This window comes from Scyliorhinus torazame, chromosome 8 (assembly GCF_047496885.1).
Source record: "Scyliorhinus torazame isolate Kashiwa2021f chromosome 8, sScyTor2.1, whole genome shotgun sequence".
NCBI classification, from domain to species: Eukaryota; Metazoa; Chordata; class Chondrichthyes; order Carcharhiniformes; family Scyliorhinidae; genus Scyliorhinus; species Scyliorhinus torazame.
In genome coordinates this window covers 101,999,850-102,433,004 of record NC_092714.1, presented here as the reverse complement: position 1 = coordinate 102,433,004, position 433,155 = coordinate 101,999,850, and the positions used below count along the sequence as shown (strand labels likewise).

General features: G+C 47.5%; 2 protein-coding genes across 3 annotated transcripts; both read right to left on the bottom strand.

Moving 5' to 3' along the window:
- Positions 1-20,637: 20,637 nt before the first annotated feature.
- LOC140428016 (uncharacterized) lies at positions 20,638-168,321 on the bottom strand. Of its 2 annotated transcripts, XM_072513965.1 has the most exons (12): positions 168,121-168,321; positions 145,785-146,762; positions 119,242-119,421; positions 75,540-75,624; positions 61,650-61,825; positions 58,657-58,888; positions 53,197-53,308; positions 43,255-43,343; positions 42,263-42,397; positions 37,677-37,848; positions 29,786-30,019; positions 20,638-24,865 (listed from the first exon to the last, which is right to left on the bottom strand). In XM_072513965.1, the coding sequence occupies exons 2-12, from the start codon at positions 146,721-146,723 to the stop codon at positions 24,808-24,810; spliced, it is 2,412 nt and encodes an 803-aa protein (XP_072370066.1). In that variant the 5' UTR covers positions 146,724-146,762; positions 168,121-168,321; the 3' UTR covers positions 20,638-24,807. The 2 variants fall into 2 exon arrangements, with proteins under 2 accessions (XP_072370066.1, XP_072370067.1); XM_072513966.1 differs by lacking the exons at positions 145,785-146,762; positions 168,121-168,321 and adding an exon at positions 126,279-126,526.
- Positions 168,322-174,368: 6,047 nt separating this feature from the next.
- LOC140428015 (glycerol kinase) lies at positions 174,369-378,225 on the bottom strand. Its single transcript, XM_072513963.1, has 19 exons — positions 378,038-378,225; positions 361,230-361,303; positions 355,022-355,128; positions 337,643-337,720; positions 331,313-331,392; positions 330,659-330,796; positions 326,194-326,303; positions 322,384-322,450; positions 295,640-295,675; positions 266,462-266,529; positions 260,471-260,513; positions 258,708-258,788; positions 256,578-256,656; positions 236,925-237,021; positions 226,037-226,121; positions 214,486-214,606; positions 207,286-207,429; positions 201,028-201,099; positions 174,369-177,853 (listed from the first exon to the last, which is right to left on the bottom strand). Exons 1-19 carry the CDS (start codon positions 378,095-378,097, stop codon positions 177,831-177,833), a joined length of 1,563 nt encoding a protein of 520 aa, XP_072370064.1. The 5' UTR covers positions 378,098-378,225; the 3' UTR covers positions 174,369-177,830.
- Positions 378,226-433,155: the final 54,930 nt, after the last annotated feature.

Below are 433,155 nucleotides of genomic sequence, written 5' to 3'. Positions count from 1 at the left end.
GAATAGGCTTCGATTGTCTTCGCTGGAACAGAGAAGGCTGAGGGGCGACCTGATTAAGGTGTACAAGATTATGAGGGGATAGGGAGCAGCTGTTCCCTTTAGTTGAAGGGTCTATTACGAGGGGATACAAGTTCAAGGTGAGCGGCAGGAGGTTTAGGGGGGATTTGAGGAAAAACCTTTTTACACAAAGGGTGGTGACGTGTAATGCACTGCCTGGGAGGGCGGTAGAGGTGGGTTGCCTCACATCCTTTAAAAAGTACCTGGATCTGCACTTGGCATGTCACAACATTCAAGGTTATGGGCCAAGTGCTGGCAAATGGGATTAGGTAGGCAGGCCACGTGTCTTTCATGCGTCAGTGCAGACTGGATGGGCCAATGGGCCTCCTGCACTGTATTATTCTGTGATTCTGCAAAATTGTCCACATATCTACTCCTCTATTTCCCACTAACCTTTTGGGGAGCCTATAATACACTCCCAGCAATGCGGCTGCTCCCTTTGTATTCCTAAGTTCTACCCATAAAGCCTTGTTTGAAGACCCTTCCAAGATATCATCTCTCCTCATTGCAGTAATTGATTCCTTAATTAATAGTGCGACGCCATCTCCCTGTTTACACCCTCCCCTATTACACTCCTAGCATTAAAGTAAAGACCATCCAACCTTATCTTATTCTCTTGGCAATCAACATAGCTGAACTCATTCTGACTTGCTCCTTTACTATAGCATGAGGTGTCTCTATTTTAGTAATACCCTGTGTCCCCTCCTCCTGACAAACTAGTGTGGTTCAGGTGCAGATCCTGTACGCACGGTAGCACAGTGGTTCGCATTATTGCTTTACATCGCCAGGGTCCCAGGCTCGATTCCCGGCTTAGGTCACTGTCTGTGCGGAGTCTGCACGTTCTCCCTGTGTCTGCAGCAACTCTTGAGACACACATTCATCTGCCCTATTTTCGTACTTCTATACTCGCTAGCATGTGGCACCGGGATAATCCAGAGATTAGAACTGTTGCGCTTGTCTGAACCACAGTGTGTCTTAACCCATGCAGGGTGGCCAAATGACTATGAGACTTAGGTTATAAAACAGAACAATATTTATTCACGCGCACACAATGGTTATTGGTTATTCAATCACACACCCAATTATAGGTTACACTATACACCAATAGTTCCAAGATCTTAACTTAATTTGGCAGTGATCGACAAGTGCTGTGCAGATACAGGCCTGTTATCTGTAGTTCCGGACTTGTCGTGGTGTTGGTTATCAATCTGGTTATCTTCTGGTTCTGGTCTTCCTTCTGATGGTAGCGTGGATGGTCTCCTTCATTGGCCAGTGGAAGTCACCATTGTTAGTTACTACTGCTTCAAGAGAAAGAATGAATCTGTGCAGTAACTTTTATGCTATTTGAATTTCGTGACTCTTTTGGTGGGCAGTCTCTGGGTCATTTGTCAATCAATTGATCAGGGGTCGATCAGCCTGATCGATCAAATCCAATCAGGGGCTGCCACATCAATTTTAGGGTGGGCACTCAGTGGCCATGACTGAAAGTTGAAATCATGTAGACCTTTCAAAATTGTGTCTGGTAAACAAGTGTGATTAACAGGACAGTTCTATTGATCCTGGGGTGGCCTGGAGATGGCCTTTTGCTTGTCGTTCGCAATAACCTGTGAAATCATTTGAAGTCTGCAAAGCCTGGGCAGCAACTTTGCTTGATCTGTTCTGCAGCCTGCTTGTTCATAAAACCTGACCACTTTCCCCAGCGTCCCTTGCTGGACACCATTTTAGGTGGCCACAGAACCTTAGAGGTCATGCATTTTAACCTATTGCCTAGCTCCCTGAATTCTTGATGCAAGACCTCATCCTGCATTCTACCTATACTACTGGTACCAACATGCACCGCAACCTCTGATTTTTCACCCTCCCCCTTTAGGATGCCCTGCAGCCGTTCAGTGACATCTGTGACCCGGGAGGCAACACACCATCCTGGATTCAAGCCTTTGGCCGCGGAAACGCATCTGCTCCCCTGACTAATGAATCCTCTATTACTATTGCTCTTCCTTTCTTCTTCCTCCCTACCTGTATAGTCAAGATGTATGTGGTGTCAGAAGCTTGGCTCTGACTGCATTCCTCTGAGGTACCAGCACCCTCATCAGCTTCCAAAATAGAATACCGATTTGTGAGCGGGACCCCAGGGCAAACTACATGCTTGTTCTTCCTGGGCTGCTCGGTGGTCAATCATTTTCTTTTTTCCTCTTGTCCCTTGAGCTGTGGTGAGACCACCCCTCTAAACATGCTATCCAGATAACACTCAGCCTTGCGGATGCGCCACAATGTTTCCAGCCGCTGCTCAAGCTTCGAAACCTAGAGCTCCAGTTCTTGCAGCTGGGTGCACTTCTCGCACATGTGGCCATCTGGCACACTGGTAGGGTCTGTGACTCCCCACATGTGACAGGCTACACACTCCATTTGGCTGTCCTCACCTGACTTGTCTTAAAGGAGACATAGAATAAAGGTTGGCAGAACTGGTTCCTGGGAGGAGAGGGTTGTCCTCTGATGAGTAAATTGGCCCCACAAACTCTAGAGTTTAGAAGAATGAGAAGTGATCTATTGAATCATAAACTCTGAAGGGCGTGAGAGGATGATCACTGAGAGATGGTTTCCACTGGCTGTGGAATCTGAAATATAAGGGGCGCAGTCTCAGGATAAGAATTCAATCATTTAGAATCAAGATGAGAATTCTTTTCACTCAGGGATGTGGGTGATCTGACGTTGAGTATATTCAAGGCAGAGATCAATAGATATTTAGTGTCTGAGGGTATTGCAGCAAATACGGAGCAGGCAAGTAAGTGGAACTGAGGCAGAACGTCAATATACAGATATCAGAGCAGGCTTGAGTGCCTTAAGGTCTACTGCACCTTGCTCTTACGTTCTTTGAAATTTATGAATCTCTGAATGTAATGTTGCTGTGGTTGCTCCTCTCCAGCAGCACGACTTCCATTTTCCAAATGATGGCTGGACCATTAATTAGTACCAGTTCAAATAACTCATTTTGGGCGGCACGGTGGCACAGTGGTTAGCACTGTTACCTCACGGCACCGAGGACCTGGGTTCGATCTTGGTCCTGGGTCACTGTCCATGTGGATCCTGCACATTTTCCTCGTGTCTGCATGGGTCTCACCCCCACAGCCCAAAAAGCTGTGCAGGGTAGGTGGATTGGCCACGCTAAATTGCCCCTTAATTGGGAAAAAAAAAGAATTGGGTACTCTAAAAATTAAAAAAATAAGTACCCTTTGTTCTCTACTGCAATGCTGAAGCACAACCTTTACAATTCTGACTCAATTTATTTGGGGGATTCTCATTTTATTTCATTGAAGTCTCCAAGAAAAATGGATTTCCCTTTCTCTTACCATTGTTTCCTCTTCATTGAGCAAATGTTTGACCTCTTTTTGTCCAGGTACTCTGAAGAATGTCCCTTACGGTTAACTTTAAGACAGAAGTATTGACAAAACGGAGCATTAATTATTTGCGTTCAGTGATTTACCCCAATGTGAAAGTAGGAATTACTTTCTTCTTCACTGGAGAATGTGACAAAGGACATTCTCCTTTTATAATTAAATTCACTCTGGCTTAGATAACCCTACCTCATCTTCCTGCGGCATAGGCACAATTTGAGAATCTGATTTGTGATCAATGCTAGGGATTTCATTGGAGCTGGAAATAACCCCAGACTTGGAATCATGTCTTAGATGCTTCATGACCAGTGCAGCTTGTGGGAATGGTCTATATGATCATAAATGTTTGACTCGATGACCAGCAAAGATCCTTTTTAGTTGTGACGTGACCCATGGAGTAGTGGGACTAGATAATTGCGCACTACCCCACCCAATCCCAGTCGTAACAGTAGGTATTCTTTGGGGTATAATTCCCTAGACCTACCTCAAAATTGTTGGTGTGGGGTTTCAGTGGGAACTATCCATACCATTTAATTCCGATTTTGAAGTCTAAGCTGTCCAATCAGAAGGCAGAATAGAGGTTGGCGGTGGATGGGTTAGTTGTAGCTTTTGATGCAAATGGCTAACGGAATGGTAAGTAAACTTGTTTATCTGACTGTGAGAGAGCTTTCTCTGTTATTTCCTACAAATAGGAAAAGACAACTTGAAGACCCTGGACATCACAGGCAAAAATACAGCAACCCCTGGCTTTGGCGAAATCATGGTTACTTCTGAGTGAAAGCAGCAATGTTTTTGAATTTTTTGAACATTGGACGTTTAGAATTAAAAAGCTGGTTGCAGGAAATGCTCTGAATTCAGTTTGGTCTCATGGTAACCTCATTGAAGTTGCTGCACAGTTAGGAACCATGGCATTGGCCACATGACAAAGTTACTGCCTTCAATGTCATGAATGTAGATCCCATAATGGTCACTCTGCATGCTGTTCTTTGCTGGTATACATGATTAAGAAGTTGAGTTTCTTTTTCTGATTTGCTTCAGCTTATTCAGCAAGCTGGTTGAAGCACTTTTAGAAATGGGGAGGAGTTCGGGTGTAGTTACATCTCAAACAGAATGTAAAGATTGCGATTCTCCCAATAAATGACTGTGCATTTGGGCAAGTTTGGTGGGGTATTTCCCGCCGACTTTTTGGTTGAGATCCAGATCTGGATTCACCCACACTTGGTTATTGTTTTGAGCCTTGGGGAGATTCTACTCCATCTAGCTCACACTTAGAAGTTATTTCATCGGTGGGGAACTTAACTTGCTGGCGAGATCGGCTCCTCAGGTCGAGGTGCCATTTTGAAAGGGTGCCCATATTTCTAAGTGAGGTTAGGTTGGAGAGGTTGGGACTATCCTGGAGAGAAGAGGACTAACAGGAGATTTGATAGTTTCGTTCAAAGTCATGAGGGGGGCTGGACCGAGTAGATAGAGTAGAGAGAAACAGTTCAGCTCGTAAAAGGATCAAAAATGAAATGGCACAGATTTAAAGTGAATGTGTTTTTTAAAAAGGTTTTTCACACAGTGGGTGGTTCGGGCCTGGAATGCCATTGCCTGTAAGTGTGGTGGAGGCAGGTTCAATCAAGGCATTCAGTGCATAATTATTTGAATAGAAATAACGTGCAAGGTTATGGGGAGAAGGCAGGGGAATGACACTAAGTCATAATGCTCATTTATTGGACTTGAAGTTCAGTCTAGAAGTTACGTAATTGAAGAATGGGGTGCTGTTCAGAGAGCTTATGTTGACTTTCTTTGGAAGTGTAGAAGGCCGAGGACAAACAGGTCAGAGTGGGAGTTGAGAATAAATGAATAAAGCGACTAGAAGCTTGGGGGTCATAATTGTAAACGGATGGAGGTGTTCCAGAATGCTGTCTTCCAATCTACATTTAGTCTATCCAGTGCAGAGGAGACGCCATTGTGAACTTCACAGATAACTGGAACTGGACATGTCGAGGACCCTGCCAACCATATTGAGGGAAGTCCCAGGTTAAAGAAAAAAGAGGACATATCAAAAGCTAGTCTGGAAGATGGGATCATCAGAACAAATGTGATGGGCAGAGAAATTGAGAGAATGGACTGGAGGAAAGGAAGCAGGGTGTAAGAAAATGTAGTAAAGGTAGCTGTGAGAGTCAGTAGGTTTACTGTGGATATTGGTGAACAACCTATCTGCAGACATGGGAATAGAGAAGGTGAGGAGCGGAAGGGAAGAGATTTAGAATTAAAAAGCTGGTTGCAGGAAATGCTCTGAATTCAGTTTGGTCTCATGTTAACCTCATTGAAGTTGCTGCACAGTTAGGAACCATGGCATTGGCCACATGACAAAGTTACTGCCTTAAATGTCATGAATGTAGATCCCATAATGGTCACTCTGCATGCTGTTCTTTGCTGGTATACATGATTAAGAAGTTTAAGGGAAGAGATTGTAAAACCAGTATCATCCTCAATATTTTAATTTTGTAAGACCATCTTAAAGATAGGTTGACTAGTCTTCTGAGCCACTGTTTTGAAATTTTACATTGATGCTGTACGCCCGTGTTTTTCAAACTCTTTTTCCACGCAAGAACTTTTGCCAACTGCCCAACCTTCAGGATCCTCGCTAACCTTCCTTTGCGACCCACGCCGGCCGACCTTTGCAACACTATTTTTGCTTACCTTTAATGCAACAGATGAGCCTTCTTGGTCCTCAGGATCACACTCCAGTCAGGTTCACAGGAAGAGAGGGCAATGCACATATCAGGTGCAGAGTTTAGCCGGTTCCTTTGTGCTGTCTTCATCTTTGTGAGGACAGAATATCCAACCTCGTACATGTAGGTCGTTATGAAGGGCAAGAGCAACAAAATGCTTGTTTTACTCAGCACTGGATACTCCTTGGAGAGACTACTCCAGAATGCTGACAGCTGCATGGACGTGCAGTGTGTTTTTAATGTGCTGTCACAGGTGAGGTTCAATCTCTTTATTTGGAGTCAGCTGTAAGGTTTTTCTTTCTAATAAATTTAAAGTAGCCAATTATTTTTCTTTTCCAATTATGGGGCAATTTAGCATGGTCAATCCACCTAATCAGCTCATCTTTGGGTTGTGGGAGTGAAACCCACGAAGACATGGGGAGAATGTGCAAACTCCACACGGATAGTGACCCAGGGCTGGGATTCGAGCCCAGGTCCTCAGCGCTGCAGTCCCAGTGCTAACCACTGCACCACATGCTGCCCTTGAGTCAGCTGTAAGTTAATAATTTACTCTGGAGTCTCAAACGCAAAAGGAGTTTTCACCCACCCCTTCTCTTACAAGATCTGAAACTTCTCCTCTGGAAAGTAGCGACAAAAACTGTTGATCAGTGCAGCCAGATGCGACTGAATAAGGCTTGCCAGTCTATTGACAGTTCTCTTACCAACATTGTTTTCTTTGATGTGTCATAACAGTTTTGCAGAATATGTGGTAGTTTTGTCTTTGTTCTCGCACTTGCCAAACTTTCAATTACTTCTGGAAAGCATCTATTCACGGTGCCAAAAACAATCATTATTCTTCCCTTGCAATTTGAAGTTCAGTTCGTTTAGAATTGAAAAAATGTCTATAAGGTAAGACAAAGTTAGCATCCAACTCTAATTTACCAGTACTTTATTGCATATAACACACATGGGCTTTGCATCCTGATTTTCACCCACTGTCTATGTTTATGCATTTTCATTAGGCATCCTCATGTATTTATCGCATGTTCGATGTTTTCATGTATGGGGGAGCTGCCTGGACTGTACGTGGAACAATACTTTTCACTGTACCTTGGTATAAGTGTCAATAAATCTAAATCTATTTTAAATCTAAATTTGCATTAGCACAATTAACAAACAAAGCCATACCTCAAGATATCATCTTTCTACTGTTTTGTTGCCGATTTCAGTTTCTTCTTAGTAGGCTGTTTGGCAGAGGCCCTGGAGCTCTGTATACACCTCACACTAGCACTGCTTTGACCTGCCATGGACTATCCTGAGCAGCTCACACTAGCACTGCTTTGTCCTGCTGTGGACTCTTCTAAACAGTTCACAGGAGCAGTGCTTTGTGCTCCTGCGCACTCCCCTGAGCAGCTCACACGAGCATTGCTTTGTCCTGTCATGGACTGTCCTGAGCAACTCTCTCCAGATTCATTTGTGAGAACCTGGCCTGTTTGTGTCTCTGGTTCTCTCTTCCTTATAACAAAGTGATCCATCTTCAGTTCTTCACAGTCCTGTTGCCTTGCTTGCTGGCAGCTAGAAAATGGAGTAATCTCTCCTTCGTGATTTCGCTCTAAAAGCATGGTGATGTCAGTGTACGAGCCAGGCACGTGACCTCTGCCGCCACATCTGGTGGGAAGACTGTGTCTTTCGCATTTAAAGGGCGGTCGTGGCCGGCATTCTCAACTTAAAAGTTGATTGGGCTGTTGGGTGTTTCTCCCGTGATCAGGAATGCCGCAACCAATTGTTCTGTGACCCTCCCGATGTCCACCCACGGGTTGCAGCACACAGTTTGAAAAACTCTGCTGTACGCCATTCGTATTGCTTCAGGGGCAGAACTCTCGTGATGTCTTCATTTTAGACATAACGTTGTAATGTCAGTTCTCAATTGCTACTTTAGGTAATTGCCTACTTTTTGAGGGAATATGTGAACCCATTGCAAACTGCAGCCAACTTATCATCCTTTGTGTAGCTTCTTTCTCCCCTGATATGACCAACCTTCACTCCAGGGCTAGAAAACATGGCCCATCCGCAGTTCGACTGTTTCTCCGGCATGTTTACTGTTTTTCCGACTTTCACAGCCGTGAGCACATTGGATCCGACTGGCGGCAGAACAGGATTTCACAGACCTGACACTGCTAGATTAAAATTCATTTAGTGACAAACAACAAAAACATTTTACACCATCTTAATACAGGGGTAATGTGGATAATTTAAAGCAGCAAATTGAAGAACAGAAAGGAGACATAGAACATACAGTGCAGAAGGAGGCCATTCGGCCCATCGAGTCTGCACCGACCCACTTAAGCCCTCACTTCCACCCTATCCCCGTAACCCAATAACTCCTCCTAACTTTTTTGGACACTAAGGGCAATTTAGCGTGGCCAATCCCCCGAACCTGCACGTCTTTGGACTGTGGGAGGAAACCGGAGCACCCGGAGGAAACCCATGCAGAAACAGGGAGAATGTGCAGACTCCACACAGACAGTGACCCAGCGGGGAATCGAACCTGGGACCTTGGCGATGTAAAGCCACAGTGCTATCCACTTGTGCTACGTGCTGTCCATAGACACTCGGGCAACATCTCCAGAGTTTCCTGTTTCCGAGTTGCAGCATCAGCAATATTTTTCTTGTCTCTTTTGTGAATTGTTAAAGATGGCTCTTAGATAATTTAATTATTATTAAAATATTAAGAGGGGGAAGCCAGTCCAGACTTGGTCAGAGTGCAGCTATTGTTTGGTGCACGTGCTGTTTGAGCATTGTTAATGGAAATGTAATTATTTATAACCATTTTTCTGATAGTTAGGAAATAAGAAGTGCGTACATTTCCTGCCTACATGTCCATGTTTTGGGTGCAGCAGAGTGACGTTTGCGTGGGCCAGTGCGCGTGCACAGGTGGTCATTTTTACTTGGCAGGAGACGATGTGAAAAGACGAACTTTCACAATGCCAAAAATGTTCATCTCATCTGACTTCCACTGGGTGGCGCTGTTGAATTCGCCCCAAAGTATAGCTTAAATTTTATACAGCCTTATGAAACCAAATCAATACCATAGATTATAATCTTATTACTAAGAACTTCATTCTGGCGTGATTCAATTTAATAATTTATAACCAATATTATATATGTTACATTCCCTTCCTAGCTGAGTTCTAAATCTGTGTTTTGCAAAACAAGGTGGTCATGAACATGCATTGGAATCGTGTTTACATCAACTTTGTATTGCATTGAATAATGCAAATTGGTTGCATTCTGTCAGAAATTTGCGTTCAAATCCAATACCGTAGCATGTAAGTGAATTAAGATGGTTGCTGCTGTTGGGCTAACTTCATTTAATTATGTTTTGCTTCTTGTGCTCTCCACATCTTAAATCAGCAAAAAAGCGACTGGATCTCACTGCATGCAAGTTAGAATCATTAAAACTCCATTTATTATCAAAAACTTGGCTATATAATTGTAGTACTATTTTGTTTTTAAACTGCTGGTGTCATGCCAATACTTTCGATTTTGATTAAGGATTCAGCTGAAAATAGCCCTGGATCCCATAGCAACCCATGGTTATGTTTTTAAAAGTGCATCGAATCTCTTTTTTAGTTGAAACAAAATTGAAGCCTAGAGCTCCTTTAGAAAATTGCATTGGCATACACAGCTGTTCAATGGGGGGAATAACACCTTTCGATTTCTGAAATTTGACAGGTCCTGTATTTGTAGTTTGTTTTTTTAAATTGCATTGAAAACAAAGGAAAAATAAATCTTGTAGATTAAAACCCCATCATTGTATTTTGGGAAGTGGTAACTTTCTGTTAGATAATAGAGGTGATATGTGGGAATTTTTTTTTAACCCGTCGTGTACTGCCTGAAGGATATTCAACAATGTGGGGCAGCACGGTAGCCTTGTGGATAGCACAATTGCTTCACAGCTCCAGAGTCCCAGGTTCGATTCCGGCTTGGGTCACTGTCTGTGCGGAGTCTGCACATCCTCCCAGTGTGTGCGTGGGTTTCCTCCGGGTGCTCCGGTTTCCTCCCACAGTCCAAAGATGTGCAGGTTAGGTGGATTGGCCATGATAAATTGCCCTTAGTGTCCAAAATTGCCCTTAGTGTTGGGTGGGGTTACTGGGTTATGGGGATAGGGTGGAGGTGTTGACCTTGGGTAGGGTGCACTTTCCAAGAGCCGGTGCAGACACGATGGACCGAATGGCCTCCTTCTGGACTGTAAAATTCTATGAAACAACATTTGAAATTCGGTACTTTTGTAGCGAGAAGTATTTACAGGGCTATGGTGAAAGAGCAGGGGAATAGGACAAATTGGAAAGATCTATTGAAAAATCAGCACAGGTGTGGTGAAGTGGCCTCTTTCTGTGCCATATCTTTCCATGATTCAATTGTTGAACTCTACAGTAGCCAGTGGTTTCATATAAGGGAGGCCATCATTGCCCCGACTTGACTCACCATGACTCCTCTGCTCTTTCCCTGTAGCCCTGCAAATCTTTCCTCTACAAATAATTATTCAATTCGCTTATGAAATTCACGATTGTTGGGGCGGCACGGTGGTGCAGTGGTGAGCACTGCTGCCTCACAGCGCTGAGAATCAGGGTTCGATCTCGGCCTCAGGTCAGAGTCCGTGTGGAATCTGCACGGCACTACTTCACATGCACCTAAGATGGATTTTTTCACTTCCTCATACGTCCCAGATACCTCCTCCGGTAGTGATGCAAACACTTCACTAGCCCTACCTATCAGCTTTGTTTGAATCAGTAACACCCACATGTCCTGTGGCCATTTCATTTGTTTAGCCACCTTCTCAAATGAAATGAAAAAGGCTTCTACCTCCTTCTCGTCAAACCTTCGCAATGCTTGCACATATTTAAATAGATTCCCACCAAGCCTTCGACTTTGACGCTCTTTCTCACTATCCTCATCACTATCACTAAAGGAAACTGTGCGTTTCCCTTTACGTCTGCCAATTTTAACTGACTGTCATGTTTTATGGCCATTTTCTGAAGTTCAAACTCTCTTTATCTTTTTCCCTGATCTGTATCTCCCTTTCTCTTTCTTTTTGTTCTGCTAGGGCTATTCTTTCTTTTCTCCTTTCTTCTCCCTCCTTTTCTTTTTCCTCTCTCTATCTTTCTTTTTCCCCTCTCTCTCTTTCTTTCTCCTCTCTATCTCTTTCTCTTTTTCTTTTTCCTCTCTATCTCTTTCGTATTCAAGCTGCTTTAATTCTTTCTCATGTTCCATTTTTTAAAGTTGTATCTGAATTTTTGCCATTTACAATGAGTCAAACTGTATCTCAGGCAACTTTAAATGCTTATCCACCACCATAATTACCTCATCTTTTCGCATTTTGTCAGATAATGTTAACTGCAATGTTTTTGCCAAATCTAACAGTCTGCTTTTAGTCTCTGTCCGTAAGGAACTGCGTGTCACTGTCTCCACCCTCAAAAACTTCAGAGCCTCTGAAAGAGCCATTGTCCACAACACACTCCCCACTTAAACTAGAATACCACACCTGAAAAGCAACCACAATATGCTCACCCCTCACTGTCTTTAAGTTCACTAAGCCAATCCAATAGATAGACTTTTATCCCCCTCGAGCCCCCAATTTGTTATGGGCCAGGGTTTAGAGAACCCCAAAGTGTATCATGGAGTTCACCTGACCCACAACTTTTAATAGATTGTGGTATGGGGAGCACACAGCCCACTCTACAGGTGTGGTAGAGCAGAAATGGAAAAGTATTTTTTAAAAGCAAAACAATGTTAGTTCTATGAACTCAAGTTAACCTTTTTAAAAAATAGTGAACATCTTAGCAGCCATCAATTCAAATACAACCCCCACAGAATGCAACACTAAGTAATCCTTAATAACTTCCCAAATAACATCCAGACAAAAGATACACCTTTTAACAGAAGCACATTAGGTTTACATTCACTACTGAGAACATTTGTAATTCTGAATTCACCAAATGATCAAGAGATAGTTTTTTCATGGCAGAGAGATCAACAGTACACTAGCGCTGTCTGGCTTCAACTCCAACACTGAAAACGAAACTAAAACACACCCTGCAGCAAACAGCCTAAAACGAAAGTAAAAAGCTGGCAGACAGCCCAGCTCCACCCACTCTCTGACATCACTGCAGTAGTAAACACCCATTTCGTAAAGGTACTCTCACATGACATGCACCACTTTAGAAATTACCCCCAAAACCTCCTTCCATTAACCCTCTAGCTTTGGACAGGACCAAAACATGTGAACGTGATTGCCCCCCGCAACGTTCACACACATCTTCTACTCCTTAAAAGAATCGGCTCATCCTCGCCCTCGTGAGGTGTGCTCTGTCTACCACCTTGAGCTGTATCAGCCCCAACCTCATGCACTAGGTGGAGGCATTCACTCTCTGGAGCACCTCACACCAGAACCCCTCCTCCATATCCTCTCCCAACTCTTCCTCCCACTTTGCTTTGATCCCTTCCAGTGGTGCCTTATCCTCTTCCAGAATAGCTCCGTACACCACCGACACTACCTCCTTCTCCAGTCCCCCTGTCATCAGCACCTCGTCCAGCAATGTGGAGGCCGGCTCCACCGGGAAGCTCTGTATCTCCTTTCTGGCAAAATCTCGAACCTGCGTGTATCTAACCATTTCCCCCTGCACCAGCCCATACTTCGCTTCCAGGTCCTCCAATCCTGCAAACCGACTCCTAAGAAACAAATCTTTTAGTGTCTTCTCCTCCCATTTCCGAAAATTTCCACCCCACCTCCCTGGCTCAGATTTGTGGTTCCCCCGAATCTGCATTTCCCTTGACCCTGCCCCCCCAACCCGAAGTGTTGGCGAAACTGCCACCAAATTCTCAATGAAGCTATTATTAACGGACTCCCTGAGTATTTCCCCGGGGCCATCGGGAGCGGCGCTGTTGCTAGTGCTTTCAATCCCGACCCCCTGCACAAACTCTCCTCCATTCTGACCCACTGGGAATCAACCCCTCTGACCCAGCTCTGCACCTTCTCCACATTCGCCGCCCAGTAGTAATACATCAGGTTCGGAAAACCCAAACCCCCTGCTTGACTTCCCCTCTGTAGCAGCACCTTTCTAACTCTGGCCACCTTCCCTCCCCATATGAACGAAGTAATCCTTCCCTCAAATTCTCAGAAAAAAGCCTTTAGCAGGAAAATCGGCAGGCATTGAAAAATAAACAGAACTCGCGTTCATTTTAACTGCCTGTACCCGACCCGCCAGTGACAGAGGAGACAGACCTGGCAATTCTCTGGGCTATATTGGCACCTAGAGCTGGTGGCTCTACACTGCCTTGCTGCTGGCCCCCAGCCAAAAGGAGGATCCGTGGCCATTTTACGCCATTTTATTTGAAGAGCCACAATCTCGAAGGGTAGGATGGCTTTACGCGAGTTGTGCGTCACTTCGAGTTGGCACGGCCCCGTGGCGGGGATGACGTTGCCATTATAGTCGACCAATTGACAGATGGATGGAAGAGTTGCTGGCTTGACCCTCAGGATTTGAAGTGCTGACCATGCGAGGAGATTTGCAGAAGCACCCGTGTCCAGGCGGAATGTGATCTGGGATCGATTGACCGTCAGGGTGGCACACCACTCGTCACCCGGATCAATGCTGTGCACCGACAGCGGCTGGTGCGTTCGACTCGGGGACAGCTTGTTCTTAATGTTCAAAATTGCCCTTAGTGTTGGGTGGGGTTACTGGGTTATGGGGATCGGGTGGAGGTGTTGACCTTGGGTGGGATGCTCTTTCCAAGAGCCGGTGCAGACTCGATGGGCCGAATGGCCTCCTTCTGCACTGTAAATTCTATGTTAATCTAAAGAAGTCATCAACAGTGCTATCTGGAGGCACTTGCTCAGCAATAATCTGCTCACAAACACTCAGTTTGGGTTTCACCGGGGTCACTCAGCTCCTGATCTCATTGCAGCCTTGGTTCAAACATGGACAAATGGGCTGAATGCCAGAGATGAGAGTATCTGCCCTTGACATCAAGGCAGCATTTGACCGAGTATGGCATCAAGGAGCCCTAGCAAAACTAGATGGGAATCAGGGGGGAAACTCTTCGCTGGTTGGAGTCATACCTGGCACAAAGAAAGATGATTGTGGTGGTTGGAGGTCAATCATCTCAGCTCCAGGACATCATTGCAGGAATTCCTTAGGGTAATGCCCTGGGCCCAAACATCTTCAGCTGCTTCATCAATAATCTCCCTTCCATCACAAGGTCAGAAGTAGTGTTTGCAGATGACTGCACAATGTTCTGCACCATTCGCGACTCCTCAGTTAATGAAGTAGTCCATGTCCAAATGCAGAAAGACCTGGACAATATCCAGGCTTGGGATGACCAGTGGTAAGTTACATTCGCGCCACACAAGTGCCAGACAATGACCATCTCCTACAAGAGAGGATCTAACCATCGCCCAATGACATTCAATGGCATTATCATCGCTAAATCCCCCATAATCAACTCCCTGGGGGTTACCATTGATCATAAACTGAACTGGACTAGCCACATTAATACTGTGGCTACCAGGGTAGGTCAAAGGCTAGGAATCCTACGGTGAGTAACTCACCTCCTGACCCCCCCCCAAAGCCTGTCCACCATCTACAAGGCACAAGGCAGGAGTGTAATGGAATACTCCCCACTTGTCTGGATGAGTGCAGCTCCAGCAACACAAGAAGCTTGACACCAACAGCCCACTTGATTGCTCCCCCTTCCACAAACATTCAAACCCTCCATCACCGATGCACAGTAGCAGCACTGTGTATTATCTACAAGATCCACTGCAGTAACTCACCAAGGTTTCTTAGACAAAACCTTCCAAACCCACAACCACTACCATAGAACATAGAACATAGAAAATACAGCACAGAACAGGCCCTTCGGCCCACGATGTTGTGCCGAACCTTTGTCCTAGATTAATCAGAGATTATCATTGAATTTACAGTGCAGAAGGAGGCCACTCGGCCCCCCGAGTCTGCACCAGCTCCCGGAAAGAGCACCCCACCCAAACTCAACACCTCCACCCAACACCAAGGGCAATTTGGACATTAAGGGCAATTTATCATTGGCCAATTCACCGAACCCGCACATCTTTGGACTGTGGGAGGAAACCGGAGCACCCGGAGGAAACCCACGCAGACACGGAGAGGACGTGCAGACTCCGCACAGACAGTGACCCAAGCCGGAATCGAACCTGGGACCCTGGAGCTGTGAAGCAATTGTGCTATCCACAATGCTACCGTGCTGCCCTTGAGAACAAATAAATCTACACTATATCATTTTACCGTAATCCATGTACCTATCCAATAGCTGCTTGAAGGTCCCTAAGGTTTCCGACTCAACTACTTCCACAGGCAGTGCATTCCATGCCCCCACTACTCTCTGGGTAAAGAACCTACCTCTGATATCCCTCCTATATCTTCCACCTTTCACCTTAAATTTATGTCCCCTTGTAATGGTTTGTTCCAACCGGGGGAAAAGTCTCTGACTGTCTACTCTATCTATTCCCCTGATCATCTTATAAACCTCTATCAAGTCGCCCCTCATCCTTCTCCGTTCTAATGAGAAAAGGCCTAGCACCCTCAACCTTTCCTCGTAAGACCTACTCTCCATTCCAGGCAACATCCTGGTAAATCTTCTTTGCACCTTTTCCAAAGCTTCCACATCCTTCCTAAAATGAGGCGACCAGAGCTGTACACAGTACTCCAAATGTGGCCTTACCAAAGTTTTGTACAGCTGCATCATCACCTCACGGCTCTTAAATTCAATCCCTCTGTTAATGAACGCGAGCACACCATAGGCCTTCTTCACAGCTCTATCCACTTGAGTGGCAACTTTCAAAGATGTATGAACATAGACCCCAAGATCTCTCTGCTCCTCCACATTGCCAAGAACTCTACCGTTAACCCTGTATTCCGCATTCGTATTTGTCCTTCCAAAATGGACAACCTCACACTTTTCAGGGTTAAACTCCATCTGCCACTTCTCAGCCCAGCTCTGCATCCTATCTATGTCTCTTTGCAGCCGACAACAGCCCTCCTTACTATCCACAACTCCACCAATCTTCGTATCATCTGCAAATTTACTGACCCACCCTTCAACTCCCTCATCCAAGTCATTAATGAAAATCACAAACAGCAGAGGACCCAGAACTGATCCCTGCGGTACGCCACTGGTAACTGGGATCCAGGCTGAATATTTGCCATCCACCACCACTCTCTGACTTCTATCGGTTAGCCAGTTCGTTATCCAACTGGCCAAATTTCCCACTATCCCATGCCTCCTTACTTTCTGCATAAGCCTACCATGGGGAACCTTATCAAATGCCTTACTAAAATCCATGTACACTACATCCACTGCTTTACCTTCATCCACATGCTTGGTCACCTCCTCAAAGAATTCAATAAGATTTGTAAGGCAAGGCCTACCCCTCACAAATCCGTGCTGACTATCCCTAATCAAGCAGTGTCTTTCCAGATGCTCAGAAATCCTATCCTTCAGTACCCTTTCCATTACTTTGCCTACCACCGAGGTAAGACTAACTGGCCTGTAATTCCCAGGGTTATCCCTAGTCCCTTTTTTGAACAGGGGCACGACATTCGCCCCTCTCCAATCCCCTGGTACCACCCCTGTTGACAGTGAGGACGAAAAGATCATTGCCAACGGCTCTGCAATTTCATCTCTTGCTTCCCATAGAATCCTTGGATATATCCCGTCAGGCCCGGGGGACTTGTCTATCCTCAAGTTTTTCAAAATGCCCAACACATCTTCCTTCCTAACAAGTATTTCCTCGAGCTTACCAATCTGTTTCACACTGTCCTCTCCAACAATATCGCCCCTCTCATTTGTAAATACAGAAGAAAAGTACTCGTTCAAGACCTCTCCTATCTCTTCAGACTCAATACACAATCTCCCGCTACTGTCCTTGATCGGACCTACCCTCGCTCTAGTCATTCACATATTTTTCACATATGTGTAAAAGGCCTTGGGGTTTTCCTTGATCCTACCCGCCAAAGATTGTTCATGCCCTCTCTTAGCTCTCCTAATCCCTTCAGTTCCCTCCTGGCTATCTTGTATCCCTCCAATGCCCTGTCTGAACCTTGTTTCCTCAGCTTTACATAAGTCACCTTTTTCCTCTTAACAAGACATTCAACCTCTCTTGTCAACCATGGTTCCCTCACTTGACCATCTCTTCCCTGCCTGACAGGGACATACATATCAAGGACACGTAGCACCTGTTCCTTGAACAAGTTCCACATTTCACTTGTGTCCTTCCCTGCCAGCCTATGTTCCCAACTTATGCACTTCAATTCTTGTCTGACAACATCGTATTTACCCTTCCCCCAATTGTAAACCTTGCCCTGTTGCATGTACCTATCCCTCTCCATTACTAAAGTGAAAGTCACAGCATTGTGGTCACTATCTCCAAAATGCTCCCCCACTAACAAATCTATCACTTGCCCTGGCTCATTACCCAGTACTAAATCCAATATTGCCCCTCCTCTGGTCGGACAATCTACATACTGTGTTAGAAAAGCTTCCTGGACACACTGCACAAACACCACCCCATCCAAACTATTTGATCTAAAGAGTTTCCACTCAATATTTGGGAAGTTAAAGTCGCCCATGGCTACTACCCTATGACTTCTGCACCTTTCCAAAATCTGTTTCCCAATCTGTTCCTCCACATCTCTGCTACTATTGGGGGGCCTATAGAAAACTCCTAACAAGGTGACTGCTCCTTTCCTATTTCTGACTTCAACCCATACTACCTCAATAGGGTGATACTCCTCGAACTTCCTTTCTGCAGCTGTTATACTATCTCTAATTAATAATGCCACCCCCCCACCTCTTTTACCACCCTCCCTAATCTTATTGAAACATCTATAACCAGGGACCTCCAACAACCATTTCTGCCCCTCTTCTATCCAAGTTTCCGTGATGGCCACCACATCGTAGTCCCAAGTACCGATCCATGCCTTAAGTTCACCCACCGTATTCCTGATGTTTCTTGCGTTGAAGTATACACACTTCAACCCATCTCCGTGCCTGCAAGTACTCTCCTTTGTCAGTGTTCCCTTCCCCACTGCCTCATTACACGCTTTGGCGTCCTGAATATCGGCTACCTTAGTTGCTGGACTACAAATCCGGTTCCCATTCCCCTGCCAAATTAGTTTAAACCCTCCCGAAGAGTACTATCTAGGAGGACAAGAGCAGCAGATACCTGGGAACCCCATCACCTGGAGCTTCCCCCCCAAGTCACTCACCACCCTGACTTGGAAATACATCGCCGCTCCTTCACAGTTGCTGGGGCAAAATCCTGGAACTCCCTGCCTAACAGCACAGTGGGTGTATCTACACATCAGGGACTGCAGCGGTTCAAGAAGGCAACTCACCATCACCTCCTCAAGGGCAACTAGGGAAGGGTAATAAGTGCTGCTCTAACCAATGACACCTGCATCCCGTAAATTAATATTTTTTAAAGTTCAAGACGGAAGCACACCACCTTCACGAGGGCAATTAGAGGTGGGCAATAAGTGCTGGCCTGGCCAGCGATGCCCTCATCCTATGAATATGTGATTAATTTTTTAAAAATCTGTTCTTCCTGCTGGGAGTGCTGAAATAATTTCTATTATTTTTGTTTGAACTTTTTAAATCTCATTAAGGAATTGGTGATACCAACTGAGGGAAAATCACACTGAACTACAATAAGAGTAAAATAAATGGCATCGCAATTGTTCATTAGAGACAAAAGATTATCGCACTGATCTACTTCTAATTCCTTGACTTAATTTCTGGTCTCAATTTGTCAAGTCTCAGCTCCCTTACCAAGACCAATGTGAAGAAAGTCGAGGTGACAATTGATTCCTGCTATGAAATGATATTGCTCTCAAGCAGAAATACAAACAACCCAATTTACATCATCACTGGTGCATAATTGTTGCAAACGCCTTCACCCTTGAGCCAGGAACAAATGCTGTAGTTTAGATGCTACCGAAACTTCAGTATCTTGACCAAGTTACTGCTCTGTGTAATTATTGGCAGTGTTTTAACTGTGGGGTTTCAAAAAGAGCAGGAAAAGTGGTTAATTTTCTAACCTGAGCAATTATTGTTATAATGGGTAAATTTTTAACCTGCGAGAAACCATAGAACTACTACAGCACAGAAGGAGGCCATTTGGCCCATTGAGTCTGCACCGACCCTCTGAAAGAGCACCCGACATATGTCCATTCCCCCACCCTATCCCCGCAACTCCACCTAACCTACACATCCCTTGGACATAAAGTGGCAATTTAGCATGACCAGCACACCTAACTGTCGTGTTGGGTGTTCCGCTATACAAACGAACCAACACGGTTGTAGATGGTACAACTCTGTTTTATTATTCTTGATAACAACATCTGTAAACTTATGACTGTGGTTCGTACTTTACCCGTTAACCTGCGGACCCAGCCCTAACACTATCTTGGAGAAGCACTCAGCACATGGTGTATGTCTGAGTGGCACGCTGTGAGCTCTGTCCCCTGAGCTGTCTCCTGCTGGAATGAGCTGGAACTGTGGTGTTCCCTGTTTTATAGTGCGTGTGCTCTCACTGGTGATTGGCTGTGATGTTGCATGTGTGTTGATTGGTCCGTTGATCTGTCCATCAGTGTGTATATGTGTTTGCACCATGATATGTTTATCTGAATATCATGACACTAGCATGCGCATCTTTGGACGCTAAGGGATAATTTAGAATGCTCAGTACACCTAACCAGCACATCTTTGGACTGTGGGAGGAAACCGACGCAGACACGGGGAGAAAGTGCAACCTCCACACAGTCACCCAAGGACAGAATTGAACCCAGGGCTCTGGCACTGTGAGGCAGAAGTGTGTCACCATGCCGCCTTATGTAAAACCAGATGCAAAGTTTAAATCACCCATGAGCCTTGGCTGCCGACACACTGCTCTCTTCTCCATGGCTTCCAATTTTTAACCGGCTCTTCGAAACAGGAAAAAGAACACCAAATGATGTCATTAACCTTGTTTAATCAGAAGACGATGATCAGAAAGCTAATCAATTGGAAGGAGAGTCAGGGCCAGATGAGTCTTAAAAAAATGCAAGTGATTTTACTTCATTGGACTTTCCTCTCAGGATAGGAGGAGCAGGATGAGCTGATTACAATGCTGTTCTAAACACTTTCCTGGCAATTTACCCGAGTATTATTAATTGTTCCTTTGGTCTCCAGGAGTGACCTCCTGCTGCCGACAGTCCACCAGTTTCAAGCAGGAATCTGGGAGGGCTGATGCAGATACGGCCCAGGAGGTGACATTTCCCAGGCTGCCTGGTTTTCCACCCACGTTAGTGCTGGCCCAAATTAAAATTGGCGGTAATGTTCTTAATAGCAGATCATAGATTAAATAAGAATGGAATGAGACATGCAATCTTGACAAAACAAATCTGAAATGGCATTGAATGCACTTTCTTTATTGACTTAGAAAAAACACTGCATCACAATTATCTAATAATAAATCATTTACACACAGTTCATACCTAGGATTCATTTTAACAATTTAATCTAAATAAAAACAGATTGTGACAGATACAGAACATATATATAAAAATATGGAAAACATCACCCAAATGATAATGGTTTGCACACAAAGTGCCCAAGTTATTTCAATAATAAAGTCCTGGAGAAATGATTCATCAGCTGTTAAACTGAATAAACCCGATGATAGCATGTGGATCACCCTGGGAATAATTTCAGCTGCACACATGCTCTCAATTTACTTATACAGTGTCATGATTATGAGCAACATTGCATTCCTAGTACAGAACCGTAATGCCAGAAACAACCTTTTGGACATGTTGCATTTTGTTTTGTAAATATAGTCTGTGGGCATCGATCTTTTCAATGGGGATTGAAAATGGGAGAATGTTTAGGACCTTAAGCTTATGCTAATGGTATTAACGCATGGTATCACACAAATATGTCTATTGTAGCTGACATTCAGCGATCAAACCGAAGCCTCACCGATTCTAAGGGGATCAACCATGAACCACTGATAGATTCAATTGTCAGGAAAGGCTACGGTCAGGACATTGTGATATAAATTTGTTCTTATTCACTCTGAATAACTTATCAGGATCAACACAAAGCATCTCACACAAAATTGCTGTCTGTAGAAGGAGAATTTGGCTCAATGTTAGTTTACTGGTAACTTAAATTGTTTGCAACAGAAAATACACAGTAGTAACTCGGCATCTGGAAACAATTGTCAGCATTAAATACTGCTGAGTCTCATGCATCTTTGTCTATGTAAAATCAGGACATAGCAAAATTCCTTCAGTGTTCAGTAATGATGGTATGTATAGGTATGGGGAGCTGTGGACTCTGCAACTCCATCTGGTCCGAGAGGTGTGCAACTGTAGATATGATCACGCGTCACAGAATGTTCATGCCAAAATATGGAGTGTAACACATGCACGTAATGGGTGAATATTGCTGTAACTATCAGGAGCTGAATATTAAATTGATTACATGTATGGTATCAATTCAGAAACTGAAGAGAGTCAGGGTGTCTGCTGGAGGCAGGACGTAAGGGGTATTGCTTAGAAGATTCAATGGTTATGGGCATCAGACCAGGCAGATGAAGAAATGACAGGTTAAAATCCAAACAAAAGGGGTAAACTTATCCAAATAGCTCTTTAAAAAATACCCTCTGTAAAAATTGATTATTTGAAGATTAATTAGGCAAGAAATGTGCTGCCTGCGACATTCCATTTGATCGACTATGGGGGTTATTTTTTTTTAAAGTGTAATCAAGATTCAAGGCACTTGATTGGTTAACCATTGACAAATATTGTGAAGTAAATCATCAGTCACATACCTATTTAATATATGATCCCTGCTTTCATCCTACAGTAATTATTTCTCATTCATATATTGAACTGGCAGTGTTTTAGGATTGGGGAGGAGGAATCGGGAGTGGTGTTTTGGGAAGGGGAGAGGGAGTAGTGGAGAAGTCTTTTAGAATGAATAGGGGGATTGGTGTTTTAGGCTGGAGAGGCGTGTAGGCGCACTGAGATGTTTAGCTGGGGAGGGGATATGGTGCTTTAGAATGCAAAAGGGTAGTAGAGGGAGTGGAGTTTTAGGGTGACAAAGGTTGGAAAATAGCAGCATTAGCTTGAGCAAAAGTTAGAAACTGTCAAGGTGAAGTACTAGCTTGAAATAGGAGGTTGGAGGGGTAAACAAGTGTCAGCTTAAAGGGAGTTTGTGGATGAAGAATGGCATGTTGAATGAAAGCTGAATGGAAAGGCTGAATGTTAAGTACCAATTTGAACTAGTTGGAGGGTGTTGCACTAATGAAGTTTATAAGACTATTATATTTTAAGACTATAATTTTCGGTTTATAAAAGTGTTAGCGTTTGGGACTGTATTTTTAAATTTAGGGAGCTGAATTCTCCCCCGTCGGGATGCTCCATTTTGCCGCCAGCCCAGGGGTTTCCCGACGGCGTAGGGCTGCCCCAGAGTGGGAAACCCCATTGACCAGCCGGCAAAACAGAGCATCCCACCGGCGGGGTGAAACAGAAATCTGGAGTGGCGGGATGGAGAAACCTGCCCAGGGTAAATAAAAGGGGACATGTGATATATGCCGGAGTCCACATGACAGTAAACCTGGATGGTTGCTGAAAGATCAAAGAAAGATACAGATTGTTTTATTGCAAGAAGGTGCCAAATATTTGCACTTGGGAACAATGACAACTATTCTAAGTCCACAGTGAGTGCAGATGGGAGAGTTCCAGTTTGGCCTTGTGGGGTCTACAGCCAACTGAGGGGGAAAGAGCAAAATACATAGTCAACCAGGCCTGCACCTTAAGCAGAGAAAGTTGACTCTTTTGTTCACGTAGAATGTAGATGGAAGCCAACACCCAATTTGAAGACCAAGTCCATGGGCAAAAAGCAAAGCTGGAGGGTTTACCTAGATGGAGCTAGAGGGAGAATCCCCAGGAAAACTCTCACTGTGGAAGATAGCATTGGAAAAGGAAAAGAACAGAAGTAAAATGCAATTCGGAGCTGCAAATCATTAAAGGGACCCAGTAACATAACAAAATTGGTGTTTTGGTTGTCATTGAAAGTTGAAAAGGGCAAATTTTGTTCAGTAGTTTAAAAATCTGATACTTACAAAAATAAAGCAGTGTTTAATTAATAGTTTTCTTTTTGCATTTGTCACAATAAAAGTTTTAAAACGTGAAATCTCGGGCGAAATTCTCCAGTATCGGAGCGATGTCCGCTGACCGGCGCCAAAAACGGCGCTAATCAGTCCGGCATCGCGCCACCCCAAAGGTGCAGAATCCTCCACATCTTGGGGGACCGAGCCCTAACCTTGAGGGGGTAGGCCTGCGCCGGACTGATTTCCGCCCCGCCAGCTGGCGGAAAAGGCCTTTGGTGCCCCGCCAGCTGGCACGGAAATGACATTGCCGGGCGGCGCATGCGCGGGAGCGTTAGCAACCGCTCACGGCATCCCCGTGCATGTGCTGTGGAGGGAGTCTCTTCCGCCTCCGCCATGATGGAGACCGTGGCGAAGGCGGAAGGAAAAGAGTGCCCTCACGGCACAGGCCCGCCCGTGGATTGGTGGGCCCCGATCGCGGGCCAGGCCACCGTGGGGGCACCCCCCGGGGCCAGATCGCCCCGCGCCCCCCCCCAGGACCACGGAGCCCGCCCGTGCCGCCGGTAAGAGAGGTGGTTTAATCCACGCCGGCGGGACAAGCATTCTAGCAGCGGGACTTCGGCCCATCCGGGCCGGAGAATCGCGGGGGAGGGGCCGCCAATCAGCGCGGCACGATTCCCACCGAATCTCTGGTGCCGGAGAATTCGGCAACCGGCGGGGGCGGGATTCACGCCAGCCCCCGGCGATTCTCCGACCCGGCGGGGGGTCGGAGAATCTCGCCCCTCGTGTGTCCTCTCAGCTAATATCTGGGAAGTTCAAATTTCTCTTTGAAAGTTATCAGCCTCTATGGAGAAGGTAGAATAACAAGGGGTAGAATAATGTCAGATGTGAGAGGTGTCTCGGGAAATTTTGTTTAAAATGAACCAAGCATAAGATTTAATATATTCAGCATTTTACAGGGAATTTTGCTCCTGGTTCCACTTAGAAAAGCATCACCAATTTTATGCCTTCTGATTTTATGTACTTATGGGTTTCGCCTCTTATATAAGAAGGACTGTTGAATATGACTGCAGCTTACATTACAATGCCCAAATAATTATTTATTTTTACACATGATGGTTTGTAATCAGGGCTATTCTTGAGTTTGCAGTCAGTGTCCACTTTTTTGTTCAATTTTTAGTTTGGTATTTATGAAGTTTACATAAAAACAATTCTGTTTAACTCTAATCAAATCTAATTCTTCCACAAATTGAATTAACTTAATCACTGGGTATTCTTGTAAAATAAACCTTATATTAAAAAGAGAGATTTTACTAAGTCCAGTCACTATATTTACATCTTCAAGATGATAAAATAAGGAGTGCAGAATTACTTTGTTCCACAAAGAGAAAGCTCCTTGCTTGCGAGTGAAAGAGTTCTATCTCGGACGGGTGGTCATATCAGAAGCAATTTTCCCACTTTCCTACTCCCAGGCCATAATAACTTTATTGAAGTTCACAAATACACCTTTGTTCAATTTGCTGTGAAGAAAGCAGAAAATTACAGTTAAGCAATTGGGATGACTGTGCAGTAATGTTGACATTTCTTTGGAAGTGTTAGCTAGCCACTGCCACAAACATTCCCACTCGAATTTCTTCAGGGGTGTAAAATACTATATTTCTTTGCATACATTAAGGACGGGATTCTCTCAGCCTGGGACCAGGCCGGAGAATCCCTGCGACCGGCGCAAATCACGCCACACCGCCACGACGCCGGCATGCGATTCTCCAGAGTGTTGCGCCATTTAGGGGCCCCGCTACACAGCCTCCCTGCTGATTCTCGGCCCGGGATGGGCTGAGCGGCCGTCATATAAAATCCGAGTCCCACCGGCGCTGTCCACACCTGCTCTCAGCCGGCGGGAACTCGGCATGGAAGGGTCAGAGGGCAGCCTGTGGGGGGGGGGGATGGGGGGTGGGTGGGGGGAGTGGGGGGGGGGTGGGGGGGGGGTGGGGGTCCCACCCTGGGGGGCCTGGCCCGCGATCGGGGCCCACCGATTGGCGGGCCGGCCTCTCTGGCGGGGGCCTCCTTTCTTCCGCGCCGGCCCCTGTAGGCCTGCGCCATTTTGCATCGGGCCGACACGTTGAAGGGAGCCACTGCGTAAAAGCGTGTTGCCGCCGGTGACACTGCGCATGCACGGATCCCGCGGCTGCCAGTTGATGCTAGGATTAGCAGCTGGAGTGGCTTGAACCGTTCCAGTGCCATGCTGGCCCCCTGTAGGGGCCAGAATTGCTGAGCCTGAGGCCGTGTTGACACCGTCGAGAAATGCGACGGCGGTTCCGACGGCATCAACACTTAAGGCAGGATTGGCTAAGTGTTTACACACAGGCCCTCACTGTCTTTAAAGTAGCTATTGTGCTTTCACATACTAAACTGGACCATTTGCATAAGTGAAATTATGCATGTTGAATGAAAGATTGTGCATCAAATCATACAGATATTTGTTTCAATTACAAGTTACAATTGTGTTTCATGTCTCCTCCCACTTACTCTATACCAACTGGGATGATGGCAGAGTCGGAATTCCTCTTGGGAAGTCTGACTCAAGACACTCACTATAGGACACTCACTAATCAGAGAGGCTGCCTCTTTTTTAATACCAAGATCCTGCAGGCTTCTGCCACTATTAAGGGGACTGCCATCATGCAGACCTATCATCGTAACTCATTGGATCTACAAACATTTGCACGAACTGGTTCACCAGAAAATGACACCCATCTGAACAATGTCCGCAAAGATTCGACATAGAATTGGAAAACATCATGAGGTGTGGTCCCCATTCTGTGTTTGCAGCACTCCTGTTCTGCAGGATTATCTATTGATTGGAGGTACCGTGATTCTCTTTTTACAATAAATTTAGAGTACGCAATTCATTTTTTCCAATTAAGGAGCAATTTAGCGTGGCCAACCCACCTACCCTGCATAGTTTTGGGTTGTGGGGGTGAAACTCACGCAAACGGGGAGAATGTGCAAACTCCACACAGACAGTGACCCAGAGCCGGGATCGAACCTTGGACCTTGGCACCGTGATCCAGCAGTGCTAACCACTGTGCCACCCTGCTGCCCAGGTACCGTGATTCTTATGGCCACTATCAGGTCCTCAATACTTGATAATGAAATGTGCATGAATCTCACAGTACTTAACAATACTGAGTACTGTATTGAACAGTGTATGCAACTTGTAATAAAGGTCCTAGTTCTAAGTTTAGTTTACACTAACATTACAACTTTTATCTAAGTTATTGGCAGCAGTATCATTGTTAGGTTTATAAGATTATGTTTTGGGACTGGGTCTTTAACTTAGGGTAAAATAAAGAGGGTCATGTGATCTATTCTGAACTCTGCCTGACAACAGGTCTGGATGACATAGCTACTGAAAATTAAAGGGTCGCCCAAATTGTTTTGCTGAGCAGAAGGTGTAAGGTTTGCACTTGGAGACAACGGTAGCAGTACTGTGGTCTCTCAAGTCACAGAAAGGTATTGAAAATGCCAGGTTGTAAATGTAACTTTTAACTGCCCATTTGATTCCAGGATAAGATAGAGTTTGGGGTCTAAAGAGTAGCTAATGAGCATTTCTAACTGGATGCTAAACCCATGTAATTTAGTTTGCTACAAAGTTGGGTTTTGTGAGGGAAAGGTACAGAGGAAGTGTCAGAGTTTCATATCATAGAATTTACAGTGCAGAAGGAGGCCATTCGGCCCATCGAGTCTGCACCGGCTCTTGGAAAGAGCTCCCTACCCAAGGTCAACACCTCCACCCTATCGCAATAACCCAGCAACCCCACCCGACCCGACCAGCAATTTTGGACACTAAGGGTAATTTATCATGGCCAATCCACCTAACCTGCATATCTTTGGACTGTGGGAGGAAACCGGAGCACCCGGAGGAAACCCACGCACACACGGGGAGGATGTGCAGACTCCGCACAGACAGTGGCCCAAGCTGGAATCGAACCTGGGACTCTGGAGCTGTGAAGCAATATTGCTATCCACAATGCTACCGTGCTGCAGAGTGGGTCACTGAATATCACGAAGTTAATCTGCCAGGATTCAAGAGAGAACTCAAAGGTCAAATGTCTCTGTGGTTCACTGCACAGGAATGTGGGTGGAAGCTTGTGCTCAGATTATAAAGAGCAAATCCACGAGGAGTTAAAACCAGGCTAGAAGTTTTGCCTCGCTTGTGTTAGAGAGAATCACCAGGAAAAAAACAGTTATGGATTACAGGCTAAGAAAATAAAGAATGGAAGTAAACCCTCATGAGCTAAGAATCAATTTTCTGGGAGAATCAAATGTCTACTTAAAGGACAAGAAAAATCTATAACTGTGAAGTGGGGTTTTTTCGGTCATGTTAACAAGAAAAGGGGAAAGTTCTGTTCTGTAGTTTAAAGTATAAATTGACGACCAAAAATATTGTTCAGTCAATTGTTCTTTGAGGCTGTTCGTTACAGTAAAAGTCTTAAATCGTAAAAACTTGTCATTCTTTCAACTATTAATTGGAAGTTCGAATTTCTGTTTTAAACGTTATCGATCCCCATGGGGATCATAACACCTGATTATATATTATATTTTTCATTGTCACCTTATATGACTAATATAACATATTCACTTGTGGATGATGTTACCTCAAGTGCTTACTTATCAATTAAAATAAAAATCTCTTCCTCATTAATGTGATTTTAGAGAATTTAATAAGGATCACTATGGAGCTCTCTTGGTTAATTGTTCGGACTGAATGCTTCATGCCAGAACAATCACTCTAGGTAATATCAATAAAGACAATTCCATTCCATCTTCCAAATTTATTCTAAGAGTGGCTTATGGGAAAATATGAGAAACATGCAGCTCCAGACTAAGGTAAGTAAAATGGAATGGAGTGGCAATCCCACAGTGATTGTTACTCCACAGAAGATTCAGCCCAAAGTTCTATGAACCCCTGTGAGCAAATAGTCATGAATAATTTGTGGGTATTGTTATTGCTGTGTATTCAACAAACTACCTTCTCGTAAAATAAAAGCAAAACACTGTGGATGCTGGAAATTTGAAGTTAAAACATGAGTACTGGAAATACTCAGATCTGGCAGCATCTGTGGAGAGAGAAACAGAAGTTCATATTTTTGAGGCCAGTATGACTACTTGTGAATGGTAGAGTCACTGAGATGCTGCCAGGCCTGCTGAGTTTTTCTAGCACTCGTGTTTTTATTTCAAATATTTCTTACTGCTATTTTACAGAAGTGCACCAAAAATGTGAAGCATATGATCATAGAATCCCGACAATGCAGAAGAAGGCCACTCAGTCCATCGTGTCTGCACCGACCCTCCAAAAGAGCACGCTACCTAGGCCCACTCCCCCACCCTATCCCCGTAATCCCGACTAACCTACACATCTTTGGTCACTAAGGAGAAATTTAACATGGCCAATCCACCTAACCTGCACATCTTTGGGCTTGGGAGGAAACCAGAGCACCCGTAGGAAACCCATGCAGTCACGGGGAGAACGTGTAAACTCCACAAAGTTACCCAATGTCAGAATTGAACCCGGGTCCTTGGCAATGAAGCAGCAGTGCTACCACCGTGCCACAATGCCACATGTGGGGCGCGAATCTCCGCTCCCGCGCCGGTTGAGAGAATCGCCTGCCGCACCATTTTTCCCCGTGACGTCGGTCCGACGCCCTCCCGCGATTCACCCAAGCGGCGAGAACGGCCCCGTCGAGTTCTGCTCGGCGTAGGCCGGAGAATCGCCCGGGACACCCAAAATGGCGATTCTCCGCTACACCCGCTATTCTCCGGCCCGGGTGGATCGAGCGGCCTGCCTAAAATGACGGCTTCCCGCCGGCGCCATCCACACCTGGTCGCTGCCGGCGGGAACAGCGCGGGAACGCTGAGAGGGTGGCCTGTGGGGGGGGCGAGGTTTTTTTTTCACCGGGGTAGGACTCAAAAGGGGCCTCTCTGAAGGAGGACCTCCTTTCCTCCGCGCCCCGCGAGACCATCCGACATCTTCTTGCGGGGCGGCCTCGGGGAGGACGTCAACCACGCATGCGCAGGTGATGCCAGTTACGTGGCGGATGACGCGGCGCCGCTTTTATGCTGCGCCAATGCCCGGCGCACGCTGACGACGCTGCTTTCGCGACACACCCCCCCGAGTTTCTCACGGCCCCGACCCTAGCCCATTGTCGGGCCCTGAATCGGTCGAGATCAGGACCATTTAGCGCCGTTGTGAACCTCGACGGCATTCACGACGATGTGGGCACTTAGTCGCAGGAGCAGAGAATCGCGCCCGTGATGTGGATGGTGAATATTTTTCTAATTTCTTATCTACTTCTTAAAGAATAGCAAAGGTTTTGGTGAAACATGCACACTTTAAATAAATCTAAATTCAGATCAAAATGTAGGAAGGCTAAACTTACCAAGTGAAATAACGAACTCCTTCAAATGTTCCATTGTGTCGCCCTACTTCATCACCTTCCAGTTCTACACCTACGTATGCTTCCTGTCGACCTGGTAGGTGACCGAGGTATTTTATCACTCCCTTGCTGATTTTTCCTGCAGGCCGGGAGAATTTAATTAGATGTCCAATTTTCAGATCTGCAATATCCCTGGGAGCAAATGGACGTCGGGGCAGCACTGCCTTATCAATGGACCTGTTTTAAAAAAAGAAAATATTTTGCTTCAAACAATTGCAATAGTGTTTCAACCACTTCAAAGTTCAGGAAGACTGAGTTGCAGAGTAGGTTAAAACATTGTTCTTTCAACTTTCGGATTGCAGGAGAACAGTGGCTTTCTACAGTCATTGTTTTAAGCAGCGTAAGTGGAATGTTACCCTAGATCTTAGCCATGCCACCCACATCTGCCTGGATGTACTCAATATCAAACCTCAAATTTTTTTTTCTTAACTACCATTTCTTAGTAAGGCTACATATTGAACCTTTCAAGATGGTTATGTTTCAAAATAACTCCTTTAACGTAAACGGAGCGTTCTGAAAAGGAGGATGGTGGAGACGCAATAAAAAACTCAACTTTGAGACATGCCCGTATGTTTGGTTGCTACGGGGAGATAAACTTGAACCAAAGTCATTAATAGGTCGGGTGTCAGTTGGACACCTTTTCACAGCATCTCATAGAAAAAGCAGCTACTGTTTGGGACATGGAGATTAAAAAAACTACTGCTGTGGCAAAGCAAGTATAGTAGTTTTGTGTTTAAGGACACTTGTGAGAGTTCAGTTTCTGTTATAAAGGAAGGGAACAGTCAGAACTCTTGAAGCTTTAAGTAACAGTGAGTCACCATGGTATGCCTTGTTAGTGATAATTGGACCTGGAAAACTCAAACAGGTCATGAAAGAATTGTCAAAGGACACTGAAAGTTTCGACCTGGCTTGGTGGGGAGAAGTGAACCTCTTAACAATGGGACTGCTGCTTGAGAGTGAGAAAGCTGTCTTTTTCTTTAGTTTGATGTCTTAGTGGCCTGTTAGGTCATGTTTCATCCATGTTGATTTTTAGTTTGTTAAAGTCATAAAATGTAAAATCCTGTTCGATTCTCTCGATTGGTTCCTGGGAAATTAATCGCTTTTTTAAGATTAACTGTCTCTATAAGGGTCATGACGCCTACCCATGCACCAAAGTCTAAAATCAGATGTAGATAACTTGATTGCTGATATACAATTACTGTTAATACTGCACAGTAAGAAGTCTTACAACACCAGGTTAAAGTCCAACAGGTTTGTTTCAAATTACTAGCTTTCGGAGCACTGCTCCTTCCTCAGGTGAATGAAGAGGTAGGTTCCAGAAACATATATAGAGACAAAGTCAAAGATGCAAGACAATGCTTTAAATGCGAGCATTTGCAGGCAATTAAGTCTTTACAGGTCCAGAGTTAGGGGTAACCCCAGGTTAAAGAGGTGTGAATTGTCTCAAGCCAGGACAGATTTCGCAAGCCCAGGCCAGATGGTGGGGGATGAATGTCATGCGACATGAATCCAAGGTCCCGGTTGAGGCCGTACTCATGTGTGCGGAACTTGGCTATAGGTTTCTGCTCAGCAATTTTTCATTGTCGCGCATCCTGAAGGCCGCCTTGGAGAACGCTTACCCGGAGATCAGAGGCTGAATTCCCTTGACTGCTGAATATTCCTGCCTGGCGATTGTTGCGCGATGTCCATTCATCCGTTGTCGCAGAGTCTGCATGATCTCGCCAATGTACCATGCTTCGGGACATCCTTTCCGAGGACGCTGAAAGATGCCCTCCTACGAACAGGATATGGCGCTCGACTCATCGATCGACAGTTCCAACACGCCACAGCAAAAAAACGCATCGACCTCCTCAGAAGACAAACACGGGACACAACCGACAGAGTACCCTTCGTCGTCCAGTACTTCCCCGGAGCGGAGAAACTACGACATCTTCTTCGCAGCCTTCAACACATCATCGATGAAGATGAACATCTTGCCAAGGTCATCCCCACACCCCCACTACTTGCCTTCAAACAACCGCGCAACCTCAAACAAACCATTGTTTGCAACAAACTACCCAGCCTTCAGAACAGCGACCATGACACCACACAACCCTGCCATGGCAATCTCTGCAAGACGTGCCAGATCATCGACATGGGTACCGCCATTACATGTGAGAACACCACCCACCAGGTACGTGGTACATACTCATGCGACTCGGCCAACGTTGTCTACCTCATACGCTGCAGGAAAGGATGTCCCGAAGCGTGGTACCTGTCGGACTTTAACTTGGTGTTGTAAGACTTCTTACTGTGCTCACCCCAGTCCAATGTCGGCATCTCCACATCATCGTTAATACTGCAGATATTTATTGTTGCACACTGTTTTTTTAAAAGAATATATTTTATTGACATTTTTCAAACAGAGATTTTCCGTTTCTACAACATAATAAAGGAATATGCATTAAAACGTTATTTAAATAATATCTTAAACTACCAACAAATGAAAAAAAAAAATAAACAAAAAGCAAATATCAAATATCAACAACTGGCGAAAAACAAAAACACAGGATAATACCCCCCCCCCCCCCCCCTCCACCCCTCCCCCCTGGGTTGCTGCTGCTGTCCTTTCTGTTTTTCCATTATCGTTCTGCGAGATAGTCAAGGAACGGTTGCCACCGCCTGGTGAACCCCTGAGCCGATCCTCTTAACGCATATTTTATTCGCTCCAGTCTTATGAACCCTGCCATGTCGTTTATCCAGGCCTCCAAGCCCAGGGGCTTCGCTTCTTTCCACATAAGTAGAATCCTACGCCGGGCTACTGGGGACGCAAAGGCCAGAACGTCGGCCTCTTTCGCCTCCTGCACTTCCGGCTCTTCTGCAACCCCAAATATAGCCAACCCCCAGCTTGGTTTGACCCGAACCCCCACCACCTTTGAGACCACTCTTGCCACACCCTCCCAGAACTCATGCAGTGCCGGACACGACCAGAACATGTGGGTGTGGTTCGCCGAGCTTCCCGAGCACCTCCCGCACCTATTCTCCACCCCAAAAAACCTGCTCAATCTTGCTCCTGTCATATGCGCCCTGTGTAGAACCTTAAATTGAATCAGGCTAAGCCTGGCACATGAGGACGAGGAATTTACCCTGCTTAGGGCATCTGCCCACAGCCCCTCCTCAATCTCTTCCCCCAGCTCCTCTTCCCATTTTCCCTTCAGCTCCTCCACCATCGTCTCCCCCTCGTCTCTCATCTCCCTGTATGTTTCCGACACTTTACCTTCTCCAATCCTTGCCCCCGAAATCACTCTATCCTGGATCCCTTGCATCGGGAGTTGCGGAAATTCCCTCACCTGTTGCCTCGTAAATGCCCTCACTTGCATGTATCGGAAAGCATTCCCTGGTGGCAACTTATATTTTTCTTCCAATGCTCCCAAACCCGCAAACGTCCCATCCACAAACAGGTCCTTCAGCTTCCTAATTCCTGCTCGCTGCCAACATTGAAATCCCCCCTCTATCCTCCCCGGGACGAACCTGTGGTTATTCCTTATCGGGGACCACACCGTCACTCCCCTGTGTCGTCTCCACTGCCCCCAGATCTTCAAGGTCGCCACCACCACTGGGTTTGTGGTGTACCTTTTCGGGGCGAACGGTAGCGGCGCCGTCGCCAGCGCTTTCAGGCTTGTTCCCTTACAGGACGCCATCTCCAGCCTTTTCCACGCCGCACCTTCCTCTTCCCTCATCCACTTACGGACCATCGACACATTGGCGGCCCAATAGCAGTCACTCAGACTCGGCAGTGCCAATCCCCCTCTGTCCCTACTGCGCTGCAGGAACCCCCTCTTTACCCTCGGGGTCTTTCCCGCCCATACAAAGCTCATAGATCACCTCCTCCACCCCAATCTGCGCCCCAAGACCTGCCACCTCCTGCTCCTCCACCCTCGGGAACTCCAGCTGGTCCAAAAAGTGTATCATTCCCTCTTTCCCCTCCGGGGGTTGGGACTTATACAACCTCTCATAAAATGTCTTGAACACCTCGTTCACTTTCCCTGCTCTCTGCTCCATCTTTCCCGTTTTGTCCCTAACTCCTGCGATCTCTCTCGCCGCCCCCCCCTCTTTCGAAGTTGTTGGGCCAGCAGCCGGCTCGCCTTTTCCCCATATTCATATTGTATTCCCTGTGCCTTCCTCCACTGCGTCTCCGCCTTTCCTGTGGTCAGCAGGTCAAACTCCGTCTGTAGTCTTCGTCTTTCCCTGTATAGCCCTTCATCCGGGGCCTCCGCATACTGCCTATCCACCCTCAGAATTTCCCCAACCAATCTCTCTCTTTCTTTACCCTCTTGTTTCCCCTTGTGGGCTCTAATAGAAATCAGCTCTCCTCTAACCACCGCCTTCAGCGCTTCCCAATACTACCCCCACCTGGACCTCCCCACCATCATTGACCTCCAGGTATCTTTTGATGCACCCCCTCACCCTTCCGCATACCCCCTCATCCGCCAGTAGTCCCATGTCTAATCTCCAAAGTGTGCGCTGCTCCTTTTCCTCTCCTGATCTGAAACGGCTATAGCCGAGTACTCCGTTCCTGCCACTTTCGGGATCAGCGCCCTTCCCAAGACAAAAAAGTCTATCTGGGAGTATACGTGGGAGAAGAAGGAAAACTTTTTCCCCATCGGACTCGCAAATCTCCACGGATCTACCCCTCCCATCTGCTCCATAAATCCCTTAAGCACATTGGCCGCTGCCGGCCTTCTCCTGGTCCTGGATCTGGACCGGTCCAGCCCTGGGTCCAGCACTGTGTTAAAATCCCCCCCCCCCCCGATTACCAAGCTTCCCGCCTCCAGGTCCGGGATACATCCCAGCATTCGCTTCATGAATCCCGCATCATCCCAGTTCAGGGCATATACGTTCACCAGCACCACCGCCTCACCCTGCAATCTGCCACTCGCCATCACGTACCTGCCCCCACTATCCACCAGTATGGTCTTAGCCTCGAACGATACCCGTTTCCCCACCAGTATTGCCACCCCTCTGTTTTTCGCATCTAACCCTGAGTGGAATACCTGTCCCACCCATCCTTTCCTCAGTCTAACCTGATCCGCCAATTTCAGGTGCGTCTCCTGGAGCATAGCCACGTCCGCCTTCAGTCTCTTTAAGTGCGCAAACACCCTTGCCCTCTTAATCGGCCCATTTAAACCTCTCACATTCCACGTAATCAGCTGGGTTGGGGGCCATTTACCCCCCCCCCCTCATCGACTAGCCACCCCCTTTTTTAAGCCAGCTCCTCACCCAGGTCCTACGCACCCGTCTGTCCCCCAGACGGCGCCCTCCCGTCCTGACCACCTCGTCTCGTATCCGCTCCCCCTTACCCTCAGCAGCAGCAACCCAGTTAATCTCCCCCCCCCCCCCCCCCCACTAGATTCCCCTCTAGCTTGATTGCTCCCCCCATATTGCTTCCGGGAGTCAGCTAACTCTGGCTGACCTCGGCTTCCCCCGTTTATCCATTGACCTCCCTGCGTGTGAGGCCCCCTTCCTTCCTGCGCTCTTTTTCCCGCCTCAATTTCCATAGCGCGGGAAAAAAAAAAACGCACTTCCCTCTCGGCCCCGCCCCTGATGGCGCAGTTCCCTCATTCCCCTTCCCTGTCCCCTTTTCCACCGGCGCCCACATTTCTTCGTGCCCCCCCCCCCCCCTCAGGGTGGGGGGGGGGGGAGAAAAAAAAATTCCCCGTCCAACATTCTTACGTATTTGACCCCCCTCTCCCCACTTTACATTTCTGTGCCACCACCTCGCTACCTCTCTCCAGACATCAATTTCTCAAGTCTCGTCCAATTTCTCTTCCTGAATGAATGTCCATGCCTCTTCCGCCATCTCGAAGTAGTGGTGTTTGCCCTGGTGTGTGACCCACAATCTTGCCGGCTGCAGCATCCCAAATTTGACTTTCTTCCTATGGAGCACCGCCTTGGCCCGATTGAAGCTCGCCCTCCTTCTCGCCACCTCCGCACTCCAATCTTGATATACGCGTATCACCGCGTTCTCCCACTTGCTGCTCCGTGTCCTCTTAGCCCAACTCAGGACCATCTCCCTGTCCCTGTAGCGATGGAACCTCACCACTATTGCTCGTGGTGTTTCCCCAGCCTTTGGTCTTCTCATGAGGACCTGGTACGCTCCCTCCACTTCCAGGGGGCCCGTTGGGGCCTCAGCTCCCATTAGAGTATGGAGCATCGTACTCACATACGCCCCAGCATCAGCCCCCTCTGTCCCTTCAGGAAGACCTAAAATCCTTAGATTCTTCCTCCTCGGGCTGTTCTCCAGGGCTTCCAGCCTTTCTATGCACCTCTTATGTAGTGCCTCGTGCGTCTCCGTTTTTACCACCAGGCCCTGTATCTCGTCTTCGTTCTCGGCTGCCTTTGCCTTCACTCCACGGAGTTCCATCGCCTGGACCTTTTGTGTTTCCTTCAATCCCTTGATTGCCAGTAACATCGGCGCCAGCACCTCTTTCTTGAGCTCCTCCACACATCGTCGGAGGAACTCCTGCTGTTCCGAGCCCCATACCATCTGGGCTCCCTCGGCCGCCATCTTGATTCTCCCTTCTCTTCCCTGCCGCTGCTCCAGAGGATCCTCCGCAATCTGGACACTGCTGTCACTCCTTTCCATCCACACCCGGGGGGGACTTCTTCCTTTGTCACCTCACACTGGGTTTGGCCGTAAAAAATTTCTGTTGGGGCTCCCGATAAGAGCCCAAATGTCCGTTGAAACGGGAGGTGCCGAAACGTGCGGCTTAGCTGGTCATCGCCGCAACCGGAAGTCCCACTCCGCAACCGGAAGTCCCACTCCACAACCGGAAGTCCCACTCCACAACCGGAAGTCCCACTCCACAACCGGAAGTCCCACTGGCAACCGGAAGTCCCACTCATTGTTGCACACTGTTAATCCATTGTCTGGTATTGTGCAGCAAATGCAATTTGAAATACTTAATTATCACTATTTTCTTTAATAATGAAGTCATGGTACATAATGGTTTAATTTAGATTTGGCTGCACGTTAAGTGGTGGCGTGTCATTTTAGATCTGCAAATTTTTTAAACCACAATGTTTTTGTTTCATATTTTTGCTCACTGTGACTTGTTTATGAACAGAGATAATAAATATTGTGCAATGTTTCTTCTCAGTTCCTGCACCCCAACTATGAGACCAACTTGATTGTCTATGGATGGGGAATATTAAATATGTTGCTCTTATTTGAGAGTGTGCTAAGGTCCTTTTTACTGGGGTATAATCCCCTTGCATAAGTAAAGTTCTGATTTAATGAGCCAATTATATTATTCATAAATGCATAATTTCCTAAACTCAACAGTTAGGCTCGGCTGTAACATTTTAGCTGAAGAATTTAGCCCGGCTGCCGATATTAAACGATAAATGATTATACAGAAAGCATGTTTCAATTCACTCAAGGTATAGAAAAAATAATGTAGCTGTGTACATTACAACAGGATTTATCAACTGATGTTTACTATAAGCTACATTTTGTGCAAATAGTCCTTTATATACCAGCTCAAAACTACTGAAGTCCAACTTGTGACAACATGGTGACTTGCAGGTGACAACTGTGCGGAGATCTATTAGCTGGTCAGCTTGGTGAGCAGAAATTTCAGATCATTTTCAATTTAATTGTCGGGGCAGTAGTGTGCTGGAGCAGAATACCCACACACTATGGAATGTATTTGAACTTCAACTCATTGAAATCAATAGAATCAGACAAATTCTGTAAAGGGTAGATGATCTGACACATTGAAACAAAATATGAAAAAAAAACATATTTTCGGAGCTCTCTAAATTTAATTCCCAAAGACTTTTCCTCACTAACCTCATTGATTTCTTTCTGTTGGAATAGATGCTCCAAAAAGCAGGTGATGAAGGTATGGATTTGCAGGGAGTTGAACTGGAGCATTGGGTCTTTGGAAACTGATGGTGACCATTGCTCTGGCTTATAGATGACATATCATCATCGCTCCCCCCATCTAGATCAAAGAGACTACCTTGAAAGGAGAGAACAAAATGTTAGCTTTTTGCAAACTCTACCATGCTAGGCCAAGGTTTAATTTTGACTATAAATCCCAGCTGAAAGCCTTGTTAACTCATTCTTATCATAATATACACCAGTATATCGTGGTGCAGCCACACACTGATGGACACACAGTGGGACCAATCAACACACACAACACCGCAGCCAATCACCAGTTAGAGCACACGCACTATAAAGACAGGGGGCATCAGAGTTCCCGCTCATTCGAGCTGCAGCTAGCTAGTAGGACAGAGCTCACAGCCTGCAGCACAGACATTCACCATGTGCTGAGTGCATTGACTGGTTAGGACAAGGCAGAGGTCTTTAGTTAAAGCTAGTATCATGTTAACCCACAGTGAGAGTATGTTAAACAGTTATTGATTCAATAAAATAGTGTTGCACTATTTCAAGTGTTGGTGACCTGTATGTGTTCCACGGATCCAGAGCGCCCAACACAACAATTCTCATGAAAAGCCTCTGTACTAATGTTATCATAAAATGTCAAGCTGATGGTCATTAGCTAAATTAACAACATAAACAGTCTGATTCTGAATCTATACTTCCAGTTAATTGTGTATAAAACAATACACTGAAAACTTTTTGCAGATAAATACTGGGATACCACCAGAGTATATTGAAAGTGTTTGTTCATTATGTATGATGGTTGTGAAAATATTAACACTTTTGATAGATTTCCCAAATGCATATTTCAATAGTCTCATGACTTGCAATGCCTCCAATCACTTTCAATTCTATTCATCTATTATTTTGCATTTTTTGATAATCTTACAGATCTCAAAGCCATGCGAACTGAATAATGTGTAACATCCACCCACCCCACTAAATCTTACAACTAAAGTTTAAGATGTCCTGCTTAACAGATGACAAGCTTTGAATATCTGCCCGATTTAAATGAAGCAAATTAATTTGTTGTTTTGCTATAGAGAGGGGATTCTGCAAAGTTTCCCTTCAGCAGTTTAAGGCAGTGAAATTGTATGTTTTCCCACCCTTCTGTTGTGTAGCTTTAACCATGGGCAGTCTGGTAGTACATTCTCATGTATGTTCTCATGATGGAAGAAAAACAGAAGGAAGAGAAAGTGACAGAGGCATTCGCCATAAGTCCTCACCAAAGGAGAAGAATAGTAATTAGGGAGTACCTGTCTGCCAGAGCAAACTGTGCCATTCCTCAGTGATGTCTCAGAAGAGGTCCGCTTAAGGAGACAATGGTTCAGCTGTCAGGAAAATATTGGTGCCATGGAAATACCAGGGAAATCTAGGAATTTGGGATATTTTCTTCTGGTAATGTTCTGGTTATATATGTTGATACTATGGGAAAATGTAAGGCAGGGACAGAGTGACTGTGTGATTGGAACTAGTGCATTTGATATGTTGATGAGCTTAGCAGCACTGCAAACAGATGTTTGCCTGAGGCAATTAGTAACAATGGGGACACAGCATAGATTTAAATAAATTGTTAAAGGTTAAAAAAAGGGATACAAGGTGTGAAGAAGAGGTATCATAGGTTCATAAATTGAGTGTACTTTGCTTGCTGAATCAGTGCAATGTTTTAATACAAAGTTTGAATCACTGTTTTTGCTCTTGTATATGTAAACAAAAACATTTTATTTTCCTATAAAATTATGGGGAATTTGATGGGATAAACAGGAAGAAATTGTTTCCCTTGACAAGAGGGTCTATAACTTGAAGTCATAGATTCTAGATAATGACAAAAGAAGGGACATGAGCAGAATTATTTTTAGTCGGCAAGTATGATGGAGAGTGCACTGCCAGAAAGGGAGGTGGAAGCATGTTTGGTACTAACTTTCAAAACGGAAGTGCGTAAATAGTTGATGGAAAATTATTTGCAGGGCTCTGTGGAAAGTCCAGGAGAGTGGGACTAATTGGACTCAAGGAGACTGTACAGCCACAATGGGCCAAAAGGTCTCCATTTGTCCTGAATTATTCTGTGAAAAAAGTCTCCTAAGTAATTAAAATATACTTTTTAGAATCTCATGCCAAGAATTTTGGATAATACACCTCAGTTGATTCATGCAGTTTGGACAAGAATAAAGTGCTAGAGCGTTTAACTTACTTGCTGGAGTTTTTTGAGGAAGTAACAGAAAGGGTTGATGAGGGCATTGCTGTTGATGTGTTGTACTTGGATTTTCAGAAGGCTTTCGATACAGTGCCACACAACAGACTTGTGAGAAAGTAACAGCTCATGGAATAAAAGGGGCAGTAGCAACACAGATACAAAATTGGCTGATTAACAGTAAGTAGAGAGTAATGGTCAATGGATGCTTTTTGGGCTGGAGGAAGGGACAATTTCAATGTTTGTGGATGATACAAAACTTGGAAGTATTGCAAACTGTGAAGCGGGCAGTGTCAAACTTCAAAAGGATATAGACAAGTTGGTGGAGTGGGCAGATAGGTGGCAGATGAAGTTCAATGCAGAGAAATGTAAGGTGATGCATTTTGGTAGGAAGAACATGGAGAGATGATATAAAATAAGGGGTAAAATTCTAAAAGAGGTGCAGGAGCAGAGGGACCTGGGTGCATATGTGCGTGGACCATTGAGGTGGCAGGAGAAGTGGAAAGAGCAGTTAATAAGCATATGGTATTCTGGGCTTTATCAAAAGGGATATAGAGTAAAGGGCAAGGAGGTTATGCTGAACTTCTACAGGACACTAGTTAGACCTCAGCTGGAATATTGTGTACAGTTCTGCGCATCACACTATAGGAAGGATGTGAACACATTGGAGAGTGTGCAGAAGAGGTTAACAAGAATGGTTCCAGGGATGAGAAACCTCTGCTATGAGGATCGGTTAGAGAGGTTGGGACTGTTCTCCTTGGAAAGAAAAAGGCTGAGAGGAGATTTGATAGAGATGTTCAAAATCATGAAGGGGCTGGACAGAAAAGATGGGAAGAAACCGTTTATAAAAAGTTCAAGGATGAGAGGACACAGATTCACGGTGATTTGCAAAAGAAGTAAATGTAATGGGAGAAGAATCTTTTTCACACAATGAGTGGTTAGGGTATGGAGTGGAGCAAGTAGGTTCAATTGCGGCATCCAGGCTTACTTGAATAGAAACAATAAGCAGGAGTATGAGGAAAAGGTAGGGGAATGGCACAAAGCCATAATACTCATTTGGACGGGGCAGCACGGTGGTGCAGTGGTTAGCACTGCTGCCTCATGGCGCCGAGGTCCCAGGTTCAATCCCGGCTCTGGGTCACTCTCCATGTGGAGTTTGCACATTCTCCCCGTGTTTGCGTGGGTTTCACCCCCACAACCCAAAGATGTGCAGGGCAGGTGGATTGGACACGTTAAATTGCCCCTTAATTGGAAAACAAAATGTACTCTAAATTAATTTTTTAAAAAAAATAATACTCATTTGGAGAGCTGATGCAGACACGATGGATTAAATGGCCTCCTTCTGTGCCATAAGAATTCCGAGAAAGACAATGGGAGCAATTCTCCGATATTTATCCAGTTATAAGGCTTCTGAAAGTCAGAGCTGTCTTTCATCAATGATCAAAGGCACGGTAGCAGAATTCTTGGAAAGATTGTGAGCCTGGTTTCTCAGTCCCTGCTCTACCAAAAGCAACTTAAATCAGCATTTAGAATTTGCAGCTAAGTAACATAATCAGATCCCAAAGATAACTGATCTCCATGGCATTCATGTTGAACTATCATTAGAAAAGATAGATTCCGTTTTAACTTTAGCACTTTTTCAGGACTGTATAAAAAAAAATCAGAAATATTCCTATTTTGCCACAGTGGCAGACCAAATAAGGCAAGTTGACCTCTTTTGTAGCTACAGACAATCTGTACTGATTAAATGGGATTTCTGTTCCATAACAATGCCAGCTGAGAACTGGTGATGTTTCAATTCATATAATTTTAAAAAGAAATACTTGGAAGCAATACAGTTGATCAGTTAAAGCTTCTCCTTTTGGTTAAGCTTTTACTAACTGATCAGAGTTAGATTTGGATTGTCAAGTTTGCTCTGTACTAGACGAAAAGGTTAACAGAGTTCTACAGTTTTGAGGTCCTGGGGAAAAAAGTAGAAAGGGTTTGGTGCAATGAAACTGATTTCAATGGAGTGTGAGAATGCACTAAGCAGGCAGAATAGGTAGGATAGTGCAATTCAAACCCAGGAGGAACAAGAAAGGACATTTCAGAGTAGAATAGGGAGAGATGGGACAGACCACAGTCATTAATTTGGTGAATATATCCTTAGCTTGGCATGAAACAATGGCAATAGTTTATTCAAATATGATTGAATATTTGTTTGTTGGGAAGAAGCAATGTGCAGTCCATCAATTAAACAGCTTGGAAATATTGGAACAAATGTTTGTTTCTCAGTGAAACACACGCTAGTAAATACCTCCAAGGTGATGCTTGCTTGACTTTGAGGCTTTATTAAACGTCCCATTGTGGCAGGATGCAAGGAGAACCTCTGTGCTGTCACTATCGACTGAAACTGGAGAAGCATTACTTGTAGCCCTGTTTTTGTCTTCATCTGTGGGCAGAAAGCACAGCAGTTCAGAGTGAGGCACAGTCGGCGTGTTAGATACACGTGTAATCTGATCCAGTTCGACACCGAGGGACCAAAAATAACGAAAGTTTTTCTCCAAAAATCTCCTTGTGGGGGTCTCCTGGTCGGCTGTTGTGGTGGAAGATCGGCAGAAACGTGTTTAAGCATTTTTCTGAGATTTCTTTCAACCTTCTACTGAAGTTACGGCAGCCAAACAGGAGAGACCCTGAGGAAATGAGTCAAAGGAAGGGAGCAACAAACTGGTCTTGGTTTAGATGTTAAGTTAGAATATAAAAAGGGTCAAAATTTGCGAGGTGGTATAAAGCGGGCGAGAAAACAAATAGTGTGCTCTGTATGTCTGCACATATTCAGATCTTTGATTGTGCATTTTTATTTAAAGAGACAAATCTAACCTAAATTGCATTCAGTTCAAACCAACCTCTGAAACTTGACTAAATCAGTCCTTCAAAACCTATCCTAAAGACATGTCAGACTGCAAAACTAATTTCACACCAATGTATTAATTTATCACATTGTTGCTACGAAGAAGAATCTGGCCACAAATAACCAAACTTAGTGTGATATCACGCCTGAGATTAGTGGTGTTGCACCTTGTTTGGAAACTGATAGATATGACACCAAATTGAAATTTGTGTCCTCGCTATAAGTGGTTAAAATATTGTAAGTTAAGATTCACCTCCTCCTTTCCCGTTCATGTATTATATTGCACATAAAGAGGCTTAATCAAGTGTAGTTAATTGTCTGTGAACATCTTTCTTAACTGCTGTTCTAATTTCATTAACCTTCAGAACAGTACTAACTTATAAACAATATGAATTTACCATCCCATGTGTGGAGCCTTTGATCGAAGGTCACTCCCTCGCGTGATTTGGTTGGACTATTTTTCTCTTCAACGTTGAAATATTCAAATCTGTCCAACAGTTTTGGAAACAAATTGAGATAGTCAGTTAATTTGTCTGCCAATGAAAATAAACAATTTCTATCACTCTCTCAAGGGACTTAAGCGCAGTTTGATTTGGCCTTGATGTAACAATAGCATATCTTGCGAGACAGGACACTTAGGCTGATACTGTGTACAGACTTGTCCACTTACACTCCTGATACCTCCTCAGAGATGCCAACTGGACTGCGTCTCAGTTATGAGCTGACAGAAGCTCAGTATTCCAGTCAGTCAATCTGCAGGCCAAAATACTATTCAGCAATAAAAAAGTGACGATCTTCCTTCTTCCGTTAATATTAAGAGACAACCGAAGTAAGATGTTAGAGGGGGAAATAAAAATACATTTGAAGTGGGTTTTGAAAATTTGGGGTGAATTTTTAAATTCCTGACCTACGCAAGAGTGAAGGAGCCCAGTAACACATCAACACATTTATCAGCAGCTTTTTAATGTGACCACTGCATCATACTTTCAGGTTTCCTATTTCAGCAGAACTATTTTAAAAGGACCCAGCAAGGACCGAACTGCAAATGTGGTGGAGGTCCTCAGGCAGAGCGAGAAGCTGCAGAACTGGAGGCACAACAGAGCAAGGCAGCAGCACAAGCTTTGGCGGCGCATCTCTGGATTTGATCCCGTGTGTTTTAAAGGTTCGGAGGGAGATTCTGTTCTCTGAAGCTGGGAGGAAGGGGCTTGCCTCTAAAAAGAAGCATTCATGGTTGGATAAAAATAAAATACTGCGGATGCTGGAAATCTGAAGTAAAAACTGAAAATGCTGGAAAAGCTCAGCAGGCCTGAAAGCATCTGTGGAGAGAGGAACAGAGTTAACGTTTCGGGTCCGTATGACTCTTCTTCGTTCATGGTTGGAAGGGCTGAGGTAGCAGCAGTGGGTTGCTCCCACACTCTTGGATACAGTATCACTAAGCGGTGCAATGACCTGTTCACAGCACAAAAGGTGAGCAGCACAGGACGTTCAACTATATTGTCAAGTGCCTCTTACCCCAAACCAACCCACTCTATCTTCACAAGCCTCCTTCTGCACCTCATTCTTGATAGCAACACACCATGCAAGTGCCCCCATCCCTCTCTGTTGAGCCACCTCCTTAAAACTCTTCTGCCACCCACCCTAATACTCACCTTCAGCTTACTGAGGTGCCAGATCACTCCCTCACAGTGACCCTCCACAAAAATCCTTCCACCTTCTCAAAATATTCTACTTCTCACACCCTTAGGCCTCTTCTTTCTCTTCTTGGAGGAAAAGAGTACAGAGCACAAAGGAGAGGGAAGATCTGGAGGTAGCCATTCAGTTATCTCCAATTTAACATCTACAGAGGTGGTGATGGACAGAAGCCATTTTTCATCATGGAGATAGAGGTCTCCCACCTACCTGGTGATAGAATTCAATGTAATTTAGCTACATGATGTAAACTCTCACTCCTATTGAGCTGATGTCAGAAGGCAAAGAAATATGATGATCTGCACAATGATGTCCCAGCACGCTGTCATCTTGTCAGTTCTAATTCATGTTTTTTATTTAGCTCTACAGGTCCATCAGGAGCTGGTGTCAGTGGAGGGAAAGACTCTTTAAAGAAGATCACTCACTCGGAGGATGTAATGTCACACGCGTCATGCACAATTTCCAGCAGCTTACATGCACATACCCCGTTGGGACTGCCAAGACCGATAGCTGGCAGGGAGCACAGTGGCGCAGTGGTTAGCCCTGCTGCCTCACGGCGTCGAGGTCCCAGGTTCGATCCCAGCTCTGGGTCACTGTCCGTGTGGAGTTTGCACATTCTCCCCGTGTTTGCGTGGGTTTCTCCCCCACAACCCAAAGATGTGCAGACTAGGTGGATTGGCCACACTAAATTGCCCCTTAACTGGAAAAAAAAATGAATTGGGTACTCTAAATTTTTTTTAAAAAGACAGATAGCTAGCTTTCCACATGGCGAAGCACACTTCAGAAGTATACAGGAGCATGTTTTGGAGATGGGTAGAACAAGGGAGAGTCCCTGTTGGATGGTGCAGGATCCTAGCTGGACATGGTGCTGGTCTCGGTGTCCATCAACAAAGTAGGCAGTTATAGAGCAGTAGCAATGTGCAAAGTTCAGACATCCTTTCTAGCAGCACAGCGAGATTTTAGAGAGATTGAAGGAGGCTCTCTTTGCGATTAGTGTCCTGATATCTACATCTTTTGGCTACCTTTATGGAGAATCAGAAGTGGCAGTCAATCAAATTTATGCTGGCTCTCACTACTGGTCTGCACGCTCAGGCTGCACCTTCAGCAGACCGGAGTAAAACCTCAGCTGGTTCAGTGCCTCACCAAGTGCAACAAAGTGCTTTCCAGAACTTAGCCAGTAGGGGGATCTGGACATGGAAGTGGGGATGCTGACACCCCCCCCCCCCCACCCTCCCCTCCTCCACCCCTCCCCTCCCCCACCCCTCCCCCTCCCCTCCTCCACCCCTCCCCCTCCCCTCCTCCGCCCCTACCCCCCTCCCCTCCTCCACCCCTCCCTCTCCCCCTCCACTCCTCCCCTCTCCACCCCTCCCCTCCCCCACCCCTCCCCCTCCCCTCCTCCACCCCTCCCCTCCTCCACCCCTCCCCCTCTCCTCCTCCACCCCCTCCCCCTCCCCTCCCCACCCCTCCCCTCCCCTCCTCCACCCTCCCCTCCCCTCCTCCACCCCTACCCCCTCCCCTCCTCCACCCCTACCCCCCTCCTCCACCCCTACCCCCTCCCCTCCTGCATCCCTACCCCCCTCCCCTCCTCCACCCCTCCCCCTCCCCTCCCCCTCCACCCCTCCCCTCCACCCCTCCCCCTCCCTCCTCCACCCCTCCCCTCCTCCAGCCCTCCCCCTCTCCTCCCCCCCCTCCCCCCTCCCCTCCCCCTCCCCTCCTCCACCCCTACCCCCCTCCTCCACCCCTACCCCCTCCCCTCCTGCACCCCCCCTCCCCTCCTCCCCCTCCCCCACCCCTCCCCACCCCTCCCCTCCCCTCCACCCCTCCTCCCCCTCCCCTCCCCTCCTCCACCCCTCCCCCTCCCCTCCTCCACCCCCCCCCCTCCACCCCTCCCCCTCCCCTCCACCCCTCCCCTCCCCTCCACCCCTCCTCCACCCCTCCTCCACCCCTCCTCCCCCCCCCTCCCCCTCCCCCTCCCCCCCCCCCCCCCTACCACCACCACCCATGCAATCCTCACAGAGGTGCAGGTGTGGCACTTTATGGTCAGGACTTTCCAGGCTTCAAAGCCCAAAGAATGTCGGCCAAGAGCATCCCAACTGTTGGAGCAGGAATATACTCAGCCTGCTTCCAAATCTACTGAAGACTAGCAGAAAAAGGGAGACAGAGGGTTTGGTCCGGTGCAAATATATTCATTTGAGGGTTTTATACAATGTTATATTTCTATTTCATGTTAATGCACTATAAGCTTTATTTAAACTCCATTGTCCTGTTTTGCCTATTTTTACCTATTGCCTGCAAAGTGGCCTTCTGCCTTGTGAAGAATGTTGGAACAAGGAATAAGGATGAAAATGGGTATCTGTGAAAGGGATGAAATGCTCTGGGACTGCACAGTGTTCGGGTGCTGAGTTTGGGTTTGTGGGATGTATCAATCAAACTCAGTGGAGTCCAATTTAGTTAAAATTAGCTCAAGTACTGTAGTGAAAGCCCATGCTCAGAACAAACCCTGTGATGAAAAAACTTTCACTTAGGCATGGAAGCAGTTGTGAGATCTGTGTTTAATGCAGAGCTTGCCTCTCACTGACAGTCCCCTCATCTTACAGTCCCTGGTGAATTATATGAAATTTGTGCGCATAATGTCAGAATCAGAATTAAAGAAGCAGATAATGAGAACTTGATTTTTTTTAAAAAAATGTTTTTATTAAGGTATTTGAAGGGGACAGCACGGTGGCACAGTGGTTCGCATTGCTGCCTACGGCGCTGAGGACCCGGGTTCGAATCCCGGCCCTGGGTCACTGTCCGTGTGGAGTTTGCACATTCTCCCCGTGTCTGCGTGGGTTTCACCCCCACAACCCAAAGATGTGCAGGGGAGGTGGATTGGCCACGCTAAATTGCCCCTTAATTGGAAAAAATAATTGGGTAATCTAAATTTTAGAAAGAAAAAATTAAAGTTTTTATAATAATAACAGTAATAATGACATAAACATGGTATAACAAACATTTCCACCCCCGTCACAATCTTCACACATCCCAACCATAAAACAACAATCTGGCCCTCTCCCGCCCCACCCCCCTTGGAATACTGCATCTGCTGATATTTTAATTTTCCCCGAGAAAGTTGACGAACAGCTCCCACCTCCGGGTGAATCCAACCATTGACCCTCTTAAGGCGAAATTTATCTTCTCGAGACTGAGAAACCCAGCCATGTCACTAACCCAGGTCTCTACACTTGGGGGCTTCGAATCTCCACACATTAATAAGATCTGTCCGGGCAGCACGGTGGCACAGTGGTTAGCACTGCTGTCTCATGGCGCCGATGTCCCAGGTTTGATCCCAGCTCTGGGTAACTGTTCGTGTGGAGTTTGCACATTCTCCCCATGTTTGTGTGGGTTTCACCCCCGCAACCCAAAGATGTGCAGGTTAGATGGGTTGGACATGCTAAATTGCCCCTTAATTGGAAAAAATTAATTGGGCACTCTAAATTTATATTAAAAAAACAATTAATAAGATCCGTCTCCGGGCTACCAGGGAGGCAAAGGCCAAGACGTCAGCCTCGTTCACCCCCTGAACTCCTGGCTCTTTCGACACTCCAAAGATCGCTACCTCCGGACTCGGCACCACCTGTATTGAGTACCGTGGTCATTGCCTTAGCAAAACCCTGCCAAAACCCTCTAAGCTTCGGGCATGCCCAAAACATGTGGACATGATTTGCTGGGCTTCCCACGCACCTCGCACACCTGTCCTCTACCCCGAAAAACTTGCTCATCCTAGCCACTGTCATGTGTGCCCAGTGGACTACCTTAAATTGTATCAGGCTAAGCCTGGCTCATGATGAGGATGTATTAACCCTGCTTCGGGCATCCGCCCACAGACCCGCCTCTATCTCTCCTCCTCGCTCGTCCTCCCACTTGCCCTTAAGCTCTTCCACCGGAGTTTCCTCCGCCTCCGAAAGCTCCTGGTAAATATCCAATACCTTCCCCTCTCCCACCCAGGTACTGGAGACTACTCTATCCTGTATCCCCCGTGGCGGCAGCAGCAGAAAGGCTGGAACCTGCTTTCTCAGGAAGTCTTGCGCCTGCAAATACCTAAACCCATTCCCTGCTGGCTTTTCAAATTTATCCTCCAAGGCTTTCAAGCTAGGGAAACTTCTGTCTATAAATAGATCTCCCATCCTTCCAATTCCTGCCCTCTGCCAACTCCGGAACCCACCATCCAGCCTACCTGGTACAAACTGATGATTATTATAAATCGGGGTCCAAACCGATGCTCCCTCCACTCTCTTATATCTCCTCCATTGCCCCCAGATTCTCAGAGCCGCCACCACCATCGGACTTGTGGAGTATCGGGCCAGCGAGAACGGAAGAGGTGCCATTATCAGTGCTCCCAAACTTGTGTCTTTGCATGGCGCCGCCTCCATCCGCTCCCATATCGACCCCTCCCCCACTACCCAATTCCTAATCATGGCTATATTAGCCGCCCAGTAGTAATTTCAGAGGTTCGGCAGCGCCAACCCCCTCCTCTCCCCGACTGCGCTCCAGCAACACTTTCTTCACTCGTGGGGTTTTACCTGCCCACACAAATCCCAAAATAACCTTATTCACCCGCTTGAAAAAGACCTTTGGGATGAAGATGGGGAGGCAGTGAAAGACAAACAGAAATCTGGGGAGGACCGTCATTTTCACGGTCTGTACCCTCCCCGCCAGTGATAGCGGGAGCATGTCCCATCTCTTAAAGTCCCCTTTCATTTGTTCTACCAGCCGGGTTAGGTTTAACTTGTGCAGTGCCTCCCATTCCCGGGCCACCTGGATTCCCAGATGTCGAAAGCTCTTCCCTACCATTCTAAGCGGCAGCTCTCCCAGTCTCTTTCCCTGTCCTCTTGCCTGGATCGCGAACATCTCGCTTTTCCCCATGTTCAATTTATACCCCGAAAAACTGCCAAATTCCCCCTGGGAATTACTTCCCCCATCCCCTCCAATGGGTCGGAAATATACAAGAGCAGGTCATCTGCATAGAGCGAGACCCGGTGCTCCACCCCCCACCCCCCCACCAAACCCAAACCTTCCCATTGGTAATTCCACTCCACCCTATCAAAAGCCTTCTCCGCATCCATCACGACCACCACCTCCATCTCCTCTCCTTCTGAGGGCATCATAATAACATTTAAAAGCCTTTGTACATTGGCCATGAGTTGCCTGCCCTTTACAAATCCCGTCTGGTATTCCCCTATCACCCCTGGGATACAGTCCTCTATCCTTGTGGCCAGTATCTTAACCAGCGGTTTGCCGTCCACATTCAGTAGAGAAATTGGCCTGTATGACCCGCATTGCTCCGGATCCTCCTCCCGTTTCAGGATCAATGAAATCGAGGCCTGCGACATTATTGTGGGGAGGACTCCTTTCTCTCTTGCTTCATTAAATGTGCTCACCAACAGTGGGCTCAATATCTCTGAAAACCTCTGATAGAATTCCACCGGATAGTCGTCAGGCCCCGGGGCCTTGCCCGACTGCATGCCCTCCAGCCCCTTGATTATTTCCTCAATCTCAATTGGTGCTCCCAGCCCTTCCACCAGATCCTCATCTACCCTCAGAAACCTCAACTGATCTAAAAACTGCCTCATCTCCTCCACCCCAGCCGGGGGTTCCGACTCATATAATTTACTACAAAAGTCCTTAAACACCTCATTCACCCCCACTGGGTCCAGGACAGTATTCCCGCCTCTAATCTTTACTTTCCCTATCTCCCTGGCCGCTTCCCTTTTCCTGAGCTGGTGCACTAACATTCTGCTTGCCTTTTCCTCGTACTCATAAATCGCCCCCCTTGCCTTCCTCAACTGTTCCACCGCTTTCCCTGTAGTCAACAGCCCAAACTCTGCCTGTAACCTCCGCCGCTCCCTCAGTAGCCCCGCGTCCAGGATCTCCGAGTATCTCCTGTCCACCTAGAATAGAATAGAATAGAATTTACAGTGCAGAAGGAGGCCATTCGGCCCATCGAGTCTGCACCGGCTCTTGGAAAGAGCACCCTACCCAAGGTCAACACCTCCACCCTATCCCCATAACCCAGTAACCCCATCCAACACTAAGGGCAATTTTGGACACTAAGGGCAATTTATCATGGCCAATCCACCTAACCTTCACATCTTTGGACTGTGGGAGGAAACCGGAGCACCCGGAGGAAACCCATGCACACACGGGGAGGACGTGCAGACTCCGCACAGACAGTGACCCAAGCCGGGATCGAACCTGGAACCCTGGAGCTGTGAAGCAATTGTGCGATCCACAATGCTACAGTGCTGCCCTGGAGTATCTCCTCCACTAACCTATCCCTCTTAGCCCGTTCCACCTTTTCTCTGTGGGCCCGTATCGAGATTAATTCCCCTCTGACCACTGCCTTCAAAGCTTCCCAAACCGTCGCTGCAGAGACCTCCCGCGTATCATTTGTTTCCCGGTAGTTCTGGATGGACTTGTTAACCCGCCCACAGATCGCTTTGTCCGCTAACAACCCCACATCCAGTCTCCACAGCGGGCGTTGCCCTCTCTCCACACTAACCCATAGATCCACCCAATGTGGGGCATAATCTGACACTGCGATTGTCGAGTACTCAGTATCCACCACCCCCCGGTATTAGCACCCTGCTCAGAACAAAAAAGTTGATGCGAGTGTACACCTTGTGGACATGTGAGAAAAAAGAAAACTCCTTCGCCCTTGGCCGTGCAAACGTCCACGGGTCTACTCCCCCCATCTGTTCCATAAACCCCTTCAATTCCTTTGCCGCAGCCAGCCTCCTCCCTGTCCTGGATTTTGACCGGTCCAATTCCGGATCAATGACTGTGTTAAAATCTCCTCCCATCATCAGGTTATGTGACTCTAAGTCTGGGATCTTACCTGACACCCGCCTCATAAATTCCACATCTCCCAATTCAGAGCAAATATGTTCATGAGTACCACCCACACCCCCTCCAGCTTCCCACTCACCATTATGTACCTACCCCCTTGTCTGACACGATTCCCCCTGCCTCGAAAGCCACTCGTTTATTGATCAAGTTCGCTACCCCCCTGGTCTTTGAGTCCAGCCCTGAATGAAATACTTGGCTAACCCACCCCTTTCTCAATCTCGTCTGGCCTATAACCTTTAAGTGTATCTCTTGTAGCATTGCCATGTCCGCCTTCAGCCCCCTCAAATGCGCAAACACGTGAGCCCTCTTGACCGGCCCATTCAACCCTCTGACGTTCCATGTAATCAGCCTGGTCGGGGGGTTTCCCGCCACCCCCCCCTGCCGACTAGCCATCACCCTTTTTAGGCCAGCCTCTCGCTCGCGCCCTCCGCCTCCTCGAGCCCTCCCTCGGGCATTCGCCGTTCCCCACCTCCCATTTGTCCCCGAGTAACAGTTCCTCCCCTGTCAGCAAAGCAGCTCCCCCCCTCTCCCCCCCCCCCCCTAGCAACAGCACTAGAAACCCAACACCCCAAGTCAAGCTCCAGCTTAATACCTGCTCGCCCCCCACTGCGCTTCTGTGAGTCAGCTGACCCATGCTGACTTGATAGAGTCCGCCCATGGCACCAAGCAGTCTGTCTCCCCATTGTTCTCTCCCATCTCCCGCCACTTGGACAAACATATTAAAAGCATCATATTCCCCAGTAAATAAACATCAGAAAAAACAGTGAAGAAACCGCCACTTTAGAAAAAAAAAACACCCAAAAACAGAACCAGCCCCAAAGACCACCCCTTCCTCTAACCAGCTCCCTGTAAGAGAAAGCTAACTTTAACCATCAAAACAGCCCCTTATTACACATAGCACTACTTATACTTATACAGCCCAGCACAACAAATCGCCACCACAGTACTCTCCAAGGCTTCAGTGTCTTTTAGTTCACCTCCAGTCTTTTTTCTTTAATAAAAGTCCATACTTCATCTGGTGTTTCGAAGTAGAAGTTCCGTTCCTCCTGTGTGACCCACAGGCGGGCTGGGTACAACATCCCGAACTTCACCCCCTTCTTAAAGAGGGTCATTTTTGCCCGATTAAACCCAGCTCGCCCCATGGCCAAATCCACACCCAGGTCCTGATGAATGCGCAGCTCACAATTTTCCCACTTGCTTCTTGGCCCACCGCAGAATGTGTTCCTTGTCCAGGAATCGGTGAAAGCGTACCACCATCGCCCTTGGCGGTTCGTTCACTCGGGGCTTCTTCGCGAGGGCTCTGTCCGCTCTATCCACTTCCAGGGGCCGAGGGAACGCCTCAGCCCCCATCAGCTTCTCCAACATGTCCATCACATAAGCCCTCGCATCCGGTCCCTCACTGCCTTCAGGGAGGCTGACAATTCGAAGATTCTGCCTCATGGACCTGTTCTCCAGGTCCTCCAGCTTCTCCTGCATTTCTTTCTGGTGGTGGTTCATCATCTCCACCTTGATCTCTAGCACGGTTATGTATTCCGAGCACTTAATATTTTTAAAGAGTCGACCCCACCCTTCCTACAGGTTTGCTGTACTATAGGTCACACTGAGCTGAAAGGGGGAATCCAGTGGGTTCCTGACATGCTGCTAATTTCATCACTTTTAACCAGCCACCCACTCGCAAACTCACCCATCTCATCAGGGGCACAACCAAAGAACCGTCATCCTGTACATCGTGGCAGACATTGACAAGCACTTTCTTTCCTTACCTGAGTTGTGAAGATGGGGAGGGTCCCTGGAGTTGGGATGGAATAGACTGTAGGACAGGCTCTTGTTTCTTTTTAGGCCGTTCTAACTTCTGTGCTGATATTGCACCACCACCTAGCAATCCAAAGACACACAAATTATTCACCAAAAGAAATAAGGAGGAGACCTGAAAATTAAAACAGTAGCTTTAATAATACAGAACCAATTGGGTCAGGTCACTCATTCTTAATGCCAGTGTTGTAAATTTTCAATGTTGGATGGAATACTAGTAATATACAATGAAAAATATATTGAAACAAATAGGAACGTACACCTTTGGATCCCAACACATTATTCAACTTATATGTAGAACACTATTCTCAAAGGTGTATCTCAAAGGCTCACCACATCAAATGTCCTTTGAAATTGGGCATGTTAAAAACCTTTTAACAGATTTACCAACTCACTTACACAGAGGATAAAGATAATTCACACAAAACATTCAGTGTTGATCAATTTGAAGCTTGTAATCCAAATCCTGTGGAAAAATTATTCATTAACCATATTCCTTTATTGGGCTTATTATTTTCCATATCTGCATTGGGCAGCTAGCTGACAATGCAATTACTTGTATTGATTTTAACAGCAGTTTCATGTATTGTAGGGTAATAACATTGGTTTCTAAAATGTAATGTAGAGAAGTTAAACAATATTTCCATTTTATGTCATTTGAAATTGAGAATTTGCCTATGAAATATATTTATTCTACATTGAAATAAATATCCATTGTGCTTATTTCCAGTGTTTCCTCCATCCTCAATGCAGTTCATCTGTTACACTCACGTAACAATGAAAAGCCATTGTATGGCAATAGTTCACATGTATTTGACAGTTCATAGGTCTTCTAGAATTTTCAATATATATTCATACTTATTCCGAGTTTAACATACATAGATTAACATAGAATTTACAGTGCCGAAGGAGGCCATTCGGCCCATCGAAACTGCACCGGCTCTTGGAAAGAGCACCCTACCCAAGGTCAACACCTCTACCCGATCCCCATAACCCAGTAACCCCACCCAACACTGAGGGCAAAGGTATCTTGAGATGTCAATATTTTTATAATTGCAACCTTCTCCTAAATATCTAATTTTGTGACAGGAGTCTATGGGTGTGATTTAACCGCCTCATTGCGCCCAACTTGGTGGTACGATGAGGCTGTTGAATCTCGCAAGAGGCCTCTCTCAAGATTCACGACGCTCAAAATGTCCCGTGAGATTCAACCGAATCTTGAGACGTTGCGATCTGGATCTCGCCCTTGCCATTAGTCTCATTTAAATATGTCTGCGCCAAATTCTCCCGGTGCCCACCTTGCCTGGGAGACCTCACCAGGGCGCCCTTTAGCACTGGTTTCCACAACCGTGGACCAGATGTAACGGCACCTGGGGAGGGGGGGGGTCTGCCAGGCTACTAGAGACTCCCGGGTAGTTGGGGACAGGGCAGGGTAATACCCTGTCACTCCCACAGGACCTGGGCACCTTGGCACTGCCAGCCGGGTACTACCACCTGGCACCCTGGCAGTGCACCCTTGCATTGCCAGGGTACCTGGATGGCACTGTCAGGCTGGCAGTGTCATAACTGCCTAGGTGCACAGTTGCCCGTGGCAGGGATTGAGCCGGGGGGAGTCAAAAGATCGTGGCGGCATATTAAAATGTTGCACAATATTTAGGTAGATTTCCTGCATTGGTGGCTGAGCTCATCAGTGCAAAAAATGATGCATTTGCAGCCTCCACAGGGCGCTCCCCGCCAAGGCTAAAAATACAAAAATATAGTAAAGTGCCATTAAATAACGGTTAAATAGCATTAACATCCCACTAAACACGCCCAAAATGGGACTCTGTTTTTGTCCCATTAAATCTCACCCGAAATGACTATCTTGATAACATAGTGAGTAAAGAAACTTTCCAGTGTGGCATCAGGCCTACAAATACATCAAGTATGTGTCAAGTTAGTTGACCTCAGCCTTGACAGCAGTTCATCTTAGAGAAGGGATTTAATAATCAACCAAAGGTAGGCTAGCCAGTAACATTAGGAATGATAGTAAAAGTTTCTTTAAATACATTAAAAACAAACGGGAGGCAAAAGTTGACATTGGGCCGCTCCAAAATTACACTGGTAATTTTGTGATGGGAGACAAGGAAATAGCTGAGGAACTAAATAAGTACTTTGCGTCAGTCTTCACAGTAGAAGACATGAGTAATATCCCACCAATTCCGGAGAGTCAGGGGGCAGAGTTGAATATGGTAGCCATCACAAAGGAGAAAGTGCTAGAGAAACTAAGAGGTCTAAAAATTGATAAATCTCCGGGCCCAGATGGACTACATCCTAGAGCTCTAAAGGAGATAGCTGAAGAAATAGTGGAGGCGTTAGTTATGATCTTTCAAAAGTCACTGGAGTCAGGGAAAGTCCCAGAGGATTGGAAAATCGCTGTTGTAATCCCCCTGTTCAAGAAGGGAACAAGGAAAAAGATGGAAAATTATAGGCCAATTAGCCTAAGCTCGGTTGTTGGCAAGATTCTAGACTCCATTGTTAAGGATGAGATTTCTAAATTCTTGGAAGTGCAGGGTCGGATTAGGACAAGTCAGCATGGATTTAGTATGGGGAGGTCATGCCTGACAAACCTGTTAGAGTTCTTTGAAGAGATAACAAATAGGTTAGACCAAGGAGAGCCAATGGATGGTTCAGTGTTGGGGCCACAGCTGTTCTCCTTATATATTAACGATCTAGATGACGGGACTGGGGGCATTCTGGCTAAGTTTGCCGATGATACAAAGATGGAGGGGCAGGTAGTATGGAGGAGGTGGGGAGGCTGCAGAAAGATTTAGACAGTTTAGGAGAGTGGTCCAAGAAATGGCTGATGAAATTCAACGTGGGCAAGTGCGAGGTCTTGCACTTTGGAAAAAAGAATAGAGGCATGGACTATTTTCTAAACGGTGACAAAATTCATAACGCTGAAGTGCAAAGGGACTTGGGAGTCCTAGTCCAGGATTCTCTAAAGGTAAACTTGCAGGTTGAGTTCGTAATTAAGAAAGCAAATGCAATGTTGTCATTTATCTCAAGAGGCTTGGAATATAAAAGCAGGGATGTACTTCTGAAGCTTTATAAAGCATTAGTTAGGCCCCATTTAGAATACTGTGAGCAATTTTGGGCCCCACACCTCAGGAAGGACATACTGGCACTGGAGCGGGTCCAGCGGAGATTAACACGGATGATCCCAGGAATGGTAGGCCTAACATACGATGAACGTCTGAGGATCCTGGGATTATATTCATTGGAGTTTAGGAGGTTGAGGGGAGATCTAATAGAAACTTACAAGATAATGAATGGCTTAGATAGGGTGGATGTAGGGAAGTTGTTTCCATTAGCCGGGGAGACTAGGACCCGGGGGCACAGCCTTAGAATAAAAGGGAGTCACTTTAGAACAGAGATGAGGAGAAATTTCTTGAGCCAGAGAGTGGTGGGTCTGTGGAATTCATTGCCACAGAGGGCGGTGGAGGCCGGGACGTTGAGTGTCTCTAAGACAGAAGTTGATAAATTCTTGATTTCTCGAGGAATTAAGGGCTATGGAGAGAGAGCGGGTAAATGGAGTTGAAATCAGCCATGATTGAATGGTGGAGTGGACTCGATGGGCCGAATGGCCTTACTTCCGCTCCTATGTCTTATGGTCTTATGGTCTAAACTTCCTGCTCTTGATATTAATATCTTCTACATAGTATTTGTGTGGAGATTGGGTGAAAAATGAATCAAGTACGACTATGATATCTTTAGTATCTTGGCTCACAAATGATGAGTGGTCAACTTGAGTAAGACACTAAAGTGCTGTGGAGTGTTATGAACTATTTTGAAGTAATGCTTTTAGGAAAGGAGAGATAAATTATGGTTAGAAAGAGCAATTAAAAGGTGAAAATGAGATTAACATTGTGAAAGCTGTTCAGAGATTTGCAAACAGCAAGTCATTAATACTGCGTTAAATCTTGTCCTTGCTTTTATGGTGTTAACCGTGCTATCGCCAAACTATTCCTACCATTGAAATTACCATTGTTGCTTTGAGTAGTATAAGAGGGAATGGCTTTCATTTGTCTGTGTATTATCTCATATTTTGGATGTCCCCAAGTTTTTCAGTACCAATTAATGACTGTCTTATCACTGTTCTTGCACAGGCAGATAAGGTAATCAATATATGTGCACAGCAAGATCCCATTAACTGTGAGCAAATAATTGCTTTTGGCAATGATCATTGAAAAAAAGAGTGCTGGCCCAGAAATCAGGACCTCTGCTTATTTACAAATTAGAATGTGGCATCTCCTACAGCCAGGCAAAGGGATTTAGGTTTAACACCCCGCCTAAAATTAGTCACCTGTGATGATGCAGCACTCTATCAGTACAGAAACATGAAGCTAAATTACCCTTTCAAGCCCACCTGAATGCGTGCAACCTCTGACCCGGAGGTGAATCAACCTGACATAGTCGAACCAATCAGTGATGTCCAGACCTAACAATTTCTTAGCATTTTCATTGGTGCCAGATAATTTCGAAGGGGTCTCAGTTGTGGCTTGGTTGGTAACAAGCTCCCCTCGGAGATAGCATGTTGCCGGTTTGATCTCACTCCAAGACTTGAGCATGGAATCCAGGTGAGAACATAGAACATACAGTGCAGAAGGAGGCCATTTGGCCCATCGAGTCTGCACCGACCCACTTAAGCCCTCACTTCCACCCTATCCCCGTAACCCAATAACCCCTCCTAACCTTTTTCTTTTGGTCACTAAGGGCAATTTATCATGGCCAATCTACCTAACCAGCACGTCTTTGGCCTGTGGGAGGAAACCAGAGCACTCGGAAACCCACGCAGACACGGAGAGAATGTGCAGACTCCGCACAGACAGTGACCCAGCAGGGAATTGAACCTGGGACCCTTAGCGCTGTGAAGTCACAGTGCTATCCACTTGTGTTACCGTGCTGTCGTAAGCATGTCAGTGTAGTACCGAGGGAATGCTGCATTGGTTGGAGCTATTGTCATTTGGAGGCAACGTCTGCTCTCTCATATAGGTGGACATATAGGATCCCATGGCACTAGTTTAAAGAAGAGCAGGGGAGTTCTTCCCAATGACCTCGTCAATATTTATCCTTCAACCAACATCACGAAGAAATAGATGGTCTGGTTGTGATCTGTGGGAGCTTGCTGTGAGCAACTCAGCTGCCATGTTTCCTATATTACAATAGTGACAACACTTTACTGATACTTCATGAGCTATAACATGTTCTGGAACATTCTTGGGTCATGAAAAAGGCAATGAAACCCTACATTTTATTTACAAATAGCAATTGATAACATTCACAGTCCTGTTATATATAATAATATTGTTGACCATTTTTATTCACTATATCAACAGTGCTGCGAGGGTCTGAGAATTTTAAAATCGTACCCCTTTTGATAACTTCGGCATTCGTTTTCTTGAAGCTTTTCTTCGAGAGCCACTCACGCTGTTGCTTGAAATCCCACAGAGCTTCTTTCAGTTGACGGTTTTCTTCATCAAGTCTGTGGTTGGCTTCTCTGAGTTTTCGGGACTCATTCCGTAATTGTTGAATTTCATCCAGTAAACCAAATGTGTTGTCTTCCAAAATATGTCGGGATGGGTCAGAATGCAATCTGTTAATCTGAGAGTGTTGGAACCAGAGTAAATCAGTGGGCCATGCTGATAAAGCACACACACATTGGCATTCGGGACACTGAGTTAATGAAAGTGGTGCTGTTGATGCTGTGTATAATTCTGTATAGGTTTTCAGGCTGGGATCTCTGGGATTTCTGCTTGCTATCAGACACTTGTATCTGTCGACACACGAGCACATTATTGCAGGTGATCTTTCATCTGAAAAATGTTTTCTGCAATGAAAGAGTATTTTTTGCTTTGGGCAGCTTATACTGTCAGAGGCTAAGGAAGAATGTTCCCTGGAACGTGGTAATAGTTACACAGCGAGAGGTTTGAAAACCACAAAATATAGTGGAAATATGAAATATAACCGGGAAATCACGTCAGACTAAATATCTTGATACAATGCAAGAAACAGAAATAGCCACTAGATGGAGTCTGTGTACTAATTTAACAATTACTTTATATTTAATTGAAATATAAAATGAAACCCCCCCTGAAAATGCTGAAACCGCACAGCAGGTCAATCAGCATTGAGAGCAGCAGAATCCTTGAGATAGGTTTCATTTAGCTTATCTTTCTGTAACAGATGTTGACTCCATGCACAATTAGCATTTTTTCAATTTTATTTCATGTTTCCAACAAGCCTTATTTTCTTTTGGATGTCTCTTTATAATAATACATCATTTGCATATAATGGGCAAATGACACATGCTGGATTGCTGATGTACGGGAAATAACCTGTGGTTTTCATGTGCCATAACTAATTTGATTCAATTACTTATTCAACCTTTCGTTGCTGCATTTTAAAGGCATCAAACCTGCCTGACCCACAAGGAATGAGTTGCATTTGTATAGTTTCAGCAAAAACAAGAAAAGAGCTACATGATATATGCCTCCACAGAGTCAGAAAATTATCCCTGATAGGCAATTTAATCACATTGTACTGGGAAAGGACAGGTGGAGGGGCAAGTTCAGCTGCTCACGCAGAAACCCAGCATAGGCTTGGTGGACCAAATGGCTTCCTCCTTTGCTGAAACCACTCTATGATTTCAAGCTTTTGTTTTAGACCTCGGCCTTGCCTGGACCTTACATTCTTGGCCTTTTCTTTGGGGTTGCTGGTTGCCTCTTTTGGTATTGCCAGTGGCAGTCCATCTGGGAAACTGCCAGATGTGGGGTTCTCAGTGGGATCCCACCATCAGCTCAGCCTGCACTACAATGACACTCCCAATCTCAGAAGATGGATCAGGATCATTGTGCTGGTGGTTGGGTGTGGGGTAGGGGAGGCAGGGATCAGTCAGGCACAACATTATATTTTACAATTTCCTATGTAGACTCCTTTACACTGCTTGAAAGGACTGGGGTAAAGTTCCTCTTGTGTGTTAGTGTGAAATGTGTAGTGAGGCAAAATGGGTATTTGGTCGAAAAGAGAAAATGCTGGAAAATCTCGCAGGTCTGGCAGCATCTATACGGAGAGAAAAGAGCTAACGTTTCGAGTCCAGATGACCCTTTGCCAATTACTAAGCAACATCAATCAAAAACAGGTCAGAATCTACATGGACACCGATGACAACCAGCTCCACCTCACCACCGCCTCTTTGACAAAGGGTCATCCGAACTCGAAACGTTCGCTCTTTTCTCTCCGTACAGATGCTGCCAGACCTGCTGGGATTTTCCACCATTTTCTCTTTTGTTTCAGCTTCCAGCGACCGCAGTAATTTGCTTTTATCTATGGGTAATAGGGCATTGGGAACCTGTTTTCCATACTGCCTCATCTTGTTTTCCAGCACTTAGAAAGATGAATGGGCTGAAGCACAAAAAGGACTGTTGATGTGCTTTATTGGTCAAACTGCCTCACCATGTACTCAGGTCCAGTTCCATAAGTTGTAGTTATTCCCCAGTTCTTCAACCAAGTGACCATTAATCATATTTAAGATTCGTTGGCGACAGGTGTAAGGCTACTCAGCAACATAAATTATCATACCCAATTCTGGGGCGAAATTCTCCGGTATCGGCGCGATGTCCGCCGACCGGCGGCAAAAGCGGCGCAAATCAGTCGGGCATCGCGCCGCCCCAAAGGTGCGGAATCCTCCGCATCTTGGGGGGCCGAGCCCTAACCTTGAGGGGCTAGGCCCGCGCCGGACTGATTTCCAGCTGGCGGAAAAGGCCTTTGGTGCCCCGCCAGCTGGCGCGGAAATTACATCTCCGGGCGGCGCAGGCGCGGGAGCGTTAGCGGCCGCTCACGGCATCCCCGCGCATGTGCTGTGGAGGGAGTCTCTTCCGCCTCCGCCATGGTGGAGACCGTGGCGAAGGCGGAAGGAAAAGAGTGCCCCCACGGCACAGGCCCGCCCGTGGATCGGTGGGCCCTGATCGCGGGCCAGGCCACCGTGGGGGCATCCCCCGGGGCCAGATCGCCCCGCGCCCCCCCCCCCCTCCAGGACCCCGCCCGCGCCGCCTTGTCCCGCCGGTAAGAGAGGTGGTTTAATCCACGCCGGCGGGACAGGCTTCCTAGCAGCGGGACTTTGGCCCATCCGGGCCGGAGAATCGCGGGGGGGGGGGGGGGCCGCCAACCGGCGTGGCGCGATTCCCGCCCCCGCCGAATCTCCGGTGATGGAGAATTCGGCAACCGGCGGGGGCGGGATTCACGCCAGCCCCCGGCGATTCTCCGACCCAGCGGGGGGTCGGAGAATCCTGATCTTGCTTTCCTACAATTGACGATATTTTAAAATGTTATCTAGTTAGTCTCAGTAATTCTTAAAATTTAACACCTTATCTTGAAGGTAGTCACTTTCTTCCTTGGCATCCTGCAGCTCTTCTGCATGTTTCGATCTTAGTTTAGTTATTTCGCCTCTCAGTTGGGAGATTTCCTCATCAGCTTTGGTGAGTTCATTGACAGCACTATCATTGGCCTCCTGGAGATCCTTGAGATAACTCTTTAGGTCCTCTGAAAAAACAAGTACTTTAATTGTGATAAGGAAATAAAAACAATTATGAAGTAACATCATCCAAAAACAGGTCAGAATCCACATGGACAGCGATGACAACCAGCTCCACCTCACCACCACCTCTTTTAACCCCAGTAGTGCCTCTGATTTCATAGAATCTTAGAATTTACAGTGTAGAAGGAGGTCATTTGGCCCATCGAGTCTGCACTGGCCTTTGGAAAGAGCACCCTACTTATGCCCACACCTGCACCCTATCTTCGTAACCCCACTAATCTTTTTTGGACACGAAGGGGAATTTAGCATGGCCAATCCACTTAATCTGCATATCTTTGGACTGTGGGAGGAAACCGTAGTACCCGGAGGAAATCCACGCAGACACAGGGAGGAAGCACGGTGTCACATTGGGTATCACTGTTGCTTCACAGCTCTAGGGTCCCAGGTGTGATTTCCGGCTTGGGTCACTGTCTGTGCGGTGTCTGCACGTTCTCCCCGTTTCTGCGTGGGTTTCCTCCGGGTGCTCTAGTTTCCTCCCACAAGTCCCAAAAGACGTGCTGTTAGGTAATTTGGACATTCCGAGTTCTCCCTCTGTGTACCCAAACAGGCACCGGAATGTGCCGACTAGGGGCTTTTCACAGTAACTTCATTGCAGTGTTAATGTAAGCCTACTTGTGACAATAAAGATTATTATTTCAAAATTAAAGTGCAGATCCAGATTATTATTTAAAAATTAAAGTGCCGACCCAGATCGTTCACTACCTTTCAGTTACATATCTGCTCCATCACCAAGACGTCCTACATTCACCTCTCGAACATCACCTGTCAAACCGTGATTCAACTCAATGTTGCTGAAACCTTCATCTATGTCTTTGCTACCTGTAGACATGACCACGCTCTCCTGGCTGACCTCCCACATTCCACTCTTTGTGAAATTAAACTAACCCAGAACTCTGCTGTTGTATCCTAACTTGCATCATGTTATATTTAACCATCATCTTTGTGTGCACATTGGCTCCTAGTCCAGCAATGCCTCAATTTAAAAAAAAATTCTGATTGTTTGTTTCAAATCTTTCTATAGCCTTGTCCTTTCCTATATCTGTAATCTCTTCCAGCCTACAGCCCACCCTCTGAGATATCTGTGCTCCTTTAATTCTCGCCTCTTGCACATTCTGTATTTTTACCAATCCCCCTTGGCGGTGGTGCCTTCAGCTGCCTGGGCTCTCGGGTCTGGGATTTCCTCCTGTTCTCTCTTCCTTTAAGATGCTCCGTCAATGCTTTGGCGTGACCTTTGGAAACCTGTTCTCCACATGTTTGACATTCTACTTTAAAAAGTCCCCACTGTTGTGTTATGTAATTTGGAATAACACAAGCTGCCACTTGATGCTGTTTAGAGTAAAAGATGCTCCAGACTGTGAAGTGAGTTCAATGTGTTTTATTGAACTATTAGCACAGTTCTCAATGAGTTCGACTCTCTGCTAATCTAAATGTAGTAACTCGGTCTAACTGAACCAGCCTTGCTCTAAGCCACGTGCTGGGGTGTGATGCTGAGGATACACCCTGTCTCACTCTGTAGATGTTGGTCTGTGGAAAGAGGTGGGGTGTGAGTGTCTCATCCCTTTTATAGTGAGATACCATCCCTGAGTGTCCTGACTGCTCATTGGTCATGTCCTATTCTATGTGTTCATTAGCTGCATGTTTGCATATCATGACACTCACCGCTCCACACGCATTCCACAATAATTTGTGAACTCCCTCCCCTGTGCCTGTATCAGAGGAAGGAGCTGATAACGAGTAAATTCAGACCTGTGATGTACAAGCAGGGACGTTTAGGAAACATAGTTATCCACACCCAATGATTAGCAGAAGGTGCCGGTTTGAAATGTTTCTGTCAATGACAAATTACCAAAATAAAAGTTACATTTTTAAAATATCTGTTATCTCCATTTTGGTTATTATTTTAAGAGTCTTGAGGAGGGCCTGAAAATGAAGGAATTTTCATGACATCAACCAAGGCGATTGTTCGAAACTGTGCCTTTTACATGTCACTGCTCACTGCTTTTAGCCCTTCCAAGAGCAAAGGGGAGACAGTCACATTTTAAAATTTAGTCCCTGGTCGTCCCCATTGATTTGGCTTGGGCATCTGAAGGGGAGACGCATGGACCCTATATGATGGATTTCTGTTCAAACTGTGCTATTCAGACACTTTCTTTTTTAAAAAAAAAATTTTTATTAAAGGTTTTCATAAAATATTAATAACAAAATGAGAAAGAAAAAAGAACCCAACAGGGTTAAGTACAAAACACAATCTAAAAAAGCAACCCCCTAAACCCCTCCCCCCCGTACCTAAATAATAAATTAACATTAACACCCCGACTTAAGACAACAGGTGTATACACCCCCTCAGACCCTTCCAGTGTAAATAACATAAACAAAAATAAAGTAAACCCCCCCCCCCACCCCCCGAGCTGCTGCTGCCATTGACCAATGTCTATCGTTCTGCCAGAAAGTCTAAGAACGGTTGCCACCGCCTAAAGAACCCTTGTACCGACCCTCTCAAGGTGAATCTCACCCTCTCCAATTTAATGAACCCTGCCATATCGCTGATCCAGGATTCCACGCTTGGGGGCCTCGTATCTGTCCATTGAAGGAGAATCCTTCGCCGGGCTACCAGGGACGCAAAGGCCAGAATTCCGGCCTCTTTCGCCTCCTGCACTCCCGGCTCCTCTGCCACCCCAAATATTGCGAGCCCCCAGCCCGGTTTGACCCTGGATCCTACCACCCTCGACACCGTCCTCGCTACGCCCTTCCAAAATTCCTCCAGCGCTGGGCATGCCCAGAACATATGGGTGTGATTTGCTGGGCTCCCTGAGCACCTAACACACCTGTCCTCACCCCCAAAGAACCTGCTCATCCTTGTCCCGGTCATGTGTGCCCTGTGCAGCACCTTAAACTGTATGAGGCTGAGCCTCGCGCATGAAGAGGAAGAGTTCACCCTCCCTAGGGCATCTGCCCACGTCCCCTCTTCGATCTCCTCTCCCAACTCCTCCTCCCACTTACCTTTCAACTCCACCACCGAGGCCTCCTCCTCCTCCTGCATCACCTGGTAAGTTTCTGAGATCTTCCCCACTCCCACCCACAACCCCAAGAGCACCCTGTCCTTTACTGTGTGTGGCAGTAGCCGTGGATATTCAGACACTTTCAATTGACTCCTTAGATTATATTAAATGGTTCACAGAAAAACATGGGTGAGCTGCATTTAAATGGAAAATGTAACATTAAGAGTGGAATGAGTGTTCATGGGGTTCTGAAAATGTGTCATATGGACAACCTTCCTGACAGTATGCACAATGAAGATCCAATTAAGTGCTCACACTTCAGGGGGCACCTTGGGCTGTATGACTTACTGTTAGAATCTGAATTCTGAATGTAGCAACTGATGGCTATTTCTCTGATGACTGAGTTTATTTAACTTTAAAGAGAATGAGGGATACAGAGCAAATTCACTGCTCACTAGATTTCTCTCGCTCAATTACTTAGCCCTTATGGTGTCTCTCTCTTCCTAATGCTGAATCACCAAAATATGTGAAAAAAAATCAAAATATTGAGTGGGATGAGGAACAATTTTTGCACCATGAGGGTTCCCTTCAAATATTTCTAAAATCCAACGCTGCAATACTTGTACCTTTGTACAATTTAGTCGTCATTCCCCCCACCCCCCGGATATAATTTAATTGATTCTATCCACTTCAGATTGTGCTGAACATCAACAATAACCACTTTGTATGTTGTACGTGAGGTCATTGGGTTTCAGTTTTCAAAATAATAACTTGAATTGCAGAATGTGATTCCAAAACACTTCTATCTAATTCAGTGGCCTTGAAGTGTGTCACAGACGTTCATTCAAGGCTGTTTTTCAGTTGTACGTTGTGATTCTGAATTGTCAGCTTTTCCTGAACCTGTTTGTTAAGTACTCTGTGTTTTGTAAGTTTGTGTATATGAAAATACTAAATGTAAAATCTAAGGTTCCAAAAGTCCATGGCCATTTCAGTGTACTCCCAATGTTTAGAGAGAGATGGTAAAGTGGACAATCTATAGCTGTCATGCCAGGTCTCAGCCTTCCCTTGGGAGTTTTCATTTTGACTGCCTTGGTGGAGATTGAAGTTCGGGTCATGGACTCTGAATGTTGGGGTTTCTGCACCCGATGCAGTGAACCCCAGAGTATGGTCAGTAGGCCAGGCTTACCTCATAGCTGCGTGAAAATGGGAACCCCCTGGGGCTCCGAAACAGAATCTAGGTCTAGATTCTAAAGCAGAGTTCTAGTTTTAAGTATGTGTTTTTCTACTATTGCCCCCTCGCCATGAAGTTGTTTACCAGATCGAAGGGGAGACATGAAATGACCCTGCTCCTTCCACAAATCTGGAAAACTCCACTTGGCACAACCGCTGAGATCCCGAGTGGACACGATTTTTGCACTGCCCATGCAAAAAAAAAAGGAAAACAAGAGAGAGCATGAAAAATATTAGCAAGCAAGATTAAGGAAAAACCAAAGATGTTTTACCAGTATATAAAGAGCAAAAGGATTGTTAGGGAAGGCGTCCGGTGGCATTTGCGAGCGGGTCGGCCGCATCGAGAGGAACTCCCGCCGGTGGCCACTGTTTGTGGCGCTTTTGGGGGTTTCTCCGATTCATCGTTCTCCCCCCCCCCCCCATTGTTGTCGGCCTTTGGGGCCGTCCCGGGTGTCAAACAGGGCCGGTTTGAAAACTGGTGAGGAACCCCGCGCGTGTGTTGGATGGCTGGAGCTGAGGCGTCGGGCCCAGCGCGCGCGGTGGTCGGAGCAGCGGGAGTGGAGCCAAACGGAGGTCGAGGCGGCAGGCCCGAAGCCAGGGCGCGATGTAGTGGAGATGTTCCACATCGGGTGGCTCTGGCCTAGAATGTGGTAAGAAGACTGAAGTCTGGTCCCAGGGGAATTTTTGAGGAATACAAAAAAGAAGAGAGAGAAGTTTTAAAGAAAGTTTGTGAAAAAAAAATTTTTTCTTCTTTTTCTTGAAGGAAGAATTTTTTTTTTTTTTAAAAGATTGAAGAAGGAAAGAAGGGGGAAAAAAAAGGAAAAATAATAAGTTGCTAAAGGATGTGAAAAGCAGCGTCGAAGAAGGGAGGAAACGTGGGCTCACTGTTGAATGAGAGGACGAGCAAAAGCGCTGACAAGATGATGGATGCCAGACTGCACGGTGGGGCCGCACTACTTACAGTGCAGAAGATGACCGAGGTGATGGCTGTGGCGCTGGAAAAGCAGTTTGTGAGGCACATGGAGGCTTTGAGGAAGGAGATGTCGGTCGCATTGAAGTCATTGGTGGAGGAGGCAATCGCCCCGGTGAGGGTAGCTGTGGCAAAGACATCGGCCGAGGTGAGAGAGCAGGGCGAGAAGATGAAGGAAGCGGAGGAGGCCATGTCGCAGCACAGCAGCCAGTTCACCTCGATGGGGGATGAGCTGTGGAGGGTGGTGGAGGTCAACAGAGGACTCCGAGCAAAGCTTGAGGACTTGGAGAACCGCTCGAGGCGGCACAATCTGAGAATTGTGGGCTTGCCCGAAGGGGCAGAGGGTCAAAGGCCAGCAGAGTACTTCACTAAGAGGTTGGCGGAGTTGATGGGGGAGGGTGAGAACCCCTCCCGGTACGAGCTGGACCGAGCTCATCGGTCATTAAGGCCGAAGCCCAAAGTGAATGAGCTGCCAAGAGCAGTAATTATCTGCTTCTTTAAGTACTGCATGAAGGAGAAGGTGTTAAGCTGGGCGAAGCAGAAGCGCGAGGTGCAGTGGGATGGTGCTAGAGTTCGGATTTGACGGTGGAGTTGGCAAAAAGGACGAGCGCCGTTCGAGCAAGTGAAGGCGGCACTGTACAACAAGGGGGTGCGATTTGGTATGGTATACCCGGCGAAGCTGAGGGTGACGTATAACGCCAAAGACTTTTATTTCGAGACAGTGGAGGCGGCTGAGGCATTCGTGAGGGCAGATGGCTTGGGACAGACGTGAGGAGCGGAGCTGGAAGAGGGACTGTGGACTGTGATTGGGGAGCTGGAAAATGTATAAATGCTATAACTTTCTTTTCATTGACGTGTATTGTAATTTACCTCACTTCACATTGTTACAGAGTTCAAGTTATTGGTTGGGTTGATTGGCATTCTGTGTTGCGACGGTTATATCTTATTTTAATGAATTGTATGGGTCGGATTGTTGTTTTTGTTTTTTTCTCTGAGACTGGGCGGAAGGAGACGGTATACCTTGGGGGGGGGGGGGGTGCCCGCACTAGGTAACTAAAGTCGGCTTGTGAACAGAGGTGAGGTGAGAGGAGGGCTGCGGACATTGGAGCCTGGTTAGCATGTTTCGATGGGCCTACGAGGCGAGTAAGGCGGGGGGGGAAGGGATCAATGCTGGGAGATGTTTTTTTGAGAGGAAATGATTTTGGGAGGTGGGGGGAGGGGTTTGATGTTAATAATGGATAGGGGTGGGTCACAGGCTCATGGGGCAAGGCCCGGTGGTATGATGATGGTGGATAAGAAGGGTTGGGGGGGCGGTGAGAGATCCCCAGTTAGGATAGTCACGTGGAACGTGAGAGAGTTAGGAGGTCCAGTCAAGAGGTCAAGGGTGCTTGCACATCTTAAAAGTTAGAAAGCCGATGTAGCAATGCTGCAGGAGACTCACTTGAGGGTGAAGGACCAGGTGAGACTTTAAAAGGGTTGGGTTAGTCAGGTGTTTCACTCTGGATTTGACGAAAGGGCTCGAGGGGTAGCGGTAATGGTCAGCAAAAGAGTACGTTTCCAGATGGAGAATGTGGTGGCAGATCAGGTGGGGTAGATGTGTGATTGTGACAGGGGCACTGGAGGGGAGGTTAGTGGCGCTGTTAAGTGTACACGGTCCCAATTGGGACGATGTGGGATTCGCGAAGAAGGTGTTTGGGGCCATCCCCGCCTCGGACACACATGAACTGATTGTGGGGGGTGACTGGAACTTAGTGCAAGAGCCAAGGTTGGACAGGTCATGGCCGCGCTTGCTGGTCTCATCAGGGTGGGGGGGGGGAATGCGTTGGCTGGGCTAATGGTGGAAATGGGAGGGGCGGACCCTTGGAGGTTTCTGCACCCGAGGGAACTCGAGTACTCGTTTTTCTCGGCAGTCCATAAGTTATACTCGCGGATCGACTTTTTCATGGTGGGGAAGGTTTGCTGGCTGGGGTTAAGGGGTCGGAATATTTGGCAATTGCAGTATCAGACCATGCTGTGCATTGGGTGGATATGGTACTGGGGAAGGGGGCAGTGCAGAAGCTGGGTTGGAAATTAGATATGGGACTTTTGGGGGACCAAGGGTTCTGTGACAAAATTGAAAAGGTAATTGAGGAATATGTAGGTTTCAACTGTACGGGTGAGGTGTCGAAGGCAGTTGTCTGGGAGGCTCTAAAGGCGGTGGTGAGGGGTGAGGTGATCTCATTTAATGGCAGGGTGGACAAAGAGGAGAGGTTGGAGCGGCAGAGGGTAATAGATGAGATGTTGGAGGTAGATAGGAGTTAAGCAGAAGATGGGGAACCAGCGAAGTTGGAAAAGAGGAAGGAACTACAGCGAGCTTTGACAGACTGTCCACCGGGAAGGTGGTGCGCTAACTGAGACGAGCAAGGGGTGCAGTTTACGAGCATGGAGATAAATGATATGAGCCTATACGACCTACACTCCGTTATGTTAGCCGGTCAGCTCCGGAGGGAGGCAGCGGTAAGGGAATTTGTTCAGGTGAGTGATAGGGCAGGGAAGTTGGTGGTGGCTCCAGTGCTGATTAACAAGGCCTTTGAGGAATTTTCTGAGAGGTTGTATAGGTCAGAACCACCTGGGGGAGACCGGGAAATGCAGCAATTTCTCGATGGGTTGGAGTATCCGAGGCTAGGGGAGGTGGTCAGGGCTACATTAGAAGGAGCGACAGTGGAGCAGGAGATAAAAGATGCGATTGGGAGGATGCAGTTGGGGAAGGTGGCAGGGCCGGATGGGTTTCCAGTGGAATATTATAAAAAATTCAAGGAAAAGCTGGCACCCCTGATATGGTGGGGATGTTTGAAGAGGCGATAGGGAAGGGGGTGTTGCCACAAACTTTGGGGCAGGCATCGATTTCCCTGTTGCTAAAAAAAGCTAAGGACCCGACGGAGTGTGGGTCGTATAGGCCCATATCACTTTTGAATGTGGACGCAAAAGTATTGATGAAGGTACTGGCGGGTAGGCTGGAGGAGTGCCTCCCGAAGGTGATAGGTGAGAGGGAGGCAGCTCTTTTCAAAATTTGAAGGGTATTGAACGTGGTTATGGCACCGGCGGAGGGGAATGAAACAGAGATGGTTGTGGCATTGGACGCTGAGAAGGCGTTTGACCGGATAGAATGGGGATTGATGGCAGTTCTGGAGCGGTTTGGGATTGGACCAAGATTTGTGAACTGGGTCAAGCTACTATATAAGGAGCCGAGGGCGAGTGTCTGCACAAAAAACATCAGCTCGAGTTACTTTTCTCTCCACCGTGGGACTAGGCAGGGATGTCCTATGTCCCCCCTGCTGTTTGCACTCACGATTGAGCCGTTGGCCATCGCATTAAGAAGTTCGGTGGCATGGAAAGAGTATATGATATCCTTATATGCCAATGACTTGCTGTTATACGTGTCCGAACCGCGTGTGTCGATAGGGAGAATATTGGAGCTGCTTCGGGTGTTTGTTCTTTCTCTGGGTACAAACTAAATCTAGACAAGAGTGAGTATTTTGTGGTGTCTCGGCCGGGGGTGGGGGCAGGGGTCGGGGTGGGGGGGTTGCCATTCCGTAGGGCAGGGACTCACTTTAGGTACCTGGGGGTGCAGGTTACCTGGGAGTGGGGGGGCTCCGCAGGTACAACATTTCTAGTTTGGTGGGGAGAGTGAAAGCTGATCTGGCAAGGTGGGATGGTCTCCCTCTGTCACTGGCGGGTTGGGTACAGGCGGTTAAAATGAACGTGTTGCCGCGATTTCTGTTTATTTTTCAATGCCTGCCGATTTTCCTGCCAAAGTCCTTTTTCAGACAGATTGAGGGAATGATTATTTCATTCATATGGGGAGGGAAGGTGGCCAGAGTTGGAAAGGTGTTGCTACAGAGGAGAAGGCAGGCAGGGGGTTTGGGTCTTCCGAACTTGATGTATTACTACTGGGCGACGAATGTGGAGAAGGTGCGGAGCTGGGTTAGAGGGGTTGATTCCCAGTGGGTCAGAATGGAGGAGAGGTTGTGCAGGGGATCGGGATTGAAAGCACTAGCAACAGCGCTGCTCCCGATGGCCCCGGGGAAATACTCAGGGAGTCTGGTAATAATAGCTTCATTGAGAATTTGGAGGCAGTTCACCAACACTTCGGGTTGGGGGCAGGGTCATGGGAAATGCTGATTCGGGGGAACCACAGATTTGAGTTAGGGAAGTGGGATGGTAATTTTCGGAAATGGGAGGAGAAAGGGATTAAGACACGAGGGGTCTGTTCGCAGGATTGAAGGAGCTGGAAGCAAAGTATGGGCTGGAGCAGGGGGAAATGTTTAGATACATGCAGGTTCGAGATTTTGCCAGAAAGGAGATACAGAGCTTCCCGGTGGAGCCGGCCTCCACATTGCTGGAGGAGGTGCTGACGACAGGTGGACTGGAGAAGGGGGTAGTGTCAGTGGTTTACGGAGGAATTTTGGAAGAGGCGAAGGCACCACTGGAAGGGATCAAAGCAAAGTGGAAGGAAGAGTTGGGAGAGGATATGGAGGAGGGGTTCTGGTGTGAGATGCTCTGGAGAGTGAACGCCACCTCCTCGTGCGCGAGGTTGGGGCTGATACAGCTGAAGGTGGTATACAGAGCACCTCACGAGGGCGAGGATGAGCCAATTCCTTGAGTGAGTAGAAGATGTGTGTGAACGTTGCGGGGGGGGGGGGCACTAATCATGTTCATATGTTTTGGTCCTGTCCAAAGCTAGAGGATTACTGGAAGGTTTTTAGGGTAATATCTAAAGTGGTGCATGTGAAACTGGACCCAGGGCCCCGGGAGGTCATATTCGGGGTGTCGGACCAGCCAGGGTTGGAAACGGGTGCGGAGACAGATGTTGTAGCCTTTGCCTCGTTGATCGCCCGAAGGCAGATCCTAATGGGTTGGAGAGCAACCTCTCCCTGTGCCCTGGCGTGGCGGGGGGACCTGTTAGAATTCTTGACTCTTGAGAAGGTTAAATTTGAACTGTGGAGAAGGATGGAGGGGTTCTACAATTCATGGGCATTAATCAGTATGCACTTTCAAGAACTGGATAACATTGAACATTAGTTGGGGGTGGGGGGTGGGTGGGAGGGTTGGGGGAGGGGGGCAGTGTGTGTCAATGGTGACTATGGGTGATTCCTGATTCCTTTTTGTCATTGGTTTGTGTGAACATGCGGGCTAATGTTTGGGGTTTGGTGGGAGGATGAGATTCTTGTTATTGATATGGGGATCGACATATTTGTTACTGATTATTGTTTATTGTTGGTAGGTGTAAATTTGGGAGAAAATGTGAAAAAGGAGGAGAATAAAAATATATTTTTTAAAAAAGGATGGTTAGGGAAAAAGTGGGACCTATCAGAGATGAAGATGGGAACTAGTGTGACGATGCAGAGGATATGAGAAGTCTTTTTAAAAAAATGTTTGTCTCCATATTCACAAAGGAAAGGGTCGATGCAGATAAAGAAATTCAAGAGGAGCCATGTGAAATATTGGATAAAACAATCATAACGAGAGAGGAAATGTTAGAGGAGTGGGAATCCTTGAAAGTGGATAAGTCGCCAGGGCCGGATGGATTGTTTGCTAGGATGTTGAAGAAGTTCAGGCAGGAAATAGCAGATGCTCAGAGGATTATTTTCCAATCTTCCCGAGACACTGGGAGGTGCCGGAGCACTGGATGAATGCAAATGTGGTTACATTGTTTAAAACGGGTATGAAGGAAATGCTAACCAATTGTAGGCCGGTTATTCTTACTTTGGTGATGGGCAAATTATGAGAATGAACCCTGAGAGATCGGATAAACTGTCACTTAGAAAAGCATAGACTAGTCAGGGAGAGTCAGCATGGTTTTGTTAAGGGAAGATCATACCTTACCCCCCCAACCATGGGTAATGTCACCCCCCGCAAATGTTACTCCACTCTCGGCCCGCCTATTCAGGCATCCCTACCCCTCTTGGCCTGCCTTTCAGGACTCCCGTCCTTAACCCTTTATGAGGCCCCTTCATACCTGCCCTTCACACACCCACACCCTTCATATCCTGCTTTTCATGGGCATGGCCCTCTTTCAGGCCCTGACTCTTGGCAGTGTCACCCAGGCACACAGGCAGTGCCAGGAAGGAGTGCCAAGGTGTCAGACTGGCAGTGTCAAGATGCCTGGGTGCCAGAGTGAGAGCTAGGGGGCCACGCTGGTCTGACCCAGCCACCCGGCTGTCTCCAATGGCCTGGGAAACTCCCCAGTTGCCGTTGGGTCTGGTCCACGATTTCATGGACCAGTACTAAATGGTGCCTGGTCCAGGCCTCGCTGGGGAGGCCATTAGTTCCCGCGCAGCGGGAGGATCTGGCGCAGACATATTTAAATGAGCCAGCCCTGGCGAGTTCCAGATCACGAGGTCTCTTGAGATTCAGATGAATCTCGAGAGATATCTCATGTGTCGCGAATCTCACGAGAGGTCTCGTCGCATCACCAAGTCGGGCCCGATGAGGCCGGTAAATCGCGCTCTATCGTTCTATGGTTCAAGGTAATTAATTACTTTTAGTTTCCTCGTTTATGTTCCTTTGGTTTTATTTGTCCTTTTGTTGATTCTCTTCCTCCTTTGTGTTTCCCAAATCCAAACTGTGTACTTTATTTTGCAGTTGACACAGTGATATTTGCACCCTCAATGCACAGGAAGCTACTGTACTTTGAAGAATTCCTGCATCAATATCAGGGATTGTGGCATAGAGTCACACTACTCCAATGCTGTAGGATGGCCTGTCCATACTGTACTCCCTCACTCTGTGATATTTCATGCTGGCCCTCTGACCAGGTATACCATATATAAAAACAAAGAAAAAACACTGTCCTGGGTGTAAGTAGTTTGTTTCTACTGGTCTGTTGCATATACCTGGTCAATATCAGTGCTGTTCTCTTTGGCTCTCATCTCCTTCACTCATAGTACAAGTTCAAGCAGTCAAAGGACAAGTGAGAATTCTACTGAAAAGTCTGTATCATAGAATTTATAGTGCAGTAGGAGGCCATTCAGCCCATCGAGTCTACACTGGCTCTTGGAAAGAGCACACCACCCAAGCCCACCCCACCCCACCCCCTACCCCCACCCCATCCCCACCCCATCCCCACAACCCAGTTACCCCACGAAACACTAAGGTGTGTAACAGTATGTACTTATTGATATACCCACTTATCTGTTAAGGGGATTAGGGGTTTATGGGGAGAAGACAGGAGAATGAGGATGAGAAAATATCAGCCATGGTTGAATGGCGGAGCAGACTCGATGGGCCAAGTGGCCTAATTCTGCTCCTATGTCTTATGGTCTTACTGATCTCAGGTATAAAGGTGTTTCTAATCTTAGTTGCAGCTGGACTTTGCTTTTGTACAGCTGACCTGGTTAAATATGGGTGTTTATATTTGCTTTAAAAGTGTTTAAGCAATGGCATGATGTCTTGGAGTTCATGAGTGAGGGGCATTGTTTTGATGTTGATAATGGCATTGGATACATTCATCAGGCAGTCCTCAGTCTTAATAGGAAGATGAGATGCTGTTCCTAAAGTTCCTCAAAGCAAACTGGAGGAACACCACCTCATCTTCCAATTAGGTACTTTACAGCCTTCTGCACTTAACAATGAGTTCAACAACTTCAGACCATGTACTCTGTCATCCATGATGATATTTTTTGCAGTCCACTCCCCCAGAGGGCCATCTGTAACTCGTTCTTAAGTTTTGTTTCAGAGTGTGTTGATCCTTGTTCTGCTATTAACACATTCTGCTACCTGAACTTTAGCACCTGCCTTAGTCTTTAACACAATTGTTACCAATCACTTTGTCTTGTGTTCATGACAAGAAAAGTCATGCAGACTCAAAATGTTAACTCTGTTTCTCTCTCCAAAGATGCTGCCAGACCTGCTGAGTTTATCCAGCATTTTCTATTTTTATTTCAGATTTTCAGCATCCGCAGTATTTTGCTTTTAGTTAAGCTAAAATTTAAATTGACTTGCCTGACAAATCTTGAAGGTGAACAAATCTTCACTATGCGTAGGAGATGCACTTGATTGATCATCTGATGGGACGCCTGCCACTGCCAAGTGCCGGGGGCCCCTTAAAATTCTGACCACTACAGACTTCCGAGACTGGACACGCCGCCCTTGAGCACTCTTTGGTCAGGATGATAGTCTGTAAGCCACCTATGCTGCCAATTTGCGACAATTAATGTAATATCAGGCACACACAGTAGAAGACCCGGAAGTCCGAATGGTGGCGACTTCCTGGTGCAGAACCCGTGGTCAGCTAACGACTATTATTCAGCCTGACAAATATGTCAAATAAATATAAATTATTGTCACCCTCAGCATGCAGTAACCAATATTGGTTGGGACTGAAGACAGGCCATGCGACACTCCTTTTTAAAATCTAAGGAAAGGTGTACACTTCATGTATTCAAAACTGTATGTGGAGTAAGTGGATGGACATCTTACCAATTCGTTTCTGTAGCACAGCAGCTGCAGTGGTGTTAGTATCACACATATCTCCTTTCACCTTGTCTTCTACAGCTCTGGCAGTCTAAGTAGTTAGAATAATGAAAACTCAGGTTAAAAACTTTTATAATTTTCACATAGTTAACCATTTCTATTCAAACTGAAGGTCATGGATCACTTGTCAACTGGCATTAGTCTTTACTGAGGGCATTTAGAAAATGTCAGGATCTACAAGTAGATCAGATAAATGCTGTTTAAAATTGTGCCTGTTCAGCAGCAGAAATTTAATGGTCATATTTTCTGAGCAAATATTAAAATAAGGCCTAATTTCAGATCCAGATTAACAGGCCTAACTGACTCCATAGAAAGTGCTTGCACCAAGAGAACATATCCAGGGTGATAACTAGGCTTCGAGTTCTCATTGTGTTGACTGAGTATTTGCATATATTTTTTTTTAGACAACCCGATTATTATTTTTCCACAATTAAGGGGCGATTTAGCGTAGTCAATCCACCTACCCTGCACATATTTGAGTTGTGGGGGTGAGACCCACACAGACACGGGGAGTATGTGCAAACTCCACACGGAGAGTGACCCGGGGCTGGGATCGAACCTGGGTCCTTGGCGCTGTGAGGCAGCATTGCTGACCAGTAAGGACGGTTTTAAGTATAAATGTAGACATTGGAACATATTTAAAAAATTGATGCATAGATGTAGAAAAAAACTTGACCATAGGAAGTAAGAATCCCTTTTAGGATTTATACATATGTCAGAATTCCCTCATGTAGATCAAGATTATTGATATTGGTGGTGCATAGATGGTGCTCTCTCTAACAATCCCAGACTACAATCTTTGAAAGTGAGGTCCCAGAGCACAGCAGCTAGTGCTGTAAAAAGGGTGTGTGTCCACATCCGCTCTGCTCCTTTGGACGCTGCCGCTGGAATCCTGGATGCGCTTTTGTTCTTCAGTCTCACCCAGCCTGAGTCAGGAGGATCAGACGAGACAAGTGGCAATCACCACTGATTGCCATGCCAAAGGAGTTATGGGCATAGTCAGTTGGCTACCCAGATAGTAGTGTTTGAGTGATGTGACATGCTGGATATTCATGTATACCTGTGCACATCAGTATCGTTCCTAAATCTTTTTGAATATAACAATACCACAATGCAATTTTCTGCTTTTAGCTGTTCTTACATTTAGTGGTTTGTACAGAACTTGTGTATCGTTGAAAAAAGAGGCATGTTAAAGCTTTTCTTCTTGCACTCATCAGGACACTTTGCAAGAATACCAGTGCAAAGAGAAAACAACAATTTATACGTATGAAAAGAGAATGCTGATTAGTTGGCAAGTGGACTCTGATATGTGGATGATATATTTGTTATATTTCAATCTGCAACTACATGTGATAATTTCCTTATACGTCTTAATGTGCTCCAGCCTGTGCTCCCATTCACATTTAAATGGAGCAGTATAATTAACTCTCTTTCCCTGACATACTAGTTGGTAAATTTGCCTGGGGAACACCATCTACCCCATGCCTACCTTCACTGGTCAATACACACGGTGGGTTTCTTACCATTCCATATGGTATAAGATTGGTCCTACCAGAAACCTTGGAAATAGGGCCCAAGCTATTTGCTCAGCATGCAAGCTTGATGCTGAAGTAGGGCACATCAAAGCCATCTTTCAGGGAAATAGTTACCCAGATCAGGTATTTGCTCAGCATGCAAGCTTGATGCTGAAGTAGGGCACATCAAAGCCATCTTTCAGGGAAATAGTTACCCAGATCAGGTATTTATACCATGTTGTATATTACACAAACTCATGAACGGGCCTAAGGTCATCACTTTTGACACTGAAAAGTGCTCAGCCTACCTCAGATTACCCCGGAAGGGTAAGGTATCTCAAAATCTGAGCAACTATTATGTAGCCACAACACGAGTGGTACTGACTGTTAGGAATGGGTTAAGAGACAATCCAATTACATATCAAATTGATGTTAAGCATCCAACAATTGATACATACGTAAAGATGTTGCAGGTGGCACTTGAGGTAGTGATAGATTTTTGTATGGTGTGTGTTCAAGGAAAAATAAAAGTATTTGAGAAAGCAGCAGAACTCTTTACTCGATAGCTGCCATAGACTAATAGAACATAGAAAAATACAGCACAGAACAGGCCCCTTGGCCCACGATGTTGTGCCGAACCTTTGTCCTAGATTAATCATAGATTATCATACAATTTACAGTGCAGAAGGAGGCCATTCGGCCCATCGAGTCTGCACCAGCTCTTGGAAAGAGCACCCTACCCAAGGTCAACACCTCCACCCTATCCCCATAACCCAGTAACCCCACCCAACACTAAGGGCAATTTTGGACACTAAGGGCAATTTATCATGGCCAATCCACCTAACCTGCACATCTTTGGACTGTGGGAGGAAACCGGAGCACCCGGAGGAAACCCACGCACACACGGGGAGGATGTGCAGACTCCGCACAGACAGTGACCCAAGCCAGAATTGTACCTGGGACCCTGGAGCTGTGAAGCAATTATGCTATCCACAAAGCTACCGTGCTGCCCTTAAGAACAAATTAATCTACACTATATCATTCTACCGTAATCCATGTACCTATCAAATAGCTGCTTGAAGGTCCCTAATGTTTCCGACTCAACTACTTCCACAGGCAGTGCATTCAATGCCCCCACTACTCTCTGGGTAAAGAACCTACCTCTCACATCCCACCTATATCTTCCACCATTCACCTTAAATTTATGTCCCTTTGTAATGGTTTGTTCCACCCAGGGAAAAAGTCTCTGACTGTCTACTCTATCTATTCCCCTGATCATCTTATAAACCTCTATCAAGTCGCCCCTCATCCTTCTCCATTCTAATGAGAAAAGGCCTAGCACCCTCAACCTTTCCTCGTAAGACCTACTCTCCATTCCAGGCAACATCCTGGTAAATCTCCTTTGCACCTTTTCCAAAGCTTCCACATCCTTCCTAAAATGCGGTGACCAGAACTGTACACAGTACTCCAAATGTGGCCTTACCAAGGTTTTGTACAGCTGCATCATCACCTCACGGCTCTTAAATTCAATCCCTCTGTTAATGAACGCGAGCACACCATAGGCCTTCTTCACAGCTCTATCCACGTGAGTGGCAACTTTCAAAGATGTATGAATATAGACCCCAAAATCTCTCTGCTCCTCCACAGTGCCAAGAACTCTACCGTTAACCCTGTATTCCGCATTTATATTTGTCCTTCCAAAATGGACAACCTCACACTTTTCAGGGTTAAACTCCATCTGCCACTTCTCAGCCCAGCTCTGCATCCTATCTATGTCTCTTTGCAGCCGACAACAGCCCTCCTCACTATTCACAACTCCACCAATCTTCGTATTGTCTGCAAATTTACTGACCCACCCTTCAACTCCCTCATCCAAGTCATTAATGAAAATCACAAACAGCAGAGGACCCAGAACTGATCCCTGCGGTACGCCACTGGTAACTGGGATCCAGGTTGAATATTTGCCATCCACCACCACTCTCTGACTTCTATCGGTTAGCCAGTTTGTTATCTAACTGGCCAAATTTCCCACTATCCCATGTCTCCTTAATTTCTGCATAAGCCTACCATGGGGAACCTTATCAGATGCCTTACTAAAATCCATGTACACTACATCCACTGCTTTACCTTCAACCACATGCTTGGTCACCTCCTCAAAGAATTCAATAAGACTTGTAAGGCAAGAGCTACCCCTCACAAATCCGTGCTGACTATCCCTAATCAAGCAGTGTCTTTCCAGATGCTCAGAAATCTTATCCCTCAGTACCCTTTCCATTACTTTGCCTACCGCCGAAGTAAGACTAACTGGCCTGTAAGTCCCAGGGTTATCCCTATTCCCTTTTTTGAACAGGGGCACGACATTCGCCACTCTCCAATCCCCTGGTACCACCCCTGTTGAAAGTGAGGACGAAAAGATCATTGCCAACGGCTCTGCAATTTCATCTCTTGCTTCCCATAGAATCCTTGGATATATCCTGTCAGGCACGGGGGACTTGTCTATCCTCAAGTTTTTCAAAATGCCCAACCCATCTTCCTTCCTAACAAGTATTTCCTCGAGCTTACCAGTCTCGTTCACACTGTCCTCTCCAACAATATGGCCCACTCTCATTTGTAAATACAGAAGAAAAGTACTCATTCAAGACCTCTACTATCTCTTCAGAATCAATGCACAATCTCCCGCTACTGTCCTTGATCGGACCTACCCTCGCTCTAGTCATTCACATATTTCTCACATATGTGTAAAAGGCCTTGGGGCTTTCCTTGATCCTATCCGCCAAAGATTGTTCATGCCCTCTCTTAGCTCTCCTAATCCCTTTCTTCAGTTCCCTCCTGGCTATCTTGTATCCCTCCAGCGCCCTGTCTGAACCTTGTTTCCTCAGCCTTACACAAGTCTCCTTCTTCCTCTTAACAAGACATTCAACCTCTCTTGTCAACCATGGTTCCCTCACTCGACCATCTCTTCCCTGCCTGACAGGGACATACATATCAAGTACACGTAGTACCTGTTCCTTGAACAAGTTCCACATTTCACTTGTGTCCTTCCCTGATAGCCTGTGTTCCCAACTTATGCACTTCAATTCTTGTCTGACAACATCGTATTTACCCTTCCTCCAATTGTAAACCTTGCCCTGTTGCACGCACCTATCCCTCTCCATTACTAAAGTGAAAGTCACAGAATTGTGGTCACTACGTCCAAAATGCTCCCCCACTAACAAATCTATCACTTGCCCTGGTTCATTACCAAGTACCAAATCCAATAAGGACAATCTGGTCAGACAATCCACATACTGTGTTAGAAAAGCTTCCTGGACACACTGCACAAACACCACCCCATCCAAACTATTTGATCTAAAGAGTTTCCACTCAGTGTTTGGGAAGTTGAAGTCACCCATGACTACTACCCTGTGACTTCTGCACCTTTCCAAAATCTGTTTCCCAATCTGTTCCTCCACATCTCTGCTATTATTGGGGGGCCTATAGTAAACTCCCAACAAGGTGACTGTTCCTTTCCTATTTCTGACTTAACCCATACTACCTCAGTAGGCAGATACTCCTCGAACTGCCTTTCTGCAGCTGTTATACTATCTCTAATTTACAATGCCCACCCCCCCACCTCTTTTACCACCCTCCCTATTCTTATTGAAACATCTATAACCAGCGATCTCCAACAACCATTTCTGCCCCTCTTCTATCCAAGTTTCCATGATGGCCACCACATCGTAGTCCCACGTACCGATCCATGCCTTAAGTTCACCCACCTTATTCCTGATGCTTCTTGCGTTGAAGTATACACAATTCAACCCATCTCTGTGCCTGCAAGTACTCTCCTTTGTCAGTGTTCCCTTCCCCACTGCTGAATATCGGCTACCTTAGTTGCTGGACTACAAATCCAGTTCCCATTCCCCTGCCAAATTAGTTTAAACCCTCCCGAAGAGGACTAGAAAACCTCCCTCCCAGGATATTGGTGCCCCTCTGGTTCAGATGCAACCCGTCCTGCTTGTACAGGTCCCACCTTCCCCAGAATGCGCTCCAATTATCCAAATACCTGAAGCCCTCCCTCCTACACCATTCCTGCAGCCACGTGTTCAACTGCACTCTCTCCCTATTCCTAGCCTCGCTATCACGTGGCACCGGCAACAAACCAGAGATGACAACTCTGTCTGTCCTGGCTTTTAACTTCCAGCCTAACTCCCAAAACTCGTTTATTACCTCCACACCCCTTTTCCTACCTACATAGTTGGTAGCAATGTGCACCACGATTTCTGGCTGCTCCCCCTCCCCCTTAAGGATCCTGAAGACACGATCCGGGACATCCCTGGCCCTGGCACCCAGGAGGCAACATACCTTCTGGGAGTCTCGCTCGCGACCACAGAATCTCCTATCTATTCCCCTAACCATTGAATCTCCTACAACTATTGCTTTTCTATTCTCCCCCCTTCCCTTCTGAGCCCCAGAGCCAGACTCAGTGCCAGAGACCTGGACGCTCGGGCCTTCCCCCAGTAGATCATCCCCCCCAACAGCATCCAAAACGGTATACTTGTTTTGAAGGGGAATGGCCACGAGGGATCCCTGCACTGTCTGCCTGTTTGTTTTCTTTCCCATGACTGTAACCCAGCTACTCTTGTCCTGTACCTTGGGTGTGGTTACCTCCCTGTAACTCTTCTCCACAACCCCCTCTGCCTCCCGGATGATCCGAAGTTCATCCAGATCCAGCTCCAGTTCCCTAACACGGTCTCTGAGGAGCTGGAGTTGGGTGCACCTCACACAGGTATAGTCAGTGGGGACACCGGTGGTATCCCTCACCACCCACATCCTCCAGAAGGAGCATGCAACTGGCCTAACCTCCATCCCCTCTTACCTTACAGAATATAGCTGCCCTGTGGACCAACTGGACCTCCACCCTCAGACTCTGCTCCCAGTCAGCTGCACTCTCTGTAAATTCCTGGCTCCCTTCTCGCTCTTTGCGGAAATGTAGGAAACAAAATGAAAGGAACACCTTACTCCCTCCTCACTTAACTCCCTCCGTCACCAAACTCTCACTATAGCACTCAAATGCACCAAATTCAGCACTCCCTCCGTCACCAAACTCTCACTATAGCACTCAAATGCACCAAATTCAGCACTCCCTCCGACACCAAACTCTCACTATAGCACTCAAATGTACCAAATTCAGCACTCCCTCCGTCACCAAACTCTCGCTATAGCACTCAAATGCACCAAATTCAGCACTCCCTCTGTCACCAAACTCTCACTATCGCACTCAAATTCACCAAATTCAGCACTCAGTGCAAACAAAGTTTGAATCTCAAAGTTTGCACTGTAGGTGGATCACTTTTATACTGTGAATCTAGCCTCTGAAAACTGGCTTAATCCAATTAACTAATTAACAAGCTCCAGCCGCCCGTACCTACAAGTAGAATCTTTGTTTAAAGCTGATTGAAAATTCACCTTCTTCTCAACCAAACAGCAACTTTTCAGTTAATTAACTAAATAAAAGACTAGAGTTTAGATAAAAATGAACCCTTATACTCCCTCAGTCACCAAACCCACACTACAGCACTCAAATGCACCAAATTCAGGACTCGGTGCAAACAAGGTCTGCACTGTAGGTGGATCACTTTTATACTGTGAATCTAACCTCTGAAAACTGGCCTAATCCAATTCACTAATTAACAAGCTCCAGCTGCAAGTACCTACAAGTAGAACCTTTGTTTAAAGCTGATTGAAAATTCACCTTTTTCTAAACCAAACAGCAACTTTTAAGTTAATTAACTAAATAAAAGAAATACTAGAGTTTAGATAAAAATGAACCCTTATACTCCCTCCATCACCAAACTCTCACTATAGCACTCAAATGCACCAAATTCAGGTGCTCGCCACTAACACAATGCTGCCATCGACACAAAAAGACATTCTATCTATCATAGAATCATAGAATTTGCAGTGCAGAAGGAGGCCATTCGGCCCATGGAGTATGCACCAGCCCTTGGAAAGAGCACCCTACTTAAGCCCACACCTCCACCCTATCCCCATAACATAAACCCACAACTCCACCCTATCACCATAACTCCACCTAACCTTTTTGGACACTAAGGGCAATTTAGCATTGCCAATCCACCTAACCTGCACATCTTTGGACTGTGGCAGGAAATCGGAGCATCCGGAGGAAACCCACGCAGACACAGGGGGAGCGTGCAGACTCCACACAGACAGTGACCAAGCCGGGAATGTGAAGCAACAGTGCTAACCACTGTGCTACCGTGCCACCCATATCGCACAAATTAGTAATGTGGTATCTGAATTTCAGCACCATTGCAATGCTAGGTATTTAGACCGTCCATCCCAATGACTGGCGAATTGTATCAAACAGCATGTCACGGCTATTGTTCACAATAGGCAAGGTACAGACCGTATCCAACCAGCCTGTGCTTGCAAGACTCAAAATACAGTGTCTAATATTAGGTGTGATTCTGCGATTGCACAACGTTTGCAAAATAATCCTCAGTGTGCTAAAAATTACACTGACAACCATTTTAAGATTGTCAGTCAGGCTTGCAGAGTGGCACAATTGCACATACTGGAAGTTACATATATTTGTTCTTTGCAGACAGAAAGAACATGTACACAGGCTGTGCGTGTTTCAGCTAATGAAAATAAGTGACAGCCATTCGCTGATTTGTTCACCAGAGCAATGCCTTGGCCAATCAGGGCCAGGTTGCCTGGTCTAAATTTCAAACAAATGTTTGGCAGTTATCTCTCTGTCACCATCAACTGGTGCATTCTTCATGGAAATACAATTGGTGTCCACTTGCCAACCAATCAGCATTCTTTTCTCATCCAGAATAAATTATTGTTTTCTCCATTTCATGGCATTCTTGCAAAGTGCCCTGATGAGTGCAAGACAAAAAGCTTCAACATGGCTCTATTTTCAGCAATACTCATGTTCTTACATTGTTGCCACAAGGAAATGCCTTGGAGCTGTGACTAAAAATCTCATAGAAGCCTTGTTGTTCACAGCCCTGCACTTAAGTTCTCCCTCCTGCCACTTTTCGGGGGAGTCTCCTGGAATGGATGATTAGTCTTGTGAGTACTGTTGCTGCGGACACAGAAGATTGCCCCTTTCTGTGCTGTTTGCACATGTGCATTTCCTGCGTGTCTTAGTTTGTAACCAAAGTGCTTTGTCTGAACCCTGCTGGAATGCACCACTTCATTGCTGGAGTGGGGATCATTGAAGCTAACATAAAATAGTCTAGAAACTCCATTGTTCTCGGGATAGCAACAAGAGAGGGAGAGAGAGTGAGCAAGAGAGAGAGAGAGAGACAACATAAACTGCTAGAGAGAGTCAGAGAATGGGGACACAAATTTGAGAAATAGCTATAAAAATTGGGCAGGATGAGAGAAATGAGAGAGGAAAATCATGACCCATGGAATGAGAAACATAAACTGGATGAGGAAGGGAGAGAGAAACAAACTTAGAGTGAAGGAGAATTATGTCAGTCTGTTATAAACACTGTTGTATTTGTTCCAAGATTCAGGTAACTTTGGGGCTATGCTGAGAGGGTTGAGCCTCACACCCTTAGACCTAAGCTTGACCGGATATGGGAGTCAGTGAATTGAATTAGTTTTGGGTTTTGGTTTTATTTATTGTTATTATTTGTGTTTTGTAAAAAGCCATAAACGTGTACTAAAACTTTGGTTAACATGTCAATAATGCTTTTGCTGAATTTATCTGATGTTTACCATTGTGCCAAGCACTGTAAAAGATCCAGAGGTATTTTTTATTTATGTATTTCCTATTCTGAAATCTTTCTATTGTGTATGAGTCCTCCTTTAATTTAGAAATTATGATATTCAGCGCACTATAAAACAAAGGTCAGCTATTGTTCGGGCTTGGTGATAATCAAATACTTCACTAAAGTAATTGCAATAACCTTTCCAAACAGTGAGGAAATGTCATGTGATTATGACACCATTAGTTGTGTCACATGATTAAATATCCAGTAATATGGACTTCTTGGTGGCGGCCATAGAGTGAGTGGTCGCACACAGGGCAGCTCTGGATCTAAGGCATTAGTTTGGGCACTTTATACCCGTTGGTGGGGTAGTTCTGACAGAAAAGTGGTGCGGAAGGAGTAGAAGAGAGATTTTCCCCAAGATTGGCATGTCTACTGGCTACCAGACCTGGCAGAAAACAGTTAAAGACCTGGCTAAGGAATTGGAGGGGACCTGTGGCACAGCAACAATTTTGTGAGTGGCGGAGGGGGAAGGGTCGCCATCCGTGGGAAAGTCCCAGATGGAGTAGGTGATGGCCTTCATCAAGGAGGAATTTCGCCAGCAAACGAAGGAGATACATGGTGACTGGTCGAAAGCCATTGTGGGAGCAGGAGCACCTCTGCAAGGATCGCTGGACAGGTGGAGAAGTGCCTTGAAGTGCAAGGGGCTATGATATGTGAGGTGAAGAAGGTGGTGTTCAACCAGAGTGATGGGATTGTGTCTTTGGAGGCAGAGATGGGGATCTTGGGGGATCTACGTAAGTCACTGAGGGTGAAGGTACCTGTCAGGCAGGGAGGAAGTGGTCGATCAAGGGAACCATGGTTTACTAAGGCAGTCAAAACACTTGTCAAGAGGAAGAAGGAGGCTTATGTAAAGATGAGACATGAAGGTTCAGTAAGGGCGCTCGAGAGTTACAAGTTAGCTAGGAAGGATCTAAAGAGAGAGCTAAGAAGAGCCAGGAGGGGACATGAGAAGTCTTTGGCAGGTAGGATCAAGGATAACCATAAAGCTTTCTATAGATATGTCAGGAATAAAAGAATGACTAGGATAAGAGTAGGGCCAGTCAAGGACAGTAGCGGGAAGTTGTGCGTGGAGTCCGAGGAGATAGGAGAGGTGCTAAATGAATATTCTTCGTCAGTATTCACACAGGAAAAAGATAATGTTGTCGAGGAGAATACTGAGATTCAGGCTAATAGACTAGAAGGGCTTGAGGTTCATAAGGAGGAGGTGTTAGCAATTATGTAAAGTGTGAAAATAGATAAGTCCCCTGGGCCGGATGGGATTTATCATAGAATTCTCTGGGAAGCTAGGGAGGATATTGCTGAGCCTTTGGCTTTGACCTTTAAGTCATCTTTGTCTACAGGAATAGTGCCAGAAGACTGGAGGATAGCAAATGTCCCCTTGTTCAAGAAGGGGAGTAGAGACAACCCCAGTAACTATAGACCAGTGAGCCTTACTTCTGTTGTGGGCAAAGTCCTGGAAACGTTTATAAGAGATAGGATGTATAATCATCTGGAAAGGAATAATTTGATTAGAGATGGTGAACACGGTTTTGTGAAGGGTAGGTTGTGCCTCACAAACCTTATAGAGTTCTTTGAGAAGGTGACCAAACAGGTGGATGAGGGTAAAGCAGTTGATGTGGTGTATATGGATTTCAGTAAAGTGTTTGATAAGGTTCCCCACAGTAGGCTACTGCAGAAAATACGGAAGCATGGGATTCAGGGTGATTTAGCAGTTTGGATCAGAAATTGGCTAGCTGGAAGAAGACAAAAGGTGGTGATTGATGGGAAGTGTTCAGACTGGAGTCCAGTTACTAGTGGTGTACCACAAGGATCTGTTTTGGGGCCACTGCTGTTTGTCATTTTTATAAATGACCTGGAGGAGGGCGTAGAAGGATGGGTGAGTAAATTTGCAGATGATACTGAAGTCGGTGGAGATGCGGACAGTGCGGAAGGATGTTACAAGTTACAGAGGGACATCGATAAGCTGCAGCGCTGGGCTGAGAGGTGGCAAATGGAGTTTAATGCAGAAAATTGTGAGGTGATTCATTTTGGAAGGAATAACAGGAAGACTGAGTACTGGGCTAATGGTAAGATTCTTGGCAGTGTGGATCAGCAGAGAGATCTCGGTGTCCATGTACATAGATCACTGAAAGTTGCCACTCAGGTTGAGAGGGTTGTTAAAACGGCGTACGGTGTGTTAGCTTTTATTGGTAGAGGGATTGAGTTTCAGAGCCATGAGGTCATGTTGCAGCTGTACAAAACTTCTGGGAAGATCTTATGAGGAAAGGCTGAGGGACTTGAGGCTGTTTTCGTTAGAGAGAAGAAGGTTAAGAGGTGACTTAATTGAGGCATACAAGATGATCAGAGGATTGGATAGGGTGAACAGTGAGAGCCTTTTTCCTCGGATGGTGATGTCTAGCACGAGGGGACATAGCTTTAAATTGAGGGGCGATAGATATAAGACAGATGTCAGAGGTAGGTTCTTTACTCAGAAAGCAGTAAGGGTGTGGAATGCCCTGCCTGCAACAGTAGTGGACTCGCCAACACTAAGGGTATTCAAATGGTCATTGGATATGGACGATAAGGGAATAGTGTAGATGGGCTTTAGAGTGGTTTCACAGATCGGCGCAACACCGAAGGGCCTGTACTGCGCTGTAATGTTCTATGTTCTTAACAGGTCCAGACGGCAGAACTTGCAAATTGTGCATTTGCCAGAAGGCGTGGATGGATCGAGCACTATGAAGTATGTGTCAAGGATGCTTGCTGGGCTGGTGGGGGAGAAGGTGCTAGACAAGGCCCCAGAGGTGGGTCGGGCCCATAGAGCCTTGAGGCAGAAGCTGAGAGTGGGGGAACCGCAGCGGGCAGTGATTGTGCGATTGCACAAGTTTGTGGAGAAGGAGAAGATTCTGAGGCGGGCCAGGGCGGAGCAAGACTGAATGGGAGGGGAATCGTGTCTGGATATATTAGGACATTGGTACGGAGCTGGCGAGGAGGTGTGCGGGATTTAACAGGGCTAAGGCTGTGTTGTATTGACGGAATATTCGGTTTGGGGTCCTGTACCCGGGAAGACTTTAGGTTATGTTCGTTGGCTGGGAGTACTACTTTTGAGACGCCAGAAGAGGAAAATTACTTTATAAGATTGATGCACTATCGATTATCACAAAGACGAGAGTAGTGGAATAATCGAGTCTTTATTGAGCAAAGATGTTGTGCCTCCTGTAGCTGGAACCAGAATGGCTGCAGCACCGGTGAGCACAGACATTTATACACCGCCTACTGGGTGGAACCAGCAGGCAGGGATTTACCCATGTACCTCTACTATACGGGCAGTGCCGTAATACATGTAATACAACTAGTGGCGACTACCACATTCACCCCCTGTTAAAAAAAGAGTCCGGCGGGGGTGGTGGAAAACATTACAAGTTAAGTCTGTCGTGGGCCTTGCCCCTCCTCTGTGATCGCCTCAGTCCTGGTGGTGATGTGGGTGCCGACTTGGTCACCTGTGTCTCCGGGGGTGTGTTGTTCTCGCCACCCCTGAGTGGAACCAGTGGGAAGACGGATCCCACTGGGGCGGGGGCTGCGGTGAGATTCGCTGGAGGGAGCGTGAGTGGCGTAGGGGTAAATGAGGCAACCGGGAAGGGGGGGGGCGGTGTCAGGTCGGCGGTCCTGGGTGGGGATCCAGCGGGTGCCAGGTCCTGGAGGGAGACTGTGTCCTGGCGCCCGTCGGGGTGTGCCATGTAGGCGTACTGCGGGTTTGCATGTAGGAGGCGGACGTTTTCGACCAAGGGGTCCGACTTATGGGTCCGCACATGCTTGCGAAGGAGGGCGGGTCCAGGAACTGTCAGCCATGTTGGGAGGTGGACTTCCTAGGGAAGGCAAACACACGTTCGTGAGGAGTCTCGTTAGTCACGGTGCAGAGGAGCGATCGGATGGAGTGGAGCGCATCGGGGAGGACCTCCTGCCAGCGGCCTTCCAGACCGTCCCGTTCTCCCTCTCCACCTGCCTGTTTCCCCGGGGGTTGTAGCTGGTCGTCCTGCTCGAGGCAGTGCCCTTGCTGAGCAGGAACTGACGCAGCTCCACTCCATCCGATCTCTCATAAAAGAGGATCCACGATCGCTGTGGATGTAGGTGGGGAAACTGAACAGAGTGAAGATGCTGTTGATGGCTTTGATCACCGTGGCAGAAGTCATATCGGGGCATGGGGTGGCGAAAGGGAACCAGGAGTTCAGGAAGTACGTGTTGCGGTCGGTGGAGGGGAGGGGCCCTTTGAAGTCCATGCTGAGGCACTCAAAGGGACGGGGGGCCTTCACCAGGTGCTCTCGATCTGGCCGGTAGAAGTGCGGCTTGCACTCTGCGCAGACCTGGCAGTCTCTGGTGACGGTCCTGACTGCCTCGATGGAGTAGGGCAGGTTGTGGGCCTTGATGAAATAGAAGAACCGGGTGACCTCCGGGTGGCAGAGGTCATAGTGGAGAGCCCGGAGTCGGTCCACTTGTGCGCTGGCACATATACCGTGGGATAGGGCATCAGGGGGCTGGTTGAGCTTCCCCGGGCGATACAAGATCTCATAATTATAGGTGGAGAGCTCGATCCTCCACCTCAAGATCTTGTCATTTTTGATCTTGCCCCGCTGTGTATTATTAAACATAAAGGCGACCGACCATTGGTCAGTGAGGAGAGTGAATCTCCTGCCGGCCAGGTAATGCCTCCAATGTCGCAAAGCGTCCAATATGGCTTGGGCCTCCTTTTCGCCAGAGGAGTGACGAATTTCAGAGGCATGGGGGGTGCGGGAAACGGGCCTGCCCACCTGGTTGAGGGTGGCGGCCAGAGCAAGGTCCGATGCATCGCTCTCCACCTGGAAGGGGAGGGACTCGTCGACCGTGTGCATCGTGGCCTTGACGATGTCCGCCTTGATACGGTTGAAGGCCTGGCGGGCCTCAGCCGTCAGGGGAAAAACTGAATTAGTGGGTGGGCCTTATCCACATAATTAGGGACCCACTGGGCATAGTAGGAGAAAAACCCCAGGCATCGTTTCAGGGCCTTGGGGCAGTGGGGGAGTTGGAGTTCCATGAGGGGTGCATGCAGTCGGGGTCGGGCCCTAGGACTCCATTTCCCACGACATAGCCAAGGATGGCTAAGTGGTTGGTGCGGAACACACATTTCTCCTTATTGTATGTGAGATTAAGGAGTTTGGCGGTCTGGAGGAATTTTTGAAGGTTCGTGTTGTGGTCCTGCTGATCGTGGCCACAGATGGTGACGTTATCTAGGTATGGGAAGGTGGCCCGCAGTCCGTACCGGTCAACCATTTGGTCCATCTCGCGCTGGAAGACCGAGACCCCATTAGTGACGCCGAAGGGAACCCTAAGGAAGTGATAGAGGCGGCCATCTGCTTCGAACGCAGTGTATTGGCGGTCCTCCGGGTGGATGGGGAGCTGGTGGTAGGCGGACTTCAGGTCCACTGTGGAAAAAACTCGATACTGCGCAATCTGATTGACCATGTCAGATATGCGTGGGAGGTGGTACGCGTTGAGCTGTGTGTACCGATTGATGGTCTGACTGTAGTCAATGACCATCCTGTGCTTCTCCCCAGTCTTTACTACTACCACCTGAGCTCTCCAGGGGCTGTTGCTGGCCTCAATAATCCCCTCCCGCAAAAGCCGTTGGACATCCGACCTGATGAAGGTCCTGTCCTGGGCACTGTACTGTCTGCTCCTAGTGGCGACGGGTTTGCAATCCGGGGTGAGGTTCGCAAACAGGGAAGGTGGATCGACCTTAAGGGTCGAGAGGAAGCATACGTGAGGGGGGTAAGGGTCTGCCGAATTTTAAGGTTAGGCTTTGGAGATGGCACTGAAAGTCCAGGCCGAGTAACAGAGCAGCGCAGAGGTGGGGGAGGATGTAGAGCCGGAGGTTGCTGAACTCTATGCCTTGGACAGTGACGGTTGCGATGCAGTACCCCCGGATTTCCACAGAATGGGATCCGGAGACCAGGGAGATTTTCTGGGTGACGGAGTGTACCGGGAGGGAGCAGCGCCTTACCGTAGTGGGATGGATGAAGCTCTCTGTGCTCCTGGAGTCAAAAAGGCAGGTCATCTCATGCCCATCGATCTTCACCATCGTCGTCGGGTCGCGAGGTTGCGGGGCCGGGGCTGATCCAGGGTGGTAGAGGCGAGCTGCGGCAAAAATTGCACTTGGGCCCTCCAGAGTTGGCTGGCTGCTGCGTGGCACGGGCGTGCGGTGAGCTGGAGTCAGCAGCAGGTGGGGCCCACAAGGGTGCTGTGCGGTCGGGGGCGTAGGACCGGACGTTACGGGAGGCCACTTCTAACAAATTAGCGAGCTGCCTAGTTCCCGCAAGATCAAGCGTGACCCTTTCCAGTAGTCGCTGGTGGACATACGCAGACTTCATGCCGAATTAAAAGTTTGGAGTGCTGGACTGCCGAAACTGCCTGGCAGTCACACTTCCTACCTAGGATGTGCAGGGCATGCCAGAAATCGTCCAGAGACTGCCCGAGGAGTTGCTGTCTCGTGGCCAGGAGGTGCCTGGCATATACTTGATTGACTGGTCGAACGTAGTGTCCCTTCAGGAGCTCCATCGCTTCGGAGGAAGTGGACGCATCCCGGCTGAGAGGAAAAGTGTCAGGGCTTACCCGTGAATAGAGGACTTGGAGCTTCTGCGAGTCCAAGGGTTCCTCAGTGGATGTTTGGAGGTAGCTTTCGAAGCAGGCTAGCCAGTGGTCAAAGGTGGACGTAGCGTTGGCTGCTTGAGGGCTCAGCTGCAGGTGATCAGGCTTGATGCAGAGATCCATCATTTAAAAAAAATCTTTGTTCAATAAATTGATGCACTATCAATTACCACAAAGACGAGAGTAGTGGAATAATCAAGGCTTTATTGAGAAAAGATGTTGTGCCTCCTGTAGCTGGAACCAGAATGGCTGCAGCACCGGTGAGCACACACATTTATACGCCGCCTACTGGGCGGAGCCAGCAGGCAGGGATTTACCCATGTACCTCTACTATAAGGGCAGTGTCGTAATACATGTAATATACTACTAGTGGTGACTACCACAAAGGGACCATAAACATGGGGAGAACTGAGAATTGGTGAGGAGGAGCTAAATCTGCAGACGTTGGGTGTTATGGCTGTTTTGTGTTGCTGGAAGGTGGGAATGTTTTCAGGGAGTTGTAAATTCGTAAGTGGGTGATCACCGCCTCCCCTCCTTCCGCCTTTTGTTGTGGTTTTTTTTTCCGGAGGAGGTAATTTGTGATTTTGAGTGCTTTTCTTTATGGGGAAGGGGTGTGTATGGTGGGGCCCTTTGGGTGGGGCTGTCGTTGGCATTCAGATGGGTAAGGGGCAGGTTGCATAGGCTAAAGAGGAACCGGTGGGTGGAGGAGTGGCCTTTGAGCGGGTTGCCATGCTAGCAATGAATGCTAGTGAATGCAGGTGAGGTGGGGGGAGAAGGTTGTGAGAGGTTTACCAGTGGAGGAGGGATGAGGGATGGGGAGGGGGATTGCGACGTTGCAGAGTTGGAAGCTGAGCGTGGTCATGGGAGGAGTGGGGGTCCATCTTGGATGAGGAATGGAAGCGGCAGGCTCCAGGAAGAGTCGTGACGTGGAACGTCCAGTGGCTAAGTGAGCCGATTATGAGGTTCATATAGGCAGGGAGGATGGGTGGGTAAAGAGGACTCTGTTGCAGAGGCAAAGACAGAATGTGGGGTTGGCCCACCCAAACGTGCTGCACTATTATTGGGCAGCGAATGTGGAGAAGGTGAGGTGATGGTGTGGGGGTGGTGTTAGGGAGTGGAGTGGGTCAGGATGAAAGAGGCATCCTGTAGAAGATCCAGTCTGAGGGCCATGGTGACGGCCCTGCTGCCGTTAGCTCTGGGGAAATATACGGGGAGCCTGGTATGCAGTCGATGGTCAGGGTCTGAATCAGCTGAGGAGACATTTTAAGTTGGAGTGGATGTCGGTGTTGACGCCACTGTGTGGGCACCACAGGTTCAAGTCGGGGGAGACGGATGGGACGTATGGGAAGTGGAGCGAGGTGGGACTGGAGAGGGTTCGGGACTTGAACTCGGAAGGGAAGTTTGCAGGTCTGGATGAGTTGCGGGAGAGATTTGCGTTGCCGAGGGGGAGTGAGTTTAGATATATACAGTTTCAGGACTTTGGAGAAAAGAGTGGAGGGTGTTTCCCAGGTTGCTGGAATACTCTTTATTGGAGCAACTGCTGCGTCCGGATGAGTTGGGAGGGTAGAATTGGGGATATATACAGGTGGTTGGGGGGGCAGGGTGGGATGCAAGTAGTGAGGATCAAGAACAAATGGGAGGATGAGTTGGGGGGGTAGGTAGGCTGGGGACTGTAGTGCGACGCGACGCGGAACATGAACTCAACCTCCTCCTGTGTGAGGACGAGCTTGATTCAGTTCAAGGTGGTGCATAGGGTACACATGACTCGTGCGAGGATGAATGGGTTCATCCAGGGGGTGGCCGATGGGTGCAAGAAGTGTGGGTGGGGGCTGGCGAATCTGCAAGAAGCTGGAGAGATAGTGATCTAACATAGTGGGGTTGGAGGTCAAGCCGGTGATGACTTTTGGGGTGTTGGATGTGCCGGAGCTTCTGGAGGGAAAGGGGGCCGATGTCGTTGCCTTCGCCTCTCTCATTGCCCGGCGAAGGATCCTGTTAAATTGGAGGGCAGATACGCCAAGGGGGTGTAAGACTTTCTCCAGTTGGAGAAGATTAAGTTTGAGTTGAAGGGGTTGGTGGAGGACTTTGAGACGCGGTGGGGGTTGTTCTTGACTCTGTTCGAGGAATAGTTCATTGCAAGGGGGGTGGGTTGAAGGGGAGGGGAGGGGATAAAAGGGGAAACATTGTGGATTGTGATTATATGGAGTATGTATTTTATATGTTGCTATTATTACACATATTTGGAATAAAGTACATTTAAAACAAAAATATCCAGGAATATGCCAAACTAGAGTTGGCAATTCCACCTGCATTAGGTAACGACAAGAAATAACAATAATTCAATGTTCAGTTTTTAGTTAGTTACAAAGATTTTTTTATATCCTGTTTGTTGGACTTCTATCAAATATCAAAAACCTCATTGCTGAGCTGATAAATCCCATCATAAAGTCCAAAATAGCACAGGCTACTAGATAGCTGCTACCTTGATGATGAGGCTGGGGCAGCAGAAGCAAGATTCAGAGAACTTGGATTTAAGCCAGAATTCTTAACACATCCACAGGCAGTATCAGCAACTGCCACATGGAAGCTAAACAATAGAACATTGGGTTTCAAAGCAATTCATAATTGCAGATAAGACTTCAGTGTATACTTATCGGGCTGAAGTTTCAATTTGCTTCCGAATAATTTACAGCTTGTTAATAAAAGACATTTGCGCCATCTGTCATCCAAAATATTAATCCACAGAGTAAACTAATCTAGGAGGACCAAGAAAGTCCCAGCTCTGATTCCTGGCCTGTAACAATTTAGCTGATCCAATCTTATTGTGAAATTAGGGGTGCTTCAATACACCTCAGCGCTTGATTTCCAGAAGGAAAGAATTAGATTGGATAGTGTTTCTGCTCTCAATTGCTAGCCAGCATTTTCTTACCAGAAAAAGATATCAAGACGGGCAGAATCATCTATGATACCTTCATAATTTGGTTGACAATGGCGGTGAAGGCACAGCCATTAATAACTGTGAGGTTTAAAACCTGTCATGTCATTCTCCACACAAAAAAAAGCAGTGAGAAACTTGGCAGAATAAAAGTTGAAGAATAACATTTTAATTTAAAATAAAATTAGTACCAAAATCAAAGACCAAATATATTGCAAAATTAATGTCCTGCATTTTGTTCCTCTTTTGGGATGGGAATGTTCATTGTTCCCTGAAACTGACCACAACTTCAGGATGTTGGCCAGGCACAAGTTAGAGTGGGAATTCTGTCTATCATTCAATATTTCACCATAGGCAGCACTGTGGTTGCCCAATCCCTGAGCCAATAATAATCATTGAAATCAGTGAGAACTTTAGCTTTCCTGCCCCCACATCACGATTAGAAACCCAATTTTAGAAGTTACTTCGGATTCAATCACGTGTTTTAATAACAACACGATTAATAAAATTTGATGGCATCACAGAATTGTTATGGTGAAAAGGAGGCCATTCGGCCCATTGTATGTGCATCCGCTCTCCAAACGAGCATTGTGGCTTAGTGCCATTCCCCTGTCTTTATCCCATACCCCTGTACATTGTTTCTATGTAAATAATCATCTAATGCCTCAATTCCAGGCAGTGCGTTCCAGACCTGAAACATTTGTGTGAAAAAGGTTTCCCCCACATTTGCTTCTTTTGCAAATCAGGTAAAATCTGTGCCCTCTTATTCTTGATTCTTTTACGAGCAGGAAAAATTTCTCACTTTCGATTCTGCCCAGCCCCCTCATGATTATGAACATTTCTATCAAATCTCCTTCCAGGCTTCTCCTCTCCAAGGAGAATAGCCCCAACCTTTCCAATCTATCCTCATAACTGAAGTTTGTTATCCTGGGAACCATTCTTGTAAACCTCTTCTGAACTCTCTCCAATGTGTTCACATCCTTCTTAGAGCGTGACGCTCAATGATAGAAGCGACAGTGCAGAAGGGGGCCATTTGGCCCATCGAGCCTGCTCCAGACCTCGGAAAGAGCACCCTACTTAAGCCCACGCCTCCACCCTATCCCCGTAACCCAGTAACCCCACCTTATTAGACACTATGGGGGCAATTTAGCATGACCAATCCACCTAAACTGCACATTTTGGACTGTGGGAGGAAACCGGAGTACTGGGAGGAGATCCACGCAGACACGGGGGGGAATTGCAAACTCCGCACAGATAGTCACCCGAGGCTGGAATTGAACCCAGGTTCCTGGAGCTGTGAGGCAGCAGTGCTAACCACTGTGCCACTGTGCCGCCCAATGGTGTGGTGAACAACAGACCTTGATCTGAGAAAATAGTTTTATAGAGATGTGGAGTGTTGTTAAATGATTACTTAGCAGATTTTTGTGTGCTCATTTTTTTAAATAACTAAAAAAATATTATTTCTCAGGATATTTTATCTTTTACTTTCATGCCATGGGTATGTCCCAATTTTTATTGTGTTGTAAGATATTTTAAAGTGATTTTAGTTTTTAGTACATTTTGTTTCCGTAATAGGTGCCTTAAAATTCTTTAATGTGATTGGCTCCTTGGACAGCCTGACAACATCATTCCAGTTCCATGCTGGGTATGTCCAGTAAAGAACATTGCAATTAGCCTCCCTATCAATGTACAGAGATAGAGGCTAAATATTCACCAGAGCTATTAGTAGGTTTCTCAGTGGTGCTTACTTGACGGCCAGTGCCAGCAACCTTACTTCACCCTGACCACAAAATCTGGACTGATGTGTACCTGGAGGGCAATTTTTTTTACTAAATGAAAATAATACAAGACAGATACTTCACTTTAAACATCATGGAATACTTTATGTCTTAAACTATTAATTTTAGCAATATTTTGATTCAGCTACTAAATATTCCTTTGGCGACTTTTCTAAAAGTCTGCAAAGTTTTGTGATCTATTGTGTTATATATTGCTTTTGTGCCATTAAGATTACAACTGTGTACCCATTTAAAATATCGCAATGAAATATACTTGAATGTGGCAGACTTACTTCCATCATGAAGGATGTCTTGTGGCACAGTAGGTAGTGCCTCTGCCTCTCAACCAGAAACTATGGGTTCAAGTCTCACACCAGGACTTAGCCCCCAGAAGGAGTGTTCATGACATGGTTCAAACAGACAACACTTACCCACAATTCCCCAGAGGAAATTAGTGCGTGTGACATTACAAACAAATATTCACCATTCTTGAAGTTTTAAGTGTAGAAAGGGGGTTATTGTCTGTGCTAGCTCTTTGGGAGAACAATCCTAAAACTAACCTACTGCACCCGACCTCTTTCCCCACCCCTACGTTTTCCGATGTTTCAAATCATTTTCAAATTTTCCATTAAAAACTGCAACAATCTCCGGGCTAAAGTCTCTGCCCTTTGACGCCGGAAATGCGAACCTCAATCGGGGGGAAAACTGGATGAGCAGCCAAAATCGAGGACTGCACCCAGTGGTGAAAAGAATGCCATGCGGTCCCTCGCTGGCGGCAAATAACTAGGTTTATACCCCGCACTGGCGGCGGCGTGCAAACCGACATTTACATTCATTTACATGTCATTAATAATAATAATAATCTTTTTTAGTGTCACAAGTCAGCTTACGTCAACACTGCAATGAAGTTACTGTGAAAATGCCCGAGTCGCCACACTCCGGTGCCTGTTCGGGTACACTGAAGGAGAATTCAGAATGTCCAATTCACCTAACAAGCACGACTTTGGGGACTTGTGGGAGGAAACTAGAGAACCCCGAGGAAACCCACGTAGACACGGGGAGAACGTGTAGACCCGCACGAACAGTGATCCAAGCCGGGAATCGAACCTGGGTTCCTGGCACTGTGAAGCATCAGCGCTAACCACAGCGGGTTGGACCTGATATGCTCCGGGCCTCCACCCTCTCAGTCTGAAATCAGTTGTGCGTGGTTTACTACAGATATTTATAAGTAGGAACTGGGCATCATGGCTGCTGAGGGAGAGAAAAGAAAGTGTTAAAAATTGTAGCGCTTGCTGGGGGGTGATGGCCAGGGTGGAGGGAGTAGCCGGGAATGACTTGGTTGACAGATCCTTGGATTCAGGGTGTCCCCCTCCTTGGATTCAGGGTGTCCCCCTCCCCCTCCTTGGATTCAGGGTGCCCCTTCCCCCCCACCCCAGGATCGGGGTGGCTTGTCTCGCACCACATTGTTGCAGTATTTGTTTTAAACGCAGCCATTTAGTACAAGTTACAGGCTCCTGGCTTCTCACTCTGCTGACTGCACACTGTGTCTTGTAAATATTCACAGAGCCTCTGGTTATTCGGGAGCCCACCCAGGTCGCCCCTCTGAAAACCCTCAGACCCAAGCTGACCCATCAAGGGGATGGGCGTGGCCAAGCTCAATCAGTGACACACCAGGTGCCCCCACTCCTCAAGTGCACTCAACAGAAACACTGTCCCACTGTAGGGGAAGCAGGAGAATAGCAGAGCTTATCCAAAACAAAGAGCACATGTACCGTGGCCTTTGGCAACCTCCCTGGCAGACTGCCACTCTTAGCGCAGAGGCCTCACGACTAACACCATCAGCAAGTCCACTCCGCAGGACCACCAGCTGTCTCCAAGCCCTACCTGACTACCGTGCTTCTGCTCCCATCCATCCTGCCCCCAGTCAGGTTGTCACAACCAGTGTGTCACACCCAGGCCCCACATCAATCTGCAGCTACGCTCTCAACAGACGCACACTTCCCTTGTGTCATTCCCATCTGTACGATACGACCTGCTCACACACAAGCCTCTAAGCATGGGGGCGGTAATGAAACATGGTGACTCTACCACACAGCCAGGTGCCATCCTGCTATCGGGATAACATACGACCCACCCATTGAGGACACCCACAGGAGACCCCACTGGGGAGACAGTACAGGACAGGGGCCACAGAGGCTATTGCTGCTATGGGTTGTGGCCGCCACTGGTACCTGTTGCCAAGGATGGGTGGTGAGGATAGAGGCTCCCCAGTGCCACTCACTGATAAGGACAGGGGTGCAGTGTGGAAGGTAACATACTGGGGGGCACGGCTGATGTTTGGGGACGGAGTTGGGGTGCCATGTGGAGAGCAGAGATAAAGTGCAAACTCAGGGTCACTATGTAGCCTATTGGATCTGAATGGGAAAGGGAATACTCATCTTGCTAACAGGTCTTCTCTTTTTCCCCCCTACAGAAATGGATTTTGGACTTCAGCCAGGAGTACAAGCTATCTACCTGTCTGCCGTTGCGGATGCATGGAGGATAGAGGCACAGGGTCTGGGCGGGGGGGAGGCAATACAGGAAGAACCTGTCCCAGAAGAGCAGGGTCCAGCCATTGAGGCTAGAGAGCCGGCCGTCAACAGGCCGAGGAGGAGGTACAAAAGAGGCGCCACAGAGCGTGCGTTTGTACTGTCAGCACTGTTGTGTTCTGTGACCTTGCCGTTGCAACGATGCACACAGAACATTTGGTCACTTAACTAGAATGATGATTTATTGATGAACGCATGAAAGGATAACATACAGAATACAATACAGACTAGGTTACTACTTGAGTTCCGTGAACTCTCCTGGAACTACCCTGTGTGTTGTACACCTGCTGAGTGTCCCACATCACGTGACCAATGTCTGGCGCCACAAGCTGGTTGGAGGTCACATTGCCAACTATGTACAATACTATTCATAGGCATATAACCACAAGTGCCTGTCCTTTGAGGACCTACTGGACAACATGAGCCACCAGAGACTCCACTTATCCAGGGAGGTCATGTGCCACCTGTGTCAGATGATGGCACACCTGGCACTGCAGGGTATGGAGGATAGCACCCACTCTCGGTGGCCAACAAGCGGACAGTCGCCCTAGAAATCTATGCCTTTGGGTCTTTCCAGGCGGCGAATATAGCCATGGTTAGGAAGAGGGTAGTGGGAGAGGGGTCGGTATGGGAGCGGATGGAGGCAGCCTCTTCTAAAGACTCGAGTTTGGGGGCACTGTTGACGATGCCTCTGCCGTTCATGCCGGCCAGGTACTCCACAAGACTGGTACTGATGGGAGCCCTAAGGTGTGGGGACAGTGGCTGCAGCACCCGAGACTGGAGGGGGAGCTGAAGGGGGCCACGGTTTTGGCATCAGTCTGTGGGAATCATAGGTTTGCTCCGGGGCGGGGTGGGGCAGCTTCTCGAACTTGGAGGGATTGGTGGAGGAATATGAGTTGCCCACTGGTAATGGGTTCCGGTATTTACAGGTAAGGTATTTTGTGTGGAAGCAGGTCCCATCCTCTCCTCACCTGCCACCCCAGCGGCTACAGGACAATGTGGTGTCAAAAACAGGGGTAGGTGAGGGTAAAGTTTTAGAAATTTATAAGGAGTTGATGAATTGGGAGGGAGCCCCGATAGGGGTAGTGAAGTGGAAGTAGGAGGAAGAGTTGGGAAGGGAGATGGAAGCTGGGGTGTGGGAGGAGGCTTTTGAGGAGAATGAACGCATCCACATCGTGTGCTAGGCTTAGTCTTATTCAGTTCAAGGTGGCCCACAGGGCATAAATGTCTGTGGCCAGGATGAGCAGGTTTTCTGAAGGGTTGGAGGATAGGTGTGGGCGGTGTGCGGTGGGCCCACAAATTATGTCCATATGTTTTGGGCCTGTCTGAAGCTTGGGGCATTCCTGCAGGAGTTTGCCGCGTTATGTCGGAGGGTGAAGGTGGTCCCGAGTCCAGAAGTGGCGATCTTTGGAGAGTCAGGAGATCCAGGAGTCCAGGGGGCGAGAGAAGCCAATGTTTTGGCCTTTGCCTCCCTGGAAGCCCAGAGATGGATCTTATTGGAATGGAGGGACTCAAGGCCGCCAAAACTGGGGGTGTGGGTGAGTGACCTGGCAGAGTTCCTCAGGCTGGAAAAGATAAAGTTCGCCTCGAGCGGGTCTTGGAGGGGATTGCTCAGAGATGGCAGCCGTTCATGGACTTCTTTGTGAACAGTTTAGATGTCAGCAGTGGGGGGGGGGGGGGGCGGGCACGGATGAAGGAGGTAGGGCACGGATGAAGGAGGTAGGGGAGTTGGGGAGCAGAGGCAATGTACCCAAACAGGCGCAGGAATGTGGCGAAGAAGAGTTTTTCACAGTAATTTCATTGCAGTGTTAATGTAAACCTACTTGTGACAATAAAGACTATTACAATTTTTTTAATGAAATGGTGGAGGGTTAGGTGTTTAGCTGGTTTGATTATTTCCAGCCCTGTTGGCTTCTTTTGTTTCCTGGTTGAGTTTGATGTGTAAATACATAAATGCCTCAATAAGGGGCGGCGCGTGGTGCAGTGGTTAGTACGGCGCTGAGGTCCCACGTTCGAATCCTGGCCCTGGGTCACTGTCCGTGCGGAGTTTGTACATTCTCTCCTTGTCTGTGTGGGTTTCACCCCCACAACCCAAAGATGTGCAGGTTACGTGGATTGGACAAGCTAAATTACCCCTTAATTGGGAAAAAAAGAATTGGGTACTCTAAATTTTAAATAAATAACTCAATAAATAAATGCCTCAATAAAATATTTTTCAAAAAAATTGTAAACGCCGTTGGCATATCATTAGTGGGCCTGGCCCGGTGTACTCTGGGGTCTCCGCAATTCTCTGCCCTCCGATGGACTGAATTCCGATGGCACGATTCACTTGTGCTTTTGAAAATCGTGAAACCGGTGTTGTGTCTGAAGAGGGGGTATGGAAAGTGTCCAACATCGCCATAGTATGCTGACAGCTGTGCCGCTGGCCGGGAGGGTGTCTGCCAGGGCCGGGGGGAGTAGCGGACAGTGGCCAGGAGGCGGGCTGTTGGGTGAGGGTGGACAGGCACGGAGCACCATTGCCACGGCCTGTAAGGCAGCCATGCAGCTGCGCACGCTGCTGACTGCCCACTGTGAACTTAGTGCCACAGGACGTATGGGTGTCCCCCCTCCCCTTCCAGGCCACCTCCCTAGGTGCCCTCTGGCCCCAGCCGACCCATCAATGGGATGGGCACGCTCCAGTGGAACCAGTGCCATCTTGATGGTTGGGATCTGTGTGTGTGGGGATTGTAATGTGTATGTGCGGCTGCAGCTTGTCAGCCTCGCGAGTGTCAATCACGGACCTGGCGAACCCTGCAGCGTTATTCATTCGAATCAATTGTGTTCCAAGTGGCGCCGGTGCTAGCCCTGCCACAGTCACTGAATCGGTCCAGGTTCGGCGCCAGTTCCTCTGTCATGAAAGTCTATGGACCCTGCCCTGTCGTCAACACTTAGTCCATGGAATGGAGAATCCAGCCGATAATCTCCCAAATGGAGAATCCACCCCTTACTCTCTCAAACGGACAATTTTGGCCCCTGCCTCAGTAAATATCCAATGAAAAGGCATTGCATGCTACAACAACCTGCTATGTAACAAAATAGCTCCCAATCTCTTCTCATAGTTTAGTGACAATTTTAAATTGTTGATTCTTCGTGTGGAATTTAATGTCCCCCTCCCCCCAGCACCCGAGGAAAGTTTGGAGACGGGGTGGGGGGGCATTTAAGACGGTGTTGTGTGGAGATCCTGCTGTCTTCTCACCTCCATACCTTTGTTTAATTTTAAATTATCACCATTTTTTTACCAACAAAATATTGAGAGGATTGTCTTTACCACATGGCCACTGATTGCTTAAGTGGTAATGGAATAGTATTACAGTTGCTGTAACCCATCACCTAACAGTCCCCTTTTACTTGTTCTCAGTTCTTACAGATGCATATGACGCTTTGCATTGAATGCATATCTAATTGTGTTATATCAAAACCATATTTACTCTGATAGATTAACAAAAGAAGTGTAGGAGTGTCATATTTAATTCTGGATCTACCTTATTTTCCTCTAGCAATGACCTCCAACCAATCTGGGACACAAACAAGCTCTGCACTTTGTTCATCTGTACCAGAATGAAATGTGACAAAATTTGTGTTGTAGCATTTTTCCGAATATAAGACAAATAGAATATAAGAATTTTAGGAGACTTATTCAACAGGAATAGGCCAAAGAGAAACATTTAGATGGAGCAGTTTAATTTCTTGTTCTGTTACCAATAATTTTAGTTTATCAACACCCTGATTCAATGGCAGATGAAGTTCACTTTGGATGCAACAGGTAGCTGATGAATCATTGCAATTTGGTCCCATGCATCAGTGATGCTCCAATTGCATTTTGACGCAGACCCAAGCAAGATGGGCCACCCAGCTATCCTACCAGGTAAACGAAGCTGGCAGCTCTCGGGGGATGTACAGGACGTATCTACTTTTCAGAAATGTGGGGCAGGATTCTCTGACCCCCCGCCGGGTCGGAGAATCACGGGGGGGGGGGGGGGGGGGCGTGAATCCCACCCGCCGCTCCAACGCTGGCTGCCGAATTCTCCGGCACCGGTTTTCGGGCAGGAGCGGGGATCATGCCGTGCCGGTTGGGGACCGTTGGCAGCGGCCCCCCCTGCAATTCTCTGGGCCTCAATGGGCCGAGCGGCCACCTGGTTTCGGCCAGTCCCGCCAGTGTGGACATGGCCCATCCTGGCGGGACCTGGCTTGGAGGGCGGCTAGCAGAGTCCTCGGGGGGGACGGGGGGGGGGGACGCGCGGTGGGATCCGGGGCCCCCACGGTGGCCTGGCCCGCGATCGGGGCCCAACGATCTGCGGGCGGGCCTGTGCCGTGGGGGGCACACTTTCCCTCTGCGGCAGCCTCTGTAGGGCTCCGCCATGGCCGGCGCAGAGAAGAAACCTCCTGCGCATGCGCAAGAACACGCCGGCGATTTTGCACATGCGCAGGACCACGGCGGCCCTTTGGCGCCGGTTGGCACGGCGACATCCCCTCCGGCGCCTGTCTAGCCCCCGGAAGTGCGGAGGATTCCCAGGCGACCCGACGTCGGAGTGGTTCACGCCGCTCTTGGCGCCGGCATCGGGCCATCTGGCCAGTTGCGGGAGAACCCCGCCCGTGATGTTTACTTTGGGAGTGGAGTAGGAACAGAAAAAAAAAGAATATGTTTTAAAAGGTATGGAACTTTCAAATATTAGTGTTCATAGAGACTTGGATATACTCGTGCAAGGAAGACAGTGTTATGGGCCAGGGTTTAGAAAACCCCAAATTGTATCATGGAGTTCACCTGACCCACAACTTTTAATAGATTGTGGTATGGGGAGCACACGGCCCACTCTACAGGTGTGGTACAGCAGAAATGGAAAAGTATTTTTTAAAGCAAAACAATGTTTATTCTATGAATTCAAGTTAATCTTTTTAAAACATACAGTGAACATCTTAGCAACCATTAATTCAAATACAACCCCCAAAGAATACAACACTAAGTAATCCTTATTAACTTCCCAAACAACATCCAGAAGACAGAAGAAACACCTCTTAACAGAAGCACATCAGGTTTACATTCACTACTGGAAACATTTATAATTCTGAATTCACCAAATGATCAAGAGATAGTCTTTTCATGGCAGAGAGATCAACAGTACACCTGCTCTGTCTGGCTTCAGCTCCAACACTGAAAAGGAAACTAAAACACACCCTGCCGCAAACAGCCTAAAACAAAAGTAAAAAGCTGACAGACAGCCCAGCTCCACCCACTCTCTGACATCACTGCAGTAGTAAACACCCATTTCTTAAAGGTACTCTCACTACAGATATTTATATGCACACCTATTTATAAACACCCATTTCTTAAAGGTACTCTCACATGACAACAGAAAATCAATATGCAGGTAGAGCAAGCAATTTGGAAGGCAAATGGCATATTAGCCTTTATTGTGAAAGGATAAAAAAAAAGAAGAAAGAAAGTTGTGTTGCAATTGTCCAAGGGAGCTCATTTGGAATATAGGGCACGATCCACCAGCCACGTCGCGCCCCAATAGGTGTGCGAAGTGGCCGGTAGATCCCGGGTGAAGCCTCCAGTGGGCTTCCCGACAGCCAGGGCGCCTCGTGGGATCTGCCCATCGTGGAATCGGCCACAATGAGTGGGAGAAACCGCGCTCATGTAAGTAGGCCTTAAGGTCTACTTAAGGTCTACTTACCTAGTATCTACCGGCCTCCCCGGGGAGGCCACAACCGGGCGCCGTTCAGTACTGGTCCACACAAACGTGGACCAGGCGGAACGGCACCCGGGAATCTCCCAGGCCATCGGAGGCCCATTGGTGGCTAGGTATGGTTCAAGGCGATCCCCTGGCCCTCCTCCAGAATGTGGGCACATTGGCACTACAGGTTGGCACCTTGGCACTGCTACCTTGGCACTACCAAGGTAGCACTGCCAGGAATGCCAGGGTGGCAATGCAAGGGTGCCCAGGTGCAAGGGCAGCACTGCAAGAGTCAGGGCCCGAGGGGAGGGTGGAAAGGAGGGTGGAGGAGAGTATGAAGGGTGGGGGGTTACAGGGCAGATAAGAAGGGGCCTCTAGGAGGTTGGGGAGAGGTGATGGTGGGGGTCCTGGGTGGGGGGATGCTGTAAGGGAGTGCGGGGGTACTTGAAGAGGGAGGCCCCCAGGGACTCCATAGTGGGTGTCCTCCCTTGGGGGTGCGTGGGATAATGCCCATGTGTGTGGGGGATGACATTGCCCATAGGTGGGGAGTGTGGCATCCCACAAGCTGACTTAGAGATCGGAGCACCCTTTCAAAATGGCAGCCCGATCTCTAAGTTCAGCTCCACAGTGATGAAAATAATTCTAAGTATGAGCTAAACTGGTGAGAAACACCCAGGGCCCAAAAAAGTGACTATGGGCACGATCCTCCAGCCTCGTTTTTGAATCACGTTCCACTCAAGGCAACGAGGCCAGTGAATAGCAGGAGAGGCCGAAAATGGGAACCGTGTCAGGCACCAAACATTTTGCTGGCCCGCTCCCATAGGTGAAATCGGGATCCTGCTGTAGCGAGATGAGAAGCCAATTACCACCACTTAAGCCATATTTCCATACAATTAACGGCAGCTACCCATATCCAACGGGCTCCCATGATTCAGTGGCCCTCCCGATTAGTACTTTTTAAAAATGTGAACCTGGCGGAAGGGCTTCTGTGGGGAGCCAACGAGGTGAGTGGCCATCTTTGCTCACAGGCAAATAGCTCGGAGGCGCTGAGCTTGCCGCCCCTGTGCTCAGCAGTAGGTGGGGGTGGCATCCATGGCTGGGGTGGGCCACCATGGGAGGTGGCTGCTGGGAAGGGGGGGGAGAGGAGGGATGGTGGAGGGGGGGGGGATGGAAGGTGGTGGTGGGGGGTGGGGGTAGGGGGGGGGCCAACCCCGCACGGCTCCTGGATTGTGTGTACCTGCTCCAGGAGCAACCCATGTCCCTGCCCGTCTGCCCCACTGACCACCCATAACCCCCATCGACTGCTGAGGCCTCTGGCAGTGCGGCCGAATATTGCTGAATTGCAATCGTAGTTAACACATTGGCCTCAGACAACCCCAGTGAATTCCCGTGTGAGGGCGGGCCATTTAGAATGTGGGAATCATTGCCGAGCATCCCATTCAGACCACGATGCTTGGACACTGTGCCTGAACACTGCAGGAGGCAACACCACAGACATAGCAGCCAACATCTGAATGCCCGGGGGATGGGACACAGCTCCAGGAACATGTCCACAGCCGGAGGGTGGGTGAGCGCTACGGGGGGGGGGGGGGGGGGGGGGGGGGGGGGGGGGGGGAGACGACCAGCGCCCAGTCCAGGTGAAGTTATGTGCGGGTGTCTGGGGTACAGGATCTGGGGTCCATTGAGGGGGAAATGGAGGGACCAGGGGTGGGAGCCACCGCTGTTTGTCAGTTTAACAGCCTCTCCCAATTCCTTACAGATATTGAACGTTATGGATGGTATTTTGGACCCCGCAGAATAAGGCCCTAGTGGTGCTGCTGGTAGGCCGGACAACCAGACAGTGGCAGCAGCAGTATCTGCAGAGGCTTGAGGCAGCGGCTCATGTCCCACACCCTCCCTACACCTGAGGACCTGGCGGGGAGACCCACGATGGCCCAGGATGTATTGGCATCGCTTGTCATCTGAACAAATGACGGACAGCGCATGCCACAGGAGGCTCCACCTCAAAAAGTAGATGGTGCGGTACCTTTGCCATGTCCTCTTGGGCGTGGCACCAGGTGGAGAAGGAGGATACCCACTCTCTGTGGCCGTCAAGGTCACCACGGTGCTGAATCTTTACGCCTCGGGATCCTTCCAGGGCTTGAATGGGAACCTGTGTGGCATCTCTCAGGATACAGTCCACAGGTGCATCCGACAGGTCACGGATGCCCGGGCGGAAAACTACCTCAACTTTGACAGGGAACAAGATGCCCAAGCAGCAGGATTCTCAGCCATTGCTGGGATGCCCCATGTCCAGGGGCTGATAATCTGCACTCATGTTGCCTTGCGCCTACTGGGCCATCTAGGAGTGCCTTACATTAGCAGGAAAGGCTTCCACTCCCTGAATATACAGCTCATGTGTGACCACCACATGAAGATTCGGCGCATCCCAGGGAGTGTGCAAGACAGCTACATCCTGGGTCAGTTGGTCATCCCTAGCCTCTTCGAGGACCACCACAGGATGGCTGATTTGCTCTTGGGGGATAAGGCATACCCGCTGAGCACCTGGCCAGTACAGAGACCTGACACCAAAGCGGAGACCCGAAACACGAGGCCTATGTGGCCACTCAGGCTGTCATTGCATGGGCTGGCGCTGTCGGCTGGAGGACCTTCAGGAAAATAGACACAAAGCCAGTGGGAGGGATGGGTCAGTCTGTGTGGCAATGACAACTCATGTGTGGCAAGTCCTCCGGGTGTGGCCGGATGTTTCCACACCACTGCAGTGTGCGCCAACCTCTGCATTGGGAGGGGAGGTGAAGGGATGGTTCGGGGTTGCATAGAGGATTGGAGGGGGGGGGGATGAATGCTCGTGTGGAGAAAGAGAGGTCTTGGTGCGGGGGGTGGGGGGGGGGGATGTTTGGTGTCAACTCACCCGTGCTGCCCGGTGTAGGTCATTGAATTTCTTGCGGCACTGGAGGCCACTTCTCCTGGTCATGCTTCCCGAGCTGACGGCCACTGCCACTTCCTCCCAGGCGGCACTCGCTGCCTTGTGGCTCAACCTCCGCGACCCTCGGAGGAACAGAACATCCCTCTGGGTCTTGACCTTACCTAGGAGCCTCCCTAGGTCCGCGTCTCCAAATCTTGGGGCCAGTCGTCTCGGCGCCATGGCTGTGAGGTGAGTAGGGTTGGTTGTGCAACTCCTGTTTATGTGCTGCTCGACCTTGTTGGCAGTGGGAGGGGGGGTGGGAGGGGGGGTGGGGGGGGGGGGAGGCTAGTGAGTGCGGTCCTGGCGAACCGGCTGACAAGCCTTCATTTGTGAATGCCGTGGGGCCTCGTTAAATGAACCAATTAACAGAAGGGAGAGTACAGAGGCCGGGGTGGAAATCAGATGTGGGACCGTTGGGGGACCGAGGGTTCTGTGATAAATTGAGAAAGTAATTGAGGAATATGTAGGTTTTAACTGCACAGGGGAGGTGTGGAAGGCGGTTGTCTGAGAGGCTTTAAAGGCGGTGGCGAGGGGTGAGGTGACCTTGTTTAAGGCTAAGGTGGACAAAGAGGAGAGGTTGAAGCGTCAGAGGGTAATAGATGAGATGTTGGAGGTAGATAGGAGTTATGCAGAAGATGGGGATCCATCGAAGTTGGAAAAGAGGAAGCAACTACAGGCGAGCTTTGACCGACTGTCTACCAGGAAGGCGGTGCGCCAACTGAGTCGAGCAAGGGGTGCCGTTTATGAGCATCGAGGAGCATGTTAGTGGGTCAGCTTCGGAGGGGGGCGGCGGCAATTGAAATTGTTCAGATGAGGGACAGGGCAGGGAAGTTGGTGGTGGCTCCGGATCAAATTAACAAGGTCTTCAAGGAATTTTCTGAGAGGTTGTATAGATTGGAGCCACCTGGGGGAGACCGTGAGATGCAGGAATTTCTAGATGGGTTGGAGTACCTGCGGTTAGGGGAGGGGGACAGGGCTACATTGGAGGAGGCGATAGTGGAGCAGGAGATAAAAGATGCGATTGGGAGGATGCAGTCGGGGAAGGTGGCAGGGCCGGATGGGTTTCCGGTGGAATATTCTAAAAAATTCAAGGAACAATAAGCTGGCACCGCTGATGGTGGGGATGTTTGAAGAGGCGATAGGGAAGGGGGTGTTACCACAAATTTTGGGGCAGGCATCGATTTCCCTGATGCTTAAGAAGGATAAGGAGGGGGAAGTCGGTGTGGGTGTGAGTAGAGGTGACATCGTGTAAGAACACAAGTTTGGGGGCACTGATAACGGCACCTCTGCCGTTCTCGCTGGCCCGGTACTCCACAAGCCCGGTGGTGGTGGCGGCTCTGAGAGTCTGGGGGCAGTGGAGGAAATATAGGAGAGCGGAGGGAGCATTGGTCTGGGCCCCAATTTACAACCATTGGTTTGTGCCGGAAAGGCTAGATGAAGGGTTCGGAGATGGTAGAGAGTAGGAATTGAGAGGATAGGAGATCTATTTATAGATGGGAGCTTCCCTAGCTTGAAGGATTTGGAGGAGAAATTTGAACTGCTAGCAGGGATTGGGTTTAGATATCTGCAGGTAAGGGTTTTTCTGCACTCGCGATTGAGCTGTTGGCCATCGCGTTAAGAAGTTCAGGGGTGAGAACTTCCAGTTGCGGCGATGCACTGCTAAGCCGCACGTTTCGGCAGCTCCCGTTCTAACGGACGTTTGGGCTCTTTTTGGGAGCCCCAACGGAATTTGTTTTTGACCAAACCCAGTGTGGGGTGACGAAGGAAGTAATCCCCCCGGGTGTGTATAGAAAGGATCGGTGGTAGTGGCCAGATTGCGAAGGATCCTTTGGAGCAGCGGCAGAGAAGAGAAGGAAGAAGCAAGATGGCGACGGATGGAGCCCAGACGACATGGGGCCCGGACCAGCAGGAATTCCTCCGACGGAGTGTGGAGGAATTAAAGAAGGAGGTGCTGGCGCCGATGTTATTGGCAATCGAAGGGCTAAAAGAAACGCAAAAGGCCCAGGCGATAGAGCTCCGTGGGGTGAAGGCGAAGGCATCTGAGAACGAGGATGAGATTCTGGGCCTAGCGGTAAAAATGGAGACGCACGAGGCGCTACATAAGAGGTGTATCGAAAGGCTCGAAGTCCTGGAGAACAGCTCGAGGAGAAAGAACCTCCGGATTCTGGGTCTCCCCGAGGGAGTGGAGGGAGCTGACGTTGGGGCTTATGTGAGCACGATGCTCCATTCGCTATTGGGAGCTGAGGCCCCCTCGGGCCCCCTGGAGGTGGAAGGGGCTCACCGGGTCCTTGTGAGGAGACCAAAGGCTGGAGAACCACCAAGGGCGATAGTGGTGAGATTTCACCGCTTCACCGACAGAGAGGCCGTTTTGAGCTGGGCCAAGAAGGTACGGAGTAGCAGGTGGGAGAATGCGGTGATACGAGTGTATCAGGACTGGAGCGCGGAGGTGGTGAGAAGGAGGGCGAGCTTTAATCGGGCCAAGGCGGTGCTTCACAAGAAGAAAATAAAGTTTGGGATGCTGCAGCCGGCGCGATTGTGGGTCACGCACCAAGGCAAACATTACTACTTTGAAACGTCAGATGAGGCATGGACCTTCATCCAAGAAGAGAAATTGGACCAGAACGGAGGGACTGATGCTGTGGGGGAGATGACGATGTTGATGTACAGAAATGTAAATTGGGGAATGGGAGGTTCACAGTATCGGGACGATAGACGGGGGTTTTTCTCTTCTTGACGGGGGGACACTGAGAAATGTGGGCGCCGGTGGAAAAAGGGACTGAGGGGGGGGATGGGGAATGGAGGAGTTGCGCCATGGGGGGGCGGGGCCGATCCAGGAAAGCGTGGGTTTTTTCCCACGCTAGGAAGATGATGGCGGGAAGATAGGCGCAAGAAGGAGGAGAGTTCCACACACGGGGGGCGTCAAGGAGAGAGCGAGGGAAGCCGGGGTCAGTTGGAGTCAGCTGACTTTCGGAAGTATCATGGGGGAGTAACCATGCTAGATGGGGATCTAGCGGGGGGGGTCAACTGGGTTGCTGCTGCTGGGAGCTAGAGGGAGCTGGCAAGGGAAGAGGTGGTCGGGACGGGAGTGCGCCGCCTGGGGGACGGTTGGGTGCACGGCACCTGGACGGGGGACTGGCCGAGAATAGGGGATGGCTAATCGGCGGGGTGGGGGGTGGGGGGGGGCCCAATCCGGCTGACCACGTGGAATGTGAGAGACCTAAATGGGCCGATTAAGAGGGCCCAAGTGTTCGCGCACTTAAAAGGACTGAAGGCAGACGTGGTCATGCTTCAGGAGACACACTGAAGGTGGCGGATCAGGTTAGGTTAAGGAAAGGATGGGTGGGACAGGTGTTCCACTCAGGGGTGCACGCGAGAAATAGAGGGGTGGTGATATTGGTGGGGAAACGGGTGTCGTTCGAGACTAGGAATATAGTGGTGGACAACGGTGGTAGATATGTGATGGTGAGTGGTAGATTGCAGGGAAAGGAGGTCGTGCTGGTTAATGTATATGTCCCGAACTGGGACGACGCGGGATTTATGAAGCGGATGCTGGAACGTATCCCGGACCTGGAGGTGGGAAGCCTGGTAATGGGGGGGGATTTCAATACTGTGCTGGATCCATGGTTAGATCGGTCTAGATCCATGACCGGAAGAAGGCCGGCAGCGGCCAAGGTGCTCAGGGGGTTCATGGAGCAAATGGGGGGAGTGGATCCGTGGAGATTTGCCAGGCCATTGGCCAAAGAGTTCTCCTTTTTCTCCCATGTCCATAAGGTATACTCCCAGATAAATTTCTTTGTTTTGAGCAGGGCACTGCTTTCGAGGGTGGCAGGAACGGAGTATTCGGCCATAGCCGTTTCAGACCATGCCCCGCACTGGGTGGATCTGGAACTAGGAGAGGAGAGGGAACAGCGCCCACTCTGGCGACTGGATGTGGGACTATTGGCGGATGAGGGGGTCTGTGGAAGGGTGCGGGGATGTATTAAGAGGTACCTGGAGGCCAATGATGACGGTGAGATCCAGGTGGGGGTAGTATGGGAAGCGCTGAAGGCGGTGGTTAGGGGAGAGTTGATCTCCATTAGGGCTTACAAGGAGAAAAAAGAGGGCAAAGAAAGGGAGAGATTAGTGGGGGAGATTTTGAGTGTGGATAAAAGATATGCGGAGGCCCCGGATGAAGGACTATATAGAGAGAGGCGAAGACTTCAGACGGAGTTTGACCTGCTGACCACAGGTAGGGCAGAGGCACAGTGGAGGAAGGCACAGGGGATGAGATACGAATATGGGGAAAAGGCGAGCCGGCTGCTGGCCCACCAACTTCGTAAGAGGATAGCGGCGAGGGAAATAGGGGGAGTCAGGGATGAAACGGGAACTACGGAACGGAGAGCAGGGAAGGTAAATGAGGTGTTTAAGACCTTTTATGGGAGGCTATATAGGTCCCAACCCCCGGAGGGAAAAGAGGGGATGCAACAGTTTCTGGACCAACTAAGGTTCCCAAGGGTGGAGGAGCAGGAGGTGGCAGGTCTGGGGGCACCAATTGGGGTGGAAGAGGTGACTAAAGGGCTGGGGAACATGCAAGCAGGGAAGACCCCGGGACCTGACGGGTTCCCGGTGGAATTTAACAGGAAATATGTGGACTTGTTGGCCCCGCTGCTGGCGAGAACCTTTAACGAGGCCAGAGAAGGGGGGACCCTACCCCCGACAATGTCGGAGGCGACGATATCACTAACCCTGAAGCAGGATAAAGATCCGCTGCAATGCGGGTCATATAGGCCTATCTCGCTCCTGAATGTAGACGCCAAGTTGCTAGCAAAAGTGCTAGCGACGAGGATCGAGGATTGTGTCCCGGGGGTGGTGCATGAAGACCAGACAGGGTTTGTAAAGGGGAGACAACCGAATGTCAATGTGCGACGGCTGTTGGGGGTGATAATGGTGCCCCCAGCGGAGGGGGAGGCAGAGATAGTGGTAGCGATGGATGCAGAGAAGGCATTCGATAGGGTAGAGTGGGAGTATTTATGGGAGGTGTTGAGGAGGTTTGGGTTCAGGGAGGGGTTTGTCAGTTGGGTCAAACTCCTCTATGGGGCCCCAGTGGCAAGTGTAGTCACAAATCGGCAGAGATCGGAGTATTTTCGGTTACATAGGGGAACAAGGCAGGGGTGCCCCCTGTCCCCATTACTGTTCGCACTGGCAATTGAACCACTGGCCATAGCGTTGAGAGACTCTAGGAAATGGAGGGGGGTGGTTCGAGGGGGAGAGGAACATCGAGTGTCGCTCTACGCAGATGACCTACTGCTGTATGTGGCGGATCCTGTGGAGGGGATGACAGAGGTTACGCAGATATTGAGGGAGTTTGGAGATTTTTCGGGATATAGGCTTAATATGGGGAAGAGTGAGCTTTTCGTAGTACACCCCAGGGATCAGGGAAGAGGGATAGATGCCCTGCCGTTAAGGAGAGTAGAAGGAGCTTCCGATATTTGGGGATTCAGGTAGCCAAGAGCTGCAGAACTCTACACAAACTCAATCTGACGCGGCTGGTGGAGCAGATGGAGGAGGATTTCAAGAGGTGGGATATGCTGCCGCTCTCACTGGCGGGCAGAGTGCAGGCGGTAAAGATGATGATCCTCCCAAGGTTTCTTTTTGTGTTTCAATGTCTCCCCATTTTGATCACTAAGGCCTTTTTCAAGAAAACAGATAGGAGTGTTATGAGTTTCGTGTGGGCAGGGAAGACCCCGAGGGTAAGGAGGGGGTTCCTGCAGCGCAGCAGGGACAGAGGGGGACTGGCGTTGCCGAAACTGGACGACTATTACTGGGCCGCCAATGTGGCGATGGTTTACAAGTGGATGAGGGAGGGAGAGGGGGTGGCGTGGAAGAGGCTGGAGATGGCGTCCTGTAAAGGAACGAGCCTAAAGGCGCTGGTGACGGCACCGCTACCACTTTCCCCGAAAAGGTACACCACGAACCCAGTGGTGGTGGCAACCTTAAGGATCTGGGGGCAATGGAGGTGACATAGGGGGGTGACGGGTGCCTCGGTGTGGTCCCCGATCAGGAATAACCATAGGTTTGTCCCAGGAAGGATGGACGGAGGGTTCCAGAGCTGGCATCGGGCAGGAATTAGGAGATTAAGAGACTTGTTTATTAAGTATGAGTTGTCCCCGGGGAATATATTTAGATATATGCAAGTGAGGGCGTTTACGAGACAACAGGTGAGGGAATTTCCGCTGCTCCCGACACAGGAGATCCAGGATAGAGTGATTTCGGGGGTATGGGTCGGGGAGGGCAAAGTGTCCGAAATATATCAGGAGATGAGAGACGAGGGGGAGGCGCTGATAGAGGAGCTGAAAGGAAAATGGGAAGAAGAGCTGGGGGAGGAGATTGAGGAGGGGCTGTGGGCTGATGCCCTAAGTAGGGTAAATGCCTCTTCCTCGTGTGCCAGGCTTAGCCTGATACAATTCAAGGTTCTACTCAGAGTACACATGACAGGAGCAAGACTGAGCAGGTTCTTCGGAGTGGAGGACAGCTGCGGGAGGTGCTTGGGAACCACACACCTATGTTCTGGTCGTGCCCGGCACTGGATGAGTACTGGAGGGGAGTGGCAAGAGTGATTTCAAAGGTGGTGAAGGTCCGGGTCAAGCCAGGCTGGAGGTTAGCTATATTTGGGGTAGCGGAAGAGCCGGGAGTGCAGGAGGCGAAAGAGGCCGATATTCTGGCCTTTGCGTCCCTGGTAGCCCGGCGAAGGATCTTATTTATGTGGAAGGAAGCGAAACCCCCCCGGTGTGGAGGCCTGGATAAACGACATGGCAGGGTTCATAAAACTGGAACGGATGAAGTTTGCGTTGAGACGATCGGTTCAGGGGTTCTCCAGGCGGTGGCAACCGTTCCTTGACTATCTCGCGGAACGTTAAGGGAAAATAGATCGTCAGCAGCCGCAGCCCAGAGGGGGGGAGAGGGGGGGGGGTAGGGAAGGGGGGGGGAGCACTATTTCTTGTTACTTTGCTAGTTCACTATTTTATTTAAATAATGTTACTTATCAGTTATTGTGTTATCTCTTATATTGATTTGTAAAGTGGAAAAATTGTGTTTGAAAACTTTAATAAAATATATTTAAAAAAAAAGAAGTTCAGGGGTATGGAAAGGGATTTGGTGGGTGGGGGTAGAGCATAGGGTGTCCTTATATGCGGATGATTTGCTGTTATATGTGTCAGAACTGAACGTGTCAATAGGGGGAATATTGGAGCTGCTTTGGGTGTTTGGGTCTTTCTCGGGGTACAAACTAAATCTAGACAACAGTGAATATTTTGTGATGTCTCGGCCGGGGGTGGGGGCAGGGGTGGGGGGGCTCCCCGAACAGGCGCCGGAATGTGGCGACTAGGGGCTTTTCGCAGTAACTTCATTTGAAGCCTACTTGTGACAATAAGCGATTTTCATTTCATTTCATTCCATAGGGCAGGGACTCACTTTAGGTACCTCGGGGTGCAGGTTACTCGGGATTTGGAGGGGCTCCGTAGGTACAACATTTCTAGTTTGCTGGGGAGGTTGAAAGCTGATTTGGGAAGGTGGGATGGTCTCCCTCCATCACTGGCGGGTTGGGTACAGGCGGTTAAAATGAATGTGTTGCCGCGATTCCTGTTTATTTTCCAATGCCTGCCGAACTTCCTGCCAAAGGCATTTTTTAGAGAGATTGGAGGAATGATTACCTCGTTCATATGGGGAAGGAAGGTGGCTAGAGTTAGAAAGGTGCTGCTACAGACGGGAAGGGGGGTTGGGTCTTCCGAACCTTATGTATTATTACTGGGCGGCGAGTGTTGTGAAGGTGCGGACTTGGGTCAGAGGGGTTGATTCCCAGTGGGTCAGAATGGAGGAGAGTTTGTGTAGGGGGTTGGGATTGAAGGCAGTAGCGACAGCGCCGCTCCCGACGGCACCGGGGAAATACTCAGGATGGTAATAGAATCGTTGAGAATTTGGAGGCAGTTTCGCCAGCACTCCAGGTTGGGGGCAAGGTCAAGGAAATGCCGATTCGGGAGAATCACAGATTTGAGCCAGGGAAGTGGGATGGAAATTTTCAGAGATGGAAAGAGAAGGGAGTTCGGGCACTAAAGGATTTGTTTTCAGGGGGTCGGTTTGCAGGATTGAAGGAGCTGGGAGCGAAGTACGGGCTGGAGCAGGGGAAATGTTTACATACATGCAGGTTTGAGACTTTGCCAAGAAGGAGATACAGAGATTCCCAGTGGAGCCGGCCTCCACATTGCTGGAGGAGGTACTGACGACAGGGATCTGGAGAAGGGGGTAGTGTCGGTGGTTTACGGGGTTATTTTTGAAGAGGAGAAGGCACCGTTGGAAGGGATCAAAGCAAAGTGGGAGAAAGAGTTGGGAGCGGGCATGGAGGAGGGGTTCCGATGTGAGGTGCGCCGGAGAGTGAATGCCTCCACCTCGTGCACGAGGTTGGGGCAGATACAGCTGAAGGTAGTATATAGAGCACACCTCACAAGGGCGAGGATGAGCCGGCTCTTTGAGGGGGTAGAAGATGTGTGTGAATGTTGAGGGGGGAGGGGGGCACAAACCACGTTCATATGTTTTGGCCCTGTCCAAAGCTGGAGGATTAATGGAAGGAGGTGTTTAGGGCAATCTCTAAAGTAATGCACATGAAACTGGACCCGGGTCCTAGGGAGGCCATATTCGGGGTGTCGGAGTAGCTGGGGTTGGAAATGGGCGCGGGGGCAGATGTAGCCTTCGCCTCGTTGATCGCCTGTCGGTGTATCCTGTTGGGGTGGAGGTCAACCTCTTCACCCTGTGCCCTGGCGTGGCAGGGGGACCTGGTGGAATTCTTGAGAAAGTGAAGTTTGAACTGAGAGGAAGGATGGACTGGTTCTACAATTCATGGACGTTATTCATTATGCACTTTCAAGAATTGGATGACATCAAACATTAGCAGGGGGTTGGGGGGGGGGGAGTGCGGGGGACGACGACTGTGTATGTTGATGGTGACTGTGGGTGATGTTTATTTGATGTTTGTGTTGACATTTGGGTTATTGTTTAGGGGTTGGTGGGAGGATGGGATTGTTGTTGATAAGGGGATTAACATTGTATGTGTTACCGTTGATTGTTGGTGGGTGTAAATTTTGAAGAAAAGGTGAAAAAGGAGAATCAAAAATATATTTTTTAAAAGTGGACCAATTAACGTTGAATAGCATTCCCGGCCTCGCTGGGCAGGGCGCTGGGAAGTTTGTGGCAGTTCCTGCTTGCTACCACACTTAGAAATCTTTCCGGAGAATCACGTCCTAAGTGTCGTTAGGTAGTGGTGAAGAACTCGCCACGTCTATTACAGGCTGGAGACCACTGGCAATTTTCAAATTGAGATACTGTATGACAGCCGGCAGGAAACTCCCAGCAAAACCCACCACAAATGATATTTCAAAGCTTTTCCATTAAATTACGCCCATCATGTGTACTTTTTGTCTTCATATTTAAGGAAGGGTATTCTTGAAATGGAGCCATACAGTAAAGGATCACTGGATTGGTCCCTGGGATGAGAGTGTTGTCCTCTGATGAGAGACTGGGTAAATTGAGTCCATAGTCTCTGGTGGAGGCATCTAGAACTTGGAGCACAGACTCAGAATAAGGGGTCGATCATTTAGAACTGAGATAAGGAGAAATTTCTTCACTGAGTGGGTTGTGAGGCAAGAATTGACCGTGGTAATTTGATACACACCTTAGCATATGTCCTCCAGAGGCACTAATTGTGTTATAGTGGTGTTATGTGAACGCTCAAACAATCCAGGAGGCTTTTCAATAGTAGGATTAGCAATAGTCTACAAAAATAAAAGTTAAGGAACACTAGCCAGATAGGCATTGGTGATTTGAATCTCTGAATTATAGTCAGGGTCCTAGGTGTGTCATACAGTATCTCAATTTGAAAATTGCCAGTGGTCTCCAGCCTGTAATAGACATGGCACTTTAACCTCTCATCTCAGGCCCTTACCCAAGATGATTCCTGTGATTCAACCACTCGCTGGATTAATGCTCTGACCTTGAGGGCAGCAATACTTTTCTTAATTATCTTTACTTCTCTTTCTGATCATTGATAAGGTCTAATTAAGAGCGCACAATGCAAACCTCTGTTTTGATTCAAATAATATTTCCAACTGCATTATCCCTAAGCGCTCAAATACAACGAGCCTTTTATGTTGTATAGTAATTCTTTGTCACTGGTGTAGCACAGCCAATTAACTCTCTTTAGTTGATGCTGTAATGCTATCAGGTGGGTGCTGTGTCCTTTCAGTTGTACAACAATTATAACTGGAAATTAATACAAGGCTGTTTTGTAATTTCAAACCTATTCCCAAAGTATTGAAAAAATATGCAAACTGTAGTTTGCTTCTTTTTGGCCTCTCCTCAAGTTGTTTTAAATCACTCACAGTTATTTGCGAATTAACTTCTTGGCTATAGAATATGAGCCAACTACTAATTGAGCATTGGCGTTTGAGAGGTTTGCAAACAGCACTCGTTCTTATCCGTTTAGTCAGAGTAGTACAATTATACCTGGAGTACAGTTATTCCACAATGACACAGATGATCTGCGATGCAATGATTTCAGTAATTCAATTTACTGTCTGATATGCAGGAGTTTTTTCAACCTTATGTCTTCCTGGTTGCTCCTCATGACTGACTCCTGTTAGCTGATATTTTCCCTTTTTGTATCACCCAATTTATTGCATTGTCATCAGCTGACCCTTCCTTCCACCGTTTAATTTCCCAAATGCTATCCTCTCAACTCAAAAACACTGGTAAACATGATTCCGTGCTTCCTTATTCCTCTTTTGACCTACCGTACTTATCTCTATTACAGGTCACTCTCTGTGGAGCCGGAGGAAAGTCCTGTCCTGGAGAATTGGGGTTTGAGTCGGGGACAGATGGCAATGCCAACAGGCCAGCAGTGGAGCAGGTTGTATTTGTGGGCCCCGGAGGAGCCTTCCTGCTGATTCCCCTAAAATGCTTTGAGCCCCAATAGTCCCTGTTCATTTAAAGTGTTGATGTAAGCCTACTTGTGACACTAATAAAGATTATTATTATTAAGCCACTCAATGTTGATATAAATGGGCAGAGCATGTGTGGTGCGTACTCACCAATCATTTCGCTTGGTATTTTATGTGGGTCACAGGAACAAATTGGTACAATAAAAGTAGTTTTGTCTGGGTCAAACAGGTGGCTTCTCTGGTCACCAACATAAAGGTTCTTATCAAAATGGCAGCAACTGGAAGGCTAGCATAAGCCAGGCTATAAGTGATCCAGCAGTCACAATGGTATGTCAATTACATTTAATTATATCCAGAGGAGGACATCAATTGAGGTTTCACTTAAGAACGTATAAAGAGACACTTAGTGAAACTGTGTGTGGTTGAGTTAGGAGGTGTGTGCTTATAATGTTTAACTCTGCAAATAAATAAGATTGAATAAAGATTGTCTCCAGTATTATCCTTCACCAACTGGCCTTCTGAAATAGAATACCACATAATATCAAACAGCCACAGTGAAGGCACATCTTGATACATTTATTTCTCCTGCATTTCTTTAACTCTGATATATAAAGAAAATGTAGAAAGATGTGCTTTCCAATTTTTCTTTGAAACTTGTATCTTCTTCACATGTATGAAATCCTTATTTAAGCATCTGTGCATTCATGAATAGCGAGAGAAATTGATAACAGAAAAGCTACCTCCTTCTGAAGTCTTTTATTTGTTGACATTACTAAACACTGTTCTTCCAATAGTTGGTTGTTGGTGAGCTGAAGTTTCTTCAGTTCTTTGTTGAGCTGATTGAGATCCTCATCTTTTTCAGCCAAGAGTGCTCTCAGTAGAGCCACGTGGCTGTCTTGGGTTACACCCATTTCTGTAGCCTGAAAGTAAAATAAAAATGTATTTATTTCTGCTAAAATAAATCTATTTTTTTCAATGTTGACAATTATGGGCAATGTATCCAAAAATTGTAGTATCCCAATTTTTTCAGTTCAATTTAACTTCAATATTTGGCAACAATGGTCTCCTGAATCAGAAGATTGTAGATTCAAGCCCCACCGGAAATCCAAGCTGATAGTTCAGTGAGATACTGAGGGAATGTTGAATGATAGAATGAGGCATTTGACAAAGATTTTGTTTGCCTTTCAGATCATTGAAATCTTTGGGATTAAAGGGAAAGTGTTAGGAAGGACACAAAAGAGGAAATGGGGATAATGGTGAACAGTTGTTTATTTTGGACTGGGAGGAAGGTGTCTCGTGATGTCCTCATAGAGTTGGCACTGGACCAGCTGCTTTATATCAATAATCAAGATTTGGTTGTGCGGGCATAGTTTTAAAATTTGTAGGTGGCACAAGTGCTTGTTAGGTGAATTCGACATTAGACTTTCTGAATTCTCCCTATGTGTACCCAAACATGCGTCGGAGTGTGGCGACTAGGGGATTATCACAGTAACTTCATTGCAGTGTAAGTGTAAGCCTACTTGTGACAATAATAAAATTTATTATTACTACTTGGCAATATTGTGAATTATGAGGGTCTTGATAGACTGCAAAAGAACATAGACAGGCTAGTAGAATGGATAAACATATGACAAGTGAAATTTAATACAGAGAAGTGTGAAGTGATACATTTTGGTAGGAAGGAAAAGGAGAGGCAATATAAAATAAAGGATACAACTAAAAAGAGGGTGCAGGATCATGGCGACAGGGGGGATGTATGTGCACAAATTGTTGAAGGTGGCAGGGGAGGTGGAGGAATATCGGAATATAGGATTAGGAGCAGAAGTGGGCAATTCAGCCCTTCGGGCCTGCTCCGCCATTCAATCAGATCATGGCTGATCACTTCCTGGTCTCAAATCCACCTCCCTGCCTGTTCCCCATATCCCTTTAACCATTTTAAAAAAAATCAGAAAGATATGCATCTCCTTCTTGAAATCATTTAATGATTCCGACTCTATTGCACGATGGGGCAGCGAGTTCCACAAATTCACACCACCCTCTGCGAGAGTAGAATACCACATACATCTCACCTCAGTTTTAAATCTACCATCTGTTAACCTATATCTGTGACCTCTTGTTCTAGATTTGCCCACAAGGGGAAGCATTTGGCCTACGTTTTACTTTATCAATCCCTCTTAGTATTTCATATCCTCGATCAGATCCCCTCTCATTCTTCTAAACTCCAGCGAGTATAAGCCCAAATTGTTTAATCTCTCCACAGACATCAACTCTTTCACCCCTGGAATCAATCTGGTGAACCTCCTCTGAACTACCTCCAATGCCACCACATACTTCCTCAAATAAGAAGACAAAAACTGGATACAGTATTCCAGATGTGGTCTCATCAGTACGCTATACAATTGCAACATTTCTCTACTTTCATACTCCAATCCTTTTGCAATAAACATAAAATTCCATTTGCCATTTTTATTTGATGTTGTACCTGCATACCGGTTCATGAACAAAGGCACCAAAATCCCACTGCCCAGAAGCATCTTAAATATGCTTTCCATCTCGCTAATAATTTGCATTTCTATTTTCTCAGCCAAAATGGATAACCTCATACTTATCCACATTAAACTCCATCTGTCAAAATTTTGACCCATTCTAGCCTATCTATATTAGTCTGTAAACTCATTGGGCTGGATTTTCCGCCGGCGGGATGCTCCGTTTTGCCAGCAGCCCGGGGATTTCCCGACTGCGTGGGGCTGCCCCACAATGGGAAACCCCATTGACCAGCCGGTGTAATGGAGCATCCCGCCAGCATACTGAAACAGAAATGTGGAGCGGCAGGGCAAAGAATCCAGCCCATAATCTCCTCTTCACTGCCTGCTTTCCCATCTATTTTAGTTTCATCCACAAATTTTGCTATGTGTCACTCTGTCCCTGCTCGCAGATCATTTATATAGATTGTAATCAGTTGAGGTACGAAGACTGACCTCTGCGACACCCCACTAATTACAGTTTGCCAGCCAGAGAAGGACCCATTTATCCCGACACTCTGCTTTCTGTAAGTCAGCCAATCCTCGATCCAATCTAGTACTCTACCCCAATCCCCTATGATCTCATCTTCTGGATCAGTCTTTTATGCGGCAACTTGGCAAACGTCTTCTGAAAGTCTAGATATACCACATCCACAGGTTCCTATTATCCACCTTGCTGGATACATCCTTAAAGAACTCAAGCAAGTTTGTCAAGCATGACTTACCCTTCACAAAACCATGCTGATAATGGTGGATTTAGCTTTGTCTTTCTAAATGAGCAGTCATCTCCTCCTTGATTGATTCCAGCAACACCCCCACCACAGAGTTCAAGCTAACCGGTCTATAGTTTCCTAGTTTCTCTCTCCCTTTTAGAATAGGGGCATCACATTAGCATGTTTCCAATCCACTGGGACCTTTCCAGAATCTAGGGAATTTTGAAATATCAAAACCAAAGCATCCATTATCTCTGCTGACCACCCACCGTAGGGTGCAGGCCATCAGGTCCCGGAGACTTATCTGCCTTTAATCCCATTAGTTTATTCAATACCTTCTCCCTAGTGATAGTTATTGCACCAGGTTTCTCTGCATTAATTGCAGTTTTTGGAAAGATTTTATTATTCTCTACCGTGAAGACAGAGGCAACATACTGGTTCAGTGCCTCCGCCATCTCTGTGTTCCCCATTATTTCCTCACCAGTATCGCCTTCTAAAGGGCCAACATTTACTTTAGCTTTTCCCTTCCTCTTTATATACCTATTGAAGCTTCTGGTATCAGCGTTTATGTTTTCTGCTAGTTTCCTTTTGTAGTTCATCTTGGTTCTTTTGATTTTATTTTTAGTAGCCCTTTGCTGAACCTTAAAGTACTCTCAATCCTCCAGCTTACTATTAACTTTTGCAGTATGGTATGCCCTAGTTTTTGCCTTCATTGTTTAGACATGGAATGGTTTTCTCCCTTTTACAATTCCTCTTCCTCTCAGGAATATACTTTAATTGACGGGCATTTAATATCTCCCTGAACATCCGCCATTGTTCCTCAACTGTCCTATCATCAATTATCTGTTCCCAGTCTACTTGGGCCAACTCTTCCTCAGGCCTTTATAATTACCTCTGTCCAACGCTAAAACTCTAGTATAGTACTCTGTCCTCTCTCACTTAATCTGAATTTGTAATTCTAGCATGCTGTGATCACTCCTTCCAAGAGGATCCTTAATGACAAGACTATTTATCAAACCTTCTTCGTTACATAATACTAAAATCTTAAATAGCCTGCTTGGCTCCATACATGTTGCTCTAAGAAACAATCTCCCTCGACGCTACCCTTGCCAGTTTGATTAATCCAGTCAATATACATTTTGAAATCACCCATGCTTACCATTGTGCAGGGCAGCACGGTGGCACAGTGATTAGCATTGCTGCCTCAAGGCGCCGAGGTCCCAGGTTCGATCCTGGCTCTGGGTCACTGTCCGTGTGGAGTTTGCACATTCTCCCCGTGTTTGCATGGGTTTTTCCCCCACAACCCAAAGATGTGCAGGGTAGGTGGATTGGTCAGGCTAAATTGCCCCTTAATTGGAAAAAAAAATGAATTGGGTACTCTAAATTTTTTTTAAAAAGATTACCGTTGTGCTCTTCTCACAAGCTCTCATTATTTATTGGTTTATATTATTCCCCACTTTGGAACTATTGCTCGGAGGCCTGTAAATTACTCCTACCAAGGACTTTTTTCCCTTGTTTTTTATTTCCACCCAGACCGATTCAACATTTTGGCCCTTAGTGGCGATAGAATTTCTTAATACAGCCTTGATGTCATCTTTAACCAATAAAGCAACTCCACCTCCTGTTCCATCCAGCCTATCCTTTCTGAATACTGAGTACTATTGGACATTCAACTCCCAGTCTCGGTCCTCCTGCAACCACATTTCAGTAATCCCCACCAAATCATACTCATTTGCCTCTATTTGTGCTGTCAGCTTATTCCGAACACTGCGTGCATTTAGGTACAAGGTTTTTAAATATGTTCTGTTGATTTGTCTTTCCCTTGCAGGATTTTCTTGTGCACTACATTTTTCACACATTCTGACCTCCTTTATTAATCGCTGATAACACTCAGCCTCATTCCCAAATGGATTAAAAGGTATACGGGGGAAAGGGTTTAAAAGGTATATGGGGATCTGAGCTTTATGAATAGAAGCAAAGAGTGTAAAAGCAAAGAGGTTATGATGAACTTTTATAAAACTGTAGTTGAACCTCAACTGGAGTACTGTGTCAAATTCTGGGCACCACACTTGGGAGGGATGTGAAGATTTACTTGGATTGGTTCCAAGGATGAGAGAGGTCAGTTACTTGAATATATGAGAGAAGTTGGTGTTATTCTTCTGAGAGAAGGGAAAGTTGAGAGAAGATTTGATAGTCATGTCAAAATCAATGTTGATAGGTCATAGAGCCAAAATAAAGGCAAGTGGCAAAAGAACCAATGGTGACACGATGAAAAAAATATATGCCGTTTTTACCCAGCAAGAGGTTAGAATCTGGAATGCAGTACCCAAGAGTGGGTTGGAGGCAGAGATGAGGAACAGGCAGGGAGGTGGGATCTGCTGAATTGTTCACAGAACACCGACACAGACACAATGGGCAGAATGGACTCCTTTTGTGCTGTGACCATTCTATGATTCCAAAATGTAAACTCTCCCATAGCATAATTGTAAGTGCAATGGACCTCTCTCAGATTCCTGGCTAACATTTAACTCACAGTGAACACCACTGAAAGAGGTTAACTGGTCAATTGCACAATTTTGCTGGAAACATTTTCCTACACAAAAGTAGCAACAGCGGTGGGGTAAGGGAATAGCCAACCTTCCTGTTTCTACCACTGTCCCTGCTGAAAAGTACATTGATGTCAAATCGATGCTGAGTGACACTTTGCTGGGCAACATCGATTAAAGAGACATAGAACATAGAACATTACAGCGCAGTACAGGCCCTTCGGCCCTCGATGTTGCGCCGACCTGTGAAACCACTCTAAAGCCCATCTACACTATTCCCTGATTGTCCATATGTCTATCCATGACCATTTGAATGTCCTTAGTGTTGGCGAGTCCACTACTGTTGCAGGCACGGCATTCCACGCCCTTACTACTCTCTGAGTAAAGAACCTACCTCTGACATCTGTCTTATATCTATCTCCCCTCAATTTAAAGGTATGTCCCCTCGTGCTAGACATCACCATCCGAGGAAAAAGGCTCTCACTGTCTACCCTATCCAATCCTCTGATCATCTTGTATGCCTCAATTAAGTCACCTCTTAAACTTCTTCTTTCTAACGAAAACAGCCTCAAGTCCCTCAGCCTTTCCTCATAAGATCTTCCCTCCATACCAGGCAACATTCTGGTAAATCTCCTCTGCACCCTTTCCAATGCTTCCACATCCTTCCTAAAATGCGGCGACCAGAATTGCACGCAATACTCCAAATGCGGCCGCACCAGAGTGTTGTATAGCTGCAACATGACCTCATGGCTCCTAAACTCAATCCCTCTACCAATAAAAGCTAACACACCATACGCTTTCTTAACAACCCTCTCAACCTGGGTGGCAACTTTCAAGGATCTATGTACATAGACACCGAGGTCTCTCTGCTCATCCACACTGTCAAGAATCTTACCATTAGCCCAGTACTCTGTCTTCCTGTTATTGCTTCCAAAATGAATCACCTCACAATTTTCTGCATTAAACTCCATTTGCCACCTCTCAGCCCAGCGCTGCAGCTTATCTATGTCCCTCTGTAACTTGTAACATCCTTCCGCACTGTCCACAACTCCACCGACTTTAGTGTCATCTGCAAATTTACTCACCCATCCTTCTACGCCCTCCTCCAGGTCATTTATAAAAATGGTCTATTTTGCTTTTCTTTTTTCTCTCATCTCCTGTCTATCCTCAAATCAGTGATCCATCTCCACTTGCACTCACAGTTGTGCAGCACCTAACCCAACTCCCCGTTCTTCGTGTGATCTTGGATACACCACCAGCAAGTGACCTGTTTATCTCTCCACAGATACTGCCAGACTTGCCGTGTATTTCCAGAACTTTCTGTTCTTATTTCAGATTTCTGTGATCTGCAGGGTTTTGCCAATATTTCCATGGCCACGTTCGCTTTAATTTTTTTAATTCTTTTTAACAAGAAACTTTGCACATGTCTGGAGCTGTTGAGCGGTTCTGTGGAAAATATGTAGGTCGGTACAAGTTCATCAAAGTTAAAGCTTAATTTAAAAGGATTGAATTCACAGAGCAGGCAGGTATGCATTATCTGGGCTACTTTCATTTATTGTCTCATTAATATTTGCTATTTCCCAGTCATTCAGAGTTCCTTTGTTCAATTTTTATAACAAACCTAAATAGGTTATGGCTTATTAAGTTATGTCTGAAAACCTCTTTAAATGATCGATGATGCTTCTTTCGAACACATCAACAACCACCTCCCAGCAATGGTTCTAAGATGTGTTATAGTTATTACGAGGTTCATCAGAATAAAAATGTTTCTTGAAGTTAGGTGGTCTGCCATTCCGAACAAAGAGGGCTTTGCTGCTATATTGCAAAGCGCACAGCTGTTTCTGTACTGAGGCACCACACACAATGCAGAATAACAGGCACACAGTGTATGGGTAAACACTGAATACTATTCCTCCCTGCAGAAGCCATCTACATAATTCAAGATGAGGATGATTATGGCTCACATACGACAGCATGATGCAATTCAATAATTTACCTTCATGTTAATCCGTCTCAGCCTTCGATTGTAACAGTCAGTTTCTTCACAGTAACCGTAAGCCTTCAGGCTGACATTTAACAACAGTACGTTTCCCTGTACATCAGAGCCTGTGCCTCAGCTGTGCTTTAACATTGATGTCAGCCACATTGCAAGCTACAATTCACCCGTCATTCTAAAGGAGAGGGCTTTGTCATGAGTACCTCAAACAATACAATTCATCTTCCAATCACATTTCTTCTCCTGATTTGCCACTCCCAGCATGCACATAAAAAACAAACAGGAATAATTGGCAGGTTTTGTGCCGTCTGCAATGTGCTCCACTCAAAAAAAGCACCCAATTACATCCATTCCTTATCGCTCGGGCTCAATTCATTATGCATCACACCAGCTTAAAGCATTCTTTCTGGTTAGTTTTAAAATTGAACATTTTCTAAATCAGTGCATACAGCAAGGAGGAAAAGATGGTTTCGTTGATCCACTAAACAAATTGGTAGAGCTTTGAAAAAATACTATAGACAAAAGAAGCAATTTAATTGGATTGATAATGGACGTACATTTTTATCAAGAAAGAGCGACAGATATTAAGTAAGGGTGGAATTTTGCAAAAATGGCAAATTGTCAATCTCGGCGCGGAAACCGGCATGGTTCACGGCAGCCCCAGCCGTGCGATCCGGCCAGCAATTTTTAGGCATTTGAGAAAAAAAATTGCGCATGTGAAAAATACCATACCTGAGGCACAAAGGGTCATCGGAGCACTTTAACCAAGGGGTGCTGCATTTAAATGATTCCACAGCATCTGCTCTCATTCAAACCAGAAGGATGGCAGCAAACAAGCCTGCTCCTCGATTCATGGAGGGGCCCTCACCCATATGTTCGATGGCGTGGAGGAGAGATGGGCAATAATATACCCTCAGGTTGGCAGGAGACCATCCAACAAGATAACAAATCCTGTCTGAGAGACAGTCGCAGCACTGGTCTGTGCGTGGATTTCCCCTGGGTGCTCCCACAGTCCAAAGATATGCAGGTTAGGTGGATTGTCCATGCTAAATTGCCCTTAGTGTCCAAAAAGAAAGGTTAGGTGGGATTACTGGGTTACGGGGATAGGGTGGAGTTATGTGCTTGGGTAGGGTGCTCTTTCCAAGGGCAGGAGCAGACACGATGGGCCGAATGGCCTCCTTCTGCACTGTAAATTCTAAGATTCTATGAATGCCGCAAGATGAACAACTTATTATGTTCTGCCAGGGTAAGTGCTCCCTGTCTAATCTTTGCACTCCACCTTGCCGTTACTCCTTGGAATATCACCTGGACCCCAAATGCTATCACCTAGCAGGGACCCAGCACCCGACCTCCTCAGCCCCTAGCACTCCTGTTTACATGCGGTGCCCACACATGCCAGGCATCATCGACATCTGACCTGCCTGGCAGCCCCATTTGTGTTCCTGCAGGAGAAGCCAGCTTTTCCAAATTCACTTTTGGCTAGGTTTACCACCAAACTCGCCTCCTGAAGTCGATCGAATAAGTCCATCAGATGCTTTAAATGTTCTTTCCATGTCTGGCTGAAAATTACCAGATCGTCGATGTATACCGCACAATTGGGTAATCCTGAAACTACTTTGTTAGTTAGCCGTTGTGGCTGGTGCATTTTTCATGCCAAATGGCATAACTTTGAATTGGTATATACCATCTGGAGTCACAAAAGCTGAAATCTTCTTTGCCCTTTCGGATAAAGGTACCTGCCAGTAACCTTTAAGTAAATCCAGTTTGGTAATAAAAGCTGATTGTCCCACTTTCTCAATGCAATCCTCCAAATGTGGAAAAGGATAAGAATCCGTTCTTGTAATTGCATTAACTTTTCTATAGTCCACACACAACCGTTGGGTACCGTCCAGTTTTGGTACCATCACTCCGGGTGAGCTCCATTGGCTGCAAACCCTTTCAATTATGCCATTTTTAAGCATACTCTCAATTTCTTTGTTAACCTGTGCCAATTTTAAAGGGTTAAGTCTCTTTGGATGTTGTTTGATTGGAACAGCATTTCCCACATCTACATCATGTTTAGCCATTTTAGTGCTTCCCAACTTATCTCCACAAACTTGCCCATGTGATATCAATAACTCTTTCAGGTCTGTTTGTTTTTCCTCTGGAAGGTAACTCAACAATTTATCCCAATTTTTAAGAACATCCTCGTTTTCCAATTTAATTTGAGGTATGTCAAATTCAAAGTCATCTGGATTTGGTTCGACACGAGTTAGAATCATTAAAACCGCCTCCTTTTTCTCTCCTTCCCTTTCAAAGTACCTTTTAAGCATATTCACATGACACACTCGGTGAGTTAATTCACCTCACTTAATTTCCTTTCAATCTGATAAGGTCCACAAAACCTTGCTTTTAAAGGTTCACCTACCACTGGTAACAATACTAAAACTTTATCTCCACAGGCAGAACTACGAACTTTGGATTTCTTGGCTGCGACCCGTTTCATCACATTTTGTGCAACTTTTAAATGCTGTCTAGCCAATTCAGCAGCTCTATTTAATCGTTCCCTAAAATTTGACACGTAATCCAATAATGTAAGTTCCGACTGCTCACTCACCAATTTTTCCTTAATCAATTTAAGTGGTCCTCTTACCTCATGACCAAAAATTAATTTAAAAGGACCAAATTTGGTTGACTCATTAGGTGCATCCCTAATTGCAAACAGTACAAATGGAATTCCTTTAGCCCAATCTTCTGGATAATCATGGCAATAAGCCTCAACATTGTCTTTAATGTCTGATGCCACCTTTCTAATGCTCCCTGCGATTCTGGATGGTGCGCAGTTGATTTAAATTGTTTTATTCCTAAGCTATCCATAACTTCTTTGAATAACTTTGAAGTAAAATTCGATCCTTGATCTGATTGTATTTCTGTGGGTAGTCCATATCTAGTAAAGAATTTAAATAACTCCTCCACAATCTTTTTAGCTGTAATATTACGTACTGGAATGGCCTCTGGAAACCTAGTAGACACATCCATTATAGTCAAAAGATATTGATTCCTACTTTTCGTTTTAGGAAGTGGTCCTACGCAGTCAATTAGGACCCTTGTAAAAGGTTCCTCAAATGCTGGAATGGGTATGAAGGGCGCTGGTTTTATCACTGCTCGAGGTTTCCCTATCACTTGACATGTGTGACATGATCAATAAAATTTAACTACATCTGTATGTAGTCCAGCCAATAAAAATGATTTTGGGTTTTAGCTTGAGTTTCCCTTGCTCCCAAATGACTTCCCACTGGTACCACATGTGCTATTGCACACCTCCTTTCTATACTACCGGCAATACTACTTGAACCTCTGCCCACTTTTCATCCGCCCGCATATGTAAAGGTCTCCATTTTCTCATCAAGACATCATTTTTACAGTAACAATACTCTGGTATACACTCAGATTCCTCCTCTGTGTATGCTTTCTGATACATCCATTTTATTTCTATGTCTTTCTGTTGTAACTCCACCAATTTTCCTGAATGAAAAATATCCGCCTCATCCTCCACCTGTTCTTTTGCAACCATCTCATCAAAAATCGTTTCTGATAATGGCACTTCACCTTTATCTTCACTCTCTGATTTCTCCTCTTGTCTTAACTTTGCGACCTTGTTACTACACAATCCGGAAAAATCCCAGGACATTCGCCCGTCAATACTTCAGTTGTCTGATTTTCCACTGGCTTATCAACCACAGTAGGCATCACTCCCACCTGCGATCCAGCTATATCATTACCCAAGATAAACTGTATTCCTGGACAAGATAGTTTCGCTATTACTCTTACTACCACTTCACCACTCTTCATTGGACTTTCCAACCTTACCTTATATAATGGAACACTACTCTTCTCACCCTGAATTCCACATATCACCACCCTTTCTGGCAACATTCTTCTCAAACAACATAACTCCTCATCTCTTACTATCAAAGATTGACTAGCTCCCGTATCTCTTAAAATGGTGACTTCTTTCCCTGCTCCTCCTGATGCACATGAGTAAACTTTACCCACACAAGTAAATTCTTTAAAGAGATCTGGCACCTTCTTATCAATCACCCCTTGATCAGGCTGTACAATCTTTTGTACCTCCTTCGCTTCACTTGGGCTTTCCTTTACCACTTTAACAAACCCTACTATCTTATCCTGTTTTACCATATCAGTCTTCCCAGGGCTTTTCTTCCACCACCAACACTGTGACTTTACATGGCCTAGTTTATTACAGTGAAAACATTTGAAACTTTTCATGTCTCTTCCACCCGCCTAGATTTCCTTTTTCACCTGAGGTACATTCTCCTTATTATCTCCCATTGGATCTCCTTTACCTCTACCACTTGAGTATTTCTCATGTCCCCAGTTTCTATCCCTCACAGGCTGAAACTGATGTCCAAAACCAAGCTTTGATTTATGAACTAATTCATAATCATCTGCCATTTCTGCTGCTAATCTCACAGTTTTAATCCTCTGCTCTTCCACATGAGTTCTCACTACATCAAGAATTGAATTTTTAAACTCCTCCAAAAGTATAATTTCTCTGAGAGCTTCATACGTTTGATCTATTTTCAAATCCCTTATCCACCTATCAAAATTACTCTGTTTGATCCTTTCAAACTCCATGTATGTTTGACTAAATTCTTTCCTTAAATTTCTAAACCTTTGTTTGTAGGCTACAGGCACTAGCTCATATGCACCTAAGATGGATTTTTTCACCTCCTCATACAGCCCAGGTACCTCCTCCGGTAGTGATGCAAACACTTCACTAGCACTACCTACCAGCTTTGTTTGAATCAGTAAAACCCACATGTCCTGTTTAGCCACCTTCTCAAATGAAATGAAAAAGGCTTCTAATCCTTCTTGTCAAACCTTGGCAATGCTTGGACATATTTAAATAGATCCCCACCAAGCCTTCGACTATTATGCTCTTTTGCTTCATCCTCATCACTATCCCCCAACTGTACGCTTTCCTTTCCAGCAGCCAATCTTAACTGACATTCATGTTTCATGGCCATTTTCCGAAGTTGAAACTCTCTCTATTTTTCCCTTTCCTCTCTCTCTTTTTCTTTTTCCCTGATCTGTATTTCCCTTTCTCTTTCTTTTTGTTCTGCTAGGGCCACTCTTTCTTTTTCTCTCATTGCGTATTCAAGCTGCTTTAATTCTTTTTCATGTTCAAGTTGCTTGATTTGTAACTGAAGTTTTGCCATTTCTAATGCGTCAGACTGTATCTCAGGCAATTTTAAATGCTCAGCTACCGCCATAAGTACCTCATCTTTTCGTACCTTGGCAGGTAATGTTAACTGCAATGTTTTTGCCATATCTAAAAGTCTGTTTTTAGTCTCTGTCCATAAGGTACTGCGTGTGACCATCTCCACCCCCAAAAACTTCAGAGCCTCTGAAAGAGCCATTGTCCACAACACACTCCCTGCTTAAATTGGAATACCACAGCTGAAAAGCACCCACATATGCTCACCCCTCACTGTCTTTAAGTTCACAAAGGCAATCCAATAGATAGAGTTTTATCCCCTTCGAGCCCCCAATTTGTTATGGGCCAGGGTTTAGAGAACCCCAAAGCGTATCATGGAGTTCACCTGACCCACGCCTTTTACTAGATTGTGGTATGGGGAGCACACAGTCTACTCTACAGGTGAGTTGCAACAGTGCTTTACAGTACTTTTAAATTAAAACAATGTTTATTTATGAAACCAGTTAACACTTTATAAACCCACAGTAAACATCTTAACAACTATCAACACCAATAAATCCCCAAAGAATACAGTACTCGATAGATAACCGTTAATACATTCCCAAACAATATCCGGAAGACAAAATACCTTTTTTAATGCAGAGATCAGGTTTAAATTCACTATTGAGAGCAGTCAGCACTTTGAAATCACGCAATTGATTTGGAGACAGTCTTTAGTTTGCAGAGAGGTCCTTAATACAGCTCCTTGCTTTGCCTGCAGCTATCCAGCTCTCAAAACGAAACTAACCACACCCTGTAACAAACAGCCTAAAATGAAAGTAAAGCAGACAGACAGCCCAGCTCCACCCACTCTCTGACATCATTGCAGCTCTCTAATAAACACCCATTTCTTAAAGGTACACCCACTACAGCTAATCGATAAACCCCCATTTCTTAAAAGGTACTCTCCCATGACACGGTGCAGACTCGATGGACCTAATGGCCTCCTTCTGCGCTGTAAATTCTAGAATTCTATCGGGGCATTACGGTGGTGCAGTGGTTAGCACTACTGCCTCACATCGCCGAGGACCGGGGTTCGATCCTGGCCCTGGCTCACTGTCCGTGTGGAGTTTGCCTATTCTCCCGTGTCTGCGTAGGTTTCACTCCCACAACCCAAAGATTGGCAGGATAGGTGAACTGGCCCATTAAATTGCCCCTAAATTGGAAAAAAGAATTGGGTACTCTAATTTTTTTTACAAATGGTAGAGATGAACTTTACAATGAATGGAAAACTGGGAGATAAGCCAATATTTTCAATTAAAAAAAAATCTTTTCTGCATTGCTCCCCCAAAAATTGAATAAAATTGTTATTTGGTTTATTGCTGCTTGTTAAGAGATTATATTTGCCTTTTCAATGTGGAAAATTACAATGATCAGATTGGAATTACCTTACACATAGAGTTGGAGTTATTCACTGATTGAACATCAAAACTCTTCAGAAAGTAGCCATTCAACATTTAGTAACGGCAAAATGGAGTCAGTCAAATAACCAACAGAAACGCATTTATTAACACAGTAGTATGTACACAAGGGACCTGGTTGAAAGGCACCAGTCCTTTCTGTTGATTGGTCGGTACATTCTTGCCGAATGTATATACGATGTAACTCTACCCCGTAATTAGTGGGAGAGTTCATCCTCCTTGAGCCACACGGGGAAGATTGGCAATCTTGCCCCATGAGTGTCCCCCCAAGACCGAACACACTCTCAGGGACAGATGAGGATAACAAAGAATATGAGAAGACGAAGAAGTTCGAAGAAGCTGCCGATGAAGATGCAACAAGTCTCGACGGGTGGCGAGTGACGCAGGCGTTTTGGTTGGGGTAAATCGCGTCCTGGCTGAGGAACTGGAGTAGTTGGCGTATACCGTGCTGGAGAACAGCGTTTGCAGTTGGATTGAAGTGGTGGAGAACCAACAGGCGGTGGCTGGGAGCCAGCATTCGATTCAGAGATCACAGAGATCTAGATCTGTAAATCGGACTCCGATGACCATACAAGTGTTTTGAAATCCCTCGGAGAAGAAGATGGGACTGAGTGCATAGACTGTAACTGTGGCGGAACCGACCGAGCCAGGGAGGAAGGTCCCGAGGTGACACCTTAACAGCCGGCCAAAGTGAAGACGAGGGACGACAAGGATCTAATGGAGCAGCCGATGACCTGACGTCAAGATGATCAAGATGCCTCATAGCTGGCCTTGCACACAGACCTGGTATGAGACAGGACTGGTCTGATGAATGACGACCCCTGGAAGCCAACGAGGACCAATCAGCGGGTGCTGATCTTTTGGTCAGATGCAGAGCAGCGTAGGGAACGGCGTGCATCGGGCAACACCCTTGTTTATCTTGTGAGTGGTGTACTTTGGCGCTGATGTCGGGGGGTAATAAACCCAACTGTGTACGAAGACGGTGACCCATCGACAGCTCAGCTGCAGCAACTCCGTAACAGCATGAGGAGTGCAGCGATACGAAACAAGAAAACAAGCCAGCCGGGTATCCATTGAACCAGAGGTCTGCTGTTTCAAACTCCACTTCACTGTTTGTACGGCGCGTTCAGTCAGGCCATTCAAAGCCGGATGATAAGGTGCTGTGCGGACATGTCGGGTGCCATTCATCGGGATGAAAGCGGAAAACTCCTCGCTAATTAATGATGCCCCATTATCTGTCACCAGTACCTCCAGCAACCCATGCGTGGCGAAATATGCACATCAACGGCCGATGGCCGCGCAGGAGGTGATGGACGACATCTTGTGAACCTCCAGCCACTTCTAATGTCCACTAAAACGAGGAACATTGAGCCCAAAAATGGTCCCGCAAAATCCACGTGGGAATGCAAGCCCAGGGACATCCCGGTCACTTCCATGAGGCGCAGCTACTGCAAGCTTTTGATGGAACTGGCACACATGGCAGCGCTGGGTGAGCAACTCGATGTCTGCATCTATAGCTCCGAGCCAGCATCTTCATTTTAGAAATCCCCAGATGTTCAGAATGGAGGTCGCTCAAAACGAGTGATCGCCCTTTTTTGGGAACAATGGTCCTAGTGCCCCACAGGAGGATCCCGTTGTGGTACCCTCAATAACGACGCTTAGAGTGTGAACAGTAAAGAAGGCTTTAATAAACTAAGAACTAGGCTAGAGCCGAGAAGTGTGCTAACTGCTGCACTGCCCACAAGGCGGCCCCTTATATACGGCTCACAGATGGGCGGAGCCAGAGGCGGAGTTCCCAGGGTTCCAAGCCTGGTCTTAAAGGGGACATCATCTTACATGATGACAAGGGTACAGTGTTACAATAACCGTTCATCACACCCGTCCTCAACAGTCAGCACTGACAGTTTTGTCGAGAATGCTTTGAGTTCAACTGGAAGCTGTTGGCCTGGCCCACTGGTCAAAACAAGATGGAATACCTTTGCAAAGATTGATTTGTACTGCGTCCAGTCCTGGATGCAGGCAACCATCTCAGGTAGAGTGACCGTGAACCTGAACACCGTCACAACGTCACCAGCCGTGGTCAGGTCTACCGATATCGCGGGCAAAGGAAGCCGACTTAATGCATCTACTTGTGCTAACAACGAGCTGGGTGTGTGCTCGAGCGAATGCTGATGAGCCACCAAAAGGAGAGCCCACCGTTGAATGCAGGCCGAGGCAATCGGCAAAACCGCTTCATCTTCCCTGAATGGGCCAAGCAATGGTTTGTGATCAGTAACAACATAAATATGGCAGCCACACATGTACTGATAGAACCTCTTGACTCTAACAATGGCCGCCGGTCCCTCTTTTTCTATCTGTGCATAATTGCGCTCTGCACCCTTCAATGTCCTGGAGTGCAGGCTTTGGGCGACCCAGTCTGTCGCTCATACGGTGGGTAGTACAGGACGGTTGTCATTTGGCATAGAATAGCAGCTTGCTGGCCTCAAAATGCTTGAGGTCCTTGGAAGAAGTCAGCGTCCGCTTCATGAGCTGAAAAGCAGCATCCTGTTCTTTGCCCCACAATCAAAGTCTGCCTTTCTGCAGCGACCAATGAAGGGGGGCCAGGGTCATAGCCAGGTTTGACAAAAAGCAGCTGGAGTAATCAATGAAGCCCGAACAAGCAAAGCTCCAAAGCATTATCCAGTGCTGGGGCCAGCTTGATAGGCTGCACCTTGTCAGCCATGGGGTGGAGGCCCAAGCAGTCAATCTAGTAGTCCAAGTAGATGACCTCCTTTGCATTAAAGACATATTTGGGCTTTGCGGAGATGGATGCTGTACTCAGAGAAACACCCCAGAAAAAGTTTTGCAAGTGTTCAACCTCCTTCGCTCCCCTAATCAGCCGTCGCCGAGGTAAACCAGCTCACAGGGAAGACCACGTAGAATACCCTCTATGACCCGCTGCTGGTGCAGACAGAAACCTAGTGTAGAACCCTATATGCGTATTTTATTGATGTCTTGAGCAACTTGAGTTACAGGTAAGCATAGCTCATGTGAAGCTTTGTAAAAGTGGAGACTCCCGTCAACGTGGTGTAGAGGCTTTCAGTGCAGGGATGCGGCTTGTGGTACAGCCGGATGCCTTATTTATGGTTAATTTGTAATCACCGCAAAGGCAGAAAGTCCGATCAGCTTCAATGCCGATACCACCGGAGCCGCTAAGTCGCTGAAACAAACTGACCGAATGATCCTGAGGTCCTCTAACTGCTGCAATTTAGCCTCTACCTTCCTTAGAAGTGCATCGAGGCCTGGCCTGGCATGTAAAAAACCGAGGCTCAGCCTGTGGGTCGACCTGTATCTTCGCCACAGCCCCCGGTATCTTTCCCAAACCTGGTCCAAAAACATCGAGGAATTTGTTCAATACCGCACCCAACCCTCCTGTTTCCCCTCAAAGGATACATGGCCAGTCGAGGTGCAACCGGTGCAACCAGTCACGGCCTAACAGATTGGGCTGTCCCCGTTCAAGACAATAAGGTGAAGTGACCGATGCTCGCAGATCACAGGGGTGAGTGTGGGTCCACTATCGGCAGACGTTCTCCGGTATACGTTGCAATACGGACCGCTGAATTAGTTAAGGTCAATTCACTCATCCCGAAGCAGATGCAATCGCACACACTATGGGTGACCACAGAGATAGTTGCATCAGTATCCAACTCCATTTGGACAAGGTGTCCATTGACATGTACTGGAATCCAAAAGGGAGTGACAAGGTGCCCAGCCAGGCTGTTGAGCAGCATGTCCTACTCGTCGGCAGTCTCCTCAGGATCATCGATATGGTGGGCCCGGGCATGGGGCCAACGAGCAGCATGGCCCAAGCGAGCAAGACGATGTCTCGCACGTGGGCGATGCAGCTGGCGACTCCTATGGCCACACCGCCACATGGTGCGCAGTCAGCCCCGCCCAAATCCAGCGAGGGCGTCCGTCGAGGCTTTGAGTCATGAGGTCTGGGGCCAAGCACCTCCCATCAACTCATCCTGGGCAGTGAAAGAAGGGGAGGGGGGCAGGGCCATCATTCACTTTGGATTTGTACACTCCCGGCCGCAGTGTCCTGGGAGGGAAAGATTTGCAACACTTGTTGGAAAGTTAGGACCCTTCACCCAAAAGCCACTTCTGGATTTCATGATTGTCGATCCCACAAACTAAACGGTCCTGAAGCACATCCGCAAGAACAGGCCCATAATCGGAATATTCAGCGCAAGTTCTCAACTGGGATACGTACTCAGCGACTAACTCCTCCTCAGACCATTCCGCAGTATTAAACCGATGTATTTGCGCAATGGCTGAAGGGGTAGGGTTAAAATGGTTTTTCACAAGCCTGACTATCTGGTCAATCACTACCATATCTGGTGCAGCCAGAGATGTGAGGCCCCGAATAACACCGAACGTGTGAGTGCCGCAGGCTGTCTGCTAGATTACTCTTTGACAGTCATTTTCGGTTACATTGATGACGTTGAAGAAATATTGGAGTCGTTCCATATATTCTCCCATGACTCAACGGCGGGATCAAACGTATCTAAGCGCCTGAACAGAAGCATAGTGTAGACAAGCGTACCTTAGTTGGAGGCGAACATAGTTTTCAGAGATGCCATAGGTGGCAGAGTAACATATCAGTGGCTTCTGGTTTTAATCCTCGTCGCCAATTTAGTAACAGTGAAATGGAATCGGTCGAGTAACTAACAGAAACTTATTTATTAACGCATTACAGTGTACACAAGGGACCCGGCTGAAAGTCATCGGCCCTTTCTGTCTGTCGGCTGTTACATTCTGGCTGACCCTCTACACAATGTAACCCTGCCCCTGTAGTTAGCGGGGGAGTTCATACTCCTCGAGCCACATGGCACGCTTGCCCCGTGTGTCCCATGCAGGTTACTACACAACATGACGTTTATGATAATAAATTATTCACTGTTGTTAGGGGGAAGCGGAGAATGACTAAATTCAACCAACTCACAACTATTGGCTTTAAACCATCTACTGAGCTGTGCTCACCAGCACTTTAACCAACTGAATGTCCCATGGGTTTTGGCACTTGATACGGATAAGTTGTTTAAACCAATGAATAAGAAACAATTGAAAATTTCCCATGTCCTGCTTTATATATTATGTGTGATATTGTTCTATCTTAAGATAAATTGGTAAATAATGGTTTGGGTGTTTAAATAAATCATTATCATACAAAAAAACCAGAGCTAACCAAAGAATTAATTAAAACAGGTAGGGGTGAATTTTGTTAGAAAAATAATGACATGTCACCAATACCTATGATTATTAATGTTCAAATCAGCAAATTCAGCAGCTTTAGATATGCACTGAGCTGCTTATCTCCAGATTTTACTGATTGATTTATGCCGCTCCATGAATGGCATCTCATCCTTCGCCTTCCCGTTATCGTTAAGAACTTGTTGGATTTGTACATTAATTGGCCATTGAGCTCACGGCAGAGAGAAGCACCCTTTAAACATTGTGAGAATTGTTAGTGAAAAATCAATTTCCGTGGCTCAGTAAAGGAACAATTTAAACTTTCACTCTTGCATGTAAATTTTATTTCTTTTCTTTCTGTCTTTTTCTCTCTCATTTAATTCAACCTTTCTTTCCCTCGCTTTATTTCTCTTTCTGTACTTGCTTTGACAGGAAATCACCCTCTTTCTTTGCCCTTCCTCTGTTGCTTTCTCAATCTTTAAAGCTCATTGACCAGGAGACTTGTTACCCTCACTGAGACTTTCAGCAAGTTACAGTGTAAAAGGATTTCAAGCTGAAGAGTGAGGAAATAAATCTAATGGTGAACAATGTGAGTTGCCAGCTTAAAATGAGATTTGGTTCATCATGGTCAATACCCCAAATGGCCAATACAAACTACGCAAGCAGGCCATACACTTAAAACTTGAAGTATATTCTCTCAGATGTAAAACCCCTGTTGGACTTTAACCTGGTGTTGTAAGACTTCTTACTTTGATTCTAATACCATGGATCTTATTACAAATATGGTTAGAATATGCGTAATGAGCTTGAACCAGGTAAAGGAATAGGCTAAGTGGTGCAAGTTTCTTTTTACTGGAAATCCTTTATGGTATAATTTCACGAGAAACTAAGTTTTAAAAAATATATATATATTTATTAAAGTTTTTTAACACAATTTTTCACCCTTACAAACAATAACCCCCCCCCCCCCCGTAACAAAATAACAAGAAATCGCACAGAACAAGATATATACATGGTAAAATGATATGTTACATAGCTTTGTACACTGGCTCTCTCCCGCACGTGCCAGTTTCCCCAATCCTTCATGTTATCTCTTGCTCATCCACCCTCCCAGGCAAGCCCCCATTCCCCCCTCCTCCCAGGACGTCCGTCCCCCCCCCGTCCCCCCCAGGTTGCTGCTGCTGCTGACCGACCTTCCTCTAACACTCCGCGAGATAGTCTAGGAACGGTTGCCACCGCCTGTAGAACCCCTGCGCAGACCCTCTCAAGGCAAACCTAATCCTCTCCAGCTTTATGAACCCAGCCATGTCGTTTATCCAGGCCTCCAGGCTAGGGGGCGTCGCCTCCTTCCACATTAGCAAGATCCTTCGCCGGGTTACGAGGGACGCAAAGGCCAGAATGCCGGCCTCTTTCGCCTCCTGCACTCCCGGCTCGTCCACTACTCCAAATATTGCTAGTCCTCAGCTTGGCTTGACCCGGACATTTACCACCTGAGATATTGCTCCCGTCACTCTTCTCCAGAACACCTCCAGTGCCGGGCATGACCAAAACATATGGACATGGTTCGCCGGGCTCCCTGAGCACCTTCCACATCTGTCCTCTACCCCAAAGAACCTACTCAACCTCGCCCCCATCAAGTGCGCTCTGTGAACCACCTTAAATTGTATCAGGCTGAGCCTGGCACACGAGGAGGAGGAATTAACCCTACCTAGGGCATCAGCCCACAGACCTTCCTCAATCTCCTCCCCCAGCTCCTCCTCCCATTTACCCTTCAGCTCCTTGACCAGCGCTTCCCCCTCTTCTTTCATCTCCTGGTATATTGCCGACACCTTGCCCTCCCCGACCCATACACCCGAGATCACCCTGTCTTGAATTTCTTGTGCCTAGAGCAACGGGAATTCCATCACCTGTCGCCTCGCAAACACCCTCTAATATATATCTAAAAGCATTTCCCGGGGGTATCTCAAACTTCTCCTCCAGTGCCCCTAGGCTCGCAAACGTCCCGTCAATGAACAGGTCCCCCATTCTTCTAATCCCCGCCCGATGCCAACTCTGAAACCCCCCGTCCATCCTCCCCGGGACAAACCGGTAGTTACCCCTGATCGGGGACCACACCGAGGCTCTCATTGCACCCCTGTGCAGTCTCCACTGGCCCCAGATCCTTAGCGTTGTCGCCACCACCGGGCTCGTGGTGTACCTTGTCGGCGAGAGCGGCAGCGGTGCCGTCACCAACGCCACCAGGCTCGTACCTTTACAGGACGCCATCTCCATCCTCTTCCATGCCGCCCCCTCTCCCTCCATCACCCACTTGCGGATCATCGCCACATTTGCTGCCCAGTAGTAGCTCCCTAGGTTTGGCAGCGCCAACCCTCCTCGGTCCCTACTGCGTTCCAGGAACCCTCTCCTTACCCTCAGGGTCCTATTCGCCCATACAAACAACATAATACTCCTACCTACTCTCTTAAAAAAGGCCTTGGCGATCACGATGAGAAGGCACTGAAACACAAACAGAAACCTCGGAAGGACCACCATTTTGACCGACTGCACTCTACCCGCCAGCGAGAGCGGTAACATGTCCCATCTTTTGAAGTCCTCCTCCATTTGCTCCAGCAACCTCGTCAGATTCAGTTTATGTAGGGCCCCCCCAACTCCTGGCTATCTGGATCCCCAGGTACCAAAAGCTCCCCTCCGCCCTCTTCAGCGGTAGATCCCCTATCCCTCTTTCTTGGTCCCCTGCCTGTAGTACAAAGAGCTCAATCTTCCCTACATTGAGCTTATAGCCCGAAAACTCCCCAAACTCCCTTAGAGTCTGCATGACCTCCATCATCCCCTCCATTGGATCCGCCACATACATCAACAGGTCATCTGCATATAGCGATACCCGATGCTCTTCTCCCCCTCGGACCACCCCCCTCCATTTCCTAGACTCCGTCAATGACATGGCCAAGGGTTCGATCACCAATGCAAACAACAGGGGGGACAGGGGGCACCCCTGCCTCATCCCTCGGTACAGCCGAAAGTACTCCGACCTCCGCCGGTTCGTCACTACACTCGCCACGGGTCTCTGTAAAGGAGCTTAACCCAACTGATAAACCCTGCCCGAACCCAAACCTACGCAGCACCTCCCAGAGGTACTCCCACTCTACTCGGTCAAAGGCCTTCTCCGCGTCCATAGCTGCCACGATCTCCGCCTCTCCCTCCTCCGATGGCATCATTATCACGATTAAGAACCGCCGCACATTGATGTTTAATTGCCTGCCCTTTACGAATCCCGTCTGGCCCTCGTGGATCACCCCCGGGACACAGTCCTCGATCCTCGTGGCCAGCACTTTTGCCAGCTTAGCAACCACATTGAGGAGCAAGATCGGCCTGTACGATCCACATTGCAGTGGGTCCTTGTCCCGCTTTAGGATCAAAGAAATCGTCGCTTCCGACATTGTCGGGGGCAGGGTCCCCTCCTCTCTTGCCTCATTAAAGGTCCTCACTAGTAGCGGGGCCAACAGGTCTACGTACTTCCTGTAGAACTCCACCGGGAACCCGTCCGGTCCCGGGGCCTTCCCCGCCTGCATGCTCCCCAAACCCTTGCTCAGCTCCTCCAACCCAATTGGTGCCCCCAAACCAGCCACCTCTTGCTCCTCCACCCTCGGGAATCTCAGTTGGTCTAGGAATCGTCTCATCCCCTCTTCCCCCGCGGGGGGCTGGGATCTGTACAGCTCTTCATAGAAGGCCTTGAATACCTCGTTTATTTTCGTCGCACTCCGCACCGTGGCTCCCTTTCCATCTTTGACTCCCCCTATTTCCCTCGCTGCCATCCTCTTACGGAGCTGGTGTGCCAGAATCCGACTAGCCTTTTCCCCATACCCGTAGGTCACCCCCTGGGCCTTCCTCCACTGTGCCTCTGCCTTCCCTGTGGTCAACAGGTCAAACTCCGTCTGGAGCCGTCGTCTTTCCCCAAGTAATCTCTCCTCCGGGGCCTCTGCGTATCTCCTGTCCACTCTTAAAATCTCCCCCACTAACCTCTCCCTTTCCATGCCCTCTGTCTTCTCCCTGTGAGCCCTGATGGAGATTAGCTCTCCCCTGATCACCGCCTTCAACGCCACCCATATCCACCCCCAACCGCACCTCCCCGTTGTCGTTGGCCTCCAAGTACCTTTCGATACACCCCCTCACCTTCCCACACACCACCTCATCTGCCAGCAGTCCCACATCCAGCCGCCACAGTGGGCGTTGGTCCCTCTCCTCTCCCAGCTCCAGTTCCACCCAGTGCGGGGCGTGATCCGAAACGGCTATGGCCGAATACTCCGTCCCCTCCACCCTCGGGATGAGCGCCCTGCCCAGAACAAAGAAACCTATTCGGGAGTAGGCTTTGTGCACGTGGGAGAAAAAAGAAAATCCCTGGCCTGCGGCCTAGCAAACCTCCATGGGTCCACTCCCCCCATCTGATCCATAAACCCCCTAAGCACCTTGGCCGCCGCCGGCCTCTTTCCTGTCCTTGATCTGGAGCGGTACAGTGCTGGGTCCAACACTGTATTGAAGTCCCCACCCATTATCACGCCTCCTACCTCCAGGTCCGGAATGCACCCCAACATGCGTTTCATGAATCCAGCATCATCCCAGTTCGGGGCGTATACATTTACCAACACCACCCACGACCCCTGCAACCTACTGCTCACCATCACATATCGCCCTCCATTATCCACAACGATAGTCTTGGCCTCAAATGACACCCGCTTCCCCACCAATATTGCCACCCCTCTATTCTTCACGTCCAGTCCCGAATGGAATACCTGTCCTACCCATCCCTTTCTTAACCTGACCTGGTCCGCCACCTTCAGATGTGTCTCTTGGAGCATGACCACGTCTGCCTTCAGTCCCTTTAAGTGCGCGAACACTCGGGCCCTCTTCACCGGCCCGTTCAGGCCCCTCACATTCCACGTTATCAGCTGGATGGGAGGGGCTCTCACCCCCCCCCCACCCGCCCTCCCCACCCCCTTTTGCCCCGCGCTTTCCAAAGCCTACCCCGCCCCCTCTGGCGCAGCTCCTGTCGCGGCCTTGTCTCTCTCCCCCAGCCCATGTAACATTTCCTGCGTGTGATTGACCCCCTATATACAACAACCATCACACATCAAACCTCAAACTTCCCCCCGACCCTCACACGCCCTCCGTTTGAGTCCAACTTTTCGGTTTGTATGAAGGTCCACGCCTCTTCAGGCGTTTCGAAATAATAATGTTGGTCCTTGTGTGTGACCCACAGTCGCGCTGGCTGCAGCATTCCAAATCTCACTCCTTTCTGGTGCAACACCGCCTTGGCCCGGTTGAAACCCGCTCTCCGCTTTGCAACCTCCGTACTCCAGTCCGGGTATATTCGGATCTCTGCATTGTCCCACTTCCTGCTCCGCTCCTTCTTGGCCCATTTCAGGACCCTCTCTCTGTGCGTGAACCGGTGAAATCTCACCACCATCGCCCTTGGCGGCTCATTTGCCTTGGGCCTCCTCGCCAGCACCCGGTGTGCCCCATCCAGCTCCAGCGAACTCGAAGGAGCCTCCGCGCCCATCATCGCCCCGAGCATCGTGCTCGCCTATGCCCCGGCATCAGCCCCCTCCACTCCTTCAGGGAGACCCGGGATCCGCAGGTTCTTTCTACTCGACCTGTTCTCCAGGTCTTCGAGTCTTCCCGCCCACCTCTTGTGCAGCACCTCGTGCTGCTCCACTCTCACCGCCAGGCCCAAGATCTCGTCCTCATTCTCACTGACTCTTTTCTGTACCTCCTGGATCTTTACCTCGTGGGCCTTCTGGGTCATCCCTAGTCCTTCAATTGCCGACAGCATCTCCTTGCGCAGCTCCTCGAAGCAGCGCTTGATGAACTCCTGCAGCTCCGGCTCGCACTCTGCTTTGACCCCGGCTGCCGCCATTTTCCTTTTCTTCCCTCGCTTCTCCCGCTGCTCCAATGCCGCTTTTTTGGCCGTTTCACTTCTGGTCCGGTCCATAAAAGTTGAAGTGGGACCTCTCTCTTCCCTTCCCCACGGGTTGTCTTCGAAAAAAATTCTGTTGGGGCTCCTCTAACGAGCCCGAAAGTCCGTGATAGCGGGAGCTGCCGAATCGTGCGGCTTAGCTCCGCATAGCCGCAACCGGAAGTCACGAGAAACTAAGTTAATGGAATAATTATTCTTAGGTAATGATAGTCAGTCTGAACAGGAGCTATTGCTGGTTAAATGCACATAAATAAGCACTCCAAAACTGTGTCAGGCATTTAATTTAACCTGGTTTAATTAGGATGGCTGCATGGTTAATTGACATGCAGGAATAGAAATCACTTCTGGAATCACTAGGGTTTAGCAGTCTGATAAGTAAATACAGATGGATTGAATGGCAATATTGGGCATAAGTAAATGATAATAGAATAGATATGAATAATTGAAATTCTGAGGATCAGTTTGATGGACGGATGCTTCATGGGAGGATAGGACTGATCAGGGAAACCAACTTGAGATTAATTAAGGGAAGGATGGTGTAAAGGACCAAGTGATCAAGGACAAAGTACATGGAAAGGTTCAAGAAGTTAATCGCAGGTGGATAACAGAAAAGGCATTGTTTAGACAAAGAACTGTATTCTTTATTAGGTATTTCATAATAAGGAATATCTTTATAGCAAAAAAAAACCCTGAGTGGGGAGTTTGCGCTTCGGTTTTCGGGAGACAGGATCAGCAGCAGGAGCAGGAAAAATCACGGGAGTCCTTAAACACAGTTTACAGTGACAGGATTTCCCATTCCAATTGTCCACCACATAACAGCAATCCCAATGTTCAACGTCAGGAATCCCTATTCAATGCATTTAAAAATAATTATACCACAGCGCTCCCCACCGCCCCCCACCCCGGTTAGATTGTCCATTCATGTTAGCATGCCCTGAGTCACAACAGGTTCATCACGATGTATATCTAGCGACCAGATCTTTCTTTTCCTCACCTTTGCTTTCTTATTTTACATTGAATTAAATATTCTAAGTTATACTTCCTGCTTTAGATTCAGCTTGACACCGTGACAATTCTATAAACTGAGTGGTCGAAGAGACACATTGTTGCTTGGCCCACTCACAAACAGCATAGATTTCCTCTGGAGGGCACAACATTGTGAAGGATCTCCAGTAATCCTAAATTGCGATGGAAAATCCCATGTAAAGTAAGGAAACCTGAGGACCCAGGTTCGATTCCGGCCCCGGATCACTGTCTGTGTGGAGTTTGCACATTCTCCCCGTGTCTGCGTAGGTTTCGCCCCCACAACCAAGAAAGTTGTGCAGGACAGGTGAATTGGCCACGCTAAATTGCTCTTAATCGGAAAAACAAAGAATTGGGTACTCTAAATTTATTTTTTTAGCATTTTTAAATTAAGGAAACTCTAGATGTATTGAAGAGCAAGGACTGTTCCTCCCCTGCTGACTGCAAAATCTCAGCCATTATTGTTAAAAGTAACCAAAAATATTGAAGTATGCATCACAATTGTGTGGAAAACATCCTCCTGGGAAGCTCAAATTTGATTTCAAAGAAAAGTCGTTAATTAGCAATCTTAAGGTCCGAATGTGTGAGATTTCACTTACCTCAGCTTTGTTAGGCATGTTGCTGCTGGCCTGTGGTATACTGTGCCTGCAGGGATTACTGGGGTCTGCACAATGACTTATTTGTTCTGACCCCAGTGTTCTGCCTTCCACCAGTGATGCAATAGACGCTGATGATGATGATGATGATGATGACAAAGAGGAAGAAAACTGGGACACTGAACTCTCAATCTGTGTGCCAATCAACCGTTCAAGGTTTTCACTGCAAGGTACGGTCTGCAACTGAAACTTTGTTTCATTATGGCTTTCTGTAGGATAATGCTCTGATTGTGACTTCCTAGGACTGGAGTGATCTGTACAGGAGCTTCTTCCCACTGCTGTGTCAGATAATTTTTCAGGATTCTGTAAAACAGATGGAACTTGCTTCTCCAGGGCTATGCTTTCTGTAGTATCAATGCAAGTGTGATGGCTAGACGAGGCTTTAACCTCCAGCTCATCTCCAATAACGTTAGCTATTGTCTCTGATTCAATTTGTTGTTGATTTGTCCCTGCATGTTTTACCTTACTTTGTTTAACCATCTGATGCAGACCTGATGATTGATTTTCTAGTTCTTCAGGATTACAAGGATATAAACAGGGAGGCAGAGAAACATACTCTGCAGAAGCACCCTGCTCCATTTGGAGATGCTTGAATTTCTCTTCTGCATTAATTGTGCAGCATTGAGAAGTCTGCTTGGATGTGAATCTGGGGCATGTGCCGCTGTTCATGCCGATTCTCCTCTTTCCAGGTCCATCGCCATTGCTATCTGATTCCTGTCTGTTAGAAGCTTGTGTTTTTTTGTGATATTTTAGATTCCTCCTCAGGTTCTCGGTGTTGTTCTTTTGTGGCTGATGCAGAGTCAATGTTGCTGAAACAAATCCTGGGGAAAGTGCAGGACTATCAGGCATCTCTCGAATGGCGACTCTCTGGGATGCTGCCATAATCACACAAGAAATTACCTCAGCAGTGTGATAATTCTTCTAAAATGTGAAAGAAAGAAAAGCCATATTGTTTCGCTGCAGTCAAAGAAACAGCAAAATCAGTCTTTCTGCACTGAACACATTTCAGTGGGGTGGAGAAAATATCGATGATCAAAGGGCAAAGTTGAGGAATGGAGCAAAAGAGCAAGGTACTAGAAAGGGGATAAGTAGCTATAAGTAGGTAGGCCAAGTTAGGAGTAAAATCTTACTACAGTAGAATAAGGAGTTAGGTTAGCGGACTTTTAATCATCTCCAACTTAGGCTGGAGAAAATGAGGGGCAGTCTGTAATTGCCTGTAACTGGGATTTCGCAAAGCATGAAGAGGGGGATGGGCAGCCATTAGGACCGGTTCTTTGTGCAGAGGATGCTGCAGAGGATGCTGGGTGAAAGGGGGGCCCCAGGGTCAGCTTATATGGCCAGGTCAGGGAATATGTGAGAAAGACCTAAGAGAATCTTGTATTTGTCACCGTTACCTTATTTGGTCGTGGGTATGTGAAACTCGATGCTGAATCCATGTCTGTGTGTGGAACCAGATGCTGTGCTCCCTTTGTCTCACTCGCTCTTGAAGTTTCAAGAGACATGTTGTCTCCTGCCTTTTTATCAGAGTGAGTGGAGCTTGCAAGCTATTTGAAATAAAACAAAGTAATGTTTATAAATCCGAATTAGCCTTTGACTGAGACCAGACTGGGGCCAGGAAGAACCCAATATCGTCATTTGGTGGCAGCGGTGGGATTTTGAGAGCGAATTCCCGACTATCCGCAAAATCAGAATTAAACCAGCCTTGGACGGAGAGAGGGGAAATGGGCCCACGGTGTGAGTAGATTATAAAGGACCATGTCGATTTTCCCCTGCCTCGTAGTCCGAAGCGGGTTTGGTCACTCATCTATGGTCGTTAAGATCGTTCGACGAAATCAAAGATCAGTCTGGCAGATTAGAAAACGTAATTTCAGTCGATGTGAATGGCCACTAGGGGGAACCAGAGACTTGGAAAATTCAGAACCGTATCGGAACAGAGGAGGCTTAAGGATTGTTTAAATTTACTTTACAGTTTTGAAGAAGGGAAAAAAACCAAAACACATTGTGTTTCTGTGTAAATTCGAAGTTCATTGTCCTGTTGGTTGCGATGCATGAAAGTATAATGCTTTGAATTCCTTTTGTTTGAGTGGAGATCTCGGTGGATGAATGAGTGTGTGTGTTTAATAAGAATTTGTGAACTTCCTCTGGTATTCCTAGTTTTAAAATGTTGTGTTTTGCAAAACGAAGTTGCACATCAATTAGGAGGTATACACGGCAGTTAAATTGAGATTTAAAACGGGGTAAGTATTTGAAAGTTCTTTAGAAAATCAGCAATAGTGATTAACATTGTGGAAGTTATTTAGATTACAATTCTCGGGAAGTAAACAAAAAGCAAGATCAAAATGTGTAAATTGGGATTTTTAAATGATCGGCATAGTCTTGGATGCTTAAAAAAAAAGGGGAGAGAACAAAGGAATCTAAAATTGAAATGCGAAGACCAGGCATTCGGTGTGGGCGGGGTCCATGTGCTCCTTTTTAAAAAAATATATATTTTATTCAAAATTTTTGGCCAACCATAACAGTACATTGTGTATCTTTTACACAGTAATATAACAATATAAATAACAATGGCCAGTTTTTTAAACAAGAAATAAATAATATAGAAACAACATCAAAATTAAAAAACAAAACTAAATGGCAACTGCCTTGTCCCAAATAAATACCCTCCAAAAATACAATTCAGCAGTCCAGTATACAATTACCTATAACAACAACCTATACATATTATACTTATACACTAACATCCCTGAGATTCCTTCTGGTTCCTCCCCCCCCCCCCCCCCCCCACTCCCCCCCCCCCCCGGGTTGCTGCTGCTGTCTTCTTCTTTTCCATTCCCTCTATCTTTCTGTGAGGTATTCGACGAACGGTTGCCACCGCCTGGTGAACCCTTGAGCCGATCCCCTTAGGACGAACTTAATCCGTTCCAGCTTTATAAACCCTGCCATGTCATTTATCCAGGTCTCCACACCCGGGGGCTTGGCTTCCTTCCACATCAACAGTATCCTGCGCCGGGCTACTAGGGACGCAAAGGCCAAAACATCAGCCTCTTTCGCCTCCTGCACTCCCGGCTCTTCTGCAACCCCGAATATAGCCAACCCCCAGCTTGGTTCGACCTGGACCCCCACTACTTTCGAAAGCACCTTTGTCACCCCCACCCAAAACCCCTGTAGTGCCGGACATGACCAGAATATGTGGGTGTGATTCGCTGGGCTTCTCGAGCATCTCGCACACCTATCCTCTACTCCAAAAAATTTGCTGAGCCGTGCTCCAGTCATATGCGCCCTATGTAACACCTTAAATTGTATCAGGCTTAGCCTGGCACACGAGGACGATGAGTTTACCCTACTTAGGGCATCAGCCCACAGCCCCTCCTCAATCTCCTCCCCCAGCTCTTCTTCCCATTTCCCTTTCAGCTCATCTACCATAATCTCCCCCTGTCCCTCATTTCCCTACATATGTCTGATACCTTACCGTCCCCCACCCATGTCTTTGAGATCACTCTGTCCTGCACCTCCTGCGTCGGGAGCTGCGGGAATTCCCTCACCTGTTGCCTCGCAAAAGCCCTCAGTTGCATATACCGGAATGCATTCCCCTGGGGCAACCCATATTTTTCGGTCAGTGCTCCCAGACTTGCAAACGTCCCATCTACAAACAGATCTCTCAATTGTGTTACTCCTGCTCTTTGCCATGTTCCAAATCCCCCATCCATTCTCCCCGGAGCAAACCTATGGTTATTTCTTATCGGGGACCACACCGAGGCTCCCGTCTTTCCCCCATGCCGTCTCCACTGCCCCCAAATTTTCAGAGTAGCCACCACCACCGGGCTTGTGGTGTATTTCTTCGGTGAGAACGGCAATGGCGCCGTCACCATAGCTTGTAGGCTAGTCCCCCTGCAGGACGCCCTCTCCAATTTCTTCCACGCCGCTCCCTCCTCTTCTCCCATCCACTTACATACCATTGAGATATTGGCGGCCCAGTAGTAATCACTTAGGCTCGGTAGTTCCAGCCCCCCCCCCAATCCCTACTACGCTGCAAAAATCCCTTCCTCACTCTCGGGTCTTCCCGGCCCACACAAAACTCATGATACTCTTCTCAATCCTTTTGAAAAAAGCCTTCGTGATCACCACCTGGAGTCACTGAAACACAAAGAGGAATCTCGGGAGGTCCACCATTTTAACCGCCTGCACCCTCTCTGCCAGTGACAGGGATACCATGCCCCATCTCTTGACGTCCTCCTCCATCTGTTCCACCAACCGCGTTAAATTTAACCTATGCAATGTACCCCAATTCTTGGCTATCTGGATCCCCAAGTAGCGAAAGTCCCTTGTTACCTTCCTCAGCGGTAAGTCCTCTATTACTCTGCTCTGCTCCCCTGGATGCACCACAAACAACTCACTTTTCCCCATGTTCAGTTTATATCCTGAAAATTCTCCAAACTCCCCAAGTATCCGCATTATCTCTGGCATCCCCTCCGCCGGGTCCGCCACATACAACAACACATCGTCCGCATACAGAGATACCCGGTGTTCTTCTCCTCCCCTGAGTACTCCCCTCCACTTCCTGGAACCCCTCAATGCTATTGCCAGGGGCTCTATCGCCAGTGCAAACAATAATGGGGACAGAGGACATCCCTGCCTCGTCCCTCTATGGAGCCGAAAATACGCAGACCACTGTCCATTCGTGACCACGCTCGCCATCGGGGCCCTATACAGCAGCTGTACCCATCTAATATACTCATCTCCAAAGCCAAATCTCCTCAACACCTCCCACAAATAATCCCACTCCACTCTATCAAATGCTTTCTCGGCATCCATCGCCACCACTATCTCCGCTTCCCCCTCTGGTGGGGGCATCATCATTACCCCTAGCAGCCTCCGTATATTCGTATTCAGCTGTCTCCCCTTCACAAACCCAGTTTGGTCCTCATGGACCAACCCGGGACACAATCCTCTATCCTCATTGCCATTACCTTGGCCAGAATCTTAGCGTCTACGTTCAGGAGGGAAATAGGCCTATAGGACCCGCATTGCAGTGGGTCTTTTTCCTTCTTTAGGAGAAGCGATATCGTTGCCTCTGACATAGTCGGGGGCAGCTGTCCCCTTTCCCTCGCCTCATTAAAGGTTCTCATCAGTAGCGGGGCGAGCAAGTCCACATATTTCCTGTAAAATTCAACTGGGAATCCATCCGGTCCTGGGGCCTTCCCCGCCTGCATGCTCCTAATTCCTTTCACTACTTCCTCCATTTCGATCTGTGCTCCCAGTCCCACCCTCTCCTGCTCCTCCACCTTAGGAAATTCCAGCTGGTCCAGAAAACACATCATTCTCTCCTTCCCATCCGGGGGCTGAGCTTCATATAATCTTTCATAGAATGCCTTGAACACTCCATTCACTCTCTCCGCTCCCCGCTCCATCTCTCCCTCCTCATCCCTCACTCCCCCTATTTCCCTCGCTGCTCCCCTTTTCCTCAATTGGTGGGCCAGCAACCTGCTCGCTTCTCCCCATATTCGTACTGTACACCCTGTGCCTTCCTCCACTGTGCCTCTGCAGTACCCGTTGTCAGCAAATCAAATTCTACATGTAGCCTTTGCCTTTCTCTGTACAGTCCCTCCTCCAGTGCCTCCGCATATTGCCTGTCCACCCTCAGAAGTTCTTGCAGCAACCGCTCCCGTTCCCTACTCTCCTGCTTTCCTTTATGTGCCCTGATTGATATCAGCTCCCCTCTAACCACTGCCTTCAGCGCCTCCCAGACCACTCCCACCTGGACCTCCCCATTATCATTGAGTTCCAAGTACTTTTCAATACACCCCCTCACCCTTAGACACACACCCTCATCCGCCATTAGTCCCATGTCCATTCTCCAGGGTGGACGCCGTTCTTTTTCCTCCCCTATCTCCAAGTCCACACAGTGTGGAGCGTGATCCGAAATAGCTATCGCCGTATACCCCGTCCCCCTCACCTTCGGGATCAACGCCCTTCCCAAAACAAAAAAGTCTATTCGCGAATAAACTTTGTGGACATAGGAGAAAAACGAAAACTCCTTGCTCCTCGGTCTGCTAAATCTCCATGGGTCTACTCCTCCCATCTGCTCCATAAAGTCTTTAAGCACCTTGACTGCTGCCGGCCTCCTTCCAGTCCTGGACCTCGATCTGTCCAGCCCTGGTTCCAGCACCGTGTTAAAATCTCCACCCATTACCAACTTCCCCACCTCGAGGTCCGGGATACGTCCTAACATGCGCCTCATAAAGTTGGCATCATCCCAGTTCGGGGCATATCCGTTCACCAAGACCACCGCCTCCCCCTGTAATTTGCCACTCACCATCACGTATCTGCCCCCACTATCCGCCAAAGAACAAGAACAAAGAAATGTACAGCACAGGAACAGGCCCTTCGGCCCTCCAAGCCCGTGCCGACCATACTGCCCGACTAAACTACAATCTTCTACACTTCCTGGGTCCGTATCCTTCTATTCCCATCCTATTCATATATTTGTCAAGATGCCCCTTAAATGTCCCTATCGTCCCTGCTTCCACTACCTCCTCCGGTAGTGAGTTCCAGGCACCCACTACCCTCTGCGTAAAAAACTTGCCTCGTACATCTACTCTAAACCTTGCCCCTCTCACCTTAAACCTATGCCCCCTAGTAATTGACCCCTCTACCCTGGGGAAAAGCCTCTGACTATCCACTCTGTCTATGCCCCTCATAATTTTGTATACCTCTATCAGGTCGCCCCTCAACCTCCTTTCTTCCAGTGAGAACAAACCGAGTTTATTCAATCGCTCCTCATAGCTTATGCCCTCCATACCAGGCAACATTCTGGTAAATCTCTTCTGCACCCTCTCTAAAGCCTCCACATCCTTCTGGTAGTGTGGCGACCAGAATTGAACACTATACTCCAAGTGTGGCCTAACTAAGGTTCTATACAGCTGCAACATGACTTGCCAATTCTTATACTCAATGCCCCGGCCAATGAAGGCAAGCATGCCGTATGCCTTCTTGACTACCTTCTCCACCTGTGTTGCCCCTTTCAATGACCTGTGGACCTGTACTCCTAGATCTCTTTGACTTTCAATACTCTTGAGGGTTCTACCATTCACTGTATATTCCCTACCTGCATTAGCCCTTCCAAAATGCATTACCTCACATTTGTCCGGATTAAACTCCATCTGCCATCTCTCCGCCCAAGTCTCCAGACAATCTAAATCCTGCTGTATCCTCAGACAGTCCTCACCGCTATCCGCAATTCCACCAACCTTTGTGTCGTCTGCAAACTTACTAATCAGACCAGTTACATTTTCCTCCAAATCATTTATATATACTACAAACAGCAAAGGTCCCAGCACTGATCGCTGTGGAACACCACTGGTCACAGCCCTCCAATTAGAAAAGCATCCCCCATTGCTACCCTCTGTCTTCTATGGCCTAGCCAGTTCTGTATCCACCTTGCCAGTTCACCCCTGATCCTGTGTGACTTCACCTTTTGTACTAGTCTACCATGAGGGACCTTGTCAAAGGCCTTACTGAAGTCCATATAGACAACATCTACTGCCCTACCTGCATCAATCATCTTAGTGACCTCCTCGAAAAACTCTATCAAGTTAGTGATATGCCACTATGGTCTTTGCCTCAAACATTACCCGCTTCCCCACTAGTATAGCCACCCCCCTGTTTTTCGCATCTAGCCCCGAATGAAACACCTGCCCCACCCATCCTTTGCATAGTCTAACCTGGTCTATCAGTTTCAAATGCGTCTCCTGTAACATAACCACATCTGCCTTAAGTTTCTTAAGGTGTGCGAGTACCCGTGCCCTCTTTATCGGCCCGTTCAGCCCTCTCACATTCCACGTGATCAGCCGGGTTGGGGGGCTCTTTACCCCCCCCCCCCCCTTGTCGATTAGCCATCCCCTTTTATCCAGCTCCTCACCCGGTTCCCACGCAGCTGTGTCCCCCCCAGGCGGTGCCCTCCCGCCCCGCCCACCCCACCCCATACCAGCTCCCCCTTCTCCCCAGCAGCAGCAACCCAGTAAATCCCCCCTCCCACCCCCCCCCCCGCTAGATCCCCCACTAGCGTAGTTACACCCCCCATGTTGCTCCCAGAAGTCAGCAAACTCTGACCGACCTCGGCTTCCCCCCGTGACCTCGGCTCGCACCGTGCGACGCCCCCTCCTTCCTGCTTCCCTATTCCCGCCATAATTATCATAGCGCGGGAACAAAGCCCGTGCTTCCCTTTTGGCCCCGCCCCCAATGGCCAACGCCCCCAGCTCCTCCACCTCCCTTCCTCCCTCCCCCACAACCTGTGGAAGAGAGAAAAGTTACCGGGTCGCAGGATTAACAACATAAAAATCATCTCTCCCCCCTTTTTCCCCCCTCTTCGCCCCCCATATTCGCCCCACCACTTTGTCTCAAACGTTCTTTTTTAATAACCCGCTTATTCCAATTTCTCTTCAACAATAAATGTCCACGCCTCATCCGCCGTTTCAAAGTAGTGGTGCTTCCCTTGATATGTGACCCACAATCTTGCCGGCTGCAGCATTCCAAATTTAATCTTCTTTTTATGAAGCACCGCCTTGGCCCGATTAAAGCTCGCCCTCCTTCTGGCCACCTCCGCACTCCAGTCTTGATATACGCGGATCACCGCGTTCTCCCACCTACTGCTCCGAGTTTTCTTTGCCCATCTGAGGACCATCTCTCTGTCCTTAAAACGGAGGAATCTTACCATTATGGCTCTGGGAATTTCTCCTGCTCTCGGTCCTCGCGCCATCACTCTGTATGCTCCCTCCACCTCCAACGGACCCGTCGGGGCCTCCGCTCCCATTAACGAGTGCAGCATCGTGCTCACATATGCCCCGACGTCCGCTCCCTCCGCACCTTCAGGAAGACCAAGAATCCTTAGGTTGTTCCTCCTCGCGTTGTTCTCCAGCACCTCCAGCCTTTCCACACATCGTTTATGGTGTGCCTCATGCATCTCCGTCTTCACCACCAGGCCCTGTATATCGTCCTCGTTCTCGGCAGCCTTTGCCTTCACGACCCGAAGCTCCCGCTCCTGGGTCTTTTGCTCATCATTTAGCCCTTCAATCGCCTGTAATATCGGGGCCAACAGCTCCTTCTTCATCTCCTTTTTAAGCTCTTCCACGCAGCGTTTCAAAAACTCGTGTTTTTCAGGGCCCAATATTAAACTGCCACCTTCCGACGCCATCTTGGTTTTTGCTTGCCTTCCTTGCCACTGCTCTAAAGGATCCACCGCAATCCGGCCACTTTCCTCTCCTTTTTCCATCCGTATCCAGGGGGGATTCCCTTCTGGTTTACCGCACAGTACTTTTAACCGTTAAAATTGCCGTTGGGGCTCTTATTAAGAGCCCAAAAGTCCGTTCCACCGGGAGCTGCCGAAACGTGCGACTTAGCTGGTCATCGCCGCACCCGGAAGTGTCGTCCATGTGCTCCTTTGTTAGAGGCAGCCATGATGTACCTACATTTACAAATTTTGTTCTGTGTTCCAAATTTGTAGAGATTTCAGTATTTTCTCTGTAAACTCACTACACATCAAATTTAAGATTCGGGGATTTTCATATAGCAAAGATTATGGATTTTTAACTTTATTTTAAGATTACACAGGGGGAAAGGAAGATCTCAGTAGAAAGGAAGAAGGCCATTTTAGAGATGCCCAAACCCCAAACCATAAGAGGGGTTAGGCAAGTACTGGGAACTATTCGACTACTGTAGGGCCTTGGTGTATAAGCACACAGAACTTGAGGGGACACTGCAAGCACTGACCCCAGGGGGGTAGGCAGTCCCGATAGCAGGTAGAATGGGGACTGTAGCAGGATACCGCTTTCAAGGAAAAATTAATTAAAACATGCCCTCGTGTTATATTGGGATAGTGGAGAGGGGGCATTGTGGCAGTAAGGGGCTAGAAACACGGGAACCAATGAGACCAGTATTAGGAGTAGTCGATGGAAGTGATAGGGCACAGCTCCACCGGGTCCTAGTGCCCGCTGAGTTGCAAGAAAGTCATTAGCAGAAGAAATGAAGTTTAGAATGTGAACTACATTGCAGACGGAGCTTTAGGGAATAAAAGTATGGGACCAGAGCTTCGATTAGGAGTATTACTTGCAGTATCAGGAAATGAGAATCTGATGGCAGGGAAAGATTAATAAAAATAGATGCAGAAATAAAAAAAATTAAGATATTAAAACCAATTGATAACGTAGTGGAAATAAGGAAAGCACACCTAGCGATAGAAAGAATGACACAGGATTAATCAGCACAAAATTCCAGCACACAATCCAGGGAGACCAATACAGGCCGTAAAAGCAATATCCCTTGACCCGAGGTGCCAAATGCGAGCTGGAGATAATGATTAAAGAGTTAGAACAGCAGGGAATCATTCAAGAAGTCACATATGCATTGACGAATAGCCCACTTCAGGTAGTTAGCAAGCCTGCTGGTACATTTAGAATGGTAACGAATTACAAAGCATTAAATAAGGTCACAAAAAAAAAGAGAAGGATAAACGGTATTTAATAAATCCACAAACTACATTGGAGAAGGTGGCAGGCAAAACTTATTTAACTAGTATAGATTTAGCCAACGGTTTCTGGAGTGTTCCGTTAGACCCAGACAGCAGGGAAAAGACAGCATTTACCCTTGGCACTAAACATTACGTATACTCTAAATTGCCACAAGGATATGTTAATTCCCCAAACCATGTTCAGGCAATAGTAAGGGAGCTGATTAAAGATGATTTGGCTTTAGTATATATTGATGATGTGTTAATTGGAGATGATGATCAGGGGGACACATGTTGAAAGAGTGACCAAAATCATTAAAACACTTAATGAAGCAGGATTTAAGATAGGGTTAAATAAATGCCAGATTGGCAGGAGCGAAGTCGACTATCTAGGGTATTCAGTGTCAAGGGCAGGTAGGGAAGCCAGTGTTGGGATGAGAGAGAAAGCTGCTAGAATCGCAGCGCCCGTTTCACAAAATGGGATGCAGCAAATCATGGGAATTTTGGAGTACTTGAGACCAGTAGTGGAAGACTTTATTCTTTATGCTAGACCCATTTATGAAACTTTGAAAGGGGGCTTTTAGGTAGACCAGTGAAGCACAGAGGAGTTTGGACCAGTTAAAAACAGCTGAGCAACATCCGGGCCATTAGAGGAGAGACATGAAGAGGACGATTTGAGCATTAAATTTGATCTGTACGCAAATGGATATGGTATGGTGCTTGCTAATCATAGTACTCAGACACCTTTCAAACAATGACAGGAAATTGGTCAAGGGCTGAACAAAGGTTTTCGGACATCGCAAAATGTCTGGCAGCCATAACAAAAAGGACAGCAGAGACTGAAAATTTATCAGCCGGGGAGAAAATTTATGTCACAACTGAATTTTTAGAATTGACAGAGTTGACCAAGAGACAGGGTTGCCAGCAAGGCGCGAATACAGCTCGATGGGAAAGATGGGAAACCATTCTTTTAAACCCTGCCTTAATGTTTATTCATAACATTAAAAAGGGACAGAAACTTGATAAATCAGTTAGCAGAACAGAGTTGGGAAATGCTTGGGTGGTATATACGGATGGTAGTAAAGTTAAGGAGGATGAGGAACAAGCCAGATGGGCATCCATTTAAAAAAAAAAATCAGGAAAGAAAATGGTGGAGAAACGGGGAGTAACAAAATAAAACTGAGACACTGATGGAAGAATGGTCATTAGAGTATGCAGGCCCTCTTTTTCCTAGGAGCAGCAAAAGTAATTTGTACTTTTTAATCAAAGCTGATAGCAGCACGGGGAACGTTGAATTAGAGAATCAGTGGCATCTGGAGCAAAGGAATTGTATCAGAACTAAAAAATCCGACCCAATTCATTCAGGTGAGTTAGTGAGGGAGTACATAGTTTAAGAGATGATGGGATGACCCGGGGACGTAAAATTAGCCTAACAGCGTTTAGAGACTGTCTCACTGCAATGATGCCGTGCCACAGGATAGATCATATCCCCAAACCGCTCGGACAAGGGAAAAGGAATGTTTGGTTGTGAGTGTCAGGGGATAACTGCACTTACTAGTATTATGTAATCAGTGGAGTGGGAATGCAAGTGAATTGAAACCTGTTAGCAGCATTGATAGGACAGATAAATGCAGTAGCAATATCCAACATGTATCAGGGAAAGTTTCGGTCCGCTTGGATCACTGAGTTAGCAAAAGAGGGAGTTTGAGATTCTTCAAGTCTCACTCAGGGGTGCAATGATAGGAGGAGGAGACTTAACAGGCCTTAATCATATGATGTATGTACATGATCAGGAAAACAAATCAGTTAAAGAAAAAAAAAGGGAATTATATGGAAATCCGGAAGTCCTGGAGAGGGCACTTCTCGAACATCCAAACAGGAATAGAAAGATACAAATTAAGAAATAGGGCCCTCTCCGCCTTTGACCGTTCATTTGGTTTTCAGATGAAGCAAAAATAACACAGACGAAGAATGAGAACTACACTCAAGGGAAGAATGTTTTAGATAGTATGGGGGGAAAACTAATGATCCAATTGGCTACATATTTGAGGAATTAAATGACAGAGCCCGGAAGAAAAACCTTACAGGTTAGAAACAAATCAAAATATCAAATTATTACTGAATAGTGAAACCTCCGGTCAGACATCTCGAACTGGACATAAGCTGATGGATGATCTGTGGTCTCCATGGGGTAATGTACTACGCGGTGGAGTTATTCTGGGTCTCGGCAGACGGCAGCGACTGAAGAGGACCCCCCCCGCATTTTAAATGCCAATAGTTTAAGAATTTTGGCAACTTGATGCCACGGTGGGAAATTTGTAACCAATGCAGCAAACAATATTGCATTGGAAAGTGTAATAGTTATTACGGACGAAATGTCCTGGAAGTTGTTAGGGACTGTTATGAATGGATTCAATTGGATTGTAACCCCAAACGTTGACTGTATTAAATGTGCAAGTGGTGTTATTGCAAAGTAAAAAAACAAACAAACAAATAATGGCAAGTATACACTTCATGTTGTAAGGAAAATGATAACGGACAAAAGGGATTTGAAGAAAACTGAGTATTGTCTCATGTAAACCAGGGCTGGTAGACTACATGGTTCAGTACAATGTTAGACGTTAGTGTGAGGAAGTCAGGAATAGAAACAGGATCGACTGAAGCTTCTGCAATTCATAAAGCAAGATAATCAGTGGATAGTACATGATATCATAATTTACCATTCCAATGAGAAACGGAAAGCACTTCCAGAAAATAATACCAGTGAGGGATAAAAACCTTTTTGGTCGCTGATGGACTGAGTTGTGTGCTGTTTCTAAAGGACATGAGGAAGCTTCTATGGTGCTGCTACTCCAAGGTAGTCAGATGTCTTGGAGGTAGTGGAACACACGGATACAGCTATTGTGTTACCTTCCTGAGCAGCGACAGCTATGGTTCACGGTGATTGGACTTGAGGAAAGAACAATACAAAGAGTCTATCGACACTGGTCTGCGGGATGGATGAATTTGCAATTGATTTCCGTGCACAGTTTACAAATCACAACATGTACAGACACATGACAAGGATCGGGGATAGCTGCTAGTCAGTACAACTAGAAGGGGGATATAAACCCTACAGCAGGATTCAGCTCAGAGTCAGCTCTCATAGCTCGGTCATGGGGTTTTACCTGATGCATGGATTGATAATACTTGTTATTATAATTGTATATTGCATAATCATTGGATGCCTTAGTATGTGTTGTAAGATGACTATGGCTCGGATGATGCCGATAGACTCAGCCCATCACCACTCACCAAGATGACATCCCGTTACTGGCGACCATCAAACCAGGAGGAACCCGGACGGAGAGCCAGTGGCTGTAAAAATGTGGTGAGGTGTTTATGTACGGAATGCAATGAATTGCGGGACGGTCTTTCAGACCAGACATTGATACAGGTTATTCCCCCGGGGATGTTTATAATGGACACTGGGAGTTGTATGCCTAACCAAAATCCAAATTTGGACCGAGTCAGCAACAGGACTATTGTTGGTCTGGCGAATTGTTAGCACACCTTTTGACCATCAGGGGGAATACCTACCACACATTTCTCTACCAATAGAGACCCTCGTGGCAGAGGTGGAAGAAAATATAACAAGTCTGTTCTCCACCTGCACTGCACGGAGGTGTAGCGTAACCCAGAGGTCAGGCCAATGCATCTGCCACAACGCCACCGGTGTCCCGTTGTCGGCAGGTAGCGAAAGGGAATGTTAGTTATCATAGAATGATAAAAGAAGGGAATGAGGAATGGAGCAAAAGAGCAAGGTACTAGAAAGGGGATAAGTAGCTATATGTTGTTAGGCCAAGTTAGAAGTAAAATCTTACTACAGTAGGATAAGGAGTTAGGTTAGTGGACTTTTAAACATCTCGCTTAGGCTGGAGAAAATGAGGGGCAATCTGTAATTGCCTGTAACTGGGATTTTGCAAAGCATGAAGAGGGGGATGGGCAGCCATTAGGACCAGTTCTTTGTGCAGAGGATGCTGCAGAGGATGCTGGGTTAAAGGGGGCCCCAGGGTCTGCTTATATGGCCAGGTCAGGGAATGTGTGAGAAAGACCTATGAGAATCTTGTATTTGTCACCGTTACCTTATTTGGTCGTGGGTATGTGAAACTCGATGCTGAATCCATGTGTGTGTGTGAAACCAGATGCTGTGCTCCCTTTGTCTCACTCGCTCTGGAAGTTTCAAGAGACATGTTGTCTCCTACCTTTTTATCAGAGTGAGTGGAGCTTGCAAGCTATTTGAAACAAAACAAAGGAATGTTTATAGATCTGACTTAGCCTTTGACTGAGGCCAGACTGGGGCCAGGAAGAACTCATTATCGTCCAAGTGCCCCATGTATGAGCTGTGGCAACAAATTATGCGCAGCAGAGTATCAATACAGTCCATCTCTAGGCCTGCAGGGAACTCTGTTGCCAGTCAGTTGACAGTCTGAGTAAACAATGCACTGAATTTATCTTAATTTAATCTGTTTCAAGGTTAAGACTCAATATTTTTGTGGCAGTTGAGGATCACTTTAAACTGGGGGCTGGGTCAGGGGAGATGCCGATCCGGGGGAACCATAGGTTTGAGCCAAGGAAGCTGGACGGGAGGTTTCGGAAATGGGAGGGACGGGGGTCAGGGTATTAAAAGACCTGTTCCTGGGGGAACGCTTTGTGAGGTTGGAAGAGTTGGGGAAGAAATATGGGCTGGGGCAAGAGGAAGGGTCTTTGCTAGGAAGGAGGTTCAGAGCTTCCCGATAGCACCGGCCCCCTCATGGTTGGAGGAGGTATTGACGGCAGGGGGAAGGGGATGGTGTTGGTGATCTACGGGAGAATTTTGGGGGAGGACGGGGATCCATAGAGGGGATTAAAGCCAAGTGGGAAGAAGAGTTGGGAGAGGCTATGGAAGATGGTTTGTGGTGTGAGGTCTCCGGAAGGTGAATGCCTCTATCTCATGCGCGAGGTTGGGATTGATACAGCTGAAGATTATGTATAGGGGGCACCTCACGAGGGTGAGGATGAGCAAACTCTTTGAGGGAGTGGAGGACATTTGTGAGTGTTGTAGGAGGGGCCCCGTAAACCATGAACATATGTTTTGGTCCTGTCCGAGGCTGCAGAAGCATTGGAGGAAGGTTTTCAGTGTTATCTCAGGGTTGGTGCATGTGAACTTGGAACCAGGACCCCTAGAAATCTTTTTCGGGGTGTCGGACCGGCCAGGACTGCAGGCGGGAGCAGATGTTTTAGCCTTCGCCTCGCTGATTGTCCGGAGGCGGGTCCTGTTGGGATGGAGGTCAGCTTCTCTGCCTGGGCCTTAGCTTGGCGGGGGGATCGACTGGAATTTCTGACTCTCGAGAAGGTGAAGTTTCAGCTGAGGGGGATGAAGGAAGGGTTCTACAATTCATGGGGATTGTTTATAATGCATTTTCGAGAATTGGTTGCCATTGAACATTAGTGGAGGGGGAGGTTAGAGGTTATTGTTCTTTATTATATTGCTTACTGATTGACTGTTAATTTTCTTTTTGACTTGGAATGTACAGGTGATGTTTTGGTCTGTATACTGAATGGGGTGCTGTTTGGGGGATTGGTATTGTATTTGTTTTTATTTGTTTTCTTTTGTTTATTTGATGAAAATGTGGAAAATGAGGTGAATAAATAGATTTTTTAAAAAAGACTCAATATTGCAGACTTGAGGACTGACAACATATCAGGATCTCCAAAGCTCTTCCAACACATTCGGGACATCAACAACTGAATAATGAAGCTGTACTGATGTGTTATAAAAACAGTGTAGAACTTTTAACGCATGCTCCATAGCGTCATTATTTGGAGATTTTGGTGGCTGATAAACCTCTCTCAATTCTTCATGTCCTATCTTAGACCCCCATCACTTTCCCAGGTTGGCTGGCACCCACAATGGATGTAAAGTAAAAATGGAATAACAAAGTGACTTAACCAATCCTGCCTTAAGACAATGAAGAGTTCAGAAGTGGACCCTCAGATGAACTTAACCTCAGAAAATACTTATGAAACCTGTATGACCATTCACCAAAAACTGGAAGATGTGACTCAGGCCAATAAGCCTTCCACTTATCTAAACACTTTCCTTCAGTCAAGAGAAGGATCTCTGGATTATACCGAAGATGGGGGTCAGTAGATCAATCAGCTTGAATGTGGATTGTCCCCTGGTGAAGTGATATAGCAGTCAGAGGTTTTGAGGGGGAGAGGAAAATCAGTTTAGCCAATGACATTGGCTGACCACATAGAACCATAGATTTACTAAAGCACAGAAGAAAGTCATTTGGCCCATCGAGTCTGCACTGATCCTCTGAAAGATCACCCTATCTAGCCCCTCCCCACCCCTCCCATCCCCACCAAACCAACACATCCTTGGACATTAAGGGGAAATTTAGCACGGCCAATCCACCTAACCTGCACATATATGGACTATGGGAGGAAACTGGAGCACAAGGAGGAAACCCATGTAGACACGGGGAGAAAGTGCAAACTCCACACAGACACTCACCCAAGGCCAGAATTCAACCGGGGTCCCTGGTTCTGTGAGGCAGCAGTGCCAACCACTGTGCCACCCCAGTTCTATCCATATCATCCAGGGTGTTATTGTGATGCAGAGCTTCCATCTAAAACAGATTGTAGATGAGCGAGCCAATCATGAAACATCTCATTAGAGAGCATTACTGTTACTTAAATTAGATAGAGAACTTTTGGCAAGTCACCCAAGTCCAACACACTTTGCATTCCAATTGAACAGAAATCTATTAGTTGACTGGCCCTATGGAGAATAGCAATGGGGAAGTCAGCCTTTTGTCCCTGCTCCAGTTTGCTATCAAGTTATTTATGATGAAAAGTGCAACTGTGCACATCAGATGACGATAGGATTGTGATTGCCTATGCTATCCCCAAGATCAAATAACTTGTTTGGAGCGGGGAAGATATCTGTGAACCTAATAATGAGTCAGTTAACCTTTAAGAATCAAAGTCTAAATCAATTCTTTAAACCATCTTTTCCTGTTATGTGCAAAGGGATTGGACTAGCACTGAGCAAATGGTACCTTTAAATTAATGTTCTCACTTATAGCGAACCCCACCTGTTATGTCCCAGATTTAACTTACATGAAATACATTGCTGTTCTAAACGTACTGTTAAAGATGTGAAATTTGTGTAATACTGAAAAAACAAACAAAAATGCGATGAAAATAATATACCTGTTTATGTTGATTGTTCATGAAGAATGGCCATTTTGGTGGTTTATAAAAAATAAGCTAAGAAATTTGGTACAATTAGCAGGAATCAAGTAGTCTGTGTTGAAAATAATTCAGCACCAACTGATTTCACATGTTCTATTAAATTCAACACCAATAATTTTATTTCAGTTCTTAATTTTACTTGATCATGACTTTTCCAAACCATACAATATGCAAAAAAATCAATGTATGGAGCTGGGTTAGGGGTTGACTCCCAGTGGGTCAGAATGGAGGAGAGTTGGGCAGCACGGTGGCGCAGTGGTAGCACTGCAGCCTCACGGCACCGAGGTCCCAGGTTCGATCCCGGCTCTGGGCGTGTGGAGTTTGCACATTCTTCCTGTGTTTGCGTGGGTTTCGCCCCCACAACCCAAAGATGTGCAACGTAGGTGGATTGGACACCTAAATTGCCCCTTAATTGGAAAAATTGAATTCCAGGGTACTCTAAATTTATTTTAAAAAAAGAATAGAGGAGAGTTTGTGCAAGGGGTCGGGATTGAAGGCGCTAGCAACAGTGCCGCTCCCGATGGCCCCGGGGAAATACTCAGGGAGTCTGGTAGTAATGGCTTCATTGAGAATTTGGAGGCAGTTTCGCCAGTACTTCGGGTTGGGGGCAGGGTCAAGGGAAATGCCGATTCAGGGGAACCATAGATTTGAGCCAGGGAAGTGGGATGGAAATTTTTGGAGATGGAAGGAGAAAGGAATTCGGACACTAAAAGATTTGTTTCTTGGGGGTCGGTTTGCAGGATTGAAGGAGCTGGGAGCAAAGTATGGGCTGGAGCAGGGGGAAATATTTAGATACATGCAGGTTCGAGACTTTGCCAGAAAGGAGATACAGAGCTTCCCAGTAGAGCCAGCTTCCACATTGCTGGAGGAGGTGCTGACAACAGGGGGAATGGAGAAGGGGGTACTATCAGTGGTCTACAGGGCTATTTTGGAAGAGGAGAAGGCGCTGCTGGAAGGGATCAAGGCAAAGTGGGAGGGGAAGTTGGGAGAGGGTATGGAGGAGGGGTTCTGGTGTGAGGTGCTCCGGAGAGTGAATGCCTCCACCTCGTGTGCGAGGTTGGGGCTGATACAGCTGAAGGTGGTATATATGAAAATGAAAGCTAGGTATATATGAAAATGAAAGATAGAGCACACCTTACAAGGGCGAGGATGAGCCGGCTCTTTGAGGGGGTAGAAGATGTGTGTGAACGTTGCGGGGGTGGGGGGGGCGCAAACCACGTTCATATGTTTTGGTCCTGTCCAAAGCTGGACGATTACGGGAATGAGGTTTTTAGGGTAATCTCTAAAGTGGTGCAGGTGAAACTGGACCCGGGCCCTTGGGAGGCCATATTCGGGGTGTCGGACCAGCCGGGGTTGGAAACGGGTGCGGAGGCAGATTTTGTAGCCTTCGCCTCTTTGGTCGCCCGAAGGTGGATCCCGATGGGATGGAGAGCAACCTCTCCACCCTGTGCCCTGGCGTGTCGGGGGGACCTGCTGGAATTCTTGACTCTTAAGAAGGTAAAATTTGAACTGAGGTTAAGGATGGAGGGGTTCTACAATTCATGGGCGTTATTCGTTTTGTACTTTGACAATTGGATTACATCAAACATTGGAGGGGGGGGGGTGCTGTTAGGGTTGGGGGGAGAGGGATTGTATGTGTTAATGGTGACTATGGGTGATTCCTGATTCCTTTTTGTCTTTTGTTTATGTTAACATGCGGGCTAATGTTTGGGGGTTTGGTGGGAGGATGGGATCGTTGTTATTGATATGGGGATTGACATTACATTCGTTACTGATTATTGTTCATTGTTGGGTGTAAATTTTGGAGAAAATGTGAAAAAGGGAGGATAATAAAAATATTTTAAAAAAAAGAATATGCAGAAAATGTACTTTTATGCAAAAGGAAAAAAATTAGGTTCTATTTATTTGTAGAATTTAAGGCTTTCTCAAGACAATTCTTCGGTGCCAAGATTTACTGCACAGCAACAAACAGAATGCAGCATCAGGATTTACTGACATGGTGACTAAATTTGTCATTAAGGTAAAGAGAGAGAACTGAAATGTAAATGTGTTAAAAAGATTAAATAAATCTACGATCCATGTGTAGCAGATAATGGATGGCCTTCACAAATACTGGTTTTAGGTTACTTACCATTGAATGTGTCTCAGATGACTTTTTCAATTCAGAGTCTGAAAATAATCCTCGCAATAAGTTGTTTTAATAATGCTGGCTATGAAATGTTTAAGTCAGACTGAACATGCATCAATTTCTCTATTCCCAAGAGAAAGTCTGGAGCAGGCTTCTGCAGGTTGCTATGTTTTGGTATTACCATTACCCCTAGATAATTCAAGTGGAACGTTGATTACGCAAAGGGAGAGCAAGTCATCTGGATAAGTCTGGGGATGTTTTACATGATTGGCAATTCCTCTGAGTTAGCCAAATTCGTTGATCTTTTCAGAAACATTGGTTCCATAGATGAAGTAGAATATCATCAGAACACACCAACATTTTGTGTTCAGCTACTTCTTTATCCTATGGATGCTCAAGACCACTCTGAGGTTTTCTACCAGGGTCAAGAACACAAAGAGGTGCTGGAGGTATGGGGACTAGGTAATGGAGGATGTGGCGGGGGGGGGGGGGGGGACAGGAAACCTTTTGAAGGGAAATGCTAGGCACCTGGAGGCCACCATTGATGTAGGATCAGTGCACAGAATTTTAATCCATGTCTGGAATATATCATTAAAAGCCATTAATCTGAGTAAAGCCAGAGAGAATTCCATTTGTCTTCTCAAAACAACAAAATATTTTTTTGTAGGTCTATGCGTTTTTGAAGCAGGCTATGTAAATAGTGAGTCCTGGAGCTTTCCTGGACTGCACGTTTTGCATTCTTCATTGGACCTCCTTCGTTGATATCAGAGTCCAGTGCATGTGGTTGGTTCCATCTGGGTGAAACAGGAGAGGGGAAGTTTTGCAAGTTGGTGAAATATACAAGTTAAACATGGGAACGGGTAATTTGGCCTCATGAGTTTGTGTCAGTGTTAACCCTCTGTACAAGCAGACTATTAGTTAAGCATTCCATGCTTTTTCTACATTACAACAGTGACTACACTTCAAAAGTGCATCATTTGCTAGAAAGACTTGAGGCCACGAAAGGAATGTTTTAAAGTCTTTTTTCAAGCAATTTTCTTCGGCACTTTGTTTTTATTTCAGATCTCCAGCATCTGAAGTGTTTTGCTTTTATTTGACAAGTCCAGCTGGATTATTGCTTTTGCTTCATCCCCTCTTACTGATCCAGTCATAGCAAGAACACCTCCAGTAATGCCTTCGCTCATTCTGCCTCTGCATCATTATCTCTGGAGTTCCCAAAATCTCTACACTTGACACCATCAGCCCACAAGCCCCCACAAATGATATTTATCATAGAATTTACAGTGCAGGAGGCCATTCGGCCCATCGAGTCTGCACCGGCTCTTGGAAAGAGCACCCTACCCAACGTCAACATCTCCACCCTATCCCCATAACCCAGTAACCCCACCCAACACTAAGGGCAATTTTGGACACTAAGGGCAATTTATCATGGCCAATCCGCCTAACCTGCACATCTTTGGACTGTGGGAGGAAACCGGAGCACTGGAGGAAACCCACGCACACACGGGGAGGATGTGCAGACTCCGCACAGACAGTGACCCAAGCTGGAATCGAACCTTGGACCCTGGAGCTGTGAAGCAATTGTGCTATCCACAATGCTACTGTGCTGCCCTTATTGAAGGACCTTCCAGCTCAATCCCACTGTAACACCAAGGTGACTATGGTATAAATTGGGTCAGAAACTGGATACACTGGAAGTTTCTGTGGGACTCATAGTTGTGGAGCTTACACTCACCCCAAAATATGTTGGGGTGTATCTACTGGGGTGGGAATGTCAGGCTGGATTGACATGCGATTGACATGAGATTCACGGTAACAACCTAACCACACATAAAGGACTGTGCTTCAGACCAATCCAGAGACAACTCACATAGTGTTCACCACCCCAATCCCCACCAAAGAAATGTTAGTCCTCAGCTGACCCATGTTAAAGAAGCTCAAATGTCTGTTAATTATCTTTTTAAACATAGTGGGCAAACTGCTGTATTCAGCCCCGAACCTCTTACCATTAAATGGGTAACATGTCAGGGCTGGCAAGGAAGACGGTGACCCCCACCCCAGAAAACAAGCCCAGTGAGACCATAAAGTTCAACCTTGGGTTTGTTCATTTGTTCCATTTTGTTTTGACTGGAAAGGAAACCCAGGAACCCGTTCTATGGAGATTAATGAACACACAAGAAAACGACATAACTTTTCTTCAAAAATATTATCTATATAAATTCTTAGATTTAATTCAATTCTTTTAAAATAATTTGCTAACGTTTCAAATATTAAACTTAAACATACCTGTTTCATACATAAACACTTCATTCTTTCATCAGTTGTTATATGATAAGTTATTTAGTTTTTGATTAAAATGAACTTACCGTAAATCTTATTCTTACTCTAGGCACTGGTAAGAAATGACTGCTCAAATTTGCCCCGCAGCTGAGTGTTTACTCAAACTGTGATAGATAAGACTTATTTGCTCTGTTGTTACTTAGCTACACTGCTATATTGCAGCAATTGACTCATTTCAGCTTCCATTTCCCTCAAGGCAAAGCCAAGCAAATGTGTTCCACTCCCTTTTATTCCGTTGTCAGTTACAATGAAAACGGCACAAGTTTGTTGATGAGCATTTTCCAGTCTTTAAAGTTTCTGTGGGCAACAGATTGATAAACAATGTGGCAGGCATGAACTTGTCGACTAGATTGAGGTGCCATGTGAGCCTAACTACTGGCTGGCACCATTCCACGATTAATCCATCCTATTGCATATTATATTACGCAAGCGCTTGGTAGGGGGTGAAGCCTACACTTATCCACTAGTCAAGTTTTAAGATTATATTCTACCTGACAAATTCTACTTGAATGTGAAGCAACATGAAGCTCATATTTGTAACTAATCTTAGACTTGAAAATTTTGAGCTAGAATCATAGAATAATAAAGCAGAGGTGATCAAACTCATTACACCCAGCAAGTCTTTGAAAGAGCTATCCAGTAATTCTAACCCCATGCAATGCTTTCCCTTCAAGTATTTATACAATTCCTTTTTGAAACTTAAGGGCCGGGATTCTCCCTTCTGAGGACTAAGTCACCATGCCAGCGGGAGAACCAGTATCAACCACTCCAGCGTCAACAGCTCCGGAAAGTGTGGAATTCTCCGCACTTTCGGGGGCTAGGTGGATGGCGGAGGGGTTGACGCTGCTCCAGCTGGCACCGAAGGGATGGCGCGAGTTCGCGCATGCGCCGAAGGGCTGGCATGATCTCGCGCATGCGCGGAACCACCGGCGTGATTTGTGCATGCGCAGACAGGCCGGCGTATTTTGGCGCATGCCAAATTCTCTTCTCCGCGCCGGCCATGGTGGAGCCCTACAGGGGCCGGCGCAGAAGAAAGAAGTACCCCCACGAACAAGCCCTCCCGCTGATTGGTGGGTCCCGATCGCGAGCCAGGCCACCGTGGGGGCCCTCCTCCCCGAGGACCGCCCCCGCCGACTTACCTGCCAGGTCCCGCTGGTATGTGAGTTGAGTGATTCACGCCGGCGGGACAGGCCAAAAATGGACGGCCGCTCGGCCTATCGGGACTCGGTGTAGCCATCTGGGATGGCCACTTCCAACTAGGTACAGAGAAACCCGCAAAGCCTAGCGGGTAAAATAGACAAGCCAAGACTCAGGCAGGCTCAGAGCCTGAAATGCATATTCATAAACCAGAAGTCCAGGCGGTATCGAAACTCCGTCCAATTAGCATTTTAATGGGGCCAATTAGCATTTGATGGCCCATCTTCACCAAAACAAAGGACTGGTACTTGAGCAACCGGGACAGTCCCAGATATTCCGGTGCCACTCCTTGTTGAAGGGAAATGGAAACAATGGGGTCAATGACCGCTTGGGACACTCCCAGCCATCCAGATCCCCGCCCACTTATTGGCTAAGGAATCGAACAGAGTGATCAGGTATCACTCAATTAGTAAGGACCGCCCAAAAGAGCACAACCCCCCCCCCCCCCCCCCCCCTCCTTGAGTATGAGTTTGCCATATGTTCGTCCTCTCTTGGTCCTGGTACCCCGGTCACGGCCATCTCCAAGTGCAGCAACGCCAGAAGCAAGTACAAGTTCAACGCTGGCTACCAGACGGATGAGCCTCGCTGAGCAGCAGTTACTCCTTCGGACTCGATAGATCCAGAATCGAACAGCGGCCACTGTTTTCTGACCTAAGCCGGGTACCCGAAGTTAAGTACAGGTTGTCTTAGTCGATAGGTGTAGTTAACTAGTAGTGTTTATGTTGCATGACTAATTGTGTGTAAATAAAGTACCCTTGACCTTGAACTAACTAACTGGTGTTTGGCTCTTTGATCGATAGCCGGTTGAAACTTGTGGTAGTATCATTCGATACCTGGCGACTCTAAGCATTAGGACATAGATAATACAGAAAGAAGGGCAAATTCACTGATTGCCATAATTGGAACAGAGCCACGGAAAAGACAAAGTAAAAGAAAGCACAACACCGGAGAATCGCCGGGGGGGGGGGGGGGGGGTGGCGGCTGCCAACGGCCCCCGACCGGCGTGACGGGAATCCCACCCCCGCCCAAAAAACGACGCCGGAGAACACGGCAGCCGGTGTCGGGGCGGCGGGATGGGATTTGCTCCGCCCCCTGGAGATTCTACAACCCGGCGGGAGGTCGGAGAATCCCACCCATTAAATTTGCTTTCCCGGTTTACTAATTTTAGGAATATTCATGGATTTTACCTCGACCACCTTTTAAATAGTTCAGTTTGAGAGTCTGAGAGGTTGTTAAAATTTTAATTTAATTACTAGTTGATCACTAGGTTGTAGTGTTGACAAAGAACAGCAAGCAGTGTTTAACAAACAAAGCTAATTTATTTCACTATACTTAATTAGATTTGAACATTTCCTCAGGAATTAGATAAATAAATAATACACTACACTTCTACAATACTAGACTATGCTATCAGCTAAACAATCTCATATCTACTCAGTCTGGCTCCCTTCCGTTCTCTCCCAGAAGTCAAGGTGGCATGTGATATTTATATGGTTGCTCTATAGCACCATCTAGTGACTAGAGTAGTAACATTACATTAACCCTTTATGTTCCTTACAGTATCCACATATTGCGACAGGGATATGCTATACCTCTGCCACACTGTTGATAAATAATTCTACATTCCAATTAAAGAAATTAATCTAATCATGAACAATCCAGATCAAAATTAAACTTGTGTCCTTTTTAAAATTTAGAGTACCCAACTCATTTTTTTTTCAATTAAGGGGCAATTTAGAATGGCCAATCCACCTACCCTGCACATCTTTTGGGTTGTGGGGGAGAAACCCAAGCAAACATGGAGAGAATGTGCAAATTCCACACGGACAGTGACCCAGTATCGAACCTGGGACCTCAGTGCCATGCGGCAGCAATGCTAACCACTGTGCCACCGTGCTGCCCCAAACTTGTGTCTTGATACCTGCTTATACCATGGAGGGTTCACTATGACTACCAGGTCACCTTCCTAATACAAAAAGCAAGATTGACATGTCTCACTGGCCCTACCAATAACATAATTAAGGTTGATTAGCTGGGGGAAAGAAGCTAATCAAATTTAAAAAAATAAATTTGGACAAAACTTTAAAAAAGTTGATGCACACAATAATTATGTAAACTGGAATATTTATACTGCAGTATGGTTCCCAAATAAGTTGCTAAACAAAGGAGGGCAGGAACTGACTGTAGAATAATAGGAAAATAAAAATAAATGAAAAATAGAAAAATGTAATTATAAATGCGTTGCTGCTTTTGTTTGAAATTACATGATTGGAGAAGGAAAAAACTATTTCATAATAGCATTGACTAAAAGAAATGTATAATTGTCGACGGCAGGGTGGCCTAGTGGTTAGCACTGCTGCCTCACGGCGCCAAGGACCCTGGTTCAATCCTGGCCCCGGGTCACTGTCCGTGTGGAGTTTGCACATTCTCCCCGTGTCTGCGTGGGTCTTGCCCCCTCAACCCAAAGATGTGCAAGTAAGTGGATTGGCCACGCTAAATTGCCCCTTATTTGGAAAATGCAATAATTGGGTACTCTAATTTCATTAAAAAAAGGAATGTATAATTGCCTGTGCGACAATTGTGGGACAACAGAAAGTAAGTGTATGCAAATGAAATAATTTTATTGGCATTTTTCAGTTTTTACAGCGTAACAGCTCATTCTATGGTGCCCCTGGTAGTTACATATAATCACTTCTTATTTACAGAGATTTTTTTACATGTGTTCCCTTCGTCTGTCCCCCCCCCACTCCCCCTTCCTTTCCCTTGTTGGTAGTCTGTCTTTTCCCTAGTACTGACTTCTGCCCCAGGTGTCACACACTGTGCTTCGCTCCTTTCTATTGTGGTTTTTGTTGTCCTTGCGGGGTTTTGGGGGGGGGGGGGGGCTTCCTGGCCCCTCCCCTTTCTCCCCTTGTTTTGTTCTGTGACTCCCTTGGGTTCCCTCCTCTCCATTATGTGTGCTCTTATTTGTTTTCCTCCATCCCTCCCTTCCTAGTTGCTGTTGGCCTCAAACAGGTCTTGGAATGGGCCGATGAATGGCCCCACGCTTTGTGGAAGCCCTCATCCAACCCTCAGATGGTGTATTTCTTCTTCAGGTGGAGAAATTCTGACAGGTCTGCCAGCTGTTCTGCAGCTGATGGTGATGCTACTGATCGCCAGCCGACAGGATTCTCCGGCATGCGATTAAGGAATCAAAAGCCAGGGTGTGGCCCACTTTCCCCGTATGTAGTTCTGGCTGGGCCGATATACCGAAGACTGCTACTCGCGGCACGCCTCCACTCTCACCCCGACAACCTTGGACATCACCTCGAAGAAGGCTATCCAGAACCCGGCAAGTCTGGGCCTGGCCCAGAACATGTGGGTATGGTTGGCCGGGCGTCCCTGGCATCGTTCGCATTTATCCTCCACCTCCGGGAAGAACCTGTTCATTTGGGTTCTGCTTAGGTGAGCACTGTGCACCACTTTAAACTGCATGAGCTTTAGCATAGCGCAGGAGATGGAGTTGACCCTACTCAGTGCTTCGCTCCAGAGTCCCCAGCCCACTTCTGTTCCCAGTTCATTCTCCCACTTTTGCCTGGCTCCATCCAGTGGTATTCTTGCCCTTTCCAGCAACCATCCATAGATGTTCCCAGAGTCCCCCCTCCTTACTATGTGTTTATTAGCTCCTCCAGTAACATGTCTCTCAGGGCCCTAGGGTACCTTGCCATTTCCTTGCAGGGAAAATGTTTAATGTGAATGTGCCTGAGTTCCTGTACTGTCGGTATTTCCAGGTCTTTCGTCAGTTCGCCCAAGGTTTTGAGCCTGTCCCCTATGTAAAAGTCCCTGTTAGTGTCCCATCCATCCTGTCTCCATTTTGTAATGGTGGCGTCGAGCATGGCTGAAGGAAATTTGTGGTTGCTGCAGATGGGGGCCATCTCGGTTAGGGCAAAATGTGCTTCATTTGGTTCCGTGTCTTCAATGTGGCTACCACCACTGGGCAGGATGTGTATTTCATCGGGGAGTGGGAGAGAGATGGGAGCGCTGCCATGGCAGGAGCCTGGAGGGTCGTTCCCTTGCAATGGACTCACCCATTCCGTGTTGGGTTCTCGCATCCATCCCCTCACCCTCTCGGCTGTGGCTGCCCAGTGGTCGTATTATAGTATTGGTAGGGCCAGACCGTCCATATTTTACTTCCTTTGAAGTGTTGACCTTGGGTTCCCTCCCCTTCCCCCCAAACGCCATGATGATTTTGTCTATCTTATGGGAAAAGACCTTGGGGATGAAGATCGGTCTGGATCTAAACAGGAAGAGGAACCTCGGCAGTACGTTCATCTTGATCGCCTGCACCCTTCCCACCAGGGAAAGCGGGAGTGCATCCTATCTCTAGAAGTCCTTTTTAACTTCCTCCACTAGACTGGTCGGATTCCATTTGTGGATCTGTGTCCAGTCATGGGGTATCTGGATCCTCAGGTAGCGGAATTTGTTTTGGGCTAGTTTGAATGGTAGTCCCTCCCCCTTTCAGTTTCACTGGGAATGCCTCACTCTTGCCCAGGTTGAGTTTGTAGCCCAAGAAGGCTGCAAACACTTCCAGGAGCTTCACGATTACTCTCAGGCCATTCTGTGGGTCCGAGACGTAAAGGAGCAGGTCATCCGTATAGTGCGACACGGTGTTATCTGCCTCCTCTTTGGATGCCCTCCCAGCCTTTCATGTCTCGCGGAGTGTGTAAATGAAATATTTAAAAACACAAGATATACGTGTTAAAATATATGAGCTGAGGTCAAAAGATGAGCCAAAAATTAATTAGCAAATTTGCTTTTGCATCAATTATTTATATGAGAAAGGTTTACTCCACAGAAATGTGCTTTTCATTCATGGCAAGCAGCAGTCGAGGGGCTGGTTTAGCACAGCGGGCTAAACAGCTGGCTTGTAATGCAGAACAATGCCAGCAGCGCGGGTTCAATTCCTGGACCAGCCTCCCCGAACAGGCACCGGAATGAGGCATATAGGGGCTTTTCACAGTAACTTCATTGAAGTCTACTTGTGACAATAAGTGATTATTATTAGATTTTCATTAACATTAGGTTAAATCAGTAACACAGATGGGGTGGTGTATATCTTTATTAAATTGTTCATTAAATTAATCAGTACAAGCTTTAAATAAAATATTTTTACATAGAAATCAACATCTCAAATAAAAAATCTGGAAACAATTTTTCTGTTTTACAAATAATCACTTTTTTCCTCTTTGATAAATGGTTTCCCCAACTTTCACTTAGGTGAGGGCGTAAATGGGTCGGTGAAGATTCGATGGGCCAAATGGCCTCCTTCTGCACTGAATGTTCTAAGTCATTTTTAAAGGTATTTTTCAGAATAGTTGGTATGTATAAATATATGATTTACAAGTAATCCACATTCTATTCATTCCTATGAATAACTTTCAATGACAAGAAAAATGATGCTAATTCATAACTTGTAACATTCATATGTATTGAGAGTATCGTATTATTCGGATAATCTTGACAACTGATCAACTTGAATGAAGAGGTTCAATTGTCGACGGCATTATCATGCAGGGTAATGGCTGAGTAAATTGAAATATATGGGTGAGATTCCCTGGCCTTCCCCATGGCACATTTCCCCATCGTTGTAAATGGGATTTCCCATTGAATCTACTCCATGCTGTTGGGAACCTGAAGTGGGGATGCACCGGTGGTGGGACTGGAAGATCCCATTGATGTATTTAGCTGGGCAATCTTGTCCACGCTGTTGGCTAATTTTATAGTGCCTTAAGGAATAGCCATTCTTATAGTGCGCACCTCCTCCTCTTCAATGGCATTGAGAGAAAGATTTGATTGTACTTCAGAAGAATGAGATTTAGTGTGACACAAACATTTAAGCATGAAAGGGAAATTTAATGAAATATTCTTAAAACAACTAATCATATTCCTGAACAGCAGCATCAATTGGATTCATTGATATCCAATCTGTGCTGAAGTGGTGACGTTAAAGGTCAATTCTAAAATATACCATGCATTACCCCAAGATCCAACCACCCTTGGAAGCAGTAATGTGTAAATTGGAGTCGATGCTGGGATTCTGCATCGATTAAATGAGTTTGTTTTTAAAAAACGGGCAATCGGGGAAAGATGTATTTGAATGCTTTACCAGGTTAGCAGTCATACTCTAACCAAAAGAGAAAATGCTGGAAAATCTCAGCAGGTCTGGCAGCATCTGTAGGGAGAGAAAAAAGAGCTAACGTTTCGAGTCCAGATGACCCTTTGTCAAAAGTTGTCATACTGTATTGTGAAGCATAGCGAAGAGCAAAGAATATATGGAGCAGCCACTATGGCAGCCGTTAAAATAGGGCATTATTACAAAATACTTTGTTTATATCTACAAGTTATATCTATTATGTTGTATGATTTTAAGAAATACAGAAACTTTGTTCTTATAGGTTTATAAAAAGTTGTTGTAACTCAGATTTAAGGTAGCTTCCAAACATTCTGAAATCTAAAATGGCCAGAATGTCAGTCTAATAGCTCAATATTTTATCCAGGCATTATTTTGGTCGTGGAGGTGATAGCCAACATGGCGTTTTGTGGCAGTTTATAGTTATGTATACTAAAGTATGCAAGTATTCCAGATAATGTATTAACACTGCCAATTTTCTATTAGCATTGCATGGGTTCCTTTTAACAAATATTAAAATAATTTGTGCTTTCATCATACATCAAATATTATTGTTGTTTCTGCCATGATTGATCAACAGCCTTCGACTGCCTTCGAATATAATTCAAAAGGAATCAAAGTTGCACAAAGAATTAGAACAGTGTGTTCTTGAGGTCTTTGTTGGATTTCTGATTGACTGTTCAGATTAAAAAACTCTAAATAGCTGGCATTATATGACCTGCAAGAACTATCTATTGGATTATTTATAACTGAAAAAGACTAAAGCTTGGAAAAAGGTAATTAACTCTTTTCATGCACTTTCAAGGCCTTAATGTTTACATTCATGCTGTTGTACGATACATGCATAGTATAATGATTTCCGAATATTAACGTTGTTGATTAATTGAGGGTTTGGAAGAGGATGGTGAAACCAAGTCTGCAACTTCCAAAAACCCGCCAGAATGGCAATTCTCCATCGATTTAAAAATAAATGTTTTTTTGTTAACACAGAAACCCCAGTTTTGATTCACCATTATTGGATAGTATTCCTTGATTAAATTAAAGACATGTCGGCCACCATTTTTCCTGACTTAAATTCTGATTCATACATCATTTTTATTTCTGTTGGGCCCCTTTAAATTTTCTTGTGAACCCTAGAGGGCCAGAGAATACTGGTTGAGAGCTAGCTCTCTTTCATTAGACTCACTGCCTCAACTCTGGTTAAAATAAGTGATTTCTTTTGACTGTATTGGGAAAGAATAACCTTTGCTAATTTCATATGTGCCAATTAACAATCACCAGTATCTACACTTCAAAGGCTCTGCATTAAATTTGCTCAGGACAATACTAAGTTTTAATATCTCAAGACTAACTGTATCACATGTTCCTACCGTCAAAATTAATGCTGGAGGGCGGCACATTGGTTAGCACAACTGCCTCACAGTGTCAGGGACCCGGGTTCAATTCCGACCTCTGGTGACTGTATGGAGTTTAGCACTTTCTCCCTGTGTCTGCGTGGATTTCCTCCGGGTGCTCCGGTTTCCTCCCACAGTCGAAGGGTATGCAGGTTAGGTGGATTGGCCAAGCTAAATTGCTCCTTGTAGTGTCTAAAAAGGTTAGGTGGAATTTCTGGGTTATGGGAACAGGGTGGGGGCCTGACCCTAGGTAGGGTGCACTTTCAGAGGGTCGGTGCAGACTCAATGGGCCGAATGGACTCCTACTGCACTGTAGGGATTCTATGATTCTATGAATTTCAAGATGCACATTAATTTTGTTGTGGAAATATATGCTACAGCTTCTTTCCCGCTGCCCCATTCTGTCTCTCTATTTAGGTTTTCACTTCTAAATATTCTTAATTCCAAACCCTCCTTTTATTTAACTGTCATTTACTTCATCATTTCAGCAGACATATTATCATAAAGGATGCTTCAGCAGGGCAAGAAACTGATCTATTGATGATAAATCAACCCTACCACAATCACCAGCATCTGGAAGGAATCAGTATTAAAACAAATCAGTGAAAAATAAACAGTTTCAGTGTGTGCAAAATTGCAAGTCCTGGACTTTAAATATTAGACAGTACATTTGGCAACTCCATCTCGGGTTTCTTTTAATCCCCTTCACTTCATCTGATTCTCCACACAATTCTTATATTGAGTTCACAGATTTATTTCTGTATGATGTTCAGAGATTTAAGTACCTGCATATTATTTTTATATGTTGATAATACATAAAAAGGCACTCTCAATTAATGCTCTGTGTTCAAACATCATGAGGTATACAAATCGATAAGAAAATGATGAGAGGTTCTTTAGAAATTGTAGAATTGTAGATATCTGGAGGCAAAATTTCACAAAGCACCACACGATATCTTTTTATCCAGTTATAGTACTTCTAACAGCCTCCTCCTGAAGTGTCTAGAAAGAAAATAAAATGTAGTGAATTACACTATCCACGTTTTCTCATTTGCCAGTTGACTGACAAATGTGGTTATTCATCATTGTGCTCAGGAATTTCTAATTCAAGCCACCAAGAGTCTACCCAAAATGAAACATGCATGCTTTCCCTCTTGGGGCACATCTTTCATACCCAAATCCAGACTGTTTTCCAGCAGGGTGCTAAGAGCAAATACTTAAAGACCTTCAAGTGCATCTGGGTTATGATGACAGTATAGTCACCGACATCAATGTTGATTTAGCAGCAGCACATTGGTAAGGTTAAAGCTTCACCTTTCCTGTTAAGGCAATGACTTACAGAATTCTGAAGCCAAATGGAAGTATTATTGGCCCGAGACACAGATTTGCCTCTTCAAGTCCAATTAACGACCCAGACAGATTATTTAATTAACAGGCTCCGTAACATATAGAACTCCCCAGCTTAGATACTGTTTATTTAGTTTGTTAGAGGATTTATTCCACTTATTTAAGTGAGATGCAGAGTTCTGCAGCAATTAATTATATGCTCTCTTTGGAAGTCAATCATAAGGGGCTGTAAATCCTGCATACAGGAGCCTGTGTTCCCATAAGTTATTTGGGTTACATCTTCCAACACCTGTCATCCAAGTATTTTAGTATTAAATACCATTTCCTCCTTCTAAGACACAAGCATTCTGTGTTACAATAAAACTTGTACTGTAGCAAGGGCATCACCTAAGACAACATTGAATGAATCATGGAAATAAAATTAATTCAGGAATCAAGATCCAAAAATATTAAAAGTCCCCTACGTGGGTATCATACATTCCAAACTAGAGCAGAAATGTGAAATTTCACAATTCACCTTACTGAATGCAAGATCAAGGGCGGAATTTTCCGCCGACGGGATTCTCCGTTTTGCTGGCAGCCCGGGGGTTTCCCGACGGCGTGGGGCAGTCCCACAATGGGAAACCCCATTGACTGGCCGGCATAACGGAGAATCCCGCCAGCGGGGTGAGGCAGAAATGTGGTGTGGCGGGACGGAGCATCCCGCTCCTTGTTTACTTCGTAAATAGTTATTGCCAGCATTAGCACAAAGGTTTAAAGCAAGAGGCCTTTGTAGCACTTTCCTCCAATGCACCTAGTTGATTGCTGCTAAAGGTATAACACATAGCTAATTCCCCCTACTGTGATTTGAATGTAGCAATTTGATAGTTGCGACATAAAACTGGTAACAATTTGTACTTTCATTAACCTAATGCTAGACATCCTGAACAGCTGTTGATTCAATAAGCTAAGGTGCCATTCATGTGGATTTTACCTTGCATATAATTACCTTTGTTCTAATCAGGTCACTTTTGATTTCATCTTGGGAGTTTTGCGGCCTTCCCAGAAGAAATTAGCTACTTTGTAGCTAAATTACCAACTGGTATTTTGCTGATGGAAGGTTCAGCAGGGCCACATGTAAACATCAGTCAGCCTATCTGATCTGACTGGAGCCATTCTGGGTTAGTATAGGTCTTTCTATACAGTTTTGACTGATCACATGGGGTGCATGGAAAAAAGGTCCTGAATAGAACGTGAACTGGAACCCAGGATTATTTGACTTGCTATTCAATGTTTGTCCACTAATAGTTAGCAAGAGCAATTTTTGGGGTTAGTCTCAAAATTATTTACTGATAATGTATTAAATCCTTGTTGTGGGAATTGTCAGAGCCTCATTGTTTTCACCAGATGATGGCTGCCTCTATTGCCTTGAACTTGTGCAACTTGGCACCTTATGCTTTTGGAGTTAAGGCACTAGCAAGTAAAATAATTTATGTATATTTACATATTATGTATCCTCAATTATATGCTGTCAAAAAGTGGGCATACTTTCGTCCAAAAGTAAGAAAGTTTAATACTTAGTGCATCCTTTCATTTCATCCTTGCCATTTTTACAAATCTGGGGTAGTTTTAGTTTAGTCTTTTATGTTTGGTATATCCTTTAAGCAAAAACTATTCCTAGGACAGAGTCTTTAATATACTGTAAGCTGTATTTACACTTAACATTTCACTTATGAATATTTTTCTGATATAGCTCAAGTAATAAAGCTCACTAATGTCTGATTTAAAAAGAAAAGACTGCTTCTGATTGGTATCTGAACAAGATTACTAGAATACTCAATGGAAATGTAGCAAAAAAGGTTCAGTATGGATTTTCTCCAACTCGTCAGGAATATGTCGAGATTGCACCTAGTTATTTAAAACAAATGAAATCTGCAGTACTGACAGGCAGGTTGTTATAAAGGCACCTTCATATTCTGAATAAAGAGTAAAAATGGCAGCAATTTCCCCAATCACCAACTGTAAATCTGGCAGCAAATGAGTGGAATCTCTGTAGAAATGGCAAAAACAGCAGTTAATAGTTGGAGATTGTACTTTCGGTTGCACGGAGGGACGAGACAGGGGTGTCCCCTGTCACCCCTGCTCTTCGCACTGGTGATTGAACCCCTGGCTATGGCACTGAGAGAGTCGAGGAACTGGAGGGGGTTGGTGCGGGGTGGGGAGGAGCATAGGGTGTCGCTTTATGCGGACGACCTGCTGCTGTATGTGGCGGACCCGGTGGGAGGAATGCCAGAGGTAATGAGGATCCTTGGGGAATTAGGGGACTTTTCGGGGTACAAGCTCAATATGGGGAAGAGCGAGCTGTTCGTAGTTCAGCTAGGGGACCAGGAGAGGGGGATTGGCGAGCTCCCACTAAAAAGGGCGGAGAGGAGCTTCAGATATTTGGGGGTCCAGGTGGCCAGTAGCTGGGGGGCCCTGCATAGGCTTAACTTTACAAGGCTGGTGGAGCAAATGGAGGAGGAGTTCAAGAGGTGGGACGCGTTGCCGCTGTCCTTGGCGGGTAGGGTGCAGTCAATCAAAATGACGGTGCTCCCAAGGTTTTTGTTCCTGTTCCAGTGCCTCCCTGTGTTTATCCCGAAGGCTTTTTTCAGGCGGGTTAACAGGAGTATAATGGGGTTTGTGTGGGCGCGAGGGACTCAGAGGGTGAGAAGGGTGTTCCTGGAGCGGAGTAGAGATAGGGAGGGGCTGGCGCTGCCCAAACTCTGTGGTTACTACTGGGCCGCCAATGCGACGATGGTGTGCAAGTGGGTGATGGAAGGGGAGGGGGCTGCATGGAAGAGGCTGGAGACGGCGTCCTGTGTGGGTACGAGTCTGGGGGCGCTGGCAACGGCGCCGCTGCCGCTCCATCCAAGGAGGTATACCACAAGCCCGATGGTGGTGGCGGCCCTCAAAATGTAGGGGCAGTGGAGGTGGCATAGGGGGGAAGTTGGGGCCTCGGCGTGGACCCCATTATGGGGGAACCACTGGTTCGCCCCAAGAAGAACAGGTGGAGGGTTTTCGGGGTGGCACCGGGCAGGGATACGAAAGTTGGGGTTCCTGTTTGTGGACGGGAAGTTCGCGAGCTTGGGTGAGCTGGAGGAGAAGTACGGGCTTCCCCCGGGGAACACCTTGAGGTACTTACAGGTAAAGGCGTTTGCCAGACGGCAGGTGATAGAATTCCCACGGCTACTGCCACACACAGTACAGGACAGGGTGCTCTCGGGGGGATGGGTAGGAGTGGGAAAGATCTCGGAAACTTACCAGGTGATGCAGGAGGAGGAGGAGGCCTTGGTGGTGGAGTTGAAAGATAAGTGGGCGGAGGAGTTGGGGGAGGAGATCGAGGATGGGACGTGGCAGATGCCCTAGGGAGGGTGAATTCTTCCTCTTCGTGCGCGAGGCTCAGCCTCATACAGTTTAAGGTGCTGCACAGGGCACACATGACCGGGACAAAGATGAGCCGGTTCTTTGGGGGTGAGGACAGGTGTGTTAGGTGCTCAGGGAGCCCAGCAAATCACACCCATATGTTCTGGGCATGCCCAGCGCTGGATGAATTTTGGAAGGGCGTAGCGAGGACGGTGTCGAGGGTGGTAGGATCCAGGGTCAGACCGGGCTGGGGGCTCGCAATATTTGGGGTGGCAGAGGAGCCGGGAGTGCAGGAGGCGAAAGAGGCCGGAATTCTGGACTTTGCGTCCCTGGTAGCCCGGCGAAGGATTCTCCTTCAGTGGAAAAATGCGAGGTCCCCAAGCGTGGAATCCTGGATCAGCGATATGGCAGGGTTCATTAAATTGGAGAGGGTGAAATTCGCCTTGAGAGGTTCGGTACAAGGGTTCTTTAGGCGGTGGCAACCGTTCTTAGACTTTCTGGCAGAACGCTAGACGTTGTTCAATGGCAGCAGCAGCTCAGGGGGGGGGGGGGGGGGGTTACTTTATTTTTGTTTATGTTATTTACACTGGAGAGTCTGAGGGGGTGTATACACCTGTTGTGTTAAGTCGGGGTGTTAATGTTAATTTATTATTTATGTACAGGGGTTAAGTCGGGGTGTTAATGTTAATTTATTATTTATGTACAGGGGGGGAGGGGTTTGGGGGGTTGCTTTTTTAGATTGTGTTTGTACTTAACCCTGTTGGGTTCTTTTTTCTTTCTCATTTTGTTATTGATATTTTATGAAAACCGTTAAAGAAATGATTTAAAAAAAAAAAAAAAAAATAGTTGGAGATTGAATAAATCCCAGTTCACAATTTATGCCACAGAAGTAGAGGTAAGTTACCCCCAAATCCAATAATATTCATTTCAACAATTGTTCCAATATTTAATTCATTAAAATTTATTTATTACCTGAATTGTGCAACTAAATTCAAGATAACAACTGATTGGTAATAGAGGAGTCTGTTAATCATGGTTAATCCATAGAAGCAGAGAGTTCAATAAGAACACAGGAGGGCAAGTAGGACATTCAGCCCTCAAGCCTATTCCACCATTCAATGAGATCATGGCAGATGTGTGACTAAACTCCACATACCCAACTTTGCCAGGTATTCCAAGTACCTTTGGTTAAGCAAAATCCTATGGATTCCAGATTATAATTTATAATTGACCTAGCATCAACAGGTGTTTGCAGAAGAGAATTCTGAACATTTCCACCCTTAGTGGGTAGAAGCATTTTCTAATTTCCCCCCAAAAAAATCTGGCTCTAATTTTTAGGCTAATGTATTCTAACCCGAGACCCTCCAACCAGCCAAAACAACTTTTCTTTCTAACTCACCAGTTGTTCCCTTTAATATGTTGAAAAATCTAAATTATCCCTAAGCGTTGATAATTTCTTCCAATAATTTTACATTCGGAGTCCAGTTATCATTCTGTGGAATCTATTCCCTCCAAGACCAATATTTTCTTTTGAAGGAGTGATGGGCAGACTGAACATAGTAGTACCCTAGGTGCAGTCTAAACAGGACTTTGAACACTGCAGCATAATGTCTACCCGATATATCTAGTGGACTAGAATACAAAAGGGCAGCCTTTTTGATTTTTTTTGTACTTGCTCATGTCAGTTTAAAGATGTATTGGAGATCCAGTTTCCCCAATCCTTCATGTTATCTCTTGCTCATCCACCCTCCCAGGCAAGCCCCCATTCCCCCCGCCCCCCCCCCTCCCCAGGACGTCCCCACCCCCCCCTCTAGGTTGCTGCTGCTGCTGACCGACCTTCCTCTAACGCTCCGCGAAATAGTCTAGGAACGGTTGCCACCGCCTGTAAAACCCCTGCGCAGACCCTCTCAAGGCAAACTTAATCCTCTCCAACTTTATGAACCCAGCCATATCATTTATCCAGGCCTCCAGGCTAGGGGGCTTCGCCTCCTTCCACATTAGCAAGATCCTTCGCCGGGCTACTAGGGACGCAAAGGCCAGAATGCCGGCCTCTTTCGCCTCCTGCACTCCTGGTTCGTCCACTACTCCAAATATTGCTAGCCCCCAGCTTGGCTTGACCCGGACTTTCACCACCTGAGATATTGCTCCCGCCACACCTCTCCAGAACCCCTCCAGTGCCGGACATGACCAAAACATATGGACATGGTTCGCCGGGCTCGCTGAGCACCTTCCACATTTGTCCTCTACCCCAAAGAACCTACTCAAACTCGCCCCCGTCAAGTGCGCTCTGTGGACCACCTTAAATTTTATCAGGCTGAGCCTGGCACACGAGGAGGAGGAATTAACCCTACCTAGGGCATCAGCCCACAGACCTTCCTCGATCTCCTCCCCCAGCTCCTCCTCCCATTTACCCTTCAACTCTTCTACCAGCGCTTCCCCCTCTTCTTTCAACTCCTGGTGTATTTCCGACACCTTGCCCTCCCCGACCCATACACCCGAGATCACCCTATCTTGAACTTCTTATGCCGGGAGCAACGGGAATTCCCTCACCTGTCGCCTCACAAAAGCCCTCACCTGCATATATCTAAAGGCATTTCCCGGGGGTAACTCGAACTTCTCCTCCAGTGCCCCTAGGCTCGCAAACGTCCCGTCGATGAACAGGTCCCCCATCCTTCCAATCCCCGCCCGATGCCAGCTCTGGAACCCCCCGCCCATCTTCCCCGGGACAAACCGGTGGTTACCCCTGATCGGGGACCACACCGATGCTCCCATTGCACCCCGGTGCCGTCTCCACTGGCCCCAGATCCTTAGCGTGCGGCCACCATCGGGCTCGTGGTATACTTTGTCGGCGAGAGCGGCAGCGGTGCCGTCACCAACGCCCCCAGGCTCGTTCCTTTACAGGACGCCATCTCCATCCTCTTCCATGCCGCCCCCCTCCCTCCATAACCCACTTGCGGATCATCGCCACATTTGCTGCCCAGTAGTAGCTCCCCAGGTTTGGCAGCGCCAACCCTCCTCGGTCCCTACTGCGTTCTAGGAACCCTCTCCTTACTCTCGGGGTCTTATTCGCCCACACAAACCCCATAATACTCCTGCCTACTCTCTTAAAAAAGGCCTTAGTGATCACGATGGGAAGGCACTGAAACACAAACAGAAACCTCGGAAGGACCACCATTTTGACCGACTGCACTCTACCCGCCAGCGAGAGCGGTAACATATCCCATCTTTTGAAATCCTCCTCCATTTGCTCCACCAACCTCGTCAGATTCAGTTTATGTAGGGCCCCCCAACTCCTGGCTATCTGGATCCCCAGATACCGAGAGCTCCCCTCCGCCCTCCTCAGCGGTAGGTCCCCTATCCCTCTTTCTTGGTCCCCCGCCTGTAATACAAAGAGCTCACTCTTCCCTACATTGAGCTTATAGCCCAAAAACTCCCCAAACTCTTCAATTAATCTATTAATAACTCTCTGTAATTATATGAATACTTTCTTACAATGTTACCTATCTTTAGATCTATCTTTGGACCAACAAATGTGGATGTGTGGCTTTCTATCCCATCATCTAAGGCTTTAATAAATCTGGTCAACAGTTGAGGCCCCAACACAGATCCTTATGGGCATTACTGGTTGCAGTTAACCATTAGAGTACTAGCCCATTATCCATGCCTCACTGTCTTCTGACGAAAGAGTGAAGCTTCAACAACTTAAATAATTAGTCTGGATCATTGTGTCACAAGATAAATTTATTCAACTTCTGATTTTTTTTTTTGTATGAGCAGCAGTTATCTGCGGTCAATCATCTAATCCTCAATCCAATCTAGTACTCTACCCCCAATTCCCTGTGATCTCGCCTTCTGGATCAGTCTTTTACGCGGCACCTTATCAAACGCCTTCTGGAAGTCGAGATGTACCACAACCACAGGTTCCCCATTATCCACCTTGCTGGTTACGTCCTCAAAGAACTCAAGCAAGTTTGTCAAGCATGACTTACCCCTCATAGAATCATGCTGACAATGGTGGATTGAGCTTTGTCTTTCCAAATGTTCAGTTATCTTCTCCCTAATGATTGATTCCAGCAACTTCCTCATCACAGAGGTCAAGCTAACGTCTCTAGTTTCCTACTTTTTGCCTCTTTACCATTTTGAATGGGGCGTCACATTTGCATGTTTCCAATGCACCAGGACCCTTCCAAACTCCAGGGGATTCTGAAATAACAATTAATGCATCCACTATCTCCGCTACCACCTCCATTAATATCCTGGGGTGCAGGCCATCAGGTACCGCAGACTTATCTGCCCTTAATCCCATCAGTTTATTCAATACCGTCTCCCTAGTGACCAAGTTCCTCTGCATTAATTGTAGTTTTTGGAAATTTTTTATTATTTTCTACCATGGAGAGGCAAAATATTGGTTCTGAGCCTCCGCCATCTCTGTGATCCCCATTATTACCTCGCCAGTATCATCCTCTAGAGGGTCAACATTTACTTTAACTACTCTCTTCCAGTTTATATACTTATGGAAGCTTTTGGTATCAGTGTTTATGTTTTCTGCTAGTTTTCTTTCAAAGTTCATCTTGGTTCTTTTGATTTGATTTTTAGTAGCCTTTTGCTGAACCGCAACATTTTCCAAATCCTCCAGCTTACCATTAGCTTTTGCAGCATTATATGCCCTAGTTTTTGCCTTTATGCCTTCCTTAGCCATAGAATGTTTGTCTCCCAATTACAATTCAGCTTCCTCTCAGGAATGTACTTTGATTGAGTGGTATTTAATATCTCCCGGAACATCCACCATTGTTCCTCAACTGTCCTACACTCAATTAGCTGTACCCAGTCTACTCTTTCCTCAGGCCTGTATAATTACCTCTGCCCAATGCTAAAACTTTAGTATAGCACTCTGTCTTCCTTCGCTTAATTTGAATTTGAAATTCTAGCATGCTGTGACCACTCCTTCCAAGAGGATCCTTAATGACAAAATCTTCTTTGTTACATAACACTAAATCTAAAGTAGCCTGCTTCCTGGTTGGCTCTATAACCTATTGCTCCAAGAAACAATCCTTCATACACTATGAAATCTCCCTCCAGGCTACCCTTGCCAATTTGATTAATCCGTCAATATGCATATTAAAATCACCCATGATTACAGTTGTGCTCTTCTCACAAGCCCTCATTATTTCTTGGTCTATACTATGCCCCACTTCGGAAGTATTGCACGGAGGACTGTAAATTACTTGTAAATGCCAAGGAATTTTTCCCCCCTGATTTTTTATTTCCACCCAGATCGATTCAACATTTTGGCCCTTAGTGCCAATATAATTTCTTAATACAGCCTTGATGCCAACTTTAACCAATAAAGCAACTCCATCTCCTGTTCTGTCCTATCTATCCTTTCGGAATACTGAGTACTCTTGGGCATTTAACTCCCAGTCCTGGTCCTCCCGCAACCATGTTTCAGTCATCCCAACCAAATCATACCCATTTGTCTCTATTTGTGCTGTCAACTCATTGAACGTATTCAAATACCACATGCATTTAAGGTACAAGTTTTAAAAAATATGTTCTACTGATTTGTCTTTCCCTTAAGATCATTGATGTGGCATTGATTTTCCCTTACCTGATTGATTGTGGTGCCAAGTCTAAAAGATTTCTAACTAGCCAGCAACAATGATATCATCAAGCAAACTAACGAACCAGGTAGCAAAATTCACTTTTCAGGGAAGGAGAGGCTGTTCATAAGTAACTGCGACCTATAAACCTAGAAAATCCATGCCTTTTCGTGAGACTTTCCTACAACAATATTACAGTATAAAAATAGAAGCTAATGTCAGCTGAAGCCTCAAATGTGGTGGCAAGTTCCATATTTCAACTACTCTTTGCGCAAGAAGTTTCTCCTGAGTTTCTTATTCGATTTATTGATGATTATTTGATGTTTATGGCCCCTAGTTTTGGACTGCTCATCGACTGAAAACATTATTGCTTTATAACCCTATCAAACCTATTCATAATTTTAAAGATCATTTATAGATGACTCCTCCATCTTTTCTTTTCTAGAGAAGAGTTCTTTCTTGTTTCTAAAGAGTCCCAACTAGTTCCGCATTTCCTTTCCTTATGATTTTAGGTCAGACGTTATCTTGTAAGTTTTCCCCACATTCTCTAATGCCTCAATATCCTTTCTGTAATATAGAGACCAAAACTGTTCACTGAGGTCTCACCAAGGTTCCAAAGAACCCTCTACTTTTCAATTCTATTCCCCTACAAATAAACCCCAGGGCCTTGCCTTTTTAATTTGTAGTGATGCTTTAAAAAAAAAAAGTATTGTTATTGGTTTTGCTTTTATAATATTGTATGGGACATCACAGTAAGAACAAGATATTTGTGCTGAACGTGATCATGGCTCCATCCAGGGACAGTGCACCTGAGGTGATTGTCTCCCTGGACGCAGAAAAAGCCTTTGACAGTCGAGTGGAAGTACTTTATAGAGGTGCTGGAGCAGTTCAGGCTCGGAAAAGGATTCACTTCATGGGTGAAACTCCTGTACAATGCTCTCATGGCAAGCATATGGACAAACAACACTAGCTCACAGTACTTCCATCTGCACAGGGGTACCAGGCAGGGATGCCCGCTTTTGCCGCTGCTGTTCGTCCTAGCAATTGAACCATTAGCAATCGCTCTCAGAACAGCAAAGAACTGGAGGGGGATCCAAAGAGGAGGCAGAGAGCATAGAGTTTCGCTCTACGCGGATGACCTGCTCCTCTACATCCTGGACCCACAAAGCAGCATGGAAAGAATCATCACGCTCCTGAAAGAGTTTGGTGCCTTCTCAGGCTACAAACTCAAGATGAGCAAAAGTAAGATTTTCCCGGTGAACCCGCAAGGGGGAGGGCCAGCACTGGTGGGTCTGCCGTATAAACATGCCCAGCACAAATTCCACTACCTGGAGATCCAAATCACTCTTAACTGGACAGTGATCCACAAATTGTCAGACACCTGACCAGTCTGACAGAGGAAGTCAAAAAGGACCTGCAGAGGTGGAACACACCCCCACTCTCCCTGGCAGGGAGAGTACAGATGATCAAAATGAATGTACTGCCCAGATACCTCTTCCGACTACGATCCATCCCGATCTATACCCCAAGGCGTTTTTCAACGCACTGGACAAATTAATCATGGTGTTTGTATGGGGGGGAAAGAATGCTAGGATCACAAAGAATATCCTACATAAAACAAAATCCAGGGGAGGACTAGCGCTCCCAAACTTACAATTCTACCACTGGGCAGCGACGGTGGAAAGAGTGATGGGATAGGTAAAGGAGCCAGAGGCTGAGTGGGTGCGTGCGGAGGAGGCCTCCTGCAAGGGGACTTATCTCCGGGCCCTCGCCACAGCGGCACTCCCATCCCCGCCCAAGAAACACTCCAGCAGCCCAGTGGTGATAGCCACCCTCCAGACGTGGAACCGACTACGGCACCAATCGGACTGACCGACAAAGCCCCCAGCTGCAATAACCATAGATTCGCACCAGCACTCACTGACGCCACCGTCAAAAGGTGGAGACAGGACGGGGGGACATTGACAGTCAGGGACCTATACACTGATGGTAGGGTCACAACAATGGAAGAACTGACACAGAAATTCCAACTAGCTAAAGGCAACAAACTCAGATACCTGCAGCTTAAAAACTTCCTATGGAAGGAGACAAGGACATACCCGCGACCAGCACGACAGACACTATTAGAAGAGCTACTGGATGCAGACATTCTAGGCAGAGGGAACTGTAGTGACATGTACGAACGACTGCGAGAGAGGGCTGACACTGAACTGGACACGACAAGGAGGAAATGGAAGGAAGACTTGGGGTTCGAAATAGGATGGGGATTCTGGAGCGAAGCACTGCACAGGGTCAACTCTACCTCCACATGCGCGAGGCTCAACCTAACGCAGCTAAGAGTGGTACATGGAGCCCACTTGACTAGAACTGGAATGAGCAGGTTCTTCCCAGAGGTGGAGGATAGATGTGAACGGTGTCAAGGAGGCCTGGCCAACCACGCCCACATGTTCTGATCTTGCCCCAGAATTGCTGGGTACTCAACAGCCTTCTTTGAGGCAATGTCCAAAGTGGTGAGGATGAAGGTGGAGCCAAGCCCAAAAGTGGCTGCCTTCGGGGGATCAGACCAGCAAGATTTCTTCATGGGGAGGAGGGCGGAAGCCCTTGCCTTTGCCTTCCTGATCGCCTGCCATAGAATCCTGCTCGGTTGGCGATCAGCAGCATCACCTAAAGCTGCAGACTGGCTGTCCGACCTTTCAGAATTTCTCCAAATGGAGAAGATCAAATTCACCATCCGTGGGTCGGAAGAGGGCTTTCACAAAACATGGGAGCCATTCACCCGACTGTTCCGAGACCTGGGCCCCGTATCTAAGGAAGGATGTGCAGGCCTTGGAAAGGGTCCAAAGGAGGTTCACAAGAATGATCCCTGGAATGAAGAACTTGTCGTATGAGGAATGGTTGAGAACTCTGTGTCTGTACTCGTTGGGAGTTTAGAAGGATGAGGGGGGACCGTATTGAAACTTACAGGATACTGCGAGGCCTGGATAGAGTGGACGTGGAGAGAATTTTCCACTTGTAGGAAAAACTAGAACCAGAGGACATCATCTCAGACTAAAGGGACGATCCTTTAAAACTGAGATGAGGAGGAATTTCTTCAGCTAGAGGGTGGTGAATCTGTGGAACCCCTTACCACAGAAGGCTGTGGAGGCCAAATCATTGAGTGGCTTTAAGAGAGAGTTAGATAGGTTCTTGATTAATAAGGGGATTAGGGGCTATGGGGAGAAGGCGTAAGAATGGGGATGAAAAAATATCAGCCATGGTTGAATTGCGGAGCAGACTCGATGGGCCGAGTGGCCTAATTCTGCTCCTATGTCTTATGGTCTTATGTTTGTGGCCAACACATGAATAAATAAATAACCAGTAACCAGGGAAAATAGCCAGGACAAGACAGAAAGAGGAAAGCGAGGGAGGAACGAGGGTGGGGAGGAGGGAGCAAGGTGACGTAGCAAAACATAGTGGACAAAATGGAGAGCAGCAGTGAAAAAGAGGACGGACAGGTGGGATAGGGAGGATTGTATGCTGAGCCAGACAGCGACAGACTGTAAATAGAGAAACCTAAGAAGGAACCTTTGTGACTGTACAATAAATGAAAATGAGCAGCAATGTGTATAATTTTGAAAATGCCAATAAGGAGATTTTTTAAAATGAACGAGACATTTACAGAGTGGGTATTTGAGGCAGAAAAAAAAGAGAAAAATTAGGAATATAAACTGGTATGTATACAAAGGTAACGTATGCACCCCAGTGATCGTTTGCCACAACCATGCTGTATTAACTTAGTACATGTTGTCTCCTGGTATTAAAACATACCAGGCACGTGTTTGGTGCTACCTGGGCGTGCACTGTTGCTGTTGTTGTGATTACACCCATGATTTTCCTTGCCTTTCATCCCACCCTTGTTCCACTGCCTTGCCTTACCTCCCTGTATCCTGGTTGAGGTCCCCCTCCCCTCCCTTTCTCCTGCCCCCCCCCCCCCCAAACCAATTCTATTCTTCCTCCCTTGTCCTTTTTTTGTCACGGCCTTCCCTCTTCCTTCCCTAATTGGTTGCTGGTCACAAACAGGTCTCCTTCCTCCGATCCACGAATGGAGTATTTTATCCTTTCCAATTTAAGGAATTCCGCTAAGTAGGACAGCCAGTGGCCTTGGGAGGCGCTGATCTCCAGCCGAGCAGGAATTTCCAGTGGGCATTCAGAGGAGCAAAGGCTAGGGGATCTGCCCATCTCCCCATAGAGAGTTTTGGCTGTTCTGATACCCCAAAGACTGCCACTAGCGGGCATTGCTCCATGCTCACCCGCACCACATTTTACATGGCCTCAGAAAAGGTGGTCCAATAACCGATAAGCCTGGAACATGACCAGAACATGAGAGTTTGATTGGCCGGGACCCTCTGGCACCGTTCACATTTGTCCTCCACCTCAGGGTACAGCCCGCTCATGCATGTTTTGGTCAAGTGCGCCGTGTGTACTACCTTTAGCTACGTTAGGCTAAGGTGGAATTTGCCCAATGCAGCGCTTCGATCTAGAGTCCGCCCCCTATCTCCATGCCTAGCTTGACTTCCCACTTCTAAGAACAAAGAACAATTTGGCACAGGAACAGGCCCTTCGCCCTTCCAAGGCTGTACCGGTTATAATACCACCTTTGGCCAAAACCCTCTGCACGTCCTTGTCCATATCCCTCTATACCCATCCTAGCCATGTAATTTATCGAGATGCCTATGACCACTGTTAATGTATCTGCTTCCACGACCTCCCCTGGCAACACGTTTCAGGCACTCACCACCCTCTGTAAAAAAAAAAAAAACCTGCTTCGCACATCACCTCTAAATTTTGCCCCACGGACCTTGAGCCTATGCCCCTGGTGAATGACCCCTCTAACCTGGGAAAGAGTGCCTGCCCAGCCTCTCTATCCATGCCCCTCATAATCTTGTAGACCTCAACCTCGGTCGTTCGAATGAAAACAGTCTGAGTCTATTCAGCCTCTCCACATAGCTAACACTCTCCAGGCCAGACAACATCCTGGTAAATCTCCTCTGAACTCTCTCCTTCTGGTAGTGTGGCGATTAGAATTGTGCGCAATATTCCAAGTGCGGCCTTACCAAGGTTCTATACAACAGTAACATGACTTGCCAGTTTTTATACTCGATGTCCCATCCAATGAAGACAAGCATTCCATATGCTTTCTTGACTATCTTGTCCACTTGTGTCGCCACGTTCATAGATCTGTGGACTTGCACGCCCAGATCTCTCTGACTTTCTATATTCCAAAGAGTTTTGCCATTTACTGTATAGTTCCCCTTGATGTTAGACCGACCAAAATGCATTACCTCACATTTGTCTGGATTAAACTCCATTTGCCATTTCTCTGCCCAAGTCTTCAACCTATGTCCTGCTGTATCCTCTGACAATCTTCAACGCTACCTGCCACTCCACCAACCTTGGTGTCATCTGCAAACTTACAGCCCAGCTACATTTTCCTCCAAATCATTGATGTATACTACAAACAACAGAGGCTCCAGCATCGATCCCTGTGGAACACCACTAGTCACAACCTTCCATTCAGAAAAACACCCTTCTACTGCTATCCTCTCCAGTGTCTCGTCCCGCGATGCCCATACTTCTGCCAATAGTCGTCCGTACTTGGTGGCGCAGCTACCGTCCCCCCTAATTCACCTGCAGTCAGAAGCCTTTCCAATAGCGAGTGTCCTGGTAAGTGGGAGAACATTGCTTCTCCTTACGGAGGCAGTTCCTTATCTGCATGTATCATAGATCGTTCCTTTTTTGGAGCTGGAGCTTGTCCACCAGTTCCCCCAGTGTCGCAACTCTGTCGCCTATGTACAAGTCCCCAACCAACAGTACTCCTTTGTTCAGTCTGCACCTTTTAAAGGAGGTGTCTATCGTCACAGGGGTAAATCTATGGTTCTTGCAGATGGGAACCATGGTGGACATTGCGGTCAGACAAAGCGGCGCTTGAGTTGGTTCCATGTTCTCAGCGTGGCCTCCATCACTGGGCTTCTTGAGTACTTGGCTGGGGAGAATGGGAGTGGGGGTGTGGCCAGTGCTCCGAGTATGTTTCCATGCAGAAGCTCTGCTCAGATTTTACCCATTGCGCTCCCAGCTCTTTGACCCATCCCCGTTCTCTTTCTGCATTGACTGCCCAATGTTAGAATAGAAAGTTTGGAAGTGCCAGGTTCCCCCCCCCCAAAAAAATATTCCTCCTTCTCTGTAGGATGCTCTTACGGATCCTCGGGTTCTTCGCTCCCACGACACAAATGCCATGATGAATTTGTCTACTTTGGCGAAGAAGGCCAAGGTAATGAAGATCGGAAGGGATATGAACAGGAAGGTGTCGGAGCGTCAGGAGGTGGAGGTAGTGGTGGCAACGGATACAGTGAAGGCGTTCGATCGGGTGGAGTGGGAGTATATGCTGGAGGTGACGGGATGGTTTGGGTTCAGACAGAGGTTTGGGGACTGGGTCCAGTTGCCGTACAAGGTGCCAGTTGCAAGTGTGCGGATGAAGTGAGTGAGTTTGGGATATTTTGGGCTGCATCAGGGGATGAGGCGGCAGTGCCCGCTCTGCTTGTTGTTTTTCGCCTTGGCGATAGAGCCGCTGGCAATGACGCTTAGGACGTTGAGGGACTGGAGAGGGATTGAGCGGGGGTGGGGGCGTCAAGCACAGGGTCTCATTATACGCAGACAAACTGTTATATACCTCAGACGCTTTGGGCAGTATCGGGGACATTATAGGGGTTTTAGAAGAATTTGACTGGTTCTCTGGGTACAAGTTGAATATTGGAAAGGGTGAGGTGTTCCCGATTGAGACGAGAGGGCAGGAGAGGAGGTTAGGGGAACTGCCGTTCAAGGTGGTGGGGGAGAGCTTTCGATACTTGGGCATCCAGGTTACTCGGGGTTGGGTGCAGCTGCACAAGTCGAACTTTGCCCGGCTGTTGGAGTAGATGAAAGCGGATTTTAGGAGATGGGATGTGCTGCCACTGGGAGGCGGGTGCAGACAGTAAAAATGATGGTGCTGACAAGTTTTCAGTTTGTGTTCAGAACCTCCCAATTTTTGCCCTGAAGTCTTTTTCAAGAAGGTTAATGTGCTGATCTCTAGGTTTGTGTTGGCGGCAAGACCCTGCGGGTTAGGAGGGCTTTTCTGGAGCGGGGGCGAGGTGCTGGTGGTGGTGGTGGTGGTGTGTGTGTGTGTGTGTGTGTGTGTGTGAGTGTGTGTGTGGGCGGGAAGTGTTGCTGTCACTGCCAAACATGATGAACTACTACTGGCCGGTGAATATCGCTATGGTTAGGAAATCAGTTGTGGGAGAGGGGGAGGATGGAGGCGGAACCATGTAGGGGAATGAGTTTGAGGGCTTTGTTATCAGCACCTCTGCTGTTCTCGCCAGCCAGGTACTCCACGAGTCCAATAGTGGTGTCGGCCTGAAGGGTGTGAGGGCAGTGGAGGCCGCACTTGGGGCTGGAGCGTGCCCCAGTGTTGGCACCGATTTGCGGTAGTCCTAGGTTTGCAATGGTGTGGGTTGGATGTGAGGTTTTGGGAGTGGCGACAAGCAGCAATCGATCGATTTGGCGATCTCATCATAGTGGGCAAATTTGCAAAGTTGGCGGACCTGGAGGAAGTGTACGAGTTTCCCAGGTGGAATGGTTTTAGATATCTGCAGGTCTCGGATTTTGTTAGGAGAGAGGTGCCGTCCTTTCCTGGGCTGTCGCCCCTGGGGTTGTAAGACAAGATGCTGTCGGGAGACGAGATGGGGAGGGGAAGGTGTCTGAGGTCTACAAGGTGTTGATAGATTGCGAGGGGCTCCTGGTGGGAGATATAAAACGCAAGTGAGAGGAGGAATTGGGAGGGGAGGTGGGGGCCGAGACGTGGGCAGAGGCCCTGCGGAGGGTGAATGCGTCCTCATCGTGTGCAAGGCTAAGCCTCATTCAGTTTAAGGTAATACATAGGGCATATATAATAATAGTAATAGTAATAATCTTTATTGTCACAAGTAGGCTTACATTAACACTGCAAGAAGTTACTGTGAAAATCCCCTAGTCGCCACATTCCAGCGCCTGTTCGGGTACACAGAGGGAGAATTCAGAATGTCCAATTCACCTAACTGCACGTCTTTCGGGACTCGTGGGAGGAAAGTGGAGCACCCGGAGGAAACCCACGCAGACACAGGGAGAACGTGTCGACTCCGCAGTGACCCAAGCTGGGAATTGAACCTGGGACCCTGATGCTGTAAAGTAACAGTGCTAACCACTGCGCTACCGTGCCACCCGTATGACATATGACAGTAGCAAGAATGGGTAGGTTCTTTGACGGGGTGGAGGATAGGTGTGGGCGGGGTGCAGGGAGGCCCGCGAATCACATCCACATGTTCTGGGCGTGTCTAACACTGAAGGAGTTCTGGCAGGGGTTTGTGGACGTAATGTCCGAGGTTCTGGGGGTGGAGATGGCCCCGAGTCGCCGATATTTGGGGTGTCGGAAGATCCAGTATGCCGAGGGTGAGAGAGGCTTGTATTTTGGCCTTTGCTTCTGATAACCCGGAGACGGATCTTGCTTGGGTGTCGGGATTCGGAGCAGCTGAAAGCGGAGGTGTGGGTGATCAACCTGGTGGAATTTCTGAGACTGGAGAAAGTCAGGTTATTCTTGAGGGGGGTCGGCGGATGGGTTCACTTGGAGGTGGAAGCTGGTTATTGATTTCTTTAGGGAGGTTTGTGGGGTCAGCGGGGACTGGGAAAATGAGGTGGGTAAGGAGGCGGTATTCGAGGAGTGGGTGGGTGGGGAGAGTGGGGTTGGTTGTTTATAATGTTGTGTGGTTGTTCTTCTGCATTTGTTTGTTTACATGAAAATGCCTTGAATAAAATATTTTTTAAAAAGGAGTTCCATTATTCCTCCCATGCTGGTTAGGGGTTTGAGACAAAGAGGAGCAGGTCACCCACACAGAGTGAGACTCTGTGCTCCCCGTCTCCCCTTTGAATGCCTCTCCAACCCTTTGCTGATCTGAGAGCGATAGCCAGTGGCTCGATTGCCAGGGAAAATAGTAGCGGGAACAACGGGCATCTCTTGTCTTGTGCCTCTGCGTAGCCAGCAGTGCTGGTGGTGTTCGTCCATACCCTCAACATGGGAGCGCTGTATAGTAGTTTCACCCATGAGGTGAACCCTGACCTAAACGCAGACCATTCCAGTACCTCCATTTGACTCAGCCGAAGGCCTGCTCTGTGAATAGGGAGATGATCACTTCTGGTGTGTCCTCCCCAGGTGGGGTCATAATCACGTTTAGCAAGTATCTGATGTTCGCTGTTACTTGTCTCCCCTTGACAAAGCCCATCTGATCGTCCGCGACCACCTCTGGGACGAAATCCAACAGTCACTTCGCCAGGGCCTTCACTAGGACTTCTGGCGTCAGTGTTTAGGAATGAATGGGTCTGTATGATCAAGCTCTGTTGGGTCTTTGTCTTTTTGGATAACTGTAATATCGAGGCCTATGCCAGCCTGGGTGACAGGGTCTCTATTGACAGCGAGCCATTGAACAGGTGCGGGGCCAGTGCTGCCGCAAATGTTTTTATAGACGTCAATCCAGACCTGGTGCCTTCCTCGACTGCATGGAGTTAATTTCTCCATGACTTGCCCCAGTTCTAGTGGTGCTTCCAGCCCCTGCCTGCTTTCCTCCCCCATAGCTGATATGTCCAGCCCATCGAGAGACTGCCTCATCTTCGAGTCCCCCTCCAGGGGCTCAGAGGTGTACAGCTCCGGTAAAAAGTCACAAAGGCCTCATTGATCTTAACTGACGCTGTGAATGGAGTTGATCAGTTGTTGACTGGCACAGCCACCCTCTCCTTTCCATTCCAGGGTGCATTGTATGATATTATTTCTCCCCTTATCACTGCCCTCAGTGCCTCCCAGAATATGGAGGGTGAAACCTTCCTGGTTGCTGGATGTGTATCCGTTGATGGCTTGTGACATTTTCACACTAAATGCCTTGTCGGTTAGGAGGACTGTGTCCAGTCTCCATGTGGGCGGTGGGGGGCACAGCCTGTTTCTAACCTTACATTCACATAGTGTGGTGCGTGGTCAGAAATTACTATTGCGGAGTATTCCGTCCCTAACACGCCTGGAAGCACCAATTTGCCGACTACAAAGTCGTCAATGCGGAAGTATATTTGTGGACTTGGAAGGAGAACTCTTTCTCCCATGGGCCCCTCCACAGGTCCACCCCCCCCCACCACGGTGGTTGAGCCTCCACGGGTCCACCGCCCCCCCCCCCCCCCCCCCCCCCCCCCACCCGCCCCCAAAAGCCTTCAGTTCCCTTGTCATAGCTGATTTCTTTCCCCCCTGATTTGGGGCTGGAGTTATCCGTCCTTGGGTCATGTACACAGTTGAAGTCTCCTCCCCCATGTTGAGTTGGTGGGAATCTAGGTCAGCGATTTCTGCAATGGTCTTGTTGACAAAGTCAGGGTCATCTGAACCGGGGGCACATACATCCCCAAGCACCACTAGTGCCCTTTCAAGGGCATCACTCATCATTACATTCCGTCCCCCTCAGGGACCATCACTGGATTCCTTTCACAAAACAGATCACATCCTTTGTCCTCGTCCCATAGCACGCTTGATAGGTCTGTCCCATCAACATTTTTCTTGCCCTTATTCAGTCCTTCTCCCTCAGGTATGTCTCCTGGAGGAAGACTACCACGGCCCTCAGGCTTTTCAGTTTGGCGAAGACTCTGGATCTTTTCACTGGGCCATTATGTCCCCTGATGTTCCAGTTGACTATTCTGGTGGGAGGGGTTTCTGTCTCCAACCACCCCCACCCCCTGCAGGATCAGCTATACTCACCACTTGAACAACTTCCTGCACGCTGGGTTTCCCTTTGTTTGTAGGCCACCCATGTTGGCCACCGTTGTCTTCTCTTCCTGGGAGCAGACCCCCCTACCTTCCACCCATTTTGTCTCCCCCCTGCCCCCCTAGGTTGAGCAAGCGTTTGTGAGACCATAAGACATAAGAGCAGAATTAGGCCACTCGACCCATCGAGTCTGCTTCATGGCTGATATTTTTCTCATCCCCATTCTCCTGCCTTCTCTCCATAACCCCTTATTAATCAAGAACCTATCCATCTCGGTCTTAAAGACACTCAGTGAATTGGCCTCCACAGCCTTCTGTGGCAAAGAGTTCCACAGATTCACCACTCTCTGGCTGAAGAAATTCCTCCTCATCTCGGTTTTAAAGTATCATTCCTTTAGTCTGAGATGGTGTCCTCTGGTTCCCGTTTTTCCTACAAGTGGAAACATCCTCTCCACGTCCACTCTAAACAGGCCTCGCAGTATCTTGTAAGTTTCAGTAAGATCCCCTCTCATCCTTCTAAACTCCAACGAGTACAGACCCAGAGTCCTCAAACGTTCCTCATATGACAAGTTCTTCATTCCAGGGATCATTCTTGTGAACCTCCTCTGGACTCTTTCCAACGCCAACACATCCTTCCTCAGATATGGGGCCCAAAACTGCTCACAATACTCCAAATGGGGTCTGACCAGAGCCTTATACAGCCTCAGAAGTACATCCCTGGTCTTGTATTCTAGCCCTCTTGACATGAATGCTAACATTGCATTTGCCTTCTTAACTGCCGACTGAACCTGCACATTAACTGTGCTTCTGCTTTCCGAAGCATTGCCCCATTTAGAAAATAGTCTATGCCTAAATTCCTCCTTCCAAAGTGTATAATCTCACACTTTTCCACATTGTATTTCATTTGCCACTTTGCCCACTCTCCTAGCTTGTCCAAGTCCTTCTGCAGCCCCCTGCTTCCTCAATACTACCTGTCCCTCTACAGATCTTTGTATCATCTGCAAACTTAGCAACAGTGCCTTCAGTAGCTTCTTCCAGATCATTAATGTATATTGTAAAAAGTTGTGGTCCCAGCACAGGCCCCTGAGGCACACCACTATTCACTGGCTGCCATCATGAAAAAGACCCCTTTATCCCCACTCTGCCTTCTGCCAGTCAGCCAATCCTCTATCCATGCCAGGATCTTACCCTGAACACCATGAGCTCTTAACTTATTTAACTGTCTCCTATGCGGCACCTTGTCAAAGGCCACCTGGAAATCTAAATAAATCACGTCCACTGGTTCTCCTTTGCCTAACTTGCTTGTTACCTCCTCAAAGAATTCTAACAGATTTGTCAGACACGACCTCCCTTTGACAAAGCCGTGCTGACTCAGTCCTATTTTATCAAGCACTACCACCAAGTGCTTTGCGATCTCATCTTTAATAACAGACTTTAAAATCTTACCAATGACCGAAGTCAGGCTAACCGGCCTATAATTTCCCATCTTCTGCCTCCCTCCCTTCTGAAACAGTGGTGTTACATTAGCCACGTTCCAGTCCTCTGGGACCATGCCTGCCTCCAGCGATTCCTGAAAGATCATCACTAATGCCTCCACAATTTCCTCAGCTATCTCTTTTAGACCCTGGGGTGTAGTCCATCCGGTCCAGGTGGCTTATCCACCTTCAGACCTTTCAGTTTCCCCAGAACCTTCTCCGTAGTAATGGTCACTGCACTCACCTCTGCCCCTGGTTCTCCTGGAGCTCTGGCATCCCACTGGTGTCTTCCACCATGAAGACTGATGCAAAGTAACTATTCAGTTTGTCTGCCATTTCTTTGTTTCCTATTAATACTTCTCCAGCCACATTTTCTAGTGGTCCAATGTCTATTTTTGTCTCTCTCCTACCTTTTATATATTGAAAAAAATCTCTTCCTATTTTCCTTTATATTACTAGCATATTATAGTACGAAGTCTTACAACACCAGGTTAAAGTCCAACAGGTTTGTTTCGATGTCACTAGCTTTCGGAGCGCTGCTCCTTCCTCAGGTGAATGAAGAGGTATGTTCCCATCTTCTGCCTCCCTCCCTTCTGAAACAGTGGTGTTACATTAGCCACGTTCCAGTCCTCTGGGACCATTCCTGCCTCCAGCGGTTCCTGAAAGATCATCACTAATGCCTCCACAATTTCCTCAGCTATCTCTTTTAGACCCTGGGGTGTAGTCCATCCGGTCCATACGGTCCGGAACATACCTCTTCATTCACCTGAGGAAGGAGCAGCGCTCCGAAAGCTAGTGACATCGAAACAAACCTGTTGGACTTTAACCTGGTGTTGTAAGACTTCGTACTGTGCTCACCCCAGTCCAACGCCGGCATCTCCACATCATAGCATATTATATGTTCAGCCTGGAGTTCGAAGACACATTGTTCATGGTTCATAGATGTCCGCTGTTGTCTTCCCAGCCCGTTCTTCTGCATGAACTCGTCAGCATCCTCCGGCAAGTTAAAATAACATTCATGTTGCTATATGTTACACAGGGTCTGGCCAGGTACTCTGGGTCGTCACCAACATTGCCATTTCTGCCTCGAGTGAAGCAATCTGATCACTCTGATCTGTGGCCGCTTTCTCCAGCTCCCGCACTGTCACCGCCTAGGTCTCCAGTCTCCGCTCAGTTTGTTCCAGTGCGTCTTTGAAGGGGGCCATCGCGATGTCCATGGCCAACTTCATGGTTAAAAGGATCTAATTCGAAGTTCCCAAGGAAGAGCCACCTTACGTTAGACTGTTCAGCACATCGCCACCATCGGCAGTCCTTGTATTGATACTTTTAATGCTAAATCCTGTTGCTCTTCTATCTTATTTAGACTTATTTTCCCAGGACCACGTGGCCTCTTTATTTCTTCTACTAAATATACCATCTCATGCTTACTATAAGAAAAGAATTTGCTCTTTACACACATATTCTGAAAATGTATTTGTGTCACAATCTTGCTCAGTATTAACCATAATCCCATCAGACATTGCAAAAATACATTCTTACCGGTATTTGTGTTTTCCCAGCCTCTTGATTTTTCTACAGCTAGCTTCCACTTAGTAAATCGTTTGTTGATTTCTGAAGATTTAAAATGGCAATCATCAAGTCATCTGAATATTAATTTGAAAACTATTACCTATTGAGACCTCTGTTAGGACTACCCCAAAGCAATTCTGGAATGAATATCTTTTACTGACCTCATGGATATTTCACCAGCCAGGTAATATGTAATACATATTCAACACCTGCTTTGAACTCTGGCAGGTAATCAATGATTACCACTTCTCTCAGGACTTCCCTCCATAATATTTATTCACTTGATAACAAGGCCCTTATCACCCAAAAAGGTTTTTGTGCATGAGCGCATTAGCTTAATTAACTGAAATGTGGCTCGCAGATGAGAAAGATCATACTCCCGATCTGCTCATCCAAATCGATACAGTGGCAATGTGCTGCCTCACAGCGCCAGGGACCCTGGTTAGATTCTATCTTAGATGACTGGTGTGGAGTTTGTAGGTACTCCCCATGTTTGCGTGGATTTCCTCCGGGTGCTTCAGTCCAAAGATGTGCAGATGAGGTGGATTAAACATGATCAATGCGCAAGGTTACGAGGGATAGGGCGGGGAAAATCATGGTAGAGTGCTCTTTTGGAGAGTTTAAAACATTTAAATAAAGAGTACCCAATTATTTTTTTCCAATTAAGGGGCAATTTAGCGTGGCCAATCCATCTAACCAGCACATCTTTGGGTTGTGGGGGTGACACCCACGCAGACACGGGGAGAATGTGCAAACTCCACATGGACAGTGACCCAGGGCCGGAATTCGAACCCAGGTCCTCAGCGCCGTAGGCAGCAATGCTAACCACTGAGCCACCGTGCTGCCCCTCTTTTGGCGAGTTAATGCTGACTTAATGGCCTCCTTATGCATTGTAAAGATTGTTTGGAAAAGAAAAACTGATCTCTTCCTTAGTGATTTACTTCTTCTCTTAAATGATTTTGTGTGTGCCTTTTTCTGTCTCTGTTTGTTTTCACTTTCTCTGCAAGTATGCCTTCATCCTCCACCTGCTCTGTTTGTAACTCTGTGTGTCTGGCTGCATAGCTTCAGTCACAAGTTCTTTCCTGGGGGGTAATGTTTCCAGGTCAAGAGTCACATGGACCAGTATCTCATGTTATTGATGCAAATTAAAATTGATCCCTTAACAACAGATGAAGGCCGGGATTCCCGGGGGCCGCACACTAGCAATGGGATTTGTGATGGTCTGCTGAATCCCATGTTGGGCCAAAATCGGGATTTACACTGGGCTTCAAACCCGGCGAGAGTCCCCTGGCTCGCTCCATTGGCCATAACAGGTTTCCCGACATCCCCGACGAGCTTGCCGCCCAGACCAGGCGGGGAATATGCAAACAACTCATTAGAGTTAGAGTTATTTTGCATGCAACAGACAGGCAAGGTGCCGATTCAGCTGCCTCCTGGCATTAGGAGTCCCGCTGGTGTGAATTGGAGCAAGCCCTGAGAAACGTGAACCTGGCGGTAGCAGTCAGAGGGGTGGCAAGGGGCTAAGTCCTCCCTACAATTGCTTCTGAGGTGCTTAGCGGGGGGAGGTCCTTCATGGGAGATGGGGCTCAGGAGGGCTGGTGGGCCTCAGATCGGGAGTTTTTCCTTTGATGGGAGTATTTTGGCTGCTCTTCCCATCTGCAGCTTTTAAACTCTTCAACAGTCAGTTAGTATCTGAAAATTAAAGTTCTCTCATAATAAAAGTGAAAGCATTGCCATCTATACCCTTAAACCCAAGTCTCTGCGTATGCCATGTTTAAAGATCTGTGGGATGTAGATGAAAGTAATCCCTTTAAAATGTGGAAATCTTTGAAGTGGTTTTCACAGTCAATTTTATTGTTCCTTAAAGTATAGAAGTCTGTTTGTATGCCTAGAAGGCTAAAAGCTTTGAACTGCGATGTTTACAATCAATTTCACGCACCATTGCTTCCCAAGAGCTTTTTGATTTGACAGGTTGAGGCAGTTTCAAAGGGAATATTAAGATTGTTTAGATTTATTTGAGAGATTTAGATTTGTCACGTGTTCCGAGGTACAGTGAAAAGTATTGTTCTGCATACAGTCCGGGAAGATCATTCCATACATAGGACAGATGATAAATAAACAATATAAATACATAGGCATAAACATCGGGTGAAGCATATGGAGTGTAGTGCTACACAGTTGAGAAGATGCGTGGAGAGATCAGTTCAGTCCGTAAGAGGGTAATTCAGGAAAAGTGTGGAAGAAGCTATTTTTTAATCTGTTAGTGCGTGTTCTCAGACTTTTGTATCTTCTACCCGATGAAGAGGTTGGTAGAGAGGATAAACGGGTGGGAAGGATCTTTGATTATGCTGCCCGCTTTCCCAAGGCAGCGGGAGGTGTAGACAGAGTAAATGGATGGTAGGCGGGTTTGCGTAATGGACTGGGCTGTGTTCACAACTCTATAGTTTCTTACCGTCTTGGGGCGAGCAGTTGCCATACCATACAGTGATGCAGCCAGATAGGATGCACTTTGGAAGGAAGAATGGAGGCATAGACTATTTTCTACATGGGGAATGTTGAGGAAATCAGAAGCACAAAGGAACTTAGGAGTCCGTGTTCAAGATTCTTTTAAGGTAACATGCAGGTTCAGTCAGCAGTTAGAAAGGTAAATGCAATGTTAGCATTCATATCGATAGTGTTAGAATACAAGAACAGGGATGTACTTCTGAGACTGTATAAGGCTCTGGTCAGACCCCATTTGGAGTATTGTGAGCAGTTTTTGGGTGCCATATCTAAGAAAGAATATGCTGGCTTTAGAAATGGTCCAAAGGAGGTTCACAAGAATGATGCCAAGTATAAAGAGTTTGTCATACGAGGAGCAGTTGAGGTCTCTGGGTCTGGACTCGCTGGAGTTTAAAAGGATGAGGGGAATCTTATGGAAACTTACAGAATACTGCGAGGCCAGAATATAGTGGACGTGGAGAGGATGTTTCCAATAGTAGGAAAAACTAGAACCAGAGGGCACAATGTCAGACTGAAGGGACAATCCTTTAAAACAGAGATGAGGAGGAATTTCTTCAGCCAGAGGGTGGTGAATCTGTGGAACTCTTTTACCGCAGAACTCTGTGGAGGCCAAATCACGGACTGTCAGTAAGACAGAGATAGATAGGTTCTTGATTAATCAGGGGATCAGGGGTTATGGGAGAAGACAGGAGAATGAGGAGGAGAAACACATCAGCCATGGTGGAGCAGACTCGATGGGCTGAGTTGCCTAATTCTGCTCCTATCTCTTATGGTCTTTCTATGGTGCATCTGTAAAATTGGTTAAGAGTCAATGTGGGCATGCAGTTTCCTTAGTCTGCTGAGGAAGTATAGGTGCTGTTGTGCTTTCTTGGTCGAAGCGTGACGTTGGTAGACCTGGCAGATTGTTGGTGATGTGCACACCTAGGAATTTGAAGCTGTCAACCATCTCCAATTCGGCACTATTGATGCAGACGGGGTATATACGACACTTTGCTTCCTGAAGTCAGTCGCCCTGTAGGGATCCATTAATTTAGGGGTTTTCTATTTGCAGTTTTTTTTAAATGAGACTGCTTTGTTGTTGTCAAGTGCTTCCGAGAAAGACGTAGGACCACATTTTTTTTTGGGGGGGGGGGGGGGGGGGGGGGGGGGGGAGAAATATTTTTGCTGGAATTTTTGCAATTAATCTCAAAGCTTGACAGAATATAAAAACAATAATAAACAAAACAATGACAACACCAAGACATGTCTCGCAAGCTGCCGCCACATCTGTGACAGTAGTCCCAATACTATCAATTCTTTACATCAGGTGCATCATCATTTTGGGATTTTTAACATTAGTATAGGACCACAATCTCGACAAACAGGTAAAATGGGCATATTCCAAAATTGGTACTGTCTGATGAAGTATGGGAGGACAGCCAAATTGGGATCTGGGCTCCTTCTTAGAATGTATAATCACTGGTTGGTGCCGCTACAGTATCAATTGCACAGGACATAGACTCAGAATGCAGGAAGCAAGAGCAAACCAGATTTCTAATTTTGTGCTTTTAAAGGGATAGACACAACTAAATAGCATGTGACATGAGGCTTCGGGAAGACGTGTTGCCACATGAGTTTGGAGGCTTTCCCCTGCAAGTGGCCCTGAAGGTGACAGCAGCACTCAATTTATTTGCCTCTGGGTCTTTCCAGGGATCAACTGTGGACCTGTTCGATATTCATCACTCGGCAACACATCGCGACATTCAAGAGGTGACCAATGCCTTTTACAGGAGGGCCAATCATTATGTAAACTTTGCGCTGGACAAGGATAGTCAGGCTCAGACATTCACAGGCTTCACAGCTATGTCTGTGTTCCCAAGTGTGCAGAGAGCAACAGACTGTACCCATGTGGCTGTGTGGGCTCCCTGACAGCACCATTGATGTTCACTAACCACAAGGGTTTCCAATCCGTCAATGTGTGTGACCATCGAAAGCAAATCCTGCAAGTGTTTGCAAGGTTCCCGGGCACAACTCTGTTCATGCCATCACATGTTCCCTCATAGGGAGGACCACAGGACAGCTAAAAGATGTGATTCAGATGCCTGGACCACTCGGGTGACTCTCTGAAATATGCACAGGAGAGGGTTTGCTGCATAATTGCGGTTTGCTGTGCCCTTCACAATTGCAGAGAGACGAGGTCCTGCCAGAGGGGGAATTGGAGAAGGAGGAATGCTCCTCGGAAGATAGAATGTGGGGAGGTGCAGGAAGTCCCAAGGTGGATGCTGAGGGACAACATATGGGCGTCACGGTGGCTAGCACTGCTGCCTCACAGCTCCGGGGACCCGGGTTAAATTCCGGCCTCGGGAGACTGAGTAGTTTGCATTTTTTCCCCGTGTCTGCATGGGTTTCCTCTGGGTACTCAGATTTCCTCCCACAGTCCAATGACGTGCAGGTTAGGTGGATTGGTCACGCTAAATTGCCCCTTAATCTCCAAAGGGTAGGTGTGGTTACTGGGAAAGGGTGGAAGTGTAGGCTTAAGTAGGGTGCTCTTTCAAGGACTAGTAAAGACTCGATGGACCGAAATGCCTCTTTCTGCACTGTAAATTGTATGTATAAGCACCCTGATGTCATGGTGGAGGAGAGATGGGAGAAGGTTGCCCGTGATACCCGAAAAGCTAAAAGGTTCCTAGAGGAGTAAAACAAAGTCCAATCATCAGGAGACATCTCCTCTATCCCTCCAAGCCATTAAACTAAACTTTCACCGAGAAGACGGGTCCTTCATTCACACCTGGGGCTTAAGAGCTCATTACTCTCTGCGAATAGATCTTAGCTGTGATCATCGGTGTCCTTCTAATGTGCTCACTCTGTCAACTTCAAGTTCAGCAAGGAAGAACAGTGATATTAGTAGAGGCTAGATGCTTCCCATGCCATGTAAGGATGCAAACACTGCCTGCTAATGGCACCTCAGGGTCCAAGTGTGAATACAGGACCAGCCCTCTCAGCGATGGTTTGGTCTTCTTTCAGAAGTCAGGAATGGCTTAAAGGGCTATAGGAGATGCCTCCTGATCTGGCAAGACCTGCTGGGTGGTTTCCAACCTTCCCAAGGCTAATGGGCATGTTGAGGAGGTTTGGGGGAGTGGAGCAACATACAGAAAACAACATGATGACTCACATTATCACCTACCACTCCAAACATATATCTGTGCTCCAATAAACAATTGCTTTCTTCAATTATTGATGAGCAGTACATTTAAACCAAAGTTTATGTGTAATACAATTTGTTTATTTTTGTATACTGTTTGGCCTAAAATATTAAAACAATATGCTGGTAGGGATACATGGGCAGCTGGCAAAACTAGAAAGGGATATGTAACAAGTAAGGTTTAGGAATCTCTGCTGTAGAAAATAAATTAGCTGAACAAAGTTGACTCATTCATAATATTTGCAGAGTTGTAGATCATAGATACTCATTCTCATCTGGGTTTTAATCATTACACCAACATTTTTTTTTATTACATCAAATATACATCACCGTACACTGAATGAGATGATCGTTTTGTAGATCTTGCTCATTTCCTTGGCAGGTGGAGAATGCCAAAACAAGGAGTGTAGCATGTTGTTTGTTACATTTTGAGAAGCAACAATGGGATTATAATAATTCATTTTTAAAAATTAAAAAAAAGTGAAGCAATATAATTTAACACAATGAAAACGTTGAAAAATGTTTCAGGATTAACATTTTCTTACCAGAAGCTTCTATCTGTGGCTCAAACCTTTCCCACACGACTGCTGAGAGAGCGTCAGGAGACAGATTCCACACTCCAACACCATCGGCAGCACCAGCTGCCATAGCAGCACCTAGAGCAGTTGTTTCTGCCATTGCTGGTTTTACTGTAAGAAAAAAAAACTTGCTTACTGTGTGTTTAGATTATCACTACATTATTTGTAAATGTAGGTGCAATGGCAAAAGTTGCTCCACTTTCTTTCAGCCCAAAGTACAGATTATTTCATATTGGTGGGTGAGGTTTGTAGAGGGCGGTGTGGGTTAGTGCGTGAGGTTTGTTGAGTAGGGTGCTGGGGAATACAGGTGCAGATGGGAGGTTAAGCCAATTCACTTAGAGCTGCACTCCTGAGCGGGTTTCAGACCTGCTTGGAACATCTCTAAGTATATCAATGTGTAAACCAGGGTAAGGACAGGGCAAACAGCTTATGTCTGCATTGTTGCGGCCAACTTATTTGACTGTTCTATGGAACTCAGAGCAGTCTAGACAGCATTAACCGGCAACTGGAAGTTTAAATGTCTCATGTAAGTACTGTGCATACGCACGTATTTGGACTCGGTGTCCTGACCCACACCAGTGGCTTACAATGAGTCTTTCGCCACTCATCAGAAGACTCAGGCCATTGTCCAGATTTTAAAATTTTCATTCTAGTTTAAAATACCTTCTCCAGTCGCCAACTACATGATCTCCTTGTCTTACACCCCTCCGAGATCTGCAATACTCTCATTCTGGATGCTTGAACAACCCTGATTTTAACAGATTTACCACTGGTGGTCAAGCCTTCAGCTGCCTGGGATCCAAGCTCTGAAGTTCTCGGTCTAATTCTTCCTGCTTTTTTTTTTTTAACCTCCTACAAAATGCTTCTTAACATCTTCCTCATTGACCAAGCTTTTTGTCATCTACCCTGGTATCTCCTTTTGTGGCTGTGTGTAATTCTTTGTTTTAATAATGCTCCTGTGAAACACCTTTGGACTTTTACTCCATTAAAGGTTCCATTTAAATACAAATTGATGTTGTTGTCTGAACCAAATCAAATCATTAGGAATGTGGCAGCAGTTGCAAAAAATATGAACAATTACATCCACAATCAAAGCTGAATCGAACTTTGAGCACAACCCTACTGAGCTGAATCGAACTTTGAACACAACCCTGCAAGTAACACAACAAATGAGGACTTCCGGGTGCGGCGATGACCAGCTGAGTCGCACGTTTCGGCAGCTCCCTGTGAAACGGACTTTTGGGCTCTTGATAGGAGCCCCAACGGCAATTTTGACGGCTAAAAACACTGTGCGGTAAACCAGAAGGGAATCCCCCCTGGATACGGATGGAAAAAGGAGGAGAGAGTGGCCAGATTGCAGTGGATCCTTTAGAACAGCGGCAAGGAAGGCAAGCAAAAACCAAGATGGCGTCGGAAGGTGGCAGTTTAACATGGGGCCCTGAACAACAAGAGTTCTTGAAATGCTGTGTGGAAGAGATCAAAAAGGAAATGAAGAAAGAGCTGTTGGCCCCGATACTACAGGCGATCGAAGGGCTAAAGGAGGAACAAAAGACCCAGGAGCGGGAGCTTCGGGTCGTGAAGGCAAAGGCAGCCGAGAATGAGGACGATATACAGGGCCTGGTGGTGAAGACGGAGACGCAGGAGGCACATCAGAAACGATGTGTGGAAAGGTTGGAGGCACTGGAAAACAACGCAAGGAGGAACAACCTGAGGATTCTTGGTCTTCCTGAAGGTGTGGAGGGAGCGGACGTCGGGGCATATGTGAGCACGATGCTGCACTCGTTAATGGGAGCGGAGGCCCCGGCGGGTCCGTTGGAGGTGGAGGGAGCATACCGAGTGATGGCGCGAGGACCGAGAGCAGGAGAAATTCCCAGAGCCATAGTGGTGAGATTCCTCCGTTTTAAGGATAGAGAAATGGTCCTTAGATGGGCGAAGAAAACTTGGAGCAGTAAATGGGAGAACGCGGTGATCCGCGTTTATCAAGACTGGAGTGCGGAGGTGGCGAGAAGGAGGGCGAGCTTTAATCGGGCCAAGGCGGTGCTTCATAAAAAGAAAATAAAATTTGGAATGCTGCAACCGGCAAGACTGTGGGTCACATATCGAGGGAGGCACCACTACTTTGAGACGGCGGATGAAGCGTGGACTTTTATTGTGGAAGAAAAACTGGAATGAGCGGGTTATTAAAAAGAACGTTCGAACAAAGTGGTGGGGCGAATGTGGGGGGCAAAGAGGGGTTTTATGTACTAATCCTGCGATGTGGTAACTTTTCTCTCTCCCACAGGTGGTGATGGGGGGAGGAGGGGAGGTGGAGGAGATGGGGCGTTGGCCATTGGGGGCGGGGCCAAGGGAGAAGCGCGGGCTTGGTTCCCGCGCTATGATAATCATGGCGGGAATAGAGAAGCAGGAAGGAGGGGGCGTCGCATGGTGCGAGCCGAGGTCACGGGGAGAAGCCGAGGTCAGCCAGAGTTTGCTGACTTCTGGGAGCAACATGGGGGGAGTAATTACGCTAGCGGGGGATCTAGCAGGGGGGGGAATTACTGGGTTGCTGCTGCTGGGGAGAGGGGGGAGCTGGTATGGGAGAGGATGGGCGGGGGGGCACCGCCTGGGGGAGATACAGCTGCGTGGGAACCGGGTGAGGAGCTGGAAAAAGGTGATGGCTAATCGACAAGGGGGGGGGGGGGGGGGGGTAGGAAGCCCCCCAACTCGGCTGATCACGTGGAACGTGAGAGGGCTGAACGGGCCGATAAAGAGGGCACGGGTACTCGCACACCTTAAGAAACTTAAGGCAGATGTGGTTATGTTACAGGAAACGCACCTGAAACTGATAGACCAGGTTAGGCTACGCAAAGGATGGGTGGGGCAGGTGTTCCATTCGGGGCTAGATGCGAAAAACAGGGGGGTGGCTATATTAGTGGGGAAGCGGGTAATGTTCGAGGCAAAGACTATAGTGGCGGATAACGGGGGCAGATACGCGATGGTGAGTGGCAAACTACAGGGGGAGACGGTGGTTTTGGTAAACGTATATGCCCCGAACTGGGATGATGCCAATTTTATGAGGCGGATGCTAGGACGCATTCCGGACCTAGAGATGGGAAAGCTGATAATGGGGGGAGATTTTAATACGGTGTTGGAACCAGGGCTGGATAGGTCGAAGTCCAGGACTGGAAGGAGGCCGGCAGCAGCCAAGGTACTTAAAGATTTTATGGAGCAGATGGGAGGTGTAGACCCGTGGAGATTTAGCAGACCTAGGAGTAAGGAGTTCTCGTTTTTCTCCTATGTCCATAAAGTCTACTCGCGAATAGACTTTTTTGTGCTGGGTAGGGCATTGATCCCGAAGGTGAGGGGAACGGAGTATACGGCTATAGCCATTTCGGATCACGCTCCACACTGGGTGGACTTGGAGATAGGGGAGGAAACAGGAGGGCGCCCACCCTGGAGAATGGACATGGGACTAATGGCAGATGAGGGGGTGTGTCTAAGGGTGAGGGGGTGCATTGAAAAGTACTTGGAACTCAATGATAATGGGGAGGTCCAGGTGGGAGTGGTCTGGGAGGCGTTGAAGGCGGTGGTTAGAGGGGAGCTGATATCAATAAGGGCACATAAAGGGAAGCAGGAGAGTAAGGAACGGGAGCGGTTGCTGCAAGAACTTTTGAGGGTGGACAGACAATATGCGGAAGCACCGGAGGAGGGACTGTACAGGGAAAGGCAAAGGCTACATGTAGAATTTGACTTGCTGACTACAGGCACTGCAGAGGCACAATGGAGGAAGGCACAGGGTGTACAGTACGAATATGGGGAGAAGGCGAGCAGGTTGCTGGCACACCAATTGAGGAAAAGGGGAGCAGCGAGGGAAATAGGGGGAGTGAGGGATGAGGAAGGAGAGATGGAGCGGGGAGCGGAGAGAGTGAATGGAGTGTTCAAGACATTTTATAAAAAATTATATGAAGCTCAACCCCCGGATGGGAGGGAGAGAATGATGGGCTTCTTGGATCGGCTGGAATTTCCCAAGGTGGAAGAGCAGGAAAGGGTGGGACTGGGAGCACAGATCGAGGTAGAAGAAGTGGCAGTCTACACCTCCCATCTGCAAAGGAAAGGGGACAACTGCCCCCGACTATGTCTGAAGCAACAATATCGCTTCTCTTAAAGAAGGAAAAGGACCCGCTACAATGCGGGTCCTATAGACCTATTTCCCTCCTAAATGTAGATGCCAAGGTCCTGGCCAAGGTAATGGCAATGAGAATAGAGGAATGTGTCCCGGGGGTGGTCCACGAGGACCAAACTGGGTTTGTGAAGGGGAGACAGCTGAACACGAATATACGGAGGTTGTTAGGGGTAATGATGATGGCCCCACCAGAGGGAGAAACGGAGATAGTAGTGGCGATGGATGCCGAGAAAGCATTTGATAGAGTGGAGTGGGATTATTTGTGGGAGGTGTTGAGGAGATTTGGTTTTGGAGAGGGGTATGTTAGATGGGTGCAGCTGTTGTATAGGGCCCCAGTGGCGAGCGTGGTCACGAATGGACGGGGATCTGCATATTTTCGGCTCCATAGAGGGACAAGGCAGGGATGCCCTCTGTCCCCATTATTGTTTGCACTGGCGATTGAGCCCCTGGCGATAGCGTTGAGGGGTTCCAAAAAGTGGAGGGGAGTACTTAGGGGAGGAGAAGAGCACCGGGTATCTTTGTATGCGGACGATTTGCTACTATACGTGGCGGACCCGGCGGAGGGGATGCCAGAAATAATGCGGATACTTGGGGAGTTTGGGGATTTTTCAGGGTATAAATTGAACATGGGGAAAAGTGAGTTGTTTGTGGTGCATCCAGGGGAGCAGAGTAGAGAAATAGAGGACCTACCGTTGAGGAAGGTAACAAGGGACTTTCGTTACCTGGGGATCAGATAGCTAAGAATTGGGGCACATTGCATAGGTTAAATTTAACGCGGTTGGTGGAACAGATGGAGGAGGATTTCAAGAGATGGGATATGGTATCCCTGTCAATGGCAGGGAGGGTGCAGGCGGTTAAGATGGTGGTCCTCCCGAGATTCCTCTTTGTGTTTCAGTGCCTCCCGGTGGTGATCACGAAGGCTTTTTTAAAAAGGATTGAAAAGAGCATCATGGGTTTTGTGTGGGCCGGGAAGACCCCGAGAGTGAGGAAGGGATTCTTACAGCGTAGCAGGGATGGGGGGGGGCTGGCACTACCGGGCCTAAGTGAGTATTATTGGGCCGCTAATATTTCAATGGTGAGTAAGTGGATGGGAGAGGAGGAGGGAGCGGCGTGGAAGAGATTAGAGAGGGCGTCCTGTAGGGGGACTAGCCTACAGGCTATGGTGACAGCCCCATTGCCGTTCTCACCGAGGAACTACACCACAAGCCCGGTGGTCGTGGCTACACTGAAGATTTGGGGACAGTGGAGACGGCATAGGGGAAAGACTGGAGCCTTGGGGGGGTCTCCGATAAGAAACAACCATAGGTTTGCCCCGGGGGGAATGGATGGGGGATATGGAATGTGGCAAAGAGCAGGAATAACGCAACTGAAAGATCTGTTTGTGGATGGGAAGTTCGCGAGTCTGGGAGCGCTGACCGAGAAATATGGGTTGCCCCAAGGGAATGCATTCAGGTATATGCAACTGAGGGCTTTTGCGAGGCAACAGGTGAGGGAATTCCCGCAGCTCCCGACACAAGAGGTGCAGGACAGAGTGATCTCAAAGACATGGGTGGGGGATGGTAAGGTGTCAGATATATATAGGGAAATGAGGGACGAAGGGGAGACTATGGTAGATGAACTAAAAGGGAAATGGGAAGAAGAGCTGGGGGAGGAGATCGAGGAGGGGCTGTGGGCAGATGCCCTAAGCAGGGTAAACTCGTCGTCCTCGTGTGCCAGGCTAAGCCTGATTCAGTTTAAGGTATTACACAGGGCACATATGACTGGAGCACGGCTCAGTAAATTTTTTGGGGTGGAGGATAGGTGTGCAAGGTGCTCGAGAAGCCCAGCGAATCATACCCATATGTTTTGGTCATGCCCGGCACTACAGGGGTTTTGGATGGGGGTGACAAAGGTGCTTTCAAAAGTAGTAGGAGTCCGGGTCGAACCAAGCTGGGGGTTAGCTATATTTGGGGTTGCACAAGAGCCGGGAGTGCAGGAGGCGAGAGAGGCCGATGTTTTGGTCTTTGCGTCCCTAGTAGCCCGGCGCAGGATATTGCTAATGTGGAAAGAAGCCAAGCCCCCGGGGGTGGAGACCTGGATAAATGACATGGCGGGGTTTATAAAGCTAGAGCGGATTAAGTTCGTCCTAAGGGGGTCGGCTCAAGGGTTCACCAGGCGGTGGCAACCGTTCGTCGAATACCTCGCAGAAAGATAGACGGAATGGGAAAAAGAAGGCAGCAGCAGCAGCCCAGGATCGGGGGGGGGGGGGGGGGGGGGGAGGAGGAACCAGAAGGACTCTCAGGGTTGTTAATATATACTGTATAGTATGTATAGGTCGTTGCTACAGATAATTATATATTGGACTGTTAAATTATATTTTTGGAGAGTGTTACTTGTGACAAGGCAGTTGCCAATTAGGGCTAGTTTTCATTTTTGTTATTTATTATTTATTCATTTTTTGTTTATAAAATAGGTCATTGTTATTTGTGTTGTTATAATATTGTGTAAAGGATGCACAATGTACTGTGTTGGTTGACCAAAAATTTTCAATAAAATATTTAATTTAAAAAAAAACACAACAAATGATGCACCAAAGAACAAAGCAACTGTCTCCCACACTTTACATGTGCAACACAGCAAGATTAATAGCCTCATAGTTGGGAACATATAATCACAGGATTTGATGGGCCAGTGATACATTTGTCAGAATAGACCATTAGAAATTCCAGAGTATATGATGCAAAAAAAATGGGTGTGGAAAGGAGAAGAACCACTTTATGTGTGTGGGCAAGACTCAAGTTGCATAATCATCACTAAATTTAAAAAAAAGTCTAGATTATGTGTATGGTACTTTATTCAACTCGCTATAATGCTATGTAATAGCATTCTTTTCAGAATGATTCATATTGAAGAAGGACAATAGTAGTACACATTTTTTACAGTTCTGGAAGAAAATTATGAATTACTTGAAGTCAGATTCCTTTTTTGTAGAGAGGAAACAAAAAGGGGGTAACTTGAATTCTTACCTACTGGTATAGAAAGAATATCTGATTGGAGCTGCATCATAATCTTGTTCGCGGTCATTCCTCCATCCACTTGGAGTGCGCTCTGCTTGATCCCAGATTCTTTATTCATGGCCTCAAGAAGCTAAAAGAAGCAATGACCAAAGGGTAACTGTACATATTTATTTCTGTTGCCCATCCACTGAGGTATTGTTCCTTGTTGACATCACCCAATAAACGTTATTCAACATGTAAAACATTTTTTAAAAAAAATTGAGCAATCTAAAACAGCTTTGCTTGGAAATGGAAAATTATAAGTTTATTCCGGCACTCCAACACGGAGCTTCACTCAAGAGTACAGTTCTGAAATAAAGCTGTAACATTGTGTGCGTTTTTACAATCCACACTTTATTCAAGCATTACTGGGAACCTGAAATGACTGCATTTACCCAATGAATGAAATTCGAACATGGTGTCATGCCACAGATATCATTCTAAATGTCAACAGCTATGAACACAGAGGCTAAAGCTTGATGTATGAACTGTATGTAATGCTTCAAAAAGGAACTGTACAGGATCATGAGAGAAGAGAACATTTCAGTTATAGGAGGCTAAATGTGGGATCACTGGGTCTAGAGTCTTCTGGAACTTGGTTGATTTCCTTGGGAGTTGGAGAAGGATTTCACAGTCTTTTTTCGTAAATTGACCCAAACTTTTTGTTTCTCTCTAGTGTGTTGCTCTGCCAGGTGTTTATGTGACAAGGTGGTGGGGGAACGAATAGATAAATGGCATAAGTGGCTGAACCATGTCTAGATGAGTTATTTTGATGGATGGGATACCAATTTTCTTTCTATATTGTACACAAGTTTATGTGGACAACCAAACAAAGAGTATTTGGGAGTAAAATTGGGTTGGGTGGCTAAGTTTTCTTTTTCATTTTGATGAAAGGTTTTGAAATGGGGTTTTAAGATGTGGGAACACACTTGTGACAGGAAATGTGCATCCATGGCATCCTAGTAAACAGGTTTATACACATGCATTCATTTTGTTGACTAGGTGAGGTGGTGTGAACGGGTTCCTCCTCTATTCAGCCCACTTACTTGGTGGCAACAAAGGTTTTAAAATTTATTTTCCCACAATTGCCTTCTCCAATTCAAATGTATTTATCTGCTAATAAGGAGCCAACCGAACCAGAAAGAAAATGTTTTTTAGTTACTAAATCTGTGAAAAAATAAAGAGGCGACAACACACACACAGGTCATAAGTTGGAAAGTCCAATAAAAGTTAAAAGGATATACAATTAAGCCCTTTGCTGTTCTTTGAGGTGTAGATTATTGAGCATTGCAGTCATTTGAAGTTAATATGTTTCCTGTAAAACTCTGGAATTGACTTTGTTGAGGTCTGTACTACATTGGAGACACTATTATAGCTTAAAAGAGAGTGAGAAAGGAGAGGAGAGAGAGAGAGATCTTGTGCGCTCTTTTCCAGCTTTCAATGTCTTTCGATGACTGACATGTTTCTTTTCCGCCTACAATTTTTAAAACCCCTCTCTGTATATTCCCAGAAGGAGATTCATTTGGAGTGTATTATATTCATTGTTGCAGACAAAACAATCACGCTATTTGGTTTTCCTCTGAAACATCTGACACATAAATCAAAAGGAGTTGAGGGGGTTATTTTATTATCCACAGTGATGTGTTGGGTGCTCTGGATCCGTGGAACACATACAGGCCACCAACACTTAAAATGGTACAACACTATTTTATTAAGCTAGAAACTATTGAACATACTTTCACTGTTGGTTAACACAATGTTAGATTAAACTAAAGACCTATGTCTGTCCTAACCAGTCTATGCACTCAGCACATGGTGAAGATCTATGCTGTAAGCTGTAAGCTCTGTCCTTCTGAGAGGCTGCATCCCGAATGAGCGGGAAAACTGATGCACTCTGTCTTTATAGCGAGTGTGCTCTAACTGGTGATTGGCTGCGGTGTTGTGTGTGTTGATTGGTCTTGCTGTGTGTCCATCAGTGTGTGTGCACCATGATATACTGGTGTATATTATGACATCGCCACTTTTATTAAAAAATCTATGTGTGTGGCAATAAATAATGTGTGGTGATAATGTTCCCAACTACATGTGGGGTGCGAAGACATATTTACAGGACTATGTACATGACAACTAAGCTATTTACATGGGAAGGTGCCTGGTGCAGAGAAGCAGTATGCAACAAGCGTAACAAGATCAACACTATATACAAACAAGGGAAACGATCAAACAAAGCAACGAAACAATTCAGAGAGTCCAAAAATTTGAAAAGTTCATAAATTTAGTCTCTGAAGTGGGCGACAAATTCTGGTTGACTGCCTCAAGGGTGGGTCGAGAGCCGCCAGTTCAGGAGCGGGCTGGACTGCGTCAAAGTCAGGGGGAGGCAGAGCGACAGGAAGCTCTGCATAGTCCATGGCAGGGTCAGCAGGAGGGCGAGGCGACACTGGAGGATCATGTGGCGAGCGTGGAACGAGACGAAGGCGAAGGATTGCGGCGCAGAGTAGAGCCATCCGGTAGACGAACCAGGAACGAGCGGTGGGCCACCTGATGAAGGACAACAGCGGTTGCAGACCAGCCACCATCCAGAAGATGGACGCTGTTATCTGGAGCCAGAGGAGGGAGATCAGCTGAACAGGAGTCATGAGCCGCCTTGTGCTGTGCACGAGACAGCTGCATCCGGCGAAGGACCGGAACATGGTCGAGGTCTGGGACATGGATGGACGGCACCGTCGTCCTCAGGGTGCGACTCATGAGTAATTGGGCTGGCGACAGGCCAGTGGACAGTGGGGCGGGGCGATAGGCCAGCAAGGCAAGATAGAAATCAGACCCAGCTTCGGCAGCCTTGCATAGGAGCAGTTTGACGATATGTACTCCCTTCTCTGCTTTGCCATTGGATTGGGGGTTCAGGGGACTGGACGTCACATGGGCACAATTGTACCATCTGGCAAAGTTGGACCATTCTTGGCTGGCGAAGCAGGGGCCATTGTCCGACATAACCGTGAGCGGGATGCCGTGTTGAGCAAAGGTTTCTTTACATGGACGAATGACTACAGATGAGGCGAGGTTGTGCAACCGTATCACCTCCGGGTAATTCAAAAAGTAGTCCACGATCAGGACATAGTCTCTATCCAGCGCGTGGAACAGGTCGATGCCCACCTTGGTCCATGGTGACGTGACCAACTCGTGGGACTGCAGGGCCTCATGTGGTTGGGCCGGTTGGAAGTGCTGACTAGTGAGGCAGTTGTGCACTGTGTTGGCTATGTCCTCATTAATGCCGGGCCAGTACACTGCGTCTCGGGCCCATCGGCGGCATTTTCCATGCCAAGGTGGCCCTTGTGTAGTTGTTCCAGGACAAGCTGACGCATGCTATGCGGGATGACAATGCGGTCCAGTTTTAGAAGAACCCCGTCTACTACCGCCAGATCATCTCTGACATTATAGAATTGAGGGCATTGGCCCTTGAGCCATCCGTCCGTTAGGTGGTGCATGACACGCTGTAGCAAGGGGTCAGCCGCCGTCTTGCGGCGAATTTGGACGAGGCGTTCATCCGAGGCAGGTAGATTGGAGGCCGCGAATGCCACGCGGGCGTCAACCTGGCAGACAAATCCCGCTGGGTCACATGGAGTGTTGACTGCCCTGGATAGAGCGTCAGCAGTGATGAGGTCCTTGCCTGGGTGTATACCAGCTGGAAATCGTATCGCCGGAGCTTGAGAAAAATACGCTGGAGGCGAGGCGTCATGTCGTTCAAGTCTTTCTGTATTATATTAACCAGCGGGTGATGGTTGGTCTCGACGGTGAATTGAGGAAGGCCATAGACATAATTGTGAAATTTAACAACACCGGGCAGAAGGCCCAGGTACTCCTTTTCTATCTGCACGTTGCGCTGCTCCGTGGGGGTCATCGCACGTGACGCATATGCAATGGGGGCCTATGATGAGGCCTCATCACGTTGAAGGAGCACTGCCCCATTGCCAGATTGACTGGCATCGGTCGAAATTTTGGTCTCCTTTGCTGGATCAAAGAAGGCTAAGACCGGGGCCGTTGTCAGTTTTGCCTCGAGTGTTGCTAACTTTTGGATGGTTCAATTGGCTCTGTTCTATAACCTTTGCTCTAGAGTCGCCAGGTATCTTTATGATACCGCCACGAGGTTCAAGTTCAAGTAATGATCAATAACTCAACACACCAATTAGTAAGATTCAAATCAAAACACATTTATTATACACAGTAAATCACTACTCATGCATAAACTCTACTTTCTAGGCTATTCCTATCACTAAAAGGCCTATACTTAGCTTCGGACTGGCCCACCAGGTCAGGGGAACAAATGGCCTTTCGTTCAGGTCCTGAGTCTGCAGGATTCAAAAGCTGGTATGGACTGGTAGCTAGGAGCACCTATCTCATAGCGAGCGTTGACTTGAGACTTACTTGATTGGCGGCAGCTGAGACAGGTCACTGTCACGGGTTGATTCAAGTTGCTGAGTGACCCTGCCAAAGAAGGACGATTTGAACTTGGGGGCTTTACTTTATAGTCCCAAGGGGCTTCCCGCCCTTTGGGGCGGACCCCGTATCTGGTTCCAAGTGATTGGACTACTTTCCGATCACTTGGATCGATTTCTCCAATGCCGGAGCGGTTCCACGATCGCTAGACGGTCCCTAAATGTTCGTTGGCCTTCCTTTGTCTTGGCTCCTGCTGGCGCCGAGGAGTCTGGCTTGGCTTTCTTTACCTTAACTGTTGCCATTGAGTCTGGGAATCGCACATTACTATGTAGATGGCTGCTGCATTACTATGAAGATGGCTGCTGGTTTCAGTGCTGTCTGGTTCCTTACATGAAATGAAAATGAATGAAATGAAATGAAAATCACTTTTGTCACAAGTAGGCTTCAAATTAAGTTACTGTGAAAAGCCCCTAGTCGCCACATTCCGGCGCCTGTTCGGGGATGCTGGTACGGGAATTGAACCGTGCTGCTGGCCTGCCTTGGTCTGCTTTCAAAGCCAGCGATTTAGCCCTGTGCTAAACCAGCCCCTGGTTCAATACAGGTTCAATACACATGATTTCTGTATTTGCTAGTCTTTGCCTGTGTTGGCTGAATTTCCCTTCAGCCTTTGCAGTTCTCCATTTTAAGTCGGGAAGTGGGCAACTCAGGTGGCTACATGAGTTCCCCCCATTCGCGCTCGTGGGCAGGGAGCCATTGGAAGTCTGTTGTCTTCCTGACCAGGTTCCGGAGAGCCGTGGTATGAGAGGCGAGGTTAGGGATGAATTTCCCTAAAAAATTGACCATGCCCAGAAATCGGAGGACCGCCTTCTTGTCCTCTGGTATTTTCATAGCTGTGTTGGCAGCTACCTTGTCCGCATCCGGCTGCACACGCAATAGGGAGATGTTGGCCCCGAGGAACTTAAGTTCTGTCTGACCAAAAGAGCATTTGGCCCTGTTGAGGTCGGAGGCCATGCTCATGAATACATATGAATACGCGCTGGAGGCGACTAACATGCTCCTGTGGGGTGGTAGACCAAATGCTTATGTCATCGACATAGACACGAACACCTTCAATACCTTCCATCATTTGTTCCATAATCCTATGGAAAACTTCTGATGCAGAGATGATCCCAAACGGCATCCTGTTGTAACAATATCTTCCAAAGGGGTGTTAAACGTGCAGAGTTTCCTGCTGGATTTATCGAGCTGGATTTGCCAGAATCCTTTTGAGGCGTCGAATTTGGTAAAGAGCTTGGCGCGATCCATTTCACATGTGAGCTCTTCGCGCTTGGGAATTGGATAGTGCTCTCTCATAATATTGCGATTTAGATCCTTGGGATCAATGCAAATTCTCAATTCGCTGGAAGGCTTTTTTACACATACCATGGAACTGACCCAGTCAATCGGTTCCGTGACTTTGGAAATCACTCCTTGGTTCTGGAGGTCCTGCAGCTGCTGGTTGAGGCGGTCCTTAAGGGGTGCTGGGACCCTACGAGGTGCGTGCACCACAGGCGTGGCATTCGGTTTTAATAAAATCTTGTAGGTGTACGGGAACGTGCCCATGCCCTCGAAGACATCGTGGTACTGGTTGATAATGGCGTCAAGCTGCGCCCTGAAGTCAAGACGTGTCAGCAGGAGAGAGAGAGTGAACTCTCTGAACTAGGTTCAACAGCTTGCATGCCTGTGCGCCAAGCAGGGAGGCTTTTGAGGAGCTCACGATTTCAAAGGGAAGGATGCCTTTGTGTGACCTGTGCGTCACTCCAAGTTGACATGAGCCGCTGGCAACAATGGCATTCCATTATAATCAAATAGTTGGCAGGCTGATGGCAGGTTTGACGCGAAGGCTTTGGGGGTCAGACTGACTGGCAATGAGATTGCGGAGGCACCGGTGTCCAGGCGGAATCGTATTTGAGACCGGTTGACCGTAAGGGTGGCACACCACTCATCGTCTGGATTGATGCTGTATACCGATCGAGGCTGGATTCTTTGCTTCGGGGACACCCTGTTTTTTGTAATAATACCGACTCGAAAAGGCGCCTTTGGGTCCTCTGTGTCAATATCGGGTAGCAGGTCCGAATCGGGCTTGGTGACCGTGGGTTGAATGGCCCGGACATTCCTGCGAGGCTGGCTGGAGCAACGAGAGTTGGCAGGCTGAGCTGATCTGCATAAAGCAGCATAGTGGCCAAGTTTGCTACATCTCAGGCATCGTCGGGATTTGGCAGGACATTGCGGCTTTAAATGGGCAGAGCCACAGTTGCCGCACATTGTAGCGTCAGTACGCTCGCTGCGCCGCCGCACACGTGGTGCGCGCCTGCGTAGTACGTTAGTCGACGTCGCCGTCCCCCCGTTCGGTGCACACAAGCGTGGGAGTCCGTGAAAAGCGCGTGAAATGGCCGGAAATGGCCGCCCTCATCCAGGCTGAGGCCCTGGAGTTGCTGGATTGCTTGGACCCGTTCTGCCTCGTGGGGACCTTGCCGCGCCGTTTCAGCCTCTTGGATATGGGAATATCGACGAGTGGCGTGTTCATGTAGCATGCAGGTCTCTATGGCAATCGCTAGGGTGAGCTGCTTTACCTTGAGGAGCTGCTGGTGTAGGGGGTCCGACTGAACTGAACACCGAAAACGATCCGGTTGCATATCATGGAGTCGGAGGTGGACCCGTAATTACAAGACTGCGCAAGGATGCGGAGGTGGGTGAGAAAGGACTGGAAAGGTTCATCCTTCCCCTGCAAACGCTGTTGGAATACATAGCGATCAAAACTTTCATTCACCTCGATGCCGCAGTGACTGTCAAACTTAAGGAGGACCGTCTTGAATTTTGATTTATCTTCACCATCAGCAAAGGTGAGAGAATTGAAAATGTGGATGGCATGGTCCCCGGCCGTGGATAGGAAGAGAGCGATCTTACTGGTGTCTGAGGCAGCTTCCCGGTCTGTGGCTTCAAGGTAGAGCTGAAAGCGTTGTTTGAATATCTTCCAGTTGGCCCCTAGGTTACCGGTGATGCGGAGTGGTGGAGGCGGGCGGACGCTGTCCATTTTGCAGGATGGCTGTATGTTGGTGGAAGGCAGATCACTTGCAGGTAGGTCTAAGAAGTTCTAACATCCCTCCACTACTGGTACCATGTGTGTTGGGTGCTCTGGATCCGTGGAACGCATACAGGCAACCAACACTTAAAATAGTACAACACTATTTTATTAAGCTAGAAACTGTTGAACATACTTTCACTGTGGGTTAACACGATGTTAGATTAAACTAAAGACCTATGTCTGTCCTAACCAGTCTATGCACTCAGCACATACAGCACATAGTGAAGATCTGTGTTGTGAGCTGTAAGCTCTGTCCTTCGGAGAGGCTGCATCCCGAATGAGCGGGAAAACTGATGCCCTCTGTCTTTATATTGAGTGTGCTCTAACTGGTGATTGGCTGCGGTGTTGTGTGTGTTGATTGGTCTTACTGTGTGTCCATCAGTGTGTGTGTCTGCACCATGATATACTGGTGTATATTATGACACACAGGGATATATCTGGTTCATCAACAATTTCCACTGTTTTGCTAGAACAATAGTAGATCAAAGTCCAGCACTCTACATTTTTAATGCTTTACTTTTAAGAATATGAAGTGGCCCTTGACACCCTCCTGCAGGTATGAAATTCCACAAACAGGTCTGTTCATACAGAAACGTTTCAGAAAAATGTTCAACTTTCCATTTCCCCCACCCCACCCTCCTCCGCACAGTGCTATTTAAAGGGACCATGAAGTATTTAAAATATTAATTGCTGGCTTATTGCTTTGACTGCTAGTGCGATTCAAGTTTTGGAGGTTTCCTTTACCTGGCTGAAATTTTAGGGTACTCTGCAATGAGGGTTTTGGCTCATCATGCAATCCATTAGATGTCAAGTGAACTATTGCACTGATTCAAGTTGCTTCTAGCTACGAGTAGCTTTGTTGGGCTTCCTTTGGGAATTGAACATGACTGGGAGATTTAAAAAAAAAAAAAACATTATTTGGTGAGGGCGTTGTTGGCTGGACCAGCATTTATTGCTCTTCACGGAGGGTCTGGAGTCACATGCAAGCCAGACCAGGTAAGGATTTACTTCCCTAAAGGGCATTAGTGAACCATTTAGGTTTTTACCGCAATTGACAATGGTTTCATGGTCATTATTCAACGTTTAATTCTAGATTTTTATTGAATTCAAATTCCACCATCTACTCTGGTGGGATTTGAAGCCAGGTCTCCAGAGCATTACCCTGGGTCTTTGGATTATCAGTCCAACGACAATACCACTATGCCACTGAAGAGAGGCCACAGAAGAGGTCAATCTGCTTGTAGGTAGTTCGGAGGGGTGGTAGTGGGAGTTGGGAAGGGTGGAAAAGAAAGGCTCCTGAGCCTATCTGTAGATGAACGTCAAGGGCTAATAATCCTGCAGCCTCCATAAATTTAAACTCATCCAAAACCTGGTTGTCATTTGATACTAGCTTATTGTTTTTCTTACACCAAAACAATCCACCATCTAAATATCTACATGTAAAGCCCACAACATGTAGTACAGTATTACTTCAATCTTATGAAGAAGCATATTCGTTATAATATGAAATGCCATTGACACGAAAAGGCAACTGATCAAAAGTCACCAATTAGTTCATACAAATATTCAAAATAGAAGTAGGCCATCTGGCCCCTCAAGTCGGCTTCGCCATTCAATAAGGTCATGGCCGATCTGTTTGTCTTTAGTTCCACATTCTCCATCTACGCCCAATAACCTTGGATTCTCTTGCCTGACAAGAATCTATCTAAAATAAGCAAAATACTGCGAATGCTGGAATGTGAAACAAGAACAGAGGACACTGGAAAAACTCAGCCAGTCTGCCAGCATCTGTCAGGAGAGAATTATCTACCTTAAAAACATTGTGGCGCCTACTGACGCAGAGAGTTCCAAAGTCACACAACCCTCTGAGAAAAATACTTTCTCCTCATCTCTGTTCGACAAGGGCATGTCCTAATTTTATAACAGTGCCCCCTAATGCTATATACTTCAATCAAGTCATCCCTCACTCTTCTAATTATTTGTACTGAAAATGGTTGCAAGCACCTCAGCCTTGTTTATAGCATCCGAGTGAAAAAGTACTGAATAGTTTGCCAGATGTGCCAAGTTGATGATACTGCTTAGCTTCCTTCATAGGTCACCATTGTGGATATCAATCTTCAGCCAATTCAATTAATTCCACATGAAAAAAGATTGCTTAGTGCATCAGTATAGCAAATGGTACTAGTCCCAAACACATCCTGGCTATTCAGCTAAACATATGTGCTTCAGCGTTAGCTGCACCACTGGCTAATCTGTTCCAGCATGATCATAACATTTGCATCTACCAAGTATGAAAAATTGCCACGGTAAATCCTGTTCACAAAACACAGGTCAAATATATCTTGGCCAATTATCACCTGTTGCAATCCCTAGAAAAGAGATGATTAAGTTTTAACAATAAATCCCAATTCCCAATTTAAAGGAATTGCACAAAAAGATTTCAAATTTTAAGACTTTCATTGTAACGCACAAACTAAAAGTAGCATTGACGAAACAATATTTTAGTGGGTAACCAATATTCTAAACTGCAGAAAAGATCCTCTATTTATCAGTTACAACAAATTTCCCTCCAGAGTTATACTTTGCCCCTCAAGTGGAAACCCTTATTTTTCCAGAACCGATTCAAAGTTATTCTTAGCTCCTCAAAACTTGCTTCCTTTCTTTCACTTTCTCAGCTGTGTACCTCCTACTTCCCTAACAGGCTTTCAACGTGAGGGACAAAATGGAAATTTTTCCCTCTAGCGAAAGCTAGGCAAATCTTCCAATCTCGCTTAAAATCTTACAAACCCAGTCTCATCAATTTGAACACAAGCTCCCACCCACATTGTGTGGTGAACCATAGAGACTTGCTGTTTCTATCTTCCTGCTCTCTCCTTCGATCCTTGTCAATTGGCTGTCTGTGAGATTCAGTGATATTTTAAGAAAACTCTTGATCCTACAATGTTTCCTCTTTCATGGCTCATTTCCATGGCAATATGATCCACATATGGTCTTGTATCTGGGTAGAAATGCTACTTGGCTATCCTTTAAACTCCTAATTCTACCTTGAAACAAAATAGACAATTTAAAGTGTAGCCATTACAAAATTTGACAGTCTTAACAACCTCCTGAGATTCTGGAGACTAACTGAGGGACGGGACGGGATGGGGGAGGGTCCATCTCTTGCGGTTGGCTGGAGAGCTTCTTTTTTAGCATACCCGCAAACCACGTGCAAATCAGGCAGTGGCGAGACCAGTGATGGGCCTTCCCTTGGAATCAAGACCCGAGGTGCATAAGTAAATCAGAGACCAGCAACATTTGTGCTCAGCTGCATTATTGGAGAGGCCATGGATGCCACCAAAAAGACATGCACTGGAGTTGCAGGATCGCACAGCTACCAAGGCAGCAGTTGAGTAATGTGGGCAGGGGATGTGAGAGGGTGTGTTTTGCGGAATGAGCGTCATGGGGAGCTGGTTGCAGGGGATTTGGCAGCAATGGGGGGGGGGGGGGGGAGAAGAGAGGGGTATTCTGATATATAGTTCCTTGATTAGGCACAGATCCCTTCTGATCAACGGACTGATCTGACCCATGCATGCCCCTCCCCCCCCCCCATGGTGACTAGCTGGCTGCAGTTTTACCTTTCATGCATGCCACATGACCACAGGCCTTCACGCAGCTGGGGTAGCTACAGCGGCAGTGGGGTGAGGCCCTTAAGTGGTCATTAATTAAGGTCCTGAAATTAACAGGATGAGAGGTTCGGCCCTCTGACCTGGAACTTAAATTCTGATGGAGGTGGGAAGATGGTAGGGTTCCTGTATGCCACCAGCCTACCAAGCTCACCATCAGCGAAAGCAGAAGATGCCACCTATAGTTTATTGACCGTCAGCACAAAAGTTCTGTTTGGGTTGTTTACAGGTGTGAATAATTCCAGCAAACAAATTTATACTGCAACCTCGAGGCACCCAACAAAATAAAGCATTTGCTTACCTCACGAGTTTGAAAAGCAACAGCTTCTAGTGCAGCAAATGCAATATGATTCCTATTTGTATACTGGGTAAGGCCACATATTGTTCTGCAGAGCAAATGAGTGGAAAATAATTTTAAATTAAGTAGTGTAAATTTGTACAGACATGATTTGCATAGTGCAAAAGATTTCAATATTCCAGGTTTCAGAAGAAATAATTATTTCACAGCTTTATTTAGCAACATTTAACATAATTATAAGGGGGCCTGTTTCCCAAATAAATCAACATGTTTTGAATTGGTGAACAATTTCCAGCTCTATAAACACAGTTACTATGATGTTGCAGTTTGCCTACAACAACATTTGTAGCAACAGAAGTAATATTTGTGCATTTCTACAGTGCAATTCATGACTTAAGTATATCTAAAATATTGCACTCCAACAGATGGGAAAGAAAGATAAATGGAAGAAGTGTACAAAAACACAAAGCAGATCAGAGAACTAAACCACTTGGGATTCATGAGATTTAAAAGTTTACTGTACTTGAACAACAATTAATAAGGTCATGCAAATTAGCTAACCGCTATTTCTCTCATAAGGAGACACCCACCATTTGAAAGAATGCGAAGAGATGGAGGGGCGGGGGACCATTTAAAAGTGTGTGAAGAGGCAGGGGCAGGACACCATTTAGCAGTCTGCGATGAGACAGAGGGGCAGGACATCATTTAAAAGTGTGTGAAGAAACAGAGGGGCGGGACACCATTAAAGTGTACAAAGGATCAAGGAGTGGGATGCCATTTAAAAGTGTGCGAAGAGAAAGAGGGCCGGTCGGGGCACCATTTAAAAGTGTCTGAATCGACAGAGGGGCAGGACACCATTTAAAAGTGTGCAATGAGTTAGAGGGGGGGGGGATACCATTTAAAAGTGTGTGATAAGACAGAGGGGCGGGACGCCATTTAAAAGTGTGCAATGAGTTAGAGGGGGGGGGATACCATTTAAACGTGTGCGATAAGACAGAGGGGTGGGACGCCATTTAAAAGTGTGCGAAGAGTCAGGCGGGACGCCATTCAAAAGAATATGAAGAGACAAGAGGGGCGGATTGGACACCAATTAAAAGTGCACGATGAGAGAGGGGCAAGGTGCCATTTAAAAGTGCGTGGTGAGTCAGAGGGGTGGGTGGGATACCATTTAAAACTGTGCGATGAGGGGCAGGGTACTAAGATTTTAAGGATAAACATGACCCCCAGCCCATGGGTGGCGAGTGAGACTGACGTGTTGGCCTTTGCCTCTCTGATAGCCCGGAAGAGGGTGGCAGACTCCGGAGCCGCCAAAGGCAATGGTGTGGGTGGATGACCTGTCGGAATTTTTACATTTGGAGAAGATAACGTTTGCCTTTAGGGGTTTGGAGAAGGGCTTCTACTCAAGGTGGAGACTGTTCACCTCCTTCTTCAAGAGTTAGTAATCCTCAGTGGGGGGATGGGGGGCAGTTGTTTTATCGATACAAAATGGGCATCTGGAGTGATGTTTATAATGAGAATTGTATAATGTTTGATTGAATGTTGTGTTTTGAAAATAAGATGAAATGCCGCAGGCCGCCGCTATGCGCATGCGCGGACTGCCGACCGGAAGTGCAAGGCCCCCTATCTGCAGCCAGAGCTGCGAGAAGCACTCCGGGGCCCTGCTCCCCTTGCAGGTTGGAGTGAAACGCCAGCATTTTGATGCAGGCTTGGGGACATAGCCCCATTTTTGGAGAATCCAGCCCTCTGTACCTGAATGCGCACAATATCTGTCAGAAAATCACAGTTCAGACAGATGAACATAGAACATTTCCTACTTTGGCAGCCGGGTGTTTTGCGCTGTGTTCAGTGGCGAGGAAGGTCTGAATGACGTGTAGTCTGCCGTCGTGTCTAGCCATATCGACAATGCGTCCAACATTATTGACCCGCTATTGAAGTAAGAATATGGGCCATCTGAGAACAAAGAGGCTGGAAGATGGACCCACTCCAGGGTACCTGATCTGGAAGGTCCACCTGCAGATGCTCTCCAGACCCACTACTGTGGTGTTCCAGGGTTGGCGGTGGCCTCCATCTGAACTGTGGAGGCAGCCCCAGGCATCGTTCAGATGAACCCAACATCTGCATGCCACATTGTATGAACACGTTTCACACCGGCATGTTTTCCTGCTGGCATCGCCGACAACGTGCTGTGGATGTCAGGTCTGAATCTGCATCCCATTAATGTAATGCAAATGAGGTTCATGCCATCCTTTGGCAGGCACCAGCAGGAGATCCCTCTGTAAATTCACATCAGTGTAAAACCAATTTCTGGCCCTCCTGCCATGCTGTCCCACCCTGCCTCCATCAAACATGACGGTGGGGGCTTGGGAGAATTTTAGCCATGGTTGCAAGGCGATCAAGAATGGGATCTGAATGTTAAAAAGTATTGGCATTTCGGGAAGACAGAAAGCGTAGTAAAAATGGTGAGGTGGACTCTAGGGGAATTTGGCCGGTTTTCGGGGTATAAGCTTAATATGGGAAAGAGTGAGATGTTTGTGGTCCAGGTGAGGGGGCAGGAGAGCTGACTGGGGGAGCTGCCATTTAGGTTAGTAAAGGGAAGCTTTAGGTACCTAGGAATCCAAGTGGCGCGGGAATGGGACCGGTTGCATAAATTGAATCTGGCCCGGCTGGTGGACCAAATGAAGGACGATTTTCGGAGATGGGACGCGCTTCCGTTGTCTCTGGCTGGGAGGGTGCAAACAGTGAAGATGACGGTCCTTCTGAGATTCCTATTTGCATTTCAGTGTCTCCCCATCTTTACTCCGCGGTCCTTTTTTAAGCGGGTCAACAGAGTGATCACGGGCTTCGTCTAGGTGGGCAAAGCCCCGCGAGCAAGGAAGGTAATGCTTGAGCGGAGTCGGGGAGAGGGTGGGCTGGCACTGCCGAATTTTGGCAATTATTACTGGGCGGCTAATATAGCCATGATCAGGAAGTGGGTGATGGGGGAGGGAACGGCATGGATGCGTATGGAGGGACCAGTTTGGGGGCGTTGATAACTGCGCCTCTGCTGTTCCCGCTGGCATGGTACTCCACCAGTCCAGTGGTGGTGGCGGCTCTGAGAGTTTGGGGCCAGTGGAGGTGGCATGTTGGAGCAGTGGGAGCATCGGTCTGGGCCCCAATTTGTGATAATCACCGGTGTGCCCCGGGGAGTATGGCCGGGGTTTCCGGTTATGGCGGGGATTGAGAGGATGGAGGATATGTTCATAGAGGGGAGCTTTCCAAGTATGAGGGCGTTGGAGGAAAAGTTTGGGTTGGCGAGGGGAAACAAATTCAGGTATCTGCAGGTGCGGGACTTCCTTCGTAAACAGATGTCACCTTCCTGCTCCTACCACTAAGGGGGATTTAGGACAGGGTAGTTTCCAGAGGGTGGGTAGGAGAAGGGAGCGTCTCAGACATTTATAAGGAGCTTATGGGGTCGGAGGAGACGCAGATCGAGGAGCTGAAGCACAAGTCGGAGGAGGAGCTGGGAGGTGAGATAGAGGATGGTCTATGGGCAGAAACGTGGAGTAGAGTTAACGCGTTTGCAACATGTGCCAGGCTCAGCCTGATACAATTTAAGGTTGTTCACCGGGCTCACATGACAGTGGCCCGGATGAGCAGATTCTTTGGGGTGCGCAAAATGTGCGGGAGGACCAGCGAACCGTGTCCACATGTTTTGGACATGTCCAAAGCTTAGGGGATTTTGGCAGGGGTTTGCGGACATCATGTCCACGGTGTTAAAAACAAAGGTGGCGCTGAGTCCAGAGGTGGCGATTTTCGGGGTGTCAGAAGGCCTGGGAATCCAGGAGGAGAAAGAGGCAGACGTTCTGCGAGCCAGTGAGGTCTTTTGGCCGTTTTCCGATTCCGCTGCATTTAAAAAAACAAATGTTAGAGGTAATTTTAACCTCTGGAGGTGACGCAGATTTTCATTTTAGTTTAATGGTGGCTCCCTCTCTCCCCCGATTGTTGTGCCCGAGCTTCCAGCTGCCTCTCTTCCGCCAGCATGGTGAAAACTCTGCTGAGGTGTAACATCGACTTTGTGCCGGGGAATTTGGGGGGCAGCAGCCTGTGAGAAATACTGCTCGAGAAGGGTAAATACAGTTAATATGGAGCAAAATCCAAATTTGAGAGAAGAAGGTTAAGAGGTGACTTAATTGAGGCATACAAGATGATCAGAGGATTAGATAGGGTGGACAGTGAGAGCCTTTTTCCTCGGATGGTGATGTCTAGCACAAGGAGACATAACTTTAATTGAGGGGAGATAGATATAGGACAGATGTCAGAGGTAGGTTCTTTACTCAGAGAGTAGTAAGGGCGTGGAATGCCCTGCCTGTAACAGTAGTGGACTCGCCAACTCTAAGGGCATTCAAATGGTCATTGGATAGACATATGGACGATAAGGGAATAGTGTAGATGGGCTTTAGAGTGGTTTCACAGGTCGGCGCAACATCGAGGGCCGAAGGGTCTGTACTGCGCTGTAATGTTCTATGTTCTAGCCTTTGCTTCCCTGGTAGCCCGGAGACGGATACTATTAGCTTGGAGGGACTCAAAGCCCCCGAAGTCGGAGACCTGGCTATTGGACATGGCTAGCTTTCTCGGTTTGGAAAAAATCAAGTTCGCCTTGAGAGGGTCACTGTTAGGGTTCATCCGGAGGTGGCAACTGTTCATCGACTTCTTTGCTGGAAATTAATCGTCAGCAGATCGGGGGGGGGGGGGGGGGGTAGTTTAGATTAGAGTAAGGGGTCAATAGTCAATAAGGATGGGACCTGTATGAGAGGTTAATGGCTTTTGCACTATGTTTATGGTTTTCATGTATATTGTTTATTTTGTTGGTGTCACTATCCCAAAAATACTTCAATAAAATGTTTATTTAAAAAAAAAAAGATGGTGGGGGGGGTTCTGTTAATTAAAGATGACATTAGTGAGGGGATGGGTGGGGCAGTTGTTCCATTCGGGGCTGGATAAGACGACGAGGGGGTTGATGATGTTGGTCAATAAGAGGGTTGCGTTTGAGGTGGTGAGCATTGTGGCCAATCCGGAAGGAGGGCGGCATTTGACAGTCAGTGGGAAGTTGGAGGGATGCCGGTAGTTTTGGTAAATGTTTATGCCGCGAATTGGGATGATGTGGATTTTATGAGGTGGGTATTGGGGAGGATTCTGGACTTGTACTCGCATTGGTTGATAATGTGGGGGGGGGGGGGCTTTAATACGGTCATAGAACCGAGCTTGGATCGGTCGAGCCCAAAGTCGTCGAAGGTGTTTGCAGTGGCGAGGCGGGGTGGGGGGGAAGAGGAGGACCCGTGGAGGTTTTGGAGGTGAGGGCGAAGGAGTTTTCATAGTTCTCTCATGTGCACCGGGTGTACTCCGGATCAAGTTTTTTGTGATGGACAAGGCACTGCTGGTGGAGGTGGCCGACTCGGAATACTAGGCGTTTGTGGTTTCTGACCATGCGCACATTGGGTAGATTGGAGGATGGCTTGGGGGGGGGGGGGACCCAATTGTCACAGTAGAGGCTAGATGTGGGGTTGCTGTTGGATGAGGTGGTGTGTGAGCAGGTGAGGTCTGCCATTCGGGACTAGGTGGAGTTGAACGACATGGTGGGGGGGGGAGGGGGGGGGGGTCACAGTCGCCAATTTGTGGGAGGGACTCAAGGTAGTCAGAGGGGAGTTTATATCAATTCGGGTGCAAGGTGGAGCAGGAGGAGGCGGCAACGATGGTCGATGAGATTTTGAGGGTGGATAGGAAATATCCGGGTGCGCCGGAGGCGGTATTGTTGAACGAGAGGCAGAGGCGCCAGATGGAGTTTGGGCTAATTTCAACAGGGAAGGCGGTGGGACAGTTGCAGAGGGCCAGAGGGGCTGTTCATGAGTATGGAGAGAAGGATGTTGGCCCATCAGTTGAGAAAGCAGGATGTGGAGAAGGTGATGGGTAGAATAAGAGAATGTAAGGCTACAGTGGTGTTGAACCCAGAGGGGGTAAATGGATTGTTTGAGGCCCTTTAGAAGAGGCTCAACGAGTTGGTGCCCCCGGCTGGGGAGGAGGGGATGTGGTGGTTCCTGGATGGGTTGGAGTTACCCCAAAGTGGAGGAGGGACTGGTTCAGGGTTTAGGGGCCCCAAGTGGGCTGAGGGAGGTGATTGATGGTATGGGGGTGATGCAAGCAGGTTAAGGCCCTGGGGCTGGATGGGTTCACCGTAGAGTTTTATAAGAAGTTTGGGGCGGACCTGGGGCCATTGCTGGTGAGGACGTTTAATGAAACGAGGGAGAGGGAGGAACTCTCCCCTCCATTGTCACAGACTTCCATCTCCCTAATTTTAAAGAAGGATAAGGATCCTGAGCAGTGTGAGTCGTACCACCTGATATCATCATTGAACATAAATGCAAAGTTATTGGCAAAGGTGCTGGCATCGCAGATTGAGGACTGTGTGCCGGGGTGATAGGCGAGGATCAGACAGGGCTTGTGAAGGGAAGGCAATTGTCGGCGAATGCATGAAGGTTACTCAATGTAATTATGATGCGTCAGAGAGGCAGGAGGTAGAGGTAATCCCAGAGCTGAAGGGGTTAGATTACGAGGAGAGGTTGCATAGACTGGGACTGTACTCGTTGGAATTTAGAAGGATGAGGGGGGGATCCTACAGAAACATATAAAATTATGAAGGGAATAGATAGGATAGATGCGGGCAGGTTGCTTCCACTGGCGGGTGAAAGCAGAACTGGGGGGCATAGCCTCCAAATAAGGGGAAGTAGATATGGACTGAGTTTAGGAGGAACTTCTTCACCCAAGCTGCTATCAAAGGACGAAATAGGGGGAGGAGAAGGTGTTGGATATCTATAAGGAATTGATGGGAGTGGGAGGGAGCCCTGATGGGGGACATTAAGCGCAAGTGGGAGGAGGAGCTGGGAGGGGAGGTGGGGGTCGAGACGTGGGCAGGGGTTTTACGGAGGGTGAATGCATCCTCGTCATGTGCGAATTTAAGCCTCGTTCAGTTTAAGGTGGTGTATAGGGCTCATATGACAGTCGCGAGGGTGAGTAGGTTCTTTGAAGTGGTAGAGGATAGGTGTGGGCGGTATAAGGGGGTTAAAATGGGGAAGGTGGGATGTTGGTCAGGGAGGCAGGTGGGTTGTGGTTGTTTCTTGAGTTGTTTTGTTGTTCTGATATTTTGTGTATATATGTTGAAATGCCTTGAATCAAAATATATATATTTTTTTTTAACGGCACAGTGGCTAGCACTGCTGCTCACAGGTCTAGGGTCCAGTGTTCAATTCCGGCCTCGGGAGCCTGTCTGTGTGGAGTTTACACTTTCTCCCCGTGTCTGCATGGATTTCCTCCGGGTGCTCTGGTTTCCTCCCACAGTCCAAAGATGTGCAGGTTAGGTTTGGACATGCTAATTGCCCCTTAAGTGTACAAAAGGGTAGGTGAGGTTACTGGGATAGGGTGGAGGGGTGGGCTTGGGTGCTCTTTCCAAGGGCCGGTGCAGGCTCACTGGGCCGAATGGCCTTCTTCTGCACTGTAAATTCTATGATTAGTACAGTAGTGTGGGATAACATTCGCTCGAAACAGCAAGATGCTGAATCAGTTTGGGTAGGTATAAGAATTAGGAGAGGCAGTGGTCACTTATGAAGTAGTACATAGCCCCTGCCCGCCTACCCCATCGCCCAACAGTAGTTACACTGTAGGACAGAGTATACGGAAATAAATTAGTACATAAGAAAGGCACTTCAATAACCATGGATGACTTTAATCTCCCTATAGATTGGACAAATCAGATTGGCAAAAGGCACCATGGAAAATAAGTTCATAAGAGTGTATTTAAGACAATTCCTTAAGAGCAGTACATTCCAGCAGCAACCAGGGAGCAGGCTATTCTAGGTCAGGTAATGTTCAATGAGTCAGGATTAATTAATAACCTTATAGTAAGAAGCTTCTTGGTGACATGAGGCTAGATGTCATAGGAATCAAAACATAACAGAATTGCACATTCAGTTTGAAAGTGAGAAGTGTGGTTCTAAGACGTGTTTTAAACCTAAACAAAGATAATTATAGAGGTAATAATAATAATAATCACTTATTGTCACAAGTAGGCTCCAATGAAGTTACTGTGAAAAGCCCCAAGTCGCTATATTCCGGCGTCTGTTCGGGGAGGCTGGTATGGGAATTGAACCCACACTGCTGACCTTGTTCTGCATTACAAGCCAGTTATTTAGCCCACTGTGCTAAACCAGCCCCTAGATGAGGGCAGAGTTGAATAAAGTGAAGTTGGAAACTAGGTTAAAAGGTAGGACAGTGGAAATGGAGTGGCAGACGTTTAAGCTATTAATAATGCGCAGCAAAGATATATCCCAATGGAGAAGAAGAGACTCTAATGATGCATCACCTGTGGTTAAATAAGGAAGTTATGGATTATATCATATTAAAAGAAACATTGTACGAATCAGGGGTAGGTCAGAAGATTGGACAGTTTTTAAGAAACTGACTAAAAATAATAAAGAGGGAGAAATTAGAGCATGAAACAAAGCTAGTTAGTAATATAAAGAAATATATAAGAAATGCTTATTGTCACAAGCATTACTCCAATTATTTAAAAAGGAAAAGAATAACTATAGTGAGTATTTTATTCTCCAGAGAGTCTGGGGAACTAATAATGGAAAACTGAACAATTACTGTGTGTCTGTCTTCAATGTAGAAGACTGAGAAAATGTCCCAAAGATACTTGAAAACCAAGTGCCGAAGGGGAAGAAAGAACTTAAAACAATCTCCATCACCAAGGTATTAAAATAAGTAACTGCAGAGATACCCGAGGAGTGGTTAAATTTTTTCAAAATTCCTTAGATTCTGGAAGGGTCTCAACGGATTGGAAAATAGTAAATCGCCTTATTCACAGGAGGGAGACAGACAGCAGGAAACTATAGGCCAATTAGCCGTGCATCTGTCAGGGAAATCGGTTGAATCCATTATTAAAAAGGTTACGGCCGGATACTTAGAAACTCATAATGGGATCAGGCAGAGTTAACATAGTTCTGTGAAAGGGAAATTGCATTTATCTAACTTAGAGTTTTTTTGAGGAAGAAGCACAAGTAAGGTGGCACATCAAATGTTCCTATACAAATTAAGAATTCATGGTAACAGGTTAGCTTGGATAAAGGATTGGTTAGTTACCAGGAAATAAAGAATTGGGTTAAATGGGTCTTTTTCAGGTTGCAGGTGTAACTCGTGGAGTGCCACAGGAGTTACTGGGGCCTCAACTGTATACAATCTACATCAATTACTTGGATGAAGCAACTAAATGTATAGTAGCTAGATTTGCCAATGACAAGTTGTCAAGAAGAGGTAAAAAGTCTACAAAGCGATATAGATAGGTCAAGTGAGTGGTAAACATAATAATAATAATAATAATAATCACTTATTGTCACAAGTAGGCTTCAATGAAGTTACTGTGAAAAGCCAGAGTATAATGTGGGAAAATATGAACTTGTCCACTTTGGCAGGAAGCATAGAAAAGCAGTGTACTATTTAAATAGAGAGAGATTGCAGAACTTGGTAGTGCAGAGGGATCCGGATGCCCCATAGATGACTCACAAAATGTTAGAATGCAGGTACAGCAAGTGATTAGGAAGGCAATGGAATGTTGGTGTTTATTGCGAGGGGAATGAAATGTAAAGGTAGGAAAATTTTACTGTAGCCCTACTGGGCCTTGGTGAAAGTGCGCCTGGAGTACTGTGTAAAGTTTTAGTCTGATTTGAAGAAGGATATGAATTAGAAGCAGTTCAGAGGAGGTTCATTCGAGTCATTCCTGGGATGAAGGGCTTACCTTATAAAGAAACACTGAACAGTTTGGGGCTATACCCACTGAAGTTAGAAGAATGACAGATGATCTGATTGAAAAATAAAAGATCTGAGAGGACTCAATAGGATGAATACAAGATGCTTCCTCTTGTAGGAGAGACTAGCATTAGGTGATACATTCAAAAAGTCTCACTCTTAAAATGGAGATGAGGAGGAAATATTGGAGGCTGGGTCATTGAATTTATTCAAGGCTGAATTAGATGCCTTTTTGATCGACGATGGAATCAGGGGTTAAGGGGGGGTAGAGACGGAAGTGGGGTTGAGACCACAATCAGCATGATCATATAGTGGAGCAGGCTCAAAAGGCTGAATGGCATACTCTTGCTCCTAAATTCTCTCTATTATTGTACAGCTCCGGTATTGTCAATTTGTCTGTTCAATGAGATTACCAAGGACATTATACAATAGATCCAAAGAATTGCCTAGTGGAAGTGAAAAAATACATAGATGCCAGAAATATCGTACATGTTTCAAAACCAGTTTGTCATCAACAAGGCATGTATTACCTGCTCATTTTTACACTTCTAAAGTTGATGAAAAATATTTCAGACTATTTAAATTGGTGAAACAATTAGTTACAGGCTATGATTAACACAATAGAGTGTTATTCAGATTTAATCCAGGAATCAAAACATGTTATCTCAGATTTGAAAATATATTTTTAGTATTTAAAAAACTGAGTATTTATTAATGAGCAGAAATAACAATTCAAAATCACATGAAAGTGCAGGATCAAAAAATCCCATACCAGCCTCCCCGAACAGGTGCTGGAATGTGGCGACTAGGGGCTTTTCACAGTAACTTCATTTGAAGCCTACTTGTGACAATAAGCGATTTTCATTTTCATTTTCATTCATTAAAACTACTGAGTACAACCCAGAAGCACACAATGGAAGAATATGTTGCACCGCAACAGCCAATGGTTTCCAGAGATTAATACATTGCCATTACAATATTAATACTGCTGCTGTATACTGAAACCAAGAATAACCGGTTCTGTTTTTTGATATGGGTACAAAAATAAAGCTCTTACCCTCTAGCAGTAGGATCCCAATATGGTGCATATAATCCTGAGAAAGCTGGAACGAAATAGCAACCATAAGAGGAACCCACTGAGGCAGCAAGCTTCTCTGAAAAATAAAAGGTTGCAGCAATAATTAACATTTGTCAAAATCAAAAATATGATTCCCAAATCAAAAAGAAGATTTAGAATTATTGCATTTTGGAAGGTAATGGTAGAAGTTGGAACCCCTAACTTCCCGACTATTACACTTATTTTATATTATATCTCCATGGCAAACACCCCTCCATCTCAAAAATTATCAATTTGAGGCAAGCAACTTGTAGACCCAATTTTCAGTTGGCAGCCTTTCACCCTGTAAGACAATGTTTTGTGCCGTGGCGATCAACTCTATGTTAAGCATCAGCGGCCCCAATTTGGCAAGGCAATCCCAGCCACATTTACTGCAGAGGAAGACAATGGGCTGGGGAGGTGCAGGATTCACTGGCTTCTATTTTCTCTGGACCCTCTTTTAAAAAAAAAATAATTTTCATTAAAGGTTTTCATAAAATATCAATAACAAAATGAGAAAGAAAAAAGAACCCAACAGGGTTAAGTACAAAACACAATCTAAAAAAGCAACCCCCCAAACCCCTCCCCCCGTACCTAAATAATAAATTAACATTAACACCCCGACTTAAGACAACAGGTGTATACACCCCCTCAGACTCTCCAGTGTAAATAACATAAACAAAAATAAAGTAACCCCCCCTCGAGCTGCTGCTGCCATTGACCAATGTCTAGCGTTCTGCCAGAAAGTCTAAGAACGGTTGCCACTGCCTAAAGAACCCTTGTACCGACCCTCTCAAGGCAAATTTCACCCTCTCCAATTTAATGAACCCTGCCATATCGCTGATCCAGAATTCCACGCTTGGGGGCCTCGCATCTTTCCACTGAAGAAGAATCCTTCGCCGGGCTACCAGGGACGCAAAGGCCAGAATTCCGGCCTCTTTCGCCTCCTGCACTCCCGGCTCCTCTGCCACCCCAAATATTGCGAGCCCCCAGCCCGGTTTGACCCTGGATCCTACCACCCTCGACACCGTCCTCGCTACGCCCTTCCAAAATTCCTCCAGCGCTGGGCATGCCCAGAACATATGGGTGTGATTTGGTGGGCTCCCTGAGCGCCTAACACACCTGTCCTCACCCCCAAAGAACCTGCTCATCCTTGTCCCGGTCATGTGTGCCCTGTGCAGCACCTTAAACTGTATGAGGCTGAGCCTCGCGCATTAAGAGGAAGAGTTCACCCTCCCTAGGGCATCTGCCCACGTCCCCTCTTCGATTTCCTCTCCCAACTCTTCCTCCCACTTACCTTTCAACTCCACCACTGAGGCCTCCTCCTCCTCCTGCATCACCTGGTAAGTTTCCGAGATCTTCCCCACTCCCACCCACCTCCCCAAGAGCACCCTGTCCTGTACTGTGTGTGGCAGTAGCCGTGGGAATTCCACCACCTGCCATCTGGCAAACACCCTTACCTGTAAGTACCTCAAGGTGTTCCCCGGGGGAAGCCCGTACTTCTCCTCCAGCTCACCCAAGCTCGCGAACTTCCCGTCCACAAACAGGTCCCCCAACTTTCGTATGCCTGCCCTGTGCCACCCCGAAAACCCTCCACCTGTTCTTCCTGGGGCGAACCGGTGGTTCCCCCGTAATGGGGTCCACGCCGAGGCCCTAACTTCCCCCCTATGCCGCCTCCACTGCCCCCAAATTTTGAGGGCCGCCACCACCACCGGGCTCGTGGTATACCTCCTTGGATGGAGCGGCAGCGGTGCCGTTGCCAGCGCCCCCAGACTCGTACCCACACAGGACTCTGTCTCCAGCCTCTTCCATGCAGCCCCCTCCCTCTCCATCACCCACTTGCGCACCATTGTCGCATTGGCGGCCCAGTAGTACCCAGAGAGGTTGGGCAGCGCCAGCCCCCCCCCCATCTCTACTCTGCTCCAGGAACACCCTTCTCACCCTCGGAGTCCCTCGCGCCCACACAAACCCCATTATACTCCTGTTAACCCGCCTGAAAATGCCTTCGGGATAAACACGGGGAGGCACTGGAACAGGAACAAAAACCTTGGGAGCACCGTCATTTTGATTGACTGCACCCTACCCGCCAGGGACAGTGGCAACACGTCCCACCTCTTGAACTCCTCCTCCATTTGCTCCACCAGCCTTGTAAAGTTAAGCCTATGCAGGGCTTACCCCCAAATATGACCTCCTGGCCACCTGGACCCCCAAATATCTGAAACTCCTCTCCGCCCTTTTTAGTGGGAGCTCGCCAATCCCCCTCTCCTGGTCCCCTAGCTGAACTATGAACAGTTCGCTCTTCCCCATATTGAGCTTGTACCCCGAAAAGTCCCCGAATTCCCTAAGCATCCTCATTACCTCTGGCATTCCTCCCACCGGGTCCGCCACATACAGCAGCAGGTCGTCCGCATAAAGCGACACCCTATGCTCCTCCCCACCCCGCACCAACCCCCTCCAGTTCCTCGACTCTCTCAGTGCCATAGCCAGGGGTTCAATCGCCAGTGCGAAGAGCAGGGGGGACAGGGGACACCCCTGTCTCGTCCCTCGGTGCAACAGAAAGTACTCGGACCTCCTCTTATTTGTGGCCACACTCGCCATCGGGACCTCGTACAACAGCCTAACCCACCTGACAAACCCCTCCCCAAACCCGAACCTCTTCAGCACCTCCCACAGGTACCCCCAATCTACCCTATCAAAGGCTTTCTCAGCGTCCATCGCCACCACTATCTCCGCCTCCCCCTCCCTCGCCGGCATCATGATAACGTTCAAAAGCCTCCGCACATTCGCGTTCAACTGTCTCCCCTTCACAAACCCCGTCTGGTCTTCATGGATGATCTGTGGCACACGATCCTCAATCCTCGTGGCTAAGACCTTCGCCAGCACCTTGGCATCTACATTTAGCAAGGAAATCGGTCTGTAAGACCCACATTGCAGGGGATCCTTGTCCCGCTTCAGGATCAAGGAGATCAGTGCCCAGGACATCGTCGGGGGTAAAGCCCCCCCCCTCCCTTGCCTCATTAAAGGTCCTAACTAACAGCGGGCCCAACAGGTCCATATATTTTTCTCGAACTCGACCAGGAAACCGTCCGGCCCCGGTGCCTTCCCCGCCTGCATGCTTCCTATCCCTTTGATCAGCTCATCCAGCCCAATCGGGGCCCCCAGTCCCGCCCCCAGTCCCTCTTCCACCTTTGGAAACCTCAATTGGTCCAGGAAACGGCCCATCCCTCCCTCCTCCCGTGGGGGCTCGGATCGGTACAATTCCTCGTAGAAGTCCCTGACGACCCCATTGATGCCAACCCAACTCCGCACCACGCTCTCTCCCCTGTCCATAACTCCCCCGATCTTCCTAGCTGCGTCCCGCTTCCGAAGCTGATGCGCCAGCATCCGGCTTGCCTTTTCCCCATACTCATAGACCGCCCCCTGGGCCTTCCTCCACTGCACCTCCGCCTTCCTGGTGGTCATCAGGTCGAATTTGGCCTGGAGGCTGCGCCTCTTCCTCAACAATCCTTCCTCAGGTTCTTCCGCATACCTCCTGTCTACCCTCACCATCTCCCCCACCAGCCTCTCCCTCTCCCCCCGCTCCTCGTGGGCCCTGATGGGAGATCAGCTCTCCCCTCACCACCGCCTTCAGTGCCTCCCATACCATCCCCACTCGGACCTCCCCGTTGTCGTTGGTCTCCAAGTACCTCTCTATACTTGCTCGGACCCGCTCGCTCACCTCCTCGTCCGCCAACAGCCCCACCTCCAAGCGCCACAGCGGGCGCTGGTCCCTCTCCTCCCCCATCTCCAAGTCCCCTCAACACTAGCCGCCGCCGGCTTCCTACCCGTCCTAGACCTGGAGCGATCCAGTGCAGGATCCAACACCGTGTTAAAGTCTCCCCCCATTATCAGGCCCCCCACTTCCAAGTCTGGGATCCGACCCAACATACGCCGCATAAAACCCGCATCGTCCCAGTTCGGAGCATACACATTGACCAGTACCACCCTCTCTCCCTGCAACTTACTACTTACCATTATGTACCTACCGCCATTATCTGCCACAATGCTCAACGCCTCGAACAACACCTTCTTTCCCACCAAAATCGCCACCCCTCGATTTTTGGCATCTAGCCCCGAGTGAAACACCTGACCTACCCACCCTTTTCTCAGTCTTACCTGGTCTGCCACCTTCAGGTGTGCCTCCTGGAGCATAACCACATCCGCCTTGAGCCCCTTCAGGTGCGCGAACACGCGGGCCCGCTTAACCGGCCCATTCAGTCCCCTTACATTCCAGGTTATCAGACGGATTAGGGGGCTACCCGCCCCCCTCCCCCGCCGACTAGCCATGACCCCTCCTCGGCCAGCCACGCGCCCACACCCCACACCCGGCCCGTTCCCCACAGCGGCATACCCCCGTCTTGACCCACCCCACTCGCTCCAGCTTCTTCTTGATCTTAGCACCAGCAACTCGATTCCCACCCACCCAGCCCCCACCCCTGGCTAGGACCCATCCTAGCTGGCTTACTCCCCCCCCATTGCACTTCCGCAAGTCAGCTGACCCCGGCCACTCCCGCCTCCCCTTCGACTCCTCCCATTGTGTGGCACACCCTCCTCTCCCGCTCCCCATTCACAGGCTCTCCCCTCCGTTCTAAGCGCGGGAAACAATCCTCACTTCCCCGCCCCGGTCCCGCCCCCCCCAGTCTTTGGCGCGGGAAAAAAGTCCCGCGCTCTCCACCTATCAGGCCCCGCCACCAACCAAAACAGTGCCCAACCCACCCCATCCACCCTCCCCAACCCGAAAGAGAAAAACACAGAGAAAAAGAAACCCAAAACAATGCAAAGGCCCCCCCCCACCTCCCGAACCAAAAATAGGCATAACATATCCACCGCAGTCCCCAATCGCCCATCCCGACCCTCAGTCTGTGTCCAGCTTCTCGGCCTGAACAAAGGCCCACGCCTCCTCCGGAGACTCAAAATAATGGTGCCGGTCCTTGTAGGTAACCCACAATCGCGCCGGCTGCAACATGCCAAACCTCACCCCCTTCCTGCCTTCCTGTGCAGCACCGCCTTCGTTCGATTGTACCCGGCCCTCCTCTTCACCACCTCCGCACTCCAGTCCTGATATATCCGAACCTCCGCGTTCTCCCACCTGCTGCTCCTCTCCTTCTTGGCCCACCTGAGCACACACTCTCGATCGACGAACCGATGGATCCGCACCAGCACCGCCCGCGGAGGCTCGTTAGCCTTGGGCCTCCTCGCCAACACTCTATGGGCCCCTTCCAGCTCCAGGGGCCCCTGGAAGGACCCCGCTCCCATCTGCGTGTCTAACATGGTGACCACATAGGCCCCCACGTCCGGCCCCTCCAGCCCCTCCGGGAGGCCCAGAATCCACAGATTCTTCCGCCTCGACCGATTCTCCATCTCCTCGAACCACTCCTGCCATTTCTTGTGGAGCGCCTCGTGCGCCTCCACCTTTACCGCCAGGGCTAAGATCTTGTCCTCATTGTCAGAGATCTTTTGTTGAGCCTCTCGGATCGCCACCCCCTGGGCCGTCTGTGTCTCCAGCAGCTTATCAATAGAAGCCTTCATCGGCTCTAGCAGGTCCTTTTTAATCTCTCTGAGGCAGCGCTGGATACCCTCCTGTTGCTCCTCCGCCCACTGCCTCCATGCTGCCTGGTCTCCGCCCGCCGCCATTTTGTCCTTCTTCCCTCCCTTCTTCCGGTCCACCACCACCTTTGTCACCCCGCTCCTAGTTAAAGCCATATACTGACGGGGAACTATTATTAACTCCTTCCCACACAGGGAAACGTCGAAAAAGTGCCCTTGGGGGCCCTGAAAAGAGCCCAAAAGTCTTGAGAGGGAATCCTTTTGGCAGTGTTCGCTTCACCAATCTGCCCCTAAATGTCCGTGGAAACTCCTGAAAAAGGTCTAAGTGTCCGTTCCAGACGGGAGCTGCCGAATGCGTGACCTACTCCTCCATGGCCGCCACCTGAAGCCTCGTCCCCGCTTCTTCAGTGGCCCTGGTGAGATCTTTTCACAGTTGTTCCCTCTGCTGTTAGAATTCACTTTTGATAAAGGTCCTCAGGTCAGTTTGCAGCTTTAAGCTTGCCCTTCCCCCGCTTGCATGCTGGAAGGGGCCCTGTTTATCCTGTTGCAGCCAAATCTTCCACTGCTTCTGCCGGGCCTGGCAGCCAAAAGACACAACACTCCTGGGGGACACCGTCAGGGGAGTGTTGCAGTCCTCTTGCCACACCGGGAAATGTCAAACAAATGCCGTGGGGGCCCTGCAAAAGAGCCCAAAAGTCGGTTCCAAGCGGGAGCTACCGAATATGTGACCTAGCTCTGCATAGCCGCACCCGGAAGTCCTCTCTGGACCCTCTTAGCAGCTGGTGAGCGTTCTGTTTCTGCTCACCTCTTTCAATATCAATCTGATCAGTCAACCTCCAGATGTCACAGGCGTCAGCATCTGGCTCCCAGATATCGGTGTGAATGTTGGGATGACTGGTCCAGAGGTAAACTCCTCCAGTTTCTTATGAGTCCTGACTAATACCCCCAAATTGTTATGTCCTCGGGTGAGGAGGGGTGAACTTCTTTCTTCAACTATCTTGGTTGGTCGCAACAATGTTAAGTTAAAAAAGATCCCTTTCCTCGTGGATACCTTTTCCCACTCAAAATGTATTTATGTTTTAAAAGGAGCCAATTTAACCAGATTTTCTCGAGTTGAAAAAAAATGTTTATTGGTTACTAAAAGGTGAGAAGAAAATGATAAAATGCAATACACATAACCACAGGTTAGAAATGAGCAGCGAGTCCCAACATAAAAGTTAAGAAATACCAATCAGTCTTTGGCTTGTCCACAAGGAATAGATGGTGAAACGTTGCAGCTGTTAAGTTGGCGATTTCAGTAGCATTGACTTTGGCAGTTGAACAGTTGGTTTGGAGATTCTCGGTTCTGCAAGTTAGCTGAAAGGAGTAGTCCTGTTTCCTTTTCAACAGTGGCTTTGCTGATTTATGACTTCTTTCCATCAATCAGAGAGAGATCTTTTTACCTGCAAGTGAGGGATGCCTAGTGGATATTCTTCAGATGTGAGCTTCACAGCACAGAAAAACTAGAACACCAGACTAGCACACAGAGATCAGAATTTCAGTTAGCTTTTAACCCTCTTTTCTCCTGTATTCCTGGAAGGGGAAAAACGCAAACATCTCTTCCACCCAGAACTTCTTTCTTCTAATTCACACATGTCCAAAATCTGGAATATAACTCACAGGAGATAGGCTCTACTGGAATTTGCCTCCATTATCTCTGCAAACACAGAAGGTTACAGTTCAGATTTGCAATGTGTGTCTTCCTTTGAAGCCTCTCTTTCTGAGGCTCCTTGACATCTTCCAGGTGCGGCATTCCATGATTTATTTCGGGACGGAGTAGAATCCACCCAGGAACTTTCCACAGTCACTGAATTACATTCTCATTTACAAGTTCAAATGACTTTAAGTAATTTGGGGCTATGATCCATTGCCAACTTGCCTGCAAATGTCCTTGTAACAGAGGCAAGGATGCTCAAGGGGGTCATGACCTAGTGACCAGTTCACCAGACAGAAGATCTTTGGACATACAACCATCATCCATCTGATGAATGTGTCCAAACCAACACAGATATCATTGACTGAGCAATAAGTATATGCTGATGGAGTTATCACACTCCAAGACCTCTGAATTGGTGACCTTGTCCTGCCAAGAGATGCTGAGGATAAGTCTAAGACAATGAAGGTGAAAAAAAACAGCTTTTTCACCTGCTTAGCATATGTTGTCCAGGTCTCCCACTGTAGAGGAGTATGCTGAGGACGCAGGCTTGGTAAACTCACAGGTTGCTATTGTTTCATATTCTCTTACTCAGCTTGGACATAACAGCTGCAGTTGAGAGATTGCTGGTAATTGTAGAGCCTGGATATGTGAAGCTATCAACAACCTCCAGCGTGAGTTTGTCAATGCTCATAGATGGTTGTATGGCAACGATCTGGACCATGATACTTGCCTTCCTGATGCTAATGGCCAAACCAAACTTCATAGGCGTGAGAGTCTGTCAATTTACCTCAGAAGGTGTTCCGCGGCATGGAGTGTAGCATCACCTTTTATACTATAAATATGGCAACTGCACATCTTCCTCTGTAGCGGCACAAATTTGAATTGTCCAGTGCGGGGTTATCTTTAAATGGAACAATATAAATTTACAGCATAGGATTTGGCTCATTTGGCCTGGATTTTACAGTCAAAATAAAAGCTTTGGTATACTTGTATCTCACTGAGAAATTCACCATTGAAACACACGAAACATGTGAAGTTGCATATCTGCCCTCTAAATACCCATAAAAGGTTGCGGCTTCTTTATTCTGGTGCATGTGGATTTTTATCAGTGTAATAAGTCTCACTTACTTAAAAATAATCTCCTCCGCTCTGAAAAGAAATGTATACAAGTGTGAAGTAATCCCACCTTTCTTCCCCTCTCATTATTTTATTATCTGTGATAATATATTGAATAACTTTTCCAACTTACACCTCCTATTCTGGACTCTGTGTCTCAGTAAGAACTTCTCGATCTGACTGGCGAGACAACAATATTATTTGCCCGTTCACATAGACCCTAGACCCCTGTACAGGGCTTTGGGATTTTATTTAGTAGTTACCTGTGCAAAAGTCCATTTGAAATTATGTGGTAAGTGCAAGTGTCATGAACTCCTGTTGTTCTGGAGCTGATCAATTAATTCCACTCGCCCTATTTTGCCCTATATCCCTGTAAGTTTATTTCTCTTCAAATATTTTTCCAATTCTCTCTTTATTATGACATTTAATCAGTTTCCACTGTCCTTTGAGGCAGTGCATTCCAGCTCACGACAAAAATGATTTTCATGTGACCTCTGGCTCTTTTGCTATTTACCTTAAATTTGTTCCCCCCGGATACTGACCCTCCTACCATTGAAAATTATTTATCTTTATTTACTCTATGAAAACCATGTGGGCTTTTGAGCATCTTATCAAACTCTCTGCTCCAAGGAGAAGCGTCCTAGCTTCTCTAGTTTACCCATGTAATTGAAGTCTCTCATATCCTGGTACCATTATAGTTAATTCCTTCCAAATCATCTCCAATGTTTCGATATCCTTCCAAAACTCTGGTGCCCAGAATAGAGCACAATGCTCCAGTTGAGTCCAAACAGCGTTTTATAAAGGTTTAGCATTTGTCTTCAGTGGTATTGTTTGAAGGATAAGAGTTAAAATGAAATGAAAAATGCTTGTCACAAGTAGGCTTCAAATGAAGTTACTGTGAAAGCCCCTAGTCGCCACATTCGGGCGTCTGTTCGGGGAGGCTGGTATGGAAGTTAGCCAGAATAAAAGGCAGAAACCCCGAAATAGAGGAGACAGCATCGTGAGCAGCAAATATAGAATACTAAACTGACAGTACAAATAAATTGCTATTTCACCTGGAAGAAGTGTTTGGGGCTCTGGGGATGTGAGGAGTACAAATATTGAATTTCTTCCAGTTGCATGGGAAGGTGTCAGGAAAAGAGGGGAGGTGCTGAGGATGACACAAGGTTGCCCTGGAGGGAACAGTTCCTTCAGAATTTTAAAAGAGAGATGGGGAAGATATGTTTAGTGGTGCCATAATGCTTGAGCTGCCTTCAGTTGCCCTCTGTAGCCAGACTCTCAGGAAAGGAGATACAGGCTGGACCGCTTTTCTCTTTGGGAACAAAAAAGGCTGAGTGGTGACCTAATAGAGGCCTGAAATTACGAAAGTTATGAAGTTTTGATAGCATGGTTAGAGAATGCTTCCGCCTGTGGAGAACATAATTAAATGCTTTCAACATAAAATAGTCATAAAGAGACCCAATAGAGAATTCAGAAGAACCCCCCCCCCCGCTCCAAGACAAAAGAGTTGTGGGAATGTGGAATGGACTACCAAAGCTAGTTAAATCAAATAGTATAGATGTATTTGAGTGGAGGCTATATAAGCGTATAAGGGGAGAAAGGAATTAAAGATAATAATGACAGGTTTAAATGAGGAAAAATGAAAGGCTTGAGTGGAGCACAAATGCTGGCACAGACTGTTTGGGCAGAATTACCCATTTGTATACTATATCCTATGTAATCCCTGGATCAAAGTCTTCCCCATCTGCCCCAACGCATAACAAGCCCTTTCTGTTTCTTCCAAATTCACGTTCCAGCTATGCCCCTCCCTCCTGACTATTTAACTTCTCTAAATCTTTTCATTGAGATCTATTGGCCTGACATCGACCATCTTGATTTCTCTTCTACTCTCACTCACTTTAATCCATCACTCTCTGAATTTATAGCACTGTGTTCTCCCAGATCCAACCCTAATATTGTCTTTAACCATCTACCAAGGGTGGGGCTGCTGCTGTTTTGGCAAAATAACCTCGCCTAGCAGAGACTGATTGCCAACTCGTTGATGCCTCCTCTGACCTTCTCTTGGACCATGATCCCACAACCAAACACCAAGCCATCATTTCCAAGACTGTCACTGACCTATTTTCATTTGATGATCTTCGCTTCATGACCTTCATTCAACCTCATAGTCTTCCACTCCTGCACAGGTCATTTCTATACTTCCTTTGGAAAATTCACAAACAGGACTGCCTTGACAGACCCACCACTTCAGCCTCTTCCTGTCCCACAGAAATGATTTATTCCCATTTACCTCTATTTTTTCTCCTTGTAGTCTCTTTCTACTAATATCAGTGACTCTTAGACCATCCTCCACTATTTTAATGTTTTCCTGACCTTGGTTGTCTACTTTTCACCACGTACGATCAATCCTCCTACATCTCTAACCCCCAACAGGAAGGCCCGAGGGCGCTCATCGTCCTCCTTGAAAAGTGGTCCAAGCCTACCCTACCCATCAGTATCCTCCTCCACTTTGTTGAACATATTTGCACATTGAACAACTTCTTCTTTGGTGCAACTTACTTCCTCCAAAGAAAAGATATGGGTCCTAGCCATGCCTGGCTTTTCGTCTGATATAGAACAAAGAAAGGTACATCACAGGAACAAGCTCTTCAGCCCTCCAAGTCTCGCCGACCATGCTGCCCGTCTAAACTAAAATCTTTTACACTTCCGGGGTCCGTATCCCTCTATTCCCATCCTATTTGTCAAGATGACCCTTAAACGTCACTATCGTCCCTGCTTCCACCACCTCCTCCGGCAGCGAGTTCCGGGCACCCACTTCCCTCTGTGTAAAAAAACTCATACATCTCCTCTAAAACTTGCCCCTTGCACCTTAAACCCATGCCTCCTAGTAATTGACCCCTCTACCCTGGGAAAAAGTCTCTGACTATCCACTGTCTGTGCCCCTCATAATTTTGTAGACCTCTATCAGGTCGCCCCTCAACCTCCGTCGTTCCAGTGAGAACAAACCGAGTTTATTCAATCTCTTCAATATTCAATCTTATTCAATATGTGGAAAATCCTTTGTTCCTGTTCTATCCATATCTCCTCCCTCAACTCTTTTTCTGATGCAAGTCATGAGTTGTTGCAATCCCACACAAATGTCCCAATCTTTGTTTCCTGTACAAAGATTTAATGCAATTTACATTTACTGTATTTACCTCCTGCTTTTGAGCATCTGAATCCAATTGGTTGAGTAATCAAGTAGCTGCTTGTCCTGCTTACCGATACCAGAGATCTCCTGCAGAGGGCAGTGCACTGGATATGAAAGTCAAAACATAGCAATCTTGACTGAAACGCCAATGAAAAGTGTCTCAGTAGCTGTGTGCAAGGAGGTAAAATTTGCAAAAGCCATTCATTTGTTAGTCGGCTGCATTTTAGTGCAAAAACTCATGACCTGCATCAGACAAAACACACAATATTGTCACTACAGCTGTTCAAGAAGGCAGCTCATCACCACCTTCTCAAGGGCAACTAAGAACAAAGAACAAAGAAATGTACAGCACAGGAACAGGCCCTTCGGCCCTCCAAGCCCGTGCCGACCATGCTGCCCGACGAAACTACAATCTTCTACACTTCCTGGGTCTGTATCCCTCTATTCTCATCCTATTCATGTATTTGTCAAGGTGCCCCTTAAATGTCACTATCGTCCCTGCTTCCACCACCTCCTCCGGTAGCGAGTTCCAGGCACCCACTACCCTTTGCGTAAAAAACTTGCTTCGTACATCTACTCTAAACCTTGCCCCTCTCACCTTAAACCTATGCCCCCTAGTAATTGACCCCTCTACCCTGGGGAAAAGCCTTTGACTATCCACTCTGTCTATGCCCCTCATAATTTTGTAGACCTCTATCAGGTCGCCCCTCAACCTCCTTCGTTCCAGTGAGAACAAACCGAGTTTATTCAACCGCTCCTCATAGCTAATACCCTCCATACCAGGCAACATTCTGGTAAATCTCTTCTGCACCCTCTCTAAAGCCTCCATATCCTTCTGGTAGTGTGGCGACCAGAATTGAACACTATACTCCAAGTGTGGCCTAACTAAGGTTCTATACAGCTGCAACATGACTTGCCAATTCTTATACTCAATGCCCCGGCCAATGAAGGCAAGCATGCCGTATGCCTTCTTGACTACCTTCTCCACCTGTGTTGCCCCTTTCAGTGACCTGTGGACCTGTACTCCTAGATCTCTTTGACTTTCAATACTCTTGAGGGTTCTACCATTTACTGGATATTCCCTACCTGCATTAGACCTTCCAAAATGCATTACCTCACATTTGTCTGGATTAAACTCCAACTGCCATCTCTCCACCCAAGTCTCCAAACAATCTAAATCCTGCTGTATCCTCTGACAGTCCTCATCGCTATCCGCAATTCCACCAACCTTTGTGTCGTCTGCAAACTTACTAATCAGACCAGTTACATTTTCCTCCAAATCATTTATATATACTACAAACAGCAAAGGTCCCAGCACTGATCCCTGTGGAACACCACTGGTCACAGCCCTCCAATTAGAAAAGCATCCTTCCATTGCTACTCTCTGCCTTCTTGTATTTCTGTATCCACCTTGCCAGCTCACCCCTGATCCCGTGTGACTTCACCTTTTGTACTAGTCTACCATGAGGGACCTTGTCAAAGGCCTTACTGAAGTCCATATAGACAACATCCACTGCCCTACCTGCATCAATCATCTTAGTGACCTCCTCGTAAAACTCTATCAAGTTAGTGAGACACGACCTCCCCTTCACAAAACCATGCTGCCTCTCACTAATACGTCCATTTGCTTCCAAATGGGAGTAGATCCTGTCTCGAAGAATTCTCTCCAGTAATTTCCCTACCACTGAAGTAAGGCTCACCAGCCTGTAGTTCCTTGCTCCCCTTCTTAAACAGAGGAACAACATTGGCTATTCTCCAGTCCTCTGGGACATCACCTGAAGACGGTGAGGATCCAAAGATTTCTGTCAAGGCCTCAGCAATTTCCTCTCCAGCCTCCTTCAGTATTCTGGGGTAGATCCCATCAGGCCCTGGGGACTTATCTACCTTAATATTTTTTAAGACACCCAACACCTCGTCTTTTTGGATCTCAATGTGACCCAGGCTATCTACACACCCTTCTCCAGACTCAACATCTACCAATTTCTTCTCTTTGGTGAATACTGATGCAAAGTATTCATTTAGTACCTCGCCCATTTCCTCTGGCTCCACACATAGATTCCCTTGCCTATCCTTCAGTAGGCCAACCCTTTCCCTGGCTACCCTCTTGCTTTTTATGTACGTGTAAAAAGCCTTGGGATTTTCCTTAACCCTATTTGCCAATGACTTTTCGTGACCCCTTCTAGCCCTCCTGACTCCTTGCTTAAGTTCCTTCCTACTTTCCTTATATTCCACACAGGCTTCGTCTGTTCCCAGCCTTTTAGCCCTGACAAATGCCTCCTTTTTCTTTTTGACGAGGCCAATAATATATCGCTCGTTATCCAAGGTTTCCGAAAATTGCCGTATTGATCCTTCTTCCTGACAGGAACATGCCGGTCCTGAATTCCTTTCAACTGACACTTGAAAGCCTCCCACATGTCAGATGTTGATTTGCCCTCAAACATCCGCCCCCAACCTATGTTCTTCAGTTCCCGCCTAATATTGTTATAATTAGCCTTCCCCCAATTTAGCACATTCATCCTAGGACCACTCTTATCCTTGTCCACCAGCACTTTAAAACTTACTGAATTGTGGTCACTGTTCCGAAATGCTCCCCTACTGAAACATCTACCACCTGGCCGGGCTCATTCCCCAATACCAGGTCCAGTACCGCCCCTTCCCTAGTTGGACTGTCCACATATTGTTTTAAGAAGCCCTCCTGGATACTCCTTACAAACTCCGCCCCGTCTAAGCCCCTGGCACTAAGTGAGTCCCAGTCAACATTGGGGAAGTTGAAGTCTCCCATCACCACAACCCTGTTGTTTTTACTCTTTTCCAAAATCTGTCTACCTATCTGCTCCTCTATCTCCCGCTGGCTGTTGGGAGGCCTGTAGTAAACCCCCAACATTGTGACTGCACCCTTCTTATTCCTGATCTCTACCCATATAGCCTCACTGCCCTCTGAGGTGTCCTCCCGCAGTACAGCTGTGATATTCTCCCTAACCAGTAGCGCAACTCCGCCACCCCTTTTACACCCCCCTCTATCCCGCCTGAAACATCTAAATCCTGGAACGTTTAGCTGCCAATCCTGCCCTTCCCTCAACCAAGTCTCTGTAATGGCAACAACATCATAGTTCCAAGTACTAATCCAAGCTCTAAGTTCATCTGCCCTACCCGCAATACTTCTTGCATTAAAACATATGCACTTCAGGCCACCAGACCCGCTGTGTTCAGTAACTTCTCCCTGTCTGCTCTGCCTCAGAGCCCCACTGTCCCTATTCCCTAGTTCTCCCTCAATGCTCTCACCTTCTGACCTATTGCTCCCGTGCCCACCCCCCTGCCATACTAGTTTAAACCCTCCCGTGTGACACTAGCAAACCTCGCAGCCAGGATATTTATGCCTCTCCAGTTTAGATGCAACCCGTCCTTATATAGGTCACACCTGCCCCGGAAGAGCTCCCAGTGGTCCAGATAACGGAAACCCTCCCTCCTACACCAGCTGGTTAGCCACGTGTTTAGCTGCTCTATCTTCCTATTTCTAGCCTCACTGGCACGTGGCACAGGGAGTAATCCCGAGATTACAACCCTAGAGGTCCTGTCTTTTAACTTTCTGCCTAGCTCCCTGAACTCCTGCTGCAGGACCACATGCCCCTTCCTGCCTATGTCGTTAGTACCAATATGTACAACGACCTCTGCCTGTTTGCCCTCCTCCTTCAGGATGCCCTCTACCCGTTCGGAGACATCCTGTGCCCTGGCACCAGGGAGGCAACATACCGTCCTGGAATCTCTTTCACGTCCACAGAAGCACCTATCTGTGCCCCTGACTATAGAGTCCCCTATTACTATTACTCTTCTGCGCTTTGACCCTCCCTTCTGAACATCAGAGCCAGCCGTGGTGCCACTGCTCTGGCTGCTGCTGTTTTCCCCTGATAGGCTATCCCCCCCGACAGTATCCAAAGGGGTATACCTGTTCGAGAGGGGGACAACCACAGGGGATTCCTGCACTGACTGCCTGCCCTTTCTGGTGGTCACCCATTTCTCTGCCTGCACCTTGGGTGTGACCACATTTATATAACTGCGATCTATGACGCTTTCCGCCACCTGCATGCTCCTAAGTGCATCCAATTGCTGCTCCAACCGAACCATGCGGTCTGTGAGGAGCTCCAGGTGGGTGCACTTTCTGCAGATGAAGCCATCCGGGACACTGGAAGCCTCCCGGACCTGCCACATCTCACAGTCAGAGCACTGCACCCCTCTAACTGACATTGCGTCAATGAATTAAAATTAAAAGTTTTTAAAAAAAAATTATATATATATATTTTTTAAAGTTACTGTTAACTATCTGTTTCCTAGCACTAGATTTCTAATATAAATGCGAAAGCTAAATATAGTACTCTCCGATCTCTGGCTTAGATACCCCTCTAAATTATAATTAAGTAATTATATTTAATTAGTTACCAATGCTTAATTTTTTTAAATTTAGTGTAGATTCCCAACCAGCCACTCAGGTCACAGCTTTTCTGTGATGTCACTTCAGTTTCCCCCCGACACACAATTTGAAAAAGGTATAAAAGTGAAAATGAGTAAAAATCACTTACTTACCTTCTGAGTGTCTTAGATGTTCTCAGGTTCTCCCCCTGACAGAGACTGCTCCTCCTCCTCCGAACGGCTCCCGAAACTAGGCCGCGATCTTTTAAAATCTCCGCTCTGACGCGCAGCTCCTGCGCTTTTTAAATCTCCGCTCCGACTAGGGACGGGCAATAAATTCTGGCCTAGCCAGCAATGCCCACATTGCATAAGTGAATTAAAAAACTTATTTTATCTAGAGCTTTATAAGGATTTACCTGTTATTTAAATGTTGTATCACAACGGACTGTATTCTCAGGGGACAAACATCAGAAGAGGGTATTCTTTGTCACCTCGTATCCAATTAGTTCTTTGCATTGGGGCTCAAAAATATGTGGGACAGAAGGCTCTCTCATTATAAAAGCATCACGATAGCTTGTACGACTACAGCTTTACATCTGCAATGTGCACTGATGGTGGGCAGACACTAATTATACATTCATTAGGGGAATGAAAGTTACATTCTTGTTCTTGAACACAGTTTAAATAAGGAGTTTGCTTGCAATATGTGTGAAATTAAAGGTTCCCTGGGATATGGAGAATTCTACAGTCCTGTTAAATGTTACGGCTTTCAGTCTCTGGACTCCTGTAGAAATGCAGAATGATATACAGTCATTCCTTAGACTGTATAAAGCTGTAACAATCACCCATTGTAGAAGAATCACAGGGCTGTGATCGTCACTACCTCTGGCAGCCTGGAACATACCAAAGCATAAAAATTAAATAATACTGTGACCTTCACTGCCATGAGCAATGGGAATGTGGTTATGCAGCAAGGTACGGGTTTCCGGTCCAGGAGGCCACAGATCTTTTTGTCAAAGCATAGCCAAATCACAAACTGGTGTTGGTTCATATGAATGTAGGATTCGTGCTCTCTTGGAAGACCTTGGGTGGATATGGACTCCTGCTGAGTCCTCCATAGCAGATGGTGTTGCTCTGCCTGGCCTCACCTCCCCTTATTCCTCATAAAGGCCAAGAGGCAAGATGCCCATGACCAAGGTTTCCAACAGGACTAAGTAGTAAAATATTTACTCTTTGTAGATTAATTCCGGAGAGGAACCCTGGGAAAACTATCAATATAGCGATGGTGACATCTTGAAAAAAATATGCCAGAAAGTCTCCTGATGTATCTCAAAAGTCCTTTATAAACAGTGCAGAGTCAATCTCCAACAGTCAATCTCTAGCTGTAAAAACCATTGGAAGCTTTCAGTAGCACTAAGCCCTCAACAACAACTTGGTAACTCCTGTTCAGCTGGTCGCTGTTAGGAAAGATGTATAGGGCACATTTCCAAAATGTGCAGATGAAACAAAATTTGGATGCATTGTGAACGGTGCGGGGGATAGTGTTGAACTTCAAAAGGACATAATTAAAATTGCTGGAATGGCATACAAGTAAGTGACAGGTGAAGGTCAATGCAGAAAAATGTGAAGTGATTCATTTTGGTATAATATGGAGAGATAATACAAAATAAAGGGTACAACTCTTAAGTTGTAAGGGGCAGCATGGTAGCATTGTGGATAGCACAATTGCTTCACAGCTCCAGGGTCCCAGGTTCGATTCTGCCTTGGGTCACTGTCTGTGCAGTGTCTGCACATCCTCCCCGTGTGTGCGTGGGTTTCCTCCGGGTGCTCCGGTTTGCTCCCACAGTCCAAAGATGTGCAGGGTTAGGTGGATTGGCCATGATAAATTGCCCTTAGTAACCACAATTGCCCTTAATGTTGGGTGGGGTCACTGGGTTATGGGGATAGGGTGGAGATGTTGACTTTGGGTAGGGAGCTCTTTCCAAGAGCTGGTGCAGACTCGATGGGCCAAATGGCCTCCTTCTGCACTGTAAATTCTAAAAATAAAAAAAAAGTGGGTATAGGAGCAGAGGGTGTATATGTGCATGAGTCATTGAAGGTGGTTGAACAGGTTAAAACAAAATAATCTTCATTATCACAAGTAAACTTACATTAACACTGCGATGAAGTTGCTGTGAAAATCCCCTAGTCGCCACATTCCGGCGCCTGTTTGGGTACAGCGGGAGAATTCAGAATGTCCAAATTACCTAACATTACATCTTTCGGGACTTGTGGGAGGTAAGGTTGAGAGTTCAGTTAATAAACTCAATGGTATTCTAGGCTTTATAAATAGGGAAATTGAGTACAAGAACAAGGAAGCTATGTAGAACTTGTATAGGACACCGATTTGGACTCAGCTGGAATAGTGTGTCCAATTTTGGGCACCAGATTTTTGAAGGACATGTGAGCATTGGAGAGAGTGCAGAAAAGATTCATAAGAATGGTTCCAGGGATGAGGAACTTCAGATATGAAGATAGATTGTAGAAGTTAAGATTTTCTTTCTTGGAGAAGGCCGAGATAACATTTGATAGAGGCATTCAAAATCAAGAGTAGATAGGGAGAAATTTTCTCATTTGTGAAAGGATCGAGAACGAGAGGGCACAGATTAAAGTAATTTGCAAAGGAAGCAAAAGTGATATAAGGAAAAATGTTTTCACGCAGTGGACAGTTAAGATCTGGAATGCACTGCCTTGACAGTGTGGTGGAAATAGGTTCAATTGAGGTATTCAAAGGAGAAATAGATTACTAATTGAAGAGGAAGAATGAGCAGGGTTACAGGGAGCGATGTCACTCAGTGAACTGCTCATTCACAGAGCTGGTGCAGACATGCTGGTTTGAATGGTCTCTTTCTGAACTGTAACAACTCTGTGATTTGAGGTTTAATTGAATTGCTATCCACCAACATGGCGTGCAGCCTCTTTAATGAATATCCTCAGGCAATTTGTCAAATAGTCCCACAACGATGATCCTCTGGGCAGTTGTTGCCAGCACTGCTTCAATTCTGTTACCAAGATGTATCTTGCACTAAACAGGTTTCGCAACTTAAGGCCACATCTTGGCCAATTCAGAGGCTGTTTAGTTCCTAAAGTATCAGGGGAAAATTATCCCAATAAATCACAGATTCTAGACACTAAAACCTCAAAGAACAGGAGTATTAAAGACAACTTAGATTTAAATATTCCACCCAGAGATATCAGAATCAGCAGAAAATACTGCAGAAAAAGCAGTGAGGATTTGACTTTCTTAAATTTGCTGATTGAGTTGAATGCATGTCTGAAACAAAATTTAATGGGGGCACATGAATAAAGAATATGGGGCTGGATTCTCCATTGGTGGGATTCTCCGCTTCGCCGGCAGTCTAAAATCTTTTTTTTGCACATTTGTGTGTTCTCCTAAGGCTGACCTTGGGTCTACAATTTGGAATCTTTAAGCTATCGGTAATTAAGTTTAGAGTTTAAGTGCAATATCTTCTTAGTCTTTTCTAGAATGATCCCAGAGATGTACTAAATGGAATTTATTTCATTTTTCCTGTCAATTTACTGAAATTTCCTGAGCTCATGAATGAAAATAAAGAGTACTTACCAACTTCCTCTGCTGTGCTAATGATATGAAGGTTGTCTCGAAGCCAGCGTACCACAGCACCACCGATGGCAACTGATCCCTACAGAAACATGAAATAAAGTAACTGGCAGTGGGGGAGTTGGGCATTTATAGGATGTAGCTTCACTATTTAAATTTGAGCAAGTCGTCTCATAAAAATGTTACTTGGAATTTTAATTTTGTTCATATGTACACACCTAAAGTAGAAAGTTACCACTACCAAATAGGAAAGTCAGAGTTACTTTCCACCTTTGCCGAGCTGAAAAATAAAATATCTTGCCACCTTGCAAGGAAGGTTGTTCTTGTGAAAATAGATCTTTGTTCCTTATCTTTCAGTTCCTTATTTTCTATCTGGCAATAGATTAATGTGTACTCCATATGCAATTTAATATTCAATGAGAGCAGGATACCACTGAGTAAAGACTATAATCCTCGGAATTAATTGCAAAAACTATAGTCATTTTCTTACACTCCAGGTGAGATAGATGGACAGAGGAGTCAAATATGGGCAGGAGGCGAATGGTGGCTGAAAATGGGCTGTGAATTTGAGGTAGAGGTGGAAGGAGCACTCCTACAGAATAAATAAAGATAAGGGGCGGGATTCTCCCCTAATCGGCGGGGTGGGCCGTACCGGTGCCGAGGAGTGGCGTGAACCACTCCGGCGTTGGGCCGCCTGGCAAGTGCGGAATCCTCCGCACCTTCAGGGGCTAGGCCGGCGCCGGCAGAGTTGGCGCCACGCCAACCGGTGCCGAAGGGCCTCCGGCAGCTGGCGCGAGTTGGCGCATGCGCGGGAGCGCCTGCGTGTGCTGGCATCATCCCAGCGCATGCGCAGGGGGGTTCTTCTCCGCGCCGGCCATGGTGGACTGTTATGCCGGCCGGCGCGGAGGGAAAGAGTGCCCCCATGGCACAGGCCCGCCCATGGATCGGTGGCCCCCGATTGAGGACCAGGCCACTGTGGGGGCCTGGTCCCTCCACCCCCCCCCCCCCCGATTCACCCCTGATTTCCCCCCTCCCCCCCCGATTCCCCCCTGATTCCCCTCCCCCCCCCCCCCCCCCGAGGACTCCGCAGGCCGCCCGCAGAGCCAGGTACCGCTGGTACGGACCTGGTGTAATATACGCCGTGGCGGCCACACGGCCCATCGGGGTGCAGATAATCGCTGGGGGGCCGCTGCCAACGGCCCCCGACCGGTGCCACGCAATTCCCGCCCCTGCCGAAAAACCGGCGCCAGAGAATTCGCCAGCCGGCGTCGGGGCGGGATTCACGCCGCCCCCCCACGATTCTCCGGCCCGGCGGGGGGTCGGAGAATCCCGCCCAAAGACTTCCCTTTTCGGTGGCAGCCACCATGGGTCTTTCAAAGAACCACTGATTTGGTTACCAAATGGCTAAAACGTAGATCACAGCTTGTGCAGTGCTTGCCGAGCCAGTTATAAGTGGGTTTTGGAAAGGGGACCTCAAAAGTGGCGTGGACAATGTCTAAACCAACATGGAGGGTGGCACAAATTACCCTCCACATAGGACAGTTAGGCACCTGTTTTACTTCTGTATAATAAGCACAGTGCCAAGATATTTTTCTGAGACACTTTGTTTGATAAAACAATTGAATAACAAGTAAATAATAAGACTCATAATATTAAATTTAAGAATGACACATTGGATGGAATAGACTGGTCTAAAGAACATTTTCAGGCATGGGGAAACTTTTGGATCGTCCTCCCACATCGATGGTCAGCCAATAGGAGAATTTCCCCGTGAGATGGACAATTAAGAGATTACCTCTGCCATCCTGTTAAAAAATGCTGGATAGGTTCCCAAGCCTAAAGGCCCTAATTAGAGGTGCCACAGCACTGGAGATCGCTGAGTCAGGTAGAGAAACATGAGAACAGAGGTACTGTCGGAAGCCTGCATAAGATTTAAACTTCAAAATGAAGGCCCTATGTGCTGTAGGCCTTCCTTAAGTTTAAGAGTCCCTCCACTGGACTGGACTGGTCATAGTCCAGGGAGCCTACTTTGGATTCACTGTGTTCATCATGGGTCCAGTGAGTTTCATACTCTGCATGTGAAAAATGTTACGCAGAGTACTAAATCATAGGTTTAACAAAAACATAACTTGCCTCTAGTGCATATACTGCAGGTTTGTCCTTGCCCATCTTATAAGCCAACGTCGTCAGAAGGCCATGTTGAGATATCACAGGCTATGAAGAACAAGCTTGTTAGTTAACTATAAAAACATGGAAAATAACATCACTGGAATTTGTATAAAAGATTGTACATGGCAAGGAAATGTGTGGTTATGGAAGAGTGAATTACAAACTGAATGCATCAACTTTTAGTCATTGATTAAGTAGCATATAATGCTCAGCAGTTTAACATTTTCTTCAAACCTGCTCTCAAGTTTACATAGCAATACAACACCCTAGGCTAATGTACGGTCAATTCCAGCCCCACTTGACCCAGAGTCACAACACAAGTGAAATAACCAATAATTCTTTGAAAAATATCCGAAGTCGTTGGCCCTCAGCTGCCCAATAATTACAATCACCAGGTTTATAAGTTTGAACACAATGACTGTTTATTTATTTAAAAATAAATTTAGAGTACCCAATTCTTTCTTTTTTCCCAATTAAGGGAAAATTTGGTGTGGCCAATCCACCTACCTGCATATCTTTGGGTTGTGGGGGTGAGACCCATGCAGACACGGGGAGAATGTGCAAACGCCACACAGTCAGTGACACAGGGCCGGGATTGAACCCGGACCCTCAGCGCCGTGAGGCCGCAGTGCTAACCACTGTGCCGCCCTAATTACTGTTTATTTACAACAGGAACTATAATGAAATATGCAGCAAATACAACTGGTTAACTATTAACTAATTCCCCTAGTTTAACCTATCCCCTACCCTCTACACGTGCGCACAGACACACACACAAACACAGAAGGGAAGAAAGGGGTAAAAAAAATAAGTAAAAGAGGAAAAGAGTCTTTGTTTCAGATTGATATTTCCAGTACCTTACTTCTCTGCAAACTTTACTTTCAGCTAGAGATTTAACTGTGGATTCCATCAGGTCTCTGTAGCTTCAGGAATACAGCACTTTCAGCCTTTCTGGAGAGAGCAAGGAAGGGAGGACAAGGAAGGGGAGGGAGAGCAAGGGAGGGAAGGGAGAGATAACAAGAGTACAGAGAGCAGGAGAGAGAATGGGGCGAGGGAGAGCAGGGGAGAACGGGAGAGAGGGAGAGCGAGGCAGGGCAAGAATACAGAGAGCGGGGTGGAGGGAGAGCGCGCAGGGGAGAGGGAGAGCACATGGGGGAGAGGGAGAGACCGGCAGAGAGGGCAGGGAGGAGAGAGCAAAGGAGGGTGAGTAGAGAGAGTAGGCAGAGCGAGAGTCATGGTCTTTTGTTTGCAGCCTGTAATGGTTTTCCTATAGATTCATTCATTCAGGTTCTCTGCAACTTCAGGAATACAGCACTCACAACCTTTCTGGAGAGGGAGAGAAAGCATGTCCTTGTGTCTTTCTGTGTCAACTGCTCCCTCAGGTCTCCTAAGAACCATCCTACTGGAGTAAGATCCAACCACCACCTCTTACCGGGTGGAGTACGGCCACTAGCCAATCAAACCGAGTCCCATCCCATTCGCTCTGTCTGGTGCCAAAAACTCTGAAGCTCCTGTTCAAATTGGCAGAGATTAGCAGAGTGTTCTCTCCTGTAACTTCTGAATCCCTCAATCTCTCTTGTACATTAATCACCCATGGATCAAAGATGTTAACAGCAAAATAAAAGAGGAAATAAGGGAATAAACATTTTCATTTCATGAAGGACCCTTACATAAAATATGCTTACTTTTGCTCAAATCCAAGACTTTAAAAACAGAAGTAGACTAACCTTCTCGCCGATGTTACTCAGGAGGAAACAACCTGTTCCATACCTAAAATGCAAAAAGGGATATATTTATGCAAAATGAAATCAATTAGTCCACAGGAATCAACAGTGCCAATGTATTGATATAGTATAATATAATAATTTTACCATTTTCTATTTTGATAGCAACAGAACAATCTGTTCTTTTTTCAATATGCCATGGGATCATTTACATCAATTTGATCAGTTAACAAAGCCGCACTTTAAAGTCTCACCCAAAAGGTGGCAACTCTAGCAAGTGTGTGCGTCCACGGGACTTTGGTATTGTTTGTGCATGCAGAAAAGTCAAGTGACAATTAGCAGGAGAGAAGAAGAATATTTCTGTACGCATGCTTTCTTAATCAAGTAGGTTTTCAGCAAAACATAGTCACATCAGACTACACAGGCAATTGTAATAATTGGATGGTATTAGATATTTAGATTTTTGCTTAAAAATGCATGTTTATTTTACGAGCAACTTTATTTTAGGAGTATGTAGTAAAGTGGGTGAGGCACTTCTCATAGCTTTATCTTAAAATTGCAGGAATGTGACAAAATGACTGAATATATATTTCAAGACAACACTGAAATTGGGGAATAAGGATTTTTACAATATCCTTGGAAGATAATGGAAATAGAAAATAGCCACTGGGAAAATGAGAAAAATAGGAATTAAAATAGAATAAACTAAAAGTTAGAGATACTTAAACAATGAGAATGAAAACTGATCACGGGGATTACAGATTAAATGCATATACAGACACGAGAAATATTGGGCTGGATCTTGCTGGAAAAATAACAACAATGTTAATAATGTAATTATTGTGCTACTTATCCAGTAAATTTAAGCGATAAGAGGCATATCATGAATCTCCAGAACTAGTTGGTGGATTTATGATGCCCAGCCTGCTTTGCACAAACAGCATCTGGCCTCAGTTATTTTTTAAGAACGTGGTCGGTTGACACATTAATTGTCCATTAAATTCACCACAGGAAGCAAGGGTCATAATATAACAGCGTAATCAACTTTTTTAAACAACATGATAATTGTTAATGTAATGACAGTTATCTTAGGCTGAGAAAGGGAACAATATAAATTCATCAATACCTTGGTGTATTGTTGCTTGAAATGTAAAAAAAAATTACTTTTCTTTTTTGACTCTTTTTCGCTCTCTTAATCAAAATATTTTTTCCTTTTTTTTTGTCATTCTGTACTTTTTGACCAATTTGTTTCCACATGCAGCAAGACCCAGACAGCATTCAGGCTTGGGCTGATAAGTGGCATTAAATCACATTCATGCCACACAAGTGCCAGGCAATGGTTATCTCCAACAAAAGAGAATCTAGCCATCTCCCCTTAAAAGGCATTGCCATCATTGAAGCCCCCGGAATCAAGTCTGGAGGTTACCATGAAACAGGCACTGAACTGAACCAGCCAGATAAATACTGTATCCACAAGAGCTGGTCAGAGGTCAGGAATTCTGCAGGGTAACTCACCTCCTGACTCTCCAAAACTTGTCCACTGTCTACAGTATCAGGTCCAACAACATGCAAGAAGCTCAACAACATCCAGGACAAAGCAGCCTGCTTGATCCACAAAATATTGATTTCCTCCATCACCATTGCAGTGGCAAGCAGTGTGTTCCATATACAAGATGCACTGCAACAATTCGTCAAGTCTCCTAAAAACGCTACTTTCCCAATCTATGACCTCTACCACCTAGAAGGACAATTGCATGGGAACACTACATCTACAAGTTGTCCCCTAAGCCACGGACCAACCTGACTTAGAACTATATTGCTGTTCCATCACTGTCATTGGATTAAAATCTTGGAACTGTCCCTTACAGTAACAAGGTCTGCAGCAGTAGCTCACTACCACCTTCTGCAATTAGGGATGGACAACAAATGCCGGTCTAGCCAGTGAAACCCACATCACAATAAAAATAATTTTAAAAAGTCACCAACTTCTCCATCATTCTTTTCTTAATCCTAAATTCTCATTCGTTGAAGAGATACATTTTTGTTTGGAAAATATTTCATTAAGGCATTTATAATTTTAATATTTAGAACAAAGAAATCCAACACACACAAAAACCCCACAATAACATGCCCAACTCCCCCCAAGCATAAACTCTAACTGTCATGGTCCATGTATCTTTCCGTCCCACGGTTCTCCCTTCATTAGATTTCCTACCCTTATTTGTTACTTCCATGCCTCCCCCCCACCCCACTGCTGACGGGCAATTTTACTTGAAGAAGTCGATGAACGGCTGCCACCTCCGAGCGAACCCCTGTAGTGAACCCCTTAAGGCGAACTTAATTTTCTCTAACCCAAGAAACCCTGCCATGTCACTGGCCCAAACACCCGACTTAGGAATCACTCCATCCCAACAAAATCTGTCTCCAGGCCAAAATGTCAGCCTCTCTCCCCCATTGGATCCAGGATCCTCCGACACTCCAAATATTGCAACCTCTGTACTCAGAGTCACCCTCCTTTCCAGGACCTCTGACATGACATCCGAAAATCCTTGCTAAAATCTCTAACAGCCACGGTCACACCAAAAACATATGTACATGGTTAGCAGGACTTCCCCCACACCAGTCCTCCACCTCCTCAAAAAGCCTACTCATCCGGACCACCCAGTGGACCACCTTGAATTGGATCAGGCTAAGCCTGGCACACGATGAGGATACATTGACATTCCTCAGGGCCTCCTCCCATAACTCGACTTCCAACCTCCCTCCCAACTCTTCCCCCCACTTGTTCTTCACCTCCCCTATTGGAACCCATTCCCTCTCTATCAGTTGCTTATATATTTCCAAGACCCTCCCCTCCCCGACCCCTGTTTTTGACGTCACCTTATCCTGTAGCCCCCTTAGTGGGAGGCGAGGGATGCCCGGGACCTGCCTCCGTACAAAATCCCGCACTTGTAAGTGCCGGAACCCGTTCCCCCCCTGGCAACTCAAACTCTTCCTCTAGCCCCTCCAAACTCGGGAAACCCTCAAATGAAAAGATCTCCAAATCTCTCAAACCCTGCCCGCTGCCACCTCCTAAAGCTCCGTCCAACCACCCCGGAGAGAACCGGTGATTATCACAGATAGGTGACCACACCGACGCGCCCTCCAGTCCCATGTGCTGCCTCCATTGCCCCCACATTCTCAGGGCTGCCACTACCACTTGGCTTGTGGAATACAGAGCTGGCGAGAACGGCAGAGGTGCCGTTAACAGAGGCTTCAGACTCGTGCCCTTGCAAGGTAGCCCCTCCACTCGCTCCCACACCGACCCCTCCCCCACTACCCACTTCCTAACCATCGATATATTAGCCGCCCAGTAATATTTAATAAAGTTTGGAAGAGCCAAACCCCCACCCTGCGCCCCTGCTCAAGTAGGACCTTTTTCACCCACAGGGCTTTCCAGGCCCATATAAAACCAGAGATCACTGCATTCATCTTCCTACCCAGGTACCTAAAACCCCCTCCCACCACCTAGAACTGCATCGCCCTCAAGTCTCCTCTCCTGACCCCTTGCCTGGATCGCAAAAACCTCACTCTTGCCCATATTCAGTTTGAAACCTGAGAACCGGCCAAATTCCTTCAATAACCATATAATTCCTACAATCCCCCCAACGGGCCCATTATGTAAAGGTGCAAATCATCCGCATAGAGAGAGACCCTATAATCCACCCCACCTCTCACTATCCCCCACAAAATGTCCAATGCTCACAGCGCCATTGCCAATGGCTCTATGGCCAGGGCAATCAGCAGTGGGGAGAGTGGACATCCCTCTCTCGACCCCCAACATAGGCTAAGATATTCCGATCGCACACGGTTTGTCCTTACATTTGCTACCGGTGCCTGATATAGCAACACGGACCCAATCCACGAATCCCTGCCCAAACTCAAACCTTCCCAGGACCTCCCACAAATATTTACACTCCACCAATTCAAAGGTCTTTTCTGCATCCATGGTCACCACCACCTCAACCTCGCGCCCCTCCGCAGGCATCATTATTACGTTAAGAAGCCGCCGAATATTGGATGTCAGGTGTCGTCCCTTAACAAATCCCGTCTGATCCTCCCCTATTACTCCCGGAACACAGTTCTCTATCCGTGTGGCCAAGATCTTTGCCAGCAATTTTGCATCCACATTTAGCAGGGAGATTGGCTTATACGACCCATAGCTTTCCGGATCTTTATTCCGTTTCAAAATAAGGGAAATCGATGACTGCAATGCATCATCTCCAGTGAGGCTAATGTTAAGATGAATGTCCACATAAGAATTGGCAAAAAAACATTTAGTTTTCAGCAGCACCACATGGTCTGGCACCCCGTCTCCCTCCCTTGCTGATCAACCATAGCCTCTCCTAGGCCAGTCTTCGGCCCATGTGCCGCACCTCCCCTGGCCCGCCATTAGGCAACTACCGTCATCAACCCTCCTCCTCCTCAACTTTGAAAGTCTCCTTCCAGTCAGCAGCATAATCCCCCCCTGCCATAGATCTTCAGCTCATGCCCCACTTCGCTTCAGTGAACTAGCCCTCCCAGCTAGCCTGGCAACCCCGCCAGGGCGCCTAGCATCCTACTCCCCACTGGCTCCTCTCCCCCCGCTCTTAGTGCAAACAGTCAAAACAAAGGCAAGAAGTAAAAACAAACAAACAATCCCTCCCAAGGTCCGAACACAGAGACCACCCCTCATCCCTTAACAAAGAACTGTAAACCAGCCTATCCCCGAAAGAAACAGAAAAAATGAAAGAAACGTGAACAACAAATACCCAAAGTTTCTCCTCCATCAAAATTCAAGGTCCTCCTTCTCCTGCCAGTCCATTCGCTTTCATAAAGTCCACTGCCTCCTCCGCTGAGCCAATGTACAACACCCGGCCCCCATAGGTTACCCACAGGTTGGCCGGGTACAGTAGTGCGAACTTTACACCCTTCTTGTACAGGGCCGACTTGACCTTATTAAAGCTCGCCCTCCTCTTCGCCAGCTCTGCCCCCAGGTCCTGATACACACAAATCTTGACGCCTTCCCAGTTGCATCGCCTTGTCTATCTGGCCTACCTCATGATACGTTCCTTATCCAGGAACCGATGCAACCGTACCACTATCGCCCTCGGTGGCTCACCCCCCTGGGGCTTGAGCATCAGCATCCTGTGGGCTCGATCCACCTCCAACGCTGCTATCTCCGCAGCCATAGAGGTGGACTGTTCTTTGTGCTCCCCCACCAGCTTCTCCAACCTCTGGATCGCCTGTCCCTGAGCTGCCAGTCTCGGCTCCACGCGGTCAACCACAACCTTGATCAAGTCCACTGCCTGGGCCAGGCCCTCCAAACTTTCCTTCCGCTGCTGGGTGAACTTCTCGTTCAAGAAGCTCACCAATGGCTCCATCGATCCCTGGGTCGGCAGGTCCGGACCCTGCCCCTGTATCTGCCTTCTCCGCGTGCGTTGCCAGCTCCTCACCCAACTGGTTCGCTTTTTTCCGGGCACTTATGATCCACCGCTCCATAAACTAGGAGTCACTATCTTCTGCTCGCACTTCTATGCATTTTTCCTCCAAAATTCCTGCTACAAACTGGGGCAAAGGCCACAAAAAGACCACCATGAGCAGGAGCCACCAAATACGCAACCACTCACTCCATGGCCGTCACCGGAACAGTTGAAGAGATACATTGATGGGACCACTGTTCACTGAGGCTCCTGGTGCCTTTTTGTCCTTGCCATTATCAGCCTGAAATCCCAGCAAGTTACACCATCAAAAAATCTGAGCAGAAAACATCTAATTAATGGCACTGTGATGTATCCGGCTGTAGCAAGCTCTGGCCGAATACAACAAAAACACTACTGTAATTGTACAAATTCTATCACCACCTACCAAAAGGCAGCTGGAGCAAAGAATGCCCCTTCTATCCCTTTTATGAAAACCTATTCAAGCATTATCCATAACTAGCAAAGTGTTGAATACAAAAGAGTACAAACTTACGTATTTTTTGATTGTCCCGGCTTAAAACACATTTGTCCAACCAAGGCGGCAGATTGGTCACCTAAACACTGATAAAGATAACACACAAATGTAACTGTAATTATGTTCTAGGAATAGTTTTCTGTGGCAAGTAGAAAATATTGTTTGGACTGTATAAAGCGGTTAAATAGAATTGAGGGGTAAATTATGACAGCAGCAATCCTTCACTGTCTTTAAGTTCACAAAAGCCAATCCAATAGATTGACTTTTATCCCCCTCGAGCCCCCAATTGTTATGGGCGAGGCGTTTTCAGAACCCCAAAATGTATCATGGAGTTCAACCAACCTCTCCCTTTAATGGATTTGTTGCTTTTCCTAGCACATGGCTTTTTCCCTAGGTGTGGGATTACAATTATGGACACGTGGGTTTTTAAACACAAAACACTGTTTATTCCATGAACTCAACTTATCTTAAATAAACATTGGATCTCTTAACACCCCTTACTTCAAAGATAACTCAGAAAATATTGCAACAGTAAATAATTCCTTAAAATGTTCCTTCAAACTTCCAAGAGACTTAACACCTTTAAACAAAATCACATCAGGTTAAAGGCTTCACTATTATAAGTTTAAATCACCCAAATGATCCAGAGATAGTATTTCATGGCAGAGATCCAGCTCACTGCAAAACATAGACACACACCCAGCTCTTTTCCGCCAAACTGCAAAACTAAACTGAAAAATGGCTGACCTGGCCTCCTCCACCCACTCTTGACATCACTGTTTTCTTAAAGGTACATTGCTTAAACATCCATGTCTTAAAGGTACTCTCACATGACACCTCCGCCCAAGAAAAAAAAATAAACCATCAACTTCAAGATGGTTTCATTTTTTACTTTTGCACCATCCACTAAGAAATGTACACAGTAAATATACCTTTTCGTTTTTTAAAAAAAACACATGCAAACAGGTATAATAAAATAGACCATTTTTCTTTGTTCTTCTTCCTCCAACCAAAATCCTTCTCGATTGACAGTCTCTTTGAACAAAGTCTCTGCACGATCCATCCATTCCTCTACTCCTTGGCATATCTCTTTAGAATCAGATACTTTAGTTCAATCTGACCACAGAGTCCCTTGCAATTCTCCAATACAGGAACATTGGTTACCACAGCTTTCAGGCAGTCAAATGCCTGTTGAAAGTTGCTGTCCCTTGAAATTTTTTAGGTTTCTTTAGCAAGTACATCAGTGGAGTAATCACGCCACAAAAGTTTTGCACAAAGGTTCGATCAAATTCATTCATGCTAAGAAATTGCATTATTTCCCTTCGTCTTGAGGATAACGGAAACTCTGCAAGGAAAGTGATTCAGGCTTCTCCAAATTCACTTTCGGCTACGTTTATCACCAAACCCTCCACCTGAAGTCGATCGAAGAACTCCATACAATGCTTTAAATGTTCTTTCCATGTCTGGAAGTTGTAAATAAAAGCAGATTGTCCCACTTTCTCCATGCAATCCTTCAATGGTGGGACAGGATAAGAGTCCGTTCTTGTAACTGCATTCACCTTTCTATAGTCCACACACAACCGTTGGGTACCGTCTGGTTTAGGTACCATCACTATGGGTGAGCTCCATTGGCTGCAACCCACTTCAATTATGCCATTTTTAAGCATACTTTCAATCACTTTGTTAACCTGTGCCAATTTTAAAGGGTTAAGTCTATATGGATGTTGTTTGATAGGAACAGCATGTCCCACATCTACATCATGTGTAGCCATTCTAGTACTTCCCAATTTATCTCTACAAACTTGCCCATGTGATATCAATAACTCTTTCAGATCAGTTTGTTTTTCCTCTGGAAGGTAACTTAACAATTCATCCCAATTTTTAAGAACATCCTCATTTTCCAATTTAATTTGAGGTATGTCAAATTCACAGTCATCTGGATTTGGTTCGTCACTTTGAGTTAGAATCATTAAAACCTCCTTTTTCTCTCCTTCCCTTTCAAAGTACCTTTTAAGCATATTCACATGACACACTCGGTGAGTCTTCCTTCTATCTGGTGTTTTTACCACATAATCCACTTCACTTAATTTCCTTTCAATCTGATACGGTCCACAAAACCTAGCTTTTAAAGGTTCCCCTACCACTGGTAACAACACTAAAACTTAATCCCCACTGGCAAAACTACGAACTTTGAATTTCTTGTCCGCTACCCGTTTCATCACATTTTGTGCAACTTTCAAATGTTGTCCAGCCAATTCACCTGCTCTATTTAATCGTTCCCTAAAATTTGACACGTAATCCAATCGTGTAATTTCCGATTTCTCACCCACCAATTTTTCCGTAATCAATTTAAGTGGTCCTCTTACCTCATGACTAAAAATTAGTTCAAAGGGACTAAATTTGGTAGACTCATTAGGTGCATCCCTAATCACAAACAATACGAATGAGATTCCTTTATCCCAATCCTCTGGATAATCTTGACAATACGCCCTCAACATTGTCTTTAATTTCTGATGCCACCTTTCTAACGCTCCCTGCGATTCTGGATGGTACGCAGTGGATTTAAATTGTTTTATCCATAAGCTATCCATAACTTCTTTGAATAACTTTGAAGTAAAATTTGTTCCTTGATCCGATTGAATTTCTGTGGATAGTCCATATCTAGTAAAGAATTTTAGTAACTCCTCCACAATCCTTTTAGCTGTAATATTACGTACCGGAATGGCCTCTGGAAACTAAGTAGACACATCCATTACAGTCACAAGATATTGATTCCCACTTTTTGTTTTAGGAAGCGGTCCTACACAATCGATTAGGACCCTTGTAAAAGGTTCCTCAAATGCTGGAATGGGTATGAAGGGCGCTGGTTTTATCACTGCTCGAGGTTTCCCTATCACTTCTCCCACTGGTACCTCATGTGCAACTCGCAATACCTCCTTTCTATACCCTACCGTCAATACTACTTGATGAACTTCTGCCACTTTTCATCCGCCTGCATATGTACAGGTCTCCATTTTCTCATCAAGACATAATTTTTACGGTAATAGCACTCTGGTATACTCTCAGATTCCTCTTCCGTATATGCTTTCTGATATATCCGTTTTATTTCTACATCTTTATGTTGTAACTCCGCCAATTTTCCTGAACTAAAAATATCCGCCTCATCCTCCACCTGTTCTTGTTCTTTTTCAACCATTTGATCAAAAATCGTTTCTGATAATTGCACTTCAACTTCATTTTCACCCTTTGATTTCTCCTCTTGTCTTAACCTGTGACTTTGCGACCTGGTTACTACACAATCTGGAAAAATCCCAGGATATTCGTCCTTCAACACTTCAGTTGTCTGATTTTACACCGACTTATCAACCACAGTAGGCATCACTCCCACCTGCGATCCAGCTATATCATTACCCAAGATAAACTGTATTCCTGGACAAGACATTTTATCTATTACTCCTACTGCCACTTCAACCACTCTTCACTGGACTTTCCAACCTTACCTTATATAATGGAATGCTACTCCTCTCACCCGGAATTCCACATACCACCACCTTTTCTGGCAACATTCTTCCCAAAGTACATAATTCCTCATCTCTTACCATTAAAGATTGACTCGCCCATGTATCTCTTAAAATGGTAACTTCTTTACCTGCTCCCCCTGATACACATGAGTAAACTTGACCCACATTAGTAAATTCTTCAAATACATCTGGTACCTTCTTAACAATTACTTCTTGAACAGGCTGTACAATCGTTCGCACCTCCTTCGCTTCCCTTGGGCTTTCCTTTACCACTCTAACAAACCCCACTGTCTTATCCTGTTTTACCACATCAGCCTTCCCAGTGCTTTTCTTCAACCACTAACACTGTGACTTTACATGGCCTAGATTATTACAGTGAAAACATTTGAAACTTTTCATTTCTCTTCCACCCTCCTGGATTTCTTTTTTAATCGGAGGTACACTCTTTTTATTGTCTCCCATCAGATCACCTTTACCTTTACCACTTGAGTATTTCTCATGTTCCCAGTTTCTATCCCTCACCAGCTGAAACTGATGTCGGAAACCAATCTTTGATTTATGAACTAATTCATAATCATCTGCCATTTCCTCTGCTAATCTCGCAGTTTTAATCCTCTGTTCTTCCACGAGTTCTCACTACATCAGGAATTGAATTTTTAAACTCCTCCAAAAGTATAATTTTTCCGAGAGCTTCATACGTTTGGTCTATTTTCAAAGCCCTTATCCACCTATCAAAAATACTCTGAGCCTTTCAAACTCCATGTATGTTTGACCAAATTATTTCCTTAAATTTCTAAACCTTTGTCTGTAAGCTTTAGGCACTAGCTCATATGCACTTAAGATGGATTTCTTCACCTCCTCATACGTTCCAGATATCTCCTCCGGTAGTGATGCAAAGACTTAATTAGCTCTACCTACCAGCTTTATTTGAATCAGTAACACCCACATGTCCTGTGGCCATTTCATTTGTTTAGCTACCTTCTCAAAAGAAATGAAAAAGGCTTCCACTTCCTTCTCGCCAAATCTTGGCAATGTTTGGACATATTTAAAAGATTCCCACCAAGCCTTCGACTATGACGCTTTTTCTCACTATCCTCATGACTATCATCCAACTGTACGTTTCCCTTTACGTCTGCCAATTTTAACTGATTGTCATGTTTCATGGCCATTTTCTGAAGTTCAAACTCCCTCTCTTTATCTTTTTCTCTCCCTTTCTTTTTCTTTTTGTTCTGCTAGGGCTATTCTTTCTGTTCTCCTTTCTTGTCTCTCCTTTTATTTTTCCTCTCTCTCTCTTTCTTTTTCCTCTCTCTCGCTCTTTCTTTTTCCTCTCTCTCACTCTCGTATGCCAACCGTTTTAATTCTTTCTCATGTTCCATCGGTTTAATTTGCAACTGAATTTTTGCCATTTCCAATGAGTCAAACTCTATCTCAGGCAACTTTAAATGCTTAACCACCGCCATAATTACCTCATCTTTTTGCATTTGTCAGGTAATGTTAACTGCAATGTTCTTGCCAAATCTAACAGTCTGCTTTTCGTTTCTGTCCGTAAAGTACTACGTGTAACATTCTCCACCCCCAAAAACTTCTGAGTCTCTGAAAGAGCCATTGTTCACAACACTCTCCCCACTTAAACTAAAATACCACACCGGAAAAGCAACAATCCTTCACTGTCTTTAAGTTCACAAAAGCCAATCCAATAGATTTACTTTTATCCCCCTCGAGCCCCCAATTGTTATGGGCGAGGCGTTTTCAGAACCCCAAAATGTATCATGGAGTTCAACCAACCTCTCCCTTTAATGGATTTGTTGCTTTTCCTAGCACATGGCTTTTTCCCTAGGTGTGGGATTACAACTATGGACACGTGGGTTTTTAAACACAAAACACTGTTTATTCCATGAACTCAACTTATCTTAAATAAACATTGGATCTCTTAACACCCCTTACTTCAAAGATAACTCAGAAAATATTGCAACAGTAAATAATTCCTTAAAATGTTCCTTCAAACTTCCAAGAGACTTAACACCTTTAAACAAAATCACATCAGGTTAAAGGCTTCACTATTATAAGTTTAAATCACCCAAATGATCCAGAGATAGTCTTTCATGGCAGAGATCCAGCTCACTGCAAAATACAGACACACACCCAGCTCTTTTCCTCCAAACTGCAAAACTAAACTGCATAATGGCTGACCTGACCTCAGCTCCACCCAATCGTTGACATCACTGTTTTCTTAAAGGTACATTGCTTAAACATCCATGTCTTAAAGGTACTCTCACATGACAATAGGCTTTTCCCAAGTATGAAATTGAGTTACAAATTGATAGTAGCTCAGCCACCCCTAGATTATAATAATTGGCTTTCTTCTGCAGGTTCTCCACAACGATTTGTAAATTTGATAATTTAGGCATTTACACGTGGAGCTGAATTAATAGAACCACATTACAAAGGATGGGACAACAATGAGATACAAGAACATGGAATTGGAATAGGCCAGTTAGCCCTTCAAATCAATTCCTCCATTCAATGAGATAATGGTTAATTCCTGACCTAAATCCATCTGCATATCCCTTAATACTTCTGGTTAACAGACATCTATCAACTTCAATGTGAATTAACAATTGCTCAAGCATAGAATCATAGAATTTACAGTGCAGAAGGAGGCTATTCGGCCCATCAAGTCTGCACCGGCCCTTGGAAAGAGCACTCTACACCCAAGCCCACACCCCCACCCTATCCCTGTAACCCCACCCAACCTTTTTGGACACAAAGGGCAATTTAGCATGGCCAATCCACCTAATTTGCATTTCTGGACTGTGGGAGGAAACCGCAGCACCCGGAGGAACCCCACGCAGACAGGGGGAGAAAGTGCAAACTCCGCATAGACAGTGACAAGCCGGGAATCGAACCTGGGACCCTGGAGCTGTGAAGCAACTGTGTTAACTACTATGCTACTGTGCCCCCCCTGCATCAGATAGTTTGTGGTAGAGTTTCAAACTTCTATCTTCCTGTGAGTGAAAGACTTGACTCTAATTTTTAGGATATGTCTGCCAGTTTTAGACTTGCCAACCAGCAGAAATAGTTTGTCTCCATCTAAACTATCACATCTCATTAATTCTTCAAAATTTCAAACCAAATCATCGCCTCTTAACCTTCTAAATTCCAGGAAATATAGCCCTAGTTTGCTTAATTTAAAAAAATATATATTTTATTCTCCTTTTTCACATTTTCTCCCAAATTAACACCCACCAATAATAAACAATAATCAGTAACAAATACGTCAATCCCCATATCAATAACAACGATCCCATTCTCCCACCAAACCCCAAACATTAGCCAGCATGTTCACACAAACAAATTACAAAAAGGAATTAGGGATCACCCATAGTCGCCATTCTGAACCACTGGGAATCAACCCCTCTGACACAGCTCCGCACCTTCTCCACATTCGCCGCCCAGTAGTAATACATCAGGTTTGGAAGACCCAAACCCCCTGCCTGCCTTCCCCTCTGTAGCAGCACCTTTCTCACTCTGGCCACCTTCCCTCCCCATATGAACAAAGTAATCCTTCCCTCAATCTCTCTGAAAAAAGCCTTTGGCAGGAAAATCGGCAGGCATTGAAAAATAAACAGAAATCGTGGCAACATGTTCATATTAACCGCCTGTACCCAACCCGCCAGTGACAGAGGGAGACCTTCCCACCTTGCCAGATCAGCTTTCACTCTCCCCACCAAACTAGAAATGTTGAACCTGCGGAGCCCCCTCCCACTCCCGGGCAACCTACACCCCCAGGTACCTAAAGTGAGTCTCTGCCCTATGGAACGGCAGCCCCTCCACCCCTGCCCCCACCCCTGGCCGAGACACCACAAAATACTCACTCATGTCTAGATTTAGTTTGTACCCCGAGAAAGACCCAAACACTCGAAGCAGTTCCAATATTCCCATCAACACACTGTTCCGACACATACAACAGCAAGTCATTGGCATATAAGGACACCCTAAGCTCTATCCCCCACCCGCACTATTCCTCCTTTCCATACCCCCGAACTTCTTAATGCGATGGTCAACGGCTCAATCGCGAGTGCAAACAGCAGGGGAGGCATAGGACATCCCTGCTAGTCCCACGGTGGAGAGAAAAGTATCTCGAGCTGATGTTGTTTATGAGGACACTCGCCCTCGGCTCCTTATATAGTAGCTTTACCCAGTTCACAAATCTTGGTCCAATCCCAAACCGCTCCAGAACTGCTATCAAGTACCCCCATTCTAGCCGGTCAAATGCCTTCTCAGCGTCCAATGCCACAACCACCTCTGTTTCCTTCCCCTCTGCCGGTGCCATAACGACGTTCAATACCCTTCTAATGTTTGAAAAGAGCTGCCTCCCTCTCACAAACCCAGTCTGATCCTCACCTATCACCTTCGGGAGGCACTCCTCCAGCCTACCCGCCAGTACCTTCACCAATACTTTTGCGTCCATATTCAGAAGTGATATGGGCCTATACGACCGACACTCCGTCGGATCCTTGTCTTTTTTTAGCAACAGGGAAATCGATGCCTGCCCCAAAGTTTGTGGCAACACCCCCTTCCCTGTCGCCTCTTCAAACATCCCCACCATCAGGGGTGCCAGCTTATCCTTGAATTTTTTATAATATTCCACCGGAAACCCATCTGGCCCTGCCACCTTCCCCGACTGCATCCTCCCAATCGCATCCTTTATCTCCTGCTCCACTATTGCTCCTTCTAATGTAGCCCTGTCCCCCTCCCCTAACCTCGGGTACTCCAACCCATCTAGAAATTCCTGCATGTCACGGTCTCCCCCAGGTGGCTCTGACCTGTACAACCTCTCATAAAATTCCTCAAAAACTTATCCGGAGCCACCACCAACTTCCCTGCCCTATCCCTCACCTGAAGAATTTCCCTTACCGCTGCCTCCCTCCGGAGCTGACCTGCTAACATACTTATCTCCATGTTCGTAAACTGCACCCCTTGCTCGTCTCATCTGGTGCACCGCCTTCCTGGTTGATAGTCGGTTAAAGCTCGCCTGTAGTTCCTTCCTCTTTTTCAGCTTCGTTGCGTCCCCATCTTCTGCATAACTCCTATTTACCTCCAACATCTCATCTATTACCCTCTGTCGCTCCAACCTCTCCTCTTTGTCCACCCTGGCCTTAAACAAAATCACCTCACACCTTACCACCGCCTTTAGAGCCTCCCAGAGAACTGCCTTCGACACCTCACCCGTACGTAGTTGAAACCTACATATTCCTTAATTACCTTTTCAATTTTGTCACAGAACCCTTGGCCCCCAGAAGTCCCACATCTAATTTCCAACCCGGCCTCTGCGCTACCCCCTTCTCCAGTACCATATCCACCCAATGCGGAGCATGATCTGACACTGCAATTGCCGAGTATTCCGACCCCTTAACCCCAGCCAGCAAAGCCTTCCCCACCACGAAAAAGTCGATCTGCGAGTGTACATTATGGACTGCTGAGAAAAACGAGTACTCTCATTCCCTCGGGTGCAGAAACCTCCAAGGGTCCACCCCTCCCATTTCCACCATTAGCCCAGCCAACGCCTTCGCCCCCCCCTGATGGGACCAGCGAGCGCGGTCGTGACCTGTCCAACCTTGGCTCCTGCACCAAGTTCCAGGACCCCCCAGTATCAGTTCGTGGGTGTCTAAGTCGGAGATGGCCCCAAACGCCTTCTTTGCGAATCCCACATGGTCCCAATTGGGACCATATACACTTAACAGCGCCACTAACCTCCAGTGTCCCTGTCATAATCACATATCTACCCCACTGATCTGCCACCACCTTCTCCATCTGGAAGCGTACTCTTTTGCTGACCATTACCGTTACCCCTGGAGCACTTCCGTCAAATCCAGAGTGAAACACCTGACTAACCCAGCCCTTTTAAAGTCTCACCTGGTCCTTCACCCTCAAGTGAGTCTCCTGCAGCATTGCTACATCAGCTTTCAAATTTCTAAGATGCGCAAGCACCCTTGACCTCTTGACCGGACCTTCTAACCCCCCTCACGTTCCATGTGACTATCCTAACTGGGGGTCTCTCACCCCCCCCCACCCTTCTTATCCACCATCATCATACCACCGGGCCCTGCCCCATGAGCCTGACCCACCCCTATCCATTATTAACATCAAACCCCTTCCCCCGTCCCAAAACCCCCCCTACATTTTCTCTCGAAAAAACATCTCCCAGCATCAATCCCTTCCCCTCCCCTCGCTCGACTCATAGGCCCATCGAAACCTGCTATTCAGGCTCCAATCACCTAGCCCACTTTAGTTAGCTAGCGTGGGTGAAATGAAATGAATGAAAATTGCTTATTGTCACAAGTAGGCTTCAATGAAGTTACTGTGAAAAGCCCCTAGTCGCCACATTCCGGCGCCTGTTCGGGGAGACTGTTACGGGAATTGAACCGTGCTGCTGGCCTGCCTTGGTCTGCTTTCAAAGCCAGCGATTTAGCCCAGTGTGCTAAACAGCCCCTGGCACCCCCCGCCAAGGTATACCGTCCTCTCCCACCCAGTCCCAGAGAAAGAAAAAACAAAAACAACAATCCAACCCATACAATTCACTAAAATAAGATATAACCGTCGCAACACAGAATGCCAATCAACCCAACCAATAACTTGAACTCTGTAACAATGTGAAGAGAAGTAAATTACAATACACGTCAGTCGGAAGATAGTTATAGCATTTATACATTTTCCAGCTCCCCAATCACAGTCCACAGTCCCTCTTCCAGCTCCGCTCCTCACGTGTGTCCAAGGCCTTCTGCCCTCACGAATGTCTCAGCCGCCTCCGCTGTCTCAAAGTAAAAGTCTGGCAGCATACGTCACCCTCAGCTTCGCCGGGTATACCATACCAAATCGCACCCCCTGGAAGTGGAAGTTGTGAGTGCCATGAGGTACGTCTCGAAGATGCTGGCAGGGCAGGTGGCGGAGCTAGATAAGGCCCCTGAAGTGGACAGAGCGCATTGATCTCGGAGGCAGAAGCCTAGAGCTAGGGAGCCGTGAGACTCCAGAAATTTGTGGAGAAAGAGATCTTACGTTGGGCCAGGAAGAAGCGCACCTGTGAAAGGGACATGAACAAAGTCGGAATATATCAGGACATTGGAGCCGAGTTGGCGAAACGTTGCGCAGGGTTCAACAAGGCCAAGGCGGTGGGATGATTTGGATTTTATGAGGCTGCTGGCAGCAATACCGGACTTGGCCACGCACCATTTGATTATGGGAGGAGATTTTAACTGTGTCCTAAAGCCGAACGTGGATAGGTAGAGCCCCAGGTCGATGGGTAGTGTGCGAATGGCAAAGGAGCAGGGTTTATGGAAAGGATGGGCATGGTGGATCCGTGGTGCTTTAAGAACCCGGGGGAAAGGGAGTATTTATTTTTTTCTAAGGCATATTTGAGGATTGATTATTTTGTGGTGAGCCGGGAGATTTTCGTCGGGGTGGAGGAGGCAGAGTACGCGGGGATAGTCATTTTGGACCATGTGCCCACTGGCTGGAGATTCGACTTGGACCAGGACGAGAGCAGAACCCGGGGTGGAGGTTTAATTCGGGGCTGTTGGCGGAAGGAGGCTTTTGTGACAAGGTGCGGGTGGCGATTAAGGATTATGCGGATTTGATTCAAAATGGGGAGGTGTCGGAGGCCATTTTTTGGAAAGCGTTGAAGGCAGTGGTCCGGGGGGGAAATTATCTCCGCTTTCCTCCCACAGTCCAAAAATGTGCAGATTAGGTGGATTGGCCTTGCTAAATTGCCCTAATGTCCAAAAAGATTAGGTGGGGTTATTGGGTCACGGGGATAAGGTGGAGGTGTGATCTTTCCAAGCGTCTGTGCAGACTCGATGGGCCGAATGGCCTCCTTCTGCACTAAATTCTATGAAATTCAAAGGCTCACGCGGATAGGGGAAGGAGGGAGGAATATGATCGCCTAATGAGTGAGATAGTGGAGGTGGATAGGGAGTATTCGAAAATGAGCCGTCTAATGAGAATTGCCAGGGATTGTACAAGGCGGAGCCGGGAAGAGAGGAGAGGGACATGGAACGGTTATTGGATGAGCTGGAGCTTCCCCAGTTGGAGGGAGTAAAGAGGTAGGCGCTGGAGGAGCCCCTGGGGCTGAGGGAGGTGCTGGGTAGTATGAAGTTGGGGAAGGCCCCAGGACCTGATGGACATCCGGCGGAATTTTATAAGGAGCTCACAACGGACCAGGTACCACGGGCGAAACCCCGGGGGGCGCGAGAATCGTGCCCCACTGCCGACTTCCCTATTCTCCGGCGCCATTTTCCAGACGCTCGCGGGATCGCCGCCACGCCGGTCGGGGACCGTTGACAGTGGCCCACCCGACGATCCTCCAGGCCCCGATGGGCCGAGTGGCCGACGAGTTTGGCTGAGTCTTGCCGGCGTCGATCACTCAGCTCCCACACGGCGGGACCTGGAAGGTGAGTGTGCGGGGGCCGTCCTGGAGGGGGCGCAGGGGGAACCGACCCCGGGGGTACTTTACTCCGCGCCGGGCCCCTGTAGGGCTCCACCATATTGCTCGGTGGCCAGCGCGGAGAAGAGAACCCTTGCGCATGCGCGGATATACGCCGGCCGTTCCACTCATACGCGGAATCGCGCCAGCCGTTCTGCGCCGGCTGGAGCTGCGGGGACCACTCCGGCGCCAACCTAACCCCCTGGGAAGGTTCACTTTTGGGGGCCGGAGTCGTTGGCGGCGGTTTTCACGCTGGCGTGGGGACACAGCCACATTATTAGAGAATCCTGCCACACATCTTTTGGGGGCGTTTAATGAGGCGTTGGAGAAGTGATAGTTGCCGGAGACGATGCCGTAGGCAGTGATTAGGTTAATCCTGAAAAAGGGGAAAGACCCAGTGGAATGTAGGTCGTATAGGTCCATATCACTGCTGATAACTGATGTGAAAGTATTGGCTAAGTTGTTGGTGGGAAGGATGGAGGATTGTGTCCCAGGGGTGGTTGCAGAGGATCAAACAGGCTTTGTGAAAGGCAGGCAGCTCTCAAGCAATATAAGAATGTAGTCATGAATCTGTCGGGAGCTCTGGGACGAGAGGTAGTGGTGCAAATGGATGCGGAGAAGGCATTAGACTGGGTGGAATGGCAATACTTGTTTGAGGTTCAGGGAAGGTTTGGGCCGAGGTTTGTGGCACCAAGGGCGAGTGTGGGACGAATGATATGAGCTCACTGAGCTTCGAACTACACAGGGGAACAAGGCAGGGGTGCCCGCTTTCACCGTTGTTGTTTGCACTGGCCATAGAGCCTTTGCCAATGGCTCTTAGGGCCGAGGTAGAGATGGTTAGCAGTTTCAAATTCCCAGGGGTTCACCTCACCAAAAATCTGTCCTGGTCCACCCACGTCGGCGCTACCACCAAGAAAGCACAACAGCGCCTATACTTCCTCAGGAAACTAAGGAAATTCGGCATGTCCACATTAACTCTTACCAACTTTTACAGATGCACCATAGAAAGCATCCTTTCTGGCTGCATCACAGTATGGCAACTGCTCGGCCCAGGACCGCAAGAAACTTCAGAGAGTCGTGAACACCGTCCAGTCCATCAGACAAACCTGCCTCCCATCCATTGACTCCATCTACACCTCCCGCTGCCTGGGGAAAGCAGGCAGCATAATCAAAAACCCCTCGCACCCGGCTTACTCACTCTTCCAACTGGCAGGCGATACAGAAGTCTGAGAACACGCACAAAGAGACTCAAAAACAGGTTATTCCCCGCTGTTACCAGACTCCTAAACGACCCTCTTATGGACTGACCTCTTTAGCACTACACCCCTGTATGCTTCATCCGATGCAGGTGCTTATGTAGTTACATTGTGCACCTTGTGTTGCCCTATTATGTATTTTCTTTTATCTCCTTTCTTTTCATGTACTTAATGATCTGTTGAGCTGCTCGCAGAAAAATACTTTTCACTGTACCTCGGTACACGTGACAATAAACAAATCCAATCCAATCTTAGGGGGTTGGTGGAGTGGCAGGGGATTATAAGGGGACCGAGCGAGCATCGGGTGTCACTCTATGCCAATGACCTATTGTTGTATGTTCCGGACCCGCTGAGGAGTATAGGAAGGATCCTGGGCCTGCTGGGGAGGTTTGGGGAGTTCTTGGGTTATAAACTGAACGTAGGGAAAAGCGAAGTGTTCCCGGTGAATGAGTTGGGACGCCGAGCCAATTTAGGGGGTATGCCATTTAATATGGCTAGGGATAGATTCAGGTATCTGGGGATTAAGGTAGCGAGGAAATAGACCATCTCCACAAGTGGAACTTAATGAAGCTGGTGGAGGAGGCCAGGGGACATCTTAAGAGATGGGATACATTGCAATTGACTTTGGCGGGGAGGGTCCGGGTCCAAGTGGTAAAAATGAATATTCTGCTGAGGCTCCTGTTTATTTTTCAGACACTCCCGATCTTTCTACCAAAGGCCTTTTTTCAGAAGCTGGACACGATTATTTGTGGGCGGGGAAGGTGCCATGAGTTAGGAGGACCCTGCTACAGAGACAGAGGTAGCGGGGGGAGGGGGGAAGAGAGAGAGAGAGAGAGAGAGAGAGAGAGAGAGAGAGAGAGAGAGAGAGAGAGAGAGAGAGAGAGAGAGAGAGAGAGGGAGAGGGGGGGGCACCGTGCAGGGTAAACGCTACCTCCGTATTCGCATGGATGAGCCTGATAGTTTAAAGTTGTACACAGGATACAACAATGATTGGTTCTGTCAGGGGGTGGTGAATGAGTGCGAGAGGTGTGGATGGGGGCCAGCGAATCATGCACATATGTTCTGGGGTTGTGAGAGATTCTGGCTGGGATTGTTCGCGGTCCTAGCAAGGATAGTGGGGGAGGAAATGGACCCGGACCATTTGGTGGCGATATTTGGGATTTCAGGAAAGCTTGAGATCATGGAGAGGAGGAAGGCCGAAGTCATGGCCTTTGCCTCTCTGATCGGCCGGTGACGAATCTTACTGGAGTGGCGGTCGGCATCGCCACCGGGGGATGTAAAAGGGGAAAAATTGTACAAACTGTGTAGGTGATTGTTGGGAAGTATGTTTCCCGGGGTGCTTATGTGCTGTTTTTGTAATACAACACATTTTTTAAAAAGGGAAGGAGTTCCAGGAGTGGTTTGGTAGCAGCCACGTATTTGCCAAACTGGGCCTGGTGCAGGTGGTGAGTGTGGTAGTATGTATTAGGGGTCATGTGGGACTGGAAGCCCTAATGTCATTGGCTGACAGATCCCGGGTCCTGGTTGGCCGTTGACCTCTAGCTCCGCCCTGAAGGCGGAGTATAAGAAGCCGGAGTCCTCCCCCGCAGGCCAGTCTACTACCGAGCTGCGGGGGAACAGACACGCTTAATAAAGCCTCATCGACTTCACTCTATTCGTCTCTCGGAGTCTTTGTGCGCTACAATTTATTAAGCGTGCCTAAAAAGGACTATGGAGCTCAGGATCATCCCGGAATGCCTGAGGATCAGCCCCCACGCAGTGAACGTGGCAGCAGCTTTCAAGCACTGGCAGACTTGTTTTGAGGCCTACCTCAGAACGGCCACCGGCCGGGTCACAGAAGACCAAAAACTATAGGTCCTGCACTCGAGGTTAAGCACGGAGATTTTCTCCCTCATCGAAGACGCAGAGGATTTCCAGACGGCGTTCGCAGCACTGAAATGTCTCTATGTCCGCCGAGTTAACCAAATCTACGCTCGCTACCAGCTCGCGACGAGACGGCAAAGTCCCGGAGAATCGATTGACGAATTCTACGCCGCGCTGCTGATTTTGGGACGAGCCTGCAGCTGCCCGTCGGTGAACGCAAACGAACACACGGACATGTTAATGCGCGATACTTTTGTGGCAGGTATGCACTCCTCCCAAATTCGCCAAAGACTTCTAGAAAAAGAGTCGCTAGGACTCTCAGAGGCACGGGCCCTAGCAGCCTCCCTGGACGTGGCCACGCGAAACGCCCACGCCTATGGCCCCGACCGCGCGGCAGCCCATTGGGCTCCGTACGCACCCGTCGCGACAAACCCCCCCCCCGGACACCCCACAGGCTTGTGCGGTCCAAACGCCGAGTCGCACCGGGGGAGCCCGCTGCTATTTTTGCGGCCAGGCGAAACACCCCCGGCAGCACTGCCCGGCCCGCGCAGCAACCTGTAAGAGCTGCGGAAAAAAAGGGCCATTTCGCGGTTGTGTGCCGGTCCCGGGAGGTCGCCGCTGTCCCGGCAGAACAGGGAGCCCTGCACGCCGTTTACGCTCCCCAACCCCCCCAGCGCCCATGTACGACCCGCAGGCGCAGCCACTCTCGGTCCCGGCCACCGCTGTCCAGGCAGAACAGGGAGCTCTGCACGCCGCTTACGCTCCCCAACCCCCCCTCTGGACCCCACGTATGACCAGCCGGCACTACCAATGTGGGTCCCGACCACCACTGTCCCCAAAGAAGAGGGAGCCCCGCGCGTTCCTGACGCTCCCCAACCCCAGCCCCCCATGGTCGATCCGCAGACGCCGCCATTTTGGGTCCCGGCCACCACGAGGGGAGGAGGGGCGCCGCCATCTTGGACCGCCCCAGACCTGTATGATGCATGGGGGCGGCCATTTTGTCCACTCCCGCCGCCATTGTGACCCCCCAGCCATGTGCGATGCACGGGGGTGGCCATCTTGTTCACCCCCGACGCCATCTTGGACGGCAACAACGAACCCCAGTATCGACGGCTCCACGGGGTTCGAGGCAGACGATCAACTACTACAACCACGTCTCGCCTCTAAGACGCTGGACCAAGCTCGGCCCCGGACACTCCAGACGACGACAACAACTATGCTAATAAACGGCCACGAAATACCATGCCTAGTCGACTCCGGGAGCACGGAGAGTTTTATCCACCCCAACACGGTAAGACGCTGTTCTTTGACCATCCGTCCCAGCGCACAAAAGATTTCCCTAGCTGCAGGATCCCACTCCGTACAGATCAAGGGATTCTGCATAGTTACCCTAACGGTGCAAGGTAGGGAGTTCCAAAACTATAGGCTCTACGTCCTTCCCCAACTCTGCGCCCCCACATTACTGGGATTAGATTTCCAATGCAACCTACAGAGCCTAACCTTCAAATTCGGCGGCCCAATACCCCCACTCACTATATGCGGCCTCGCAACCCTCAAGGTGCAACCCCTGTCCTTGTTTGCAAACCTCACCCCGGATTGCAAACCCGTTGCCACTAGGAGCAGACGGTACAGCGCCCAGGACCGGACCTTCATTCGGTCCGAAGTCCAGCAGCTGCTAAAGGAAGGCATAATCCAGGCCAGCAATAGTCCCTGGAGAGCGCAGGTGGTGGTAATAAAGACAGGGGAGAAGCAAAGGATGGTCATAGACTATAGCCAGACCATCAACAGGTACACACAACTAGACGCGTATCCTCTCCCCCGCATATCCGACATGGTCAATCGGATTGCCCAGTATAAGGTCTTCTCCACCGTGGACCTCAAGTCCGCCTACCATCAGCTCCCCATCCGCCCAAGTGACCACAAGTACACAGCCTTCGAGGCAGACGGGCGATTATACCATTTCCTAAGGGTCCCATTTGGCATCACAAACGGGGTCTCGGTCTTCCAAAGAGAGATGGACCGAATGGTTGATCAACGCGGGTTGCGGGCCACGTTCCCGTATCTCGACAATGTAACCATCTGCGGCCACGATCAGCAGGACCACGACGCCAACCTCCAAAAATTCCACCAGACCGCTAGAGCCTTGAACCTCACGTACAACGAGGACAAGTGTGTTTTTAGCACCAACCGGCTAGCCATCCTGGGCTACGTAGTGCGCAATGGGATAATAGGCCCCGACCCCGAACGTATGCGCGCCCTCATGGAATTTCCCCTCCCGCACTGCTCAAAAGCCCTAAAATGCTGCCTGGGGTTCTTTTCATACTACGCCCAGTGGGTCCCCCAGTACGCAGACAAGGCCCGCCCCCTAATACAGACCACGACCTTCCCTCTGTCGACAGAGGCTTGCCAGGCCTTCAGCCGCATCAAAGCGGATATCGCAAAGGCCACGATGCGCGCCATCGACGAGTCCCTCCCCTTCCAGGTCGAGAGCGACGCCTCCGACGTAGCTCTAGCGGCCACCCTTAACCAAGCGGGCAGACCCGTGGCCTTTTTCTCCAGAACCCTCCACGCTTCAGAAATCCGCCACTCCTCAGTGGAAAAGGAGGCCCAAGCCATAGTGGAAGCTGTGCGACATTGGAGGCATTACCTGGCCGGCAGGAGATTCACTCTCCTCACCGACCAACGGTCAGTAGCTTTCATGTTCGATAATGCACAGCGGGGCAAAATCAAGAACGACAAGATCCTAAGGTGGAGGATCGAACTCTCCACCTTCAACTACGAGATCTTGTATCGTCCCGGAAAGCTGAACGAGCCGTCTGATGCCCTATCCCACGGCACATGTGCCAACGCACAAATTAACCGCCTCCAAACCCTCCACGAGGACCTCTGCCACCCCGGGGTCACTCGGTTTTACCATTTCATCAAGTCCCGCAACCTCCCATAATCTTTAGAGGAGGTCCGTACAGTCACAAGGAACTGCCACATCTGCGCAGAATGCAAACCGCATTTTTTCAGGCCGGATGGTGCGCACCTGATTAAGGCTTCCCGCCCCTTTGAACGCCTTAGTCTGGATTTCAAAGGGCCCCTCCCCTCCACCGACCGCAACACATACTTCCTTAATGTGGTGGACGAGTACTCTCGCTTCCCATTCGCCATCCCCTGCTCTGACATGACCGCGGCCACAGTCATTAAAGCCCTGAACACCATCTTCACACTGTTCGGTTGCCCCGCATACGTCCACAGCGACAGGGGGTCCTCTTTCATGAGTGACGAGCTGCGCCAGTTCCTGCTCAGCAAGGGCATAGCCTCAAGCAGGACGACCAGCTACAACCCCCGGGGGAATGGGCAAGTTGAGAGGGAGAACGGCACGGTCTGGAAGACCGTCCTACTGGCCCTACGGTCCAGGGACCTCCCAGTTTCACGGTGGCAGGAGGTCCTCCCGGACGCTCTCCACTCCATCCGGTCGCTATTGTGTACGAGCACTAATCAAACGCCTCATGAGCGTCTCCTTGTCTTCCCTAGGAAGTCCTCCTCTGGAACGTCGCTGCCGACCTGGCTGGCGGCCCCAGGACCCATCTTGCTCCGAAAGCATGTGCGGGCACACAAGGCGGACCCGTTGGTCGAAAGGGTTCACCTCCTCCACGCGAACCCGCAGTACGCTTACGTGGAGTACCCCGACGGCCGACAGGACACGGTCTCCCTGCGAGATCTGGCGCCCGCCGGCAACACACACACCCATTCCGACACCATTCACCCAACCCCCTCCCCTTCCTGCCACCGCCGCACCCCACGACCGCCCCCTTCCCAGGAGGATCGGTCCCCCTCCCCCCAGGCCCGACCAAGAATAAAGCCCAAGCTGAAACCGCAAGGCTCCCGGAGACGGCAACACCGGAACAAACACCACCACCACCACCGGGGCCGAGGCGATCGACACGGACGACCAGACCGCCCGACCGACTCGTGGCGTCGATCTAAATCAATATATGGACTTTTCACAAGAACATTTTGCTTTTTCTCTCGATACCTTCTGTAAATAGTTGAAACAGGACAAAATTGTACATACTGTATTGCCATATGAATGTTTTCCTCCCAGGACCAGCCCTGTAAACCCTTACCACCATGCGAAGCATCACCCCGCCGGGTTCATTTTTGACAAGGGGTGAATGTGGTAGTATGTATTAGGGGTCATGTGGGACTGGAAGCCCTAATGTCATTGGCTGACAGATCCCGGGTCCTGGTTGGCCGTTGACCTCTAGCTCCGCCCTGAAGGCGGAGTATAAGAAGCCGGAGTCCTCCCCCGCAGGCCAGTCTACTACCGAGCTGCGGGGGAACAGACACGCTTAATAAAGCCTCATCGACTTCACTCTATTCGTCTCTCGGAGTCTTTGTGCGCTACGGTGAGCGAACCAATAAGAGGGGGAAACCTAATACGCCTTGTATCTGCCACAGATATATCTGTCCATTAGTAGTAGTGACCATTGCACAGTCCTTCTCGAGACAAAGTTTAGTCTTCATAATAAGCATTGCCGCACAATTACCATGCTAACCGTAATAGATTCAGAACAAATCTAGCAACTCAAAACTGAGCATCCATAGATGCCGTGGGCCATTAGCAGCAGCAGAATTGTATTCAACCACAATCTGTAACCATGTGGCCCAACATATGCCTCACTTTACCATTTCCATCAAATCAAAGAATCAACTCAGGGTCAATGAACAGCAGCACCTGTCATATCTAAAAATGCATGGCAATCTGGAAAGCTAGAAGACTACTGGTATGTCAAAACATGGAAACTAGCATGTGACAGAACTGAGCAATCACCTAACCAGTGGATCAGATCAAAGCTCTACAGTCTTTTCACATCCAGCCGTGAGTGCTCGTCAACAAATTTAAAAACTAATGGAGGATGGGGTCCCACAAATCTTCCCACTCTCAATGATGGGGGTACTCAAGATATTAGTGCAAAAGGTTGGTGTATTTGCAACTATCTTCAGCAAGAAGTGCAAGTGGATGATCCATATCAGTCTCCTGCGGTTTCCAGCATCAAAGATGCCAGTCTTCAGCCGATATATCAAGAAACAGCTGAAGACACAGGATATTACAATGGCTATAGACCTTGACAATATCGCAGCATTAGTGCGAGTGATTTGTGCTCCATAATTAGACAGGTTGTTCCAATATAATTACAACACTAATATCTACTAGAAAAGGTGAACAACTGCCCAGGCATGTCCTGTTTACAAAAGCAGGACAAATTCAATTTGCCCAATTGTCGCTCCATCAGTTTCCCCTAGATCCCTCAAAGCGATGAAAGATGTCATCAACTGTGTTATTATTACACAACAGAGACCTGCCCACTAATGGTTTAGGTACCACCAGAGCGACTCAAGATCATGACCTCATCACAGGCTTGGTTCAACATGGATTATAACTGAGCTCAAGAGGTGAAGTGAGGGTGGTTGCCTTGATATCAAGGCAGCATATTGACTGTGTGGCAGGCATCAAGGCAACCTAGCAAAATCTTATTCACTGGGCTGGGAATTGGGGGAAACTTTCCACCACCTGGCATAAAGGAAGATGGTTGTGGCTGTTACAGGCCAATACTTTCAGGCCCAGGACATTATTGCTGAAGTTACTCAGGGTAGTGTCCTAACCATCCTCAACTGCTTCATCAATGATCTGCCCTCCATCATAAGGTCAGAGGTATGGATGTTCGCTGATGACTGCATGATTCTCAGTGCCATATGCAACTCCTCAGATACTGAAGCAGCCAGTGTCAATTTGCAGGAAGACCTGGCAACATTCAGGCTTTGGCTGATAAGTGGCAAGTAACATTTGCATCACATGAAGTGCCGGTCAATGACCATCTCCACTAAGAGATTTTTTAACCACCTTCACTTGACATTCAATGACATTACCATCACAGAAACGTCATCACCAATATTGTGGAAGTCACCATTGACCTGAACCTGAAATGCGCCAGCCCATATAAATACTGTGGCTCCATAAGCAGCTCAGAACCAGAGAAATCTGCAACAACTAACACCTCCTGCCTCCCCAAAGCGGTGAGGTGAGGATGGCTGTCCTTGACATCATCTATAAACGCTCTATTTACAAGTGTAAGGCGTGTATCGGAATACTCTCCACTTTGTTAGGAAAACAAAGGTAGTTGAGGAATTTATACTTGTATTGGTAAATATTAGAAATTAGATATAGTTTTAAGTGGGTTTAATTTAGTGATTCTGTGCCTGGAAGGGTAAAACCTATAGTTAGATTCATGCTGGTCAAAGGTATTTGAATGTGTGGGGCTTGGTTAAGTTCCAACTGTGTTTCCATTGCACTATGGCATGAAGAATAAATAAAAGATAATAGAAGCATGTAGATGTTTCTTCGGAACTGGGGCCTGGTAAGGTAGAAAAGCTGTAAAGTTTTAGTTTAACTAATTTTATTTAGCTGAATATAGGTAGAAAGAGAGAAGGCAGCTCTCATAGCTCGGCTAGAAGCAGTTGGTTTAGAAGGCTAGGAAGGCAACATCTCTCAGCTTTGCTGGAAGAAAAGCCATATCGCGGAGTAATGTTTAAGAAAACAAGTACAGAGATTTGAAGAGCAGCAAGTTGAGGAAAACTAGAGAAATGAAGATAGGTTTCCAGGAAGTCTGAGGTTAAAGGTACTAGAACAGAGCACTGTTCAGTAAAGACAGACAGAGCTGAGAAGAAGGCAGAGATGCCAGAAAGATGTCTGAAGTGATTTTCAGGTTTGCGATATTTTACAACAGCCTGTGGAATGGGAATTGAAATTACTATGGAAATCGGTGGCTGGATCTCAGAGTTTGTGAAGGACAAAGAAATCTAATAGGTTGGTTTAAAATCCTGGGCTGGATTCATTGTTAAAAGTGGAGCGGGAGCTTTGTTTAAAACTGTCATTTGGAAAACCTGATCTGGATTTCGGAATGCAAATTGCTTAGAGAAAGCCTACTTATGAGAGAAGATTTTAAAGTGTGGTACAGGGAGTGGAGTTTGGAAACTCTGCCTGACAGACATATGGGCGGGGGGGCGGGGGCATCTTAGGAGGTTGTTATTCACTTGGGGCTCAGAGTGGAGTTTGTATTTACTCACTGGATAAAAGCAAATTACTGTGGATGCTGGAATCTGAAACCAAAGAGAAAAAGGTGGAAAATCTGAGGAGGTCTGGCAGCACTTGGAAGGAGAGAAAAGCGCTAACGTTTTGAGACCAGATGGCAAAGGGTCACCTGGACTCAAATCGTTAGCTCGTTTCTCTCCCTACAGATACTGCCAGACCTGCTGAGATTTTCCAGCATTTTCTCTTTGGTGTATTCACTCAGTCATCTTCCGTGCATAAAAGGGATTACGTGTTAATGAGACTGATGTAGATTAAGATGTACTTTGTAACCCATGTTAATCCTAAAACCCAAGTGTAATTGTTTTTAAAAAAAATATATTTTATTCAAAATTTTGTGGCCAAACATAACAGTACATAGTTTTTCTTTTGAACAACAACAAAGCAATATAAATAACCGTGGCCAATTTTAAACAAATAAATAAATAATATATAAACAAAAACAAAACTGAGTGGCAACTGCCTTGTCAAAAATAGTTACTCTCCAAAGATACAATCCAATATACATTACCTATAACAAGTGTCAATACATATACAATGACATCCCTGAGAGTCCGTCCGGTTCCTCCCCCCCCCTTCCTGGGTTGCTGCTGTTGTCTTCTTCTTTTCCATTCCCTCTATCTTTCTGTGAGGTAGTCGATGAACGGTTGCCACCGCCTGGTGAACCCTTGAGCCGAACCACTTAATACGAACTTGATCCGTTCTAACTTTATAAACCCTGCCATGTCGTTTATTCAGGTCTCCACACCCAGGGATTTGGCTTCCTTCCACATTAACAATATCCTGCGCCGGGCTACTAGGGACGCAAAGGCCAAAACGTCAGCCTCTCTCGCCTCCTGCACTCCCGGCTCTTCTGCAACCCCGAATATAGCCAACCCCCAGCTTGGTTCGACCCGGACCCCCACCACCTTCGAAAGCACCTTTGCCACCCCCACCCAGAACCCCTGTAGTGCCGGGCATGACCAGAACATGTGGGTGTGATTCGCTGGGCCTCTCGAGCATCTCCCACACCTATCCTCTACCCCCAAAAATTTACTGAGCCGTGCTCCAGTCATATGCGCTCTGTGTAGAACCTTGAATTGGATCAGGCTTAGCCTGGCACACGAGGACGATGAGTTTACCCTACGTAGGGCGTCAGCCCACAGCCCCTCCTCAATCTCCTCCCCCAGCTCTTCTTCCCATTTCCCTTTCAGCTCATCTACCATGATCTCCCCCTCGTCCCTCATTTCCCTATATATGTCCGACACCTTACCATCCCCCACCCATGTCCCTGAGATCACTCCATCCTGCACCTCCTGCGTCGGGAGCTGCGGGAATTCCCTCACCTGTTGCCTCGCGAAAGCCCTCAGTTGCATATACCGAAATGCATTCCCTTGGGGCAACCCATATTTTTCCGTCAGCGCACCCAGACTCGCAAACGTCCCATCTACGAACAGATCTCTCAATTGTACTACCCCAGCTCTTTGCCATGCTCCAAATCCCCCATCCATTCTCCCCGGAACAAACCTATGGTTATTTCTTATCGGGGACCGCACCGAGGCTCCCGTCTTTCCCCTATGCCGTCTCCACTGCCCCCAAATTTTCAATGTAGCCACCACCACGGGGCTTGTGGTGCATTTCTTCGGTGAGAACGGCAACGGTGCCGTCAACATTGCTTGTAGGCTAGTCCCCCTGCAGGACGCCCTCTCCAATCTCTTCCACGCCGCTCCCTCCCCTTCTCCCATCCACTTACACACCATTGAAACATTGGCGGCCCAGTAATAGTTGTTTAGGCTCGGTAGTGCCAACCCCCCCTGTCCCTACTACGCTGCAAAAATCCCCTCCTCACTCTCAGGGTCTTCCCGGCCCACACAAAACTCATAATACTTTTCTCGATTCTCTTGAAAAAAGCCTTCGTGACCACCACCGGGAGGCAATGAAACACAAAAAGGGATCTCGGGAGGACCACCATTTTAACCGCCTGCACTCTACCTGCCAGTGACAGGGACACCATGTCCCATCTCTTAAAGTCCTCCTCCATCTGTTCCACCAACCGCGTTAAATTAAGCCTGTGTAATGTACCCCAATTCTTGGCTATCTGGATCCCCAAGTACCGGAAGTCCCTTGTTACCTTCCTCAACGGTAAATCCTCTATTTCCCTGCTCTGCTCCCCTGGATACACCACGAACAACTCACTTTTCCCCATGTTCTATTTATACCCTGAAAAATCCCCAAACTCCCCAAGTATCCGCATTATCTCTGGCATCCCCTCCGCCGGGTCCGCCACATACAACAACAAATCATCCGCATACAGAGATACCCGGTGTTCTTCTCCTCCCGAGTACTCCCGTCCACTTCCTGGAACCCTTCAATGCTATGGCCAGGGGCTCAATCGCCAATGCAAACAATAACGGGGACAGAGGACATCCCTGCCTCGTCCCTCTATGGAGCCGAAAATAATCAGACCACCGTCCATTCCTGACCACGCTCGCCATCGGGGCCCTATACAGCAACTGTACCCATCTGATATACCCATCGCCAAAGCCAAATCTCCTCAGCACCTCCCACAAATAATCCCACTCCACTCTATCAAATGCTTTCTCGGCATCCATCGCCGCCACTATCTCCGCTTCCCCCTCTGGTGGGGGCATCATCATTACCCCTAGCAGCCTCCGTATATTTGTGTTCAGCTGTCTCCCCTTCACAAACCCAGTTTGGTCCTCATGAACCACCCCCGGGACACAATCCTCTATCCTCGTTGCCATTACCTTGGCCAGAATCTTAGCATCCACATTCAGGAGGGAAATGGGCCTATAGGACCCGCATTGCAGCGGGTCTTTTTCCTTCTTTAGGAGGAGCGATATCGTTGCCTCTGACATAGTCGGGGCCGGCTGCCCCCTTTCCCTAGCCTCATTAAAGGTTCTCATCAGTAACGGGGCCAGCAAGTCCATATATTTCCTATAGAATTCCACTGGGAATCCGTTTGGTCCCGGGGCCTTCCCCGCCTGCATGCTTCCAATCCCTTTCACTACTTCCTCCGTCTCAATCTGTGCTCCCAGTCCCGCCCTCTCCTGCTCCTCCACCTTAGGAAATTCCAGCTGATCCAGAAAGCACATCATTCTCTCCTTCCCTTCCGGGGGCTAAAATGCCTTGAACACTCCATTCACTCTCTCCGCTCCCCACTCAATCTCTCCCTCCTCATCTCTCACCCACCCTATCTCCCTCGCTGCTCCCCTTTTCCTCAGTTGGTGGGCCAGCAACCTGCTCGCCTTCTCCCCATATTCGTACTGTACACCCTTTGCCTTCCTCCATTGTGCCTCTGCATTACCTGTAGTCAACAAGTCAAATTCTACATGTAGCCTTTGCCTTTCCCTGTACAGTCCCTCCTCCGGTGCCTCCGCATATTGTCTGTCCACCCTCAAAAGTTCTTTCAACAACCGCTCCCTTTCCCTACCCTCCTGCTTTCCTTTATGTGCCCTGATAGATATCAGCTCCCCTCTAACCACAGCCTTCAACGCCTCCCAGACTACTCCCACCTGAACCTCCCCATTGTCATTGAGTTCCAAGTACCTTTCAATACACCCCCTCACCCTTAAACACACACCCTCATCTGCCAATAATCCCATGTCCATTCTCCAGGGTGGGTGCTGTTCTTTTTCCTCCCCTATCTCCGGGTCCACCCAATGTGGAGCGTGGTCCGAAATAGCTATAGCAGTGTACTCCGTCCCCGTCACTTTCGGGATCAGTGCCCTTCCCAAAACAAAAAAGTCTATCCGTGAATAGACTTTGTGGACATAGGAGAAAAACGAAAACTCCTTACTCCTAGGTCTACTAAATCTCCAGGGGTCTACTCCTCCCATCTGCTCCATAAAGTCCTTGAGCACCCTAGCTGCAGCCGGCCTCCTTCCGGTCCTGGACCTCGATCTGTCCAGCCCTGGGTCCAGCACCGTATTAAAATCTCCACCCATTACCAACTTTCCCGCCTCTAGGTCCGGGATGCGTCCCAACATACGCCTCATAAAATTGGCATCATCCCAGTTCGGGGCATATACGTTCACTAAAACCACCGCCTCCCCTTGCAATCTGCCACTCACCATCACGTATCTGCCCCCACTATCCGCCACTATGGTCTTTGCCTCAAACATTACTCGCTTCCCCACTAATATAGCCACCCCCCTGTTTTTTGCGCCTAGCCCCGAATGAAACACCTGCCCCACCCATCCTTTGCGAAGTCTGACCTGGTCTATCAGTTTCAGATGCGTCTCCTGCAGCATAACCACATCTGCCTTAAGTTTTTTTAGGTGTGCGAGTACCCGTGCCCTCTTAATCGGCCCGTTCAGCCCTCTCACATTCCACGCGATCAGCCGGGTTGGGGGGCTCTTTACCCCCCCCCCCCCCCCCCCCTTGTCGACTAGCCATCTCCTTTTTCAATCCAGCTCCTCTCCCGGTTCCCATGTAGCCGTATCTCCCAACGGCGCCCTCCCGCCCCGACCACCCCAGCCCATACCAGCTCCCCCTTCTCCCCAGCAGCAGCAACCCAGTTAACCCCCCCCCCCCCATTAGATCCCTTTCTAGCGTAATTGCACCCCCCATGTTGCTCCCAGAAGTCAGCAAACTCTGGCCGACCTCGGCTTCCCCCCGTGACCTCGGCCCCCACTGTGCGAGGCCCCCTCCTTCCTGCTTCTCTGTTCCCGCCATGATTACCATAGCACGGGAACAAAGCCCGCGCTTCTCATTTGGCCCCGCCCCCAATGGCCGGCGCCCCCAGCTCCCCATCCTCCCTCCCCCCCTCCCCCACGACATGGGGAAGAGAGAAAAGTTACAGGGTCGCAGGATTAACAACTTGGGAAATCATCTCTTCCCCCATTTTCCCCCCCCTTCACCCCACGTAATCACCCCACCACTTTGTCCCAAACGTTCTTTTTCTAGCCCGCTTATTCCAGTTTCTCCTCGACAATAAATGTCTTCGCCTCTTCTGCCGTTTCAAAGTAGTGGTGTTTCCCTTGATGTGTGACCCACAGTCTTGCCGGCTGCAGCATTCCAAATTTAACCTTTCTTTTGTGCAGCACCGCCTTGGCCCGATTAAAGCTTGCCCTCCTTCTCGCCACCTCCGCACTCCAATCTTGATATACGCGGATCACCGCGTTCTCCCACCTACTGCTCCGGGTTTTCTTTGCCCATCTGAGGACCATCTCTCTGTCCTTCTATCGGAGAAATCTCACCACTATGGCTCGAGGAATTTCTCCAGCCCTCGGTCTTCGCGCCATAACTCGATAAGCTCCCTCCACCTCCAACGGGCCCGTCGGGGCCTCCGATCCCATTAACGAGTGAAGCATTGTGCTCACATATGCCCCGACGTCCGCCCCTTCTGCACCCTCGGGAAGACCAAGAATCCTTAAATTCTTCCTCCTCGCATTATTCTCCAGCACCTCCAGCCTTTCCACACACCTTTTGTGTTGTGCCTCGTGCATCTCTGTCTTCACCACCAGGCCCTGTATTTCGTCCTCATTCTCAGCAGCCTTTGCCTTCACGACCCAAAGCTCCTGCTCCTGGGTCTTTTGCTCCTCCTTTAGCCCTTCAATCACCTGTAATATCGGGGCCAACAGCTCCTTCTTCATCTCCTTTTTAAGTTCTTCCACGCAGCGCCGCAGGAACTCTTGTTGGTCAGGGCCCCATATTAAATTGCCACCTTCCGACGCCATCTTGCTTTGTGCTTGCCTTCCTGGCCGCTGCTCTAGAGGATCCACCGCAATCCGGCCACTTTCCTCTCCTTTTTCCATCCGTGTCCAGGGCGGATTCCCTTCTGGTTTACCGCACAGTGTTTTTAGCCGTTAAAATTGCCGTTGGGGCTCCTATTAAGAGCCCAAAAGTCCGTTCCACCGGGAGCTGCCGAAACGTGCGACTTAGCTGGTCATCGCAGCACCCGGAAGTCCCCAAGTGTAATTGTTAATTGGGGTGGGGGAGGGATAAGGGGTTATTGTATCATAATCCAATTTTATCATGTTTAAATAATGTTTTTTTCTTGTTATTAAAGTTAATTAGGGCCATGTGATTCTCTTCCCCCCATGTCTTATTTTTTAAAAAGTAAAAGTTACGGTCTTTATTGCCAGGGATCTTCCAGTTAAATTATAACATCAATTGATGAGTGCAGCTCCAACAACAGGCAAGAAACTTGACAGCATTCAGGAAAAAGCAGCCAGCTTGACCAGCATTCGATCTACCACCATAAACATCCACTCCCTCCAACATCAACAAACAGTAACAGTAGCGTGTACCATATTCAAGATGCACTGCAGCAACTTGCCAAGCCTCCTTAAACAGCAACTTCTAAACCCACGACCATTGCCACCTCAAAGGCATGGGCAACAGGCACGTGGGAACACCACCACCGTTAAGCCCCTCTCCAAGCTACACACCATCCTGATTTGGAACTATATCACCTTTCCTTCACTGTCACTGGATCAAAATCCTGGAACTCCTTTCCTAATAGTACCCTGGGTGTAGGCGCATCAGAAAAAAAGGCAACTCACCACCACCTTTTCAAGGGCAAATAGTGATGGGAAACAAATGCTGGTCTCATCAGCAATGCCAACATCCCATGAAAAAATTAAAAAAAAACATTGTAAAATGTCTAGATGGAAACATAAAAGTACAAGTGTATAATTAATAGACTAAGTGAACATTCCAAACTGTAGGAAATGGATTTCAGTGTAGACAAGTGTGAGGCCAGCCACATTAGACCTAAAAAAGGTTAGAGCAGAGTACTTTCAAGATGGTTGTAAGCTAGAAACAGTGAAGGTCTGAAGAGACATGGAGGCCATGGTACACAGATTAAAATGTCATCAAAGATAAATTAAATCATCAAAAAATGAAATGTTCGACTTCATGCTGAAAACAAGGGCTTTAAGTTATGCTGCAGCGATACAGAAGAATACATATTCATAATCGAAATATACTTACACCCGATATTGGTACTTTAGCTAGTGTTCCGCATCTCTATTAATAAAAAAGAAATATGAAGTTTATGTTAGTGGTTGCTCACATTTTAAATCATTTATGCATCAAAAAGTCAGGAATATGTATTTAAAACTTATATTCTTGGACATTTTTCAATTTTTAGGATATGGCATTGCTGGCTCGGCCACCATTTGTTGCCCACCCCCAATGCTCTTGAGTTACCTTCTTGAACTGTTGCAGTCCATGTGGTGTTGGTAGACCACAGAGATGTTAGCGAGAGAGTTCCATATTTTGATCCAGCAACAGTGACAGAACGGTGATGTAGTCAGGATGGTGAGTGGCTTGGAGGGGAACTTCGTGGTGGTGGTGTTCCCATGTGCCTGTTGCCTTCGAGGGTGATTGAGGTCAAGAGTTTGGAACATGCTGCCTATAGAGCCTTGGTGAGTTCCTGCAGTGTATCTTGTATATGGTGCACACTGTTGCTATCTTGTGTTTTTGGTGGAGGGAGTCAATGTTTTTGGTAAATGAGGTGCCAATCAAGCAAGCGGTTTTGTCGTGGATGCTGCCAAGCTTCGAGTGTTTTTGGAGCTGCACTCATCCTGGCAAATGGAGAGTATTCAGCCACACTCCTAAATTGTGCTTTGTAGATGGTGGACAGGCTTTTGGGAGTCAGGAGATGAGTTACCTGCCACAGGATTCCTAACCTCTGAGCCGCTCTTGTAACCACAGTATTTATATGTCTGATCCAGTTCAATTTCTGGTCAACGGTAACTCCCAGATGTTGATTGTAGGGGTTTCAGCGACTGTAATGCCACGGGGCGATGGTAAGATTCTCTCTTTTCTGAGATGGTCATTGTCTGGCACTTGTGGAGTGAATGTTAATTGCCACTTGTCAGCCCAAGCCTGGATACTGGGTACTGTCCAACTCTTGCTGCATTTTGATATATATAAAATACATACCTTATATAATATATAAAATATATCAGCTCTATATTACATATAAACGTGTCGGACCTCTCATAATTTTCCTTATAAGCTTTACCTCCATAATTATCCTGAAAAATGTAGTTTCTACTCTCAGACATTGTTAATGTGGTTCTATGAATTCAGTGCCAAAATACATTACCGATTGTCCTGAATCATGGAATTAGATCAATTGTATTTCCAACAAACAATGGCTAAACTAAAACTTCATTAACTGATGTCAATCCTCCCCATAAAATTACATACAACTTTTCAGACACATTAAACCAAATAGATGAAAGCCTTGATTTTAATCCAAGCATCTGACAACAAGTTGTGCCAAATCATGGATTTTCCAATTACCTGAATAATAAAAACAAAATGAAACAGTAAATTTCATTTTGATTAGCATAAGTCATGTATTTTCACCGTCATATCGAATCATTAGTAAGCAGACTACAGGGATGCTGAAGCAGAGGTTCATGTGTCTCCACCAGGCTGGGACTTCCATTCAGATATCCAACAAAGCATCCCTCCGATATCATCCTGCTGTGATGCTTGCCAAAGAACCTCATAGAAATCTCTTCATTTGTAGGAGGCCAGCAACTGTAGCAGCCCACATTAGATACAGAACATCAGGGGAGGTGAGCACACAACATCAGGGCCATTTCACGACCTCAGTACTTCCCAAAGCACATGACAACCATTTAGGGTACTTTGAAGGGTTGTCATGGAAATGCTAGTAGCTGATTTGTGTACCGAAATGTACAAAGATTGGTTAATCTGTTTTAGATATGTTGATGAAGGGACTGGGTAGGACACCAGAATACTATCATGTGATACAAAAGCAAAATACTACTGATGGTTGCTGGAAATCTGAAATAAAACCTAAAAGTGTAGGAAAAACTCAGCATGTCAGGCAGCCTCTGTGGACAGAAATAGAGTTAACGTGTCAGGTCGATGGCTGTTAATCAGAACACTACTACAGGATCTTTTACATCTACTTGAGGGGACATACAGGACCTCAGTTTAACATCACATCCGAAAAGCAGCTTCTTTGATATTGCAGTACCTCCTCACTCAGTACCGCCAACGCAGATTTTGTGCTCAGGTTTTTGAAGTGGGAATTGAATTTACAACATTCTGTGTGAGGGAGAGACCGAGAGAGGGAGAAAAGGAAGGAATGAAAAAAAAACATGGGTTAATGGAAGTCCATTCCTCTGCTACAGGCAAGTGAGATATGAAGATGGTAGACACTGCCACTGTCAACTGCGAGACAGATGAAGGCCACAAGGGGCAGCACGGTAGCACAGTGGTTAGCACAGTTGATTCACAGCTCCAGGGTCCCAGTTTTAAATCCCGGTTTCGGTCACTATCTGTGCGGAGTCTGCACGTTCTCCCAGTGTCTGCGTGGGTTTCCTCCGGGTGCTCTGGTTTCCTCCCACAGTCCAAAGATGTGCAGGTTAGGTAGATTGGCCATGTTAAATTGCCCTTAGTGTCAATAAAGGTAGCCATGATGTGGAGATGTCAGCGTTGGACTGGGGTGAACACAGTAAGAAGTCTTACAACACCAGGTTAAAGTCCAACATGTTTGTTTCAAACACTAGCTTTCGGAGCACTGCCCCTTCAGTCACCTGAGGAAGGAGCGTGCTCTGAAAGCTAGTGTTTGAAACAAACATGTTGGACTTTAACCTGGTGTTGTAAGACTTCTTACTGTGCTCAAAAAAGGTGAGTTGGGGTTACTGGGTTATGGGGATAGGGTGGAGGTGTGTGCTTGGATGTGGTGCTCTTCCCAAGGGCCAGTGCAGACTCAATGGGCCGAATGGCCTCCTTCTGCGCTGTAAATTCTATGAAATTCTATAACCTCTGGAGACTGACTTTTGGAAAGGCATTGGAAGTGGCAAGCCGAAGAGGGTCCAGAGAAAACAGAGGCCAGCAAATAGGCACCATCTTCCTCTGCAGCATATCCAGCAGGAGAGCACCATGCTCGAGTAAGGTGCCTGAAACACGCTTAATGCAGCGTTAACCACCATGGCACAAACCATCTTACAAGACTGAAGATTACAATTAATTACTAGATATTGACTTGGCTCTCTCACCTTGTTGGCACACACACCCTTCCAGACTTGGTATATGCCTGATCTTATTAAATTGTAAAATGCAAACAAACAAATGATAACAGGTAATTATCAGCATGCAACACTAAATATCGATTTAAAAGTCCCAATATACAGTTTAGATTTTCTATAAAGTGTGATTGCCAGGCATCACAACAACCAGCAGCAAAGGAGGATGCAGCCATAAACCCAACATTTTGCTTTTCTTCCATAGTTAGATATCATTAATTATTTTAGAAGTTTATAACTTTTACAATTATAACAACCTCCAAATGAAATCAACTAATATTTCTGGTACATTTCCATATGACTAAATGCAGTTACTATTTATACCACTCCAATTTATAAATAGTTCAGAATATAGCCAAATATGGACAATGCTCAGATAAGGAATGGAACAGGAAAAAAAATTGGAGGACAATGGAGGAAAGGAGGAAAACAGATAATCTGAAGAACTTTTCCAAAATCCGAGTAGGTAAATACAGATTTTCATTTTAGAATCATTGAATCCAAGAGCACAGAAGGCCACCATTCAGTCCATCATGTCATTGTCAGCTGTTTAAAAGAACGAGTCAATTCGACAGATTCCCCTGCTTCTTCCTCAAATCACTGGAACCTTTTCCTTCAAATTTTGTTTTTAAAGTTCCTATTGAATCTGTTTCCACCACTCTTTCAGGCTGTGCATTCAAGGGTATAATAATTTGGTGCGTAACAATATTTCACCTCATCTGATCTCTGGTTCTTTTGCCAATTATCTTAAATCTGTGTCCTCTAGTACTGACCTTTCAATCTGGACGAGTACGCAACCACCATCACAGACTTCATCAGTAAGTGTGTCGAGGACTGTGTAGCAAAGAAAACAATACGGGTATTCCCCAATCAGGAACCCTGGCTCAATCAAGGTTCACTCCCTGCTGAAGTTCCGGACGGAGGCGTTCAAGTCTGATGACCCTGCACTATATCCGAAATCCAAGTACAACATACGGAAAGCCATCAGGGATGCAAAAAGACAATACCGCATCAATCTAGAGTCCCAGGCCAACGACACTAACCCACAACGACTATGGCAGGGACTACACAAGATCACAGGCTATAAAGCAAGGCCAGGTGGAATATCTGGGGCTGGAGCATCCCTACCCGATGATCTGAACGAGTTCTATGCCTGCTTTGAGCAGTCAGCCAATGTATCAGTGCCACCCGCCCCAACAGCCATGGACACACCCATACCCACTATTACAGCCTCAGAGGTAAGAGCTGCCTTCTTGAAGTGAATCCGCAGAAAGCGACAGGCCCCGACGGAGTCCCTGGGTGAGCACTCAGAGCCTGCGCAGATCAACTGGTTAGTGTATTCGGAAATATCTTCACCACCTCACTCCTCCGCTGAGTCCACACCTCCTTCAAGAAGACCACCATAATACCAGTACCAAAGAAGAACTGCCTCAAATCCCTGTCTCAGCCTGCCTCAACGACTACTAACCGGTGGCCCTAACGTCTGTTATCATGAAACGCTTCGAGCGGCTAGTCAGGAGACAGATCACTGCCAGCCCCCCAGACAATCTTGATCCACTGCAGTTTGCCTATCACCGCAACCGGTCCACAGCAGATGCTATCTCACTGGCTCTGCAATCAACACTCAAACACCTCGACATCAAGGACACCTATGTAAGACTGCTGTTCATAGACTGCAGCTCCGCCTTCAACACCATTATCCCAACAAGACTAATAACCAAACTGTGCAATCTTGGACTGGACCCCTCCCTGTGCTGCTGGATCCTCGACTTCCTCATCAACAGACCGCAATCTGTCAGTATAGGCAACAGCACCTCCTCCACAATAGTCCTCAATACCAGAGCCCCACAAGGATGTGTGCTCAGTCCTCTACTGTACTCCCTATATACATATGACTTGTGGCAAGCTTTAACTCCAACTCAATCTATAAGTTTGCGGATGATACGACGGTGGTGGGCCGTATCTCAAACAACGACGAATCAGACTACAGGAGGGAGATAAATCATTTGGTTGCATGGTGTACCGAAAACAACCTATCTCTAAATGTTGGAAAGACCAAGGAACTGATCATCGACTTCAGGAAGCGTAGCACGACACACTCTCCCGTCTGCATCAATGGCTCCGAAGTGGAGATGGTCAAGAGCCTAGGGGTCAGAATCACAAACAGTCTGTCCTGGTCCACTCACGTTGATGCAACAATCAAGAGAGCCCAACAACGTCTCTACTTCCTACGGAAGCTAAAGAAATTTGACCTGTCTGCATCGCCTCTCACAAACATCTACAGATGTGCGATAGAGAGCATCCTATCCGGCTGCATCACAGCCTGGTATGGCAACTGCTCAGCCCAAGATCGCAAGAAACTGTAGACTGTGGTGAACTCAGCCCAACGCATCACACAAGCTTGCCACCCCCACATTGATTCTGCATACACCTCCCGCTGCCTCAAGAAGGCAGACAGCATTATCAGAGATCCCTCCCACCCAGGCATTGCCTTCTTCCAGACCCTTCCATCAGGCAGAAGGTACAGAAGTCTGAAGACAGAGGAACATCATCTTCCCCACAGCTGCAAGACTCCTCAATGACTCCTCCTCGGACTGATCTGTTCCCTGTAAGAACACTATTCATGACGCCCTATGCTGCTCTTGCTCATGTATTTGCTTTGTTTAGCCCCTTGTTCCGCACTGTAACCAATCACTGTTTGTCGATGTACCATTTGTCAATGTTCTCTGTTGATTATCCTTTTGTCTACTATGTATGTACTGTGTACATTCCCTCGGCCCCAGAAAAATACTTTTCACTGTACTTCGGTACATGTGACAATAATCAAATCATAAGACCATAAGACATAGGAGCAGAATTAGGCCACTTGGCCCATCGAGTCTGCTCCGCCATTCAATCATGGCTGATATTTTCTCATCCCCATTCTCCTGCCTTCTCCCCATAACCCCTGATCCCCTTATTAATCAAGAACCTATCTATCTGTCTTAAAGACACTCAGTGAATTGGCCACCACAGCCTTCTGCGGCAAAGAGTTCCACAGATTCACCACCGTCTGGCTGAAGAAATTCCTCCTCACCTCTGTTTTAATGAATCGTCCCTTTAATCTGAGATGGTGTCCTCTGGTTCTAGTTTTTCCTACAAGTGGAAACAACCTCTCCCCGTCCACTCTATCCAGCCCTCGCAGTATCTTGTATGTTTGAATAAGATCCCCTCTCACCTTCTAAACTCCAACGAGTACAAACCCAGAGTCCTCAAACGTTCCTCATATGACAAGTTCTTCATTCCAGAGATCATTCTTGTGAACCTCCTCTGGACCCTTTCCAAGGCCAGCACATCCTTCCTCAGATATGGGGCCCAAAACTGCTCACAATACTCCTAATGAGCCTTATACAGCCTCAGAAGTACACCCCTGGTTTTGTATTCTAGCCCTCTTGACATGAATGCTAACATTGCATTTGCCTTCTTAACTGGTCACTGAACCTGCACATTAACCTTAAGAGAATCGTGAACAAGGGGCGAGATTCTCCGACTCCCCCGCCGGGTCGGAGAATCGCCGGGGGCCGGCGTGAATACCGCCCCCGCCGGTTGCCGAATTCTCCTGCACCGGATATTCGGCGGGGGCGGGAATCGCATTGCGGCGGTTGGCCGTCCCCCCCGCCCCGCGATTCTCCGGCCCGGATGGGCTGAAGTCCCGCCGCTAAAATGCCTGTCCCGCCGGCGTAGATTAAACCACCTACCTTACCGGTGGGACAAGGCGGCGCGGGCGGGCTCCGGGGTCCTGGGGGGGGGGGGGGGGGGGGGCAGCGCGGGGCAATCTGGCCCCGGGGGATGCCCCCACGGCGGCCTGGCCCGCGATCGGGGCCCACCGATCCGCGGGCGGGCCTGTGCCGTGGGGGCACTCTTTCCCTTCCGCCTTCGCCACGGTCTTCACCATGGCGGAGGCGGAAGAGACTCCCTCCACTGCGCATGTGCGGGAATGCCATCAGCGGCCGCTAACGCTCCCGCGCATGCGCCGCCCGGAGATGTAATTTCCGCACCAGCTTTGGTGCTAGGCACCAAAGGCCTTTTCCGTCAGCTGGCGGGGCGGAAATTCGTCCGGCGCGGGCCTAGCCCCTTAAGGTTGGGGCTCGGCCCCCCAAGTTGTGGAGCATTCCGCACCTTTGGGGTGGCGCGATGCCCGACTGATCTGCGCCGTTTTGGGCGCCAGTCGGCGGACATCGCGCCGATACCGGAGAATTTCGCCCCAGGACTCCCAAGTCCCTTTGTGCATCTGCTTTCCGAAGCATTTCCCCATTTAGAAAATAGTCTATGCCTAGATTCCTCCTTCCAAAGTGCATAACCTCACACTTTTCAACATTGTATTTGTCACTTCATTGCCCACTCTCCTAGCTTGTCCAAGTCCTTCTGCAGCCCCCTTGCTTCCTCAACACTACCTGTCGCTCGACAGATCTTTGTATCATCTGCAAACTTAACAACAGTCCCTTCAGTACCTTCTTCCAGATCATTAATGTATATTGTAAAAAGTTGTGGTCCCAGCACAGACCCCTGAGGCACACCAGTAGTCACCGGCTGCCATCCTGAAAAAGACCTCTTTATCCCCAATCAATCAATCAATCAGCAGAAACAGTTTCATGGACGACAATAAACCTTCGGAATTTTGAATTAAATCTCAATTTTACTGTCTCTGCATCAAGGAACACAATCCTAAAGCCTGGGATTTTCATGATACGATGAGGCAGAAACTCAAGTGGACAGGTTAGAATTTGCCAGTTACGATCCCAGTTGATGCTATAACTGGATGGGACGATCTCAGAACAGAACCCTCGCTCAAACTTCTACTTATTTTTATAAAATATGGAGGAGCAGAGTCACAGGGCTGCTAATTAGTTGTAACAAGAATTTAAAAAAAAATTAAACATGAAAAGTTGGATGATTATACAATACTCCTTTACTCCCCCCTTCGCTTAACAATTACACATAGGTTTTAGGATTAACACGGGTTAGAAAGTACATATTAAGCTACAATGGTCTCATTAACACACAAAGTCCCTTTTAAACATACCAGATGACTGTGGTCAAATACACACACTCCACTCTGAACCTATGTTAGTGTCTGTGGATTTCTCCTAAGAATTCCCCAGATGATGAAGACATGAGATTTTCCAAATTCCACTGTCAAAAGCAGGGTTTAAAAACTTGTCTCCTAATAATGCTTTCCCCTAGTGGTTTGCATCACAAAATCCAGTCCAGCTTTCACAATTGACTCTTAATCCAAGCTTCTACCCCACTTTTAACAATAATCCAGTCCAGGATTTTATATCAACCCCTTTTTGAGTTTCACAGTGTTGATGACTGTACAAGCTGTTCACACTTGCTTTAACTCTCAATTCCCAGACTGTATTAAAATTACTGATGACAGAGTCAATTGTGTACTGAATTCCCACATCGGTGCATGGAGAGAAGGACTAGAAGTGCTCGTAAAGGCAGAAACAGAAAGACAGAGAAGGCTTGGGCTGAAGCTGCAGCAGGAGACAGCTGGTTTGTCGACTCAGCGGTCAACGGAGCAGCTGATGCAAGCAATTCAGGAAGGCTTTGCTAAGCAGAAACGGGACTGCTTGGACCCAATAAAAGAGCAGATTGAGCGGCTGGAGCTTAGATTGTACGCCCAAGACCGGGCGATCCAGAAGTTAGAGAAGGCACTGGCTGATCAGGAGGAACATCAAACTGCGGTGGAGTTGGAGGTGGGGATGCTGAGAGACCAGCAGAAGAAGCTCCTGGAGAAGGTGCAGGACCTAGAGAATAGGTTCCGCCGGCTGAACTTGAGAATCATTGGGCTCCCGGAGGGATCCGAAGTAATGGACGCTGGGGCATATGTCGTAGACATGTTTGAGAAGCTGCTGGGGGATGGGGCATTCTCCCGGCCCTTGCAGGTGGACAGGGCTCACAGAGCACTCGCGAGGAAGCCGCTAATGGGAGACCCCCCCACCCCCGAGGGCAATGGTGGTGAGATTCCACAGGTACTCATAAGGAGCGCATTCTACAATGGGCCAAGCAGACACGGAGCTGTAAGTGAGACAACAGTATCCTGCGGGTTTACCAAGACCTAGTGTGGAGGTGGCCAGGAGAAGAGCAGGCTTCAACCAGATTAGGTCGATCCTTTTTAAGAAAAAGGTGAAGTTCGGACTGTTGCATCCGGCCCGTCTCTGGGTCACGCACGAGGAACAGCACTTTTATTTTGAGTCGCCTGAGGACGCGCTGGACTTTGCAAAAAGGAAAGGACTGGTGGTGGACTGAGAACTTTTGAATTTTGCTGCAACGTTCATGTTTTGTTTTGTTTTTTGTTTTGTTAATCTGCTCTTTTAAAAAAAGTTTCTCATTTTTCATTTTGTGGAAGCTGTTTGTAATGCCGTTTGCATTGATTTGGGACCAGCGGTAGAGCTGAGTGAGTTAAGGTTTTCATTTGCACTGTTGGGGGATGGAGGTGTGCTTGTTTAGATCTTGGTGTTTTTCTGTCGGGCAATTGTGTGGGGATTGTTTGATGTTGGAGTATGTTTGGATGGGGGGGGGGGGAACAATAGGTGGGAGACTATCTGGCGCCAGGGATGGTGGCCACCAAGCTAGCTAGGCGGGCTAGCTCACGGAAGCGCAGTGGGGGATGTGCATATGTTTGGTTTATTAAAGGGGTTGGATTATAGAGTGTTGTTACTGGGGGGTGGGGGTGTAAATGTTCTGCTGACGAGGGAGGGACTTGGGCTAAGGGACAGAGAGGAGGTTGGGGGCAGAGGCTGCTTGGGGGCGGGCTGGTGGAGGCGCAGAGCATGGGCTGGAGGCCGGCCCAAAAAAGGGGATGGCTGATCGGCGAAGGGGGGGGGGTGCAATGAGCCCCCCAACTAGGCTAATCACCTGGAATTTCGAGGGTTAAATGGGCCGGTCAAGAGGGCATGTGTTCGCGCATCTTAGGGGACTGAAGGCGGACGTGGTAATGTTGCAGGAGACGCACCTTAGAGTAACTGACCAGATTAGATTGAGGAAAGGCTGGGTCAGTCAGGTCTTTCACTCGGGACTGGATTCAAAGACTCGAGGGGTCGCGATCCTGATCAATAAGCGGGTGGTGTTTGAGGCAGGTAGAATAGATTCGGGTGTGGGAGATCGGTACATTATGGTCAGTGGGAAACTGGAGGGGGTGCAGGTGGTATTAGTAAATGTGTATGCGCAAAATTGGGATGATGTGGTGTTTATAAAGAGGATGCTGGGAAAGATACCGGACCTGGACTCGCACAGGTTGGTCATGGGAGGGGACTTCAACACAGTTATTGACCCTGGCTTGGACCGGTCAAGCTCGAAAACGGGCAAGGTGCCAGCAATGGCAAAGGAACCTAAATGGTTCATGGAGCAGATGGGGGGGTGGGATGGTGAATCCATGGAGATTTGGGCAGCCGAGGGTGAAGGGGTTCTCCTTCTACTCACACATGCATAAAGTGCACTCCCAGATTGATTTCTTTATTTTGAGCAGGGCCTTATTGGCAGGGGTGGTGAACACGGGGTACTCGGCGATCACAATCTCAGACCATGCTCCGCACTGGGTTGATCTGCAGGTTAGTAAAGACAGTAACCAGCGCCCGCACTGGAGGTTAGATGTGGGACTTTTGGCTGACGAAGGGGTGTGCGAGCGGCTGAGGAAATGTATTCAGAACTACCTGCAGGTCAACGACACGGGGGAAATTTCAGCAGCGGTGGTCTGTGAAGCACTGAAGGCAGTGGTCAGAGGGAAGCTGATCTCGATATGGGCTCATAGGGAGAAGGTGGACAGGGCAAAGATGGACCGACTGGTAAAGGAGATACTACAGGTCGATAGGAGGTATGCGGAGACCCCAGAGGCAGGGCTTTTAAGGGAATGGCGGAGACTACAGGTGGAGTTCAGCTTGTTAACCACAGGGAAGGCGGTGGAGCAGCTGAGAAAGACGAGGCTGGCGATCTATGAGTATGGAGAGAAGGCCAGCAGATTGTTTGCACAGCAGCTTAGGAAGAGGGGGCTAGGGAGATGAGGAAAGTAAATGACGGAGATGGGAACCTGGTCGGAGATTCAGCAGGGGTGATTAAGGCGTTTAGGGATTTCTACAGTAGGCTGTAAAGGTCGGAACCCCCTACGGGGCCGGAGGGGATGAGGCACTTCTTGGAGGTGCTGAATTTCCCAAAGGTGGACGGGAAGCTGGGAGATGGGCTGGTGACCCCAATCGAGTTAGAAGAGATAGTGGAGGGTCTGAAGGCCATGCAGTCGGGTAAGGTCCCGGGGCCGGACGGGTACCCAGTGGAGTTCTATAAAAAGTTCTCTGGGATATTGGGGCCGGTGTTGATGAGGATGTTCAATTAGGTAAGGTAAAGAGGGGTGCAGCCCCCGACGATGTCACAGACCACGATTTCGCTGATTCTGAAGCGGGCCAAGAACCCAGAGCTGTGTGGGTCCTACAGGCCGATATCCCTGTTGAACGTGGATGCCAAATTGCTGGCCAAAACTTTGTCCTCCAGGATTGAGGATTGAGTTCCGGACGTTATTGGGGAGGACCAGACGGGGTTTGTTAAGGATGGGCGGTTGGTGGCCAATGTAAGAAGGTTGTTAAATGTGATCATGATGCCCCCGGAAGGTAGGGAGGTGGAGGTAGTGATCGCAATGGATGCAGAAAAAGCTTTTGATCGAGTAGAATGGGATTATCTGTGAGAGGTACTGGGACGGTTCGGATTTGGGCGGGGCTTTATTGACTGGGTCAGGCTGCATCAGGATCCTGTGGCAAGCGTACGTACGAATCGGACAACATCGGACTATTTTAGACTGCACCGGGGACGAGACAGGGATGCCCCTTCTCCCCACTGTTGTTCGCGCTAGCTATAGAGCCGTTGGCAATTGCTCGGAGAGCCTCAAGGGGCTGGTCCGGAGGGGGGGAGGGGGGAGCACAGAATCTTGCTTTATGTAGACGACCTGCTTCTGTATGTATCGGACTCAATAGAGGGGATGGAAGAAATCATGAGGATTCCGGGGGAATTTGGCCGGTATTCGGGGTATAAGCTAAATATGGGAAAAAGTGAGATGTTTGCGGCCCAGGCGAGGGGACAGGAGAGACGATTGGGGGAGCTGCCGCTTAAATTAGTAGGGGGAAAGCTTTAGGTACCTAGGCATCCAAGTGGCGTGGGAATGAGACCGGCTGCATAAATTAAACCTGGCCCGACGAGTAGACCAAATGAAGGACGATTTTCGGAGGTGGGACGCGCTTCTGTTGTCACTGGCTGGGAGGGTGCAGACAGTGAAGATGATGGTCCTCCCGAGATTCCTGTTCGTGTTTCAATGTCTCCCCATCTTTATTCCGCGGTCCTGTTTTAAACTGGCTTCATTTGGGTGGGCAAGACCCCGCGAGTAAGGAAGGTAATGCTTAAGCGGAGTCGGGGAGAGGGCAGGCTGGCGCTGCCTAATTTTAGTAACTATTACTGGGTGGCTTCATGCAAGGGCACCAGTCTGGGGGGTGTTGGTAACTGCGCCTCTGCCGTTCCCGCCGGCACGGTACTCCACCAGCCCCGTGGTGGTGGCGGCACAATGAGTCTGGGGGTAATGGAGGAGACATGTGGGAGCAGAGGGAGCATCGGTCTGGTCCCCAATCTGTAATAATTCCCGGTTTGCCCTGGGAAATATGGATGGAGGGTTCCGGATATGGCGGTGGGCAGGGATTGAGAGGATGGGGGATATGTTCATAGAGGGGAGCTTTCCGAGTTTGAGGGCACTTGAGAAGTTACGGTTGGCGAGGGAAAATGAATTCAGGTATCTGCAGGTTTCCTACGTAAACAGGTGTCAACCTTCCCGCTCCTATCGCTAAGGGGGATTCAGGACAGGGTAGTTTCCAGAGGGTGGGTAGGAGAAGGGAGCGTCTCTGACATTTACAAGGAACGTATGGGATCAGAGGAGACCGAGGAGCTGAAGCGCAAGTGGGAGGAGTGATAGAGGATGGTCTATGGGCGGACGCGTTGAGTAGAGTCAATACATCCGCAACATGTGCCAGGCTCAGCCTGATACAATTCAAGGTCGTTCATCGGGCTCACATGACAGTGGCCCGGATGAACAGATTCTTTGGGGTGGAAGACAGGTGTGCAAAATGTGCAGGAGAACCAGCGAACCATGTCCACATGTTCTGGACATGTCCGAAGCCTAGGGGATTTTGGCAGGGGTTTGCAGATGTCATGTCCATGGTGTTAAAAACAAGGGTGGCACTGAGTCCAGAGGTGACGATTTTCAGGGTGTCAGAAGACCCGGGAATCCAGGAGGAAAAAGAGGCAGACGTTCTGGCCTTTGCTTCCCTGGTAGCCCGGAGACGGATACTATTAGCTGGGAGGGACTCAAAGCCCCCGAAGTCGGAGACCTGGCTATCGGACATGGCTAGCTTTCTCTGTTTGGAGAAAATCAAGTTCGCCTTGAGAGGGTCACTGTTAGGGTTCACCCGGAGGTGGCAACCGTTCGTCGACTTCTTCGCGGAAAATTAATCGTCAGCAGAAGGGGGGGGGGGTTAGTTTAGCTTAGAGTAGGGGGTTAAGAAAGGTGGGACCTGTAAGGGAGGGAGATGGCTTTTGCACTATGTTTATAGTTTCACGTACATTGTTTATTTTGTTGTTATAATACCAAAAATACCTCAATAAAATGTTTATTAAAAAAAAAATAATTACATCAAATGTTTCATTTGCCTCTGAAGTCTGCTGTCCCACTTTAAATTTAGTTAATGCAACTATCTCTTTAACTCAGAACACTTTGTTTATTCTTCCATGAATTATTCTGAACAATACCTCGGTCTCTGTTCTCTTAAATTCTGGTGTCTTAAACATTCTTTCTGTCCAAATTCCTTGGTTATCTGGACCGTAACTTGTACTTTAGAAAGTCTCCCTCTTTGCAGCTACCATCCTGTCCAGTCTTTCTTCTGGCAGAGTTGAGAGATGTTCATTCCCTGATAAGACTGAACAACGCAAGCCTCTGTGCATTATTCATCCCATGTTCCAGTCACTCATTGCATTTAATTTGCGATGCAGCAGCTGACTCGTGTGCGGCAGCTGTACATTTTCCTGACTTCAAAATGTGCATGTTTTTTTTTCAGTTTCTACGCATCAGTAGGATATGCTGCAATCACACTTGGAGCAGACACATGGAAAACATTTGATGGTCAAAACAATTTGTGACACCAGATGCGTCATTCTCCGACCCCCCAGCGGGTCGGAGAATGGCCGTTGGCCGCCGTGAATCCCGCCCCCGCCGGTTGCCGAAGTCTCCGAAGGGAGAAAAGTCGGCCGGGCGTTAATGGCGCCGCTGACGTCGGAGAATGGCACGGGTCTGCGCAAGGCAGCCGATTTTGGGCCTGCCGATATTCTCCCTTCCGGATGGGCCGAAGTCCCGTCGACGTGATGACCGTTCACGTCGACGTGGGGGGGGGGGGGGGTGTTCCGTGCCGGGGAGGGGGATGGGGGGTCCGTGCTGCAGAGGGGCAGGCGGCAGCCGCCCAGGCTGGAGGGACACCTGACCGCCAGGACGAGGAGGGGGAGGAGGACGTCGCGGCCGCACGGCAACGGAGGCACCCGAGGGCGCCCAGTGTCTACCGGCCCCGGCAGTCATACCAGGACCTCACGGACCGGGAATTCAGGAGGAGACTCCGGATGAGGCGGGAAACCGTGGCACATATCTGCCACCTGCTGGCACACCTGTCACCGCGTGGCACTGGCAGGGGACACCCTCTCCCCGTGTCCGTCAAGGTTACGGTTGCCCTGAACCTTTATGCAACGGGGTCATTCCAGGCACCGAGTGGGGACCTGTCCGGCATATCGCAGACATCGGTGCATCGGGGCAGTGACAGATGCCCTTTATGCCATGGCGTACCGCTACATCCGCTTCCCTGTGGATCAGGCCAGCCAAGATGCCCGGGCCGTGGGCTTCTCTGCAGTGGCCGGGTTGCCCATGGTCCAGGGCGCGATCGATGGGATGCACGTCGCCGTGCGGCCACCCGCAGATAACAGGGCCGTGTTCACCAATAGGAAGGGGACCTATTCGATGAACATACAGGTGGTCTGCGACCACCGCATGATGATCCTGCAAGTCTGCGCCCGTTACCCAGGCAGTGTACACGACTCATACGTGTTGTCGCGGTCATCCATCCCCGGCATGTACGAGGGACGCCATCCCCGGCTGAGGGGCTGGTTGCTGGGCGACAGGGGCTACCCATTGCGATCGTGGCTGATGACGCCTGTACAGAGGACACGCAATGAGGCGGAGAACCGCTACAATGATGCCCATGTAGCGACAAGGGGAGTGATAGAGAGGTGCTTTGGCGTGTTGAAGATGCGTTTCAGGTGCCTGTACCTCTCTGGGGGCGCCCTCCAGTATCGGTCAGATAGGGTCGGCCGCATCATTGTGGTGTGCTGCGTCCTGCACAACATAGCCCAACAGAGGGGCGATGTGCCGTAGGCAGAGAAGGGCGGAGTGGAGGAGCAGCAGGAAGAGGCGCAGTCCTCCCCAGATGAGGGGGATGGGGGCAATGGTCAGGGCAGACAGGCTAGACACAGGCGGGTGGCTGTCCACCGTTACCGGCTGGCCCAGCGGGCACGGGACAGACTGATAGCCGCCTGCTTCACTGACTAGATGGGCGTGGGAATCGGGTAGTATGGCTACAGACCGCACACCATGGCAACAGCCGACCACCCACCCCCCCCACCCATCCACACACCCAGCACCCTCACCCCCCTCCCCAATCCCACCCACCCCACCCGCATGCACACCATCCCCCCCCCCCATTGCCGATCCACCTGCGGCACAACGGCCGGGCTCACACAGTTGCGGGTGGACGCATGTCTATTGCAGGCCGTGGAGGATGATGACAACCCGACCTGCGGTGAGCTCCTGGCTCCACATCGTTGGACTATGTCTGACCCATGGCCACAGTACCACCATCCACCCGGACCATCCCTGCATGCGGCTGTGACACTGCAGCGCACGGTCCCGTCCTCTGCCCGGGGGGATGTTGATGGCGGGCCAGGGGGAAGGGGGCAGACTCACCTGGGGCTCAGGTAAGACCACCCCTCACACACACACTTGCGCTCAACGTACATGACACCCCCGCACGCTTTGGACAGAGCACAAAGGCAGCTTCTGTAGGTGTAACATTGACTTTAATAACCAAACGAGTTCATGCACGTGCCCTAGCCCCTAAAACTCATCTGTGCCCTGCACCCGTGCCAACTTACTCAGTGTCTAATTGTTTGGCCTTACGGGCCCTTTGACTACGTCTAGTTGGTTCCCCAGACGGTACAGCAGAGCTGGAGGTGGACTCCTGTGATTCCTGCCCTCTGACACTGGATCCCTTTGGCGGCCGTTTCCTGGGGTGTCCTGGCCTAGATGGGCCAGACTGCGGCCCGGGCGACTGGGATGTCGAGCTGCCAGCCTGTCCTGCCCGTTGCCCACCCGATGCACCTGGGACGGAAAGGGGGGGGGGGGGGGGGTGTCGCGGTGTTCCCGGACCTCCCCTACAGGGGGACCCGGGACGGACCACACCACCTCCTCCTCCCTTGGGGTGCCCGATGGCCCCCAGGCCGCTACATGGGTGGGGGATGCGAACGGACTGGCCATCCGACGCCCCCCCGGCATCTGGCGCTGCCAGTCCTGGAGGCCCGTGCTGGTATCGACAGGGGTCTGCAGGTTTGCAGCCATGGAGCCCAGGGGGTTGGCAAACCCTGTCTGTGACAGTGCGACGCTGGCTCGCACATGGCCACTGGCGCCGATGCCCTCAGCGATGGCCTGCAGAGACTGGGCCATGGCCTGCTGAGACTGGGTCATGGTGTTGAGCGCCTCTGCCATCTGGCGCTGGCACTGGCTCATGGCCTCCTGTGAGAGGGCAGCCATGTCCTGGGCCACAGACGCCGCCTGCACAGAAAGCCCCAGGCCTCGCAAACCGTTCCCCATGTCTGACACCGTCGCACCCTTTGCCTCCACCGCGGACGCCACCCGTGCGGTGTCGGCCTGGGTGGCACGCATGACCGGCACCACTTCCAGCTCCTGGACGCGGGTGGACTCCTCCACCTGCGATTGCAGCCGCCGCAAGCTGGCCGTCACCCTCTTCGCTCGTCTCCGGGTCGGTGGTTGCATCGGATCTATGTGTGGGTGTGGAAGCTCCAGGAACCCGGGATCCATCTGGGCGGCAGATGTTCGCTTGGGCTGGGCTGCCCTCCGACCGCCCGGCCCCTCTGCTGCTCCTACCTCCACTTGCTGTACCGGGACGGCTGTGTTGTGCGCACCAGTGAGTGTACCAGACGCCTCATCACTAAAGTGCCCAACCGAGGTGAGTGTTTCTGCAATGGTGGGGGGTGTTGGTGACAGCAGTGGCGTTGTGTCGTGCTCTTCGTCCCACTCTGAGTCCATGGCACTTTGGGGTGGGGGTTCGTCTCCACCCATCCACTCTGACTCACTGTCCGGTATTTCATCTTCCTGGGTAGTGCTGTCCCGGGTAGGGGTGTCCCGGGTGGTGCTGTCCCGGGTGGTGCTGTCCCGGGTGGTGCTGTCCCGGGTGGTGCTGTCCCGGGTGGTGCTGTCCCGGGTGGTGCTGTCCCGGGTGGTGCTGTCCCGGGTAGTGGTGACCCGGGTAGTGGTGACCCGGGTAGTGGTGACCCGGGTAGTGGTGACCCGGGTAGTGGTGACCCGGGTAGTGGTGACCCGGGTAGTGGTGACCCGGGTAGTGGTGACCCGGGTAGTGGTGACCCGGGTAGTGGTGACCCGGGTAGTGATGTCCTGGGTAGTGGTGTCCTGGCTCGGATGTGACGGGGGCCTGTGGCTGCCCCCCTCGGCGCTGGGTGGCACACGCCTGCGTCGTCGCTCCCGCACGTGACAGGGGTGTCGTCTCCCTGTTGCTCCAGGTCTCTCCGTCTCCCGTGGTGTGCGAGGGGCATCCTGCGGGCGTCGCATGCCCGAGGGTCCGGGTCTCTCCGTCTCCCGTGGTGTGCGAGGGGCATCTTGCGGGCGTCGCATGCCGGAGAGTCCGGGTCTCTCCGTCTCCCGTGGCCTCCGAGGGGCATCCTGCAGGCGGTCTGCATCTGCGGGGATGGGTGCCTCGACGTTTGCTCCTGCGATACACAATGAAGCATGCATGGTTAGACACGCAGGCAGTGATCAGGTGGTATGGGGGAGGGGGATATGGGGGAGGGGGGATATGAGGACGGGCTGTCGGTGGCTCACTTGCTAGTACGCCCCTGACCTCTGCATCAGCAACCTCCCGGTCCAGGGCCCTTTCCTCGTGTTCGGTCAGTGGCCTCTCATCAGCGGGGCCTCCTCCAGTCCTCACATGCTCCGTATTGTTGTGTGCGCGCTTCTCCTGTGGCGGGGGGGTGGTGGCAGGGGTAAAAGGCAACAGTGTTAGGCAGGTATATGAGTGCACGCCATCGGTTGCGCGTGCATTGCAGAGGTTAAGGTTAGGGCTGGATTCATTTGGGGATATGGGGGAGGGGGGATATGGGGGGGGGGGGATATGGGGGAGGGGGGATATGGGGGAGGGGGGATATGGGGGAGGGGGGATATATGGGGGAGGGGGGGATATATGGGGGAGTGGGGGATATATGGGGGAGGGGGGTATATGGGGGAGGGGGGATATATGGGGGAGGGGGGTATATGGGGGAGGGGGGTATATGGGGGAGGGGGGTATATGGGGGAGGGGGTATATGGGGGAGGGGGTATATGGGGGAGGGGGTATATGGGGGAGGGGGTATATGGGGGAGGGGGTATATGGGGGAGGGGGGTATATGGGGGAGGGGGTATATGGGGGAGGGGAAATATGGGGATGGGGAAATATGGGGAAATATGGGGGAGGGGGGATATTGGGGGATATGGGGGAAGGGCGATATGGGGGAGAGGGAACATGGGGGAGAGGGAACATGGGGGAGAGGGAACATGGGGGAGAGGGAACATGGGGGAGAGGGAACATGGGGGAGAGGGAACATGGGGGAGAGGGAACATGGGGAGGGGGGACATGGGGGAGGGGGGATATGGGGGAGGGGGGATATGGGGGAGGGGGTATACGGGGGAGGGGGGATACGGGGGAGGGGGGATACGGGGGAGGGGGGATACGGGGGAGGGGGGATACGGGGAGGGGGGATACGGGGGAGGGGGGATACGGGGAGGGGGGATACGGGGGAGGGGGGATACGGGGGAGGGGGGATACGGGGGAGGGGGGATATGGGGGAGGGGGGATACGGGGGAGGGGGGGTATGGGGGAGGGGGGATATGGGGAGGCTCACCCTGCCTGCTCTGACGAGGTCGTTCACCTTCTTGTGGCACTGGGTGCCTGTCCGTGGTGTCAGGGCCGCAGCGGTGACGGCCTCTGCCACCTCCCTCCACAGACGCCGGCTGTGGCGTGGGGCAAATCTGCGGCCGTGCCCGGGATACAGGGCGTCCCCCCTCTGCTCCACCGCGTCCAGGAGCGCCTCCACATCCCGTGGCTGGAACCTCGGGGCTGAGCGGCGGCGAGCCATCCAGTCGGGTGTTCCGGTCGGGTGTTCCGGTCGGGTGGGGGGGGGGGGGGAGCAGCGCGGCCTTATGAGCCGTCACGCCGTGCGGCGTGTATGACGCTGCACGGCGTGAACCACATGCGCAAGCGCGGGTCCCGTCACGTCGCTGCTAGCCCATTTCGGGCCGGAGACTTTTGAACCATTTTTCCGGTGTGACGCAAGTCAGATTTGCGCCGTTTTTTGCGCCGATCGGCGGACTTTGCGCCGATAACGGAGAATTTCGCCCCAGGTGGCCCATTCATGCAGATGCTCTTTTAGCTTTGAGACTGAACTTTGTAAAGGAATGCTTATCAGGCATAGCCACATCAAATTCATGGAAACCGTGTGAAAGCTGAAGAAAAAAACCTTAGCAGAGAAGTTTGAAAAGTACGTAATTGGAGTTTTTATTGTTTTGTGGAATTGTTTATTTCAGAGAATTAATGCAGTCAACAAATTGCTGCAAATTGTTGATACAACTTCATTGAATGCTTCTCAATGGTTAGCCTCAGTTAGATGTTTTGTCATGCTGTACCGGAGAGCTTACTTTCAGCAACTGATGCACAAGGATGCCAAGGTCTCATAACACAATTTATACCAATAAAATAATAATTTGACTTCTTATTTTTGCTACCTAAGCTTATAACCTCACATTTACCCACATTATACTGCATCTGCCATGCATGTGCTGCGCATTCAGCTTGTCTAAATCCCGTTGAAGCATCTTTGCATCCTCCTCATGGCTCACCCTCCCACCCACCACCTACCTCTCTCAATTTACACTCATTTAAATAATAACATGCCTTCCTATTTTTGCTACCAAAAGCGTACAACCTCACATTATCCACATTGCATCTGCCATGCATGTGCCCACTCACTCAGCCTGTTCAAATCCCACTGAAGCATCTCTGCATCCTCCTCACAGCTCACCCTCCCACCCAACTTTGTATCATCTGCAAATTTGGAGATGATACAAATGCATCAACTGATTTGTACACACTTGAACATGATGGTTTGCAGGCAACCTTTCCCAACATGGAAAACATTATGAAATTATTTTTAACAATACCGGTCACAAATGCTTCCGGTGAACATTCTTCCTCTGCATTGAAAAGAGTGAAAAGAGTGAAAAATTATCTGCGAAATACGCTGAGTCAGGAACATTTGACAAGTTCAGCAATACTGATGACTGAAAATGCATCCGTTGAAGATTTCACCGATGATGATGTTAGTGATGATTTTATGAAGAAAAAGTGCAGAGGAAACGTTATCTAAATTGTTATGGATTGGAAACAACTGACGAAGCAAAAGAAATGGATGCTCCGCAATCGATTGGAATGGGTCCTCTCTATGAATCACGAAGGCAATGGCAAAGAGGCTGCATGCAGCTCATTAGGCAGTGATTCCGATAGTTCCTCAGTAGATGCTGAAGCATGCCAATGAAAAAGATGTCGACCGACTTAACACTCGTACTGGTCTGATTTCTCTTTTTAAATCATGACTATAATTCTAACTGCCTCAGCTGCAATGCTTAGTATGGACACTGATCAATACTGCTACATGATGAGCCAAATACAAGATGACCAAAGCACCCAGCCTCATTTTTAATGCTTCTAGCTCCTCTCACCAAACTATTGGGGATTGTTCATCTGTAAGTGTTGGATGCGGCTGAAGAGCCATATCTGAATAAAGTACCCATGAAAAAAAAAAATGTCACATAGCACAGTGGTTAGCACTGTTGCTTCACAGCTTCAGGGTCCCAGGTTCGATTCCCGGCTTGGGTCACTTGTCTGTGCGGAGTCTGCACGGGTATCCTCCAAGTGCTCTGGTTTCCTCCCACAGTCCAAACCACGTGAAGGTTAGGTTTATTGGCCAGGCTAAATTGCCCTTGGTGTCCAAAAAGGTTAGGTGGGGTTACGGGGATAGGGTGGAGGTGTGGGCTTAAGTAGGGTGCACTTTCCAAGGGCTGGTGCAGACTCCATGGGTTGAATGGCCTCCTTCTGCACTGTAGATTCTATGAATCTAAAAATCTGTTCCTCTCCATGTCCTCCAGTCAAAATTCTGTTCTTCAAAAGAGAACATATGCTGGTCTGATATAATGGCTGGTGTCCACAAGCAGACAGTTATAACCGGTGAGTAACCGCAATTCCCCCATCACTCTCAAAACTGGCCTTCAGAAAGTCTCCTTCTGGACAAAGAATGGAATTCTGCCAGTCAGATGCCAGCAAAGTCACTGATATTAGACTTGGACTGGACACTGCGCTTCACTGGAGTATTTTCCCCAGCACTGGACTTTTTCTGGGTCCTTCTCTCTTGCACTGGCCTGTGCTGTGCTACAGTCATATCATCAGCTAATTTCTCTATCCCATTGCTCATCAGTCATTTCTGTATTTGTTCCCTCAAGTCACACAGATTGCAATATTGACCATCACAACCATCATGCTGACAATAGGTAGGCTTGGATTTCAATTAATCAATTACGGGCTTGTTTTTAGAAGTTATAAAGCACTAAAGCAGTTAACAGTGGTTTGTCTATTTTCCTGTATTTTTGTGGCTTGCAATGTGCGAGCTGTGGATGTGCTGGGTCAGAAGGGCATTGATGTCATTGTGGGTGGGACTTGATGTAATTTGGGGCGGAGCTGCCATGTCACCAGAGGGCTGGGCATAGCGTGGGGGACCCTGCAAAGAGAGAAAGCGCAAGGCCCCAAAAGCGTAAGTCCACTTCTGCTTCCCAAGGTCCTGTCTCCAACTGTCCACAAGTTCAACTAAAAGTAAAACTTCAAAGCTTTTTTGCCGTACAAGGCCCCAATTGTTAAGCAATATCACATACCCCTGCAGACCTATTTATTTGCTCTTCACGCTGAAACCCTCTCAAAGCACAATAAAAACACAGTTGCAACTTAACCAATCCTCACACATACGAACACCTTTGTTGACCATGAATTTAACTATAGAATTATATAGAACCATGAATTAACTTCTAGGCACAGAAACATTAAATTAAATTAAAATCACTTAGAACTATACTATCTTTCTAACATTTACCAATACAAATCTAGTTCCCTTAGATTGGGCGGCACGGTGGCAGTGATTAAGACCACTGCCTCACAGTGCCAGGGACCTGGGTTCCATTATGGTCTTGGGTGAGTCTACGTGGAGTTTGTACGTTCTCGTTTCTGCGTGGGTTTCTTCTGGGTGCTCCGATTTCCTCCCACAGTCCAAAGATGTGTAGGTTAGGTGGGGTTACGGGGATAGGATGGTGGCTTATGCTTGATAGGTTGGTCTTTCAGAGGGTCGGTGCAGACTAGATGGGCTGAATGGTTTCTTTATGTACTGCAGGAATTTGATGATTCAATGAAAACTACCTTCGTTTTCTTAACAGGTACCAGTTCCCCAGCATGGTCCAGACTTCTGGCCATTTTCCAGGAGGCTGGGTCAGGTCTGGAATAGCCATCCACCTAGGCTGTTGAACCAAGTAAGTGTGCTTTTTCTACATTCAGTAAAAGTTTCCAGTTGGCAATTAAGCCTTCTGCAGTGGCCAAAACATGGCTAGAGGAAGGAAGCAGTCTCCTAGTGGCAGACTAAGGGGATGTTAATGCTTAGGATTGTTTTTAAAAAGTCCTTGCTGGCGATGCTGAAGTATGGTAATAATCAGTCAGACATATGTGGCCATTTTTAAATTATAAATTTTAAAATTCATCTCGAGGCATTAACTCACGTGTAATGGTCAGTTGCTACTTTTTTTTTTTTACTGCTGGAGGATCTCCTACTGGTTCTCAAGCCCACCGTTCTTAGCTGTATGGCGAGCCTACCCTCTGGCCGTTCAAGGGCCAATCCTAAAAAAATTGAATTGGCTGGCTATTCTCAACATGTTGCGGAATTGGGATTTCACATTTGATCCCGATGTCAACATCTTGAGACCAAATGGAAAATTCAGCCGCTCCAGTCAATTCACATTACAGAAGTCGCCCACACCCTTTATACTATTTCAGCAAATCTCCTCTGCATTCTTTCCAGGACTGTGACCCCTTCCTGAATTGTGTTGCCCTGACTTGGTCACAATGTGGCAATTTTAATATAGGAAAGCACATCGGAGTGAATATCGGTGGGGGGGGGGGGGGGGGGGGGGAATTAAATTGGGAAAACTTCCAAATGTGTCAGAAAGCCAGATCTAACCCATCGATTTCTGGATTTTACAACTACAGGATAATGTTCAGGGAGCCAACCCACTCCAAGGCAGGTTAGCATTCTAAATATGCTAATTAGAATGGCAGCCTGTGATACAATCTGATTTGTAGATCTTTCAGCATGCAAATTAGTTCCCAGTCCTCATGAAATCAAGCAGCTGAAGCAAGGGGAGGAGAGCGGTGCGGAAGGTTTACAGCTTTTCTGTCACTGCTTGTGGACCAGAATGGGACATGCCAAAATCAAAGGCCCCTGGGGTTGGCATCGGACAACCAACCAGAGCCAAGAATAGTTTCCTCTCATCTCATCTAAGGTCACTCAAGACTATTTCCTGCCTAAATGGTAGTCAAGCCTGTTCTTCAGGCCCACAATTGTTCACAATTTACATAGATGATTTGGAGTTGGGGACCAAGGGCAATGTGTCCAAGTTTGCAGATGACACTAAGATGAGTGGTAAAGCAAAAAGTGCAGAGGATACTGGAAGTTTGCAGAGGGATTTGGATAGGTTAAGTGAATGGGCTAGGGGCTGGCAGATGGAATACAATGCTGACAAATGTGAGGTTACCATTTTGGTAGGAATAACAGCAAAAGAGATTATTATTTAAATGATAAAATATTAAAACATGCTGTTGTGCAGAGAGACCTGGGTGTGCTAGTGCATGAGTCGCAAAAAGCTGGTTTACAGGTGCAACTGGTGATTAAGGCGGCAAATGGAATGTAGTCCTTCATTGCTAGAGGGATGGAGTTTAAGACTAGGGAGGTTATGCTGCAATTGTATAAGGTGTTAGTGAGGCTACACCTGGAGTATTGTATTCAGTTTTGGTTTCCTTGCCTGAGAAAGGACGTATTGGAGCTGGAGGGGGTGCAGAGGAGATTCACTAGGTTAATCCCAGAGCTGAAGGGGTTGGATTACGAGGAGAGGTTGAGTAGACTGGGACTGTGCTCGTTGGAATTTAGAAGGATGAGGGGGGGATCTTATAGAAACATATAAAATTATGAAGGGAATAGATAGGATAGATGCGGGCAGGTAGTTTCCACTGGCGGGTGAAAGCAGAACTAGGGGGCATAGCCTCAAAATAAGGGGAAGTAGATCTAGGACTGAGTTTAGGAGGAACTTATTCACCCAAAGGGTTGTGAATCTATGGAATTCCTTGCCCAGTGAAGCAGTTGAGGCTCCTTCATTAAATGTTTTTAAGATAAAGATAGATAGTTTTTTGAAGAATAAAGGGATTAAGGGTTATGGTGTTCGGGCAGGAAAGTGGAGCTGAGTCCACAAAATATCAGCCTTGATCTCATTGAATGGTGGAGCAGGCTCGAGAGGCCAGGTGACCTACTCCTGCTCCTAGTTCTTATGTTCTTAAATGATAAAATATTAAAACATGCTGCTTTGCAGAGGGGCCTGGGTGTCTTCTGGCAGATGGAATACAATGTTGACAAATGTGAGGTTATCCATTTTGGTAGGAATAACAGCAAAAGGGATTATTATTTAAATGATAAAATGTTAAAACATGCTGCGTTGCAGAAGGACCTGGGTGTCCTCGTGCATGAGTCGCGTAAAGTTGATTTACAGGTGCAACAGGTGATTAAGGCAGCGAATGGTGCTTTGTCCTTCATTGCTAGAGGGATGGAGTTTAAGACGAGGGAGGTTATGCTGCAACTCTATAAGGTGTTAGTGAGGCCACACCTGGAGTAGTGTGTTCAGTTGTGGTCTTCTTACCCAAGAAAAGATGTCCTGGCGCTGGAGGGTGTGCAGAGGAGATTCACTAGGTTAATCCCAGAGTTCAGGGGGTTGGATTACGAGGAGAGGTTGAGTAGACTGGGACTGTACTCGTTGGAATTTAGAAGGATGCGGGGGGGATCTTATAGAAACATATAAAATTATGAAGAGAATAGATAGGATAGATGCGGGGAGGTTGTTTCCACTGGCGGGTGAAAGCAGAACTAGGGGGCATAGCCTCAAAATAAGGCAAAGTAGGACTGTGCTTAGGAGGACCTTCTTCACCCAAAGGGTTGTGAATGTATGAAATTCCCTGCCCAGTGAAGCAGTTGAGGCTCCTTCATTAAATGTTTTCAAGATAAAGATAGATAGGTTTATGAAGAATAAAGGGTTATGGTGTTCGGGCGGGAATGTGGAGCTGAATCCACAAAAGATCAGCCATGATCTTATTGAATGGTGGAGCAGGCTCGAAGGGCCAGATGGCCTACTCCTGCTCCGAGTTCTTTATGTTCTTATGAAGGGACATGTTCAAATCAATCCACGATTGCGAAGTTAACCCTGGCTGGCTGGCTTTTCCCGCTCTTTGGAAATCCAGTAGGCGAGGACTGTTGGTTCCCGAAGCTAAGTGCCTTTCCACTTATCTGCTGGATCCAGTGTGCCTGCCTCGCCAACTTCCCAACAATTAATCACTGACCCTCCATGAAACTCCAAACTCATGCCTCAGACCTCCAAGTCCACACCCACCCCAACTTCATCTCTGATCTCCCAAGCCCTCCCAGCCTCCAACAACCCAACCCTCACTGTTCTCCACGACTCTCTCTAAACCCCAGCCACCTCCTCTTCGTTCTCCAGCTGCAACCTGATGGCCAAGACTTTCCACCAGCCAACCAAGTAGCCATTTTATCTGTTTGAATGGATACAGCCAGGAATGATGACAAAAATATTGTTCATCGGGTCCTGTCATTAAATTAGTCAGAGCCTGTCTGGGTTTCCTAATCTCAATCCAACCCCCTGCTTCCTCCCATCAGAGTAAAAATCCAGCCCTTAAATTCTCTTCAAGAAAAAGGACTCCAATGATTATTTGGGTAAATGCTACAGCAACAATTAAAAAAGTTTGGAATATGGGTCACTTTGTCGAGAGGTCACATTTAACACAATGAATCAGTCTTATATTATCAATAATACTACTAAAACAGAAATAATTTGGATTGGCTCACCATTAATCCATAAATTTCTGATGAACTTCTCACTTCTGGGAGAATACTCATTGGAATATCAAAGAATCTAGAATAGCAAACAAAGCAATTACAAATCAATAAAATCAAAGATCCAATGAACCATTTGATACTTGGGAGCACAACTCTGCACCCAACCAAAGAAAACACAGAAATGTTCAAATTTTAACCTTTAAAGATAATACGAATACTCTGCGGATATTTCTACTTTTTAAAACATTATGTTCAAAAATGCATTATTGCAGCAGTAATATCAGTAAATATTTGGTCAATTTCAAAACTTGCAAAGGATATCAATTGAAAAATTGGTCCTATGGAAGTCATTATACTGTATCTATTTAATCATTTTAAGAAACACTGAAGTGGCACAAACATTCTGAAGGGGTCATTTTGCAGCACAAAGTATTTCAACTGGAACTGTGCAATTAACTCACTTATAGCGTGGCACCATTTCGTATTAGTCAAATGATTACCAAGGACCAATATGCAACGTTTACCAAATAATGACCAAATCAGCCACATTCTTCCCATGGATCACTTACAGCACAAAATTACTTATTGTCACAAGTAGGCTTCAAATGAAGTTACTGTGAAAAGCCCCTAGTCGCCACATTCCGGAGCCTGTTCGGGGAGGGTGGCACAGGAATTGAACCCACGCTGCTGGCCTTGTTCTGCTTTACAAGCCAGTTGTTTAGCACATTGTGCTAAAAGCAATATTCAAGAGATGAATTAAACATTTGCAAATAGAACATTCCTTTCGCAACACCAGTTTGAATCTGGTGCCCAGTCATGGGGATCTTCCAACATCTAACAATGGTAAAGCCAACAAGAAGGGTAAGCAACCAATTGCATTATAGTATTATCACAGACAGAAAACCAGCAAATAAATGCACTGAACTTCACAAACAGCAAAATAAATGATTGGGATGTTCAGGTTGGTTTAAGATGGAAGCTGAAATATCATAAATAAACTATGGTTGAATATCCTTTATCCATATATCCGAAAAACGAGGACATCAAAATCCAAACTTTGTCGAATGGACTCAAACATGAGCCAACATGAACCTGACCAACCTTTTGTGCAGGAAGTCAGTGCCCAAACCAAGACAAACATCACAAACTGGACCCAACCTTTCACGCAGAAAGTCTAGTTGTTAGTCTGCACTATTTACAGTCACACATTCGCGCCTTGTGATTTTTGTAGAATGTGTTCAGTCCAGCTAAGAAGTGTTTGGTTACGTCAGCTGTTGCAAATGGCACGTGGAGTGAATTTCCTCCCAAAAGCTTTGCAGTTAATTTGTATGTTAATGGAACAAGTAACACCACCATAGCACCACATAGTAAGACGTAGGGTATGTGAGAATTAGCAGACGGAGGAACAACCTAGCATTTGTAGTCATCATTGCTCTTGATTCAGAATGATTCAGAGCATGTTCTTTCGATCTGCTTCTCAACTCAAACAGGGCCAGTTAACTTCATGAGTACCTATGCTCCAATGCTGTGCTCCACTACAGACTCTAAAAAGACCAGTTCTATGAGGAGCTTGATACGGCTAACAACAGAATCCCTAAGTCCAGACACCTTTACCGGCTGGTAGATTTCAAGGCAAGAATGGGTGGCAGAGGTCCTCTTACCTTGGACATCTTGGCCTGGGAAAAATAAATGAGAACAGACAGTGACTACTTGAGCTTTACTGCTACCATGAGCTTTGTGTAACTAACACAAATCATGTCACAAGGTGTCCTAGAAACACCCAAGATCAGGGATTGGCACCAGCTGGATCGGACTAGCAACACTCCCAACATGCGCACTACCACAGTGCTGACTAACACAGTGCTGACTGTGATGCAGATTGACCCTGCTGTGCTCCAAAGTGAGGATGCAACCACTGAAGTATTTTTTATTCAAAGCAGAAATGCCATCCTTGCATCAACATCAGCCACTGGAAAATACTAGAGAAAAACTACTAGGAAGTAAGAGGAAAACTAATGAGACTAAGGTTGAAAAGTCCCTAGATCTGACGACCTGCTACTTGGGTCTTAAAAGTGGCTGCTGTGAAAGTGATTGCATTGGTTGCAATTTTCCAAAATTCACTCTTCAGTAACAATACCAGTGGATTGGAAAACCGTGAATGTAATTCCAACATATGCTCATTGCTAAGCCTACACTGTCTCAGCCATGTTCATCAGATGAATGGTGGCCATGCACCCAAAGATCTTCTGTATGGTGAACTAGCCACTGAGTCACTTTCTGCTAGGCGTCCATACCTCTATCAAGAGCAACGAGTTTCTTACAGGGAAGCCTACACCTTGTTCATGTGTTTCCTTAGATGAACGTATAATGTTTTTCTTCCAGTACTTTGCTCTTGGAGAGCCTGATCTCTTGTTGGGATGCTATGTCAATGTTCAGCCTATCAACTCCATGTTAATCAGAGCTGTCTTATGCGGATTATCGACCAGCTGCAAGTCTGTCAATCCCATGCACAAGGTTCTGATGTTCCAGCTTGCAAACAAAGAGTAGGCACCTTCTTTCTTTGCAGTTGGCTCCTGGCACAATAGATTCTCTCCACTGGTGGACCAGAGACTCTTAGCTCTAAACACCCGTTGAAACAAGTGAACCACATCGAGTCAGCATCTTACCAGTCGGCGGCTCTCCAACTTGAGGTGATCAATGGATGATCAGTGGAACATGATGGTTCCTACCACCATCTGACAACCTAAAGTACCCATTCTCTATACCAATCCGGTTGAGCTTATCATTGCAACTGCTGTCTCCTATGCTCAACAGCGAAACTAGGATGTCCTCTCAATGACTTGAGCCGTGGCAATGTTTATCGAGACCATGGGCTGCCCAAACATCAGAGCCCCCTCGTCGACCTCTATGGCTGTGTCCAAAGGAATATAAAGCACTTAGTGGCAGAGGTTGCCAAAAAGATGACATATTTGGACATCAGACTGCCTTTGGACTCCAATCCAATTTGTGTGTCAGGGCTTATTTCTTTAGCCTTCAACTCTCCGAAGGTATCTACAAGACAGTGGAGCTATGTGGTATAGTTGGGTATTTGATTCATGAATGTCAGAATGTGTTCACATGCCAATGGCCCTGTAAACTGCTTGGAGTCAAACCACTTCTGAATTCTTCTGAAGCTTTAGTCTGGAGTCTGGAGGGGGCCAGTTTCCATGTGTCAATATGAGGAGGCACAGCTGAGGACTTGCCAATGGAGAGGCTGTGTACTGACAGGGAGAGTCTTACACATTTGGCTCTCTCTTTCGCATTGCTGCTAGCCAGCGATGTAGGCTGAAAATGAGAAGCAAACCAGCACACAAAATCAGAAAGCACACTAGCTCTCTTCACCCACAGACTAGACATGTCACATCAACCTGTTGGACACGTAATAGTATAACTTTTTCAAAGGCATTTACGGCAATACCAATAGCAAAAATGTTTTCATCAGATCAGTGATTCCTGTGTATTGCAATTTCAGGATAGTTCAACGGCATGTCTTATGGGGAAACACTGAAAGCAACTTCTGGATTTCATTGTGCAAGTGAGGTTGTTGCGTTTTTCAGAGAAATAATGATCGTGAGCATGGACAGTCTTTATCACCACAAAATCTGGGCCATTAATTACTTTTGGAGGAGGGAGTGAATGCAGGACTGAAGCAACACACATGAACTTTAAATGATACCCTGCATATACAAACCCAAAATGCCTGGTTAGTTTCTCTATATTCTAATCATGATTACGATAACGCCATGAAATAATGGCAATGTTTCATGAGATAAGACTTACTTGCAGAGATCTGGATCCCACTTCAAGGTGTGGATGTTAAACAGCATAGTTCTGCTAGCATTGGTCACATCTGTACAGTGAACACCACTCTCTTGCGCACCTGTTAAACACTAAAGCCACAGATAGCATGATTCATTATCAAAACAGGTGAAAGAACACATATTTACACTTTATTACAAGCCTAATGATAGCCATTAGAACGAACGGCCCAATCTTTTGTAACAGAACTTTTCACAGTGGGTATTTTGGTCGGGATATTTGCCCATGCCTTCTTTCTAAAAATAAGTTCAAATAGGGACACACGTGATTGGTAGTTTTTGTACTATTTCAGGCTTCAAGATTATAATTTTGTATAATTGGAGCAGGTATTGGTTTGGAGCATTGATTATTCAATTTATAATAGCAGAGGCCAGAATTATTGGCTGAACAGGCCAACACTTCCATACTTTTTCTGATAAACAGCATTCCAAATGTAAAAAAAATAATTTTTCAGTACAAGATGGTAATGCACAGTTGAGAAATTATCATAGCAGTTTAGAGAAACATGGAATGACAAAGGTAAAATCTTGACATAAGAAATAAGAGGTGTAGGCCTGAACTTGTTCCACCATTCAATTGATCTAGGCTGAATTTTCTACATCAACTCCACTTTCCTATCCTTGATTCCCTTAGAGTCCAGCAGTCTATCAATCTCAGTCTTGAATCTGTTCTCTGGTAAGATAAAGCCGCCATAGTCCCAGATGACCAGAGGCTTCTTTTCTCTTTGAGAGGGAAGAACTGACCAATGATGATTTAATCTGAAGATTACCACATCTCAGTTGAGGGGCAAGGTTGAGAAGGCGAGGCCTTCATGAATAACCTCAGCCGGTACAGGAAATGAACCCGTGTTGCTGGCCTTGCTCTGCATCACGAATCAGCTGACTAGCCAAGTGAGCTAAAACAGCCCCCAGACTTTACAATCTGTTCACTAATTGAGAATTCACAGCCTTCTAGGGTAGAGGATTCCAAGATCCACAACATTCTGAGTGAAAACAAATTCTTATTTCAGTCCTGAATGACTATGACACTTAGCCCTAGGCTCTGCAGCCAAAGGAGAACAAACAGCCTCTCGTATCTACCCTCTTAAGAACTCCATATGCTTCAATGTGGTCACTTCTCATTCTTCTAAATGCCAGTGCATGTACTCAGATTCTACTCAAATCTCTCATAGATCATCCTTCTCATCCCAGGAAGTAATCTGGTAAATTTACACGGTATGCCGTCGAAGGCAGCTTTTCCCTCCCACTAATGTCAGGGTAACTGACCTATAGTTTCCTTCTTCCCTGAGCAGCAAGGTTACTTTTGCTACCTTTCAATCTACAGGGACCTTTCTAGAATTTGGGGAATTCTGTAAGCTATCAATTAAATACATTGGCTATCTCTGCAGCCTCCTCTTTTAAAATCCTCAAGCGGAGGTAATCAGGTCCAGGGAAGTGTCAGTTTTTAATCCCATTAATTTCTACAGCATTTACCTTTAATGGTGAGATCATCTAGATGGACAAGGGCAGGAGGTACATGGGAACACCACAACCTGGAAGATTCTCCCCCCCTCAACACATCACTCACCGTCCTGACTTGGAAATATATTGCCGTTCCTTCACTGCCGCTGGGTCAAAATCCTGGAACTCCCTCCTAACAGCAATGTGGGTGTACTACTACTACTACTACTAATAATAATAATAATAATAATAATAATAATAATAGCTTATTGTCACAAGTAGGCTTCAATGAAGTTACTGTGAAAAGTCCAACGTCGCCACATTCCGGCACCTGTTCGGGGAGGCTGGTACATGGACTGCAGCAGTTCAAGAAGGCAGCTCACCACCACTTTCTCAATGGAAATTTGGGATGATAATAAATGCCAGCCTAGCCAGTGATGCCCACACCCCATAAATGAATTTTTAAAATTACTATAAGCTCCCATTCTAATTAGATCCTAAATTCCCCACAATTTCTTCTATGTTCTTAGTGTCTTCTGCTGTGAAGTCAAGACATAAAATATTTACTCAATGCCTCTGCAATTTCCTTATTCCCCATTATAACTCTCCCATCTCAGCCTTTAAGGAGTCCATATTTACTTTTGTTAACCATTTTTGGGATTTGAATTTATTGTCACATGTACTGAGGTACAGTGAAAGATATTGGGCGTGTTTCTTCCGTCGCGCCAGATTTCTGGTTTAGCACGCCGTCGGGATTCTCCATTTCGCCGGCTGGCAGCCCCACACCGTCGGGAAACCCCTGGGCTGCTGGTAAAACGGAGCATCCCGACGCGGAGAATACAGCCCATTATTCTGCGAACATTCCAGACAAATCGTTCCATACATGAAAAACACAGGACATACGATAGATACATAATGGGGAAATACATAGACATTGGGTGAAGCATTCGAAGTGTAATACTACTCAATTGAGAAGATGAGTGGAGAGATCAGTTCAGTTCATAAGAGGGTCATTCAGGAGTCTGGTAACAGCGAGGAAGAAGCTGTTTTTGGAAGAGAAAATGCCAGAAAATCTCAGCAGGTCTAGCAGCATCTGTAGGGAGAGAAAAGAGCGAACGTTTCGAGTCCAGATGCCCCTTTGTTAAAGCTAAAAGTCATAGAAAATGAGAGATATTTATACTGTGAGGTAAGGGAACAAAAGATGAGTCACAGCCACAGAAACCAAGGAAAAGAGTGTTATTGGTCACAAAAACCAAGGGAAAGAGTGCTAATGGCAATGCCAAGAGGGAATAAAAGGTGAAAGGCCAAACAGCAGAGAAACTAAAATCAAAGGGTAAGCTGTGACAGATGTAATGGGGGGGGGAAGCAAAGGGGAGAAAAGGCAAGGAGAGGGGGTTAAGATGGGGGGGGGGGGAAATTATATATAAAGACAAGAAATAAATAAAATGTAAAGACAGCTAAAATGAAATGGAATGAAAACAGAGGGGTTGAGGTGGGGTAGAGCTAATCATCTGAAGTTGGTGAATTCAATGTTGAGACCGGAAGGCTGTAGCGTGCCTAACCAGAAGATGAAATGTTGTTCCTCCAGTTTGCGTTGAGCTTCACTAGAACATTGCAGAATAGATATATGGGCATGGTAGCAGGGTCTTGTGTTAATATGGCGAGCAACGGGAAGATCAGGGTCCTGAATGCGCACAGGCCGAAGGTGCTCAGCAAAGCTATCGCCCAGTCTGAGTTTGGTCTCCCCGATATAGAGGAGGCGACATTGGGTGCTGCAAATGCAATAGATCAAATTGAAAGAGGAGCAAGTGAAATGCTGCTTAACCTGGAATAATAGTTTTGCGCCTGGGATGTTAAGCATGGAAGAGGTAAAGGGGCAGTGTTACACCTTCTGCAATTGCATGGGAAGTTGCCGTGGGTGATGGGAGAGGTATTGGGAATAATGGAGTAGTGGACTAGATTATCTTGGAGGGAATGGTTTATGCGGAATGCTGACAGAGGGAGCGAAGGGAAGATGTATTTGGTGGTAGCATCTCACTGGAGTTGGCGAAAAGGGCGGAGGATTATGCTTTGCATACGGAGGCTGGTGGGGTGAAATGTGAGAATGAGGGGGACTCTATCCTTGTTCTGGGAGGGAGGGAGATGGCGATGGTAGTGGCGCGGGAGATGGACTGCACGCTGTTCAGGGCTCTGTCAACAACTGTCCGTGGGAAATCACGGTTGAGGAAGGAGAAACAGATTTTCGAAAAACACCACTTTGGAAAGTAGCATCATCAGAACAAATGCATCGGAGACGAAGGAGCTGAGAGAAAGGGATGGAGTCCTTACAGGGTGTAGGGTGCGAAGATCTGTGTCCAGATAGCTGTGGGAGTCAATTAGATTAAAAGTTGAAAAGAAGGACTGGCATTACATTGCAACAGATAAAAGTGTAATGGTGTAGAGATTCAAAAACGTTTTGCAAAGAAAGTACCGTTTTCTGAAATGAATTAATTTTTATAGCCATTCATATTCATAAACACTGTATTTGGTGGTAGCATCATGCTGGAGTTAGCGAAAATGGCAGAGCTTACGGAGGCTGGTGGGGTGAAATGTGAGAACGAGGGGAACTCTATCCTTGTTCTGGGAGGGAGGGGAGAGGGCGAGGGTAGTGGTGCGGGAGATGGACTGCACGCTATTGAGGGCCCTGTCAAAAACTGTAGGTGGGAAATCACGGTTGAGGAAGGAGGAACATATTTTTGAAACACCACCTTGGCAAGTGGCATCATCGGAACAAATGCATCCGTGACTTCAGCATTGGAGCTCTTTTCAGCTTTTCAAAATTGGTATTATAATGCAACAAGTATTAGAATTCAATGCCCATGCTTCATTTAAATCACACTTGCTCCTTCTCAATTTTATTATTCTTCTTTCTAATGTTGCTTAATGGTAGTTTACTAATCAGAATATCTTCCTGAAAGAGATTGCTTCAAAAACATGAGTAGCTTTACCCATATAAGCCAACAATCAACTGTTCCAAACAGAGCCCGGCCTTCTGCCACAGCTTTCCTAACTTTCTCCACGTTATCCAGAATCCACCGTAGTTTCACAGCACTGAAATAGGTGCTAATTGGGAGGCCAGTTTTTTCCTAAAACGAAAATAAAGGCAAGCCTCAAATTTTGGTTTGGTAAAATTATATGATTTTGATACATGTTTTGTATACCTACACATTGCTAAGTGTAACTAAAAATATAGTGCATCATATCTGCAATTGTCCTTTTTTGGGGATAAATGAGAAATATTTTAATACTCTTACTGCCATGCTTTGTGACCACTATTAGTTAGAATAGCACAAATTGCCACCAAACAGCAACTTCCAATATTTAGATTTCCCCCAAATCCTCGTGTGGTTGTGAAAGTAATTTTGTTTGCAGTACCACATACACCCAAGGTGTTAATCATTATTAGTAAAATTTTAAGTTTATTCCCAAGTGTAAACTTTGTGAATAATTGTCTATTCATGCATAGAAAATGTTCTTTTCTTTGTAAGTAGAACATGAGCAAAATTTGGACAACTTAAGCAAGGATATTTTAACCATTACAAAAAAATGTTTTAAGCAAGCTAACACAAAAGATAAATTGGGGTCACTGAGAAATCATTCACCTGCAAAACATTTTTGTTTTTATTTGGAGCATTATTGATCAGCTTTTCTGCGGTTGACTGTGTCCTGAGGTCAAGCCACACTGTTGAGAAAAAACATACACAAACATGCCATTCAGTGCGACACTAGTAGAGCAAAGGGCAATTAAGCAATTAATACATCAGTTTGATAGCCATTGGATCTTTGGGAGCAAATTATTTTGGAAAATAAAACTGCATGCTACATACTGGGCATTTTTAAAGTGAAAGTATAAATGTGCTCAATTATTACTTGTTACTTCAAATGAATTATCAAAGTAAAAGGACGAGCCGAAATAAAATAGATAAAACAGAAGACTAACTTCCAAAGAGTAGATTATGTAGCACAATCATTTAGTTGCATATGGGTACACAGTGTTTATTACCTCACCAGCCCTCTCTGAAGCAGCAAAAGTTTCAATTATCCTGACAAAAGATGATGCAGATAATTCTGGAGTTGGTGCAAGAGCAAGACATGAAAATTATTTTTCTTCTTCCAGCAACATGGCTATATGGCATCAAAACACAAAAATTCCATATTTTGTGATAATAAAAGTGTCAAAAGCATTTTCTCAGGGCCATAGTGTCCATCTTAGTTTTAGGTCACATCTCATCAACTGAGATTCAAAAATAGTGTCAGAGATATGCACACATCCAACGGAAAGTGTGCAGGCTGCAATCTTGATATAGGAGTTTGTATATGCGACTAATAACTGCTGAAAGTAAGTACATAGGCCAGCAAAGTGTGACACAAATTAAAATGCAACTCTAGACTTGATGCCACAGCAGCCATTTTCCAACTTCATAGTCCAGCCAACATCTGTCTGAACATCTCACATCTCAAGATGACGTTAAATGGAATGCAAAACCCCTTTCCCCTCAAGAGATTGCAAAGTACTTACAGGTTGATTCCAGATTTTCTCTTCTTGCTGCTGGTGCAATTGATTGTGTTTTTGGAAATTTTCTAAATTTGGTTCTCCCTCTCGCCCAGCCATTTTCAATGTATTACAACATAGATTCAGTTCAGGGCAACACGGTGGCACAGTGGTCATCACTGCTGCCTCATGGCACCGGGACCCAGGTTTGATTCCCCTTCGGTGACTGTCTATGTGAACGTTGCACTTTCTCCCAGTGTCTGCGTGGGTTTCCTCCGGCTGCTCCGGTTTCCTCTCATAGACCAAAGATGTGCAGGTTAAGTGGACTGGGCATGCCAAATTGCCCTTTAGGGTGAGGGTATAGGGCTGAGGTCTTTCAAAGGGGTGGTGCAGACTAGATGGGCTGAATGGCCTCTTTCTGTATTGTAGGGATTCTACAAACCCAATATTATGTGCAGGGTAGGTAAATTGGCCAGGCTAAATTGTTCGTCAATCTCCAAATTTATTTTTTAAAAAGCAGATTGAGTTTACAAAGGGCTCCCACGTCTTTTCACCCACAATGCACCTTTCCTTAAAGAGGTGCATGCTGCTTTTGAGCAGTGTTAGCCACCTGCAAAATCAGGCCCACTGCTGATGTGCGTAGCCAATGAACAGCACTGGTAGGCCTGGCTACCCACAGCAATCATGTAAAACAGCAGGCAGCAAAAATGTTATGTTCTCCCTGCAGTGCAATGAGTGGGCTCAGATTAATCATGTTCCAGTACTTTCTTTCGGGAGTTATCCAATTTAATCTCCAACAACCTGCAAAACCAGCTATAAAATAAAAACATTTTACCTCTCTGTATTTTAATTACAGAACATCTCTGGTCATTAGCTCTAAATTATCTAACTAACAGTAATTTTCTGAATATACAGAGGTTCCCCACTGCCAATTATGTTTGAAAATTTATCTTGGTATTGTTTTAATATAAAAGCACATATTCAAAGACCATTAATAAGTTTCTTAATACCATGTGGTAGTTTGGGAATTCAGCTTGAACATGCTTTGCAGTAAAGATATCGGGCGGGATTCTCCAAAATGGAGGCAGAGTGTTCGCGCCGCCGTGAACGCCGTCGCGTTTCACGATGGCGCGAAATACGGGGCTGGGCACTACCGATTCTGGCCCATAGCGCTGGAGAGGTTCATGCCACTCCAGCCTCCCTTCCCGGCGCCAACTGGGCGGCGCGACAATCCGCGCATGCGCAGTGGTGCCGCGCCAACCCGCGAATGCGCGGGGGGCTTCCTCAACGCGCTGGCCCCGATGCAACATGGCATGGGGGTTCAGGGACCGTCGGCGTAATAAAATATGGCCGGGGCTGGAGAGGCCGACCCGCCAATCGGTGGGCCCCGATCGTGGGCCAGACCCCATCGGAGGCCCCCCCTGGTGAAGGAGCGCCCCCCCCTCCACAGGCCGCCCCCCGACCCTACGCGCAGTTCCCGCCAGCTGCGAGCAGGTGTGAACGGCGCCGACAGGACTCTGCCGTTTCCGCGCGGCCACTAACCCATCAAGGCTGGAGAATCGGCCGCCTGGCCGCGGGCAGCAGCCCGTGACCGGCGCCACGCCAAACCTGCCGGCGCAAATGATGCTGATTCTCCGCTCCTCGGAGAATCGCCTGCCGACGTCGGACCAGCGCCGCTGGAAAAAACGGCGCGAACGGCAATTCTCCCATACGGCGCGGCATGGGAGAATCCCACCCATCGTGTAACAATGCCCATCAGGGCAGGTGGTGGCGTAGTGGTTTTGTCACTGGATTACTTAACCAGATACCCAGCGAAATGCTCAAATGCAGGTTCAAATCCTGCCACTACAGATGGTGAAATTTAAATACAATAAAAATCCGGAATTAAAATTCTAATGATGACCATGAAACCATTGTCGATTGTCATAAAAACTCGTCTGGTTCACTTGTTTAATTTAGGGAGAAAATCTGCTGTCCTTACCTGGTCTGGCCTTCACTCCAGACCCACAGCAATGTAGTTGACTCTTAGCTGCCCCCTCAAGGACAATTCGGGATGGGAATTTAGCCTGCGATGCCCACGTCCCATGAACGAATATAAAAAAATGTAATGAACTATGCTGGCCTCGCACACAGCAAAACTGATTTTTCAAAATCAGACTGTATTGTTACTTTAAAAAGGGCATATCTATCGAGTGAATTGTAATGCATAGCACTATGAGTGTACAGGATGAGGGTGACAATTCCCCAATTTCACTCAGAAATCGAATGTCAGTTTAACTTGGTAAAGCTGCAATGTATCAAACTGGACTTACAAAGGATTTTAATGAACAAACTGCTCCTTAATCCATTAGTTCATATTAAGTCCCATTCATTGGTCACCAGTGCTTGCTGATCTACATTGATTCCTGGTCTGACAACACTGCAAATTTTTAACTCTCACTCTTTTTTTCCAAATCCATGCGTTTTTTCATCTCTCTCTGTCTGGGCAATCTCCTACAACCGCACAAGCCTACAAGAAATCTGCACTTCTCCACTTCTAGCTTCTTCCTCAATTTTAATCACTACCATCAGCAGCTATGTGCTCAGCTGCCTCGACTCTAAACTCTGGAACTTCCCTCCCCAAGCCCCTCTGCCTTGCTACTCCTCTCTCTCGCTCTCCTCCGTTCAACTCCCCTGTAAACATACCACTTTGACTAAATATTTTAATCATCTCGCCTAATATCCCCTCATCTGGCTTGATGTCTAATTTTGTGTGATAATGCTCCTGTGAAGCACATTTGAGGTTTTACCAGGTTAAAGCCGCTGCACCTGTTCTCATGTACTAAGTTAGAATTCAAGATGTCAATACCAAGCTAAATCTTAGACAGAAATTCTTCATCTATGTCACCGTGCCATCCATAAGCTACTCTGTGCACAGCTCAGTAATAGGAAAATTAATCTACACTGTGGAATTTAATTCACTGTTTAAAATAAAAGTAATTAATTATTTTCCGTCTTATATAGCGTGATGGCTTACTACCTTGGAGCATCAATACATAATGTCACAGATCGGTGAGATATGAGTTTCCACATGCCAGTCCCAATGTTCACAAGCAACAGTAAAAGATCAAAAAACAAGTAAAAGAATCATCACCAGCAGCATTAAATTAAAGGTAATTACAAAGAATTATGACCAACTTTTTTTGGTCTACGCATCCATTTCTTTTAAACTAATGTACGCAGCATAACATTGGTGGAAATGGTTTAGAGCGAATTATCAAGTTTGAAAGATGAGAATGGAATTGGCGCTAACAGCTGAAACAATCTTGGTTCACATTACCAACTGCAGTTAATTCAATTGTCAAGTATCAAGATAAATATATCAAAGAAAATGTCATCTAATGTTTTAATTAAAAAACTAGGTCTTCATAATTCATGCAGTTTATTTGATTTTTTCATTTGATGTGTGCCAAATGATCATGATGTGTTTCGAGTGATATGTTTATTGCATTTCCTAATAATAGCAGGGAACAGATCTCATCAGCAATCACTAAATCCGTAACATTTGTCAAGGTTATACAAATAAAATAAGTTAATTTTTAAATCAGCAGTCACAAGAAATCCCCAAAACGTGAAACTCTTTACAAAAAAAGGCCAGCTTTTCCTTTGAAAAGTAAGTTGGGAATCACACACTGCCCTGGAGACCGATATTGACCAGAAAATAAAAGTAGGGAACTAACAACATACGATAAACTGGGAGATGGGTTCATGCACATTTCCAATCCACTTAGACCCTACCAACTCAAAATATGCAGCGCATATTACCCAATTCTTTTCCTCCAATAAAATTATTCTCCATTACAAGATACTAAAATTTGCATAACAGTATAGACTATACAATGCATGATGCTAATTAATTATCAAACACTCATAAGCAGTTGTCTTTATACTTCTGTTTAAAAACAAAACTTATTTTTCAAAGATTTCTATTTGTAGGGCTCCTACAAAAGCCCCTGTTTTCAGACAGCCGATGTGAAGAATGCATGCCTAAACTGTGCACTTTTCCAATGCTAACATGATGTGATGAAATCAGTTCCTTGTTAATGGCAGGGAACATTTTATGATCAAATACAGTCTTGAGAAGCCACAAAGAGCTAGAAAATTACAATGGCACTGTCAGAACTAAAAAAGTGAAGCAGAACCTCTGCCAGTTTTCAGGTATTGGTGTTGACCCTGCCACAATTTGCTGGGTTATCTAACAGACAAATATGTGCAGGCTATGTAAATACAGCCTCAAACCCCTCTGTTAAGTGGACACTTGGCCGTTTGTGGAAAATCGCAAGGGTGGGAGTTTAGACTTCAAATGAGCAACTAGACTATTTTTAAGTGAAGCAAATTGTAGAGATAATTTAGAAACATGTACCAGATTCCTTATTTTTCTTGAGCAAAAGGTCTGAAAGTACCCGGAGGGTTGAATGGAAATGAGATAGGGCAGTGAAGTGTGTGAGCGTGGAGTTGGTTCCTGGAGGAGGGATGTATTCCACCAGCAAGACATAAACTTGCAGCAGTACTGGAGTGAGCAGGGAGCTTGGATGATGAGAATGACAACCAGATCAAAGGATGAGGCTGTCCACTTCAGAGTTGAGCCTGTATGACCATCTAACAATGGTACAGAGCAGAAGGGGCAGCAAGTTTGGAGTCAAGGGTCAGAAACCCAACTAGAAAATGGTAGGCACTTTGGAAAGGAGATGGATATGATAGTAGGTGTCACCCCCTAGAACTTCAAGACTTCTTTACAACACAAGGCATTTATCACCACTAGAGCAGCCAGATAAGCCATTTGTTCATTTGGGTAGTCCTCGCATCCTACGCTTGCGTTCCTTCATTCATGTTCTGCTGGAATCAAGCAATTTTGTTTTTTGGTAGTGAGAAGTGGGGACTCTATAGAAGTCTCTGGCCCTCTAAGCATTTGTACTCAAAGCTCTGTGGTCCTGATTTGAAAAGAATGAATAGTGGATGAAAATTTACTCACATGGGGGCACTGAGATCGATCAGGCTCCCATGATATTCGCAGCACTTTCAGGGTTCATCTGGCGGAGATTGCTAGCCAACAACATCTAAAAGCTTTGGGGCATCATCACTGACTGACTGCAAGATTAAACTTAAGTTAAACGTTTTGCCTCGGTCTGATGCAGTTCCAAAACAAATATCATAGCCAAAGTCCATCTTCATGATATCTTTTCAGTCCCTAGAGTCTCACAATCCCAAGTGCAGATAAGCACTACTAGTATGCCTGGCACTCAGGTACCACTTGGTATATAGTATTCTTTGAAATTCAAAAATCAAAAAGTACTCCTGTGAAACCTACTTTTTCTAATATTTGTTTCAGAAATACACAACAACCTCCATTTTAGCAGAGCCCACAATTTTATGAAGGGGTAACCAAGTGAAGAAAACTTACAGATTGCATTGTAGAGTGGTAGCCCGGTCTTTTTGTCCCACACAATCGTTGTTTCTCTCTGATTGCTAACTCCAATTGCTAGAATTGAACAAATTTAAAACGTTAATTTTTTGCTGAAGAAAAATAAGGAATCTTAAACATATTTCAAAATTATCTCTACATTTTTTTTAAACTTGAAAAGAATATGTTCATCCTCCGCAATCATTACCAGTGGCAGGCAAGGACATCACTCAACCTTCTGCATCTTCCAAGATAGGGGTTATATTACATGGTTGGCTATGCTAGTTTAATCATTGCACATACATACAAACGCAATTCAGCTTTGGTCGGCACCATTCATAGGAACGGCAATATGTTATTAAGTTTCTCAAGTCTGTTATGCTGTGCAGTTAGAACATGGCTGATCGATAGGTAATCTGCAGATATCTGCCTTGACAGTCTTTAGATACTCCATCATGACAAAAAAAATCTCAGCATTACAGAACTGTTAAAACATAAAAGGAGTCAATTTGGCCATCGTGTCTGCGCCAGCTTTCAGAATGAGCGGTGCACCCTGTGCATTGCCCTATCTGCTTCCCATGTCCCTTCACATTCTTCTTTTTCAGTAATAATCCAATTCCCTCGAGTACCTTGATTGAACCGACTACCACTACTCTCAGGCAGTGCATTCTAGATCTTAACCATTCATTGCGTGAAGATATTTCACGTTTCCATCGAGTAGCTTGTAAATGACCTTAAATCTCTGCTCTCTTGTTCTCAATCCTTCCACCAGTGGGCACAGTATTTCCGTATTTCCCAAGCACAGAAGATAGCTTCTCTTGATCTCTACCCAATTTTCTTTCGAAGGTTCAAGTCCCAGCAGATGGCAAAATTTGAATTCAATAAAATTCTGGAGTTAAAGTGTAATGATGACTATGGGCGCGATTCTCCAACCTCGTTATGCTCTTGCTCAAGCAAAACAAGGCCAGTGTATAGCGGAGAGACCAAAAACTAAAACCCTGCCAGGCGCCAAACAGTTTGCGATGCAACCACCCCGCTTCTGTAGACGAAATCGGGATCCTGGCGTAGCGAGGCGAGAAACCAATTATCACCACTTAAGCCCTATTTCCATACAATTAAGGGGAGCCACCCCATATCCAACGGTCTTCTGATATTCAGCGGCCTCCCGAGCAAGTGCTCACACTGGCACCAATTAGTACTCCTTTTGAAAAACGTGAACCTGGCAGAAGGGCATCAAGCCCAGGAGGTGAGTAGCCATCTTTGGTCACAGGCAAAGACTCCTGGGATGCTTGGATTGCCACCCCAGTGGTGGTTGGGGTGAGGGACACCCGGCTGGGGGTGGGATACCCGACTGCTGAGGCCTCTGGCCGTGCGGCTGAAGGCTATTGCTGATAGGGAATTGGGAATCATAGTTTAAGTGACCACTTCACACATCAAGTGGATTCCCCTGGTTGGGCTGGTTATGTAGCTTGTAGGAGTCATTGTCTAGAATCCCAATCACACTTTGGTGCATGGGCACTGTGCCTGAACACTGTGGAGACAACACCACATTCAGCAGCCAACATCCAAACAGCCAGGGAATGGGACACAGCTCTGGGAACATGTCTATGGCCGGAGGGTGGGTGGGATGCCTGGAGAGATGGGTAAAGGGTTCGGGCATCAGCCCACATTGCGGAAGAAAGTGAGAGGCATCATAATGGCTGTGCACAAAGGTGTTTAATGTGTTTTACAATGCCCCCAATCTCCCGGTGGCGCCGGCCTCCCAACCCCCCCCACCCCCCTCCTTACCCTGTGCCCTCAGCAATCCTCAACTTGCTTGATCCTCCTACCTCTACCGCTATGTTTGAGTGTCTCCCCAGGATGCACATCTGAGGTGGAGGTAGCCAGCTGCTACGTCTTTCTCGTGGCCTTCGATCCCCCTGGCGGGCATCCTCTGAGGGCCCCGGCACACTTGTCGGCGGCACATGCACAAACTTGCTGCCCTGTCCAGTGTGCTAACTTCGAGACGCAGCGTCATCAGAGGGGTCAAATTCAGGGGGCTTAGTGGCCATCGTAGCCACTCCACGAGACAGGTCTGTGTTGGCACCCAGCACACCCCCTCCCGGTCAGTTCCCAAAGGGCCCTAGAGTTCATCCTCAGAAGGAGGGGCAGCTGGTTCGAGCCCCAGCTACCCCTACATCATCTGGCTCTGCCAACCCTGGTGGTTCCCCATGGTCTGAACCTTCGGCGATGCCCCTCAGTGACTGGGACGTGCTCTGCAGTGCCCACCTGCAATTCGGACACGCTCCACAGCTTCTCGGCCATGCTCCACAGCTTCTCGGCCATTCCCATGTAAGAGCGGGACATGTCCCACAAATCCTCATCAAGTAAGCCTGGTACTGGGTGACATCCCCCAGCGAGTCAGATATTCCGCTGAAACACTCAGTCATGGCCGTCACTGACTGCGTGATGTAGTCTATGGATTTACATTGTGTATTTACGTTTCCCCTATGGTTTTTTTCCATGTATAGAATTATCTGTCTAGACTGCAGAACAATACTTTTCACTGTAACCTCGGTACACGTGAAAGCAAACAAATCCAATCCAATACAATTCAAGCCTTGGACACCTTCACTAAAGGTCCGTTGTCGTGCATCAGGCTTTCCACTGCGGTCGCCACCCTAGCAGTGTTGGCCTTGCTGCTACACATTGCCAGTGCCATCCTCTGCGCCTGTAGCCTCTGGAACTCCTCAAATCAGCTATGGATCTGCTGGAGTGATGCTGACATCTCCCTCTGAATGTCCCAGCTGCATGCTATTGTCTCAATCAGCTCCGGGTACCTCTATACCACAGGCTCAGCATCAGGCTGGGACCCAGCAGCCCTCTGACTGCTCTCGTCTGGGCGTTCCTGCCTCCATCTGATGTGCATCAGCAGCAGTGTGGTGCTCACCAGATTGTGCCCCAGAAGCCTGTCCACTAACATTTCCCACCGAGGTGTGTGTATCTGCGCTGGTGGAGGGTGGGGATGACATCTGTGCCACGACTCTAACGGGTGTATTCTCGGAGCTCTCCTCCGAAATATTCTCCTTGAAGTCAGGGACGGGTACTGCCCGGATGGGCCAGCGCATTGGGAGAATGGGCACGTGGTCAGTGGGAGGGATGGTTCAGTCAGTAAGGCAATAACTCATGTTTGACAGGTCCTCCCGGTGGAGCCTGGTGGTTCCTCACCTCTGCAGCGTCTGCCAGCCTCCGCATGGGTGACTGGCCTGTCCTTGGCCACCCCAGTCACCTCCAGGGAACATTCCTCAAAGGAGATGAGGATTCTTAAGTCCGGCACCCCTTCGCCAGTCTGGGCCATCTCCTGATGATTATGGGAGAGCTTTTCCAGAAGAGACACAGAGGGGGCATTGTTAGCCACATGCGTGGTTAACAGTGGTAAGACGGGGTGAGTGAAGGGTGGGTTGAAAGGGGAGGGGGTGGGGGTTGGTGTCTACTCATCGGTGTAGGTCATTGACCTTATGGCACTGAAGGCCAGTCCTCCTGGTCACACTTCCTGAGCTCACAGCTCTGTCACCTCATCCCAGGCACCATTGGCTGCCTGCGGCCGACTCTCCTGGACCCTTGGGGGAACAGGACACCCCTCCTGGCCTCCATTCGTCGAGGAGCCTTTCCAGGTCAGCTTCCCTGAATCTTGGGGCTGGTCTCCTCGGCGCCATTGTTGTGAGCTGGCTGGGTTTGGCTGAACAAGTGCAATTTATGTGCTGCTTGACCTAGTTAGCGGGGGGGCTAGCGAGCGTGGTCCCGGCGAATCAGCTGGCGAGCCTTCATTTGCGGCGAGAAGCCAGTGAGGCCTCATAAAGTGGACCAATTAACGTTGAACTGCGTTGGTGGCCTCGCGGCAATTCCCGCTTGCTCCCACACTTAGAAATCTTTCCGGAGAATCGCACCCAATGAAACCATTAGCACTAATGTCCTTTATGGTCCTTACCTTGTGTGGCCTACATGTGACTCCAGATCTACAGCAATATAGTTAACTCTTAAAATGTCCTCTGAACTGGTCTACCAAACCACTCAGTTCAAGGGCAATTAGGGATAAGGGCATAAGATAAAGGAGCAGAATTAGACCATTCAGCCCATCGAGTCTGTTCCGCCATTTGATCATGACTGTTTCTCATCCCCATTCTCTTGCCTTTTCCCCGTAATCCCTGATTCCCTTATTAATCAAGAACCTATCTACCTCTGACTTAAAGACACTCAACGACTTGGCCTACACAGCCTTCTGCGGCAAGTAGTTCCTCAGATTCACCACCCTCTTGTGGTGATATGCCTGAAAGCAATATCATAGATGGCTGGTGATGCGACCTCCAACCAGCAGGTGGCAGTACAGACACCCATGCGGTCTCAAGACAGTGGTCATGTGACAAGGCACTCCAATATAAGTGGGGGCATATCCGGTCATTGGCAGATGGTTATAAGACGTACAAGAGGACAGACGGCACATGGGGCAGTTCCAGAGAAGTACAAAGAAACTCCATGATAACCTGCTCTGTAACAGATCATTATCTTACCACGTGTGATTCAATAAAGATCCTGGTTTGAACAAGTCTCAAGTCGTTTGGTAGATTCCGTGCTAAACATCGAACACAACACGGTACAAGAGTGCTGAAGATTTGAAGATAACACAGATCAAGCTCCAAAATGGGGAAAACCTCAAACATGGCAAAGGAACTCGGTCACTTCATGGAACAGATGGGAGCGGTGGACCCCTGGAGGTTCACCCACCCTGGGAAGGAGTTCTCCTTCTTCTCCCCAGTACACAACGTATACACCAGAATTGACTTCTTTGTGGTGAGAAAACGGTGCTTCCGGAGCTAGTCAAAGTAGAATTCTCCGCAATTGTGATATCCGACCATGTTCCACACGACATGGACATGAGGCTGGAGATGGGCAGGGCCCAACATCCCACATGGAGGTTGGACATTGCCCTATTAGCTGACAAGGCCTTCAACGAAAAGATATTGCAGGCCATAGCAGAGTACACGGAGAACAACCAAAACGGGGAGGTCTCACCCTCCACATTCTCTGAAGCGCTAAAGGTCATAGCAAGAGGGGAAATTATCGCTTTCAAAGGGCGAAGAGATAGGGAGGAAAGGGTGGCTAGGCAGCAGCTGGTCGACTCCATGCTGGAGGTAGACCGTAAATACTCCGAGGCCCCGATCGTAGAGCTCCTGGCGGAGACGAAAGAGCTACAAAGGAACTTCAATCTGCTCCCCACCAGGAAAGCAATGCTGGAGTGTTTTCTGGGTGGGGATGGGAGTGCCGCCATGGTGAGGGCCCGCCTGTTGGCACACCAGCTGAGAAAGCAGGCAGCCACCAGAGAAATTGCACAAATCAGGGATACCAGGGGCACATTAGAAACAGAACCAGAAAAGATCAACAAAACCTTCAAGGCTTCTACCAAGGGCTGTACACCTCAGAGCTCCAAACGGGGGAGTCCGGGATGAAACGGTTCCTTGATGGACTGGACATACCAGTCGTGGAGGAGGGCAGAAAACAGGGCCTGGAAGCACCACTAGCACTAGGAGAGATCATGGATAGCATTAGCTCCATGCAGGCGGGGAAGGCGCTGGGACCAGACAGGTTCCCGGCAGACTTTTACAAAAAATTTGCGATAATGCTGGCCCTGCACCTGCGGGAGATGTTCACAGACTTGCTAGCTCGGGGCACACTGCCACCCACGCTAGCACAGGCCTCAATCTCGCTGATACCCAAGAAGGATAAAGACCCAATGGAATGTGGGGTCATACAGACCCATCTCACTGCTGAACGCAGGTGCCAAAATACTGGCCAAAACCCTAGCCAAAAGGCTAGAAGACTGCGTACCAGAGGTGGTCGCAGAGGACCAGACGGGCATTGTCAAAGATAGACATGTAACCTCGAACATCAGGCGCCTGCTGAACGTGATAATGACCCCATTCGGGGAGAGAATACCAGAGGTGATCATCTCCCTAGTTGCAGAAAAGGCCTTCGACAGGGTCGAATGGAAATACCTCAGAGAAGTACTGGAGCTGCTCGGGCTTGGAACAGGGTTCACCTCCTGGGTAAAGATTCTATACAATACTCCCATGGCGAGCGCAAGGACCAACAACACCAACTCCCGATACTTCCAGCTGCACAGGGGCACCAGACAAGGATTCCCACTGTCCCCGTCTGGTCCTCTGCGACCACCTCTGTTCGCTCTAGCGATCGAGCCATTAGCAACTGCTCTCAGAGCAGCAAAAAGCTGGAGAGGGATCCAAAGGGGCGGCAGAGAACACAGAGTCTCACTCTATGCAGATGACCTGCTCCTCTACATCTCGGATCCACAGAGACAGCATGGACGGAATCATTGCACTCCTGAAAGAGTTTGGCACCTTCTCGGGCTACAAACTCAACATGAGCAAAAGCGAGATCTTCCCGGTACACCCACATCTATCCAATTGCAAGAAGATAGTCTCCAACCCAGACGAGAACACAGGATGAAGATCTTCATTATAATATTTGGACTCTCTGGACTATTTAGCCTTAATGGCCACTCGGTGGTAAAAAAACCCGACCTAAACAAGACCTGCCTTCCAATACTTATTTATATATGTCATATCTTTATGCCGAAAAATTGAACGTAAGCAACTGTCGGGTTTGTACCCACATCCCCGTCCATTCGAGGGAAGGAATACCTCTCCAATCCCTCCCCTTTCATATCGCAGAGTCGGTTGAATGGATTTTACGACAAAATCAAACAGGGAGCAGGGTAGATAGGGGGGATATGGAAATATGGAGATCTGCTGGCTATGACATGACTAAATTTTCAGCTTCGTATCAACCTACCTATAATCATGCTTTGACTCCACCCTCCCTCACTGTCCACTCGTATAATGTTCAAGGTTCCATGTGTTTTAATAAATCAGGGAAAGGAAAGTTAATGGGGCAAAGTAGGTGCAACCTTAGCTGGCAAGGACCGGTACCAGGCATATCCAACAAGGGCATGTTTAACTGTGATTGGTCCAGGGTATGGAATATAACCTCTAACATTTCATGGGGACAGACATCCCCAATCCCCTGGATGACATCGGCTGATGATTTTACGGCCTATAATGGAACCTATTTCATATGTGGCACTAAAGCATATCCATGGCTCCCCATTGATTGGACAGGATCCTGCTTTTTGGGATATGTTGTACCTCAAATGCGTCACCTACCCATCCTTAAACACTCCCCCTCGCGAGCAAAAAGGACTATTTCTAAAACGGAACAGTTCTTTATGATGGCCTTTCCCTTGTACGGAACGGGAAAGGCATCCAACGAACTGATCTACATGGCCACAGCATTGGAACAACTGGCGAACGTAACGGCAGCAGAAGCCAGGGAAACTGGACAGGCACTGGCTGAGGTCTCAGCTGAGCTAGTAGCTGTCCGGACCGGGGCATTACAAAATCGACTGGCTTTGGATTATCTGTTAGCCTCGCAGGGAGGAACGTGCGCTATCATAAGTCAGGAGTGCTGTACTTATATTCCAGGTGGCTCTGAAAATATCACTAATCTGGCCGACCATATTAAGAGACAGGCTGCTCAAATTCAAGAGATTGGCAGTGAGTTTCATGACTATAACCCGCCGGGTTGGCTAGGATGGTTGGGTCACGGATTATTTGATTGGATCTTTAAGGCCTTCATTCTACTACTCCTAATTCTACTAGGGATAGGATTGCTTGGTTGCTTGTGTAAATGCATTTTCAAACGAGTCATGGATATACCTATTTAACTAGTTGTCATGATATGACAAAAGGAGGGAATGTGATATGGTATGAATTGAGTAATGGCATGATGGGAAAACTGGTCAATGGGAGGACGGGTCAAAAGGTTTGATACAATATAAGAAAGGCTGAAACTACTCATTCCAGCTCACCAGGCCCATGTAAAGAATGCTGCCCTAGCCATTTTCAGACTAGTATGGCCGTAGGCCAACTCTGTATAACTTGAAGACTGAAAAGATCAGCGAAGGTCGAGACATTCCAAAAACTTGTTTAGCACCTTGTCAAAGGCCTTCTGGAAATCCAAATAGATCAGGTCCATTGGTTCTCCTTTGTCTAACTTCATCGTTACCTCCTCAAAGAATTCCAGCAGATTTGCAGGCGCAACTTCCCTTGACAAAGCCATGTTGACTAGCCATATTTTACCATGCACTTCCAAGTACTCCGCAATATCATCCTTAATAATGGATTCTAAAACGACTGAAGTCAGGCTAACCAGCCTATAATTTTCTGTCTTCTGTCTTCCTCCCTTCTTAAACAGCGGTGTTTACATGAGCGATTTTCCAGACCTCTGGGACCCTCCCTGACTCCAGTGATTCCTGAAAGATCACTGAAAATGCCTCTACAATCTCCTCAGCTATCTTCTATAAAACCCTGGGGTGTAGTCCATCTGGTCTGGATGATTTATCCACCTTCAGACCTTTCAGCTTCCCCATCACCTTCTCCTTAGTGATGGCCATTACACTCACCTCTGCCCCCTGACTCTCCTGAGGTTCTGGTATGCCACTGGTGTCTTCCATCGTGAACACGGATGCAAAGTACCTACTCAGTTCCTTAGCCATTTCTTTGTTCCCCATTATTACTTCTCCAACCTCATTTTCCTGTTGTCTAATGTCCATTCTTGCCTCTCTCTTATCTTTTATGGAATCAATAAACCCCTGGCAATCATCTTTTATATGACTAGCTAGCTTACACATATTTCATTTTCCCCATCGTTATTGCTTTTTTAGTTGCCTGCTTGTTTTTAAAGGCTTCCCAATCTTCTGGTTTCCCACTAATAATCGTCACAATGTATGCTTTTATGCTGTCCCTGACTTTCCTCATGGCTGCCTCGTTCTCCCCTTAGCACTTTTCCTCCTCCTTGGGATGAATTTCTGTGCGGCTCCTGAATAAATCCCCCAAACGCCTGCCATTGCTGCTCCAGCATCTTCCCTACTCGGCAGCGCTGGCCAGCTCCTACCTTATGTCTTTGTAGTTACCTTAACTCAATTGTAATACCGTTACATCTGATTCCAGCTTCTCCCTCAAACAGTAGGGTAAATTCTATCATACTGTGGTCACTGCCCCCCAAGGGTTGCTTCACCTTGCATTCCCTGATCAAGTCTGCCTTATTACACATCACCATATCCGGAATTGCCTGATTTTCCCAGTCCACCTGCACATTGAAGTCCCCCATGATTATTGCGTTTCATATATGCTTTTTCTATCTCCTGATTTATTTTCTGCCCCACATCCTGACTACTGCTCGGGGGCCTGTACATAACTCCCATCAGGGTCTTTTTTCCTTTGTGATTCCTCAACACTAAGCCTTCCGATCCTATATGGCTTCTTGCTTTCAATTTAATTTCTTACCAACAAGACAACCCAGCCCCCTCTGCCCATCTGCCTGTCCTTTCAATAGGACACATATTCTTGAATATTTAGATCCCAACCCTGATCCCATTGCAACCACATCTGTGATGTCCACATCGTACCCACCAATTTCTTTTTTAAAAAATATATATATTTTATTAAAGTTTTTCGATCAAAAAGAAGTTTCCATTTTTACAACTTTGTAACAAAATGTACATTGACCGTTATTTAAACAATATATTAAACTAACAAGTGCAGAAAAAGAACAAGAAAAGAGAAATAATAATACTGAAAAAATAAATATAAACAACCAGCATGGAAAGAAAGAAAACAAAAAAGAAAAAAAAAAGACCCAAACACCGAATACCCCCCCTCTCTCTCCCCCCCCTCTCTCTCCCCCCCCCCTCTCTCTCTTCCCCCCCCCTCTCTCTCTTCCCCCCCCCTCTCTCTCTCTCTTCCCCCCCCCCCCTCTCCCTCTCTCTCTCCCCCCCCCTCTCTCCCTGTATAGATCGGACACTTTACCTTCACCGACCCATGCCCCCGAAATCACTGTCCTGGATCTCTTGCGCCAGGAGCTGCGGAAATTCCCTCACCTGTTGCCTCGCAAATGCCCTCACTTGCATATATCGGAAGGCATTCCCAGGTGGCAACCCGTATTTTTCTACCAATGCTCCCAAACACGCGAACGTCCCGTCCAAGAACAAGTCCTTCAACTTCCCAATTCCTGCCCGCTGCCAAGATTGGAATCCCCCATCTATCCTCCCCGGGACGAACCTGTGATTGTTCCTTATCGGGGACCACACCGAGGCACCCGTCACTCCCCTATGTCGTCTCCACTGCCCCCAGATCTTCAAAGTCGCCACCACTACTGGGTTTGTGGTGTATTTTTTCGGGGGGGAACGGTAACGGCGCCGTCGCCAGTGCTTTTAAACTTGTTCCCTTCCAGGACGCCATCTCCAGCCTTTTCCACGCCGCCCCTTCTTCTTCCCTCATCCACTTACATATCAGAGACACGTTGGCGGCCCAATAAAAGTCACTCAGACTCGGCAGTGCCAGTCCCCCTCTGTCCCTACTGCGCTGCAGGAACCCCCTCTTTACCCTCGGGGTCTTACCAGCCCACACAAAGTTCATAATACTCCTGTCCACTTTCTTGAAAAAGGCCTTTGTAATCAGTATGGGGAGGCACTGAAACACGAAAAGAAACCTCGGGAGGACCACCATTTTAACCGCCTGTACTCTGCCCGCCAATGACAGGGGCACCATGTCCCACCTCTTAAAGTCCTCCTCCATCTGCTCTACCAGTCGCATCAAGTTAAGTTTATGCAAGGTTCCCCAGTTCCTGGCCACCTGGATCCCTAGGTATCGAAAATCCCTTGCTACTCTCCTCAGCGGCAGATCGTCTATCCCCCTGCCCTGTTCCCCGGGGTGCATCACAAAAAGTTCACTCTTTCCCATATTCAATTTATATCCCGAGAACTCTCCAAACTCCGAGTGTCTGCATTATCTCAGGCATCCCCTCCACTGGGTCCGCCACATATAGCAGCAAATCATCCGCGTATAATGACACCCAATGTTCCTCTCCTCCTCTGAGCACCCCCCTCCACTTCTTAGAGCCCCTCAGCGCTATGGCCAATGGCTCGATTGTCAACGCGAACAGTAACGGGGACAGGGGGCATCCCTGACTTGTGCCCCTATGTAATCGGAAATAGTCGGATCGTTGCCTGTTTGTAACCACGCTTGCCACCGGGGCCCCGTACAGGAGCTGAACCCATCTGATGAACCCCTCTCCAAATCCAAATCTCTTCAGTACCTCCCACATGTAGTCCCACTCCACTCTATCAAATGCCTTCTCTGCATCCATCGCCACCACTATCTCCGCCTCCCCCTCCGGTGGGGGTATCACCATCACCCCCAGCAACCTTCGTATATTGGCATTCAATTCCATCCCTTCAACAAACCCTGTCTGGTCGTCATGTACCACCCCTGGGACACAGTCCTCTATCCTTGTCGCCATCACTTTGGCCAGTAACTTGGCATCTACATTTAGGAGGGAGATGGGCCTGTATGACCCGCACTGCAGCGGGTCTTTGTCTCGTTTCAGGATCAACGATATCGTCGCCTCCGACATTGTCGGGAGTAGTGTCCCCCTTTCCTTAGCCTCATTGAAGGTTCTCGTCAGGAGTGGGGCCAGTAGGTCCACACATTTCCTGTAAAATTCCACCGGGAACCCATCTGGTCCCGGGGCCTTTCCTGCCTGCATGTTCCCAATTCCTTTAAGCACCTCCTCCACCTCAATCTGCGCTCCCAAACCTGCCACCTCCTGCTCCTAAACCCTCGGGAACTCCAGCTGGTCCAGGAAGTGCATCATTCCCTCTTTCCCCTCCGGGGGTTGGGACTTATACAGCCTCTCATAAAATGACTTAAACACCCCGTTCACCCTCCCCGCTCTCTGCTCCATCCTTCCCTCCCCGTCCCTAACTCCTCCGATCTCTCTCGCCGCCCCCCTCTTCCTAAGTTGTTGGGCCAGCAATCGGCTCGCCTTTTCCCCATATTCGTATTGTATTCCCTGTGCCTTCCTCCACTGCGTCTCCGCCTTACCCGTGGTCAGCAGGTCAAACTCCGTCTGTAGTCTCCGTCTTTCCCTGTATAGCCCTTCATCCGGGGCCTCCGCATATTGCCTATCCACCCTCAGAATCTCCCCAATCAGTCTCTCCCTTTCTTTACCCTCTTGTTTCCCCCTGTGGGCTCTTATGGAAATCAGCTCCCCCCTAACCACCGCCTCCCATACTACTCCCACCTGGACTGCTCCATCATCTTTGACCTCTAGGTATCTTTCAATACATCCCCTCACCCTTCCACATACCCCCTCGTCCGCCAACAGTCCCATGTCTAATCTCCAAAGTGGGTGCTGCTCCTTCTCCTCTCCTAGATCCAGATCCACCCAATGTGGGGCGTGATCTGAAATGGCTCTAGCCGAATATTCCGTTCCTACCACTTTCAGGATCAGCGTCCTTCCTAGGACAAAAAAAGTCTATCCTACTTTATGGACGTGGGAGAAGGAAAACTCTATATTCCTCGTTCTAGCAAATCTCCTCCCATCTGCTCCATAAACCCCTTAAGCACATTGGCCGCTGCCGGCCTCCTCCCGGTCCTAGATCTGGACCGGTCCAGCCCTGGGTCCAGCACCGTGTTGAAGTCCCCCCCCATTACCAAATTTCCCATCTCTAGGTCCGGGATGCACCCCAACATACGCTTCATAAAACCCGCGTCATCCCAGTTCGGGGCATATACGTTCATCAGCACCACCGCCTCACCTTGCAATCTGCCACTCACCATCACGTACCTGCCCCCACTGCCCACCACTATGGTCTTAGCCTCAAACGATACCCATTTCCCCACCAGTATTGCCACCCCTCTATTTTTCGTATCTAAGCCTGAGTGGAATACCTGTCCCACCCATCCTTTCCTTAATCTGACCTGATCCACCAATTTCAGGTGCATCTCCTGAAGCATAACCACATCCGCCTTCAGTCTCTTTAGGTGCGCAAATACCCTTGCCCTCTTAAACGGCCCATTCAGCCCTCTCACGTTCCACGTGCTCAACCGGGTTGGGGGGCCCTTTACCACCACCACCCCCCCCCCACCCCCCCCATCGTCAACTAGCCATCCCCTTTTTTAAACCAGCTCCTCACCCGGGTCCCACGCACCCGTTTGTCCCCCAGACGGCGCCCTCCCGTCCCGGCCATCCCATATCAGCTCCCCCTTACCCTCAGCAGCAACAACCCAGTTAATCCCCCCCTCCCGCTAGATTCCCTTCTAGCTTGATTGCTCCCCCCATATTGCTTCCGGGAGTCAGCAAACTCTGGCTGACCTCGGCTTCCCCCGTTTACCCTTGGCCTCCCTGCGTGTGAGGCCCCCTTCCTTCCTGCGGCCACTTTTCCCGCCGCAATTTCCATAGCGCGGAAAAAAAACCCGCGCTTCCCTCTTGGCCCTGCCCCTAGTGGCGCAGCTCCCTCTCCCCTTCCCTGTCCCCTTCCCCACCGGCGCCCACATTTCTTTGTGTCCCCCCCCTCGGGGGGGGGGGGATTCTCCCGTCTAACATTTTTACAGATAAACCCTCCCCCTCTCCCCCTTTGCATTTCTTTGCCACCACCTCGCTACTTCTTTCCAAACATCAATTCCTCAAATCTAGTCCAACTTCTCTTCTTGAATAAATGTCCACGCCTCCTCTGCCGTCTCGAAGTAGTGGTGTTTGCCCTGGTGTGTAACCCACAGTCTTGCCGGCTGCAGCATTCCAAATTTTACTTTCTTCCTGTGGAGCACCGCCTTGGCCCGATTGAAACTCGCCCTCCTTCTCGCCACCTCCGCACTCCAATCTTGATATACGTGGATCACCGCGTTCTCCCACCTGCTACTCAGTGTCTTCTTAGCCCATCTCAGGACCATCTCCCTGTCGTTGTAGCGGTGGAACCTCACCACTATTGCTCGCGGTATTTCCCCTGCCTTTGGTCTTCTCACGAGGACCCGGTATGCTCCCTCCACTTCCAGGGGGCCCGTCGGGGCCTCAGCTCCCATTAAAGTATGGAGCATCGTACTCACATAGGCCCCAACATCAGCTCCCTCTGTCCCTTCGGGAAGACCCAAAATCGTTAGATTCTTCCTCCTCAAGCTATTTTCCAGGGCTTCCAGCCTTTCTATGCACCTCTTATGTAGTGCCTCGTGCGTCTCCGTCTTCACCACCAAGCCCTGTATCTCGTCTTCATTCTCGGCTGCCTTTGCCTTCACTCCACGGAGCTCCATCGCCTGGGTCTTTTTCGTCTCCTTCAATCCCTCAATCGCCAGCAACATCGGCGCCAGCACCTCCTTCTTGAGCTCCTCCACACATCGCCGGAGGAACTCCTGCTGTTCCGGGCCCCATACCATCTGGGCTCCCTCAGCCGCCATCTTGCTACTCCCTTCTCTTCTCTGCCGCTGCTCGAGGATCCTCCGCAATCTGGCCACTACTATCACTTCTTTCCATCCACACCCAGGGGGACTCCTTCCTTTGTCGCCTCACACTGAGTTTGGCCGTAAAAAATTTCCGTTGGGGCTCCCGATAAGAGCCCAAAAGTCCGTTGAAACGGGAGGTGCCGAATCGTGCGGCTTAGCTGGTCATTGCCGCAACCGGAAGTTCTACCCGCCAATTTCAATGTGCGCTACAAGCTCATTTACCTTGTTTCATATACTGCACGCATTTAGGTAAAATACCTTCAATCCTGCATTGATTGCCCCCCTTCACAGAGTTGTCCCCTTATCTGCAGTGTCTGAAGTTCTATTCCTGCCACTTTTCATAATCTCTGTTCTATTATTCTGGAAACTTAACTAACCACTTGTCTTGAGAGCCAATGACACCCACATCCCATGAAAGAAAAATTGGGCGTGGGATTCTCCGTCCCGTTGCACCCGTTTTCTGGTGCAGTGCGCCCCTGCCGGCAGCGGGATCCTCCGTCCCGCCAGCCGGCCGATGGGGTTTCCCCACTGTGGGCACCCCCACGCCGTCGGGATGGCAAAACGGAGGATCACGCCAACGGAGAATCCAGCCCTAGATGTTTGTATCATCCATGTTTATGGTAACCAAGATGTTGATTGCATCTAACTTGCAATATGAAACGGTTCTCCCCACCAAAAGAATAAATTATTACAGTGGGTGACAATGGCACAGGTTTTGAGCCACTGTTAATTATATATCAATTTAATAGCACACTCTGTACAAGTAGGACTGAATAGAAATAATGACCTATCAATGTTGCCTAATATGCATCTGCTATAAGACCGGTATCTGATATTTTGTTACACAATCCTGAATGAAGTGTGCCCAATTTGGGATCAGAAACATGAGGAATTTCCCAAATATTTTTCAGGTCACTATATTCCATAGAATAATGGATTGTTCCAATTTCTATATCACACACGGTCAGATTGTTCAAAATTGATTTTGAAGGAAGCAATATGAATTATTTTTATTAGTTCATGGGACATGGATATCACTGGTAAAGCCAGTATTTTTTGTCCATCCGTAGATGCCCTCGAGAAGGTGGTGATAAGCCACCAGTCCATCTGGTGTAGGTGTACCCAGTGCTGTTAGGTGAGTTCCAGGTTTGAGACGCAGTTACAGCGAAGAAATAGTGATATATTTCTAAGTCTGGCACATGACTCAGGGAAATTTGGGAGGTAGTGGTGTTCCTATGCACTGGCTGCTTTTGTTTTTCTCGGTGGTAAAGTTTGCGGGTTTGGAAGGTTCTGCAATGGAGCTCTAACGAGTTGTTGCAGTGCAACTGTAGACGGTACACACTCCTGAGACTGTGCACCACTGGTGGAGGACTGGACTGAATAAATGCATGGTGTGCCAATCAAGTAAGCTAATTTGTCCTGGATTTTGTCGAGCTCACCCAGGCAAATGGGATTCCATTGTTTGTGTAATGGTGACAGGCTTTGCAGAGTCAGGAGCTAAGTTGCTTGTCACAGCATTCACAGAATCTGACCTGTCTTGTAGCCAAAGTATTTATGTGGCTGATGAAGTTAAGCTTCTTGTCAACTATAAACCCCCCAGGATGTTGATGGTATGGGTTTCAGCAGTGGTAATGCCAATGAAAATAAAGAGCAGATGGATAGATTCTCTCTTGTTGGAGATGGCCATTGCCTGGTACACATGTAACATGAATGTTACTCAAGGAACACCCTTATTTTGTAAGTTTATTCAGTTTTTCTGCAATCAAACCACACTTGTTGAAGGAATCAGCTATTTCTGATAGGTAAATGCCACTTTAATGTAAATATTAAAGCCCAGTCTTTAATACTCATTTTAAAATAAGGATTTCAGTATTCATAACATTAGGTCATAACAAAATACTTCATAGAATTTACAGTGCAGAAGGAGGCCATTACGCCCATCGAGTCTACACCGGTTCTTGGAAAGAGCACCCTACCCAACCGCACACCTCCACCCTATCCCCATAACCCAGTAACCCCACCCAACACAAGTTCGCGCAAGCTGTTTTGCTTTAAGCAAGAAACTATTTCTGTATTATTTTTGAAAGTTAAAATTGTTTTATAAATTACTTCTCTTTAAGTCTTTTGCTGACAAGGCTTTATTGAGAATAGATTGATGTTTCTCTCAATTGTAATGAGTAGAGGCAATAAAAGATTTGTGCTTGCATCTGAGAAGTGTAGCTCAAATTTCTACCGAGTTTTAAAGTGTAAGCGAGATTGCACTTGAACCGCATGGTAGATCTCTACACTTGTATTGCTTAGTTTTTCCTGAAGATGGTAATAAATCGCATGGGCCATAATTTCCACTTATTACCACTTCATAACCACTTACCCTGCACTAAAATTCTAAGTGTTTGTCTCACTTAACCTTCCTGATTCAGGCTGTGTGAGATTCAGGCAGTGCAGCACATCCCTGGCTCCAGGACCAAAGTCCAAACAGAATGAAGGAGGTCACAGTCCCCTTTTTTTTTTTTTACAACACTAGCTGCCATGATGTAGGTGAGGGTAAAGGTCCCTTTGAAACTAACAGGCCAGGAAGAAGGCAAGTTAAGTCGATGGCATTTGGGAGTTGGATTGGGGGATCCACTGAGCAGGGCCCGATTTGAAGGGGAGGGAGGATATAATTGCGCTGAAGTTAGGAGTGCTTTTACTTATTATAACTCCTTCAGAGTAACTATGAATGTGACACTGGCAGAACCATCCAAAGTTAGTAATTTAAATCACTGTTGGATGGTTTTCAGCACAGCCACATTGTTTTTGTTTGATGGTTTTCAGCACAGCCAAATTGTCCATTCAAGGTTAGCGTTTCTGGACAATTGATGAGTAAACCATTACCTGGGAACGTCCTAGAGGGATTCCCCAATGCATCTTTGGGGTGTCCCCAAATCCAACGCTGGGGAGCCAGCAGGTTATAGGCTATTTTCATAATTTAAAATATTTTAAAATTCTATACCTTTAATTGACGAAACATCAATCTTCAGTTGCTTCAATTTATCACATGCCTTCTCAATACACTCAATAACAGAATGCAAAATCTCCTTGGGATCCTCTTCTGCCCATCTATAGATTAAAACAAATAAAATCATCTAATTAATGAAGATTAGTGGCATGGTGTAACGACAACAATCTCTCCCTCGATGTCAGCAAAACTAAAGAGCTGGTCATCGACTTCAGGAAGCGAAGTGTCATACACACTCCTGTCTGTATCAATGGTGCCGAGGTAGAGATGGTTGACAGCTTCAAATTTCTAGGTGTGCACATCACCAACAATCTGTCCTGATCCACCCACGTTGATGCGTTAAAAAGAGCAACACCATCCACTGACTCTGTCTACACCTCCCGCTGCGGTGAGAAAACGGGAAGCATAATCAAAGACGCCTTCCATCCGCGTTATTCACTTTTCCAACTTCTTCCATTGGGCAGACGATGCAAAAGTCTGAGAACACGCACCAACAGATTCAAAAACAGCTTCTTCCCTGCTGTTATCAAGACACCTAAATGACCCTCTTATGGACTGATCTGATCTCTTCACACATCTTCTCTACTGAGTAGTACTACAGTTCGGTATGCTTCACCCAATGTCTGTGTCTATGTATTCGCATTGTGTATTTATGTATGCCCTATGCTTTTTTTCATGTTTGGAATGATCTGTCTGGACTATACGCAGAACAATAGAACATACAGTGCAGAAGGAAGCCATTCGGCCCATCGAGTCTGCACCGACCCATTTAAGTCCTCACTTCCATCCTATCCCCGTAACCCAATAACCCCTCATGCTCTTTTTGGTCACCAAGGGCAATTTATCATGGCCAATCCACCTAACCTGCACGTCTTTTGTTGCTCTTTTTAACCTTAGTCTATTTGCTCTGTTTAGGGCACCTTTGCTCATGAGTCGCCAGGTATCTTTATGATACTGCCACGTGGTTCAAGTTCAGGTTATGATTAATAATACAGCACACCGCTTAGTAAGGATTAAAACAACGGTCATTTATTATATACAACAAGCAATATTAATACCCTAATACTACTATTTATATAATAAACCTATCACTACTGGCCAATGCTTAACTTAGGAAGAGCCCATCAGGTCAGGGAAACGAATGGCTTGTCCAATCAAATCTGGCCCGCGAGATTCAAAAGGCTGCTACAGGTCGGTGGCTAGATGTCTCTACCGGATAGCGATCGCTGGATTCAAACTTACTATTACCGGTGGCTGGTCTTGCGAAGGTCTCGAGCAGGCGCAGATGAGAGAGAGATCTGAACTTGGACCTTTACTTTTATAGGGCTCAGGGGCTTCCCGCCTCCCGGTGCGGCCCTTGACCCTGAGTCTCAAGTGATTGGATTCTGTCCCCAATCTCTGGGGTCGATGTGTCCAATGGTGAGGCGATTCCTCGATCGGGGGTGGTCGCTCACCTGTCTTTGTTTCGGCCACTGCAGGCGCCGACAGGTCTGGCCCGGTATTCAATTGCTAATATGTTGCAATTGTTCCCGGGGATAGCCGATTTAACGGTGGATGTCTGAATAGATTGGCTGCAACCAGTCCTGAATGCAACTGTGAATACCTGGGTTGATGGGCTGTTGATAGCCCTGTGTATCGATCTGGGCTACCTTCCCAGAGCCGAATATGCAAAACTGTCTGCAGCTGCCTGCTTGTGTCTTCTTGGCTGCTTTTCCCAGCAGTCTTTCGGGTTAGCCGTTTTAAACTGGGTTTTGGCCAGATTAATCGGAACGCAGCCATTTTACATGGCTACACTTTGGACTGTGGGAGGAAACGACTGTGGGAGGAAACCGGAACACCCAGAGGAAACCCACGCAGAAACAGGGAGAACATGCAGACTCCACACAGATAGTGACAACCAGCGGGGAATCAAACCTGGGACCCTGACGCTGTGAAGCCACAGTGCTAGCCACTTGTGCTACCGTGCTGCCCTGTTTTCACTGTACCTCGGCACACGTGACAATAAACAAATCCAAATTGGATTTGGATCAAAAATGCAGACTGCAGCATTTTCTTTGATTCAAGTGCGGACCTGGCTGCCGTCATCTTCCTGCTCTCTGTCTTTAAGGTGGCTGCAGACAAACTGTTGTCTGTGAGATTCAAGGGTATCTTAGAAACCTCCGGCTGGAGGTTTCCCTTCCCAAAGCCAATCTTTGTGGTAACATGAAATACATGGGCTTTGTGTCTGGACGGAAATGCAAGTTAGCTATCCTCTAAGCCCCCAACTTCATTCTATCTTTCTGGTTAGCTGTTGAAAAGTAAGTCCAAAGCACTAACATGCTACCACTATTCACCATATCAGTACTTTGAGAAAGTGGAAGTCTCCAAGCCTCCTAGCTTTCTGCAGGCTGTTCACTGGATAATAATTAACACTACCCTGTAGGTAGTTCTGTACAGAACCAACTGATTAAAAAATACTCCTGCACAACATCAAGACAGTCCTTCCTCTCCATGTATACTGGAAGTCTTTAGTCTACTGCAGCCAACTGTCTGACTATTCACCTGTTCAAACTGCATTTGATGTGGTGTTAGAACATAGAACATAGAAAATACAGTATAGAACAGGCCCTTCGGCCCACGAATTGACACCCCATCATTCTACCGTAATCCATGTACCTATCCAATAGCCGCTTGAAGGTCCCTAATGTTTCCGACTCAACTACTTCCACAGGCAGTGCATTCCATGCCCCCACTACTCTCTGGGTAAAGAACCTACCTCCGACATCGCCCCTATATCTTCCATCATTCACCTTAAATTTATGTCCCCTTGTAATGGTTTGTTCCACCCGGGGAAAAAGTCTCTGACTGTCTACTCTATCTATTCCCCTGATCATCTTATAAACCTCTATCAAGTCGCCCCTCATCCTTCTCCGTTCTAATGAGAAAAGGCCTAGCACCCTCAACCTTTCCTCGTAGGACCTACTCTCCATTCCAGGTAACATCCTGGTAAATCACCTTTGCACCTTTTCCAAAGCTTCCACATCCTTCCTAAAATAAGGCGACCAGAACTGCACACAGTACTCCAAATGTGGCCTTACCAAGGGTGGTGGGTATTTTGTGCATGCCGTCAGGACTTCCATTACAAACAAATTTGGTTTCAGTTCATCATCACTCGCCATACACACGAGAATCAGGGCACATATATTGGTACTGGCAGTCAGATCTTCTCATTGGATCAGCTGCAATTCAGGATATCAGAGCTCATTAGAATTTCACGATGGAGATGCATTATGGAGATGAAGCTTTTCATGTTTATTCACTTGGGTGTCCTGAACCCTATTATGGCTGTATAACAGCTGTTCAGGTGGATACATGCAGATAGCCCATTTCTCTGAACAAATTTATATCTTGGGTTGAGACACCTCCAAAACCCATAGAATACAAACCATAATTACTCAGGATACTGACTAGGGCTAGTCAGCACAATTAAAAGAAACTTCAAAGTCAATGAAATTTGCAGTTGCCACAACATCATCTGAAAAAAAATAAAAAAGGGATTTGAAAAGTCAGGGTTGAAGTGCTTAATCTGATAGACTTCTCACAGATTGATTTGCCACTGGTGGTAAAAAGGAACTGATGCTTTCAAGTGAGGAACCCATTACTTTCCTTACTGCATTCAGACTGGAGGGTTGCAAATGAGGCATCTTCAACAGTTCTGAAGAGTCATATTCAACTTGTTAACCATGTCTTTCTCTCTTCACAGATGTTGCCAGGTCTGCTGGGTTTTTCCAGCACTTTCAGTTTTTATTTCATTCCAGTTCCTGTAGTATTTTGTTTTTATCTTCAAGATGAAAACGTTTTGAAGGGAGATTGGTCCTTTTGGCTGGATTATTGTGGAGTTGTGGAGACTCTTGGTTCCTTTAATAATAGTGGACAAGGCCCAGATGTCCCATCCCCATTTCTGGCAGATCGCATTATCGTTGGCAGGAGAAAGTTTGGTCTATCGATTATAAACATCACTGAATATTTTTTTTGAACACTAAGTTCATGAAAGACTATTCGCTGCATTTTTTAAAAATTCATATGTTAAAGGATTAGATGTCTTTGATGTGGCATTATGAATACAAATGTTTGTTTTATATGGGATTAAGTACTTGAGGGGATTTAAATGCACGGTATTTATGCACGGGGGCAGCACAGTAGCATTGTGGATAGCACAATTGCTTCACAGCTCCAGGGTCCCAGGTTCGTTTCCGCCTTGGGTCACTGTCTGTGCGGAGTCTGCACATCCTCCCCGTATGTGCGTGGGTTTCCTCCGGGTGCTCCGGTTTCCTCCCACAGTCCAAAGATGTGCAGGTTAGGTGGATTGGCCATGAAAAATTGCCCTTAGTGTTGGGTGGGGCTACTGGGGATAGGGTGGAGGTGTTGACCTTGTGTAGGGTGCTCTTTCCAAGAGCCGGTGCAGACTCGATGGGCCGAATGGCCTCCTTCTGCACTGTAAATTCTATGTAAATCTATGTAAATGCTACAAACAGGCTTTCGTGAATTAAGAGTGTTTTTTTTTTATATAGTGAAGACCATAGTTCTAAATAGCTATTTAGAACTTCTTTCCTCTCAAGATGACCCCTGAGGTCTGCGAAAGGTAGAAATGGGATGAGTTGGCATGGAGAGTGAAATTCTGGTGGTTAGAGGGTATGGTTTGGCATGAATTGGCACTAAATTGGCATGGGCACTATAAGGGCCCAAAGGGATGAGTGGGATAAGGTCATGAGTTGAAACTACATTGGCATAAGGACTATCAAAGGACCATGGGGTGGGTGATGGATTAGCATCGAGGGTATGAGCGACATTGGCGGCTGAGGTGGGTGTCTTGAGATTGCATCCATTGGTCACTTCCAGTTTACAACCGTTGGTGGTGGGCCTGACTCTATCCCATATTTCCCTCTCCTCCTTCAATGAAAATTGCACTGTTCAGGACATTTTTTTCCCGAAGCGATTGCGCCTAGCCTGGAAATATCTCGACTTGAGTTGTCCACCTCCAAGATGAAAATCTGGCCCTTCATATTTTTCATCCTTTTCAGAATAATGCCATTTTGAAAAGCCTATTAATATTTGTAGCAGAACAGAATATTTGAACTTCAAGCTGACAACTGATTCAAGGAAATTTCATCTACTCGGTTCATATATGGGTACTGAAAATAGCACTATTACAGAATAAAGCTACTTAGACATGACATTTATTCAGTATAGACACTAGATGAGCAAAATGAAAAGTAGGGAATAGTAGGACCATCTGAAGGGGAAGTGGTTACAAAGTCTGGGAATACAGTCAGAAGTCCAAAGTAGAAGAAAATCAAGAATCTGAAAAGCATGGTTTGATGCAGAGCAGAAAGCAGAATATCAATCAATTAAGTGGATAGCAATGAAAGAACTGAACTTTGCTGGTGGGAATTTAAAAAAAGAAAAAACGAGGAGAGATGACTAATGAAGGTGAAGGTAAATAAGGTGGGTGGAGTGGTGTAGTGTAGTGGCAGATTGCGAAACAAAAAGTTTAAATAATTTAATGTTTGCAGATGGAAGCTACTTGGCTGAGTTTAGTTAGGTGCACAGCATACGATTAATCTGGTGCATTCAAAACAGTCATAAAAAAGGATGAGTGCACTTAGAAGGACACCTTTTAACTGATCATTGTTGAAGCTTGGTAAATTATATAACAGTTTTATGCAGTTGCTATTGAATATTTAGAAAACTTAAAACCTTTAACTACATCAAGTGTGACCACATATAGTAAAAGTCGCTGTAGTCCCAGATGATAATAGGCTGCTTTCCCCTTTGAGGAGGGGAGCTGACTGGTGGCGATTTAACCTGAGGATCACCGTACCTCAGGCCCCTCGAGGGGCAAGGTTGAGAAGGTGGGTCTTCATGAATAACCTTAACCGGTACGGGAATTGAACCTGCGCTGTTGGCCTTGCTCTGCATCACAAATCAGCCGTCTAATCAAGTGAGCTAAAAAGGTCCCGCATATAGAAAAGTTTGCAACAAGAGTCTTAGCACGATAGCATCATAGATAAGGAAGTTATACTGAGCCTTTATTGGTAGGCTATAAAGAGTTGCATTGAGTAAAGACATAAAATGTGTTCTATCTACCAAATGAGTTTTTAAAGAAAATACATGGGAAATTCTATCAGCAAGAAAAACTGTAAAGTGTAACTGAAGCTCTTACCCTGCTTGTGGAAGTTTCTGCAAAATTTCTACTTGGTGCTGGACAACGATTTCAGCTGTCTTTGGATTAAAAACCTGTGAAGTGGATGTTAAATTATGTCAGTTTCTTCCAAGTACCAGGTAGCGAAAGATAATAAATTAATTTGTCAGAGAAGCATCATGAGAAAATGCAAAATGGTGCATCACCCAAGCTAAACAGTTCAAAATAAATTAAATATTGAAATATATTTGTAATTAGCAGCGTGGTCGCTCAGAACTTGAGAATTGCTGAAAATAGACAAGCTATTGAAGCCTTCATCTTGCACTCACTCGGACAGATTTCCAAGAATACCAAATCTAAACGGAATAATAATTTATGATTCATAAGAAGTGCTCATTGGTTGGCAAGAGAACTCTGATTGCCAGAGGCATTGCCATGAAGAATGTACCAAGCAACATTTAACTGCCAAGCTTTTGTTCAAATTCAAACCATGCAGGTTGACTTTGAGTGGCCAAGGTACTGCCATGAGGATTGAACCAGGGAATGGCTGTCCCTCAAGCTTTTATTTAGATGGAAAAGGCACAAATGTGTAGATATGTTTTGTTTGCAACGGTCAGGGCTTTGTGTGTGAATATGTGTAGCTTCTAGGACATATTCAAGGTTCCTGCAAAAGGCAAGTAGGATCCTCAAGTTAGTATTCAAAGACATGGAATTGGGAAACTTGTCTGTTAAGAAAGATAGATTATTTAAGTAATTTTTATTTGTATTGAGTGTGTTAGGAATAAGGTATCAATTTAAGCTTAATATGTGCTTTGGTATGCGTGCACTGAGAAAGGGTTAAAACGTTGGTTTAGCTTCATGTTAACAAATGTGCCTACATATCTATAGTTGAGTTTCACTTCAAACTTTGCCTGCATTACAATTAAGGGTTTGCGACATAAAAACAAGTACAGGCTTTATAAAAAAGTAAGCTGCTGTTTAACAACCCTCTCTGAAAAGATAAATAAGCATTTGAGTCAGGGGGAACCCGAGAAGAAAGTAGCTCTCAGTACAGGCAGGACAATACAGGGATGCAGCCAACAAGTCCCAGAAGCAAAGAATATCCAGAAATCAGGGAATGAGTATTCCAGGAAAAGAAATAAAATCAGAAACCCAGAAAAAGATTTTGTTCAGGGAAGTCAGTAGCAGAGAGGTGCATACCTCAGGTAGCGAGAAGCCAAAACTTTGAAGTTATCCTAAGGTTTGTGACATCTTAATACACTCTGTGAAGCAGTGGTGTTCTGCTACCATGACTGGGTACCTGAGACATTGTGTGCAAGCTTGAACACATGTGGCAATCCAGGGCATAGGAATACTAAAAGGAGGTTGAAACTCTGGATGTAGATCCTTGGTGAAAGTATCTGAGAAAAAGCCTTGCATGGGAGAAGATTCAAAGTGTATTCTTTAAGTGTGGAGTTTGAAACCCTTGTGTGGAAACCAGAGTTCCAATGAGACCAGCTGGCTCACGGTGTGACAAGCACCTGGGGGGATTTGGTGAGAAATCCACAGATGTTTTTTGGGTGGCATCTGATGTTAGACGTTTTAGTTGCTGTGATATGAAGAGTCTAAAGTTCTGTTCCTTTTTCACAAACACACATTTATTTCATCCCAACAGCCTTTGCACAAAACTCTAACTATACATCACCTGACAAGAGGCCCCCTGAAGCCCCTTTACATATCAGTGTCAATTAATGGATACGTAACATAAATGAGACCACTAATTGCAATGTCTCTTAACCCATTACTTAACAGTCTCCCCTTCCTTGGAGAAAAAAAATGAGGTGAAAACAAACTTTCAAGAAACTCAAAAACAACACACATGATTTCCCCCCACCCCCTTTTTTTTTTGGATTAGAAAGAAAAAAAAGTCACAGAAACAAGCGCCCTTCATTAACAATATCCAAAAGTTTCTGTGAACTCGCCCCTCTTTTCGTAAAACAGTCCGACAGTTGATAGCTCCTGTCGACCCATTTAATTTTTGTTATTTCCCCTCTGTCCAACATCTGCTTCAAACTTGCGATGTCTATCCATAACCTCTTGTCATTGACACATTTTGTAGAGTGCACATTTTCCCACAGAGATTTATTGTCAATGTGACAGTCAATAGGTATATTACCCAAATCCCCTAATCCCCAAATTTCTGTCAATATCATACTTATATAAAAGGCCATATCCACCGCCTCTACAAGGCGTCTCAGCAGCCAAAGTGCTTTTTACCACTCTCCTTATTTTCTTTGTTTCCCACACAAGCGGGCAACGTTTACCATTGTTCCCCAAAAGGAATATTATAAAACCTCCTGTGCTTGAAACCCCATCACATAAATTTGCGTAGGACGCATCACTGTAAACTATGAGTTTCAAGTGCCTACGGTCACCTAAAACCGGGAACTTCAAAACACACTCCTGCATTTTTAGTTTGGCCAATGCTTTATTTGCTCTTATTATATCTTCCACTTTGGGATCATTCATTTTTGTACTCAACTCTAAGACATCAAAACTCACGTCCGGTCTAGTCTTTCTACCTAACCAGTTCAGTTGCCCAATTAAACTTCGCAGTTGCTCTTTTTCTATCTTTGAAACCATTGCGTCTTTTTGTGAAACTCGGCCACGACTAATTGCTATTGGGCTGATGCTTTCCAAATAAGATTGCTGACGTAAAGTTGCCCCTAACTTAGTCTGTCCAATTTCCAGTCCAATATATTTAAATGCACCGGAAGCCTGACTTCCAAAAACCTGAATTCTTTCCTCAAACCAGAGATTACAATAGCTTCAAAATCACTAGTCCCACCCCACAAAAACTCATCGACATGCATCACAAAAATGCCAGAAAGATTTCCTTTATAGTGCCAGTAAAACATTGCAGGATCTGCTTTCAACTGGCAACAGCCTAACTTTAACAAAACTGACCTTACCAAAAAATACCAGACTCTGGATGCATCATTTAATCCATATATTCATTTGTCCAACTTCCAGAGTACCCCCCCCCCCCCCTTCTGTGTTAGCTGCTTCTTTAGGAGGACGGAGAAAAATGTCCCTCTGGACCTGATGCCCCTGCAAGGAGACAGCTTTTATATCTATAGATTTGCATTCCCATGCCTTTGTGGCTAATAGAGTCAAGGTGATCTTTAAAATAACCTTTCCTGCTGTAGGTGAATCTACCCTTAAATCCTGATCTTCTAAGTTTTCTTCAAATCCCCTTGCCACAAGCCTGGCCTTTGCCTTATAAGTTCCATCCAGAAGAACCTTTTCCGTGCAAATCCATCTGTGGGATAGAGCTCTTTGTCCCCTATCCAGTATTTCCGTGTATACCACAAATTCACTCCAACTATGCAATTCTTGCTGTTTAGCTTCTTTGATAACTTTTTCATTTATTAGAAGCCACCAAATTCTCACGTGCATGTGGGCTTCTACTCCTATTAGTATTCGTAGTCTTACTCATGTTCCGAGATCTTGATAAACTACGTCCCCTCTCCCGCCTGGTATCTCGTTCTGTACTGTTACTGCTTGATCTTTCCCTTCTGTTGTGGGATGTCCTTTCAATAGTTCTCAACCTTTTCCTGCGAACCTGTTCACTATCCGATGTACTATCTGAACTGGCACTGCGTTTCTGTGCCCTCCATGTTTGAACTTCGTTTTCCCAATCCATTGTCTTGACTCCTTCCCCTGAATGCTGTACATTCAACCAATGTTCATACTTTCCAGTGGCCTTCCCTGCTCTATTAATAACAGTTGCATCCTTCCATTGACTAGACCCTTCAGGCAAGTATGTCACTTTTGTACCAACCTTTGGCAGTTGCCCTTTCTGAAAAATGGCCTGTTCTAATTCATCAAAGTGTTGTGTTCCTCCGCAGAAACCCTGTCTATATCAGTTAATTGGTCCTCATAGTTCTGTAACTCTGGTTCCTCATCATATCTGTCTGCTCTGTCTAAATTTGAAAATTTGTAATCTGTGCCCATTATCCTTGATGAATGCACCCTAACAGTTTGATTACCATGTTGCTAAATAATTGTTTTGCCATCTATGCCTATGATCTTCCCTGGGCCTTTCCATTCATTAGAATTGTCTCTCTTATAGTATACCATGCCTCCTTGCTGAAAAACAGCATCTGATGGCCGTACGTTATGTCTTAAAGCTCTGCGAATTCTTTCAGAGACTTCTGCTTCCAAAAAAGCTTTTCTACTGCTATGTCATGCATTTAAATGTTCAGCAAAACCAGAGCTAATTGTAGTCCCCTCCCAAGCTGGAGGCTGGTCATCCAAAATGGACGGAATTTTAGGATTTCTACCAAACACTAATTGATAAGGACTATAGCCCCCAACCATCTGCAATGAATTCTTTGCATGTACTGCCCATGCTCAGGCTGAATTTAGCCTGCAATTTGGTTGATCTGCCAAAATTTTCCGAAGCATGTCATCGATGACAGCATGATTTCTTTCACAGACACCATTACTAAATGGGCTTTCTGCAGCCGTATTCATAACTCTGATATTCATGTTTTCACACATATCCCTAAACTCATCATTCGCAAATTCTCCCCCATTGTCCGTAAGGAATTTTGCCGGTGGACCCATTCCTGTCCTGATCCATTTTTCCACGATTTGATCCAGAATTACTCTCTTTTCTTTACTTCGCACAATCGTTGATTGACTAAATCTGGTTGCTAAATCTACAAAATGCAAAATAAATATATTATTTGCTTCATCCCAGATATTAAGGTCCATGGCCACAATGTCGTTAAAATCCCTGGCCAAAGGTAGGGTTACTATCGGTCGTGCTGGTGTCCTTCTGTACTTCCTACAAACTTCACAGCGGTCACTAACCTGTTCTATCAGTTTAGTATAGTCGTCATCCCTTACCCCTGCATCCTTTAATAAATCTGTCAGCCTTCGAGGAGACGGCTGTGCAAATTGCCTATGCAGTTTTAATACCACAAGCTTTTTATCAGCTAAAATCCCATTTTCAACTGCCATTAACACATCCTTAACCACTCCACTTAAAATATTATTTGTCAGTAATGGAATACACTAGTGTCCCGACTTTGTAAATTGTAAGTCCACCGTCTTTCCAAAAACTGTTGCCTTATCCTGTTCCATATCCAGTTTCATGTGTGCTTTCTTCATCGATGGTCTGCTCAGAAGCAAAGGTATCTCACTTGATACAACATCCGTGCTAATGAAATGATTCACTCCGGCAATATTGCAAGGGATCACCACTCTTTTCAGCGACTTCAGAGTATTATCATCCCCAAACCTGAAACTTGTGGAACTTTCAAATTCCTTAACCTTGTTACGATTTTCAACATTCAAAGAGTCCAGGTAACATTTTAACCAGTCAATTCCACACACAGTAGATGTGCAGCTGCTGTCCAATGCAGCACAGTTGAAAGATTCTGCAATCAACACCCTCATTACCGGCGTAAAACTGCTTATCAATAGGACAATGCCTTCTTTCTGGTCACTATCTTTTTCCTCTTCTGACTCTTCCGTGTCATGTGTCGCTTCAAACACTCTATCATAAAGAGTTGGGCAGTTGAAAGCATAATGGTATTGAGAGTCACATTGAAAACATCGATTTATCATGCCCCGTGCATTTCTGGGGTCCATCTTCCTATTGTAGGTTCTAACTGTGTTTCTGTCTTCATAATTTCCTTGTCTCGGTCTCCTTCTATAGTCTTGAGCCCTGTTCGTAGCAATACGATTTCGCCATCCTGTTAGTAGTGTATCTTCCATATTCTGACTTATTGCAGGCTGACCTATTTGGGTCATCAGAGCCATCGGAATCGAATGTTTCCCCAGAAACTTTTATAAAGCTTTTGTCATCTGTTCGAATAAGATATCCTTATCAGTAAACTGAACTCCTGTCAAAACCAGGAGCCTATCCATGTTGCTCACTCTAGCACAGTCAAGTAATTTAAAGGCCAACACAGACTGTGGAAATTCCAGATTGTGTTTCTGCAGCCTTTTATATAGTCTGCCAAATTCCATTATATAGTCTTCCATGGAGATATCCTCCATTTTCCGGAACTTATCAAAATCCGACCATGCTTCATACACACTTAACGAGTCATCTTTCTTATAAGTCTTATCCATATAATGTAATAAAGTCTCCAGACCTTCTTCGGAGTCTAACTCTTCCAATTCCAGCTCAGAAAGCACTTTGTTTCAGATTTTACTGCCATATGGTAGAGAAAGAGCCAATGCCATACCTTGTTTTCTCTTTCCCAAAGCAGTTACCTTCGTCCACATAACTACTGCACTTCTCCATTGGTCATACGATTCCCTTTCAGAAAATAAGGGAGGATAGTCATATCCAGCCATCTTTATCCTCGGTTCAGCCATATATCCCTTTTTTTTTTCTCACTCACTCCTTGGTTTGATCTGGAACACCCTTCACATTTACACAGCAACCATCCTCTGCTACCAATTGTTAGATGTTTTAGTTGCTGTGATATGAAGAGTCTAAAGTTCGGTTCCTTTTTCACAAACACACATTTATTTCATTCCAACAGCCTTTGCACAAAACTCTCACTATACATCACCTGACAGAGGCCACCTGAAGCCCCTTTACATATCAGTGTCAATTAATGGATTCTTAACATAAATGAGACAACTAATTGCAATGTCTCTTAACCCATTACTTAACACCTGACACTTGGTTTCAAGGTGTGGTGTGACTGACCACGTCGCCTATTGCTTTACATGGACTGTGTACTTTCTGTGAACATTAGAATGCAAGATATAATTTGTAACTTGCACAATCCATATAAATCTATATATCCCTGTAAAAGTAGCTGGGGTGAAGGAGTAGAGTATTATAGTTAATTTTTTCTTGATCAATAAATGATTTACTCTTTTGTTAAACGTTAATCGTCAGTCTAGTAACCCTGTTCATCCATGTTGCTAAATAAAAAGTAAAAGTTATCGGGCGCGATTTAACTAAAAAAAGATTTCAGGAATGGCCCCGCTATCTATCGGTGCTCTGGGTTTTTTGCAGCCCCCACCAAGGACTCACATCTTCACCAAGGAGCTTCGACGAATTGACCGATGGAATCCCCCCCCCCATGCCCTAACTCAGCTGTTTTGGGGGGGGGGGTCCTCGAGCTCCCCTGCACCCCACCACTTACTGGCAAGGCACCCCGGGCCCGATCCCCGGTGCAGGCAGAATGCCAGCCTGGCACCTTGGCACTGCCACCTGGACACTGGCAGTGCCAGGGTGCCACACTGCCCAGATGTGACCACCTGGGGACCTCCGAACGCCTGGGAGACATCCCCACAAATGTTGTTTCTCCTGGTCCTCGTTTGTGGGGACCAATGCTAAACAGCGCCCGGCTGGGGTCTCCTTGGCGAAGCTGATAAGATGCCGGCAGCCATTCGATCCTGCGGCAGATGCCGGCATCCGTTTGATCCTGCGGCAGCATGGTTAAGTGAGTTTTAAACTCACTTAACTGTGCAAGACTGGGTCCCATGCATTGTGTGCGGGGTCCAGTTCACGACAACTTGCAACGTCTTGTTAGATCTCACGAGGCGAAAAAACTGTTGGGAATCCCAGGAGAGTCCTCTCCTGGGATCTACCAGCCTTGTCCCATCCCGATTCTGCGGGAGGTGGCCAGTAGATCGCGGCCATGATCTGTTGGGCCGGGGTCTACTCTGGGTCCTGACAGTCCAGTAGTTACATTAGATGGGATCGTAACACTAACGTCAACCCACTCTTCCGGTTAGTATGGATTGGGGAAAGGTGGGTCGGTGCAGACTTGATGGGCCGAATGGCCTCCCTCTGCACTGTATGTTCTATGTCTAAAAAAATATCTGTTCTCTAGAGGCACGTTGGTAATTAAAATACTTGTATAACACTACATTACTACATGCCCAAAGTATTATCTATGTTCCAAATTTAACCGAGAAAACTAGCCACTGAAGGAATACGAGATTGGCTGGATGTAACAGCTAAATGTCTTTCCTGCACTGTTCATTTGAAAAAAGGTTCCCCCCAGCCCTCCAAAGCTTAACTGCTTCTGTCCCCATGATCGGACATTCTCCCATCTGTGTAATCAGAATACCCTGATGCCCACTTTTCACCTGCCTCCTCTAATTTCTAACTCCTGCCACCCCAACAATGGCTGGAATCTTGGTTAGAGCTGGGTGCTGAAGGCCTGCCTCCCTGGCTGAAAGCTAGTTTTGCAAGGTTATAATTGGGAAAGAGCATCAATTAAACAAAAGAGAGATCAAGCTATTGACAGGACCTAGAGAAATATGTACATCTGGGTTCCCCGGTCGCTAAACCACCCACAGCCCTGTTATTACTAGGAACAATGAGGCTGTTAATACATTTCAATGAGCATTTTGTAACTGGGTGTAATATCCTAATTCACATGCACTCAGCAGAAGATGGTACCAGGAAACCTCCATCTAGAAGGACAGTGGCCCACTTGATTGAAGTTTAATTGACAAATCCTTGGACACAGAACTAGGGAAGAGTCAGATAGGGGGTGAAACTGAAAAAGTAAATCGGGTATTATGCAAAATGGAGGGGAGGGGTGTGACGTAGCACCTGTGTTCGCCGTCAGCGAGAATCGGGAAACCATTCCATCGAACAGTCAGATGGGCTGCAGTTAAATGTTTCATCTAAAAAACACCATTAATACAGCACGCTCTCACTATCGAACCAAAGTGTCAATCAGTGCTCTAGTGAAGACAACAATATTTAACTTCCTCTCTTGTTAGGCATGCATAGCTGACTGCAGGTCTCCACCCTCAGGCTGGTATAGCCAATCAAGTACAAGCAGCCCACATTCTACTCTGCTCCCATTCTTGTGTACAGGAAAACCACAAAATATAATCTGGTAAGAAGCTAGAAATACTACTTGTTGTGTCAAACCTAAGATTGGTGTTTTTGAAACAGTAAATGTATTTGTGACATGTATCATTGCTGTCAGTATTAGCACTCCTGAAAAGAAACATAGTAAAATGGTAAGACACACTACCAGATAACAATGGCTTTCCACCCACCAACAACCACCCTTACCCAAGGGCGGCACAGTGGTTAGCACTGCTGCCTCACAGCGCCAGGGACCTGGGTTCGATTCTGACCTCGGGTGACTGGGTGGAGTTTGCACATTCGTACTGTGCCTGTGTGGGTTTCCTCCGGTTTCCTCCCATAGCCCAAAGATGTGTTGGTTAGGTGGATTGGCTATGCTAAATTGTCCCGAGGTGGGATTACAGGGATAGAGTGGGGGATTGGCCAAGGTAGGGTGAACTTTCAGCAGGTCGGTGCAGACTCGATGGGCCGAATGACCACCTTCTGTGCTGTAGGGATTCTTTGGTACCCCAAACCCTATGGTTTGGAATACATTCCACTGGAACAGGACTTCTGTCTGAAACAGAGAGGCCTTCACCCGTCACTCCTACTCAATCCCATCCCTCCACACCCTATAGCCTGGGAATGTTGATGTAACATGGTGAAAATTCATTTCAGTGTTAATGAATGACAGTTCAAAATCCATCATTGACATCCTTGTTCTCATGTGGCAACAGTGTATTGCTTTACAATGCTCTTGAAGAGATTCAGTCGTATAAAATTAAAATGTTAATTTGTAAAAGCCAAACTAATTCCATGCCAATTATATATTACTGGATTTGATATTTGTCCAGTTGGGATTGCTTAGAAATCACTAACTCTAATGTTATGACACAAGGTACAGGATTTTGCAAGTGGATTATCCTACAGCTTTCCACGTTCCAAATGCATCACATATTATGCGGGGCCTTAAGAGAGAAGCATCCATACTTCAGCATAACTCACTAATAAGAACCAAAAAACTTGGCTAATGTATTACACTGGAAAAATCCAGTAAATTTTGCAACAAAACATAGGTGTGATCTTGAGCTCGCAAATGCCGCCCACGGGATTGGCGGCGAATACGGAAAATCTTGCGAGAATCGGGAAGCGAGACACTTGCGTTTCCTGATTTTCCCTTCCTCCTCGCTGACGATGTTGTGAGATTCCAGATTGTGGTAGGCTATATTAGGGGTATCGTGGTACCTAGGTGGGATGTACCTTATACTGTAGTACGAGTGGTACAACCTGCCTGCTGGTTCCGCCCAGCAGGCAGAGCATAAGAGTCTGTGTTTCACCCACAGCAGTCATTCTGTACCGGTGCTGCTGGGGCAACTACTTGTTCATTAAAGCCTTCAATTGGACTACAAACTCGCTTCAATGGTGATTAATCGTGCATCACACATATAAATAAATTTTAATGATTTAAATATTAGTGCCCCCCACCCCCAACAAATGATCTTCCCTCATAACTCACTGACATTTTACAACTGGTTTGGCCAGGCGTGAGGCCATAAGACCACAAGACATAGGAGCAGAATTAGGCCACTCGGCCCATCAAGTCTGCTCCGCCATTCAATCATGGCTAATATTTTCTCATCCCCATTCTTCTGCCTTCTCCCCATAACCCCTGATCCCCTTATTAATCAAAAACCTATCTATCAGATAGGCAGTCGAGGGGATCCCTCCAGGGGTGCAGATAAGTAAAGAGGGACATCCCCCTGCCACAGGGCTAACTTGTGCCAGCCAACAGTGCCGGGGCAGACCCAGGTGGGAGCCCCTGATACGTTAGTGACGGGGGCTGGGGGCCATTAGGCTGCAGCGCTTATTGGGGCGCCCATTATAGATGGCGCTGTGACCTCTTTTGGAGCCAGTTCACGGCCCTGCCAGAGTGACGGCGCAAACTATGCCTACTCTTACTTTTGGCAAAGAGGCTCAAGCTTTCGTGAGAAAACTGGTCTGTGCGACTGGAGAATTACACGCAAGTTTTCTGTCTGAGCCAGAAGCTTTGTCAAATTCTCAAAAGATTCTGCCCAATAGTTGTAACAAGTGTCCCTCAAATTGATGCTAACAAGTTCATATGCTATTAACATAGAGGCTTCAAGTACAAAAGTTATTTTTTAAACTAGTGTGCGCACATTAAGATAAAATATGTTATGTCCTTTTTTTATATGCTGACTGAATAATAATTTCATTTGTCATTGACCAAGGACTCGATCCAACAGCCACGCTGCACCCGAAAAGCAGCTCGCCGTGGCACAGCGTAGCTGATAAAAGCCGGAATCTATCCGGCTCGAAATGCCTCGCGAGAAGTTGCGATGCAAATCTCGCCCATTGTGGGTGGGATCATTTTTCAGCAAATCTGCATATTGCAGCGAGACACCTAGTCTCACTCTAATATGCAGTTTCATAGAATCATAGAATCCCTCTCGTGCAGGAGGCCATTTGGCCCATCTAGTCTGCACCGACCCTTGGGAAGAGCAATCTACCTAGGTCAAATCCCCCGCCATATCCTAGTAACCCAGGTATTCATTCGGTATCACCCTGAAGACAATTATTCTCTTCATTCTTTACTACATTTTGAATTTCGGGTACTGTACATAATTGTATAAAAGTTGATTGTTTTACAAAAGTAGATTTTGCGTAAAAGTCAACCCAACAACAGTCAGCCTAAAAAACATAATTTTTCATATATCTCATGTGAAAGTCGATGCAGTTATCCTCATCCACCCTCTCCACCTCTTCAAAGAACTTAATCAAATCAGCAGAGTATCTTCATCCACGATCTTCAAAAGAATTCAGTCAAATTTGATTTGTCTTCAAACAAATGAGTGCTGACTTGCATATATTAATTGCTAATTAATTCTGTCCTGCATTGTTGACTTTAAACGTTTCCCCAATGTTAAGACCAGCAATGTTTGACCTAAGTTGCATATATGCATGGCTGTACAACAATCTGTACAATCTGTACAACAACACAGGCTGCTCACAAACTGTCTCCTTTAAAATACAGCATGGTCACACTAAAAACAAATTGGTAGGATTATGTGTTGCCAAGTTTGTCCCTCTCTACTTTAAGGAGGTCTAACATTTGCAGTCCTGCAGTTCTTTGGCAACAACTCCCATTTCCAAGGGTGATTGGAAGATTATGGCCAGAATCTTCACAATTTCCACCCTTACTTTCTTCAATAACCTATAATGTATTCCACCTGGAAAGGGTAACATTTCTATTTTGCAGATTGCCAACCTTTTTAAGTATCACTTCTTGATCTATTTCTATCATAGCCAGTATCATCACTGCCTCCTCCTTTAATGCTACATTGGCAGTAGCCCCATCGCTTGCGATGGCAGATCCAAAATACTTGGTTAGTACCCCTCAGCCATAACCTCTGTCTCCACAAGATCTCCTTTTGGTCACTAATCAACTCCATATTCCTTTGACTCCCTTTTACTATTTATCGGTTTCAAAAAGTATATTAGCAGCTAATCTATTCTCCGACTCCCTCTTTGCTTCTTATTCCCTTCTTTAGGCTTCCTCTGTAATTTTTACATTCTGTTTTGCTCTCCATTATATTATGAAATTTACAATTGCCATAAGCCTTTTCTGTCTCATTTTTAAAAGGATAGCTTGCATTTATGTAACAATTTTCATAACCTTCAGACAAATCAAAGTACTTAATAGCCAATGAAGTATTTTTGAAGTGTAGTCCTCGCTATTGTCATGTAGGGAACGCAGCAGCCAATATGCACACAGCAAGCTCCAACAATATGTATTATAATGACATGACCATTTTTTAAAAAATGGTAATTGAGGTATAAATATTGACCTGGTCACTGGGATAAGTCCCTTATTCTTCTGCAAAATAGCATCACAGGATCCCTAATGTTCAATTGAGTGGGCAGAGATGACCTCCGTTTAAAGACTGATTTGAAAGACAGCATCTCTGGCAGTGGAGTACACCCTCAGAACTGCACTGGAGTGTCAGCCTTGATTTTAATGCTTGATTTTAACCTCTAGGTCTTTCATCATCCAGGAAGTTCTAACTTTCATTGAAATTAGCCCTGGTTCAGTCAAGTATTTTTATACGACTGTAGCTTGTCTTTTTCCACAACTATTTTAAACCATGGTGCACAAGCCAAATATTTTGCTTCACACTTATGTGCTGTTACAAGATATGTACTTATGCACTAAACCCACCCCTCCCAGGAACTGATGTGAAAGTATATTTTGGAATGACAATAAAAGCTCACAGAAAAACAGGCAAAATTGGAAAAACAGTATTTTCAAATGATTAACTTCATTACAAACATGCAAGTCTTTGGTAAGAATGTTGAAATCTGTTGCGCAACTCTGAAATGGAATCTCGTTGTAAGTTTCCTATTGACTCACACTTAGCATCAGTAAATGTACTATGAACCCACTTGAAATCTTTGCTAACATTGTTCCATACCATTATTGACAAAATATTGAAATTTTGTATATAAAGGCACTGTTTTCATCATAAACTTTCTTTGCTTCAAGCTTTACAATTAACGTATGATTTGATTATTTATGTGATTCTTCATTTTTATATGGTTTAATCTCCATGCACCACCACCCCCAAAACAAACCTGGTAATTAGGTAAACTGCATGCACTCCTGATAAAGGTATACTCCACCTATTAATTTTGTCATAAAACAATATGCCACAATTAAATTCTGTATTCCGGTCCCTTTTATGCAACTTGTGGCCCAGTAAATCTGCCCTTTCACCCCTGCTCCCCCAGTCTGTTCTTAAGTCTCTACTGACTCTAATTGTGCCTGCAGCTGGCTGCTTTAGGATCATGCCCTTATTTTTTATTTCCTCCCCCACCGATTTCTCTGTAGTAAAATAATGTTTTGGTGTGCTGGTTTTCTCTTTCAGCCCGTTACTCACTTGCATTTAAATTTGGTCTCCAATGCAAGCAGCCGCATTTATATGATGCCATTAATATCCCAGGAAAAAAAACCAAGACACTTCAGAATTCACACTGTGAGGCCTACAGACAGCTGAACAGTAGGACAAAGGGACTGAGGCTCATGGTCAGAGTCAGAAGAAGCAAGTGTTTTTTGTGGTAGGGGTTGAGATGGTAGGGGAGTTAGAAGACATTACAAAGACTGATATGAGGCAAGGGCATGAACAGATTTAAATGCGAGGCTGGAAAGACATCGAAGACATGGATTTTTATCCTGAAAGGTAGTGGAAATTGGGAAAATTCCTCAGGAGAACATGCCTGCTCGGAAGGGGTTTCCATTGTGGGTGATGGGTTGCAGTTGGGCCAACTAACCCGGGAAAAAGGTCGGACGCAGCCACAGGAGATACAGGCTGTTTAAAAGGCCCATTTCAGTGATGTGGGACTTTGCCCCAGATAAAATAAGAAACACACCACGCATTCCCCCTGTTCCTTCCATGCCATATCATTTCTCACAAATTTCTATGGACCTCCCCATCCAGACCCTTTGATCCTTCATGCCAAGCTATGACCTTCCACCCATCCTTTCTCACCCCCACCTTCCCCCTATGATCTCTATGCCAAACTGGGGACTTCTATGCACATTGGTTTTATACAGTGTATAGTGGGTCAGTAAACCCTATAGTGACACCAGGTTGTGTAAAACAAAAAGCTTTATAAAAGTCATCCATTCATATTACACAATGTTAACAAAACTGCTTTTTATTACAGGACAATAAAAATTGTTATTACCCAGCAACTTTAAAATGTCAATAGCTGAAACGTCTTCGAGCACGTGATCTTCTCAAACTTGTGGAAATAAATATTGTGCATTTGACAGCAGAGATCAGACCTGTCAATCACACAATGTTTTCTCTGGGGCTGAGGTGTTTCAACAGGTCACTATTCTCCCAGTATCTGCGTGGGTTTCCTCCGGGTACTCTGATTTCCTCCCACAAGTCCCGAAACGTGCATTTAGGTGAATTGGACATTCTGAATTCTCCGTCAGTGTACCCGGACAGCGCCAGAGTGTGGCGACTAGGGGATTTTCACAGTAACTTCACTGCAGTGTTAATGTAAGCCTTCTTGTGACACTAATAAAGATTATTATTACAGAAGACTACTGTCTCTCGGGCAAGCCTGTTATATAGGCTGTGGGCCCAGGCGTCCATTATTGTACTGAAACACTTGAGAGAAAGCACTAAAGGAAACATTGTTTGATTGACAGCCCTGGTTCTCTGCTGTCAATTTCACAATGTTTATTTACACATGGTTAAGAGGTCTCAAATGCTTGCAGTTTCAGCTATTAAAACTTCAAATGGCTCTCAATGGATAGTTTTATTGTGCTGTAGTAAAAGGACTTGTTTAACATGGTGGAAAGTTGGTATGAATGGCTTCACAGCGCCAAGGTCCCAGGTTCGATTCCCGGCTTGGGTCACTGTCTGTGCGGAGTCTGCACGTTCTTCCCCTGTCTGCGTGGGTTTCCTCCGGGTGCTCCGGTTTCCTCCCACAGTCCAAAGATGTGCAAGGGTAGGTGGATTGGCTATGCTAAATTGCCCTTAGTGTCCAAAAGAGGTACGGTAAGGTGGGGTTACGGGGATAGGGTGGAAGTGTGGAGATGGGGTGGAGGTGTGGGCTTAGGTGGGATGCTCTTTCCAAGGGCCGGTGCAGACTCGATGGGCCGAACGGCCTCCTTCTGCACTGTAAATTCTGTGATTCTGTGAATGACTGTTCCTTTATAGCTTTTTTACACATCAGTTCATTGGTTCAATCCAGTATATCATGGGTCAATGGCCATGGAAGTGCCATGGCTTTGAAAGGGTTTATGGGGGCCAAGTTGAGTGGGGGAGGAGAACAGCTTGGCAGAGGGGGAATGAGGGGCCTAAGGAGATGTTTGGGGGGCATACCTTTGAATTGAGAGCACGAGGAGGTATTTCTGAAATAGCTTTCAAAAGGTACCCTCATGTATATATGATTTACCATACCCCTGAAACCTAGGCCTGACTCCATGGAATTTGCAGGGGCTAGGACATGCCAATCTCCACAACAAAGCTAGCCAGGTCGTGAGTGCAGGGTATAGGCTTGCGACCCAAACTAGCACTTGCAGGACATATACAAACCCTATTAAGTTTTAGTTTATCAGAACAAACACACTTTTTTTAAACGAACTTAAATTAACACAAGGGGCAACTTCAACCACAGCGAAAAACAGTGGCGGACCGCAATAAACAGTTGGCTTGCCACATCGGACAGAGTCCTAGGAACAATTCTCAATACATCAACTTTCAAAAACATGCTTTCATCGCTGACGATGCGTTTGTTGACTCACTGGCTCATCACTTCTGTTACTGTTACATGAACCCCACCCCGGCAAAGTTGTCAGTTTTGAACAGGAGATCCCCATGACTCTATGCAGGTCATTTGCCAAGAGGAGGAGTGAGTGTCAATGATCGGTCTGCAAAAACACAAGAGAGAGGGGGCATTGGAGCTCCCTCCAATCTGTGCAAACACTGTCCGCGGTATGTCCCGATGTAGCGAATGTTTTGCTCGGTATAAGTATCATTTAAGATCCAGCACCGAATCCTGAAGATGGACAAAACCTCCCGAACGGGAAGGAATGAAAGGACTTGAATCAATAAAAGACAAGCTCACTTACTGAAAAGAAAACGTGTTGGGGCGGCTCGCACCGAGGACGGGACAGAACAGAAAATTATTTTCACTTGGGAGCCCTGCAGACTTGGGGCTGCAATGAAATTGGAACAGTCCTGGAGGGGAGGGGAGGGGAGGGGAGAAAGAATATAAAGGACACGTGGAGGATTTAAATTGGTTCCTGAGAATGTTCCTTATAGAATCACTGGAGCAGCTGATGGCCAACGGGCCGAATGGCCTAATTCTGCTCCTATGTGTTATGGTCAGTGATAATGAAAGGTTAGGTGCGTGTGCCTGCGGGAGTAGAGAAAGGGATTGATTTTTAAAGCGTACTCACTAGGAACCGGGAAGAGCTGGTGCCCTGATCAATAGCACCGACCAAAGGTTTTGAAGCCATTGCTAGTGAATGAACTGAGCTCCTCCTGGAAAGTCCGACAGTCTCCCCGGCAACCGCGCAGATTAGTTGCTGACCCCGTCTCCAGAGCAACCGCTTTGTGACGCCACCGCCATTGTTGTCCCGACTCACTGTTTCCCCCGTCCCCGGCCACGCCCGCGCGACGACGACACTGACCCCGCCCCTCCATTGCCCCAGGCCACGCCCCCATTGCCCCAGGCCCCACCCCTTTCACCGGCCCCGCCCCTTTCACCGCCTTGGCCCCGCTCCTCCATCGCCCCCGGCAACGACGCCGCAGTGGACAGAGGAAGCTGCTCGCCCATCTCCACTTGCCGGCCTGATGCACCTGAGGCAAACGGGAGGAGAGGTGCATGTAATCTGGAGGGTTGTACCAATTCCCTTCCACCCTCCTCGGGCAGGTGTATTGCGTCCCTTCCTTCCCTCAGCCCCCCAGATGGTCTCCGCGCCATCTGAAAGCAGCTTTAAGGACAGAGGAGGTTTTTATCTTCATGGGCAATGGGTTGAGGGTGGCTGATTGCGAAAGGCCGGGTGTTGTGAAAAGAGGGTGGCAATGGACAGTAAGGTCACCATTGTCCCAGATGACTACCCCTTGAGGGGGAGAGCTGACTGGTGGGGATTTAACCTGAGAATAATACGCCTCGGGGTAAGGAGCAAGGCTGAAAAGGTGGGGCCTTCACGAATAGCCTCAGCCGGTACCAGATTTGAACCCAGCTGCTGGCTTCATTCTGCATCACGAACCAGCTGTGTAGCCGACTGAGCTAAAACAGAAATGGAACGGTGAAGGACAAACGCTATGTCTAGAGGAGACATAAATTATTAATCAAAAGCTGCTGCCCAAAAAAAACATGAAATATGGTATCCATCGCCTATCTAACTCGCACCAAGTTGCATTCACTTCCTTTCCCATTCCTCGTGTTCGCTGTCCTATACTTGTTCCCAGACTGGCAAAGCTTCAATTTCAAACCGTTCATCTCTGTTTTAGATCCCTCCATAACTCACACATCTATCTCTGCAACTTTCTCTAGTCCTCCAACCTTATGAGATATTTGCTCCTACAATTCGAACTTCTTGTGCATACACAGTTTTCTTCTCTGTCCCAGTTGGCAACCATGTTACCTGCTACCATGGCCCAGAGTTCTGAAATTCTCTCCCTAAAGCTCGCAGCCTCTCCCTCTGTCCTTGTAAGATGCTCCTTGAAATGCTTTCGTCACCTATCAACTTATGTGGTGCACTGTCAAATGTGCTTGTTGCTTTTGTGAAGTACCTTGAGATGTTTCATTATGTTATATTATTTTAGGGTCACATGGTAGCACAGTGGTTAGCACTGTTGCTTCACAGCACCAGGGTCCCAGGTTCGATTCCCGGCTTGGGTCACTGTCTTTGCGGAGTCTGCGCATTCTCCCCGTGTCTGCGTGGGTTTCCTCCAGCACTCTGGTTTCCTCCCACAATTCCCGAAAGACGCGCTGTTAGATGAATTGGACATTCTGAATTCTCCCTCAGTGTACCCGAACAGGCGCCGGAGTGTGGAGGATTTTCACAGTAACTTCATTGCAGTGTTAATGTACGCCTACCTGACACTAATTATTATGCAGGGTGTCCTTGGGCTGCCATGGACAAGATGAGCTGATGACCTACTACACTATGGTTAAAGTGTTCTCTGAATGCAAGTTGTTGTTAAATCAAACACAAAGTTAATGAAACAAAGACTTTTAATCACCTGCTTTAAGTGCCTTTGCAAACTATATTGGACCACTGTTCAGCTTCCTCTACGTTAAATGCTGCTGGTAGTGATATTGCTGTTGGGCGGGATTTACCGAGAACCCGCCGTGTGTTTTTCAGTGGCGGAGGTGGCCCACCAGCGGGCTGTTTTGATCCGGCTGTTATCAATGGGATTTCCCGTCTCCAGGAAACCTGAGGCAAGGGGGTGCCATCAGTGGCACCGGAATATCCAACCGGTGTGAACAACTGGTAAATTTCACCCTGAAGATCAATAGAGAAGTGCAAAAAAGCCATTGTTTCCCATAGCAGCAGTGCACCAGCAAGAAACATAAAACCTAGCTCTGGACCTGTTGGGCGCAATTCTCTGAAAATGGGGTTTTGTCCCCATGCCCGCGAGAAAACGGGTGCGAATCACTCTGGACTTTTTTGTAGAAAGTCCAGAGTGATTCTCCGTTTTGAAGGGGGCTTGCAGTGCTCCAGAGTACTCCACGCAGCTCCAGCTGCTGATACGGGGCCCTGCACTTCTGGCTGTGGCTCCCGCCCCCCCCCCTCCCCCCCCAACCTGGCTGGCGACCGTGTCCGCAGTCGCCACTCCGAGTGTCCGAGTGGAACCATGGGGGAACCATACCGGCAGGAACTCAGCTAGTTGTCGGCAGAGAATCGCCGCGGGGGCCTCTTTCAATGGCCCCCGACCTGCACTGCGTCGACCGCGTGCGTGCGACTGGCGGCGATTCTCCGGTCCGCGGAAAATCATGGAAAGGCGTTGGACCCGATCGCGGGTCTGACGCCCCATTCTCTGACCCCATGCCAGGCACGATTTTGGGGCGGAGGCTTGGAGAATCCCGCCTGTTGTTTCCAAACTGAAGACCTCAGGTGTTCACGAAATGAATCAGGCGGTTTGCAGGAAATTTCCTCCAATGGAAGCAGAGGTTTTTGCATGCCAAAATTACAGGAAATTAATAGCTGTCGGTTTCTTGTCCACCAAATGACAGGGGCTTGGTCCCTCATTGACCATTTAACTTGCCTTTCAGCATGGTCAATGTCCAAAGGAGCCAATCAGGAATGTCGATCCTTATTGACAGGCAACTTGGTCAATGACTGCTGTTCTTTTGTACATCTAATTTGTATTAGGTAGCTATCCTTCTTCACTCATTACTCGAGAAATAATCCATATTTCCCAATGGAATTAAACTCTGCATCAGATTAAGATTTTAAAAATACTTGTTTCTCTCCATGTGCAATCTTTGAATTCTTTTTTTAAAATCCTTAAAAAAAATCTAATTTAAATTCCTCCAATTCCTTTGCTCCTCCTCCACCTTGATAGTTAATGTGAGATCATTAAACAACTTCCTAAACAACACTATGTTTGAGGAGCAAAACTGGCATTGGTATCTGCTATTTCTTCTCACCACCTCTTAATAATAATAATAATGCTTATTGTCACAAGTAGGCATCAATGAAGTTACTGTGAAAAGCCCCTAGTCGCCACATTCCGGCACATGTCCGGGGAGGCTAGTACGGGAATTGAACCCGCGCTGCTGGCATTGTTCTGGATTACAAGCCAGCTGTTTAGCCCATTGTGCTAAACCAGCCCCAGTTTTGAGCATGTACCTGGAGGACATTCAGCCCCTCCAAGGGTGTAGGATATAATCTGCATTCTAGATCTTCCCCAAAGACCTCCAGTGCATTATCTGAAAACCCTGGTCCATGCCATAATTAGGCACAGTAAGAAGTCTTACAACACTAGATGTCCGTCTTCATCGATGACGTGTTGAAGACTACAACATCTTTTTCGCAGCTTTCAACACGTCATCGGTGAAGACGAACACCTTGCCAAGGTCATCCCCACACCCCCACTACTTGCCTTCAAACAACCGCGCAACCTCAAACAAACCATTATTTGCAGCAAACTACCCTGCCTTCAGAACAGCAACCACAACACCACACAACCCTGCCATGGCAATCTCTGCAAGACGTGCCAGATCATCGATCATCATTACGCGTGAGAACCCTACCCACCAGGTACGTGGTACACACTCGTGCGACTCGGCCGACGTTGTCTACTTCATACGCTGCAGGAAAGGATGTCCTGAAGCATGGTACATTGGCGAGACCATACAGACGCTACAACAACGGATGAACGGACATCACGCGACAATCGCCAGGCAGGAATATTCCCTTCCTATTCCCTTCCTGTCGGGGAACACTTCAGCAGTCAAAGGCATTCAGCCTCTGATCTTTGGGTAAGTGTTCTCCAAGGCGGCCTTCAGGATGCGCGACAATGCAGAATCGCCGAGCAGAAACTTATAACCAAGTTCGGCACACATGAGTATGGCCTCAACCGGGACCTTGGATTCATGTCACATTACATTCACCCCCACCATCTGGCCTGGGCTTGCGAAATCCTACCAACTGTCCTGGCTTGAGACAATTCACACCTCTTTAACCTGTGATTATCCCTCTCTCCAGTTGCTCCATCTGGACCTGTAGACTTAATTACCTGCAAAGACTCGCATTCAAAGTATCGTCTTGCATCTTTGACTTTGTCTATATAAATGTTTCTGGAACTCACCTCTTCATTCACCTGAGGAAGGAGCAGTGCTCCGAAAGCTAATGATTCGAAACAAACCTGGTGTTGTAAGACTTCTTACTGTGCTCACCCCAGTCCAACGCCGGCATCTCCACATCATAATTAGGCACAATTCACACTTTCACTGAATGGATCCATTAGAAATAGGAATAGGCCCTTCAAGTTTGCACTGCTGCTCAATATGTTCATGGTTTATCTTCTACCTCAACTTCACTTTGCAACACTGGATTTCCTTAGTATCCAAAAATCTATTGATCTCTGATTTGAATTCACTCAGCAGATGTGCATCCATAGCTCTCTGCGATAGAGAATCCCAATGTTTCACAACCCTTTTGAATAAAGAAATGTCTCCACTGAAGATTAAAAGCACTTATTTTTGTGATGTACCTTTCTCAGCCATGTTAATCAAACTGTACTAAGTTACCACAAAGTTATCAAGGAATATTTTTAAATCAAAGTAGTTTTTAATTGAGCCAACAGTCATTGGAGTTTATACAGAGGTGAACCTATTGAGACATGCAAGATTCTGTGTGGGGGGGGAGGCTTGATTGGGCAGATGCTGAGAGAATATTTCTTATGGCGGAGTCTAGAACCATGGGGCACAGTTTAAAAATAAGGGGGTTCCACATCAGATGGTGATGAGGAGGAATTTCCTCTCTCAGAGAGTCATTATAGTTTTTGGAATTAACTTCCAAGGGAGCAGTGGGGGCTGGGTCAGTGAACAGATTCAAAGCTAAGTAAAACAGTCCAGGATTATGGGAGTCAAGCTGGAAAGTGAAATGAAGGCTACAATCAAAGCAGCAATGATCTTATTGAATGGTGAAGCGTGTTCGATGGGCCGAATGGCTGATTCCTATTTGGGCCGGGGTTGGCCTGTGCGGGTGTTGGGGCTTGGGGGGGTTGCAAGTTGGGACTTTGGGGGGGGGGGGTTGCAAGTTGAGGCTTGGGGGGGTTGGGTCGGCGGCTTCAGCGATTGGGACGCCATTTAAAAATAGCGTCCCGATCTCTCGCTACACTGAGGAGTTCCAGTGAGCGGAGCTCCTCCCTGCATAAAATGGGGCAATGTGCGCTCTTGGTCGTACGGTCCTCGGTGAGGCCCCCATCTAACACGAGTGACGTTTAATAGCATGTTTCGGCCGGGAAACACGCGGCTAAATGCGCTCGCTTTGGGACATTGTTCCTGTTATAATATACACCAGTATATTATGGTGCAGAATCACACACACTGATGGACACACAGCAGGACCAATCAACACACACAACACCACAGTCAATCACCAGTTAGAGCACATGCACTACAAAGACAGGGGGCATCAGAGTTACCGCTCATTCGAGCTGCAGCCTCCTAGTAGGACAGAGCTCACAGCCTGCAGCACAGATCTTCACCATGTGCTGAGTGCATAGGCTGGTTAGGACAATGGTCTTTAGGTCAATCTAATATCGTGTTAACCCATAGTGAAAGTATGTTCAACAGTTTCTGACTTAATAAAATATTGTTGCACTATTCTAAGTGTTGGTGGCCTGTATGTGTTCCACGGATCCAGAGCACCCAACACATCAGTCCCCATTTAGTTAAATTGAACACCCTTAATCTACGTGAATTTTTTATTAATCTTCTTGTGGAAATTTAACCTCAAGGAAATGAAATTTGAAGTACTTGAAGTGAATGTTAAGATCAAAACACAATCAAATGTTGCATAGACTTGCGTACCTCGTAGATAAGAACTGTCCCACCATTGTTGCCAATTTTGTATCATATTTCTAGAATTGAAACATTAGTTGAATAGTATGACATATATTTCAAGTGTGGGTGTGTTGGAGATGATGTAGGCATGGTGTTGGACATTATGTTACAAGATGGAATGCTCTGGAGTTCTTGCCAGCTGATTCAGTCATTCTGCAACTAACAGAACAACAGAAGAGAAGACAATATGCTCAAAAATAAAAAGCAAACTGCTTTCAGAAGGGCTGCTAGCAAGTGTAAATTTCCATTTGTAGGCCTGCTTAATGTAAACTTGCCCGGCTAAATTCCAGTTGAAAAAACATCTATTCAGCAGCCAAATTTAGTAAATTGTGCATTGGAAATCAGCAAGCAACCCTCTAAAGCGAAAATGAAGTAAGAGCAACTCCCCTGAATGAAAAATGAGAGAATATAATCAATGAGTGATATGATTCTGTAATTAATATTTTCATAAATCACATACTTCAAAGCAGGCCAGTCAATGCATCACACACTGCCACTATAGAGCCATTCGGAAGTCATTGAGAAATCATATGTCTGATTGTCCTGGGGCAGACATTTTGCAATTTGTCTCGTTAGTTGCTTGTAAATGTTTAGACCTTCGTCCACAAAATTGCTGAAATTTGACCAGTAAATGTGCAGCTAGTACAACAGGGCATCTTGAACTTTGCTGTGGCTGTGGCCAGGGCACAACTGCTCTCGTGCAACCCAATACAGACCAGCACACAGTCAATCAGAAAGCCGTTTGCACAGTTTGATTGACAGGAATTTGGCAAAGTGCCAGCTTATGGGAGACTTGTTCATACTGTTTGAATGACAAAAGCCCAGGATTGCTAGTGGGCCTCTTTGTACAAACAAGTTGTTGAAGGTAAGAAATCTTCCAATATTTGTACTGAACTAACCTTTTGAGAGTGTACATAATGTTCATATAACTAAAATGTAATATAATTTTGTTCTTTCACAATTCAGCAGTGTATACTTTTTTCCAGAAGTGGGGAATTAAAAATGCCGACAAGACTGGCTCCTCAGAGGTCGGGGTATCGTTTGTAAAGCGTGTTTGGCTCTTTAGGTTGTGAGTTTACCCAAAGCTTCCGAGCAGCCCACTGCCGACGTGGCAACACCCCCAACCTCGACATCGGAGGGGCAATCTCCCCCCCCAACCATCAGTAAAGGTTCCCATGACCCCCCCCCCCCCCCCCCACAACCCAAGCATGAGGGAGGCCTGTCCCCACACTCATTCATCCTCGTGGCATTGGGCATTGCCCCCACCCCCCTCCATGTGAGCAAAGCCAGCTACGGGGTCGCTGAAGGTCCCCTCTTTCAGCTTCCTTCCGCCACCCCCTTTCAAACCCTCCCTTCACCACCCTCACCCTTAATAATCCCTCTTCATACTCTTCCTTCACCAGTCCACCCTTCACCCCCCCCTTTCATGGTCATGGACCCCTCAGGCCCTGCTCCTTGGCACAGCCCCTGTCATCTAGCAGTGCCATCCTGGTACCCTTCAGTGCCTGGTGCCATGTGAGAGTACCTTTAAGAAATGGGTGTTTAAGAAATGTACCTTTAAGAAATAGATGTTTATCAGTGATGTCAGAGTGTGGGTGGAGCAGGGCTGTCTGGCAGCTTTTTACTTTCGTTTTAGGTTGTTTGTTGCAGGGTGTGTTTTAGTTTTGTTTTCAGTGTTGGAGCTGAAGCCAGACAGAGCAGGTGTACTGTTGATCTCTCTGCCATGAAAAGACTATCTCTTGATCATTTGGTAAATTCAGAATTATAAATGTTTCCAGTAGTGAATGTAAACCTGATGTGCTTCTGTTAAAAGGTGTTTCTTCTGTCTTCTGGATGTTTGGGAAGTTATTAAGGATTACTTAGTGTTGTATTCTTTGGGAGTTGTATTTGGATTGATGGTTGTTAAGATGTTCACTGTATGTTTCAAAAAGGTTAACTTGAGTTCATAGAATAAACATTGTTTTGCTTTAAAAATTACTTTTCCATTTCTGCTGTACCGCACCTGTAGAGTGGGCCATGTACTCCCCATACCACAATCTATTAAAAATTGTGGGTCAGGTGAGCTCCATGATACACTTTGGGGTTCTCTAACCCATAACACTGGTTTAATAATAATCTTTATTGTCACAAGTAGGCTTACATTAACACTGCAATGAAGTTACTGTGAAAAGCCCCGAGTCGCCACATTCCAGTGCCTGTTCGGGTATGCAGAGGGAGAATTCAGAATGTCCAAATTACCTAACAGCACGTCTTTCGGGACTTGTGGGAGGAAACTGGAGCACCCGGAGGAAACCCACGCAGTCACGGGGAGAACATGCAGACTCCACACAGACAGTGACCCAAGTCGGGAATTGAACCTGAGACTCTGGAGCTGCGAAGCAACAGTGCTACCCACTGTGCCACCGTGCCACTGTGCCCTGTACTTTCCCTAACCACATGGGGCTACAATGGTCTCTTAATACATATATGCTAAAGTAATGCAAGGAAAATCTGTTGTTAGGCTTCCCTCCCTTGTACCCACAATCTTCTGTTAAAACCTCCTTCTGCTGATAACAAATCAAGTCATTCGTTCAAAATAAACCGCCTCTAATCATTATTCCATATGAGGTGAGAAGACCTTCCTATTGTAATTAGGTTGCCCATTTCTAGGAAATGTTTTTCTGAGTTTATTCCTGAAAATCTAAGGTGAGTATTGTTGGTCAAACTGCTTGGTCAACATTTTGCATCCAGTAAGGTAATGGGGTCTAGTTGTAGGGAAATTGATGTAACATGAATAGTTTAGTGATGAATATTATATAATTCAGACTAAACTTGTGGTGGATTATTGCATCATGGAACAATCCTTAAGCGTCACTTAGAATCATAGAATTTACAGTGCAGAAGGAGGCCATTCAGCCCATCGAGTCCACACCAACCCTTGGAAAGAGCACTGCACTTAAGCCTGCAGCTCCACCCTATCCCTGTAACCCAGTAACCCCACCAACCTTTTTTGGACACTAAGGGCAATTTAGCAAGGCCAATCCACCGAACCTGCACATCTTTGGACTGTGGGAGGAAACTGGAGCACCCGGAGGAAACCCATGCAGACACGGCGAGAACGTGTAGACTCCGCACAGACAGTGACCCAAAGCTAGAATCGTACCTGTGGCCCTGGAGCTGTGAAGCAACAGTGCTAACCACTTTGCTATTGTGTCGTCCCTTTAAAGAAATGTCTTTAGACCTAAATTATTGGCTTCGGCAAGTTGAAAGGTTCCACTTGACATAACAGTGCATATTGTGATTTTAGACGAACAAAGCTAACAATGGATGAGTTAAGCACAGATAACGCCTTTAAGGTTGACGACTCTGTTCACATTTGTTATCAACAGGAGGAAGTTTTAACAGGAGATTATGGGTGCATGGGAGGGAAGCATTACAACAAATGTCCCTTGCATTAATTTAGCTCATAAATGTTAAGAAGAAGCAATTCTCTCTAACTTAATTTCGGAGCTAAACTTTGTAGCAAAGAACAGTAGAGCACAGGAACAGGCCCTTAGTTGGACTACATTTGGAATATTGAGTACAATTCTGGTGGCCACACTACCAGAATGATGTGGAGGCTTTGAAGAGGGTACAGAAGAGGTTTACCAGGATGTTGCCTGGTCTGGAGGGTATTAACTATGAGGAGAGGTTGAATAAACTCAGATTGTTTTCCCTGGAACGACAGAGGTTGAGGGGCGACCTGGTAGAGGTTTACAAAATTCTGAGTGGCATGGACAGCATGAACAGTCAGATGTTTTTTCCCAGGGTGGAAAAACCAATTTCTTGGGGACATAGGTTTAAGGTGCAAGGTGTAAAGTTTAGAGGAGATGTGCGAGGCAAGTTTTTTTTTAACACAGAGGGCGGTGAATGCCTGGAACGCGCTGCTAGGGTAGGTGGTGGTAGCAGGTAGGACAGCAGTGTTTAAGAGGCATATTGATGAATATATGAATAGGATGGGAAGAGGGATTGGGACCCCGCAAGTGCAGTAGGTTATAGTTTAGACAGGCATCATGATCGGCGCAGGCTTGGAGAGCCAAAGGGCCTGTTACTGTGCTGTACTGTTCTTTGCTACAAAGTTTAGCTTCACAAACCCATGCTGCCTATCGCTAATAAGTCCATTTGTTTCCAAATATAAATAAATCCTGTCCCTAAGAATCCTACTCAATAATTTCCCTACCACTGACGTTAGGCTCACTGGCCTATAATTTCCTGGATTATCCCTTCTACCTTTCTTAAACAAAGGAACAACATAAACTATTCTCCAGTCATCTGGGACAGGGGCTGGTTTAGCACAGGGCTAAATTGCTGGCTTTGAAAGCAGACCAAGGCAGGCCAGCAGCACGGTTCAATTCCCGTACCAGCCTTCCCGAACAGGCGCCAGAATGTGGCGACGAGGGGCTTTTCACAGAAACTTCATTTGAAGCCTACTTGTGACAATAAGCAATTTTCATTTCATTTCACCTGTAGCCAGTGAGGACACAAAGATTTATGTCAAGGCCGCAGAAATTTCCTCCCTTGCTTCCCTCAGTAATCTGGGGTAGATCCCATAAGACCTTGGGGATTTATCCACCTTAATGCTTTTTAAGACGCCAACAGCTCCTCCTTTTTGATATCTACATAACCCAGAATATCTACACACCCTTACCTAGAATCATCATCATATCATAGCATTTACAGTGCAGAAGGAGGCCATTCGGCCCATCATCCACCAAGTCCTTTTCTTTGGTAAATACTGATGCAAAATACTCATTTAGTACCTCCCTCATTTCCTCTGCCTCCATGCATAGCTTCCTTCCTCTGCCTGGAGTCGGCCAACCCATTCCCTGGCTACCCTCGTGTTCTTTATAAACATATAAAATACATTGGGATTCTCTTTAATCCTGTTTCCCAAGGACTTTTCATGACTCTTTTAGCCCTCCTAACTTCTTGCTTAAGTCTGTGATTAATTCAAAATACTACAATTCTTTTCAGATCATTATTATTCAACACTATATACATTCTGAACAGTGCCTATTGTGATTCAGTTATATTATACTCACTGATTCTAACTTTAAGTATAACTTCTTTGTAATCTTTCTGTATTAGTACTTTGTAATATTCTGTAAGTTGTAAATTTTTACAACACTATCCTTCATTTTAAAAGTAAAATGACTCATTCCAAGTTCCAAAACCCGCAGTGGGAAGGACAGGACTTACATAGAAACGTACATAGAAAATAGAAGCAGTAAGAGGCCATTCGGCCCTTCGAGCCTGCTCCGCCATTCATTATGATCATGGCTGATCATCAAGTTAAATACCCTGATCCCGCTTTCCCCCCACATCCATTGATTTCTTTTTCCCCAAGAGCTATATCTGATTCCTTCTTGAAATTACACAACGTGAGGGTGGCACAATGGTGCAGTGGTTAACACTGCTGCTCATGCGCTGAGGACCCAGGTTCGATCCCGGCCCTGGGTCACTGCCTGTGTGGACAATTTCCTCGTGTTTCCATGGGTCTCACACCCACAACCCAAAGATGTGCATGGATTGGCCACACTAAATTGCCCCTGAAGTGGAAAAATTAAATTAAAAAATTATTTACAAATGTAAAAAAAACTAAATTACACAACATTTTGGCCTCAACTACTTTCTGTGGTCGTGAATTCCATGGATTCACCACTCTTTGGGTGAAGAAATTTCTCCTCACCTCAGTCCTAAAAGGTTTACCCCTTATCCTCAAACTATGACCCCTATGACTTGCACTCCCCCGTCATCGGGAACATTCTTTCCGAATCTACCCCGTCTCATCCAGTTAGAATTTTAAAAGTTCCTATGAGATCCCCTTTCATTCTTCTAAACTCCAATGAATATAATCCAAACTGATTTAGTCTCTCCTCATTTGACAGTACCATCATCCCAGGAATCAACCTGGTAAACGTTCGCTGCACTCCCCCCATAGCAAGAACATCCTTCCTCAGATAAAGACATCAAAACTGCACACAATACTCAAGGTGTGGCCTCACCAATGTCCTGTACAATTGCAGTAAAACATCCCTATTTCTATACTCAAATCATTTCACTATGAAGGCCAACATACCATTTGCCTTCTTTATTGCCGTTTGTACCTGTGCGCTTGCTTTCAGAGACTGATGCATGAGGGTGCCAAAGTCTCGCTGAATATCCACCTCTCTCAATTTACACCCATTCAAATAATAATCTGCCTTCCTATTTTTGTTACAGAAGTGGATAACCTTACATTTATCCCTGTTATACTGCATCTGTCACGCATAGGCCAATTCACTCAGCCTGTCCAAATCCCTCTGAAGCATCTCTGTATCCTCCTCACAGCTCACCCTCCCACCCAACTTTGTATGATCGGAAAATTTGGAGATAATACATTTAGTTCCCTCTTCTAAATCATTAACATATAATGTGAATAGTTGGGGTTCTAGAACAGATCCCTGCGGTACCTCAGTACTCACTGTCTGCCGATCGAATAAAGACCTATTTATTCCAACATTTTGTTTCCTGTCTGCTAACCAGCTTTCTATCCATCTCAAGACACTACCCACAATCCCATACACTTTAACTTTACATAATAATATGCTATGCGAGACCTTGTCGAAAGCCTTCTGAAAGTCTAAATAACTCACATCCACTGGTTCACCCTGGTCAACTCGGCTCGTCAATCTTCAAAGAATTCTAGTATATTTGTCAAGCATGATTTCCCTTTTGTAAATCTGTGTTGACTTTGTCTGATTATACACTGCTTTCCAAATGCTGTGCTATGAAATCCTTGATAATGGACTCTAGCAACTTCCTTACTACTGACATTAGGCTCACTGGTCTATAGTTCCCCGTTTTCTCTCTACCTCTCTTTTTGAATAGCGGATTTATATTAGCTACCCTCCAATCTGTACGAACCATTCCAGAGTCCAAAGAATTTTGGAAAATTACCGCCAATGGTTCTAATATTTCTAGGGCCACTTCCTTAAATACTCGAGGATGACGATTATCAGGCGCTGGAGATTTGTTGATAGCATCTCACCCCAAATTAAGAAAGGGAAGCCACAGAACCAGCAAGCCAGCAAATGGGAGCTCGATAGGCCAAAGAGACGACAGAAGCAAAGGGAAAGGACACGAACAGCAGGCGGGCAAGTCGACAGACCCATGAGGTGAGGGGGCCACGACCACGCCAGATAGAGGGAGACAGATGACCCGAGCATCAGTATCCCGCTCCCTCCCACCTGGAGATGGTTGGAAGACATTCCTTATGAAGGAACTGACCGCGATGAGAGAGGTAATTGAGGTGGAAATCAAGGTAGCAGTAATGGAGGCATTGGTCACCTTGCAAACGGCGATCGATGGGCTGGGAAAGAAGGTGGAGGCGCAGGGGAAGACAATCCTCGAGCTGGAGAAGGCGTCAACCGACCAGAGCGACAGGATTGTGGGTCTGCCAGAGGGGATCGAGGGCAGGGACTCAATGGGCAATGTAGCCCAAATGCTGGACAACTTAGTCAGGAGGGACAGCTTTCCCACGCTCCCAGAGATTGACAGAGTGCACAGATTGCTCTGGTCGAAGCCCAAGGTGGGGGAACAACCAAGGGTGACAATTGCGAAACTGCATCGGTATCAGCATCGTGAGAGTATCTTGATGTGTGCGAGAGAGACGAAGGAACTGACCGCGATGAGAGAGGTAATTGAGGTGGAAATCAAGGTAGCAGTAATGGAGGCATTGGTCACCTTGCAAACAGCGATCGATGGGCTGGGAAAGAAGGTGGAGGTGCAGGGGAAGACAATCCTCGAGCTGGAGAAGGCGTCAACCGACCAGAGCGACAGGATTGTGGGTCTGCCAGAGGGGATCGAGGGCAGGGGCTCAATGGACAATGTAGCCCAAATGCTGGGCAACTTAGTCAGGAGGGACAGCTCGGAAGGACATAGAATCCGGGTCTAGCAAAACATTGGGGCAGACTTGGCAAAACGCAGGGCTGAATTCAATGAGGTGAAATCGGCCCTGTACAGGAACGGAGGAAAATTTGGTGTGATGTTCCCAGCGAGGCTCTGGGTCACGTTCCAAAATAAGGAACATTACTTCAACATCCTGGCGGAGGCAGACGAGTTTGTTCGGACAAACAATTTGGACAAACGGCAGGCAAGACAGCACAGAAGGCAAAGCAGACGAGGAAAGAGGGAAAGAAAGAACTGTGATGGACACCCACTATGTTTGCGCGGGACTGTGCTGCCTTGCTTTGATCAGAAATATTAGATCAGAGGGAAGGGCGAGGGCAGTGGCACGCAGGTGAGGGTAAGGCATTGGCAGAGGGAGCAGACAGTCAGCAGGCATGAGTAAGGGATAAGACTGCCCCGGGAGGGGGGGCCACCACACTAGCAGGGAAAACTAACACATGAAGTATGATAGGAAGGGGCTGCGGCGCAACTTACGGTGGGGCGGGGGTGGTGGTGGTGGTGGTGGTGGGGGGGGGGGGGGGGGGGGGGATTTACTTTAACTGTGTGCAGGACCCAGTGAAGGACTGATTGAGCCCCAAAACAGGGAAAAAGACAGGCATGGCTAGGAACTGGGAATGTTCATGGAGCAGATGGGGGTAGTGGACCCATGGCGGTTTCTACACCCCGGTGAGAGGGAATTCTCGTTCTTTTCACCGGTACACAAGGTATATACCCAAATCAACTTCTTTGCAGTGGGGAAATTGGTGCTTCCAGAAATAGCCAGAACGGAATACTCTGCGATAGTCATCTTCGACCACGCTCCACACAACATGGATGTGAAGTTGGAGACGGGCTGTGCCAACGCCCCACATGGAGGTTGGACACTGACCTCTTGGCCGACAAGATCTTCTGCCAGTCAACATCATAGGCCATAGGCGAGTACATTACCAACCACCAGAATGGGGAAGTCTCATCTTCCATGTTCTGGGAGGCACTGAAGGTGGCGATTAGAGAAGAGATTATAGCCTACAAGGCAATAGAGACAGGGAAGAGAGTACGGCCAGGCAGCAACTGATCAACTCCATCCTAGATATCGACAGAAAATATTCCGAGGCCTCAACCGTAGAGCTTCTGGTGGAGAGGAAAATGCTCCAAATGGACTTTAAACTGCTATCCATTGGGAAAGCATTGCACCAACTCCACCAGACAAGGGTGAACACGGAGAGAAGGCTAACCGCCTGCAGGTTCATGAGATGAGAAAGCAGGCAGCCATGAGGAAGATAGCATAGGTGAAAGATAGCAAAGGTGGACTGGTAGCCAAACCAAAAAAGGTCAAACAATCATTTGAGACTTCCACCAGGGACTGTACATCTCCGAGCCCCCCGAAGGGGACTCGGGGATAAAGCGGTTCCTTGATGGACTAGACATGCTAGTCGTGGGGGATGTTAAATGGAGGGAGCTGGAAGCACCAATAGGACTGGGAGAGGTCATGGAGAGCATCAGTTCCATGCAGGCGGAGAAGGTGCTGGGACCCGCTGAGTTCCCGGCGGACTTCTATAAAACATTTGCACCAACCCTGGCCCCGCACCTATGGGAAATGTTCGCAGATTCGCTAGCAAGGGACACTCTTCCTCCAACGCTAACACAGGCCACTATATCACTGAAACTCAAGTAAGCCAAAGATCCTACGAAATGCGGATCGTGCAGACCCATTTCGCTGCTCAATGTAGATGTGAAAATCCCCCCCCCCCCCCCCCCCCCCCCTCCCCGCCCCCCGCCTCCGCCCCCAGGGAGAGAACACCAGAGGTGATCATCGTCCTGGACGCAGAAAAAAACGTCGACCGAGTCGAATGGGAGTGCGTCATGAAAGTACTGGAGCGGTTTGGGCTCGGGACGGGGTTCACCTCGTGGGTGAAACTCCTGTACAACGCTCCCAAGGCGAGCGTATGGATCAACACCACCAGCTGCGCAGAGGCACAAGACAGGGATGCCCGCTGTCCCCACTCCTGTTCGACCTGGCAACCAAACCCCTGACGATCGCTCTGCGAGCCGAGAAAGGCTGGAAGGTCATTCGAAGCGGAAGCAGAGAGCACCGAGTTTCACTCCATGTGGATGACCTGCTCCTTTACATCTCGGACCCGTAGAACGGGCTGAAAGCATTCATGAAGCTTCTGGAAGAGTTTGGGGCCTTCTCGGGCTACAAACCCAACCTGAGCAAGAGCAATGCATTCCCGGTGAACCCCAATGGGGGAGAGGCAGAGCTGGGGTTCTACCATTCAAACTAGCTCAAAGCAAATTCCGCTCCACACGTGAAATCTGACCAGTCTGGCGGAGGAAGTAAAAAAGGCCGACAGAGGTGGGATGAACTCATGCTTTCCCTGGCGGGGAGGGTGTAGATGCTCAAGATGAACGCACTGCCAAGGTTCCTCTTTTTTTTCAAATCCATACCGAGCTTCATCTCCAAGGCCTTTCTCCAAGGGATAGACAAAAAAATGATCATGGTGTTTGTGTGTGTGTGTGTGGGGGAGGGGAAGAACCCAAGAATCCCTAAGACTTTACTGCAGAGGAGAAGAAACATGGGCGGCCTGGCTCTTCCAAACCTGCAATACTACCACTGGGCAGCCACAGCCGAGAGAGTGAGGGGATGGGTAAGAGAACCGAACAGGAATGGGTGAGGCTGGGGATGTCCTCCTGCAAGGAAGCGACCCTCCGAGACCTCGCCACGGCAGCGCTCCCACCCATCCCCCACCCCCAGCAAAATCCACATCCAGCCCAGTGGTAATAGCCATGTTGAGAACATGGAGCCAAATGAGACAACATTTCAGTGATGTCCTCCATGATCCCTATCTGCGGTAACCACAAGTCCAAAGATGTGCAGGTTAGGTGGATTGGCTATGATAAATTGCCGTTAGTATCCAAAATTGCCCTTAGTGTTGGGTGGGGTTACTGGGTTATGGGGATAGGGTGGCGGTGTTGACCTTGGGTAGGGTGCTCTTTCCAAGAGCCGGTGCAGACTCGATGGGCCGAATGGCCTCCTTCTGCACTGTAAATTCTATGATTCTATGATAAGTTCCCGTCAGCCATGCTAGACTTCACCCTTAAGAAGTGGAGACAGGACGGGGGGACGCTAGAAACTTTAACATGGGCACAGACTCGCAACCCTAGATAAGCTAACAGAAAGAATGGAACTACCGAATGGACAGGAACTGCATCTCCTACATATCAAAAGCTTTCGCCAAAAGGAGACGACGAGGTACCCTAGGGTCTCGAAGGACACTTTGGTGGAGGAACTGCTGGACAGGGAGAGTATGGAGATGGGGAACTGTGGGGACATTTATGGATGACTGCTAGAAAGGGCGAGAACACCATTAGACGGAGCAAGACGGAAATGGGAGGATGAAGTGGGGACGGAAGTAGGATGGGGACTCTGGAGCAAAGCACTAAGTAGGGCCAACTCCACCTCTTCCTGCGCAAGGTTGAGCCTCATGCAGTTTAAAGTGGTGCACAGAGCACACCTGACAAGAACCCGAATGAACAAATTCTTTTCAGACATGGAGGATAAATGCGAACGGTGCCAGGGAGGCCTGGCCAACCATGCCCACATGTTCTGGGCTTGCCTCAGACTTGTCAGGTTCTGGACAGCATTCCTCGAGGTGATGTCCGAGATTGTGAGGGTGTAGCCATGCCCAAGAGTGACTGTCTTTGGGGTTTCGGACCAGCCAGAACCACACATGGAGAAGAGGGCCGACGCCCTTGCTTTCGCTTCCCTAATCGCCCGCCGGAGAATCTTGCTTAGCTGGGGATTAGCAGCACCACCCACAGTTACTGCTGGCAGACCTGTGGGAATATCTCCACCTGGAGAAGATCAAATACCTCATTCAAGGATCGGACGAGGGCTTTCCCAAAGTGTGGGGGCTATTCATCAGCCTGTTCCAAGACCTGTTCGAAGCCAACAGTGATTAGGAAGAAAGGGGGGAGAGGGGAGCAACGAGGGTAGACAAGGTCACGTAAAATGGATTGGAACAAGGGAGGGGGTGGCAGGGAAGGAACCCAGGGAAGTATCAGGAAGGGACACAGTAAAAGAGTGAGATGAGAGGGGCCGAGAGGCCCCCCCCCCCCCCCCCCCCCCCCCCCCACACCTCCCTGCGAAACAAGAGGGACAACAACAACAACCACAAGGTGAAAGATACAACACAAACAATACAACACCCAGGGCGAAAGATTGGGCCAAGATGGAGCCCAACCAGCAACAGGGGGAGGGGAGGGAGAGCTAGGAAAGGGGGGTGGGGCGATGAAAGTGGTACATGTAAAATTGCATATAGCCCAACTTCCTGCCATTACATGTTTTGGAATACCAAGTCTGCCAGTGAGATACTGTTGGATCAAATATTGCCGTGGATAGAGCAGGGCAAACTTGTACAAGAATACCCTGATTTCTGCATTTACCTGTGCATGTGGTGCATGCACAAAAGCAAAGGGGGCCAATCCATGGTTTACAAAGGAAATTAGAAATAGTATCCAATCCAAGGAAGAAGCATACAGATTGGCTGAGAAAAATAATAGATCTGAGGATTGGGAGCAGTTTAGAATTCAGCAAAGAAGGAGAAAAGGATTGATTAAGAAGGGGAAGTACAGTACGAAAGTAAGCTTGCAGGGGACATAAAGACTGACACTAAGAGTTTCTACAGATATGTGAAGAGAAAGAGATTGGTAAAGAGAAATGTGGGCCCACTTCAGACAGAAACAGGGGAATGCATAATAAGGGACAAAGAAATGGCTCAGCAATTGAATACATACTTTGGTTCTGTCTTCACAAATGAGGACACAAATCAGATCCCAGAAATGTTGGAGAAAAAAAGGTTTAGTGAGAGGAAAGAACTGAGGGAGATCAACATTCGGAGAGAAATGGTGCTGGGAAAACTGATGGGATTGAAGGCGGATAAATCCCCTGTGGTAAACCACTGTGTTCTGATATTAGAGGTTGTACGGTAGAACCTGCACGACAGGTTCACCTGTGACCCCTGCATGCTAGCTCCGCCCAGGAGGTGGGATATAAATATGTGTGGCCTCCAGCTCGCAGCCATTTCGCCAGCTGCTGTGGGCGGCCACACATCTGATACTAATAAAGCCTCAGTCTGGATTCAACTTCGTCTCCAGTCAAATTGATCATGCCTCATCCCCAGGGCATGAGAATCTGCATCCCTGAGTGCTTAAGGAGGTGGCTCTGGAAATAGTGGATGCATTGGTGGTCATCTTCCGGGAGGGGGAGGACAGATGGTCCTGGGGCGTTGCTGCTGGGTGCGCTGGGGAGGGGGGTGGAGCCGGGCTGGAGGGGTATGTGTGTGTGTGGAACCTGCTGGTGCCAGCTCTCTGAGGGAGACAGTATCCTGGAGGCCTTTGGGGTACGTTACGTAGGCATACTGGGGCTTAGCGTGGAGTAACTGCACCCTTTTAACCAATGGGTCTGCCTTGTGGACTCGGACATGCCGACGGAGGAGTATGAGTCCTGGAGCTGTGAGCCAAGTCGGGAGCGACACTCCGGATGTGGACTTCCTGGTGAAGGCAAAGAGACGTTCATGGGGTGTGTCATTAATGGCGGTGCATAGTAGCGACCGAATGGAGGACAGTGCATCGGGGAGGACCTCCTGCCAGTGGGAGGCCGGGAGATTTCTGGACCATAGGGCCAGTTGGACGGCCCTCCAGACCGTCCCGTTCTCCCTCTCCACCTGCCCGTTTCTCCGGGGGTTATAGCTGGCCGTCCTGCTGGAGGCGATAGCCTTGCTGAGCAGGAACTGACGCAGCTCATCACTCATGAATGAGGATCCTCTGTCACTGTAGATGTAGGCGGGGAAGCCGAAAAGAGTGAAGATAGAATTAAGGGCTTTGATGATGATGGCAGATGTCATATCGGGGCATTGGATGGCGAAGGGGAATCTGGAGTATTCATCGACCACACTGAGGAAATACGTGTTACGGTCAGTGGAGGGGAGGGGCCCTTTGAAATCCACGCTGAGGCGTTCAAAGGGGCGGGAGGCCTTCACCAGGCGCGCACGGTCCGGCTGGTAGAAGTGCGGTTTGCACTCCGCACAGACCTGGCAGTCCCTGGTGATTGCCCTGATTTACTCGACGGAGTAGGGCAGATTGCGGGCCTTTATGAAATGGTACAACCGTGTGACACCCGGGTGACAAAAGTTATCGTGCAGAGTCCGGAGTCGGGCCACCTGTACGCTGGTATCTGTACCTCGGGATAGGGCATCTGGGGGCTCGTTGAGCTTGCCAGGGCGATACAAACTCTCGTAGTTGTAGGTGAAGAGCTCGATCCCCCACCTCAAAATTTTATCATTTTTGAATCTCCTGCCGGCCAGGTAATGCCTCCAATGCCGTACAGCTTCAACGATGGCTTGGGCCTCTTTTACGACGGAGGAATGCTGAATTTCAGAGGCATGAAGGGTGCGGGAAAAGAATGCCATGGGCCTGCCTGCCTGATTGAGCGTGGCGGCTAGGGCGAAGTCTGATGCGTCGCTCTCCACTTGAAAGGGCAGCGTCTCGTCTACTGCGTGGTGATATCGGCTCTAATACGGTTGAAGGCATGTTGAGCCTCGGCCATCAGGGGGAAAAGAGTAGACTGGATGAGTGGGTGGACCTTGACCGCATAGTTTGGGATCCACTGGGCGTAGTATGAAAAGAACCCCAGGCAGCGTTTGAGGGCCTTGGGGCAGTGGGGAAGGGGGAGCCCTATGAAGGGGCGCAGGCGGTCGGGATCGGGCCCCAGAACTCTGTTCTGGACCACATAGCCGAGGATGGCTAAGTGGTTCATGCTGAATACGCACTTCTCCTTGTTATAGGTGAGGTTTAGGAGAGTGGCTGTGTGGAGAAATTTGGCAAGGTTGGCATCGTGATCCTGCTGATCGTGGCCACATTGTCTAGGTACGGGAAGGTGGCCCACAACCCGTACCGGTTGACCATTCGGTCCATCTCCCTTTGGAAGACCGAGACCCCATTGGTGACGCTGAAGGGAATCCTGAGAAAATGGTAGAGGCGGCCATCTGCCTCAAAGGCAGTGTATGGGCGGTCCGCCTTATGGATGGGGAGCTGGTGGTAGGCGGATTTGAGGTCTACAGTTGAGAAGACCCGGTACTGTGCAATCTGATTGACCATATCAGATATGCGTAGGAGGGGATACGCGTCGAGCTGCGTGTACCTATTGATGGTCTGGCTGTAGTCCATGACCATTCTGTGTTTCTCCCCAGTTTTCACCACTACCACTTGGGCTCTCCAGGGGCTGTTGCTGGCCTCGATGATGCCTTCCCGAAGCAGCCGCTGGACCTCGGACCTGATAAAGGTCCTGTCCTGGGTGCTGTACCGTCTGCTCCTGGTGGCAACGGGTTTGCAATCCGGGGTTAGGTTTGCGAATAGGGAAGGTAGGCCGACCTTTAGAGTCGTGAGGCCGCACACAGTAAGGGGTGGTAGGGGCCCGCCGAATTTCAAAGTTAGGCTCTGGAGGTTACACTGGAAGTCCAGGCTGAGTAGCAGGGCAGCGCAGATGATGCGGAGGACGTAGAGGCAGAAGCCGCTGAATTCTACGCCCTGGACCGTGAGTGTGACTATACAGTACCCCCGGATCGCCACGGAGTGGGGTCCGGAGGCCAGGGAGATTCTTTGATTGGCGGGATGTACCGCAAGGGAGCAGCGCCTTACCGTATCTGGATGGATGAATCTTTCGGTGCTCCTGGAGTCCAGCAGGCAAGAGGTCTCATGCCCATCAATCTTCACGCTTGTCGAGGCGGTGGCTAGTTTGTGCGGGCGAGACTGGTCGATCGTGACCGAGGCGAGTCGCGGCTGGTCGTCGCTGGTGTTGAGCGAAGGGGTGCCCGGGAGGCACGGATCCTGGAACAATGGTGGTGCCCATGTGCCGTGGGGAGGACAAGATGGCGGCACCTGATGATCTTGGGGTGGACACGGGCCGCACGTGGCGGGGGTTGAAAAAGATGGCGGCGCCCATGGGCCGCACGTGGTCCAAGAAGGGGAAGATGGCGGCGCCCACTGGCCGTGCGAGGTCTGAGGGGGAGAAGATGGCGGCGCCCAATGTCCGTGCGCGAGGGGGGTCGGGGCAATAGCGGCGACTGAGTGGGCCTGGCACACCACAGCGAAGTGCCCCTTCTTGCCGCAGGCCTTGCAAAGGGTGGTGCGGGCCGGGCAGCGTTGGTGGGGGTGTTTCTGTCGCCCGCAGAAGTAACATAGGGGGCCCCCGGGCACAGGGGTATTGGCTGGGTGAGGACCCCGGTGGGGCGGCCGTCTGCGGAGTCCACGATGTGTAGGAGGGGTGGGCCGCGTGGCTGGGGTTGTAGGCCTGAATATTGCGCGAGGCGACCATCATCGATAGCGCCAGTTTTTTTGTTGCTGCGTGGTCGAGCGTGGCCCCCTCTAAAAGTCGTTGGCGTATGAGGTCTGATCCTATCCCCGTAACGAAGGCGTCCCGCATGAGGAGGTTCAAATGTTCCGTGGCCGCAACGGCCTGACAGTCACAGTCTCTGACCAGAGGAATTAAAGCACGCCAGAAATCTTCTACGAACACACCAGGGAGTTGACTGCGAGTAGAGAGTACGTGTCTGGCGAAGAGCATGTTCGTCTGCTGGGCGTAATTCTCTTTCAGTAGCGCCATGGCTTCATCATAGGTCGGCGCGTCCTGGATAAGAGGAAAGACGTTGGAGCTCAGCCGCGAGTAGAGTATCTGGATCTTCTGAGCTTCCAGCATTGTGTCTGGTGCAGACCTGATGTAAGCTTCGAAACAAGCTAGCCAGTGTTGAAAGTCCTTTTTGGCGTTGCTTGATTGCGGATCCAGCTGCAGGCGATCGGGCTTGATGCGGAGGTCCATCTTCTGAAAATCTTAGAGTAATAAATTGATGCACGATCAATTGCCCAGAGACGAGAGTTGAATACAACTGAGGCTTTATTACTCTAAGATGTGTGGCCTCCTTCAGCAGCTGGCGAAATGGCTGCTGTATAGGGAGCACACATATTTATACTGGGCGGAGCCAGCAGGCAGGGACTACCCCCGTACCTGTAGTACAGGGCCTTACCACACATTTCTTAATATATACAACAGTGGTGATTACCACAGGGGTAAGGTGGGAAGGGTGGGGTGAGGGGGAGATGTGGTGGGAGGGGTGGGGGGGGGCGGGGGGGGGGGGAGGTCAGGAGAGGTGGGGAGGTGGGCTAGAGGCAGTTGGGGACACATATGTATAGCATTAAAAGAGGTTGCACCCGAGAAATATGATGCCTCTGACACTTCCTTCCGCAATTTATTTGAATGAAATGAAATTGAATATTTACCTGAGGCAAAACAAAGTCCTCTTTAAACCCTGACCACTGCAGCCACACACTGTTACCCAGGCTTTTAACCCTTAACTTGTCCCAATATTCCTAAAATCCTGCAATCGTCACACCCTACTTTCAGAAAAATATAGTGACCGTGGAAGGAATGCAGTATAAAGTCACCAAAATAATACCTGGATTCCGAGGGTCATATTATGAGAGTTTAAACAACTAAAGGTTGATTATATGAAATTTACTCCGTAATAATGGAGAGATTGCTGTTCGTCTTCCTGTTACTTCTACAGCAAAATCGGCCCAATATTTTTCTTTGTTTACAGAAGCTGTCTGATGTGACTGAACTGAATCTGGTGCTTCCCTCCAGTGGTCCAAGATGGGACATCACCACATAGGAATCTTTAAGCATACATTTATTATTTTGCAGTGTATGTCATGGAGGTCTGTCACGCAAACCAACAACACACATTTTTTCCCAATGGTTACAATATCTTTTTGACATTTTTGAGATTACATCTGTTACTATGTGATCACCTGTGATTCAGCGGTCTTGTCGTGCTCAACTTGGTGTTGGGATGAGGCCGTTAAATGTTGAGAGAGGCCTGCATCGAGTTCTTAATGCTCAAAACATCTCACGAGATACAACCAAATTTTGCATTGTGATCTGGATCTCGCTCTCACTAGGTGAGATCCAGGTGTGCATATTTAAGTGACCAATTAAGCTCATTTAAATATGCGCTCGCCAATTCATCTGGGGCCCGGGATTCACTGGCCTCGCCAATGAGGACTCAACCAGGTGTCGTTTGGTACTAGTTCACAAAGTCATGAACCAGTCGTGCTGGCACCCGGGGTTCCACTGGGGAGGTGAGGCCCCAAGGTGGTTGGCTATTGGGCAGGATGGTAGCTTGGCACTCCTCCTGACACCTGGGCACCTTGGCACTGCCAGACTGGCACCATGGCAGTGTCACCCTGGCACTGCCATGGTGTCCAGGTGGCACTGCCAGGCTGGCAAGGGCAAGGTGCCGAGGTATCTGGTTGCCCGTGGCAGGGGTTGGGCCCAGTAGGGCATTGTGTCTCAGAGGTGGGGTGACGAGGGCTCGAGGACCCCAGAAGAGGTAAATTGTCTGAAATGGTGGGGGGGGGGGGGTTATGTTCCAGTTCTCCCAGTGGGTCAGTCTTCCTGCTGAAGGGTGCTGTGAATGCACTTTGCATCTCGTGAATGTTCATTCGAACAACTGCCCACCGCCATCCTGTCAACCCTTCCAAATCTGTGTTCCGCCAGCGTGAAGTTCTGAAACCTGATTGATAAAGAGTGACGTGCGCAAGGCGACCCTCAGTTCGGCAGAGACTCCGAGGTTAGTGCAATAAAGCCTACCTGCCATAGTGCTGCACAGCTCCTGATGTGCTGTACTCCAATTGGCCAGGGCAGATCAGTTCCTGCCCTCCCTCTACATGCCAAGCTGGTCTTCATAGACAGCACCGTGCTGGTGTGTGGTGATATGCCTATAAGCAATATTATAGAATGGCTGGTGATGTGACCTTCAACCAGCAGGTGGCGGTACAGACCTACCATGCGGTTTCAAGACAGTGGACATTTCACTCCAATATAAGTGGGAGCACATCCAGTCATCAGCAGATGGTTATAAGACTTACAAGATGTGCACTGTTATAACCTGCCTACTTACCATTTGCTGGGGACTAATGACAATCCCACAATCCTGTGGGAGTATGAGCTTCCCCAATGAGGGGGGGGGGGGGGGCGGAGAAACCATTAGTAAACTCGTAGTATAAATAAAGCTGGCCAGTTCAGGATCCAGCAGGAAGGAGTGTGCAGCAAGGGAAGTTGCTACTGCTGTTATATATATATGTTATTGTAAATAAATGTTATTACTTTGCATCCTTAAAACTCGTGCTGGATTCTTCGTGGCCCTCACAAAACTGGCGACGAAGGTTAAAGTGAATAGCTGTCTACACTGCTGAAGCCACCTCCCTGGATTTTTGTTGGAAGTTGTTTTCTATTATACCATGCCTCTGTACGGACGTTTGGATGTTTTTGATGCTGAGCTGGAAAGCTGTAACCAGTACACACAACGGATGCGTTACTATTTCCGGGCAAACAATATCACCGAAAACGAGCGCCAGGTGGTCATATTGCTCACCGCCTGCGGCCCGCATACGTTTGGGGTGATTCAGAGCCTTACGTACCCAGCTGCGCCGGACACCAAAACGTTTGATGAACTTGTGAATATAGTGGGGCAACATTTCAACCCAACCCCGTCCACGATAGTCCAACGTTACCGGTTTAATACCGCTGAGAGGACCCCTGGAGAATCACTTGCCGATTTTCTATCCAGGCTACGCAGGATTGCGGAGTACTGTGACTATGGTGAGACCTTGTCAGAAATGTTACGCGACCGTTTGGTTTGCGGTATTAACAATGCGGCCACCCAGAGAAAGTTGTTAGCTGAGCCAACATTAACTTTTCAACAGGCCATTCAAATAGTATTGTCCCGAGAGAGCGCAGAACGAGGAGTGCAGGAGCTACAGGGAATGGAAGTGCATGCCTTGGGGCGCAATCCCTTCCGTCCGAAAACGTCCCCCCGCACTCCTGCGGTACCTTGGGCGAGGCAACGTCCGGACCGACGCCAGTGGCCGTCGGACATTCCTCCCCGAAGGGAGCCTTCTCCAGAATCAATGGATGAGGAGCCATGTCCGTGTCAGACTTGTAGGCGCCGACCCCGTCGCGGACGGCGGTCCTGGGGGCGAGCCGTCATTCCGACCGAAACTGGGACCAGCCCAGGGGCCGTACCTTCCATGTGGATGAACCTGGGGCGACTACTCCTGAGGACGTGGAGACGGAGGACGACTGCCTGCAGCTGCATTGTGTGGCAGCTCCCCGTGTGGCCCCCATTAAGGTGACAGTACGGGTCAATGGCCACCCGCTTAAGATGGAGTTGGACACTGGCGCAGCGGTCTCCGCGATCGCCCAGAGGACATTCGACCGCATCAAGCAGGGTATACAGACCCTTACATTAACCGACTCATAGGCCAGGTTGGCCACCTATACGGGGGAACCACTGGACATTGCAGGAACTACAATGACCCCTGTTGTTTATGGACGCCAGGAGGGGCGTTTCCCACTTATCGTGGTGCGCGGCCATGGGCCCAGCCTGTTGGGTCGGGACTGGTAGCGCCATTTGCGGTTGCAATGGCAGCACATCCTCCAAACAGTTTCTGAAGGTTTGACTGAGGTGCTAGGACAATACCCAGATGTATTCCAGCCTGGTTTGGGGAAAATAAAAGGGGCCGTAGCCCGTATCCAAGTCGAACCAGGAGCCACGCCGCGCTATTTCCGGGCGCGCCCGGTGCCTTACGCCTTGCTCGAGAAGGTAGAAGGGGAGCTCACTCGTTTGGAGAGTTTGGGTATTATCAGGCCCGTCCGCTTTGCTGACTGGGCAGCACCAATTGTACCTGTAATGAAGCCAGATGCCACAGTTCGCTTGTGTGGCGACTATAGACTTACAGTGAATACGGCTTCCCGACTCGACCGATATCCAATGCCTCGCATAGAGGATCTCTACGCGAAGCTTGCAGGTGGACTCTCGTTCACAAAATTAGATATGAGTCACGCCTACCTGCAGTTGGTGCTGGACCCTGCCTCCCGACCATATGTAACGGTTAATACACACCGGGGCCTGTATGAATATACACGGTTGCCCTTTGGAGTATCCTCTGCCTGCGCAATTTTTCAACGTGTTATGGAGGGCATTTTGAGAGGTTTACCACGTGTTGCTGTCTACTTAGATGACGTTTTGATTACAGGGACGTCGGAGCAAGAACATTTGGAAAATCTGGAGGCTGTCCTTAGACGCCTTTCGGAGGCTGGAGTCCGTTTACGTCGCACAAAGTGCGTATTTCAGGCAAAGGAAGTAGTCTACCTAGGTTATCGGGTGGACCGCGAAGGTTTGCACCCCGTCGCAGAGAAGGTGCGTGCAATTCAACATGCCCCTGCCCCGACTGACACTTCGCATCTTCGTTCTTTTCTCGGTCTCGTAAACTATTACGGGAAGTTCCTCCCCAATCTGGCAACTACGCTGGCGCCTTTGCACCTTCTGCTAAAGAAAAATCACACCTGGGTTTGGGGTCAGCCGCAAGAAACCGCTTTCTGGTGGGTAAAGCAACAATTGTCGTCGTCTGGGTTACTAACCCACTATGATCCTGGAAAGCCTTTGCTCGTCACATGTGATGCATCCCCGTATGGTATTGGGGCCGTCCTGTCCCACAAGATGGAGAACGGGGCCGAGCGACCGATGGCTTTCGCCTCCCACACATTGACTGCAGCGGAGAAAAAGTACGCGCAGATCGAGAAGGAGGGCCTGGCAGTGGTTTTTGCGGTGAAACGTTTCCACCAGTACATGCATGGCCGCCATTTCACTATCGTGACTGATCATAAGCCCCTGCTGGGACTTTTCAGAGAGGATAAGCCAATACCGCCCATTGCTTCCGCACGGATCCAGCGCTGGGCTTTGTTGCTTGCTGCATACGAGTATTCTCTGGAGCACAAACCAGGTACGCAGATAGCAAATGCTGACGCACTGAGCAGATTGTCTTTATCGACCGGCCCCATGTCGACCCCCACGACCGGTGAGGTGGTTGCAACCCTAAATTTTATGGACACCTTGCCTGTCACGGCATCACAGATCCGTGAGTGGACCCAGACGGAGCCAGTCCTGTCAAAGGTTCGGCACATAGTCCTGTATGGTGGGCAGCATAGACAGCTCCCAGGCGAGTTGCGGACATTTTCCTCCAAGCTGTCAGAATTCAGCGTGGAAGATGGCATCCTCTTGTGGGGGACGCGTGTGATTGTCCCGGAAAAAGGCCAGGAGCTGATACTAACAGACTTGCACAATGGGCATCCAGGTGTGACCAAAATGAAAATGTTGGCCCGGAGTTATGTTTGGTAGCCAGGCCTCGACACCGACATTGAGAAGGTGGCCCAAAACTGCTCCATTTGCCAGGAGCATCAGAAGCTTCCACCGGCCGCGCCCCTACATCACTGGGAATGGCCAGGGCGGCCTTGGGCACGCTTGCATGCAGATTTCGCAGGCTCTTTTCAAGGATCCATGTTCCTTCTATTAATTGACGCCCAGTCTAAATGGCTAGAGGTGCGTAAGATGCAGGGGACAACGTCCTGCGCAACAATTGAAAAGATGTGTTGTCGTTTAGTACGCATGGCCTCCCCGAGGTGCTGGTCACGGATAATGGCACTCCATTCACGAGTGAGGAGTTTGCGAGGTTCACGAAGATGAACGGCATGCGCCATATCCGCACTGCCCCTTACCACCCGGCTTCAAATGGGTTGGCAGAGCGCGCAGTGCAGACATTCAAAAGAGGCCTAAAGAAGCAGTCTTCCGGATCAATGGACACGAGACTGGCTCGCTTTTTGTTTACGTATAGGACCACCCCCCCATGCGGTGACTGGGGTAGCTCCCGCAGAACTCCTAATGGGCCGGAGACTTCGCACCCGCCTTAGTATGGTTTTCCCGGACATTGGCGCAAAAGTACGCCGCACACAAGAACGGCAGGGACAGGGATTTTCTCGGCATCGGCCGCTTCGGCAGTTTGCGCCCGGTGACCCAGTGTTCGTTCTGAATTTTGCTGGTGGTTCCCAATGGGTTCCTGGTGTAATCTTTCGCCAAACGGGCCCTATATCTTACCAGGTGCAAGCCCAGGGTCGTCTCCAGCGCAAACATGTAGACCACGTTCGGTCCAGAAGACTATCCCCTCAAAAGATTCTCCGCCCCCGGAGCTCACTTCTACAGCCGCAGAGACCAGAGACAAGGGAAGGTAGTCCTCACAATCTTCCACTGGTGCCTCACTCGAAGCCTGCGCAGGTCGCTACGGAACCGAATGGAGATAGAGACGCTGACATGGCAGAGGCAGCAGACTCTGACTCCGAGATGGAGACACAGGATGCATCAGAGGGGAAATCCTCAGGTCCACGGGCCGTGGATGTACAACCGTTGCGCCGTTCATCACGGAAGCGCCGGTCTCTGTCTCGTTACACGCCGCCTGATCCAGCGCCGCGTGCAAATGGTGTCCGGCCTGCGGCCAAACGAGTCCGACGCCCTCCTTCGCCAAGGTCTTCGGTGGATTCCTTGGACTTTGGGGGGGGAGGGATGTTATAACCTGCCTACTTACCATTGGCTGGGGATTAATGACAATCCCACAATCCTGTGGGAGTATGAGCTTCCCCAATGAGGGGGGCGGAGAAACCATTAGTAAACTCCTAGTATAAATAAAGCTGGCCAGTTCAGGAACCAGCAGGAAGGAGTGTGCAGCAAGGGAAGTTGCTGCTGCTGTTATATATATATGTTATTGTAAATAAATGTTATTACTTTGTATCCTTAAAACTCGTGCTGGATTCTTCGTGGCCCTCACAAAAGCACTAGGGGTAGTTCCAGAGGAGTACAAAGAAACTCCATGATAACTTGTTCTGTAACAGATCGTTATCTTTCCACATGTGATTTATTAAAGATTCTGGTTTGGACAAGTCACAGGTTGTTTGGTAGATTCCTTGCTAGACATTGAACACCAAACACAACAAACGTGGTACCAGAATGTTGAAGATTTGAAGATAACAATTGATGTGTTGGGTGCTCTGGATCCGTGGAACACATACAGGCCACCAACACTTAGAATAGTGCAACACTATTTTATTAAGTTAGAAACTGTTGAACATATATTCACTGTGGGTGAACACGATGTTAGATTAAACTAAAGACCTATGCCTGTCTGAACCAGTCTATGCACTCAGCACATGGTGAGGATCTGTGCTGTAATCTGTAAGCTCTGTCCTACTAGGAGGCTGCATCCCGAATGAGCAGGAACTCTGAGGCCCCCTGACTTTATAGTGAGTGTGCTCTAACTGGTGATTGGCTGTGGTGTTGTGTGTGTTGATTGGTCTTCCTGTGTGTCCATCAGTGTGTGTGTATCTGCACCATGATATACTGGTGTGTGTTATGACATCTCCCCTTTTATAAAAGAATGTATGTGTGTGGCAATAAATAATGTAGGGTGAGAATGTTCCTAACTATGTGTGGGGTACGAAGACATATTTACAGGACTACGCACATGAGAACTGAGCTATTTACATGGGAAGGTGCCAGGTGCAGAGAAGCAGTTTGCAACAAGAATAACGAGATCAACACTCTGTACAAACCAGGGAAACAATCAAACAATGCAACAAAACAATTCAGAGAGTCTCTAAGTCTGCAAAGTTCATAAATTTAGTCTCTGAGGTGGACGTCGAATTCTGGTTGACCGCCTCAAGGGTGGGTCGAGAGCCGCTGGAGCGGGCTGGAGTGCGTCAGAATCAAGGGGGAGGCAGAGTGACAGGGAGCTCTGCATAGTCCGTGGCAGGGTCAGCAGGAGGGCGAGGCGACAGTGGAGGATCACGTGGCGAGCGTGGAAGGAGACGAAGGGCGCGTCGATTGCGGCGCAGAATAGAGCCATCCGGTAGACGAATCAGGAACGAGCGGGGGGCCACCTGCCGAAGGACAACAACGGTTGCAGACCAGCCCCCATCCGGAAGATGGACGCGGACGTTGTCATCTGGAGCCAGAGCAGGGAGATCAGCGGGATGTCATGAGTCGCCTTGTGCTGTGCACGAGACAGCTGCATCCGGCGAAGGACCGGAACGTGGTCGAGGTCTGGGACATGGATGGACGGCACCGTCGTCCTCAGGGTATGTCCCATGAGAAACTGGGCTGGCGACAGGCCAGTGGACAGCGGGGCAGAGCGATAGGCCAGCAATGCAAGGTAGAAAATTTGCCGTTGGATTGGGGGTACAGGGGACTGGATGTCACATGGGCAAAATTGTACCGCCTGGCAAAGTTGAACCATTCCTGGCTGGCGATGCAGGGGCCATTGTCCGACATAACCGTGATTGGGATTACGTGTCGAGCAAAGGTTTCTTTACATGCACGAATGACTGCAGACGAGGTGATGTCGTGCAACCGTATCACCTCCGGGTAATTCAAAAAGTAGTCCACGATCAGGGCATAGTCTCTACCCAGCGCGTGGAACAGGTCGATGCCCACTTTGGTCCATGGTGACGTGACCAACTCATGGGGCTGCAGGGTCTCACGTGGTTGGGCTGGCTGGAAGCGCTCGCAAGTGGGGCAGTCGTGCACTGTTTTGGCTATGTCCTCATTAATGCCGGGCCAGTACACTGCCTCTCGGGCCCGTCGGCGGCACTTTTCCACGCCAAGGTGGCCCTCGTGTAGTTGTTCCAGGATAAGTTGGCGCATGCTATGCGGGATGACAATGCGGTCCAGTTTTAGAAGAACCCCGTCTACTACCGCCAGATCATCTCTGACATTACAGAACTGAGGGTATTGGCCCTTGAGCCACCCATCGGTTAGGTGGCGCATGACATGCTGTAGCAAGGGGTCAGCCGCCGTCTCGCGGCGTATTTGGACGAGGCGTTCATCCGTGGCAGGTAGATTGGAGGCCGCGAATGCCACATGGGCGTCAACCTGGCAGCCAAATCCCGCTGGATCACATGGAGTGTTGACTGCCCTGGAGAGAGCGTCCGCAATGATGAGGTCTTTGCCTGGGGTGTACACCAGCTGGAAGTCATATCGCCGGAGCTTGAGAAGAATACGCTGGAGGTGAGGCGTCATATCGTTCAAATCTTTCTGTATTATATTGACCAGCGGGTGATGGTCGGTCTCAACAGTGAATTGAGGAAGTCCGTAGACATAATCGTGAAACTTAACCACACTGGTCAGAAGGCCCAGGCACTCCTTTTCTATCTGCGCGTAGCACTGCTCCGTGGGGGTCATCGCACGTGACGCATATGCAACGGGGGCCCATGATGAGGCCTCATCACGTTGAAGGAGCACTGCCCCGATGCCGGATTGACTGGCATCGGTTGAAATTTTGGTCTCCTTTGCTGAATCAAAGAAAGCTAAGACCGGGGCCGTGGTCAGTTTTGTTTTGAGTTCCTCCATTCGCGCTCGTGGGCAGGGAGCCATTGGAAGTCTGTGTCTTCCTGACCAGGTTCCTGAGAGCCGTGGTATGAGAGGCGAGGTTAGGGATAAACTTCCCTAAAAAATTGACCATGCCCAGAAATCGGAGGACCGCTTTCTTGTCTGCAATGATATCCACATCAGCATATCATGGTGCAATCACACACACACTGATGGACAGGTAGTTGGACCAACCAATACACACATAACATCGCAGCCAATCACCAGTGAGAGCACACGCACTATAAAACAGGGAACACCACAGTTCCCGCTCATTCTACCAGGAGATAGCTCAGAGCACAGAGCTCACAGCATGCCACTCAGACATAGACTATGTGCTGAGTGCCTCACTAAGATAGTGATAGGGCTGGGTCCACAGGTTAGCTGGTGAAGCACGTACACAAGCCAGCAGTTAGTAATTGTCGTTGTTAAGACAATAAAACAGAGTTGTACCATCTACAGTCGTGTTGTGCATCGGAACACCCAACACGACATAATACCAGTAGTGGAAGCTAACCAGCGACTGTGAGACCTACCGGCACCCTTTCAGAAATCCGCCATCCTGCTCCATGGAAAACATCAGCCCTCCGCAGCTGCTCCGAATCGCTGGAAATCTTGACGTCAACTGGAAGCTGTTTAAACAGCGCTTCCAGCTCTTCCTAGAAGCTACAAACAGGGAGAATGCATCGGACACCTGGAAGATCGCCCTCCTCCTCTCCACGGCGGGGCAACACGCCATCCACATCTACAACTCCCTGGCATTCGCGGAAGGCGAGGAAAATACAAAATATAAGACGGTGCTTCTGGAGTTCGAGGAACACTTCAGCGTGGAAGTCAATGAGAGCTTCGAGAGGTACCTCTTCCAGCAGCGCCTGCAGGGTAAGGATGAGCCTTTCCAATCTTACTTGACATACCGCCGTATCCTCGCGCAGTCCTGCGATTATGAGGCCACCTCTGATTCCATGATACGGGATCAGATAGTTTTTGGGGTCATCTCGGACACCCTACGCCAGCAGCTCCTTTAAATAAAGCGCCTCACCCTAGCGACAGCCATCGAGACCTGTGTCCTCCATGAGAACGCGACCAGCCGGTACTCCCAAATCCAGGCGGCCGAAACGGCATGGCAGGGGTCCTACGAGGCGGAGCAGGTCCAGTCGATTGAGTTCCTCCCGGCCCGCGGCCCGGACGAGGGTGGCCATTTTGCGCGCTTTCCGAGGCCTCCCGCGCTTGTACGTGCCAAAAGAGAGGACATTGATGCAGAGGGACGTGATGCGCAGGTGCGCTCTACGCAGGACCGCACCGCGCATGCACGATGGCGCAACGAATGCAACGAACACCATGATGTCACGACGTGCGGTAACTGTGGCTCCGCCCACTTAAAGCGGCAATGTCCGGCCAACGCGTGACGACAATGCCTCCGCTGTGGCAGGATGGGCCACTACGCTGCCTGCTGTCGAGCAGCTCAACCTGCCAACTCCCAACAATTCCGCCAGCCTCACAGGGACGTGCGGGCGATTCAGCCCCCCCATTACTGAGTCATATCCTGATAGTATGCAGACCAGCGATACCGAAGACAGGGAGCCCTTCCGCGTTGCGGTAATCCACAAGAACCAGATGTCCCCAAGTCGGAATCACCAGCCGCTGCCAGTGCACAGCATTGATCCGGGCGATGAGTGGTGTGCCACCCAAACGGTCAACCGATCACAGATCACATTTCGCCTGGACACTGGTGCCTCCGCCAATCTCCTCGCATGGTCAGCCTTCCAGACCTTGAAGGTTAAACCACCGATTCTGCCATCCCACTGTCAGCTGGTTGACTACAATGGAAACGTCATCCCGGCCACGGGGTCCTGCCAGCTCGAGGTTACACACAATTCACACAAAGCCACATTATCGTTTGAAATCGTTGGATCCTCGAAGGACTCTGTTAGGCGCACAGGCGTGCAAGATCCTCCACCTCGTTCAACGGGTACACACTCTGTCTCCAGAAGGCACGTCCGATTTCCCGGAAGCAGACTTTAGGGCGCAGCTCCACTCACTCCTCGCGCACAACCAGGAGGTTTTCGAGGGCACGCTGCCCTGCACATACAAAATACGGCTCAAACCGGACGCCACCCCGGTCATTCACGCACCTCGTAGGGTCCCAGGACCACTCAAGGACCGCCTCAAGCAGCAGCTGGAGGACCTGCAGGACCAAGGAGTGCTTTCCCGGATCACAGAGCCAACACCATGGGTCAGCTCCATGGTGTGCGTCAAGCAGCCCTCCGGCGAGCTCCGGATCTGTATCGCCCCAAAAGATTTGAATCACAACATTATGGGGGAACACTACCCCATACCCAAGCGAGAAGAAATCACGAGCGAAATGGCTCAGGGCAAAAATATTCACCAAGCTTGATGCCTCAAAGGGCTTTTGGCAGATTCAATTGGATCAGTCCAGCAGGAAGCTGTGTACTTTCAACACTCCATTTGGCAGATACTGCTACAATAGGATGCCATTCGGCATCATCTCGGCCTCCGAGGTGTTCCATTGCATCATGGAACAGATGATGGAGGGCATCGAAGGGGTACGCGTCGACGTGGACGACATTATAATCTGGTCCACCACACCACAGGAGCACATCAGTCGTCTCCAGCGTGTCTTTGCACGAATACGAGATCAGGGCCTGCGCCTCAACTGAGCCAAGTGCTCTTTTGGCCAGACTGAGCTAAGGTTTTTGGGGGGCCACATCTCCCGGTCTGGTGTGCGGCCGGATGCCGACAAAGTGGCATCCATCGCAGCCATGCAGCAGCCGTCAGACAAGAAGGCAGTGCTGCGCTTTCTCGGGATGGTCAACTTCCTGGGGAAGTTCATTCCTAACCTTGCTTCACACACGACTGCTCTTCGCCACCTGGTCAAAAAGACAACGGAATTCCAGTGGCTGCCCGCACACCAGAGTGAATGGGAGGAGCTCAAGGTCAAGCTCACCACCGCCCCAGTACTGTTGTTTTTTGATACCACACGGGAAACAAAGATCTCAACTGACGCCAGCCAGTCCGGCATTGGGGCGGTACTCCTGCAATGGGACGACACCACATCATGGGCCCCAGTCGCCTATGCATTGCGGGCCATGACACCCACAGAACAGCACTATGCACAGATTGAGAAGGAGTGCCTAGGCCTGTTCACTGGCATTGACAAGTTTCACGATTATGTATGTGGTCTTCCGCAGTTCACTGTGGAGACCGACCATTGCCCCCTGATCGGCATCATTCAGAAGGACCTCAACGATATGACCCCTCGCCTCCAGCGCATTCTGCTCAAGCTCCGGAGGTATGACGTCCAACTTGTCTACACCCTGGGGAAGGACATCATCATCGCAGATGCTCTGTCCAGGGCGGTCAACACACCGCCCGAATCGGAGGGGTTCGTTTGTCAGGTCGACGCGCAAGTAGCCTTCACATCGGCCAATCTGCCGGCCACTGATGCACGTCTTGCCCATATTCGCCGTGAGACTGCGGCTGATCCCCTTCTACAGCGTGTAATGCACCACATGATGGAAGGGTGGCTCAAGGGGCAGTGCCCACAATTTTACAATGTCCGGGATGACTTGGCCGTCATTGATGGTGTCCTCTTGAAGTTGGATCGGATCGTGATCCCACACAGCATGCACCGGCTTGTCCTCGAACTGCACGAAGGCCATGTTGGAGTTGAAAAGTGCTGGCGGAGGGCCCGAGAGGCTGTGTACTGGCCGGGCATCAGCGACGACATCGCCAACATGGTGCCCAACTGCCCCACCTGCCAAAGGTTTCAGCCGGCGCAACCCCCTGAGACACTTCAGCCCCATGAGTTGGTCACGTCCCCCTGGGCGAAGGTGGGCGTGGACCTCTTTCATGTGCTCGGCAGGGACTACATTATTCTGATTGACTACTTCTCAAGTTATCCGGAGGTCATACGCCTGCACGACATGACATCATTAGCTGGCATCCGGGCATGCAAAGAAACCTTTGAAGTCCCTTCACCGTCATGTCTGACAATGGGCCTTGCTTTGCGAGCCAAGAATGGTCTTCCTTTGCCACTTCATACAACTTCACACAGGTGACGTCCAGTCCCTTGCATCCTCAGTCGAATGGCAAGGCGGAAAAGGGCGTCCACATTGTGAAGCAGCTCCTTTGCAAGGCTGCTGATGCTGGATCTGACTTCTGTTTAGCTCTGCTGGTCTATCACTCGGCTCCACTGTCCACGGGCCTCTCGTCAGCCCAGCTGTTGATGGGTCGCGCCCTCAGGACCACTGTGCCGTCCATTCATGTTCCTCACCCCGACCATACTCCAGTATTGCGAAGGATGCAACAACAGCGTGCTCAGCAGAAGGTGGCACATGACGCTCGGGCGACTGATCTTCCTGCCCTGGCGCCTGGAGACAACGTACGCATACACCTACCGGAGGGTGGCTGGTCGGCAACCGCTGAGGTTCTCCGCCACGTGGCTCCCCACTCATTCCTGGTTCGCATGCCTGATGGCTCCATTCGCCGCCGTAATCGGCGGGCCCTTCGCCTGGTTCCGCGCTCGCTACGAGATCATGCACCGGTGCCACGCTCTCCTGTTGTCCCTGATGTCGACTTTGTTGAGCTTCCTGCCACTCTGCCTCTTCCTCTCTCGCCCGTGGCCAGGCCTATTCCTCAGCCGGTGGATCCTGACCCACCCTTGAGGCGGTCAACCTGAATTCGTCGCCCACCTGAGACTTGACTTATGAGCCTGTTAGCACATTGGACTCACTGAATTGTTTTACAGTACTGTTAACGAGTTTCTTTTCTTGTCGTTCATTGTTCCAGAAGTTTTCTCTCGTCGTTTGCTGATTGCATTTGTTCTGTTATTGGTACAACCTCATTGCTCTGTTGCACCTGACACCTTCCTCTGTATATAGTTTAGCCTCATGTACATGTTGTAAATATTGCACACACATACTCAGATGTACTCAGTACACATTTCCATTTATTAGCATGTAGGCACATATCCTTTGTGAAAGGTGGGGATGTCATGATATCCACATCAGCATATCATGGTGCAATCACACACACACTGATGGACAGGTAGTTGGACCAACCAACACACACATAACATCGCAGCCAATCACCAGTGAGAGCACATGCACTATAAAACAGGGAACACCACAGTTCCCGCTCATTATACCAGGAGATAGCTCAGAGCACAGAGCTCACAGCATGCCACTCAGACATAGACCATGTGCTGAGTGCCTCACTAAGATAGTGATAGGGCTGGGTCCACAGGTTAGCTGGTGAAGCACGAACATCAGCCAGTAGTTAGTAATTGTCGTTGTTAAGACAATAAAACAGAGTTGTACCATCTACAGCCGTGTTGGATCATTTGTGCATCGGAACAACCAACACGACATTGTCCTCTGGTGTTTTCATAGCTGTGATGGCAGCTACCTTGCCCGCATCCAGCTGCACACTCAATTGGGAGATGTGGTCCCCGAGGAACTTGAGTTCCGTCTGCCCAAAAGAGCATTTGGCCCTGTTGAGGCGGAGGCCATGCTCATGTATATGTCTGAATACGCGCTGGAGGCGACTAACATGCTCCTGCGGAGTGGTGGACCAAATGATGTCATCGACATAGACGCGAACACCTTCAATGCCTTCCATCATTTGTTCCATAATTCTATGGAACACTTCTGATGCAGATATGATCCTGAACGGCATCCTGTTGTAACAATATCTGCCAAAGGGGGTATTAAATGTGCACAGATTCCTGCTGGATTTATTGAGTTGGATTTGCCAGAATCCTTTTGAGGCATCGAGTTTGGTGAGGAGCTTGGCGCGAGCCATCTCACATGTAAGCTCTTCGCGCTTGGGAATTGGATAATGCTCCCTCATGATATTGTGATTTAGATCCTTGGGATCAATGCAAATTCTCAATTCAGCGGATGGCTTTTTTACACATACCATGGAACTGACCTAGTCGGTCGGTTCCGTGACTTTGGAAATCGCTCCTTGGTTCTGGAGGTCCTGCAGCTGCTGCTTGAGGCGGTCCTTAAGTGGAGCTGGGACCCTGCGAAGTGCGTGCACCACAGGCGTGGCATTCGGTTTTAATAAAATCTTGTAGGTGTACGGTTGAAGACATTGTGGTACTGGTTGATAATGGCATCGAGCTGCGCCCTGAAGTCGGTGTCCTGAAAGGCAGACGCGTCAGCTGGAGAGAGAGAGTGAACTCTCTGAACTACGTTCAACAGATTGCATGCCTGCGCGCCAAGCAGGGAGGCTTTCGAGGAGACCACGATTTCAAAGGGAAGGATGGCTTTGCATGACCTGTGCGTTACTTCAAGTTGACACGAGCCGCTGACAGCAATGGAATTGCCATTATAATCTAATAGCTGGCAGGTTGTTGGGAGGATGGCTGGTTTGACACAAAAGCTTTGGAGGTCAGACCGCGCAATGAGATTGGCGGAGGCACCAGTGTCCAGGCGGAATCGTATTTGGGACCGGTTGACCGTGAGGGTGGCATACCACTCATCATCCGGATCGATGCTGTATACCGATAGAGGCTGGATTCTTTGCTTCGGGGACACCCTGTTTTTTGTAACGATACCGACTCGAAAAGGTGCCTTCGGGTCCTCGGTGTCCGCATCGGACCCGGTGACCCTGGGTTGAATGGCCCGGACATTCCTGTGAGGCTGGCTGGAGCGATATAAATTGGCAGGCTGAGCTGATCTGCATTAAGCAGCATAGTGGCCAAGTTTGCCACATCTCAGGCATTGTCGGGATTTGGCAGGGCATTGCCGCTTTAAGTGGATGGAGCCACAGTTGCCGCACATTGTAGCGTCAGTACGTTCGCTGCGCCACTGCGCATGCGCGGTGCGGCCATACGTGGTGCGCGCCTGCGCAGTACGTTCGTCGATGTCGCCGTCCACTCATTTGGTGCGCACAAGCGTCGGGAGTCGCGAAAAGTGCGCAAAATGGCCGCCCTCATCCAGGCTGAGGCCCTGGAGTTGCTCGATTGCTTGGACCCGTTCTGCCTCGTGGGGACCTTGCCGTGCCGTTTCAGTCGCTTGGATGTGGGAATACCGACTAGTGGCGTGTTCGTGTAGCACGCAGCTCTCGATGGCGGTCGCTAGGGTGAGCTGCTTCACCTTGAGGAGCTGCTGTGACGTGGGTCCGACTGAACACCGAAAACGACCTGGTCGTGTATCATCAAGTTGGAGGTGGGCCTGTAATTACAGGACTGCGCAAGGATGCGGAGGTGGGCGAGAAAGGACTGGAAAGGTTCATCCTTCCCCTGCAAATGCTGTTGGAATACATAGCTCTCAAAACTTTCATTCACCTCTATGCTGCAGTGAGTGTCAAACTTGAGGAGGACCGTCTTGAATTTTGATTGATCTTCATCATCAGCAAAGGTGAGAGAATTGAAAATGTGGATGGCATGTTCCCCGGCCGTGGATAGGAAGAGAGCGATCTTCCTGGTGTCCAAGGCATCTTCCCGGTCTGTGGCTTCAAGGTAGAGCTGGATACATTGTTAGAATATCTTCCAGTTGGCCCCCAGGTTACCGGTGATACGGAGGGGCGGCGGCGGGTGACGCTGTCCATTTTGCAGGATGACTGTATGCTGGTGGAAGGCAGATCACTTGCAGGTAGGTCTAAGAAGTTCTAATATCCCTCACCTCCTGGTATCATGATGTGTTGGGTGCTCTGGATCCGTGGAACACATACAGGCCACCAACACTTAAAATAATGCAACACTATTTTATTAAGTTAGAAACTGTTGAACATACTTTCACTGTGGGTTAACACGATGTTCGATTAAACTAAAGACCTATGCCTGTCCGAACCAGTCTATGCACTCAGCACATGGTGAGGATCTGTGCTGTAAGCTGTAAGCTCTGTCCTTGTAGGAGGCTGTATCCCGAATGAGCGGGAACTCTGATGCCCTCTGTCTTTATAGTGAGTGTGCTCTAACTGGTGACTGGCTGCGGTGTTGTGAGTGTTGATTGGTCCCGCTGTGTGTCCATCAGTGTGTGCGTATCTGCACCATGATATACTGGTGTATATTATGACAACAATAGCAGTGATAAAGTTAAAATTCTGCGGAAAGACTCATCTGGTGAACCACAGCCTTTGGCGACTCATCGCAATAGTAGGATGGAGCTAGAGATGGATGACATAAAGGGACCCCACCAACTCCAGTTTACAGGTAATGTCGAAAACAATTGGTGTGCTTTGAAGCAGCAATTCCGATTCACCATTGTAGCCCTAGACCTGCAGGCACAGCCTGACGACAAGCTTATTGCATTGCTGCTCGCGGCAGCAGGTCCTCAAGCTGCAGAACTATATAATACCGTCGCCTGTGGCAGCGAAGAACAGCACAAGAGCTACAGCGAAGCGTTAAAGTACTTCGATCGATAATGCTCTATAAAAAATAATGATGCATGTGAATGTGACATCATTATTATTCACACACAGAAAGAAGGACATCAATCAAAAAGCCATATTAAGAGGTATCTTGTGAATGAGGTGCCTGCACAGCAAAATAGCACACTCATCTCAAAACATTCTAGCGCCAACACAGAGGAAGACACCAGCGCCATTAGTGCTGTGATGCAGGTAATGAAGAAACGTGGTCTCAGTACGGGTGGCCATTTGGGGCAACAAGCCCCATCCACTATCTTTTAAAAAAATATATATTTTTATTAAAGTTTTCGAACACAATTTTTCCCCCTTACAAATCAACAAAAATGGTAACATGATAACTGATAGATAACATTGTTAAAATAAAATAGTGAACTAACAAAATAACACGAAATAGTGCTCCCCCCCCCGCCCCCTCACCCCATCTAGAACACAAACAATTTACCCCCCCCCCGCACCTGGGTTGCTGCTGCTGGCTATCTATCTTTCCCCTAACGTTCCGCTAGATAGTCGAGGAACGGTTGCCACCGCCTGGTGAACCCTTGAGCCGATCCTCTCAGCGCAAACTTCATCCGCTCCAGTTTTATGAACCCCGCCATATAGTTTATCCAGGCCTCCAGTCCGGGGGGTTTCGCTTCCTTCCACATGAGTAAAATCCTACGCCGGGCTACTAGGGACGCAAAGGCCACAATATCGGCCTCTTTCGCCTCCTGCACTCCCGGCTCATCCGCTACCCCAAATATAGCTAACCCCCAGCTTGGCTTGACCCGGACCATCACCACCTTCGAGATCACTCCCGCCACTCCCCTCCAATACCCCTCCAGTGCCGGACACGACCAAAACATATGTGTGTTGTTCGCCGGGCTTCCCCCGCACCTCCCGCATTTGTCCTCCACTCCGAAGAACCTGCTCAACCTCGCTCCTGTTATGTGTGCTCTATGTAGCACCTTAAATTGGACCAAGCTAAGCCTGGCACACGAGGAAGAGGAATTTACCCTACTTAGGGCATCAGCCCACAAACCCTCCTCAATCTTCTCCCCGAGCTCTTCTTCCCATTTTCCCTTCAGTTCTTCTACCAGCTCCTCCCCCTCTTCTCTCATCTCCCGGTATATTTCGGACACTTTGCCCTCCCCGACCCACACCCCCGAAAGCACCCTGTCCTGGATCCCTTGTGTCGGGAGCAGCGGAAATTCCCTCACCTGACTTCTGGGAAGTGGAGTTCAGGGGTTGCCGGTAAGTATTTAGATTTAAAAGAACTTACCTTGCAGGGGCAATCAGTTGGAGCTTCAGCTGGAGCGGAGTGCAGAGGCTGGTGGTGAGTACTGAAATCCTAAAGTAACTTACCTTTACAGGAGCAGATCTTGGAGTTTCAGCGGGAACGCAGAGGCAGCTGGAGGGTGAGTATTTAGGTAAAACACTTACCTGCTCCCGTTTTTTCGGTCCCTCTCTGCTGTTTTTTTTAAATTTCAGTGTTTAAGGCGGGAACAGGAAGTTCGACCCGTGGACTTCTGGGAAGTTCCTCACCAATAAATTCTGGTGGAGAGGAAACCCGAGACACTACACGTGTAGTGTCTCCCACCTGCCCTCCTCCTCTAACCTAATAATAAAACCCATTGGTGTGAGGTAAGTACCATATTTTATTATTATTATTTATTTATTTTTAAATTTAATTTAGTTGTTAGCCAGATCTTGGTAGAAAGTTAGAGGGATGGCAGGGAAGGGAGTGCAATGTTCCTCCTGCAGGATGTTTGAGGTGAGGGATGCCGTTAGTGTCCCTGCTGATTTTACCTGCAGGAAGTGCTGCCATCTCCAGCTCCTCCAAGACCGAGTTAGGGAACTGGAGCTGGAGTTGGAAGAACTTCGGATCATTCGGGAGGCAGAGGGGGTCATAGATAGCAGCTTTAGGGAATTAGTTACACCAAAGATTGGAGATAGATGGGTAACTGTAAGAGGGACTGGGAAGAAGCAGTCAGTGCAGGGATCCCCTGCGGTCGTTCCCCTGAGAAACAAGTATACCACTTTGGATACTTGTGGGGGGGGGGACTTACCAGGGGTAAGCCATGGGGTACGGGCCTCTGGCACGGAGTCTGTCCCTGTTGCTCAGAAGGGAAGGGGGGAGAGGAGCAGAGCATTAGTAATTGGGGACTCGATAGTCAGGGGCACAGATAGGAGATTTTGTGGGAGCGTGAGAGACTCACGTTTGGTATGTTGCCTCCCAGGTGCAAGAGTACGTGATGTCTTGGATCGTGTTTTCCGGGTCCTTAAGAGGGAGGAGGGGCAGCCCCAAGTCGTGGTCCACATTGGCACTAACGACATAGGTAGGAAAGGGGACAAGGATGTCAGGCAGGCTTTCAGGGAGCTAGGATGGAAGCTCAGAACTAGAACAAACAGAGTTGTTATCTCTGGGTTGTTGCCCGTGCCACGTGATAGTGAGATGAGGAATAGGGAGAGAGAGCAATTAAACACGTGGCTACAGGGATGGTGCAGGCGGGAGGGATTCAGATTTCTGGATAACTGGGGCTCTTTCTGGGGAAGGTGGGACCTCTACAGACAGGATGGTCTACATCTGAACCTGAGGGGCACAAATATCCTGGGGGGGAGATTTGTTAGTGCTCTTTGGGGGGGGTTTAAACTAATGCAGCAGGGGCATGGGAACCTGGATTGTAGTTTTAGGATAAGGGAGAATGAGAGTATAGAGGTCAGGAGCACAGATTTGACGTCGCAGGAGGGGGCCAGTGTTCAGGTAGGTGGTTTGAAGTGTGTCTATTTCAATGCTAGGAGTATATGAAATAAGGTAGGGGAACTGGCAGCATGGGTTGGTACCTGGGACTTCGATGTTGTGGCCATTTCGGAGACATGGATAGAGCAGGGACAGGAATGGATGTTGCAGGTTCCGGGGTTTAAGTGTTTTAGTAAGCTCAGAGAAGGAGGCAAAAGAGGGGGAGGTGTGGCGCTGCTAGTCAAGAGCAGTATTACGGTGGCGGAGAGGATGCTAGATGGGGACTCATCTTCCGAGGTAGTATGGGCTGAGGTTAGAAACAGGAAAGGAGAGGTCACCCTGTTGGGAGTTTTCTATAGGCCTCCAAATAGTTCGAGGGATGTAGAGGAAAGGATGGCGAGGATGATCCTGGATAAGAGCGAAAGTAACAGGGTAGTTATTATGGGAGACTTTAACTTTCCAAATATTGACTGGAAAAGATATAGTTTGAGTACATTAGATGGGTCGTTTTTTGTACAGTGTGTGCAGGAGGTTTTCCTGACACAATATGTTGACAGGCCAACAAGAGGCGAGGCCACGTTGGATTTGGTTTTGGGTAATGAACCAGGCCAGGTGTTGTATTTGGAGGTAGGAGAGCACTTTGGGGACAGTGACCACAATTCGGTGACGTTTACGTTAATGATGGAAAGGGATAAGTATACACCGCAGGGCAAGAATTATAGCTGGGGGAAGGGCGATTATGATGCCATTACACGTGACTTGGGGGGGATAAGGTGGAGAAGTAGGCTGCAAGTGTTGGGCACACTGGATAAGTGGAGCTTGTTCAAGGATCAGCTACTGCGTGTTCTTGATAAGTATGTACCGGTCAGGCAGGGAGGAAGGCGTAGAGCGAGGGAACCGTGGTTTACCAAAGAAGTGGAATCGCTTGTTAAGAGGAAGAAGGAGGCCTATGTGAAGATGAGGTGTGAAGTTTCAGTTGGGGCGTTGGATAGTTACAAGGTAGCGAGGAAGGATCTAAAGAGAGAGCTAAGACGAGCAAGGAGGGGACATGAGAAGTATTTGGCAGGTAGGATCAAGGAAAACCCAAAAGCTTTCTATAGGTATGTCAGGAATAAGCGAATGACTAGGGAAAGAGTAGGACCAGTCAAGGACAGGGATGGGAAGTTGTGCGTGGAGTCTGAAGAGATAGGAGAGATACTAAATGAATATTTTTTGTCAGTATTCACTCTGGAAAAAGATAATGTTGTGGAGGAGAATGCTGAGACCCAGGCTATTAGAATAGATGGCATTGAGGTACATAGGGAAGAGGTGTTGGCAATTCTGGACAGGCTGAAAATAGATAAGTCACTGGGGCCTGATGGGATTTATCCTAGGATTCTCTGGGAAGCCAGGGAAGAGATTGCTGGACCTTTGGCTTTGATTTTTATGTCATCATTGGCTACAGGAATTGTGCCAGAGGACTGGAGGATAGCAAATGTGGTCCCTTTGTTCAAAAAGGGGAGCAGAGACAACCCCGGCACTATAGACCGGTGAGCCTCACATCTGTAGTGGGTAAAGTCTTGGAGGGGATTATAAGAGACAAGATTTACAATCATCTAGATAGGAATAATATGATCAGGGATAGTCAGCATGGCTTTGTGAAGGGTAGGTCATGCCTCACAAACCTTATCGAGTTCTTTGAGAAGGTGACTGAACAGGTAGACGAGGGTAGAGCAGTTGATGTGGTGTATATGGATTTCAGTAAAGCGTTTGATAAGGTTCCCCACAGTAGGCTATTGCAGAAAATACGAAGGCTGGGGATTGAGGGAGATTTAGAGATGTGGATCAGAAATTGGCTAGCTGAAAGAAGACAGAGGGTGGTGGTTGATGGGAAATGTTCAGAATGGAGTTCAGTTACAAGTGGCGTACCACAAGGATCTGTTCTGGGGCCGTTGCTGTTTGTCATTTTTATCAATGACCTAGAGGAGGGCGCAGAAGGGTGGGTGAGTAAATTTGCAGACGGTGGTGTTGTCGACAGTGTGGAAGGATGTAGCAGGTTACAGAGGGGTATAGATAAGCTGCAGAGCTGGGCTGAGAGGTGGCAAATGGAGTTTAATGTAGAGAAGTGTGAGGTGATTCACTTTGGAAGGAATAACAGGAATGCGGAATATTTGGCTAATGGTAAAGTTCTTGGAAGTGTGGATGAGCAGAGGGATCTAGGTGTCCATGTACATAGATCCCTGAAAGTTGCCACCCAGGTTGATAGGGTTGTGAAGAAGGCCTATGGAGTGTTGGCCTTTATTGGTAGAGGGATTGAGTTCCGGAGTCAGGAGGTCATGTTGCAGCTGTACAAAACTCTGGTACGACCGCATTTGGAGTATTGCGTACAGTTCTGGTCACCGTATTATAGGAAGGACGTGGAGGCTTTGGAGAGGGTGCAGAGGAGATTTACCAGGATGTTGCCTGGTATGGAGGGAAAATCTTATGAGGAAAGGCTGATGGACTTGAGGTTGTTTTCGTTGGAGAGAAGAAGGTTAAGAGGAGACTTAATAGAGGCATACAAAATGATCAGGGGGTTAGATAGGGTGGATAGTGAGAGCCTTCTCCCGCGGATGGAAATGGCTGGCACGAGGGGACATAGCTTTAAACTGAGGGGTAATAGATATAGGACAGAGGTCAGAGGTAGGTTCTTTACGCAAAGAGTAGTGAGGCCGTGGAATGCCCTACCTGCAACAGTAGTGAACTCGCCAACATTGAGGGCATTTAAAAGTTTATTGGATAAACATATGGATGATAATGGCATAGTGTAGGTTAGATGGCTTTTGTTTCGGTGCAACATCGTGGGCCGAAGGGCCTGTACTGCGTTGTATCGTTCTATGTTCTATGTTCTATGTTGTCTCGTGAACGCTCTCACCTGCATATACCTAAAGATATTCCCCGGGGGCAGCTCATACTTTTCCTCTAGCGCTCCCAAGCTCGCAAACGTCCCATCTATAAATAAGTCTCCCACTCTCTAATTCCTGCCCGGTGCCAGCTCTGGAACCCTCCGTCCAACCTCCCTGGGGCAAACCTATGGTTGTTCCTGATCGGGGACCACACCGAGGCTCCCAACACACCCCTCTGTCGCCTCCATTGCCCCCAGATATTTAATGTTGCCGCCACCACTGGGTTTGTGGTAAACTTTTTCGGGGAGAGCGGTAGTGGCGCCGTCACCAGCGCTTTTAAGCTCGTTCCTTTGCAGGACGCCATCTCCAGCCTTTTCCACGCCGCCCCCTCTCCCTCTATCATCCACTTACGGATCATCGCCACGTTGGCGGCCCAGTAGTAGTCGCCCAAATTCGGCAACGCCAGTCCCCCTCTGTCCCTGCTACGTTGCAAGAACCCCCTCCTTACCCTAGGGGCCTTCCCTGCCCACACGAAGCTCATGATGCTCCTATCTATTTTTTTGAAAAAGGCCTTAGTGATCAATATAGGGAGACATTGAAACACAAATAGGAACCTCGGGAGGACCATCATCTTAATCGCCTGCACTTTGCCCGCCAGTGACAGCGGCTGCATATCCCACCTTTTGAAATCCTCTTCCATTTGCTCCACCAGCCGAGTCAGATTGAGTCTGTGTAAGGTTCCCCAGCTCCTGGCTATCTGAATCCCCAGGCATCGGAAGTTTCTTTCCACTCTCCTTAGCGGCAGGCCATCTATCCCTCTACTCTGGTCCCCAGGGTGGATCACGAAAAACTCACTCTTCCCCATGTTAAGCCTATATCCCGAGAAATCTCCAAACTCCCTCACTATCTGCATAACCTCTATCATCCCCCCACTGGATCCGCCACATATAGCAGTAGGCCATCTGCGTAGAGTGACACTTGGTGTTCCTCTCCCCCTCTAACCACCCCTCTCCATTTCCTGGAGTCTCTCAGCGCTATGGCCAGTGGTTCAATTGCCAGCGCGAACAGTAATGGGGACAGCGGGCATCCCTGTCTTGTTCCCCTATGTAGTCGAAAAAACTCCGACCTTTGCCGATTTGTGACTGCACTTGCCATTGGGGCCCCATAAAGGAGTTTAACCCAGCTGACAAACCCCTCCCCGAACCCGAACCTCCTCAGCACCTCCCATAGATACTCCCACTCTACCCTATCAAATGCCTTCTCTGCATCCATTGCCGCCACTATCTCTGCCTCCCCCTCTGCTGGGGGCATCATTATCACCCCCAATAGCCGTCGCACGTTGACATTCAATTGTCTCCCCTTTATGAACCCTGTCTGATCTTCGTGCACCACCCCTGGGACACAATCCTCTATCCTCATTGTCAGCACTTTTGCCAGCAACTTGGTGTCCACATTTAGGAGTGAGATAGGCCTATAAGACCCGCACTGCAGCGGGTCTTTATCTCGCTTCAGGATTAGTGATATCGTCGCCTCCGACATTGTCGGGGGTAGGGTCCCCCCCTTCTCTGGCCTCGTTAAAGGTTCTTACCAGCAGCGGGGCCAACAAGTCCACATATTTCCTATAAAATACCACCGGGAACCCGTCAGGTCACGGGGCCTTCCCTGCCTGCATGTTCCCCAGCCCTTTGGTCACCTCGTCCACCCCAATTGGCGCCCCCAGGCCTGCCACCTCCTGCTCCTCCACCCTCAGGAACCCTAGTTGGTCCAGAAACTGCTGCATCCCCTCTTTTCCCTCCGGGGGTTGGGACCTATATAACCTCTCATAAAAGGTCTTGAACACCTCATTTACCTTCCCTGCTCTCCGCACCGTGGTTCCCGTTTCATCCCTAACTCCCCCTATTTACCTCGCCGCTGTCCTCTTTCGAAGCTGGTGGGCCAACAGGCGACTCGCCTTTTCCCCATATTCATATCTCATCCCCTGTGCCTTCCTCCACTGTGCCTCTGCCCTCCCTGTGGTCAGCAGGTCGAACTCCGTCTGTAGTCGTCGCCTCTCCCTGTATAGTCCTTCGTCCGGGGCCTCCGCATATTTTTTATCCACACTCAAAATCTCCCCCAGTAATCTTTCCCTTTCTTTGGCCTCTGTTTTCCCCTTGTGAGCCCTGATGTAGATCAACTCCCCCCTGACCACCCCCTTCAGCGCTTCCCATACTACCCCCACCCGGACCTCCCCATCATCGTTGGCCTCCAGGTACCTTTCGATACATCCCCGCACTCTTCCGCAGACTCCTTCATCTGCCAATCCAGTCGCCAGAGTGGACGCTGCTCCCTCTCCTCTCCTAGTTCCAGATCCACCCAATGTGGGGCATAGTCTGAAACAGCTATGGCCGAGTACTCCGTTCTTTCCACCCTCGAAATCAGTGACCTTCCCAAAACGAAGAAATCTATCCGGGAGTATACCTTATGGACGTGGGAGAAAAAGGAGAACTCTTTGGCCAGCGGCCTAGCAAATCTCCATGGATCTACTCCCCCCATTTGGTCCTAAACCCCCTAAGCACCTTGGCCGCTGCCGGCCTTCTTCCGGTCCTGGATCTAGATCTATCTAACCCTGGGTCTAGCACGGTGTTGAAATCCCCCCCCCCCCCATTACCAGGTTTCCTACCTCCAGGTCCGGGATGCGACCCAGCATCCGCTTCATAAATCCCGCATCATCCCAGTTCGGGGCATATACGTTGACCAGCACGACCTCCATTCCCTGCAGTCTGCCACTCACCATCACATATCTGCCCCCGCTGTCCGCTACAATGTTCCTAGCCTCGAACGACACCCGTTTCCCCACCATTATGGCCACCCCTCTATTCTTTGCGTCCAGCCCTGAGTGGAACACCTGTCCCACCCATCCTTTCCTTAACCTAACCTGGTCCGCCACCTACAGATGCATCTCTTGAAGTATGGCCACATCTGCCTTCAGTCCCTTTAAGTGCGCGAACACTCGGGCCCTCTTAATAGGGCCATTTAGGCCTCTCATGTTCCACGTGATCAGCCGGACTGGGGGGCTGCCCGCCTCCCTCCCCTGTCGACTAGCCATCACCCTCTCTTGGCCAGTCCCACGTCCCGGTTCCGCCCACCCACCCGTCCCTCAGGCGGTGCATTCCCGCCTCGACCACCTTTTCTCTTACCAGCTCCCCTTTGATCTCTGCAGCAGCAACCCAGTTGTCCCCCTCCCTCCCCGCCCCCTCCCCCCGCGAGATCCCCATCTAGCATGGTTACTCCCCCCATATTGCTTCCGAAAGTCAGCTGACTTCAACTGACCCCAGCTTCTCCCGCTCTCTCCTTGACCCCCCCCCCCTTGTGAGGAACTCCCATCCTCCTTGCGCCTATCTTCCCGCCATCATGTCTCTGGCGCGGGAAAAGAAAAAGAAACCCCGCGCTTTCTTGTGCCATCCCGCCCCCCATGGCGCAGCTCCCCCTCCCGCCCCGCCCCCATTCCCTGTCCCCCGCCTGTGTCTCTTCTTCCCCCCCAACGGCGCCCACATTTCTCAGTGTCCCCCCCTCCCCAATTTACACCTCTATACATCAGCATTTTCGTTTCCCCTCCAACATCAGTCCGTCAGTTCTGGCCCAGTTTCTCTTTTTGAATGAAGGTCCATGCTTCTTCCGACGTTTAATGTCTGTCCTGCTGCGTGACCCACAATCGTGCCGGCTGCAACATCCCGAACTTCACTTTCTTCTTATGCAGCACCTCCTTGGCTCTATTGAAACTCGCCCTCCTTCTCGCCACCTCCGCACTCCAATCCTGATACACTCGTATCACCGCATTCTCCCATCTGCTACTTCGTACCTTCTTGGCCCATCTCAGAACCACCTCTCTATCATTGAAGCGGTGAAATCGCACGATCATCGCCCTAGGTGGTTCTCCAGCCTTTGGTCTCCTCGCAGGGACCCAGTGGGCCCCTTCCACTTCCAAGGGGCCAGAGGGGGCCTCAGCTCCCATTAGCGAGCGTAGCATCGTGCTCGCGTAAGCCCCGTCGTCAGCTCCTTCCACTCCCTCGGGGAGACCCAGGATCCGGAGGTTCTTTCTCCTTGATCTGTTTTCCAGGACTTCAATCCTTTCGGTGCACTTATGGAGCGCCTCGTGCGCCTGCATTTTGACCACTAGGCCCAGGATCTCGTCCTCGTTGTCCGTTACCTTCTGCTCCACCACACGGAGCTCTATCTCCTGGGCCTTTTGTGTCTCTTTAAGCCCCTCGATTGCCTGTAGCATCGGGGCCAGCACCTCCTTATTAAGCAGCTCCACACACCGTCTTAAAAATTCGTCCTGGTCCGGTCTCCATGTCGCCTGGGCTCCCTCCGACGCCATCTTGCTCCTTTCTTTCTTCTGCCGCTGTCCTCGAGGATTCTCCGAGATCTGGCCGCCGCCGATATTTTTCTTCTCCGCTGGGGGGGGACTCCCTGTTGCCTCACCCCACATCGGGTTTCGTCACAAAAGAATTTCCCGTTGGGGCTCTTAAAAGAGCCCGAAGGTCCGTTTGAGCTGGAGCCGCCGAAACGTGCGGCTTAGCTGGTCATCGCCGCAACCGGAAGTCCCCATCCACTATCTTGTCGTGCCACAAATGTGGCTATCGACAGGGCCCATGGCAATGTTCCGCCGTTGAAAGGGTTTGTTTCAAGTGCAGCCGTGTTGGTCATTTTCTGAAACAGTGTTCCGTGCGTCCTGCAGGAGGCCAAAATAGATCGCTCGACCGGAGGCGGTCAATAAATACAGTTTAAAAAAAATAAATTTAGACTACCCAATAATTTTTATTTTTCAATTTAGGGGCAATTTAGCGTGGCCAATCCACCTAACCAGCATATATTTGTGTTGTGGGGGTGAAACTCATGCAGACAGGGGGAGAATGTGCAAACTCCACACGGACAGTGACCCAGGGCCGGATTCGAACACGAGTCCTCAGCACCGCAAACCCAGTGCTAACCACTGCGCCACGTGCCGCCTCTCGATCAAAACAGTCAACGAGATAACCCTTGATGAATTGTTCTTCGCGGATTCAATCTCAACCAAAGACACAGTGTGCCCGACAATGGATGAGACAGACATCTTGAACGACCATTTGGAACGACAGTGACAGTCCAGCTGATACCATCAAAAGCAAATGGACCATTCCGGTAATGTTAAACGATACAATGGTAAAATGCAATCTTGACACGGCAGCTAAGGCAAACCTCCTCAATTTGGGTGATCTGCATGTGATACCGAAAGTCGTAACCTGGCAAAGGACGTTAGTTGACCAAAGTGGAAATGAGTTTGAGACAGTGAGGGAATGTGTCCTAGAAGCTTGGGTGCACAATAAAAGACATATTGTGCCGTTCTCCATCGTGAACGCAACACGTGAGTCCATCCTAGGAGCAGATGGATGTGAGGCCCTGAACTTTGTTGAGAAACTGTGTGTACCAGAAGATGGGTGGCCAACTGAATACTACAGATCCCAACAAGACATGATATTGTGCACGGTTGATATGAATTCAGAAGAAATCCAGGCAGATGACGATAAATCAGACAAAGAGACGGAACAGCCAGCGAGCATTATGCAATTCTGGTTGACAGTCTTCAAGAACGTGCATGTGCTCAGTGGCATGATACAGGAGCATGATGAGCCCGTATTAAAGCATCTGCAAGATGCGAATGTTAAATGGATAGCGCATGAGAAGCTGTGAGGCTTCACTGTGGAGTTTAAGTTCGATCCCAATGAGTACTTCACAAATGAGGTGATCACAAAAGTATACCAGCTGGATTCACGGCTGCTTAAATCATTCTTTGCTGAACCAGAAATCATCGGGTGCACAGGTTGTAAGATCGACTGGAGAGAGGGCAGAAATGTAACATTGAAACAATTAAAATGACACCAAAGCACAAAGATCGAAGCACTCGCAAAATAGTTCCGAAAACTGTATCAAATGAGTCGTTCTTTAATTTCTTCAGTCCTCCTGAAATTCGACAGAGTGGAATGTTAAGCAAAAGCTTGGCAGCCAAACTCAATGCTGACTTTGAACTTGGTAGACTCCTGCGTGAACATATAATTCCGTGTGCAATGTTGTTTTACAGGTAACATCATTGCAGACGATGCTGAATCCAATGATGAGTACTATGAATACATGTTTGAAGACTTCGAAGAGGAGGCAGACAGTAATGGCATGGAAGGTGGGGCAGATGAAGACCAGTATGAACTGCTTGTAGATCTTTTTTGCAGGAGCAAAGACAGGCTCAATGAAATGTCTCAAGAGGCGCTACTCCGGTGGTTTGGACGGAATGACGGGGTGATCACGTGGGATGCCCAGACCGTGCTGGACACTGAGAAGAGCTCGGAGATGACGCATGCCGAAATAAAATCTCCAATCAAAGCGGATACACGGAGGACCAGCCATTGGTCAAGTTAGAAATAGACAACATCGTCCCAATCTTAGAGAAGCTTGCTCCAGAGGTACTTGGTGACACGTTCCAGCCCTATGAAACGATTCCTGTAGTCGACTCTCAGATTCTCGAGGACACTGAGGACGAATAGGAAGACATCGATGATGAATACGATGATAGCAACTCTGACGCCGACCACAGGAGTGAAACACCGGAGATCATCAAGGACACTGAGGATGAATGGGAAGACATTGATGATGAATACAATGATAACAACTCTGATGTTGAAGTGCTTGACGACTACGAGAGCTAAACAGCGGAGGACCTGATGACAATCTTGCTATGCAGCTCAACAGATCACTCACATATGATCGAACTAGACCATGATGACCCAACGACTGGAGCATTACGTGCAGAGAGTGTCGGCATCATAATGTGAAGAAGAGTCATTGAGCAATGCTCCAGCGAGACCAAAAGGGGTAGCATCTGTTGCCATAGATCTAACCTCCATCCAGGCACCAGAAAGCGAGGCGCTCCAACATCCCGTTGAGGCTGCATAAGTGTGCATGCTCACACAACCCAGGATGATGCGTCGGCGCCTCAGGGTCAACCTGAAACTCAGCAAACCTCCGAGCACAGGGTGCAGACCAGTACCAAACCAGAGGCTCCCTAACCTCAACTCAAACACAAAAGACCTTGTAAACCCATTGTCAGAACAAGAAGACGAAAGAGAAGAAGACTGGGAGAGCGAGCTCATCCCACTGACAAAAGTAAAAAAACAGAGAACGAGGTCATGACTGACAAACCAGAGACAAACGAAACAGTGAGAAACAGCAAACAATGTTGTGGCAAGAAGAGGAAAATAAAGGAGCTAATGATGCACGCGTGGCAATCGCGAATGCATACCTTTCAAAGGCACAGAGTAAAGAGGAGATGAAATAAGAGGCCAGCACATAAACCAATCTTCGAAAATGCTGGCAAAAGTCCAGATGATCACAAAGTTGATTCCATGAGGGAGGCACAATGAACTGTGTGAAAGAGACGGACACTGACCCGGCGTATCATGTTTATGGACACCCTGGTTAAATTTATTCACATTGTGGAACATAGCACAAATGTATAAAGTTAAAATAGTAATTATGGTTGTAAACAAATATTAATGTTTTCTGAAGAAGGAGGATGTGATGATATGCCTGTAAGCAATATTATAGAATGGCTGGTGGTGTGACCTCCAACCAGCAGGTGGCGGTACAGATCCGCCATGCGGTCTCAAGACAGTGGTCATGTGACAAGGTACTCAGCTATAAGTGGGGGCACATCCGGTGATCCTCAGATGGTTATAAGACGTACATGAGGACAGATGTACACTACAGGTAGTTCCAGAAGAGTACAAAGAAACTCCATGATAACTTACTCTGTAATAGATTGTTATCTTACCATGTATGATTTAATAAAGATCCTGGTTTGGACAAGTCACAGGTCATTTGGTAGATTCCTTGCTCGATATCGAACACCAAACACATCACCATGTATCCTCCTGTACCACTTAGTTGGCTGAGTACTGTGCTTGGGTTTGGGAGTACAGGGTTCTCCTTCCCTCTAGTGCCACACACCAGTGTCAATCTGGGCAACATTGTACTGGGAGACTAATGCAGCCACCACAACAAAGTTTAGCCAAGTGCGGGATGATCTGGCGAAGACAAGTGGGCAATGTGTAAGGAATTACCCCCAAGGTCAGTGGTGAAGAAAGGGAAAACATTATAGGAGGCTGTGCAAGAAAAGGGATAGGGGAGGGGAAACACTAAGGGGGGCAATATGGAAGGAGGGCTGTGCAAGGAAGGATGGAAGGGCGAGGGCTCACGATAGCAGACAGCGGAGCAAGGAGATGGCTGAAGAAGGCGAATAATGGAAGAGCATGGGAGGGAAGCTGGACCTCAACAAGGCTGATGAAACACAGAGAAACAAGGGGGAGTCTAAGGGATAGCACATGTATTATTGGAAGCGGATGGACACCAACTGCAGATTATGGGTCGGGGCCTGTAAGTGTGGAACATTCGGTTTGCACAAACACTAAACAGGTTGGGGTTCAGTGCTTTGTGAAGATTACTGTTGGAAACAGCAACTATGGCAAGGCTTCCATTTAGGTTGAGGGATTGACAGACAGGAGTCAGAAAGTGCAGTGCAATGAAAGAAGTTGTAGATGTACATCAGTCCAGGGGCAATGTGGACCTCCATCTGAAGTCAGAGATAGGAGACAATGCAGAAAAGCAGCAGGCATGCAGCAGGAATAAT

Coding starts and splice junctions, on each gene's coding strand:
- LOC140428016 (XM_072513965.1), bottom strand. CDS start 146,723: ATGGCAGCATCCCAGAGAGTCGCCATTCGAGAGATGCCTGATAGTCCT. Junction 58,889..61,649: donor GTGACTACCTTCAAGATAAG/GTGTTAAATTTT, acceptor CAACACTCTCAG/ATTAACAGATTGCATTCTGA. Junction 24,866..29,785: donor GGAGTTCGTTATTTCACTTG/GTAAGTTTAGCC, acceptor CTTTCTTCACAG/CAAATTGAACAAAGGTGTAT.
- LOC140428015 (XM_072513963.1), bottom strand. CDS start 378,097: ATGGCTTCAAAACCTTTGGTCGGTGCTATTGATCAGGGCACCAGCTCT. Junction 337,721..355,021: donor TGATGTTTCGTCAATTAAAG/GTATAGAATTTT, acceptor GTTCAATTCTAG/CAATTGGAGTTAGCAATCAG. Junction 207,430..214,485: donor TATTCTTTCTATACCAGTAG/GTAAGAATTCAA, acceptor TTTTTCTTACAG/TAAAACCAGCAATGGCAGAA.